At 39.6% G+C, this 548,723-nt stretch overlaps 13 protein-coding genes and 3 long non-coding RNA genes across 54 annotated transcripts; 8 read left to right on the top strand and 8 right to left on the bottom strand.

Annotated features, from left to right (window-relative positions):
- Positions 1-7,679: 7,679 nt before the first annotated feature.
- Positions 7,680-68,866, bottom strand: MYBPC3 (myosin binding protein C3). 2 transcript variants are annotated; one of them, XM_038137072.1, is made up of 35 exons: positions 68,709-68,866; positions 59,571-59,837; positions 58,353-58,448; positions 57,980-58,066; positions 57,694-57,842; positions 56,647-56,764; positions 55,259-55,307; positions 54,033-54,077; positions 51,706-51,762; positions 51,078-51,080; positions 46,975-46,998; positions 46,066-46,232; positions 45,171-45,303; positions 44,935-44,937; positions 44,395-44,519; positions 43,694-43,799; positions 39,554-39,720; positions 39,015-39,180; positions 38,008-38,114; positions 37,657-37,686; positions 37,355-37,491; positions 35,767-35,844; positions 34,544-34,703; positions 32,442-32,546; positions 29,119-29,307; positions 26,967-27,101; positions 25,590-25,757; positions 24,223-24,311; positions 19,381-19,576; positions 14,811-14,950; positions 13,889-14,048; positions 13,173-13,309; positions 10,494-10,680; positions 9,527-9,569; positions 7,680-9,064 (listed from the first exon to the last, which is right to left on the bottom strand). In XM_038137072.1, exons 1-34 carry the CDS (start codon positions 68,731-68,733, stop codon positions 9,559-9,561), a joined length of 3,816 nt encoding a protein of 1,271 aa, XP_037993000.1. In that variant the 5' UTR covers positions 68,734-68,866; the 3' UTR covers positions 7,680-9,064; positions 9,527-9,558. The 2 variants fall into 2 exon arrangements, with proteins under 2 accessions (XP_037993000.1, XP_037993001.1); XM_038137073.1 differs by lacking the exon at positions 54,033-54,077.
- Positions 68,867-72,464: 3,598 nt separating this feature from the next.
- On the top strand, positions 72,465-77,802 carry LOC119701074. The gene is made up of 2 exons (XR_005256992.1): positions 72,465-72,728; positions 76,010-77,802. It is a non-coding gene; the product is annotated as an uncharacterized LOC119701074 (long non-coding RNA).
- Positions 77,505-97,806, bottom strand: SPI1 (Spi-1 proto-oncogene). The gene is made up of 5 exons (XM_038137091.1): positions 97,429-97,806; positions 90,949-91,042; positions 83,048-83,235; positions 79,066-79,213; positions 77,505-78,400 (listed from the first exon to the last, which is right to left on the bottom strand). The coding sequence occupies exons 1-5, from the start codon at positions 97,471-97,473 to the stop codon at positions 78,084-78,086; spliced, it is 792 nt and encodes a 263-aa protein (XP_037993019.1). The 5' UTR covers positions 97,474-97,806; the 3' UTR covers positions 77,505-78,083.
- A 32,603-nt stretch (positions 97,807-130,409) lies between these two features.
- On the top strand, positions 130,410-150,895 carry SLC39A13 (solute carrier family 39 member 13). Of its 2 annotated transcripts, XM_038138913.1 has the most exons (11): positions 130,435-130,526; positions 135,036-135,134; positions 136,321-136,620; positions 137,066-137,179; positions 138,795-138,913; positions 140,170-140,313; positions 145,424-145,513; positions 146,052-146,102; positions 146,338-146,470; positions 146,605-146,704; positions 148,201-150,895. In XM_038138913.1, exons 3-11 carry the CDS (start codon positions 136,353-136,355, stop codon positions 148,274-148,276), a joined length of 1,095 nt encoding a protein of 364 aa, XP_037994841.1. In that variant the 5' UTR covers positions 130,435-130,526; positions 135,036-135,134; positions 136,321-136,352; the 3' UTR covers positions 148,277-150,895. The 2 variants fall into 2 exon arrangements, with proteins under 2 accessions (XP_037994843.1, XP_037994841.1); XM_038138915.1 differs by lacking the exon at positions 135,036-135,134 and having other exon boundaries at positions 130,410-130,526.
- A 2,215-nt stretch (positions 150,896-153,110) lies between these two features.
- Positions 153,111-164,769, top strand: LOC119701718 (transmembrane protein 178B-like). Its single transcript, XM_038138794.1, has 4 exons — positions 153,111-153,634; positions 160,485-160,598; positions 161,833-161,970; positions 163,126-164,769. Exons 1-4 carry the CDS (start codon positions 153,253-153,255, stop codon positions 163,368-163,370), a joined length of 879 nt encoding a protein of 292 aa, XP_037994722.1. The 5' UTR covers positions 153,111-153,252; the 3' UTR covers positions 163,371-164,769.
- Positions 164,626-172,112, bottom strand: PSMC3 (proteasome 26S subunit, ATPase 3). Its single transcript, XM_038138792.1, has 12 exons — positions 171,896-172,112; positions 171,717-171,797; positions 168,908-169,033; positions 168,052-168,156; positions 167,894-167,956; positions 167,301-167,438; positions 167,030-167,173; positions 166,665-166,813; positions 166,092-166,188; positions 165,798-165,943; positions 165,549-165,630; positions 164,626-165,427 (listed from the first exon to the last, which is right to left on the bottom strand). Exons 1-12 carry the CDS (start codon positions 171,920-171,922, stop codon positions 165,317-165,319), a joined length of 1,269 nt encoding a protein of 422 aa, XP_037994720.1. The 5' UTR covers positions 171,923-172,112; the 3' UTR covers positions 164,626-165,316.
- A 129-nt stretch (positions 172,113-172,241) lies between these two features.
- Positions 172,242-182,197, bottom strand: RAPSN (receptor associated protein of the synapse). Its single transcript, XM_038138793.1, has 8 exons — positions 181,661-182,197; positions 178,711-179,049; positions 177,325-177,483; positions 176,895-176,993; positions 176,674-176,796; positions 174,048-174,101; positions 173,264-173,463; positions 172,242-172,482 (listed from the first exon to the last, which is right to left on the bottom strand). The coding sequence occupies exons 1-8, from the start codon at positions 181,874-181,876 to the stop codon at positions 172,410-172,412; spliced, it is 1,263 nt and encodes a 420-aa protein (XP_037994721.1). The 5' UTR covers positions 181,877-182,197; the 3' UTR covers positions 172,242-172,409.
- Positions 182,198-186,214: 4,017 nt separating this feature from the next.
- CELF1 (CUGBP Elav-like family member 1) lies at positions 186,215-244,765 on the bottom strand. 22 transcript variants are annotated; one of them, XM_038136894.1, is made up of 15 exons: positions 244,515-244,765; positions 232,979-233,063; positions 228,132-228,158; positions 214,146-214,333; positions 213,302-213,384; positions 212,878-212,926; positions 209,631-209,765; positions 209,355-209,434; positions 208,802-208,963; positions 207,380-207,461; positions 204,212-204,340; positions 197,745-197,858; positions 197,376-197,561; positions 196,353-196,504; positions 196,026-196,319 (listed from the first exon to the last, which is right to left on the bottom strand). In XM_038136894.1, the coding sequence occupies exons 4-15, from the start codon at positions 214,321-214,323 to the stop codon at positions 196,152-196,154; spliced, it is 1,518 nt and encodes a 505-aa protein (XP_037992822.1). In that variant the 5' UTR covers positions 214,324-214,333; positions 228,132-228,158; positions 232,979-233,063; positions 244,515-244,765; the 3' UTR covers positions 196,026-196,151. The 22 variants fall into 22 exon arrangements, with proteins under 22 accessions (XP_037992814.1, XP_037992815.1, XP_037992810.1 ...); XM_038136890.1 differs by having other exon boundaries at positions 196,027-196,319; positions 228,118-228,158; XM_038136892.1 differs by having other exon boundaries at positions 196,027-196,319; positions 228,118-228,158; positions 244,641-244,696.
- A 60-nt stretch (positions 244,766-244,825) lies between these two features.
- Positions 244,826-247,186, top strand: PTPMT1 (protein tyrosine phosphatase mitochondrial 1). Of its 2 annotated transcripts, XM_038136899.1 has the most exons (4): positions 244,826-245,131; positions 245,202-245,282; positions 245,800-245,991; positions 246,871-247,186. In XM_038136899.1, the coding sequence occupies exons 1-4, from the start codon at positions 244,961-244,963 to the stop codon at positions 247,000-247,002; spliced, it is 576 nt and encodes a 191-aa protein (XP_037992827.1). In that variant the 5' UTR covers positions 244,826-244,960; the 3' UTR covers positions 247,003-247,186. The 2 variants fall into 2 exon arrangements, with proteins under 2 accessions (XP_037992827.1, XP_037992828.1); XM_038136900.1 differs by lacking the exon at positions 245,202-245,282.
- Positions 247,187-247,297: 111 nt separating this feature from the next.
- On the bottom strand, positions 247,298-255,205 carry KBTBD4 (kelch repeat and BTB domain containing 4). 3 transcript variants are annotated; one of them, XM_038136871.1, is made up of 4 exons: positions 255,049-255,205; positions 252,028-252,648; positions 249,466-249,572; positions 247,298-248,931 (listed from the first exon to the last, which is right to left on the bottom strand). In XM_038136871.1, exons 1-4 carry the CDS (start codon positions 255,065-255,067, stop codon positions 248,071-248,073), a joined length of 1,608 nt encoding a protein of 535 aa, XP_037992799.1. In that variant the 5' UTR covers positions 255,068-255,205; the 3' UTR covers positions 247,298-248,070. The 3 variants fall into 3 exon arrangements, with proteins under 3 accessions (XP_037992799.1, XP_037992801.1, XP_037992800.1); XM_038136873.1 differs by having other exon boundaries at positions 255,110-255,202; XM_038136872.1 differs by lacking the exon at positions 255,049-255,205 and adding an exon at positions 254,873-255,022.
- Positions 255,193-259,548, top strand: NDUFS3 (NADH:ubiquinone oxidoreductase core subunit S3). Its single transcript, XM_038136898.1, has 7 exons — positions 255,193-255,312; positions 255,425-255,487; positions 256,266-256,363; positions 256,618-256,767; positions 257,565-257,690; positions 257,976-258,095; positions 259,301-259,548. Exons 1-7 carry the CDS (start codon positions 255,267-255,269, stop codon positions 259,466-259,468), a joined length of 771 nt encoding a protein of 256 aa, XP_037992826.1. The 5' UTR covers positions 255,193-255,266; the 3' UTR covers positions 259,469-259,548.
- Positions 259,549-264,168: 4,620 nt separating this feature from the next.
- On the top strand, positions 264,169-269,906 carry FAM180B (family with sequence similarity 180 member B). The gene is made up of 3 exons (XM_038139033.1): positions 264,169-264,582; positions 266,458-266,522; positions 267,085-269,906. The coding sequence occupies exons 1-3, from the start codon at positions 264,516-264,518 to the stop codon at positions 267,526-267,528; spliced, it is 576 nt and encodes a 191-aa protein (XP_037994961.1). The 5' UTR covers positions 264,169-264,515; the 3' UTR covers positions 267,529-269,906.
- A 248-nt stretch (positions 269,907-270,154) lies between these two features.
- On the bottom strand, positions 270,155-333,862 carry C1QTNF4 (C1q and TNF related 4). Of its 4 annotated transcripts, XM_038139029.1 has the most exons (3): positions 333,827-333,862; positions 324,691-324,775; positions 270,155-271,684 (listed from the first exon to the last, which is right to left on the bottom strand). In XM_038139029.1, the coding sequence occupies exons 1-3, from the start codon at positions 333,857-333,859 to the stop codon at positions 270,576-270,578; spliced, it is 1,227 nt and encodes a 408-aa protein (XP_037994957.1). In that variant the 5' UTR covers positions 333,860-333,862; the 3' UTR covers positions 270,155-270,575. The 4 variants fall into 4 exon arrangements, with proteins under 4 accessions (XP_037994957.1, XP_037994958.1, XP_037994960.1 ...); XM_038139030.1 differs by lacking the exons at positions 324,691-324,775; positions 333,827-333,862 and adding an exon at positions 289,691-289,876; XM_038139032.1 differs by lacking the exons at positions 324,691-324,775; positions 333,827-333,862 and adding an exon at positions 289,175-289,622.
- Positions 333,863-373,564: 39,702 nt separating this feature from the next.
- Positions 373,565-470,117, top strand: FUT8 (fucosyltransferase 8). 9 transcript variants are annotated; one of them, XM_038137218.1, is made up of 14 exons: positions 373,565-373,687; positions 395,124-395,202; positions 415,648-415,742; positions 416,331-416,380; positions 423,418-423,549; positions 424,885-425,305; positions 433,611-433,726; positions 433,858-434,026; positions 439,974-440,088; positions 445,443-445,680; positions 459,953-460,199; positions 461,347-461,523; positions 465,393-465,543; positions 469,157-470,117. In XM_038137218.1, the coding sequence occupies exons 6-14, from the start codon at positions 425,103-425,105 to the stop codon at positions 469,472-469,474; spliced, it is 1,734 nt and encodes a 577-aa protein (XP_037993146.1). In that variant the 5' UTR covers positions 373,565-373,687; positions 395,124-395,202; positions 415,648-415,742; positions 416,331-416,380; positions 423,418-423,549; positions 424,885-425,102; the 3' UTR covers positions 469,475-470,117. The 9 variants fall into 9 exon arrangements, with proteins under 9 accessions (XP_037993146.1, XP_037993145.1, XP_037993151.1 ...); XM_038137217.1 differs by lacking the exon at positions 416,331-416,380 and having other exon boundaries at positions 395,124-395,198; XM_038137223.1 differs by lacking the exon at positions 416,331-416,380 and having other exon boundaries at positions 433,861-434,026.
- On the bottom strand, positions 395,219-412,769 carry LOC119701121. 2 transcript variants are annotated; one of them, XR_005257003.1, is made up of 3 exons: positions 412,727-412,769; positions 401,605-401,756; positions 395,219-397,023 (listed from the first exon to the last, which is right to left on the bottom strand). It is a non-coding gene; the product is annotated as an uncharacterized LOC119701121 (long non-coding RNA). The 2 variants fall into 2 exon arrangements; XR_005257005.1 differs by having other exon boundaries at positions 395,219-396,613.
- Positions 470,118-495,066: 24,949 nt separating the features above from the next.
- On the top strand, positions 495,067-548,394 carry LOC119701933. The gene is made up of 3 exons (XR_005257214.1): positions 495,067-495,125; positions 505,511-505,619; positions 547,871-548,394. It is a non-coding gene; the product is annotated as an uncharacterized LOC119701933 (long non-coding RNA).
- The last annotated feature ends 329 nt before the right edge of the window (positions 548,395-548,723 follow it).

Raw genomic sequence — 548,723 nt, 5'->3', positions numbered from 1 at the left:
TAACATAATCAACTTAAAATTATAGGGGGAAGATTATTAAATGCACAACATCATTTACTATATACAGCTCCTTTTTAAATTACATAAGCTGCTGTCTGCTTTAGGCTGATGAGAAACGTCAGTGCAGAATAAGACTTTTAAAGGACCTGATAATAAAAATGGCCCTCTGTCCCTTTTGACAGAATTTGTTTTGATGAACAAGTGTGGCTAAATATAGAGCTTGCTGTTCCATGGCTGGAATGAATCAGTAACAAGCTCAGCAACTGCTCTGACACTGGGCTTCTGCTCTTGATGTGACACTTGGCTTCAAAACTGAGGACATTTTTGAAATACATGAAATGTTTTGCATACTTGATGTTTTGGGTGTAGCACATTCATCTGAGCCAAAGATGTGCTGTGCAGAGTTTTTACCACCAAATGCCCAGTGCTGCTCTCTGGATACCAAATGCAAATGCAAATGCAAGCTGGATTTTAAATTGCTACAAAAGCATAAATCTTGTGTAATACAGTCTTCCATCCTTTCCACTCCATCACTCTGAAGCACTAAGAGATAGGTAAACTTTGTTTTGGAGGAAAAAAGTTGTTACAATGATTTGCGAGTGGTTTTAGTTATGTCCCACTCATTTTGATATTTAAGTAACAATTCTTTGGCAATAGGTAAGAACTTAGAGGCCTCTAAACCTTTCAGAACCAAATGGAAGGCTAACAGGCTAATTAGGCTAACAGACTAACTATAAATAGTTCTAGAAATTTCCTAACATACAAAGATTAATTCCTACGTTTGTACCACTAGGAGGAGCCTGTGTCTTAGTTTTTAAGAATTTCAAAATTGCAATCTTTTTATTTTAATGCTTATTTCCAAGGCTCCTACACAAATGTGACAAAGAACATATACATACCTTAAAACTTCCTTATGGCTGAACAGGTTTCTTTTTCTGCTACAATTTCTTGTTTGTGGAAGTTGGTTTTCAAAGTGACAGTTATTAAATGTTCTCTGCAAATGCTGGAATTTGTGAGTAGTCTTCTTGGTAGTTTTCAAAGTGGAACCTAAGTTACTAATTTATCTGTATTCCGGTTATCATTATCAGATCTTCATTGTGATATCCCAAAAATGTTCTTGTTTTATTTGTGAATGCAGTGTCCACTTCTAATACGAGTGGGTCCATATTTTAAAGGTTAAAAGTTTTAAGCATCAGTGAGCGTCATGATGCTGGTACTTATTAAGTGATATTTGTTAAGGGTGTATCTGGAAAAAATGTTTTGAAGGTCTGTTGTGGGAAAGAGCTCATTACTTTAAGAAACCTGTTGTAAAAATTTCCTACACCCTGATTCCTAATTTCGGACAATTCCTACCATCCTACTTTAACACTTTCAGGATAGCAGAGTAAGATGAAATGTTCATCAGGGTATTATGAAGGGAAATTGCTAGTAACTATGTCATTAAGAATTGCAATTCCAACTCAAGTTCTAGCTTAATAATCAAAGTGGATGGGAAAATTGGCTGTGATTATAAGCCTTAGGAACCTTTACATTGCAAAAATATTGAAAATATTACCAGAATGATGCTGCTTATGCCAGAAGAAGCCTTTTGGCTCACAGAGTGTGTTTCTAATATGGATGCAGTTGCTTGCAATGGTAACAAATGAGCTGCTTGCCCCAGTGTCAGGCATCCTGTTATCACTGAATTCAGAACTAGGCAGGAAATAGAAGCTAAGCTTCTCACAAAGAGAAATATTTACATCCCAGTTCCCCTCAATTGCCAAAGGGATGAAAGTCAGTTGATGTTGCCTCTGAGGCAAGATCTTCCTTCTGTGAAAAAAATGGTTTCTGCTTAACTTTGACTCCAGTGGTATTTACAAACTCGAAGTCTCTACAAGCCAGGTGGTATTGAAACAAAACATCTCAGAGCTCCAGAAGAAGTGGAAATTGGGACCAGGAAGCAGCAGCTTTGTGCAAAAGACCTTGTCATACAAAAGGCAGTGCCAAACGGTGTCTTGCTGTTCCAGAAGTCACAACTCAGCCAGAGGCATCTGCTTGTCACAAGGGCAGGACACTCCCAGGCAGCAGAGTGGTGACTTTGCCTATGCTGGTGGTAAAGGCTTCACACAGAGCCCTACCCTGTGACACCCTTGGAAGGTGTTAAGTGTGAACAACAGCTCTGAGATTCTACAGCCATTCCCAGTGTGGCCATTTCACTAAAATAGTGGAAATGTGATAAAGCTTTAAATAGTAGGTATGTGATCCCTCTTTCCAGCACTGTGTCTGAAGGTTTAAAAGCTGGATGTTAGTGACAAGGGAGGTTTGAGTATATGACAGGCTTAGAGAGGCCCTCTTTCAGGCAGGTAGTGTACTCAGATATGGTAAAAATGATCTAATTTATACCAAGGTTAGTAAAGTTGTAAGTTAGCTTTCTGTTTACAGCTGTACAACGTTTTGAAACTTCTGCAGCATAGTAGTTCTAGCACTGATTGGTTTTGTTTTAAAGCATCAGTCCAACAAAGAAGCATATATATGTCAGCCAAGGGCAAACAGTACTGCTTCTATTTGCACGAGTTACTATAGTGATTTAGGAACCTACATAGAAATAGAAATCCCCATCTCCCAGAATAGCTCTATATAAAAAGGAACAAATGGTGTCAGGAAAAACACCAGTAAAACTCTAAATAGTTGTTTCCTTCAAGTATGTGAAAACTCTGGTTCTGTATTCTCATTCTTTGCTCTCATTTTTGCCTTTTCAGTTTCTCATATTAAGTCCAGTGAGTACAAGTCTATCCATAGTGCTCTGGGTATCAAAGAACTCTCCTTCTTCTTTTTACTCGTCGCCCTGCTTGGATTCCTCACTGTTTCCTCACACATCCTTGGCCTACACTGTCTTTAGCCAGTCTGGCTCAACTCTGCACTTCAATTTCCCATCAGATCATCTCCATCTGTTTCCCTTTGTAGCTTTTCCATGCATTCTTCTTGCCTCTGTGGCCATCATCACCTCCCAGCCTCTTTGCCCAGGCACTTCAGACTTAGGCTCTTCCCAGTCACCTGCTCGACCAGTCCTGGCACCTTTCCAGCATCCTGTCACAGTCTCTCATCTCCCTCTCCTGTCCTTACCAAGTGCTCTGTCATCTTCTTTCATTCTCAGCCTTATTCCATGCTTACTTCTCTTGCATTTAAATCAAGTTATTTTTGGTGGAGTGCTGAAGACTGCTATAGAGGGAAAGGAAAAGGTTTCCAGTCTTAGTGCTGCTGTTCTGTGATAGCTTCCAGCAGCAGCTCTTCCCTACACTGCTTGTTAGACATGGCTCAACCATTTAATCTGATGTTAAAAATAAATAAATTTGTGCAAACCAGATTTGTAGCTCAAAAATTTTCATAAATTGTTAATGTTTTTCAGTACTGTAGGAAACAAAAACCATAAAAGCAAATACTATGCTTTGTAAATACACAGTCCAGTTATCCCCCCTTATACCAGTGAGGAAGAACAAGTCCCATTTTCAGGTAGAAATTTTTGAGGACTTCCCTGTGATCAAAATCTACTCGGGGTTTTCTTTTCAGGCATCACATGCAATGAGCTCACCTACAAAGAAGAAGGGAAGCTTGGATTTTTTGGCCATTTTTTTCCTGGGTACATGAAACTGTAAGTAAATAGCAAAAGTGTATTTGAGAGTTATATTGATACTTAGTCTTTTTGTGATCATAATTTCCTGGATTTCTGGGGCAATTTGTTAGTATTATGGCGGGTACCGAGGAAATGCAACCTTATTGAAGGTTAAAGTGTATCCGTCCAATTCGGGTTCATGTATTTGGGTCCCACGAGTTATACTTCCAACCAAAAAGTGGAAACTATGTGTATTGTTTGTGTTTGCTAAATACATTGTATAGAACACAAAATGGCGTTCAAACTATTATCCATGGATAAGAAGAAGAAGGGGACACAATTAACACTTATTTATGTTTTACATTTGCTTATCCACTGATGTTTTATACATTTTAAATTAGTCACTTTTTTAGATTATTTGTCTTTGGTACAGCTGTGCTAATACACAATTATTGACTGAAATGTGTTCATAACTATGACACTCATCTGTGCTCTCTGGGCTGGTTATTGTCAATGTTTCTGTCTGGCACAGAAAGCAGATGCTTGACTATTTTTTCCATATCTGGACCTAGTAAGTGAGGCTGTTCTTATCTGTTTCTTTTAAACTTTCACCAGTTCATGCTGTTTGGGATGTGTTGCTTATGCAGACTGCTCTGGGGACCCTGCCCAATGACAAGTAAAGGATATCGCTATGGCAGCTTTTATTTCCCTAAAATAGAGTTCTCTTCTTGGTAAGCACTTGAAAGGTATCAGTGGGGCTATTTTTATTCTCAGCAGACTGTTCTTATAAAATTCATTTGTAAAGAGACAGGAACAACTTGTAGTTCTAAACCTGCTCCGAGATGACATGTTAGTGACAAACTTCTCTCCTAAATACATACAAGGATTTTGTTTCAATGGAATTCTGTGATCAAAGCAACATAAACTACTTTTCTGACTTCCAGAAAAGTCTTTTCTCTTGCTACTGTCCTTCGAATGGCCATTGTATGATTCAATTAAGGAAAAAGTTCTACTAAATAATATTTTCTTGTGTTTTGATTCGTTCTACTCAATTGTAGATCTCTCTTGAAATAGCTAGAACAATCATCTTTCTCGTAAAGAATGAAACCTGCAGGTGAGATGTACTGAGGCTATCTTTAAATGTCTAGCATGTCCTGCATTGAAAAATTTGTTAAAATAATATATAGGAATGTCTTGATCTTTCACTGTAATTTTCAACAAGTAGAACTGAATTTTTATATATAATTTATATAAATCATATAATTTTAAAATTATTTTAATATTATCTTTTCTATTTTCTATAATATATAATTTATATAATATATATAATTTTTATATATAATATATATAGTAAGCCTGGAAAAATCTGAAAGAGTTGGTAAAAATGACTGTTCCATCTTGCAGAGAGGAAGTGGAAGATAATCACAAGACAGGTGGGGCACTTTTCGTAAACATTTTGTTGGGACAATTTGAACTCAAACAATTTAATTTGCATTTTACCCCACATATCATGTAAGTATTGTAGCTTAGGCAGCAAAGCTGCTTAAGAATAATAAAATAATAGAATAGTTTGAGTTGAAAGGGACCTTTGAAGACCTAGACCTAGATCACCTAGGTCATGGAAACATTGATGACAACATACACTGATGGAAACATAGCTTCTTATTACACAGGTTACCCTTCCTTGGACACACAAGTATTCACCTACATTGTGGATGGTATAAAAGATATATTAGGAGATGGCACCCTTTCTGCAAGAATAGCTTTAGTACTAGAGCATATACTTGGATTTACAGAGACTTGGGAATTAAATACTCCTGAGATTTTTATTAACTGGTCAGAAAATGGAGGCTCAGGAAAGAAACAGCAGTCACTTTTTTTCTGCAGGTGTCACCACGGATAAGCCTGCTAGTTTTAAAGTAATAGTTGTGGATCTATGATAGCAGAATACAGAAGAGGCTGCAACCTGAGAAGCTCTGCCAAACAGTCACTGTCATGACTGCTGTGTGGACATAACTGTAATTTCCTTCTTTAGCTTCAACTGATCCACTTGTTATTTGTTAATAGGAAAAAAGAATTATCTCCATGGGGGACCATCCGTTAACTCCCACACAGCCTTTGACAGCTTCTGTATAAACCCACTGAACAGGAAAAGGAGGAAAGCCAGCAGCTTTACCTTAATCTGCTATGCTCACACCACAATTTGAAGAGATTTTCTTCAGGCCTTGCAGCCCTGAGCAATAATCTGACAGAGCAAAAGCTGACAAGTGGGTGGGGGAGCTCCTGGCACTGAAGGGGAGAGCTGGTGCTGCAGCATGAGAGAGCTCTTTGGCCCTTTTCTTTGTTATTTTAGAAGTAATGGTCAACCATTAACTCATTTTGCTATTATTATTTGCTCACAGAATAATGGTCAGGATTTGAGGACTAAGGCAATCTCAAGGAAACAAGGCACTCAGATAAGGTTTGTTTGCATTTGACAGTTTAATTCCAGCTGGTGGCTTTTATGAAGAGTATCGCATGAAGCTTCCCATTGCCAGGAGTAAGTAAATATTGTTTACTTGGAGTATTTACACAGCAGTGCTGAAAACACGAGTGAAACAAAAGAATTGATGCTGTGGTGTGAAATGTGTGCTGTCCTAGGCTAAAGTGTCGGCAGAGGGTTTGTTTGGCAGGTAACGCCACCCTGAGAGAACTGGGCTGGTAGGAGTACTGGAAGTGCTTTTTCTTGTCATAATATTTTAGAGTTGATGTTTCTTACCTGAAGGGAAGCACTGGGCTTTAGGAATGCTCTGCAACACCTCTGTGCTTCAAATGAGTCTTATATATGTTAATTCAAAGCATCCGAGTATCTCCATCAGGTGTATAGTTCCTAGTCTGAAGGAAAGGTATGTACACTGAACAGGCAGCCAGCAGCCTCAGTTGATAGGATTTAAATGGAAATTGTGGAAGCATCAAACCTTACAGTCAGATTGACATCCAACTGGATAGACATAATCGGCCTGAAGAGGTTATGTTTGTCTAAGTTACATATATTTTGCACATGGAAGGGTCTTTTTACTGGAGCAATAACAGGTTTTTTTGTCTTGATGGAGAAAACTACTGGAAGAACTTCAGTAGGACAGCTGTTTTTGAAAGTAAAAGGCGCTTAATTTGCTAAAAGATGATGCTGCTAGGTAGGAAATTTTAGATTTTATGACCTATGTTAAGTATTTCTTTTACTATTGAACAAAGCTTGCACACTTCTAACAGTACTTAACAACTACAAGGTAAGAATATTTGCCATGACTTTTAGAGATAAGGCTGATTTTACATCAGAGGAGATCTCAACCAGGAAATGATAGTGTAGACTGTCTTTCATCAAGTAGTCTTTCAGGTGTGATGGGGGAAAAATTGGGAGATACTTTGTTGTTCTTAACCAGGTAGGTTTGAGAGAAGCTTCTCAGTGTATATGGTTTTAATCAGATTGGGATGAAGATTATTTACTTAATCGTTTATTTATTATGAGCATGGAATAAATGGACAATTAGTGACTCTACTTTTAGGATCAGTGTCAGCCACTGAACAGGTAAATGACAATAGTATATGCTGGCACAACATCAATAAACACCTACCATTTTCTGAAGACCTTTCTCAAAATAATTATAGGAAATTGAGACTTTGCAGGTGCACCTTTGCCCTTTTCCTCTTTTCGGTGTGGGGAGTGGTTAGTGTTTGGAACTCAGAATTCTTATTTTTATGAAGACTTTTTAAAAACCTAGCTGGAGTTAGTGCTTCTCTTTTGTAATACTTTGGATTTGTATTTGACTCATTGTCATTGGAAGTTTTGGAAATCAAAACTAATTTGTGTTTTTCAAGTGCAGCATTCTTAGAAGACTCTATGGAATTAGGCTCTAACTCTTGCAATTCAGTCACTGCTTTGCAAAATGCATTGTCCCACAGATGCTGGGATGATCCTTGTGGTCCACGGCCTTCTGGTCACAGGTTCTTTAGAATATGGATCATCTCTGTCTTTTATTTGTGGTATGTGCCTTTTTAAAAAAAATAATAGTGTTGCTCAGAAAATGTAAGCACAAAACAATGTCAGCCTGGCTGCATATTTTCCTTTTAAAATTTTATTTATTTGTTGAATAACAAAAATGTGCAACAGACACGTGTTAACCTGGAATTTGCTTTGGTTTTAGAGGGTATCCTTTTTTGTTCTGATATCATAATGAAATAATTAAAATACATATCTCATGACCATCAGTGCTTTTATTATGAAGATGCATTTGCTTGGTTAATACAACTAACATGCTGTGTCAGATATGCTTTGCCATCCCAAATGGCATGTTGGAGGCAGGGGAGGAGTAACTGTTGGAGGCAGTTACTTCAGTTCCTTTGTGTCCATTCTTCCAAAAGGCAATGTTGCCTGGATTAATATAATCTTCCTGCCATTTCCTGTGATCATTAAAATGTACTTCCCAGCCAGAAACTATCAACTACTGCAGGAAAAAACCTACCCCAAATACTCTTCACACTTGTAGGTGAGAAGCTAGAAATGCTATTGTGTCATTTGCTTAGACAAAATCATCTGCAAAAATGCTTACATATCACTCATAGCCTTTCACAAACCTTCAGGAAGAGTTAATGACAATGAGTTTATTACATTCATTCCAAGCTTCTGCTTTAAAGTTTTTTATTTACATGCAAATAGTCTCCCTTGCTAGAATTTCCACTGTTTCATCTGACATGCAAAATTATCCTTGTAGATTTGTGTGATGTCTCTGATTGGTAGAAAAAAAACATCTATTAACTGGAATTCTATGCTGGTGTCTTTTTAAAAGCTAGAAAACAAGTAATTATCAAAGGAATTATTTTATAAAAAGCAGAACAGTAGCTGTAGCCAGTGGTTCCCAAATGCTGTGGTTTGGACACAGTTCTGCTCAAGAGCACAGCAGTGGATATTTCAAGCAGTCACTGACAGTAAAAAACAGCAGGAATGGAAGTTACATTCTGTCGTACAGAAACAAGTATAATGATTGTATACTGTAAATAATATCTTACTGCTTCATTATTCTGAGCTACTTGTTTCTTATGAAGAATGTCAGAACTCTGCAAAGAGAAAATGGAGTGAACTGTAGAATTGGGGGATTTATGCTTGTTTCAGACATTGGGAAAGCACTAGGGTTTTTTCAGTTTTACATGATTTTACTATTTTTTAAAAAACATATTTTATGTATGTAATGGGGGAAAAGTTTTATCTTTATTTCTTTTAATTTCTTCATGTGGAGACAAGGGCAATCTAACTATGACAGATATATGAAAAGAGGAAATACTGTCTGAAAGCACACAGAGTAAGCAGGACAATACAGAACACTGCTGCCTTCTTGTACAAGTGTTTTAAGTGATTGCTAAGATGAGCAGGACTCCTAAATGAGCTGAATTTGTGTTTCATTAATCTCTTCACTTTTCTTCTTTTCAAGTTCCACTCTAATGCTGAGACAGAAAACGGAGAGAAGGATTTATTGTCAAATACATTACCTGACTGCTATTATACTACTTTGTTTTTTTAAGTGTAAAATGTGCATTACACATCTAGATGCATTTAAATGTTAACTATACTTTCTTTTTTGAAGTGAGGTTATTGATATTAGTTAGCCCTACTTCAATAAATAACAGTCTCTTAGAGGAAGTGCTTGTAGTGAATTAGGAAAAAATGGCAACCAAGTATTCTGTTATTCTTACAGATTTTTACAGTGGTACAGTGTATTAAAGGGGGAGACCCATGAAATACTGACTACTGAAAAACAAACAGAAATCAAAACAAACACACATATCCCCACCAACATTATAAACATTCTAAAAAGTCTCTACCATGAATATTTAATGATTGTTTATTCACAGATCTGACCAAACAGCCATTGCTCCTTTTTCCAGCTGAATTATTTTTATTCTTACCTTGACTTGCAGATCAGCTGAGATTCAGAGTTTTACTGAGGAGCTGGAGAATGAAAAAAAGTTCAAGATACTATCAGACATTAAAGAATGGTAGTTTTAAATTGAGACTTGGTACTGAAAGTGAAATATGGACGCTCTCTAGTAGTTGCTTTTATCTGATGATTCTAAGAAGATTTAATGTTCCTAAAGTAAGCTTCAGATGATGATAAAATTAATCTGTGAGCCCTGAGGGTATTGGCACCCAGCACTGCAAGGTGTACTGTATGCACATTCCTGATTTAGCACCGAGTCAAATATTCAGCTTGGTGCTGTGTAGAAATACCTTCAGGCTTGCTGTGCTGAAAATGGATTTCCATCAATTATGGTTATGTAGGTCACTTCTGCAGCTTTTGCTGGGTTTGAGCACTTAAAGTAATGCTACATATATTTGTATGGATAAATAGATACTTTACTGGCAGCTTTACAAAAAGTATTTAATATTTGATATTTTTTATTCTGCTATAAACATGTGACTTTTGTTCCTGGTCCTTTTGACAAACAAAATAATTTGTTACTGTTCCAAAAATGATTATGATGTAGCATGCACCACCTTTTACATATGTCTAATGGTCAATGACTTGATTTAAAACCTTCAGTTACAGAATAAGCACAAAGTCTAATGAAGTTCTCCTCAACGCAGTGGTTGGAGGTAGACCTCCCTTCCACTGCTAAGTATCTGCTCTAGAAACAGACAGCCAGAAGTGCAATTACTGTACACCATCAGACCTGTATTACCTAGCAAGCAACCTAATTCTATCATAACGCTTCAGAATGAAAAAACAATCTTGCTGATGCACGAAATGAACAAACTTTTTATATACCATCCAAAAATCAGATAAAGGGGAACTATGATTTCATTTCCTTTTAACTACCCATTACTCTCTCTTCATTGCAGTGTTAGGGTTACCCATAGGATTGGTCTGATTACCTCTGACATCCAGCCTGCACTCTATTTCAGCTTCACCACACTCATTCACAGCTTTGCAGGTGTAAATGCCTCCGTCAAAGGGAGTGGGTTTTCGGATCTCCAGGGTCAGCACCCCCTGCTTACTGAACATGCGGTACTTGGCATCCCCAGAGAGATCCATTTTGTTTTTGAACCAGAATATCTTTGGCTGAAGAACAAAAAAAGAAGATTTTTAAAGTAGAAGGTAGAGAATAGAAGACTTACACCTGATCTTGCAGCCTCAATGTAGCCATCAAAGGCTAAATAGTATTATGAGGTGTATTATGAGGAGTATTTACAAAGCACTGTTAATAATTTTTCAAAGAACATCTCATTCAGTACAAATTCAGGAAACCAATAATTCAAAAGTTCAGTGTTTTTGTTAACTAAAAAATAGCATATAGAAAATGTAGGGTTTTGTCCTCTTTTATTGCAATTAAAAAAAAACCCAACCTCTATTAACTGTCTACAAATTTATTCATTTAGGAGTTATTTAGTTGTGCTTATTAAAATGTATTTGAATGCTATAAGTATCTTACAGAAGGGGAATTAAATGTCACAGATTATTAGAACAGTCATAAAAGTCCACAGATGCTGGGTGGCCAAATTAGGATGCCAAGGTTTGGTCCAGCAAAGGATTTTCCAAACTCTCTAGCATATCTTTAGAAACTTCAGGAATTTAAAAATGAATTTCCTGTTGCTTCTGCTCTGGAATGAAGTAGTTGCTTCTATACCAGTTCAAGCTTTTATGTTTTGTTTCCAGTACCTGAAAATGTGCCTTTAATTTTCATAAATGAAGTTTTGAAAATGAAAAATCTGATATGAAACAAACTGCTTTTGTTTATTTCAAGCTCATTAGTACATACAGTGAAGAAACAGTCTTTAAAGAATAGAAAACAAAGATTTACATTTATCTGGTTTTCTTCCAGACATTAATGGCTTCTGTTTCTTCATCCATAAACCCCAAAACTACTGCACTGTTTTTACAGAATGCATTCAAATCTACAGAATCACTTTTGTCTTTGACCTATGGTATATCAATCCTGTGCATCCCACCTGCCACTTGCTAAATTTTCTTGACAGATCTCTGCTGGAATTTTTCCTGCCTTAACATTTTTTCCTTGTTTCTCTGTAGCCTCTTTATCTTTCTGGGTATATTTCTCATTATACTTCATTACTGGCAGGGCATGAGTACTGTCTCTGCTTGCACTGGTAACTTTTCCGTGCCATATGGATCATCTTGAGGTGTGCTTAAAAATCTACAATTATTAAGAACTGGGAACTTTTCATCCACATAAGGTAATGAGAGCTTTTGCAGAGCAGTGCTGCAGGTACTGAAACATTTTATCGAGGTTAATTTGGGCAATGGAAGTACAAAAACATATCTGGAAAAGCTGCTTTAAGAGCATTAGGTGTACTGAAGGTTGAGGACCACTTGGATCCTTCAGGCTAATGTGAAGGAGGAGCTAGCATGCCTGAATTGCAAAGCCTTCCACTACTGCACAAGAACAGCTGTAAAATTGAGGTTTTTTAAGAATCTTCTTAAAACCATGGAAACAGAATGAAGTGGATGCAGATGCACAAAAATGTCAGTTAACCAAGAGGGAATATTGTCAATAACACTGTCATTTCTATGCTGAGACAGCTACTGGAAGATGGATTTTGCCTACAGTTGCTGGTGTTTATTCTGTAATGTTCTTGGTTTTTTGCAGCTGTTTACATGGATATGCTTCCTTTTTACTTTTGAGTTTTGTGTGGAGCTCCTTCTTCATCCAATGAATGCAGCAAATGTTTTTTTTTTTAATTTGGACTGAGTGATTGTTACATGTTTTGCTGTGTAGCAATCAGATCCTTTCACAGGTATGAGGTAGTGAAAGAAGCTGAAAATAAGCAGCTGGACGGGAAGGGATTGTGCTAATTTAAATTTAGGACAAGATTATGTCATAATATGGTAAATTCCTTCACTGCGGACAAAAATCTTATTTCCCTTTTCTGAGAAGTCTAAATTTAGCTCCTAGCTGATACAGTTTTTACTGCTTGTTCCTGATTAACAAAATAGTACATCTTTATGTACCCTTGGATGGGACTTTCATAAATATATTTAGAATGAGAAAATATTCCTGTAAGATTAAAAACCCAAACCAAAAAACCCCCACAAAAAAAACTTCACACGAGACCAGGCCTTATTCTAGTCAGTTTTGCAAAACAGCTCAGACTGTAAAAAATTCTGTGGATGCATTGGTGTAACAGAAAAACTGCTGTTCCTCTGTGTCATTTGGTCAGTGGAACAGCAGATGACATTTAGCTGCTGTTTTCTTCAAAGTCTGAAGAGAGCAGAGTATAGATTGCGAGCAGACCATTTTGTCATTGTTTACCTTCTCCAGTGAGTAGCTTTTGTGCAGAGGTTGTACATTTCCAGTGGTGTGGTGCCACCCCGAGCAGTGAGTGCCCTTCCCTCTGTCCCCTTCACTGTGTTGCCCCCGGCTGTGCACAGACCCACCCGAATGCTCTCCCCCCTCTCTGCAGCCTCAGGAGTGGGCGAGGTGGGCATGGCCGGGTGGCCTCTGCTCTCCTCTGTACAGCCGTGCCACACTCGGCCACCCTGAACTGGCGGGAATTCTTGCCTTGGTGCAGCGATCTCAGTGGCAGTGGTGACCGTACCTTGGGGATTCCTCTGACAGCACAGCTGAGTGTGGTGTTGTATCCCGCAATCACAGAGCGGTTCACCAAAGGGTGGGTGAATTTAGGAGCTTCGGAGAAGTCGTGTTCTTTGTAACACGGGGGTTTGTAAGTGGTGCCTGCAGTTCAAGGAGACAAAATAGTGACAACGGTGTTGGCAGTTCTGCTCACTTGAGTATAATCTGTCATTTATTTTGTCTGTATCGTTTTAAGAAGCTTCAAAGCTTTTGGCATTTGTGATATAAGAAGTCTTTAAATACATTTCATTCTAAACCACATCTCATGTTTAATGTGTTAGTAAAGGTAAAAGGTCCTGGCAATCATGGGTTTTCAGCTTCTGTTAAAAATATGACAGCCATATGTGTGCAGAGAAAGCCTTCACCACACACGTCTTCAACTTTTAACCCCAAAATATAAATATAGTCCCCCTGTTGTATTGTTTACTTCAGACAATATAGTTTAGGAAGATTGTGTGATTAAATATCACATAATTTTTATTTTTTAACTAACTTTTGTATTAGTACAGGAGATCTTCCTAGATAAAGGCTCTTGGTGCTAAAATTCTTTACAAGTGCTAGTTGCTAAATAATGAAAATATCTTTAGGGGTGCAGCTAGTAAAACTGTATTTTCCATTTGCCAGTGTTTTACTTCTGGTACATAGTGGCTTTTGTGATCTTTGGTTTGAAGAATATGTTACCTGTTTTTTGGATATGGGCAGGATTTTTGGTGGTTGCAGCTGTTTCACTCAATCCACATAAATTTTCACTGAAGATTCGGAAAAAATACTCATTTCCCATAATGAGGTCTGACACGATACAGTTTGTGCGACGATAGTGATCAAACACCGTGTACCATTCCTGTAACAAGACTGTACTGTTTAGAAAGATGTTACGAGAGGTCAGACTGGTGCTACTTTTGGTATGGAGAGAATTTTTTTGCTACAAGGAAAAGACAGGCAGACAGGTATTTAGCACTAACCTGTGAAATTAACTTTATGTTGCTCCCTGTGAAGATCAGCTGATCTATTTTCTTACTTTTATATTCTGGCAGAGTGATAGGCATATTAATGTTTCCATTTTGAGAAAAAAATTCCCTCAACACTCTACCATATTTTAGCCATGCTCATATCTGGGGAATCTGGTACAAGATGTGTACTCAGAATGTGACTGCTTAATGGGGTCTTCCCCGAGAAAGATATTTTCCAGATTGACAGGCATACATACCTCTCCCAGTACATACCCTGGTATGCCTAGCATCTCACTTCAAGTCTAACTCTTCCTCCCTCCCCTTCAATTTTTTTGTTGCATTTATGAAAAATATAATTGCAAATAAGAAGTGTAGTTCCACCTTCTAAGGAGAGCTGTCTATGCAGTCACCACCTGAGACTGCACAGGCTTGGTCTCTCTTCCATTTTCTACTGAGTATTTAAATTAATCTTTCACCTTTTGGGGGTTTTTTAGATTCTATTTTTCAATGTTTAATTGCCTCAGAGGTACCACAGGACACCTTGGACACACAAATGAGTGTCATGAACTCAGTCATTTCCTCAAGTCTCTGTGCTCCCAGAGCAGGTGCTGGTTTAACTCCCTTCAGAGCCACAGACCCAGCCAAGTTCTTACCATTGTTTTTTTGTCAGCTTTCTGAACTGTGTAGCCCAAGATCTGAGCATTGCCATCATCTTGGGGAGGTGTCCACTCCAGGGCTGCATTGAATCCCCAAACATCTACAAGCTTTACATTCTGAGGAGGACCAGGCTTGTCTGCAGAGGAGACAAGAAAACACCTTAGCTTTTAGTGCAAGATTCAAGAGCTTTGTCATTTCCCCATGCAGGGAAAAAAAATAGAACCTGATAGCAATCTGTAACATTGCATAGCAACACACTTTATTTGTGTGAAGTTAAACCTGTAAAAAAGAAAATTGGGAAATTTTTAAATACCCTTTGAATATTCTTTTGAGTGGCCTCAATCCTATGGAGAAATAGCAAACACACTAGAATTAGTAATATCTTTAAAATGGAATAAGAAGTTGGTGTTGTTTGGGTGGATGTGATTAACTCTTTAACTGCAGGTTTTTTACTTACTTTGTTACCTCAGTGCAATTTTTTGGCCATTTATCTACATTGCTGTAACAACCAGGGCAATGGGGTGTGTGCCTTCCAGCTGAGGAAAGCCAGCCATTTGGGAATACACCTTTTCCCTCTTGGCTCAGTGCATGTTAGCTTGCCCATTAGGTGACTTCCCTGTTACAACTAGAAAAAGAACAAACTCTCAAAGAGATAGAGAGATCTGTGTCCTTTTTAAGATACATGGAAATATAGATAAAAATGACATAGTATGAAATGATAATAATTATATTATTTTCTTTTTGAGGATCATTTGTATTTATACCATGTTGTTCAGTCATATGCTGTAAGATTTAATTTATTAAATAATATTTCTGTCTTTTTTTAACTTGAGGACACCAGTTCACCTTTTTGATGTTAGATTGTTGCACCCAGTTATGGGGTCTGCTGGGGACAGCTAGATAGTTCATCTTGTTATTGAGTGAAAAATAGTTTAAGATCATTCTAGACAGCTGAAGGGAAACTGTCTCCCCATTGTGTAGCTAAGCTGGAAAAAATAGGAAAATTGTAAGAATCTGATGGATGTAGGTTTGAGATTAGCAAAGCACAGAGGAATGTAATTATAGGTGGCTTGTAATTTAATTCCTTAAAGAAGGATATGCAAACCAGTAATAAATCAGCCTTTGTTATTAGGGGAACTGTGACTTTCTACATCAAAGCATAATGTGCTAATTCTCTTTTCACTGACAAACTTTGGAATTGAAAACTGCTGTATAATTAGGTTTGACCCCTACTGTCCTCCTTCAAAGTGGTGCCTACTAGAACACTGCATGGTGTCTGATAAGGGATATGGAGCGCATGGCTCTCATTCCATTTATCATCCTCTTTCTGCCTATCTTAACTAGCATTTCAGAGAAAAAGCTGCCATCTTCTGTGTTTCTCAGCAGCCACCAACCAGGTAAAACCTTCTTACATTTTCTTCTGTTTCTGAAATAGGGAATGGCAATATGTTGTCAAATGAACAGCATTGCTTATGGGGATGCATTTGTTGTTTACTTGAATCACAACTTAGAAGAAAAAAAACCCCTGAGTTGTTTTGTTAGATATGTATTTCATTATACAGAAATCAATTAATCTGTTCTGATTTAAGAGAAGGATTTTTCATACTACATACCTGTCTGCACATGTGTGAAGAACAACCTTAAAAAAGGCAGAGATGGATAAATTTGCTACATGGGTTTTTATGTTCTTGATCTTTGTGATTCAGTGGGATAATGCAATCTGCAAGAAGATCTATCCAAAATTTCTTTGTAGAATATTTGGTAGAATATTTCTTTCTCAGTAATAACCACTACATTTCTAGCTTGTGGATAGAGGATGGGAAAAGTTAAACTTACTGATGGTTCTGACTCAAATTATTTTCCTCTGTAGGGCACTGTGTCAGAATGGGGATTTATATTCTGAGGATGTATTCTGTCTTACCCTCAGCACAAGCTCAGCTGAGGAGTTTTGCAAACGAGTGAAATTTATACAATGGGAAGAAGAGATAGTGTGAATTATCTTTCAAAGATAAATTATAATTTATATTTTCAAATAATACATAATGAGAAGAAGAATTAATTCCAGTTAAAAAAATATAGAACTGAGGTTTGCTTCGGTCAATAGAAGTCATGATGAAAGACATAATTTATTGATTCATGTGGAGGGTGAAAGAAGTTGAGGGAACTGTACTCTCCAGAGATTGGAGGTATTTTCATTATCTTTGAACTTTCTAGAAGTCTTTAATAAATACTCTATTCCCATAGAAAAAGTGCACTTTTTTTTTGATCTACAGAGTAAATGGCAACAACTGTTTTGGTAATGAGGGAAGGTGACGGCAGTAACAGAGTTGTTTCCTCTTGTTTGGAGCTGACCTGACTCATCACTGCAGCAGAGCTTTTGGCTACCTGCACTCTTGCCTTACCCCCACAAAAAGATAGGTGCTGTAGCCACAAGCTTTACTTCTTCTCAAGGAGACTTTTGCCAAGGGAAGTTAGCTGATGAAAAGGCACTTCAAAAGATCACTGATTGACTCCTTGTGTCTCTGAAAGCCAGGCTGGCTTTTCAGCCAGCTGTTCTACAGCACCTAAAGCACCACTAGGAGTGTAGAAAGAGTGCCTGAATCATCCATATTTCTGTCGTGCCAAGAGAATATAAAATCTGGGGAACAAAAAGAGCAGTTAACAGGATTGAGAAGAGGTAGTTATGATGACAGAATCACAGAATCAAGAATCAGAGTAGATGCCCTGATTGCAGAAGTATGTGCATATGTTACAAGCCCTTTCTCTTCTTGGTCATGAATTAATGAAATATATGTATTCCCATTCATTTGACCAAACTGCCCAAGAAGTGCAAAATTAATGCCTGTCCTCCAACTCTTACCTGTGTGATAAGATTAGTTCTTTTTTTCAATCTTTCGTTTTCTGTATGGTATAACTCTCTGGCAATGGTAGATGGATATGTTTTTTGTGACTTTCTACACGAAAAACAGGCAGAAGATACTTGTTGCTGTGGCCTAAGAGCAATGGCCAGAATCAAGAGTAACTAACCAGTTTTAGAAAGATAATTTAGAGTGTAGGGTGCACTACTCCCCTTTACCTGAGTCATAGGGTCAGAGAATGGCTTGGGTTGGAAAGGACCTCAAAGATCTTTCAGTTCCAACCCCTGGCATGGGCAGGGACACCTTCCAGCCGACCAAATTGCTCAGAGCCCCATCCAGCCTGGCCCTGAACACCACCAGCCATGGGGCATCCACAGCTTCTCTGGGTACTCTTGGGATTATTTTGGTTTAGCTGCCATTTACTTATTTTGCTTTTGCAGAACTGCAGTCATCCTCTTGAGCAGAAGCATCTGCTGGTATTAAGACATATTTGCTCCAATTTTTTATGCCGTTCTTGTTTGCTGCTGGCACAATTGCATACCCAGTTTGCCAACATAATTAATAAAATTTTAAGCAGAGCAAAGTCAGCATTTTTAATTCCAAAACATTAGGAGTTAAGCCAAAACACATAATCTAAAAATGTATTGATACACTGGAAGAAATTTGGGATAACAGTGTGAAAGCATGGGGAAAGAGAAATAAAAACAATTATCAAGAATGTTAGAAAAAGTGCTAATGAGGTGAACCAGAAAAGCTCTGGCTAAACATTAATAAAATCTCAGAATATCTCTCACATAATCCCAACAGAAGTTATGGAAACTTTGGCAATGACATTAGAAAAGAGACTGGAAATTCTACAATAGAGAATAAGCCCCAGACTAACTGGACACTCTTAACAAAGCATTAAATGTGATTTTTTCACATTCACAGGACTGTGCCTTCTAATTTTTGGAACTGTAAAGGTATATTATGGCAATGATTTTTTCTTCCTATCCTTAGCTAATGAAAAAAACCCAATATATAAGTACGTCCATTCCAAGATTCATATTTCCTTCCTTGAGTACAATATGGCTATGCCTAAGAACACCAGAACTTTGAAATTCTCTCTCTCTCAAAGTGATAGAATGGAGATTGAAAGGATAATCAAAGATATGGAATGGCATCTGTTTGAAAATAGTCAAAATGAAGAGAGTAAAACTTGAGAAAATTAACTGAGGTGAGTGGGACTGAAGGTTATAAAATCATGAGTAACATGGAAAAGCTGAATGATTATTCATGTTTTTTTCTGATACAAAACTGTATGGATGTCAAATGAAATTTTCAGGATGCAGACTGAAATCAAAAGAAACAGGTATATGTACTTAAAATGAAATTCCTTATAAAAGGATGTTTGGATTCTCAAACTAGACCTGGATTAAAATACTGACTGGATGAAATTAGTCAAGAAAAAGATCACTAAAGATCCTTAAAGAGCTATGGAACACAAAGAATATTCCTCACCATCTGAAGGTCTCTAGGACACAGATAATTTCAAGGTGGGAAAATGTAGTAGGAAAATAAGGTCACACGCTTGCCCTGCTCTTTGTCCTACCATCTGCAACCAACCTTTGAAAGAGAAGGGATTCTGAGGCAACCTTTGGGTTGCCTCAGTCTGGCCATTATTTTGTTTTGTATGATCTGCTTAATTCTGATGTTGTCAGGGTCTTACCTATGATTTGTATCGTTATTGCAACTTTATCAGACATGTTTTCTATCTGAAGAGTGACTTCATATGCTCCTGAGTGATGAAGCTCTGCTTTTCTGATGAAAAGGATGGTGTCTGTGCTGCTGTTCCGAATTCCCACATCTTTGGAGTCTAGAGTTTGACCATCTTTCAGCCAAGTGATTTTGGGTCTTGGTTTACCCTTAATAGAGGAAAAAAAAAAGAATGTTTTAGTATTTTCATTTTTCTCTTAGCCATAACTCTAGAAAGCTTAATGTAATACACAGAGTTGAGATCATAAACTCCATAAATACTTTACAATTTCTGTTTTCTTCCAGACAAATATTTGCGACCACCTGTGTGGTTTAGTGGCACCATGCTCTGAGGATGACTTTTAGTTAAAGACTGAAATGATACTGAGAACAAATCCAGAAATACTATATGTACGCTGGGCTGGTACTCTTTCCAAGGCGTCAGTGAAGCCAACGGGTGATCTGACTTGTTCTGATTGTTATTAGCAGAACCTTTACACACCTGAGGACTTTATTAGCTTTGCTCCCCTTCTCCTCCTTTCCTTAAAACATTTGATGCTCTATCCCCAGGCATTTTTAAGATTTTTTTGAAGACTTATTGTCATCTTGCAGTCTTGGGATGTGAAATTTACTGTATAATTCTTTCTGCACTGCAAAATTGTTTTGGTGACTGTCAACCTAAGCAGTCAGTGTTGCTACACTCATGGAAGATGGCTGGTGGAATCAGTGAGCTATCAGTGGTCTGCACCACTCTCATCCAGCCATTTACAGGAAAAATGGTACTATTTAGTTCTTCAAAAGTTATTGGGGTGCTACTTCCACAGTACAACTCCAAACAAGGAATCCCAAGAGAACAGAACATGAGCATAACATATTTATTAAGTGTATTAACAGTTAATCCAACAGAAAATAACTCATTGGGGGTTTTAAAGTTTCTGCCAGATTACCAAGGTGAAACAGAGCAGCACAGGCCTGGAGTAGTTCAGATGGGTGGGGAGGGAAAGTGGGACCCTGCAAGCCAGCAGTCAGCTCTGCTCAGGCTGCCCTGACCTGGAGCCCAAGGCACTGAAATGGGGACACTGCCTCAGCAGAGAAAGCAGCTCTGCAAGGTTCCTCAATCCATTGGAAAGACTCTTTCTCGGTCTGAAAGGCTGTATCTCATCCCTTAGCTTACAGAGGGAGATTAAGATACTCAGACTCTTGGTTTTGGTGCCTAAAGGTAGACAGAATAATAATGAATCTTTGTGCATTGCTACACCTTTATTTCAGGTTTGTCTGGTATTTGCTCAGAAGATCCGTGTGCCATCATTTTTTTTCCAGTGGTATTAGGAAAAAATACTTCACCTTTTATAAGAGTCAGGCCAAGACCTGTCCAAAATTATACTTAAAGGATGTCTAAAACACCTAGAAATTGCTATTTGTTCATTGATGCTCTTTTCTCTAACTCATCAGATGTATTGTAGTTTATTTTACAGCAGGGCTGATAAACACCTTGAATGGTCAATATCTGTGTCCTATTATTGGTGAACAGGCCAAGAACTGACTCTATTTTACTTCCCACATATGCCTGTATTTTAAAGTGATATGAAGATCCTCCTTGAAAAATTCAGGTAGGGAATGCTTTCAAAATAAAAATAATCTGCCTATATAGTATAGTTCTATGGGCATTTATTTAAATTTCTATTTTGTCAAGACAAATACTTGGCAGGTTTTCAGACTGATTATGAGATTGTTGCTGCTGGTGTTCTAGTGTGGTTGCTCAGAAATGTTCACTCACAGCTCCTCCTTTTTTGAGGTACTGTGAGAGCCAATGAAAGATTGCAAGTGTTCAAAGTGTTGGTTTTCATATACTCTTATATTTATAGACTGTGAAAAGCATAATCAGATAGAAAGCATGTTCCTAATACATATGTCAGAGGATTGGATTTCTGCAATGTGTAATAGATAATCTGAGAGAGAACAGTGAGTGACAGTGTAGCTAAATAGCACCAGAGAAACATAGGGAGTTCACAGCCAGGGAAGAATGAATTTAAATGCTCTTAGATATTTATATTCACACATTTATGATGGACAAAAAGACTGCTCAGTACTACTGTGAATTTTATCCACTAATAGCACGTAATACCCCTCCAATCACATGCCATGTAGATAATTTTGATGCAAGAATGTGGTGATTCTCTTCCTTTCACCAGAATGTCCCACCTGCTTAAAGCACTCAACCAAAAAAAAGGTTAATAACAATGTTTTACTTTCTTTTTGGGACATTTTGATCTAAAGATTTAAACAGATCTGCCAGTAGCATTAAACCCAGGATGCCTTGACAGTGTATTTTACAGAATTTTACTGTAGTGACCACAGAGGTCACTGGAAAGGTTGCAGAGAGACTCTAAATAGTAGAAGACACTGACTTCCACTTTCACTAGATATTAGATTCTGTATTTACTAAGAGTCTTCTGCAATAGAAATGGCCGGTGACTTAAAATTTTTCAAAATGTGAAGGGAAAAGTTCTTTTTGATTTGCTTTTTCTGAAAGGTCATCAGTATTACATATTCTAAACAGCTCTAGCCACAATTCTTAATACTGTGAGAGCTGCAATTCAACACTATGACAAATTCAATTCACTCAAAAAAACCTTCTTGAATTAAAGTCTTCTGGCTTTGTTCTCAGAGTAAAATCTGGTGTTGCTGGATAGATTTTAGCATTTTTTGTTAGCCTTATCCTTTAGGAGACAAGACCTTATGGCACTACATGATTTGTCAGTCAGCTACTCAAAGCACTTTTCAATCAGTTGGTTCAATTTGGCCAAATTTTGCCAGAGCACCCGAAATCTCTAAGATTAGCTTAGTACAGTTCTGTGAAAAATTGTTGACAGGGTGAAATGCCAAAACCTCAGTTAGTGTCCCCACTAAGAAAAGTCAGGGAAAACTCAGACTTTTAACTATTTTGTTTGGCAACAGCTGAATGATGAGGCAGGGTTAAGTGAAGCTCTGGATTAGTTGCCACATGCACTTAGCCTGGCCAGGGAACTGAGGACGTGTCAGTGAGGGGAGGAGGGCACAGGAGTGGCAAATCTCTGGGAATATTGCAGTGAGGCTGCTCTCAGCAGAGGAGGTGCTGCATGTGCTGGGACAGTGGTGATATGGGGCTGTCATGGTTTAGCACCTCCCTTCCTGGCAGAGTCTTGGGAGGAGCAGAAAAGGCCTTGACTATTTTTATGCTCTCAGCAACAGCTAAAATACCCCAAAATTATCAATACTCTTTCAGGCACTAATTCAAAACCTGACCCCATAGTAACTTCCATGAAGAAAATTAACTGCCCAGTCAAAACCAGCACAAGGGGACACAAGACACAAATCTCTAAAATACTAAACTTTATTCCCCTGCTTATGGAGCAGCTTGTCAAATTTGTGCAATTTTTCTTCGACTTGGACATCAAAGCAGGAAATATATCTGTTTATTTTAGGAGTTTTAGAAAATAATTACATAACTCAGAAATAGCAGATGTACAAATCTTGAATTTTATGTGTGGTTAGACATCAGTAAAAAAGTAATTTTAACAATTTTGGAGATAAGAAATGTGAAAGAAAAAAATGCCTTATGATTATGCTGAAATAATTCAAGCACATAATTCAAGAAAGTTATCCATTCATGGGGTGCAATTGTGTACTAATGAAATAGATCTCTGTGAAAAAGCAACTTTTCACGTGACCCAGTAACCATAGTGCAAAAAGACATGTACCTTTAAGTTTACATTAATTTTGCTCTAATTATTTATTTCCTCCTGGTGCTGCTCAAACAAAAGAATACAGGTGATGTGTGCATATTTGCCTCCCTTGTGGAAAAAATGTTTTGAATATCTCCCGCATCTTTTATATGAGAATTTCAAAGCTCTTCACTAATAACAGGATTACATTTCTATCAATGTCAGTCCTGGACTGTAGAGAAATTTCAATGTCTTGAAGTTTTAACTGAGGACTTGATTAAGTGATATATCTGTTATTACTGAGGACATCTGTGTCAGAGCCAGAGTCTGTAATTTACAATTTCTTTTGCCATTTCTCCCTTAGGAAACCATTTCCTTACACACACTAATTCTTGCACTCTATGGATATTATAGTCTTGCATCTGAAAAAAGGCATGTGGGGTCTTAGAAACAGTCAGATAGTTGTTTGCACAGCTCTAGAAAATGCCAAGATGAGGTAACTTGGTCAGGTCAGTCTTTGTGCATATTTTAGCAATTTTGTACATGCCTTAGTGAAGTGTAGCTAGGTACATGCACCCTCAGCATGCTCTGGTTTTTATACCTTCATGCACAGTAATGCCCAAGCAGGTCTTTGTACACACGCTCAGGTTCTGCATCCCAGGGCCAACTGGGGTCTTCTGTTTTTGTGCAAATGCTGATTTTTGCAGTCAGCCTTTCAGAAATTAACATACACACTTTTGCCAAAGAAGTTGCCCAGTGACATGATATGCCTTGGTTCCAGAAGAGTAATTAGTTGGATTCTTACATTTTTGTACTTTCTCTCTAAGGTGCCTCCTGTGCTCAGTAAACAGGAATGGGCTTGCACTTACTTAGACCACTTTTTTCTTCTTCCCCAGAAGGTGGGATTAAGGAAGAAACTCTGACTGTAAAAAAAATTACTGAAAAAAGGAGTGATTCCCTCCCCTTCTCAATTTTTTGAGAGGGTTTCATGAATCATTAGCCATACTTATGTAATTCTGCTTAAGCAGTGAAGTAATAGGAACTTGCTTTAGGGAAATGACTTTAGGTAAGTAATCAAAAATAACCATGACAAAATAGAAGCTGATACATACCTGAAAAGGGATCACAATATTGATTGTTTCACCAACTTTCTTCACCAGAGTCTGTCTGAGGTGACGTGGCAGCCAGAATTTGGGGCGCTCTGCAGTTAAACATTAGCACAGTAAATACAAAACTTTTGATGATATGCAACATTATTTATAGCAAAAATAAGGCAATGGATAACTTTAAGCATAAGAAAAATGTGGAAACACTGTTTATACTTTTAGGGACTAGCCCAGTATCTCAGTAGTTTCAAATGTATTTGTCTACTGGATAAAAAATTAATATTAACTCTCAGTTATATATTTACATCTGAGCATGTTTTCAGTGACAGCAGCATTATGAAAAATTGTCACATCTGAAATGCCAAATTTGGGTGGCTTCTGTTGGATGTGAGTCTTCTATGTGGACTTTGTTTCTTTGGAGAAATTCTTCAGTTCAGTAGAAAGGATGGGACAAGGGATGTATTGGAGTAAAAGAGTGATGATAGATTATGATTAACTATTGCAATATTGATACTGAAGCACCTTGTAAATTGCCACTGGAAGGTATTTATGGACATACTCAGAAAGCACAGCAACTGATGGATTCTTTTATCTTGCTACAGTCATTCAGTTACAGTTCTTTCTTTGCAATGGATGTAGTGGAATCTCTTTGTAGCATCTTAGTTTGACTAACAAATAAGGACCTTACTGCATGTTTTTTTCATTGATCTCTTCTTTCCTCTACTTCACTGGAAAGCTTTCTAGGCTTTCCTTTTATCTTAAGTCTTTCCCCTATTATTTACAGAAGGAATTTCTTAACATACAGTTGGAGTATCTGTCTCCATGACCATTTGGTATTGAGATGCATTAAACTTTGTTTTATTTACATTGGCTCAATTTACTGCCAGTGAGACTCTGGCAGACACTTCATGTGAGCCAAGGTTGAGGAATCCACTATTAGCAGCTCTTGATGTCTTTTGGACTCCAGTCAAATGAATTTTAATCTGCTGCTGTTGGGTGATACACAGGGTGGTAATTAATAATCTGCGACAATGAGGTAAATAGATCTCTTGCCATAGCCAACACAGTCATTTTGCAGTAATACAGCAGCTTTTCAAGCAGAGAGGTAAATATTAAATAAATGTTTCTTAAATGCTGACAGTGCCATTGCAAGAGGTAAAATGTCCGTATTTTGAAAGTAAGAAGTAGAATTTTATTTTAAGAGCTATGCTTTACAGATATAAGACCTGTGTGCTGTAGAGGTGTTCTCAGAGTCAGAAGACACTGGGTACCTAATCAAAGTGGAAGAGCAGTTTGTGTGTCATTCTCAGATAAAGGCAGAATTTTGGCCAGAGGAAATGAAGGAATAAGATTTATTCAGTATAGATACTCACGCAGGATCTCTTGAACAGTAACTGGATCTTTTATTGTTGCTGCTGCACTCTCACCAGCCAGATTTACGGCCTTGATACGGAAATAAAGTTTGTCCCCCGTGACCAGATCTTTAATCAGTGCAGATGTGCGCTCAGTCAGGCCAGGAAGAGCAGGGATCCATTCTGTAGCTACAATTACAGTATTTGCATATTGCAATAATACATTATTTTTCCAAACTGAGGCCTTGTTTGCAATTGAAAGTAAATTTCTATTAGGGTAAAATGAACTCAAGTTACAATACTAAAAAGGAATAAGATAAGTTGGAAGAAGAACCCTGGATCAAGGAGATGTGTTTACATGTGGAGTTAAGAAATCTTTACACTTTGTTGCTCAAAATAGCCAAGGATAAGGGAATCATCTTTGGGTAGTTCCTTTGGCACTTTGTTTTATAGAGCTTAGAGCTGTGGGACTTCTTGACTTTTATTTCACTACATGGGAATGGGGAGAATTTTGGAAGTAGCTTTAGCAAGAAAGTGAAGCCTTAATTGAATTTTTTTTTCTTGGAGTAAATATACCTTCTGTGACTGTCCCAACAGATCAGTGAGAGCCACATATGCTGAAAACAATAATAGAACACATAACTGCTGGAATTTATTGTTTAATTCTCAGTTGACACAGTAGAACAGAATTCTTAGCGCTTCCTTATTATAAAGCACAGAAATATGACTGATGAAACCATTCTGCTCTGATAATGACATAGAGATTCTGGTAATTCTATAGTGATGTCTCATTAAAGACTGTAAATTATTTCTGCACAAATTATGCCCTGCAACCCCCCTAGTTTAGATTATTTGGCAATTGAGCCTACTGTCAGAGAAAATGTCAATACTGAGGTGACTATAAATTTGTTTTCAGACTTTTATGACATAAATATTATGTTATAGCATCACAGAACATCGAATTTTGTAGATATGGTGCTGTTACACTCTTTATTACCAGAAATAGTATTAAATGAGGTAAGGTAATGGTTACTTTGAAGTCTGACTGGTGTTGTCACAATCATGTTATTTTATGTCTTTTAAGGAATATGCAATTCATGAATGATACAGAAGTATAGGGGTGACTATAGAACAGTAATGAGATTTTTGTATTACTAATGTTTATTAAAGCTTATGGTGATTGTGAAGATGACATTATGGATGTGACTTCCATGGTTTTACAGTCACATCGTAGTGAGTAAGGTGATGGTTGACAAGGATGGTAGATATAGATTAGAGTTAAAATTTGGTCATGCTGGGCATGGTCATGTTGTTGGTAGTGTATTGAGGTGAAGTTATTGCAATTGTAGCCTTTTTTAAATGCTCTGTTGCTGCTGCCTAGTGCTCATGCTTACTTACATCCATCTTTGCAGTATTCCACTATGTAGCCATCTAATCCCCCGGCTCCAATCCGCTCAGGGGGCCTCCACTTCAAGGAAACAGTGCTGTCAGAAACATCCTCCACTGTGAAGTGGGTTGGTTCACTTGGAGGAGCTGTATGGAAATACAGACAAGTAGATTCTGAGAAATAGCAATACAACTATGAGAATTCAAAGGCTATGCAAGGAGTGATTAACCACTGATTTATGTGCCCCCTATATTAATAAAATAAATCTACCTGAAGCTCAGTTGTAAGTGTAACACCTATTGCATTATTTAATAAAAACATTGCATAAGATTCCTATAATAGGAAGGGGAACAAGAAGTTAAGATAGTAGTTCCTATTCACAGATGCTCCCTTATGAGAAAAGCCACTGAAAAAATGAAGACCTGTAGAAGAGAGTCAAATTGTCATCATAATTCTGCACAGAAGTTTAAAAATGAAAATATGTACCTTTTATATTCTGTACTTACACCCTGATTGTAGCTGGACAAAATTCACATGGTCAGAAGAGCAAACTGACAGTGGCTAAATTTCACTTCACTCACACAGTGAAGAAAATGACTAAAAGTTATGACTACGTGTTTACAGAAACACTACTTCTGATTTGTGCATTTGTAACCGAGACACCCTTGACAAAAATATTTTTGGGATAAAAAATTTTGGTTTAGATACAGCTTTTTCATATCTCTTCAGAACAGATTTGTCATGGCTTTTTATAAACCCACAGTTCAGAAAGACCACTAGCTAAATTCAGTCTTCTGCAGCATGACTATTTTCTACTAATTTAAAAATAATCAAGAAAAGCCCTTACTAGTGGATTCAAAATACACATAAATATTACTGTGAAATAATTGATACCAAAAAGCAAACAGAAAACATCTTTTTCAAAATAACATTTAGGGTGCAGTACCATGAAATTTAGTATGCATACCATAAGAGCAATCGTGTTAATGATTCTGTTTGGCATAATCTATGTGTATGTGTATTATAAACTGAACATCTACTGAACATACATCTTAGATTTTACAATGTAAGTTAAGTACAGTTTTACATATTGTGGAACTAATTTAAACCAGTCTTAGTTCCCAAAGTTATTGTAAAAAAAAAAAAAAAAGCCCAACAAAAAACCACCAAAAAATATCACCTAATTTAATTTCTGTAACTGTCAAAAATTTTCGTATTCACATGGTAGCAAGGACAGCACACAGAAGGAAATTGGGAGCATACACAACCACACAGTACACGATCAAAACCCCAAACCTCTTCTCTGAAGAAGTAAGTGTGAACTTTATCCTTAATCAAGTAAAACTTTGCCTATCCCATGAAAACTTTGGACCTTTTTTTTCAGTAGCTCCACTTGGTGATTCTTGTTCGACCTCTTTTGTTGCAGACCAGCCATTGTGAGTTTGATATCCAGAATTAAGAGACCCTTCTTGCAGTTCAGCCTTCCCTTCCGACTCGTTTGCTGCATCATCTGCTTTTACATGATCTCCGTCAGCAGGCTGTCCCCCTTCGCTGTTATTTGTAGATTTAGAAACTCTAGTCATTTTAACCTCCAGCTATTTGTATCTTTGTGGGTCTTCTCCCTAAAGGTCTTAGCAGGCAGGCTTCCTGAGGACTCCTTTAGTTTGCTCCTTGCTCAGGGACTGCAGGAGACACTGTGCTGCTGTATTGGGAAGCATTATTTATAGAAAATCATTCCTCAAATATTTTCTTAATCATCTATCCTTTTAGCTGTGGAGAGGGCTGGGATTAAGGGAGCACTGGACGGGATACTGTGATATTTGCACCCATAAGGGAATGGGAGAAGCTGAGAGGGACAGTGAAATCTCTGTCAATTAGTTCTCCTCCTTTCCAGATCCAGCTTGACTCTCACACTTCTAATTATAACAACTAAAATTTCATCAGCAATTTCATGAAACTGGAACCTCTGTGCTCTTCAGGAAGAGGAATGAGAGATAGAGGAACATTACAAAGGAGAAGGCTGATTAAATATAGACTATAGAGATGGTTCATAGCCTCTTTTCTGACACATTCTTTTTAGCTGTAAGAGCGGTTGAAGAGGAGAGATCAGAATTGTCCTGTCTTGGTTTTATCCTAGAAATAACATGGAGTATCAAAACTCACCAATTGGCATGAAGGGTTGTGAGGCAGGGCTTGGCCGGGACATGCCAATAGAATTCACAGCATAAATCCGCATCTCATAAACCACTCCTTCAATCATCCGCTTGGCTTCATAGGTTAGCTCTTTTAAAAGGTCAAAGTTCAGTCTCATCCATCGATAGCTCTTCTTCTTCTTTCTCTCTAAAATATAGCCTGGAAAGGACAGCTGTTATGATGTAAAAGAACTGGAAATTGTTGTCTCACATGCAGGAAAAATAAAATCCTTTTAAGTGAAGGAGAAATTTCCTTGAAATGTCTAAGATGTGGCACAGAGTTAAAAAAATTATTTATTTTACTCTGCTTCAATTCACTAACCTTGACTAACAGCCTAAATCCCCCACAAAGAATTAATTGGATGAACTGTTTGAAAATTCCTTTTATTTTAAATTAATGTTTTATCAAAGAACTGATGCTAGATCTCTGTGTTCTTTGCAAAGTGGTGGAAATTCAGAATGCTTCCCAGACAATGCAGATCTCAGCCTGCTTCAGCCCTACAGTGAGGGAGATATGGCCACTCACCGTTTTTCTTGCTCTGATTTCCTTGGGAAGGAATGACAGCCTGTATGATAGCAGAGAACAAAGAGAGCTGGGTGCACTGCAGACCAAATCTGCAGTACAGCTTCAGGTGTCATCTGTATGCCTGAATCCATGTCTTAGCATTTCTCCAGAACATCCACAGCCTTTCCAACACTACCATGCTGTTTTCCAGAATGACTAGGTGAGGCTGGATTATCAGTCTAAAAGATAAACTTCTCATTTCCCAAAACTGGGAATGGAATCTGTGATTCCTCATGCTTAATATGGAGGATGGTTGTATATCATATTGGAAACACAGATGTCAGATATTTTCCAGTTGACCTGCTACAAAGGACTACTGAACTGTTTCTTTCCACTTAGCTATATTAAATTTCTGCTGCTTCTCTGTGTTGCAGATAGAGTGACTGGATGTGATCCACACATCTTCTTTCAAACCAACTTTGCTATGAAAACTATTCATCTTTAACTACTGAAAGAATATGAGAGAATAGTCATGTACACATGCCATGTATCTGAGTGTATTGTGTGGATGTGCTCCTTCCCATGGACTGCAGAGGTCTGTACAGATGTCTTTAACGGGGGCATCTACAATAGTGTAAGTCCATAGCAAGGACTTATAACTGAGCCATGCAGGAAAGTGATTCAGTCCCTGCTGCTCACCAAGGTCATGGCTATCAAACTTGCAGAGGTCCCTTTGGTATACCTGGGAAGTATGATTCACACTTTAGGTGTCTCCAGGGGTAGGGAGAATGACAGGCACATTTGATTTGCTGGCATGCTGTAGGCACAGACACCGTGCAGCCTTTCCTGTCAATGCTGAAATGCAAGAAGAGCATGGGAGTCTACAGAATGTTCTGGGAAAAGAACAGTGGAAGTATCTTTAAGCTGACAGGTTGTGTCATCACTTTAAATGGATGAAGATGTACTCCTGGCATAATTGTTTTCCATAGCTTTCAGATTTAAATGCTGTAAGCGACAGACTTATGGTTCTTTTGGTATGTTCCTGGTTTTTCTCTCTTCAGCAGGGTCTATGAGACTGAGAGAAGTTTCATCAACTCAGTTTCTGGGGTTTTTTGCTTTTATAGATAACCAGTGTTAAACACATAAGTGTCAAAATGAAGAGATTTGCAATTAAAAAAACAAAACAAACAACAGGCAGAAAGGAGGTAAAATGACGATACTGGTCGTATTGGTGACATTTGGTAAAGCAGATTATTTCCCCAAATCTACCAAATGTGCGAGAGTTAAAGATACTGTTTTAGTAATACAAAAAGCAAACAAAACCCCAGGAAAGGTGAAGATGGGGTGTGAATTTCTTTTTTTATATCTATTGGATACAACTAATAAAGACTGTATCTGACTGCCTACAAAGCCATCTGTAACAATATGAAGACAGATGAGAATGAATATGCCTTTTTCCCCCTGCCTTCTTAACTTGCTTTTAAAGCTCTGTCTGAAGGGGTAGTGCTGCATCTCAGTTTTCCTCTCCCTCTGCTGCAGGTGTTTTATTGGAGCTCTAGCACTAGTGCAGCCCTGTGCCACCTGAAGGAACCTCCTTCAGGTGCCAAGGGTTGTTACTGAAACATCAACAGAATCCTTCCTTTCACAGCGAAAACAAAGCAAAGAACTTTTCAAAATATGTGCCCTGAAAACCCTACAAAACAAAATAATAGGCTTTGAATAGTCAGAGAGGTAGGGGTTGCCTGTGGTAATGACACAACTACTGGTAAATGTCTTTGCACATATTTTGACTTCTTGCTTTCTTCCTGTCAGAATAGATGAAACCACAAAGCACTGGCCCAGCAGTTCCTTGTTTGGTCCTGCACAGGTAAATTATTTGATTTAAATGAGACAGATCTGGTGGAAATGAATGAAGTCCAAACATCCAAATGCAAATATAAACTCCTCTCTTCCAGATACTATTCAGGGGATTAAAAAAAATTTAGACATTTCTAGCTCTGGCATCCCCATGGGTGTCTGTATAGCTTTCAAATTTTTTTTTCCAAAGAAACTCAAGCTCCAGAGATCTTTATTAAACAAATTGCTAGATATGGACTCCAGAGGAATTTTTTCCCCTAAAATTGGTCAAGACCCTGCATTATTTTCTTTTCCTTCTGAGGATCACAGAGATTTCTATCTAAAACTCACCATGCTCTGTGCAGAACTTAAAATGGCATCAGTGATAATCTTGATTGTGCCTGCTCATTTCCTGCATCACATGATAACTTTGCACTCTAGTTTTCAGTACCGGCTTTAAGGTACTAAAATGATTGAAACTGTTTTATAACCCATTGTTTTATATGAAGTAGAATTATGAAGTAGTTTTCCACTAGAAAACATAGTGCATGAGTGCCTGAGATTGCAGATGCCTGGAGTTGCTGACTGAGGTGGCCACAGATCTGTTTTGATATTCCTAGGTAAGCACAAAGGCCTGTATACTGACTTAAAATTTCAGTCTTGAATGAGGATAGTTAGCTTTAGCTATTTTTCATCTCATTTTTTCGTGCTTTGCTAACTCGTTTGCTGCAATACTTCTGTGACTGAAATCGCACAGGCAGGGGGCACTCTCTGCTCAGAATTGGAGGGCCAGGCCTTGGGCTGGTTTGAGGGTTCAGTGCATCAGAGCAGCTCCTGTCTGAGGGTCAGCCTTCCTAAAGTCTAAACAGAGAATCCTTCTGCGCCATTTCAAAGAAGCAGCAAAAAAAAAAATGTGCCGAGCTGCAGGGGACTGCATGTGTTTGGACTCTTACCAAGTACCGGTTGCCCACCATCGTATTTCGGGGGTTGCCACTGCACAGTGCAGTAATCTTCTCCGATGTTGCTGATTGTGGGAGCTTCTGGAGGGTCGGGAACATCTGAAGAAAGTGTGAGAATGAACAAGAGTTTTTATTGTTTCAATTTCTTTATGCAAGTAAATGAAATATTTTTAACCCTTTTTTTTTCCTGTGGGGTATTGATGTAGTGGTGTCCCCGAGGAACCAGTGTTGGGCCCAGTCCTGTTTAATATCTTTACTGATGATCTGGATGAGGGTATTGGATCTGTCGTTAGCAAATTCGTGGATGACACCAAGTTGGGTCAGTGTCGATTTGCTGGAGGGCAGGAGGGCTCTGCAGAGGGACCAGGACAGGCTGGATCATGGGCCAAGGCCAATGGCTTAAGGTTCAACAACCTCAAGTGCTGGGTGATGCATTTGGGCACAATAACCTCCAGCACTACAGGCTGCAGGAAGAGTGGCTGGAAAGTGGCCCAGTGGAAAAGGACCTGAGGGTGTTGGTGAACAGCTGCTGAACATGAGCCAGCTGTGCCCAGGTGGCCAAGAAGGCCGATGGCATCCTGGCCTGGATCAGCAACAGTGTGGCCAGCAGGAGCAGGACAGTGATTGTCCCCCTGTACTTGGCACTGGTGAGGCCACACCTCAAGAGCTGTGTCCGGTTTTGGGCCCCTCACAACAAGAAGGACACTGAGGGGCTGAGCACATCCACAGAAGGGCAATGGAGCTGGTGAAGGGTCTGGAGCACAAGTCCTATGAGGAGCAGCTGAGGGAGCTGGAGGTGTTTAGCCCGGAGAAAAGGAGGCTCAGGGGTGACCTTATTGCTCTCTACATCTCCCTGAAAGGAGGGTCGAGCCAGGTGGGTTTTGACCTCTCTCCCAGGCAACCAGAGACTTGGGATGAGAGGACACAAGCTTAAGCTGCACCAGGGGAGGTTTAGGTTAGACATTAGGAAGAATTTCTTCACAGAAAGGGTGATTAGATTTGGAATGGGCCACCCAGGGAGTCACCCCTGGAGGTGTTTATGTAAAGACTAGATGTGGCAGTCAGTGCCTGATCCAGCTGACATGGTGGGGTTGGACTTGATGAGATCAGAAATCTTCTCCAGCCACATTTATTATCTGATTCTGTGATACAGCTTTGTCAGATAGCAACAATAGGTACAACCAGAATGTATTAACTTAGTCTAAAGGGAATCCTGCTATTTGATTCTTCTTTGTTAGGTTGATTTCCTTTAAATATCATTGATTATTCAGCTCCCTTTTTCTTCCCAGACAAAATAAAATTTTTACAAAAATGTAAGGTAATTCTGTTCTGTAAGATGAGACTTGCTTCAGGGTTTCCTATTTTCTCTAGAATAAGTTTTATAAAATATGACTGCATGTCCCACATATTATGTCACTTCAGAGACATTCTTAGTAAATATTCTGATTTAATATTCATAAAAGATGGAAGAAAATGTAGTGTTTACCAAGCAATTCTAAATTTTAATACTGTAGGTGAAAGTAATTTTCTTTTATCATTTCTGATTTGCTAATAACTTGTTCTTTTGTTATGTGTGCCAGGGTATTAGCAATTAAATATTATGAAAAATTTATAAAACTTACTGACTCAAAATCATATCCCTCCCAGGTCTTTTGTGACTCATTGAAGAGTCTGTCAATCTGTTCATCTTCTTTCAGATACATTATGTTTCTTTATTCCATTAACCATTTACTGCTTATAGAATGAAGTAATCTCTGCTTAAAAACATAACCCACGACAAAATGACTAAAAGCTTTTCTTATTTCTGACAAGCATGAAGCATGTACTTCAGAATGGATTGTCATCCATAAAATGATAGAATCACCTGAAACAGGAAATACATGGATTACTACTGGGAGTTCTTCTCTTTTCACCTCTGAAAAAATACTTCTGCTGAATTTATGATTGATAATGTTCCTCTCTTTATGATCCTTTTTCATTTTTCTAAGCCTAAAGTTAGAACTTGTATCAGAGAGACTTTAAGACTTTTTGAGAAGGGTGAGCTTCAGCAGACTCAACATTCTTTCATGCTTTAGCTGTTTCTTTCTTTCACTTACCAATAACTTTGACTGTGATATCAGCCTTATCTTCTCCAACTGGATTCTTAAGTATGACTCTGTAAACTCCCTCATCCTCTTTTTCTGCCCCTTCAATGATGAAGACACAATGGTCTTCATGCATCTCCACTCGGACTCTGCCTTCAGATTCAAACAGGAGCTGTGGCCAGTGAAAGGAACAGATAACATCATTGCAAGTTGTGCCAGGGGCAGCCTGATGAGTCTGTAAGCTGATGAAAAACTACAAATCATTGAATATTAAAATAATTATTGAAAAGCTGTAGAATGATTCAAGTTCTTTTTGTATGTAGAATACAGAAAATGTAGACTGGCTGGCTCATGCAAATAACATTTGGGAAAATTTGTTCTGGAGGTCTGCAGGTTGTTTGGATTCATCACCAGTTACACAAACCCAGTTATGTTTCAAAGAAGTTACTGACTACTTCCAGAAATTCTTACTTGGGACAGCTGCTAGCATCACTGTGAAGAGTTTAATAGATAACAGTTGGTTACTGTATAAATTAAAATAAGATTTTTGTAACTGTTAATGGCATCAGTGTGATTTCTGCCACTCAATGGCCACACTTTAGTTGTACATATATAATACACTCCTTTTTTCCCTTATGTGCCTATGTATCTTTAGATTTAGAACAGGAACCACTAGAAAGAATACATGTCCAAATAGTGATTAGTGCAGCAGGATCCTAACCCTGAGAATGGTTCGTTGCTGTATAATAAATGTAAAATATTTTTTACTCTATCAAGAGAGAAGTCATTTATGTGAAAAATGAAAGTTGCTGCAATGTGAGTCCGGTTTCACTTCTTTATAGTCCATCCACTCTCTTGACCCATTGTCATCTTTCCATGTAAGATTTTGTTCTAGTCATTATTGAAGCTTACAGGTTACTGAGGGAAAAAATCGCCACAAATAAATGTAAAAGAGTTTTAAAATGACTGCTTTGATTCCCTCTTTGATTCCCCAGTTACCATGTGATGATGATTAGAAAGACTTTCTCAATCAGCTTCTTACTCTAAAATTGTTCACCAGATCACCCAGCAGGTGTCTGATAATTAATTACCACTGTGAGGCAGGACAGTGGGCCTGATGTGCTGTTTGACTTTTAATATCTGCTGACTTAAATGTTATTTCCTTCTGAGTATGACCTTTTATCTGGAAAACACTAAGAACATTTGTGTGGTTGCATAAATAATAAGGAACTTACCTTATTATCAGTATTTAAATCACTGCTGTTTTCTGAGGGAGTCATGGAATCATCAGTGTTTCGAAGCAGGTCGTTTCTCTAGATAAGCAAAGAAACCACAGAAAGTCAGCTAAGGCTGAGCAGAGCAGTAAAGCTGTTTCTGCAAGACAGAGAAGATTCTGTTAGGGGGGTTGAATATAAAGATGGGAGAAAAGCAAAGTTAGGCTGCAAGCAGACCTGAGAAGGAAATCTACCAAAACCAAAGTAAAAAGTAGAAATGGAAAAAAAAAGTATCAGAATGCAGTGAATTAAGGGAAAGATAAATCAGCAAACTCAGGTTTGCAGCTTAGCAAAGGCAGAAGAATGACATTCCTGCAGTGTTATTGTGAATGGTTGTGAACCTGTCTGTGTTCTCTGGTACTAGTTACTCTATATGTATAAGTACAAAAATAAGGATTACTTCTCTCTGTAACAATGGGATAGTAAATTGATGTAAATATTTTAACATTCAGAAATAGGTCTGTAACACTCATTGAACAACATCTTTTGAGGCTGTGCTACTCTTTGTTTGGAATTTCATTAGTAAGTATATTTTACACAACCTTCAGTCGGGACTGGCTGCTTTTCCTCATATGTTGAGACCTCACACCTCAGAAGAAATGCTGGACAGAGGTTGTCTGATACCCAATTGTCATTTTATCAGAGAAACTTCTCTATAGAAGAGTCAATTTCTTGGCTTTTAAAAAATTTGTTTCCATACTAATTCTGCATTGAAGGAAACAAGTTCTGAGTGCTATTAGATATGCTAACCTGAGCAAGAATGCAGCATAATAATGAAGAAATAGGAGATTGGGGGAATTAACATAATTGACAGTATTATTTTTTCTGTGTCTACACATATGGATGTGTAATGCTGCTGTAGAATATTATGCAAAATATTTCTGTTTTGTGCTAGTTATAGCTCAAAAGCCCACAGATGGTGAGGGGTGGGGATATTTTGAGATACCCAGAAAGGAAGCTCACTTAACATTTTAAGTCTAGCTTCTAAATTCTTTCTCTGATGTTTTGTAACTGCTTTGATAAGGTAAATAGCAAAGTTCCTCTATTTTTATTATATGAAATTCAGTTTTATGCCACTAGTCTGCTAAGATGACATTTACTTCACAAATGGTAGAATCCTTGATAAAGACTAAAAAAAGAAGCTGCCACCTCCAGAAAATGTTCATTCTATCAGGTGAAGGTGATGGGGATAACTCATAGTTTATTTATTTTTCTCTGAGGTGGGAAGAGAATAAATATGTATGATATCCTTCTATCTGCATCTACATATGTCTACTCATATATAGTCAGCCTCTTCTTTTGGACTAAAAAAACAGGGAACAGTTCTTAAAAAGGAACAACAGTTCAGGATGAATCACAAAGCCAGCTGTGTCCCAAGCAGCTGCAGTCCAGGTATTTAATTTTTTTTTTTTCTTGAGGTTTAAAAACATAAAATTGAAAGGGAGATGGAAATACTTGTCAATAACTGTAAACCAAAGTAATATTTGAGAGGGAAAAATAAATGTGCAGTTGTGACTTGCCTCAGACACTGCGTCAGGTTGCACATTACCTTGTTTACTTTCTGCCAGATGACAGTGGGTGTTGGATCTCCTGATACAGGAACATCCAATCTCAGTTTGTTCCCAGCCACCACGACAATAGTGTCAGGGGATTGACCCAGACAGTCGAGGTGGATTTTAGGGGGTTCTATAGTAAAGATAGAAAAGATAAGTTTTAAATATAGTTTGAGTAATCTGAATGGAAAATGAAAAAAAAAATAAAAATTCATGCATTAATAATGAAAACATATTCCACTTACTTTGCTATTGAAAGCATTCTTACTTGCATGTAAATAATAACTGCTGTTCTTACCTTCTCTTGGTACAAAATCTATCTTGACCTCTGTGGGGGGGAAGGAAAGAGGAGACAGAGAAGAAGAAATAGATCAGAAAACAGAATTTACATAGCATTTGCACAAACAAAGTAATTTAAAAACTGATTGAAACGTCATAAGGCATATTAATCAGCAGATTTATACAATTAATTAAAAAACAGGCTCTGTAAACCCATGTGATAATGGTAATGCAAAATAACAGGGAAAAGCAATATGTCTACGTTGAGGTATCAGAAAGGAAATCAGCATTCTCTTTCCTGGTATAACCATGATTAATATCACCATTTTATCCCTGTGGAATTCCCATTACATGTTCTAAAATAACTTACCCAAAAACTGAAGCTTGGCAGAAAGGTTATAAGCAAATCCTTGAGGAATGAAGGAATAATCAGCCTCGTCCTCTGGTGTTACATCCTCAATAGTTAGCTTATGGATTCTGGAAAAATGAACAAATATATTGCACTCCCTTCCCTTGCCTCCCCAGGAGAAACGGGCTATCTCGAGAGACAAGGTGCAGGCCATAGGATACTAACAGAAATTATTATTTCTTCTTCCCATGCCATGACAATTGGCAAAAACCACCAGGGCTGTAGACTGCCCTGCTTTCAGTATTGAAGCCAATCCATATCAGTACATTGTCCATGAATGGATTTTTTTTTGTCAAGGTAGATTGTTTGAAGAGAGGAAGCAGTTTCCTTGTTCTAGTCCAGTCCTTTGCCATTACAAGGGCAGTTGTACCAGTGCTGACTGGTTTCATTTGATCCAACTGTGAAACAGTAACTGTGACTAAACAAATTAAAAAGTGAGTCTCCATCCCTGTATTATTTTAAGTTCGAAACAGAATACAGAAAAGAGTACCAGGAAAGACTTCTCCTGATATTTAGTGCTGAATCTTCTTAGTTTCCATTTCCATTAGTAGCTAGACTGCTAGGAAACTTGAGCACAGAATGACACGACTGTATATGTTAATGTAAATGCTAATTTTTCTGTAGGGTTTACTCACATGTACTATCTTAACACTACTGTTAGTTTTAAAGTTCTCAGCAATGTGTTTTGAATACCAAAACACCACATTATCCTGATGAAAACTAGGATTTACTTTTGCTGATGTACTGCTGAAGTCATATATATGAAATGCACCAACTCAGAAAGACTGCACACATACTAAAACAAGTCTGTCACTAGATGTTGATTGCATATGAAAAGCTTTTAAACTTTTTACCTGTTTGCTGGAGCCAAGACAAAATCTCCCTTTGTATTCTTAACACCTGAGATAATTCTTATGGATTGCGCTGCAAATCCCAAGCCTGTGCCTGCTTTCTGAAACAAGACTGACCTGCCGATATGGGAGATCTTTATCCTTTCGTCTGGGATCACCTCCTTTCCGTTTTTCAGCCAGATTCCTTTCACGTTTTCATCTGAAACTTCACACTTGAAGACTGCCTGGTCACGTGCCTTCACTGTCAGGTCTGCAATGCTCTGATAAACTTCCAGCTTTTTCTCTGATATCGTGAGAATAATCGATACACACATCAAAAATCAGAATGGCTCTGTAAGTAGATGATGTGGATTTACTGAGTAGAAAAGGCAAAGGCTGAGCAAGCTGGAAGGAGGAAATATGAAGGGAAATAGACAGCCTGCAGGGCTTTAACAGGACTGATAGCTAAGCACCTGTTGTTATCAGAGTATCTGTTATATCTGGCACACAGGTCTGAGTTCTCCTCAAACCCTTTATTATCAAACCCTATGTCCCTTATTGCATCTCCTTTTTCCTGTCAGGGGGATTATGCCACCACTCTGCACTATCTGGAGAAGGTTACCTTCAGCCTGTTCTCATTTTTCAGCTTCTGTTTCTGGGATATTACCGATGCCTACCTTGCACAATCAGTTCAGCGACTGATACCCCGCCATTGGTCTTCACAGTGTAGTGTCCACTATCCTCCTTGGTTGTCTCATTAATAATGAGATATTGTTTTTTTCCATCTTTCTTGAATCGGTATTTAAATGTTTCTTCTCGTGTCAGTTCAATTCCATCCTTTTCCCTGAAATGCCAAATAGTGTTGAGTCATTTTTGTTATGGTTGAAAGAGGAGAGTAAGGGTCAGCTCACTGTTACTAGGGATTGGAAGACACAAGGTGAATCCAATCTTCGTAGCATTTCAGGCTGGCAATAAAGGGATTGTTGCACAAATGTCAGTGCAACCAGAATGCCTCTATCTTGACCATTAATTTTATCTAGGTATTTGACTTCTGGTTCAAGAGAATACACCACAAGTAATTACTTGATTTTTTTTTCTATTTATTTTATTATTTATTTTCTATTTTTTTTGTCTATTTATATGCTATAGACAAACATGAAAATGTGTTAAATGCTGTAGGAGATAAAGAGTTGAAAACACACTTCACCAGCAGGGAATTTACTGTCTTAATAATGGCCATAAATTAAATGGAACTTGATGGGATATTACTTAAAAGTCTTAATTTTCCTGATGTGAAATATAATTGTTATAAATCCGTGATTTGTGGGCATCAGCAAAAGGAGAAAATTTTAGGATGGATTCAAATGAATGTGTATTTTGGATTTTGTAGCTCTTTCCATTCAAGGATGCCACAGTATACTTAAGGCTTTACTAAATTAAGCTTCACCATCTAGCCCAGGAGGAAATTAAATTATTGTGATTTCCAGTCATCATGAAGGGAAATGCACAGGGAGAACTCACGCTGTTTAATCAAGGTCATACAAAAATACATAAGGCGTTTCAAGGGTTTCCTGTTCCTAATCCTAAATAACAAACAGCAAATACTTGTAATTTCTTCAATTTACTAATTTTGTAAAATTAGTATTATATTTAGCATTATATTTTTCATTATTACTTGAATATATTTCTGTTTTGTCACTTGAATACTGCTGCAGTTTGTAAATGAAAAAGGTTTTCTCTTTGATAGTCACACGGAAAAACAAATAAAAAATATGCATGATTTTAATAGAGTAAAAATATTTTCTGCTTTTTTGTCATTTCCCTTATTTGTGACTTCTTCGTGACCAGTGACTCAGTGACTATTCAGCTTAACAAATGAGCTTACAGAATAGCAAATTGTAATGCTACTTGAGACACATTAAAATACCATAGCTCTAATTTCTAAGTAGATTTATGCCAGAAAACCTTTTACCTCTATCAGAGTCTGCTAAAGTAAATCACAAGATTAAAACTTTAAGCAGAGACAAAGATCCTACAACGTGTGACTCAGATGTTCCTGATGCAACTGCATTTCAGAATACCTGCAGGTAACTCCCTCATGACTGTTTGTTACAGCAGAGCTCCCTGGAACTTAGAGCTGGTTTAGAGAAGGCCTGGCCTCCCTTCCAGGTCACAGAACAGTGCCAGGGAGGAAGCAGAGGATGCCTTTAACAACCACTTGAAGCACAGCACTTGCTATTATTGTCAGGATAATGTTTCCTTTTCTTTCCTCTTCATTACTCTTCAGACAAGAGTCTGAGATAACATGTCAGATGATCTCTTAAGGCTGTTGTGATTCATGCAAATTAGTTCTGGAACAAGTGCGGCAATGCTTTACAGAAACCTTTGCTGAATTGCTGAGAATAGACTTTAATCCCAAAGTTCAGCATGCTGCTGTCACTAAAGGCAAAGCCAAGTGCTTAGACTTTTGAAACTGAACTTTTAATTTTTTTTCCCATGGTCTATTTGGATACAGGGCTCATGAAAAATATTTGAATGTTCTATTTGCCCATTGGTGAGAAAGAGTTCTCTTGAAATCTTGACTAAATAATGAAAATAGTCTTTTTGTAACGATTAGTGTCTTAAATCCCTAGGAGGGGAATACGGGAATACTGTCTTTAACTTGTGTTTGTTTTACTGACTGGCACATTGCTGATCTGAGTTTGCAGAGGGGTATAGTGACAAATAGAGACTGTAAACCTCAAAACAGAACTCCAGTTAGCATTTAGCTTAAAATAATACTCTGGTACTGTGAAAAGCAGAAAACCTATATAAGGTAGTATTACAGGCCTTCCTTTGGCAATTGGAACTATAAATAGAATATCTGTTGATATTAAAGGGTAAGTGAAGCATTATATAGAGTCATAGAAATGTTGGTTTACAGAACACCATAGGTCATTGGCTCAGCCTCACATTTGAAGCCAAACTAGTGCAGTAATAGGTAGGTCAGCTGTGGTTTAGTCTTTCCAAGTCCCAAACATCTGCAAGATCAAATATCTCTTCTCAACTTCATCACTCAAATCCTCTTTGTCTGGAAATGCATTCCTATTTCCTGTTTGGATTCTGAGTATTAATTGGTTAATGTCTTCTGAGATATCACTGATGTAGGTGATAATTGGGACACACAGATTTATTGCTATAAATATACATTACCATGGTTTCTTTTGATTTGGAGCTGATAAGATGGTACATCCAGCATTCAGAGATCGAAAATTAGAACAAAACTATGTATTTTATTATAACTTTTTCTTCAAGTATTATCTTATTTCCAAGACCGTCTGAAGTTTAGAACAAAACCTGTTCCATAGTACTGCAAGAGTTGTAATAATGTGAAAGCTTCCAAGAGAACATTCTTTTCTGACTGCTCTGAAGAGACCCACATGATGAATTCTCCAAGCCCTAGTCTGATGCTGTGCCTCACCCTTATTTCTGTCTTGTGCAAGTCACATAATTGCCTTTGTTCATGTGCTTGTGTTTTTACATCCTGAGTTTGAAGATTTAAGAACTATAACAGGTGCTCTGAGTTAGTGCCTGTTACTCAGCTTAAACTGTTGATAATTTCCCTAATGAGCCATAAAACTGGAACTCTTTCTCCACACTGTGTTTCAAGTTTTCCCTGGACACTTCTCTCTGCGGTCCAAAATGTTCCCTTTTGTTGCCAAAGAGTTTTTGTTGACAGAGTCTCACATAACAAAACCAGTAAAATACAGTGTGAAAGTCTAACTGCTCAGTTTTCCATTGCAATGATTTGATGAGTTTCTCTGACCACTTGCTGCATTTCAGACTGAGACAGCTGCCGGTTTGCCCTTGTCACATTAAATGCCCATCCCACAGATAACAGCTCTGCGAGATGTATGGGAGTTGTTCAAAGGCACAGGATCAAAGTGTGGCAGCTGCACTGTGTTCTGAGATGGACAGATCTGGTTGTCCCCATCTCTTGTGACCAGGCATCTGCAGTCAGTTCCTGAACAATAGAATGCATGTCCCTGTGCTTGCGGCTTTAATAGTGTAATGCACACGCTGTACTAGCTCTTGGACTCCATTTAAATTCTCAGTTCCTTCCTTTGGGACAGCAGATCATTAGTTGGCACTTTCCAGGAATGTAATGGGCATTGTGGGAATGCTTGATAACCATGTGCCTGAAGCTGTTAACAAGCACAAGGGAATTTCAGCTGGTAGAGAAATGAAGTGAGAATAGCGCGCTTGAGACCTGGCATATGAGCCCTGCTTGTCATGCCTGCCCAAGCAGCATGCGCCTTCCAGATTCTGCTCAGCTGGAATGCCCAAGAAAACAGGATCCATGGTCTAAATATTTGTCATCTTAATCTGTCTTGCTGCATAAGCATAATGACCAGCTTTGCAAGATCACCACAGCAGATAGGTTCCCTCTGTGTCTCAAGAGACACTACTTTTTTACCTAACAAAAAATACTTTAGAAATCCAAATGCCTCACTACAGTTGAGAAGATTCAAAAAGTACAGCAAAGTCACCACAGTATGGATCTGATTAGTCTGGGCAATACTTAGGCATTACTGAAGAGTAAACACTCAGCAAGAAATTCTAGAGACACTATAAAATATGTATACTTAATCTGGGGTTTTGTGTCATATTTTTGCTTCTCAGTTCCTCTTCCATATTTGACATATAGGAGAAAACATGAAAACAATTATGTAGGATGTGTTCTCCCTTTTTATTTCACACGTCCTGGTATGTTCCATGGGGGAAGATGGTTTCATGTTGGTTTGGTTTGCTTTGTTTTTTTTCTTCTATTCCCTTACCATTTCACAGTAGCTCCTTCCTCAGACACTTCACACTCGAACTCCACTCTCTCTCCAACCATCACCATCTGGTCCTCCAGTGGGTGAGTGATCAGGATTGGAGGTTCTGAAAATAAAGAGAATTTTATTAAAACAGTATTCTGAAACAGTGAAGACCAGAGGTAGATTTCACCACTCTCTACTCCACAGGAAGAGTCCCTGGACAAATAAATGGGGATGATCTCTGTCTTAGAACTAAAAATTTACTATGCCAGATCACCTTATCAGAGTTTTCAAATGAAATTTTTCATGAATTGGAATAAAACTATAGGATTAAACAGTTTTCATCTATATTCTAAATTTTCAAACAGGAGGCATTACTTTTCTGTACTATTTGATCTGCTTGTAGAGCTTGGGGCATGTGTTTCTCTTGCGCGGAATCAGATTTTTAAAGTAAGTTTCTAGCCTCATTGTTGAGGTGTAAATAACTTTCCAAATGAGAATTAATGATAACTATCACTGTTCTGCTTTCCTGGTTGCTGTTAGGCAAAATTTTCCTTAATTTAACTGTATGAAAAAGAACTACTTTAATAGATTTCAGAATTTGTTAATATGTTTAAGAGTTTCCTTTCCTGCAAGATAAATCTGAGAGTAGAGAAGATGACAGTAATTCAACGCTGAATGTTAGGGGATATCTCTTTCCTTTTGCTACCATTGCTCACCTTTTACAAATAATTCTGTGAAGCTCTTCTCATCCCCTACCACACATTCATATGCTGCATCATCGGCCAGAGAGCAGTGGTTTATGGTCAGTATTCTCTTATTCCCAACAGCCTCAAAAATATATCTGAAAAGAGAATCTAAATGTAATTATCAGGGAAAAGCCCTTCTAGACCCAGTCCCTGTCTTCTCCTGCCTGGAAGAAAAAAAAGATTCCTCCTCTTTTTCTGATACCAGTGGCGAGATTTGTAAGGACTCAAGCCCAATAGGCCTGTCCTGGTGCAGTGAACAGCAGCAGTGTTTGAAAAACTAGCATAGGAGATTGTGGGGAATCTTTCTTCAAGTGTGAGATGTGATCCTGTGAATGGTGTTGGATGCTGTCTTAAGATCTAGCATGGCTACCACTAAAAATGGCTTCAGCACAAAATCACTGGAAATTTGTTTTACATACAAGTTACACTGAGGTATATCCCAGCCCAGGAGAAAGTGCATTTGAACCCTGGATATACCCATCAAGAGCAGAATATAATCTCAGGACTTACTTGCTAAATTGGTAGATGAAGGTATCCAGCCCCACATGAAGATATATAGAGCAGAGGGAAGAAAAAAGAAAAAGTTATGACAACAGCACACTGATCCTGAGCCATATCACTACATAAATTCTTTCTCAGCTCTTATTTCTCCCTGTTTATTCCTTTCTTTCTAAGAAAAGCTAGATTTTTCACTTTGTCCAAATTGCAGCTCATTCCTTTTTGGATGTCTCATATTTCTAGTTTACCTGCCGCTCACTTGGATCTCCTGTCCATTCTTCAGCCATTTCACATCAGCATCTGGATTGGCAACTTCAACCATTAATTTAATCTTTTGCCCCTTGTCTACTTGGTAAGCTGGATCCAGTTTCTTGAGGAATGCTATGATAAAGAATGATTAAAAAAAAAACCTGATCACTTTTATACTTATTTTTTTTTCATTCTGGGTCATGAAACAAATCTTTATTCCCTTTCATGTTGTTTACCATCATCTTAAACATTCCCCAATTTCTGCATCCCTGTTTGAATTTTTACCCTTTCTGTCTGTTCTTCATCCTGTACTGTTTTTCCTTAACGCAGGATGACAAGCATGTGTTACAAACCAAAATAAGCAAAGTAGAATATTCTAAATTAAATGTGAATATGTACTTCAACACATCCTTAATAGAGTTACATCTGCTCATGTAGGAAAATTATACTTGGTCTTCTCAGTACTGATGAATGCAGGCTGTTTGCCTTCTCTGTTTCAGACTTTTAAAGAAGCCAGTTACAATTAGGCAATTAATACATCACAGGACTAGGAAAGGCTCAAAAATTCCAAGGTATCATACCAATAAAAATGAAATTGTTTAAATATATCATTGTTGCCTGACATACTAACTAGGGTGAGGGGCAAGTAGGGGATGTTGTTTTATGTTCAGGGAAATATAAGGGGCCAAGCTTGTGGAACTGGTGAAGTGAGTGTGTTCATTATGTCCAGAGTTTCAGAGTATTGGGCATAGCTGCAATCTTTGGTAATCAGTATTTGGTAGGTAAAGGCTGGGTAATAACTGGAACAGGAAATTACTATTTGTTATGATCTTGTATCTCACTGCTATAAAGAAGATATGAACACTATATTTGGAAGAAAAGCATCTCACCAACCTGTGCTTTTTTTCTCTTCCTTCTTTATGCGTTTGAGACGTTTCAGCATCCCACGCAAATCTGTGATACCATACTGGAAAGCAATTTTCTCATATTCTGTAGGAGGAGCTTTCCTCAGGATATCCCAGACATCAACATCAGACTGTGATTCAGATTTTCCTTCACCTCTGCAGAGAGGGATTAGAGTCTCTGAGTGCTACTATTAAAGAGTATTTAAAGCTATAGGGTTGGCAGCTACATATTGTCTTGATAAAGCCATTTCTTAAAAAAATAATTACCGGTCTAACTTTTTACTATATTGTTATGTAAAATAATCAAACAAAACTGGTGTCTTGTTTTAATTTTATTTATATATATAGTGATTCAAATTGAATTCTGTCCTGAACGGTGTGTTTCTAACAACCAAAACGAATACATTTTAACTTCCTTTAATGATGGGTAATGGAAACATAAGGAAAGTTATTTTCTTGCCATGATCGATGAACAAAACATGGAACATGGCAAAGCAGGGAACTGAATTGATATGCTGGCAATATCTTAGAAAAAAGACACTTGGTTTATGTACATAAGAGGCACATCCTTTTCTACTCAGGACAATTTTTAATTTAACTAAAAAGAATCACAGGTTATTAAGATGATTGTCATCTGTTGTGAATAAAATTGTTGTCTGTAGTCTATAAAACATAAAGAGACCGGTGGGTAGTGGCAAACAAGACAGTATTTACAATGAACTGCTTATTTTATATTTTAGCCTAAGAACTAGTGATTATGAAAGAATGAATGTTTGGTTTAGTAAAACTAGGGGAAAATTTGGCTGTCTAGCTTTGGGAGAGGTGTTCTTTTTTTTATCTGCCATCATATTTTCATTTGAAAGATCATAAATAGAAAAAGAGATTGGCATGACCTTACCGGTTTGAAGGACGCAGGAAGCTGCTGCACTCCAGAACGACGCCAAGAGCCATGTGGGAAAACACACAGCATCCCAGTGGGCAAGAAAAAGGGCATCGTGTTAGTACAAGAGCCATGAATCTCATCCTCACCCTTAGCAGAACATGCCTGTGCTTCAGTAGCAGGGAGATGAAGGAATTCATGCAAATGCTCTGAAATGGGCTTGAGGGAAATGCTGACCCATACTGAAATCAAACTCACTCCCACACTTTGTACATACAGTTCCACTGTGGGATTTACATGCTAAATGCAAGCACTTCTGTTTATTCCTACTTATGGCTGATCACCTTCCAGGGAAACAAATAACTCTACTTGCCCCTGCCATCATGGTGCTTTTGCCTTCACAGTTTGCATTTTGGTGAATAGAGAAATGATGGAAGAAGTAACATTTTTAAAAAATGTTAAAATTATAAAATTCCTTGGAGAAAGAACTTCCTGTGGCTATTGTTTCTGGTTATCACCAGCACCAAGCAGATTCTGGTGCAGCAGAACACACCCTTACAACAAAGTCATGTTCAGTGCTAAACCCCAACAAGAAGACAAGTTATGCAACAGGTGATGAAGAGGAAAGTGGAATGTTATTGGATGTATTTCCATTTTGTGCAGGAAAATAACAGTCCAATTAGACTGTGAGAAATATTGCTACTTAACAGTACTACTGTAGTCAGTCCAGACAGCAGATATAACCAAACGTTTCTGGTACTCCTTTCATTGCCAAAAAAGTGCCTGCTTGTGACAGGAGCTCTGTGCTTATTAAAGTGCTGCTGTCCAAACTTGGAATTTCCAGCACATTGCAGCTCTTGAACAGAAAGGAAGCAAGAGAAGGGGATTTCAGCTCAGTGAGACTGAGCTGAAATATGGTAGGCAATATCTCATATCTTCAAAGTAGTTTAGCATTTGCTAAGCCCGAAGCCCTCACCAGCACTCACTGAATTGATAGGAGGAGCTGAAGTTTGGAGTGCCTGTGATAAGAGCAGCACACTGGATATTTGCTTTGCCATAACACTGCATCAACATCACCAACAAATTTTACCAAATTTTACTCTTCTATATACCTATCGTTTAGTTTGAAGTTGTTACAAATAGTTTTTAGTTTTGCTTAGCAGGAGACAGGAAAACTGAACTGATTTGCCACATAGATCAAGATTTTTTTCACATAAGCAGTTCTTCGGCTTGTTGCCCTGATTATGTCAAGGAGTGGCTTTCAAATATTTCTAAATACATGTAAATTAAAATAGATATGTAAGTACTAAGTACTAAATGCTATATAAAACTAAGGGCATATAATATTTCTAATATGTATTTAATTTTTGTACCAGTACAGTTAAACTTCTGTGGAGAAACTGTATCTTAAAAATATAAAATCATAGGAAATAAGAAATACTTAAGACATCAAATATTTTCATCTTCCTGAAGACATTATATGAACATTGGTAGTTTCTCTATCTGCCTACTTATAGGCTTGTCTGTATATACATACTCTATATCTGAAAATTTGCAGGTAGGACTATTCACTGAGATTTCAAAAATGTTTTGTGTGAGTTATTTTTAAGTACATAATGAGAAAAAATTTCCAATTTCAAAGGAGTTCCAAAGGAGTCTAATATCTCTCACTCTTGAGAAGATTTCCCTAGTTTTTGCTTTAGCTTTTCCATTACTCAGTGTCATCCCATTGCTTTATCTTGCAATACTCTTCTGGTGTATGCAATAGAAGAAGTTTGAACGTAAGAAATAATATAGCCTCTTCCTAGGAAATACTTTTTTAATTAAAAGAAAAGGCTTTTGTGTTTCATGCAAAATGGGACTAAAACTTAGAGGTTGTAATTCCTGTTTAAATGAGTTCTGAAAATGAAAAGAAAAAATGTGTTTGCCTTTGGGCAAAGTTTTCCCCATCTCAGTACTCCTTTTCACTATTTTGCATTTGTAAAAATATTCTCTTTGATCCCAGAAAGACACAGAGTTTGCCCAGAGAAGCTGTACTCCTCCACTACCAACAGGAACTGAACAGTGTATGAAAAGTAAGAGAGCACTTGGACTCATGAGGTTTCTCCCACTCCTCTGCTCTTCTCCCTGGTGCTGGGGATCCTTATTCACAGAGATCACCTCATTGGTTAGCTATGCACTTGGGGGCATCAAGATGCAGCTCAGTGAACCTGCTGTAAATGGAATATGCAGCTGATATGTTTTAAACATATGTGGAGGGGTTAAAAATAGTTTCGTACATCCCAGAAATGGTTCCTTCCTATCCAGTTACTGTCAACTGATTGGACCTGTCAGCTGTCACCTCCTTCAAGGTCTCTGCTCACTATCCCATTTAATAGTCCTGTGACAGCTGTTCCCTTCCTCTTCCCAATGACCTCTCCTTGGCCCATGACATCTGTATGTCAACACCAGTTAATTAAATTACAGTGATAGGAGATACAGTGTGAAATGAAGCTCTTTATTATAGTGAAGCTATTTATTATAGAATGATCATTACCTGTGGATTGAGGGACACTTGTAAAATGGTGTAAGAAAGCAGAAATGGTAAAAGAATAATTCTTGATTCTGTTTGAATCTGCATAGCTCTTGAGAGCTCCCCAGCATGAGATCCCCTTTCGTGTTCTATTTCAATGAAGAATTATTTCATTCCATTATGAGATTTTATGCCTATCTGTTCTCATTAATATAAATGGTCTTCAGCCTGAGGTGTGCAAAGACTGAAGAGTCCACAAATTACTTCTGAAGTGGCTGTGAAAAACAACTAGAAGCAGTGAATTTATGCTCTTAAATTCACTAGGCAGGGATTTGTAAGCCAAGAAATGGCATAAACACTGCTAAAATGCCGAGAAATTTATAAGCTTCTTTTAATAAATTACATTTCTAGCCTAACAAATAATGAATAGTTAAATAAAAAAATTTAACATTTCTGTAAATACTGAAGATTGTTACTGCTGTTTTGAGTTTGATTATTGCTCAAAACTAATTATGAGAGCAAAAGGGAAGGGCACAAGGAGAGGGGCTCTTACTACTCAGCACCTCATTCCAGCTGGAGATCCTGTTAGAAATTATGCAAATATTTTCATGCTGGTTTTCATTTAATTAAAATTTTATAAAGAAGATAAGCAATTGCTTTATGCCTTACATCTTCTATGGAAACCAGGGTCTGTTTACAACAATTTGGGTTCATGCTGGAACAAGAAACTTAGATATCAATGTCAGCTATAGAAAGTTTGATGGGTGTCTTTTCTGTCTCATCTGTCTGTCCCCCTGAAGTGTTCTGCTTTTGGTGTTACTGCAAAGCCAGGATTCACCTAGAGAGAGATGCCCTGCGTGGAGTGTAACACAGGGGGTTGTGCAGCACGTGGCCTTGTTTGCCCCACTGAAGTTTGGGTGAGTTAACCTGAGCCTATTGTGGCTTTATTGCCTTCTGTAGGAAGTTATTTCATATGTCAGCATGATCCTGTACTCTTTGTGAGGATAAAACAGGTTTTATAAATAGTGATACCACTGCCTGAGCGGAGACTGAACACAGATTCACAACACTCATCCAAATAGTTGATAGTGGAAACTTAAACTGAGAAAGCTTAGACTTGCAAAACACGAATCTAAGTGACAAGTTTTTATAGGAGTTTCAGGTGCTGGAAAGACAGAGTGAGTGGTCAGTGAACAGAAAGAAGCAAGCAAAACTTCATCACATATTTGATAGGCAACAATATTATGCAAATAATTTTTCTGATTCTAAATACTGTGACAGCAGGAATACAAAGCAGCAGGTTATTGAGAAAATCTGGAAATTCAAGGAAATTTTAGAACTGGTTGCATGAAAGAAAGTGATGGTAAAAGCCAAAGGACATTCAGAGAAATACATTGATTGCATGAAATTTTCTTAATTTTAATCTTAAAACTGTTTAGAAGATTTCCTGTCTCAGAAATTAGCAGTCAATAATTTTCTTTCACACTGTGTAATTTTTGTTGTGTTCTACACGTAAAGAAGACAAAGATGCATGCATTATTTCAAACCAAATGGCTCTTATATTCAGTCTGACCCATGCATTTGTGATACAATTAAATAGAAAGCTTACTCTCTGTTGGCAACAGTGGAATCCAAAACATTCAGATTAAGAGTTTGGTAAAAAGAGAAGAGCACAAGTAAATGGGTTATGAAAACAGATACATCAAGGAAAGATGAGAATTAGAGAAGAAATTACAGAAAAAAAAGTGAAAGTAACAGAAAGAAATACAAATTACAGCTGGAAGAGTAAAACATATTTGTCTTATTTATGCAACATAGAATATCTATATAATAGATAATATATAGTTAAACAGGGTAATTGTAACATTTAAGTATCTAATAAAAAATCTTGGTTCTTAATAAGGCAGCATTATAAATAGGTATTTTTATCCGCCCCTTGCCCCCATGAAAAGGCTGCTGGAAACATGTAATTACCTGAGCACAGGCCTTTTCTATTTTGGGAAAGATTTTTTTTTCTATTTTTTTTTTATCCTGTATAAACCTAGGAGAAATGTGGCAAATGCTGTGTATTTCAGGAAGTAGCCATAATTGCCTGTCATGCTTTTTCCATTTAGAGCTGCTTTAGGAAAATGACAAGGATTCTGAGTTTGTGAAACTTTCACTTATTCCAGTTCTGGTATTTCAGAGTTGTTCAACAGAAGCCTTATTTCTCTAAGTCTATGGATTTTTTTACTCACCTTTTTTTCAGTAGGGAGCTGAAATTAAACTCTGCCCCATCATCATGTCCTTCGGTACTGTACAGTAACAGAAAGCCATAATTAGTTTCAGAAGGAAATGCCAATAGCTTGTGAGACTATAACATTATATAGATGACATATTTTTGTGGGGGAGTAGTAGATGGGTTTATAATTAATTAGAATGTGCATTGACATGGAAAGTGACTTAAGTGGGCTCTGTATTCATATTAATTTGCATTTAGGTTTAAAAATAAATGTAATGACATTGTATTTTTTCTGTGTCGATTGTGCATGAAGTTGTGCAGGGTGTTAATTTGGTCATATTGATTTGGAATGTATTCATTATCACAGAGGTGTTGCAGAAGCTTCCCTCTTTCCTCTGGCTTTCAGGAGTGTGGATATTGTTTACAGTTGGGGCAGTATTTAATCAAATTTTGTGTGGAATGCCTCACAATCTAAAATAACTGGTTTTACCCTTAGTATTATCCCAGCTGTAATTGTTTCTTGAGGCTCTTTTTATTACCAGAATTCATTACACTGAAAAAAAAGTGTCACATCATTGGTGCCTGGGAGAGTTGCAAGAGGAATTCTGTGATCTGCCTTTCAGTTCAATATGCCTTTGCTCAACAAGAATCTGGATAAGCAATGTGGTGAGTTGGTCTGTGAAAACAAGAAGCACCAGGCAGGAGTTTTTTGATGTGGAGTTCTGCCCACCGCCCATGGTGAACTCAGATGGAATGCACAATATTATTTTTGAATTATTTCTGAATCAAGTGGGTTTTAGCTGTGCTTCTGAACATTTGTAATACTGACCCACTCTGGAAACAGCACAAGGTCACTACAACAGCTTTTTTAGATTGAATTCCTAACAAAAGGTCATCTTTGCATTCAGAGAGGATTTAGAAACTCAAATGTATTTTCTTCATCTCAGCCAGTCTACTATCATCAATGACCAGCTGCTCTTTAACATCTCTGTTGTCTTGAGTGAAAGAATCTGATGATTCCATCTCAGAGCATTCGTATTCTTCCAGAAGCAACACCTTGCATTTAATTACTGTTTCATAAGCAGAATTTTTTCTTTCCACTTGTACTGGTGGTAGTTGTAGACCACAAGGCTGCCTCTGTCCACACACAGTCCTAGTAGCTTCAGAAAAAAACAGTCCATCTATAGAATGTAAATCAAAGTGTTGGGAAAACTCAGTATTGCAGGAACAAGAATTTTTAGAAACAAGAAAACAGCCTCAACAGAAAAATGATGGGTATTTTAACAGTACTGTTAAAAAAATGAAACAGAAACAAATGCCAAGCTTCTTGGGCTGCTGGACAACATAAGGTTAAATAACAATTTAGAGTGTGTGTAATTTGAACTATGCTGTGAGAAGAGATCTTTTCTTTAAGAAAATACTGGTTTTACATCTTGGATTACTTTCAGGATAGTACAGTACTGGAAAGGATAATTTCCTGGGTGTAAGTCTCAAACAGAGAAGTGTGGTTTTGGCCCTACTTTCACAAGAATTTGGGTGTTTCAGGCATAAAATGTACATAAAAATAACTATTGTAATCCCAAATTTGGAAAGGATTTCCTGTGATCAAATATTCAGTAAAACAGGTCTACAGCTAGGAAAATAACTATTCACTTTATTGTTTCACAAGTGGTAGTTAAAGTTTCAGGAAAGGCCAGCAATCAAGGTTTAGCTTTTTTTGAAGAATTATGAACCTGATAATTGCTTTAACATGCATATAGTTAAGTCTAATTTCAGAACTCCTGGTTTTGCTGTAGTAGAAAACATTAGGAGCAAAAGGCATAGAGTGAAAAATTTAATGATAATATGATGAGGAGTGTGCCAGGAAACAACAGATTTTCAGTTGTGTTGATACATTTCTGTGAGCAACAGCAATTTTAGTCCAAATGTGCTCAGTAGAGAGGAAAACATGTAAAACAGAGAGGGCAGACATGCATATAACTTAAAGTTACTTTTTTTCTTCTGACAAGGGTGAGAAGATGTCACTTGCCAAACACATGCGTTTTCTCTAGATGAATCTGCCTCTCACTGAACTACCAAGCTACTCTTTTCTTTATTTATCTGTTTTTATCTATCCTTTTATATTCTTATGTTTTATCTTTTTAATTTTTCTTTTTTTTGTCTTACAATACTTCTTATTCATATGTATTAATCTCATATAAATACTACACATTATAAACAGTGATTTATTTGAAATTTAGGCTGCATCTTAATTCTTTGGGCTTGTTTCTTTTCTTTTCCTAAGCAGAGAGAGACAGTTCATTGTAAGACTTAAGTTTGTCTGCTGACACAGTCTGTGACTACCTGAGAAAGGCTGAAGTCATCCGTCTCCCCCCTCCTGCTAGGCTCCTGAGTGAGGGTATCAAAGACAAAGCTTCAGATTTAAACAGCTCAGTTCAAAATCTGGCTTCATTGTTACAGGAGAAACTGACAATCTGAACAGCCTGAAGCTGCTCCCGCTGCACTGCCTTCGAACTGATTAGGAATTCTTTTAATTGTGCTAACAAGAAGAGAAACTCTCCCTTTACTGCAGTGCACTTATGCACTGAGTGGCCACTATTTTACAGTGAGGCTGGTGAGCTACCTACAGATGGACTTAACTGTAGACAAATTCTGCTAGCCTTGTTTAATTCTTTGTGATAAATGTAAGGAAAATTCTCATCTAAAAATAGGACTTATAGAGAAATACTCAAAGAGTTGCCACAGATGATTTGTGCCCTATAGAGAAATAGGTGTCAAAATATTCTTGGGCTAGTAACTTTTCAAAAATACATATAAAAACTAAAATAGAAATATATTTATTATTGCATGAAGGAAAAAGAAAGCATGTATTAATGTCTAACACTAGAAAAAATCCAACCAATTTTGTGAATCTTACTAATAGAAAGGAACGTTATTTCATTAAGAGAGACATCGGACAGTATTAAAGATGGGGGGAGATTGGCCTTTTCAACACCAGACTTCAATATTTAAGACTACTTATACCTGAGTTTTCACCACTCACAATGTCATTGTCTTCATTCAACTAATATAGAACTAGAACATGAAAACAGATACAATCAAAATGCTTGCAGGAATGTTATCAGTCATATGCTGCTTACTGAGCTCACACTGAACTCCATTCTCCTCGTTTAGCAAATGCAAATATTTCTACTGGGATATAGGTAAGCCAAAGAAAATCAAGACCAACATCACACAGTATCTTTTCCATCTCTATTGGTCTATATCTGGAGTGCTCTTTACAGTCCTGGAAAAAAGGTGCTGAAGTTCTTGTTACAATTATACACATTATTGATTGCCTAATTGAAGGCAAGCATGATTATTACACTAGTACAAAGTCCAAACTCTCTTAGGTGATTTCCAGGAGTTGTATAGTATTTTAATAGTAGAAATATTTTCTTAGTAGACATCTGTATCTTTGTGTTTGTTTTTCCAACAGTTTTGCTTTTAGCTAGTTTTATCTGGGAGAGTAATGAATTCCACAAGGATGTGTAGCCTGAGCTAGACAGGTTTCTGCTGTGCATACTCACGTGCGGCGGAAGGCAGCTCGAATGTCCAAGTCTCCACTTACAGGTGCTTCTGATGTGACGAAAAGTAATGAAGAAAAATGGGAAAGCAAGTCAACAAAATGCAAAAATACACTGCTATTTTAAAAGTTTTCCTTTGCCAACATTTTTAGAAATAAATTCTTATATTGTAAATTGTGATTAATTGCATATTGAAAGGTTAGCACATCATCTTTAAGCATGCAACCTTCACTAATTAGCTTTCAACATCCAGTGGTTTTTTTTTAATGACTTGTTTCTGTCTCATGTTTCATAATAACCTGGGGTCTGATGGACTATCTTATCTCTTGCTTGTCAATTCTCCTGCTGTAAAATTTTAATTTCAACAGTGTATTCACAGAGTATTTAAACCTTAATGAGAATATGACTGGACATCAACTGAATACTATTATTAACAATAAATTATAATCTGTCCTCTGACAGCAGAGATAATTCCTGGAACTATGTAAAGAGGTAAAGAAACTTAATTGAAGATGTTGTACAAAGAGAATTTTATTACATTATTGGTATAAATTGATGTGCTGCTACTGCTGGGAGAAAACCTGTTCTCAGTTGCTTCTTCTAAGTCTTATGAGTCCTAACTAGTGAAACTACAAAAATTAACACTGCTAATCAAATAACTTGATAAACTTTTGTCTTTACATTAGGTTCACTGGCAGCTGGACAGAAGTTAATGTTGCAGCCCCTTCAACAGAATTGCTGAAACCAGAAATGGTGCCAAACGTTCAGCTCTTTCAGGCAATCCATGCTCATACTCTTTTACTCAAACTTTTCCTCACTCAAGGGAAATTGATGTTGAAATGTACTTCCATTTCAATTTTTGTAAACTTTCAGTATAGCACTTGTGAGGGTTGAACCATGCATTAAGTAAAATGAGTCATCTGCTCTTAAAGCAATTTTATCTCACAAGGTGCTTCTGTACGAGTTGAATTTATTTATATAGGAAGGAAAAAGGAATTGATAATAGTGTCACCTGTCTAAATCTATCTTTTTCAAATATCTATTTTTAGTACTGAACTTTTGCCGAAATAAACATGAACTTCTCTTCTATTCTAGTGGAATTAAACTTCATGAAAGAGTGAATTTGAAACCGGAATAAAGCCAGAGAAAAAGTGGGCAGTTTTGCATCTTTGTGTGTGCTTTCTTTAAGAGCATCACAGTTCTGACCAGAGTGAAACCAAGTGGTATTTCTAATGATCCCAATCCCATATTCCTCTCTAGATCTTCAGGTCTATACTTCAGATTTGTGCTTGTCTGCTAACCATTATGTACCAGAAAAAATGTTGGTGGACAGGAAAAAAATACAGGGGCAGGAAGATAAAAAAAAAATCGATGGAAGGAATTCACCTTACCATTGACTGTCAGGCTGAAATTAGAGCTATCAAACTTGTCCTTGGTAGACACCTCACATCTATACCCTCCTGCAAAAGTCATGTTTGCTTCTATGACTTCCATTTCAAAGGTGTACACCTAGAAGAGACACCAATGATACAATAATTAATTTAGAAAATGAAATGGTGAAACCTGAGAGAGGGAATACATGGAGGAAAATAAACAAAGGATGAACTATGTCTTTGTGTCCTTTTAGAAACTAAGAACCTTGTGAGTGTCCAACTCATTACTGTGACAAAAAATTACCTATAATCCCCAATTTGGTAGAAATAGCTGAAGAGCTCTGTCAGTACAGGTATTCCTGAGGATACAAAGATAGCAAACTATGCTGGGTCATAGACTAATTGCATGTGCATTGGAAACAGGAATAAAGCTTTCACTAAGCAGTTTTAGGCTCTTCCCAGAACGTATGCAGAACATGCCAAAATTCAGCGAAAGGAGTGGCTCATGTGAGCGAGTCTGTCCAGTTCCTTCCAGGAGAGGGTGGTAGTGGTTCATGTACCACAGAGCAAGAAAAGTCGTGGTAGAGACTAGTGTTCCTGCTCAGGTACCTTTGGACAAATTTCTGATAAAAAATGGGTCTTACTCAGCTATTTAAAGCAGTCTAGACAATCCAAGAGAGCAATGAATTCCATCACTAATAGCAGAATGATTGACCTATTAAGACCAAGATAGGCTATGCTTAAATAGCTGTCTGATTGTTTTCTCTTAAATATACCGAGTTTCTTAAGAGGAAGATGAAAGGAATCCTGCAGTAGAAAGTGCAAAACTACTCTCCCAGTCCTCCAGATGTTTTCTCATTTCACCATAGATAAAGTACGCAAGTCTGTATGTTGAGCTTGTCTCTTGTTTGTGTGGTCGAAACACAGACTTCTGTGGATAAGAATAGCCTTGTGAAGGTAGTCTTTGGGTATCTTAATGTCAAACCAGTCCTGTTTTAGTTTCTATTTTCCTCAGATTAAAGATTAGTACCTGGAAGACTGAGAACCATATTCTGCCCATTGTACCTTGGTATTTCGATCATAACTGTCGTGAAGCTGGAGATGTTTCCCCACTTTGCTTCCCAGGTCCATCCACTTTCCTTTGAACCATTTCACTGATGGCTTCTTCAGCAGGCTCTCACCTGCAACTTTGGCAGTGAATGTGATGTTTCCACCTTGTAGGAGAAGTCGATTAAAGTAAGATTATGAATTGTGTTATCTGTTGTATCACTGCTGTCGCCCTGTACTTGGAGAGCTAATAGTCAAGCAACAGGTACAGTTTACAAACTTCACTTGACTAACAGGCACTCACCAACAGTAACTTCTCCATCCTGTGGTCGTGCCACAAAGAGCCCAATGGGGTCCAGAGGTTCTTCTGGGTGTGTGTCAGCAGATGAAACTGAAATAAACATCATAATTACTATTTAGATTTTTTTGTGTCAAAAAAAATTATATATGTATGTATGTATGTAGGTAGGTATGTATATATATATAGTTCACTAATATATAGTGAGCTAGTTAATTAATTAAAAAATTTCTCAGTAGATTTCTTCTGCATCTGAGATTCCTTATTCTTTATGATCTGCTTTCATCTGCTGTTTCTATCTCACGCTAAGGAGTCCCTGTGGATGTTCTTCCCTTCTGCTAATAACCCAGACTTGATGTCAATGTTAATTCTCTATTACCTTCTGTGTTTTGGCTGCTTTCTGCTGGTGGAGCAGGTGACTCTGAGGCAGCTGGGGCTGGAACAGCTTCTGCAGGAGTGACTGTCTCATTCTTTTCTGGAAATGAATGTAAGCCAAGATTAGAGAAAGTCTATTTCCTCTTTCTTTTAGAAGAAATTTTGCAAATGAACAGCCTTTAATATATTTTAGGAAATGCAGAGAAATTAGCTGTTGTTTCCTAGAGCTTAGAGGATGTGCTGGAAGCAGAAGGGCTCACTGAAGGTGGATGATGAGGCTTTTTTTTTAGATGAGCTCAGAAAGAAGAGATGCCTGGTTTTTAAAATTCTATAGTCTTGATGTATAGAAACTTGTCAGCTGATGAATAATGCTATTGTTTGTTGCAAATGTCAGTAGTCTAAACAGAAAAGGTAATGAAAAATGATGTAATTACTATATTTGTAAACAGTTTGCTTATTCGTGAGATTTTGTTTAACGATGCTGTTGCAATGTAATGTTACAAAGGCTACTGTTGTCTGCAGCTTGGAAAAAGCTCTAGACACTGCTAGTAAACAATATGGATAAAGTATTTTAAAAATCCATCTGTAATGTCTTCCCCTGGCTTATAGAAGTTTGTATCCTCTCAATTAAACCATGACCTCAGAGACAAATTTAGGCAAATACATTTGGCACAATGGAGAAGACAGAATTGTCTGAAAATGGAGTAGGAGTGAGCAACTGGAGCAGATGGAGGGAGGTAGAATTTCTTGAAATAGATCAGTTGCAGCAAGATATTTTTTCTCTGTAGGTAGTGGAGTTGCTTCCAAATAATAATGGGCAGTCCAGTTACTCTGTAACATTACATACTTTTCTCCACTATGCTCCATAACATTCTTTGCAAGATTTCTGCCTATAGCAGCCTCTACATGGAAATAACCTGAAAGACAATGAGGAAAATATAATGAGTACAATATGGACCAATGAATCCTCACGCACAATTTCCCCTATGATCTGCTCTCTGTGGACTTCTGACACCTGGAAAGAGGTGTCTTAGTCACTGGAAATGTATTCATCAGCTTAATATGAATTAGCAGCTTCAAATAATTGGGCAAAACAGATGTATTGCTGGTAGATAAATTCTACAGTGTTAAAATATGATAATTTCCATGGGCTTTAACTGTGAGGGTTGCATGTGGGACTGGAAATACTGATTAAACCAGAATTGCATAGGAAATGATGTACCTGGTTCCTTGACCTTGAGTTCAAATTTGACCTTGGAACTTCCAGCTATTACAGCATATGTCACATCATCTTCTTTTCCTACATTATTGATTGTCAGTGAATGCTTGTTGCCTTCTGTCTTGATGACATATTTTTCACTTTCAGTAATTTCTGTGCCAGCTCGCTGCCATTTCACCTTGATACCAGATTTTTCTGTCTCTGCTTCAAACACAGCTGTGTTTCCGGCTGTCACCTCTGTTGTCTTCGGCTTCTTGGTAAATGCAGAAACTAAAAAAAAGAGAGAGGGCTCACTAAAATCTGTTTTGCAGTTGTGGCATATCTGGTGTAGTCAGCTGTTGTGGCTGCAGCAGCTGTCTCCTTTCTCTCCCATCTGCCCATGCAAGTTATAAATTACAACACTTTGCACAGGGAAGTTGTGGAATTGTCTTTATCAAGTTCTGTGTCTCACTGGGATGTCATACCTCCTCCGCATTGTCATGAAATAAAGTGGAATGGATAGCAAAATCACTCACTTTCTGTCTTCCTCTTTCTTTTCCCCCACATTGAGCTCTGATTTTTCATAAGCGAATGTTTTGGTCTATGACAAGATGGCATGGAATATATTCTTACTTATCTAGCTGTCTACATTAATTTGCCATGCACTTTCATCCAGAATTATTAATTTTATCCTAACAGCTGCTTAATGCGGTTGTTACAGAGGATCAGGATCTGTTCTTCAACAACACTGCAGTTTGTGCAGGAACCTGTGCCCTAATACACCACAAGGAATTAATGGTTCATCTTTAGTCCTTCTGTTTTGACTGATCAAGGCTTTAGTGGAAAGGAATTCACATTCCTATGATGACCCTGGTAATTTCATTCCAGCTAAAATGATATAAAATGTTGTTTGTATTCAGAAGTTTACTTCAGCATTAAAAGTTAAGTACTTGCCTACGTGACACTCTACAACAATAAGTTTTCTAATTACTTACAAGGTGTAGATTAAAATATTTCCTCAATGTGTCAAGAAACACTTAGGAAGCTTATAAGGAGAATTAATGACATTATTAATATATAGGGTGAACAAGTGTAAGCCAAATGACGTTTTACTTCATATGCAATCAAAGTAGAACAGCAGAGAGGAAACTGCAAACAAGTAATGATCATGGTTTTGATCCATGAGTATCCTAATCTCTCTCAAGACTAGGTTTTAGTAAAGTAATGTGTTTTGCTAATTTCTTTAACCTGGTTTATGTATTTATTTATACTTCTTCATCTTTATTTTGAATCAAGTTTTTCATTTCATGCTTGTTTTTTGTCTTAATGAAATCTGTTATCATTTGCTAATTGCCATGAGCTATGTTCATATGTAAAAATACCAGCAATTAACATTCTGATTCATACACTGAATTTTTTGTGCATCATTCTGTCATCTTTCTATTGACTCACCCCTGTATGACTACATTTTTATAAAATACTACTAATTTCACTGCATCTAATTTTATCAGTCACCTCTGTGGCAAATTGGGTATGGCTCTACTCATCTGGCAGCCACAAGAACTCTTCCAAACAACACAACAACAGTTATAATTAGCTTTGAACTTTTAGTTCTGCTTTATAAAAATGAAAGGAACATGACATGAAAATATTTTAAAAGAAAAAGCTTATATTCATGTTCAAACAGGCGCTTTAGTTCATGTAAATGGTATATTATTAATAATACCATCTATTCTTTTCATAAATTCCTTATTCCTGTAGCATGTTTTCAGACTCCAAAATTTAGTTGACCTTAGTGGAGTTACATCTGCAAAGATTTCAGCTGATGGCCTTTGGTCTTTAGCCATAACACAATTCATGCTTCTTGCATTGTTTTGCAGAGGATTCAAACCTTCTTAAGCATCAATTAAAATATGAACTGCAAACACTTTCAGAATTTAGTAAAGACTGAATTTTGCTTTTCTTCGTTATATTAAAACCAAAATCCCATATCTTTAATTTCTTTTTCTCCCCCCCATTCCCTATTTTATATTTCTGATGAAAACATGATTTTAGTTTTCAATGAGCCTAGAAAAGCCTTGACTGACCTCCTATTTTATTCTTCCTCATGGTCTCCTTCCCTGTTAAAAGTGTGGGAAATTTCCCCTGGGAGTGGAATGTTCCTGCATGCTTATAATTGAGGTTTTTTCTAATCTGGTGCAATAGTTCTTTAAAAATACAGTGCTTTGTAGAATATAGGACTATGTACTGTAGTGTCCTACAGCAGGCTGCCTGTTACCAGCTGCACGCCTTTAGATCCTGTCCTGCACTCCTGTAAATAACACAGCCGGGTGTGCATTGGTGCCGTGTTTCCTGAACTGTTGCAGGAGGGTTACTGTACACAGCAGGCTGGACACGCAGGATTCAAAAGACCTGTAAAGGTGGCCAGGCTGCTGCACAGTGGGGAGATAGGTCAGTTCAGCGACCCACTCCACTACTGGCTGGCTGGCTCCTTTCCCTACGATTCTACAGACAAAGCAGCAAAGAGGCATGTTTTCAGTCTTTGAGCGCTATTATCATCACTCTTCTATTTAAGCACAAAAGAATCTATAAATATAATAGTTACCTAACAGCAAAGTGATTTGTAAAGGTTCCAGCCTACAGTGTCAGGGTTTCATGACATGCATACTTGGAAGTAATTCTGTGATCTGCTGCACACCCTGTAAAGTGATTAGGTTTCTTACATTTGCTTTGTAGATTATTCAACAAGAACAAAATTGTTGGGGAGAACACAGTGAGAAATCTCTACCACTACATAACATTTCTGGCTTTAGGAAATCTAAACACATGTGCAGAAGTTTATAAGTTTATGAGTAAGACTCCTTGTATTCCCTCCCCTCCCCCCCCTTTCCTGTCAAAAGACTCACTTTAGCTCCAATTTAAAATGATTATTAATATTTCTGGTAAGTACAGAATTGGAAAAGCCCAAAATGTCCTATGAGAAGGAAGGCCTGCAAGAACATTGTTGTTTACCCACTTTTTCACTGGTAAAGGAGACTATTTGAGTCTTTTTCCTGTACTTGAAATTCAGTCAGGGGCAGTATTCAGAGTGGCTTCTCTCTATCCAGCTGTATTCTCTTTCATCTTTCACTGCTCTTTTTGCAAAGGAAAACTGAAGATGTAGGGCTGGAGATTTTACAGGAAATTACTTTGCTGCAGAAGAGAGATTACTGAACAAGCATGTGAAGACAATACCATATTTTTTCCTTTTGGGGAAGAAAAGGGGCTGCTTAACAGGATAAAGAGTTCAGTTGTTTCCCACCCCTTCACTGTGGCTGCTACTTTGAGTAAGGTGTAAATCCAAGTTGACCAGAGGCTTTTTCTCAAGAAGTTAAACCTATCTAATTCAGGTATTTCCTCATTAGGCGTACTCCTAAACACCACAGTCCAAAACTTCTGCTCTGTCCTGAGAACCACACTTCTGCCTGCTTTTCTCAGAAACACATTCCCCATCTGACAATCTCTCTCACTACAGTGTTTGGCTTCTATCCAGATATACCCGTCTGAGTTCTATATGTCCATCCCAGACTCTAAACACTTGAAATATGTCCACGACCATGAGGCTGTGGAAAACCCAACGACTGTGACACCTCTTGTGTGATGTTGTAGAATGTGTCTGTCAGCCACTGACAGATCTTAGACACTGTCCTGTGTTTATCCAGACTCCAGGTGCCCATGAGTTAGGAGCCATAGGACTGGGGCACCTGGTGTCCTTTGTCTCCCACCGTGTTAACTCTGAATCCTGGTATGTTCTAACCCAGCCACACAGGGGGAGAGAAAAATGACATTAATACTAGCACACCATGGCCCTTCTGGAGAGAGAGCAGAGAGCCATGTGAGTTACCAGGGCTGATGAAGACAGAAGGTGTTGAAGGTGCTCTGTGTGTTTACTGGTGATGGAGTTGGTGTTGCTGTGGGGATTTAACGAAGGGAGAGAAGAGGGACATGAAACTAATAAAAGAAAATGAGCCTAGGGCCACTTTACACTAACCCATTTTTCAACGCTTCACCTCTCATAACCCAGGCCTTCCTAATCACTTCTAGCTTCCATAATGCAAACACACTCACATAACTTCTGAGTAACATAAACCAGCAGATTTTACCCCAGGCAGAAGAGGAAACAGCTGTATGTGGTTTGCAGTTATCTTGCAGAAACTTTTTGGTGGTTAAGGCTGCAGCTACCAGAACTTGTGTCCTCTAAAACTCTCAAAATACCTGGAGATGTAACACCAGTCATAACACTGTATGTGTCACACAAGTTACAGCTTAACTGGTCAGTAATAAAAACCTCTGTTTGGAGATCTGTGATCAAATTGCATTTTGAAAATTTACTAGTAGGTCTTTCAATCAGGAGAATGGAAAAAAATAAAATACATTTGCTTTGGGCGAAATTAAACTAGAATGAAATAATTTCAGTTCCAAAACCAATTTTCTATAATAGTCACCTAAATAAAATAACAAAACTAGTATTCTGCCTTCATTCTGCTGCCATTTATTAAATCTTCATACTAGCACCTTCATGCTTTCTCCTTTACTTTCTGACCTGCTTTGAAGCAATGTCCTTCTAACATCCATATCAAACAAGTTTACTATTATCATTCAAGTATTTTTCATACTCTCCAATGCAAACCCCAAGAAATGGCTAAGCTACTACCAGGGTTTCTATTTATTGTACTAATAATTGTTTCCTTTGCTGTCTTGTTGAATTATTGATCTATTTACTGGATTTTTATTTTATGAGTGTTTTCAGGCAGAGACTGTTTTTCTGTGTCTTTGTACAGCATTAAATTGTTAGTAGGTAGCTGCTAAGTTCTGTTGTATCTCTAATAAGAATAAAAATTAGTATTAGAAGCTAGAAGAACAATTCTTATTTCATTATTGTCAGAAAAAAATGGAGGTAAGGTGTACATTAAAATAATGTTCAAATTACCAAAATAATTTCATTTGCTAGCAACATTCCCTAAATAATCTGGTTTAGAGTCACAAGCATCAACTGAAAACCTATTCCTGAAATACTGGGATTTCAAAGTATGTGTGAACTATGTGAAATGCAAGTGAGCAAGAAATGTGTTTTCTACAAGAGTGATTTTAACTACGTAGGGTGGTAGAGGAGAATGTGTGTTAGATGATATTTTCAGATTATATTTCTGCCTTTCTGAAATAAAACCTGTCAAAGGTATAAATTCTTGAGGAGAATCGAATGTATCTGGTTGAATGCAGATGCTAGAAACTACAGCAGAAATTTGTGATGAGGGAAATTATTAGACAAAATAATCACTGGTTTCTCCCACAAAGCTGAGTTATCTTATTGCACATTCTCTGTATTTGGTGTTAAAATATGTATTGGTCAATATATTTAAATAATATTACAAAAGCAGAACTAGCTTTTTGAATTCTTTAATTTGTTAAGACTTCATGTTGAAAATTGATCTTTGCTTGCACTTGGCTTGTAGTTTTGCTTCTATATCATTTGCTCTTCCATTGAGTTAAAGGCCCAACTGAGGATAAGCCGACTTCAGTAATGGAGCTTGTAAATTCCTTTCTGAGGAACTATATAAAGATGCTGCACATTCCTCAGCCAGGACCTAAGTGGCTTCTTGCAATTACAAGCTTAATCATTCCATGATCCAAAAGCTTTTGAAAGACTCAATCTTATCATTCCTTGCCTACTTCAGCAGCTGAGATTGCAAATTCCTGCAGCATGAGCAACAGGCGAGGAATAGTTTCACTAATCAGTCACCTCTGTCTCGATGCACCCATCACACTTTCTGTAAAAGGGGGATTGTAATGTTCGGCTTGGTTTGAATCTCACACAAGAGGAAACTATGTCTGTATGACCTTAGGGTTTTTTCTGCATGGAAGTTTGTTGCAGCACTTTGTTCTGCAAGGTGCTTGCAAATGTGAAAGAATGATCACACATTCAAACTAAAATTTTGCAGTTTACTCTTCATTATGCAACTATTATTATTATTATTATTATTATTATTATTATTATTATTATTATTATTATTATTATAGAAGCCTCTATGTACTTACAAGTTATTTGTAAATTCTTGAAGAAATTTCCTAATCAGAACTGCAAAATCTAGACTCCCCAGTCTATAAAATATGTGAGTAAAAGCTGACTGATTTTCAGAGAAGGTGAGTAATATAGACTTCTCCTTTTCCAGCTATAATAAAGCACACACTTCCCATTAAGTCCCATTTATCTACTAAATTTGGTGTTTAAAAAGTCTACTATTTCCTCCTAATGTCATAAAATAGTGTTAGGGAAATGGTTGGGGTTTTTTTAACATTTCTAAATTTTCAGAACAGAAAAGTGATCAAAATTTTCCAAATAGTGAGCTTTTGAACAAAGATAAACTATGAAATGTTTAAATCAAAGGGAGAAGAACATAAAGTTTCTGCAACAGAATCCTGCAAAAAGTGGTGCTTTTCAAAGTTGGATTGTTTGTTCTGACACTAAACTCTTACAGGTCTTATAAATTCTGTGTCTCTTGTGGATGGTGTAGATTTTCTAGAATGCTAAGACAGTTCTTTTGACATTCTTCAAATAAGTAGGGAAGTGCTTTATCCTGAAGTATTTTAGTTGGGCAGTTTAAAGTGAAAGAATGTTGGAAAATCTACTTCACCACACCATTTTAAGTTTAATGGATTATTCAATGATTTTTGGTTTTTTGGTGGGATTTTTGGGGTCTTTTGGTGAGTGGGTTTTTTTCTGTTTATTTGATTTTTGGGGTGTTTTTTGGTTGCTGTTGTTTGTTTCTTTTCACATGTTAAAAGCCCTGTTAAAACAGCAGATATAAGCAGAATATCTCTGATCATTCATATCTCTGATCTTCATTCACATGAAGAATTTTCTTTTGCCTATACACCAGATGCACAAATTTCAGTAATGCAGACTAGGGAGTTTTTTGGGCTCTTCAGTAATCTAACTATATGGTGTGTGAAAGGCAGGAATTGTGTTTTTTCCAAGTATGAATTGCCCAATGGTTATTTGGCCCTCCTGAGATGGTGCTCAGCATTATCCCATCTTGAAATGGCTTGAACTGTATAAACAACATGAAATAGAAAACCAAAGGGATTAGTGTCTCCTGGGAGACTGAGAAGATCCTCTCTAAAAGTTGTGGAGCATGTGACTGGTTCTGTCTCGGTCAGTGTATGTAACAAGAGCTTTTCCTCCCCCTGCTGTGATAATCCCAGTGTTTGGTCTGGTTTGTTCATAAGAACTGTGTAGGACTAGTGATGTTAGACACCTGTTAGATTTCTCTGGAGAAATAAGTTGGAATAGAATTTCTCTTCACCATTAGCCAGCAAAAGTGGGCATCTTCACCAACAGGGACATTGCCTCTCCCCCACGGAGAATGAAAATGTTAATTTAAAAGCAGTTAAAGAATTAGAAATGAGAAGTCATAATACCAAGATGTCACTGTCAAATTTTGCCTACTCTGGTGTATTTATTTTTGTCTGTGTTCACAACAATTAGACATTTCAATAAAACTTAAAAATCATGTGACCTTAAAAACAGAATATGATTTTCTCATTTTTGGGCTCATTACTGGAACTTTGCAGCTTATATTTTCAAGCTTTTGTCTACAATACAGGATCTAATATATATTTCTTTTTTATATACAAATCTACTTTCATTAAAAATGGCAGCCTAATGAATATGAAATGATGTTATATTTGTAATACAATAGAAGGATTGCTGACACCACTGTTGCTTTAGGGTTATCACACAGAGGGAACACAAAGAATCGTGTTGGAGTTAACCATGCTTTGGTGCTTGGCAGGTTGTAATGGAGGAGTCTCTGGGTGTGTAATGGGTCTACCTCTGGCAGTGGCTGATTTCAAGTATTTTGGTCAAATGAAGGCTCTGAACAAGTTCTTCTTTTGTTATTGTGACCATAACAGATTGTCTCAGTGGCCAAACTAAGAGGAGACCAATGGCTGCTGAGGCCTTTGCAAAGCACAAAGGCCATTCTAATGAGTGTCCGCAGCTGGCACTGGCTGACTCTGGAAACTGCACATTACTAAAAACGTGTGCACTTTGTACTGTACATTCAGGTAGTGGTGATTCTGGATATGCACTGGCATCAATGAAGTGACAGCTCTAAAGTGGACAATCCTAGATTTAGTAAAAGTTTCTCCAGGCCTGACTATTGAATATGTTCACACTTGACAAACAAGCATGAATTCAGCTTTTGTCAGCATTTTTTGCCAAACTTCTGGATGCAAAGTGCTCCTGAGGCATCTTCCTCTGCAGGTGTTCTGAAGTTAACTGCCTCTTCTTTTTCTTCCCAGGCTCTCTTCCTCCTCAAAACACCAGATCCATTGCACCTTGCACCCCATTCTAGGCCTCCTCTATGTGGGCAGCATCTGAGCGATTCCTCATTTGAAGATTTTTAATTAAAACATTCATAAATCTGAAATACTTTCCTGGCATTTTTCTCTGTGGCTCTGTGACCTCGGCTTCCTGAAAAGGGCTAGTTATCTTCTGGCTCAAGGGGAAAGGATGAAGGAGGGCAAGGGAAAAGAAATTGCATGTATTCTTCCCAGTACAATGTTGCCTTTTTTCCCTAAACTTCTATTGTCAGTGAGTGAAAGAACTAGAAAGAATAAAATCTGACCAGGTACCGTTTGCTTTCATTTTCACAGAGATTTCATTCACAATAAATACCATCAAATTTTGCCAATAATACTTCTACAAATTGTCAGGGGAAAAAAAACTCAAACCCAAAATAAAAGCAGGAGAGATTTATACTAACTAACTGTCCAAGAGAGAGACTACAAGCCTTTATTTATTTTTTTTCAGAGTTCAAAAGGTGACTAGAAAAGGAAATGAGAAATTAAAAGTATCTGAGAATTAAATGCGTTTCACCTCTATTTTTTCCTTATCCAAAGCCTCTTGAGAAAATTCTGTGGCTGAGGGTTATCAAAGCAGTCAGTGATTTCTCTTCAAGATTACTCAATATCTCTTACATTATAACTTAATAAAATAATTTTTTTCCCTTGTCTATTTATTTTTTCCTTTGAGGCATCTCATTTCTCTAGAATACATTATCTACTCTCATTTTTCCTGTCAAGCTGTTCTTAGTTTTGTCTGTCAGTTATGATCCTTACCTGTTTTCTTTACAGGCTCTGGCATCTTCGCTTTGTTTCTGGTGGCTCTCCCAGCTGTATCTAGAAAGCAGGGTACGAGTCACACAGGAATGGGACTGCAGGGCTTTTGAGACCCCCTAAAGAGGCACTGGGTGGGAGCCCCCACCCTGCTCCTCCCCCTTGATCCCCCCCTGTTTTCGGCCACGGCACCTTATCAGCAGCAGGGCACACTTGACAGGCTACATCAGCCGGGATAAATATAGCCAAGTTCCAGGAGCCAGGGAGCTCAGGCCACCCAAGAGTGGCTACCACTGATCTGCTGGTATAAACCAGAGCACAATATGATGCTGCACATGCGTGCAGGGCATTTTCTGGCTCCAGGCATGTATTGCATGAAGAATTCCAACACTGCCATGTTTACAGCACATGCAGCAAACTAGATCTGATAGTTACATCTCCTGTGTGCTGGTTCCTGCTCACTCTAAGTGTGCACTTGCTTACATTCTTACTACTTATTTCAGTTTTTGTGTTTGTCATAATTGGGTCAGAGCTGAACAGCCCCTCACAAACTGGTTTTCTTGTTTCCTTTTTTAGCTCTTCAACCAAAGGCTGTATTTGTAGAACTAACTGAACTTTAAGGAAAGAACTTTCTTTTGCAGAGCTGCTTACACAATACTGACATTTGCAGTCACAAGTAGAAAGCATGACACTACTTAAATAGTTTTAGTCCTCCCTTCCCATCCACCCACTTGATCCACAGCATACGTTTCTTGATAACTAGCAAGTTTTTTTTCTTCTTCTTTTAAATATCATTTTAAAAATAGTTCCAAGGCTCTGTTTTATACCACTAGAAGTTTCAATTTTGCTTAATCATATAGAAAAGATCTGGGGTAAAATCTCACTAGAAAATTATTCTTGTATGGCCATTTCATGCTCCAATCATTGCTTCTTATTTATTCATATATTTAGCAAAATTCATATATGGCAAATATATATATATATATATATATATATATATATATATATATATATATATATATATATACACATATATATATATGAATGAATATTTAGCATATTCATATGCATATTATTTAGCATGTTCATATATGGCAAAATAGTAACTGTGGACAATCATTCTTTTATTATCATGATGATTTATCAATTTTGAGTTTTAAGCTTTACCAGAAAAACTCTGGAGGCTAAATATTGAGCATATTTTTGCCACTACTAACATTGACAAAATAAAAAATATTTTTTAAAGGGTGTGGTTTTAATTTTTCCCCCAGATTTACTATCCTGTAAAAACCTCATTTTTAAATGATTTCATCTTTTGGCATGGAGTTCAGAATAGAACAGTGTGCAAGCAGCTCATCAGTCACTCTACTCTGTGTCTGTCTTTCACATCTGACTCTCTCAGTGGGCTGATAGCACAAATGTGAACAGGCAAGAAACACTGCTGATACCTCTCCTGATCTGGGGCCAAACACTTCCTCCCCTTCCCTTGAAGCAATTTTTAATGGATGAGTGAGGAAGATGGGCAGGATGTCACCTGTGTTTATTTTCCATTGCCTCAGTTTCTAGTGGAGCACAAGTTACCATGATATGTATTTGGCTGCTATCTTGTGCCTGAGGTATTTCCCTGGGAGTCAGGAATTCTTGGCTATTTGCTTAGACTTGAAACCTTTCAAAGGGCTTGGGTCTCACTTCTTCCCTGCAATGAAACACAGCTATGAGGATTTAATCTGATGCAGGGAAATGATCCTAACCCAATAATGACTCTTTGCAGATTTTGTGATTTTTAATGTTATTTAAAGTAATATTTGAAATATATTGCTATGTTCAAGACAGGGTAAAATGAATGTTTTTTCTGCTATTACACATTGGGTTACCAGGTGGCAGCATTGTTGTAATAGTAAACTTTTTTCTAGCATTTTCTATATTATATTACATTACATTACATTACATTATATTGACTACTTTTAATAACAAAAATGCTATGCAAATGAAATGTATAATTTCAATGGCTACCCTGACCCAAATCAGATGTGTAGTTGATTGTGATAACTACTTTCTAGTGCACTGCAACACTAGATAATTTTTAGCGTGTGAAGTTTCATCCTGTATTCAAATGAAACTAATGTAAAGAACAGTGAAGCAACATGTAATAAATGTCCCAGGGCCTGTGCTTTAAAAGTGAGTGAGAAGGAAAATTCTTCTTTGTCAGAAGAATTACTCTGAAATTTTTGCTCTGTGCTTCAGACAGTGTCTTTCACCACATAATTCAAAATCAAGTTCAAAAATGACAGAAATTGGTGGCCTGCAGTGACATGCTGTGCGATTTTGGATAGCTGCACCATGGCTTATGCAGAGAAAACCAAGGATTTATTATTTATAGCCAAAGTTAACATCACATCCTTCTAAAAAACCTACCCAACTTCTTATTAAAAGGCTATGTATTTAGGTGCTTGTGACTCCGCCCAAATGTAGCTATCCAGGCAGAAATATATATTACTTTTCTATTTTGGGCTTCTTTTCCTGGTAGTTTCTGTCATGCCATTTAATTTCTTGTCTCTATTTCTCTTTATTTGTTTCTTTCCTCTTTGTTTTCTGTCATGAAATTACTGCCTCCTCAGTGGCTCTGCAGTTTCTGAGGACAGGGCAGTAAAATTGCCTCAGTGGCTGCGGATTTACTGGTGTGAATGGTGGGACAGCTGAGGTGGCTCAGTGCAGAGCACAGGCCCAGCAAGACTCATCCACTGAAGTGATCATAGAATCATGGAATATCCTGAGCTGGAAGGGATCCATAAGGGTCATCAAATCCAGCTCCTGACTTTGCACAGGACAGCCCCAGTACTCACACCAGGTCCCTGAGGGCATTGTCCAAACGCTCCTTGAACTTTGGCAGGCTACTGCTGTGACTTTCCTAGGAGTTCTGCTCTAGTGCCCACCCAGCCTCTGGGTGAAGAGTCTGTTCCCAACATCCAACCTAATCCTCACTGTTTCCTTTGAGTTTTTGAATCACAGAGTGCTGGTATGTACAGTGCAAAGCCACTTGACCTTACTGACAGAACTTGAGTTTACAGGGATTTAGGAGATTTAGGTGATGCTGGTCCTGCTCATTTGAGCTTTCCTCTGCACAACCATTTTGTATCCCTACCCTTTGCACTCCATATTTGAGTTCTTTCTGTATATTTGACAGCAGCTTGCTTTCATTTCAGAGATGTTCTTTTAACTGGCTTCATGCAAAACAACCTGAGTTGCTGCATATTCTAGACCATAGGGAAAAAATGCAGTCTGCATATGCTCAGTGAGAACTTTCGACATTTCATCCTCTGAAGAAGTTTTGTTTGTGTCAATGAGGTCCAGTGCAGGGGTCAGCATGCATTTATGCATTTATGTCAGGGCTAATGTGGGACTTGGAATTAACTCACAGAACTGAACTAAAAGCAAACATCCTTTGTGTCCTGTGCTCCAAACATTATCTCCCTCAGGCACATCAAAATAAAGGGGAGAACCAGCAGGGTTGGGGGGCAAATAGTTGGAACTTCAGAGAGGGAAGGAATCACACCAATTTGAGTGGGAGGAGGAAATAAAAATGTATGATTGAAGGGCATGGATGAGGGGAGAAAATTGTTTTTTCTAGGTAATATGGGAGGGATTTTAAATAGATTCTCAAAGGACAAGAATATTAGATGGGGAGCTGGGCTAGAAATGGGGCGAAGGGAAGAGAACTGGTGATAAGACTGAAACTGTAAGAGGATGTGGGATGGAAAAACTATAAATGGCTGCACAAATAATTTGGAACTGAGAACCATTCACATAAAGAGAAGCTGACTGGAGGTATATGTGAGAAAAGTTGGCCTGAGAGGAAGCAATGAACTAGATGGGCAAAAGTTGAAAAAGGACATTGAGAATAAAGGAGTTGGAATCTACTAAATATGGAGGCATCTACTGGCTGAATCTAGGAATGGAGAAAAGCTGAACAAAGAGCTGGGAATTGATAGCTCAGGCTGGCAGAGAAAGGAAAGCACAGTGTGGGTGAGTGGGAAAAAAGGGAAGAGGGAATATCTAGAGAAGAAATCTAAAATTATGTTTCTGAAAGCAGACACCCAAAACTCAGAAACTTAGGTAAATCTAGAAGAACCCAAACTGATTTGTATACGCAAATGCCCAGCTCAGCACCCAAACATTCTTCACTTTGCATAAGGCAGAGGAATCAAAGCATTCTGCACAAAGGCACCAGTGGTCACAGGGCTTCTTATACCTAAAGTGCTGCTGCTCTGCTGCTGAGGTGTTAAAACAGAAGCTCAGAGGGAGCCCTTAAGGCACAGAAATTCATTCCTTCCTACCACAAAGCCGCTTCCCCAATCCTTTGCATAACCTTGGTCTCCCCAATACCTCCTCCCACCCTTTTTTCTCCTCCTCCACCTCTTGCTAACCCTTATCTGCTCCACCACATCCTCATTCCCCTCCTGTCCATAGACTGCTCTGCTCATTCTCACGTACTGCTTTGACTCCCCAATAGCAAAAAGTAACACTGTGGGGAACCAAAGGCATGAAGGAGGATGTGGCTGGATGCGTGGAGAGAATGGAAAGAAACACAGAATGGAAAGAAAGTCACCCTGAAAAACCTGATCTAATAGGCCTGCTTTGAGTAGGGGGTTGGATGGGGTGACCTCCAAACATCCCTTCCAACCCAGGTTCCTCTGTGATCCTGTGTGCTAATGTGAGGTGTTCAGCTAAGGCGGACATGGGTGAGTTATGAGTGAGGAAATGAGAAAGAATATCTCAGCTACTACTGTTTTCATGCTCTCTGGGAGACATTCACATTCCCCAGCTCTTGGAATAGGATTGATTATTTCGTTTATATACAGACCTCTCTAATAGCACAGGCTCAGCTGGGCCAACTGAACTGGAATGTGCAATTTTTTTTCAGAGAAGAAAAGTGAAACTTGGGGAAGTTTTAGCTACTGTCACAGTTGCTTTAAAGAGCAAGCTCTTCATCTACTTGACTGTAATACATAAGCGGGTTCATTACAGTAGCATTTTTATTACAAACTCTACATGTTTAGTGTTTTAAGCATATGGGTATGCAAAACTACGTAAATCTGATTTGAGTGTATCTTAGAGGAAGAAAAGGTGGCGAGATAGCAAGGTAACACACAAAATAAATTGGAAATAAATGCAAAATCTTGGAATTGGTACCACAGTCTGTGTCATATCATAGTCTTTCCAATCCGTAATCCATACATTTTAAATACACAGGTGTGGGATTTCCACTGAGAACATACTGTTCAGGGAATTCTCAAAGGAAAAATGCTCATTGTGCTGTCATCAGTAATAAAGTCTTTGCTATGAATTTACAATGTGCAATTACGGTACAAGGAAAATTTTGAACAACAGTACAAATACACTGAATGGAACTGCCACGTGATAGATGTACTAGTTATGAAGATGGCAGAATAGTTTGAATTAAGCTCAATGATAATGAAGGGAATTTTGTTGTGCGGAGATCTAAATGAGGGAGGAAAAAAATAGAAAGAAATGGAAGAAAGTCAAAGAGGTTAAGTGATACAAATAAACTGAGGCAAAAGGCTTACTGAGTAAAAGAAACCTGGCAATGTACAGAGCCTAAACCCTGCTGTAATCACAAGTGAAGACAAACACGGATTGTAAGATTCTGTCAGTGTATGAATCTTGAAATGAGGGTATAGAGATAAAATGTCATGAAGGAGGAGACCAAAAACCTCCAGCAGATATACTGGGATGTGTGTGTCTGCATTTTTCAGGAAGTTTGGAGGACTCAATAAATGTGGGCTTTCAGGTAAAAAATAAATAACAACACCTTTAGCTGCAGTTCTGTCTGGTGCAGGTGAGTAGTAGCTTGCATCTAGAAATGTCTAAAACTCTCTTTGACTGAGTAGAATTTAAAAATACACGTTACCACTGTAAATTATTATAAGCAGATTATCTGTATAGCCAGTGCAATTTTTCTAACTTTGATGCTTCTGATGTACAGCTAGAGGGAGTATTGTGGGTACAGTTCAGTATTTTGAATTTAGCTCACTGATAGTTTCATGAATAGTCTTTCTGCAGGACTTGATTAGGAACCACTCAGCAGATAATAAAGATGATTTTTAAAGCAGGCTGCAAAGGGCCAAATATAAGCTGAATATCCAGTTGTAGTATGAACATTTGCTTTGAAAGAGGATTGATGATCTCTAACAGCAGTGGGCTGCAAAATGTTCCAATGAACTTGTCCTAATCATGGGTCATCTCTCCAAACAACAACCCCCCCCTGACCTTTTTTGATCACATCTGCCTGTTTAGTACTTGGCCACCTTCAGAGAAAGCAGCTCCTCTGTAATTTTGCAGAACCTGTGATTTAGTCATATTCATTTTGGTATTTTTGTCTAAAACAGCCAAAAAGCTTCTGCTTGCATGCACAGCTGAATGGCAATAATTCAGCTTGCCTAGACTGCCTAGCATCCCGAGCAGTTGGATTGTGTGGCAGACAAACAGTACTCTGGCAGAGAAGCAGCATCATTTGGTCTCCTTCACAGCTGCAACACATGATTATTCACTCTTTTTGCCACAGATGAAAAACCTAACCAGAAACAGATGGGGAGCGAATATTTTTAGAAACAGTATTTCAAAGCATTAACAAGAGGAAGAGAAAAAGTTTTCAGCTTTGGAGATAAAATTTTAAGCCTTCTTGTTAAAGTATATTCAATATTACTTTAATTTCTTTTTTTTTTTTTACCAATAATACTATCCCCCCAAGATAATTTTCTCAGAATCTTTGATTTCCATGTTTCTTGTGGTCAAAACCAGTGTAAAATGCAAATTCTTTAATTCAAGTATAACTAGTTGCTCTAAATTAGCATTTTATAGTAATGCACACACTCAAATAGCTCATTTAAAGGTTCTTGTTTTTTGTTTGAATGCTTATTTTAATTTTGTATTATTTCTCCAGCATCTAATAGGATTTTATGCAAGACTTGCTAGGGAAATGGAAAAATAGGTCTCATAGATCTTAGAAAGCTTTTTGGTAAGCTTGAAATGGCTTTTTTCATATCCTAAGCATCTCCACAATTAACTCACCAGTTGGCTCTTTTCAGTTATCACAGTTTTCCTGCAAAAGGAAATGATCCTTCTCCTTCAAATTACAGTGTCAGAGAAGGATCAGTTCTGCTTTTGAAGCTGTGTTTGTGATAAAGATATTTTTATGAAGAGAGGAATTATTACTCTAGTTTTCTTGAATATCAACTCTGCAAGTGTGATGAGTGCAAATGTCTTTAATCTCTTTTTCATTCCAGGCCAGCAGTGCCAAACATCATCAGTACCAAGCAGAGAAGTCCTGAGTTTCTAGCTCAGCAAGAAGGAAGCTTAATTGTGTCAGTGTTGGGTGCTCTGGTCTTCTGAGAGCTGCCTTCAACAGCTTCCATCCTGAAACTTCAATATGGATGCAGATGGAGTTATCCAAGTCTGATTTAGTGAGTACTACAGTATTTCCTACTGGAAGTAAATCCTTCCAGTACAATTTTAGAAACAAAATGTCTTCTTAATTTGACTCATCCTAACCCCAAGTGAATGAAAAATGATCCTCAAATTAACATGATCCTCAAAGCATAGTAACTAAAAGTTGGATTACAAGATTTTTAGAAGCATGAAAGATAATTCTCTGCTAATTTTTGGCACTGACTGATGTATTTATCAAGTTCATGAACCGGGAATAAGAATTGGGAAGTAGTACTTCGGGATGTTTTTTAACCAGGAGCTTTTTTCTTGTTTGGCTCCAAAGAGACACTGTAGGCCATGATGCCACCAGATTTTCACTTCCACAGTGAGATTGTTAGTGCAGATAACACTGACTGTGTTTAGATATAATTTTGAGAACTCCGGTCTGTAAGAAGCTCATCACTTTCAACAATTTCTGATTTCAGTGAGGAGCAAGCTCTGAAAAATTTCAGGTTATTTAGTGATATTTGGCATGTTGTACTGCATTTCAATATTGCTAAAAAAAAACCCCTTCTCTTCATTCTTGACTGCTTCATTTCACCTCATCTATTTTGGGAAAGTCCTGATTTTTGAGTGATTGAAACAGTTGAGATATGTTAAATAGTGTTAAAACTTAAAATGCTAATTTTCTTACTGTTGCTTGAATTTAGATTTAATTTCTGTGCTTAGATGTACTGGGTAAATTTACCATGATGTTTCAGGTATTGAATTATCATTTATTTTGTATTTTGAGTGTTATCTTTACAGTGCAGTTGTTATTAGTTACTATAAATTGTTTTACAGTAGGGCTTAAAATCCACAGTTAAAATCTTGAAACTCTTTTGTACTGGAATTTTGCAAAAACATGATTAAACACAACTTATTTCCAAGAAAGATTAATGAGTGAGAATCAAGGCATCACTGTGGGGGAAAGGAAGACAAAAGAACGGGAGCAGGAAAATAAGTAAAACTGCACAAGAACATGGTTAATTGATACATTCTAAATGGGATGGGGATATAAATGCAATTCTTGGTATACAGGACCAGAAAATGTTCAACTGGCAGGGTTTTTGCACAGGAAAAAATAGTGAGAAATATATACATATATGTATTTTAAAATTTCCTTCAGTACTGCAGTCTCTTTCACAGTAATGTATTTCACCTCTTAACATTTGTTACTGAGTTTGACACCATTGAGGATGTTTCCTGTTAAATTAAAAAGTAGCTACAGATGGATAAGGCCGTACAACCCAGTGCATCTTTTGTTCAGACACCACACAGGAGCTGTATCTGCAGAACTGAATGCGTGACATGTGCTTGTGAAGTAATCATTTATTATGCAAACATCAAAACTTCATTATATCTAAATTTATTAAATATGTACATGTTATTACTATTTAAAAGAATGAGTATCATTCCAAGATCTGCAAACTTCTCTCTAGCTCTGAGAGCTGCGGCAGAGCCTGTATTAATGCTAGTTTAAAAGCTGGAAGCTAACGCGGTGTCACTGTGAGTGACACAGCACCACCTGTGGAGGCAAAACTTCATTGGCTGTATTCTTTAGTTACAATACAATCAAAAAAAAAAAAAAGAAAAAAAAAAGAAAAAAAAAGAAAAAAAAAAGAAAAAAATCTTTCCTGACAACAATATATTTGTACACTGTTTAAATTTCCCAACTCTGTCCAACTTGGAGGATGGAAGCAAAAAATTCTGTCATGATTGGGATTCTCAGATGTTGAAGAAGGGAATTCGTACCAGAAACATCTGATGATAAAGGCTGTTTAAAGGCAGAGAAGGGGGCACAGGAAGCAAAGAGAAAAAGATGCGTCCATCTCCTCTGCTGGGATCCAGCCAGGAGCTCTCAATATCTGTCTTGCTTAGGGTCCCATGGCCTCAGTGAGGATAATGCTTCCTATCAGTGGCCCCCCTTCCCATCACCTCTCCACTAAACTGGTAGGTCAGCTTCTTCTTAACTTTCTTGACCTCCCCTGTCTTGCCATAGTTTCTCAAAGCCCGTGCCATCTTCTGGTAGGTCATTTTCTTGCGGTTGCCTTTTTGGATGCCCCAGCGATGCGCCAATGCTTCTTTGTGTTTGGAGGAGAACTGGAAAGTACCTTTCTCCTTGTCCACCCACCAAATGCTGTCCTTCATGTCCCCACTGCGAAGAAGGTCCAGAAGGAACTGATACAGACGTATCTTTTTCTTGCTGCCTGTGTGAGAGTCAAAGAAGAAAGCCAGTGGAGCATTAGTATTTGTGTGTAGTTCCTGGCAAAACAGCAGAAAGTATCTAAGCTAGCTTGGGAGACAGAACTTCTTCAGTTTGCAGCATTTATAACAGTAGACAATATAACAGTATGAGGACAAAATGTGGGTCGATATACCAAGAAGAAAAAGCAAGAATAAGTAATTCCAATGGCTGACCTTCTGAAATTATTTTGCTAATTTGAAGCTCATTGAAAAACATTGCTAATTCAAAACAAAAACCTAATTTTTGGCAGGTTACACAGAATGTGACTCTCAGATATTGAGCAAAGAGAGCTAAATATTTTTTAAATTGCTTCTTCCTTGACCTTCTTGTCTTGGTTTTCCTGGTTGTTAATAGAAACTGGAGTACAAATGGCAAAAGCCATTTCCATTCAGGAAGCCTGAATAGGCAAAGCTGAAGGAGGCAGAGGAGTACATTAAGAAATGAGGTTTGAGATAGTTACGGTTGTGAGGTTCAGAGGAAGGGAGAATGCAATGAATCAGGGAAAGAAAAGATTTGGCAGTGGCATAAAATACTAGCACAGCAGTTCTACAGTTTTATTCATTCCCCTCATGCAATATAACACCTGCTCAGTTCATAGCTTGACAAAATCCTTTTGTTTCCACTGACCTGTTTCTCCATGCATAATTCCAGGCCCGGGGTCCACGCCATCATTCTCCCCATCTGAAACTTCCAAGGGGGGGCTCTGCCTCTCTATGTCCTCCTCGTCAGAGCTGGGCTGAGGTGGAGAGAAGTACATCCGGGGCAAATAGGACACCTTTTGGAGAGCAGAGTAGTTGAGGGAGAAAGCAGTGACAGAGTAGAGCATCAAGATTAAAAAAGGAAACGAAATGAAGAGATGCACAGAGAAAAGGGGGGAGAAAGAGTTATGGGAAAAAGTTTAGTGTAATACTGAGTGACTTAGTTGTTGACTTTCTAATAAATGCCATCCTATTAAGAAACACTTTCAGATAACAGTCAACGCTTACACATGTACAATGATGCACCTTTACCAGAGGGAAGAATGAATAACATTGTGAATGCCAGAACTTTCTCATATCTTATATCCAATGCAAGTAACACTGCCCCTCTTCCCCATCTGTCCCCAAAGCTTGCTTTCTTCCTAATGAGTTTCTGATCCCGGTTGTCTATCCCCAGAGTGAAACTTCTTTTCAGAACAACTTTTTTCCTAACACAGACCATCTGGAGCTGAATTTGAAAGAGATGAACAGTTCTGCCCTATCATGGCTGGTTTTGGCTCTGTTGTCCTCTTCCTTTCTCAGGCACAGTACCTCCTGATGGCACTGAAACCCTATGGGACTGCATCCAAATTTGGAGATGGGATTGTACCGGTCTGTCAGCTTTCTGTCATAAACTTCCCCCATGAGGAGAGGAGTAGCCTTAACACTAAGATAAGGATATATCATATCAGCCCATATTCTCTTTTTCCAAATGGCTATCTGAAAATTCCCCATTAGGGGGGAATTTCTCATCTGCAAAGCTAGCAAGCCAGTTTTTGTGATAAATCCTCTTGCCCTTATATAGAGGTGTTGCCAGAAGCAGTGTGGAATATACCTAATCTCTGTAAATTTTCAGTTGTGGTCTGGTTTGCTAGGAAACATGACCAGTTGGCACAAATTATTGCATCTTCTTATTTAATAATGTGAAACAGGTCCGTCTGAGGGGCAGAAAATAAGAGCTCAGTCCCCACATTAAAAAAACCCAACCAACATTCCCCAAACCCGGCAGCAGATCTTATGCAGCTTTCATGAAATGGGACAGATGATAATCCTTGAAAGTGAGCTCCTTTTGTACTGCTCTTCTCCTTCACCAGGAAAGGGTGTTTTGAGCCTGATGCCCTCCCAGGGGACCTCAGACGCTGAAGCGGGCAGTGGGTGTTCATGAGTCACTCACCCTGCGCCGGGTTTGGCCCAGTGGGGCTTTTTGGGTGAGTTTTGCACCACCTTGAAATGTCCCAATAAGGCGTGTGCCAAGGGCTGGTTTGGGGCACAGCAGCTGGCAGTTAATGAGTTGGCAGATTGGCTGCAGCCGATCTGGCAGGAAGGGCAGGATTGGGCAAGAGTGCGTGTAAGCTTCCTGTCAGATCCCCAGGAGTGAAACTTCAGCCCTCGCCACAGTCACCTTCAGCTTCTTACAGTTAAGAAAGCTGCAGCCTCGGGGGTAGGAAGGAAGGGACAGACTGTGCCACGGGGGAAGGGGAATGAGAAGGCGGGACAGTGTCCTGCAGGGGAGGGGAAGGGACATTGGGAGATTTCCCCTGCGGAGAAAAGGGCTGTGGAAACTTGGAGTGCTTTGGGAGGTTTGATGGGAGTAAGGAACTGCTTCTCTGGGGCTGGAGTGGGATAGTGGGACAGTGGGACAGTGGGACAGTGGGAGAGTAGGACCGTGGGAAGGGACATGGTATCTTTCCAGCAAAGGTAGCTGCAGAGGCCAGCCTGGGGAGTTGAGCGAGCTTTCCCCATGCTGTCCCCACTGTCCCTGACTGCTGTATCTTTCCTTACACTTACTCTGAACCTGAAACTCAGGAAGGGCAATCAATACAGTGTCACACAGTTTTGGGACAGAGTCACAGAGGAGTGGCCTGCATGCTATAAAGAGCCAGGTTACTAATACAGTTCTGGAGAGAGAAAACTTAAGGAACTATGAGCTACTGTCCATATTCTGATGTTTTCTCAGGGTCTGTGGCACCCATGTGTGATTTTCCTCCTTCTAAAAGTTCTTCTCATGGTTTTCTAACTTTCTTTCATTCTTCCTTCAGAATGAATTTTTTTTTCTCATTTTAGTATTTCTGAGGCCCTTGTTGGGCCCTTTTCAAACATATCTTGTTCATGAACAGGTTGAACTTCAAATACAATTCCACAAAGTAATGTGATATCCACAGAAAATTAAAGAAATATCTTTGCACCTTCCTCCTTTACTGCAAACAGTAACTCTAAAGCTGCAGGACAAGCATGCTAGTTAAAAACTAGCAAATTTAGAGGAGGATTAAAACTTGCTTCCTGCTTGTTTCTTTGCCTGGGACTGTGACTGAGACACACCAGAAGCTGAACTTCAGAGCACACCAACTACTATTTGCATGAGCTATTCTAGGAATAAAAGTAAAGTAAAGTAAAAAGCCAAAGATCCCCTGCTGGTAAGGAAAAGAAGGGTAGTGGTGAATTCTACATACTGACATCTGCAGCTTGGTAGGGTGTGGGGCAGGGAGATCACAGTGCTCTTTATCAAAAGTTGTAACAAAATTAGTTCCCTGCCTTTCATCCTGAATTGAAAGACCATAGCTGAGTAGAATGAACGTGGATAAGCAGAAGTGCCCTCTCTTGCTTTTTGGTTGTGCTTCCAAAGACATCCCTAAAGGGGCTCATTTTTATCCTTTGCCCTTGTTCAGAGGTCATGGTTGATCATTAGGTATTAGCAGTTGCAATGAGCAACTGAAACAACTTGAAGCTTCCCACAGACTGCTGTTCCATGATGCATTTTTTTATATCTGTAACTTTCTGTTCCTAATTCTTTGTTTGTATCTACATCTTATATTCTATTCCTGATTTTTTGATGGCTTGCAGTTTCCTGTTGTCAGTGTTAACTTACTCATTCTATTTTTTCTCTTCTTTCTTTTTGATGAATACAGTATTAACATACAATTTCAGTTTGCTTTGAGCAGAGAAACCCAAAATGCTAAGCCCATGCATGTGGTTTTTCTCACAAAGTTTCAGCAAGGGTAGTGTTAGATGCAGCATTGTTATCAGCAAAAACTCTTTTCTCCAGCTTCAGTTCGACTCTGTCTTGTATTTAGGACATTTCATGTACATTGGGAAACTCTTTAGCACAAGATCTTCCAGCTTTCTTACTGTTCCCAGTAATGACTTTGGACATATTCTTGTAGGATCAAGAGTGATTTCCGCATCTGCTGTGCTTAATATCTTTGCAGTATGATGGAACACCTTATAATTTCAGCTTCAGTGAGAATTCAGTGGTGCTTTGGTGACTACTGCATAGTGGAGTATCTTTTTGTTCACAGGGAAATGCCTGGCTTCATGTAAAATCTGAGCAAAGACAAGACAGTGTGCTTTGGCTTGTGACTTATTTACTTACAGATAGAAGCACAAGCAGGGTCTCCTCAGCCTGTGGTAGAATTGTCAGTGACTTGTCTTTGTTAGTATTTCTCATACAAGTCATATAAAATTGTCAGGGTTCCTTGGAAATATTTAAAACTTTACTACTACTTCAAAGCTCAGAATTACTTCATGACAGTCATGGGTACCCTTGCTATGATGATACAAAGTTTCTCAGCTTCAGTTCATCTGCAGAATTGCAAACCAGTTGATTTTCATTCCAAATGAAACAAAAATTGAAATTCCAAAAACCTCCACAAAATACAGTTCTCATTTTAGACAGTGTGGGGAGCATGATTTCTCATTATCCAGGTAAAAAGAATGTTTAAAATACATTAGTCCTGAGAATGAAGAGCTTTACATCCCCTAAGAACCTGAGTAGCTGATTCCAGAAATCTCTTTCACTTCACAGTATGCATTGCCAATGTATTATTTTCTTAACCATTAATTACATCTGAAGTCCTGAGCAGGGTTGACCATACCTGGTGGTTGAGCCCGATGTGTGTGGTTGGGATTGCAGAATCCAAGACGTGCATTTGCTCGATCTCCATGTGCCTGTAGAGCTGCTGCAGCTGGGGAGGCTGCACACTCTGCAGCTCTGTGAAATGGTTGTCTCCAAAGGTCTCAAATTCACTGTGCATGTGGTGAGGGTGATATTCCCAATAATGATCTAAAGAAAGTAAAAAATAGATTGTCCATCAGTGCAAGATGAAAAAACATGGCATTTACCTGGCTTTCATTGATTCTTACTCTGGTCACAGCCCTTTCTGCCCCCTCCAAATAACTCCTCTTGACCTGTTTGTCTCTACTGACAGTCTCTATAGATCCCTGTAAAGTTTCTTCTAATCTCATAAATTTCTGTGACTGGGAAGTATAACTTAGGACACTTTAAGTAGGAAAATACTCTCAGATAGTGAGATGGATTTAAATCATAATTTGACACAAGATGCAGAAGATGTTAATGCTGGCACCTTTCTCAAGAAGAGACCATAACAAGTTTCAAAACACTGTCATTCTTGAGACAACAAATTCTACTGATTTACACACTGTCATATTCTTATTACACTCTTCCTCATGGCATGGAAATGAGGAGGTGGGAAAAAATGTAAAGATTATTCTGCAGCTATCTTTAGTCTTTATATTACTATGCTAGCAAAATTTCAGGAATGCTGCAGAAAAGTAACTTCCTGCTGTTTTGCTATATCACACATTTTTAAGAACCAATACTAGAGAATAAAAGGATAAACACTTGGAAATCTGGTGCACACTGTATACAGGAAGGCTGAATTCTAATGCAGACCCATTCTCTACCTTTTTTATCTCTTTAGTACATTTGACATTTCTGTGATATTTTGGATTTTTTTCAAAAATATAAAGATGTACTTAAATAACCACTATAATCTTTCCTGATTCATTTATCTTTGAAATTAAATTCCATATCATTCACAGTTTTATATTTCTGGCTTTTTTTAGTTCAACAGAAGCCTTCAACTTTTTTAGAATGTCATATTTGCTGCTCAAAATTTAAAATTTTCAACAAAATTTGAGAAGTATTGCTAATTCTATTTCTCAGATACAATAGCTGCATGCAGAATTTTGCCTATATTTATGTGCAACCTGTTTTTAAAATCAGTGTCAACACTACATCCTCTGCTCTGACTGAGCTTGGAACTAATCTTCCAGGGTTCATCTTTCTGTGTATCACTTTATGCAAGGCTGAAATTTCTTTATGCTATTCTGTGTAACAATTCAAATTTATATCTTGCGTTCTCTTCCCTTATTAAATTATTAAAAATAATTCCTGTCCTCCCCTTTACATGTTTTTAGGTTGCTGTCATGAACTCCTACAATCTACTTCTAGTTATCCCTTAAGCTAGCTTCAGCTCTGAGTCTTTCAGTGTAAATCAACATACCCACCCTCCTATTCACATTTTTGCACTTCTCCAAGCTCCCTCCCAGCTGTTGACATCCTTCCAATAACACAATGGACAGTTCTGAACATGTTCCTCTAAATGTAGTTAAATTTATAGGGGAACAATTGTCTCGTTCTGCAATATATGCTATTGTGCATGACATCTGGATATTAATGTGCTATGAATATTTTTCTTAAATATCAAGCTAGTTCTTTTTCTCATCTCCTGTCTCCTCATCCTCCCCCATTTGCGTTTCAAACAGTTAAGTATAATCACATTGAGGATTTGAAATCCAGGGGAGTGCCTTTGAATGTGGCTTCCTTTGGAGTGAACTCAGTGATGTGTTTATACCAAGCACACTTGTACCTGAGAAGCTGTAAGTTCTTTAGCTGCCTTTGTGCTCAGGCCTGTAGAAATCTATTTGGAGCCTCTATGAGATCATTTATGACACCAGCCCTTACTTTTTTGTCCTTTCTGCTTTTCTGATTCATGAATAAACCTCTTCACTGCATGTGAAAGGGGTGGAAATGTGCTTATAAAAGCATCCAGGGAGTTGCTGCATTACTTTGCTTCACTCTGTTCTATGGCACTTTCTGTGGACTATGTATGGATTTTATAGCCTTAATTACAATGCACAGTAGCACTTCTTCATGTTGCAATTCAAGACAAAAATTTCAGTTTCTAGTGTGAAAAAGTGGGGTTTATGGATGCAAAGGACTCAGATGTTTTTATATCCACATCTACTTCAACCCAGGAAACAGCAGTGAGTTGAAATCCATAATTTACCTAAGGCTGTGTCCTGATAGGAAGCTTTGAGCACTTTCAGTGTGAAACCTTTCCATTTAGTTGGAAGACTGAGCCACAGTAACTCATGTTTTCTCTGGGTTAAATTACTGCAGATTTCTCTAAGTAGAGCCAACCATTAAGGTCCCATACTCTGTGGGCAGCCCTGCATATTAAATTGTTGAGAATACATCCCAGGAATAATCTAAACTCTTGTTCCTTAGAGTGATGTGGCTCTGCTTGCTGTGTGGAAAGTGCTCTGTCAGAGGACAGTGTATATTCCCAAAGATCCCTTGTCACTGGTAATCCACAACAGCAAATGAGATCAATGCATAATTGGGGGGAATGACAAAGCCCAGGAAAAAGTCTCTGAGGCTGTCAATGGCAGGTCTTCAGCTGGGGAATGTCTTACTAGCAGCAAATATGGTGGTCAAGAGAGAACAAAGAACATTTCCAACCTGCATAGCCATGAGTATCTGAGCACCCTCTAGGTGGTCTACTTCTGATTATTTTAAAATATTTTTTATCAGTAATGTTTTTATACTTCGAGATACTTCTTAGTTCTTTGGAGCCTTTGAAGGTTACTGTTGCCCCAGAACTGTTTTAACTTTTCCTTTGGCAGATTAATTAGCCCATGGAACACTATTTATGCATATTCATGTTAATAACGAATTTGTAATTATCCTATTAATTACTAAATTCCTTTTTTAAGGAATTAGATGCTGCTGTAAAAATAAACTAATAAAATAATGCTATTAACACAGCATATAGGATTGAAAGTAATGACATAATAGTATTACACGACCAAAAAAATCTATGTCAGAAATTACTTCAACGCAAACTTATGTCCAAATGTTCAAGTTGTGATAGGGAGCAAAGTCCTTATTCTTTCCAAATATCTATAATTTCCCAGTAATCCTTAGGAAAAACAATATTGGTTTAGTAACATTAGAAGAGAAATTACAAATCTTCTCCACAAGTCCTTCTGCAGTTAACCAGCCAAGTTATCACATATGAAAATAAAGAGAAAAATTTAAATATCTGCAGATATTTGAGTTACCAGAAACTCTTTACTTTTATGCTCTTTGTTAGTGTTATGTCAGTTACACACACCAGTTTTGTTCTTTTCTCTAAAACATGAAGGTGGAAGGAAGAAAAAAGATAGGAGATAAAAATTCTAGAAATGGAAAGTGCCTGTTCTTTGGGTATAGGAAAATGTCATTAAAAGCCAAGCTATACCTACACAATGGAGTCATTATGAGAAATTTCATGTGAAGTGAAAGAGGATGTGAAAAAAATTCTCTCTTACAGAGGCATAGAGATTATGTTTGTTTTGGTCTTGTATGTAGTGAAAGGTTAGAGGAAGGACAGTAATGAATTCTGAACTCCCTCCCATGACAGGGAGGATGTTAGCCTGTTGGGAAGCAAGAGCTGACCTAAAGGCATCGTGTCAATATTCACCATGGAGCTAGATCCTCACTCTCCAAGTGGAAAACCCGACTGAACATTTTCATGCCCCTTCCCATCGCTGTAAATTGCTTTGCTGCTGTTTTAATAGATGAATAACGGTAGAACCAGCGGTCAGAATATGAAACAGGCTCCAGGAAGGTATTTGTAATAGACGTGGAGCAACGGGCTGAATCTGCATCATGCAGTGCCAAGGGGTGCAGCAGCTGCCGGGGCAGCAGTGGGGGCGCAGCCGGGAGCTCTGTCGCTCTGTCGGCGCCGCGCTCTGCCCGGCGGGCACCGCTGCTCCAGGCTGGCACAGCCCCTCAGGGGCCGCTGCTCCAGGCTGGCACAGCCCCTCGGGCACCGCTGCTCCGGGCTGGCACAGCCCCTCGGGCACCGCTGCTCCAGGCTGGCACAGCCCCTCGGGGGCCGCTGCTCCAGGCTGGCACAGCCCCTCGGGCACCGCTGCTGCCAGGCTGGCACAGCCCCTCGGGCACCGCTGCTCCGGGCTGGCACAGCCCCTCGGGCACCGCTGCTCCGGGCTGGCACAGCCCCTCGGGCACCGCTGCTGCCAGGCTGGCACAGCCCCTCGGGCACCGCTGCTGCCAGGCTGGCACAGCCCCTCGGGCACCGCTGCTCCAGGCTGGCACAGCCCCTCGGGCACCGCTGCTCCGGGCTGGCACAGCCCCTCGGGCACCGCTGCTGCCAGGCTGGCACAGCCCCTCGGGCACCGCTGCTGCCAGGCTGGCACAGCCCCTCGGGCACCGCTGCTCCGGGCTGGCACAGCCCCTCGGGCACCGCTGCTCCGGGCTGGCCTCACTCTCCAGCACACGGTGAGCTAGGACAGGGTTTCCTTCACAGCCCCGCACTGCATAGCTTATAAGTTCCCAGTGTGTTTTGCACATCTGAAAAAGCAAGTCAAGGAAAAGAGCCATAGAGGAAATGAGAAAAATATTGGAGGAAACTGGAAACTCAATGTCTCGATCAGACACTACAGAATCACCCTTGAGAAGAGTGCTGTGGTCCTGGGCAGAGCATCGGTCTCACCTAAAACAATGTTAGAATCTCATTAGCTCTCACTTTACAAACTTTGTGACTTTAATTATGCCAAACATTCAAAAACCTATGGGTCAGGCCCCATCAAATCTTGAGAATAGCTTTGAAGGGAGAAGATTTTTTAATGAACTTTGGAATTCTTTTCCCTACATCATTTAAGACTAAGGTTCACACGTTTGGACTTTCCTTCACTTCTATGTGGGCTAACAAAATCAAAGCTGATAGTCCGAAATAGTCACGTTACTGCAGGATGTGGGACAAAAATAAAATCCCAGGTCATGAAATCTAGTAAGTTCCATGAGGCTAGCAACAAAGTGAACAAGGGCCAGCACTCAGCTTCATACAAAAAGTGATTTTTATTAAATCTATAATGTTTGCTGACAACATAGAGACAAAGCTGCAGTGGAATTTTGTAATTACAAAGATTGCATTAGTGTTACAAAATACGCTGTTGCACTTACAGACTTACAAGCTCAGGGTAGGGTGATGGACTAATACATGATCACTCAAAGCAGCTTCTGTCCAGCATGACTGTGTCTCTGTGTTTATTACAGTATTTAAAACAGAGTTACACTGCAGAAAATAATCACACACAATGCTTGTGGTGATGAACATATCATGTTGTGGTTTTGCTTGTTAATTTCAGTGTTCACGCAATGGAAATAATTTCCTAAATATTACTCACTAGTGGAACAAATCTACAAATTTTTTTGTGGACTTCACTACCTATTTGTGAAAATAAGTAAGTAAGGGATAATAAATAAGGTGTAAGGGTTTCCTTTAGTACCATATTTGAGGGAAAGGGACAGTAATGCATGTAGAGAATTAGAGAGAATTCTCTAGAGATTAAGACATTGCCATCTCCCTTTCACAAAATTAATTTTCTAGCAGTGAGAGAGAGGTAGTCTGACACCTCAGGATATTTTCTTATTTCTGTAACAGTCCCTTGTCAGTAAAATCAAGAGTATTATACTGTCTAGTGGCATCTATTTGCATTAACTGGTAGTATTGAGGTGCATAGTGGTACTAAATAGAACTGCAAAATTATTTTTATGTATTGTCAGTGATCTCACTGTACCCCAAGCTGAACTTCTCTCTCACAATTCTGTTCTTATTTCTTCTTTTTATCCTCCTATCATTTCACTGCTATTACTGCAGCACCTTTTTGCTCCTTTCCCCCTCAGTTTTCCATCATTGTGCCTTTATCCACTTTGTTCTGAACACTTGGTACATATTTCTAAATGTACTTTGTGGCATACTTTTCCTGCTCCTCTGCATGTCTATCCTAAAGACTTTATACTTCTGTCATGTAAACAAAATGAAAGCCAAAGTTGGGTTTTTCAATGTTTATCAGAAAGAAGGAAACCACAATAATTTGTGGGTTTTAGTCTCCATCTGTATTTTTTGGTTGTTCATTGCTGTTTTGGACTGTGAGCAATTCAAGACAGCACAGGGCACAGGTATTTATACACAACCAACGATATTACAGGTGCTTTCATAAATTAAAATTTGATTGAAATGTGCAGGCTGGGTTTAGGTTGCCTCTTCCATAAGCACTTACTGTAGGAGTTAGAATGTTTTTGGGGTATTTAGGACAAGTGCAGCACAACTTTAGGAACAGACAAATTTCTGTTTAAAGTGTGTGTTTAGGTACTGCTTAGGCTATAACCCATATAGGTCACTATCCAGGTTTTGTTGTGTTCCTCATGATGAGTAAAATCACGCTAGTGATCTGAGAAATGTAGCTTAGAAGCAGCCTTTCAGTAGAAACATGGGCAGTAAACCAGATGGGGTGATAAAATGATGAAAGAGAAAGGGAAGTTTTTTGCTTGAGGTAGCCTAGACTTAATGACAGAAAAGTTATTTCCCAGTGCTTTTTCCTACATGGCATCTTTTATATTTATTGTTTAATTGTCACAATTGCCTTTTGAGACAATCAATGTTATCCTGTTTTATTAGTGTGCAAACAGGTACGGGGTATAATGTAAAAACCCTGAATTCCCATGTGGAATTTGCTGGGTTTGATTAATGAGACTCGACAGATGCCATGAGATAACTTATAAAAACTGAATTAATTCTTTGTCTTCAGGTGGTAAGAATATCATAGGTGTTTCCTGAATGAAGTGTAGAGAACAAATTTAGGTAGGAATCTCTTTCAGCTAAATGTTCAGAGCGATCTTACTCAGTAACTCACTGCTCTTTTGTTGCCACAAAAAGTGCTGTGCTATGATTAGTTCATGTCTTAAATTATAACAGCAATGGGTCTAGTTGCTATATCAGTGGGATTCTTTCAGGGAAACTCCAGGACCTGCAGGGACTGCCACCACTAATGGAGTAGAACGGTGCTTTTCCTTCCTGAGTCAATATTGACTCTGGTATTTCCAGGGTGCTGTTGCTGGACCATTGTATTGCACGGGAGACAGAATTCACACAGCAAGACTCTCACCTCTGCATTGATTTAGAGTCCAGTGCCCAGGCAACACTAAAATATAGACACCAAGGCTTTGAAATCCCATACATAAATTGAAGTAATAAATAATCATACAGCATTTTTACATTGAGTTATGTTTATGTACAAACAGCTACAAGGAAGTTTTACATAGATTTAGAGACAGGAAGTACTTGGGTGTACTGGAGAAAGAGTGAAAGTTAAAGTTAGGTGTGGCAGCATGCAATAGAGATCAAAAGAGAAAGAGAAAAATATATGGAGTTGCAAAAGGCTAAATACCAAAGAAACCTAAGCACAAATAGATTATCCAAGACCTAAGTGAAATGGGAGTTGGACATGGGAACACAAGAAGAGGAATAGAGTGCTGCGAATCCATGTTCTTAAAAAGTTGAGAAGCAAGGTGAATGCTTTTGATCTGCAGAGGAAAATAAAAACACAGTAAAGATAATGAATGATAGAGATCTTGAGATCCCACTTTCCTGGGAACTCCTTGCATCATAGAGTGCTTTTTAAAATGTTCTTTCAGAGAAAACATGTTGCAGTTGCTGGGCTGGAACAAATAATATAATAATATTATATTATTAATAAAATAATTTTTGTTCCTGATTCAAAAATGTGTTCCTATACATTATAGATTACAGCAACAAATTTGTTATTTTCTTGTATGTCCTAAATCCATTTCCTGTGGCAACCCATGAGACTTTATGCTCCAAGGAGATATTTTTTGACTTACCACCATGACTCTCTCCATCACTGTTGAGATACTGGTAATAGTCATGGGGCTGTCGGTAGAGGTCTGACTCATAGGATACCATATCTTCAGAGGGCTGTAAAAAGAAGAGGAATTTTTAGAACATCAAGTTTACACAAATCCTTTCCAAATTATTCATATAGTTAGTGAAGGGCTTATGCCAACCCATTTTATACTGCTTAGGGAAAGAAAGGGGAGACTTCAAGTTATTACTGAATCAGCAGAAATAAAATGTGTGATGCCAAACACTGGTTTTAGGGAAAAAAAAAAAGTACAGAAATCCCTTGTATCCCATACTCCAGCCTTCTGAGGATATTGCTTTAGAGCTGTTATAGATATTAGGCACAAGTAAAGGTGAAATATTTTCTTTGGTAGTAACAGACATTTTCTTTTATTGATAATGATGATGATGATTATTATTCCTGCACACAAAAAAGAAAGCAGAAACTTGTCTTGCCTAAACATATTGTTTCTATATTGTCTGACTAAATGGTGGCAGTCTGTCAGAGGGTAGTGACACTGACAGAGGGCATAAACACATTTTCTGTCTCAGTTACTGCCCAAGGTGACCTCTAAATGTTTGCTGCCTTAAATCAACTGCACAGGGCTTTTAGATACCCACAGTGAAGACTTAAAAAGTCCAAATGTGGGGCAAATAGTGAGTTATGACCTGTTGGATGCTTAGCTGTAGAATCGAAGTCTCCTCTATCTTCTCAAAACACGTGACATAGGGTAACCGGCCCACTTCTCTTCCTCCTCAGGCCTAGTATTCCAATTTGAACACTGAGTAAGATCTTATGTTGTCACAATAAAGGTTTATTATTAGTTGTGCACAATTTTGTTGCTTCATTTCATGTTTCTTCTTGTTTATTTCCAGAATGAGAGTTAGAGAAAGACAGTCTCTGTCATGGGGTTTTGTTAAACCTTAGTCCAGTTAAGTTTGCTACAGTACTTCCTTCCAATCCAAACAAATTTTTGCACTGTCAACAGCAAAGAACTCAACCACCTTCTTACCTTTTTTTGGAAAGGAAATTACTTCTACTATTTCTAGATGTTAATAGAAACATTTTAATTCTATTAATGACTCCATCATAACTAACTTTGAAGGACAACTATTTAGAATAACATGATAACTATATAATAGGCATATTTCTTATGTTTATATTTCATTTGCCTATCTGTATCTCCCAAATCCTTTCCCTCCATGATCCTGTCACATTTTTGGAACATCTGCATTTTTAAAGTTTATGCTGTGGTAACAGCATGACAGAAATACAGGACAGCTTCTCTTTTTCTTACTCCTCTAGACTGCTTGAGAAATGGAACCTAAGTTAGCAGCTGCCACTAAGATCCAGATGGAGGTAGTAGATAAGCAGCTAGCAAAAGGAAAGGACTTTTTTTTTTCTGGTTTCTTTAATTCTTCTGGTTAACTCCTTCAGTTCATTCTGTTGGAATTTGGGGATTTAAAGATTGTCCCTTCCTGAAGATTAGGATGTTAGAAGACATACCAAAAGACCCAACAAAACACTTTCAGAAATTACTTTGGAACTCGGTAAATCTTTAGCAGCAGCCATGTGCTCTATTAGTGTATCATTAGAAGGCACTGGTAAGATTGTCTAAAGCTTTGTGACTTTCAGCACACACACCTAAGTGGGAGTCAGATCCATGGAATATTGAAAGCTTCAGGAGAAAATCCACCACCTGGCTACAAGCTCCAAATAGAATCGGTGGTGGTGGATAATTGCTTTGGGGAAATCTTGAGATGATGATAACCCACAGTGAAGGCTTTCTAAGGGAAAGCCTAAAAAAAAGGGACAAGCCATCCTTTAACTGCATCCACACAGGAATACCAGTGACGGGACTGGTCTCCAGAGCTGTACTGTAGGTACTGTCTCCCTTTCCAAATCTATGTGATTACAGTACAACTGCCCTTTATTCACACAGAGATACAATGGGAATATAACTTGTTTTCCAGATTTCAGGGGGGTGGTCAAAAAGTCAGTACAGCATGCAATTCCTCAATGTTCCTGCTTTTTCTCTAAGTATTTTCTTGGTGTTCTCTCTGGTTATATGTATTTACTCATCTTCATTCCTTCCACCTTTGGTGCACTCTGATCTCTGACAAGAAAAAGTAATGAGACTGTATTTTGCTTTCTTTTGGATAAAGTTCTGCATGGAATTTCTCCTTTTCACTATCTTTGCAAATTAGTTCATCCCACTCCCTCATTTCCTTTCCCTAAATATATGCTTCCTCTTAAATACATAAACTTATGCCTTCATATTCAGAATTTTAAATTATTATATTATAAATTAGAAATGAAATTTATAATTAATAATATAAATTACTATAATTCAAAGGAAAGCATGGATGTTCTGTGAAAGGCGAAATGTCTACATCTAAATGGAAAATGCATATCATACTAGTTGGGAAAAACAGAGGTTAAAAGGTCATATAAATGCACATTGTTTGAAAGAAAAATCTCTGGTTTTTACTCAACTAAAATACTAGAAACTGATAGAAATTATTAAGAAGTTAATACCTAAATGCATTGAAGTTTTAAATGCTGATAACCATTTAGCCAAAAGTAAAAAAAAAAATTCAAAAAAAATCAGTATCCTGTCAATCTAGGCTTAATTTGCTAAAATTTCCACTGATACAACAAGGCATTTATCACTCATATCTTTACAGAAGTACAGCTTGGCAGGAAGGCCAAGCATCAGTCCAAAAGTAGATAAGAAATACATATTTTAGGCAAGGAAAAGAACATTTGGCTTTTCCTAATTGTGCTTTCCTTTGTTGTCTTTTCTCAGTTTCCAAACTCCCCCACTTTAGACCAATATACATTCACAGGCAATAGTGTCTCACAGTCTGACAGCTGAGAATGAAGTATTTTACCATTCAAAAGCTACTTTTACAGTTCAAATGTGTATTCAATGATCAGAGCTAAAGGGAGGTGTGTTAAATAGACTCTTAAAACAATGATTCCCTTAATATTTGCAGATATGACTGACTACAGAGTGAGTTGCAGATACCCAACATCTAAAAACGATTTTACATAGGGCATTGGGGTACTATAAACTTTGGTTTGAAAGTCTGGGGCTTAAAATTTATTTATCATGGATTCTTGGAATTTTTGTCCTTGGATTTGTTTCCTGTCCAGTGATCCTTTTGATAAAATACGTGTGTCTATATCCTTGTTAACTCATGCAGCTGGACCAATCCATCCCCACAAAGGACTTGTAATGCCACTGCTTTCTATCTTGGTGTCTGATCTTCAAGGGCACAGTAACTAACATGGCAAGATGTATGTTAAACATTTAAAAGTCTACTTATCATAAACTTAATCAGATGGTGGATAAAGGACATAGAACAGCATGTATTCTTTCTGATTATCCTATGGGAAAGTGGAATATTTCCCTTTGTTTATTAGAGAGGCTATTTTCAATAACATGTTTTTAATTGCTTTCTGGGTTTTTGGGGGGTGGATTATTGTTTCGGGTTTTTTTAAGAAAAGTTTCTTTAGAAATGTTTTCTCTAATTAGAGAGAAGAGGTTTCACCATGTACCACGGTTGCCTCTTGTGTCAACCCACTTGCCCTGTCCTTCTCTGGAACCTCCCCACCCACACCCATTTCATCATCTCACTGACAGCTCTTCCATGACACTGAACTGTTCTGTTACTCCTGACAAAAAGCAAAGAATAGCTTATGTTTAATATTTAACTGGTGTCAATGGCCATTTGTTCTATCGGTTGTTTCCATGTAAAAGAATGACTGAAAGCTTTGTTAGGATCCCATAGTTGTGGTCTAAAGTTGGTGTCTCCTTTCATGCATGCCATGAGGTGCAGTGCACTATCTAAGACAGTATTCTACCCTCAAGTAAGAGGTCAACAAACAATACTTTCTGTCACAGACTTTGCTAAATGAAGAGTGGCCTCAGTCTTCCATCTTTGCCCTGAAACTCAAGGGAAAAGCCACAAAACCAGTCAGAGAAAGCTCAGTTGGCATTGGTTAAAAGAGAGACACATTGGACTCAACTGAATAGCAGTCTGAAAATCTTGTTATTCCCCAAGACTTTGTCAGATGATTCCAGGGAATTGTAAAATCACTAAATGCTGATCTGTTTGTTATCTTGATATAACTATTCACTGGCATGTGATTCAAAAATACTTCAGACAATTTCCAGTGATGTGCTGCTGAGACAAGCTTTAAGGCCAAGATTAACTTTATTTCCTTGGAAAAAAATTACAGTATAACTATTTTAGAAAAGATGAGTAAAAATATTACTCATTGGGCCAGCCTCACTGGACCGTGTTGACAGTGCAGTTATGTGGAACAGAGTGCTTCTGTGGGGCATTTTTGCTCTCATGAAAAATTACTTCATTCAAAGCTGTGATTTCTACAGGTGGCTACTTGAGGATTCATATAAAACTGGAACCCTCTTCAGGCTAAGGTGTTTGATTTAATAATGTTTTTGACACATAACACAACTGAGTTCTATCAAGCACTGGAAGACACAGACCCAGTCTACAGAATTTTTCCCCACAAAATTTCTAATCTTCAGAGGAAGATGCAGTACTCCCAAACAATTTAAACAGTGTTTTCCAACTGAGGGATAAGAATTGCCTAGCCCAGGCAAGAGAAAGCAGTTACTGATCCACCCTCAACTGAACGGGGAAGGGTGGAGGAGGGAAGTGTTGCTGCAACCCCTGCCTAGAAACAAGCTCGTGTGTCTCCCCACTGAAAAAGTCCCAGGAGACAGACTTGTAAGACTCTAGCTGGCAGTGCTCAAAGTGCACTTAAAGAAATTTTGAAAGTACAAACCACAAAATTATTACATTTTTGACAGTTTAATCATAAAAAAAAAAAATCAAATTGCTCCATCAAGAGCTTCTGTAGATGCAATTGGGTTTTCACTGCCAGTTGTATCACTCATCTGAACACAGTTCAGACAGATTATTAACTGCAACACAAATTAGAATATGGGTCAAACTGTGTTAGATTTTCACTCAGGTTATTAAACATATGACCTGGAATTCAACACTGGGGAAAAAAAGGCAGAAAACGTGGCTATGAGTTAATGAATGGACAGTAAATTAACAATTGGGGTTTTTTTTTTGAATGGAGATGCAGTTTTATGGGATAGCTAGGGACAAGCTTTGTGTTTCTTTTTAATGTATTTTTTATTAAGCCCAACAAGTGACATACTGAGAAATCTCTAGATACGTTTTTTTAAGCTTGTTTCTATTCAGATTTCTATTCTGTTGCACTTACAGGAAAAATTCTGTGTATTTTAGAAAAAGAAGAATTATTTTTAGAGTCCCCTCACCCTTTGGGTAGATAGGTGATTTCAGAGGGACTGATGATAAACTGAGAAAATAAAGCATCTCCCTCAAAAATAAGACAAATACTTTCAGTCATCATGAATTCTGAACATGACAGGAATTCAAAGGGCAATCTTTCTGGATGGAAGATGAGAAATGTCTTTAGTCTTTATTAAATGGGACAAGACAAAACCAAAACTTGATACGAGTTTTTGTTAAAAACCCCTTGGATCTGCATTGTCTCTTTCTGTTCTCTGACACATGTATAGCAATTACTGTAAGCCATCTACCACATAAAAAGCCAATCCAACCACCTTCTCTGACACCTCTTCAGCTTCTACAAATTTAATGAAATCTAATTAAGGCCTCTTGTACCCATTCTGCTTAGAGATTTCCCATTAAGCTTGGTTTCTGAACAACAGGTTAGTGACATAATTTTTTCATAAATAAGAATTTTTTAGCTCACCGTACGATAAATTACAGCAGTGCAACAGTGCTTCAGAGTTAAGGAAAGGATAGACCTGCCCCACAGGCACACAGATAAATTTATATCTTAGAGAAAACATTGAAAGACTCAAATAAGGACCGTAGGTTTTTTCCCCATTTGCCAGTTGCTTTTACACAGTCAGTGAATTTAAGAGAATTCAATAAAAGATTAAGTTAAAAACTGAAATGCCATCATTGAAAGGAACACACAGAGTCCTAAAATCTGCACTATGTAAATCAACATTCAACAACTCTTCTCTCACATATTAGTAGGCAGTTGAATACATAAACTATGTCAGAGACTTCAGATGATTAAGAATTACAATCTGAAGAGAGACGGCTTTTGTATCACATAGGTGGCACTGAAGAAGAGAGATTTACTGACTTGCTATAAACACCCTGTACAAAAAAACCATACAGTTAATCTGTGAAAACAAATGGAGATCAAAATCAGATACAAGTTTGGGGAGGAAATGTTAATTTCCCTTTCATTGCAGTGTTGTCACTAGTTTTATATATTGACCTAAGCCAAACTTCCTGGCATTACAAATACAGACCAAAACAGAGATATTCTCAAATAACAAAACCTGGTTTACTTTGCCTTTTGCTACTGAACCTAATGATCCATATTACAAATAAATCCATATACTCACAGGGGGAATAAGGGGAAATCCTTCCATCTTGCAAGCTTGCAACATTCAGCCAACTTCTGAGTGAATTTTTCTTAATTCAGTTTTCAAACATCCAGAATAACTGACTTGCAAAAAATCATATTTAAAAAATGGGAGGAAAAAAGGAAAAATAACGAGAAAAGAAAAGAAAATAAAAGAAAAGAAAAAAAAAAAAAAGAGTGAGATCCTTGGACTCCGTGAAGTCCCTTAGCAGTGGTGGATCTCAGGTCAGGAGGACCCTAACAAGTTTTCATAGTTTGCCCTAATAGGTTCTGAGGTGAACTTCTTCCCGAGTTGTATGCGAAGTTCCTGATTTTATCAAATGTCTGTAGAAGGCAGATAGGCCTTGGGTCTATCAGTGCGCTGTGACATCACACTTGAGCCAGTTTGCATAAATCTCATTTCAGGGAGCTGTGGCGCTGCAGCAGGAAGTCTGCCCCAGCCATGGACAGGTGCTCTGCTGTGTAAGCAGCAGCCCAGAGCCTGCGATCGACAAGCGAGGGTGTGGGTGCAGCACTCGGGGGGAGGCTGTGTGCTTCCCACTGCACACGAACCAGAACCGTGGTGCTGCTCCCAGGTTTAATGAGAGATCATAGCCACAGTCCTGACAACTTCTGTGAGGCCAGATCAGTGGCTTAGACTTGCATTAATAATAGTCCTGTGTTGAAATTACGTGGCAATACTTAGCAGGTAGGGAAAAAAGAGTATGCAGTTTCAAATACACAGCTTTAGGTTTTTCAAAACACTGAAGGTATGCCCACGAGACTTTTATCATCAGCTTTGCATGAGAGTAAACTCAGTGAAAGATACTTTGTCCTCTAATTTGTTTCTTGTGAACTCTTTTGTTTTATAATTCCTACAAGGAGAAAGTGAGTGAGGAAAAGGAGAAAGTATCACATGTCCCTCACGATGACTTCCCTCAGGTCCTGAGTGCCTTTAACAGTGAATAGAGAACAAGATTTATAGACTCCTGCTCAAAGTGTCAGGTGCAGAAATACCTTGTAGAGATTTTGTGTTAGCTCTGCTCACTTGATTTTTGTCCCCTCTCTTTATCCCACTGTTCTGCTGGCATTTGGCTGTGCTGAACAAATGCCTTTCACATGCAGGTTGTGGCAGTGGCAGAGGCGAGTGGGGCATGGGGCAGGATGTAAGGCATGGGGCCTGGCTGCAAGGGGAGAGAGCTCTCATTCTGCAAGATGCCTTCTTGCTTTGCACTTAGTTACTAATGTCTTGGAAAAGTGAAGTTTCTTTGTCTGGTTTGTTCCCCTTCAGTCTATGCCCATGTGCCACAGGTTCTGCTTTTGAAAGCAGCCTGCTTACCACTCACCTGGATCTGTGTGCAAGGGGGAATTTCAGCCACTCCAGACTTCCTCCCTTGTACACTGGTAAAACCAGAGGCCACTCACAAGTTCCTCTCATTCCCCACCCTCAGGAACTCCACAAGCAAACCATATTAGCAATGGGATAATATCAAGAACATGATGGGATATTAACTCTTGAAGCCTCAGACTGGATTTCGTCAGCATTAGTTGATGCATAAGCATTTAATTCTTCCTTAATTCATACCATGAACTCTTGACTTCAGCCTGGGAATAAGCAAGCTGCTTAACAGTCCACTTCTCTTTCTGAGATGGTTCTCAAGTCTCCCCCTGGATACCAGCCTGGAAGTGATCAAACCACCTGGGGGAAAAGGAGAGAAGCAAAGTAACACCCTGATGATAAAATTCAGTGCAAACAGAGGAGAAGGGAGTGAACACACAAATCTTACCGTGGATAATTGAATAATAGGTGATAAAAGCAATTGTGGAAATTGTGTGTCTATTAACAAGGCTATTCAGAGCAAGGAAGATATGCTATCTGATTCACTGCACACTGAAAGATAGCTTAAGCAGCTTCTGCAAATATTAAACATGTGTTTTATTCAGAGAGGCTTCTACTAAAGTGGAATGAAACTATATTCCATGGGCTGGAGGACATTTCTGTACTGACTTTTAGCACAGGAAATTGCCTAATAAGGACAGATATTTTGCACCAGCCTTACTGCACTTGGGGAATGCTGGATTGCCAGCATTATCAACCAGGTCCAAACATACAGTAATTGTAAGTGCACCAAGGCAATCTATATAAAGAATTAAATTGATTCTCTGTATGCTGAATCAAAACTAAATTATACACCATAAGGTTTCAGGACGAGCAGGAAGTCCAGCAATTGAATAATCTTCCCAAGAAAGAGGGTGTCTCCATAAATGGAAATGCTCAAAGTGAGATAAAACACTTGTTTATCACATTTGTATAGGAACATCACTAGTAACAACCTTGCTAAAGTTCAACACAGACTGGTTTCTCACAATTGCATATAACTGGTATTTTATCTCTGTTTGTAAGTACAGAATCTTCTCACCTCTAAAGCAAGACCTACTAGAGGTGATACTTTTGCCCCAGATCCTTGCAGTTGCCTTATTAGATGACTTATATGCAGAAAATAGATGAAGTTACAAAACAGTTGTGTAGTAGCAAACTAATTTCCAGAGGTATGTGATGTGAACTGCTACTCACAGAATGCATTTTGACCTTTAAAAATGCTTTTGAATTAGGGTGGGGATCCTTCTCCATAATGGAATTTTGAGAAGAAGAGAAAAAACTGATGAGTGGAAGGATGAGGTTTTTGAAAGATTATTTCTGATAACATCAAACATTCATATGAATCTTTTCCCTCTAAGCATCACCTCACTGTGTGCAGTTTTTTGAAGCATTTCTTGCTCTACCTCTAGCCATTTGTTCTTTAAGCTACTTCTAACCACAAACTACCAAAGCAAAAGGCTTTCATCTAGCAGCCACATCACAGAGAGGTCTCGTCACCTCAAACCTTTTTTGGTGCTTGGAAGGTAATTTTCCCCCCTACTGAAACCACAGACAACATCACTCATTCTGCAGTCCTTTAATCAGAAAAGGTTTACACAGATTCTGCTCCTGAGTTTTCTTGCAATGGAAAGACAATACCTCTAAGCCAGGAATTCCCCTGTGTGTTCCATATTCTTCACAGTGCTATGTTTTAGCATGGAGTTTGTTTTTATCTAGACCTAATATGGCTTGTATTCTATCCTTTAACATTTACTATCCCTTGAGATGACATGGGTCTCTGACTGTGGAACCTGTGGGGTCTGGAGGACAGTCCTCCCTTGATAACTGCTTGTTGCATGCACTCCCACTGAGTAGAAGATGTGTGTTGAAATATCTTCGTTGCATATGTTGATGCGAGAGAGCAGGAGGCAGAAAATGGCTGCTGCAAATTCTGGCTAAAAAGAATTTGTTGCCTCTTTTTCTCACGTGGACCTGCACCTTAGGAACTTTAACAGTCTGACTGTAGACTCTCCTGAAATCTGTGCTCCCATTTCTACTGTGGTAGCGTCACTCACTGATGTTCCCTTGTGATACCCACAGGTTTACTGGCATGACTATATTTGAATAAAGGCATTTCCTCTCCATGTGGGTATCCCTCCCCAGAGCTGATGCAGTTTGTACTTGCCAAAAACTGCTTTTGACAGTTCAGCTTTCATGAGTTCCTGAGTTTTATCAACCAGCATCTGTACAAAGACTTTTGCCAGTGGGAAATGTCATAAAAATGTAATTAAAAACATCAGTTTTAACTAGCTTCAATATATTGGCAAAAATTTTCAAGCATGGACTAGATTCCATCCATATCAGAATGGAGAAAACCACTTCCATTTGGAGGAAGAGAAAACTTCATGGATATTTTAAGAGCTATTACGATATGCAAGCACTTACAGAAATTAAAAGCATTTATTTTTTCATTTGATTAGTAACTTTCAAACTCTCCATAAAACAGAATTCAGCAAAGAAGAAAATCTCTCTTTGGAAATTTATATGGCTTTAAGATCTGTTTACATGTCAGCTGCATTTTATTACTTACTGTATTTGGGAAAACTTGTTTGGGTTTTAAGGCATTTTCAAATAACTATAATATTTTATATGGTTTTTAATGATCTTCTGCATTCTGTGGGCAACAGATTTTCAATTTACATATTTCTACTTGCCTATTGTCATCCAATTTCTCAAAACCTTAGTATCATTTCAAGTGATTGACATGGAAGACTGTTCTAACACCATCTACTTTTGAAGTCTACATCCAGTGTACATACTATCTACGGTCAGTAGCACCAGTAAGGTGGATGTAGTATTGTCTATCATCCCTTCATAAAAAGCCTACAGTCCAATAGAGGTTACCTTCCCTCTCACATCTGCACCGCCTCCCCCCCACTGCCCCCCCAAAAAATCAGATATTTTCATGGTAAAAATTAAGTTATAAGGTTAAGGTGAATCTGTGATTCTGCTTGAGAAGAATATATTTGTAGAGAAAAATACTTGTTGCTGCTGGAAACTCAATACACCCCATATTTCTTTTGAGAAGGGTCACTTCAGACTGATTCTAGTCAGATGTCAGATGGAATTCCCATCTGCAGCTGGAGACCTGAGCTACATCTTCAGTTTAATCTGAAAAGAATCCAGTTTATGCATCCTAAAACTGCTATGTGGTGCAAAGTGTAGTAAGTGGGAAAGATCAGGATATTGATTTTAGAAGTGGTTTTATGATCTGAACTATTTTGTTGGTCTACATTCACCATTGGAGAGGGTTCTTACCCTGAGTCTGTAGTGACCTCTGCCAAGTTTTCTCAGAGATATCTTTGCTGTGTAGAGCTTGATTTGGATATTTAGGCAGCAGTTCTTTCCTGAGAGCTCAGCCATACCTACTCTTGCTCTCCTAATATAAATAACACTTTCCAGACTTGCATCTTATTAGGATTATACCTCTTAGCAATCTCTCAGAATTCTAAAGAGAACAACACTATTCACAAATAAATGTGCTTTGGTAGCTGGTGGGTTTGTATCTGTGCTTCTGGCTCTCTGCCACCACTTTGGCAAGGACTTTGGGCCTGGAATGTTGCACAGACAGAAGACCTTAAATACTGGGAGCCAGTGCTGTGTTCCATCGTCCCCATGGACATTTGGCTGCAGAAGAGCTGAAGCATGTACGCAAGCCCTAGGTCACAGCTTTTTGTGTGTGACTAGGCAGGTGTTTATGACACACTCAGGAGGATATTATCTGTAGAAACTTTTTACCAATTAGAAAAATAGTGTTTTAATTAATTACAAATCATTCTTTTGTAACCTCAGACCATCTTTACTAAATAAGTCACATGTAGTTAGATTATTCAGTCTTCATTTTTACTTTTTTGCCTGTGATTTTTTTCAGGTGACTTGAAATCTGCAGGGTTTGGTAAAAAGCTGAAATCCTTACCTAATCTGGTAGAAAAAAATGACAGCCTAGAGATAAGTAGCTGCATCTTGAGCTCTACCTTTCTTTGGGAGCAAAGTTTGCTTACTGCTTTGACAAATGCTACATCAGCCAGATAAAGACTACAGGCCCATTGAAGGTGTTGATAGATTTTTGTTTGATTGCAGTTGTTTTGCTCTATATATTTTAGTACTATGTTTTTTGCAAAGTTGTTCTGCTAACAATATGTGGGTTGATACTTTATTTCCTCCCTCCTCTTGTTCGCATGACTGTGGCTATTGGTCCCCTAATGTTGCAATCTTTTCATTTTAATGCAGGCAATTTGCTGTATCTACAGTACAGTAGGTACTGTACTGAACTCTATTTTTGGTCATGCCACCAGTATTACATCAAACATTGAACAATTACATGACCTATTGCACATTAAAGAAAGAAATATTAGGGAGGAATAGTTGTGTGAAGGGTCTTAAAAGGACAGCAAAATTTGGTTTTGATGTGATAGTTTAAAGGAAAATAGTGGAGAAATACAACAGAAGGTTTTTGAACAGTGATTTGATCTCCCCCTTAGAATGGAGAAAGGAGAGAAAGTAAAAGAGAGTATGAAGCCAGGAACACCAGACAGAAGGACACTTGTTTTTCAGGTCATTGGTGGGCAAGAGTTTAAGCAATGAAAGGAAAGTGAAAAAATTTTCCTCTTACAGGTGTTCTGCAAGAGGAAGCTGCACATCCTTGATAAAGCCTGGTTGGTGTAGATTGGCATAATGTCAGATACAACTCTCAAGGACAGCAAGCCTTACAATAGCTTTGCTAATAGAAAGAGGGAGAAGGAAAACGGAGAGGTTTTGTTTTGACCATATCGTATTAGTGCTAGTGTTTTAAAGGATGTTACAGAAGAGTAAACTAAGGGGTATGTATCTTGGAAAATGAGAAAAATGAAATTATCTTCCTGTTTCAGGAGAAGGAACAGTCACAAATCTGAACAAATTAGCCATGTGGAGAGCCTAAGGTGTTATGACAAGGATTTCAGTGCCTTGGCAGTGGGGTGCAGGGGAGCAGAATGCTTCGAATGCAAAGCGCTTGTACATGGCTGAGGAGGAAAAAGGGAAAGAGGAACTTGGGGTATCTTCATTTGTAGGACTGGATCAATTCACAATAATTACCAGAAGGAGTTAAACATTTTCTGGGGTTAAAGTGAATCAGAATCTGCAAACCATGTGCTGGAAATTCCCTAAATGATTTCAGTGGTCATTAAGAAAAGGGAAATGGTTCTTTTCTGAGTAGGAGATGATAGGAGACAGAGGAGTAGACACCAAAACAGAGCAATGGCTGAGTATTTATAACTCAGATTACAGGACTCCTGCCAGCTGAGAAGGGGAAAGATGGCTTTTTTGTTTCTCAATGGCTTTTTCTGTTGAGTAGGGGTCTTGCTGGTAACCACTGTGACCCTCTGTGACTGGTATCACGAGAGGCTGAGATACTTACAGTTCTACCAGAAATACTGCATGCAGTTATGTACAGCATGGGCAAATACAGGTAAAGCTGCTGATAAAATATGCTCTGCTGATGAATGAAGCCTCAACTCTTCTGCAGTGACCTAATTCCCACTCTCACGCCCCTGGACTTACTCAAGTTTCTTGTGTCTTCAGTCACAGACCTCACTCATATACAAAGCCTATAAAATTTAATTAAAGTACTGGACTGTGTATTTTAAACAGTGACAAAATTCAACATAGTTTACAGTTTGGTTACAGCATGCTGTTACCAAAGCTGTTGTTTTCCTTTAATTCAGTAATACAGAATAAACTTAGTTTAACCAGTAAAAGTATTGTGTTTAGACCTATATTTTCCAGTCAGTATTTAGGGATTTTTCAGCTCGTGGTCTGTGGGCCTTTGCAAGTCAATGTAGCATTTCTGAGGAATCTGAGAGAAATATAAAAAATAACACTCTTTTCAGTGGGCTTAAGCTGGCCATGTAAAATGCATGCATGGTTGCACCTACACAGATGAATTTTAGAGATCTACAAGTAAAAATATTTTTTAACTCTGAGATCTAGAGGTACCTCTTTATTTTATTTTCTTTATACATCTTTTCTTCTGAGTACCATTTCTGTAGGATCTCTGCTGTGGTGAGAAAAACTAGAACATGTCTGTCCCGACAGCTTCTCCAGTAAACCAACGGCAAAGTTTGTCACTGGAGTAGCAGGCAGAGTACAAGGACTTCAGGGCTGCTGGTGCTGTTTAACTCACTACCCCAATCCATGGTGTTTCCTCAGTCCTGCTCTTGCTCCTTCCCCTTGCTTCTGTCTGCTTCGCTACGAATCTCTCCTTGATGCCATGACTACAGAAAGATTTTTCACTGTTTGATTCCTGATAATTCCTGTAATCATAATCTTTCTGAACAGCGTTCTACTCACCTATCCACCCTGTCTCTGGTGGAGACTGAGTGTCTGCTGTCTGAGGAATTTTAAAGATTCCTCAAAAAGGAAAATCTTGATATTGCTTTTTGTTCCACAGCTATTGTTCTGGTCATGACATCGCTTTGCATGCTCAGTGCAGATTCCTGTCAGCCTAGAATCACCCAGGGCTACTGCCACAGTTCAACCTTCCAGAGGCTGTCACTTTGTGCAGAAGTTTTTTACACTACGTATTTAGGAGATTGCATTTCCACTTTTAGCTTATGCTACATAACTGTGTATATTTAGTGGAAAATTCTGCTTTGAACTGAATTTTTTTCAATATACAGAGCATTTTGAGTATTTTGGAATCAAAACTATGGTGGTGGGTACAGAATTTAGAGCAAATCCAGTCTGCAATGAAACACAAACCCACAGCAGTAGCTGCGGGACTGAGCTCACCATGTAGTTTCCAAACAAGCTGACAGCAGTAGGAATCGTGGTTTATAAAAAGCTGCCAGCAGTGCTGAGCTGGTGAAGAGAAAGAGGAAGCTGCAACGGGAAAGAGAAAAACATCACAACCAAAGGCAACTTCACTTCTCTGCCTTTACTGTTTTTAAATAGATTTGGCTCTAAGTTGCTGTTGAGAGTGCTGTGAAATCTTACAAACTGATCCTCACAATATTTATCCCTTTCCAAATACCACCTGCAAATCACGCCCAGATTCAAGGGGTCTCCTCTGTGGTTTTTGTGCATATGTGTGAGAATCTAAGTTTGTGAGTAGGAATACACACCATGTTACTGAGGCTATTGCTCAACAGCATGCCAGTAAATAGAAGTTTACTAGAACAGCTTTTGCCATTTCACTCCCCCTTTGCACGATATGCTGAGCTGTTCTCCTGAGATTATTTCCTGATGTTTACATCCACTTCATTCAAGTGGATTAACTTGATTATTCTTGTCCTATGAAGCGTTAAAAACTGCTTCTCATCCTCAAACCACCAGTACCAGAAAATCATCCAAGGCACTGTTGACCAAATTGTCTTGCATTGGGTGTGAGGACTGTGGGAAGGTGGTCTTGAAGAGCTCATGTGGGGAGTGGGACACAGGCTTACTACTTCCACTTTGGCTGCTACAAGTGTTAATCTAGGTGATGGAAGATATGCTGCATCAAAGTGGGAGAGTAAATATATGAGAAAAATATGAGAAATAATGTGAGAAAGGCTGATGCTTAAAATTAGTTGCATTAGTGACTCCTTTATTTTGTGTCATTCTGGGTTTATATCTTTGATTCTGTGTATTTTAGTTGAGATGGGAATGACTTTTTGTAAAGCTAGTCAAGAAAACATTGCAGAGGGAAAGATCTTAGGGGCTTTGCAGGTGAACTGCATCTTGTGTTACACCGTATAGTTCTTGAAAGAAGGACCTGGCAGGGTCTCCCTGCATGTTTACTGCTCTGAATCTGAACACAAAGAATCAAAGCAAAAGCCATATAAAGATGTCAGAGTCTGTTTTTAGTGTCTGTGCTAGTCCTAGGGAGAGGGCTGCCATTGGCATGCCCTGGAAGAACTGAGCACGATCTGTGAGGATAAACTGAGCACAATCAAGCTGCAATCAGTCTGTCAGCGGGGGGCAAAAGGCAGCAACAGAACACATGACTCCTATGATTTCCCAGCAGCTAAAATGCTGAGCAGAGTTGCAAAGGGTTAAGTGCATAAAAATTATAATAATTTTTTCTTTTCTTTCATCTTTGCCTTTTTGGCTCCAAATGGATGAGTACATTTTCTTGCAGGGCCTGAGGTATCAGGATATACCAAGGTGTTTTTAGCTCTGGTTCCAGAGCCCTTTATATTTAGCAAACAGCTGCGAGTGGGTACTGGGATCTGCAGTGCTTTTTTTCTTATTCTTGCTGAAATATTAACATCAAATCTTCAAGAGAGTCAACACTAAAATGACTTCTTTTCACCCGCTATGTCTCGGTGATGTAAGAATGGCCTAGTGAAAAGTTATCTTCCTCAGAATCTTCTTCAGAGAACAGTCCCCATTTTTTCCATTCCCATTTTGTAGGAGGTCAGAAGAGACCAGGCCTTTCTTCATGGCCAATTTGTGTAGGCTTGGAGAGAGACACTGTGTAGCTCCCATTGCATCCAACAAATACACTGCACTCTTCTACAATGTGCACAGGCCTGGGATCGCTCCCAGCTGCCTTTCTCCTATCATGGAAAGAAAGTTTCTTGACTATTTTTCTGTTTATTCTTGTGATCCTATCTGTTCTTAGAAAGATAAAACTGAATGCAATTGTTGTATTTACTCATAAAACTGTCGTAGTTGAGACGGAGACAATACAAAGAAACACACTCCATTTTCAGAAGACTTCAAACCTGTTTTTATTATAGCATGCATGCTTTTTATACATTCTTACAAAACTCATAAGTTTACACTTTAGTCACTGGTCGCAAAAGACAAACAAAGTGCTTATTGGAATAGGCAGTTGCAGGTTTCTCTTATTTATCCTTCCTTCTTTCTTGGTTTCTATGTCAACAACCTTGCTAGAAAATTCTTTCAGGGGTAAACATGGATCCTCTTACCAAACTTCTCTCTGGCTCAGAGAAGTCACTGTAAAACCTCTTCCTATATAAAACCTTTCCTACATAAAACCATGACTCCTGAGACAAGGATATTTTACAGATCTTTCAAAGTCAGTCATCATCAAAGTCCTAGACAGGCTTCCAAAGAACTAAGGGCAAATTTTTCACCTTGACCACCAAGTAGTATATCAGGCTTGGTGTTGGGAATGGCACTGAGGAAAAGTGCTTGGCTGCAGTATGGAAAAAAACCCAAATCAGGAAGTCATTACTATGCTGTTCCAACAAAATTAAATGTAAAACATTTTTCAGTGTTTTTTTTTTTCAATAAAACCTTAATCCATCCTAAATTAATTTTCAAAATCTTTATTCTTTAGTCCTTAAACAATCAAGACTTAACTTTTGAAACTAAATACCTTACCCTGTAGTTCCAAGTTTAAAAGGCATTGCATTTTTATTAAACCTGATTTGTGTTTATTTTCCCATAGAGAACCACCTCCAATTTGGAAATCTGATGAGTTGAATTTGTCAAATCTGTGATAGTCTGTTTATTTACCACTTTTTCATCAAAAATTGTTTTTGTTGCTGTCACTCCAGAGAAGGCAAGTTGTTCAAACATAATTTCTCTTGACAGATCCTCCTTATAGTGTCATCTTGTGACAATAGGGCCTCATAAAAGAGTAACTAAAATAAAGGATAATTTAAATGTCAGGGAGTTTACAGGGTTTTTTCCTTAAATTTAATTCTTATGTGTTAGGATGCTAAACACTCACCTTAGGTAATAAGGGCCTTCTGTTGTCAGAATAAGACCACATAGTTTAGAGAGCCCACAGTCAGACCCCAGAGTGCAGCAGCATCTTCAAGATCCTCCAGACAAACAGGTACGCCTGGGCACTAGGGCACTAAAAAGAAACTTCAGCTCAGCCACGGGCCTGGCCATGCCACTGTGTGTCACAGGCCTCCCCCAGGCATCAGTTCAAAGATTTCTGCACAGTGATATTTTATTCAGGGATGACATGCTTTGTGACAGCCTCAATCCTTGAACATTTTCTCACAAATCCTGTCAGCCAGCAGGACCTTCCTCTTCTTTTAGCATTTTAGCACACTCCACTGAGGCTAAAACTGTTTTCTCAGCCTGTCTTAGATGTATTACATTTACATTACATTACTTTGAGCTTTGACTGACAGATTAAATGCTAGATTTTGCAGGAGATATCTTCTAGAATCTGTAGTGGAGTGCTCATCACCCTAGCAGTCAGAAATTGCTAATTTGTCATTAGGGAATCCACTTGGCAACAGTATGAGCAAAACATCTGAAATAGTTTTAAAGTGATTAAATGCTCCTGTCTTTCTGGTTTTGTGTGCATGGCTCCCCAAGCCTCTTTCTTCCTTCACATTTGTTATGTGCCTTTTACCAATGAGATGTTGGAACATATGGCTATAAAGACAAGGTACTAGTTTTCTTTATTTTTCTTCCAGCTGTATAAGGATAAAGGACACACAGTTCAGTTCCAATTGTTCAGTATACCAATTACAGGACAAAAAAAAAATTAAGGCCTCTCACACATGCAAGTTTACTACAAATGTATTCTATGCTCACCAGCCTTGCACAGGTGAGGAATATTGTTTCTTACAACAGAACTTCTCTGGATAGTGATAAATCATTAGATTAATTATCTCTAGATTTTCTGCATATGTTTCAGGGGATCATGTTTATTTTATTTGACTGAACTGGAAATGCAAAGTTTTTTTTAGTAATTTTTTTCATAGGTCCAGTTTCATCAAGTTACATTAAAATATTCAGAAAACTATCAGAAAACATACCTTGTAACAGTTTTTTTGCTAAACTTTGCTACTCCTTTCATATTTTGAATTGGCTTTGGTTGTATCTGTCTCCAACACTTGCCTAGGTTCACATATAGAACGGAGTCAAAGAATTTTGACCCAGGCCAACAAGATTTTTCATTTTTTTAATAGTTTCTTATAATAATGATGAGAGAATATGACATGTTTTCCCAATTTGATGGAATATGACATGTTTTCCCAATTTGATGAGGAAAGGAACCCAAAAAGCAGGAGTGAAAACAAGATGAAGAACTTTTCTTTTTGAAGTAGTAGTATTTTTATGGATCTCTTACATGGGAACAGAAGATCTGTTCTTCCATATTCCATACTATTTTATCCCTATTAAAAATCTTGTAGATTTGATATACACACATAGCCTTGGTCCTGAGCAGACAAGAGAGGTTACTTGGAAAATGACTATTGGGCCCTGCATTCCTAATTACTTATTTTTGAATTGTCATCCAGCCCAGCCCTGCAACTTCTTACAAATATGTTCTTTTATGCAGTGACACAAATATTTTAAATTCTGGAAAATGCTGTCACCACAATTTTCTCCTCTTTAACAGACTTAAGGCTTATCTAACTGATAGCTGTAAGTTCAAAGCTTGCATTTGTGCTCGTGCTTGCTGAACCCCTAAAGTGTTCTGTGAAAGGACAGGACTGCAGAGTAGCAGAGCCTGTACTCTGCTGATGATTACCTGTTGGGGAAAGAGTTAGGTTCTGGAGTGTGCAGCACTGCGTTATTGCCCTGGCATTCCCACCTTCCAAACTTTGCTACTGCTGTTTCAGTTGGTGTTGATCAGTCTGTGTTTATCAAGCCTCAAAAGAAGAGTGGCATTGTTTCTAGTTAACCTGCTCAGGGGTTTCTGTGGAGCACAAACCATGGACATGTGCACTGCCTGTTACCATAATGCAATTTAGAGGCTCTTTCTGTAAAAGCCTGCTGTTATTTCATGTGTGTTCTTGCTGCTGATAATCAGTGGATAAACAACTTTCATAATATGACTGCAATGCCCCCACCCCCACCCAGCAGCCTGACAGTTGACTTGCTGGTTAGCCACGGACTCACAGCAGCCCTGGGCAGCCAATTTGGAGATTGCAGCCTGCCTTGCTGGCCAGCACGGGCCCTGCCACCCACAGCATGTGCTTTCAAAGGGCTGGGCAGGTTCAGCACACAGGTCTGTGAAGATATCAGAGAGGTTTTGGAGCTGCTGTAGTACATCAGTAATTGCAAAGTGATGGGATTTGATCCTCTGTATTAGTGCAGCTCCAGAAAACAGTGCGGGACATTTTTGGAAAGTTAGTGTCACTCATCATGTCATCCAAACTGAGGGACACTGATATATCCACAGATGACATAACTCTAGAGTTTCTCTTTTTTTACCACCATCCACATTTGGTATTTTTACACCATCCATGTCTTTTAGCATTACATTTCCTCTCATGTTCCAAGACCTGTCTGCACCTCTCTACACTGCTTCTCCAGTTTGCAAACCCCTCAGCTGAGGTTATAAATAATTACAATCACCATGCTAGCCCCATATTGCTGCAGACTGAGCTGCATGCCAGACTGTCAGAGCTCTGTGCGATTGATGACTGCACTCATTCTGCTTTTAGAGCCAGGAAGGAAAAATAAATAAATTATCTTGTAGTGCACCATAGGCCGATTCTCAGAAATATTTTGCTCAGTCATATGGCACGGAAACTGGGAAGTGCTCTCTCTTATTCTAGAGTTTTATATACAAAACCCTGTGTAGATACCACTAAGCAGTCTTGTTGAGATTTTCAGAAAAAAAATGCAATTAAAAGAAGGGGTGCTTGAAGGTAGAGCCACTGACACAGATCAGGAAGGTATCTAATGGGGTGTCCTCATTGCTTACATACTCCAGCAGCCCCAAGGTCTTCAGCCTATGAACCGGCAACTCAGAAATCCTACACTTGAGCTCAGAGAGAGATTCAGATGAAATCAGTGAGTGAAAAGAGGAGAAAGTGAAAGAAATGCAGTGTGAGGAGAGGAACTCAAGATCTTTCATATTCACTTCTCCGTGAAAACTCAGGGCAGGCCCATGACAAGAATTCAGAAAGCAAAGGGATACTCACCCATATGAAATATTTATGTAAAACACCATCTTAAGATTGCAAGGGGCCAGGCAAGAATAGGAGAGTATGAGGGTCCAGGAAGTGGAAAATGATATGCAAATATTTTCAAGCACTTTAGACAAAGTAGCATGAGGTTTAAATAGATGGTCAAAAGCAGAGGTGTTGGCATACAGGTAATGGAATATAAAAGCATTCTTGAGTATGTTAAATGCATCTTGACCAAAGTAAACATTTGAGAGTCAGTTGGGTTGAATATACTTTGAGGCATGAGCCTTACAGTGAAATCAAGGAAAAAGAACAGAGCCACTTGTTTTAAATAGTAGTCCCTGTTCCTTTCTGGGCTGGCTTCAAATATCAAGAGTGACCACACATATCTCACCATGAGGGTTCCCCCCAGTGCCTCCTTCAGCCTTAAGAGAGATATTTTATGCTCTTGTTTTCTCACAGTCTTCTTTCCATTATAGATAGGTCTTGTTTCCAAAATATAGACCTGGGCTGCTTTTGGACATGGAACTGATGACAAGAGCAATGTATTAAGCCTTTAATCATTGAACAGTCTGGAGAATGCTGGGGAGCTAGGGTATGAACTGAAACAGATTAAGAAAAAATCAGTTTGCCAGAAAGATCTAGTGCTATGATGGATAACAAAGCATAGAGGGAAGCCTAATATTTAAATATGTGAGCTTAGTGCATGATAAAATGCATGCTGCCTTGACTATACAAGATTTCTCAAGCATATTTATTAGCATATATTAGCTAACAGGTGTTAGCCTCAAAATTTCTAGACAATCTAGGGGGTGATATGAGTCTGAAGCTCTAAGTACAGTATTAATTTGACTTTGGTCTTGGCCTTTTTGGTTTTTTGGTTTTTTTTGGGGGGGGGTGGTGGTGTTTGCTCTTGCAAGCAGGTTCTTCAAATATTCATTTTGAGAATGTGTCCCACTCAGGGAAGTATCTTCTCCAATGCTGATTATATTATAGGTATTTGTAAACAGTTTTGGGGGATCTCATGTTGATACTAAGGTTTTGATGATATTAACCAGGTAAAATTGCACCAGGATACATTAATTCTTCATCTTTTATCTTACAGATTAAGATTTTTCTTTTGTCAATTTATTTTCCCTTCCTTTCCTGTCTTTTACAAAAGATTTCTCCTCCTTTACTAATAAATTTAATTAATGTACCCTTGAACCCTTCAATGGTTTGAATATTCATTTTGTTTGAATGTTTATCAAAACCTGCATAAAAGTACTTCTGTGTTTGAGTAATCTTTCTGTCCATCTATGGCTACTGACTTGTGGTTTTATTAAAGGTCTCATGATACTTCATGTTTTTCATATTAAAAAAGAAAATATTTCTTGCTTTTATTGCAGAGAATAGGATGTAGCTTAGAATATGGGAATTCAGGGAACAGAGAAAATATATTCCAAAAGTTACATGATTTTTAAACTAATCTCATTATCTATTGTGGTTTGGCTCTTCATTTTTGACTCTTTGGTGTTCTGGGCATTTCCCACCCTCTTCTCAATGAAAGAGCAGGTAGCCCAAAGCCACAGAGTTAGAGCTCCAACTCTGGAAAGATTCGGGATTTTTCTATAAGAACGGGATGATGATTCATTCTGTGCTCTCACAAGACAATCATGCATCTGCCCCTGTTTCAAAATCAGCAGCCCCGCCAGCTCGTCTCCATCGGCCTTGAGAAAACAGGAAGCAGAACACCACAGGAAGCGGTGCACTCTTACACCCACCCCAAAAACTTAGCTGCTGCCCTATTGCAAAATGCTAACAGAACCCTGCAGGGTACACTGAGAAAGAGATGAGAAATCTGCTGACCTTCGGGTGCCTGTGCAACTCGAGGCTCCAGTTTCTCAGGCCCACAGCCTAACTGAGCCACCAATGTGTCCTGTGTCTCTCAGTTCAGATCACCTATTGTAGGATGTTCTGATGCAGAATGCAAAGGCTTTTTCTTAATTATTTTGTTTCATCCCCCAGATTTGTACAAAAATGCAGTAAGAAGCTTCTTGTCTGGAGGGCTGACAGACTGAAAGATAGAAATAGAGAAGGAGGAGAGGACTGCGTGTTGTTGGTTGTGATTAACTGTGTACTCATTTCCTTGGCAACATGGAAGAAATGGGTGTTTTTGGAGGAGAGATGTATGAGTATATCTTGTGATTTGGATGTTTTTCGTACTAAAAAAGTAAGATTATTTCTCACCAACATGGTTACAGAGAACAGAGTATACCATAAGTTTTCAGAGAATAGAGGTGCTTTCTGCTTATGAAAGGAGGTGCAGGACAGACTGCTCTCAAGTAGGAACCAATTCCTTGGATGTGCTGTGGGGTATAGAGTAGAACTAGGAAAGGCTGAAAGAGAAGAATAGGATATTCTACAACAAACAAAAGAGACAAAAGATATACAACATGCAAAAATGTTTTAAATTTGAGAGCCTTTTTTGTTATTTTTGAGTACTAAAATAATATTGGAAAATTATTCTACAAAGCCAAAGGGGAAAAATGCAAGTTTATATGCTAGATGATGGACAAATAAAATTTTAGTAGAGGATCAGACATTAAAAAAGCAGGATTTCTTAATTAGAGAAGTTGCTTCAAAAGAAGCCAAATAATAGGAAGGCAGGAAAGGGTCAGGAGTGGAATTTGATGCTAGCTATTTAGACTAGATCCAGGCATTTTATTTCTGTTAGATGTTTCAGTTGTCCAATAAATGCAGATTTGAGAATCTGGTCATGGAATCCAAACAATTTCTAAATTCTTGTTAAATTCTGTGAATTTTTTTGGTCAATATGCTTTTCTTTCCTGTTTTGTTTTTGGTTTTGTTTTTGTCATTGTTGTGCATGTGTGTTTTGTTTGTTTTTGTTTGAGTTTTTTTAAATTCAGCCAGTAAAAGCCAATTGTTCCTTTAACTTCAACCACATTGAGAAAAACAGTCAGATTCATGAATCTAGTCTTCATCATTACTGGGTGTCCTAGTTTAGGGCAAATTTGGGAGAAAATCTGCAAAAGGAGGCCCCTCCAGAAAGCAAACCCACACAGCCCCTCCCTCCAACCGGTTCGGGAAGGATTCCTCGGAGAGAAGTGGAAAGAACCTGTTTATTTAACAGGCACAGCACCCCCAGCACACAGAATGAACAATACCAGATGATAACACTCCTTCACCACTCTGAAAAGGATGACAAATTCAGAAAGTCTCTCTTGGGGGGTGGTTGCTCTGTTGTCAGTCCCTCCGGCGCTGGAGATGGCTGCTACAAGCCACGAGGTGCAAGCTCTCGGTGTTTCCAGGTCCCAGTCCAGAGCAGGTTCAAGTAGTTCCAAAAAGGGGAGGAAAAAAAAAAGGAAAAAAGAAAAAAAGAAAAGGAAAAAAGAAAAAAAACAGTCCAGGGGAAAGAAAAAATTGGACTGCTTAGCTAAACTAGCTAATGAGCAGAAGCAACAGCAAAAGCAAGAGCGAAGCAGGAGCAAGCAGAAGCCAGAGCAAGAGCGAAGCAGGAGCAAGCAGAAGCCAGAGCAAGAGCAAAGCAAAAAGCCCAGCAAAAAGCAAAAGCCGCACTATGTACTCCCTGTCTCTGTGTCCCGCCAGCCGTGGGGGAGCGGGCTGATAACAAAACCCAAAACAAAACATTCACTCTTCAGAGCCAGTCTTTAAGGCACAGAACATAATATCCAGCATAAACAGAACACACAAATGGGGATACAAGCATCATAACATCACCCTAGGACACTGGGAGTTGAAGAACATTAAGAGTTGTATTGCAAGAGTGCTGAAAGTCCTATACAGACACTACACTAAATGTGGATTCGAAGAGAATGACTTCAGAACATTTAACAAATATCCCCAGGAAGGTGGCTTGGTTTTAATAAAGCAGCAAAAGTTCTATGTAGAATCTTCAATTGATCTTGCCTAGGTGTGGATTTTAGACAAGTGTCTTATTCAGAATGAATGAATGCTCTCTCTCTTTGTCACTAGCTCCTAAGTCTCTTCTTTCTCTGTCACAGTTCAATTTAACTTAATCTAGAACAAATGGAAATGTAGCTCCATGGAAATTAAGTTGAATATTTTACCTCCTGCTTTACTATGGAGAGACTTCATCCAGATTTCTACTCTCCAGATTGCTTTGGAATGGCATTTGTAACACTTCCAGCACAGGTTAATTTTGAAAACACCCAATCTGAGACAAAAGCTTCATTATACTTCCTTCTGAAGCAACTCATTTTCTACAGATTGCTTCTGTTTTGCACAGTCATTCAGCAGGCAACGTCAGTTTGTCTTGTAACTCCCCTCATTGCATTAATTCTCTTAACAACATACACTTGGGAATTTTTCTAAAGATCACAACCATGGGTTTTTTCTTGCCATGAAATAAATTTTCATTTCAAATGTGCTCAGAGATTAGTAACATGACTAGTTCCAAAATTAGCCTATCCATATTCTTCTCATTTTGATCTAAATCTCTCTCTTCCTGCTGGTTATTCTGTCTGTTGGCTGTTTTCACACTTCTAAAGATGTTATTAAAATCTTGAAGTTTATTAGAGAGATTTCTGCCATGCTGGTCATGTATTTTCTCCTAAAAATTATGGTACTTACCATTTCTTTAGGTATCAGACTAAGCAAAATGTAAGATTGATCCTGTTTGTTTCTACTAGAATGTCCTGATTCACACACTTGTGGATTTTGCATGGAGAGCTTTGCAATTTTTTTGGGGAGGGGGATGGCAAATAAGCATACACTTAAACTTCAAGATATGTCTTATCAGTGTGCATTCATACTAAAAAGAAAGGAAAAAAAACCCCACTAGCTCACTAAAATTTGAGGTCAGCATTGAATTCTATACCTTTGGGAATATTATGCATGTCCTTAAGGTTGGACTTCTGGAATTCCTAGCTATATAAAGATGAAAATTAGCCTGTTCTGAGCAAGGAAGAGATTCTTATAGTGTCTTTTACTGTAAAAATACATACAGGATTTCCACATGGAAACCAAACATTTAGAAAAAAACTATTCCACCAGTTCTTCCTCATTTATTTTATTCAACTTTCACTACAACTCACAATTGGCTTTCAGCTTCTTTCTGAAATTCTGATGATTTGTCTAAGACTGTTTAAACATTTTTTGAGATTTACTTTTTCCTTATGAGCTGTCCAAACTGAGTGTTATTAACTTCTGCAGATAGAAATTTAGGTCTGGGTGGAAAAAAATCACACATTATTGTTAATTTTCATTGCACTAAAACATAAAGCTAATGAAGATGATATGGGAAACTAGGGGGGTTCAGTCCTAAACTCTGTGTGCTTATTAGACTAGATCATGCTCTCTGAAATTTGTGCCTTATTAGTGGTCTAATATGCAGTATGAAAATAATCTGATGTGTGAGGCAAAAAATAGAAGGAAAGCGGGCATTTTATGCAAATAAACTCAGAAAGTGTTCAGGACTAGTGAGTTTTAAGTGCTTTGCAAACTGTCAGACTCCTGTTGTCAGACTTTTTCCATGTCTCTCATTGGAGAAAGCATTGACTTTATAGGATTTGACATTGCCCTTTGCAAGTCAAAAGCTAGGAAAAGCACTCTCTGAACAAAGATTTTTTTTTATATATTGTGTTAAACTGCATCATGTGGGTGCAGACTGGAAAATAAAAAGCAGTCTTTAAAATATGGACATGATAAGTGATTTGGAGAACAAAATCTGTCCTACAGGAGGCTACATTAGTTACATTTGATGAGATTTCAATCAATTACTTCTTACTGTTTTTTCAGAGAGAACTTTTTCAAAGTTGCAAGATGCTGCTATCCCTCCTGCCTACGGCTCTGCCTGGGCAGTCTCCAAGCTGGTTCCTCTGGTTTTCCTTTCAGCTGTTGCTACCAAGAGTATGGAGGCCTTAAGTAAAGCCCATAAATGCTTTGATTTATGGACCTTCAGTGAGAGGAAGAGGAAGCACCGTTTCTCCAGTAGCTCTGTGCTAACACACATTTCTAACTTCAAACCCATCTGGGTTTTTATTTAAAAATCACCCTGCACACTTCATCCTGTCCCTTCACTTGTTCTCTTAAATTCACTGGCAAGGTTTTTACTCTGCTTTTCTGGTATCTTTACTGTATTTTCACAAGTCAGCAGCTTCTCTTAACTCCTCATTACCCAATTTTGCTAAGCTGGAACTCTTCAGATCTCCTTTTGTGAAATATGTTTCAGATTTATTTGGTCATTCCACTGTTTGTTTGTTTGTATTCATTGACAAAACTGAAAGACCAAAAAAATAACCGGAGCCATGGAGAAAGAGAAAAAGCAAAAGGAAGGCTGAAAACTCAAAACACAGTTTCATCACTTTCAGCATAGCATATATTTTAGTCCATCAATTTATCAATTCAACCTCAAATCAAAGCATATTTTTATTACAATAATTGAGGCATAATTTTGTTTAATTTCACTACTTACAGTTTCTACAGTGTGAAAGGCAGACAGTTTGTTCTCCTCTTACACACTTCAGACTTGATTTTCGCAGTTCTTGAGTCCTAATAATTTCACCTGTGCTTGTTGGAACACTTAGACTACTAGACATTTTACCAATAAATAATATAATCTTCAGAGCTGAATATGATCTACAAAGAATTTTGTAGTATCAGGTGTACTTTATTAGCTTTAACAAAGTCAGTATCTAAATATGTAAACTTTTTGTTTTGAATTACAGGGTTTCTACATGCCAATTCCATGCTGGGTCCACCAAATTTTCTGAGCTGGAGTAACTTCCTTATGTCAGGATTATGTGACACAGCTAGAGTGATGTTCAAGACAGAGCTGACCTCAGAGAAAAAGAAGATTTCTTTTTCCCTTCTTTGTGAAAATTTCCAGCAGTTCTGGACTTATTTAACATTCTGCTTGCCTCAGGTTTCAGTTATGCAGACGCCCACAGCACTTTTTCCCTTTGAGCAGTCAGCTTGAGTCTGAATCAGATGACAGAATGGTTGGACAAGGTTGTCTAAGGACAAGGTCTGTTCTGCTCTGGACATTGCAAAAGAAGAGACCACAGCTGCCATAGACCTGCCTGGTAAACCCACCCTAGCTTATTTTATAGTGCTCAGGACTGTAAGATTTTTCTTTACTGCATAGAACTCCAGAAAATCAGGTAGAAGATTTTTCTTAAGATAGGCTAAGAAACACTTGGAGGAGGTCAAATCAGATATTCTATGTTTTTTTTCCATGCTTCCTGACTTAATTTTAATTATTGTTTTCCACTGAAGAGTTAAAGATTGATTTTGGTTCATCGCCTTCCAGTACCATTACTTTTGTTCTCTAGTCTTCAAAACTATGGCTCAGTCTCTATTGTTATGTGCAATGAAGCTTCATTTAGGATTTGTATTTCCTCTGAACAAAAATAATTAAAGTTTGCACAAAGAGAAAAAATAATTAAAAAGAAAAAGTTTTAAAGAGCAAGCAAAGCATTTTTATTTGGCATTTTTTCCAGTTGGTGATAAGCTTGACTGTCTCTCTCCCCCACCCATGCAAACACTGAGCTTGTTTCTGTAGATCACAAATGGCATGATTTTGCATTTCTGCTTGCTGCTTTGGGTGAAGTAGAGCAGTGGGGCTTTGCAGAGAGGGACAGCTGGGTGAAATGTTTCTTGCTTTCTTGATTCTTTCTTTCTCTTTCAAAGTGAGTTGTACTAATCCTTGTGGGAAGGAAGAAGATGGTGGTTTTGCACAAACATTCTCAGCTACTTTCTTTACTTTGGCAATCTTGGAATTTCCCTGAAGGCTTTTGTTTCTTGCAAGTTCCCTGACACATTTTTTTCCCTTCAGTTTATTTTCGAAGTCTCTGAGCCCCAACCAAACTTGGTCGCTGTCTTCCAGTAGTATAGTGGAAAACTAACCTTTGACCCATCCAGACCCTTTGGAACACCAGGACTATAATAAACTACAAAAAGATGTAGAAGTATGGCTGCTGCTTGCCTCTGGTAGATGGATTTTATCAAAAAAGGTAGTGCTGATTTGTATCACTCAGCCACACTAAGGTTATACAAAGAGCAGCAAAGCCCCAGGAGCATAACAGTCGGTCTGCTCTCAACCTCAGACCTTTATCTCTCACAGCCAGCTTCCTTCCCACACCACAAGCACCACGTGTTATTTTACACTGAGGCAACCCTCTGCAACCAGGGTCTATGTGCCCAAAGAATGGAACAGGAAAAGAAGGATGACATGACCATAAGATGGGTGGGCAGCACAAGGACTAACAATCATGGAGCAATACTCTCACAAACCAGTGCCAATCTACTCCCTGCCACAGTGTGTGAGCTTTGGAGTGCTCAGGAGGGGCTTTTCATCAGTCATTTTTTGTTTTGTCCCAAGGTGTTGTCTTTACCTCTGGGTGATGAGAAGTGAATTTGACTAACAACTACTGAATGAGGTGAGAGAAAGCTGAAGGAATCAGAGGGTGATAGCACCTGCTCCAGTCTGCCGGAAGGCACCCATGACTAAAACCAGTGTCCCCCCAGTCCCAGGGGACAATCTGTATTGCACCCGGATATATATGTGCTGCTGGCAGCAGCCCCTCTAAAGTTCCATTACTACTCAGTCGCATCACCCCACGTATGAATTGAAATTTGTTGAACCCCACAAATAAGCAAGGAAACTATTTTACCCTTTTATGCATCCTCTGTAACTCATCTCTATAGGGGGAAGAGACGTGTATATTAGAGTTCAGCGGACCTTCTAAAGCCTTTGGCAAGGGATAAATCCCTGACTGTATAAGCCTGGAGAACAAAGAGAAAACAAAGGAAAACCTAAAGCCCATGGGTAAAATTTTGTTTGAGTAAGAATGTGCTGGTACTTACTATTTAATTGCCAACAAACAGGACAAATACTTGGCCATTGAGGGTTTCATGATCAATATGTTGCAGGAATCAGAACAGTATTTCTTACTCTTCACTTCCCTGATATACAGCATAAAATGATAAACTGTCTATAAAGACGAGATGGGGTAGGCAAAAAAAAAAACCTAAACCACCAGAGACAGCTGCACAGCAGCTGTGACACACACAGGAAATTTGGATGGAAAGAACCATTAGTGCATTGAGACCATCTCCTTGTCTGTTAGCAGGGCCAGCCCCCTTTTAGCAGACTTTGAAAAAGCAGCTCCTCCATGACACATGTGCGTGGCTTTAAGATTTTGCACTTCTTAAATAGACTCTCAGGCAAAAGGCCTTTACAGATATCAGTCTCTGCCTCACCTTTTCTAATTTGAACTTGCATCCATCCTGCAATAGAAACAGGCCTATCCTTTGTATTTGAATGACCTGTCAAGGTACCATTTTGCTCAGTGTTATCCAGGTAATGACTGTTCCTATGTTGTTCTACAGCAGTTTCAATCGCATAACAAAACCCATCCTAGGATAGGCATATGATGTCTAGGAACAGCTGTTCTGCAGCCCTTTCATTGAGTGATAGATGCGTGTCTTAATTGTTAGAGGAAATGAATAGCAAGACGGTACACGTCTCTTGGCCAAAATGCACATCTCCCATCAAGCCTCAAATTCTACAGTTTTGCTTTGCAGACCATGTGCTTATTCTCTCAGTCCCTTAGGAAGGGAGAGTATTAAACAGTTGATAAACACAAGCTCAAATTTTAGAGACTTTGTGACAAGTCTGTACTTGGGCCACCCTGATTTCCTGCTCATAATATGATCCATTTCAAATTAATTGAGGGAAAAATCCAAAGTAAATGTTGCATGCATAACTGGATAAATTTCATGGCAACTCAGAGGGGAAGAATATTCAATCCAAATTTAGAACCTTTTATTTTACCCTATTATAAACTACCAAAGATACACAGTGGATGTTTTTTGAAGAGCGGCAGCTGGAAAACAATTAATTACACTAGCAAAATCAGAGGTCTGAAGACTCATGAAGCTCTTAAGCCCAGTCTGTCATCTTCTCCATATTGTTAGACATAGAAACCATGTGTTTTCTGTCAAAGTCCCACAGCAAACTATGTGGAAAACAAAGAGCTGTAAATAACTCCTCCTCAATATGAAAGGTGACTAATCTGCTGCTTCAAATAATATCATTCTTCAAACCCCTAAAAATTTTATTTGTCTTTACCAGTCTTTGTATTAAAGCTAGATGATGTGGCCATCACTGTGCTCTTTCCCTGACCACCTCTTCTCCTACTTCAGTGCTCTCTTTCCGTCCTCAAATACTTGCAGAAATGTCACTTTAGCTAACAGTAACTTCCGAATTACATTCCTGTAAAGACAGATTTCATGAAAGAAAATGGAATAGCAAATGCTGACACAGGACAACATGCTCCAGTGTTTAGGGTCTGGCTTGTATTCTAGGATATTGAGTTAATTTTCTGACTCCTTGACTCATTAGCTGGCCAGCTGTACCCTCTATACCTTTATTTTCCCTCTTGGTCATGACAGGTACATGTTTAGTGCCTTATTTCAAGTAAAACACTGTGTCTAAAGAAGAATTAAGTGTTTCGAGATCTGTTGATTAAAAAAATGCAGCAATACCAGCACTAAGTGGTCTTACCACAATGAGAAGTCTGTTGAAACTGTGCTACAGACCTTAAAATCCGTGCAAGTCCAGGAAAAAAGTCCAATGAAGAACTTCATCCCTCTGTCCTTGCTGCCACTCACCCTTTATGAGGTATGGAGCATAAATCACTCAATTGGCTTGAATCTGCTCCACATTTAATGGAAATGCAGTGGCAAAAGCAGTGTCAATTTTACATAGCATAGGCTAACGATTGCAAAGGGATTGCAGTTCAACAGCCAGTGATATTTCAGCACAGTTCTATAAACATTTGTATAACAGTGGTACAACAGGATGTTTTCTCAATAGAATTGGGATGGATATGTTTGAAACTATGAAATACATAAAGCACATGATAAGGAAGTTTATGGAGAGTTTTATAATCTGTTTTTAACTAGACACTTAGTAATGACTATGCAAGTATTTTTAATTTTGTCCTGTTTTAGTGTGCTTTGAGCAAAACAACGGCAGCTGAATTGAGCAAGGAAGATGATTTCATTTGTTGTTAAAAATTTTTTTTTCACATGACCTAAGTCACACAGTTAATGTAATTCAGTAGCATATTTTTAAAAGTTTATCTTCTTTTCTCTCCAGTAATTTCTTTTATAAGTTCTGTCATTCACATTTTGCATTTGATTTTCAACCAAGTTACAATATTTTTTCTTGCACAGGTATAATTTCAGCCAAATGTTGTTCTCACCTACTTCTACAATAACAGGAACAATAACAATTTTGTAATGCGTTAAAAGTCAATGATTTGTGTTGGCTACATTATGTCATAATTAAAAGCTAGTTTGTTATTTTGAATTCATTATGCATTTTGATAATCTTATGGTGAGTCATAGTGGGGAAGACTCAGTAAATGAAGAACTGAAATTTCTATTGCTTTTCCATATTTTCTTTCTGAGTACAACTTTGTCTGTCTGTTAGTTGGTTGGAAAATAAGAATTTGGAAGAGAACAGCAGAGGAATAGGATTCTGGTGAAAGAAATTACAACTTTCTTTTCATTTGTGAATTAAATTCATTAATTTGTGAATTTTTCTAGATTTTTCTAACTGATGCTGTAGTTTTAAATTTAATTTCTGCAAGACATCAATAGGTATTTTATCCTGATAAATTTTTTGTACCATAAAAGTCTGGAAGTTTCCCCTGAATACTTTGGCAACTCTGTGTGGAGCCTGCGTAATACTTTAAAGTAGGAAAGCTAAATCTCACAGGGCTATGAAAATATGGCTTTGAAAAGTATTCATCTGCACTAAAACTTTTAAATGCTTATGACTTTATACATAGAAAATTTCAATCATCATGAAATTTTTGGACAGTTTGCTAATGAACTCCTCCTTTTCTTATGTTTTGCCAGGCCTCTCAGGCTTCCCCTTTGACATAACTTACTTACTCTCGTTCCCTGCCTATTTTTAATGTCTTGGTAATTTCTTGTCTCTGGTCATCAGTGTTTCCTCCTGCCTCCTTCTTGTCTTTTTTTTTTTATGTCCTTCTTGTGTCTTTCTATGATGTCTAAAGCTACCAACACATCCTGTTCCATGCACCTCTTTCCAGACAGAGCACCGTTTTCTCTCCTCCACACCATGGTCTCGGGAACTCCGTTAGAGGGCTAAAAAGGCAAACCATAGTTCAGCTCCATCTACAGGCTTGTGAATAAATCTTGTTGCAACTAAGTACCCTAACAAAATATTTTTGCAGTCCAACTAAGCCCTCTGTGTGGGAGGTCAGCTTTTCAAACGTACAGTGGTTCATTTGAAGAACTCCCTTGGGGCTCTGACCTTGTAAGCAAATCTCTTAGAAACTCGTACCAAATGGGTTTTTATGGTGAGCTGTCCAGACAGTGTCTGCTCAGCAAGGCGATCTTTTCACAGGCCAGACTCAAATCTTGGTTGTGTCTGTACATGGATTTTATCCCACTCAAAGGAGAACTCAGAGTGCTTAATCTCAAGTGCCAGTGCAGGAGGAGCTAGGACAAAAATCAGTGACTCCATTTTGACACAGGCAGGAAACAATGAGAGGGAGGGGGCCTTGTTTCCACAACATAAATAACATTTTTTGTGACTCCCCTATCATGATTCAGCAGCTCTGATGTCAATTTACAGTAACAAAGGAGACGGGAGATGGTCTATGCGGGAAGGAGTGTCGACAAAAGCATCTTGTACAACTTCCTCTGGGCTCCTCAGCTGTGTTATCAGAGGTGGGCAGCTGTGTAGGACAAGCCCAGCATTAGGGGAGCAAAGCCCCAGACTGCTGAGAAGAAGCCTGTGGTAGGAGCAAGAAATGAGGGTGGCAAATAAACTTTCAAACTCAGGATCTGTGATCTTTGTGGGGCCACTGGCTCTGCCAACCAGCAGATGTATTTCCACGGTGTAAGTAAATGTCTGACCTGGGAAAAAACACACAGTGTCCAGAGCATAGCCCATTTCTGATACAGCAAAATTTGTGATGCTCAGAAACATGGGATGAGCCTAAAAATGTCATGGCTAGTTAAAACATTTTTAGATCCTTGCAATATTAATTTGAGGTTCTTATTTTTGTGTTCAGTTTTTTTCAATTTTGTCAGTTTCATGTTTCAAAATTTTTCAAGCTGCCTAAGTAAAAACTTCTGAAACAAAGAGAGACTGAGATTCCATGGGACCTCTTAATATGCCAAAAGTTTTGGCTTCTGAGAACACAAAACAAAGATGAAATACAAAACACCTAGTATGAGGTTGTGGGTTGAAAAGGGATTTGGCAGTACTGTGTCTCACAACTTTCCTCAGCTGTCTTTATCACAATTGTATCTGATGCCACCTCTATCCAACTAAGACCAGTTTTACAGACCTTATCTTTGAGATGCTATGCCTTCATGCCAATTTTCTCCTCCTAAGGCTTGCTTTGTGTTGGACTCTCACAATCTTTCTTGCCCCAAGCTGCCTGTTTCTTTCTTCTACCAGACCTCTTGATTCTCTGCTAAATTGACTCATTCTTGCACATTTCCATCCTTGATGCTAGCACCAGGAAACCATTGCTGTGTACTGGATTGCTCATCTTCATGTTGCATATGAATTGTTCTGTTTAACCAAAACATCAAGTTTCCTCAGATTACTGGTAACATGTTCTTGTGAATGTTAGTAGTGATTCAGTGACAATTCCCTTTGCTATTCTTCTTCTGAATCCTCCTCCATAATGTCTGCCACTAAGTTTCAGTCTTGCCTGTGACACTCCCACTATTACTTCAGTACTGGGCTTCTTTGTCAACAAGAAAATAAAAAAAAAAAAAAAGGGCTTCCCCCACCTACTTTGAGTACCTCGGATGAACTTAGCTATCAATTGCACTTTTTTTAGTGCCAGCTTTATACAACTTCTGTCACCTTAGACAAACAGAAATGGAAAAACCCTGATCTCACAGTTTTCTTCCGTCTTTGAGAACTTATTTCATAATGCAGGATGTCAGACTGAAACATAGCAGGAGATGTCCTCCTTGGTCTTCTTACAGAGCTATTTGTACCAACCTGCCAACCTGAGTAGTTCTGTCTCCAAATGGAGACAGCATAGATTCATGAAGAGTCTGGAAGGCGACTGTAAACCCCTGACCTCTACACTGTTGTGACTTCCTCATTAGAAGATAACTGGACTAGGCTGCAACAGCTGCACTTAAAATTTGCGTGGAAATGTAATTCTGTTTCTTCTGGCTTGAGGTAGGCATTGCCCGGAACCACAGTAGTAGCTTTGGAGATCCTTCATTACAACCAACTCCTTCATTACAGAGGCCTGATATTTAAACCTTCTCTTCACACCACGCCTTACAACCACTACTCTTACAGCTGTGCCAAGGGATGGCTCCTCCACTTACAGTCAGTAGCTCTGTACAGTGTGAAGCCCACAGTAATCAAGGTGAGTGACAGCACAGGCCTCACTACTCGCAGTAGCTAAGAGTGTGAATCTTGGCACCAGCATTCAGAATATGGCCCTCACTAGGGAGGGGTGTAGATCACACGCTGTGCAGAGCCTGGAAGTGTGAATGTTGGGTATGAAGTATGTGCATGCCTGCAGCACTGATACTGAAGCATGCATACACAACTGCAGCCTGTGCTCTGCCAGCTGAAGGGCAGGAACCAGAGCGGCGTCTCTACCCTGGAGACATGAAGTTGTGCTAGGTTATAGAAATCATGTTTTTCATTACTGAGCACCGAAAAACTTAAGGAAACCTTCCAGACCAGGCCCATCTTTTTTTCTTCTTCCTCCAGAATTACAATGAATTCTGGCCAGATTAAACAGCACTGACCAGACAGTTCAATTATTCCTTACAAACACCAGTGCAGTGCTAGTCAGACTGAGCTCCCAGCTGAAGTTGGGTGTCTGTGCATGGAATCAGGCATAAAAGGAGTCACTGGAGCGAGTGGACAAACTTGAGGTGCACACAGAGTTAATATGCTGACAGAAATACTGAGCTTTACATCTGAAAACCCAAATACAAAAATAATATGATGAGTAAGACTAAAATTCCCTGTTCTGAGCTTCCATGGGGCCAGCTCCCCTCCCCACCCCCCTTCAGGGCTCAGCAGTCACTTCTCCTTTTCTGGCGTGCCTTGCAGAAATGTCTCCTGGGATGAGTCAGAGCAGGACTTCCAGGCAACAGTGTTACTGCCTTTGGCCCCACCAAACAGTGGGCAAAAATGCCTCTGCTGGGGCCTCACAGCTCCTTTCACATACTTTGAGGGCTCCCTCTGATTCACTTACCCCTTGATACTGGTTTTTTCCTGAATCAGAGGATCATAGAAAACATTAGGTTGACAAGGACCTCTAGGAGGTCGTTTTGGCCGGTCTCCTGCTCGAAGCTTCACAAGTAGATCAAGTTGCTCAAGGTCAGGGCCAGCTGAACTGCTGAAAATCTCCAAGAAATATCACAGAAACCTTGGACATCCCTTCCAGTGTCTGACCACCTTTACTGGGAAATTTAAAAATCTTTCTGCCCTGTCCACATTCATGGTCTGGACCTGTTTCTCAGCTTGCCCCTGCCCTCTGTCAGTGCTTCACATCGAGTCCTCCACATGCAGGTCTTCCAGAGATGTTTTTATGCAGTCTCTCCAGAGATTTTGCTGGGGCTCTGGTACCTTTTCTCTGCAGCAAGTGCAGTTTCAGGGCAGTGCTCATGCTCCCCCTTTTACAAACGTGAGCTTCTTACTGTACCACAAGAAACAGTGTGTTTTAGAAGGTCCTGGGGACAGAGTACAGAGAGCACTAGTAGGTGCGAGGAAGCATGAATTTACTAAGCCACTCTGACCCCTTTATTAGCAAATGTTGTGGTGGAAATTCAGCTGTCAAAACGTCTTTCTGGGGAAGACCCAGATTCCCCTGCGGTGGCCAGGGAGCCAGGCTCCTCCGCAGGGCCCCCGACCCTTCAGCCAGAGCAGAAGTTTGCCAGCCATCCTGAGACACTCGAGGCTGTGCCTGGCTAAAGGAAAGCCTCCCATGGCGCCGGCGTGACCGGGGGAAGGTGACACCATCCCTGAGCTCGGGTTGTCCGTGTCCTGCCAGCACAACGCGGCGCGTTCGCGGGGACGGGCCACCAGCGGGACCGCCTCGCTGCCCGCGCCCGGCCGGGCACTGCCGGGGCCGCTCCCGCGCCCAGCTGCCAGCCGCGGCCCGGTCAGGTGCCACGGGCTCGGCGCGGCCTTCAGGTGCCTCGCACAGCTGCGGCTGCTCGTGTCCCACAGACGGGCTCTCCCCCAGCGGGCCACACCCGCTTCCCTGCGGGCGGCTTCCCCGCTCCCACCGAGGACGCTCCGGGCCCGGCCCGCGGCTCCCGGCGGCGCCGTTGGGCGGGCGGGCAGCGCCGCCGCGCGGGGCCCCCGCGCCACTGCAGCCCCGGGGCTCGGCGTGCTCCTGCCTGGGGCTGCAGCCAGCGCCGCCGGGAACCGGCCGGCACAGCGCGGAAAACCGATTCCCCGCGCTCCCTTTTATATTCATCAATCTTATTTTTTTTTCAACCAAAATACTGTAAAGGGATTTTTCATATGGGTGACGCAGCCATTAATAAACTCCTTTATAAATTAATGTAGGATTTTAAATAATAATAATAATAATAATAATAATAATAATAATAATAATAATAATAATAATAATAATAATATCAATGTGTATGTGACATTTGTAATTAATTGACTAATACTTCTGAGTGACTTAATTTTTCGGTAACCAATGTACGTCCAGGGCTCCACTGCTATCTCTTGCCTTTTGTGGATGCGCAGCACACCAGCCTTTCCGGGCTGTGCATGAGGTGTACCCCATGTCTCTGCCTTCATGGTGCCACTGAACTGTAATGGGTTTACTTTCTTTGTTTTTAACTCTCTTCTGGAAAGCTCTCTCAGTTCTATCATTGTCCCGCTCCGGCGGGAATGATACAAGAATACTACAGAGGTTGTAAGTAAGGGTAAGCATTGGAGACTTTCAGGTAAGGCTATTAGGGAGGCAAGAGCATCAGTTACAAGTCAAAGAGAACTGAATATCTAGCGACTATTTTGCTAGTCTACCTTTTAAAGTGATCTGGTTTTCTTTACCCTCAGCTGGGGAAATAATTTAATAGAGAATACAGAAACTTAAAAGTCATTTTCAGATAAATTATATTGAAGTGATTCTGTGGCTTGTGGGAGTCAGGAGAAGGTCCCAGATCCCTGATTTTTTTGTATGGATCTCTAGACTATCACTGAAAATTTCACTGCACAGCCACCAATGGTGTAAAAGCTCCATTTGATGCACAGCAGCTAGCACCTGATGACATGAGGTACAGAGTGAACATTTAATCCAGAATACTTCCTGTGCTGACTTACAGCAGGATGTCATAAAAACAGAGAGCCTTGGAATGAATTCCTGGATCACTGGAGTCAAAAGCAAACTCCCACTCATTTCACTGAGACCATGGTACCCCTACTGCTTGCAATAGTTGAAATTCGCTGCATGGTTTGGTTTACCTGAGGGATTGCTTGTTGTAACTGCAATAATAACAGCTATGATCCATCAGCACAGGGAACTGTGTCACTGGAGCAAGGCTCAGGAAGGCTGAGGACAGCAGTAGGAGGCAGCTGTGGAACACAAAAACTATAACTTGTACAATTTGAGAGCAAAATGCAAAATACCTTATCTTAAAAGTTTGCTTTCAGAATTCGGCTTCCTATATAAACGCTCTGCTTGTAAGTAAGAAAGACACAACTTCTCTTTAACTGCATTTGCAGCGCAGCAGCCTGTAGGACTGTGCTGCTGTTACACGAATGCAGAAAGAGCCGCTAAACCATTGCAGGCGACTGCGGCTGACTTAATTCCTAACTCCTGCTCCAGGGCATGACATTGGTATGATGTAATGAGACCGGGTGAAACCGTAGCGAGAAGCACCAACATCAGCACTGCCTTCTTGGGAAATAGGATTCATTCTGAAATCAAGTTCTGAAATCAAGAATCAAGTTCTGTGTCTCAGGGAAAATAGTAAGGGATGGAACTTAAAGGTACATCAGCACATTTTGGAAAGTGTCTGTACTGGAAACAATACAGGTCCAACCGAGCTTGGCTTGTATAAAGGTAAATCTTTATTCTCTTCTGACCTAGTTTCCTAAGCACACACAGTTTCTGCAAATCTCTGCAAGAACCGTGGGTAACCTTCACCACTAACAGGACACCAGCGCTTAAGGAGCTCTGGTGGTTCACAAGTTATCGAGAGGGTTGCAATGAACCTCTGAGGAGGAAGAAAATTTGTTTAAAAGTCATTGTATCTTTCAGAAGCATTTCGAGGCTCAGTCCTCAGCCACACTTTCTTCTGCTCTAACAACTTCCAGAAATTCCGCTCAAACCCCGGTTTCACACTGTGCTTGTCTCTAGACATCTGTAGCCCAAAGAATTTATAATCCATTTAGGGAGATTAAAAAATAAAGAAAAAAAAAATCTCAGCAAGCATGTTCCAGGTAGCCCGGGTCTCGCACAGCACGCGTGTCCCCGCAGCCCGCGTCGGGGACGTGCACAAACCCCGCACCGCGACCGAGCCGCGAGGGGCCGTTTCCAGCACTTTGTCTGCCGTGTGGCCGTGCCCGTGGGCAGCGCCGCTCCCGCTCCCGCCCCGCCGGCCCGGCCGGACACAGCGACGGCGGCCGGAAGCGCAGCGCGGCGGCGGCGGGTGCCCGGCGGGGCGGCGGCGCTGGAGCCGAGGAGGCCGGGACCGACGTGGCCGGCCGGGGGAGGCGGAGCCGAGGGGCCGCCGGGCGGGGCAGGCCCGCGCCGAGCCGCGGCTGGATGGCAGCGGCGGCCCGGGGCACGGCGGCGGTGGCGCACGGTAACTGCGGCCGGCGGCCCGGGGGCGCAGGCGGGGGCGGGGGTGGCCGGGCCGCGGCCGGGCGCCGCCGCGGTGCGAGGGGGGACGGCGGGGCCGGGTGCGGCAGCGCAGCTCAGCCGCTGGCGGCGGGACGGGGCGAGCGGGGGCGGGCAGCGCCACACGCAGCGCAGCCGAGTCCGGCTCTGGAGGGGTCCGGCCCGGCCGACCGAGGGACAACTTTGGGAAAGACGTGGCGGGGAGCGCCTGGCGGGGCCGCTGCTGCCGGCAGAGGTGCCCCGGCCCGGCGGGACCGTGGGCTGCGCGCCGCCCGCTCCGGGGCCGCGTCCCCCCTCGCAGCTCGCCTTTGCCGCAGCTCGCCGGGGGAGAGGCGCCGGGCGGCTACCGCTGCGGACGTGCCCGGGGCTGCGAGCGCAGTCCCCGCGGGACGCGGCCGAGAAAGTTTTGGAAGTCCCTCCTCCGGTAGACGATGCCGCGGGAAGGTCTCGGCGCAGGGGCTGCCCCGCGGGACGCGCGGAGCGGGGTCCGGGTCTGCGCGGCCACACTGGCACGGGGACCCCGGGCGGCAGCCAGTGCGCTGCTCCAGAGAGGTGCGTGAGCAGCGCTCATTAGTAATTCGCCCCGCGGCAAACGTGTCTCGCTTTGCATCGCTCAGCATTCCTCTAATGGAAAGCCCGCGCTGTCCGTCCCGTCCGCCGCGGTGTGACACACAGTGACACGAGCGGGCCCGCCGCGTTGATCGCCTGCGGTGAGAGCGGGGCCGGAGCTCGGCGAGGGCTGGGCGAGGGCAGCGGGAGCGGGGCCGGAGCCCGGCCCCCCTGTGCTTCGGGCTGCCACGGAGAGTGGGCTGGGAGGAGAGACGTCCCAGCTAGCCCGGGGCGAATGAAGGCCATTGCCTGGTCCTCGAACTTCCCTCTCATCCTAGGGATGAAAGGATGCAGAATGGGGATGGAGTCGCAGTCTCCCAAACTCCGTTAGTGTTCAGTCGGTTTCAAATGCCTTCCTTGCCAGCTCGTAGGTTTGCCCCGGGTCTGTAATCTGTTCTGAGCTGCCACCCATTGTTTGTAATCCTGTGCATCTCCAGCTTTTAGCTGCGCACGCTGTCGTTTGCAGAAATGTGAGTCTGGGCAGAGCGGTTTTCTATGAGAGGGATGGGGCAAAAGAGAAGGGTCCCACCAGAGCAGTGCATCCCTTAGAGATGGGCAGTGATTCAGAGAGAAGGCAGTGCTCAGGGAGTACTGGAGACCTTTTGTGCTTCTGCCGAGGTCAGGGTTTCCAGGAGGAATTCAAAACTCTCCACAGAGCTAATGGAGGGAGGTGGCTCATGCAGAGTTTTTTTGGCTGAAAATTATGATTCCTCCCTGGAAAAAAAACTTTTTTCCATTCCATGCAGTTCTCTTGCAACTGTAAGACCAGGCAACTGGCTTCCAGGGAAAACACTAGTAAAAAAAAAAAGCCTTTTAAATTTTTTTTTCCTTTCAACAACATCTGAAATGTTATTATGTGGCAATGAGCAACTGCGCTGAGAGAAGAAATTGTATGGTCTGAGAAGGCAGAATGTTGAGGAAGAGAGTAATAGATAGAAGCATGGTCATCATGTCAATGTTTCATTTTCTCTTTTCCAGTAGGTTTTTGCTGTGGCATTTCAATTTTGTCTACGTTTTCTCAGTCCCTGCCTGCTAGAGGTGCTCAGGGAGCAGTGTGAGGTAGGGGAGGCCCTGGGTACCTCATGGATCTCCTGGCTTGGTGTGCAGCTTCCTCTGCCCCTGCTCAGGAGCATGTAAATGGCAAATTCTCATTTATTTGTTATTTCTGGGTTGGGAAAACCTAATGGTTATTCCAGTCCTGAGGTTGTTGCAGGAGGAGCTGAGCATATCCGAGTCCTGAATACTCAGACACGTGGTGCTCTGGAGGGTGCTGCCAGTGGTCATAGTCACCAGGTTGTGAATCAAGCAGAGCTGGGAGCTGTGATCCCAGACAGAGAATTGTCAAAACTGATAAGTAAATGACCCGTGGCTATTTTTCTGTCAGAGTTGCATGCTCTTAAGTATGTGATAAACCCTACTTGAGAAAACACATCTCTAAACCTGCTTATGCCTCTGCCTTGTGACCACAGATGTTTCTGCAAGCCTGCAGTGCTTTCTCTAGAAATTTCTCAAGACATTCTCTGACTGGGTTCCTAAAACAGATGCTGTTGTCTAAAATTAAGGGTAGATACAGACTTCCTCCACCCTTTGCAAGTGTTTTGACAGGGTATTATTTTCCTCTTGAGCAGTTTTTTTTCCTATGACTACATCTTCACTGCTTATTTTCTTCCACTTAAATCTTTGTCATAGGGGTAACCAGTTTGAATGTTTCAATTTAGAGACTTTGCTAATGTTCTAATGAGATGGAGAAGCAATGGGGCTGTAGAAATAAAAAGTGCTGTTTTGGTTTTTTGTTTGTTTGTTTGTTTTTTTTTTTTTTTTTTTTTAGCAAGTGGTTATGATGTGTTAGAAATAAGGAAATGCTGGGAATATGCTCTAAGCAATTAGTTGGACACAAAGAGCAGTTCAGGTTAGTCCTGGACAATACACTGAGTTTCTGATAAATGTTTTATAAACATGAGGAATTTATTGCACGAGATACGGAGTTGTTCCTGATGTAATGATGGTTTGGCTGCACAGGAGTAAAGAAATGTGCTGCTTTTTCCTCATGTGAGTAACAGCAGAATAAAGACCTGTGGGCCACAGAATGTTGTCCAACACTAATGTGAGTTAGGGAATCAGTTTTCTGCTCTTTATACCCGTTTGTTTTCCACCACCATCCTCTTTTTGAGGAACGTGATCCCATCTGTGGCTGGAAGAGACACATGTAGCTAAGTATGCAAACCTTTTTCAGAGTCCTGGACATGACCTTTGTCCTGTGTGCCACTGCCTCTCAGTCTCTGAGACCCTTTCAGGTGTCCCTTGGGGCTTTTGTGGGTTGTGAGTGTGGAGAATGAAATGCAAGAAATCGACCTGTTGAATCAATTGCTGTGTTTACTTTTCCAGATTGATTCTCAAAAGCTGTGACAATGTTACAGAAGAGATTTGTGCTGCTTCCCATCGTTGCTGAGCTCTGTGTGTGTGTTGCTTCTTCATAGGCATGTATAGTAGTATAAATTCTGAGTTATTTTTGGTGTTCTCAGTCATTTTATAGGCCTAATCCAATCATAAAGGATGAGCCATCCATCAGGCCCACTGCAGGGTTGGAAGTGGTATAGGCCTGAAGGACTTCAAAGAAGGGATCTAATCTTTGCAATGAAATTGTACCTGCATCAGCTGTTTCTTTTTCTCAAAATTAAAATAAAAAAGTCAAACAAAAAACCCCAACAGTAAATAGTGCTGGAGATTCTGCATCCTAGATAATCAGTTTCAGTATATCCCCAGTTTGGCACTGTATATATTTGTTTCTTCATCTTCAGGCTAAATCTTTTTTACCATTTGAACTGATGTGGAAGAATAGTTGAGTACTTTCCCCCTTTCTTGTGACTCTTACTGTATGCAGGCTGTTCTGTTCCTTTGGTGTTATCTTTTTAAGACTAAACACGCCCAGGTCCTTTGGTTGTTTTTCCAGGTCATGCTCTCTACGCTCTAGTTTTTGTTTCTTTCCCCTGCAGTGTCTCAGATTTTTGCATGTGTTTTATTAGGAGGAATATGTGGGGCTGGATGTGGTCTGTTGGCTAAAGACTCACCTGTGTGAGCCCCACAGTGTGACTACTACTGTGTCCCAGGATGACTTTTGCCTTTTTTGCAGAAACATAATCCTGCTGGCTTGGAATTAATTTCTCAGTCAGTATGTGCTTTTTCTTTGTGGCATGTTGGAATTACTGTTGTCATTTCCATTTGATTCCACACCTGCCTCCCCTGCCCTTAGTGTACAGTTTTGTGCTGATCTTTATTGAGATTGGTTTGATAGTAGGTTATAGGTAGGTGTGGGGCTCCTGCAGCCAGATCAAAACACTGCAATAAGATGCCCCAAAATCCTGAGCTGGTTTGAACTTGCTGTGTTGAGGGATTTTAGAGAAAACTGATAGCATTAGTGGTCCTTGCTCAACTAGCCAAGCCAGTGTCTTCACTGATTCCTTTTGCATCCCTGTTCCTGATGGTCACTGTGCTGGAGATTGGTGTTCTCCTTCAGAGAAGCCATGGGACCCTATCCCTTAATTTCTTTTTGATTGCTTTTGATTGCAGCTTGGCCTTCCTCCTGCAGTGTTTTTGTTCAGGGACTGAAATTGGCAAAGGGCCATGAGTTTGAAAAAGCATTTTTTCCTGCTTGTTTGTTCTGATGCTGCTCACTGGTGGAATCTGGTGTGAGCATGGAGAGGCGATGCTTTGTGAAGGAGGGGGGGACAAGGAACAACACTGCCCTTTTTATCCACAGCCTTAGATTGGCACCAGCATCCTGAATTTTGTCTTGAGAATGGCAGGTCCCTTTCTATCTGGCTGTTACTTAATGCTTTGGTATCTTTATCAATTTCTTATCTTATAGGTAACTACCAACTGATCATTTAATTTGATCAAGAGTCCTTCAGAGGATTGAAGTTACTGGTGTGTAACTTCTCCCACCTTTTTTTTTGCTTTTATAAAGGTAGGTGAGGCATGATGCTTCTCCAGCCTTCTTGTGGCCTTCCCATACTCCTGTAAATTTTCAAAGATGGTCACTGATGCTTCAGAGATTAGACTGGTTTCTTACATGCTTTCGGGTGAATGCTGTTATTGCCTCTCAAAAGCTGTTTTGTGAACATTTGTTAGGTCTATCTTTTTCTAACCCACCCTTTCCTCCCATTTCCAAATTATTTTTGCTTGTCACATTTCACTTTTTCTTCTGGAAATTGAAGGAACATTTGTACTTCAGCCTTTACATCATTTGCTTTCTTTCCCTCTTTGTCAATGACTGTAATTATTTTTCTCGTCTAACATGCCCTCTTCTCCAGTTTTCTTGTGACTGCAGAGCTCTTACTAACAGCTGTGCTGATTTTGACTAAGAGACCATCTAATCCAGTATCCTTCTACAAAAGGATAAAACCAGGACAAGTAAATACGGTGTTTTTCAAGTACACTTCCATTCTCCCTCTCCTCTCATATCAGGGAATTTCCTGAGTCTAATGTGAGCTGTTTAACCCTTAACAATCAATAGATTTGTCTTTCTAGTACTTGTCCTGTCTTTACATGAGTGCATGTAAAATTTTTCATCATTTTTGGAGAAGCGCTATCACACAAGTTACCTGCTGATGAAGGGTCATGTTTGTTTGTTTTGAAGCTGACTGTCACTGGCTCCATGAGGATGTCAGCACTTGTGTCTGATGAGATGGTGAATAATCTACCCTGTTCCCCACATCTTCACCACTCATGAGTTTACAGACCTCTGTTATGTTGCCTGTCTCGCATCCTCATTTGTTACAGGGGTGCTATTCCATGCCAAAGAGAAAACTTACCTGGTAGCATCTCTGGTCAATACCTCCTGCTGAAGCCTTGGGACACTGAAGGGCAAGAACAAGGATACTTAGAGTCCTTGTCCAGCCCATCTGAAGGGAAACAGTGAAAGCCTGATGCTTTCCCAAGATGTCTCAGTTTCATGCACCCATTGATAAAAAGCCTCTCTGCCCTTTAGTGCTGTGTTGAAATCAAGAAGAGTTTTAGGTGTTCCTCATGGGTATTCATAACTGTGCTAAGACACTGAAGGGAGGGCTTGGTGTGGCCAGGGTTTTTCCTCTGGGATGGTGGAACAGAGGGTTGAACATGTTTTTAAGACTTCTTTCCCCTTATCTTTTCAGAGATTGGCCAGCCCGGCTGAGACCACTTAGCAATGACAAAACAAAAACTCCTGCTTAATGGGACGCTCTCCTTGTTGCTGATCGCAGCCTGTGAAGCTCAGCAGCTCCCGAGGAGCCATGTTGCTGCCAGTTCTGGTTCTCTGTGTGACAAGGAGGCCGAGTCTTGGGAACACCTGTTCAGCAGCGAGCGGCTGGATGCTTGGATCTGTTCCCTCATCGGTTCCTTCATGGTGGGGCTGAGTGGGGTCTTCCCCTTGCTGGTGATCCCCCTTGAGACGGGAGCTGCGCTGCGCTCCGAAGGTGAATCTGCCAGCTGCATTGGCCTTTCTGAAGCCAGCTGTCCTGGGATGTGACAGCAGCACAGTGGTGAATAGGACCTTGTCACAGAAATGTTCTCTAAAATAGAAAGTCTGTTTTCGGTCCTTTAATGAATTTAATGAACCTGTGATTTTGAAAGGGAGTCCTTTGACAAATATAAGCCCTGGATGGAGCTTGTACAAAGAGTACTGTTTTTCATCCTGCTTGGTTCAGGACCCACACACTACTGTCCCAGCCAAGTGCTGTCAGGGCTTTTTCTTGCACTCCATTTGGTTTGTGCTCTCTCCTTCAAAAGGAGATGCTTCCAGTTTGGGTTTCTTCATGCAAAATCTCAGTTGGAGATGTTTTGGTTCCTGATTGAGTAGTGATCAGCTTTTTTCTTGTTGTTTCTTCTTTTTTTTTTTTTTTTTTTTTTTTTTTTTTTTAGCTGGGTCACAGCGTTTGAAGCAGTTGTTGAGTTTTGCAATTGGTGGACTACTGGGAAATGTGTTTCTCCACCTGCTTCCTGAAGCCTGGGCCTACACATGCAGTGCAACAACAGGTATGAGAGCCTTATGTGCCTGGAAGCAGCTGGTGCTGTGCCTGTTTTGAGTCTGTTCTGCCTTGAAAACCCAAGACCAGCCAGTCTGGGTCAGCCCAAAAACTGGTCTAGGCTGATATCCTTTTTCAAGTATTATATAGAGGCAAATGCCTAGGGAAGGATCTGAGAATAAAAAACCACACATGTAATACTTCGTCTTTGTACTCAGCAATCCTCCAAAGACTTTAAAATTAGAGGCTTCCTCAATTTACCATGGTTTCTTTATGTTTAGTAACTTGGAATGGTTTTCTTATTTATTGACTTTTCCTATCATGCCTTGGACTCCTGTTGATTTTCCTTTGTCCCTTCTGTAAGGAAAGGGAATGCTTCTTTGAGCTGATGGGAGGTTATGGTTGTGTATGTGGTCTGGTACATGAACATGTTCACAGTCTTAGTTGGGAATCAGGTGCACCTTTTTTACAAATCTGTCCCTATAACAGTGTTACTCCTCAAACCTCTTTCTTGGCACTAACTGGGGTCCCTCTGTTGGATGCTTTGATTTATGGGAGTTCATGTGTTGCAGTCTTTGCTCCGTGAGAAATCATGGAACATTGTCTATGGAGCCACAATTAAGATTGGAGGGTGGGGCAGGGGAAGAAAAAGGAAATGGAGGTGACAGAGACTTGTGTTTGCCAGCAAACCAAACACTGAGACCTTTTGGTATCAATGTAGCTCCTTCACCCCTCAAATAGCTGGAGTTGCTGAAACATATAATGTTTGTATCTATCTGCCTCAGCAAACTGGTATCATAGAAGGCAAGTGCTGCTGCATCCCACCTGTTGAGAAACCAAGACATCATTTTCCTGCTGAAAATATGAGAGAGGGAAGATGATGCCCTGGGTTTCCCGGACTTTCTTGCACCTATGTCCTGGGATTTCAAATCTGCCAGGCCTTTAGTCCTCTTTTTCATCACAGCTCTAGCACTGTGAAGTCAGCAGAACCTGCTGTACCCTTTCTACAGTGGTTCCCAAATTACTCTGTCTTTCTGCTCAAGCTTGTTTGCTTCTGCCAGACTGTCCTGAAGTGTAAAGGTTTCCTTGACCCATGTAAGTCCTGGTACAGAGTCGTTCTGTTCTTCCATTGCAATGCAGTTTCCATTTCTGGCAGTGAGGCTGGATGGATTATTATCTCACAAGCTTGGCTGTAATTGAAAGGAAAGTTTGTAGCTTTGGGCTTAATAACTTGCTGAGGTGTGGCAGAAAGGAGAAGGGGAGTTTGTAACTCCACTAGTGGCAGATTTCATGTCAGGGCTTGCCGCTTAGTAGGTACAGTTGCTGGATTTTTGTTGATGTAATATTCACTTGCCTCTGAAGCTCAGGGAAATTCCCAGTGTTGTCAGGAAATATTCTGCGTTGATATGGAAAAAGGGATGGTAGCTCTCACTCTGAGTGTCTCGAGATGGTGATATCTGTTAAATCAAGAATGGGCAAGTTAAATTAATCTGTTTTGAGACGTGTGTACTCCTCCTACCTTGCAGGGAGTTTTTCCACTGTCATTTATTTTTTTTTTTGTCTTGGAACTGTGTGAAAAACTATGTATTTAATAGAGACTTGAAGATTTCTCTTTTATCCTTCAGGAGAAGGGCAGAGCTTTCAGCAGCAGAAGCTTCTGGGTCTCTGGGTGATCATTGGTTTCCTGACCTTCCTGGTGCTAGAGAAGATCTTCCTAGAGAAAGAGGAGGAGTATCCTGGTGTGGTAAGTTGGCAGCCTGAGGCGGGGGAGTACTCTTACATTTGAAGCTCTGTACTAAACACCTCCTCTGCCCTATCTGACCGTGTCAGGAAATTATCCTGTAGCTGTGAGTACCTTGTCATTGCCCTTTGGGAGTTTTTTGCTACTTCTTTGCCACTGATCTGTAGGAGTAGACTTCATCTTCAGGCTTTTGTTTTGTGGTTTTAACTGAGATTTCTCACTTCTGGTTTGGTTTTGTTCTTTATGTGGTAAGTGTAAAAGAGAGCTCCTGTTCTGTGGGGGCTGGGAGCTGGAGCACTCTGCGAATCAGACTTTTGCTCAAGTCAGCTTTGAGGGGTGACAGCTTGCTGATGCATGTTCCACGGCCCCATCGTGACTCATTCTCTTTCTGGGTCCTCAGTCAGGACAAAGGCCAGCCTTCTTGAAGATGTTTCTTCTTGGTTATGTCCTGGACCAGATGTTTGTTTGGGTGACTTTGTGTGGTAGAAGGAATTTATGACTGGCTAGGTAATCCTAAGTTCAAAGGAGTCACCTAGCTGCAAAGGGGAGATGTAGATGAGGTAGCAGAAGATAATTCCAAGACAGAGGAGAGCACCTCGTCTTCAGAGATCTGCACAACTCCTAGTTACAGCTCCTTTAGACTGTTCAGTCCTTGCTGTGCCATGTCAGGCAGGCAAGGCACTGCAGGTCAGGCACATAAGAGCAATTAGGTGTTAACTTTGACTCAATGTGAGACTTTAATGCCTGAAAGGATCTTCAACTTCTCATTCAGAGAGAGGCTGAAATCCTAGATAAATATCTTGTTGTTTGGAAGGTGATGATCCCAGCTATAGAAGAATTCTGTAGACTGAGTTGTTCTGATGCGCTGGGGAGAGCAAGACTCTTTTCCCATCTCCTGCCCAGGTGGAGTTGTATTTCTCTGGGCAGCAGCTGCTAACAGGAGGTGCAGGTTCACTCCCTTATCTTTCTAGTGGAGCTTGACTCATGCCAAGGGGCTGTGACTCCAATTCCTCCCCTTTCTATTTCTCTTGAGGGTTGGGAGGTCTTAGCTCTTGTTGTCTTTCAGGGCAGATGTCACAATGAATGCTCTCTGAACCTGTCTCATTTCTGGCATTTGTTATTAAACTGGGGGGTCAAAGCTGCTGAGTCACATTGTTAAGGACAAAAGGATTAAGGGTGAAGGTTGGATTTCTGATCCTGATTCATGCTCATTCATTACTGAAAAAAAATCAGTGACACGTTTGTTTCCCCTAATTTAGGACTGTGATTCCAAAACACCATCTGGAAAGATTCACAATGGAAGTGGCTGTCCCTTGCCGAAGGGGTCCTCTCAGTCCCAAAGAGCACGAGCTCAGTGTAATGGCTCCTCTCTCCAGTCTGGTCCAAAAACCAACAGAATCAAGGTAAGAGGCCCACAAACTCACCTTCACTTTTGAGTCAGGAATTGACTGTGGAAGGACTGTGCTTGAGTGGGGAACTCAGCATTTGAGTTGTGCTTAATTTTGCCCTGTCAAAGTGTGTCCTGGTCACAGCAGGGAAGAAATAGCAGACTTGGAGAAAATCTACACTGCATCTTATGTGGAAGAGGAAAAGTCAATATTATAAAGGCACAAGTGTGATGATGTGCATTTTGGCTGAATTCTGGTACCAAAATACAGAATTTCATATTTTGTTACTCTATATTTTATAGTCAATATGTCTTTATTTGCCTAATTTTTTGCACCATGATTTCTCTGTTCTCTACTGCCTGCATTCTACTGATTCTGAGCTGCACTTTTCCTTTTAAGGCACCTTTTGGAAGTGTGTTGAAGCTACCCAGTGTAGAATTTAAAAGTTCAGTTTCTCAGAATATCAGTTTACCTGCTACCAAAAAGGACTTCTTGTCCACTTCTGTCTCCAAACCTGTATTTCCCATTGCTTCCTTTGCACTGGATCTCATCTGACCTCACAGTGAGCCTATTCAGGGAGCTAAACAGCCAAAGAATTTGCTTGTCTACACCCACACACCCACCTCCCACCCCCTGGTCTATTTCTTCCCTAACTTAACTTCTTGAATCAGCTTGGCATGCAGACAGGCAGCCTGTAGTGCTGGGATAAGGGAGATCAGCAGGCTCATAGGACTGGAGGTGGAGGAAGAGCCCTGCACCATGGGGAAGTGGATAATCTTTACATTGGCTTTGCTTCCTGTTCCATGTTACTATCTTTGTACTGTGGAAAACCCTTTTCTGGGTGAACATTACAAGAGAGAGAGAGTAAACTGCTTTGGTGAAGGAGGACCTGCAATTTGAGTTTGAAAGCCCATAAAAATGTGCAAGATTGTATGAGAGTAACTGTGGGCAGAAAGTGTGCTTGCATGAACTAGTCCAAAGCTGGCTATGTGGTCAGGCAGAGGCTCTTCAGTCTTTCTATTTTAAATCTGTTTTGCTGTAACTTTATAGCTCTTCCTACAGAACATGAAAGTTATGCTGAGGTCACTGAGTATTTTTGACATCTGTCACATTCATGTAATTTGTACGTAACACTGCACAAACTGCAAGGTGCCACGTGGATGTTTCTAGAGGTGGTAGTAGTGAAGACACCAATATTACTGGGTTATGAAACATTGTGCCCTAATTTTGGAAGGGTTTATATAAGGAACTATAGACTACTGATTTCAAGTCACACACAGATAGGTGATACAATTGCACAGGGCATGGTCCTAATATAAAAAATAACAATGTAATTAATGCTAATTGATATGATTTTATGTAAGATAAGTTCTTGTCAACGAGACATTTTTCCTGCCTCTAATTCAGGCATAAAATTTTTTAATAAAGGTCATGACAAATGTATATAAAACACAACTTTCTCCCCCATTCTAATCAACTTTGCTAATACTAGCTGTATTAAAAATCTGTTATTCTGTGTTATCAAAAGAGATTAGTTTAATGCAGCCCCCCTCAAATCTGTTTGGGCTATTATTTTTCTAAGTTATTATTTATAAAATCAGTATATCTTCACATTAGCAGGTACTGTGTTACATAAATGGCACATTGTGACTGCGTGAAGTCAGCGATAGCAGCTAAACTGAGTAACTTCATCAGAAAAAAGTGCTGAATTTTTAACAGGTTTTGATACGTGCAATTATAAGGAATAGATTAAGAAGGACCTCAGATCATATTTACAAGATAGGGATAGTTTCTAGTTAGTCAATGCCTTGGAAAAACACATGAGGATTACAGTAGGAAATTGTCTGAACACATTCTTCCCTCATGGTGCTACAGCTGAGAGGAAGGGTGAGTAGGAAATAATATGTAAGAGGAGAGGTGAGAGTTCCTCTTTCTGTGTAGCAGTAGTGAAACAGCTGTCTGGCTTTTTCCAGTAGTGCTATTCCAAATATCCAACATACTACTAATAATTTGTAAAGGAGCCCAGAAAGAGATGAAATAATATTTTAAGTTTGCAGTACATGATAAGTGGCTTTCTTTAGTTTAGCTCTGTAGTCATGGCAGATCAGGGATGACTTAGAGTATACAAATAACCCTAGAGGAATGACTAAATTTGAATAGTTACAGGTATAGCAAACACTAGTAGTCTAGAACTTAAAGACAACTCTCTAGCTGGGGGTAACTTGCCAATGGACCAACTTGCCTTAGAGATAGCAGATTTTTTGTCACTTGTGAGCTGCAAGCTGTGGTTTAAGCTGCTCTCTACAGAATACATGATAGCTTAAGAAACAATGAAATTTGTGCATAAATTAAATTCTTTCATTTGTGTTATGTGGAAGGTTTAGGCAACCTTCTAGCTTTAAAACCCTAACACATCTGTTCAATTTTACAGATGGTTGTTGATATGCCTGTATTAGAAACTTAAGACTTAATGGGTGTAGTTTTAACTTTTTACCTTCTGATCTTTTAATCTGAATAGTTTAATAGTCTTCCTGGTAGGGTAGAAATTATCAAACCTACCAAGATACTCCTGCGTTGTTAGCCTGTTTCCTTAGGCAACAACATAAGCAGTCATTCCATCTGTCTGTCCATCTGTTCTGCCCTTCATTTTCAATAACTTTTGAACCCATAATTAATTTTCCTCGAGTTCAAGAGAGGATAGGAGTCATGAGGGTGATCAGATTTCTGCAAGTTCCATAAAAATCAGCGTGACAGTGGAGGGGGAAGGCAGAGGGATGCCCTGTTGAAAGCCGCAGCTGGAACTGGGGTGCCACGTGCTGCCTGACCGATGCGCCTGGCTGCAGCTGGGCAGGGCACGTGCAGGGAAGTGGTGGTGCTGGGAGTGAACACAGCAGGTACTTGTGAAGGAAGGAGTGAAATCCATAGCATGACAGATTTTTTTTGGTTCTTCTATTCACTCAGAAATCCCTGTTTCTTCAGCAAACAAAAAGGGAAAGATACTATTTAAATGAACAAAGTCACCCTTCAGGACTTGATTATTAGTAAGTTGTAGTGAGTTGACTGTTGTCCACATATATGTATTAGAACTTCTGCTTTTTAGCTGCTGCTAGAATTTGTCCTAATTTGAAAATGGTAGATGGAAGGTTTCCTTTGCATGCAGACATAGATCAGTTCTGTCCCTCATTGCAGCCTTTATTCCCTCAACAGGTGAAAACATTGTGTACACTACTTTTGCCTTGCTTATTCTTTCTTTCTCCCTGTGGCACATGGGGTCCTGGTTGATTTGTGGAAGTATGTTTTATTACACAGTGACATTAATTCTAAAGCATGAACATAAACACTTCATCTGGCTGTGCTCTTTATGAGCAACGAGAACATCCTATTAGGGATTCACAGAATGTAAATGTCAGAGGCTCATAACTGTCAAATCAACCCAATTTATTTCTGAGCACTCCAAAGCTTTGCTTCTTTCAGTGACAGCTTTTGCCCAAGCCACTGACAACAAAAAGTCATAATGTTTTAATCATGAAGCCTATTTTTTCCTCTATACAGTGATATGGAAAGCATTTTTGTGTAAAACTTCTGTGAATAATTATTATTATTATCCTGTGGGGAAAGCGCCATCACATAAAAAAACATGAAACGGAGAATTTTAGTCATATTTGGCTGTCTAGGAATGAGAGTATGAAGAATGAGAAGTAAAACTGCTGCATTTTTGTGTCTGCCTGCATGCATTTATTTGGGTTTCCTTTCTAGTAAAAACATGCAGGGATCTTTTTTGCATTCATTGTGGAGATGTTACTTAGCTTATTACTTAAAAGTGGGGTAGGCATTGCTTAATTCTTAGTTTTTGTATTTGATCATCAGTGCACTTGAAAATTTAGAAGCTACAAAGGTGCCCCAAGATAGTGCAGTAAAAATGCCCTGCAGAAAGGTGGTGCTTTGGAGAGAGAGATTTGACAGAAGGTTCCTGAATTGTGGCATACGAATGACAGCAAGATGCCTCAAGCAGAGCTGATAGAAACAGGGAAGAGCACAAGACCAAAAAGAGCTAATGAAGTCCATCAGCACTTGTGGTTGTCTAGCTGAACTTTGGCATCTGATGCTGCGGTGAAGTAAGAGTTTCACAGTTTCCAGACAGTCTCCACTCACTGGATACTGCCCTGTATCTGGAGTTCTTGCAGTCCAGAGATGGCCTGTTATATGGGCTAACTCCTGGTTTGATAATAATTTAAACTGAAGTGCCATACAGTAAACTGCAGTATCTCAGGACCAACATGCAGTAGTTTTTGTTAAATGATGATGGAAAAACCCCCAAAAACCTGTGAGCTGAAGAGCTGGGGTGGTACCCTTGTAAATTACTTTAGGTCGAATACTCCGATTTTGTCAGGAGATGACCCTAGTTAGAATGATAGGGAATTTTAAGTTGGAGATGGACTTGTGAGGAAGACAGCAGCTTTATACTTATAATTTTAAAAAATGTGTTTATATGCAAATGCTGATACATGCTATCCAGCCTTCTAGTAGGTGGTTTTTTAGTGACTGTCATCACTATCTTCTCTTTTGATTCTTTGTTAAGGGAAAGCAAACCCACAAGCATGAACTTTTTTGGTACAATGTTTGAAGATTTATTTAGTTATAGAAAGCAATTCCAGCAGCATTTGTTCTGTTGCATTGTTCTTGCCAGCTTTTGAAGAGGAGATATTTAACAGTTGGATATTAAAGTACATGACTTGAAAACAAGATCAAGTCATATTTGAAGCCAGTCACCTGTGTAAATTAGTCAATGTTGCCTAAAATTGGTTTGACTTAGAATTAAATATATTCTTGCATTTTGGCTTTCTTCTTTTTCCTTTTTTTTTCCATTTCTAGAGCTCTTCATCATTTGCATACAGTAATTATTCTAATCTCAGACAATACTTGCCTACCCTAAAACTTAGTTTATTCTAAAACCAAAAATTACATTTAATTTGTACTCTAGCACTGACATAGTTCAAGATTTTCAGCAGAAGCATTGTGCTCTGTCCTTTCTCATCTGATTGTGACTGCATCACCCATGTCTAAGCTGGTTTTTTTATCTTCTTACATCTCTCCCTTTATCAGGGGCTCTTCCTTCTCTTTGCAGATTAGTGGATACCTCAATCTGCTGGCCAACACCATTGATAACTTCACACACGGCCTGGCAGTAGCAGCCAGCTTCCTGGTTAGCAGAAAGGTAAGGTTTCTGTCCCCAGCTGTGTACTGAAATGGAGAGGCCTTGTCTCAAGTATGATACAACATAAAAACCAGCCAAAAATATAAGGAGTTCCTTCCTATTTGCTGGAATTTTCTGAGAAAAAGCAGGCTACAGTAAAACCCAACCCTATCCTGATCCTCTGATGCAGAGCTTCTTTGAATTTGGGACACATTAGTCATTTGTACTGGCATTAGGGGATGGATTAGCTCATCTACCCTCATCTACTCAAAAGGCAGTCCAGAAATAACATGATGAGGATGGTCACCTTAGAAACTGGGACATAGACAAGGCAGAGATGTTTATTGCATTTTTGCTTTTGTGTTCAACACTGATGATGGACTATGGGGTCCCCATACTGAGCTGGACCACCATGACTGTGAGAATGACAAACTCCCAGTCAACCCTGCACTGATGTGGTATCTGCTGCTCCAGCTGGATCCCTGTAAGTGTATAGGACCTGATGAGATTCATCCAGTAATACTGGGATTGTTTCCTAATCGCTTTCTCTCTGCTGCAGGTCGGGTTCCTAACCACCATGGCCATTCTCCTGCATGAAATCCCACACGAGGTGAGAGGGCTTTGTGTCCTGCCATTGTGAGGGGGATTACAATGTGCTTCATCTGCTAAGAGGAGGTCTGGGTCTGGTTAACATCCTCTTGTCTTCTTGAAGGCTGCTCCCTCTGGGGAGACTGACAGTATTGAAAACCAGGAACAGTCTTGAAGCACTGGCCTTGTTGTGAATGACCTTTGTAACTGAGAACTTAGTATTCAATTCATTAACTGTCAGCTCTTGGTTTTCTTAGGTTGGAGACTTTGCAATCCTACTTCGGGCTGGCTTTGACCGCTGGAGTGCAGCCAAGATGCAGCTTTCCACAGCTCTGGGGGGGATCCTAGGAGCCTGCTTTGCAATATGTGCTCAATCACCAAAAGGAGCAGGTAAGGTTCCCTGGGACCTCTGTAGAAATGGAGGAGGAGGCAGTGCTTTTCATCCTTCTGTATCTTCTTCCCCTTCTGTGTTGTGTCCCATGGCTCTGTCTCAATAATAACTGAAGCTTTCTGCATTTATGCAGGAGAAACAGTAGCCTGGATCCTCCCTTTCACTTCTGGAGGATTTCTGTACATTGCCTTGGTAAATGTTGTGCCTGATCTCCTGGAGGAAAAGAATCCTTGGTAAGTGGTCCCTCCTGTTCCTCTGCAGCAATTCATGCTGCCAGGGGGCAGGGATATAACACATATTAACCCTTCCCCGTGCTTCTTCTGGAAGTGTGTGAATGCCAGCTTTCCAAATCCTATGGACAAGGCTGTAATCGAAATAGACTGCTTGCTATCCATTGCACCACTTTGTGGCACCACAAAGATCCTCTGTAAATGAGAGCTTTCACCTGAGTGAGTCCCAGAGATTGTGCTGGCACAATAGGCAGCAGGGCCAGCTAGAGCAAGTTCCTGGGAAACATGTCCAGTAAGGACACCACTGCCCAGTTTGTGTTTTCAGCTTCCAGTACATACTGGTGTAGGGAGTGTCTGAACCAGGGCCCCACAGAGGTGTGTATGTCTGATAACCACATGTGAATCTATCCTTCTATGCTTCTCTCATCCCTCTCTGACCCTATCCATTAATTCACACCTCTGCAACCTCCTTTTGGCAGCAGTTTGCAGAGTTTGACTCAACTGTGTTAGGTGATGCTTCTTATTATTTGGTTTTTACTCTCTTGCATATTGATTTTTTTATTAGGTATCACTGTGTTGCTGTGTGAGTAGAAAAATAATAGGTTTTTTTCTCTTTATCACTCAGCCTTTCATAGTCTGTCATTGTATTCCACCTCAGACATCTCTCATCTGTGCTGGTATATATATTCCAATGTATTTGGGTTTCCCTCGTGTATTATTTTAGTTTCTTGCAGTCTAATTAAGGCTGTAGCAGGTCCAAATCCCAAATCCAGCTGTTCCACAGTAAAGGCCCTCTCAGATCTGCTGCCAGAGCTGCTCCTGAATGTTCCCTCCTATTTTATTTGTAGTAAGACAAGTAACTTAGTAGTTTAAATAAGATGCCTTGGTTCACCTTGTTAATTTTGACTAAAACAGTGCTTGAAAAAACAGCTCCACAGTTCTTTCTGAGGAGGTAGGAACTTTGTCGAGAAATGTTAATTTGGGTTGGTAACCTCTTCTGTTGGCAGAGGTTGTTGGCAGAATATGCAGAAGTGGGAGGTACACAGTCACTTCAATCCAACATAAACCTGAGATAGTGCTAAAAGAATGGCCAAATTTGTTGGTAGTTTTTTTTTTCTCTAACTGTATTTGTTAGCTGGATGAGGTCCCTAAAGTGTCTGTGCACATGCTGCATAAGTGCTGGTTTCCTCGTGAGTGAAAGGACATGAGTATGTATCTGAATATCTGAATGGCTGCATGACTGAATCAGCTTGAATTGATTTGGAAGCCTGGAGTTGGGCCTTGCAGCTGAGTGGAGCAAATCCATGCCAGTTTGTAGACAACTCCTTTGCTTGGGGTGCTGGGAAGGTCTTCTCATCTGTGTTAGTGACTTCATCCAGCTGCTGTGTTCTCCACGTGGTAAATTTGGAAAGGCAAAGAACAAATCATTGGAGAGCTCTGTGCAGCTGCCTATGGGGATTGGTTTATGGCTCCTCCTAATTTTGCTGTTTCTTTCCCAGGAATTCCCTGCAGCAAATTCTGCTCCTGTGTACGGGCATTACAGTCATGGTGCTACTTGCGCTCACAACTGAGTGACCTCTGCGCAGACCTCATGATGCCTCCCAGAGCCACCACAGTGACTCTGAGCTTTACAAAGCAATAAGGAACACTAATGTTACTTCCCACGTGTGTGCGCGCAGATCTGGCTGCTAGTACGAGAAGCGGGTGACAGAGAGGTCTGGCTGTGCAAGACTTCATTCCCTGGCTCTCCTATCTCTGTTCTGCTAAAATCCACACATGAGGGCTTCTGTTCTTTTTTTTTTGGGTTGGTTTTTATGGAGCAAAAGATACACTGGGCAGAAACGAACTGAACAACTACTCCACTGTGAGTGAATGATGTTTCATTCAGTTCATTCTGATGGAACTGCACCTCCCGAGATCTTGTGTGAAAACAGCAGCGGTGATTCCTGTAGCTGATGAAGATAAAGGATTTTTCCTACCACTTTAAGGGCTGGAGGCAGAAACAGGCACGACAAAGCTTTAGTCAGAACCCCCTACCCATGAGAAGTTGATGGTGCTATGAGATAGAGGGGAAGAGACCCTTTCCAACTTGATCTCCAGCTGTTCATTGACACCACTTGTTCCTAAAGGTAGTATTGGCCTCAGCAGTCCAGCTCTTTTGGTCTATTTTGTTTACATTGAAATTGAGCCAAAAGCTTGAGGCACTTTAGGGTAGGTCACTACAATTAAATGACTCAGCTTGGAGATTACTTGCCTCAGCCCTAACCACTCCAGTAGCCAGCACAGCCCAACTGTTTATCTGATAAATGATCAGTAAATGTTTCTTCAGTTGCCAACTACCAGCTCGCTCATGAATGGAGGGAAAGCCATGTAGCTGTTCTGACTGGGCTCCCTCTCCTCATAACCATCAGTTGAACACGCTTCTGAGCCTGCTCATGAGATGTGATTCATGCACCATCTGCCCCACACCGTGTTTCAGAGCTTTCTTGAGGTGCAGCATGTTAGACCTGGCCGGCATGCTACAGCACCCCTAGACTGTCATGGCAGAGGTGCTTGAACACTACAGCCTGGTCAGCAACTGGTAACTCCTGGTTAGCTTTTCCTCTGTTCAGTGTAGACTATTTAGGAGCATGCTGTACATGGCAGCCTATTTCTGGGGCTCTTACCTCACAGTGGAGTTCATCTGTTGAGGACGACTGAATAAGAAATAATACTGACAGCATTTAGATGGGAAGGTTGAAACTGCTGGTGAAAATATTTTTAAGTAAGGTGAGAAAGGGATATGAAAGGGTGACAATAAATATGCTTTAAGAGGAGTTTTCTGTTATGTGATGCCTGGGATAAAATCTTTGGCAATTTGAGACCAATAAAAATAAATAAAATTTCTAGTGATTTCCTCCATCCCAGCTCATAGGGCTGACCAAGCCATAATTCCACAGGGATGTTTTATTGCCACAGAGATGTGCACAATTACTAGATCATCCCTTCTGTAGAACTTAACTTTGCTTTGTTTAAATTTGTTTAAAAACAGGTCTAATTGAACTAACAGAGTCATTGAACACAAAACAGGTGCCACAGTGTGATTTACACCAACTTGGCTCAGTCTTATAACAGCTTTTGTGAAGCAGTACAGCTCTCCAGTGTGCCCAGGGCCTTACCAAGAGGACTCATGCCTTGAGAGGGCGATTTAGGTCAGAGCAGCAAGGCAGGTATACTGCCCACAGCAGAGGCACTACTCCCCTAAGAGATTCCTGAACTGTTAACACAGTTCTTTTTTATGACAGCTCCTGTCCTACTTTTCAGTAAGTGCTGGAAAGCTCATGCTTGCATTTCTGTCTGCCCAGGAACTGCTGTCTGAAATTTTTTCAGCTTTCCTTTCCCTGGATTTACATTAGTAACTAGTTTCACTGCAACAAGGAGGGAGGCTTAGTGCAATTGTTTATTCCTCTTTACAAAGTTGCCTTTCCGTGCCTGCTACTCTCTCCATCATTCAGTTGTCATGAAGTCTGAAGGTAGCATCCATTTCCTGATTTCCTGGAAGGATGATTAATCCAGTTAGCCTTCAGGGACTGGGGGAGTATGCCAACCCTCTGGTTCTACCTTTGGGGGTTCCTTCTGCCCAGGGACTGCAGCTAAGCAGACCCTGTAACAGCGCTCTGGAGGAAGCAAGCTTGCACAGAAAGTTGTGCCTGCTGTTTCTCAAGATGTCTTTCCCAAAATAAGGCTGGCATTTAATTTGAGGCATTGCCAGGTGAGTGCCCATGAGTTGGCGTTGTTGCATCAGCACTGAGCCTTGCCAAGACTGAAAACCACAGTCAGGATTTTATACTCAGCGTTCAGGAATGTGAAGTGGATGATACTGAACAAAGAATTTCTGAGCTGTTTTTCTTGGCTGCTATCACAGGCATGGATAGTCTGTGGTTCTTGGGAAGATACCCTGGTAGGAGGTAGCATGGGGTTGTGGGAGGGGGGGGTTCAATAGATTTCTACTGCATCAGCCCTGGGGCTGAGGATTGAGAACCTTGGGAGGAAATGGAGCATCACTCCACCACATTTGTCACTTTTGGAAATGCAGAGAGAATTGTATTTTCTAGCTCTATTTTTTCAGCTGCTCTTATGCATTTTCCCCCTTCATCTGTATTGGTCTGTTCTGCATGGAGACAATAGAGATGAAATAAATGGTTTTCCATGTCAGTTTGTGTTGTTGGATTATTTTGTTCGGTTGGTTTAGGCTTTTTTTGAAGTTCCTACTTTCCTTTGATTTAAAAATTCAATTTAAATTTCGTTTGAACTACACAGACATATCTCTGGGTTAGTCTAGAGCAGTTTGGACTCTGGGTTGATGTCAGACTTTCCCCAGACTTACACAGCTGAAAGAAGAAGTTCTATTCCAGTTTCTTCTCTCTGCTGCCATGGAACTGTTGTCCAGGAGCAGTGTGGTAGAATCATAATTCTTGAGTGCTGCTCTGGGTTCCCTGAAAAGCATCGCCAAATAAGTTTCTCCTCTTTCAGGGGAAAGCTTGCATGGTAACTTTACTGTTCAGAGAGTTTTGTAATCATACTTGACTGTAATCAGTTATTTTTTAAAATCAAAAAACCTCAAGGCCTGTCTGGTTTCAGTTAACACTAAGCTGGATACCTGCCATGTAGGACAAAGGTGCCATCATGAAAGGTTGTGTGTTCCAATTGCCCTGAAAGGACTAAGAGGAAATTCTCTACCCTTCAAAAACACGAGTTCAGAAAATGTCTTATCCCACCCTTCATTTGGAAGATTTTCAGCTATAAATGGTGCATTTATATGTCTTCTTACCCAAAGTCTTCTGTAAAAAGAAGGAAAACCATGATCCAAGAGCTGGAAGATGATGAAAGTAGGTAGTGATCAAGGGCATGATGTCCCAGTCTGTGGATTTTGCCAGTAATCTCTGGCAAAATGGAATCTCTGTCCCTGGATTTACCACACTGCACTCTTGGGCTGTGCTGGTACTCCTGCCCTTAGGACTGTGCTATGAGCCTTTCTCCCTCATCCCTTTTTCCTTCTCAAAAGTAATCAAAATTATCATGAATTAATCAGCTACCTGTTTCACAGGCTCTGGGAAGAATGGCTCTGACACAATCCCACTGGCACAGAAAGGAGAACAATTAGAGTTTCTAAGATGATGGTGTTGCTGAAGCCCCTGTCTTTTGAAACTGTAGCCTCAGAAGCTCACATGGAGAGTAAGGTGATATAATAGGATTGCAGACTTAGGAAATGTGACTATTTGGATCTTTCTGGAAAGAGCTATTACAATTGAAGGATTTTTCCATGTTAGCTAGAGCAATGATTGTATTTGAAAATTATTTTTCATTCTTGCTGTGGAAGACTTAATTTAGCTGGTATGTGTAAGAAAATTCTTTTGACAGCAGCCCTTTCAATTTGTTTGCCTTGAAGGCACCAGTGTGCAGCTGCATGGATGGTAATCCCATCTGTCCAGTGCAAACTGCGGAAGAGGATCATGCAGAAATGTGGTTAGAACAAGCTTTAGCTGTGGCTGCTGCATGTTTCCACCAGGCAGAGTGCTCAGGGGAGATAAGCAGTGCTCTGTTCTGGGCAGTGTTGCTGGGAGAAGTGCTGGGGAGGGTATTTAGGTTGTGCTCAGTGTGGCCGAGAGGCCAAGAAGTGACAAGGGGAAGGTGGTGGCGGGAGGAAAGGATCAGAATCTTCTGCAGTCGAGCATTTGCTCCTGGGAACCAATTAAAACTACTTCTAACAAAAAAAAAAACCCCAAAGCTAAGGATTTCAAAATTGAGCATTAAATTAGTAGTTTAGGCATAGCAAATCACTAGATCATTTTATCTGGAGGCCAGAACTGATGATGCCCTAACAACTGGCTTTGGGGACTGACTGATAGTGCTGCAGCTGGAGGAACAAGCCCTATACAACAAGCAGGATCACAAGGGATTTTGTGCCTCTATAAATGCTGCATTTACCTAATGGCTTGGATTTAATCTGCTTCTCATTGCATAAAAGAGATGGACATTTTTCAGGCCTTATTTTCCATTAACTGATAATGAAGGGTGGAGGAGAAGTCATAATCCAAAAGCCAACAAATGATGTTGCAGGCGGTGTTTGCATTTTATGTACATTTGAAAAACTGCTGGCTCCAGCGGCCTGAGCAGGGCTGGTCTCTGCCCTTCTGCCCTGTACAAGCCAGCGGGACGCGCGACTGCCAGGCCAGAGGAGGCCGGGGCAAGGCTCGGAGGGTCCGTTCACCCCTTCCTCCGGTCATCCACTCCCGGGCAGCTGCCCGCGGCCACCCCCGCACCGCCCTGGACACGGGCTCCGCCAAGGGAGGGGCCCTCGGTCCGCGGAGCAGGAGCCGGGCGCCGCGCCGGGGGCGGCTCCGGGGCCCCGTGGGGCCGTTCCCGGGGGATGCCGCGGCACGGGACCGAGCCCGGCGCGGCGCCGCGGCGCGGGGGGCGCGGACCCGTCCCTTCCGGGGGCGGTGCCGCGGGCGGCGGCCCCAGCCGGGCTGCAGGGAAGCGCCCGCCCCTGCCGCCCCCGGCGCGGTAAGATGGCGGCCGCGGCTCAGGCGCTGAGCGGCACCGGGCTGCTCCTGGCCGCCGCCGCCCTCGCCCTCCTGGCCGTGGCCATCGGCACCGACTCCTGGTACGAGACAGACGCGCGGCGGCACCGCGAGCGCTGCCGCGGCTTCGGCCACAAGCGCAGCGACCCGCCCGGCTCCATGTCGGCGCCCAGCTCGCACCTGCCGCTCCGCGCCCGACCCCCGCGGGCGCTCCTGCCCGGGCGCCCCCCGGCCCCCGCCCCGGCCGCCGCCGCTTCCGCCGCGCTGGACTCGCACTGCGGCCGCCGCTTCAACTCCACCGTCTCGGGGCTCTGGAGGCGCTGCCACCGCGCGGGCTACGAGCCGGACAGCGAGGAGCTCATCCGGAAAGGTGCGGGGGCGGGGGGCGGCGGCCCCGCCGCTGTCCGTGGTGCTGAGCGCGGTGCGGGCGCTGCCGGGGCTGCGGGCGGGGCGGCGGCTGCCGCTGCCGGGGTGAGCCCGGGCCGGCGGGCGGGCGAGGATGGAGCCCGGCGGACCCGTGGCTCCCGGTGTCCCTGGCGTGCGGGAAGCGGCGAGCGCGGCCCTGACCCCATCGCGGGGTCCTGTGCGCCTCCCTCTCTGCTAGAAATGCTGCAGTGCTGGGTGGGACCACGTCCTCAGAGAGCCCCTTCGGGGGCCCGGTGCAGGGCCTGACTCTCGGTGGGCTTCCCCCTAACCCCGACACTTTCTTCTAATTGAGTGCTGAGAAACATGCAGTGTTGTTGATAGCACTGTGATTTTTGCAGCAAGGTGAAAGGGACCTGTTGTTCCCATTCTACCATGAGGGAGTTCTCATTGCTGCAGTAGATTGCCAGGCTTTCATGGTGGCAGATGTCACTCAGAGCCCCCAGGGTGAAAGGAGAGAAAGCCATGGATCTTCTTCTATTGTGGCACATGGTACAAAGCCAAGCAGGCCTTGAAGTATAAATAAAAGTCCTGCATTTGATGGTACAAATAACGTAGTGGGCTGACCCATGAAGTCAATGGGTTATGTATGGTTAATGATAAATAACAGGAGTTAGTGTTCCAGCAGGTACATATTAGCACAGAGAGAGTAGGAGTTGGGAAAAGTGCTTCCATTGAGGCACAAAATGGAAATGCTATCTTAAGAAAGCGAGAGCAGTTCTTCAGCTTGGCTTCCAACTGTGACGCCAGTCCTGCACAGCAGAGGCTGGATAGACTGGCACTGTGAATCTCAGCTCGTCTTTGTCCCTTCTTTCCAATGCACAGCAGTGACTCTTACTTCTCGAAACTCTAGTGCTGTGTGCTTAGCTTCTCTCTCTATTTATTCTCCTAGGATCCATTTTATGTCATTCCACTTTTATTTCCATGCTGAACTCCTTTCACTAAAAGGGAACTCATTAATTTCTTTCTATTAATTGTGGCTGTCATGTAAATTTATTTTTTTTTTGCTTTGCATCAAGCAAAAGGCTTTCAGCTCCCGCTAAGATTAGCTAAGATGGGGGAACAGGTGGGAAGAATACTAGTTTGGTCCTCAATACTTCTCTTTCTGAGGTGTTTTCCCAACACCACAAGAAGTCACATAGAGAGGCTAGAGTCTGTATTCTAGATGCAGGCCATTACAGGGTGGTGAATGGCCTTTCTCAGTGTTTGATGGGTAAAACTGGAAGGACTCTAAATCCAAAATGTTTTCTGTCTACTTTATTTCCTTTTTTACCCCCAGCTGTTCTAATAAAAGACCTTGCTTTTCCCTACAAAAAAGCATTGCCCCCCTTGTAGTCTTTGTCTATTAGGTCTTTACAGTTGCTACTGTAAAGATTTATGTGTCATCTTATAAAGGTAAATTATTAACAATAATAGTCCTTGTAGAATCAGATCTTTAAATAGATATGACTCTCTTATCCCTTCTCCTGACCTGCTTTACTAGCAGCCTTTCCTCGTTCCCACTGTGTCTGTCTTTTCTCTGACAACTGTGATTAAGCAGCCTTTTCCGACTGGTGGTCAGGTGTGGCTGCATCTGAGCTGTTCTCTGAAGCATGATACCAGATCTGGCACTTCTGAAAAGGAAAAGCAGGTATTTTTTCCCCTGGTGTGACCTGAAGATTGCTCCTGTGCACTGCTGAAAGTCCTATTCCTCCTCAATTTGCATTAAGTTTTCAGCTACCTCTTTGGTGATGTGTGATGCCTTTCTTTATTCCTAGTATTCCTTAATCTAGATATTTTTTATGGTATTTTAGTGAAAGAGGAGTAAATTTTATTTTTTCTCACAGTTCTGTGCTAATTTTGGTTTGGGTTTATAGTCTCCATTTTTTTCTAGTCTTTCTGGAAAAAGATTTCTTTCCTTTCTGCATTTCTCCTGAATTCTGAATAAATGACATAAGTCTATAAATACACTTACCCATATAGATAATTCCATGGATTTCTAGTCCTGTATTTATCTACTGCTGTTAATACAAAGCAGTTTTATGGAAACTTGCATACTTGAGCATTGTAGCTAATGATGCATATACAAGCATCCATTTATATATCTGGGATATTAAAAAAAGCAAAATATATTCACTTCATATATTTAAAAGGAAAAAACTAGTTAGAAAATGTAGTGCAAAACTGAGAGGTGGGAAATGTTTAAATGTAAGATGGGAATGATATGTGAGATTTTTCTTAAAATGCAAAATGACTATTTTGGAACTGTGAAAAAATACACAGTTTCATTTCAAAAATACAATTAAAAGGCAAAAGAAGGAATGATGTAAAAACCACATGGGGAAATGGAAATTAGGAAGAAGTAAGAGATAGAAGGCAAAGAACTGAACCATTTGCTGGGGAAACTGAGAGGATCTCTGTGCACATATGGGAGGTTCTCTGAGTGTAAGAAGAGGAACACTGCATATCATCTTGTAGAGCCTGTGCTATGTGGATTCCACATTCAATAACTGATGCTACAACAAAAACCATCTGCATGGACTGTTCTTAAGTAGTAAGGTCCTGCAGGGATTCATTGTATCTTGTTTAGGGGTCTTCTCTACCTATTAGGAGAGTAAAAAAGTGTCGCTTACAAAATCGTGACAGTAGAAGATGATGAATTGGGAAAGAGCCATTCTAACAGGCTGCTTTGAATGACTTGGTGGGCTCATTGAACAACGTGTGCTTTACCATCCCTAAACTGAAGGAATTAAAAAATAAAACGTTCATCACTGTTGATAAACCAGGGATTTTATTGCTTTTCTGGCTTGCTCTGAAAAGTCTCTGGGGTGGGGCTGATACATCTCATATATACTGAAAAGACTTCTTGGTACCACAATGTAGAGAAAGTGAGGAGAACCACTGGATGCTTAAGCAGAGGAACTCACCAGTTTGGGGCCTAGTGAGGCCCTTGAGAGAAAACTGCTCAGTCCTGGTGTCTGTACTTGCCATTCTTTCTAAGCAGGAAGAGTTACAGGGTTGGCTGTGAGGTCTGTAGAGGATCCATTATAGTGGCATGTTTAGTAAATTTGATCTGTTTGATCATGGTCCTTGGTAAGTATGTTCTGTAAGAGTTCTTGTGGTATTTTAAAGGGAGGTTGATTCATTTGATCTGGTGGCCCTTTGGTGACAACGTGGACAGAGTGAATGCGTGGCTGTGGTGCTCCTTACAATCCTGGGCAGAAATGACAGGAAAGTGCCAGGAAGCTTCAATGGCCAGTTGGTCCTGGAGCATGAAGGAGGGGAGGGTCAGGCCTCACATGGTGTTTAGTTGTTAACTGCCTGCGGCTGCTCATGGGTAGGAGGGCGTCTCTCCAGCCTGTGTGAGAGTCTAACTGCTCTGATATTGGGCCGTGTAGTAGAATTGAAAATGAACCCTTCCATTTCTTCATAAACCTCTGGCACGCTGTGTAAAGAAAACCCGCATATCTCAAAGCTGGAGACAAAAACTAAACTGAAAATCAGGGCGTGCTAAACCCAGGATTACAGACTGAATGTATCACAGCAGGGTTGGTGTTTCCCTGTTTCTGGCAGTTTAGGAACAAGGGGCCTGTGCTCTTCCTGGGTATCTGGCTAGTCTAGCAAGCATCCTCTGACCTTTCTCGTCCTTCATCTCCAGTCAGGAGAAAGGCCTCATCCAGAGACACTCATATGTACTCTTCCAAGGGCAGCATGAGTTCCAAGGAGAACCTTTCTGCAGTTGCAATCCTGAGGGGTTAAAAAAAAAACAAAACATGGTGACGACAAGGTGTTAGAAACAATGTTGGCTGTGACAAGGCACAGGAGTGTAGCTGGGCCATGAAAGGGTCAGTGTGACACTGCTGGATGCCACTTATGTTTATTTTTTAATCAAGAAAATTGTACATGCAGTGTGACTCTCACAGTGTTCTGTTAAAGCCTTAGAAATGCTGGCATCAGGCTGTCCATATAACCTTTTTCTTGGATGTGTGCTTTATGGTTAACTAATGACCTGGAGGAGAGGGAAGCACCTGCCTCCTTCTGTCCTGTATTCCCAATGTACTCGTGTGCCAAAACAGACAACACACACTTGTTGTTCACCACATGACTCTGTTCTATTCAAGCCCTTGCCTGAAGGCAAAAGTTTTAATTTTGGCAGGCTTTCTTATGGTACTTGTCTGAGTGTGTTGTAAACAAAAAGGAAACCACTTTGCTAGCAGGTTTCTGAAATGGAGGGCAGGATGCTGTCCCTATTTTATAGACTGTGATTTCAGGTATGTAAGGCTCAGGTCCAAGGACTTACTGGAGTACCTTTGAAACACTTACTTAACAATAACTTTGGGACTGCAAACCTGATTTTGATTTGTACTTTTTTTCTTGAGTACTTAGAGAACAAGGTGTTACATGACTTTAAATGCAGTCCTGTGGAGTGCCTGGCCATATTTGAGTGCATGGCATCTCTGCAAGTGAGACCTAGAGGTTCACACAAAAAATAGGAAACACAGATTAGTGCTGGCAAATGCAAAATTGAGGTTCTGAAGATTGCCTGTTACAATTTGAGGTTCTGAAGATTGCCTGTTCTGTTAATTGCGTGTTAAAATTTCCTGGGAGAAAGTGGCTTAGGTATTCAGCTGAGATCACACTCACTGCTTCTCCAAGTCCCTGACTCTCTTGCCTGCCTATTTCAACTTTTCTAGGAGATCTGCAGAGAGAGGCCTCCCTTGTTTTGCCCATAGTGGCTCACATGAGAGTGGGTCCAGCCTGTGCTTGAGGGAAAATGGAATCTTGTTGGAAAAATTACTTGTGCTGGTGTAATCAAAGGCTGTTACCAAGCCTATGGATTTGAGGTCAGCACTGAGCAAAAGCCCTGAAATCTGTGCACTCCTGAGCTTTTTTTTTTTTTTTTTTTTTTTTTTTTTTTTTTTTTTTTTTTTTTTTTTTTTTGCAAAAGTGCTGTTTTAATAATAACTGTATGTGCTAACTATATAAAATTAGCACTTTGAATTCTGGGGAAGAAAGGATTAGGAGTACAGTTTTTAAACCAGAGGCAAAATGAATTGATATCCAAAAATTTCTAAATAACCAGTTTTGTATGGGAAAGTGGACAGGTTTTAGTTTTAGTTTGCATGTTAAACTCTTGGAATAATAAAGAGCAAATATTTTTCTTAATGACATCTTAGCTGAGAAGTCCATAGCTTTGATCATAAGGGATGTACGTCTCTAGTCTTCGCTTTTTCTTTAATGAGCTATAAAAATAGTAATCCTTGCTCTTATTTAAAATGCTGCTTCATATGTACTACTTTAATGATCAGGAAATGTAAGTGCATAAATAATACTTTTAATGAATGCAGTGCATTATAATCTGAAATCTGATGTCATTAGTTTGTTCTATTTACATATTTCTCAACAACACATGCAAATCCTGTCCATATTGAAATTGAGTTCACTCAGCAGTTACAGATGAAATTTGATTAGATACTGTGATGCGTTGTGGCCTAAGTTCTTAACTCAGATGTCTGCAGCCTTTGCAAATGAACTGGCACCCTCTGACTCTGGGTTGTCTTGCTGATCATTGGCTCAGGTGGCTCTGCAGCCTTGTCCTGGGGTAAGTGCAAGGAGGGAGCGCTGCTCAGCAGGAGAGGGACCCTGGCTGCAGGTGAAAGGCAGCACCTCTGTGTATTGTGTGCAGCTGAAGTGCTCTGTGGTGCTGGGGAAGCAGCAGGGAGCCTCAGCAAGGGAAGGGGTGGTGGGAAGCACAGCTGAGAATTGGAGCCTGCTTGAAATGGGAGGAAATGGAGATCACCTTTCCCTCCCTGGCCTGATGGCTGGAATTGCCTGGGCCTCTCATATGCAGCTTCTGATCTTGTGAAATGGGGGCTTCCTCTTTGCAGGTCCTTGCAGAAACCAGGTCAGTACAGTCCCAGTGAACATCGTTAGAGAACAAAATCAAGCTTCTCATTGCTGTGGGAGCCACAGAAAGCTCAGTTTTTCTCCTGGGTTTTCTAGTGTCTTGCAAAGCTGATGACTGAATCTGCAGCTCCCTGCTAGTGATTGTTCACCAGCTTAATTAGCTCACTGGCCAGTTCATTGTTTTTGAATGGTTCTTCTGCTCCAACATTCAAATAGTGGTAATGGCCCTCTAGCCACTGTTTAAGAGGAACTTTTTCTACTATTTAGCTCTTTTATCTTTCTGGTTGCTCTCTTCTACTCAACCATCCATGTTTATTCTCCCCCAATTTCTAAATTAAAAATCCCTTTCAAGAAGAGCATGCTTGTAAGTTCACATTTACACCTGGGGTACACTTTTCTTTAAGCTATAATGGAAACATAGTATTCCACCTGGATAGTACTGTTCATTGAAAGTAAAGCAAAGAGCCAATGACTATTGGAGTGAATTCAAAAGATTCTCCTATGCAGTTCAGTTTCCAGCATTCATTCAAAATTTTCAAAGTGTCTTCTTAGAGATGAAGCGGTCCTGTTGGTGCTTGGCCATGTTCTTGTCTCCTTAGACATCCCAAAAAAGATCATAGCAGTTCCTCTAGAAAGCTTTTAGACATGTTTTTCCTGACTGTCATTACTGTTTAACTTCAGCTGTTGCTTCTTGGAGAGAGCACCTGGCTCCCGCTTTGCAGGTGTTTCTTTGTAGGTTCTGTCCCCTCCTAATCCCAAAGCCTTTGAAGTAAACAGCTCTTTTTTGGCTACATTTGCCCTGTTACTGAAGGAAGGCTTCCCCTGTGCGAGCTCTGCTGGGCTAGCCAACCCAGCAGCACATGCAAGGCCAGGGGGGTTTCATGCTGTTTCACACTGATGTCTCTTCACAGGAGTCATTCAGCGCTGCACTGCTGTGAAGTACCACTACACCTCCAGCTCTCTGCCTCGCAACTTGCCCATCAACATCACCAACACCATCCGGCAGGATGAGTGGCACGCGCTCCGTAAGTAGCCCAGAGAAGGGCTCAGGAATGTTTGGATTAATGCCTTAATGCAGTGCCAGCTGAGGGCTCGGGATCACCTCATCGAAGCACGGCACTGGGCTCTAAGCATAGATACAGATTGATTAGTGAGGGAGTGCAAGCAGCCAACTGTATGATTGGAAGGGGACGTGGGATTCAGAGGGGCTTAAAGCTGGGAATTCAGGAATACAGATGCACATAGTGAATTGCAAGGTGTCATCGTATTCTGGATCTGGGCACAGAGAGTTCCTAGCTGGCTTACAGCAAAGGTGCTGCATCACTGTACAGATCCTGTTGCAATTTTCTGTGTGCACACCAGTGACCTGATGCAACCCCCTGGTGACCAATTCCTTTAGGGAACATCTCAGTTTGTCTTTGCACCTGGCCCACAGGCTGCCTCATGCCCAAGTCCTTCCCACACAGATAACTGGCCAGTAGCCTATGACTGAGAATGATTTAATCAGGTTTTCTTTGCTCCCACTTCTCTCTGGTTCTTTGTTCTATTGCTCACATAATTCAACATAGCTCCTGTCATGTGAGAGTCAGTGCCAAGGAAATCCTAGTTCAGCTGGAGACTGAACTAGGAGGAGACAAGAACAGCAATTTTACTATGGATAGCAAAGTTCATGTTGTTCTGTTCATGACACTGGTACCCAAGCTTTTTTTTTAGAGCTTGTTACTGGAGTTGTTCCCATAATACTGTATTGATCTGCTGTCTGTTTCTGTCCTCCCACTATTCCCCTTTTCAGTTCACACTATGTGTCTCCCATGTGCTAATCCTTTAGTTCTCTCCAGAGTCCCCTCTTGCTTCTTCTGTTTCTATTTTCAGCAGAAAATTTTCTCCCCCAACAAACTCTATCCCAAAGAAAGACGCCACAGTGGAAAAAAAAAAAAAAAGAAAAAAAGCCCTTGCAGTACTAACATGAGTTTGCGATGCACCCCTTCTGTCCCATGCTGGGGAGTATTTGGCTGGTACTTTGGATCAGGACAGAAATGCTCTCCAGTTTCACAGTGTGCAGCACAATGGAGCCATTTTAGATGGATTCCCTTAGTTTCAGTGTAATGGGCAAACTATCTGCCTCAAAGAAGCTACAGGAGGAGAAATCCATGGTTGAAGTATAAACTTCAGAAACAATAAATCCACATCTGGCCTCTGCACTGGCTGTTTTCTCTAGGTACTGCCATCTTCATGTCTTTTGTCTTCCTTTTCCTTCAGATCTGCGGAGGATGACAGCTGGCTTCATTGGCATGGCAGTCTCCATCATCCTGTTTGGGTGGATCATTGGTGTGCTGGGCTGCTGCAAACAGCAGGAGCTCATGCAGTACGTGGCTGGGCTGCTCTTCCTAATGGGAGGTGAGAGCCTTTCGCTTCTGCTCCTCAAGTCACCATATTCAGTATTGCTGCCTTGTAAAAATAAAAGTAACGTCAGCCCACCACAACTACATGAAGCAGTTACTTAGTGCAGCAAACTGTCAGCACAGTGCAGTTACCACTTCCAGCACTGGGCAGGACCTCCTTGTGCTTGTGCGGGTACTGCATGTTTCTTAGTAGACCCTAATGTCTGCTTGAGCTTTCTGCTCTAGAGCTGGTGTGTAGCCGTGGGGACCATGTGCACAATGAGCACAATGAGCACAGTCCTCTGGCTTGCTCCAAGTGTGCAGCCTGTGGCTCCTGTCAGATTTCCCCAAGAATCATAACAAACAAACATAAGTTCATGTGGAGCACCTTTCTGGTACTCAAAGATGCTTAGATCTTCATGTAATGATGAAGTCCAAACCAGCCAAGCCTGGGAGGATATTGGCCCAGTGATAAGGATGTGAGCTCAGTGCTTGCCAGGGGTGTTACATCTGTTTGTCCTGGGTGGGAGCAGACTTTCTGTATAACCAAAGGTTTTTCTGAACTTTGGTTTTTCAGCTTCAAAATGGGCAGTATAGACCTGGAGTCTAGTGAAGTAGTGTATAGTAAACATACTGGAGTACCTTGTGTCTTCTTGGGCTTTTTTCTCCTCTATCCAGGTGTTCAGTGAATGTGTAGCAGACGACAAAAATGTGGGCACACTTTGTGGGCCTAGGGTACAGCTGGCAGAAGTGTGGGTGCTCCTAGTGGAAACCAAAAAGTGCTGCACTTTGCAGCCCTGGGATTCAGTGAGCTAATTACCTTTCATAGGAGAAACTGGCCAAGTGTTGTGTGGAACCCGATGACATTAGACACTGGAAATAGTCTCAGGAGAATCAAATCATGATGAACTATGACTGAGTGCAAAATTGTAATGAAAGGTGCTAAGGTAGTACTGGTTATTTGTGAAGCAAGGTATCCTGTAGTCCTACGTATTTTCCCTTCTTTTTTTTTTCCCTCTGCCTTATAAGGAGAGTGGCCGGTAGGACTGCAGAAAAAACCCCAAGGGTAATTCTTGATTTTGAAAATGCATGACTTTGAAAATACTGAGGGAAAAACCAGAGCATAATTAACCTGAGGGCAGTGTAGAACCCTCTTGCTTTTCTCCTGCAGGTACTTGCTGTATCATCTCACTCTGCACATGCGTAGCTGGGATCAATTTTGAGCTATCCCGCTATCCTCGCTACGTCTATGGGCTGCCAGAGGACATCAGTCATGGCTATGGCTGGTCCATGTTCTGTGCCTGGGGGGGCTTGGGCCTCACCCTGCTGGCTGGGTTCCTCTGCACTTTGGCCCCATCACTCAACACCTCCCGGGCATCCGTACAAAAACCCAGACAAGAAAATGGGGCCGTGTGACCCCAGAGAGAGCGAGGAGAGACTCTGGAAAGCGCAGCCTGGGCAGAGCTGTGGGTTAACACCAGGAAGAGGTGGCATGTCAGCGTGTGGAGAGCAGTGCCAGAGCTGTCGAAGTGCCAGCCCATGGGACCCTGCTACAGCCTCCAGTCGCAGACACAGACATTGCAAGTAACTCCAGGTCTGAATTATTGGCAACTTGATCATTGATGGTTTAAGGGGGACAGTTCTTTCAATTTGTTTTTCTTCTGTTTACAAGGGATTAAGTCCAAGATTGTGTCTTTTTTTGTGCTGTTTTTTGAACTGTACCTCCATGGTCCTGTTATTGTCCAGTTGTAAGGGATGTTTACGCACCAACTCTATTGCTGCAGGTCTGTGTAATTCAGACCCAATTTAGGGCAAGGAGCTAAGTGAAGTTGGCTTGAACACTTTTGCAACAGGCATGTCTAGTGTTGGCTCAGGCCATCCTTTCCCAAAAGAACCTTGATCTAAGCTGAGGTTTAGGCCAAAGAATTAGCCCATTCTTAGTATTAATTTATTTAAATCAGAAACCTGTGCTATTCCATGCTGTGGATTCAGCTATTTAATCACTACTCAAACTGTTTCCAAAAGGAGCTAGCTGTAACTGAGCAGCAAGACTCCAAGAAAACTCTGCCGGACTCTGGCAAAGCAGAGGAAAGTTTTTCTCAGCTTCTTACACAGTGAAGGTTACTCAGCAGGCTAACTAACATACCCTTGTTTTAATGGGGAGATGTATGCAACATGCAGCTTTTAACTATTCCACCAGAGGTACATTTTTCAAAGCGTGTCATAGTTTGAGCTGCAAGGATCAACTTTCACTTCTGAACTAATTTCTGGGTGCAACTCCTGTTCTGCAAAAGAAGGTGAGTAATTCTCCCTGAGCTCAAATTAAGAGTATTGCTAAAATAGCAGATGTACAGCCCCCTCTAATATTAGTGTCCAAAGGAACCACAGTGTATTTTCCTCAGGAACGCGTGGCTTCTGCCCCTTCCAATGTCAAATGCCCTGAGCGCAGCGTGTAAAGAACACGCATATTCTGCTGGAACAAGATCCCTCTCCAAAATAAGCACTAAGGACCTTGGTACCAGCACAAGTACTAGGGCTAACTCAGGAACATCAGCCAAAGTACTTTGGAGTGCATTTTTCTTTCATCCATCTATTCTTTTTTTCCTTCTCACATCCCTGCCCCTCTCCCAAGCGTCCAAAAACTGCACAGGTAAAGATGAGATGGCCAGCATTTGGAGATGTTTACATTGTATTTAAAATACAATACAGTGGCATGTAAGATAATTAATGCTAAAGTCAGTGTATTTATGAAAAGTGTAATTTTTAAATGGAAGTTGTAATTCTCAACTGGCATTAAAAGTACTGAAAGACTTGCTTGGTGGCTGAAACCTCAAATTCTTTATGACTAATGACCTGACTGATTCCCCAGAGAGCTCACATACACATACCAGCAACAGTGTTAAAGCTTTAAGTTCAAGTGACCAAGTTAAACATCATTCATGTGTGAGTTATGTTCACCCTTGCAAAGTGAGTGTTCAGAAGTTTCAAATTCTAACCTGCAGACTGTTCACTGGCTGCGCAGGCAAGAACCGGGGATGCTGTCTGAGCTGCAGGTCATCAGTGTCACAGTACACTTACTGCAGTCTAGCCTCTTGGTCCTCATGAGGAAGTATCAGAGCAGGGTTTAATCCAGTGCTAGATGGAGGAGGGTCCAAAGGCAGCATGGTGGGCACAGTGCACAAGAGGCTTTTAACCTCTCTTTACACAGATGTAGAACCACCGAACAAGGGCAACAGCCCCAATACATCATGGATTTGTTTTTGAAGGGAAAAAATGCTTTATTTTTTCCAGACAGAAAGTAAGTGATACAGTCCAGTCTATTCCTGTCCTCTGCCAAGGCCACAACCGTGATTGGGCAGGGATCAGGCATAGTACTGCAGATTGGCTTTTTTCTTTGCTTGAACCTCCAGGATTCCTTCCATGTAGTCCTCGTGGGTGAGCTCTGTAGCTCCACGGCGGAGGGCAATCATCCCCTGCCCAATGAAACAGTATTTAGAGAGGGAATGTGAGCACCACACCAGTTCCAAATAACTCCTCCATTCCAGCTTTCACATTTCCCTTCCATCAGTGCTATTCCTATGGAGAAACACTTACCGCTTCGACACACACAGCCTTGCACTGGGCTCCATTGAAATCATCTGTGCAGCGAGCCAGTTCCTCATAGTTCACGTCAGGGCTAATAAGAGTAAATGGGAAAAAAAGTCTGAGAACATGTACCAAACAAAAAAAGCAACGTCGGGAGTTTCCTCAGCCCCACACTGAGCTCCCAGCAAGTGACTACCAACCACTTCTCAGCCCTGAGGTACCATCGTGACTGATGAAAAGAACTCCAGAAGGCCATACCTGACATTCATTTTACGTGAATGAATCTGCATAATTCTGGCTCTGGCCTCTTCATTAGGCATTGGGAACTCAATCTTCCGATCTAATCGTCCAGAGCGGAGCAAAGCTGGGTCCAAGATATCAACCCGGTTGGTTGCAGCAATCACCTAAGCAGAAGTAGGATCATCAGTGTGAGGCACCTGGAAAACAGGCCTCTTCTCCCCAAAGATTCACCAAGCTTCTTCCCTGGACATTGTTTTCCATCCCCTGCTAGAGCACCCTGGACCTCAGCAGCACACCCTGCCAGCTCCCAACCTTGACTTGTGTGTTGGGCTGGAAACCATCAAGTTGATTAAGCAGCTCCAGCATGGTCCTCTGCACCTCCCGGTCACCAGCCTTCTCACTGTCAAACCTGAGGGGAAACAAAAGTAAAACTATCAGTACGACTACCCTCTGTCCCATATTTTTAATCACATCAAAACACGGAATGACTGCAGTTCATGCTCCTTGGCCGATGTGTTCCAAATTTTTCCTTCAAACTACATTTCTAATATGATGAGGACTGCAACTAGAATAACTGTCAGCTTTAGTCCTTACAGCTGAATGGGGCTTATGTTGTCCAGGCCCACGTAGTAAATGAGGGTGAACATCTCCAGGTGCCTGCTGCAGTGATTAGAAAACAGTTTTATACAGCAGGAGGCTATCAGACAGATCCCAAGTCTGACAAACTTTGCTCCTGAGCCCAAGGATAGTGGCAACTGCTATTCATCTGTGGCTGTGTTCACACTCTGTAAGTAAGCCATGCTTTAAAAGGCTCTGCTTACATAGACAGGCAAAGGAGGCTGCTGGGCAGCTCCCAAGAACTTTACAACATGGACTACAGCTCACCTTTTAGTGCCAATGGCATCCAGTTCATCAATAAAGATGATGGAAGGAGCTTTTTCCTTCGCGAGAGCAAAAGCATCGCGCACCAGCTTCGCTCCATCGCCAATGAACATCTGCACAAGTTGTGGACCCGCCAGCTTCAGGAACGTGGCCTGGGAGGTGAAAGAGAATCAATCCTAGGCTTCATTTCACAGTAGGGTCACTTTTGAGTACTATATGAAGCCCTTAATTAAAACTAGCAAGCAAATAGGAAAATCCCAGACTTTGTAACACCAATTTGTGTGTATGACCCTCTTCCCCTGGAGGTGTTCTTACTCTTTGTCAGGTACTATTCTACAGCTGCACACACTTTCAAGAGTTCTTTTTACCTTGGTCTGGGCAGCACATGCTCGAGCTAGAAGTGTCTTCCCTGTTCCTGGAGGCCCATACATAAGGACTCCTTTGGGTGGCTGTATACCCAAATTTTCAAATTTCTCCTTATGATTCATCGGCAGGACAATTGCCTCCACGAGCTACAACAAAAGAAAAATATTAATACATAAAACCCATTCTTGTCCACAGATCCAGGCTGTCTGCTTTTGAGTTGAAGTTCAAAGATGCTGTCCACAGTCACAGCAGAAACTATACATGAAGTATCACCTCTTGGATTTGTTTATCCAGCCCCCCAATGTCACTGTACTGCTCGGTGGGCCTCTCATCCACCTCCATGGCCTTCACCCGTGAATCATACTCCGTAGGCAGAGTCTCCAGGATCAAGTAAGAGTCTTTGTTCACCCCCTGTAAAGACAAGTCCTTTGCTTTTAACAGATTCCCTCAGATAACATTTAATAAACATGCAATCAAAGCTGATTTACTAGACCTCAAGGATGCAGGAATAACCAGCTTTGACACTGGCATTCATCAAATCACCCCAGCTTGGCAGAGTGCACAATGCCACAGCCACATTTTAAATGAGTGGTTCAGTTTATTTACAATAAAAAGACAGAGTTTAAAAAACTTACTAAGTGGTCTCTAAACTTTTAGCACCTAATTGTATGTATAAAAGACACACACCCTGAACTGATTTTCTTTACTACACAGTAGTAACTGAACCCATAATACCTATCAATGAAAATTTTAGTAGAGAAATGGTCTTGGGGAAATATGGACAGATTTGTCTTCTTTCTTAAAGGCAAGACATATTCAATTTTCTGGCCACCATCATATCCAACTATCAAAATAGAATTACTCACCACCAGATCTCCAGGCTTCAACTTCTCCGCATCAACCAACCCAATAACAGGCAGGAAATATGTCTGTAAAAAAAGAAATCAAAGTGAGCAAAACCAGATGTACCAGGAGAAGACCCTTTCCATCACTCCTCACACCTGGTTGGGTACATGGGTCTCACCTGACGTGTAGAGGTCTTGATCACAGCACACTTGCCTTTTCTCTGGGAATCCAGGTCAATGTTTGCTCCATCCTCCTCCTGGTCATTTGGGTCAACATCCAGCAGCTGAAAACCAGGGTGAAAGAGTTCATAACAATGTAACCAGGCTAGCTGGATGATTCCAGGATTAATGCTTCTAACATACATGCATTAGAAGAAATAAAACTTTCCATCATCCATCAGCAGGAGAATCCTGAAAGCATTAAAGCCCTCCTGTAAAAATTCATTTCTTCTTTTCCATATGAAGCAGCACGCAGTAGTGCATAGAAAGACGTTACAAAATTCAGTACAAAATTCAGAACAAAGTAGTAGCTAATGGCACTGATTCTTTCTCCCACACAGCAGCTCACATTAAGGCTTAAGCTCATTAAGTTTTTAAACAGTAGTACAAAGCAATCCCATTTTTAATAGCAAACTATCAGCATTCTTTTTCCTATCATCAGAATTACTGAATTACAAAAAGAATGTGATGGAGTAACAGAGCCACAGCCTTTCATTTGCTGTTTCCTGAGTTTCAGAGAGCATGTGTCCAATTTCAGATGCTCAAGTTTACACTCAGAAGGGCTGTGCCACCCTCTGAGGGCTGTTTAGTACAGACAAACAGTACCCAAAGCCTAAGGAATGACCCAGAGAACAAGTGGGCAAGAGATGTGCACTTCCAAGTCACAAATAAAAACAACAGAAAAACCTTAAAGTCCTGGCTCTGGCAGCATTGGTAGTCTGAGAATACTCCAGGTCTTGAGTCCCTGCCTTCCTCCCTGCTACTGCAAATTGCACATACTTCTCATGTCACCACCTAAAAGCCCACCACCCTCACCTCAATAACATTGGAGACAAGGTACGGCAGGGTTTTGTTCACTTTGATCTTTTCACTGTTTTCTTTGATCTTGTCTTTCATGGCCTGGAGCTCGTGGGTCACTCTCAGTACCTCACTCTTCATGATCTGCAATTGGCACACAAAAGAAAGAAAAGGGAATAGTGTCAGAAAACTGAGGCAAGATAAAATTAATAGATTGTTCCAAAAGCAAACAGTTACAGAAATAGAAGTCTGAGGAATAAAGGGAAATGTAATATATAAAAAAGCAAAGCCAGCAAATTAGCCAAAATTTGTTAGGAAGCAAGGCTACACAGTCCATTTGGTCTCTAACTAATCAATAACCCCAAATAATTTCTTCCCAGTGTCACTTGGTAGCTTCAGCCTCATCAGTGGAACAGCTTACAGGGCTGCAATGTAACCTACATAACAATATGGCCCAGATATGGCAACTGTGGTTTGGTTTGGACGTGATCTTTTGATATATACAGATACACAAGTAACTACAGACACACACCTATTTCAGTTATGTTTTGCAAGGTGGCTGGAACTAGATGATCTCTAAGGTCCTTTGCAACACAAAGCATTCTATGATTCAGCCTGGAGAAGAGAGGCCTCCAGTAAGACCTCATGGTGGTCTTTCTGTATTTAAAGCTGTCTTGTAAGAAAGAGGGGGACAGACTTTTTAGTAAGACCTGATACAACAGGACAAGGGGTATGGGTTTGAAACTTCAAGAGGGTAAATTTACACTAGATATAAGAAATTTTACAGTAAGGACAGCAAAACACTGCAACAGGTTGCCCAGAAACATGGTGGATGCCCCATCCCTGGAAACATTCAAGACCAGGTTGGACAGGGCTCTGAGCAATCTGGTCTAGTTAAAGACATCTCTGCTTATGGCAGGAGTTGGCCTTTAAAGGTCCCTTCCAACCCAAACTATTCTATGATTCTGTGATCATACTAACTGTAAGGAAAAAAAAAACCTCTAAGAAAAAAAGTTCTGTACTCCCCATCCAACAGTGAGCACATTTACACCCAACACAGATGTCTGCAGTGCTGTCTGGCTGACACTGACAGGCCTTTTCCTCCCTTTCCTGGTTAATCACACAGTGTGCAAATACACACTTTGTGATCCCCACTGAAGTGACTGGAGCACCAAGAGATCTCAGGAGACCTGGTCACACCTGAATTGGTGTGTGGGATTCTGTTCAATGGGGAAATCCACTCTTCACCAAGAAACTATCTTTTAAAAAGTCTTTATGCCTAAGCATAACACTGTGCTGTAACACGTTCACAGGACAGAACTGTTACAGGAGCCAATACAGAATCTGTTAAATAAAAATGCAAAAAACTTAATAAATTTGATTTAATAAAACAGCCTAGAAAACGTTCAAGGAAAACTGCCTGAAGGAAGGGTTCTTACAAACATTTTGCAATTATAATGCTCTTACTATAAAATGAAGAAGGCTACTTCTACTCCTCGCTGTATTCTGCAGTTTAAAAATAAGACACATATTTACCTTTACTGTCTTTAAAGAATAATAAAGTACATTAGTAAGTCAGAATTACTTGTGGAGCCTGAAGCAGTAGAGGATGAAGTTAACCTGTAGAATTTATGAAATATTTTATCTCAATATTGCTAACACTGGGCAGCAAACATTCTAAATTTATAAGTGCTCTTTTATGCAAAACACGTCTATCTTGAGACAGGTCTACCTGCTTAACATCTTCATGAATGAACAAGCAAGAGGATGGAATGTTTTCTCATCGTGTTTGCAGATGACACCAATTTCAGGGGCATAGTCTCAGCGTTCAAAGGCAGAGCTGCCAGACAGAAACCTTACAAAAAATGAGGACACATGTAAAGCCCCACAGCAGGGAGGGAAAAGCACCTTGCAGGAGCCACAGCCATGTCCCCTGACAGCAAGGGTGCCAAACGGCATGCTGGGCTGTACTATCAGGACTGCAGGCAGTAGATGGAGAGAAGTGTTCAGTCCCCTTTATTCAATACTTTTAGATCCTACCTAGAGCACTCAATCCAGTTTTGGTGTTCCCCCTGTGCAGCAAAGACATTGATAAACTGGACTGAGTTCAGCACACGGCCACCAAGATGGGCTGGGGGCTGGAGCGTGGGCCCTCCTGAGGGATGTGGGTTTGTTCAGCTAGAGAACAGAACAGCTGGGGAAAAAGATATCAAAGAGACTGAACCATATCAAAGAGACTGAACCAGATACTCCACAGGAGAATGCAACGGGCAGATGAAAATAACCAAGACTGAAACAGGTGCAGCTCAGACTGTAACAAAGCAAATCCTTATCCTCACGGGGTCTGTCAAGCAGCAGCACTGAACACCCCGTGAAGCGGTGCATGTGTCTTTAAGGGCTTTCAAGATCCACCCGGATAAAGCCCTGAATAGCCTGGGTTATGGCTGACCCTGCTTTGAGAAGGAGTTTGGCCTGGAGGTCTGCTCAAGTCCCTTCCAACCTATATTACCCAAAGATCCTACCTGACTCAGGCCACAGAACAGACTTACCCCTCCCCTCTGCCTATGAGGCAGGGAGGGCCTGTGGAACTTTAGCCAAAGCATCCATGGCTGCGTACAACAGCCGCCCCCTCTGCTTCCTCGGGTCGATGCTCTGCCAGGGATTCTCCCGTACCTTCGCGAGTCAGTATTCCTGAATCTGCCGTTCTCGATTAAATTAATCGGGTTTAATTTTTTGCTGTCCCCGTGGCTGTGCTAACCCACCCACCCCGAACAACAGCAGCACAGAGCTCCGGGAGGGCGGCCCGGCCCGGCTCCGCGGCCGCTACCTTGATCTCGCTGTCGAGGAGGCGAGTGCGCTGCACGATCTCCTCCGTGGACATCTTCAGCACCTCCTCGCCGACGCCGTCCTGCGGGGGCACAACGGCAGCGTTACCTTCAGCCCGGCCCGCGGCTCGCCCCGGCCCCGCTGCCCCCGGCCCGGCCCGGCCCGGCCCCGGCCCCTCACCTCCGACTCATCCCACACCGACGCCATCTTTCCGCCGGCCCGCGCACGGCGCGCGGGTTGGGCGCGGCAGATTCCGCGCTGCGGTTCCCGGCGCGCAGGGCGGGGGCAGCGCCCCGGGCGGGACCGTGCGGCCCGCGGGTTCCGCGCACCCTCCCCTTCCCCGGCGCCGCCGCCGCCGCCCCGATCGCGGCCCCCGCCGCCCGCCGCCGTGCCGAATCTGCCGGCGGGGCGGGGAGCGGCCGGCGGGTCACGTGCCGCCCCCAAACCTGCTGAGTGATGGCGGCGGCGCCATGGCGGGGCGGGGCGGGGCGCGGAGCCCGGCGCTGGAGGCAGACGGGGCGGTCTCCCAGAGAAAGCCTTTATTACAGCCAGTGCCCGTACACAGCAGCGGGGGGAGGGGAGCGGGGCCGAGCCGCGAGCCGGCCCCGCGCAGGGGAGGCCGAGGACGGCCCCGCCAGGCCCAGCCCGAGGGGCCCGGGAGCGGCTCCGCCAGTCCCCGGCCGGCCCGGGGCGGTCAGACGTAGCCGGGCTTCACCGACAAGCGGCGGCAGTTGGGGCAGCCGCGGGTCCCGTTGGTCTGGAGGCACCTGCAACGGGAGGAGGTCGGGTCGGGGGAGTCTCCGCGGCCGGAGGCTCCCCCAGGGCGGCTCCACGGTTATTGTTCTCCTCAAAGCTGTTCCCCGTGGGCCCTCCCGCCGCGGGCAGAGACTGCATCTCTTTCCCATCCCTTCCAGGGAGGCATTTCGGCAAATTTCTGTACAAAAGTTTGTTCCTGTACTGCTGGAGAAAGGTCCAGAGAGCTCATCGGGCATCTCTCACTGCCCCGTAGTTTGATCCTAATTCTGGTGTCAGTGTGAAACTTTGTTATTAAATTCTTAATTTCCTATTAGTTTTCAGTGTTTTTTAACACTCGTGTTTTTTTCTACAATAAAATGATGGTACAGCTAACTTCCTTCATGACAGTAGCATGATAACAGTCTGAACAACTTCACCTCTGTGTGCCACTAGCCAAGGGAGAAAGTGAGGGGACTTGGGAAAAACCCAAACTGCCCCTGGGAGCAAAGAACTGATTCCCCAGGAGGAGTCAAATAAGAATTTGTGAACTGGGCTGACCACCTACAAAGTGAGGACATCAGTGAATAATTATTTAGAGGACAAGTGGGAGTGTGATGGATATCATGGTTAAATCTCACCCTCCAAGGCTGTGAGACTCTTGTCACTGCAATGGGATCCTGCAAGGCAGGATCAAGACAAAGGTAAGCAGGTGATCGAGACACAGACCTGGGGAACAGCATGCATAGGACTGCTGTGGGCATAAGCAGCTCTTTCCTATGACTAAGTATAAGTTTAGTACTTCCAGCTAATTACTTCAAGTGGAAGAAGTGGGAGCAAGGTAGTGCCTGGAGCTGATTGTTCTTCTCCCCAATGGACTCTCCACACATGCCACAGTACAGCTCCATCTCCTCCACACATTCATGGAACTTCACTACATGGTCGCGCAATTCTTGCTGCTGCTCCTTCGTGCGATAGATCCTTTCACACAGGCAGTGGAGCTTCAGCAGGCCGAGCTGCACGTGAAGGACAGAAACATAAGACAAGTGAACAACAGGGTGAACAGAGACCAGAAACAGGAGTGGGAATGCCATAGCCCCATCAGCCAGCTGGAGAAACATCAGCAGGCCTCAACAATTCCTGTCATTGACCCTTCTTCTTTGTGTCACAAAAGGCAACACCAGGTTTGAGACACTCAGCAGCTCTTCCACTCATGGTTTCCCTGAGCTGCTTGTGACATACATCACTTTCCTTTGCCTCCAGCCAGCACACAGTTCAGCAGCTGCTCAGGAAAATAATATTTTTCAGGAAAAGACCTCTAATCCTCTAGTTCTCTGTCTGTTTCACACCCCCTTTTCACTGCTTCCCATTCTCCTTTGCCTATCCCATATCCTTGCTCACTTTTCAGACTTGCACACTGATGGATTATCTGTGCAACTGCCCACAACTAAACACTTAATGACAAAGCAAATCCCAAACACTCACTGCTTAATAGGAATGCTAATGAGCAACAACAAGCCTGAATACTTCAGTGTTTGACATCTTATATTGCCTGACACAAGACTATGAAGAATGCTGAAAAGAAGCTGTAGGATCCTACCTTGTTCCCTAGTCCCTCTGCCAGCTCCTGTGCCTTTTCAATGCTTTCCAGAGCCTGTGAATTGAGAGCACTGGTTGTTAGTTCTCAGCCAAATATATGAAAAACAGGCTTTTATGAATGTCCTATGGGAATTGTTTTAAAAAATAGGTAAAGGAGTACAGAGTAAAATTTGGATTAACAAGCATCCCTGCAACACTGGAGAATCAAAAAAGCTTTTTTTGGGAGGGCAGATTTCCCTCCCCTCCCAAAAGTTAATCCATGAGAAAAGGTTGGTTTCTAGAAGACCACAAGTAATGCAAGAGCTACATTTCTGTTGCAGACATTCAGTGTCAGTGTTGGCAGAGGCTGGTCCCCAAGCAGACAATATAGGCTTATTTAAACTCAGTCCCACATGCTCATTTGGGGCTGGGATGGAGCACTAGCAAAGCAAGCCTTGTCCCCATCCTACCTTGCAGGCTCAATAATTGTTGGGCAACTTCAATTTCACTTGTACCAGAGGTGAGGAAAGGGGTCACCAGCACCAATACACCACACTCATCCATTTTTTTCCCTGCTGTTCGTATATCCACCTTGCCTTACTTACACATGGTGTGATGTAGGAGTGTTCTGCTATCCATTTTTAAAATCTGATGGAAATATTTAGCATAGCAGCTGTCATACCAAATGACTCCCTACTTTCACCTAGATGTCACAGTGTTCCTTGCTGTCCTGATAATTAGTCTCTTTTCCAGAGCTATTGAGATCTGCTTCCTATTTGTCCAAGGGGAAGAAGAGGTCTCCCTTGTGATGAAGTAGTTTTCAGGAGGAACATTATAAAATTTCTACCCTATAATTTGGTGTTACTGCTATTGTAGGAGGAGAGGACCAGATGAGATGCAAAAATGTGCTGTGAATGCAGAGGAGATGCCATTAGACTTGTGGTGGCAGCAACAGCCTAGGATAAGGAAATGTAGGAGAGGGAAGCAGGAACTAAAGGCCAGCAGGGAGAACATAGCTGAGAACTGTGCTTAGAAAGAATGAATGTGTACTGGAAGCTCCTGAAATTAATGACTGTGACCAAGAATCAAAGTGAAATGTGTGGGGTGCAGGAAAAGATGTTGAAAAGTCATGGGGACACTTTGTCTTGGACCAGAATAGGAAACTGCACAAGAATGAGGGCAAGCAAGCTGTGAGCAGCCTGGGAGGATCTGGAATTGCATTGATTACATTACACACAAGTGAAATGGACTAACTGGCCAAAGAGACTGGTAAGATGGAGGAAGCTTGAGCAAAAACAGGGGATCTGCAAGTGGAAAGTTAGCAAATTGCTTTATTAAGTAACTGATAGAGGGATGAGTAGCATGAGAAATGGAAACTGGGCCTGCGAAGTTGAAGAATGGCCTTGGATGAATATTCAGGGATGTTACATCTAAGGAGGTCACATTTGGTCAACTGACCCAGCAGGGCAGACTTCCCTCTAATGCCTGGAACAGAATACAAGATTCCCTCACTTTCTTCTTCTGTGGGATTTGGTGAGATTAGAATTCTGTGCAAAGCCCTCCTCAAGTTCTCACAAGAGAGACCAGCTTGATATCAGACAGTGGCTCGAGATAGAATCAGTGAATGGAAGAGTTTGATGAGTGCTCTGAATATTCTCTCCTGCAGAGGCCTACCTGCTGTGTCCTGTCCCGTTCTTTTGATACTGGGCTAACTTTTCAAGTCCACTGTTTCTCCTCCTATTGTTAACAAACACTGTGTTTACTTACTGAGATGGCAGAGTGTGTCTCACCCAACTGATTCCCTGATGGAGGCACTCAGATGCTGACAGCACCCTGAAATTGTCAATTCTGGCACATACTGGACATACTGTTGTCTGGGATGCTTCATTTGAGCTAGAATTCTTGGTGTCTCAATATGAGTCTTAAGAGCTAATTTTCATCATATTTAGACCCAACCAGCTCTCAATGTGGCACTGTGCACAGTTGTTCAGAGCTAGTTCAGGGCTAACCTTGGAGCATTTCATTCTGTGGCTGAGTAATGTTCCTGCCAGTGCTGCAGTAATGTTCCTGCCGTGCGACGTGCTGCAGTCTGGACTTTAACACACATACACACTGTCTGTGCATTTTCAAAATAACTAATCACCCCCTCGCTCTATATTCACTGGTTGTCTATCCCCAAATAAATCCTTGCTCTCTTTCTTCTGTTTCACATCAGAGTTTACAGACTGTAAGTTTCTGCAGGAATTTTATGCCACATTTGCCTGCAAAGCACATGGTGGAGCTGTAGAGCTGTTTAAACATCAACGAGCTTAGTCATAGAACTAAAAAGTAGGCAGGGGAATCTATTTCAGAGCATAAGGCTTCCTTCCTCCAGTGCTGGTTTCTCAGCGTAGAAAAAAGTCATCAGGATTGACTAACGAGGCAATTCTGTAACTTAGCAGTCTGACTCAGAATGCATGTTCCTACCATTAGTAACAAATTCCTGGCCGAGAGAGATCATTCAGAGAAATAGAACTCTACAAGCAACAGACCTGTTAGAACTAAGGGGGTACAGGTCTCTTCTGAACTGTACCCTCACCACAGTGTAGTACAAGACTGTGCTCTAGGCTTGTCCTACAAACCTCTGTAGAAACAAGTTTGTAACTGACCTTGTCCAGCTCCTTTTGGATCATCCAGCACTTAGTCACTCCTAGCAGCACCTGGATCAGGCCCAGGCGGTTTCCAATCTCTGTCATGATGCTCATGGAAGAATCATACCGAGGGAAGGCTGTCTGCAGAAGCAGGGAGGAAAGCACATGTTTTGCTATGAACTGCTTTTCATGTCCTCTTGCTATTCCCCCTTATCCTTCCTGGCAGGAAGGAGCTGTACCTGCACGTCCCTGCGACTGCGGTGGATATCTGCGAAGCAGAGCAGACACAGTGCTTGCAGCGGCCGGTCACCATGCTGCAGGGCAATCTTCATGGACTCCTGCAAGAAATTGCCTTTGGTCAGCAGAGCAGCTTGTTCCTGGTTCAAAACAGCAAGGCTGGGACTTTGGACTCCAGCCACTGAAAGCTCAGCTCCAAACAAGTGGCACCATCTTTAAAGGCAAGGAAAATATTTTTCACATGTTCCTAACCAAGGGCCATTCATAGACCCAAATTTTGAAGCCCTCTGGGCTACAGAAACCACAGCTCTAAGACCGGAAGGCAGCAGGGACATCTGCAGTCAAGTGTGAATGGCAGGGTATCTCCCTCGCTCCAGGGGCGAGGCAGGATGCCCTGGCAGAGCCCTCCACAGCTCTGCCCGTGCCCCGTACCTCACAGCAATCCATGGCATCTGCCAGGCGCCCCAGCTGCCGATAGGCCACGGCCATGTGGTACTGGCTCATGGCACGGTACTTCAGGCTCCAGCCCTTCCCGTAGTCATTCACCAGTTCAGCAGCTTTACATGGGAAAAACAAGGCTTTCTCGTAGTCCTGTAAGGCACACAAGCACAGACAGCAGTCACAGGAAAAATAAAGCAAAAAGGAGAGAAGGAACAAGACCAGCTATTTTTTATTTACTAACACTGCAACAGTTGCCAGATTTCTATACATCTTCAACTCATGCTACTCCTTTTCCACGTCCAGTATTTTGGTGGATATCAAATTGTGAAAGATGGAATTGCCATGTACTGAATTCTTATTATTCTCTGGGTTCAGGACACTGGGGCAATGACCCAGCAAATGAATTTTATGTAGTATGCCACTAACTTTATTCTGCAGGAACCATTTACCCTCCTCTATAAGCAAAGGCTGAAAACTTTCTCTGTTCTTACATCATGTCTACTTGTAACATCTGCATGGAGCCTTCATTTTCTCTAAACGGTGAGTTTGGATCTCCAAGAAGCTCATTATCTGTCATTGCAGGAAAGAGGAACTAAGACTCCTGGCCTCACCAAATTCACAATGAGTAATAATACATTATAAACATCTTTTTTTTTTTTGCATTAAAAGCATGTTAGAAAAAAAATCTTATTTTACAATAATTATGTAAAACTTATCTTAATATCTAAAACCATTCTCAAGTTACTTATATGAGACTGCAGAAGTGAAAAAGTCCTCTTTTTTTTTATTCTCCACAATGCAGAAAGGAAACCACAGCTTCTCAAATTTCCTTTCTCCCTTCTTATTTCACACCTGAAAAGTATTCAGCACAGTGTTATTTTCTTTATTTTTGGTCACCACACTTCATGTGATGATCTTCTGTGAGTGAAGAAATCAAGACTTTGTGAGTAAAACCTATTTTTTGCTGTTTGTACCAGAAGTTAGAGCTGGCAAATCACCCCTGTGCTCAGTCCCTGCCTGGTTTTACCTGCTGCTTGCTGGCAGCTATTTGCCTACAATAGTGGTAGAAATAGAGAATCCATGAGTTTTGGCTGCCAGCCTGTGTCTCTGATGTGATCTTCTTTGAAGCTAAGTTTGATCTTTCCAACACACATATTCACAGCTGCTTCTGCTGTGCTGTGTAAACATGACACTAATCCTCCCATCCTCACTGTGGAGGAGAGTGCTCCGTGTGGATTTTACAAAGGGATTTTAGCTTACAATGCTCTCTCAGTACTTCACTTCCAATAGGAAAGGCAAAGGCTGAAATTCACGTGATTTCCAATGCTTCCCTGAATCTGTGGGGCAATCACCCTCCTGTCCCTTAGGTTACTGTACCTTTATCTGGCTGTAGAAGTTCCCGAGGCTGCAGCAGACTCGACACTCCAGCATCTTGTCATCGTTGTTGTGTGCGTAGCGTAAAGCTTTCTCAAAGCACTCCAAAGCCTTCTGGAAAATGCTGAGGCCCAAGAAGGCATTGCCCATGCTGAGGCTCACCTGGCCATTCAGCTGCATGCTCACAGTGGTACCCTGCATGTTCAGGCACGTCTTACAGTAAGAGATTGTTTTCTGGAATTCACAGAGCTTCTCATTGCTGCGAGCCAGGTTTAGGTAGCTCTCTGTAAGGAAATCTGGGTCTTCCAGCTCCCGTGCTGTGTCAATCTGGACCACTGCAAACTTTAAGTAGACAAGATAGTGTTTACAAAAGTGTGTAGTTTTTTTAAATACAGCTCGAGCACCCACAGAGTAGCACCCTGTACTGGAGAAAGAGGCTCATCTCTGAGCAGGGCAGACAAGGCCATGAGCACATGGAGAAGCATTGTATGCACTGAGTAGTTATCTGGTGGTTTAAAAGGCCTATAAAGACTCAGAAGAAACCTCTCCCTCTCTTCACACAGTCTCTGGGCAGGGAAGATGAACTAGCCTGGCTGTAAGGGGAAAACAGCAGTTACATGGCCCTAAAGGGAAGCTGGTGAAGCAGGAAATATCTGACACAATGGAGTTCTGTTTTCTTCCACTCACTGTAATGTATTCCACTTTCTCTAGAATTCCTAAGCTATTAAAATACTCTGTTAATGGAAAAAAGTAAGCTACTTCTTTAAGGAATTTTCTACTAATAAATTGCAGTCTTGATCTTCACAGTCTTGGTTCTAGAACCTCCAGGATTTGTTGCATACTGTTCTCTTAAATGAAGTCTCTTTCAGGCTGCAAACTCTTCTAAGCAGTAACTCTTATGTTCTGTGATGAAGCAAGCACAAGCATTCAAGCTAGCTTGAATTAGTATCGGTAGCAAAGGTTAAAAAAAAGTTAGCAATTTTCATTAGACATTATCAGTTAGGATTATGGATGGCAAATTCCAAAAGAATCAATTACTTCCTTTTTATATCGTGGCTACACATAATAATTTAGGCTACTAGAACATTTTACATTCTTTGGAAATAAAACAAACAAACAAACAAAAAAACACACACAAAACCCCCCCCAAAACCAACAAAACAAAACAAAACCCACAAAAAATACCCACCCCAAACAAAACCCCCAAACATCACCCACTATAAATTGTATATGTTGGGTTTGTAATTATCTTCTCAGTTTCCATTACAGTTTAGGAAAGCTCCTATGTGGACTCAGTGATGCACACTAGCTCATTCTTCCCCACATTCCCTTAACTTTGCACAAGTTTTTCAGTATTTCAGTATTGCCACAGCCTCTTCTCTTGGTGCAAAGTAATTTTTTCTCTCCAGAAGAGGTTGAGCATCACAACCCTTCTTAAATCACTTTTTATTTCATGCCTTTAATTCTGACCCTTTTTCTCCTGACATTTCCTCTCTCAATGGCTTATTGCTAAGGTTCTCCTTTCTCTATCCTTTGACCAGTTGCTCTTTAAAATCTTCAGTTTGACTGAAGCAATTTTTCCTTCCTAATACTGTGAAGAACTAAAATTCACCTACTCTGATCCCCCTTTCTGTTCTCTTCTCAGGTAAGGAATTATGTTTGGGTATACTAAGCTCACTCCTTTGCCTTTTTTTTTCCCCATTAAGTCTTCAGTATTTCCTTCAGGTAGCTACATCTTACCCTTTTTTAATTCTTTCTTCCCCAGTCATCTGTTGTTTTTGCAAGCACCTAATTTCCTACCACTTAACAAAATTGTTTTTCTTCAAATATTTTCCAAGTGTATTAATACCTCTCCTTTCTTCTTCATCCTAAGTATTTGGTTTCAGTATAGGGCTTTGACATGTGCATGCCTTTACCAGTAAGGTGTGCCCCTCTCCCCACTCCAATTCCAAACAGAGCTACCAAAAACTTTTCACTGAGATGTAGACACCCCTTTCACATTTTGTTCTAAATGCTGAATGATAGCCAGTCTAGTAAGAGGCAACCCAAAACATCAGGATGAGGATATCAAAGCCCTTTAGTAATACCCTATTTCAGGCTGGGATAGCTTCTTAAGACTATTACAACACTCTCTTGCCTTGTCTTACAGATTCTTGAGTTGCCCTCCCAAATGCTGCCTGCTACTCTCTGTACACATGCTCTTACTTCTCAGATCCACACACCAGCTTCTTTTTGTTCATTCAATTAAACTGTTTATCCTCGTGTGCTTGACATGTAACTTCAGTTGCTTTTTATCACTATTTCATCAAGCCCCATGTCCTTCCTTCTTTCTTCTATACTGTCGTGACAACTGGAAGCTGCTCTCTGACCTCAATTGTGAGACATCTGGGCTGTCTCAATTACCTCAGCAAAACAGCATCTTCTTTTCCCTCTTAATCAGCCCCCTGGCAAATAAATACTTGCAATTAGAAAACCCCAATATAACATCTGTATTAGATATCAGCCAGAAGCTGAACAAGATAACAGACATGTCTCCACAAGAGGGATACCTATGCTACAGAATCCACTTGGACTTCTCCTTTTATGCTGACATACACACTGTAAACAGCTTGTAGTGGACAATGGCCCTGTTCTCGTACCTGTTCCTTAAGCCTGATAACATGGTGTGCCTGTATGTGGGAAATAATCAAGACAGCTTCCCATGAATAACTGGAGAACTTAAATAACCCAGGAATCCTGAGGAGCCAGACCCAGTGAAAAATCATATTCTGTGTGTCTTGTGGGCTGGAGCTCTTGGTGAGCACAGCAGTGATCACAGCAGCCCAGAACATGCACTCCATAGCTGGTATTTTCTGTTACACACAAAATACCCCCCACTTCAGGTTCTGATCTCCAGCCACGCTCCATCGCGGGTGCGACACAATGGCATGCATTCATCTCCAGTTCACCTTACCTTCAGCATGTCTTTGTATCTGCCCATCTCTGCATGAGCAGTGATGAGGCAACCCAAGACCCGAAACCTGCCAGCAGGATCCGCAGACTTCTCCAAAACCCTCATCCAGACTCGCAGGGCCTTTTCAGTCTGATTAGACTGGTAAAGATGGAGTCCTTTCTCTATCTGTTGCTTTGTCTGGTCCTGACCCATCTCCCATGGATTAAAAAACCTCATACACTAACCTCTAAGGATAGCAAAAAGGACGTGCTTACAAGAGAGCACAACGTAAAATGCCCCACTGGAAGAGGGCGGGTTGTGTGCTCAGAGGGCCCAGAGCCGTGAGAGCCCAGCCATGTCAGGGGGCTGGAGCTGTGGTAGGCAATGGCAAGAAGTGGTTGCTCAGCACTGCCAGCAGAATCCCAAATCCACTAGGCAAACATCTTGCTTGCTAGGGCTCCATCAGTGCATTCGTCTGTCCAGTCCCATAAACAAAGAGCAAAAGCACGACAGGGAGAGAAAGAGAAAAATCTCAAGCCACAGGAGTGAAACTCAATCTGAACAGCCAGTGCTGGTCTCCTCCCCATTGGCTGCAGCTGCTCCTGCCAGTCCAGCTCACGTGGCTCCCAGGAATTCTAGTCAGCTCCCAAGGTCATGGTGCCAACTGCCCACCCCTGCCCGCCAGTATGCAGCTTATAAATACCCCAGGGAGAGACAATTGGCTGCAGTCACAGCCTCAGGATGCCTCGGCCGTCTGTTTCCTCTCTGGCCATCCCCTTAGACAAGCACTGCTGGTGGTGGGCTAGCTTGGGAGGAAGCAGACTCAGGTAGAATAGTAGCTTTAGGAAAAACATATGCCTTAAAAGTCAGGTGTGAACAGGGCAACTCCAGTGTGTACACGTGTGCAGTGTTTTACTTGTAACAATGTACTCGTATTTTGCTAGGCACGAAATCAACCTCCCTTTTGAGGACCTCAGTTGGCATCATGGACTGTTTTTATGGACATAGGTCAGCTCTGTCACAGATTTGCTGCAAATACCCCTCTGACGTCCTAATTTTAGGGACAAGGAGCTAGCCATCCTGGAAACCGTTGTTCTTGACTGAATGTTGCTCCCAGTCATCAGATGGAAGTGGCAGTCCTCCAAAAGTTTCCAACAGAAGTCAACAGCACTGCTTAAGTTCTGCATCCAGAACTTGATGATCTTTTATGATGAGTAACAATAAAGACACAGAACAACAGATATCTTCATTTTTTGGTTGCAGGAGAGGTGTTAGGCCCAGTAAAAGATAGCTTTATGTCTCCCACACTGTTGAAAAAATCAGACCGGTTCCTCTAGGAGTCACATTTAATACTCTCACCAATGTGCTGCAGCCTTGGTGGTCCAGAGATTTATTCAGGCCTTCTTAAGAAGATACACCAAACCTGGGAGGAGGGGGGCAGGTGGAGAATGCCACAGGGATATTGAATGTTTTTCAGATGCAGAAGTTCTAGGAACCAGTTTTGTGATCCTTTTACTGAGCAAAGAGAAGAAATTTGAAGTTTTAACAGACCCGCCTGCAAAACCAGTCATGTCTCCAGCTGCCTCCCTGATTCTTGGTGAATTTGGTAGCAGTTCTTCCCCAAGCAAAGGTAAATACCTACAGAATCACCTCAGAGAGTACCAATAGGACTATCTGGGTCTGTCAACAAAAACCCAAGGGAGCCTTCCTGAGGGAATATCCTTAAGGAAAGCAGGACACAAAATAAAGAATGATAGTCTACCCAGAGGCTTTACATCATAGCAGTTATGATCTTAAGGGATTACATCTGTCCTTTATCCAAAATTCCCTCAGAAAAGTATTTCAAAAAGAAAAATGTTTTAAATTGTAGAAGGGTTTTGCTACAATAAGACTGATTCTCTTTTGGGAGCTCCTATACGCTATGCTGTTTGCATTATTTAACTTACCTTTGTTTTTCAGAGATGTAATGTGCTAGATGATATTTCAGCATAGACTATATGTAGTCGTATTAAAAAATCTCTCCTTGCAGTAATTCTTTTATGTCTCTCTAGAGGTAGGTGGTGGGATGGAAACAAGATGCAGATCAATGCCCATGGAAAGTATTGACAATGGTGAGGCCATTCAGATTTCTAGACTTGGAGAAGTTACGAGGCCATAAAAGCAGCCACTTGGAGCCTGCTCTGTAACAGAATCAAGGCAGGACTCAGGAATGGGGAGAACAAAAATTATATCATTCTTGGAGATCAGACTATTTTGCAAAATCAGCCTTCCACAAGCGAGCTGCCTGTAACTCAAACTCATCCTGAGATTCTTTTGGACCACGTCAGCAAAGCACTGCTCCCTTCCCCACACAGCATAGCCAAAATGAAGAGGGTGCCTTGCAGCCTGACAAAACCCATCTAACAGGAGATGATCTGCCCGGTTTTTTTTAACCTCACTTTAGCTCCTTGCTTTTGAGCACTATGAAACAGTGCTTAGATTTTTAGGAATCAATTTGCAACTCACCTGTTGAGATAAAAACACCCTAGTAAAAAAAGGGCTAAATCCATCAAGTTCAAACAGGTCATTTTCAAAAAGCCAGGAACATGCTCTGATATGGAACATACCACTCTGAGCCCAGCTGCAGCTGCCTAAATAAGGAGGGATAAAAGATCAACATTGCCTGCCTGTGCTACTTCAAAAAAAGCAATGGCATCTGTCTGTGGCTCAAGATAGCTGTAATTCATTCAAGATTCAGGTACAGCTTCTACAGTTAATGATCCAGTTTCTCCTCAGGAAGTGCAAATAAATGAGCCTGAATGGTGCTTGGCAACATCAGTTTAGGGAATCTTACCTGTCATATATGCAGTGTGGCTCATCATGCACACACTTCTTCAGATGACCACACTGACCTGCTTCTCCTCCTCCCCCCTGCTCTCCATAATGCCCCTGGGGACACCTGGCTGCATGAAGAGAGCAGAATGTGGCAGGTAAAGTCAGGAAGACTGGAGTCAAAACAAATAGTGAAAGGTGGAGGTGGATGTGAGAGGAAGAAGGTTTCTCCTAGAACATTCAGCATCAGGATTTCATCTGCAACTTCGTGTATTTTCTACAAATGCTGATAAATATAACAACTCGTGAAAATGCTGATTATTTTCACAGATTAATATTCTGGCTCTTAGGTGCAGTTTGATTGATGGTGGCCTTTTAAATTGAAGAGAAAGCCTTAAAAAAAACCCAACAAACCTCTGACCCAAGAAAGACCTGGTATCAGTTCTGTAAGATGTAGCTGGCAAAGCTTTGATTGTGTAAGACAAGGTGAGTGAACTTTCTGCACAAGCTGGAATCTTCCATTCAGCCTAAACAAACCCTTTTTCTGATTCAATTGTTTCTCTCCATCCTTGGCCTCAAGTTGTATCTAAACTGAAATCCCTCCAGCCTCTCTCCTCAACAGCTGCAAATTAACTGCAGGGATCCCAGCACAGTCTGTAACAGGTGGCTCTGTGCCTCGTGCTGCAATTGGTGCGCTCAGGGCAAGGAATGCAGCACTGAATCCTGATGCTTTGCAAGTGCTCTCAGATTTACAATCATGTAGGAAGTGATGGGGTGAAACACAGTATCCCAGATAACACAGGAAAAGGACACGGAAGAGAAGCATAGCTGTCCTAAAAACGCTTGCAAGTCTCCAAGATGCAGGACAGCAGAAGGAAGGAATAACATCAGGGAATTTTAGGAGCTTTCAGAAATGCAGCAAAATCATGGCCATTGTGGTACTTTCCTTCTGAGAGAGGCAATATTCGTGTCAAACTTGTGGCAGGTTTCTAAATGCTTTGGCTATGCCAAATATTTTTTATTAATTTGAAATGAGATACCATAAAAGATATCTTAGTTCTAAGAGCAAAGCAGGTAGCCTTTGCTTATCCCTAGCAAGTAATCCAAATCCATTTGCAGTTTCCCTGTGTAGTGTTTCCAGGATGAGGAGCACTGAGGGCTGCAGGTACTTTGATGCTGCAGAAGCAGGACAGAGTCAGCCAGCTTGGCTGTGTTCCTGGAAGGGGAAGGAGGCGGTGGCATGTGTGCAGCTTGTGAGAGTGGCATTAGCTGGTGCCTCTCTAACCCCATACAGCACCACGCACTGGTGCTGCTCCTGCAGAGCTGAGGGCTGCTGCTCTGCCCAAAGCATTGACCCCTCAAACACCCTGAAGCACGAGTGCATGGACAGGCAAGTGGCTGCACAGCACCAGTTGTGTGAGGCTGGATATGCCTACTCCTCACTCCCAAGTGTTGCGCATATTTGCATTATCTAAGATCCTCAGCTTTTCCGTATCTAAGGGGGACTTGACTGTCAAATGATCCAAAATGGACGTATATCAACCAGAAAACCTTTTCCGTTTCTACTCAAGTAGCTCATTTACACAGAAATAAAAGTCCAGGGTGATACTGTACACCCAGAACAAGTGGTACTCAGCCATGAATATTTTTGTGTCTCACAGCTAAGAAACTGTAAAATAGTTCTCTCATCTTTCTCTTCATCTTCTCATACTTGGACCCCAAAAAGAACCTCAAGCTTAAGACACAAATACAACACACAAGGACTCTTCTCAAACAGTTTAATAGCAAATAAACAAAGGAAGGTACCACACTTGGCATATACAAAATGACTTGTTGTCGGTGTGTCTGTGCAATTAAAACAGCTTTAAGTTGCCCTTTGGGACAAAAAGAAAAAAAACACACACACAAAAGGAAGAAAATTCCTTTTACACATACTCGCTTGTTCCAAACTGGTAACAAATCTTTTCATTTTTAAATCCACTACACAAACTCTGTGATCAGATCAGAAAAGCAACACGCGCTCCTCTGCTTTTTAAACCATTAAAGTAAAATCTGTAATTCTCTACAGAGTACAACACAATTTCACACAAAAAGACATTTTGTTTTGCAAATCAAAACAAGAAAAAAAAAGGAACAGCTCAAACAAGGTAAAGAAAAGCATTTCTACGACTGAACCACGACTTCGAGTTGATTAAATCCCGTTAACTGCAGAACAGACTCTACATTTGGTCATAGTGGCAATTTGTTTTCTCATCACATTGTGAATCACTTTACATTGTTTTCTAGTAGAAAAGGCAAAAAACTGTACAAAACCCCTAGTGTTAAATACAATGTTTGTACCAATAAAAAAGCCCACAGGTTTGTCTCCAAAATGTAAATTTTCTTTTTAAATTATTCACAAAAAGCAGCCAAAAATCAGAAAGGCAGCTGCTGCTCCACTGTCTCAAATCCATTAAAACCACCACAGAACAATTAAAACAACCAAAGGAAGAAAAGGAAAGAAAGGAAAGAAACACCCAACATTTGGCATTTTGGTTTTCTTCAGATATTTTTCCACAGGTTTCCCCGAGGTTCCTTACGGAACCAAACGCACAAGTACAGAAACGTACTGGCAGCTCCTCCACACACTGCAGGGCATCAGTGCCCCCTGGCACACAGCCCTGTGCATTCAGACTGTGGGACTAACAGCAGCCAGCCCCCAACCCTACTTCCCAAATAAATGAGTCTCTACCCTTTTTCATTCAGCCTCACGATTCACTCCCAGGTACATGTATCATATTCAAATTGTTCTCTTTTGTAAGCAGATTAAGGACTGTCTACACAACTCTGGTCAACACCTAGTGAGAATACAGTATCCTCAACCAACTCAGGAGCAGGGTAGAAAACAATCTTTGCATCTTTACATTATCCCAAACACTGGACAAAATGAAGATTTCTATCCAATCAAACTCTACTTGTTTTCTAAGCAAAACCCCTTCTCCTGGAATCCCATATCACATTATTTCAACTGTTAAGATACCTACACTAGCTTGCTGCTGCTTCTGACTGAAACTTCATCACAGCACACACTCTTCAGGTGCCTTCATCTAGAAGCTACTTCCCAGTTTCTACCTGTGCAGATGGTACGTAGGGCAGGGGAAGCCTGCTACCCAGAGAGCAGTAACCTGTTCTAGTTCATCCTGCAAACTATCAGAACTGCTCAGCTCATTACCCAATTAAAAACGAAACAAAAACTAAAAAAATCTCCGCAGAGATTCCCCAGCTAAGGCCCTTGAAAAGAGAGCTGGGGATGGTACCCTGTTCAGGTAACAGCTTCAGAGGCTGTTGTATTGTGCTTGTCATTTGGGAAAAGAGCCAGCAGTTGTAGGACCAGTGTTACAAACCTTTCTCTGGGAAATTTAAACCACTTTATTTCATGAGCTAACCTAGATCCTTCCAGAATCCTGCCACCAAACTCTGACTGATGGTATTAGACTGGGGCTGGACTTCACAGAAATGTGCCCTGAGTTGTGCAAAATGCTCAGTGTTTGAAATGAGCCCTAGCTTCAGATAGCTTTGGAAACAGAAATATTGTGAGTTCCCCCACCTTCCTGCTCCCAGCTATCCCCTTCCACCAAAACTTCCACTAGGGGAACAGCGTAACCAAGCATCCTCAGAGCTTCTGACTGCACTGGAGATGGAGCAAGGTCCAGGTGCTCTGTCAGGCAGACAGTCTAAGTGCACAGGTAGATGCCCTCAGGTGGCTTCTGATCAGATATTTGTCATACCAAAACCACCAATTTAAAGGATACCTTTGAAACCCATTAAATTGCTCAGTTTTTGCACAAACTATAGAAAACAGAGAGGTGAAGGTGATATATACGAGGGTGTGAAGAAAACAGCAGGAAACATGCACAACATTTCTGGGCACTATCTTAGTTTGAAAGATTAAAACAAAAACATCACATTTTGCTGAGGAGATTGTAGTTACAAAAAAACCAAGCATGCCAGAGCTTAACAAAATACAACATCAATTTTGATCAAATTTTCACTGCAGACTGATAATCACACAGGGAAGCAGGGGAAAAAATAAAAATAATAATTAAAAAAAAATCAGTAAATGTCAGGGCAAAAATGTAGCTACAATCAGAGGAAAACGTAGTTCAAGTGTTTTCTGTTGATGCCACTTCAAGTCACAAGTTTGAACTCATAAAAACACATGCTGTCTCCTCAAGCACAGAAACCAGATCAGCAAAATGTGACTAGGAAGTCTCCTGAAAGATTGAGTCACACCATATAATTGACTTTTTCTTCAAACTGTGTTTTTAAAACTAAGCACACAGAAAAAACTAAGCCTAGAAAGTGATTGGCTGTATGTTCACAGAAATACAAATACTCCACAAGGTATGCTAGCAAGGCTGCTCTGAAGACAAATTACAAAGAATCAGATTCACAAAATCAAGTGGTTATCTTACGAAGGTCTAGAAAAATAGAAATTCTTTTATATTCAAATGCAAGTTTAAATATTCCCCTTCAGCAGTCTTTCTAGCAAAACCAATTTGGCAGCACAAAAAAAAAAAAAAAAAAGAAAAAAAAGAAAAAAAAAAGAAAAAAAAAGAAAAGAAACAAACATAATAAAAATACACATCAGCATCAAAGGTCAACACAAGGTCAAAGGTGAGAGTTCAAGCATCAGAGAAGCTGAAGAGACAAGGATTTGGACGATGTACTTGAACGCCACATCGACATGCTTTAGGCACAACGATGAACAAACGGCAGGAATCTAGAAAAAAAAACAAACCAGAAAGAGGGAGACCCACTGAGTTACACAGAGCAGTACATCCAAACACGGAGAGAGAGAACAAGAATGGGCACTGTACAATGAGATCTCCTGGGGAAGGGAGTTGACAGGGAAGGGCAGCACATGCCAACGATGGACAAGTAAAAGTCAAAGTACATGAAGGACACCAAGTAAACATCAAACTGCCAGAAACCAAATGGAAGCAGAGGCCTGGATTTCCCTCTCAGCGCCCCATCTGTGGAGCATTCCACAGCCTAATGACACACTAGTTAGAATGCAGTCACCTTGCCCCGTGCCCATTGTGTCTACTACCTCTGTTTAGAACAGAGTAAACTCCCTCCCCAGGAGACCGATTCAAAAAAATATAACTCCAGGGCAAACACTTGCCCACAGAGACTGAGACCATGAGAGACAAGACAGAGGACAAGGGATTCACAGGTGGTTTGACGTTTGAGACTTTTCTTGCACTCTAACATGGACGTTCTTAGGCAGTAGTAGCCCAGCAAATCCATGTTCTTTCCTTTAGCTACAGTTTCTTCTCATTCCCTAGGAGCCCATGTAACTGGGGGTGGGTGATTTGGAAAAGGGAAAAAAAAAAGATTATACAAGACAAAAAGCTCACACATCAGAGAAGAATTCCTTAAGACTTGACTGCAAGTTAAGACTTGTCCTAGCTGAGCACTTATCATACCATTAGACCTGCACAGGGATTTTCCATTCCCAACCTTTTATGTAACAGCCCTCAGCTCCCTGGCTTCATGAGGAGGAGGTTCTGGGCTCTGAGAAGCTCTACAGTCACTGTTGCCAGTTTGATGAGCAGAAAAAAAATGTATTTCCTGAAATTTTCTTGGGGAGTTTGTAAAAAAATAATTCTTATATTAGGTGACATAAATACCTCTGTTCCCTCCCTTCAGCTTGTGAGCTGCAAGAGACAAGGAACATTTTGGGATAAGAGTGGGAGGCAGAAGAGAGAGGATATGGTGTGTTTTCTAATTCTGCCTCCCCACACCCCCAACTCCCCTTTAGCTCCTGTTTGTGGCCTTAATCTTCATCACATCTCAAAGCTTCTGGTTACAGACTAGAACAAGGTGAGATTTGCATATTATCTAACATAATTTGAGAATAGCAAGTGTTGCATTCTTATTCCAAAGCAACAAAAAACACATTGTCTACTAAATCAGCAACACTCCTCTTATTAGAACTGCTGAGATTAATTTGCTTTTTATGCTTTCCAATAAAGGGAAAGGACTTGAGTACAGAGTTTAAACCAACTCCAGCAAACAGAGTACAATGCAACTCTTGCACTTGTTTCTATATTTCAAGAAATACTCTAGATAATTTGCAGAGAGGTGCAAGATTTCACTCTTAAACCAGAAAAGCAAATTCATAATGAACTGAGGCATGAGAAACAACAAGAAGCATGAAATCAAGTGACATCTTAGCATGCACCACTGATACCCTCTGTGTGATTTCTCTGGGGATTTTCTTGATATGGAGTTTTCAAATATTTTCCTCAGCTATGTTGAGGGCAAAGACTGAGTTTTATCAAAGCCCTGTGGAAAGACTGGCCTATAAAAACAGAACCATGAGATGCTGGACAAGGTCTTAATGACTAGAAGAAAGTGATTCCAGTTTGTCCTTGTTTTATTCTCACAATAATGCTAATTCTGCCTTCTGCGTTTTATATTTTGTGGCAGGTATGCTGGGGATATCAATCATCTTTAGGTTTAAATGTCTGCAACAAGAAGCTTTCAAAGAATTTTACCTGTTCATAGTTGCACCCTTCATTTGCAATTTCCTTTATCCAAGTTGGTTTTAGGTATTTCCAAATAAAATAGGAACAAATTCATTCTGCTTTGTTATTCTTCCCTAATCCACAGCCATTACCAGTTCAGTTATATTCAGCTTGCATGACAGAATTATCGTAATATGTGACTTTCAGTATTCAGGTGAAAAGCTTTTTCCTGATAGATGCATTTGGCAGTGAGATTCTTCTGAGCTGGAATTTTTTAATAATGCCAGCTTTGTATTATAAAAAAGCTAAACTAAAAAGAGCTATCCTATTTTGGACTGTTGATTATCTAGGGGACTGAAGAAATTATGATTTCATTTACTATAGTACTGACACTAAGCAGTATCAGACTAAGTTCATAATTATTTCACCTTGTTACAGCAGTAAAATCAAATGTCTCCTGAGAAAAAGAATAAATCTATAAGGTAGACCATTTTCACCATGTAAACTAAAAATATTTTAAGTATTTTCTGGTGGCACACGTAATAAGGAATTCTATTTTATCAGAAGTTCTTTTAGCTTTTCTTGTAGAAAATCAGGTTCTTTGGTTTTAAGCATAAAGCACTCTTTGTCCATGTGGCTGCTTCAGCCAACCTTCTGCAGTTTATTTGAACTCCCCCAACTCTTATCTTACTATCCAGGAAATAAGAGCATTTGACACTGATTTGATTTGCATTTGGAATGAGAGCATGATATGAACTAAAAATTTAAAAGCCCCAAGTCCCCAGAATCCCAGACTTTCCTGCTAATAAGTGAGGAAGAAAAGTGGCTTAAGACTGAAAGGCAAGAGCAGCCTAAATCCCCACAATCAGCAGCAGCCACCAAACAGACACAGAAATCTTGACTTTATCTGATCAGTTTTGTTATCAGAAAAAAAAATCTGCCCAAGTCACAAACTTGATACATTTATTAACTTTGGCAACATACACATCGATACACCAAGAAAGGGAAATCTGAAACAAATACACAAAAAGGGCAACATCTTCAGCTGGTGAAAACTGATGCAGCTCTACTGCGTTCAGAGAGCTGAACTGCATTGATTCAAACCATCTGAGGATCACATCTTTTAAAATTTAACCTGCATAGATTTGTTTTCTTTTTCTTTTTGGCAATACTTGTAGTTACGCCAGTAAGGCACAAGAGCTAGCCCAAGTTAGGTGTCTTAAGGTGATTATGTCTGGGAGGAGTCACTGATCAAACTAAGCCACAGTGTAAACTGGTGAATCTCCTAAAATTAATAGGAGTTGCACCTATTTGCAACAATGCCAAGCTTGATCTGTAAGTTACAGTATTAAGGAGACAGTATGGGATGAAGAAAGTAAAATATCTAATTTTGGGCAACTGAAATGACTAGTAAAGAGGCCAGAGCATCAGGTTAAAAGAAAAACAGGACAAAGGTCTTGGATAGTACAGTGGGGTGGGATGCAAAGAAGGTAAGAGTGACTGTAGAGACCCCAGAGCACAGTGCTCTCCTCCACTGGTTCACAGCATTCATCTTCCTCGTTTAGCAGTTGTTGGGCTGCAAACAGGCCACTGAAAATCAGTAGTTTCAATCATGCACATCATTATGTGTGTAAAACAATCACATTCAGGATTCTACAAAACCCTGGCCTTTTTTTCCAGTGAAATAATTTAGGTAATAAATATTCTCCACCCTGGAGCGGTATAAAACTTCTATAAAAATAGAAACAACATTCTTGGTTACAGCAGGTTGCACTTGGAGCAGTTGCTCCCAACTATGTTTTTTATGGTTTTTTTTTCCTTTTTTTTTTTTTTTGAAAAGTATATAATTTATATATATATATATATATATAAAAATCCCATTATCACCCTGGAGGCCTTCACACTCCAACACTCTTTTCTCAGAAAACCAGGACACATCTTTCCTATGGTGCAGAATTCAAGTGTACATGGTTCACTTCAGTGTATGTTTACGTTTCTAGAGAGATTCAAATAATTAACATAGAAGGGTACCACATGCCAGCATAACTGGGAAATTTGGCAATCTGGCCTTTGAAACTTTGCCACCACAAAATTATTTAAATAATACTGACAGATTTATCTGTCTGCCATCAATATGGACAGACTGACATTAACTGTTTGATTTTCAATCTAAGAACTGGAAAGGGCTCCCCTCGGATGTTCCGTATCAGGCCTTGTAATTCTGAGGTTTGAGATCCCAGGGGGCCCAGTCCCTGGAAATGCCCAAGATTCCCAACAGATCACAGCACACAAGTGGGGATTCGGACCGAGATCTCAGGTTTGATGGGTTCAGTGCTCCTCCTGCTGGAGCAGAACACGAAGTCCTGACCCCACATCTGACCCACACACATCATTTAGCAGCTGGCTCCCAGACTGCAGTGTTAGCTGGAGCCCTGGGAAACAGCCTTACAACTCAGGAATACAAAGAAAACAAGGAAAAAGAGCAATTATGAGGTAAATCGAACTTCTGTTGAAGACACAGAAATTGTAAACTTCCTCTTGTGACAGAGGTGGATTTTGGTGGTTAAAATTGATAAAATGGAACTCTACACAGATTTCTTGAAATAGCTCAGGCCAGAGTGTCAAAAGTCCTTTGAGCCCCCTAAACCCAGTGGATATCAAAGGCCCTTAGCAATGCACTAGCAATTTCACTGGTGTGCAGAAAAATTGTGTGTTCAGTTAAGGGGTGCGTTCCATTTTCCTTCAATATAAAAGGTAACAGCTTGTACCAAAAGGCAGAAAAAGACTGAATGGCTCAATACTCTGGCTCCACAGCTCCTGGTTTAGCCTGTTTTGCACTGGTACACACCATCTTAAAGGAAAACTGCAGCAGAGAGATACACCTAATTACTAGACCAAGTCACTGCATGAATTTTGTTCATTAAAAAAAAAAACCAACAAAAAACCCCAACAAAACAGGAAGTTATCATTTCAATAAACAATCAGCACTTACATTATGCTTATGAAAAGGAATTCATAGCAATCTCTGCAAAAAAATGACATTATTCCACAGAAATGGGCAATGTGATCAACTGTTAAGAAGAAAAATCGTCAAAAATTCCTGCAGGTTACCAGGGATCTAAAGTTTATTGTTTTTAGACCCAGATGTATTCATCCAGACTAAGATGCCTCTACCTTTCCACAAAACCTAGATGAAGTACACAGGTTACGTTTTCTTATACATAGAGAAATTCACTGCATCTCATTAATATTCCACTGTAGACAGAGAGCGAAATTTTCTGGGCAGAGACATTATCTAATAGTTTTATAAAGTGCTGTGTACATTCACACTGTTATATACAGCAAAGAAGAAAAAAAAATCACTGCAGTTTTCCTTTGGCTTGTTAATGTGTTCACCCTTTTAGCCTGTCTCCTGCTTTAGAGATGATTTAATAAATCCCTACTGTGGCATACAGTTAAGGAAATTTCAAAGAGCAGATGGGGCATGACAAAGGCTACATGGAGTCGGATCTTTCTCACCCAGGACTCTGTTCTCCTTGCCCATCTTTGTTTTCATCAGCTGTTCTGTGTTATTTCTGCTTTCCCTTCTCCTCTCTACCCCAAGGCAGTGTGGTGTCAGTTTCTGCTGCTCCCTTTAACCTTCTCTCCCCACCCCCAAGGAGCTGGCATTGGTCCTTCTCAACACACACTGGTTACAAACACAGCAAACTTCAAATAAGGGAGGAAAAAAAAAACAAAAACAAAACTAAACAAAAAAATCTCAGAGATATGGCACCTAAACTCCAAAGTAAAACACTGGAAACAAAAGCACAAACTTGTCCTCCATCTGAAGCGGGATTCTCAGCAGAGGCTGCGGCAGAGTCTTCAAGGGAAGGTGTGCCAGATAGAAGGCATGGATCAGCTTCCAGGACTGTAAAAACACAGCCTTAGGGCTTCGAATCACTAAGTGCGCTCCTCTCCAACTTACCAGAAGATCCTTCTCACTCCAGTCCCGGAGGGGAGGGGTGCTCAGTATGGCTTGCTGTCGTTCTTGGAGCGCTTGAGCTGTACTTTCAGCCGCTTCATGCCGATCTGGAAGCCGTTCATTGACTGAATGGCAGCCTGCGCAGAGACGGGATTGTCGTAACTTACAAAACCTGAGGAGAGGAAAACACACAATTACCCCATGCCAGAGCTGCCCGTAGTGGCTACTCACAACTGGAAATGCAGGCACTCACAAGGTCAGAGAGGCTTGCATGAAGTGCCACTTTCAGAAGCTCACAACTGTTTCAGACTCCTCATAATAGCTTCTAAAGGCTCTCAAACAAAGCATTGCTTTCTGACATACGGAACTTTGGCCAGAAGATATACACAGCTCAGGAAATTAACATTTTTTAGTCAATCAACAAAGTGAGTACTGCTGTTTATAAGAACTCATACCTGGGAGAAAACCAAACCTGGAAAATGTTCATCCAGATGCAAAAGCTCATTTAAGATACAAGACGGAAATCACCCTCATGACATTATGGGAGCAGATTTGTTTGGAGTGAAATAGCTACCAAGGAAGGGTAGCACTGGTACCACTATTGTGTTTAGGTTGCTCTCAGATGGGAGGTTGCATATCATTCCTGGAAAAGATTATCCTGAAAATAAACTTCTCCAGGGTTTTGACGGAGACTATTTTACATAACTCCACTCAATGTCTGGAGTGAGAATAGCTCCCACTCCAGTCAATGGCTATGTGTCCATATATAAGTGTTATAGCTGAATGATCAGCACATTTCTGTGCTCACAGAAAGCATCAGATTGTCCACATCTTTTGGCTCAAATAGGAAAAAAAAATCAGGATTTTACGCAGACACAAAGCTATCAAAACCATAGAGAAAGGTGCACCTCTCCTATTCCATCACAAGAAATCTCCATCTATCAAAACAGTCATGAGAGCTTACTGCACAACAAAAATGCAATATGGTACCCACAAGCTTATATCTATATAACATATATATGTTATATCTATAAAGCTATTAATAGAAATTAATAATAATAATAATAATAATAATAATAATAATAATAATAATAATAATAATAATAATAATAATGCACTGAGTTGGAATGGATCCGCAAAGATCACCGAAGTCCCTGCACAGGACACCCTGAGAATCACACTGTTCATCTGAGAGCACTTTCCAAACACTTCTTGAACTCTGTCAGGCTGGTGCTGTGACCACTTCCCTGGGGAGCCTGTTCCAGTGCCCATGCACCCTCTGGGTGAAAAACCTTTTTCTAATATCCAGCCTAAACCTCCCCTGCCTCAGCTTCAGGCCTTTATCTCGGGTCCTGTCATTGGTCACCAGAGAGAACAGATCAATGTCTGCCTCATTGCTTCTGCTCAGAGGAAGCTGAAGAACCAACATACCAAAACACTTGCTTAGATTGGTCTGCTTGTCAATGAAAACCTTGGCAGAGACGACATTTCCAAATGGCATGAACATCTGCAGCAGATCCTGATCCCCAAACTCCTGGGGAAGATGGTAGATAAACAGATTGGCTCCCTCTGGACCTTCAAACAAGTAGAAAAATAAATTCAGAAAGAGCATGGATACCACATACCCACTGCACAAAAAAAAAAGGTGGAAGAGCCAGTCAAGACAAATTTTCTAGATAAAACAATGAAACTGCTGTTTACAGTACTGCAGAGCACTTGATTCCAGAATAAATGAGCATGACCCTTTGCTGGGATTGATCACTCAAATAGTTCTAGCTCTTTCTGACCACTTTTGTTTGTACTTTACACATTGTGCCAAAACTGGTTCACAGATATTTGCTGTAATGACAGCTGAACAGTAAGTTTGAATGCTAGATGTTAACTGATCAAAAAATGGCTATGCAAAAATTGTGGTCCCAAAGCAACCATGTAAACTTCCAAACAAAATACAAATAATCACATTGCTTGTAATCTGACAGATTTTCTTCTAAACACGCTACATTTTGCTGGAAACTTACTCCTACATTCTACATTACTTTCCACTGCATATTAAATTTAACCTGAAACTAAAGAGTGAAGAGATTGGCAGAAGTAGCTGTTGGAAGAGGTGAAGGACCCAGAAAACAGCATTAAGAAAACCACATCTGATTCTCTGACAGTGGGATCTGTCAGGCTGTAGACTCATATTCTCCTCCCCTCTGAGAACATGCAGGAGTATAATTAAGGAAGCACTTAAGACTAGAAAAACCCCATGAGAAACATCTTGTATAAAAACCACTTTGGGCAGCCCTTAGTAGAAAGATCCCACAGACCTTTTTTATCTTCAGTAACTCCTGGATTCTAAAATATGACACCAAATAAAAAATCTGCAGGTAAAGTAGGTGCAAGGGCTAAGCTTGCCCTTTTGAAAACCTGTCTCAAGTAGTTTCTACAACTTTCTGCCTACCTTCTTTTTGACTTCCTGCTGCACCAATACTCTGCTGTGTTAAGAGACTCTGGTTATAGAGTGTGGGCAGTGCAGCAGCAGCATATTGCTGGATTCCAGAATAAGCCTGTGTGAGGGCTTCCATTGTGCTACCTGTCCCATTTGAGAGACCACCACTGCCAAGTCCTCCATTTAAGGCTGCCATTCCTGTATAAGAAAGAGGAAATAAAAGATGACTGAGTGCTTCCACTGAGCCAGATCAAGAACCTTTCAAATGCTCAGCACAATTACAAAAAGCAGGGAGCAAAAAAAAAATCACCTCAGAGACCTATCACAGGCTGAGGGATGAGAATGAGCTATTCCCCCAAGCCAGCGCTGCACATAACTTACCTGCTAAAGAGCTAACGTTGAGGCCTGCTGTAGCACCTGCCAGTGTCTGCAGAGCTCCAAGAGAAGCCATTGGATTAACAGAGGAGCTGCTACTGGAACTAGGTGAGGAACCTGCTATTAAAATAAAACAGTTAAACTTCAACTAATATTTTTTAGTCCTGATAATCCAACTTCTTCATTAAGTTATTCCAGTAGAAAAAACCAGTAAGGAACAGATCCAGGCAACACAGGATACTTTATGTAAAAAAAAACCAAAACAAACCAAACCCACACAACTTGATTGATCATACTGCTTATATATTCTTATATAAGAACATATATGTTATGTTCTAAGGCCTTCCTACATTTTTAAAGATTTCTACTTTATCATAACATCTACTCTTTGTAGCAATAATAATGTCAGGAAGTGTAAGACATGTAAGATTGAGACATTATATAAATGTTGGCTAAACTCCGTATCTCAGCATAAGGTAAGCAGCAGTGATGCCCGTTTCCTGCTGCCTAAAGTAAAAGTCACTTGCTATGTATTAACATATATCCTTGAAACATCACTCAAGGTGAAAAAGACCTGCAACATGGGTACTAGGGACATTAAAGAAAGCTGAACATACGGTTTTCCCATACTGCCAGAACAGGAACAACACATGCCCAGATTATTTTGACACATTAAATAATTTTCTATTAAAAATCCTGCTGCCACAGCTGGGGCTAGGACTCACAGAAGTCTTGAAATGTACATCCAAAAATAAATAGTCTGTCCTCTGTTCCAGCAACATCTTCAACTACATTGATTCAGTTAGAGAAGCCTACCAATATAGTATCTAGGACAGTAACAGCTTACATGGCTCTCTAAATTCTATCAAGTAGAATCAGTTCTACATTTCTACACCAGGTAGAGTTAGTTCTACAGAAGTCAACATCAAAATCATGAGGAAAAAAAAGCTGGTATGTCAAAAGAAAAAGAAGTTCACATTGAGGTCAGCTACAAAGACTTATGGGCATGATAAAATAAGAAATGCATAGTATTTTTATGATTATATAGCAGTGGTTTTTCTAACAGGTTTGTACACCACTGCAGAAGAAAAGCTATGTGTATTGCTATTAACCAAGATGTTTACATTTCCTGCACAAGATGCACTAGAAAATATTTATGGCTGCTAAAAATTAAAAGATACTGAAGACTGATGCTGTAGAGGCATCTTGTAATCTGTTTGCAAGAGGAATTTATCACTTTGACCAAGAAGGTAAGAGAAGAACTGAACGAGTAATTTTCAGTTTTCCTCATGTTTTTGTGATTCTCAATTATGCTGCATACATCCATTAGAACTTCTAAAAGAATTGCTAGCATCTTTCAAGCAGTTTCATACACACTTCATATTTACCAGTCCATGGCTGTGGCAGAAAGTCTCTCCTGGGGTGGAATACTGGAACTATTTAAATGGAATACAGTCTAACAACCCCCTAACTAAAGTAGCTGTACCTAACCAAAGCTGCATGAGAACCAGAGAGCTGCACTTCATACCACTTTTTGTAATAACAGATGGAATGACAAACCTCCTCTAGTTAAGACATGTTAAGACAAACTGCCCTAATAAATCAAAAACTGAAAGACAATGTCCCAAACTATTTTAAGATGCTTACTCTGATGAAAGGAGACATTCATGTCTTACTATCAGCATACTAAATGCTGGAAAAACACAGGGAACAAGTTACAGTACCCTCAAGCTGGTAGAAAAATTAGCACAGCCGGCTGAATAAAAGCCAGAGTTCAGAAATCATATAGTTACCTTGATTTTAGAATATCACTTGTTTCTGCAACATTTCATTGCTGATCTTTATAATTCAAAAAGACACTATATTTGACAGATGAGAACATCATTTTAAAACCCCTTCCAAACCTATCCCAAATAAAATAGCAGCAGCTAAGGAAAAAAAAGGCTAGAGAACAAAGTGAGAGGGAAAATGTTACCTTCCCTACTTTAAAAGGCTGTGATTTTAAATAAATTAAGTTAAACCACTATAAAAAGCTGATCACAGTTATTTTAGTTTAGCTGCCTTTATCAGAAATTTCTTTAGGCAAAACAAGAAATGCTTTAGTACGGAAAGTGCCAAGAAAACTAAAGACTTGTCTGTATTTTCTTTATCCTATGTACAAAGGAATTGAAGACAGCATCCCATTTCTGGTGATGACAAAAGGCAGATAAGTAACAGCAGAGCAGAAATACAGGGCAATTACAAAGGAATGTTTCCTGTGTATAGCCTATATACCAACAGAGCCATCTGTGAATCTAGGATTTTTTCAGCCAAAGGCAATGTCTTTGTAATAAAGTTACAATTTTCATTCATTTATTTCAGTGCAATGTGAAAACCAAATTGTTGGGCTCTACTGCGTTCTAAGGCACAACTTCTGCAATTTAATCACGTACTATGGGAAGAAAAATCTGGTTTTTATTTTTAAATGATCAGGTGACAACTTGACCTGATATCCTGCAATTCTGTTCTTGAAATATCTAATGTGTGTTTTTCCCACATTCATTTTCATCACAACACTAATGTATTTGTAGGCTATAATCATATCCTCACATGGCAGTCTTCTATTTTTCAGACTATTCCTAATAGCAAAGGAGTTCCACTGTTCTAGTCATCATTTCTGTTCTTCTGTTTTTCTTGTGTTATATTTTGGATCAGAAAAGAGAACAAAGCAATGGGGATGGGAAATCAATATTGTTTTATACATGTTCTTTATTCCTAATTCTTAATGTTGTTTCTGTGCTGTTTTTGGTGGGTTGATGGGGTTTTTTCTTGCTGCTAAGGTTATGTTTTCTTAGATCTATATACTGAGTTATATCTAGTCAAAAAGGTGAACTCTAACAGAAGTAGCTGAAAATGCTTAAGAAGGTTTTAAGGAAATTTGAATATGTAATCAAGAACAACTTTGTAGAAAGATACTGAAAGACATATTATTAGAAAGAAAATAAAACTCAGACAAGGACATGAAGCAACAGCTTGTGGAGGTAGGTAAACTGAGAGAACACTAAGTCTGTCCTAATTCAGTCACGTAGCATCCAATCAATGACCTGAAGAAAAGTTAAATTATGATGAATCTGACTGAACTGTACCTGAATTAGTTCCAGTAAAACCAGAAATATTCTGCTATCTCTGAAAACAATTTTGCCAGAGACACATCAAGGCCAGAAAAATCATCTAAGCTTTGAGGTTGCCTTTAGAAGGAAGAGAAATAGAAACATACCTCAGTGCTTGCAACCATTCTATTTTCCTCTGAAGCAGATAATTCTTATTGGTGCTCAAGTCAAAAAGATGGCAGACAAGACACTCCTAACCTGAGGTACTTCTACAGTACTTCCCTGGATGTTCCTTTCACAAGCTAGCAGTTTGAGTTTAGTTACAGCCACGGTCTCTGCAACAATGACCACGTAACAGCAGCAGACTGTTCAGTTCCAAGAGCTGATCTTCAGCAAGGTTGAAGGTTTTACTTCACCCCATCAAAATACACAACTTGGATAGTGCTTGGAACTATCTAAAGAGAATTGTCTGAAATGGATAGGAAGGCAACCAACAACAATTTGTAACACTCTGAGTTCCATCATTCCAACATGTAACTCATCCATAAGTCCATGGACTGCACTGTGTAGACTTCCAAGCTCCCCAGATATAAATGGTATCAGTGCAGATGAAAGAAAATCAAGAAAGCAACTATGTAGAAGGACTGTCTGGACTTTTTTCACCAATTATGCAATTTGAGCAGAGATGTCCAAATAAGCATCAGGTGAACATTTGGATGACAGATGGAGAGAAGTCAAGGAGTTAGTCATCTCATCTGCAGTTAGGTTTAAGAGGTTATCACAGAAGATGTTGCCATATGTCCCTCAGACAAGGCATGCACTTACTAACACATGGTACTGAACTGCTATATACTGAATTTCTTCAAGGTCTGGGTGTGGTTCAGGAGGGATAGATGTTTTCTAGTGTGGAGCCCAACAGGCTTCTACGTGAACATATACAAAGTGGATACCCATATGAATATTAATCAAAATAGAGTCTCAAGTTTACTTGATGACTCAAAAAGCTGTATAATTACAGGAAGTATCATGGGATGAATGTGTCTGTACACATTGAGGCTTCCCCTCATCCCAGTTTGAGTGTAGTTCTAAAAGGTGAAGCATATTTACACTTCTAACAAAAGGCACTAGAACTGTTTCAGAATTTGATGTCAGTGACTACTTATAGACAACATGCCCTCCAAAACTTTTTATTTCTTTTGAACAAAGCTAATTTTTACTCTTTAAAATGATATTTGAAATTACATATAAAGAGCAATACAATAGTGCCTGCTTCATGTTACAGACCTGTGAAGAGTTAACTGATAAATCTGTATAGGATATTAATAGAAATGATCCACCATGATAACTGAATTGTTGACACACAGCCATTTAATGATATTACTGATGATCAGACGACTATTTGAATTCAGCACAGAAAGTACTGGAAAATAGGCTGCTCCCCATCCCTGAGCCCCTTCACGAGCATGATAAAAAATGGAACAGTCCTGAAATATGTCTCTCATTAAGGAAAAAGGAACCTGCATAGTTCTGTGGAACAGCTAAAATTCACAGAGAGGAAGCCAATTCCAAAGAATCACTGAATAGTAGCATAACCTCATTTGAAAGTGACCTCTGTAGATTATCCTGTCTAACAGTCTGCTCAGAGCTGATCTAACCTCTGAATTTGAAAATGTCCTTTCCAACTGAATTCTCAGTCTCTGAAATGATGGAGATTTCACAGCCCCTCTGGCACCATGCTCCTGAGCTTGATCACTCTTGCCAATCATTTTATTTTTCTATCTAAGAATTTTCTCGGCTGCAACTTATGTCCATTGCTCTTGTCCTTTCACTGCACACTTCTGAGAAGAGGCTGTCTCTGCTTTTTCTAGCACATCTGACATTTGAACTTCACAACCTGCCAGCCTTTTCCATCTCAACAAAATAGAGAACAAACTTGCAGCAGTCATCAAATCTTAGTTCTAAATGCCAATCTCAACAAATTGTAACCTGACAAAGCATGAGGAAATATAGGAGAAACTGTCAGATATATTCACCTTCATGCTTCCTTTATGATGAAGAAGCATTAGTGGGTTATGAATGCAGTGCTTCTGTAGTCTGAACTCTTCACAGTTTTTGTTTTCTTTTGTTTTTAATTATAGAATAGGATAAATTTATCTTGACTCACAGCTATGTAAGAATTTCAATCTTTTAACGATTGCAGACCATGAAGTTTTAGGTAAAAAATGTCCTGCAACAGAACACTCTTTGGACAAATTCTTTCTTGGGAATTTCTTTAAGTGGAAAACTGTGCAAAGCAGCCATGGTTTAACTCCCAATCATGTGACAGAAGGTTTTCTAAACAGCTTTTCCTTGTAATCTCTTTATAATCTCTTAGCCTGGCTCCTTGGTTCTCCTACGCAAGTCAAAATCTACCTGTGGAAATGTAAAACCCCCTCCACTCCAACTCTGTTTGGCCTCTCATAATCACAGGTGAGGATGTCAACTATGTAGGACAGAAGCCAGAGATGCTGGAAAACTGACACCCTGAAAATACAGGGTCTCCCTTCTCATGCCAGGACTTAGAACTCAAAATAGGATAGAAATAACTGAGCAGAATACTGATCCTCATTTGTGATAAAAACTTAGTATGTCTGCCATAAGCACAATTGAATCTATTTTTAGTTTTTTTGCTTGTTGCATTTAATGATCGCCTTTAACAATAAGGCAGCAAAAGAATACTACTTGGACATTTTAGTATCTCTGGTTAATGTACATAACCCAAAGTTAAAAAAAAAAAACCCAACTCAAAACAAACAAAACACAAAAAAGCCAAGCAAGAGGAAGATACTGATTGTTATACGCAACTCATACACTAAATTTTAGACAACTGCTTTCCAGTAGAAGTGCTAGGGGTGTCCGTTTTTTCTACTTTTATGAGGAAGTTATAATATCCTTGTCTTCATTAATGGAATATAAACTATACTGTTCTAGTGCACAGAATGCTTTACCTCATGCTAAAGGCATTTTCTCTTTCCATATTGAGAGGAACAGGGTGTATTTACCAGTGCCTGCCTAAAATCACAGATAAACCAAATATGGGATGAGATTGTAATAATATGACTGGAAGGAGGTCACCTACCTTTCTGCCTCATGATGACCTCAAAAATTCTTTTTACTGTAAATTAATCTGACCATTTGGAGGAAGAGACACAGCAGGTAAAAAAGCTTTTGCTAGTGGCAAAGATATCTATCCTAAACAGAGGCCAGTGAATCCACTAGTAAACTCTTTCTCTATTAAAGATCAACATGAAAGTGCCAAAAAGGGATAGACAAAACAGGTGCCATCTCTCCTGAAAGGACTTCCAGGGCAATGCAGGTGAGGCTAGAGCAGGGGCAGTCTCTTACCTGAGCTGGTGAGCACACTCAGGGGGCTGCTGGAAGAGGTGAGCGCAGCCGTGCCGCTCGGTGTGTTCTGAGCCGCGCTGGCCGCAGCTGCCAGGGCAGCCAGGTTCTGTAACTGCATCGCGTTCAGTCCTGCAACACAGGGAGGAATGCAGAGTTTCTCCTGTCACAGCCACCGCCACTCACCCACGTGTAACACTAACAGCCAGCTCATCACGAGGGACGAACAGGAAGGAGCTTAAAACAGCTTAATACTAGTTACCAATCTTTTCTACATCGCAGTTCCTTGCTAGAACTGAAAATCTTTTTCTTTTCCCAGATAGATGTGATTCTGGAAAAGGCCAGGTAGTCATTACGCCAGATGCAGACTCCCAAGGACAGAAATTTTCAAGCAGTGTTCTCTCCAGTCAACAAAATGTAGGAGTTAAACCAAGGTCTGAAAGCTCATGTGCAAGCTACAGAACTTGCCTAGACATCAGGCCAATAACCTCTCCTACTCTAATGTCCCTCCACACTCTTTGTATGTGGACAGCAGTAACTGCGCAATTCTTTCATGAAGGCCTCACACCACAGAGGCCACAAAGTCATGGCTTCAACCCACCATCAGCTGAGCATCAGCATGTTTTGTTTGGTCCCCCGGGCAGCCAAGAAGCAAGAGTCAATGTGAGACAATTGTTAAGTGGCAACTTGTGACCCCACAGGATCAACCAATGTATGTGTAGGCTGGTAAAACCCAGCCCTGGAAAGGAAAACAGGAAACCTCAGGCATGCTGTGTGTAGGGAGCAAGGAGTACTGCAGGGGGAGGAAGGGACCCCTGTGTTTATGAATTTTACTGGCCAATTTATTAATCTGACACACCTTCATTATGAGCCACCATTTTTGAATGAAACCCTTTCATCAGTATTGACTGTATTTTGCTCTCATTTTCTGCCAGAGGATCCATTAAAATGGATCTCCTCCTGAATTTTAACCATCCTTTGGTAGACTAGCTCCATTCTTCCAATTCTGCCTCCCTTCACTTTTCCCTTATCCTCCTTTTGATGTATCTACCTTTGATTATTTAAACAATTCCTCCTCTCTTCATCTGACTTCAGACAATCCTTAATATTTATTCCCAACATAATTAGAAACAAAACTAAATTAATCACTCTTCATTTAAAAACATCAGAACATCCTAAGCAGAGGTAGTATCTCATCTTTTGGGTACTCAGTAAAACCTTGGGAGCAAAGCACACATCTCAAATAATTAAAACCTCAGTTTTGTAATTTAAGCAATAAAAACACAACATAAAAATGTGACAATGCATTATAAACAAATTATTTTCTTAAGTACTTCTAATACCTTTATTTTGTTTGGTATTTAAACTTTTTTTCAGTTGTTTTCTGTTTGTATGGCAGGATCTGTTTCCTTTGGCAAATTTAATTCCCAAAAGAAGTGGATTCTGCCTTTATTTAGATTCTCAAGATTCCATTGTAACATAAAAGCACGAAGTTAAAATCAAGAGGTTTTCTATTTTGCTTTTATTGTGCTACACAGGGTTTAAAGTGCAAGTGTTGGAGCTAATGACAAACAGAGCAGCTTGTTTCTTACTGAAGCAGTTTGTCATGTGCACACTGCACCTGTCCTCTTGTCATCACACTGTTTTCCCATCTGCTTTCAAACAGCATCAAGATTAAATTTTGTCTGTAAAGTCTGATAAAGTGTGGGATCTAATAACCTACTTAATTTTTCTTTCTATGAATTTCAAGAAAGGAGATCAGTTGAGATATTATCAAGACCTTAAAACTACAACTTTTTTGGTGGGGAATCACAGATTTGGAATAACCGTGCAACACAGCATTGATGTCTGGATTTTCAGTTTTTTAGGTGTGGTGGTTTTTTTGTTTGTTTGGGGTTTTTGTTTGTTTGTTTGGTTTTTTTTTTTTTTTTTATTTTTTAAATTTTGTTTTGTTTTTTAATAGTGAAGAAAGAAATACCCTAATACCCTGGAAACTTCTCAATCTCAGATAGTTATCCCCTTCCCTCTGCCCCAGTCCCCACTGCTGTACTTTCTTTTTTATTACATCTTGTTTTTAAGCAGACACAAGAGGAGGGAAAGGCAGGATCATGTGCACAACAAAATCATTTATAGATCACCCCCACACAGGATATTAGTGAAACAGTTTTTAAAAAAAGGTTGCTATTTGCACAAGTCTTAGATCTGTGAGCTCTGAAGAGGTCTAACATGAAAGAAGTCAATGTAGCAAGCATTTAGAATCAACTTCCAGTATAAATCAAAATTCTTACAAATGAAAATATAACACTTTGCAAATGCTCGTAATTGTTACTGATGGGTGCACCAGCCAACACAATTCAGATCTACAAAGACACTTTGGGATGAACTTCTGCACAGAAAGGGCACGTGATACTAGCAACTACCATTAAACTCCAAGAGGCAATTTGAAAAGTTGAAAGACTTCAGTATTAAAATCAAAAATATAGATTTTTCTGCCAGCAGAAGAATTTAGAGAATGTGGTGAATGGAGTTGCTAACATGTGTTTTATTATTCCCAACTGTGTGAAGATAAAAGGGACAACCAATTTACAGCTCCAGGATTGCTATACTCAGTGAATATTCTGACTAGCAGTCCACAGCAAGGAATTTGGCTCTGATCTATGAAGCTGATTTTCCCTAACAGTAATGGCATAATGAACTGTAATTCAAATGAATGAATAAAAGAATCTGAATGAAGCACTAGCTTACATTCCCAACAATAATGTACTTCCAACTTAAATGCTTTGTTCTTAAATGTATTGAAAATGGGAAAACTAAGAATCCAGAGTCACTGAAAACGTGTGCATCAATGAAAAACACAGTTCCTCACATATGCATCTGTCTGGATGAAAACAAATATAGAGAGCGTTCTTTTTGCTACCCATAAGGGAAGATAATTTTAAATGCCAGAGGTTGGGGATACCACCACTTACCTTGGGGACAATAGTTTAAGTAAGATTAAGAAGGAACATCCACACTTGTAGCAGAGAATTCCTGTCATTTCAAAGGAGTAGGCAAACACAGGTCTACTTATTTCAAATGAGATTAAAACGCATACAGCCTTTTGGCTACTTTCTTTACCCTTGTTCTCTTTTGTTTGGCACCGAATTTGTCTTCTGGTGGAAGAAAACTCACCTCCCATTGGGTGGAGGCTGCTCAGTGTGTTCAGGTTCCCAGATGAAGCAGCTGCTGTCTGCTGAAGGAGCTGCAAATAAAGCTAGACATTACACCAAAAAACAAAACAAGAGTGAGAGTGAGGGCTGGCTCTGCTTCTGGGAGAAACTGCATCACACCACAGCCAGAGCGCCGTCACAAATGAATTCCTGCAGCCCATGCACCACATCACAGCAAAGCGTAGAGAGAATTCCCTGAACAACATAGCCAGAGCACCAGCACAGTGAAGCTCCACGTAGCCCATGCAGCACTTTGCAGCCAAAGCAACAGCACAATGCTTTCCTCACTCAACATCAGCAATGCTGAGGGAAAATTATAGCCAACACACCAAGACAAAACCAGAAGAATCAGTAGTGAGAGAGAATTCTTATTCCAAGCACCTAAAGCAGGATTACCAACCCTAAGGATATGCTACCTCAGAACAGATTGTACAGCTGACACTGCCAGCATGGGACAAATGGCAATGCCATACCAAAACCAAAGAGCCACCAGGAGAGGGAACCTCCTCTACTCTCCTTATGCACAGCAGACATAAAAGACATTTCAAGCTTCAGCTCAGAAGGTTTTTAGAGATTTCCAAATCCTTTTTCTATTAACTAGCTGTTATTAAAAAAATTCCAACCTACCAAAACTAAAAAAGTAGAAAGAGAATTGTCCCATTTCAACTATACACCATACCAAAAATGAGACGAAATTTTCCTTTTCTGTTCCTCAGACTTAATATTATACGAATACAGTTGTCAGAGCTACTCTGGCAACTCTCATGAGTCACAGCACACCAGTTTTTGAAAAGTTCATCCTTTAGGAACCCAGCAAAATCAACTGAAATGAAACTGCAGTCTACCCTCTGCTACATCATGTTTGCTAAAAGGAATAGCTTCTCTCTATTTTCTGTAGGGTTTGCTTTTATTCAGTTGGTTGTTATTTGGGTTTATTTACTTTGCTTCCAATCTGATCAGCTTTTCTATTTAGACAGTACCAAGTACTGTTCCAGGTTTCACTGGAAGAGGACGACAGAAATAAAGGAAAATTATAAAGGAATACAAGAACTATATCACCAGATTGACATGAAAAGGGCATTTATATGGTAAACATTGAGGCAGTACGATATAAAGTAAAAGCACGTTCTACAGAATGCTGGAGAAAAACCCAAGGTTTCAGTAATTAGGGCTACTGTGACTGGGGTTGAAATTCTCCCATAAAAGTACTCCAACTAGATGAGAGCACCTAACACGATTTCAGCCTTCTCATCCATAAAATGAAGATTAAGAGCCCAGCTCCTATCTTCCAGAAGCCTTCTAAAAATGAATATATTAAACACTGCAAGACAGTCAGCCACTCCAATCCCAGAAGAGATGAAAAGAACCCAAATCAGAAACTCACTGCTAAGTACTGGGGTCCAAGTGTGTTGAGACCAGCCAGGTTTCCCCATATTGAGGCAGCACTGATCTGTTGCATTTGTTGCTGAAGTTGCTGAGCAATTCGTTTCTGCTCTTTGTCCTTCTGCGTGTCTGCAAATTTTACAACAATGGGAGAAGAGCAACCCTGCAAACAGCAATTCAAACAATTACATACTTGCTATCCCCAGCAGTCACAAAAATACTGAATAAAGACCCAGTCATTGGAATCATTCCCCTCCTCCTCTATGCATACATACAGACATATATATATATATATATTCAAACAGAACATTCCATCAAAGGCTCAAAATTTTGTTTGCTTTTAATTCTATTTTGTACTTTGGTATTTTCTTTGCAGATGAAGTTTTTATCTCCAACTCTAAAAATAGAACAAAACAAACACAAGGGTCCAGGAGCAGTTTTTGTGAAGAAACACACAACTGCACTTGTCCTTCTCTCTGCTCTCTAGTCCCTGAAACTCCATAGTGACCACTTGACAATTACATCTGCTCCTGACACCCACTAACTTGTTTTACCTCCATGGTTTGTGCTTGGTGCATTGCTTTGATTGCTGTTTGTGCCATGGCTCTTGTTGTAAAAGTCACAAATGCACAACCTGGGGAAAGAACAAAAAGGAATCAAGTTGTTCACTACCTCCACAATTATTGAGATGAGCACAGGAAAGAAAATGCTTACTGGGTAGGGAGGGGGTGTAGGTGAGAATCAAAGAAACAGTTCAAATGCCAGGTTGAGTTGCAAAAGGCAGCATCCAGCATCCTCAAACTGCCAAAAAAGCTTCTTGGTTTGCTTACCTCGGCTCAGGCCATCCGGGCCCCGTAATATCCTGCATTCTTCAATCTGCCCAAAGGGGGAGAACATCACTCGAATGTCATTTTCATTGCACTTCTTGGATATCATTCCAATAAACAACTTCCTATCTTCTACTGCTAAGGAATCAAAAGATGAAGAGTATTACCAGCAAATATGTGCTTACTAGATCCTAGATCTTCTCTGTTAACCACAGTTATTTCCTTTATATTTAGGATATGGGCTTATCAAAACCAGATTCCCAGTAATGGACTGCATCTTCAGTTTAAGAGGATGCATATGAGGTACTTCAATGAACCTGACAGATGTCTGTTTTATGATTTTATGTTTATGATTTGCTGACTATTTTAAGCCTGTTAAGTCTGTGAACAACAGGAATGTAAAGAAAAAGAAAAAAAAGTATGTCAGATTCAGCACTTCCCTGTATCTCTTCAGTTCTAGGTGAGGCAAGGCTTGAATGTGGTTTATTGTACTACTTTCATTGTCTTTCCTCTGCTTATTCTATCTTTAGACAACCAACATATACCTAACTGCATAGAAACAAGCAAGTGAACTGTAGAAAGCTTCTTTTTAGCCTCATGCCAATCACCTGAACGTAGACATGCCCATTTCCTCATGCTCCTCTCTCAACAGTGGAAGCAACAGCAGTTGCTAAAAGGAACACTCTTACCTCTGTTAGTGATACGCCCATTCTGATCTGCACCAAAAGCACAAAAATAACACCTCAAATCAAACCACGGACTGTGTGGTACTGTTTCTTGGCTCTAGATACTGATGCTATTAGATACATTAGAGCTGAAGAATACCTTTCAGTGTGCAGACTCCTTTAGAATAAACGCTTCAGGCATTTCCCTTAACTTTTCAGTTAGTTACTACTAATGTCAGCTAAAGGTCACTTGAGTGAGTGGGGTAAATCTAAATTCAGAACAGATTTTTATACTCTAGATTTACTTATTTAAGGATGCTGATCACCTCTGAAACACTTTTTTTTAAAGGATGAAGTGAATTATACACAGTATCACTTGACTGTTGTAAAACAGTTATACAACATTCATCACAATATAAAATTATGAAGACTAGCACATTTTGAAGCGTCAAAAAAGTCTCCTATTCAATGCTATAGTGAAGGGAAATCAACTTATTTGTTGAGTCTTCTATGATGCTGGAAAGGAAGACACCAAACTATTCCAGCAGACATGACTTTACCTGGCCATTAAATGTTAATGCTGTACCCAATTCATTTTCTGGTCTAAGAGCAGAAAGCTGCTTTCAATTCCTTTTAGCAGACCATTTTAGTTCAAGAGATCCAGAATCCCTTGTCTTGGTGGCAAATTCAAATACTCTCATAACTAATGCTTTCTTATTTATTGTTGTCACCTTCACTTTTTATTAACACTCAGAGTTAAATAACAGCTTCAGAAATAACATCCTAAAATTCCACTGAATACTTTTTAAACTTTCCATTATTTTCCCAGGATACTTGTATGTGTGTTTCTATGTAATGCAAGGTCAGTTTTAGTTTAGAGAACCTATTCTGTTCTCCTCCCAAAAATACTTCAAAAGAATGACTCCTTTCTAGACATATTTACACAGGAACGTGTCCTGTATACCCACAGAGGAATCTGCAGATGGAATTACTCCCACTATATGTCACCCATACATTCCATCTTCTATTTTTCTATTGTGTTAGGGGTAGGCTTTCTCAAACCAGGACTATCTTCTCCATGATGCAACACAAACTACTGCAAATGAAGAAAATAAAATTCAGCTGAGCCTAGAAAGGCTGAAACTACAGTATACTAAATGCTTTCTTTGCAGCAATACAGATACACACATATTTGAACATCCACATATGTAGGTACATAAAGGAAAGGCATTTCTCATAAGGAAATGCATGGATAAATGATCATTTACCCAGTGGTAGATGATAAATTCTTAATCCATCTGAAATGGCCAATGTGCAGAAATATTCAGTTTTTCTTCGCTACTGAACTGCTGGTAATTCTCAACCTCTCTTGTATGCTACAAGAAGTATTTTTGACTCCCACCCTAGCTGCAACAGACTTTGCTTCACATTGGACAAACACTTGAAAAAGCGTTTCTAGATTTCATAAAATCACAGACTACATTGGTGTAGAAAGGACCTTAAAGATCACCTTTGTTCCTTTGATTAGACCAGGCTGCTTAAAGCCCCATCCAGACAGGTTTAGAACATTTCCAAGGACGGGCACCCACAGTTCCTCTGGGTAATGTGTTCCAGTGTTTCACCATCCTCACAGTAAAGAATTTCTTAATAAAATCTAATCTAAATCTCTGTTTAATATTGTGATCCCTTGTGCTATCCCTATACCCCTAGATAAACAGTCCCTCCACGTCCTCCTTGCAGGCCCCCTTAAGGTACTGGAAGGCTGCTAGAAGGTCTCCCTGGAACCTTCTCTTCTCCATGCAGAACAACCCCAACTCTCTCAGCCTGTCCTCATAGAGGAGGAGTCTGTCCCTATGATTATCTTGATGGCCCTTCCCAGGTCCATGTCCTATGCTGGAGGCCTCAGAGCTGGATGCAGTACAATAGGTGGGGTTTTACAACAGCAGAGGGAGAATCACCCCCTCAACCTGCTATTCCCTCCTTTAGATACAGCCCAGGATATGACTGGTTTTCTGTGCTGCAAGTGCTCACTGCATGTTTATATTCATTTTTTCAGCCACCAAGTCCTTCTCAGGGCTGCTCTCAATCCACTCATCACTCAGCCTGTATCCATGTTTGCAGCACCTTGGCCTAGCTGAACTTCATGAGTTCAACACAGGCCCACCTCTCCAGCCCGTCAAGGCTCCTCTGGATGGCTTCTTTTCCCTCTAGGGTATCAAGCACAGCACTCAGCTTGACATCACCCGTAAGCTTGCTGAGGATGCACTCAATCCCACTGTCCACGTCCCCAACAAAGATTTAAACCACCTTAGTACAAAGAAGAACTCGCTGGATGTTTCCCTAACTGACAACATGGTTCTACCACAAGCAGCAGTGGGAGAGATACTCTGAGTCATGGAATTTGAGAGACATCAGTCACACTACCTATTATTGAAAACACACCTTTCTGATTTCACTTTTTTTCTTTTAAAAAACCAGGCCTCCAATTCAAGACTTCATCAAAAGCTGTTAAGCAAAAGAGAAATCCTCAAACTTCCTGACTAGCACAAATAATGACACCAAACTGGGACTTTAGTAAAGCTTACCATTACTCTTTTCACTGTCAGCTGGTTTCATCTGGATAGGATGGTGCATCTAAAATGTAAAAAGATTATTTAATCCCAGATACATCCCATAAGAATTGTGAAAGAAATTATAGCCTAAATTGCCTCTAGAGACGTACATATGTAACACTTCAAAAATTCCAAGAAAAGGCTTTCCTAATTACATGCCATCATTCCTCCTCAGGGTATTATAAAAGCCATGCCCACCCACTTCACTGATGTATCATTCTTTTAAATACTCCAAAATTCCCATAAGATCTGTTATTATATAGATCTCATAACACTGATCTTTTGAATAGCTTTTGACAACATTATTTTAGGGCAACATAATGTTTTTGTGCTTCAGTGGTGCTGGAGCTCAGAGAAACAAGACAGAGTTGTGAAGAAAGCAGGGATCTGCTCTTACCCCTGGGAGGATCTTCATGTTGTGAAGAGCATTCTGTGCTTCTAGTGCAGCTTTACGGGTATAAAATGTAACAAAACAGCACCCTGCAATTGAAACAAAATGTTAGCCAGGAAAGAATGTGCAATCTTGGAGTGCTGTACAGAAATTGCAAGCCCCACTTCCATCCTTCCAATGCAAAATGTATGAAAGTAGAAGAGGTTAGGCACTGAAACAGGTAAATGCTACTGTTTGTGACAGTTTAAGAAAGATTTCCAAGTGGATAAAATAGAATATGTTCAGAACTGACCCAACATCCCTATGACACCATTAAAACAAACACTTAGATGCATCTGCTGGCTACTTCATTTTCAAACTCCATTATTTCTTTGTACCTACCTTCACAGGAAATGTTGGATATAACCGAACTGCAAATCCAGGCACAAAATTTAGTAAGAATTTATTGTTTTTAACATGAACAACTAAAACCCCAATTTCATATTTATCTGAGACTGTGTCCCATCCAGCCATATTTTGATCATATCACAGCATCACAGCGATACTCTGGAGCAACACAGTATTATTGGATGTTCTGCTTTGCAATTATAATTCATACTCCTCAAGCATCTCCATCACTGCTGAGCTCTAAAAAAAATTGTGATTTTTCTGAGCTCAGTTAATGACTGGATCACAGTTCAAGTATAATTAGACAAACATACTTAAAGACTCTATAAAGTCTGGGCTTGCATGCACACCTGGTCACACAGAACTCCTACAGGGCTGTTTGAATAAGCACACAGCTAAGACTGCAACTTTGTGAAAGTGGCTGAAGCCCCAAGTCTCACAAGAGAAGTACAGAAGTTCTCACCTTTGCTTTGAGGAGGGTTTTGGCTCCTGTCCCGCAAGACATTGATTTCATAGACAGCACCATACTGTTCAAAAAGTTCTCTTAGATCCTTCTCACACCAGCTCCGTGGGACTTGACCCACAAACATTTTGATAGCATCTAGATCAGGTTGGTCTGGGTGATCCAGTGTGCCATTCATTTTCTTTGCACTAAGAAAAACAAAAAGAAATTTCTGGTTTATATCTTCCTACAAATTCTAAACAAAAGCATGCCTATGGCAAAATTAAAGAAAAATTAATTTTCTACACGTATATAAATGTGTAAGATGAAAATATACATATAAAAAAGAACTCTTGCACATTCCCAGTATCCATACCAGAGTACATTCACATTTACTGGCAAGCTATGTAGTTGGAAATGAAACACGCTTTACACAGCTGTTTAAAACTCTGTCCCCATCATGTAGTCAACATCTGGGATTCAGGATATAAATCTGCTGAGATAACTAAAAAATAACACTAGTTCAGCCACGTAAAATTTTACAGAAAAAGAAACCAGAACTGAAAGGAACCTAAGCTCAGTCTACCTACAATCTCCCAAAGTTATCAGTAACCACCAAAAATGAGAGAACGTTATTACTACATTTTTAAATGAGACTAATTGTAACTGTTTCCCAAGGTGAAGATCCATCTTAAAACAGAGAAACAGAATAAACTGATCCAATGGTAAGTTTTTATAAAGGTTTACAAGGCAATACTTTGTGAAACTAGGGAGCTTTCAATAATAACTGGCAAAAAATCAGACTAAATTGTACATGAAAAGGCTGGGATTGGACAATCCAGTCAGTCACAGACTGAATCAGGTTCAATAATGTCAGGATTCTAACAGAGAAAAAAAAGTCACTTCTTAGACTACAACAACACCAAAGTTTTGAGTATGGGAATCCTCAGTAGGTTCCAAGGCATTCTGTCTAGCCATACAAGTAGTTTATACCCTATTAATAAAAGTTGTGTTATGCTCTACCCAGCCAGTTGACAAGTCCTACACTGCTCCCTGTATTGAATCCTCATTATTTGTTAGGTGCAGTGTGATGTCTGTTATCAGTACTCCCAGCCTGGTACACCAGAGCACCTCTCCCTGCAGCAGTCTGACTGTAACAACACCCTACTGCAGCTATAGTGATTAGTTGGTTAAAATTGCTGACCAATCCCTGCATAATCTAGAAAGGACATGGGGAGTGGAACAGCAACTATTCAGTGATTCCCCCCACCCCCAAACTCTTTGCTGAAGGTGGTCTTCTTCCAGAGCAGTCAGTTCTCTTCATCTCTACTTTGTTCCTTTGAAGACAGTTTGAATGGCTTATTAACTGCACATGATAGTAAACAGTATTCCTCACTGTCCATCTGAAATCTTACTTCCCCCCAAAAAGAATTTTTAAAAAATCCAAGCCCAGTACTGTTTAGTACTTTTCCCCATCAATACACTGCTGTTCAGAGCCTAAGGAAAAAGTGATGTTAGGGACAGCTCATAATTTAGTAGCTGTATGAACAGACCTCAAAAACAACAAAGCTGCTTACTAGAAGGGAAGGGAATCATCATAAATCCTTTCACTCCTCTCCACCTTTCCACTCAGAAAGGGTCAGCACCTCTCCAAATAGCCAAGGGAAACAACACCCTTTACAAACATGAAGTGCCTCTTCATTTCAGTTAACAACAACTGGAAATTGTTTACCCTCTCCCATAATAATTTTCAGCCCTGCCTTCCATGGGTCACTTCAACAGCACAATATGGCTCCTGTTAACTGGGCAACTCTTAATATGACATCAACAGTATTCAAGAAATATTTTACTCCTACTCAAAAGGTTTAGTCTGGAGTCATTAATAGGGAAGAACAGAAACAGTTCTTCCCACAAGTGATTTCAACAATCCATTTTATAATATCAGCACCTGTAGCATACTATAAACAATATCATCAAACAGCTTTATTCCTCCTTAGTCATCGCCGCCAATTATCAGACCATTTTCCCCCCATCTCGAAACCAACATCAATCTTCCATGACCACTAGGATTTCTTCAAGAAAACAAACTGCAGGCCGTCCTATCTCTCCTTCCTGTCCCTCTCTGTCCCAACAGACAGCAGGGGCTTGAGACAGCAATTCCAGCTATCATTTTAGTTATAACTTAGACATCAAGAGAAAATACTTACACAGGGCTTGCATTCAAGGAACAATGGTCCACCATCATCTCTGGGAGGAAATCCAACTTGAACGCGGCCATCACCTCAGTCTCTGACAAACTCCTAACACTAAATCAATGTACTGCCTAACCCCCCACAGCACCACTTCCAAAAGTCCTGCAGGTCTTAACACTCAGCCACACAAAAAACACTCAAACCACAGAAACAGAAGCTCAGGGAGACCAGCAATAGACACCACAGAAACAGGCTGGACTGGGAAAGGGACATGGAATCCCAGATTAAAAAGGGGATGTGACCATGTGAAGGGAGGCTCAGCTTAATACACAATGAAAATGCTGATGCACTAGGCTTGTTTTGTGCAATTTTCCCTGGCGAAGCAGTACTGAGTGCACTGTCAGATAAACAGAGTGTCAGATCCATGAAGATAGCAATGGGTAACAGAGCAGAAAGAATACAAACTCCAGTCTTTCCACCCCCAACTAACTCCTTGTCTCCCAAAATGGCAGACCAAGGCCTTGAAGTTCAGACAAGCACTTTCCAAAACAGCAATACTAAGGTGTGAAGTCAAGAGATTCCTTCACCATAAACATTTTTAATAGCTGATTTTACTCTCTTCACCTTGTGCTCTACTATTGACACTCAACTTCTATGGCACAAAATGCCAACTACAATTTTTCTCCAAACCTGTCAAAAAAATCAAAGCTCAGACTATTCAAAAATTCCTTAACAACCACAGAACATCAAAACCGAATCCTTTTATAGAAGTAAAACATACATCATTCTGGAAACAATACTTTGTCTAAAAATCCAGATATACATAGTCTATAAATGACCAAGAAAGGGAAAAAAACTCTGTGATTTATTTAAAACCGTTGCATAATCTTTCAGAACACTGATCAGAACACCTCAGCTGCTCCATCATTAAAACAGACATAGCATGTTGATCAAGGAATTGTGAGATGCTTTTATCTATGCAATGCAGGCTTCTTGTTAAATCTCCAATACCCAAACTAATGGGGAGATAATGTGGATAAAACTGTATACACTGTGAAATGCAGAAATATTTGACTGAGTGGAGTGAGTGCTGCAGAGGCAGCTGGGCGTGCTGGAGCACTCCAGAGGAATGGTTAATTGGAGTCCAACATGAGACCAGAAACCCTTATATATGGTTATTATAACCACAAAATAACCTCTCAGAGCATCAAGGACTGCATGCTGGAGCAGCTGTGATGACATCTTTCTCCTCTGTCAATGGCTGCAATATGTACTTGCAGTTATTCTGACTGGCCAGTATACACAGCTTTATTTAAGCTTGCATAGTTACAGTATGTCAATTGGTTTTTTCATAAATAATGTTTCCAACCTCTGAAAAAAAAATTAAGAGGAGAACATTTCTTATTTTTTTGCCAGCAGTGAGGTTAATTAAAAGCAGCTAGGCCTAGTAATACAAAGAGATATGCATACACTGCAAAATTAGAGAGGACATGCATTTCTCCCACATCAGATATTCAACAGTAACTACTTCATGCACGCTCTTACTATGTGATAAATGCAAGAAAGTTTTCCCTTTAAAGAAAAAGGTGTAAGCTATCTGCTAAGTACCACTGTTAAGAACATGCAAATAGGCATTAGGGAGCGCAGGTCAATTTTTCAGCTTTCAGTAAATGAAATTGTTCTATCTACCTTTAGACACATATTACAGGCTTCCCACTTGAAAGATGCCATGTTGAGTAAAGCTTATCATATTCAAATGTTAAATTGATCCTAGAGTCCATTTCGTGCATTTGTCTAAAATGAGACTGCAGAGAAAAACTTTTCAGATTTACATGATTAGAACAACAGATTACAAGGTGTGATTCCTAGATGAGATGAATCTACAGACCAACACTGTAAATTTTGGCCCTATCCAGGAAGACCAGAACTCATTCCTTCTGCCCTTTCACACATCTTTACCTTTTTTCCAGCAGCCAGTAAAATGCCCCAGCTGCCATGCTCACTGTAGGTTTGATGAAAGACAATGCTGGCAACACATTTTCTAGAAAATGGGTTTTAAAAATGTTACTGAGATTGATTAGTTTACTGAAGAAAATCACTACACCATTACAATTTGGTCCTATGCCCACCCTTTCCCCCATCTCTCTGCTCCCCAAAATCAAAGTCCTATCTTGTTCCATTAAGGCAAAAGTGCAATGCTATAGGCACAATTTGTTGGAAAGGAAGAATCAATACTAGAATGGTGAATAAATACCTGAAGATATGTTAGCCAAGACTCAGTGCCTCTGGATGCCATACTTCTGGAGTGATGATGGCAACTTCAGTGACAAAACAGTGTACAAACGGGTTTGGTTTAGTGTTACTTAGCTGAAGGCTTCAAGCTAGCAAAATTAAAAGACTTACAGACTTCACTCATGAAAATATCAGAAGGAGCGGAAAAAGATGGTATTTCACTACTGCACAGAAATAAGAATTAAATGAGGAAAAAGTGTTTCTTTAAAATTAGAAAAAAACCCAAAGTCATCCCAACCTTTTCTTACTGAGAAAGAAAAATAAGGGAGCTAAACACACTTATTTTTTGTTCAGATGTCAAATTCCTGCTGGCTTCCAGATCCATTCTTTGACTGTTTCTATTCAAAGGATAACAGAAACAATGTCTGAAATTCCAAGCTCCATGGACTGTAGCTACACATTTAAATGTGGTGCTTATCTGACAATATGAACATTAAAAAACTTCTACGTGCTACACATTAGATCTCAACTTTTACACTTCTGATGCCCTAGATGATGCTGCAGCACGTGTCATTATATGTGCTCCTCAGAGACTGCAGAGTACAAACGGTGCAAGTTTTTTGCTTTTTAAGTTTACAGAATTACATTACATCGTAGGGCAAAAAAATCCCAGAAATTCACCACAAAACTGAAAATCCTCTATCATATTTTCTTTCCTAAGAAAGCCTAGTTTTAATGAGCAATTAACTCTGAAAGCTGAAGATAATATCACCTTTTATTTTATATGCTCTGTACTCAGACAGCATACACAAATCTGAAGCTGAGGGACTACTGGCATAGTGAGAGCAAGCTATGGGAAAGGATGTAGGCTATAGGGAAATCAGACACTGTGAAGCTCTGAAGGAGACAGGTCCTAGAATAAACTTCCCCTTGTATTATCTGTGCATATCCAGATTCTTACAGTGCTGCTGAATTGCAGTTTTGTTTTTAAACTGATAGCCCTTAGGTTAACTGCATCAAAATACAGTAGTTGCTTGTCAATATTTTGTTTCATTGTTGATCGTGTAAGCATGTGGTCAGAATGTTTTCTGCTTGTGTTGAAATCCAAACTGTCTCCCCATGCCTCACTGGGTACAAAAAGCCCCTTACCTAGTTGCCAAAACTGCAGTTTCTTCCTCTGCCAATCTCTTTGACTGTTACGCACTGTGGGTACACAAATCTGACACATTGAGAATATTGAATTTACCATCAAAATACATGAAGTTTTTGGGCTGCCTACAATTCAGATTAAATTAACTGAAAAACGTTTTATTTATGTGAACTTTGGTAGAAGTTCCCAGAAGGTGGAGAAAAGGGATAGGAGGGGAGGACAACTGCCTTTACCTTGGAATTACCCAAGTTTTGCAGTGCTCCCTCTTATGCAGGTATCTGAGAGCAGATAAATGAGATGTAGATGCAGATGAATTTTTACAAATCAGGAAAATAAATTTAATTCTAAAAATAGATCCTACCATAAGTTCCTCCCCCCCGCCAAAATATTTCTGGGGAAAAATTTTTAAGTACAATCGATACATTCCTGATCGACTTCTCTGGCTTGTGAATGAAGCCTTGTAGCTTCTACTTCAATTAATTCTGTGAAAGCTCAGAAGGAATGAATTATGAACTTTCATCTGACTGAAGAATCCTCAAGACTCCCAACTCCCTGCCAGCAGATGAAACAGCAAGTCACCCAGCCTTCTGGCTTACATGATGAGGCTTTCTCTGCCTAAGTACAAAGAGAAAAATGAAACAGCAGCTAAACATACCTTTTTTGATAGTAAAGACAAATTGTAGCAGTAAATTATATAAAATTTACTTTGAAAAGTTAGGAAATTATTTTTCTTGAAAAAGGAGATGAAACTTTGCACTGAAGTGAGGAAATTTGTTATTCTAATTAATTCTAAATAGTGAAGCTTATAAAAAGGCAGACAAGAAACACATACAAGTACATTTTTTGTCTCAAATTGTTTATGGGCCTCCTCAAATACATATGATTATCTGTTCTTCCTGCTTATGGGCCTCCTCAAATACATATGATTATCTGCTCTTCCTGCTATACAACATACACTTCACACAGCATCTCTGTGAATGGCAATGATAGGCCTAGAACATACCAAAGAGCAGGAATTTGCCTATGTATTTGTGTTAGGACAAAACAAACCACACTATGTAAAAAAGGAAGAATTGTCCTGTTAAAGCTATTTAAGAACTGAACTGCGCACATACGATGTAAATGCTCATTAAAAAAATCTGCACTATATTAAATTGCTTTAGCAAGTAACACTAAATCCTCCCCAAGAGCTCCCCCAACACCACAAACTACACAACCCAAAAACCCAAACCCCACACCTCTGGACTTCAGGAAATGTGACAGCACAGACAGCAAACAATATATACACTTTCACTTCTTTTTATAATGCCTTGCAATTGTTTTCACTATGCCACCATACGACTGATGAACAAATTCAATCTGTGATATACTCAATATCTGGCTCACTCCCGAGGACAACTTACACCAAATGGCAGACAGCAGCTCTGCAATATGAGAGCTTATCTACCAGGAAACAGGTTACAACATCTGTTCAAATCTGAGAAGTCAAAAAAAACCCCACCCCAAACTGCAACTAAGTCCTGCTCTGCCAGTAACTGCTACTGACAGCACGTCTAATGAGAACTTAGAAGAAGCTGAATTACCAGTCTTAGGACCCTCATATAACACATGTATGAAGTCCACAAAGTTTAAGCCAGTGGCCCACAAACTTTTCCTCTCATTTTCTGATACATTGCCTCTTCACCTGCTTGCCTGTGAGTGGACACAGGATTGTGCTGTGAATATCCTGACGGGGCTGAGGCTATTGGAATTCTGCGATGTGAGCAGCCCACAGCTCTGCAGACAATGATCTGCTTCTCTAGGGCAGAACAGCTGCATGATGCTACCCTGAGTTTTACTTTCTTAGTGCACATCTGTCAGCTAACACAGCAGCATGAGGCTGCTAACCCAGCGCTTGATCCGCTGCAGCTGCGTCTGCTGCTTCAGTGATGATGCTACAAAGGCTTGCACAGGCATTACCAAAGAGAGAAAAAGGGACTGGCCTGGCCATGAGACTACCTCCTGACAAGCAACTAAAACATCCATCTCTGGCCATAAAATTTCTCATTACCCTATTGTCAATATGGAATATGAAAGCTGATAGCTTTCACAGCATTACCTTGAGGTGTATCCAACTATTCTTTCCAGAACTTGTATCTATTTAATTTTTCTTTTTTACATAAAAAAACCTCCAAAAATTTAAAATACCTCAGTCTGCTATATGGCTATGTACAGAGTGATAAAAAACTTCAGCGAGTATATGTGGATTTTTCCAAAGGCATACAGTATGCACTCATCCTGTTTTCAAGGAGAGTACTTGTGCAGCACTAGGACAGTAGACAACTACATTAGCACAGTGAAATAAGGATAAAATATGCCTATATGTAAGTAAAATCTTCAAATTAAGACAGTTTCCTAGAAACTTCATATTTTCTTTGGTGTTTAATTATCACCATATACCCATTCCCCAATGATATATTACGTACTTACATTCATCTTCATAGAAATATAAGAAGAGGTATCTGGATTGTTTTCTTTACCTTATATCATGATACATTTTCTTTTGCTAGCTTTAATTTTATAATTAAAGTTCTCAATTGTTACCTTCAGAACAGTGATCTGAAATTTGTGTTACATTTCTGTCTTTCCCTGATACATTTTGTTTATTTTGCAGATTTCCAAGTCTTTTTCAGACTGAGGGAATGCAGAGGGAGTTGTGAATACACATCCTATTTGCAAATTTAAAACTAAAGCACAGTACACAGGAAAACTTACTGTGATGCAAAGAAGACAACTAAAGTCTGGCTGAGAAGACACTGTATTAAAGGTACCAGACACAAAGTATATAACCAAACAAACTGCTAAAAGACCAAATAATGAACCTGAAGCAATTAATGCAGGACAACCCCTTAGAGCACCAATACCTATAGAAGAGATAACAACAAGCCTTAATGCAGGTTCCCAAGAAAAATAAATTTTGTGAAATCACAGACAAGGAGTAAACATCACATGCTTAGCCCTCTTTGCAAGACATTTTACAATTAATAATTGATAGTAGGAAAAAGCATTGATGTATCCCAGGGCAATTGCTTTTAAAGCAGACATGCACAGGTTTCTTCCCCTCGTTCTAGTATACTAAAGACAACAATAATAGAAAGAATTAAAAAAAAATTAAAGCGCTTTATCCTTACCTCTAGTTTCTGGTTTGTTTTGTTTTGGGCTTTTTTGCAAATAGATGTGAAATGTCTATTTCAGGTACTGCTTAAGCCTTACAGTAAGGTATGTAAAGAAAATATCACTTTAAATTTATATATTTTTAAACATATGCAAACATTCCAGTAGTTTGATTTTGAGAAGCATTTTGAATTTTTATAATCATATTGCTAGAACATAAAAATGCTTGCACTTTGCAAGAGACAAAAATCTATGGAAACGTTCAGTACCTAAGAGAGATCGGAAAGACCTGTAGACACTTTGGCACTGCAGACAGAAAAAACTTCTTGAGGAAGTAGGAAAAGTGGCTTGGTCACAACAATAGTAAGAGGAAATGAAGGCAGCTGTATGACACAGGAGACAAAGCAGGAAATGAGTATAAGAGAGGACACACATTTCTACCCTGTGGAAGGACAGGGGACAGGATGCATTTTAGGTGGCAAGGTTTGAGTTTTCCCCTTGCACCCTTTCTTTTTGTTTACTGACTGAATTCAGACCTGAGACACAGAAATATCACAGAAGGAGGGCATATCGCACTTGTGCTTCAATGCTCAAATCTTTACTGCAAGAGAATAAGAATATAATGCTTGCAAGCAATCTTGTGCTGAAGGCAAGGTACAGATTCCACTTAAGAGTGTCTTTGCCCTCTTTCTCTCTCCTAAATGTTGCCTCTGAGTTTGGTTTGGTTTTGGTTTTTTTTTTTAAGATAGATATAGCTGAAGGTAAACGTCTGGCTATCTTTTTGTGCAAGAAACAATCCTGCAAGCAATTCTATGGAGCAGAACACTTTGTTTCAACTTCTTTTTACCTTGTCAATACAAAGACAGTACCTACAAATCTGGTTTCAGATATTCCAGTATTTTCCCGTCCTTTCCTGTATGACATGAATCTGAAGCTCTGTACTTAGTCAAAAAAGATACACTGGAAAAAACCGTTTTGCAATCTCTACAATAGTCACCAGATTTTTAAGTACTCATCTACACATTCTAGGACAATCTTTTGACACTGAAACAGAGCCAGAAGTTATTCCTCTAGTAAGGACCTGGAAATCTAGTCATTCTTCGAAAGCTGTCATCAGTCTGCTTGTCCTCAAGCCAAACATGCCATAAAGCCTTACAGCAGGCAAAGCAACTACATTTACACAGAGAAGGCTGTGTGGTTGCATATTAGACCCAGGGAGAACAACAGAACCAGCTATACAATTCCAAGACAATACCATGTACAAAGATTGTTACATTTTTATATTATTTATATTAACCTGCAGGAGGAGAAGCTCTGAATCAAAAAACGCTTTTAAGTTTATGGCAAACAACACATCTTGTGCACATGTAAACTAAAATCTTACAGTAAGAACTGGCAAGAGTCACTTTTTTTACTTAAGAAATGTAATATGTTATCTTAGCTCAAAGGAACAAATTACAAATCATTATTCTCCTTACTGAAATGTCTTAGAATAGCACTTAGGCACATTTACATTTTTTTCTTATAGTCTTTTTTTTTCTTCTTCTGAGTTTCAAGAGACCTTTTGGACTAAAACCAACAAGTCTCAAGTTTCACTGTCCTTTGCGGCCATCAGAACAGTTGGACAAGCCATTTTGACGAGTCCTTTAATCTCAAATTGTTTTTACAAATAGTACCAGAAACCAACAAGAATCAGTTAATATCATACTACAAAAATAGTAGTATTTTTGAAGTAGTATCTCTCTCATTTCATTCCTTTATCCAAAGGAAGGCTTTTTGTTGCATGTTACCCAAACGAAGTTGAAATGTAGCCTAGACAGGGGCTCTCAGTTGACTGGGAGGGTCCCAGTTGACTGGAAGTTAGCCAATGTTACACTCTATTTACATGAAGGGTTGAAAGGAGGATCTGGGGAACCACAGGCCAGTGAGCCTGACCTCTGGGATGGGGAAGGTCATGGAGCAGATCATCCTGAGTGCCATTACACAACACGCACAGAACAAGCAGGGGATCAGGCCCAGCCAGCAGAGGTTTCTGAAAGGCAGGTCCTGCTTGACCAACCTGATCTCCTATGTCAAGGTAAGCTGCTGAGTGGATGAGGGAAAGGCTTTTGATGCTGTCTACCTGAACTTCAGTAAAGTCTTTGACTCTGTTTCGCACAGCATCCTCCTGGACAAGGTGACTTTCCATAATGTGAATGGGTGTACTCTTTGCTGGGTAAAAGCTGGCTGGATGGCAGGGCTCTGAGAGTGGTGGTGACTGCAGTTACATCCAGCTGATGGTTGGTCACCAGTGGTGATCTCCTGGGCTCAGCATTGGGGTCAGTCCTGTTTAATCTCTTTATCAATGATCTGAGTGAAAGGATCAAGTGCATCCTCAGCAAGTGTGCAGGCAACACCAAGCTGTGTGGGAGTGTTGATCACCAGAGGATAGGGAAGCTCTGCAGAGAGATCAGGGTAGGCTGGATCCACGGACTGAGGCCAGCTGTGTGCAGCTCAACAAGGTGAAGTGTCAGGTCCTGCCCTTGGGTCACAACAACCCCATGCAGCGCTACAGGCTGGGGGAAGCGGGGCTGGAAAGCTGCCCAGCAGAGTAGGACCTAGGAAGGTTGGTCAACAGCTGCTGAAGATGAGCCAGCAGTGCCCAGGTGGCCAAGAAGACCGATGGCATCCTGGCCTGTATCAGCAACAGTGTGGCCAGCAGGAGCAGGACAGTGATTGTCCCCCTGTACTTGGCACTGGTGAGGCCACACCTCAAGAGCTGTGCCCAGTTTTAGGCCCCGCACTACAAGAAGGACACTGAAGGGCTGGCGTACATCCAGAGAACGGCAATGGAGCTGGTGAAGGGTCTGGAGCACAAGGGGGGAACTTGAATGAGCTTGGGTTGATCAGCCTGGAGAAAAGGAGGATGAAGGGAGACTTCTCTTTGCAATTACCTAAAAGGACATTGTACTGAGGTGGGAGTCAGTCTTTTCTCCCAAGTAACAAGACCAGACAAAATGGCCTCAAGTCACACCAGAAGAAGTTTAGATGGGATATTAGGAAGAATTTCTTCACTGAAAGAGTTGTCAAGCATTGGAACAGGCCGCCCAGAGAAGTCCTAAAATCTCCATCCCTGGAGGTACTTGAAAAATGTGTAGATGTGGTGCTTAGGGACGGGTTTAGTGACAGACTTGGCAGTGTTAGGTTAATGGTTGAACTCTGTCATGGCATCATATCAAGAGCCTAGTCTCTGTCTAGACTCTAGTCACGGAATCTTTAAGGTTGGAGAAGACTCTAAAGATCACAATCTACCATCTTTTAATGCCCATTTTTATCTCCATGCCAAAGATTTCCATTTTGGAAGGGGCTCATACCTCATACGCATAAATTTTATATTAACACAGACATGTTTCAGCATGGTAAATGTGTATATGACAAGAGTCAATACAGAGGTAGGACTGACTCCTTATCTCAAAGCAAAGCTGACTCCTCCTCATTTTTATTCTCTGTACCAGACCAGAAGCAGAATGCCATCATTTTTATTCTGATGTATGTCTCTGTATATTCTGATATATATCTCTGTAGTGTTAACCATGATGAGGCATTTCATACTGAGACGTACACAAACAATTTTATATACCGTTATTAGATATTCAAGAAAAGACTCCATCCTCTTCCATTTGGTCACCTTTCCTATTCACATTTAGGCAGATTAAGTCAATTTTACTTTGCACTTAAGATGAGAAACCATGGATCTTGCACCAAATCAAAGTGACTAATTTTTATCAACCAGAATCTTGGTGATTATCTTGCTATTTAAATATCTGATTGTTTTGTTATTTAAGTAATCTAAATATATTGATTCTGGACCTGGGTTTTGCAATTCCAGAATCTCATGAGTTTGAAAAATTAGGCCAAATCAATTTAGTCTGTCTCAAAAGATGCAAATTCTTCAGAAAAAAGCCAAACATAATGATCAGTACTCTGTCTTTCCAGTCTTCTGTATGGTCCTAATGGACAGCAAAGGAGCAGGAAGAGGAAGGTACAGAGCACCAGTCACTAGAAAAGAAGTTGAGTGTTTTGCAACCCACAAAATGCCTGGAAACAAATGTCCTCAAACTGGTACTTCCAAACACAGAGGTCAATCACCAATTCTCTACAAAATCACTTGAAAATGAAGGTGTTCCTGGATTTCTTAAACCAACTTTAGATCTTTCTACCCTGATGAATAACATATGGAGAGACAGGATATCCTGCACTTTAAAGACAAATTTGTTTTTCTTTCTGATATAGACATAACCAAATCCTTCCCAATGTATTTATGAAAACTGTAGCAAATGTCTGTCCATAGCAGAAAACAACTCTTTCCTCAAGACAATATAAAAACTCAATTCTCCCTGGTTGTCTACAGACCAAAACACACCTTAAATATTTCTGCCATAGCAGAGGTAATTCACAGGAAGAAAAATCACCGAACTTTGGTTGTGGTGATACAGTGTTACTTAACACAGCAGTTACAGGTCAGTTGTCTCAGAAGTGAACTGAAACTCTTGAGGTGCAGTACAAACAGTCTGATATGTTCTTTTGTACTCCTCTGACCACACAGTAAATCACTCCAACTTCCTAAACCAGAGAAACAACTAGATCACAGAAGAGCTTTTTACTGGGTTGTCAAGCTGACTCCATCTATAATGCAAGCTACCATGAGAACCAAACATAACCAAAGAACACAGCACTAAACCCTCAGCTGGAAACTGAGAAGGGGCAATTGTCTCAGCTGTCACATGAAACTACACCCTTACTGGACTTCTAGCACAAAGAAAATTGCACCACAAGATCCTCACATTTGACTCCATGCATTTTCATACTGGACTATGTTCCCATTCTACTGCACATAATCAAATCTGTCTCAGTCCAGAAGCTGTTCCACTAATACTTACCTTAAGGGTTTCATGTACTATATGTGAATATTGCAGATTTGTTCTGGTCAAGAAATTACTACGAAGACATGCATTTCTACTTTGCAGTTATGTTTCTAAAATTATTAAATTACAGATGGAGTTAAAGACCTCTATTGACTCAGTACTCACAGCCCTGACCTGTTAATACTCCCAACCCCCTTTGGCAGTACAAAGGCAGGAAACTGCAGAGTTTAAGGTTCAGGGAGCACTGCTCACTGCAGTGGAAAATGACTGCTTTCATCACTGAATGTAAAAACATCTCTCTAAACCTTTATAAGGAAGCTCTACTGTGCAACAGAGGGATACAAACTTTAGCTGGTTCATACCTGCAGCTGCACACCTCTGTCCAGCCGTTCCAGTCTTCACTCTAAAAGATAAGGAAAAACACACATTGAGGACTCCAGAGTTACCGTCAGATAATAACAAGCATCACGTGAACTCTACCTGGTAAAGCACTGAGGATGGGGAAAGTGAGCATACTTTTAATAACAGAAGTCACCATGAGGTGCTAACAACCTTCAACAGCATCAAAACTGAAGCTGCATATTTCAAATATACAGGGTAAATGAAAGGGTGCACAAAAATGGACTGCAAACACAACATGGCTGAAAACAGAAGTCTTAGAGCTTCCTAGCAATGTTCTATGCCATCTCTCTGGCCTTTTGGCTGTCACAACAGTAGCAGCTACCAACAGCAGTAGCCACAATCCTAGACTCCTATATGACATTATTTTGACAGCTGCAGCACTAACAGATGACCATGAACCTGCAGAGGGGAACTCTAATGCATGACTGCATAAATGGAAATGTCTCAAAAAGCTCTGAATTAGGAAACACAGAATTGAACAACACAAGGGAAAAATGTTATTTCTACATCTTAAGCAAATCATCAGCCAGGAACCATACAGATTTTCTGGACTGGCACCTCATATCTAGGGGATGCTACTTCATGATTATAAGTTCTCTACTTGCAAACTCAGTAACAGACTCTCAACACAAGCTAGTCAGTATTTAAAAACAAACTTGGTATTTTTTATTTGTGAGGTTTCTTGATTCCCCCCCCCCCCCCAAATAATTTCTTCTCCGCCTCCTCCTGGGTTATTTTGCAGAACTACACTCATGCCAGTCTAGCAGTATTTTACAGAAAATTCAAATCTATTTACTTATCTATAGTTACCAAACTAAAAACTGCATCCACCAGCAAGCAGAATTATACAAGGCTATCCGAGCTCCCACATTTTGACTGCTTTGCAGACCCCTACTTAACCTTTGTTCTACATTTTTTTTAAGTGAGTGAAAATAAGCGAGCCACATCCCATTCTAACTTGCCATGTAATATACTTGGTTATTTATCACATGTACTCATGCCCTCTTTTTCAAAGGGAGAGCTCTTGAGAAATTTCAATTCTTCTAAATTCTATTTGTTCAATTTACTTAATAAAGTACTAAAACCTCTAAAGGAATAAAGAATCCTAAACACAAGAACAAAATTAATTTTCTTACAATATTTGTTGAAAACGTATGAATCCTGACAAACATAAAGCAGTTATCTGAAATGTGTATTTTCAAAATTATGAATTTTTCTTTCCTAGAATATTATTCAAAACTGACTATTGTTCAGAGAACACTTCACATATTTATTTTTGTTCTGTTTCACAACAACATTCTGGATAATGAAGCTCCAATTCATGACTGAGGCAAACATTACCTTAAGACAGTTCTTCCACCTCAGCCAGATCCCTTTGCTTTTTTTAAGTTTAATTACAAAATATCTGTTTATGGCCAAAGAAAGGGTCTTAGATTCCTGCTAACAGACCTTCTTCATGCCTAACTTCTAATGTCTTCAAAACAACATGTAACATAAATTTTTTGCTTATATGTTATATTCCTTAGATAATCGGCTTTCAGATAAAATAAAATATACAGTCACTTGATCTTGTGAATGCTTAAGAATATCTATATAAACAACTTTTTGATGTTAAAAAGAAAATCTTCACTTTGCACATGTAACTGTAACACTCTAGTAAGTTAATTTAAAAACTTCAAAGAAACCAAAAGTGCAACTAACATACCCAGAGGGACCCATAACTCTTGGATACCTTTGGGAAAAAATACACTTCACTGAATCAAAGGCAAAATCCAAGACAATAAAAACTTCAAAAACCAAGCAGCAAATCTGACAACCACCTGTAGAAAGCCTGGGAGAGTGCTATTAAATCACAAATTATTTTAGTATGGTTTATTTAATTGCATGCAGAACATAAATACACTGAATAATTTATCCAAGTTTATACATCAGACAAACCTGGCCCAAAGGCCAAAGAATCTGACAACTGTGTTTGTTCTCAGGAAAAATTGGGCCCTGGATCCCTCAGACTAAGGCATATACATACATATATACTGGCCAGCTGGGTGCTGCTAGCCATGTGTGCAGCATGGTCACTTCTGTAAGAAACTGATGGGGCAGTAAGCTCTTGTGCAAAGTAGGTTCTCACCAGCCAGCATTTGATGCTGATGGCAAAGTGTTTTCCTAGCTGCACGCTCATGCTTAGTGTGGGTCAGCAAAACAATTAATGGGGAAAATTCAGATCTCTCACCACAGCTTTTATAAAAATTTTCCTGAAGTTGTCCCCTGACTAAGGTGCTGCAGCTGAGTACAGCTGTCACTCTCAACTACTGCACAAAGCTGGGAGGAACTACTGACACTACCTGGATACTCCATGTAGAAAAACAAAGGTTTCATGCTTAGATTTAAAAGCCCGGCCAGATCTAAAGGTGACAAAATATGCTCTTGCTGATGAAGAGTTGCAACTTTTAATATGTAATATAATATAAATAGAACTGCAGCTGGTAATGAAAACAAGTGGCTCTATCCACTAAGTACTAGACAATGGATATGAGCCCAATAAATCTAGTAATATTGTTCTTCTACTAAGTGGTAAAACTTCTGTCTCACCAGCACCCGGGACCATCTAAGAGAATACCAGATCATTTAATGGATTCTGATCAATGAAATTACTGTCATAGTCAGCACTTTGTCTAGACCAGTTAGTTCTGATTTCTCATTATGCTTTCCAGGAACTAATGTTTATGGGATTGTCAAGGTTACCATTGGCAATTAAAGAGGCCAACAGATCAAAAAGACCACAGAGGTCAGCCTCAGATACATCCTGGCGTCAACAGTCTCAAATAAATCAGGGCTCAGTCTGGACTCACTGCAGATTTACATACTTTTAGGAACCCATGTGACCAATAATGAAAATTTGAAAATATAGAAAGAACTATTTCTTTGGAAGAAGTACAGGAGGGAGATAAGGATGCATCAAAGAGCGACGGAGCAAGCGCACTACACGGATTAGGAACCCAGAGTCCTATAGAAACCAGAGGAAGTTTCAATCACTGCACAGCCCAGGCCACAACCCACAGAAATGTCACTTTGTAGCAACCCTTACTAGTGAGGCAACACACAACAGAGATAGCAAGGGGAAACTCCTATGGTACAAAAACCTTACCACAGAAGGAACTTTTTTATCTGAGAAGCGCCCTTCTACTGCAATCTTTACACCACCCAAACCTCTCAGCACCAGAAGCTACTTGTTCAATGTGAGGCCACAACTCAGTCACTGTGCCTGCTCAATTTATTTTGGCAGACAGAGCTGCCAAACACTGTTTTTCTCAGTGCTGCCAGCACAAATACTAAAGGGTATACAGGGTAGCAGACAAACTATACAGTTAGCAAGTTGAATTACTCATGACAGTATGTTCTACCACAAGAATGCAAGTTTTTTCAACTTCAGATGTAAGACGAAGAACAGAACGAAGAATAGAAGAGGTGCACATTTTGGGACCACTGCAGACAAAGATGAAAAGACAGGAAAACATTTAAAATGCTATGTTTCAAGTTATTCTAACCAGGACATCATAAGACACTTAAGATTTGGGAGGTGGATTATATTTGCAATGTCTGTTCCATGTCTAGTCAGCATTTCCAGACAAACACCTCCAAGATTGATGATTAAGTCTTAAAATCCAAAATTAAAGCATCAAAGACACACTTTAACAATACAAACCAATCCTATGATCTATTGTTGAAAACATGGAACTGTGGCTTATAAGACATAACTTGCATTATTAACTATGTGGCTGAAGAGCAACTTTTTGGTCCTAAGAGTTGCCATTTGTATAATGTGGACAAATATGTACAAAGAAATAATAATCTTATTTATTTGTGAAAAGGTATTTTGAAAACTAGTGACAGAATATTTTTAATCAGTCAGGGGTATCATCATATTGTTACAGGTGCACTTCAGCTCAAAACATCCTAAATGACTTCACAAAAATAATCTCCAAAAAACCAGTAACTGTCAGTTAATAAAATCCAAAGAATCTCACCAACAAAAGACTTTAGTTTGCTATCTCTCTCCGGGTTATGGTATTAAGGGAAACTCAAAATATTCCAGGAACTGCAAATAGAGAAGGTACAAACTAAAGCAGCATTTCATTAGCTTTTTGAATGAAGGTCAGAAAGCATGCATTCATGTTTTGCTTTATGGAGACTCTACATGCCACAGGAAGACCTATCAGAAGAGTTTGGTCTTCTTTTGGGTAAAAGATTGAGTTTTAGGGAACACAAACAATATTTTCAGCTTAACCACTAAGCCTACTCCTAGATGCAACTGAACTTGAGCTGAACTTTAACAACCTCATCCATCTCAGCCACAAGATTCAAACACTAACACTTTCAACTTACCTATCTTAAAAGGCAAGATAAAAAAAATCCCAATGGGGAAACCACCCCTGTGCAGTTTAGACAGACACAGCTTGCATAGCCCTGTGTTAAAGATACTTACACACCTTTTTTTTCTGATTGTACAAAAGGGAATAGATTCAAAAGCAAACAGAGAATAAAGATGTATTGCACGTCTCCCACAAAGATCCTCAAATGCAATCACTATTCCGTATTACCACACCTAAAATGCCAAAGGAGGACACAGTGTACATGGCTGTTTCCAGCATCTACTGCTAGCTTCAGGAGGAAAATAATTTTGAGGTGTCCCAATTTTGAAAGATCAGAATTGAACTGTATACCAAATTCTGAGTAGGTCTGAAATTCTGTATTTGCAAAATGTTGAAGAATAAACATTTATATTTTATTTCAAAAAAGCACAACTAAGAAAGACTGATTTACCTGAAGTTTGTATGTGTCTTGCTTGGCTTATATTAGACAAATACTTGCCATGAACTCTACCGAGCAGAATCTGCCATTGCCACGCCTGCAAACCAAAGAGTAAAAATATGCTCAATTATTTTTATCTTTATTTTGTAACAGACACATGGCAAATCCTTTGCAGAAGTACATGGATACAAATTACACTCATTTACATCTGCAGAGAATTGGAGTTACTGCTCTATTATAACCAATGAATACTGATTCAAATCACTTTTAGCAGCAAATAATTTTTGTTAAAACTTGAAGAGATTTAATATTGGGTGTATAGAGCTGAAGCTTTAAAAATATTTCATACTATTTCTCCATCAGAGGCAAAGGCTGGCATTGCTGTGGGAACATCAACTTAGGAATGTCCACTTTTGCTCTAAACCACAAATTTAATAAAATGTAACCATTTCACTGCAAAGCAGTTCTTACTAAGCTTCTAGTCCAGAAATCTGAAGGTTTCTCGTTTGTCATCATTTGAAACATCATTTGTATATACTTTGATTTCTTTTTTTGCAACATTTACTCCCCTCTTCAGTATCTTTATATAGTATCTGAAATATACAACTGTAAATAATACAGAAAAGCTTATTTTACAAAAAGTGCATTCATTTACAATCTGCTGAAAATACGTGAATACATGCCATGAAGCACCATTTTTGTGTGACTACCAATCACAAATGCAATGCCACACCTCAGATGAACATTCCTCTGTCTGAAGAAGTTTTCATTCCTCGTTACAAACATGTGAATACAACTACTAGAATGCCCTTCCTGCTGGTATCAGCAGCTTTTTACTCCACAAACTACCCTCCTGGTCCATTTGTGACCCTGACAAACCCTCTCCAAGCTGCTCATCTCCAGTGGTTGATGCTCACTGATTCTTGCATCAGCACAGAAAACTCTGCTTGCTCCTCTCTCTTCCCAAGGCCTCAGAAACTCTCCCTGCTGTACAAGGCTGGATCCATAACTTGATCTTGGATTTTAGCTGGATGGGTGGAGAAGGATCAAGAGTGTCAATGTACTTTGCCAAGAGCTAGAGGTTCAGTCCTTGCTTGAAGTCTTATTCACATATTTTCAGATATTCTTCACTTACACACTCATCCATCAATTTGCTTCCATCACTTTTACTGGAAGACAAAGTATGACACCTACTAGCAGTTTTCCAGTGCTAGCAGGAAGAGACTCCATAAACTTTATGGCAAAAACAAGGGCTATAATACAGCTTTGGCTGCATAAGCACGCAGAATGGACATTAAATAAATATCTTTCTGAATTCTCTATACCTTTGCCTAGATTCTGGAGGCACCTTATACTTCCAAAACCTTACATGTGACTGTCTATGTGGCACGTAATTTTCTCTCTGTCCTCACATCAGAAAAGCTCACCAATTTTTTCCCAAATGAATAGCAGGCTTTCTGTAGAGCAGCATCAAACACAGTGTGTACCAAATTCTGGATTCATTAAGAAGTATGTTAAGACAACATTTAGGACTTTCCGGTCTAGCACCAAATAATATATGCCCCAGCAGGCAACACAGTCCAAAAACTCTCACTTAATATTTTCATGTTATACAACTGAGAAGACTAGATAAGAGCTCTCCATAAACATTCAATAGAAATGAGGAAGAAATGTAAAGAAATAGATTGAGATACTCCTGCTGCAGAGCCAGTTTAAGCTGGCACTATTGCCAAAAGAATAGTGCACAACTCTTTCCTCACCAGCTGTCCATCCCCATCTCTGTGTAACAAGCCTGAGAGAGGAAATGGTCAAGGTGTGTTCTTGTCCACTACGAACAACAGGAAAATAGTAGTTTTAACCCAGACATGCTCCTAGATTCAATTCACCTCACAACCACACATATGTTCTTGGTAGCACAAAGGAAAGGAAAAACACATGAAAAATGGCACAAGCCTCTTTCAGAGCAATACTGGCAAATGCTCATTTAAATTACTCATGGAACTAGATCATCAGATTTAGGTACTGAATTTCACACAATTAAATCTCCACTGATTGATCCTTTTCAAAGGCCTCAAGTGATAAACAAGGCTTCCACTGCCTCTGTTAAGAAAGCACTGTTTGTAAGAACTATATACATGTCCTTCCATATAATCATCTTCACTGTTCCAATTCTTTGTCAGTGGACTGCCTCAGATATTAGAGACACGTCACTCCACATTCTTGATTAAACAACATGATTTAACTTCTTAAAATCACAAGTAAGAATTTTCCAGCTTTCATTCACTCTTCCTGGAGTTGTAAGTACTTCACCATAGCAGTTTTAAGTTTCATCAATTTGAAATGCACACTGGACCTTATTTAAAATTCCTGTAATCTTCCCATATGTCCACCCTTAACCTAACTTTATTACTCAACTGCGTAATTATAGCATTTCTCAAAAAGGGCTTATTTTTGTAAAAAAAAAGAAAAAGAAAAAAAGCAAGCGGTATGGCAAGACGAAAATTTAAAAAATTATGCTTTCTGGTGGAATTTTAGTATCTTCAAAAGACATCAGACAAAAGTTAATTTTTCATTTGTCTTGTACCCTGATTAAACCTTTTCTGCAGACAGGGTAACAGTCAAGATACAATGGATTATTGGGTATTCTCCCTTAAAAACAAAAGTATATACAGCAAACAAGATTTCCTGTCTTGACACCTTGGCTTAGCTCTGAACAATGCTACTTTCTCATATATTGCTTTTAGGAAGATTAAAACAAAATGGTATGATTGAAATTCCCCAGTGCCATTCTATTACTCAAATGCCTTTGGTGCACATATATTTATTATTTATTCAGAGCTCTATCCATTATCATGGCATCTTTCACAGAACAGACACAGAGTAGTTTCAAACATACAGTAGTGTACTTCCAAGAGGCCTTCGAAACTGCCTAATTATATTCCTGCTCCAAGATTACTTGGAGGAAATGGTGAGTATCCTACAAGAAAGCACCTGAAAGCTGAGGAATCATAAAACTCTAATCACTGGCCTCCAACAGTACCAAGAATTTGTTTTAACTGGTAACTCATATAAATGGAAGGTTGTCAGCTAAGGAGTCAGCAAGTGGAAAAGTGGGAAGACAGGTGGGCAGAGGACCTAATTCTAGCAGAGGGTGCCAGAATTAGGCAAAATACCAAGATACTTCAGGTAACAAGCTTAACATCCCACAGGATGCATATTTACAACAAATTCTGTAGGACTGCCACATGAAGAGGGAAATAAGTACTGCAATGTGTCTCCGTTAAACAAAGAATGATCAGAAAACAGCCATACAACAAAGTTGCTAGAGTTCAATCAGTTCAAGAAGATGACCCTCTCTCACACATCAATGACAGGTCCCTGCCTGCAGACATCAGTACAATCCTGACACTGCCAGGCAGCTCAGATCCACCAATTTGCCTCCAAAATGTCCTTCTTCCAAATCCAAGAGACACGCAGCTCTCTCAGGAGGAAATACACTGAAGACACTGCAGTGGTAGGAAAGAAAAATAATTAAAACTGAGTTTATGGAACATGGTCCTCAACAAAAAAGGCAGACTCTTTCTAAAATCAATTCCACAACTGAAACAATCTTTTCCTCGCTCAAATTCCAGAAACAAAAGGCTGACGCCTATTCGCAAAGATATTCAAAAGACAGCAGAATTTTTAAGGGGACAGTATTTCTTAAAATTTAGAAAAAGTACCCTATAAACAATTGCGCTTTCTCCCTCTCAAAAAATTACTGCCACAGTTAATGGTGTACTGCTGCCACTATTTGATGTATTGCTGCCACTATTTTGAGCACCTTTCTGCTACTCGAAGATTGTATCAACAGTTTACTACAGTGTAACTATTTAAAAAAGCAATTGTGAATAGCCATCCCAATGTGTGCAGCGCCTTAATACAAAGTTTACGCAAGCACACAGTCAGGGAAGTCTCAGCTGCAAATTTCCAGCCCTTCCTAACAAGGTATTTCCTACAGGCCCCATCTCTGAACACCAACTCCTGATTCCAAACTAGGCAGGCCAGGGTCTAGCTCCTCATTAATCCCCATTGCCCATAACAAGCAAACACAGCACTCAGATCTTCCAGGACAGGATCTAGCTTTCATTAATCTTCAAGGCAGACAGTGACAACAGACCATTTATGGAAGGATACAGGCCTTGGCTAATCGCTCCCCAAAGCAGGAAGGGAGATTAAAATCCTCACCCCAGAAGACAGCAGCTCTTTTGGAGGTTAAATCTGGGTCTTTCTGATGCCACTGGCACCCACTACAAATTGCCCCTGCAAGACAACTCCTCCATTTCCAGTCTCTAGACTCCCAAATTTGGATGAACTGCAGTTTACAAAGAAGACAACAACCACAAACAGATTGCCTTCCACTTGGAACACCAGTCATGCCCAGAGACAGACAGACAGATGGACGTAACAGAGACTGTAAGCCCCGGCTCTCAATTCTGCTCAGCAAATGCCCACCAGGCCAGCCACACTGCCTGGTGAGCCAGTGTGCTCTGCTGGACAAATATAGAAAGCACAAAGTGGAACAACCCTTTCAGCAGAAGAGATTCTGCTCAGCTCCCGAGAGGGAGGAGCAGGAGCTGAACCAGCCGAACTGCTTTACCCATACATGGTGTCTGAAAGAGACCATTGCTAAGACAAGCTCCTTTACACACACACACCCTCACTCACTGTCACACTGTGCAAGGAGAGAAAAGAATTACAGCTACAAACTTAAAGGAGTTCCTGTTTTGAAATGAGTTCCAACTCCACTTTGCTTGTGCTCACCTTAATAATGCACAAACGTCTAAAGCTATTCACCAACAAAATCTGGGCAGCAACTCAAAAACAATACAAAAATCTTCCTTCCAGGGAATCCCCATATCCACCAGCATTTCAATAACTACTGAACTAGTGAAGCCTTCCTTGTTGCTTTTGGACGCACACAACCACATATTAAGTTCTTGGTTTGACCTTCTCCCCTCTCCAGCCCAAAGTGAATTACAGAAATCTTTTTAAACCCTTCTCCCTTTTCAAGTATTGTCCTAAACCAGGAAGCATGACCTTTCTCATTGCTTGATACTAATTACTATGGTGACTTGCTATATCTCGTCTGCTATCCCTGTAGTCCTTTTTGCCAGTGTTTAAACACTAACTATACCCTTTCCTCTGCATTCTTCTTAAAAACAGAATAAATGCATTTCTGTGCAGCATCCTTTTCTCTTTTCACCCACCCCACCCCTTTCACATTCTGGCACAAGAGCAGAGTAAGTGTAATTGAAGACCCAAATCCATAGGTCTTCACAGAAAAAAACCTACGAAAACTATAGAAGTGGCACAGTCTATTTTTATTTTTAGTACACAAGTAAGACAGTTTCATTTATTTAAAAGCAGCCTCATTTATATAAAAAAGCATCATTATTCATAAGCAATTTATTACCACATGCTGCTGCCTATTGCTTCTCCCTGGTGTATACTGCATGTATGTGCTGATACCAAACTACCTTACAGGAGCTACCAGAAAAGTTATTCTATATGAGTAAGTGGAAGCTGCAACTTCCAGCTGTATCAGGAATGCAGCAGCCAATTCAGAACGCAGAGAAACACACTAGTCAAGGAGTTTTGTTAATGTTACGTGCAAGTAAACACAAAAGTGCTGGCATTAAAACCAGCAATCCCGGTATTTTTTCAAATTTCTCATTACTGACATAAAGATTTAGGCTCCCTGCAAATTCAGGAAGATAAAAGCATATGCAGAATTAGCTCTACACCTAAGCACAGCCTAAATTATTTTCCTTAAAAATAAGGATCAAGAATATGTGTCTTAGTCTTGCTCCCCAAGAAATGTCTATTAAGTTTAAGTCTTGAATTAGATGAAAAAGTAATTTTAAACCCAAGGAAATTTCAAAGCAAATTCTCCACCAGACAATTAGTGTCATATCAGCTTCCACACTGTGAAATACAGACAGTACCACCTACAGCCAGTCTTGATAGTGATCAAATTCTGGCACTGAATGAGTAATTCAGAGCGTAACATGGGTGGCTTTAGTCCATAAGTATCAGAAAATACTTACATAACTTTTCCTAAGTCTCCAATGCATATAATCATGGATTTCTGAACACTCAAAACTGCTTTAGAGAAGTAAATACATAATCCTTTCTCTTCCCCCAAAAGATTTTGCATATTGATATTTTCAAGAGTATCAATTCTCATGTCACTTAGGACTGTGCAAGGAATTTTTACTGTTTCAACTCATCCTCGATTGTGCTCCACATTGTAGTAATCGAGCAATCACGTGCAAGAAAAAACAACCAACAAAAACCCAAGAAGAAATAAAACTCATCATTAAGTTGACCTGCCATCCAAATATTTTTTAATTCACAATTTTAAATGGAGGACAGAAAATTTCTGAAGACAAATAACAGGTAATAAGGTATTACAGGTAAGTAGGCAAAAAATATTTTCAGATGGTGCTTTGGAATACAAAACTATAAATTAGAGAATTACTTTTACACTGTATTGTGCCTACACAAAATGCAAAAGCTAGACGTGGTGTTCAAAATACATTCTCTCTTCCTGAAAGATCAATATTTCATTTCCTTCTGAAGAAACATTTATCAAAAATCTACCTTGCAAGATTTTGCAGAGATAAAAAGATGCCTGGTGTCCATCCTGCAAATCTCTACATCCATTAAGAAAGATGCTACCGTTTTTGTATGTAGACCTGGACATTGTCTGCTAAGTGCTTGATTTGAATTACAAACTCCTCTGCTTTGGAAAAAGCAGACATGAATATTCCCTTTCCAACAGAGTCTAAAAAATTTGTGGATTGCATGCCTACATTGGAATATCTTTTGAACTGCATAGTTTGGGACAAAAATAGCAGAGAATATGCATGGGTTCAGTGAAAGCCTGAATTTTAAGTGATGTTTGAAGGAAAACAGTTTCACTTTGACTTGTGAAATACTGAAATCTAGTGGATAATAACTACATTATTTTCGTGAAAGGTGCAGTACAAAACAGCCAGCAGAGTGACCTGAAAGCTACACAAGAGAACAGTTTTGACAGTGGTGAAAAATAAAGAAGCCATGGTCCTGAAAAACTCAAATTATTTTAAAGTAAAAACAATGTACAACAGTCACCTGGGTTCTTATATGAATTAGGAGAGCATCCAGTTCTGACAGAACACAGAGCATGTAAGCATTTAAAAAAATGCTCTGCATAGGAAAGCCTGCCAGATACCACACCAGCATGACACCAGATATTCAACAAACACCCATCCTCTCATCCACACGCTCATTCAAGATCTCCTTGAGTATGCTGCTGAAAAGGACAAAGAACCCAAACTGCCTGCTCATTTGCATGGATTTCAGCAATACTCAAACTAGCTATTCCATGCTATATTACAAGCAATTCAGTCAAACCAATGTAAAAATCCTAGAGCGATATGGTTTTAAGCCCAGTTTACATAATCTTAAATCGACCTGGGACTTTACCACTGCAACCCAAGCCATTAAATCAGCTATAAATCTGCTCTAAATTGGTAAATACTCATTATCAAAACCTGCAGTTTGCCAGTTTGCCACTAATATACTCTGCCTCTAACAGAGCAACCAGAAAGCCAGAACACCTTTTCTAGAAACAAAACAAGAAGACAGCCCATGCTATACTAAGTATACTGAAGATACAAAGGTAACACACATACATGGGACAGACAAGACAGCTTGTTGACAAGGATTCCTCTTCTGGCATAAGGCTTTCACTTACATATACCTGTGACACAAACCACATCATCTAAACTGAAATTCTTCACTAAGAGTTGGAAACTACTGAAGATTTCTGTTCAGCCATCTAGTTGCTCATTGTTCATCCTGAACTCAGCTAGCAATGATGCATTTTCTTTAGCACAGAGCTAAGACAGCTGGAGGTTTGAAGGTACTCAAGATGTCAAAGATGACTTCCTTTCCTTGGGATGATGACTGTGCTGCACTCTACTGCTGTCACACAAAGAAGCCTGCTCCGTCCATCACTGTTCAGACTCGTGAGCTATTCCTCCCTACAGCAAAGCACTTGCAGACTAAGTGGCACTGCAGCTTGGACCCAATGTACATTTCAGTTCTACTTGCTTGAGTCTCACATCAGGTACAAACAAGATGATGCTCAGTTGCTGTTTGGGAAATCTCCTCTTAAAATGTGAATGCTAAAGCTTTCTCTTTTCAATCTTACGCCCCAAACACAAAGTGTCTTGGCACCTTTAAAAAACAGGTTGTTGAGAACAATAGCAGAAAATTTGGTATCTTGCACTCTTGCACTTATCTGTACAACAAGTATCTCTGACGACTGGAAGAAGGGCAGTAAAACTAGCAGTTACTTTTTCCAATCAAAATTATCTCACTTCCCTCAAGAAATCTTGTAACAGGATCACCACTCAAGATCCTGCTCTGTGATACTTTGGGAAATACCCATTAGAGGCCCTAGATAACTCTCCTCAATTTACAATCCCCATTCCAATAAATACTAAAATAGATTAGTCTTCTTTTCTTCTATACTACTTTTTTCTCCTGCCAAATAGCTGATCAATAGATAAAAATCATACCTTCTTCCCTGAAGGTATTGAATAACTCTGCATTTAGTCTTGATGGACAAGCAATACTAAACATGCCCAGATTTAAATAAAACATTTCAGACATTCATGGCAAGAATGAAAAATAAGAAAGCAGAAATACAGATCTGAGTGCATTTGACTACTGTAGCTGTCACAGTAACCAAACCACATTATATCCTGGAAAACTGGACATATTAGCTTAAGAACAGTCTCCAGTTCAACAGCCAGAACAGTGAGTTCTTGGATCTCAGTGCTAAAGACTAATAACCAGGAAATCTCAAAAACTATGACAATTTGTCTCACTTCCCACCTCTTCTAAAACAGGCACTAAAGGAAAAATCAGAGTGGGCACTCTGAAGAGATTTGTGGCAGATGACTCAGTAACTGATAATCAATAGCCACATTCCAGAAAAATATGCCAGAAATAGTTAAGGAGCAACCTGCTCACAACAAAGTTTCCCAATAAGTTCAATTAGATACTGGATTTCAAGCAGAATCTTACTTAACTGAAAATGAATCTAACTATTTAAGAATGACATAAGCTTCTACCTTTTATGAAATTCAACCAATATAGGATGCTGTGATTTTAGAAGAAAATTTACACAACATGATATTTCCCTTATTTCAAAGCATCATATTTTGTTTCAACCAATGATTCTTCAACTGATGTACAGGCTACTTACATTAATAATGGATTTATGAGACAGACAACTATTGTCTATCGATGATCCTGCCACATTTCCTGCTTTCCCCTTTAGAGAAGTGATGCCAGGGAGCTTGTTTTCAGAACCCCTGCTTGTAGCAGAAGAACTGAAAGAACCTTCCCCCTGCCATGCAAAGATAATCCTACAAGTGCATCAAGTTTTGGAGCCTAGCAGAAATATGGATACAGTAAGAAGTACACAATAGTACTGCCATGGATTTCTTTACCCTGTCTCCCATAATGGAAGATGGGTACATTCTTCTCACTTTGTAGGCAATTCACTTTCAAAACAAAACTACCTAACACATAAATCTTCATGTTTTAGTCTTCATGACTTCAGAATGGTCACTTTGCAATCGTCTGCTTTTCTACAGATGCTGTATTCCTGCTTTCTTTTGCATTTAAACAGAATGTCCTAGGCTTGCATCAATTATTTTGCTACCTATTAAAAAAAAACAACAAACAGATCCAAAAAGGGGAAACATGTAAGAGAGCAGTTAAGATGGGACATTGATTTTCTCCAATGTAACATTAGAAACTTAGACAGGGAAAGCAAAACCAGAATCAAGACAGCCATGAAAGAATGATCATTCAGAAATGGTGAATGCACTCCTCAGAACAGCATACGCCTTCCCAAAATAAGTATCAGCAACAATTGTGAATGTGAGTGGAGGCTGAAAAAGAACAGTAACCACCTAAAGAAAAAATAATTCTTTATATCACCATATTTAAAAATCCCCATTTAGGAATTTTAGTAGTATATACGTTTGCATTCATGTCTCTGAGCAGGTGCAAGATTTGTGCTCCTGTCCTGGGGGCTCTTCAACAGCAGGAATGCAACTGAACATATCAAGCTGCTATATACAAGCTGTACCCACTCTAACATTTCCTGGCTCGACCTAAAGACATATGGATTAATTTCAAACATCCACCACAGCAGCAGTATTTCCAACAATGCTGTTTCTTCAAGACTTAGGTCCAGACACAATTCTAGAAAGATACAGTATCTCATATTGTGCAGAGATCCCAAGAACATAGCCGAGGGGAATGGAAAAAAGAATAAAAATGTGATTGGTTTATTATAGCTGTGCAATGCCAAGTCAGTGCAGTAAAACTTATCTGATGAACTAACCTAGAGAAAAACAATAGAGGAGACCACGAAAGACACTAGGAGAGAGTTCAGGAATTTTTGTGATCACTGGTACAAAGAGTAAGACTGAAAGGACAGATATACATAAAAAAACCCCCACAAATTCAAGATTCAAACACAAGCTCTTGTAAGCCAGAAGCCATGTGTGCTTCATGATACAAATCCCCACCAAATACTTTTCTAAATCCAGCGAACTGGTGAAACACACCCGACGATCACACTGAAGCAGGACATACAAGAAAGCTGCAATGCTTGAAAAATGTTCCCCGACAACTTCTGGCAGAAGAGAATGCCTGTGCCTTAAAGGTGAAAATGTCTGGGCCACAATTCCTCAGGAATTTTAAGGAGTGTATTCTACAGTTACCTCTGAACTTCCTTCTCGTAACAGTCCTAATAAAAAAACATGCTGTTATCAACCTTTACTGCTTCTTCACGTATTTATCACCCATTTTACGCTCCCTTTCTCCTGGTTTTCATACTCCTCTTCCTGCTTCATTCCAGCAGTGTCTGTCATGCGTTCTCATACCTGAGGACTGCAAATCCTCACACTGTGCTGAACTCCAATTTCCCTGATCGTGTTTCTCGTATGCCTGACTCGCCTCCACCCGCGGCGCACCAGCACACATTTCACTGCTCCAGCGGACAGACCCGCACCATATCGACGACAACAGTAACTGCACCCCAGGCTCCTCTAGGTGCCCGGGGCGCCCAGCCCGGCAGGCTGACGGCGGCCGAGCCCGGGGCAGCCGCTCCCCCGCCCCGGGGTCCGCCCGGCCTCGCCGCAGCCCCCCCGCCCCCAATGGCGCCGCCGCCGCGGGCCGAGCTCGCACCCGCAGCGCCACCGCCACCGCCCGCGGCGCTGTCAGCGCTCGGATCAGATACGACACCCGGCAGCCTCCGGCTCCGGGCCCTCGGAGGGGCTCCCGGCGGGGCGGCACCGCCCCGGGATGGCGCGCGCGGGGCGGCGGCGGCGGCTCCCCCGCGGGCGGGAGCGGGGCGGCCCCTCGGCCCGGCAGGAGCGGCCTGGCGGCGGGAGCGCCGGGGAACGGGGGAGAAGGGGCAAGGAGCCGTTACCTGCGCGAGACGGATCGCGCTTCCCGCCGGCTCGGCCCGGCTCGGCCCCGCGCCGCGCCGTTCCTGCGGTGCAGTCCCTGCCGTGCCGTGCGCGGCCCGAGCTCCTCCCGGCGGCGCCGCCCTCACCTGCCCCGGGATCCGCCCGCGCACCGCTCCGCTCCCTGCGCCGCCTCGGGCCGGCTCTGCAAGATGGCGGCGCTTCCGGGAGAGACCACGGCGGGCGCGGCGTGGGGGGGCCGGGGCGGTGCGCCCGCCCTCCCCGCGCCGCCGGCCCCGCCGCGCCCCGCCCGGCCCCGCCCCGCCCCGGCCCCGCCGGGCGCCTCCCGCCCGCGGCCCGACCCCGCCGCGGCTGTCCCTGCTGGTGACGCTCGGTGCGCGCGTCCGCGGCGCTCCCCCGCCCGTCGGCCCGGCCCGGCCCGGCCCGGCGCGGCGCGGCCCCGGCGCGCATGGGGGTGCTGGAGGCGCTGAGCGCCGGCGCGGCGCGGCTTCTCTTCTACCCGTCGCTGCTGTACACGGTGGCGCGGGCGCGGCTGCCCGGGTCCCGCCGGCCCTGGTTCCACCGCATCGACGAGGTCGTGCTGCTCGGGGCGCTGCCGCTGCGGGGGCGCATCCGCAGGGTAAGGCGGGCGCAGCGGGGCGGGCCGGGCCGGGAGGAACGGAGGTCCCTTATGGTGCCTGTGCCCGCAGCTGGTGGCGGAGGAGAACGTGCGCGGCGTGGTCACCCTCACCGAGGACTACGAGACCCGCTTCCTCTGTTTTTCTCCCCAGGTGAGCCCCGGGATCGCTGGTGTATCCCCCGCCCAGGTCTCTCGTCGCTGTCTGTCCCGGTACGGGTGAGGCTTTAGCCGCCTCCTGCCGTCATCCCGGCAGCCACCGCCAAGACCTGTGGCATCAAAGCCAGGACTACTCGTACCTAAGCCGACTTTAAAAACGATGCGGCAAACCAGTAAAACGTGAGCATGCGAGTGAACTGCAGCTGCAGTGGCATGGAAAGACAGGGAGCATGGAACCCACGTACATCACTATACAGGAATGCCTTTGCGTTGGGAAGAAATCCTAACCTCCCTCTTTTCCTATAGCTGAAACACAATTTTTCAGTCCTCTTTAACTACTACCTTCTGATGACCAGGACTGAAGTTTTCATACATCTGATTTGAAGGATTGATGTTCAAAGTCTCTTTACAGCCTCTCTGAATTTCCCAAATGTCTCAACAGGTTCCGAGTTTCTTTCAGTAAAAAAACCCACCCAAAAGTTCACTGACCGAATCTGCTATGTCTGTTACAGGAATGGGAGGCAATGGGAGTGGAGCAACTGCGTCTTAGCACTGTGGATCTAACTGGAGTCCCCACCTTGGAAAACCTGCACAAGGGCGTGGAGTTCATCCTGAGGCACCGGGCCCATGGTAACAGTGTCTATGTGCACTGCAAGGCAGGACGCTCCCGCAGTGCCACCATGGTGGCAGCATACTTAATTCAGGTCAGGAGTCTCTGATAAATGGGGTGATTTTTCATTAAAAAATGGAAATAAAATGCAGACAGCCTTTATAGTTTACTCTTGCTCAGGACACCCAAGCATGTACAAGTTAATATTCCATGATTTACAGAGCTGGGATGCCCATTTTAAGAGAGGCCTCAAACTTGCCTTATTTTGAATGCAAATGCAAATTTTGAATTAGTCTGCTTTTCTTAATTCTTTCTGTGGAGATTGAGGTGGGAATAACAAGTCACTCATGAGCACAGGTTCACTTAGCAGATAAACACAAGTTTTTGTTGTTCATATTTTCTCCTTGCTTCACTGGAGTAGTGGTGAGCCTTCCCTATGCTTTTCCATAAATACAATTCAGGATCAAGAGAACTGACTTGTTTTCTGAGTTCCTCTACCAACCCAACTGGGGAAGCCAGCACTAAGAACAAAATCCCACCTGCGGATCCTTCCCTTGCTGTTACTAAGCGCTCCCTGGAAAATTTGCCATTACTGTTGAAAAGAAAACTTTCTCACTAAGTGCTGAAATGCGATGGAAGTACCAGTAGAATTAAAAAAAAAAAAAAAAATTAAGCTGCATTTTTGCTCTGGTCTAGTGGGGCTAGGACAGGAAACTGTTCACAACATGAAGGAAGAGCAAGCAAGATGGAAGGTGGAGGGCCCAGGCAGCAACCATTCTTCTATAAATGAGGGACACATTTCATGAATGTGTGACTTGCAGGCCTCTCTGAGAAGAACATCAAGTAAACCTAAGGGGCAAAACAGCAACAAGCTTTCTAACACCTCTAATACTGCCCACAGCCTCCAGGAGGGTTCCATTAACTGGTGCAAAGATGGAATGGATTTTCACTTGCTGGGTTTCTGCCTTTTCAGCTGCATCACTGGAGCCCTCAGGAAGCAATAGAGGCCATTGCCAAGATTCGTCCCCACATCCTCATTCGACACAAGCAAGTCCAGGTCCTGGAGAAATTTCACAGGAACATGATCACTGGGAGAACTGCATAACTTAGTAAAAACTAATCAAAATCAGAATCAAAATCCTCATTCCAGCTGATATAAAAAAAGTTTTTATGGTCTAACAAAAGCTTAAGGGTTTTCATTCTTGACAATCAATAAAGAACATTTTACAGTAAAGGGGAAACAGGGCTGTTTCATTAAAGCTTTCTTTCCTTCTGGCTAATGTCCTAGATCTCTTGGAGTCCCATAATTCTTTTCCACACATCAGTGCTGACCAGAACTGCAATCCACAGGAAGTTCAAAAATATTTGTATATGAAGCAAAGAGAAAAAAAACAAAATACTTTGTCTCAGTAGAGACTTTATTCAGATTCTTACCCAAAGGGTTACAGTGCCAACAGAGAGGGGTAGGAGGAAGTGATCTTAATTCTGTCTTTTCACCAACACTATGTTATAATTACAGGTGGGGATTTCCTGTACAGTAAAAGAAGCCAGTGCTCTAAAAACGATCTCCCTCTTTATACTAGGTGATGACAGAGCAATAAGCAAGTACTCAGTTGGTTACCACTCCTCTAGGAGAAGTGCTGAATGTAACCTAAGGGTCCTGGGGTCAGTTCTGGAATCTGTCTGCCAGGCCCTCCTTCTGCAATAGGACACAGGAATGTTTAAATGGGGGCATCCCTGGGGGACACAGTGCACGTCTAACTCTGTGACTGACACAGCAGCAACACGCAGTCTCCTAGGCAGTTAAAACTAGCAGTCTGGCCAAGGAGAATGTTCTCCATATGCCACAGGTTTTTTTAGTGGTGGATTGGTTCCAGGCTAAAATAGCCATTTGCTGCTGTTTGGGCCTCAAATGCAAGCAGCTTATCATCAAGGAATCAAAGTAATAATATTTAGTCCATCTGAAATCTAAAATACAACAGTTCAATATGGTTTCAATAGTGCTATGTAAAAGAACAGGCCCACAGTCAGAAAGCCTGTACTTCCTCTGCACAGGTAGAGAGGATGGGGTCTTTACTGGATGTTGTGAGCTTGTAGTAATTGGGACTGCTGCTGAGGGTCGTAGGTGTAGCACAGCAAGACACTGTTGCTGTCTTTCTATCACTGGGCCTGTTTAGGCCAGTACAAACTGCAGGTTAGTGAGCAACACTTTGATGCCACTTGTGACTGTTACAACAGAGGTGGCCGGGTTAAGTTTAAAAGTATTTGCATCGCCCTTTTTATAGCGGTCGCGAAAGACATAGATGCTGCCATTGCAGCTGGCAATTTTCCAGAGGGATGGTACTGAGCTCCAGGCATCTGGGAGGCACAGCCGGGTGAAGCTATCCAACAGGGGATTGTAGCAGAGCAGCGAATCTCCCTCGGCCACAATGAACACCACATCCTTGTGCACAGCAGCGTGCATGCACCCCGCGAAAGGCAGTACGTATGGCTTCACGTGGCATTTCTCTGTGTTGGTATCATAGCACTGAATGAGCCGAGAGGGCTTGGTGAAGAAGTCTAAGTCGTTTTCCTCCCCACCCAGCAGGTAAATGACACCATTAAGGTTCACCCCTGCAGCTCCAGAGACTGCCACTTCCAACTGGCTGGTCTCTGTCCAGACGTTGTCTCGTACTCTGTAATATATGACAGCATTAGAGAGAGTGTCCTGTAGAGTTTTTCCCCCCAGTGAATATATTGCATCCTTGCTCGGCACAGAGACGAGGGTGTGCTGGAGCCGGTCACGGGGCAGAGGAGCACACCATTCCCAATCTATTGTCGCGTTGTTGCATTTCCACATGCGCCGTGGAATGGAGCCACCGACGACGTACAGGTCACTACCGTGCTTGCAGGCCGCGGTGATCTGGTGACACAGGCTGTTCTGGCCACTCACACTGATGGAGTCATCGTCAGCACAGTGCAGAGAGACAGCAAGGGAATGTGTACGTGATGACTCCTTGCCAATCAGGTAGATGTGAACATTTTCTCCAATCACCTGAGCGAAAGTAGAAGTGTGTCAGCAGAATTAGATCTGTTCACACAAACATCAGTGATGCTCAAGACTGAATTTTTCAGTTTAGGACCCACCTGTGGGCCTAAGGAGGTGTGTAACCTCCTTCCCAAGTCCTGCCACCCTAGAACATTCAGGATTCAGAGTCTCAAGGCCTTTTCAAGATACCATTCATACCTGACACAGTGAAATAGCCACAGATGTCACTAGAACACAAGTGTTCACAGTTTAGGTAAGGGCCAGTTACATCACTGACAGGAGTCCAGTTGTTACAAGGGGAATGCCAAATATAGATTTCTGAACAGTTTATTTGGTAAATGAGGTGAAATAAGTTATTTGTAGCACTGCTCCAATCACCAGTGAAAGCAGCCTCAGGTTAAATGAAAAAAAAGCTGTCAGTGGGGTTGCTATTTATGACACTGAAAGTATCCTCTCACAAGCACCATGAATTTCAATGAATTTTGTGTTTGCCCTGAGAAGTGTGCCACATTAGCCCCAGGACGTAAGGTCTTTTTATACCTTCAGACTCGATCGAAGAGTCTCCGAAAAGCCTGCTCGCTCTTCCTTGTTGAAGTTTATCCAGGTTTCTATGGCAACTGTTGGATTCTGAGAACATGGAACGCCATCTGCAGTTCGGGGACAGAAAAGCATTTATGATATCTAGACAAAAGTATGTACTCAGGAACACCCTTTTCCTGCAGCTGCCTCCCCCACTTCCACCACAAAACCTACTTTCTTGAGACGGAAAATAGACAGAGGTGTTTATAGATTTTGTCAGGCATGATCAGCACTGCCAGCCAGCCAAATACATTAAATTAATTTGGGTAACTATAAGAAGACAGCTGCAGATCTTAAGCACTTTGGATGAGTTTCAGCAATCTATTCAGGAATCTATGTCCAAGAGAAATAGGACAGGAAAGAGAACTTACACGCTGTGTGACGATGACAAATACGTTCTTATTTAATCATTTAGGCAAAAATATTCTGTTACTGAGAATCTCAGCACCTGCCTTTCTTTCTGGCTGGTCCTAGAAACCTGTCTAGCAAAAGTCATCTACAAAATACATCTGAGCACTGTCAGGCAGCTGACCCTCATGACTGAACATCTGGTGTTGCTGCTATCCTCTTAACATTTGGAAATCCCCAATGAGCTACTAGAGCTTTTCTTAGCTGTGTGACAGTAGGAAACACTCCAGAGACTGCATCAGATTTAAATCTTCTTCAAGACATAACTGGAAGTTTTGGTTAAACCACAAAGTCTTGCATCATCATCATCATCAGTACATTACCTAAAAGATTTTAGGTATTTCCTTCCAGTTTGAAAGCCAGCAATTATCCCTGTTTTCATTGAGAAGCTTCCCTATGAAGACTCTGATTTTGTAGTCTGTTCTCATGACAAACTGAATTCAATGATGCTGAAGGCACCAGACAAATTCCAATTCTCTTCTCTATAGTGGAAGGGAGCAGAAAATGTGTGGCACAAAAGCAGGTATTTCAACTCTGTTTAAAAGGATTTGCATAAGCTAACCATCACACGTAGTGCCTAAATAGAAAAAAAAATTTTTTGAAATTGGTCCTTGAGTGCAACAGAAGGTAAACTTAATAAATTACTATTTCATTAAATTAATTTTAATCCTTGCCACTAAAAGTTTCCTCTATTTAATTCCTCATTAACCAAACGAAGATGCAGGAAAGGCAAAATAAAAGGATTTTTCCTACCAGCAGTTGTGGCAAAAATACTGAGTAATGTGATTCTACATATGAAAATAGATAATGCATGGAAAAAAGTTACACTGAGCTATTGTTTTAATTTAGAAACCACAAGTGCTAAATTTCATAGTCCTAAAACTGTTTTTTATGTGGAATCCCTAGGAAATTAAATGTGATTGACCTGTACAGTTTTATTTCACGATTTTAGAGGTTTTTTAAAATGAACTTGTGACTTACTTTAAAAAGTTTAGCTAGATAGTAATCAAAATTACTCTAAGTTTATCATAGTTTTTGAGCTATCAGTACATTTACTCAATAGGCTTTTGTCTGTAAATTTCTTTAGATACAATAGAGAATTTAATGCAGTATCTGTAAAGACTCTCATATGCACAGTATCAATTCTAAAGGCTAGTTTAAGTCTTATGGATAGATTTGCCAGTGTTCCAAAGAAGCCAATCATGATAGGTTTATTTTTGCAACTGCATATAAAACACATGACACACAAAGTCTAGTTAGTTACTCAGTTACAAAGAGTAATTAAAAGCAAGAAAGAGGCACATTTGGATGTATGAGCTGCTTCTACATTCTTGCTTCCTCCAGCAATGATATGTAACTGCAGAAAAATGGACTTGTGACTGCAGCTTCCTGGAGAGGTAACAACTACTGGCTGTACCTACTAGGGCAGATCTTTAAGGATTGGTGGAAACTGGACTAAGTTGTTTATATGTTGACATGTCCCTCATCCCTCACAACTCTGAGTCATGGCATCCATTACTGGGGAAGGCTATTACCTTTACAAGAAGGGCAATTACTGTACTACTCAAGATGTTACAATGCCTCAATTTCAGTCAGTTGAGTGCATAAGTAATCCTAACAATTATATACAGTTGTGAATAACACTAAAATAGTCTAAAGTATGTGCTCATTCTTACAGATGTTGAGTTACCGCATTACTACATTAAATGGTTATGAGCTAAAGGGATAAAAATAATTTCATCAGATGTGTATTTCTGGTAAGGCTTCTTTGTTTTACTTTTAATGCAAACAAAATTACAACAAATTGTTGGAAGTTGTGTTTAAAAAATGTGTAAAACTTCTAACCAGTTGACTCAGGAACTGCTGTGAATTTCTGGCATCCTGTATGTCCCTTTTCTATAGCTCAGATGTTTCATGTCCAGTAACAATTAATAGTTTGGCGCTTTTTCTGATAAAGGTACCCAGAATGTTTTGCTCTGCCTTGCTTAGCTAAGTCTCCGAATAAACAGTGATTATGAAAGTTTGTAGCTTTCCTTCTATTTCATTCAGTACCTGACCAGACTCTGAAAGTCTCTTTCTACATCCACACCCTAGGTAGTTTCAAGAACTCCTTACCTGTAAGGATGTCTGTCAGCAGGCGGAGAGGCAGGTGTAGGAACTCCTCTGTCTCCTGCAGCTGAGACAAATGTGACTTTGCACAGTGTTTGGCAGCTGTGTAGAGCTCCATGTCACTGTGCTGGTCTGCCAACCACATGACCTGCAGACAGTTTCTAACCTGCACCGTACGGGCCAGAAAACGGGAGCACTCTTCAAAAAGGGCAGTCAGCTGGTACATGTCTGCCACTTCATAGGTTTCCTGCAACTCCTCTGCCCTCAGCTTTACAGTTCCATGGTAAATATAGTCCACAAGAAGCTGAAAGACACTCTCACTAACATCCTGCAGCTCTATCACCCGGTTGTGGGCCTCCTTTAGGTTGGAAGTGAACATAGAACGAAAAAAGCAGCTCTGAGCTGAGAGGACCAAACGGTGCAGTTGGAATTCTTTGCCTTCCACTGATATTGTAACATCAGCAAAGAGCTCATCCTCCAAGCATAATTTCATAATACCCTGGGCTACGCGGCCCGAGTGGGAGCGGTCAGTGAAGGTGTAGTTCACAAAATAGTTTTCTTCTGCAGAGGAGCCTCCAGTCTCTTCTGACGAGTCCATGGTGCTGCACAAATCAGACCTCCAGCAATCTGTAAAATCACAATAATTATATGGCTTTCTCTCACCACTAACAAGATTATGCAGTACTTCAGGGTACAGGGAAAAATCAAACATATTGGTAAGAGTCCAGCATATTTTAGACTTAACATAAATAGCACAGCCAGAAACTTGTGCTTGAGCTTCAGAATCTCAAACAGCAAATGAGAAGTTGGCATAATTAAAATTATAATATATACCAAACTTCCAGTACAGTGAACATCACATCCCAGAAGGACTGGGAGACGTGCATATCTTTTCACCACTCATTTCACTGACACAAAGAAATGCAGCGAGTTATTCAAGTGGAAAGTCCAGCAACTGCCCTAGGAAACTTGCAAAGCCAAAAAAAGCAGCAGCAGCATAGCTGGACTAGATGTGAAAAGGATTACAGCATCATACTAAAAAAGAGCACAGGCAGCAGTTCATGTCATCAGGAGGTGTTAATTACTGTCAAAACCCAATGATGAATCTGTATCAAGATGAACTTGTTTTCACCAAAAAGATGTACAAAGATGTCAGCCTGACATAACCGCCAGTCCTTCAAACTAAGCAAATGAGATAACTGATGATTATACTGTTTGTTAATGTGCCAATCAAGTTCAGCATGCAAAACAACATTTTAGATGTTACTAGAGACTGCTTCCCACGTGGAAAGGGGATCAAAATGTAAAAGAAAACACCTCTTAGCAGGTACCATGGATCTTTGCAGTGCTCCAGGTAGTTTGTGTGTCAGAAAAGCTTCTGAAACACAGAAGGACTACTACAGCAAAGAGCTCTTTTTTACCATGGCTCTTGGCAGCATTAGGAACAGCTGAATAGTTATCTACCTGCATTCACTTTAGACTTATTTTACAACTGAACTACCAGCCATGATGTCTAGTATCAGAAATCTCTTCAATTAATAATGAACATTATTTCAAGAGCAATGTTTCACAAAGATGTGGGGTTTTTTATACAGCAGATTCATAGTTATTCTTCCATGGTCTGTCTTGTCAAACATGCATTTTCTTACAATTACACTGCTTGATCAGGAGGGCTCCTAAGTTCTTTGCTCAAATTCTGTTCATGGGAAGTAGTTTCTACATCCCTAATTGGCTGGACAAGTCCATCTCATCTCTGGTGATAGCCTGCCTTAATTATACTCTAATCTTGATTTTACAGTAGTCCTGGTCTGTCTAAAAAGTACCTATACAATAGTCTACAAGAGACAGAGGAACTGCAGTCAGCATAGAACACATCAGTACTATTTTTCCAGCCTTATGAAGTATGAGCCTATCCTGCAAATTGGCTTCCACTTTGGTTAAAGCTCTTTATCCATACAGTCAAGGTGCTTAGGAACTTCAGCCCAGAATGCAGAAGAGACCACAGAGAGAACCAGGATATGGACAGATTAAGTACTCTGCCCCCTTGGCATGGCAGAACCAGCTGCCCACACTGCCCTGCACAACTCCCAGAGGACTGATGCCAAGTCATGAAAGAAATGCCAAGAAGCAGTTAAAGACCACACAAATCTTATGTCTTCCTTGCAGACACCCAGACAAAGCTCCCCTTTGCACCCATGGTGTCTTGACTATAAAGAAAGAGAATGCAGGACAGTTAACTATCCCATAAAGCCAAATCATATGCTTCATGCATTCCATAGGCCTAGCTATCAGTGACAGTGGTTTAACCTACACCTAATACACCTCCTTCACAGAATCACTTAAGTTGGGAAAATCCTCTGAGACCATCGATGCCAATCTATGGCCGAACGCCACCACGTCACCTAGACCATGGCACTGGGTGCTACATCCAGTCTGAAACACCTCCAGGGACAGCAACACCACCACCTCCCTGGGCAGTCCATTCCAGTCTCTAATCGTGCTTCCTGTGAAGAAATTCTTCCAGCCTAAACCTCGCCTGCAGCTTAGGCCTGTGTTCTCTCGCCCTGTCGCTGGTTGCCTGGGAGAAGAGGCCAACCCGCAGATGACTACACCCTCCTTTCAGGCAGTTGGAGAGGGTGATAAGCTCATCGTTGAACCTCCTTTTCTCCAGGCTAAAGTAACACAGCTACCTCAGCCGCTTCTCATAAGACCTGTGCTCCAGCTTCCTTCCTTCCTTGCTCTTGACAGAGCCGCGGATGCCACGGCGGCGCCCGGGATCGGGGAACCCCTAAGCACAACTGACAGCGACCCCGCGGTCCGGGGCGGGGAGAAGACAGGAAGGGAGGCTGACCCTCGGAGAAACGCAGACCCCACCAGGGCCGCGCTGACGCTGTGCAAGGCTCAGCGCTGGCTCAGCCGGGGGCCGCCGGGGTCCGCCGCCCTCCGCGCCCGCACGTCCCGGCGCTCGCTGCTCCGTGCCCGGCCGGCGGCCGCGCCGCTCCCCCGGCCGCGCCGCGCGGCACCCACCTGCGGCGCCTCCCTTCATGCCGCCGCCCGGGCTGCCCCAGCGGCTGCTCCCGGCCCTCACCCTGCGCCAGGCGCCGCCGGGCACTCGCCGATTCCGCCCACCGACCCGGAGCCGTCCCCGGGAAGCTCTTCGCGCGCTTCCGCCCCCGGGGGAAGCGCGGCGGTTGCGGCGCTTTCCGCTTCCGCCCCGTGCCCTTGCCCGTCCGTGTCCCGGCGGGATGTGGGCGGCGGCGGCGCGGGGCCTGGCGCGGGCCGCGCTGCGAGGTGAGGCTCGGGCGCTGTGCCGGGGCTGTACCGGGGCTGTACCGGGGGCGCGGGCCGGGCCGGGCCGGGCGGTTGGCGGTGCTCGATGAGACGTGTCCGTTTCTCTCCGCAGCTGGCGCGGCACCGGCGGCGGCACGGGCCCGGCTGGCGGGGAGCTCCGCCGCGGACACTCGCCGTAAGTGCGGGGCCGGTTTGGGGGCGCGGGGCGGAGGGGGCCCGAGGGGTGCGGTTGTGCCGCTGCCGGCCGGCGGGAGGGCACCGAGCCGGCCCACGGACGTTCCTGGGCGGTGGAACCGCTTTAGTGAGCCTGTCGGGAAGGGGTTGGTCCGGTCACTCGAAAACCTCAATTGCGCAGAAAAGCGGCTGTGTTGGTAACCGTGCTTGCTGAGGGTACCCGTGCTTGCTTTGGGTTCCTGTCTGCATCGTCTCTCAGATGCAGGGCCAAGCCTGCTTTTTCTGTGCAAAGCTGCGCCTGGGCAACAGCTTCATAGCCCCTCATCTCCCTGACCCTTAAGGGCTTTTGTCGTAACAGTGAAAAAACCCACCCCAACAACGGGAGTTTCAAGAGTGTTTTGATTACGAGGGGATTGCTTAGATGTTGACACATCCAGCAAATCCATAAAACAAGGCCCTTTCTAGACCCATGTTGAATGACATGAGCGGTTCCTAAGTTAAGATTATTCTGTCATCCCTGCTGCCCTCTTTTTCATCTGGCTATTTACTTCTTCATCATCGTGTTCATGCTGCTCTTTAGAGTTGACAAAATTTTAGCACTGACACAAATTTCCTTCATTATCAAAGTGTCTAGTTCCACCTTCTGTGTAACACAAGTATGTTGCTATAGCGTAGTTTCTGACAAACAGCTAGACTGGTTAAAGGGAGTTACTACTCTTTTTTTCTGTAGCTTTTTGTATTCCCTGTCATAATCTTGGAAACTTTATTTTTCTCCTTAGCTACTGTCAGACCAAAAAATGAAGTACAGCAGAAGCAGCTATGTGCTTTTGGGGAGTATGTGGCTGAAATTCTGCCCAAGTATATCCAGCAAGTACAGGTAGGTGCTTTTCAAGAAATTGTTCTTGTGGCGGGATAGGATCCAGTGAACACACCACTTTTTTGTTACCTGTTCAGAGAAGTTGTTTTGGGGAAGAAAAATTGTCAGAATTCCATGAGAAGTACTGCTATTTTTAAGCCCCTTGATCTGATGCCTTTTTGTGTCTGCTGTGTCTCTTTGAGTGTTCTGCTGAAATCAGCATTACGTTCGGTCCTGTTGGTGTTTGTACTCACGCACTGTTCTGTTTTCATCAGGTGACCTGCTTCAATGAGCTGGAACTTCTGATCCATCCAGATGGGATCATTCCTGTCCTGACCTTCCTTCGTGATCACACCAATGCCCAGTTCAAATCCTTGGCAGACCTGACTGCCGTTGATGTCCCATCTCGGCAGTACCGCTTTGAGGTAGGAACTGCTCACAGGTGCAGTACTTGGAGGGCTTCACAAGTGCTGATGGCTGTGGGTGCTCTTGCAGCTCTGACCACTTTCTTTGGTTTCTGGCAGTGAGAAAAAAGTTTCAACAGTTGTAGACAGAACTCTTTATGTCAAAGGCCTCCAGTTGCTGAAGAAGTGGAATATTTTTTTAATTCAATATTTTGCTTTCAAAAATCAAAGTAGTAGATTCATAGAAATAATAGAAATATAGACCCTAATTTATTCATCTTTTCCAGTCACCAAGGCAGTATCAAACAAGGTTTTTAAATTCCTTATAAATTTTTGGGATCTTCTTTTCAGTCTGCTTGTAGTATGTCATAAACAGCTTTTGTACTAGACTTCATCACCATAGACGTTGGAAATGTTCCCTGGTATCCAACTCACTTGCTGAAAAAAGTGTGTTTTTTCTTAGCTTTCTCCCACTGATAGTAATTGCAAGAGTTATTGATGGCCATTTTCTTTGAGACAGACCATTCATTGTCAAGTGTTTCCATCCCTCCAGTGGTCTCTCTTTTTAAGATTTATTATCTGTCTTTACTTTGTCATCAGTCATGATGTCTAAGTCTCTCATAGCTTTTGTCACACTTCAAGGACCAAAGTGATAAGCTGTTGGAACCTCAATTGTAGCAGTGTCTTTTAGTGGCCGACTCTGAAGTGCTGAATGCGATCCTGCTCATAAAGAATATTTGAAATAGTCGTTGTGTGGCTTTGGTTAGGCAGAGGTGTACTGCAAGGAGATCATGAATGCTGCCTGTTCTCTGTTTCAGATTGTGTACAACCTCTTGTCGCTGCGGTTCAACAGCCGGATCCGTGTGAAGACATACACCGATGAGCTGACACCTGTCGACTCAGCCGTGCCTGTGCACAAGGCAGCAAACTGGTATGAAAGAGAGGTGAGCGCTGGCGTGCTTGGGAACAGTCTTTGTGGAGAGAGGCTGTGTTTTCCCAATTTAAATGATTCCCCAATGCCCTCAGGAAGAAAGATAAGTGTTTCCCTGGCTGCCTTTTCAGAGTTGGAGATAAAATGGTGTTTGATTGGCTTTTGAATTAATTCCTTCATCAGTTTTGCTGGCACTCTACAAAGCCAGGCATGTAACTGAAATTTTATGGACATAACACATGCAGGTTTTTGGGTTTTTTTAAATACAATTCAACTAACTTGACTTCCTTTCATTTAGGTTTGGGACATGTATGGTGTTTTCTTTGCCAACCATCCTGATCTAAGGAGAATCCTCACCGATTATGGGTTTGAGGGCCATCCATTCCGGAAGGACTTCCCACTCTCTGGTTATGTGGAGGTAGGAGATACAGTCATGTCTAAAGTTACCAGGTCTCTCCAATGCTCTTTTCTGAGTTCCAGTACAAAGATGTGACTGCTTTACAATCACTTGCCTGTATTCCAGCGGAGTTGTATAAATCTGCATAGAAATTTGAATTATCACACAAAATATCATCCATAATAAGGCAGCCTAAGGCTGCAGAAATAGAGCAAATGTGATGTGCTGTATACCAAAGATACTTGCCAGGCAGAGGAAGTGCTTCTGCACGTTTTCCAGAAGGCTCAAGTTTCCACTGCAAAACTGAGATGTCTAGAAGGATAAAGGACGGAACCCTTCTTGACTCAGTTGGAACTTCACTTTGTTGTGTGTTTGTAGGCCCAGATTATAAAACTCTGATTAAAAGTGACTCTTGCTGTTTACCATTTACTTCTGTATGCCAACCACAGGTGAAATTATAGTGTTTGGTATCTGCCTAGTTTCAAATAACTGGCCTGTAGAAGCAGGTGTATTTGGTGCAGTGTTAAGACTGAGTTGAGTCTCAGAAGGAAACAGTGAAGTTTGCAAAAAAGAGGCTGTTTAAAGAAATGTAGAAATAACAAAATCCTGCAAGCAAGGATAAGGCAGCATCTCCTCAGCTGGAGTTCAGAGATCTGGACTGGCACAGTGAGGATAAAGCAAGCCAATCAGAAGTATCTGGTACTCACCTGCATTCCATCCTGGTTGTCTTCTTTTTCTCCCCTTGTTCTGAGTGTTACGCAAAAAATTAGAACAACTAAAATCACACAAATGCCATATTATAAAGATTCTTGATTGTGCTTCTCAGCCATGCAGGCCCAGGATGGCCATCTTAATTCATTGACTCAGGAGAAATTCCTTTGTCAAATGACAGATGTCCTATTGCACATGAACTTCATGTGGACTGTTAGGGTGGGTGCTCCTAATTCTGGATGCTTAGTCATGACACCTGAGGGGCATGGCAGCAAAGCAAAGAGGAGGGTTTTCTTGGATGCTCCAGAGATCTCAGTAGCATCTAGAGAGCTCTTGTTAAGTAATGAGGAGAGCTGAAGCTGTGGCAGAGGCCTGTGGGCCTGTGGTTTTCCCATGGGTAAGTAGAGTTGTCTGCAAAGAGGGTGGTCTGGGTCGTTACTGGCTCAAGGTGCACAGCAGACATGCTGCAGGAGCAGGGTGCAAATGACTGGCCTGTGTCCTTTGTGCTGTTCCAGGTGAGGTATGATGATGAAGTCAAACGGGTGGTGGCAGAGCCTGTGGAGCTAGCTCAGGAATTTCGCAAGTTCGATCTGAATAGCCCATGGGAGGCGTTTCCTGCCTATCGTCCAGCTCCAGAACCCCTGAAAATAGAAGCAGGAGCCAAGAAAGAAGATGCCAAATAGCAGCAGAAGGAAGCAGATGTGCAGCACCATCCTTTATGTTCCAATATAGTATTTATAATAATAAAAATTGATATGAGATACTTGTCTGTTGTGATCTCGTGAATAATGTTTTCAAACTAGATGAAAAGCACAAGGCCCTGGAATGCTGATTTACAATCCTTACGCTTCAACTGGTAGATGTTTAGTTGGTGTTTTGAATTGTAAAACAGGATTTGTCTTTTTGGTTTGCAAATTGAACAGAGTGCAGGCATTGCCTGTGGCCTAGTGTTTCCTGAACACTACTTCTGCCAGCAGTCCCTGCAGGTAAGCAGGTAAAAATCAGAACCTGAGCACTCCCTAGAGACTGCACTGAAGCAGCTGTGGAGTTTGGGTGATAGCAGTTTCACAGCTCCAGGATGAGTGTTGGGAAGATGGTGATAATATGGCAAAAAGGCAAAGCCTGTAAATGGTTCTAATACAGTTCCTGTCAGGACAACACAAATGTATGTGGGTCCAGACCAAAACAATTATGGAAATCTCTATTGTTTCCATGGGAATTAGGTCAGTGCCTTTTCTCCCAACAGAAGGAGCTGCAGGTAACTTCTGATGTGATACTCCCTCAGTCTGGCTTTTTCTTCACAATCAAGCAGTCTTTATTTTCTCCAGCATCTTCAGAGTGTGTTTTCTTTTTCCTGCAGCCAAAAATATACCTCTCCCTTGTTTCATAGACAAGAGTCTGTGTCTTTTTGTCAGTATTCCAGTTATTTTGAGCTCTATGATACAATAGCATTACCACCTTCTTTGCTCTTGTGGAAAATCTTTTTTTCCAAAAAAAGCTGGAAGAATGCTGTAGTTCCAGTCCACCCACCACCTGTTTGAATGGCATTACATTACAGCAGTCATCAATTAATAATGTCCCTTGTCCTTGGTCCAGAAAACGCATAATGCTGTTCTGCACCAGAAAGCTGACAGACTTCATTAAGACCTGAAAACTGTTGTATAAGAGACTTTATAAAATAATTCACAAACGGTTTGTAGAGATTCCCTGAATTGATACTTAAGCTTTTAAATTGTAAAAGTACTAATTAAAACAGGAATTTGGGGGAGGTTAGGGTATGGGATGGAGGAAGGAATACAACAAGAGTAAATTCCATTAAGAAAAACAACCCTGCTTGCTGTGACTAGAATGAGATCCCTTTTCAAGAATAAAGACTGAACTGTATTCTAAGAATTGGGTTTCATATTTGTTTCTGCCCCAGCCTTGTAAGCATGGGCTGGTTAATTTCTTTTTTTAATTTTTAAGATTTTGTTTTAGCTGCTGTGGCCAGCAGTGTTTGGGATGTGACTCAACAGTGTTCTCTGGTTAAAATAAATAGCATTTGCCACTCACCTTAAAAGTTACAGCTCTACATAGGATGGAGAAGTGAACACAGATCAGCAGAAGCTTGGGGTTTTATACAATTCTTACCTCTCTTTTGGATCTGTCTTCAATCGAGCAGATTAAATAGGAAATGAACTTTAAGTTCTTCCTAAAAGATGTTCCACAGTTGGTTGTTTTCTTTGCAGTGGCTCTCATAGCATGCTGATGCCTTTTGTGGAAGACAAAAGTTCCTGGTGCCACTTTTATCACCATGAAAATTCTTTATAAATCACATTTCCTCTCTGTGTTCTTTATCTCAGGTTGCTTGAAACATCACACCAAGACTTATGGTCTATATATTATAAAAATATGTATTTCCCGGTATGATAAGTCAGACTGATGAAAATTTGCCTTTTAAAATTAATGTTTGTGCAGAGGGAGAATTTGATCGACATCAAGAAATGTCAGACATGATGCCTGTCAAGTTAGACAACATGCAAGGTTTGCCCAAGAATGTGTGTGCTGGAAAAATCACCAGCCCTGTGGGATCAGGCATTGGCTCTAGCACTTCTTCAATATGCGGAATAGTTGCAAGTGGACCTGGATCTCTTCTCATTAGTGAAGCCTGGGAGATCAGGAAGGCTGCAATTCACCCACCTAGGCTCATTATTCCAGGGCACAAGAGGTTGCACAGCCTCACAGAATACATGTGCACTCTGCTTCCTCCACTGCTCCTGAGCTCCAAAGGCCATTTTGCTCATGGAGCGTGCTCACTCTGGGATCCTTGTGGCTGGTGGACACTTGCTTCATGCTGGTCAAGGCTGTGGTCAACCTGGCCAAGCACAAAGCTGTCTTCCAAATCCTCTGTCCCTGCCTGTTGTGTACTGCCAGCTTCTGTGGGGTTTGTTTGCCTGGGCTGGATTCCCCAATTCCAGGAAGATGTAAGTCAGATGTAGCTGGCTTATAGGCACACTATACAGAAGAGAGATTTTCTGGTACTGAAGGGACAAATAGACTTAAGGCAATGACTCACAATCACCATGTTGAGCTTCTCCAGCTGAGTAGGTTTTGCTGGTATTTTCCAGAACTCTGGCATTTCTCCCTACAGCCAAGCAAGCAAACTGTCCTCCCTGAGGATGTGGCTACTGACAGTGTCAGGGTGTCCACCTACCTCATGTGCAATAGATGCAGTGGGATGGGGCCCTCTCTGTCAGTTCTACACAGCTCATTACTCCTTCAACCAGTAGATGCTGCTCACAAACTGAAACCAAAGGACAAGGAAAGCATCCTTGTAAGGACTGGCAGCATGATACCTGGAAAATACCAGTATTACAGAGGTTCTGTCTGGTTGCAGTCAGTGCTTCACTCCTGCTTCCCTCAAGGTTTTCTTACTTTTTCCACTCCAGTAACTCAAACATCACTTTTTTTGGGAGCCACATATGTCCTTCTTCCTTCCCCTCTTTCTTCAATCTTCTTCCTTCCCTGAGCATCTGCCAGACAGCGCCAGGCTGGGGAGCAATCTCCCCAAGTTCTGGGCAATATGATGGATGCAAGCGGTTTCTTCAATTCTATAAGCAGAATTTCCCTTTTGTGAACATTCTATGTCCCTGAAATCATACTTCGAAGAAACTTCCCTCCTAAAGAGGCTCTTCTGGTGCCACAACTTGTGCCCCAATCAACATCCAACCAGTTCCTGCAGTTTTTGACCCCTCCTCTCTTGTTCTCATTTCCCATGTTCCTGCTTCAGGAGGTCATGGTGAAAAAGAAGAAACCAGTCAAGTTCTCCCTGCGTAAACCTGGCTTGTGACATTTTGAAACTGCTCCAACAACAGACGGTATGGCCAGGGGAGTGCAGAGTGGCAGGGCTGTGCTCAGCTGTGAGTACCTGGCAAGGACAAAATCCTTCAGGAGGAGCAGATGCACTGCCTAACATTGCAGTTGTACATGCAGGGACTTTGTGCAGCTGTCAGAAACTCAGCCTTGTTTCTGTGCAAGTATTGCTGCTGTACAGACAGCTAAGGAATATGTTTATCACTCTGAAATTGCCTTTCTTTGCGGGATAGTGAGGTAATTCTACAAAATTCCCCTAGCTCAAGACGGCATCCACACTGATGCTTGTCCCTCATCTTCCACTGTGTCAGTCACCTGAGCACAGTCCACAAGCCTCCTCTCTTCTTCCTCCCACCAACGTGGCTGTCCTCCTCCAGGCACTTCAGCTGCAATCTGTTCCTAGGAAATTCTCCTGTTGACAAAATCATGTACAGCTCCCACAGATGTTGGCCAAAATCTTGTTGGGCAATCCTTTTCATGTCATGTGCTGCAAGGAGCACATGGCATGAAAAGGGAGGCTGTTTCATGGCCCGCGAAACACAGGGGTTTTTCCATAGTGGCTTCTAGACAAAGTCATGTGTACCCTGTGGCCTAAAAGGGAGTCTGGCACAAAGCAGAAAGCACATCAGTCTCACTGCACAGATGGGTCATAAGTGTCTGCCTCTTGGGTAGCTTGTGATTCAGTTTAATAAAAGAAGAAAGGAATGCAAGTGAAGAGTAAGCAGTGGAAAATAATGAAAAACTAAAGAACCACAGCATGACCTGAAGATACCTAAGCCTATGACAGAAAACACAGGTCTTGCTTTGACAAACTGAGGGGAAGAGTCGCTCTGGATATTGTGGGCACCTCTGCGGCTCTTCCATTATGTGCAGGAGGTAGTACCAACCAGGACATCATCCCAGCCCTTAGTACATTATCTAGTGACAGTATGTCCCGACTGATGTCATGTAACTTGCTGAGCAAGAAATGCCCTTCAGCTTTACCTTCTCTCTTTTCTAAGCAGACTTCTTTCTCCCTTTAACCTGAGAGAAATGGTGTTAGTCCTCCTGTATACATATTACTGCATATTTGTATAACCCTGGCATTATATTTTGTGCCATACGGGACTTGGCACTAATAAATATGTAAAGATGTGTAGAGAACAGATACCTGCTGTGAAGCGAATCAAATGAAGTTTTGTCTGTAATTTAGAACATCTAAGGCAGACTGTGCTCACAGTAACCTAGAAGTCCACTCACAGGAGAGGACGATGGGGTGCTAAAGCCTGAGCCACTTTGATACTTGGTGTTTGTTAGGTCACTGTACTGAGTTCTCCCTCTGGGGGGTTTGATACAGAACAGAACCAGTGACATTTCTTCTGCCTGTTTGTATGTTTTGGCCGCTACTGCTCTTTCATGAATCTGCAGTCTGCTAGCTTTATCTGTTTGTGACATTCCAGGATTGTTTTCAGATTTTTGAACCCAGGAAAAAGGAAAACTGAAATGTGACCGAGGCATTGTGTAGAGATGGAAGGGACTAGGGGGTACTCACTTCTTAAGAGGCAAGCATATGTAGTGGAATTTCTTGCAACTGACAGCTTCCTATAATCATTGCAGTGGAAAGTCAATCTTTGAAAAGGAAGCTTAAACAATTCTGCCAAAAACATCACAACAAAGTTTTCCAAGTTTCCAAAATATGACGGAAAATATCCTTCGGGGTCAACAAGTTGAACTGCAAGCCCTTCCCAGGGCTGTGACCAGAAACACAGAAAGATGGGTGCATTCCAGGAGAGGCTGCTGTGATCCGAAGCAGCACGGGAAGACGCCCCAGGCGAACTGCTGTGGCTTGGGGCGCGGCACTGTCGCGGAGCGGGTGGCAGCTGCTCCGGCAGTGCTGCCATGGCCCAGGCACAGCTCAGCTCCTGGCTGCTCCTGTGTGTGTTTGCTGCATCCCAGAGGCTGACAGGTAGGGAGCACATCTGTTAGCGACACGGCTCCTTGGCTTGGCAAACCTTTGTGCAATGCCGTTTGTGTGATGCTTTGCCGCTCCTTCAAATGTGCCCGAGGCCTCAGGCAGAGGCACTGGCATGGGATAGAGCTGGAGTCCAGCTGGGGGGATTTGCTGGTGGGGGCACTGGTACCTCCTTGCAGGCTGAAGATCTGCTGCTGTGTTTGGTGGCAAGGGGAGGATTTTCTTGGATCTCCACTGAAAAAAATAATCTCCTGCAATACTGTTTGTGGGTTTTTTATTTGCTTTTTGGGAAACAAAACCCCACCCAATCCTGTTGAGTGATAAAATAAGTAAGGATTTTCCCTTTCCCAAAGGACACTTATTATTTCAATACATTGTTTGTTATGCTCTGTTAAATTTTTCTCTACTCGAAAGTATTTATGAGGCAGTTACTTCTAAAGGCAGTTTGGCACCTATTCAACAAAAGCATTGACTTTGCAGCCAGTCAGACATCTCTCAAGAGAGGGATCTGTGAGCCGAGAGCATCGGTTACTAGAGACAGTACCACCAAAGAAATTTTCAGATGATATAATGCTTTCACCTGAGCTAAAAAGCCTTGCTGGTACATCTGTGGAGGAGTAGGAAAAAAAAGCTACATCCCTGCTCACATTCCAAAGCCACAGCTGGCTTGGATCACAGAGCCTGCAGCTGTGCAGAGAAACAAACCTCTGCAGCCTGCTGGCTGGCAATGCACTTCTCCAGGCAGCTTGTGCATCTCCCTGAAAAGGTCTAATCAAAAGTGGAGATTTGGAAGTGTCTTTTGGTAGCAGTCATCACACATGTATAGTACTAAATAATTTTTCTACTTTTTATATGCACCTGCTGACTTTAACTCTGGAGTGCTCCTCCAGAGTAATGCTCCTCCAGAGTAAATGTAAATCCTCGCTCTTTTTTTTTAATATATATCAAAAGGTCTTCATCCATTTGAAAATAAAAAAACCCATAAATATATCAGAGAGCTTACTATTTTATATGAGCTTTTTCCATTTTATGTTTCTTAACCTGGAGGATGAGTAAGAAGTAGAAGAGAGTCTTGGCTACCTCATGACACTGATAACACAGAGGAGGGAGGGGATGCAGCCTCTCTCTCACATTCCTGGACCAAGACTGTTTGTGTCTCCTTTTTCATACACACACACACACACAAAAAAAAAAAAAAAAAGGAAATAAATTAAATGCAGACAGTTAAAGCACTGTAAGCATTAGGACATGAAAATCGAACAATTCTTAGGATTGATGTGACTTTCATATTCAAAAACTGCCGTTCCTCTGGCCTCATGTCCATTTTTCCCAGATTACATGATGTCATGTGTCCCAGCAAGTAATTAGCTGGACATCAAATGAGCCGTGATGGATCTGACAAGGTTTTTTTATCCTCACACTCTTCCAGCAGCAAAAGCTTAAGGGAGAAGTAGAAAACCAGGATAAGCATTAGTTTATTTTTCTAGCAGCAGCTTGAGGAGCCTGCCAGCACCCTCCTTTCATTGGGCAGCATTATTTTCTCCAGCAAAAACTACTAACCAACCAGACCCATTGGCTCAAACCCCATCCATTCTCAGTGTGAGAGGCTTCCTTGCTGCCTGTCAAAGCACTGCTTTTGCTGCTATACGCTCTAGCTCTGCTGGCAGCACTAAGGGCCGTGATATCCAAAACCTCGCCTCAACCACTGCTGCTTCTCTTAAAAAGCTTGTTTTGCTTATCAAAATCCCGTGGTCAGCATCTGTCATATTTGGCAAGCTCAGGAATGCTGCAGACGTTATTGACAATCAAATAGCAAAAGCAGTAAACAGGAAGCTCTTGTGCTACCAAGCTCTGTCTGATGTCTTCCAGATGAACATCACAGCGGCACCAGCAGAGCCCGTCGTGGCCCAGAGGACGCTGGCATCATGTTAGAGGTCTCCTGAGCACTGGGGGCCCTGGGCCGAGGCACTGTTAGCGCCCATGCTCCCGCCTGCCTGCACGTAAAAATTCACCCGTTCTGTTCGAGCTCATCCCTGACGGATTTCAGGAGCCCGGGGAGAACGCCTCGGCGATGCCTAATGGCATTTGTGCTCCCTGGCACTGCGGGGTGCAGCCCGAGGCGGCTGTGCCCCACGCCGCGGCACCTCACGGGGTGTCCGCGGTGGCACAAGGGACCATCCCCGCTGGCTTTGGGGACGGCCCCGCGAGCGGCCAAGCCCCGGCCCGAGGCGGCCGCACCGGGGAGCTGCTGCAGGCGGGACTGAGGGGGACAGCGGGGCGGGAGGGAAGAGCTGCACTGATCCCACGGGGAAACGAGGTGTGGGGCTGGTCACAAACGGGGCGAGGGGCTGGCAGAGAGCGACATGGAGTGGGACCAGGCCGGCCGTGAGGGAGCGGCCGCCTCTGGGCCCGCCCGAGGTTTGTTTGGCAGCGGTGCGTCTGGAAGCGATGGAGCCGTGCTGGCATTGCCGTGACAGCGCCGCTCCTCTCTTCCAGATGCTCTGGGGAAGGCTGGATATTCAGGCCAACGGGACAATCCGGCTGCGGGATGAAGAGCTGGCCTCCCTACGCCCGGCACGGCGCTTCCTGCAGATTTTAGAGGAGGAAGTTCCCAAAACACCGGCAGAGATTGAGCAGCATCTGAGATACTATTCACTGACTGACACTCCCTTGCCTCCGACAGAGTTTGATCGTCTCCTTTTCACCAGTGTTTACAGTGCCTATCAGGTGCGCTCCATGCAGGGTCTGGATAAAACCCCCTGGATTGGCTTTTTCTCTCAGCTGGTTGATGAAATCTTTCGTGACCTGTGCAAAGGGCTCTGCCCTGCAAATACCACTCTCCTCCAGGCTTCCTGGCCTTGGAAGGAGAAGCCTTCACATTTAGCATCCCTGAAACATTTCTATCGCTCTAACCTGGCCAGGACCAAGAGAGACACCTAATGAGGGAACCCACCGCAGGAAAGGGCACACCTGGCTTCAGCTGCCTCCTTGGTCATTTTCAATGCTTTCCACAGTGTGCAGGACTTTGAATAAATATGCCACACCTTTTTGTCCTGCTTTCTGCACAGTGCTGGCCACCCTCTCAGGATTTATGCACAAGCTTTTATTTTTAAATGAAAAAAGGACAAAACTGTAAAGTGCATTTCTCCCCTTTCTGATTTTTTTGCTAAGTGGGCCGTGCTGAAGGGGCAGTACTATTTAGATGTCTTGATCACTGATGCTCAGGAGAGATAGCTTGGAAGTGTTTTTCCAGGATATTATGCTGGTGTCACAGCTGACTTTATTTCAGATAATTTAGTTCACTCTCCTTATATGCTCCCTATGGTTTCAGACCAATATAAATTTTTTCTCCTCTCCAGTAGCAGCTAAGCAGGTTTTGTTGTGTTTCGTGATATAGGTCACATATTTAATTTAATTTTTCTCCTCATGTGGCATCATATTTTATGTGTCAACAGCAATTTCCCATCTCATGTATTCATTTTTCTTTAAAAAGCAACCTGAAAATGTATGTATTCCATGAAGCTTTCTAGTATTGCATATCATATTTACACATACACACAGCTTTGTTTCAGTTATCGTTTTGGAATATACTTCCTGAAATCTCATTTAAATTCTGAAGAATCCTGACCTAGTTGTTTCTTCAGCAGATTTTGCCTTTCTTCTAGAAAGTTTTTTTTTTTGTACAGCCATACCATTTTACAAGTCAAACATAATAAATGCATAGTCTCTATCCTCAAAATCAGAAATATAATTATTTTATAGAAAGAGATCATTAAAATTTGTCTGTCTTAAATACTGCGGTGTGGAATTAAATAAATGTAATTATCTCCTCAGGAGAGGTTTGATTTTGGTTCTATCGGATTCCCTGCTACCACTATAGGTACATCAATTTTGAACATTCGTTGCACGTGCTAAAGACGATGGGATCCATAATTCCCTTTCTATCAATACAATTTTTACATGTTCAATAAAAGAGGCATGTGTGACCTTCAAAGTGGGAACTGCAGCTTCTGACCTAGTTAATCTTATTCCAAGCCATTGTAGCCCAACAGATGGAGAGGAGAAATAGTAAGGCAGGAACAAGAAGCCTGGAAGCAAGATGCTGCCGACAATGGTTTTAGAGGTCAGCTTAGGGTTATGACAGGAGATAGATTTAAAGCAGATTGTTTGTTGCTGGATTTTTGTTTTGTGTGTTTGTTTCATTTTGGTTTATGCCTTGGGGTTCTTTCTGTTTGTTTCTTTGTTTTTCACCTCGAAGGATATAGGAATTAAAATTAGAATTTTATTTGAAGTAAAACTTCTTGTGTCAACTAATGTTCTATTATTCTTATGCTATTTTTTTACATACTTCCAATCTTTACCCTTCATCCTTTTGCCAAATATGCCCCCAGTCTTTAATGTCTCGGACATGCATGGAGTGACAGAGGCAGTGAGTGGCTGCATTCAAGTCCCGTTTGAGCAGAGTATCATTGAAAAGCTGAGCTGAGATGGCACTAGTGCATGAAAATACTGTCTTGCTGGAGAATGGACAGCCTGAGCTGTACGAATATATGGAAAAAGGCCGAGTGGGTTTGCTTGTGACTCAGATGCCAACACACTGCTTTGAACTCAGGATTTGTTAGGAGCAGTTTTAGAGCATTGCTGCCTGTTGAACGGATTATAGAGTACACTGAAGTGATGTCATGAAGCTTTGCACATGCTTGGGATTATGCACTTTTGCAGTTTATATATTTTTGGGATACAAACCAGGGTTTAGTTTACCTGTTTAACTGAAACAGCACCAGTGGTGCTATGATGAAGCCTCCTGTGCTCCCACAACCTCAGCAGATCCTGCCGGGCGCCCGCCCCTCTGTCGGACTGTAGGAACACAGCAGCGTCTTCTACAGCCACAGCAGCTCTCCACAGGAAAAACTCTCGGTGGAACTCAGCACGTACGAAACCACTGGAACATGGATGCTGAAATCATCACCGACGGTTCTCTGACCCCGCCTGCAGGAGACTATCAGTGCAGCACGTGGGGGGCTAGCAGCACCCTTGTGTTCAAAGGGCTCATTTCTGGGGAAGGTAACGCCCCTGCGGTCAGCAGTGCCACTGCTGGCGTGGGATACTCACACTTGGTGTTATGAACCCGCTCCTGATCCAAATCTTTACACATTTAAAAACATATTTCTTATTCTTCTTACTTACCTTGCTTCTGGGCTTTCAGAATATGGTCCATTCACAGATTTGAGCCCTTATCTTTCACTACAAGAAGCCCACAATTTGTTTTGTTTGTTTCTAAATGTATTCTTTACATTAAACTGAGATTCTCAACCACAGCTTCTTGACTTCATCTACATCGATAAAGAAAAGCACAAACCACTGTGAAACTTGCAATAAAATCATAAGAGGTACCAACTCTTCAAACACACAAATGATTAAAGAGTGTACACAGACAGACTGGCTCAGTAACACATCCTCAGCTCACACAATTACCATGTGTCTCTCTCATCTGAGCTCAGTACTGGCTGGTACCTCAGCCAGTGACAAGCACACAAATCTCACAAAGTAGCAAAAATTCCAAACTGAGACCATTGTCATCTTTTGTATTTTTATTACATTCATTTTCATTACATTTATTCCCTCCCTGGATAAACAAGGAAAGCCACCACACCCTTTGCTCTCTGGATGCTGGAGATCTGTAGTAACATGACTGCCGTAGTTCTCTGATCCTCAGCATCTCACTACAGTGCCCCCCCCACCCCAAAACTACCTCATGCTTTATGTTAAATCAAACACCAACACGGGACACACAGCTACAACCTGGAAGGCCTCTCTACGGATGAACGGCACACACAGCAGTGGCCCTGCAGACAGGGCACAAGCGTGCAGCGTAAGGAAAGCACTGGACACATGACAGCATGCTCAAAGTAGAGGATGATATTCAGAGAAGCTATACCCAAGTTCATGGCACCTTGACTCTTCTTATGCTCCTTTCACATCTGCATTTAATTGTTTGACCCTTGAGGTGAGCTGGCACCTGGAAGCCACTTTGGCTGAGCCTCAGAATAGATGAGGAAGCCTGTGAAGGTGATGTACTTGCCGTGGTTGCTGTAGGCACCATAGCCATCATGCTGATGGCTGTAGAGCCAAACCGTGTCCCCGTATTGCAGAGGCAGCATGATGCTCTGGCTCTGCATCTCCCGCCGCTTGGAGTGGTTGTCATCATAGATCATGGCCTGCACCTCATTGTGGTTCTTCATCAGTTTCACTGACATAGTCTTAAAGGGCATTTTGCCAATGGTGAAGGAGAAATAGTATGCGCCAGGTATACGGCACGTGAAGATGCCAGTGGAGGAATTGAAATCTTTTCCAATATTCACAAACTCTGTATCAAATGTGATTGGCTCGTGCTGGGTTTGCTTCTCATCTGTCCCCAGGAGACTTTGTGAGCGGGCAACAGAAAACGCAGAGCGAGGGTCTTGTACCCTCTTTGGCTGGTCAGACAACACGTGTCGCTGTGAAGCTTCATTCTGCTCTCTGGGAAGTTGCTGAATTGTGTGTGGGTGTGGCCCGAGCTCTTGAGAGTCAAGAGCATTCTGGAAGAAGGCAGATGTGTCTGGATAGATCAGGTAGCCATTGAAAGTTGTATAGGGCCCCACATTGCTGTAAAGAGCGTACTTGGGATCTCCATGCAAACGCAGCCACACTGTGTCCCCATAGTCAAGCTGCAGCATGGCACTCTGGCTGGCCACCTTCCGTTCCTTGCGGTGATGTTCGTCATACACAATTACCTGCACCTCATTCTTGTTTCTCATCAGCATGACAGACAAGTTTTTCTTTGGGTATTTCCCAACGGTGAAGGAGAAGTAGTAGGCTCCTGGGATCCGGCAGCGGAACAATCCAGTCTTGGGGTCAAAATCATTGCCAATATTCACATACACTTTGTCAAAGGTAATCACCATCTCAGAGCTCCCTTCCATGCTGCTGGTTCTGGCCACAGAGAAAGCAGAGCGAAATTCCGTACTGGTGTCTGCTGGGAAGCCATCTGTAGGAAGAAAAATCATGCAGCAAAGAAGGCCAAAGATGATCTGAACGTTCAGTGTCATCATTGTCTCTGGAAGAAAAAAGAAGCACATTTTAGCAGGAATAGCATTAATTTACAGCTCACACACAAGTTGAAATCCAGACCTGAATATTGCAAAGTAAACATGAAGATCTATGTCCAAATATTGAGAAATTTCCAGTGTATTCTCTGAGCAGTGTATGGGACCACACTATAGTTCAGATCCCAGCACCACTTTTATAATTTCCTGCTGAGAGCTGGACCTTTTTTAACCTGTACTTGTGGAAAGAAAAAGCATCTTCTCCTTTGAAAGCCTGACTATCCTACAGCTTGTCTGCAAAACACCATGTTGCTCACACTGCAGAGGGATCTCAGAGCCTGCTGGGGATTTGCCAGAGCTCCCTTTTGTTGTGCCTTTTTTTATTCATAAGACCAAGGATGAAACAAAGCCCTACACAAACCCTGTATTATACAACTGAGACACAGCTGAAGGGCAGGGAGAAGAGGACATATGCTCTAGAGATTCCCATGCAGATGCCACTGCCTCGCAGTGCAGTAGTTGTTTCACAGGATGTGGAAGCTGGAAGCCAAGTAAGCTGTTAGATCCCATTATTCCAACATGAATCTGTGAAAAGCATAAAGAAATCTGAAGAAGAAGGAATGTTTAGGGAAGGAAGACAATGGAGAAAATTGCTGAAATAATAAAAAAAAAGAAGGAAAACAAAATGGTAAGTAAAAGGACAGTCCCCTAAAATCAACAATTTCTGAGCAAGAATTGAAATACCAAAAATGGGGAAACAACTCCCTAAATGGATAATGGACTAGACATAAAAACTTCTTTGACCCCTAAAAAAGTTAGGAGCTAATAGGATTTTCTGTGAATTTTTTTTTTTTGGACTGAGGCCAAAAATTATCTATTAGTGCTTTCAGGCTGGAAACAAAACTGCCAGTCATTCCAGTGAGAAGCTTCTCTCTCTGTCACCTTCCTGTGCTTATTAAAATATCATTCAGGCTAGAAGGCAACTGCCTGGTTTGCAATCTGCTCCATCTGTCACCCCAAAACTGGTGCCTTGCCAGCCTGCAAACAATGAATTCACAGACCAGCAGAACAGAAGCAAAACATGCAACTCATTGGGGAGGGGGGGAGGGTTGAACACAAATCCTGCATTAAAAAGGATAAAGGGGTAAATATTTGAATCATCTGAGATGGCCTAGTAATAGAAGTAAAGCAGACAGAATGCACATAGACTGTGAGGTGACAATGGGATCCTGCTTTGGCAAGATGTGATACCTAGAATCACTCACCAGCAGGAATTCAGCTTGAACCCTGCTCTTTCTCACTTGAGAGTAAAACTGAAATCTGAGGTGCAGTTTTAATACATAAGAACCCAAGAATAAATCAGATTCTTAATTACACAGAAATGGCACACTAGCAAAGACTAAAAGAAATATCCATCCATGTCCCAATTTTACCTTAGATCACTTCTCTCACAGGCATCTGTAGCAGGGCTCTCAGCCTAAGCAGGCTTGTAAGTTTGTCAGTGAAGGGCTGAGCAAGGAGAGTTTGCTGTTCAGTGGAGCAAGGACGGGCTGCTGATGAGTGAAAACACTGAGCAAGGATAACAGTGATAACACTGAGCAAGGATAACTCTGCTGTTCTTAGTGCTGAAGAATGCTGAGACCAGCTTGACCAAATTCTCACCCCCACCACAAGGACACGCAAGACTGAGGCTCCCTGACCGAGGCTGGGAGCAGCAAGGATGTGCAGGTCCTGATTTGGAAGTTGAAGAGAAGAAACTAAAAAGCTGTCAACACATTTTTCAGCAGAAAAAATATTTTGCTGAGTAAGCCTGAGTACACATAATCTAAAAAATGCCTGTTTTGAACACATATTAAAGTCAATCACTTTATACTATAAAAGGCCAGTGTCACTTCTGCACAGCAAAGATTTCTAGCATACCTCCCTAAGGTGTGTGAAGATCTTTCCCTTCAGCGGGGACACTCCTCAAGGTTATTCCTTGAGGCTGAATGACAGAGATTGTCCCAGTTTTTGGTGTGGGTAAGTAACATCAATCTCTGCTTAACAATTATTCTGCTACCTTGAATATAATTGCTTTAACATAATTGCTTCAAAAACAGTGCACTAAATCGGTAGTAAAATCAATCCATACTGTGTAGTAAATGATTCTGATTAAGTTTTTTCCTTCCAATCATTATTGTAATAAATTAAAATAATTAATTTTATTTATATAAATATATCTGGCTTGCTGTCCTTAATTCTGCAGGACGAAGTTGTATAAAAGCTCAATTAAACCTGTGTAACTCTTTAGATATAAACCACTGACTAAGTCTGGGGCTAAGATTGTGTGTCCAGCTGTACCTTGGCTCCTCTCTCAGAAAGAATTTAGAAAGTAAGGGAGTCCTATCTGTAACTTGTGGCTTCTGTTCGTGAAGGGAGGGCTTCTCTAATAAACTTTGTCTGAAGCTCCCATTCTGCTTGGGACATCTTAGAATTTTCCTCCATGCCCCTGAATTCAGGATGTTTTTCCTGACCTAGCCTGCTCCTCCTGGCCCCTATGGGCTGCACTGAAGGTTGCTGAGAGAGCTGAGTGATGTCATATTGAGGCCACTCTCTATCATCTTTGAGAGGTGATGGAGATCAGAGGAAGTCCCTGGTGGCTGGACATAGGCAAATGTGGCACCCATCTTCAGAAAGGACAAGTGACACTACCTGCAAAACTACAGGGTGGTTGACCAGTTAGCCCCTCACTTTGGTCCCTGTGAAAATCATGGAATGTTCTTCTAAGAACACGTTTCTAGCCAAAGGACATGCAATTTAGCATGTGTTATTTAATTGAGCATAGACTAATCAAACTGATTGCCATCTTGTGGGAAGAGATCAGTGAATGTCACCTGCATTTTAGCAAGGCTTTTGTTTCAGTCTTCCAGAGCATTCCTCCATCCAAATTGTGATGTCAGTTAAATGGATGACTAGAAAAGTGAAAAACTGACTGGATTATCAGGATTGAGAACTAGTGTTCAATGTTTAATTTCAGATGTCCTCTTCAACATTATTTATAAATGTCCTGAGAAGCAGAAAGAATGCCCACTGATCAAGACTGCAGATGACACCAAAAAAGATGGTTGACCAATATACTTGGAGGCACAGCTGGGGGACAGACAGACTGGTGGGATGGACTGAAAAGAAATTCTATGACAATAAATGCAAAATACTGTACCTGGATAGACTAACCTGTGTGATGGTACAGACTGGTGACTGACTGGTTGGAAGTCTGTCTGAAAAAGATCTGAAAAGGATCTAGGGCTTCAGGAGAACAATAATTTGTACTGAGATAGTGCTGTGCCCTGCAGGTACTGAAGGCTTACAGCACTCTGGGATGCAGAACAGAACACAGCCAGGAACCACTGTGATTATCACTCTTTAGTTGGCACTTGAGTGACTCCAGAAGAGTGCAGCCAAGATGGCTGAGGTCTGAAGCACCTCACCAACAAGGAGAGGCTGATTAAACTGGGCTTGTTTAGCATGGAAAACAGAAAATTTTGGGGGGCATTGCTGCCTTCCAGTGCCTTTAGTGATCCAGACAGTGCGAGGTACTGCACTGATAAGCATGGTGGAAGAATAACAGACAATGGTTATAAAATCCAAAGGGGAAGACTCAGACCAGATATAAACAAAATAATTCCATGATGAGGCAACTAAGAATGTAACAGTTTGCCCAAAGAGATTGCGAGATCTCCATCCTAGGAAGTTTACAAACAAGACTGGATTAAGCTGTGAGCAACCTGGTCTGCACTCAGTGTTGGCCCTGCTTTCAGCAGGAACTTGGACTAGAGACTTCCTAAGTCATGATTCCTGATCCTGTAACTGAATCTCATAGCTACTACTTCCTGCATTTAAAATTCACTCCCTAATAACCCTAGCCATGGCACTTACATGGAATTAAGCAGCTGACAGCATGTCTAACAGACAGATTATTTTCCATCCAGCAAATTGAAGCATATTCAATGAAACAATTAATCCATACCTAGTGTCACACATCTGCTTCCATGCTGTCTTTATTTTTCCCTAATTTGTAGTTTGTGTGTTCCTCAGGGCAATGACTGTCTCTCTTCCCATGTCTGTCCAGCATTTAGCTACTGCTGCCATTTAAACAATACCAGTAGACTCTGATATCCCATCAAGAACTAAATCCTGAACTGTCACATTCGTGAGCCCAGCTGCTGGCTCAGCAGTATTATTTTTGCAGTGCTACATCTAGCATGGCAGGCTCACTCCAGCTTCCAGCTTAGAAAACCAAGCCCTAAAGGCAAACTTATAAGGGCTATTAGATGTTCCAGATTCATACTCATTCATTGTTTTTCCAGTGATCACCATGGTGTGGCTGCATGGAGAACCAGGATGACTGTGACATGGCTGCATGCTCTTGAGACAACAAATGATAGGAAAGGATTTGGCATTTGCATTTTTAGCAACAAGCCTGCTTCTCTGAAATGCTGTCTGTGCTCCAGACCTTGTTCAGCATACCCAGGAGTCAGGGGGGATACTGAAAGCACATCACTGCTGGCCAAAAAGCACAGAAAGACAAAACAGAACAAGTTTAATAAAGTGTGTAGTGAATCTGACCTGATGAGCCTTCAAATGACCACTATCCTTGTTTCTGTTTGAAAGCTAATTTCTCTGTAATAAGGTCACTTATTGAACATTGGATCACTCAGTACAGTTGCAAAGACCCTCTGCTGCTGCTGTCCCTTATTTATCAGCTCTTTCCAAAAGCAAGTCATTTAAATAAAGCAGTTAATTATGCTGCGCTTCCATTAGCAAGTTGTTTCCTTGACAGCTCCCACTCACCACTTTCAGAACTATTTAGGTTCTTTTAAAAATAATGTGCAAAGTATCTAATAACTGCCTCTCAAACTAAACCAGTCTAAGAATAATTTGCCAATCATTAGGAAGACACATCTAGCTAAAGGGGTTCTATAAACAGAGGCAACTCGTGACAGCTTTTGGACTTGAGTATTGTCATAGTAATTCTGAAAGATAAAGCTGCCAAAATGCCCTGTTCCTCTCCCAAAAATTGTTTATGGTGCCCAAGTATCTTTTACTGGTATAGTTTTCTTCTGGCAGGGAAGAGATAGTACCAGGGATGTGAAACTGTCCATGGACATGGTGGCATCAGCCCTGAGTTCAGGCTATGTTCGAAGTTTTAGAACTGAAGAGTGAGGTGAAAGACCCAGGCTAGAGATGGAAAATGGGTCTTTAGCATGTGGCAGCTGTGTTATTCTCATAACATTTACACACAAATCAGGGCCCTTTGTCCCCTGTCCTGCCATTCCTTATTGTCCCAACACCACAGAAGCATGGAATGAAGCTAAGCAGACCCAAGGGATAAACTAGATAGGCTACTGCTTTTACTTTAGGCAGCACCAGCAGGGAGAGCAGCCCACAGAGAAGAAGTCAAGAAACTAATTTTGGAATAGGAGGCACAAAACACATGATGCAGCTAAACAATCCTCAAAGACACTGGCATTAAATTAGTGACCTGAAAAGAAGGAGCTGAAGTGGTACTGACTCACATAGTAGAACAAGAGCTTCCAAACTTTCTTGAAAAGAAAGTCAGAATTCACCACTTGCATGACCCAGGAAATTTTAATAGATTTGAGTTTGCTGGAGGTGATTTTTCTGTCCTGGAACAGAATCAATCCACCAGTGAAAAGACAATTAGTTTTACTTTCCTATTGAGACACATGGATTTACAAAAGGACATTCAACAATAGAAAGGTCACCCCATTTCTACACTTGCAGGACAGACCTACTTGTGAAACCCACAAGGGTTTTCTTTTTATTCCAAAATATTAATTATCCAGATTCCCTAGTCATACCTTATGCAAGAGTCCTTTAATTTCAGTGGGAGTTTTGCCAGGAATATCGCTGAAGAATGAGATATGAAACAAAATTGAAGCAGTACAATTGGATCAGCTGTTACTAAAAGGTTTTTTAAATCGTATAAGCTGCAAGAGCAAAGCCCTGTTCTCCCTAGCTCTCACCCTAATATTTAAGGACAGCTGCAAATGTTTCAATTATTTGAATCAGTGAAAGCCTGTGTAATGAACATCTTTCTTGGACTATAGCTAGTGAGATTTCTTTTCCCAAGATACCACATACTGTCTGTTCCGCTCATCCAACACAGATTAAGAGCATCAGATAATGATGCAAATGCATCAGTTCTTCCAACATCAAAGAGAAATTAATTGTAGCACATCCTCAAAAGCAAAATCTGTGTAAGAGTACACGAGTAACAAAATCAATGATTCACTTATGGCTCTGGCCTTTCTCAGCTTTTGTTGAATGTGGTTTTTTGTTTTGTTTTGTTTTTTTTTTTTTTAACTCTGGCACAATCCTGGGAGGTAAAACTGTCTGAAGCATTCAGGATGCCTTTTTGAAACTATATGTCACACCTTGAATGACAGACATGTATGGCATTAATATAGAAAGTGCTTAATTTTGAATGTTTCCCTGAGTCAAGGGAGAGTCCTTTAACATAATAAACCAGCTTCTGTGTACTTAAAAATCTGTGGAGAGGCAAAAATTATTTTCAAGTGCTGCACCAGGAGGCAGATTACACTGGCATAAAGGATTAACAAAGAGTCTGGCCTGGAATACCAGGAGGTATTTTGATAGGCAAAAGAAAGTATCTGACACTTTGGCAGTGAATACCATTAAGATCTCAGTTAAGAGAGTGAGAGAGAAAGGCCCCAAAGGCAGACTGCACATTGCAATCAAGTTCTAGAGAGAGAGGACTCAGAGAACTCAGAGGATGGAGCAGAGGACAACTTCCCTGTTCCAGGCAGCTGGGCTAGAAGCCATGTAGCAGGAGGACTTTCCCACAAAAGTCCTGGGTGTTTTTGCATGTGAAGGTAAAACCATAAGAAGCAAAAGGACACTGCCAGAAACTGTACCAGCAACAGACCTACTGGGATGACAGACAGTTTATGAGAAAGAATGCTGAGTACAAGCAATTCAGGCTATTCCAATGTGAAATTAGTCTCTAAAAATGAACATGAATTATTTACAGGGTTTTTATTTTAAACTTCTCACCTGGTTTATGATACTTAAAATGAATATGATGTGGATATTAAAGATGTTTGCATGAGTCCAGAGGAGGGCTACAAAGATAACCAGAGAGCTGGAGCACCTCTTCTATGAAGATTGGCTTGAGAGAGTTGGATTTGTTCAGTTTAGAGAAGAGAAGGCCTCAGGGTGACCTTACTGCAGCCTTTCAGTACCTAAAGGGCTACAAGAAAGCAGAAGACAGACTTGTCACATGGGCATGTAGTGATAGGACAAGGGGGAATGGCTTTAAATTGAAAGAAGGTAGGTTTAGACTAGATATTTAGAAAAATACCTTTCCTGTGAGGGTTGTTAAGCACTGGAACAGGTTGCCCAGAGAGTTGTGGATGTCTCATCCCTGGAAGTGTTCAAGGCCAGGCTGGATGGGGCTTGGAGCTACTTGGTCTAGTGGAATGTGTCCCTGCCCCTGATGGGGTGGGGGGTGTGTTTGGAAATGATCTCTAAGGTCCCTTCCCACCCAAACCATTACATGACTCTATGAAATAAAATGGTTTTATTTCATCATCTGACAGAACTGGAATGAACAAGCAAGACCCATTTAGTACCACAGCAGTGCTAAAGGAGAAGGTGAAGAGGGAGGCAATGACTATACAAATGAGAGACTCTTAAGAGGCAATGAGGAAAAAAATTTAGAAGTGTTTACCAAATACTTTTCTAGGCTGGAGACAAAAACTGGGAATCTAAGTAAAATGTAGATGGATTCAGCATCCCAGCCTACTGCTGTAATTTTTCTCTTTTAGTAAGAGTTTGTATAGGAAAAATAATGTTTGTACATTATTATGTACAAATAATTTTCCCCAATAACATAAGAAGCATGGGGACTTTAAAGGGTTCATACAGAAAGAAAAACTGTTTGGACATCCCCACTGATCACAAGCTTGTTAAGGGTTTCCTGAAGTGGCAGGATAGTTCAAATCCTTAGGGATATTAAAAAAAATAAATCTCTGCTTTAAACTCAATTGGGTAAACTGAGCTCTGAGTGACAAAGTGGAAACACTAGGTAGGAAGAATGACACTGGAATCAGTGCTCTGGAATCAACTTGAATTCTAACCCCTTTATTCTTTCTGTTTTATTGTTACACATCATAGCTTTTTCTAGCAGTTTTTCTACTCTACTTCCTTCCAGTGAAGAAGGGTTTAGCACCCAGGAAAATCTTCACTCCCTCTGCTAACAAATGAAAGTCCAGCAACAGTTCAGAGAACATCAGTGAACATCAGGGTGTTTAGTAGAGGTAAATACACCTACAGTATAGGCAGATATTTGACTTTTTTTGAACCACACTTTCCTCTACAGACCTAAGCAACAGTTGGCTTCAGCGCAGCTGAATTAATATTTTCATCCTCCAGTCATGCTCACCAGAAAAGGAGGTTCCGGGCTAATCTCAGAGTTAATACTGTATTTATCAATTTTCTTTAAATCCTTAGTTGCAATAAATACCTAGAGACAATAAAGTAAATGACATCAAGAGGAGAGTAAATATTCCAGTTAAACACAGGCTGTACAGGCTTTCATTCCTGTTCCCTGCTGCCTTCCACTTTCATTCACATTCGCAGTCATCCAGCAGCACACTATGGCACCATCAGTTGGGCAAAATCTTGAAGTGATTCCTTCATGTTCTTCTCCCATTTCCTCACTAAGAATGAAAACAATTGTTAATAGTAGGTTTATTTGCCCAGGAGCTAACAGGAACCTGTGGGACCTGAGCCCCACAAAGATGCAGCAAATGGGGAAGCAATTTGACAATACAGGAATTGCAACTTTTGTGTTACACCTTCCTGTTGAAGACTGTTGTCCTGGAAATTGCAATGATATTACAAGAGATACTGGAACATGTGGTGTGCTCTCAAGGCTTGTTCATTGTCCTCTCTATAATGACTTTATGTCCTCAATTTTCCTTCTGTGAGTTTGTGCTCCTGCACTTTGTATCAGCCAATATATGATTTTAATTTAATTGCAATGTAAGATCCTAATCAAACAAAAACAAGATTTAGATTTTTCTTTTCTGTTTTCTTTTATAGCTGCATAGCCACACCTTCTCTCTCTTTCTCACTTGAGTGGGCAAATAATCATCTTTTTTTCCCTGGAACTCTGCACCTGCAGAAATTGTTTTCAAACACTTCCCCCACTCACTGGAATGCTGTCCTCCAGTCATTTCTCTAAGACCTGCCACATCACCCACCTGAGTAAAAGCTAGAGGGAATATGCTGGTTCTTGCTGGTTAATCATCAAACCTCAAGTTAGGATAAACGTGTGGAGTCCAGCAGTGGTCCCCTATGGGAATTAATGGATAGCTGAGTGCCAGCTGGGATTACATGCCATAACAACAAAAACCATTTTCATTTTTGTTTCATCGTTATGTCTGAACTCACTGTCTGCTATGAGCTGATTTAGCAGTCCAAAAATTTTCACAAAGTGGGTAAATCTGGTCTCCATCCTGACAACCTGCAGTTAACAGAAAACTGTCAGAAAGAATGAGATTAGTTTTATGTTGCTTGATAAATCAACTTCTAATGCTACGTTTTAAACTGACTACTGTTTTCTGACAGTAGGCTTTGCAAATCTATCTGAAAAAACTCTCAATGTACTGGGGCATTTTCCTACAGGAATGCTGCTTTCTTTGCGAGTTTTTTAGCATGTCTTGACAGGTAAGTCAGGAAAACATGCTGTCTTTTAACATCAGCCATCACACTCAGCCAAAAACCTACATTCATTTCTTTTCATGCCCTGCTGTTTCATTACTGTAGAGAAACTCAGAGAACACTGAATTGCACTGCAGTGCTGCTCTACACTGTCAACATGTGGCAACATCTCAATTTGGAAATTCACTGAGCTCTAGTTTAGTGAAGAGGGTGATAAAAGGCATTAAGATCCATTTATCTTTCATCTCTGCTCTGGCACTTTCATTTCTGCCCCTCGTCCTGCTAGGTCAGGACAGGGGTCTGAATGAAAACTCTTGTGTGGGGAAAAAAGGGTGTCAGTCAAAGTCCACACATGCTAATATTTTTTCTGGTCCCGTTCTCCAGCTGTCCAACTGGATCATAGAATCATAGAATGATTTGGATTGCAAGAGAACTTAAAAGATCACCTAGTTCCAACCCTGTTCCATAAGCAGGGACACCTTCCACTAGACCACGTTGCTCAGAGTCCCATTCAACCTGGCCTTGAGCACTTCCAAGGACTGACATTCACAACCTCTCTGGGCAAACTGTTTCACTGCTTCATCACTCTCACAAGAAAGAATTTCTTCCTATTATCCATTATAATCCTGTTGCTTTGTACCCAGTAAACTGGTAGACAGATCAAGAACCAATCATTGAAAGAATAATCACTGCCTGGGACTACCCCTATTTTTGTCACCAGACAATTGAGACCCCTTGAGATAGCGATTTCCCCTGGTATGGAGCAGAAGTTCTTGATGAAAACTGAAATTCTTCAATACATATAGTGACCTATAGTGACAATAAAAAGCAGCAAAGTAAATCAGCAGGGTTAGTAATTGCCATGCTTATTAATACTGACACTTCACAACCAGCAATGTGTAGTTCCCCATTTTCAGTCTTACCTGCCAAATCCCTTGTGACCAGACATCTCTGAGGAAGATCTACAGACTGCTGGAACCTGAGCTCTTTCAATTTTTTTAGCCATTTTACTAGCAATTATTTCTCAGAAGGCTATAGCTGTTGCAAATGAGACAACCCAAGGCTGTGAATTGATATTTGATATCTTCAGGAAAACCACAGTTTCTGATTCCACTTTTAAAACATTTAGTATATTTTGGTCCATTGATTTAATCAGCTTGTCATCTTTTTCAACAGGGAACTGTGAAGTTCCTCCCCAACACCCTGCATAAGTCAAGTTTTCACTTCACAAGTTTTTGAACCTGGATTTTTCTGTGACAATCTGACACAGAGGTGCTGCTGCCTACATGACAGAATCTACGGCCCTGGATGGAGGGACAGAGAGAAGCATTCCTGAACTATGCCCTCAATACACACATAGCTTTACAAGGTTTTTTCAGTATCTGCTTTCTAGCTTTATACTGCTTCCAGTATTTAAAAAACATCAGTCCCCTCATCATGGCAGCAGAAATGCTTGTGTGACTATTTCAGTAAAACTCTGTCTGCACTGGGGAGCTGCTGGTAAAAGGCTTTGGCATTGCCATCAAAAAGCACTGCTGGACACTGCTGTTCACTCATCAGCTCCTCATTCACAGGGAGGAAGCTCTCAGTGCCTGTCAAGTGCTCACAGATTCCAGGCTCATCTCTGTGACCAGCCAGGTTCCTCCCAGGCAAAATTGCCTTTGACAGCTTGAAGCTGATGCCTCTGATTTTGCTCATAGGAAAAGAATTTTGTTAAAATACTGAAATAACAACTGCAGCAATGCATTGGCAGGTTTTACCTGACTTTTAGACTCTAGTTGGACATAATATAAAGAACATGAAGGATATAGCTGCTCTGAACCTGGCTATGCAGATGCTTCATTTAAAGCAGGCTTGGATATCATTACTTTGCATTAAATACGCAGCTCATACTGAGAGAAGGGCCTTTTGCAACAGCCTACACAATTTCCTTACAGCCACACTGAGAAATTCCAGCCATGCACCCTAAACCCAAACATTCATATTCAGTTCATATTTCAAGACAGTGCTTCCTCTATTCAAATTCTTTCAGTCCCCTACCTTCCTTGTAGCTACTTCTGTCTAACACCTCTCCTTTTTCTCCTTTTCAAGATAATTATCAACATTTTCCACCAGGAGAAACATTTACCATCTGCAGAACCCCCTCCAGCATGTTCAGTATTTTTCTGCACAGCCTGCCTCAGATTTCCTCACAAGTTTCCTGGAGAATAACCCCTTCACCTTGTTGTCTCCTCCTAATAGTAAAAATAGGAATTTTTTTTTATTTTTACATTAGCTATATTTGCTTTTTCTCCTTCCAGAACCACCTTGTTCCAAAGCTAGATTTCCTTTAGCACTGGATCACAGTAAGCCTTCTTTTGGATATCCTTTCTGTCTCTCAAATAAAGACTGTATTATACACTCATCTGAGAAGTAAAGACAGTAAAAGTAAGGACAGGAAGAGAAATGAAGAAATAAACTCAAGCAAAGCAATATAAGCTGATGTCAAGTACTGCTCAGTCCTTGGGTGGAAGGGATGTGAATTCAGTTTGAAATATCTGGGGCATCAAGTGACTGGCTTTCTAAGCATATAATTATTTTTCCCAAGGTGTTCCAGTAGTAATGGAAGATGGGGGGAGGGGGAAAAATCCATCACAGCTTATATAGTGTCACGGTTTGTGCTCATGTGTCCCAGAGTAAATAAAAAATCAGGATTTCCATCAATTTATGGATAATTCCAGTGTAAGAGTGTTTAAATTACAAGACATTATTATGCTAATATGTTCACTGAGCAACAGCTCCATGAAAACAGGCTACTGAAAAGTGCAGCCTAACTCTTCATTTTCTCTTCGTCTTGTTCATTCAACACAGATTCTTTCCAGCAGTTGCTCTGCAGCCTTTCAGTCCCAGAGAGTACCTGTTTTCACAGAAAAAATCCCCTACTGCCTGCTTGCTATAAAAACACTTCCACTGCTCCCAGTACATCTTTAACTTCTCTAAGAGCTTTTCTTTTTGTCTGAGTGAAAAGGTCTAAAGCCTGAGGAGAGAGAAAAATCCCTCTCCCTTTAGAGGATTAAAATATTATTTGGTTTGACTCAGAATGTGTTCTATTCAGGATCTTATGTGCAGCCCACCACTTCAGCATCCCAAAGTGTTGATCATTGCTCTCTTTTTTCTTTCTACCTGTCTCCTCACAGAGATCCAGGATTTTTCACCATGCACAGGGGACTGTCTGTTCCATTTATATTAAACAATATATGTTAAACCATGAGTACTACAAGACCTAGATTTTCTCTCCCTGGACGAATGCTTAAAAATATAAATCATAGGACTATGATTTATTTTATTCCTATTCTGAATTCCATGATTTTATTTCATTTTACCTCTAAAAGCCATTTATGGACTACAGCCCTTCATTCAAAGAATAAAATACTGTAAGAGTTTGTATTTTCAGTTCAGATAATTTTACTACCTGCTAATCTTGATTAATTTTTCTTCTTCCATAGCATTGTTTTCAGCATTCATAAACTCAATCAAGCATCTGCTCCTGGGAAATCAGAATGTTCAATTCCTTCCCCTTTCTTCTAAAAAGAGAGACCTCTTCTAACTCTCTTCTAGAAAGCTCTTACTCTTCTTTCAGGCTCTTTCCAGAAAGAGCTGATCTGTGGTCTTGGTGCTGTGCTACGCCTGGATATCAGACCAACATCAGAACAGGGCCAGCAGGCTTCTTTTATTTCATTCACATGAAATGATCTAGAAATGCTAGAAGAATGGTCTAGAGGAGAACTTAAGACACTGAACAGTACAAGGTGCTTTCCCATTATAGGATCACTAGCCTTATTTCATTCTTCACAGATGATTGTCTAACCTGTTCTTAAAATGTCTCCAGAACCTCCCTATATCAAATATACAACTGTTTTTATTATCCTTGGTCCTAGAAAATTATTCTTGTAGTTTAAAAGAATCTTACTTTCTGCTGCTTCTTGCGTTCTGCTCAATCCACCATGAACTTGAAGAAAAGATCATTCCGCCCTCTAATTTTTATCTGAAGACTGTTATATTCCCCTGTCAAATTTCTGGTCTAAAAATTACAGTTATTTGAAATCATCTTGCAGGTCACATTTTTCTGACCTGTGATGAGTCCTACTGCCCTCCTCTGGACTCCCTCTGATTGAATTGCACCTGTCTCAAAGTGCAACAACCAAAACTTTGCACAGCCCCCAAGCTGAGGCTTTGGCCTCAGAGCAAAAGGATTGCTTCATGTCTTCCATACTTCCATGTCTTTTACATATCCTAGCAAGATGTTTGCCTTTATTTGTAACAGCATGACATTGACTCATATACAGCTTGTGATCTATCGTAACATATTCTTTTCTATGGAGTTGCAACCTAGTAATTTACTTCTGCCTTGTGCTTATTTAGTTGGTAATTTCTGCCTTATTGTAGTACCTTGTATTTATCACTACTGAATTTAATTCAGGTCTTTTCCTAGAAGGTCTTCCAACTTATTGGAAAAAAATTTGAATTCTAGTATTTTCCTCCTGCATATTTCAAGTGTCACAGTTTTATGTCCATGGAAAATGTGATACCCACTCCTTATATTACCATCCAGGTCCTCTAAGCAAACACTGAATAAAAGCAGATCCAGATCATCCCAATGCAGCTACTGTGTCAGTGTTAAGCAGCTTGTAGCCTCTCTGAAGGACTGGCACATACTAAAAGCATACATATTATGAGCTCTGAATCTTCTGATATTTAAAGAAGATCTGCCTGTTCAGACAATCATGTTTACCCAGTCTATAGCCTCCTTTACCTGCTATGTTCCATGCCTCACCAAAACAAATATTTGCATTAATGTGCTAACCATAGTCAAGAATCTCAACTTTTACATTAAAAATACCCAAAGCCCAAATGAAATCTCTCACTCTTGTTCTACAAACAGCCTTTAATATGTAAACTGAACAGAAGCCAATTCTGTTAGAATCTGCTAGGATACTGACAAAATAATGGGGAAAGATGTGTCCATTTCTCTTCATAGATTTAGGGGTATGACAGAAATGCACTAGTTTATTACATTCACTGTAGTTACAACAGCAGCATAGACTTCAAGGGCAGCACCAAGGCAGCTGGTTGATTTCCATGGAGTGAACATTTCCTTTGCATCTGCTCTTGACCAATGGCTGCGGGATCTTTTCCTCGGAGCTTAAACGCCAGCCATGACAGTCACAAGCAGGCACATCGCAGACAGTGAGCCTTTGTGTACAATGGAATAAAGATGATCTGGTATTCCTCCTGACAATAGAGGCTTAACTCTCTCGTCTAGCCCTGACTCTTATTCCAGTAGTCATTACTACAGTGCCTCCAAATTCCTTAACCCACTATGGACAGTTTTCCTGGCACTGTGGCTGAGGCCCTGGCACAGCAGAAAACATGCATGGTGCAAATTAACCAGCTGGAGGGTAAAGAGGGAGAAATAGGGCTTTATAAATTTTCCCTGTTTCCCAGTGGGGTCCTAGTAATCAATTATTAGCCTCTGGAGTAGTAACTTACTGCTTGCTCTGTGATCATCTGATTCTGGCAGTGTTACCTCTGCTGGAAACCTCAGACCTTTGATTAGATGCAGCAGGAATTCCTCCTTTGTTCTCTAACCTGTCTGGAGGAAACATGCAACTAGAGAGAAGCTTTACAGGGACAAGAACCCAGGGGTAGACTTGGTATTCACAGACCACCAGCAGCACAGCACTCGTGTAGTACTGACTTATCTCATTTGAACACCACACAAATTTCCTTATCTAGGAGAGGGTCAAAGCAAAAGGTACAGAAAAGCTGAAAGGAAAAATGAAGTCCTGACTTTACTTCTGCTTGGACTGAATGGCCAATGGAATCTATACTAAATTTCTGAGTGCCAAACAAGAAGTAAGAGGCTTTTAATTTCTACTGGGTGAAAATCAGAGCCAGTATTTCTAGTATTTTAAGATGAACTATCAAATTGCCAAGCCTTAATGTGTCTTCCAAGACAGTACAAAGAACCTCTCCCCGACAGATTAGTCAATAAACTGTAATTCAGTGAAACCTTATTTTCCTTAACTAGGTACCTTGGAGTAAAATGCATGCTTCATACTTTGGTGATTTAAAAAGGTAGCTGCAGGGAAGAGTTCAGGAGTAAAACCCACCAAATCCTAACATCTGACCTCAGATGCTGATAACAAAGCCCTAGACTTCAGCATCTGTAAGACTATAGCAATTTTAAACCCTATTTTTTTCTCTATTCTTTTGCCTAAAAGTCAATGCAGACATGAATATCTCTTGGAGGGAGACATTTCTCAGCTGAAAATATTATATTCTCAAAGGTACTCACCTCCTTAGAAATCTACTGTCACTACCAATATAAATTCATTTCAATGCTTTCTGCCTATAACTAACCATAAGAATGGGTGAAATTCTGGCACAATGACAGTGATCACTCAGATGCTCACTGCCTGTCCATTTTCTGCTGGCACTGGCCTCTTTTTCTTTTGGTCTTTGTATTACAGGGTGCTCTGCACAGAAGGTTCAAACTATCTTGTCTCTTTACACCTTTGACATATAATTTTTCTCTGTGTGCCTGTGTTCATCTAGGTTACTTTACACAAAAGGTTATAGGTTATTTTATACAAGAGTAAGTCTTCCAAGAGCTGGTGATGAACATGCAGCCTTGCTGCTCTTCTGAAATACACCTTCTTTAAAATGGAGACTATAAAAGCTATTATGCACTACATGACTACAGGTCACAGGATAGTTATCCCGTTTTTTCACAAGTATAGCTGCTGCCATTGTGGGCCCACCCAGCCTTCTGTATTTGGAAAATATGAATAGTTCACAGTTTATGAATGGAGAGCACAGCACAATGGATAGACGATTACACAAGTAAAATATAAATAACAACAACAACATCACAACTAAAACATAAATAACAACAACCAGGGTTCGGAGTTTTGGCGCCAAATCTCAGGTTCCAATGCATTTTATTTCTGCATCTGTTTCTTCACCTACAAAACAGCGAATGTCTATAACACCAACAAATTGTCAGATTTAAATCAACTCTATATCGAAGCCATAGGCTCTCCATTAATGGCAACCAAATGCCCTCTGAAGGCATTGCTTCTTTCAGACGAAATATACAAAACTCATGTGTAGATCCTAGTCCATGAGCCACTCAGCACTTTGAATGATAGATTTTTAGAGGGAAACAGAAGGAATGCACGGGGTAATGCTGCTCTATTGGGGATCCTCATTCTTTCTTGACATACCGCCTAGTGCTACAAATTAACCCTTAAAAATGGCTAGACAAGGAAACAGCTGCCATACGCCAAGATAGGATTGCAGCCTCACTGGTGTGTTTCAAACTCCTTTTACACATCATGTCCCTGGAGAAGAGAAACTGCAGAAGGTTGCAATAGCATCAGAATGAATAATTGAAACTCGGCTCATTCGGAATGTGCATAAACGGAAGGGTCACAATGCTGCCTTCTAGTCAGCCAGCAGCGCAGAAGCTCACCAGTGTCTAATAGAAACATCATCTGGAAATACTGACCTACTTCTCTGGGAGATTTTACAGAGTGGGTTGAGGAGACGACAGTGGGATGGCCAAGTACACAGAGGATTAAATTGTATTATCTAACAGAAAATCGTACATTACAGACTCAGTTGTATATGCTACTCTTGGAAAAACCCTCGGGACTTTGTTCCACCAAGAAACCAGAGATCCATGCAAGATTAATGCTATTTCTCACCTGAGAAACTGTCCCTGTGGGAATTTGCCGGGATGCTCTTCCCGATGGCGAGTCCCTAGGAGGTTTTCCTACCTCGTCTCCATGACAAGTGGGGTCAAAATTTTATACCCTTTCCCACATAAACTCCACAGCCATTTAATATTGGGGATGACGGGTGTGAGGGAGGGTCTCTCGGGCATTTCCCGCTATTGTCCAGCCGCTCGGTGGGAACGGAGGGAGTGCAGCCCGCCCGGGCGGCCGCCCGCCCGCGCCCTGCCCGCCGCCCCGAGGGCCAGGGGCTGGGACACCGCAGGGTGCCCCGAGCGCAGCCCCCCTTCTCCAGGACGGCGGCGGCCGCCGCCAGAGCCCCGACGGTCCCTCCGCTGCGCACCGGCGGCACCCCTCAGGAGCCGCCGGGGCCAGGCCCGCCCTCGGCCCCGCTCCCATCGCCCCCGTCCAAGCGGGGGATCCCATCTCAATGCCCGGCCCTGCAGGTGCAGCCCGGCCCCAGCGGCGGCGGCTCCCCCGGCACGGTACCTGCTGCGCCCCGCGGCGGCGGCTCCGCGGCGGCGGGGTCTGAGCGCGGTGCGGGGCGCGGTGCGGAGCGGGGCCGCGGCGCTGCCTGCGCACTGACAGCTCGGGAGCCGCGGCGGCGGCGGGGGCCGGGGCTGGGAGGGGGGCTCGAGCACCCGGGGCTCCGGCGCCGAATCAGTGACGGGAGGAGGGCCCGGGGGCGGGCGGGAGCGGGGAAGGGGAGGGGGCGGCAGGGCGAGGGGCTCGGAGCCCCTGTCACCGCCGCAGCCCGGGCGGCCTCCGGGAGGCGCCGGCGCCCGCGGGCGCTGCGGGCCGGGAGGCGTGTGAGCGCCACACGGACAGGGGTGACCGAGCGATGCGGCGCCGTGACACAGCCGGGCCGGGCTCCCCGCTGCCTTCCCGGGAGGAGAGGGCGCTGGGGGACGGGCGCCGCGGGATGATGCCCGTCATTCAGCACAGCGGCGGCTGAGCGAGGCGGGCGAGCTCCCCGCGCCGCTCCCCGCCCGGGGCACAGGGCAGCGGTGCGGCACCGGCCGGACCGCCGTGGCGCCGCGGCGCAGCGCCCTCCAGTCCCGGGCTGAGCCACCCGGGACGGGGCTCCCACCCCGGCCGTGCTCGGTCAGGCCGATGAGGGAGAGGAAGTAGCCTTAGCTAGACCAAAGGATGTGACTGGGGGAAGCGACAGGCTTTTGGCTACCCAAGATCATGTTCATGTCTGACCTTCCGCTCTGGAGATCTCTGTGAGTCCCAAAGCATGTCTGTAGACTGACTGTGTTATTTGGTTTATCAAAAGCTTGTATCTCTGTCTAGAAAGCTTGGCTTGCCTTAGATCATCACCTAACAACAAAAAGGCTACTACTTGTTCCTTTGAAGGCTGGCATTGATTTTTGCTGGCAGCAAAACAGTAGGCTTCTCACATTCCTGATCTGAGTTGAAGAGCAAATTTGGGATTTTGTAAAGCATGTTTATTATTAACCCTGTAAAATCCAATGTTGACTTCTAAAAAGAAGATTTAAAGATGTGGATGTTTAAAAAATGTTCTGGCTCTCCAACACTAAAGGTTTTTTACCCTTCAACACCCACTTGCTATGGGAGGAATTTAAATGCCAGTGTACAGTATACACTCAGAGTACAGATGGAGCACTTAGTAATGTTTCCCCTTGTGGATTGTCCAGCCATTGTTGCCCTTCGCTGGCATGCTCTGCTATCCAATCTCCATCTCCACTGACCCTCTTGTGGCAGACACGAGGACTTTCTCCTGTTGCAGCAACAGACACGTTTGAATCAGTTTTCACGTAAGACATGTACCAGTCACAAGGCTGATTCTTACAATAGACAGAGAATGGGGAAAAAAAAAAAAAAAAAAAGAAAACAAAAAGCTTTCTTCTGAGAGGAAGAAGACTGACAGATGGAATGACCAGAAAGTAATTCACTCTTTGGGGCAAGGATGCAATTTATGGCATAACAAGAACTTCCTACCGCTTGTCTAACGTGGTGTGCATATCATATTAAATACCTGCCACCCTGCAAATCCTCCCTAGCTCTGCACCCACCAGGCGCTGCATTGTCCCCATATTATATCTTTTTCTTTCCCTCCTATGGAGCACAACAAAGGCGTTGATGACAGGCAGAATGAGACATGAGAGAGTTAGAGACTAACCCTCATGTGGGTCTGGTAACAGCTGTCAGCTGAGCAAAGTATATCCTGGATGGGCTCACATCCAGCTGGTACTGCTGGCTAAACATATTTTGTGCTCTCTTAACAGCTTCTTTACACATTTCAAAGGACAGATTACTCAACACTCAATTCACTGCTTCTGGAGGAATGAATGGACCACTGACTCCCAGGATATGAGAATGCTCATCTTGGACATAAACTAGACAAATGTATTCCTTTTAATCATCTAGCAATGATAGCAATGATGAGTAATTATCAACAGTGTGATAAACGATCCTTCTAAGTATCTATGTTGCCACTGGGGTCAAAGTGATTGAGTACTAAGATACTGCAGTATTGTAAAATAGATGTATATTTTGCATTATCCGGTATAGTCTAGATGAGCTGTGCTCTGTTCTGCCTCTGCTAGACAGTTTTTCATCCTGTGCCCCAGCTGAGGAGAGGCAGTGGGCTGAGAAGACAGCTGTGCTTCCATCCAGTAGCAGCTAGTAGATTTAATACATCTCCTTGGAAAAGTGCTAAAACAGAGAAGAGATGCCTTATCTGTGGGTTCACAGGAAAGAAGCAGGAAAAGGTGGAGGTTTTGTGCGGGGAAAAGAATACATTTCCCAAAAACAGAGAGCAGAAAAAGACCTTCTAGTCCCACCTCATACTGTTGCCTTCACTGCAGCTGATAGTCCTCCCCACAAGGACAGCCCCATGGGTGCATTGAAATGCTTTTTCTGTGTTAGTATTCTGAAAATTCTCATGGCATAACTCATTAATAAATGGCAGCCTTGGAAATATAAGAATCAGTGTTATAAAGTTCAAGACTGTGGAAGAGGATGCTTATATTTATTTTAAATGAAACTGATTTCAGTCACTTGCACTCATTCACTCCTATTTCATGAAGGATCCGTGGGTTTCGGGCTGCAAAATCCCCCCGGCTAGTTTGGGATTTAGGCCAGCACGGATACTACATAGACGAAGCATAGGATGAGAAGCGCTCTTTCTCCACATGGTTCTGATGTCCTGTTTTATTAGCTGGAAAGGGACATCTGCATCGGAGACCATCCGGGTGAAAAAAGAGAGCAAATTCCAATCCCCATTGGACATTTATACCCGCGGAATGGCAGGCGGGGATGGAAGGCCGCAGCCAATGGGATACCAGTGAGGAGGGGCGAAGGGAGGGACTACAAGGGACAGACCACCTTACCAAGGGAACAGACCACCTGAGGGAAAGGGGAACCGTTCATGTAACACAACATCCAGTGCAGCATCTAAATAACTATTTAGTGCATCACAACAATTTCACACATTCACTCACAGTCACAAGCACCAAGATATGTGTGTGTGTGGTCTGCTCATGGCTCTGTGTGTATGGGTGTGTGTGACACAGAGGACAGGGGACAGAAGCTCCTGAGTCCTTGGGATGCCTTTTAGGTTTGTCTTGATCAGTCCTAACAAAACATAATTTTGACATGCTATTTTATGGCCCCTTGGAGTCAAGATGTCATGGCATGACTATTACCTCAGTTTTGTATTTTTCATTCTCCCTAATTCTTAGACAAGGCTGCTGCCCATCATCTTTGTTTTCTCATTCTGGGTATCTTTATTGCTGCCTTCCCATTGAGAGAAAAGGGATGGACCATCTTTGATGTGACTGTATCAGAGCACAGACCTTCTGGTCTTGATGTATGCATATTCCTTATTACCTGCTTTATGGTTGTTGCTTGTACCCTTGTTAAAAAATATGTGCCATATTTTTAAGCCTTGATCTTTATTGTATCACCATAAAGATAAAAAATGTCAAAGTAAGTAGTGATGCAAACAAGCCTAAGGATTAAAAAGAATACCTCAAGAATATATAAAGACTCACTAATATGTAAACCAACTTATAGTGGGACAGTGTAAGGCTAAAAGAAATAAACTTCTGTGGTCCGTGTGTCAAAAATCCTGCATTAGGCTGCTGCTGTTTACTTATTTATTACAAACCTGGAAATGGAATGATCAGGTCTTAGCAGGTGTCATCACTTGACTTACAGCAGAGTCTGTCAACAGCAAAGGACATAATTAATGACTATCATGGGTGAATAACTAAAATTAATTTTTGAGACCCCACCTGCAAATACTGTTCTTGGAAATGAAGGGATTTGGTGAGATTTATGTTGGTTTGTTTCTTTTCATGGTCTGGGTTTCTTTGATTCTGAATAGCCTTCTTAAGAGAGATGTGTGTACTATTTCCCTTAGAAGAATTTAAAGCTTGAGCCTTGAGGGCCATTGACCATATCAGGTGTCTGGAGTGTGTTGTAATGGCAGAAAACCAAGTGTAGAGAAATTCTGTGTTGAAATTTGGAGTACTCCATCTAGAAAGGTAGATCAGAGGGCAGCTATGATCACATCTCTAGAGGAGCAGTTCTGTGCCATGTGTGTGATTGAGGAGGGAACAACAGTTGTGGTCAGTGCTGGGTGTGCTGTGTTTTCCTTTTCTTGCCAGCTGAAAGAGATGCTGGGTGCGTGTGGTGCATGCCAGCAGAAATGCAGCATAAGTTATGTTCATGTGATTGAAGTGCAATTCTGTGTACAGTGAGAGCCGATTAATACTTCTTGAAAGACTACTTTGGGAGTCACTGGCAGGGGCCACAGAGAAAATAGCACCAGGAAAATGCAGAAAACCTTTGTGATTGACTGGAAAAAAAGTCTGGTAGACACTCAACTTACTGAATAGGAAAAGGACAGATGAACCCAACTGCACAGTGATAACAGGGCAGAATGCTGCAATTTTGATGCACATGACAGACACAAATGTCATGATCTTTCCACCAGAGAAGCAGCCAGGCACACAAAAAATTCACAATAAAAGAATGTAGAAAAATATATTTTGAATTCACTGTATGGAACACAATAAGGTGTCAAAAATTTAGATTAATACTTCACTTGTTTGTCTCCTAAAACCTGAGAAGAAAAATAATAAAATACAATTATTGATGATAAAGAGAATTTTGATACAACTCACAACATAGGAATTCCAGAATGTTGATGGTTCATGTAACCTCTGTGGGAAGGAAGGTGTGGTATAATTTCATGAAACTTAAAGTCCTGACAAGCATTTCACAATGACCAAACATAAAAAGAATGTCAAAATTCTCCTGGAAGAAAGAATTTTCCTTTACATTTGAGGAAGCTGACATATGTCAGAGAGATGTACAACTCTGAATTCCACTGGGACACCTGCAGACACATATGCAGGTCTTGTACAAACTCAACAAAAGATCGCCTGACACCACAATCAAATCTATCTCACCCGGTTGGGAGAACCAAGCAAGCAAGGAAACAGACAAAAAGAAACCCAAACAAAAATCACTTTAAAACAGTTTGCCTAACAAGAAGTTAGTTCCTATCCAAATACCAAAGAAGAAAACCATCTTTACAGGTATAGGCTTTCCCCTTTCCTCATGCAGTCTTTGTCCTTTTACCTTACAAATATTCTGGAAAATTTATTCCTTTCACATATCACTAGGATACAAGTTAAATATCATAACCAAGATCTTAATGTCCATATTTAATAATACTGACCCAGTATCAGCTTTTAAATATGAAGATCAGTTAGCATATGCAAGCAGGAAACCTTAACAATACCATTGTAATTGGATCCATTCAGAATCCCAAATAAAACCCCAAAATTTGTAGATGGTAGCTATATAAGCAGAGAAGCAATTATTTCCTTAATGCATAAATACTTTACCTAAAATAGTATCCACTGACAGCTAAGTTCAAAGATTTTTTAGTGATAATAAAATTTGCCTATTAAAACTCACTGATTTTTTTAAATAAAACTATCTTTCATATCCAAATGAAGACAATATAATTCTCTATTTTAGGCTAATAATAAAACCATTTTGAAATCTTTTCCACAGTGTGTACCTCTGTCTATCTCTGGTTTTCCTGCATGTGCCTTGAATTAATTTCTGAATTATGTGGGCATTTACCCACAACAGCTAAAATTACTTTTCATCTCTGAGTTGTGTTCCTAAAAATCTGAATATTAAACCCTCATCCTCACTCTAAGAGACTAATAAGAACATGTGTCAAAGAAGCTGAGAAAAATCTTTACAGGGTTGATCAGTCTTTTCAGTAACTAAGTTCTTCAATGTTTCAATTTGAAAATGTGCATTTTCTCAGAAATCCAACATATTTCTCATTTCTATGTGTGTCTGAGTTTTCACATTTTAAAAATTCTGTAAATTGACACATTTTTATTACTATCAGCTCTCCTTCAGGCATCCTTGGGATTTAAGAACTCTCCTTATTAGTTGAAGTTATAGAACAAACACGCTGCCAAGCTATTTTTACCAATAATAACATGCTTGGAAATTCTGAACCTCTGTGAATATAACTGAACGAATGTAAACAGCAGTGGTCTGAGCAGTAACCTCTAACCTTCTGCATCTTTTTCTTGCCCCTCAGTTGTGTTATTAAATGTTTCTGAATGAGTACATAGATTGCCATGTGGTAAATCCACATTAGGAAATGGATATATCTGAGAAATATTCAAAGAAGAAAAGAAAATGCAATTCATCACCTGGATAAGGTTCCTGGTCCTGTTCATTGTGCATTTCCACAAATGATTGCCCTGGCATCTGCCAGAAATTGGACATGGGCAAGGACAGCCTAAGGCAATAGAAGAAATGTTTGTCAACCAGCATCCTCAAGCACATACACAGCCTGCTGCAAACACTGTGTTGGGTTTCTTCACAGGGCTTATATAAACCTGGCTGTGCTTAGGTAGTTCCTTCAACTGTCTTAAATGTCAGTAAAATCCCCCTTTCTCGAAATCTGTGCACAGCCAAAAATAATATATAAACACCCCAGCTCTTTGAGATAGCCTTTTTCACTTCCATGGTTCTCAGCTTAGCACTTAACTGTGTCTGTTGAACTAAGCTACCAGTCTGCATGTGTGAGAAGTCACATTATTTTGAGTGAATTGTGACATAACAGAAGTGTCTGCAATAAATCACCCATCTACACTACCCTGCCCACTCAACAGAACGCAGCCATAAAGCCTCATTTCTTGAGTGATGATTTCTTCACTATTTTTTATTTCAAACAGTGTTGGAAAATAGCAGCCTCCTATTTTCATTCCCTGTTAAAGCCAACTTTGACTGAAGCCCAAATCTTCATAACAAAGTCCAAGCCATTTACTTTATTTATGTTTCTGAAAAGAATCAGTGATCAGAGAGCAGCAGTGTCCTCAACTCATTTAAAAAAAAAAAATGAACAGCATATATTTTGAAGACAACTTCTACATTTGGAAACCACCTCCTCTGTCACTCTTGAGACAGGTGCTATGGAAGATGACTCCAAGGTGGTTTTATCACTCAAAAAGTAATTTTCCTTCAAAAAATTTCCTACCCAACTGCCATCTGTGTTAAATTATATATATATAACTCAACAGACAGAAGAAGGTGCTTTTGTCTTTTCATCTGTGCCAGGTCCTTTGTCTGCAAACACCAAGCTTTGCTGTTTATTTTGAATAAAAATCTTTTCCTGATATTAATGTGTCTAATTGAAATTATAGTTTGAACCTAATGCATATTCAATTCATTATAATATATGAGTAACTTTCTTTTCTTGTTACTCCTTGGAGCAGAAATATTGATGTACAAAACTTTTTTCCATTTTCTTCTAAATACCATACATAATTGGACAGAAACTCTCATCATGCCCTACTTTCTCTGCAACTCTGCCCCCATTCCCTGCTTCTCTATAAGAAAAGTAAATTTGATCAGATTTCTGCTATTTGGTAGTTTCTAACACAAAAATACTCTTTCCTTGCATTAAGCTGTTTAGAAAATGTACAGTTCTCGAGATCCCAAATGTTCACATTGTAATGTGTAACTTCTTACCCAGTATGCTCCAATCCCCCTGAAGTCTCACAAGTGAATCATGCAGTGTTGGATTACTACCTGTACAATTTGCTAAAGTAATTAAGGCATGCAGAGACTGCATACAAAAGGAAGTGATAGAAATTAAAGCTTTTGTACTTTTATTGTGCACTGCTCAAAGTGACAAGGAACCTGGTATTCCTTCAGAATGCTAAGTACTTAATATTGAATGCAAGCCTTGTAAACCTTTCTCAGTAAAAATTCAGTTTCTCCTAAAGAAAAAACTAATACCTTGAAAGAAAATCCTTCCACATTATGGCCATTCTAGATAACACCTCTTGGATATCTGCACTCCTGCTAATTGTTTGGAAATTAATTTCATTTACCACTATCTGCCTTTTTTGGATGTATCTTTGTTATACCTAGAGGTTTCTCCAGACCCAGGAATTCAGCCGAAAAATTCATGTTTGTATACCCTAAAGCTAAATAATTTAAAGGCAAAATTGTTCTACTAAACTAAAAAACACCCAGCTTAATGCATACAATGCAGTGTATATGCAAAGCTATGCCTACTACTCTGACCACAGCTCTATGGAGGCTGACTACAACTCTTCTTCCTGATTATCAACACACTCCAAACCTAGCTTCCCCTGTAATACTTCAGATTATTGTTCCAAATTACTTTAATATGATGGCCCATAAAGCTCATCCTTTTAACCCAAATGTATCCAGTGAATTAAAAACAGTCCCCACAGTAGCAATCAAATGTCTCCTGTGCCTACTCATCACAGGAAGCAAAGTCATCCTTGATGAATTCAATCAAGCTAAGCTGCAGCAACCAGCAGCTTCTTTCCCATCATCCAGCTGTACTTCTATGTTTAAATCTCTGTCAGTTATACAAAAGATCTGCCCTTCTCCAGGGTGTAGGTGTATCAAAATTCAAATTAAAAGAAAACACATCCAGTTCTTTAATATTTGTCTCCCCAGTTCTGTCTGAAGGCAAGCTCCCTCTGTGTTTTCTCATTGCCCTTTCTTTCAGATTTCAAGAAAATGGTTTTTACGTCTCTTGCTTCAGAGAGGCAGTCACTGAACAGCAGAACCCAAATACTTCTGTTAAGCCCTCCAGCTCTCTACCTAACAGGACATTGTGGTAGGACCTTACTTAGATTGTTAGAGATAAGTGTTCAGCACTTATTCTGTACTTCAGTGATTTGCCTCTGGCATTAATATAGTGTCTTTGCTACACTTGCATGAGGCTCAGGATTTGCACATCACAAAACCAGATTTCAGGCTGGTTTCTGCCCAAGCAAGTGGTTCTTCTTCAAGGGAAAGGAAGTGTTATTGGCTGAAAAGCTATTCTTTCTCTTTTCCCCTCTCACTTCGTCCTCCTCCCCTTGTACATGGTGCTGAAAGTGTGTTTATTGGTGACTGATACCAGGGAAACAGAAAAAGCCCGTGTGACTCCTGTGTGGTCTTCTATTTGCCTGCCACTGATTTAATGCTTTCCTTTGCTTTAATGACTGTACAAGAATCAACCGCACAATTATGCCCCTATGATTTACAGGACTAAATAGGCTTCTGATGAAGGGTTTTGTGCTGGTTGACTTGTAGCAACTTTTCCCCCAGTTGTTACCCTAAGACACACAAGCCCTAAGGCCTACACCTTGAAAGTCCTGTCTGCTTCATGCCCCAGATGATTGTTGGGCAGCCTATTCTTAGATCTCCTCTATGCTGCCAAACTCTTGCAATACAGTTATCAACAATGGATTTTGCCTGACCTTGAGCCTGCTGCAGAGTGACATGAGAAGCTTCAGTTTTCTCATATAACTCAGCCTCCTGGGGGGAAAAAAGTATAAGAAAAGCCAAATGGTCTAATTAGTCTCAGACTCACAGTCTGGAAAGGACAGACATCAGCCCTCTGCACTGCAGGAAGCAAGATGGTTCTTTTTCCTTCTCCTCAGGGGCCCATACTTTTCCCAAAGGAGCAGAGTTTAAAAATGGAGACAGAAAAAGAAATAAAGGCCAAAGAAAGACAGCTCAATTTCCTCTTTTCTAGTTTTTATTTTCTCCTCAGAAGTTGAGATGTGGTCCTCTTGGCCCATCTCCGAGTAGTGCAGCAATTCAGCAGGCATGCAACAGGATACCATGGCTGGAAGGACCACAAGTGCTGGTCTGCTAGTCACTGGTGCCTGGCTTCTGGAGCGGGCTGGCTGTGATCCCACCACTTGAGAGAATGAGGACAAGACTGAGCAAACAAAGAAAATTCCATTTTTTCCCCCTGCAGCCACCTTGGAAAATCTGTTCTTTATACCCTACGTTCCTTTTAACAGCAAAACATAAACAGTATCTACAAATTCTATGCAGGTACTGTCACTGAAAAATCTTGGGCTCTGATATATATGATTAGTAGCATTTTCATGCCTCTGTGGAGGCTTCTAGTGAAATTAGGAGCAAGTCTCACTGAGTAAGAAAATCAGAATACATCACAAGGTAGAAGTGATTATAAAGCTTCCTTTTATAGTCCATAATTAAACTGTAGTTTTAGATTAGAAAGCTGAGCACCTGAAAGAATCATGGAAACTCAGTTCTGCCTTTCTCATTCATATACATGAATGGTGTATTTCCCCTTCCAGTTTTTGTCTCTTTAGTGCAAGGATTTGACTTCACTTATTTCCTACAGTCTGAAACCAGGAATAAATGCTCAACACAGCAGAAAACCTTGTGCTGTAAGTCACAAAAAATGAGTAAAGAGATTGTAAATATAGCCAAAGGACTTCTGAAAATGGTCAAACATATATCAAACATACTGGAATGTCAGAGGGTTATGAAAGATTGGTAGGTTGCTACCTGAAAAGGTCAACCTTTAGTAACAAAAAGTTTTGAAAAAACCAACTCATCTTGACACACCGGCTCACACATTTTAGGAAAGAGAAGAATTAAAGAGGACAATTGAAAATTTTTAAGAATGCCTGGCATGCGACAGAACTACATCTTGTAGCTGGTCATCCTTCCTCTGACTAAAATTGCACAGAGAACAGTTTGTTATACATCAGCATCATCTGCTGGATAGTGCAAGGAATACAGTTTGGAAACTGCAATACTAAGTATGATACATACCATTATTGTATTTGGCAAGCCATGCAGAACAGGAAGAACAGTTCAGACTCCTTTTTTTTTAGAACATTTCACATTTTCTTTTTATTTCTGGAATGTTTTCCTCTGGTAAAACCTGGGGATTTCTGCTTAAAAAGTTCTAGCTTCATGTAGCAGAAAGTGCTGTGTGATAACTGTAGGAACCGGATATTAGTATACAATATTGGCATTTCATTATAAATGTAACATTTTAAAAAAGAGGCTTAATTATTTTAGCGGTAGAAAAATTTGAACATCTTTACAATCCCAAAAAAGAACTTACAGTCCACAGGCTGCACTCCAAGTCACCTTAAAGAGGTAATACGAATTAGGGTGGTGCCAGAAAAACATATAGCACTGTGGGAAATCAAAGTCTTGAATGTCTTGGCTGTAAGAGATGGCAGACATTAATTTGGCAGAATGGGATACACCTCATATGCATGGAAAAGGCTGTACAAAAATTACATCAGCAGTACTCTACAGTGATTGTTCTAAATCTCTCCAAAACTGAACAGACGTTGAGAGTCATGAGCAGCTATGATGACACAGATGAGTTACTGTTTAATTTACTCCTGGCTCCATTGTTTTGCAAGGGTGGTGCTGTGCTCTCAGCAGAAGGCCCGGTGCCTGCAGCAGGGCAGCTGTGCTGCAGGCTGGACAAGAGCCCCCACCCTGAGTGCCACCTGCCCCTCTGGAGCACAGCAGACACTGCATGGGCTGAGCCTGCTGCACCATGAGGGTCTGCTGATACTGCAGAGGAGCCCCAGGAGTGCTGATTCTTTGCATTAACCAACTGTCTAAATTAGGAAATTCCAAAGGATAGAGCATTTTCCGAGAGCTGCTTAGGAGTGTGAAACTTTTCTTCTGACTTCTCCTCATGCCCATATTGTGAGGGCTCATGGATGTTCAGAGAAAGAAATACATCATTTCAGGAACACAGGGTTGTTGCCACGGAACAGATGAGGATATTTTTAGTCTACTATCCTCTGTGACAGAAGACAATCAGAATTGCTGTATTTTATACTGGGATTGCATCTAGTATGTCCTACATGGTGTAAAAAAACCCTACAAAGCAAGTATTTCTTTGAAATACTCTGCTTTCTAAACAGAGAAAAAAAGGAAACCCATAAATACTGGAAAGGCAAATGACGTCTTACAAAGTCAAAAAGTTGCATTACATAACACTGCACCACAGCCCCAGCTACTGATCAGCTGTGTCTTGAAAAAAAGCACTGTGGTCCTTTTAAATGCTTGTGAATGTACATAAACATACACACATTTTTCTCAATCTTGCAGTAGGAAGTTTGAATTTACAAATATATTACACTGTAATAAATGATTTTTGGTATGATTTTAACTTTTATTTTGAGTAATGTTTTCTTATTGTTGATGTGTTTATTTGTATTTATGTATGCTGTTATTAGCAGCTAAAACTATAATATATAGGAGCTGAGAATGGTGGGTATCCAGGTTCTGGCCCTTTAAGTCCAACACAGATCCTTGTAGGCCTCCCCAGTCTGGACTGGCCAAAAGAATTGCTCTTTTTCAGCATTTTTGCTGCTTCTTCCATTTATACCTTCCTTGCAAAATTCATAGAAGCTTCACAGAGCAATTTATATACAGCAGTAGAGCAGGGACACAGTCCCAGTCTTGAAACACTTAGAGGCTGCGATGTTCCCTTCAGGGTAAGGGAGCACCCGAGATTGGCAGCTGCTCATGGTCAAAAGGAACAACAAAAGTTAGAGGGTCTAACCTAACCCTAATGCTGAAGCTAACCCTAATCTTAGTCCCTGACCTACTACATAAGCACATGGCAGTGGGTTTTGGGTAAAGGGCGAGGTGAAAGGGAAGACGGAAGGAAGGAAGGAAGGAAGGAAGGAAGGAAGGAAGGAAGGAAGGAAGGAAGGAAGGAAGGAAGGAAGGAAGGAAGGAAGGAAGGAAGGAAGGAAGGAAGGAAAGAGAAAAAGAAAGAAAGAAAGAAAGAAAAGAAAGAAAGAAAAGAAAGAAAAGAAAGAAAGAAAGAAAGAAAGAAAGAAAGAAAGATCACCAGTTCTGGTTCCAGTATCAGTCCAGTTGATGGGATGTCCAGCACGCTGGGGTGTACACCCAGGCTTGGTGAGGTTACCATTTTATGGATAGGTTTTTTCCACCCTGAAGACAGGTTTCTTGCTTTCTTTTCAAAATAGTTATCATGCACAGTCCGTTCTTTTCAGACGTTTCTGGAAATGGGTCACAGGGCTTCAGAAATCTTTGGTGGTCTTGACCCCCCCCTACAGTCCATTCCAGCTTCTCAGCCTCATTCCTATGCTTGTGCTGTATTGTGCTGTGCTTATCTTCAGTAACAAGAACAAGGAATTTTGTCACAGAAATTGCTATCCTACTTCTGCATGGCCACCTTCTCCAACCACAGCATGTTATTACCAACAATCCCCAGTTATTGCAAACAATCCTTGTCTGTTATTGCCACTGATTCTTGGTTGGCTCCACAGCCATCCAGCTGCCACTGTTTGAGACATACATATTGTCTTCTGGGATTCTACAGAGCCCTTTTGACAATGCAGATTGACAATCCAAAAGTGAATTCTACTAAAAATTGGTCAGAGGTGAAGAGCAAGAAAGGTCAAGTAACAGTAGCATGAGCACATTCTGGTAATTGCCTGGGATTCTGTGCAGATTTCTATTTGCCTAAATGTACTTGGATTCTGACATGTAGGGTATGTCCTGATTTCAGCTGGGGTAGAGATAATTTTCTTCCTTTTAGCTGGTGCAGTGCTGTGTTTTGGATTTCATACAACAACAATGTTGGTGTTTTAGTTGTTGTTGAATAGTGCTTACCCGAAGGCAAGGACTTTTCAGTTTCCCAGGCTCTGTTGGTAAGGAGCTGCACAAGAAGCTGGGAGAGAGCACCTGACCTGCACTATGGAAAATTCCACACTGTGGAACCTCATAGTCAGTATATAAACTGAGGGGAGTTGTCTCAGGTCCTGCAGATTGATGCTCAGGGATGGGATGGGCATCAGTCAGCAGGTAATGTGCAATTGGATGGTGAGGACATGGGAGATTTTTGAGACCCTGGGATGAAAATACATGACAATGAAAAGAGGTGTTATTCTAGAAAAGAATAGCTTTGGATAATAGTTGGAAAAAAAGGAAAGGAGAAAAATTATTCATGTGATTCAGACTGTGAACTAGAAGGAAGAATCATTAGAGAAGTAAATTAAGGTGAACAAGGGATGGCAGGATTTCAAGAAACAGGGAACAGAAGTCTTAAAGGTTCAAGATAAGATGAATGGGGTGGAGTTGAGACCCCAAGATTTCCTTCGGACAGTTGATCATTTGAGGCTAGAACACAAGAGCTTCACTTAAGCATCAACTGACACCTTTCTATCTTTTCTGAGGGCATGACCTAACCATTCAGTCCTTCCTTTTCTTCTGAGAGGAAATCAGCCTGAGAGAACAAAAAGAAAAATAGCTAAAAATATACAGTGAATCATGGAAAATTATATCTACTAAATTTCACAGTGTACTGCTATTGCCATAGTAACCCTGGTTGGTAGATTACTGCAAGCTGTTTCTTTGCTAAATTTTCCTGGAAGCTTTGCCAATTCTCAGTTTGGTTTCAACATGAAGTTTAATAAAAAGTAACTCTGAGACCTCACATTGTCTCCTCCTATCTCTCTTTTGCCATCTTCTCCTTTTATTCCTTTTTGTAAGAGACAAGTCCTTTAGGAAGAGTTTTCAAAGGCACCTTTTACCAAAGTTGTAAATGGACTTATAGTAGGATTTGTGCAGTATGTTATGTTTCTGGTTCTTGATTTCCAATTTAGTGAAATGCAATTCTTTGTTGGAAAATGAAGTATTACTTATTGCTGCTTTCTTTGGTTGCTTTTCTCATTCCACCTAACAGAAAAGTCCAGCTGATCAGTGATACAGTGCCATATTTCACAAAACAAGAAAGTAAAAAACAGCATGAGAGGGAAAACATGAAAGGGGACTTTAGATCTTTGTCCTACTTTCTGAAACTAACAGCTTCCAACTGTGATAACAATCCCCAACCAGAGAGAAGGGTAGGAACTATAAAGAAAGAAGGCAACTCAACCAATGGATTTATTTGGTGAGAGCTTCTTTCTCAGGTATTCCAGAGGTGCATTTCATGTGTGCTTTGAGAAACAGAGCTTTGCATTTGGCCTCCAGGTATATAGCTAGTCCCATTCTTCTCTCTTCTGTAATTTCAGAAAATTAGGATAGGTAATGTACAATGCCACAATAGAAGATGAGCTGACAAAAATTGTTGGGAAAACACTGTGATTTAAATTCATCATTGCTATTGATGACTACTTGGTAATGCACAGTGAAACACACACAATGTCATTCCTGCAGAGCAGTGCTGTTGGCCTTTTCCATACAGAAGTGGAAACATGTCCAAAAGAATGATATCCTTCTGGCAGATGTATAGGATCATGAGCACGTGGGGTCCTATAACTGCCATTCTTTGGCCAATGTGTCATGAAACCATGATGGGCAGAAGAGATCACATTTTAGATTTTGGAAGCACACAGATGATCACTTTCTCCATCTGCTATATCTCAATAAAATGTAAAAAAATCCTTCTTTAAGAGGAAAAATAGTATAATTGTGGACATTTAGAAGGATGAATTATGTACTGGAAGAATAGAACCAGTTAGGGGAAAAGTCTTGTGACAATTGAAATACCAACTCTTTGGAGACAAGGGCAAAAAACCTTTGGTGTGTAAACAGGAAGTTCCTGTTTGGCTTGATTCTTGAGCATTTCAAGCCAAAGGCTGAGTAGTCAAAGAAACAACTTTATGAATCATCAGATGCAGAAAGAAACTTTCATGTTTGCCATCACAGCAAACACAGAAATGTGAGAAGGATGCACAAGGGATATGCAACCTCTTTTGCTTTGAGAGAAAAAAAAATACTAAGTTAAAAATAAAACTTAAGGCAATACTTCTGGTACAAAAAGCTTTTAGAGTCAAAGCCCTTAACCTCTTAAAATATGACTGAGTCATCTACATAAACTTATTTTGGGCAATACAAATTTAATTCTTGCTGCTACATTAGTCCTTAGAAGACCCTGTGTTTAAGTTATAAACGACTGTGTTTCATCTACAAAACAGTGTCAGTAATTTCCTTTCGTTGCTGCTCCCTCCTTCTGGATGGTTAAGAGGAACTCAGTAAGTTCTCTAAAAATGGAGATGTATTTTCTTTTTAATAAAACACACAGACCTATACCAGAAATTAATATGACAGAAGACTGGCAGAATCTAAGAGTGTAAAATAAAACAGGAAGGGAGAGCAGCTGTACAAAATAAATGTGTAGTGTCCCTTGAAATATTCTCTATACAGCGCTTTTTTGGTGAGAGAATTGTTATCACCATGCAGGTGTACAATTGTAGACTGAGAGAAACAGTAGAGAGTAGGAGTGTGATTGGACACTGACAGAGTTCTAGGACATTAATCAAATACTGAAAATAATTTTAAAAAGAAGAAGTCGAAAGTTGTAACAAAAAAGCATATTCAAGTGAGCTCTTTTGAAGGGAAACCATGGTACACAGACCCAAGTAGTTCAGCTCTGATTCACTAAATTAATAGTCAGTACTGGGTAGGGAAAAATATTTCACATCTTTTATTTTTACAAATCTCTGGCTTAACATACATAAGTCAGTTTGGGACGAGCTATCTCAAATTTATCAAAGAAAGTTCAATTACCCTTGAGCAGTTGATATACAATGGTTTATTGTTCCAGTGCCCACACACTGGTTCTCTCCTAGGAATAAAGCCTAAGAAACATCTTAACATAAAATCTGAAATGAACCATCTTCATATAGGGAAATTGGAGAAAGCTGTCAGATGCTAATATTTCAAGCCCTATTAGAAGTGAAAGACCAAGATTCTCTCACACTTTGATAGTCTGTGCCTTCTTCCTACACTGTGCAGACACATAAAATTGCTGCAATCACTCACACATATTGATAAATAATTCTCATCAAACTATGTGGCCAGATGACACACAGTGTGCTGTAAAAGAAAAGAAAGGTTTTCAAGAGAATTATCAGGGCGATACATTGACACTCCTCTTTTGTCTTTTAGAATTGTGGTGATCCTGAAGGGGAAATTCTATTTATGCAAAAGATAGTATAATAACATTTCTCAAATTACACATTGTGAGTGTTATGAAGGACAGAAATGAGGGCTTACCTTATTGGAATTATCCCCAACAAGTCTAAAAGAGTGTGTGTGGTGACTTTTCCTACAAGTTACGGGAAAGGGACAAAATAGGGGACCATTAGTGTTTTTCCATTTGTCACAACAATGCCAAATTTCAAAGTGCAGTAATTAAAATAGAAGACCCCAACTTAGTGACTGCTTTGGGTTTTTCAGTCTGCTTTTCTTATGCAACAAAGATCATGTGGTCTTGAGGAGAGACACATTTAAGAGAAACATGTTACCTGGCCAGGGAGAGAGCCTGGAGGTCCCGAGCAGAGAGTCAGCACAAGCGTAATTGCAAACCAGTAACCCAGCAAACCTCGCTGCCCTTTGTTCAGCCAAGCAAGTAAAACTGGGGCAGCAATTGATCTGGAGCTACTGACACAGTGGAAGAAAGGAGGAAAATCTAGGGACACAGTTCTGTAAGTCACTAAGGCTCATTATTTCTGCTACTGATTAAACAACCAATTTGCTAAAAAGGGATTTTCTTGGCTCTTCACTCACATTTTAGAGTTCTTTGATGCAGAGGAGAGAGTAGAATTGCAAAGCATGTCCTGTACATAATTGATGGGCCTTACTGACATCCAAAACCATGTAGAAATCCCAAAGCATCCAGATTACCTCTTGAACTGCAGGACAAATACCATGAACTACCTCTGACTTGCAACTTGTTTTTTTTTTCTTTTCAGTCTTCCAGTTCCTTGGGTTGCAAATATATGAGACTTGACCTGTTTCAAAATGCTTCCATCATTAGAGGACAACACTACTTTCATGCAGACAGATCTGTACAGACTTACACACTCTATTGCAGCATTACCAAATATTTACTCTTTTAATTGTGATTAACACACATTGTTCATGTTTGAATTTCATCCACCAAAACAAAGCAGCAGCTGACTTCTGAGTTATATTACAATTTTTATCATGCTGGGGGGTTTAAATTGATTTTTCTAGTAGTGACCACTTCCCAATTAAATAAAGTTAGTCAATAGGTCTTAAGATAAGTTTCAACAATGTTTCTTGAATTGCTATTAGTTTAAGCAGTTACAGAATTTACAGGATTTATAGTCTGATTAAATGCTTGAAATGCTGACATTTTGAGAACAATGTGGAAAAGGGATCCTATAGTTACTAAAATTTCATCTAAGAAACTTTAACCTGGAAAGGTTCTTGCAAGTTTAGATGTTAGAAATTATTCAGAATTCCACTTCTCACTTAGTAACTCATTTCATTAGCAAAAGACTGCTGTTAGCCCACTATTTAAAATTTATTCTGAAATGCCATTTCATGGTGAAGAGAATTCAAAATATAGAGGAAACTGGGACATAAGAAATTCTAGTCTTTTTGTCTTTCTTACTCTTGAGAGAACTGTAGTTTGTTCTTAGGATTTCCTGACAAGGCCAGGAGCAAAGACTTGATGGACCTTAAGTCCTTGTGTGTCCTATGCACATAGGAATCTCATTTTGCTATAGCCAGGGCAAAAAATGGAGCCTTCAACACAGTCTAGCCTCAACCCAGAGAGAACCACATCTGTAGCTGTTGCCACTTTTTCACTGAATTGGTTCTTCAGGAATGTAGTCAGTCAAAATATATTAAAATTTCACCTACAGACTTAGGGCAAGTTTTTAGAGGAGATGCAGCAGAACAACTGATGCCAATAGGTATCACCGAATATTTCCATCATATTTAGTGCAATATAATTTAACAAAAGGCTAAGGGAGAATTTTCTGATCTCTGAGTTGAAGAAATCAAGCTGTAAGTTGAAGGAAGAAAGAATCATTGAACGGTTTGGATCGGAAGGCACCTCAAGCTTTATTTCTTTCTTTGAACTTTGAACTGGAGATGCCCATTCCCCTCGTTCCCTGTTGGGAAGGGGCAGCGGGGATTTGGCGCAGCAGTTTCAGAGGACTCGGCACCTTATGCATGACCCAGAGGTTGGCCAGAGCTGCTTGGTCCCCAGGGGACAGGGGACAAGGCTCTGAGGCACAGGTAGCCCAAGACCACCAGGGTAGAGCTAGGCAGAACAGCCAGGGACAGGGGCAGGCCCCGCTGGGAGCCCAGGACACCGGGAGAACTCTCTGACAGGCCTGGCCCAAAGCAGGGCTGGAAACACGCCCGAGCCGGGCCTGGCACCGGCACCGCAGGCACAGCTGTGACAAACTGGGAATGGACACGGCTGTGACACACTGGGAATAAGCACGGCCACGACACACTGGGAATAGGCACGGCCACGACACACTGGGAATAGGCACGGCCACGACAGGGCGGAGTTAAACTGCAGAGCCCGGGCCAGGGCGGAGTTGAATTGCAGAGCGCGGCCCCGGCAGGGCTGCAGGCCCCGGGTGGAGCCGCTCAGCGCCATCAGGGCTGCTGGTGCTGCTCCCAGCAGTGCCCCAGCCCTGACAGACAGAGACGCCTGCGTCACGCTGTGCACTTCCCTGGACACAAGTGTCCTGCCATCTGCACCTTGCATACCAGCAAGAGGGATTCTGGTGTCTTTGTGCCCGCTTGGGTGGTTGTCAGCCTACCAAGCCTTGGAAAGCATCCTCTGACTTTCACAATAACATTCAATTAAAGCTGGTTGAAGATGGGCAGGAGTCACATAAGGACAGTCATAGAAAGGCTGCCCACAAGGATATGAAAATCTCTTCAGGGGTAGCACATTTAGGCTGGATCCCATTAACTGCATTACAAAAAGTGTTGAAAGGAATCCTATTGCCAAAGGCAAACTCCCTTTTTTTTTTTTTTAAATAGTGGGAATCTAAATAGTACACAGATGTTGCCTTCTTTACTAAAAATAAAATTCACTGGGGCAATGGTTTCTAAACTAAACAGTGCTAAGTGATCTTACAGGTGCTTCCCTGATGCATTTCTAAGACTGATAGCATGCAACTGGAGCTTGCTTTGAGCAATATTTCTGAAATTAAACTTCATCAGCTTGCTGAACAGAAGAAGCAGACTCCACCTGTGTGCTCTCTGCCTTCAGTGCTGAAGAGACATGGCTGTAAGCAGCCTCACTACGCCAAAAGTTCTCTATGTTCTGCCTTCAGGACAGCTTTGTCCGGACTTCACCACTAATCACAGTGGGGTGCAGATCAGGTGCAATCAGTCTGCAAAGCTTTGATCCATCAGCATAATCCAAGGTGGCTGCTGTTCTCCCCAGGACTTTTGCAGCCTTACAGGCTGTGGCCAATTTTTTACCCTTTGTCAGCCTTTACACGGTTTCACTCAGCTGCACCTTGCATCAGAGTACCACAGTGACTCTGATGCACTGAATGAAGGATATGCTGGAAAACGTTTTTCTGAATACAAAGAGGTGAGGAAAACATGTCATGCAGGATATTTAAGCTTTGAAAGTCTAGTAATTTGGAACTATATTTACTACATGGAACTGTCAGCAAATACACTTTGCAAGGTTTTCATATTTCTATGCTGCATTCCCTATGCCATGCAGTAGATGGCAGGAGCCAATAAAAGTTTCAGTTCAATTTTTGTAGAAGTAACTAAGTTGATCAGACTTATCTTTGTTAGATTCTCATGTTTAATTTAAAAGAATTTTAGAGCAGCCTTTTTACATTTATGGACATTATTAATACACATAATATTTCTCCTATTATAAGGTTTATTTCTTTATAATATAACTTGTATTATTAAATGATTAGTCTTTGAAAATTGTGTTGATATTTCAGGGAGTTTTTTTATGAGCTCTGAGACTTACTAGACAACTTTCATAAGTTTCCTAACTTAAATTACACTTTAGGTTCTGTTTTTGTGACATGTGAAATATTTACTTCCATGTTATTTCCTTTTGAATACATCAGTCATACTACAAACAACAGAAGAGGAACATGCTCTAGGCATTAAAATACAAAAAAACCAATGAAATAAAGCCCATATCAGAATTACTCAAAACAAGCATAGGTTCAAATATTCAGTTGCAAGGATGACCCCTCCTCCTTAAATTACTCCTCCCAAGTTTAATAAAACCCAAAATATTTTGCTTTGACTATCAATCAAGATTCCCTATGAAATATTTAATAACTTTTTTTTAAGTGCTGAGCTAAACTGTAACTATGAGGGACATAACATTCTGTTGTCAGTATCAGTTACTCACTACATCATGCAATCCAAAGGGACTTAGCAGAGAAACATAAGCAAGCATTATGAGAATTTTTTCTTTGAATTCAGCATGGTCCAGCCCATCTCTGCTTCCTGAGAGGAGACAAATATCTGTTTGATAGTGTGTGCTCTTTGTCCACCCAGCTGAACCTCTCAGCTTGTGCTTGCAGAAGTCAGGGGTTTAAGACTGAATTACCATGGGAGAAGAAAGACAGGCTGCAGCCGTGCCTCCTCTCCTCCAGGAGTGTGTCTCAGCACTTGCAACCCCTGTGTGTAATTGCCTGTCCTGTGTTGCTGAAGGAAATGAAGCATATGGCTTTGAGATATCAGAGAACAGACAGTTAATTGTGCAAATGTGGAACCAAGCAAGTATTGTTACTTTAACTGAATCTGGGAGTCCTGTAGTGCTACTATTTCCAGCTATCACTGTCTGGATTATCAATTATCTCAGGTATGACTCATAAACATCTGGTTATAAGGAAGAGCTACCACCACAACTTTTTTTTCTGTGATGAAAAAAACATTCCCATCAAACTGGATCACTTGGGGATAGACTGTTACTGTAAATTTGTCAATGCAACTTTAACTGATTAATCTGGTTTAATATGAATGAGGCACTCGACACAATTTCAACCTCTATTAAACATACTTGCAACCCTTGTAGATGAGGAAACCCTCTCTATCAGCCCTCCTGTGTAGGCACACAGCTTGTGGTAATGGGGAGTGGGGCTGCTGCCGAGCCTTGTCCCTAATGGGCTACAGCTGTGAAAAGCAAATGGGCTACAGCTGTGAAAAGCAGGTGAACAGCATTGAAAGAGATGAGACATGGGGTGCCCAGGTGCACTGAGCACTCACCAAAGGGCACACAGGTGCAATGCATGAACCATGAGGGGTATAAAAGGCTGGGTTAAAGAAGAAGAAGGGCTGATGCTTGCAGCCTTCTGAAGTGGTGTGATCTTGCTCTGTCTGGGCAGACACTGGAAGCCTTCTGATGTGGGGTGAGGATACTCTGTTTGGGTGAATGCTTAAAGCCTTCTGAAATTGTGGTACTTTGTGCATTGTGGCCATCTGGACTGTGTCATGTACTGTACCATACTGTGACACTCCTGAGCTTCACTTGTCAGAGTCCTGGGCACAGTCTTTCCCTGCTGTGAGGACTTTGGCTGCCTGTGCCATTGTCAGCACTGATTCCTGTACTTGTAACCAGAAGTGAGGCTGCTGTGCAAGGAGTTCTGTGATATTGGGCTGCCAGGAGCCTCCCTGATGGCGTCCTCTTACGCTCAAGCCTTTCTGTTGTCCTGCCTGAGCTATGTTGCTGTTTTGTAGTTTGGCCATGTTCCTTCCTGAGCCAGATCCCCTGATCTCAGTGTCAGGGTTGTCTTTGATCTGTTATATCCCTGAAGACTTGTCTGGCAAGCACTGGTTTGTCCTCTGACCCTACGTAGTGTCACCAGACTTGCTCAGGTAGGGTGGGACTTCATCCTTGTTGGTGAGGTCATTGCCCTGCTGCCCTGCTGTCACCCTTGGCTCCCAGCTCATCTTGCCTTGCAGAGCAGCTCTTCTCTGCTTCCTCACACCAGGTCACTGGAGCCACTTCTTAAGTAAGGATCTTTTCTAGTGAGCCAGTGAATTGCAAATATGATCCCAAACACTTGAAGGAAGTGTAGTTAATTATATCTAATAGCTGGCATATTTTCAACAGTGCACCGGAGCAAACTGGTATTAGTAAAGCTAACTTGTGAAGCTAACAGTGCTCATAGTAGGCTGAGTCTGCTAAATCCCCGTGATAAACTGAAAAACCCTGGACTGCATTGTTTTCCAACCAGAATCTCAGTACTGTTTTGGTTATTTTGTTTTTCAGCTACTGAAGGCAGAAGTAGAATTCATTAACACTCTCTCTGGCATACAAAGGTACTTATTCTCATTCATATCCTATAAAGAAGCAATGTATTTCATCAAGGCACAGGGCAACAAAATATAACTGTTTGAAGCCATGATTGCTTTTCTTCTAACCTTACTGGGTGTGGGAAAAGGCCTTTTATTTAAATTCCTTATGATAAATTTATTACTTCTGCAATGTATGTATTATTCGCAGAATTAGCTTTAGCAAGAGAATTTAGGCAAGTTTGGAAGACAAGAGAGTGATTTGAGGAAGAGTTCATAGCAACATGATACAGTGGAGTAGAACTGAAGGCAGACCTCAAAAGGCTATGACATAGTGATGGTATTTCTTCTGGGACATGTAATCAGTGAAAGTCATGTTTACTGTTCTGTCAAATTTCTTTTAATTTTTGAATGACTTGTCAGCTCAGGAAGCTACTGGCCACTGCCTGGTACAAGGAGTTGTACAGGCAGGCACTGGTTAGAAGTAACTCCCAGCTCTTCAGGTTTTCAAAGCTCTTAGCTTCCCAAAGCCCTATGGAAGTTATACAAACTGTTTTTAATGAGTCCTGAAGACAGCCTAGTGGCTACACTGACTGAAATACCAGATTTTTGACAGAACTTACTTCCTTAGTACAGCTGTGATCTCTCTCTCCATCTAAACCTTCTTCACCCATACTCAGGCATTCTCTCTTTCTCCCCACCTTAATCTACCTTCATAGCTCCATCACTTTCAGTTGCAAAACAATAGTTACTAAGTTAGCCTGATAGCTACAGTTTTCTATTGAACAGCCTATTATAACAGTTTTATGTCAGACTGACAGCATTTCTAGCCTTACATCATGAACTATACTGGAAAATCCTAAAAAACATAGGAAGATATTATTTTGGGGGTTTATGAGTCATTAAGTATGGCTCAGGTCCTGTGAGCATTGAGAAAACAAAAAGAAAGCAGGGCCATGTGCAATGTGTTGGTATCACTGATTATACACAGAACTTTGTAGAAGCAAAACTAAAACACACTAGATTATTTTCAGACAAAAGTATTTTATTTAAAATAATTTCCTAAATCTCTTTCTACAAAACTGAAAGTCTAGAGGATAAATTTTACCTTTATGCTTCCATCAGGTGACTGCTATTCACACAGAAAGAGAATGAATAGAAGACTGACTATCTCCACTTCAGACATTTTTGATTTCTAAACTATCATTAAAATGCCACAATCCCACTGCAGTCCTGTTCACTTCAGGATTTTCTCTCTTATCACAGCAGTCAGTCGGTTTGGGCTCTTTGCTTTTCTTGCCATTGTGCACATTTTAATACCACCATCAGAAAAGGATAATGATGGCACATCACAGAAAGTTTTTGTGTTTTCAGCTCCATATGCTGGGGTGTAAGTGAACCTGTTGATAATTTAAATTGTCCCTGTAACTTTTTGAGGTTTCAAAATGTTTCCTGCTCTTCCTCCAATAGTTACAGGCTATGGCAAATCAGTTCACTTTCTCTGAGTGGGCCAGAAAAAACATATTGACAGACAAATGCAAGAGAGAAAGGACTGATAAATTTGTTACATGTTCACACCTCAGTACTCAGAAAAGTCACTGCCCGGATTCTAAATTGAAATTCATCATCAAAGTTAGTATTAATAAATCATATACCAGCCTCTGACAGAGGCCAGAAGCTTAACAGATCTTGGAGAACAAATTTCTTTCATGCTCCTACAGGTGGTCTCTGCAGATCAGTGCAAAAGCTGAGTTAGACTCATGTGGGGACTTCCCGTCCCAAGGGCTAAAGAGAATAACCTGGGGGAGACCTGGGCAGGTATATTCAGTGAAACTACCTGCACCAATCTGAGATTCAAGTCGGAGCATCCAGAATAATTTTAGGGAACTGGGAAATACTTGCTTAAAATTTCCTTATGCCATTATTTTGCCTTGGAACTCTGAAGACAGTGGACACCTTCTCAACAGCAAGGTGGCAGGGATCATTCAGAAGACTTCAGTACTTATTTCAAGATTTGTAGGTGCTGTTTTCACATGACAAGACAGGAATCTCCTGGATGCTTCTCTGCCCTTTGAAGGAAATGGGAAGTCCATGCTCTATCATGCTGTAGATGTCCTGTTTACAAGCAGGGAAGTGCTGGTGGCAGATGCAGCGGTTGGAGGCTGTCTGGGGTACAGTGACTGTGGAATAATGAGTTTTCGATATTTGTTGAAACAAGTAGGGGCATCAACAAAACTTCTACACTGGACTTCTGGAGAACTCATCACCAGTTCTGCTATGATAAAGAAATTAATCACCAGTTCTGTTATGATAATGATGTAGAGGTTTACTTTCATTTATGTTTTCTTTCCAATTTCAAGCTCTAACTGATCTCTCACAAAACCTTTAGATACCTAGTTAAAAGCAAACCACCTCTGATGCTTTCTGATGCAAAGCTCTACAGTGTCAATTGGATAATTCTTGGAATTCTGGTTGATGGAAGGACTATTCTGTTCCTTTACGGCCGTCACTGTCCATAGCCTAGACTGCGACTCCTCCATGATGAATGCCTGTCATATGAAGGTGAAGTGACCTCTAGCAAGTTGACATTTGTTTCTTGTAAGCTGATTACTGAAACCTGATTACTCAAAAAGCCCTTTTATTCTTTCCATCCTCATCAAACACTCTTCTCACATCAAATGAGTTTATTTACTTCCACCAAGGACTAAACCCCCAGCTTTACAAGTTCAACAAACTCTTTTACAGGCATTGTTTATCCAAGGGGGTTGATATAAATGCATGCACTACAATGGACACCAACCCCTTTCCTTTTCTTCCACCAAGTAGCAACTTAAAAATAGTACAAATTAACCTCTTCTTATACATTGTTTTCTTCTCACTTCCTGCTCACACAGCATTATGGGGCCACTTAATATTTTCTGCATATATTTATGTATAAATTTACTTCCTTAGTTAAGCTATTATTTTTATTTTTAATAAGCTATTTTATTTTAAGAGGATGCCACCACTATAAAAGATAATAATAACATGTTAAAGTTGCCATCTACTACTGAAAGATGAAAATTGTTTATTGCTCATCATTAGCAGTGTTTGGCTTATCACTCATTCTGGGGCATGCATACTGAAAACAGACCAGTAAGTTTCGCTTCTGCTTATGATTTTTTTTGCATTAGAACAAGACCACTTTGAATAGGCTGCAAACACAGCAGAAAATTATATTCACATTAGATTCTCCATGGAATTACAGAGTAAGAGTTAGTTCCCAAAGACTGTTCTGTATACTTTGGATTTTACAGAACCAAAGACTTGGCGTTCTCCCAGAAAATTGAGGTTTAAATTATCATCCAAATAGTGCAGCCAGCTGCCTGTAGCTATTTTTTAATTTTACACAAGGAAAGAAAACAAAGGTAAAGTGAAAGATATTATAAAAGTCTCTGTGATTTCTTGTCTGTGTCTGAACACTCAATCATGAGATTGAGTGTCTACATAAGAAGTTCCTGTTTCTTTATATGCTACTGTGTACAAGCTTGTACCTCATTCAGAATATAATCTTTGCCTTAATCCATGTTGGTATTAATTATACTTTTAATCTGTCTTGCAGATGTTAAACCTTGGGTGGCATCTTGGCTGTATAGTAGGTGGGGGAGGTTTTTTCTACAAGTAGGGGTTTATCCAGACAAGTAAACTGAGTGGCAATAACACCTGTGTGTTTTGGGCTGTTATAAATGGCTCATGAAATGTTGTAATACATTCTGATCTTAAGAAAAGGATGGGACAAAGACTGTTGTTACAAATATAGATTTGATCTGAGGCTGACTGTACCAGGGGCTGCCTGGAGCAGCATCTCTTCTCTTAGGTCTGCTGGCTGATCTTTGCTTGCTGTGAAGGAAAAATAACAGAGCGCTGCAAATAAGAGAAATCTTTTCCTCTGATTTGTTAATTTTGTACATCTGCTCACTTTCTACCCTGCCTGTCCTGCAGCTGGCCTTGATGTTTTTGTTACTGAGTTGCTTCCCACCACAAGGAGAGCACCACAGAAACTGTTTTGAATCATCACTTCCATTCAAGAATAGTCACTCCAGTGCCCATGGATTCCAGGGAACCAAAGTGGCTTAAGCATCTGTATAGTTGGTCAGCAACTAAATCCCTAGGTGCTCAAAAACTTCTGCTTGTGAAAATAAAAATCCCCTCACAATAGAAATATTAAAACAGGCTTGTCTGTACAGGGCTTTCTGTGATCTTAGCAAAAGCAGCAATCTCACATGGCATTTAAACCAGTGGTGGAAGTGCTGAACAACTCTTCCTTCACATTTTTTTTTTCCTGCTAAGAATACGTGTTTGCTCTCCCATAGGCTACTGGAAGGGTGAGATGACTTACCTGGCCCATCTTATGAACTATATTTTCAAAAGCACATTCAATAAATTAATTCTTCATTTCCTTGTATAGAATGGAGTCATCGCGTACTGTATTAGGAGCTTTGTTGATAGTGAGAATCAAAATGTGAGATTTGCTTAACACAGGCAAGCAGCAAATGCAAAGGATCTGCTCCTGACATGTTAATTTTCAGCTTAGGCAGAAATAAAGAACTGAGTGTCCTCAAAAACAGACACTTGCATATTCCCCGAGATCTCCTTTGCTGTGGTAGAAAATACTTCAAATTTAAAAATGAACTAGTTAGAACTGGTTCCACTAAGGGTGTTTGAAGTGTACCTGCAAGAGTTCCAGATTTGCTCACATTGTAGAAACTTTTCTGTTTACTACCAGCTAAAGTTGTACATCTGATCCTGAAGCTACAGGGGCAAGAATTTTCTGTAGAATATAAATAAGGGAGGAAATATGGATTTCTTGTGCAGGGTGATAAACAGATCAATACTACATGAAAGAGATATTGATGGGTATGAAACTTATGTAGTGAAGCATGCTCCTTTTATAATTTCAAAATTAACAGAATTTTACACTGGAACTTACATAGGGTTTTTTTTTTTTTTTTTTTTTAGCATAAGCCAGAATTGTACAAGGATGGTTTGAAGAAATCAGAGATTCAGACTGCAATGTCAGCACTTTAGGAAAGAATTTATTAGATGGGCATTTTACTAATAGAAGAGTGAGTGATTAAACCAGCAGCACAGAGAAAGAAGTGTCTGCTGATATATAAACTAGCCATGTAGGAAAAGAAAAATATAACCAAATGAGAAGCAGAATTTCGTTCCACTTGGAAGGAACATTTAGATAAGATACAGGGCAATTCAATATGATACACATAATTGCTTCTGAAGAGAATAAACAAAGAACTGATCTATAGTAATGAATACCTGCACAAATCAAAGCACTTTTTTTTTTGGGGGGGGGGGGAGTGGGAGGAGGAGCTTTATTTTGAGTATGACAAAGAAAAGTATCCACAGTTAATTAAATTATATTCAAAAATCATGAAGCTGTCAAAGCTACTGTATGCTGCCTTCTAAGATAAAATCAAAGTTTGCAATGCAGGAAAACTGGGAAGTTCTGACGACTGACAATGTGTACCAACTCTCAGGCAGACTTTTAGACATGCAGTAAAATCTGCCAGTTCCAGCACAGGCTTTCATTGTTGAGGTAACCTAATAATAATGAGAAAGCTGAGAGAAATGCCACTGAAAGAAAACTAGACATGACAATATAAAGTTGAGATTTACTACTGTGTAGATCTGCGAGATGAAGGAAGATTTTACTTTGCAAAAGGCCTCCAAATACTAAAGGTGAACGTAAAAATTAAACAAAGAAGACACGGAAAATCTTATCTGGTGGATACACCAAACCTTTAGTAAAACACAGAATGAGTTTTTTCAAGAGGTACAGAATAAGTAGAGTAAGTCTAATTTCTCATGGATCTGTATGATTTGTACCCCTAAGTGCTATCTATCTCTTCTCCCAGCAGTAGGTCTAGATCTCCCCAAGGTCTGTGTCTGTTCAGAGACTGGCTGACTTTGAGCCATTTGCTGACAAACAGCAAATGTACAGTGGTTCAGTTCTCCTGCCTCTCCCCTGGGTTTTGCTTGCCTAGCACAAAACACATAGAAAGGTAATTATCCTTAATACCTCCACCATATTTTAAAATTTAGGTGGTACCAAACCTTAGTCCCACCTTTTGTAATAATAGGTAGGAGATGGGTTAAAAGGCAAAGAATCAGCTTAGGGAAGGAGATGAAAAAAATCTTGGATCATCATAAATATTGTAATGTCAGCTATTGTTCCTGTTAATTGAGAATGTCAAGGATTATTAGGTACCCAGGGAATAAGAATTGATTCCTCAGATTCCTGACTGTACGAAAAACCCAACAACCCACTTTGCAAATTTCAGAGATTCTTGGAACACTGCTGTAGGAACAGCAGTGAAAATGCTTACTATATAACTGCGTAATGATATGAAAAGCTGGAAGTGCCAATGGTTTGTGTTTGTCTTTTTGCATGCTTGCCAAAGATCATTTTTCACTTCAAGGACATTACTGAAAAATGTTGACTATGAATCTTAAGTCCCTACAGGTATTGCTCAGAGGAGCAGGCAGAGTAGGAAAGAAGTTAAACAGAATCAGTTAATATCTTGGCTGTTACTCCTACAGAAATTTAAGGAATTTTGTAGTGGGATGCATGCATCATCTTATCTCCCTTTCATAACATTGCCTGACTGACCAAGAACTTGTTCCAGTAAATAGATTTTATATTGCTTAACTTTCAGTTATGTTGTGGGCTGTTTCAACTTAAATGAATTTTCAGGATGTCAAATATCATGTTAATAAATTACAGTTCTTCTGCCCACAGATCAGTACTTGTGAATCTTTTACAGCTGATTCAGTTTCTTGCTTTATTTAACTGAGAAGTCTTTTCTATTGCCCCTGAGTTCCCCTATTGCGAGAAAAAAAATAAATCAGGATTTACCAGGTGTGTCACCAGTGAACATAAAGAAGTTCACAACATTGTACAGTGGAGAAACATTGGTATTAAAATCTTCAGCCAGTAGTGGCTTGCATTAATGAAGGACTCTGATACCTGAGTTGATAAAGGACTGGCCCCAGGCAGATTTTGTAGTGCTGATGTATGTTCCTTTGGATGTCTTGCCATATATCACAGAGCTAAGCTTTGTATTTCAGGAGCTGGATTTTGATGTTGCAATCGCACAGGTGTTAGTAAATAATTGCCTGTCTTCTCCAGAGAGACATAGAGATGACAGGCACCATGGGATGAGGAAAAGCCTACTCTGTGTTACATGTAGTGAATGCAAACTGCTTTGAAAACTGCTTGAGTGATGCAGGAACTCTTCATTCCCATCTTTTACTAAGAATGGTTAATCTATAAATGAAATATCATGAGATGTGAAAATCTAGAATCATAGAATTACTGAGCTTGGAAAAGACCTCCAAGAACATCAAGTCCAATCGTTGAATAAACACCACCATACCCACTGATCCATATCTCAAGGTGCCACATTCACTCATTTTATGAACACTTCTAGGGATGGTGACTCCACTACTTCCCTGGGGAGCCTGTTCCAATGCTTAACAGCTCTTTCAGTGAAGAATCTTTTCCCTAATACCCAACCTGAACCTCCCTTGGTACAACTTGAGGCCATTTTCCTCTTGTCCTGTTGCTGGTTGCCTGAGACAAGACACTAATCCCAACCTGGCTAAAACCTCCTTTCAGTTTGGAGAGAGCAGTGAGGTCCCTCCAGAGCCTCCTTTTCTGCAGACTAAAGAAGCTGAGCTCCCTCAGCCAGTCCTTGGAAGGCTTGTGTTCCAGACCCTTCACCACCTCCGTTGCCCTTCTCTGGACCTGCTCCAGCACCTCCAATGTCTTTATTTTAGTGAGGCCCCCAAAACTGAACATAGTATTTGACATGTGGTCTCATCAGTGCCAAGTACAGGGGGACAATCACTGCCTTGACCCTGCTGGCCACTGTTCCTCATAGTTTTCTTGGCCACTTGTTCACTGCTGGATCATATTCAGCTGCTGTTGACCAGAACTCCTAGGTCCTTTTCTGCTGGGCAGCTTTTCAGCCACTGTTCCCCCAGCCTGTAGCCCTGCACAGGGTTGTTGTGACCCAAGAGCAGGACATTTAATTTGTTGAACCTCCTGCAATTGGCCTCGGCCCATGATCCAGCTTCTCCAGATCACTCTTCAGAGTGATCCTCCAGCAGATTAACACTCCCAGGTAATTTGTAGTCAGCGAATAACAATAAAATCACCAATTTGAGCAGGGTGCCTATGAACCCTATAAAACAAAGTTAAAAAGTCATTTGGAGCTTCCTGAGTCTACAGAGGATACCCATCTGATGTGACACAGCTAGGCCTGTCTGTGAGAGAGAATCCCCTTGCAAATGAAGGCCATTGTGTTGCCCAGAGCCTGAAAATGGGATTCCCCATGCTTGGAAAGTACATAGTTAAAAAAACCTCCAACAATAAATGTCAAATACTGATAAAGAGTTGCTACTGTGTATATTTTCACTGGAACAGTGCAATCCAGAGCATGGTGGTGAGAGATGAAGGTGGCAGGGTGCTACTCACAGATGAGCACTGCAGCTAACATAGTATAAGCCCTTGCCATGTATTCATATGAGACCAAGGCAAGCCAATCTGTTTATGGCACTTCCTTATAGAGGACCTTTTATATTCCTGCCATCTCTCCAAATTTGTTGAGCTTATGCTGTGCTGATCCCACATTCTCTTGTCTCTCCTGGCACAGCGATTCACAATGTGCTGACAACTCAAATAATTTTTGCCTCTCCACTCCCCGTTGTCTGCTTAATATCCATGGTGCACCTGGTGTACCCTGTTCCACTTAGTTGCCACCACTGTGATGGGGCTTCACCCTCCTCAGGCTCATCTGTAGGGCTTGCTGGGGTAGGAGTGAGGGAGGAGAGTGAAGATGCTCCCTCTTGGTGGTGTGGCATTGTGAGGGAAGGAAGAGGCATGGATGAAGAGGCAATGAGACAGAGAGAAAAGCCAACTCCTTTTGACCAGAGGAGAAGAGGGAAGCACTCCTCCAAGCAACACGGCAGTTTCTGCTCCCTTTCTCTCACCACTTTGTCAGGAAATACTCCTCTGCCATATGAGGAGCAGGGAGGCTGGGCCGGGCTGGAGCAAGGTGAGATCAGATCACTGCAGAAATGGTAAGAGCTCTGTCTTTTTCATGGAGACATCTGGTGAAGCTGGTGTGCACACTGCATGCACACTGTGCCCCTTCTCTCAGGAGGTTCAGGTGGCAGGAGGGGAGAAGTCACCTCCTGGACACTCCATGCAGCTCCCTACCTCATGTAGCCTCCTGATCTCTTCCCTTCCCAGCAATCTGAAACCTTTCCTCTGCAAAGATCACAGAGAAAGAAAGAGATTGACATAATGAAAGCAGAAAAAATTTCATTGCTGTTTCTCCCCTCTGTTCCTGGAGCAGCTGTCTCTGAGGAAAGCCTGAAACCAGACGTGCCTGGCCACACTACTGCCTTTGATGAGTGGCTTGCAGGTTACTTCTGGGAAACAGGATTTTCACTTCAGAAATTTTGAGGACATTACTTTTCATTGCCTGCCCTGAGACAATGTGACCAAAATAGTGTCCTTGCTCCTGCAGCTCTTGTAGCAGGCGAGCTCTGTCTGGCTGAAAAAAGTCCCCCTCTCCCGGCTGCTGCTGAGTGCACTGGGTCAGCATTAAATGAACTCTGTTAAATCAGCACGGCAGGCACTCGTCCCCAGCTATGAAGAAAATAGAAGTGTGCTATAATAAGTTGTGCAAAGAAAGAAGCTCTCTGAATGGCCAAGAATGGGCAGAGATTTTGGACTTGATTGGGTTGTTGCAAATCTGTGAATTAAATGAGGCCCTGTGAGAGAGTAGTTCCAAATAATGTGAGTTTAGGACAGGTAGTTACTTCTTCCTAAATGAGTTTCTGTAAAAAAATAATTGTCATCTGTTTTCTGTTGCTTTCCTACTGAGAGGGAAATGTGGCAGTGTTATGGTACAAAGCAAAAAAAAAATGTTTCCTGACCGAGTTGGAGGTTTGATTGCCAGCTCTGTGCAGCTGATTGGTGCAGACAAGCAAAAACATGCTTAGCACTGTGGTGGCAAAACCCAGGCAACTGATGATTTACAACACAGATCCAGCCTGTCAGCACAATTTACTTGGCTTGCAACTTCATCCCTAATATTTTTTCCCTGAGGACTCCTTTCCCCACCTTATGGAGATGTGCACCCACTTTCGATGGGCACTAACACATAAGGACATGGATGTGAATGCTGGTCATGTGAATGGGTTATGTCTGGGTTGTGTTCAGTGTGCTGTAGACATCCATGCTGTAGGAAGATTGGCTTTTAGCCAAAGATGGAGGAGCTTTATATTGATACCCATTGGCAGAGGCTAGTAATTTCATTATCTGTTCCAGCAAACAGACATGAATTACTTAAGGCATCTTTGTCTGTGTGTGTAGTATAAGTCTACATTTGTTTTTGGGTTTCAGCTTTCCTTTCAGTCAAGCTGCAGGCACATATTTAGTTATTTGTGGGGGAGAAGGGGAAATCAAAGATGATTGGACAAGCTGGTAGCTAAAACTGTCTGTTCTGTGCTATTGGCTGTAAAAACTAGTGTGTCTCCACTATTGCACTGCTTGGGCACAAAATGTCCCTCCAAAGATGACAAACAAGTAGATTATGACCTCATTTGGGCCTACGCTGATGAACATTCATGTCTTACACATATGACAATTTAGTCCAATTTTTAGAATTATCTCAAAAAATGCAAAGTCTGTGAGGCACTGTGGAGAGCAAATTGCTTTCTTGCCTCTGAAACTACTTATGTCAAATGACAGGTGAGGCTCTCTGAGGGGGGCAAATTTAGCCTCCTGTACTTCCTGCTGTGACTAGAAGTCTGCAATCTCAGTTATTTTATTCCTGTATTGTTGATTGCAACGAGCTTGCTCTGTGTGGGCGCAGGAAGACTTTACCTTCTGGTTTAGGCTGGGATAGATTTAATTTTCTTCCCAGTAGCTGGTATGGGGCTGTGTTTGGATTTGTGCTGCACACAGTGTTGATAACAGGAATGGCTTCCTTACTGCTGAGCAATGCTCCCACAGAGCCAAGGCCCTTTCTGCTCCTCACCCCACCTCAGCGTGAGGAGGGCAGGGGTGCGCAAGTTAGATGGGAAGGGACACAGCTGGGCCCAACTGACCCAAGGGATATCCCACACTGTATGGCAGCATGATCAGCACATAAAAGTGGGTGAAGAGGAAGAAAGACAGGGACATTTGGAGTCATGGCATTTTGTCTCCTGAGTAACTGTTATGTGTGATGGAGCCCTGCTTTGCTGGAGATGGCCAAACCCCTGACTGGGGATGGGAAGCAATGAATTAATTCCTCGTTTGACTTTGCTTGTGTGCATGGCTCTTGCTTTGCCTATTGAACTGTCTTTATCTCAACCTACCAGTTTTCTCACTTCTACTCTGATTCTCTCTCCCATCCCACTGAGGTGGGTGTGTGTGAACAAGTGGCTGTGTGGGGAATGGCTCCTGGCAGAGGTTAAACCACACACTTCCGTAGATGTAAATAAGCTTTGTTTTGGGGCTGCTGTCCCCCCCATTAAGCTCCCTGCAGATTTGTAGGAACAGGAATTACTGTAATACTATATTCTCTCACCTTGGACACATTCTGCCTGCCAAACTAGGTCAAGGGTTTTGGAGAAGACTTATCAAGCCAGACTTACACTGATTGTGGAGACTTTTTACGCAGAAAGCATTTTTGTGGTTTCCTTTTCCACCCGTTGTTGTGGTCCCACCCAAGATAAACTGCAGCTGTCAGCAGATCCCAAAGATGTAACACTTTCCATCCATTCTGAGTTTCAGGATAGAAAAGTTTAGAGAAGCATGATACTTAATATGATGTCTGAGAGACACAAATTAATTTACGGCCCTTGTTCTCAATTAGGATAAAAGTCTATCTGTGAGATTTTGAACCTACTCCATGTCTCGAAGACTGCATGTCTCAAAGGCAGCATGTACAGCGAAAAGATTGCCCATGGCACCCTTCTGATGCAGGGATTTAATGCACTGAAGATACATGGCATAATTTTGCAATATATTTACTTACCATTAGGTGAGTCAAGCAACAGGAGTGCAATCATTTCTTTCCCTGACATTTTCTTATGTGCATGTGTCAGCAGCATATCTTTTACCTATTTTGATAAAAATGGTGTCATTATTTGCAGAACTTTATGAAATATGTTTCTGAAGGGTGGAAAACTAGCTGTCATACATCCTGTCCATACAACCTGACTGTTGCATGATTAAAACCAAAGTATCCAGACATGTCTGCAGGAAAAAAATAATTTGAGCAAACCAGAGATCACGTGGACTGACACGTATTCTTGGGAAATCTCTGCTGATGGAAATTTCCATAGTTTGGGCATTTAAGCTTCCCATCACATACTGGATCAGTCCCTTGCCATGACTTGTACAAGCTAAAGGTCTTAGGCGCTTCTTAGAAGAAGCAGTTTATATTAGAAGGTAGAGCAGTCTAGAATTGCTAGCCAAGTAATCGTAAAAAAAACCTCAATGTATTTTATAGAAAATCCACATTAAATTCATATTTCCCATCCTTGCTTTCAAGGCTGTAAACAGCTCTGCCCACACAACTTTCTGCCCACAAATTCACATGCAGTTTTTGGCAATATTGTCTCTCAACTGCTCCTTTTGTGTCTCTCCCACACAGAACTTTTTGCTGGGATTCCTCTCCACCTCCATGCTTCCAATATCTGTGATAAATATCTGTGTATATATTACACATGATTGTATTTTATATATTTATGTATTATCATATGGATCTATAAAATATGATCTCCCTTTCAATTGTTCCTTAAATTGACTTCTTGCCCCAAAGATGAAGGCTCCACTACTCCCTTCGCTTCCTTTGTAATATATGAATTTATCCCTGAATGATAATTTCATGTGTGTTTTGTAACTCTGGAGAAAGGATTGCATTCATTTTTTTCTAAACCATCATGTATGCTTAAAGTGACATGAACATAATAAGGTATAATAACAGATGCAAGCGAGCTGCCCACAGTCCCTGAACTTGGAAGAACAACTAGCAGTAGCCTGGAGCTAAAAACCAAACTGCTTAGGCTACCTATCAGAGAAAGTCCTTTACAGACGTATGTATGTATATAGCATTTTGGTCATATAAAGAATATGATGGCAAATGCCCCAGGAGGAATTTACAGAATAAGAAACTTGAGTTCAAGAATTTGTGGAGTGCTTTGCCAGGAACATGCTGATGATGCCAATCCTGATGGGATGTGCTGGCAGGGAGACTGCCAAGGTGTTATCTGTATATTTCCCCACATACACATCTTGTATAAAACTGAAAGGGCTGCTGCCTGCTCATAAGGGGTTTTTTTTCCTGTTGTATGGAAGCAAAGTGATCTGCAGTTTCCCCCTGCAAGACTATTTGGTTGTACAATTCCACCTGAATGCGTTCACCTGACAATAAAATAATGAATCAGCTGACTGAGAGATTACTAGTAGAAGTACCTCCTCTCACTAATCTTTTCCTCTTCTAGTTTGGTAGCACTTAAAATATAATTATCCTTACTCTTTGAACTCTACAGTAATTTGTCTTTATGACTCAAAAAAGTCATTGCTTTTTAATTTAATTTGTGTGAGCCTCTCAAAGGTAGTGAACAAATGACAGTAAAGCCAGAAGTTTGAGAAGGAGACAGAGAAACCAGTGAAATAGCTGAAATGTTCTGATCTTGCCACATGAAGTTCACTGGAGGCTAGGATGACAGTTTCCCTTTTATAGCATTGAGAAATGCTAGAAATGCTTTGTGTTAGAGAGGATATTGTGGGTTTGGCTTTTGCAGAACTGTAATTGGTTTTATTTTTCTTGTGAAATTAAAAACATGTGAAAATTCTTTTGGGTTCTTTTGCTGGGTTCTTTTGCATCAGTGCCCTCAAAAATTTTTGTAGACTATTTTAAAATTACAGTTTGGTTTTGGTCCCTTTAATTTACAATTTCTTTTCATGCCATCATGCTTTGCTATGGTATCATGAGGCGATCTGTTCATATACAGTCATTGTTTTGATGTCAATTTTCAATGAAAAATAATTTTGGAGTTGCAAAGCTAAGCAGAATTAAAAAGTGTAAGATTAAATCAACAAATAATTTTTCCAGAATGAGTCTCCTAGTGCTGTCCCTATTTATTCTTAAGATCTCTTCCTTTTAAATTATGTGTGAAATATGCTCTGACTCTGTGGGGAAAAATGTGTATCCCTGTAGAGCTGCAGTGAGTCACTGTCAAGAAAAATGCACGGGTCTCCTAAAAACATGACATCTCTTTTTTTTATAGGGTAGAGAAATCAGAAGGATCTGACAATGTTAATGTGAGAATACATAATGGAAGGTGTGTCATTCTCTTTGGGAAATTAGAGGAAATTCTGGTGCAGGTGACATGATCCTCCGGAGTGTTTGCAGAGGATGTTAAGCAGCAGTGCATGCTGCATTTCTGGCACAGGGATGGTTCCTGGAGCAATGCAGGGTGCTGCAGCCTGGCCCAGTCCACACGGAGGTGCACATTGCAGTAGCTCTGTTGTCTCAAGGACAAAGGCTTGGTTGTGTATTGGTTGGTTCTCTGCCTCCTGCAATCAAGTGGGATGTTTCATGTTCCTCTGTGGCTTAAGAAGAGTTTCACTTAAGGAGCTGTCATGCGTACCAGAGGCAGTGAGACAGGAAATGTAAAAGATAGGTGTCTAACAGCAGTCAAGCTGCTAAACTGGCATGTTGGGAAAGTTGGTTCCCTTACATGTGCCAAAAAGATTAGTAGATAATCCTTCAAGTTACTGAACATTATTATTAAATTATATGAAAGGGCTTAAATTTCCTGCAGAGCCAGGCAAAAGAAAAAAGGAAACCCGCAATCCACCTCATCAGAACCATAAGGGCTATCATTTTCTGCAAGGGTAGTCAGAAGAGATTGAAACTTGACTTCTTCCTGGAGGTTTCTGCTGTCTCTTATTGTATAAATTTATCACCAACTGGCAGGTGGAAACAGTCTGGCAGATCTGAGTTTCAGTCCTCTCCCCAAGAGTTTGTAAAGCTGATACTATAGAAGCTGGTGCTAATGTACTTCTTTCACTGTGGTGCTAAACAGAAAGCAGTCTGCCAAAGGATGCATGCCTTGTCAAACTCCTCTGAAAATAACAAAGGCAAAATATACAGGTTCCCCTAAGAGCATTCCTTTTCTTTGTGTCTTGTAATCAAGGACTGAAGAAAAATGAGGGGACTACCACAACAATCATTAAGTAAAACTGAATAATTAGAGATCTTCTGGCCCATGAAATGCTGAAACATTTAATGCCTTTAAACTGGAAACCCCAGAGTTTATCTAAACTGATGGAGTAATTAAGAGCATGTTGAGGGTGTTTACACACCAGAGTGGTATGTATCTACAGCTCAAAACACTGGAACTATTTCCAGAGTAGGAGAGACATACAGGAGACTCAATTAAGAAGAATAATACTTTGGCTGGCTGTCTTTCCTGATGAGCTGTGCTATGTTGTAAGGAGCCTTCGAAGGGAGGCATGGCTTCTTACATCTAGGACTTAAAAAGCTTTAGTGGCCTGGAGGGATCAATTGGAAATGTACAATAGAGAACAATCTCACAGTAGCAGGAGGGTGGAATGCATCAGCTAATGACTGTTTTCTCCCTTTCTGAAATTGCAAACTGCCCACAAATTTTGGATGGGAGTGTTAAATGATCCCTAATAGAGTGCTTGCCTCTGTAGCTAGTCAGTTTGCTCACTTAATCATGATAAAGGCATACAAAAATTACATGTCTGACATTTGTCAGCTAGCGCAAAGCGACATAGGTTTTTGCCACAGAACTACCACTGCTACGAGAAATGTGGTGACAGGGAGAGGAGTAACACTTGGGGTACTTATCCCCAAATATTTAAGTGGATTTTAAAAGAAAGGGAATATATCTAACATACCTCATTTCTTCTTGTTTCCATATCAAAACATTTTTTTTTCTGTAATTGCAAAGAAACACTTGAAATTCTACATAATGCTTAAACAACTAATTGACCTGACACTGTGGACTTCCCGTGTGCTTTGCCGAGCTATGCCTTTGAATAATTTACCAAAAGAATGGTAATAAACCATAAAATATTAAACAGGCTTTCTACAGAACATGAGTTGGAGGGTTTTATTTGAGTTGTGAGTCTGTTAATTTCTCAGACAATCACTGTAACTCTGTCAACATGACCAAACATGGTTTTTGGGAGTCCACCATCTTTCATCTCACGGAGGCTTTTTGCTGATGTAGCACATTACAATATTTGAGCATTAATGTTACTCCTGCTCCACTGGGATAGAGCCTGCTGTGTCTGAAAATAGAGTGTTGAGTCTAATAGCATAAGTCTAATAATATAAACCCAGTCATACCTGATCAGACCAATGGACAATATAGATCAATATCTTGTCTTCAACAATGGTCACAAACAAGTGTTACTTAGGCCAAAACTCAAGGCCAATGAGCTTGGAGGCAATAGGCAACTGAATAAAACAAATAGATTACAGCAGTAATTAAAAAAAAATCTTTAAATCTTTCCTCTATTTAGAAAACTGTATTTGGTACAATAGCTGAGCATCTTTTTGTGTTTTTCTATAATGGAAAACATTGTTTTAACTGTGGTCACAAATGAATGGATCATTGAAAACCTGCACAAATGGGACTTTGTTGGAAGGTTTGTCTTTAATTCTTCAATGCAGAATTAAAGATCTCCCCATTTTTAGTAATAGTAGCCACTTTCTGTGGTTTGCTGAATAGAGGCTGAGTGCTAAGAGAATTTTTGGAGATATTGGTGGATACCGACTTTTGGAAAAAGGTGTCTTGCAATCTCAGTCTCCAAAAGTAATAAAGACAGTTCTTCATGAATTTACTTTTTGTGTGAATTCCCAAAAACAGCTAATGAGAGAGGAATCATAGAATCATAGAATATCCTCAGCTGGAAGGGACTCACAAGTATTATCAAGTCTAACACCTGGCTCTGCACTGGACAGCCCCAAGAAGCACACCATGTGCCTGAGAGTGGCCCACCTCTCAGTGAGAAACTTTTTCCTGATATGCAGCCCAAACTTCTACTGACTCAGCCTCATGCTGTTTCCTCTAGTTTTGTCCCTGGTCAGGAGATGAAGTGATTGGTGTTTAACCCTCCTCTTCCCCTCACAGGGAAGTTGCAGACTGCAATGATGTTTCCCCTCAGTCTTCTCCAGGCTGAACAGACCAAGTGACCTCAGTCAGTCCTCATTCAGCTTCCCCTCCTGACCCTTCACCGTCCTCATGGCCCTCTCTTGGATGCTCTCTAATAGCTTGTATGTGTTTGGTTAAAAGATAAAGCTATCAAAAGAAGTCTGCCCCTTATTCCTTATATTGGGAAATTTTGAGAAGGGCACCTGCTTTCTCAGCAACATAACCAATCTTATGGATGGAAGGCATATAACCTCAAAAATTACTATTATGTTTAAGAGGCTGAATCAACAATCAGTAGTATGCCTCTCCAAACTGAGTTATACTGGAGAAGGTTGAAAGTAATACTACTCTAATTTATTTGGTTTATAATATCTGTCCTTGGCGTATATTCAAGTTCACATTTGATTTCTTGGCTAGTCAGATACGTTGCCTGTATTCTGTTCTTTGCCCATTCTTTCTCAGACCCTGCAGGAACAGAGCTGTGCTACTGACTGAACAAACCAGTAAACATTTTTTCTCTTCCCATACATGTAGCATGGTAGCTTCTCTACCAGAGTGTGCATGGGGACATCAGGAAAAGTGGTGAGAATCTGAAGCCCAGTATTCTGTGGATGCCCCTGCATTCTAGGCTGTCTAATATTAATTGAAACTATTACGACCTCACAGCTTTCAGTTGCCCTGAAGAGATGGCTGGAAGTTAGATAAGACAGTAATGAAACCATGGAGAAAAAGTGGTCAGATGGAAATGCTCCTCCCCAATAGCAATCACTCCTGTTGAATGCAAGCCTTAGGGTCCACTTCACCTGTACTGCACAATCAGTAGCTGTGGAGGTGAAAAACGTTAATTATCATCTGTGGCTGGCAAGAAGATTGTGCTGGGTCCTATTAATGTTAAACTGGCCAGTGTGAGAGATGTAGGTCCAAGATACTGACTGGAATTATTGTACATGTTAATATATAGGAGTAATTTGTCATGGAATGAAATGGAAAGTCTGAAAAGGGCACACATTTTTGAATATGCAAAAATTTGCAAGATGAGGAGACTGATTAACTGAACTGTATTTCCATTAAAATTGTGATAGAAAATTATTGTGATGAAAGAACCCTCTTAGAGGGAAATTAGTGCTGAGGCTTCTGAAGGATCTGTTCTGAGACCAATCCAATTTATGGTTTTTCTTAAAATATTGACACAAAATCAAAATTATGCTGATGAAATTATGTCTGGCCCAAAGTAGGAAGATACCATCAGATGACAAACTGGGATGTGGTACAGAAAGAACCAAATGACCTTAAGAATCTGAGTCTGAGGGATGGGTTGATTTTTAATATTTCAAAGTATTAGAATCATGCATAGAATTAATAATCAGAAATTTTGGGATGTACTCTGAGTTCATGAGTTGAAAATTACAAAGGGGAGAAAGATGCAGGATATCTCTGAGATGTCAGTGCAATACAATCGTAAAAAGGTAAGTGCAATCTTAGAACTTTTATCAAGCAAGTGAAAGAAGAAATAAAGTACAAACAGCAAGATACAAGACGTTGCTCTTAGGCATCTGAATAAGCATATTTGAGAAATGAGAACTAAAGCAGAACAGATGATGATGGGAATGGAGTGCTTTTAATACAAAGGGAATTAACTTAATTTGGCTGGTTTAGCCTTGGTAATCCAAGGATAAGAGGGCAGAAGTTCTGGAAATTCACACTGGAGTCTGGGGAAGGCAGGTGGGAGAGAAGAGGTCTTCCAACTGAAGGGCAATGTTGGCTTTAGAGTAGAGCCAAGAAATACTGAACTTTCTTCTAATTTTCAGACTTCTGGCAGTCAGAGCAGTGACATTCTGGGAAGCCTTTTAAATAAAATTGTGGGAAAAGAAACAAAAGTGGTTTTACAATAGACAGTTTAAAAGAAGGCTATATTATAGGTTTCCTGCAATAACAGGAATCATTAACAGCCTTTTTCTCTCTCACTTGACATTAAAAACTCAAATAAATGTTTCCAGCAGCAGCTGAACAAATAAAACCTCATTTCCCAGAGGATTTTGTCTCAGAGTAGGGCTCTCTTGTAGATCCTTTGATGCTGGAAGAGAGGCTACTCGCTTCCCATACCCCAGCAAGGGCATTCCTGCCTTTTCCTACCTGTCTGCCCAGTTCCACAACATTGGTGAGGAACCTACCCCCTCTGATGGATTTGGTTCAAACTGGCTAACAGGTTTGTGGAAGAGATGTGTAACAGTATAAAGGTATTAACTCTTTTCCTTCAAAAAGCTGACCAAAACCCCAAAGCTGTTGAGGGAATACATTTCTTATGTTAGAGGTGATTCAGCTACAAGGCTTAAACAACATCACACCCAACTTGCTTTCCAGTAGAATAAACACCTCACTGCTCTGACAGACTCTCTGGTAATGGGGAATTGTGTAAGCAGCCTACTGCTCCCCGCTGAAGTCCTTGTTCTGTCAACCTGGTTGCTCTTCAGATATACAAGAAGAAGCAAATTATTCCATAACAAAGCTGAATAGGTTACTTTCTTGACAGAGGAGGAGTGGTACTGTTTGTTCACTGGCTCATATTTTATCTTCAAGCCTAAGAAAGACAGACTCCAGGAAACACAAGAAGAAGAAGAAGAAGAAGAAGAAGAAGAAGAAGAAATTAATAAGTTTCTGTAATTGACTTGATTTATTGCTTACAGGCAAAGGCTTGTGAATGAAGCTCACCAAAATGTAGTTGTATTTTCAGTCTGAATGAAAAATAACTCCTTTTAAAAAATGATTTTGTTATTTTCCTTATCTTTGTCCCCTCTAATTTACATAGGACTGGTTGCAATTTACGTTTGCGTAGTCCTAGCCTAAACCTCACATTATCTTTTTTATGCTGTTAAACAGAGTCTTTGTTATTTTTCAAATCTCCTGGATTATACACCAAGGGAAACAGATGGATAAAACATTACTTCAAAAGTACTGACATCCAGCAAAGGCACTGAAATGTTGAATCCTAAAGACATTCACGTTTGTGGTTTTTCAGTTTGCTGCCCAACCTGTCTTCCTGCCTTGTTATTTGTCCCTGTGGTGAGCACTTTCAACCATAAACTCATAAATGCATGACTGTCATATATGAGAGAGAGTATGGAAGGCAGGAGTGGTTAAAGGAAGTGTTTGAAGGGACCTAAGTTTATTCTTTTGTTGGTGTAACTGTGGAGTGTAGGAACTGTAGATGAATGTCAAATTATAACAGAAAGAATGTAGGTGGAAAACCAAATGGGCTTGGTAGAAATGGCTGAGAATACAGGCTGCATGTTCGTGGCTTGTGGATTACCAAGCATCCTGAAGACTTGTTCAGTCAGGTGTTTGTAATCTGGGAATGCTACCAACCTCTTGTGTCTTGGGCAGGTGATGACACCAGGCATAGTGCATAGAAATGCTGCCTGCACCATAATCAGGGAAACTTTTAATGCTGGTTGTAAGCAAAGGCAAAATAAACATTTCTGCTCACACAGCAAAGGTGCTATGTGGATGGAGATTTTTTAGACTGAAATTTATGTTTTAGTTGTTTTAGTCTGCCTTAGACTGCAGTTTCTAAGCCTCTATCCATAAGACCTCTTCCTGTTCCCAGTATAATTGTGGTAAAAACTCCACTGATTTCATTGCTGTAGGAGCAAGGAATAATGTTTTCTGAGAAGAAAAAACAGTAATTGTGAATTTGCACTCAAACCAATACAAGCAGATATTATGTTTCATTCTGCATGTTCTGTTTACACAGTAGTCCAGAAATTTTTGAGATGCGAATAAGCAACAACAAGCCTTGTAATTATTTTTTTTCTGTCATTAATTTGGCATCTTGTTGGAGCACAGTAATCTAGTTGTGGAAGACCTGGGAGATACTGCAGAATTATTTACAGCCACAACAGACTACACTGGTTCCAGTTGGTGCCAGACATTGCCTGAATGCCCTTTGCCTCCTCAAGCCCCTTAATTCCTTACCTTTAGTAACAGCTCCAGATCCTGTATCTGCATTCTGTCCTTGAATATCAGCTCCCCAAGAAATGTGTTTTAATCAAAGGCTCTTCTCAAAAAGAAAAAAAAAAAAACCCAGTAATTTTTTCTTTCAAAGATAATTGGCTACATGTAGGCCATGAAATGTCACATTACCATACAAAAACCCTTTAAGAAAACTCTGAGCCCTGTTGAAAGCACATTCTGTTAAGGAATTCAACTGTCTTATGTGTTTAATACCATTTAAACCTTGTTCCATGAATCTGAAAATATTTTAGCAATGCCCAACTTGCAAGCCCTGTTTTGAGATGGAAACTGAACACCCTTGGTCAAAGTGCTGTGACAGTGCTGGATAGACAGATTTGGGGTACTGCCTGCAAATTCTGTGGTTTTATTGGAAAGACATCCCTTCCTACTGATTTCTCAGCATTCCTCTGTCTTTCTCAAAGGACTCTTCATGGAAATAAGCTAATCTTTTCAAATTCATTCATTCCTGCCACTGGGTGCTACCCGCTGCCAGAACCTTCCTGGTCACATAATTATCCCTGCAACTGCCAGCAGTGTGCTGCAGAGGATTATGCAGCAGGAGCAGATGAACTGCTAAATAAATCCTGTTTTCTTATAGATAGTATCAGAAAGGAAGGACAAACAGTAAAACAGGGGAATATCACAGAAAGAGACTTAGTTGCTCTTGAGCTCAGATATCTTTTGATGGTTTTGTGTTGGTGGCTGCAATGCTGTATATGCAACTCAGAATTGGAATGAACTCCCCGGAGCTGTAAATGAACATTCATTAGGGCTCCTTTGCAATAAAATGGGATCTCCTCATCCATTTTAAAACTGGATGAGTCAAAGAAAATAATCCCGTCTTTGGCAGAGAGATAGGCAGGTTGTTAATTATTAAGGCTTGTATTTTTTATGATTCCTTGACATTGTCCTTCAAACCCCTGAAGGTTTAATGGGTCTGTAGTCTTATTGCTTGGGAGTGTTAGAGAACACTTTTTCTGTGTATGCAGGAGGGAATACCCAGATGTGAATGCTTCATCAGCAAGTCATGAATACTGCACTCTTGCTTTTGATGCTGCCTCTAGGTTTTCAATCTGAGGTCAATATTTTTCAAGTTAGAAACTAATGTTGAGCACCTTACATCCAAATTTTGAGGATTCTGCTTCATGGAAATGTGGCTATTTTTATGTAGAAGCCTTTCAAATAGATTTAGTGTCTGACACTATGTACCTAGGTGTTGGCACAAGGAATTTTTTTCCCACAGTCCCCTCAGATTAATGATGGCATTACTTGAATATTTGCCGTCGTACATATTTAGGGTTGGAGAAATTACCTGCTACCCTGGCTTGGAGAACTGAAGGGCATTGGGAGCTTCCAGGCATTAAGGGTTTCTTCTCTTGATGATGACTCTCCTTGAACAAATAAACTCTCCAATAATAATACTATCCCGTGTGTTGTGTGAGATCCCCTTCAATAAGCTTGTAAGGGTATGTACATACCCCTCACCAGACTGTGATGCAGTTATTGATAACAAGAACTGTACTCGCCCTAGAACTGGAAGAGCTACAGGTTTGTTCTCCACCAAATAAAACATGCTAAGATTTTTTTTAAAAGCAACATAAAAGGCTCCACAGTTCCAGAGAAACCTCTTTGGAAAGAAAAGAATTTTTTAGTCATACTTTTGCCAGATCTCTACCTGGCAAAACAAGTGGTGTGGATTGCCCCAGGAGGAGCAGTGGAAAGAAGATGGAAATTTGTCCAATCACAAGTGCATCTGTGAATGAGGGGGGAGGAGGTGACGTCTCTTTGTCCATTGGGTGTACCTCAGCCAGGATATGTCTACACTGCCCTCAAACTAGTGGCATGTTCAGAAATTCATCTTAGGTTTGAACTGCCTCATTCTGCCATTGGTTTAGTGCAGCACAGAGCACAGCATAAGCTCATTTCCTTCAGCTCCTTAGCTGGATTTTGCTCCCATTCTGACCTTCACTCTGTGAGATCAATATTGCACACTGTAACCAGTGTAGCTAATTTTAAACATGGACACATCTCTGTGCTGTACAGTAGTCAGTGGGATGGCTGCATACCCAGCATGGCAAGAATACCTTCCCGTTGTCACTCGTCATGCTCAAATCTCTCCACAAGAGCGGGATCTTCTGCAAACAGGAGGCAAACCTGAGCTCTGTTGTGGTTCATTAGGAACAACAAGCCCTGCTGTGCCCACATCCCATCTGATGTGCTGCTCTTGGATTCCTGTTGTTTCCTGTTTTATTTCCCCGCCACTGCTGCCTGCCTCTTTGCTGTACCTAGTGTGGTGAGCAGCTGAAGCCTCTGGGGCACAGGCTCAGTGCTGTGAGGTGTCCAGCATGGTTTGGGGCATGATCAGATACTGTGCTTGAGCTAAGCCCTTCTTATGGTAAGAAGCTCTGCTGATTCCTGCTTGTTTGCTGCCAGGAATGTGAAGGTTGATCTAGGTAAGAAATCTTTCCACTGGGAAATACTATATTTCAAAAGTGAATTACACCTGAAAATAAAGGGTCAGATTTTCAGTCCCCAACAAGATCCCTTTGTGGATGAGGAGTGCCATGGATATATGCCCTCCACACCAGCCTCACAGCCAGTTCTTGTGCTGTCATTGCTTGAATGATCACAATGGACTTATTTTCTGATTGCTGCCTTTCGCTTGAGGGATATGTTGAAGATAGCAGTGGGGGGAGCTAGGACCCAATGCAGTCCATCAGTCCCAGGCTAGAAGAATGGTTTGAAAGGAATCTGCGGACAGAATGCCCTGAAGCTTTTTGAACAGGAGCTGACCCCTTCTCACTCCAGAGTTAAAAGCTAGAAAAGGCATTATCTCCCTTTGATTCCCCTGCCAAAGTAAAAGTGCATGCATCAGACAGAGTCTTTAATTTCAGATCCAGGTCCTATTTTGTGCAGAGCAGTACCTGCAGAGTCAATATTTTGACTAAAATGGCAAAGGCTCTCATTGCCTGTACTTGGCTATAAATGTATCCTCAGCTAGAGCTGTGTTACTTCCTAAATTACATTTTCCCATGATGAAATTTAAAGGACCCAGTGGGTTGGCACAATTGTTTAAAAATTATTCTGATGGGGGATGGCTTGTAGTTTTATATGTTTTAAAATATCAGGTTGAATGAAAACTGGCATCTGCTACAATGAAACAAACCCATAATCCTCTTTTCTAGATCTCTTTCTTCCTAATAGAAGTCAGTGTATTCTTTGGCATACAGCATTTCTGCAGTGAGGTAGTTCCTAGTTGTTTTCCTTTCTTTGAACCGAGACTGAGAGCTGAGATAAAGTATCTGACTAAGTTATACTGGAAGACAAGGAAAATCCCTGTAAGTTGGTGATAAAAGATGAAGATTGACTAGGACTTTTTCCATAAAGGACTGGATTTGCCTTCAAAATGTTGTGCTAGTGTCTCCTACAAACAAGATTCAGCAATGAATGGGAATATCAGCCTGAAGATATCAGTTCTTTCAGAAACAGCATATCTGTTACAGTGTTATCAGGAAGCTGCAAAAAGCTTGGATTTTTGTTACAGTAAATGCTGGAGCTGGTTTTGCCAACAGCTTAAATAATGGAAATCTTTGTCTCAGTTTATAGGTGATCATTCAGATATATCTGAAGATGAATGCAGATATCATCTCCCTTTGCATGATGGTACCAGCCATTTAAAGACTCAAAAAGATGATGGTGTGGGAAGTTATTATTGAAGAACTTTCCTCTTCTCTGCCTTTTTCCAGAATGGTAGACAGCAGGTGCACTAATACTTTACTTTGCAAGAATTAATGCTTTTAAATAATAAAGCAGATGGCAACATTGACTGTGTTTATGAAGGGCAGTTTGCAAAGACTGCAGTTCCCAGTCTGTGATATCACACACATGTTTGAGTGGAGGATCTTTGGAGTATAGTGGAGGAGGAGCAGCCACACGTATCAGGCATTAAGCACGGAAGCATTTTTTCCATAACCCCAGTGACAAGCTGGTTTCCAAACTAGGAAGGGAGATCTAAATATTCTGTGTGAAAATAGCTTGATGCATTGGTAAAGCAGAATTCCCTTTCTCTCCTGTCCTGTCCTGTCCTGTTCCCCAGCTGTTATGACAACTTAGCAGTAAAGGCCCATATCTAAATAGGGTAGAAAAAAAAATTTACTAGAAACAAAAAAATAAATCTAGGGCTCACATACAAAATCTAAAGGAAACACCTGATGGAGAAAAAGGTCTCAGCTGAACAGATTTGCTAAGAATTTCTTTTTGTAGACAGCTTTCATTTAGGGGGAAAATCAAAGGCTTGAACATTTTTTCAAGCCATAAAATGGATTTAGAGAGCTATTTTCAGTCCCTGGATTTGTCTATCAAACTCGATGGTACCTGCACTACAGAAAAGAGCAAGAAGAGAGGTCACTGTGCCTCACAGAAGGTGTAAACTGAAGGAGAGCTCAGCCTCCAGGGAGAGTGTGGGCATGAAGCATATGCCAGTCTAGGCAGTCCTGGCTCGACATTGTGCTGAGACAGAGCGAAATACTCTGCTTCAGCACAATGTATTGGAAACTAAGATTTGTCTCTTGGAACACTAAAACATTTAATGTTTTCATATTTAAGGGAAAAAAAAAGCAGAAATATCATTAGTTTGAAAGTTTGAAAGTCCCACTTACCCAAGAAAAACCCCAAACCCCAGTATGTTCGTAGAAAATGACCCAAAGAGAAAAGAATGCTTTGTCCAGCCTTATTCCAGTAGGAGACTGTTATGTTACCTTGTGGGTAAGAGATGAACTGAAGGTCTTTCAACTTCAGAAAGTGTTTCTACAACTTGGACAAAAGCACCTTGGGAAAATACCTAGAACTAATAGCCAGATCTTAGAAAAGAATCTGGCAACTTTGCACCCTCTCTCTCCCACCCCAAAAAAGGAAAAAAAGGTAAAGAGGTACAAGGAAAAAGAAAGCTAGTAATCAGGTTTTGTCTGCATGGGATAAAATCTTGTAGATGCTGATGGAGCACCAGCATCACAACCAAAACCCAGTGGGGCTGTTTTTCTGAGAACAAAGCTGCTTTCAGAGGGCTATTGTTTCCATTAGAGAATATTGTGCTCTGGCAATGAAATCTTCATGTGTTTTATGCATTCTGCTGTTTGTCAGTGAAAGTGCTTTATCACATGTTTGTCACCCGGCAGGATTCAGGCCCAGATCTCTTCTAAGTGACTAATGCTATCACCTTTCAGCCTGCCACTGACAAGCTCACAATCCCCTATTACTGTCAGCATTGTGGGCACGCTGAAGTATTAAAAGCTCTTTCTTGTTCCATCAAAGGAAGAATTAACCTTTTGATCTACTTTGCAGCATTCTGAACCTTGGGTTGTTTGTTTCATGTTAATGAAATTCAATCTTTGTGCAACAGCAGAGGCTTCTTAAGTCTTACAATTCTTCAACAGAGGCTGGGAATGGAAACCTGATCTCACAAGTATGGTCTGAAGTCTTGCTGTCAAGGTCATTCAGCCTTTTCTGAACAGAAAGGAACTGCAGGAAAAAAAAATATAAAATGTTTCTACTTTATTTTTGACCATTTATTGGACAAAAGATATTTTTCACCTTCATCTTTAATATTAGGTCTAATAAAAGCCCTATAAACAGCCTCCTGTCAACAATTGCCTCAAAGCAGTGCTGTGAAAATGTCTTCTATTCTTAACTCTGCATCAGAGAATAGCTGTGAAGTCAGTGCTGAATTAATTATATTAGAGATTATTCTAGATATTTCTAAGACTTTGGTTCATCTCTGTATATCTAGAACATGTGTAGAACAGCATTACTGGTAGCTTTTTTAAAGGATACTGATGTCTTAGTGCAAGAGCTGAGGATGACACAGTGGAAGAGTGGTAATGACCCTAGATTCTGTCTTTGATCATTAAAATAGAGCTGGGCAGGAAAGATGCTGGCACTGTCTGGCTGGCAGGGCAGATTTGTTCTTCAAAGTTTGCAGTGTTATGCCACGTCATACAACATATGAGGAGAAGAGGCTGCCTTGCTGTTTGCAGCAATATTCCACAGCCATTTTTCTTGTTTGGATCCCTTGCATGGAAGACATGCAATTTCCATGACTCTGGAGCATGTTTTTCATTGCTTGAAGTGAATCAGTTCTGTGCTCAGGTGAGGAATGCACTACAACTGCAGAACAGTGGTGCCATAAACCTTTCTAATTCCTTTTTTGTTTTTGAAAGGCTGTAGGAGAGGCAACTTGCAGCTCATGCACTTCTAACTCCTTGCGCTTGTGATAAAATTATTGAAATGAATCTTTCACAAGATATGGTTCAGATAATACCACAAGAATTTCTCAGCAGCCTTTTTGGATCTTCCTTTGACTGCCAGACCAGTGCAGACAGCTGGCTTAGTGTGCATGTGTGTGAGAGGGGCAGATCTTTTTCATGTGACTGTGGCTATCACCTGGTTCTATGCAGGCTGTGAGATCCCCTTCCATCCTGATGTATTGGCACTTGCAGTGTAAGCTCTAAGCACAAATGCAGAGGCACAGCCAACAACAAAACCCTTTGAATAGATAGATACAAGACAAAAATAGGATTGGTTCTGTGTCTACATGAACAAGCAGCAAGATCCACTGTCTGCCTTACAATTAAAATGTAATGAATTGTATGAAGTATGACTGTCAAACTATCCCTTGTGTAACAACAGGAATTGAGGCCACAAAGAGAGAAAAAGCCTGGCTTGAGATGATACAGCAGTTCTTCAGCAGAGGCTGGGAATGGAAACTTGATCTCACAGATATAATTTGGAGTCTTAATGTCAAGGTTATTTAGCCTTGTCTGTACAGAATGAAACTGCAAAGCAGAGAACACTATCTATTTACCATTTAATTTTGAACTGTTTATTGGACAGAACTACAAATTTCTGTCTTACCATTATTACTGCTTCTTCATACTTGCTTTGAAACAAAAAATACTTCAAGACCTGGAAACTCTCTGAAATTGGTAAATGTTTTGTTATCTAGACCCACACTGTATCACTATTCGTTTTTTCTTCTTGATTTCTTTAGGAGTGAAAAGAGACATCTAAAAGCTGGATGCTTAATTTGTAGACTGTAAAAACAGGAGATGTTTGGAAAGGTACATCAACATTGATTGGAATTGTGTCATTCCCAGTGCAGTACATTCTTGTGTAGAAGACTAAACTCTAAATTCCCTGTTTCACTGATGACAAGATTTTGCAGTAATCCTAATAGCATGGCATTTAGCCTGCAAGAACTAGAGCTGCAGTGCACGGGTGCCTCCCTTACCTGTTTCAATTCCTCTTCAGCCCTCTGCAAAGCAAATTTACAGGTAGAAAGTCTGGGTGTGGTACAAATACTTTCTGCTCATGTCTGCTCTTATTCCAATGACAGAAGTTGGAGTCCTCTTTTTCCTGACATATGTCTAGCTTTCTGACCAGGCTGTATTTACTTCCTTATTTTCATCTATCATCTCTATTTCTTAAATAATTTAAGAGCTTTCACTGACTTGATCTGTACTTTAATGCTTTGAATACATATATGCAGCTGCAATTTTCGCCCTCAAGCATCAGAATAAATAAGGATGTTGTGCCTCTGAACTGTTCCACCTTGTGGTAACAGTCCTAAAGTAATCTGAGTAGCCAAGATGTTGAAAGAAAGAAGTTGGTTTTGATTTGTCCCACTAAACTCATTTTCCTTTGCATCTCTTTGCAGATTAGTTATTTGTCCTCTGTAAATTAAAGCACTTTTTTGAGTAGGAAAAAGTAACAGAGAAACCAAGAAAAGAGTGTTTTTGTAAAAAAACTTAAAACAATGTCTTTAGAATCAAGAGTATTTATTTTTATCCATTTGCAATGAAAACATTTCCATTGCAGTTAGTGTGGAAGGCATTAGGACAGCTTTCTATGTGACTAAGAATACATAACTGTGTATTGAATGTAGCTGTCCTCTGTTTTTAAGTTTTAATAATAGTTAACCTTTTCCAGTAGCTTTTACTATGGAGCTGGATATTTGCTAGGATGGAGGAGGTGAAAATGCTTTGGAAGGAAGGCAGTATAGGACATTAGCGAAGGAGAAATACCCAATTCAATGATTTTTTCCTTGGGATATTCTTTGCTTCTTTTCTTTTTACAAGATTGCACTATCTGTATTGAAGCTTCTCCATAAGCTCAGTTCTTCTGCTGTGTCATCTTCTCTCTGAAAGGTACACCACCCCTTTTGTCCAATTTTGAGAATTTTTGTAGCCCTACTCTCACAGGATATGTCAAGTCTTCCATTATTAGATATTGCACTGACCATTTTTTTTCCCAGTGATATATAATGGGAGCTGTTCCTTGGGTCCATGGTTTTTAGATTGCTTTTTTTTTTTTGCCTACAAAGAGCAGCAGCAAGAGTAGCTTCCTCATGCCCATCTTAAATCTTCTGAATGGACCGAATCCCAGTGCACATGTCTATAAGTCCTGTTCAAGTTCTGTCTCTAACAATTTTTTATTGCTTTCAAGATGGATTTTCAAAATATTTTTACCATCTAGTATTCCCATATTGTAAGTATGATGGAAAACCAGACTGTTTTGCATTTCATACAGACATCTGGGGCAATATTACGTATTTTGTGAGATAACAATAGGGAAATACACATTCTGTAAACTAGATTGTACTGAATCCTGCCTGACAGTTAGTTTTGGAGCAAGTATTTATCATGTGCATGATCTCATCTCAGTCTTCTGCTGTTATTTCATATTTACAGTCCAAACTAAATAACTTAATAGTTTTTATGCAGTTTGTCTTTTAAAACCAGCTATGAATCATATATTCTAGACATAATCTTGATCATGGAAACTTCAGCCTTTGCATTATACTTTCTAATGAAGCTAGCCTAGTTTGTCTCTTGTCCGGAAATATTATAAATAACATAAGCAAGCAGTGTACATTTATATTGAATGGCCCTTTCTCTTTCCCTAGCTTTCCCCCTTCCTTCTGGTAAGAAATCATCTATTTGCTACACTGTATTTTAATGAAGATATGAAAGAATTTTTATTTTCCTTCTGATTAAGAGAAATTTCTAAGTTCTTTTTTTTTCTTTTCATTTTTTTCTTCTTTTTTTTTTTTTTTTTTTTTACTTTATAGCTTGTTTATTATGCGACCAATTAGTAACTATAATTTTAATTACCAGGTGATATTTCATGGGTGCCAGAGTTTTGGGAGGAAAATCTTGTAACTGCTATAATGAGAGTTAGTTTGCCATTTTACGGTCGTGTCATAATTGCCTTCTAATGCCCCATCCTCCAAAGGTTCTCATACACATATTTAAAAATGTTCTCAGTCATTGTGCTTTATTTTGGGCATTGGAATCTCTTCTGAAATTTTTCTTTGTGCTTTTGGCTTTGTTTGCTTGTTTTGGTGAAAGAGGGGCAAGAAGTTCCTGAATTTTACCAGATAATTTTACCTGCTTGAACTACCACACAGGGCTCTAATTAATGTCTTAATTTATACACCATGATTTTTTGTTTAGTTTTTCAACTTTTTTTCCCTCCAGGATAAGGCAGATGATTTTTGTAGATAATTTTGATCCATTTGAAAATGAATCAAAAAATAATTTCTCCCAAATATGATGCCCTTACCATTGATAACTAAAATGTTAAAGTTTTCTTCTTCATATTCTGGGTGTGCTATTCCATATGGAGAAATCCTATTTTATATTTTTATATTTATATATACCAAAGAGCTCCTTTTTTATAAAGGCTTTTGGGTGCTGTTTCACCCTTGTAAATATTTCTGTGCACAATCCTCAATAGCAGCATTTTAAACTCTTTCATTTACATTCAAGAAGGAGGCCTATAAGACTCTGGATTAAGAAAAAATTTCCATATTTGGTTTAAGTTTTAAAATTGCCTCTTTGTGACAAGTTGATGATCAGCAAGCCTTCTGTCACCAGAGTGAAGTGTTCTTATAATCAGGGAGATAACTGTATCTCAAACATTATGCAGCATTTATGAGCACATCCATTTGTTCATGTCGCCTTCATTTTTAAGAATTTCATTGTCTTGCTGAGTTCACCAGGCTCTTTCCTTATATTAGAATCAGACATTTTTAAACCTGTTTCATACTAGCTCTTGTGGCAAAACAAATTGTCTTGATTTTCTTGTTCACTAGAGCTTATTTTCTAAAATGCTCTGAAGTTGTAAACAGCCTTGCTCTTTAAATATACCATTTTTGTCTTTAAAGTGTAGTGTGGCTGGCTGGACACATTCATTTGAAATCACTTAAATTCCTAACCTCTGTGACTTCCCCACTAACAGAGTCTGTCTTTGCCAAATAGATGAGCTGTCTGGGATTTTCATGATATCAGTGGTTTAGATGCCATTTGCATGTTTTTAATCTCTTGGAGAAAGTCTGCATCATTCTGCAGTCATCTTGCATTTTCAGGCAACTCACAGTGAGGTACTTGGAGGTTCTTAGAGAACACCTCACCCCCAGCTAGAGAAAAAAATGGGACAAGACCAACCAAAGCCTTGAAAAATGCTAGTATATGTGAGGTTTAACTGAAGCCTACTGTTTGTCTGTGAAATTACTGAGCTTTCTTGCATTCAGATAGATAATTTTTGAGAATCTTTGTTTGGTGTAGTGGTGAAGCTTTATTTAAGTAGGATTTGTGAATGCTGACAGGGAAGAAAGGTGTTTACGAACAGGAAGCACTTGAGTTCATTGGTATCTAGTATTTTGGAGCAAATATCTGATTAAACACAATTGAGAAGGACGATAAAAATCATCCAGAAGGCTGAAATTAAAATATTTAGCATTAATCAGTAATCACTGTCATGATAATTAAGTGATTCCGTCTTTAAGGGACAGTTAAATGGACATGTGGCAAAAGCTACCCATGCGTTTCTTTGTATTGTCTTCTCTCTGCCTCTGTTGGATAGCTCATATGAATGGAGAATTTGCTTTTCTTAACTAAATATGATTGCAAATGAAAAGTGCAAGCTGCTTTGTTATGCAGCTGTGGGCTTGTCAGTCAGTTACTGTCAGATTTCTTTGGGAAGTTCAAACATGAAGCACATTAAGCTTCAAGTAAAGACCAAATTGGGGTAATCAGTTTGGGTAAATCAGAAGAGCTTATTTGACTTCAGCTAAAAATCTTGCTGTCTAGGTCTGATTCTCAGTGATACCCTTGTATTTACATATTTAAAAACTGGGAGTTGCAGAAACCTAACTTGTGATAGCAGCATTTTTTCCCTGTTAAATGCAAAGCAGCAGAGAATTAGGTCCCAGCTTCCAGTCAAATTTGGAAAAAGAGAACAGCAGTGGGAGATAGCTTTTAAATATATTACAAAGTAAAAAAAAAAAAAAAACACCAAACCAAAAAACCAACTATAATACACTCTTCATTTATTTTTCATCACCTTTCTTGTATGTGTGAATAGTCACACTGAAGCACAACTATATTTAATCCTTGTTTAAGTCAGCTCCTGTCAACATAAGCTGTAATTGAAGTCAGTACAACCTCATCCAGGAGCGGAAGCGATTGCAGCATGAATTCCATCATCTCCCTGCCTCTCAGGGCACGAAAACAAGGGCTGCAGTGCCTGGGACCTGACCAGGGCCAGGGCTAGAGACACCAAGGAGGGCATTCTTCAGAAGACTTTTGGTTCCTCAGACAATGTTGTCTCCCAGCAGGAAGTCAGGTAACAAAGCCAGCTCTCACTCCTGTGAGGGCAAATCCCCGTGGATGACCAATGCACTGCTGGCAGCACGAGGTATGACTCACACTTTGGATTTGGTTAACTGGAATACCAACAGGGTGACTGTGGAGTTGTGCTACTGTTGTTCCTACCACAGCAAAGACTCAAAGGGTCAGGAATTGTCTAGCTCTCAGTAATGTTTTCAATTTTTTACACTGGTAAGTGCAATAGAAATGTTATGAACTGAAAGTCAGTAATTCTTGACCTAAGTAGGTAAGTGGTAAATTATGTAGGTATGGATGCGGTGTAATAGATCCTCAATTCAATGCACAATTATTATGAGATATACAAAGAATAATTCACTGTCTTTGATTTGCACATTTATTTTTCATGTTCTCTCATGAAAATACGATTACCCAATGAATGAGAAATTAACTGAAAGAAAATTTCATAGATCTGAGCAAGATGTTTGAATTCTGCTGCATTTACACAGAGCCTCTCACATGCTGACTGATGTCATTAAGTGACATCATAGTGGAACATGACACAATGCTCTTTTAAATTTCATCAAGTCCAAAACCAGTGGTACACTAGGTGAGAATAAAACCTCAGGGCATCCAGTCATTTTTTTTCCACAGATTTCTTATGGAAAAGATCCTTTCAGCTCTTTTTGTGATTCTCTTCCTAGTTTCCTTTTCTCAAAGTGGGGATAATATGCCTCATGAATTGGTGAAAAGGCTATTTAATGTATTAACATGGTCCTGAGGATTCAGATTGGTGAATGCTATTGTGCTAATATTACTTTGCATCATCTTCCTCTTTTATCTTTCAGATTGGTGAGTTTGTCTCTTGCACAACTCTCCCAAAATGGTTAAGGGTCTGAGTGCCTCTGTGCCCTTGTGAAACCCTGCATTGTTTCTCTAAAGGTCTTTACATTAAATAGAAGCTGCAGTGATCTTTGTGAAGGCAAGAAAACCTGCCCAAAAATGATAAAAGAGCAGCTACACACAAAGCCTTTGGTAACTCTGTTATTGAGTGAATGAGTTCCTTGACCTCTTGGGATTACTTCAGTGTATTTTTGCTTTAGAGTGAGTTTTGGTTTAAACCATAAACTAGTTTTGTCAGCGCAGTTACTCAAAATGTAGAAAAAAAGTCAGAGACATAATGCAGTCAAAGAAACAGGGCTACTGAAAACCTTCACAGCAGTACACTTCTCTGTATGGGGAAGGATGCCAGTTTTCTTCAGCGGCTACTAAGGCTGATGACACTGGTTGCCTTCCCTGAAAACAGCCCAAGGCATAAAGCCACTGGGCTCCCCTATTCCTTGTTCATATGGATGTGCAGATAGACCTGGAGTGCACAGAACTGGGTATCTGTGGTCTTTCCTGTGAGACTGCTTCAAACCATGGACTCTGATCCATGGCTTCAGGCTTTTCAGGCTATGACAAGCAATGGCACAGCTTTCTGCTTCCATGCCTATGAATCTAGGACCACTGAGACCACTTGAAGGCCTCCAGGAGTACAGACATTGATTGCTGTATAGCCTAAAATGTTTATAAGCAACACTTTGTGGATCAACAAATGACAATGTTTCAATTTGAATGTTGTTTTGTAATGAAAATGCTGCCCTCCTGAAGGGATGGTCAGCTAGACAGCCCATGTGAGTGGCCTGAAGCTGGAGGCAGTTCCTCAGAGCTCAGATATACTGGAGCTTGTTTGCTTTCCTGGCATCTCACATTGACCAGGTGTTAAGGAGCAGAAGATAGACACAAGCAGGCAAGAGTAGGTCTTCTGAATTCCATCTTGTCTGCCATGTGCCCTGATATCCAGACTCCTGTTTACTGTCCGGTCAGCTTGTGTGCACTTTTTAGAGAAGATATGAAGACAGCTTCTCTAGTCCAACTGCAAGGGATGCTAAATTCAGAACTCTCTTCCAAAGAGAATGCTTATATTTTAGACTTCTGTAATTTCAGGGTAATGTTTACCACCTAAGGTTAATTACTTCATGCCTCAGTTTACCTCCAGTACAAGCCATCCCCCTCTTGTTTTGGTGCTAATGGATACTTCAAATGGTACAGAGCAGAGCTGCTCTAGAAGCAAGGGCTGGGAGCTTCACCATCTCCAGAGTAGTGTCTGTAGGTAGTAGAGGCTCCCCAGAACCTGGATTTGAACTTGGCACGAGACAAGGGCTGTTACTGATCATTTGCCTTTAGGAGGCAAAAATGCTGTAGAGGTGGTAGCAGCATGCCTGAGCTAAGATTGGAACAGCTGATTTCACTGCAACTGTAAAGCTGAATGAGGATTTCTCCTCTTCCATGTGGAATGGGACACTTCATGGAATGGGACACCTCATATAAGGATCTGTAAAGTAAAATTCCAGAAGTATAGCACTGGCCAAAAAGTGTAATCAAAACAGCTTGGCTGTAAAATGTCTCAAAAGAATTTTTTTTTTTGGTGAACTTCCAAATTTCAGTAAACATTCCCCAGGAAAATGTAATAAAATGAAAACAAGTTTTGGAAAAATTAATTTCAGAATTTGGGTATTTCAATTTAGCATAGGATGTTTTACTTTAATGTATCTGTTCCCTAAGTTTTAGCTACTAGTGAACGTTTTATGTTACTTCTGCCATATTCGATGGTAAAAGAGCTGTGTTTATCTCAAAAATAATGAATCGAGTTTACTATTTTGTAATGGTTGAGATATTTTATCTGTTTGCTAAATCAGAGTATCTTCTGTTTGTATCATAATGAAACTATTGATATAAATAGACAGCACTTTGATCTAGAAAAAGTACTTGTTTCAACTTACTGTTGAGTAACAACTTACTGTTCTTTCAGATTTTTAACAATGAGTGAGTATCTGTGTTTCTTCAGGAAACTCTTCCTAACTTCCTTTAGAATTACACTGTAAAATAAATATATTTTTCTAGCACAGCATAATGCTAATGAGACAAAGGTTAGGGAGAAGGGTTAGGGAGAATTTTACGCTGGTACAAATGCATTTGTAGCTCCTTTCAGCACGCCTGCAGGAGGCAGACAGGGAGATGGAACTCCAATGTCTTTTCCTGGTCAGATGCATGTGACCAAAGCCCAGGCGTCTCGATCTTTGACATCCTGCCTGCTGTTGTGGCAGAAGGGATGTGCTGCATGTGTGACTGAACTGTACTGCCCAGCTTCCCTGGGCCCCTAGGCAGGGGTGGGGAGGGATGGGGATTGTTTCTGCTTATGAATGAGCACAACCTGGCTGACCATGGTGTTGGGTACAAAAGGCTTTCTTCTACGACTGCTTACCTTGTTCCACAGGACTCTGAATGCAGCCCTCTGCAACGTGGGAAAGGGAGCAAGGGGATTGAACAGGGTAGGAAGGAGAAAGGAAGGATGGATTTCTGAATTGCTTCACACAGAGGAAAAGGCCAATGTTACTCTTATTTTGGTGAAGGAGAAGGTCATTTCTGAAGCATGAAGTGCAAACTGAGACTCTTGTGTCATTCTGGGAAAGGGAATAAATTGCTTGGAAGAAACTTAGCTTTAAAGAGGTTCTTGATTTTTGACGATAATGGCTATCAGAGAATGATTACAGGATTTTGTGTGGAGAGGACTATGAGACCCAACTAAGCAGAAAAATCACAGAAAGTGCTGATAGAAAAGATATGTGCAAGATTAAAAATAAACACTTATTTTTTTCTGGATGATTTTTGCCAACTGCTGGAAGTAGCTCTCTATTCCTGCTGGAAAATATCTCACTGTGTTCTCAACTATTTCATTCCATTCCAGCAGGTTTGATTACTTAAGGGCATACATTTGTCTTGGTATATGATTATGCAATGCATTTTCTAGCGGCTAGAAACTAGAAGTAGTATCAAGGTCACACTTGGTAACCAAGGAAATAAGATGCCAAGGTTTATAGATATATCTTTCACCTGCAGAGTTATCTCATGTGGATCAACATAAAATAACAACAATGGCAAAGTCTGGAAGAAGTTTGTACTATTGCTGTTGCAGGTTTGTGGCTGCATGGAAGATTACAGCCTCAGAAACCACCATCACCAGCATCTTCTCCACCATTACACAATACATCTTTACTTTTGCTCAGACCAGCCTGAGCAAGGTGCTTTGGGAAGAACTGTGTGTGCTATTTGTAGGTAAAGGACTTGCACAGTCTGCTCTATTTATAGATAATACAGTTAATCTCATCTTCAAAACAAGGAGAAAAGTGATATAGACAGTGGCAGCTGTGACACTAATATATTATATTTAGCCATCACATCCTCTTCTAACCTGCTGTTTATTGAATGTCATGACTGCACACAATTAGTCACTGTTTTGTTGTTGCTGGTTGTCTCCTGCTGGTCTCCTCCATTCAGCTTTGCAGACTTGTTAATAGTTAACTTGTGATTTTCTTCAGGGAGCTTAACCCACTTTATTCAAATGTTCAAACCGTATTTACCTGGGAGTTTTATATTGTTCCAGCTTCATTTCCCACACAGCTGTACGTGCTTCTTGCAGACAAAAGATCTGTACAGTCCTATTTATTTATTGATTACAAGATTCACACTGCTTGGGAACAGGAAGAAAACAGCAGCCAGTGGCAGGTGGAACACTTTTTTCCAATTATAGTTGAGAAGTCTTTATCATTAGTCCAGTTATACCCATCAGAGCATTCTGGACTGACCTGCCAGTATATCTTCCTTGGAAATTACCCCATCCAAGGCTGTGTACTGAACAAGATGGTCAAGACTGCATCCAGCATTGTGTGTTTCCTTTAGCTAACCACTGGTTAATACTGATTTGTTTTTTGGTTTTTTTTTTTGCTATGTTAAACACTTCTCTCCTATATATAAGAAATCCAGAGCTACAGATTAAAACTGACCATGAGACCCATGAGAGAAAACAAATGTGGTTATATCAGCAAATGATCTCTTCCAGATGGCCATGATTCTACAGTTCCTTGCTCAGAAAGGGCTTGGTCATTATTTTTGTCATAGACCAGAAACTTGCTATAAAATCCTTGTCCCAGAGCTTATCTATGTATAACACTAAACACATAAATAATATAGGGAAAATGTTTATATCTAGAAGGATGAGTCTATCTTATAAATACTTGAAATGTGAGACAGTAATGGTAAGAGTAAAGATAACCTTACAGTTACATAGTACTGTATGTACTGTGTAACTGTGAAGTTGAGGGTTAAAATTTTTTTCTATATTTTCCATTTTATACTTACATCCTAAAACCAGATAAAGAAGGTTATTTTTTCTTGTAATAGAAATATTTCTTTCTAAACTACAACATGTGACATGATAAGGTGACATCTTAGACTTCGTCTATGTCCGAATGATACCAAAAGAACAGTTAAGACAGCAGCAAGGAGAGATCATGTTAAAGGCAGCTAACTTCTTCCTGATAAGTAACAAGGAGAGTAGCTCCTGCCAGCTTGTCACTGCAAAAAACAAACCCCATGATCTTAACCAGTATCCAAGGCCTGTGTTTCAGCAGTGGCTGACAGAGAAGCAAATCTGCTTTTTATCGTCCTCGTGCAGGCTGCTGTAACGTCACTGTGGCTAACCTCTGACTGTGTGAAGGACGGGACATTGCAGCAACCTCAGAGAACATGATAGAGAAAGTCAAGAAATGGGATGCCATAAATAGCGAAAGGGAGGAAAAATTAGCTAAAGAAACCTTTTGGAAGAAAAGTAACTCTTTTTAGTTTTGTGTGTTCTTTTGTGTATTTAGAAAGCTTGGGTTTTAGTGAAGCTGTATCCAAACAACAACAAAAGAATTCTCCTTCATGCTGTCCCCAAGAAAAGATCCACAGGCATCTTCTGGCCTATGTATACACTAAAATTATTGGCATCGCATCTCAGAGTATAGAAGCCTGTTTCCAATTTATAGATGGTGAAATACAAGTGCAGTAAATCATAGGTTGAAATTTTTGAAAATTCTCTTGAGTTGATGAACATATATTCCCTCAGAAAACATCAGTGATGAACGCTTACAGTTTATTGACTCAGTTTGTATTTGTCTGTTCTGCACCTTTGCTGATCTGGAACAGTGTCAGCTGAGGGTCTCTTCCCCTTTGCATGAACTGCATTTGAGAAGACTCAAGTTATGCCAGAAATATTTTATGTCCATTATTAAATCAGTGATGTGTGTTGAAGAATGATGCACAAATTTCCAAGTGCAAAAACTTTTTAATGATTCACCACGACTCAGAAACCTATGATCCTACAAATAGTAAATATATATGGCAAACAAAGTTGGCCAAATCTTAGAAATACAGATATATTTTATTTAGTCTGCAAAAGACACCATTTTCTGATGTTTCCTGTAAAATGGAATTTCTGTTGAAAAGATAGTCTGCAAATACCAACACATGGGATTTCTGAAATGAAGTATGACCCCTGGCAGCTGCTGGCTGAAATTGGTGTGGTGCTCACTGGGCTCAGTGCTGCCCACCTCCTGAATAGCAGCTGCGACTTTCATGATTGTGTTCATTTTGCTCAGTGTCTGCTCCCTTCTCAGGGATTGCTGGGATGTGTCTGCCCTCTGGAAGCAGTTTCAGAGTTTCTAGGCCCCCAAGCCAGTTGGCTGCCTTGCTTGTAGGGGCTGGATGCCTGGCAGTCTTTTGGAATCCCATTCCGTGATTCATCAAAGATGCAGATCACATCCCAGTGCTGATACCAGCCTGCTCTGATGAAGCCATGTCTTGTTGGAGAGTTCACAACCATCTTTGACTGGTAGAAATTATTAATTGATACTCCCAGAGACACTGATACACAGGCACATCATTAGCATTAGTTCCCTTGCTGCATAATTACCAGGCATAATTCAATATTTCTCCCATGAACAAAGCATTTACCAGTTATGCTCCACCTGCCCCTTTGGCACTGTCCACAGCACAGAGTAGCTGAGCAGGCTTGCCAGCCCTTTCCAGCTTCATCCTCATGCCCTGGCACCCAGTTGCAAGGCAGAAGTGATCTAATGCCCATTACCCAATTGTCTTCACACAGCTCATCCTTATGTCAGCCTATCCTTTCCCCATCTCTGTCCTTGGCTGCCTGGGCCCACTGCCTTCTGTCACTTCAGTAAGGTGGCACTACTGTATTTTCCACTGCTGCATATGCTCACTTTTGTTCTCATTATCTCCTCCTTCAGTTTACTGTGCTCTCTTCTGCCTTCAAACCTCTTTTTCCATATTGCCTATCACTGGGGAGCCAGAGCTTCCTCTTCCCTTCCTACTTCAGAAGCAGTCAGACACAGCCTTTTCACATCCCATGCCTTCGTCTCTTGCTTTTCAATAAATCAGTCTCTTCTGCCTTCTTCTCAGGTCTCTATTAAACACTGTCTTAATATGTTTTACCTCCTCTTACACTATTTTTCCTGGAGCCATGACAAAGTCAGTTTTCTCTTTGTCCTGCCTCATTCATCTCCTTTCCACTCCATATCCCCAGCTCTTCTTCCACTGGGATTTGTTCCACCCAATTTGTCTTATTTCTTAAGGCTTATTTGATTCAGCTGTGTGTGTGTTTATGTGAGCATCTAAATCTAATGACCCATTCTTTAACCCATTGGTAAGCTGAAACCTCAGCAACAACAGTGAAGATCTTAAAAATACCAACTTCCTGCAGTTTTCATGAAGATTGATGACTGGGTGAGGAAAAAAGATTTGCACTTGCCTTTTCTGCTGGAAAGGCTGCAGCATGTGCTCCTTCTTCCAGTGAATGTACAATTATTAATTATTATTAATTGTCAGCACCAGGAAAAACTTCACTCAGAGTTTGCATTTTCCTTGACAAAGGAAAGTGTAGTCATAAGAAACAAATTTTTAAGAAATCAGACTTCAGGAATTCTGTTGCTCATGGAACTGCTCCTTTTTCACTCTTTAACTCAGTGTTTCATTATTTAACTTTGAAGTTTTACTTTTTTATTTTGTGTCTACTTTTACCTACTTTTATCTTGGTTTTATCAAATTGTCTCATACAAATTTTTAGTCACTCAGGTTTCTGGCTTGACCTCCGTTTGTGAATCCGTTCTTTCTGCATCTTGACTTCTTCTTCAAGGTATCCCTTTTCATGTCTCCTTTCACCTTTATGCATTGTCTTCTCCCTTGATGCTTTTATTTCTCTTATTTTCTGTCTGAGGACTCTTCTCACGCATGTCAGTTCCTTAGTTTTGTAGCTGCTGGTGACTGCCACCATCCCTGAGCACCTTCTTTACAGTCTTTGCCTCTGTAAGGAGAAAATTGCCTTTTAAATGCAGAACTAAAAAAAAAAAAAAAAGAAAAAAAAGCATTGATTTGAGAAGGAAAGAAGGAAAGAATATAGAACCTTTCTGAAACCTTGTAAATTAATTCATAGCCACAGAGAAAACTGATCTGCCCTCTCATCAGACTTGATAAGTTCACAGTTCTGTCACGTACATAAGTAATCTTTCTCTTATTATGCAGATCTGTTTCTGAGACATGTAAAGTTATTCTGCTGTTTAGTTCATGCAATGACAAGGCTGTATGGCTTTCAAGTCCTACAAATCTTATTTTGCTTATTTTGTTCTCAATATCCTCTCAATTGTATTTAAAAAATAGTGGGAAATGAAATTGGGACCTTCTGAATAGAAGAATATCAATACTTGGCATGGAAATCTATTAAAAAACAATGAGACATAAAAAATAGAGCAGGATAAATTGTTCCTTCATCCTAGAATACCATCTAAAATGTTTCATAAATACCAACAATGAGTTAAATTCAGCATTTCAGAGGTAAGATCCTAAATCATATACTTGCAGAGAGAATTTCTTACAACCTGAAATCAAAATATAACTGATGCAAGAAATCAAGGATAGAAGTATTTTATAATTGAATGACAGATAATGAGAAGCAGCAGAGAATAGATGCTCTCTAGTGGGCCTGGTTATGAGGGATGCTCCTCATTCTCAGCCCAGAAGCACATAGAGCAATCTCTCCAGCAGAGTTTTCAATCACTGTATTTCATAAATCCCAGAGACCACACACAACTGCCTGCATAGGAGTGAAATTAAGATCCTGTACTAAGTGAGAATTTGATTTTGCCCTGAGCAATTTCTGCAGAAAATTTTCTTAGTACTTCAGCCTGCAAAGTATTACAGGTACAGCGTTACGACAGATAGCTTCATTTCCACAACCAGTAAGAGCTCCTGAGTGACAGTAGGTTTAGCTGCCAGTTTCACACCTAAATTGAGCAAAAGGAAATCAAGTAAATAGGAGCAAGGAAATTGCAGCTTGCTTGTGTACAATCAGATCCGACCAGACCATAGCTCTTACACTAACATGAGATAAATGGGTACATCATACTTGACAGGCAATAACCTCAGTTCTGACCAATAGGTGGAGAGTTTTGAAATATCTTTTTTTACCTGGGTTTTAGTCTTTAAGTCAGGCTAAAAAAAGAAAGCTTCTCAAAATATTATTTAATATATGTGTCAAAACCTACTGTGTGGAGAGCAGTTTATGCTTTAGATGTGCAATAGCTGGCTGCCTTGTAATGCACTACCATTCATGTAATTGCCATCAACTTTTAGTGTTTTGGTTGAATAGTTATTTGCTGTTAAGTCACAACCTGCTTCTTATGCACTGCTTGTAAGGAACTATGAAATTATCTGTCTATGATAAAATAGCTAATGGAAGTGGGTAGCAGTTGAGGCTAATAGTAATGGTTATGTAATTGCAGTGAATTGGAGAGATTCTTCAGGTCACTATTTTTCTAGAGTCTGTGCAGACAAGTAGTTAAAAAGTGCCTACTTTAGTTACAGGAAACATTGACTGTATGAAACACGCAGGAGAAAGGGGGAGCAATTATGGGTACATATAAACATAGTTAAACAAAAATAAAAGTAGGCCTACATATTTTGTCAATGAGAATCTCCTTCATATGAACATTTCAAGTGGAATCCAGCAGTTGTTGCAGGCACACTGAATCAGCTGCTGGAAAAAAAGGACTGATTTTATATCTCAGATATCACAATGTTCATTCTTTGCTTCAGACTGTTTTAGTGAAAACAGTAAAGAAGCATACTTGCCTTATTGCCTTATATTCTTAAGTCTTCTCAAAATCTCCCTTGTCCCTGGATTAAATGCCAAACCATTCCTCACTTGATTTATTTTGCTTTTCTTCAGTTTTCTGTTTGTTGATGATTTCAGTTTTCTGGCATTTCCTTTTAAATTTGTGGGATTTTATTCAATAAACTTTATCCAGGAAATTGAGTGAAATGCAACCACTTTAGTGGAATATTTTCCCCAGATCTTCCTTAGCAAAAAATAAAAGCAGTGTAAACCTTTGCCATTATCTCATTTAAATCTGTTTCTGCTTTCAGATTATAGCCTCACTAAATTAGCATTAGAGAAACAGATCTTTATGTTAAATTCATTGCAGGGTTGTGCCAGCAGGACTAGTTGCATTTTAGTGGTCCCTCATTGCCTGTTTGCACAAAATTATAGCAAAGCCTTGAATAGTAAATTAAAATGGAACACAACCTTTTTATGTTGTACTTCAAGTAGTTGAAAGCTTAAGCTTCTGTAGAGCCCCATTACTATTGCATAAAGCATGTTTCCCATATTTAAAATTCTGATTAATTAAAAACACTTGCAATAATTAACATGCATGCTAGAGGAAGCCAGAAATTATCTACACAAAATTGTTTGTGGTTTATTTCGGTGTACATACAAGAAACTTGATATACAAACTCTTTCCCTGGACTTCTGACTCCATGAAGTAACACTGTCTGGGTGTCTGGTTTTATGTTATTCCTTTCAGTAGGTTTTTCTTTTACAGGCAGCTCAGTCTCTTCGAGCAGAGTTCTGCCTCGTGTGTATTTCACGTCCCCAGTTTCTGTCCCAGCAGTTTGTGAACAGTTCTCCTCTTGCTTACTACCTCTACCTTTTTTTGGCCAATGAGCCCTTCTTTGTCTTCTTCATTTGCATTACTGTGTTAATATAATATAAGCCACTGTAGGAAATGTAATAATTAATAACTGATAGATATTGCAACAAACTGCAGTGCAACCAGGGTTGCTGAAAGTTGTTGCCAAATGAGGTGAACTCAATGGCACTTAACAGTATATAAGCCTGTATTTTGCCTTGCCTCCCTGCCATATATTTCTTTCAAAACAAGGGTTCTCTAGGCCATAAGCCTACAAAGATCCATAATAAGATGAAGTGTCTACACATAATTTAGGACTAAAAATTGCTAAAAAGATATAGTAAACACCCCAGTTTTATAGCACTGCATCCCAGTAAGCTCTTCTTTTTTTTTACAGTCTGAGCAAGAACAAGAGTGAGCCAAGCCCATCCAAACAGTAAAGATACAGTGCCGGTTTTCATGGAGGCTTTTAACAAAATCTACTCTGAAAAACAGACTTTACCTGATAGCTAAACTGCAAATGCATACTGAATGAAATGTGACATTACTGACATGGCTTTAATTCTTTCATAAATACAAGTAAGATCCATACTAGCTTGTACCAGAAGATGGGTAAAATATTTAATCCAGTTTGTTTTGTTCTTGTTTGTGTCTGGGTTGTTTGGGAACACATGACCACTATATGTAGACCAGACAGACCACTGAACCTGCTTCAGTATCGTCACAATGTCTTTTTGATTAATCTCCATTCAGAGATTTTGAGTTGATTTTGATGATACTTGTAAAATATACTGTAGAGTCTGTGGGCGATCTGTTTATTCAGAGTGCATATGTGTCCAGGCACACCCACTGAATGGAAATTATTCATCTCATAAAGCTGGCAGAAGACAGATACTGAGTCTGCAGCTCCCCTGAAAACTCTCCCAGAGCTGCAAAGGTGAGTTCACCTTCCAAGATTGACTTTGTGGATCTGGCTTTTCTACCTATTCCTAGGGCTGTGAATTCAGTGTGGTGCTGTTGGTAGATGTTCTTCTTCTCCCCTGGTTTACTAACCAAGGAACCACTGTGCTTCTTCATGGATGTGCACTTGTGTATGAACAGTCTGCGGAAGACAAGCTCAAAGACTTTCAAAGACCTGAGCTTTCTTCCAGTCAAACCCAGCACAGCCCCCACAACTTTATAATAATAGCTGCAAGTGCATTTCAAAGAAAAATGTTTCCTCTGTATATGCAAAATTTCCTTATTAAAATAACCTCTGTGCAGTGCCTCATATGGGCAACTGCAATGTTTTCTGTGCGTGAAGGTGGAATGACTTCAGGTGACTAAAGATTATTTTTAGACAATAGAGAGAAGGTTTTTAACAGTTAGAGACCATGATACTTCTCACAGTGTCTGTCACTTACTTATAACTTTGTGTAAGTCTAAGTTGTCAGGTATAAGATACTGTGACAATAATTTTTTCCTGCATGTGGAAATAGACTATAATAGTTATTGCAAGCTGGCTGAGATGCTGGGGATTTATCTCCTGCTTTATTGTGCACCGATTACTTCTTGTGGACAAGCCCATTAGTTTCTGTTAATGTGTTAATGGTTTCCCCAGACCACTCTGCAGCAGGACTTGTGATGATGGAGTCACCTCACTTTACAAGTAAAGCAATTTGAACAAAAACCAAATTTGAATCAAAGCTTTCCTAATTGTCTAGGAAGCTGTTTCCTAATTATTTATCCCTCTTTGCTCTTTCTCCTGTTAGGACAGGAAGATGATTTTATACCACACCACCATGTAAGTTTTTTGTCATTTTTGAGTAACTGCATAACTCAGTCAAGAAAAACATAACCAATATAAATTCAAGGTGGTGACACATTTGAATACCAACAGTTATATATTTATAATATAATATATATAATATAATACCTTATATTCTGTATATCATATAAGGTATTATTAACTCTTTGGAGTTATACAGAAATCAATTAGCCAGAGCGTGAGGATGTCAGACTACTAGGCTATGTATTTGCTGGTATTTCAAATTTGCATTTGTTGGTAATTTATTTGATTAAAAATTAGCATATCCAGATTTTGCCATGCTGTGATTATGAGGGCTGATTTAGCAACAAATTGTAAAACAGGCTTATTTGGTAGTGTCGTGTTCTAGAATAGGAAGAGATGGTTAAGCTTACTATTACATGGGGTCAAGGCGGTAAGGCTTCATTTACTCTGAAATGCATCACTGATGTTTACACCCAAGAACCTGAATCATCTAAGAACCTGTACTGGGTGTACTGGGTCAGACAAGAGGCCCAACTAGCCCAGTGCCCCATGTCCAGCACTGGCCATACAGAGAGGCCCAGGAAAGAAGCACAAGGCAGGCAGGAATGACCTTTCTCCTAACACATTCCTGCACTCCAGCTGTTTCCAGCCATCTTTCCTTGGGCTGAATGTTGTTTGGCAATGTTAAGTAACCTGTACAAGAGCTCTCTTTGTGCCCCTGTGAGCTTTACTATCTGCAATTGTGACAAGATTTTGCACAGGCCCACGACCTGTCACATGAAAAATTACCTTTCTTGTTTGCTTTGAACCTGGCTGGTGCTAGCCTCTTCTCTAGGTGATCAGTAAGGTTCCCTCCAATCCAGTCCAATCCAATCAAATCAAATCCAATCCAATCCAGTCCATTCTTTTCCAGACCTGGGAGCTCTAACTAATTTAAATCATGCTCTAAATGGAAATATTTCCTTTTGCCTTTCAGCATTACTGCTAGATTAGACCTTTCTGCCCTTTCATAACAGAAATTGTTTGGTAGCTTTTAGAACAGCTGACTCCACAGCTTCTATTGCATGGAAATATTTAACTTCTGTATATTTCTGTGTACATGTATGTCTGATCCTGGAATGGTGCAAATCTGTAAATTTGCTGTTTTCAAAGCAGCTCTGTTTAGATCAAATGAAGCTGTCACTGGGGATTTGCCTTTCTATTTATTGACGATGATATAAATTTAATAGGTGTTTGAAGATTTTTACAACTTTTGTAGCCTACCTTAAAGATAATCAATGACCTGAATCTTCAATATAATCTCTGTACAGAATTAAGTGATAAAGGGAAGTGTGTAAAACAAAGGAGAGCTGTGTTTTCTCCTTTTTGGACTTAGGCCTACTTGCCAATTGATTTTGGTCTGATATTACTGATCTGGTGAGAATTTGGATTATGGAAACAGGAGTGCCTTATGTAATTTATTCCATGGGTAGTATGAGAACACAGCATATTTCAATGGTGAACACTTCAGTGCAAATCTGACAACAGTGATTGGCATGGATGAATAGCCTCTATAAATGAGAAGTCCTTTACATTGTGTACATTTGGAAGAAAGATTCAGTAGCCTTCAAATTAAATGTGAACTGTAATGAAACAAAGGAAGATCATAAAATAAGCAAAGTGAAGCTGACAAATGCTTTATTCAAGGAGTCTGTGGAAGAAATAGGAAAAGGTGTAGGCACAGTCTGCCTTTTTAATTACCATGTTAAAAATCAACATGCAAATTGTTTATACAGAAGTCAAAACCAAGCCAAGCAAACTACCTCAGAGCTGGGCAGCATTCCACCCGCAGAAGATTTGTTACATCATGCCTTAAAACTGCCAGAAAGAGCTTCGGGGAATATTAGCACTGCAATGTTGCAACAGTCCAAGCACCACCCAAGGAACTGGCACACGGAGTGCACAGCTGGGCTATGCTTTGTAGGTCTGATCACAGTTCTATTGCACGAATTCAGTGCATAAATATTAACTCTGAGCCACACATATGCCCCTTTTCAATAGTTTGAACAGTCATCTGAGACAATAATGCAATAAAGATCTTGTTTGCAATTTCTGAACAAGATAAAATTTAACAGGAAGCAAGTCAGATAGCTGACTTCTGCATTCAAACCTGTCATATGACAAGCTGTATTTCACATTTAAGATATAAAATAACTCTGTCATTCCTTGTTGCCTTTTGAGCCAAATTTTGTGCCTTTATGAGAATGGATTTTAGCTTCTTTTTTGGCTTAGTAAACTTTGGGTAGAAGGCCTGAAGAATTTGCTGCCATATCATAGTTTCCACTCCTTCAGAGATACAGATGTCCAGTTTTAACCAGCTGATCTTGCTAAGGCAATGAAATTAAAGGTTGACCAGAGATATAGACTCTCACATTTAACTAATTAAATGTCTTTTATAACTGAATAGAGGATGCAGACATTTGCTGTGGCAGACAGGTTATTAAGTTATTTGGTTATTTGGCTAGCTGCAGATCTTTCTTTGCCACTGCTGTATTAGTCTCAGCTTACAGGAAACCTTCAGCAGTGTCTTCAGAAGACACAGGGAATGCTGAGAGGCGAGGGCAAGTCAGAGCAGAGGCAGGGCCCTGAATGCTGAATGACGTTTCAGCAACCAAATCCTCCAAAACTGTCAGGATAAATAGGACTCTCTAATGCTGTCTTTTTAGTGTCAATGAGTAAGGCATTACTTTATTCCTAGCCTGGAGGCATGTATGTGGCCAACAAAATTCCAGCCTCTACATAAATGCAGATACAAAACTCATTCACTTATTTATACAGTTTTAGCAAACAAATAAATTAATGTTCTAACTTACATAATTGTCTTTCATTAATCAGTATCATGGTTTCTATTGGTTATTGTTTTCTCACTTCTCATGCTAATTAGTTTATTTTTTCAGTCTTTTTAGTATTTTTTTTTCCAGGTAGAGACTTTTCAACACACATATGTCTTTATTAGCTTCTTCTCTATCTTCTGGTTTCTGCAAAATGTCCTTGTAGTCCATAAATTCTGTGCTTCTTGTATCCAATTTCTCTAGCAGGCCTTGTTCATTGAAGCATATCAAGGTTAGCTTAGCAAAACTTAAAGTTTCATTAATTTTCCCAAGCTCTATTCCCACACTAGCTGCTTATGACAACTTTGCTAAATTCTGGCTAAGAGTAATTTAAGAATAACACACTATTTGTAATATATATATATATATATATATATATATATATATTTATTTATTTATTTATAGGTTACAATTAAATAATTAATTTAGAAGTTAATTAAAACTTTTAACTAAAATTATTAAGAGGTCCTATTGTTTCCAACACTTCCAGAATAATTTCACTACTTCTGTGCTATTTCATAGTGCCAACTTGGGTCATCAGTGCCTGTGCTACTGTCTCTTAGTTACTTACACAATCAGCTGATTTATCAAACAATAAGAGTTTTTACCAGTCTCCCTAAATTATGCATGGCACAGGGTGTAAACCTTTTCCGAACTATTTGCCACTCATACCCCTCACTGTGGATTCTGGGGCATATCTTCCTCTTGATGTCAAGGAAAAGGACCAATTCCTTCTGAAATTACTGCCAAAACCATACCATTAGCTGGAATTAAGCTGGTTAGCCTCCTGCAATGAACAGCCTTCTGTGCTACATGATCGTCTAATTTGTGAAGCCTTATTTAAAAATGCACACAGTGTGCCAGGTGGAAAAAAAGCTGCACGGAGCATGACACTATTCACACTTACATGAACACAGGGATTATACTTATATTGTTCTGTGTCCACGTGTCTGACAGTTTCCTTTAGAAAATTGGTAGCCATGGAGCCTAGGTGTGCACGCAGCAGCATTTTGGGAAGTGTGGCCTTATATTCTCTTTCGGCTTCTAAACTGACTCTGTGGTACCTGAGGTCCATTACGCAAAGCCATCTATGTAACAGGGAATATTTTCAACTCCTCACCCTGCAGGATCTCAGAGTATTTTCCAAAACAGTATAAATGTGTCATTTACTGAGCACTGTATGGGGCTTATTACGGCTCAGTAAATATTTCACCTGTTCAATAAAACCTACATTCAGAGCCTACATAGGGTGCGTGACTGTAAGAGTTCAAGAGTTGAAGAGAGATGGCAATACCTGAGAATATAAAATCTACTGAAACAAAATTTGAACCAACAGGACTGTTAACAGCCAAAAATCCCCCAGGAACAGGGTGTGTGATGAAATCTTATGATAAAAAAGCAGCTTGCCTGCATTCACTGAAGGTTTGAACTTTAAAACAAAACACTCCAATGCAATTAACCTCCCCAAGATACCAATGAAAGAACATCTTTGTCATGCCAACAGAGAAATAAAGCTTTCTAATAAATTCTGATGAAAATCCAGTGTCCAATACTATTTAAAAAGAAACTGTAGCATCGATATTTGATACATCCCATTGCTGTCCTGAGAGAGCCACCTTTTAGCTGGTGATTTCAGATCTCTTCGGCACATGTTGGCTTGCTGCCTTCGAGAGAGTTGTTACCTCACCATTATTCAGATGACAGCAGGAAAAGTAATGATGAATAGAGTTATAAAGTGATCAAAGTTCACACAAAAAATCAACAGCAGGGCCGATAGGAGAAACATCTTCATTCCAGTTCATCTACTGTAACCATGTTTGTCTACATTTGCAAGGTATATCTTACAGCAGGTTTATCCTGCCAGGTTATTGTATACAAAATGTGTCAGGTTTTGTGCGGCTGCCCTGCTGGAGGTATGGGTTAACAGTTATAGAGGCTATATGGGTTATAGTGGTATATGGGTGATAGTGTAGCACAGCTACACTAAATGCTACATGCACTCCAGCGCACCTGTCCATCAGAGTGATGGAGTAGAGTTTTACCATTTACTTGGCACCAAGTTTCAAAAGTAGACAAAAACCAAATTTAAAATCTGGGCAGAATAAGTTGGAGAAGAGTGGATTGGAAAAAAATAAGATTTAGACAGGAAATCCAGATCAGTTTTATAGAGCTGGTGAAGCTCATAGGTACTTCAGCCCAAGGAAGCAGTTGGTCTTGGGGAAAAGCAGATTGCATGAATTGCATTATTATCCAGCAGAACTAGCAAATGCCGCTTTACATGTTTATCATCCGGCCACTTCACATATTTCTCTTTCTTCCAAAAGAGACTACCCACACTCAGAGTAACAGAATAGCATTAAAGTTTCTCTTCACTAGGGACCAATAATAATTTCTGCCAATAGCAGCTACTTTGGTCATGCCAGATATTTTGAAACATTTCAAACTATTACAGAGAGATTTAAAATGTTCTTTTACTTGTGCATATTCTGATTCAGAATATTTAGAAACTTGTTGACAAGAACAGCTCTACTATTTTAAGATGTGAAATGGTCAAAGGTTTTGTACATATTTTTACAGCTGCATGGATGATGAGAGTGAGGTATGGCTGACTGCTACACAGAACTCAGAGAAGTCATTGGCAGACGAAACATGACCTGCATCATTTGTTTAGGTGGGAACAGAAGGTGTTCTGCTTACCCTGGATATGTAAAATATAATGTCAGTCAGAGTGGCAAACACATTTCTTTCCATGAGCTGCCGCTGGCCACCCTCTGGGACTCTGGGACTCTGCCTTTAGAAAGTACTCCTAAGTTGCTTATGCATCCAAATCCTTTTTGGGTTTTGACTGACTGACATATTTGCAGTGATTGGGAATACATGTACAGGTACTTCATAACAATACAAATTATTATGTAATTCTCTAATTCCATTATTTTAGCTATGTAAAGTTTTGTGTTACTCAAGTGTGAAAGAGAAAATAATAAAAAATAATCTTACAATAATTACTACAGGTATGAAGGTTTTCTGGATTGTGACTATCCCTTCTGGCATTGCTACAGAGGAACCCTGAAATGACTGAACCCTGCTATATAAATCTTTCTGCTCCAAGATCTGTGCTGCTGTTAATGTGTTTTTGACTCCTCAGTGTTTAAGCTGTATTTACATATGTCAGTTTTTACCAGTTCTCTCTCATGGCACTCCTATTTCTCTTATCAAATATGAACTTGACTGTAGGATCAAGAAGAAATAGAAACATCAAAAGGAAATAATAATTTGTATTAAAACATGTTTGTAAAAGATTATGTAAACTTTTCACCCTTGATGTCTCCAATGACAGAGGAGCTAAACTTTCTTCAACTCTTCCCTGGAGACAACCCTTTGAGTTCAGATAAATAGCAAGCTTTATTCGAACACAATATAAATGTAGACCATGTTGGCTTTGTAAGATTGCTTTGCTGCACTAGCCGTCATAGAGGGTGGAGTAAAATGCTACAACTTATCAGTTGTTCTGTGGCCACCCTGCAAAGACAAATTCAGTTGGGTGGAATTAGGAAGGAATTTTGGTTTACCTCTACTCAGATAAGACTAGATAGAGTATATATGTGTTCCTAGCTCAGTCTATCTACCATCTGCAGCATACAGGGGAAGGGAAGAGCACAAAAAGAGGCTCATCCATTTTGAGTCCTTATGAGGCAGGAATCCGTACTTACGTACTGCAGACTTTTGGGCATAATTCCCAAATTAGTTTGGGCATAATTCCCAAACCACTTCTCTCTCGATTCCCTGTGCAAATTAAAGTTTTGTACTACCAGTTTATATGAAATAAATTTTAATCTCACACATGCACCATATTCATGTCCAAATTTTACCTCAGAATTGGAAAAAGCTTGCAAACAGTAGATTGCTTATGATTAGTGCCAATAAACACTACTACAGTAGCCAAACACATATTTGCTTAGAGAGCAAAAGTGGGTCTTTTAATCCTCTTTCAGCACTGGCCAGATCAGTAACTGCCTTTGGTAGTACCCAGGTCCTAACCTGGGCCTTGCTCTGCTGCTTTCTGTGTTGCTAAAAGGCGTTGCAACGGCTCAGCTTAATCTGGCACAACTGAGGAGAGAGGGCTGCCTTAGGCAATGCTTACATATTTAATCTAAGAACTATCAGACTTTACAAAAAGTATACCTGTATATTACTGGAATTGAACCCCCCTGGCTGGTTGTTAGAGATGCTCTGAAGTAATCACTTGAATGTTAATTCAAGAAAGGTGAAAGGTTAGCAAGGAAAACATTTTCAATTCTTCATATCATGCAATATAATGTTTTTCAAAATTACTAGAGAAGCCTTAATTATTTGGCTTTTCTAACTATATTGAATCATTTTCCTTCTTAAAGGTTAGAAGTAAATTGATTATCAAAGAATCCAGAGAAAATTATGAAATGAGATAGCTAGCTCTAAAGCCTGGTAACAGTGCAGTGCCTCTGAGCATTACTGACAAAAGCTTTGTTTCTCTCCACTAGCTGACAGCTTTGTGATTACAGTGGGACACTAAGGGAGCTGCCACCAAGTGGGAATGCTGGATGTTAGAAGCAGAACCTTAAACAACCTTGGCATTTGGTGGAGAAGCAACACAGATGGGCATACCAGAGTAGCTTGCTCACAACAGCCCTTCATTCCCTACAGCCTTTCATTCCCAGCAAAGAGCCTGGTATGTTTTTAACCATCTGGAGGTTGGGGTTTTTTTGTTTGTTTGTTTTTGGGGTTTTTTGTTTGTTTTCTTTTTCCCCAGGGTTAATGCAGTTTAATAGGTTAGAAATAAAGTCTTGAGTACATCTATCACTGTAGCAAGACCCACTTCCAGAGTTGCAAGTAGATGTTTTGCTTTAACTGTAGAAGAGCTGGTGGAAGTGAAGGCTTTTTTTTTTTTTAATGAGATACAAAGCCATACTTAATTGTTAGCCATAATCTTTCCTTTGTGTTAATGCTGCAACAAACAGGAATGCAACTCTAGTGAAGGGCTGCATATGACTTTTAAATTTCCAGGTGGGGTACAGTATCTGGTTTATCTGGCGCTTGCTAGGAGGTAGATCCTTTTTCTTAATCTACTTTCTAATGGAAGGAAAAACTGGTAGTTCAAGTTACATGTGGGACATGTGACATGAGAATGGGCTGATAAGTAAATTGCGCCCAGAAATTGATTTGCTTGCTTATTAGCTGTTTTTCCATTTGCACCAAATACTGATAGATGCAATAACAATGAAATGCCCTTGGGAAATTTAAGAACTATTTCAATTGCAGCTACTGATGTAATAATAAATTCACATAAATTAGTCAAAAGGAAAACAAAATAATTGAGTCTAATGAAAGCTTAATTGAATCAAATGTGTTGGTCTTGCCTGGTTTTAGTTTACAGAAATATTTCTGTCCAGAATGCAGCAGTGTTCCACGTGACATGCCAGGCCAGTGCATCACTGTCCTTCTCCAGCAGATCTTTTATTGGCTGCTCATTCTTTGAAAGTGTGTGCATAAACCTCTTGCAAAGGCCGTGCTGAGAAAGAGGACAGCTGGGGTTATTATTTGAAAAGCCGATAGTACTCTCTCTATAAGCCACAGATAAAATGTTACACATTTCTATTTCAGGCTGTAAACCAGACCGGGCTGTTCTTGAGTGTAAGTTTACCTTCACAGGAAATCCATTGTTTGGAAAGCTAATGGAATCACCACACCCTGTGAGCACACAGATGAGGCTCTCAGATAAGTTCTTGTTCTCCATGAATACCTAGAAATTATCTGATAATGCTATTGTCAAATTGCAATATTGAAAATCTTACAAGAAATGATACATTTATTTACACAAATCTGTTGGGGTTGGGAACTTGATCTGAGAAAGGAAGCAAATTAGCAAGTGAGAATTTTAATGTCCAGTCCAATGCAAAAATAAATCATCAATCTGGAATAAATCACAGCAAGTTAGCAAGAACCTAAATTCGAGGGCTAAGATCTTTAGGCAAGGGAGCTTGACCTGTTGTATTAAAACATTGGCAACCCAGTAGCTTTATTTATTCCCCTCTGGATGTATACAAACAAAAACCTACTCTGAAGAAACATTCTTGCATAGTCAAGCATTCAAAAAAAAAGTAGCACTTCCCCCTTCCCTCTTGTGGCAGAAATAGGAGCTGAGTAAAGATAGGAAATTTTCATGTGAAAATGTGTTGGTGATGAGCAAGTGCATTTTCTCCCTAGATGGAAAGAAGTCCAGAAGAGAGAATTAATACAGCTGTAAAGTACTATGAAAATAGTGTAGACACTAGCACTCTTTTGAATTTCTTGCATTCATTTCTTATAAAATAAATCTGAGCAAGGAAACCTTGAACTATTGAGGCAATTAGCATCTTAGCAACACCACAATGACATATTTAGAAGTTTGTAATTACTACTCAGCTCTAGAAATGCTGCTTCTTCTAGTATTTTACAATAGAAAAAGTGATGAGTTTGTCTGTAAGGATACCCTAGCTCCTCCAGGTGTAAGAAATGCATGGAAATGATGTGAAACATGAGAGAGAGAGAGGACTTCCTTCTTTTTGTCTCTATATACAGTGAGACCAGAAACTCAGTTTCAGATTAGGTCCCATTAAAAGAGCAGGCCATATCCATTAGCATATTTGGAAAATTTGGTAAGAAAATCTAGTTGCAAAACTCGATTGGTTTATATGGCAGTTCTGAGGGTGTGAAACATCTGATTTTTAAAGTCATATCCTCCCCCTTGCCCCTTATAGGAATAGTCTGGCTGAATACACATAGATTCTTAAAGGAAAAACTAAGGACACATTTTTTTACCTGCATGATCCTGACAATTTTGAAACTGTCTCTCCCAAACATAAGGCACTTGAGAAAAAAGAGACAGAGCTTTAAAAATGCTGGTCCAAGCAGCTGAGAGTTTATGAAAACAAGTATTTCTGCTGTCAACAATTGAAATGAGATCTTAAAGTGGGAAGTGCTGGGCCAGCTTCAGGTGTTAGTGTCTACATTGCAGCTCATCCAGCTTGTAATGCAAGTTACATTGTTGGATTTTAATCCTGAAGTGGCTTTTACTGTGCATAGTTTTGGATAATCCAAATCACAAATTTTGGATAATCTGTATTTTACTTACTCATCTGCAGGGACAAATGATTGTGTTTACACAGCTGTACTACTTGAGGCTCAGTTTAAAGAATGTACACATGGAGAAGATCCTTTGCCTTTGAATTTACCTTGCTGTCTTTCCAATATAACGCAAGAATGGTCTCTGTTCTGCTGAGATGTACAGACTGCTGCTATTGGTGAAGCTGTCCCTGCTTCATTTTCCCAGAAGAGAGACCACTGTGCAGCTGTATTTTCCATACAACCATAGGCATCTCTGATATTTAATGAATATCCACAATATGACTTTTTGATTACACAACCTACCCAGCACATTTTAATTGTGTTTGCCCTTTGTTCCTTTTGACCTTTAAGACTTTGCTTGCAATAAAACCAGTAAACAGACAGAAGCAAACTGCTATGCCACATCAAATCAGACTACAATTCAAGGAGAAGAATTGTAAATGTGGAAGCGTCAAGAAAGAATGAGTTTGTCCTGATTCATATAAACACTTTATTCAAATGCTTTGGGTGCAGATAAACAGTCCTTGTGCAATGTTTGTTATGGTTTCACCTCCTTCAAGCTGGAAACTGAAAGTGTTTTGGTTAATGGGACAAAAAACTTTTTTGAGTTGCTCTGCAGCTGCAAGTACTTCTGTATGTTATGATGAAGCACTATCTCACATATTTTAACAGCAATGCATCTCAGTAATTCAGATTTTTTGTTTTGTTTTGTTTGTTTTGTTGGCTTTTTTTTTTTTCCACAGAGGAGGAACCATTGCTTTGCAATGCACTTACAGTGACTGGCTGTACCTGCTGGCATTTCCTGGAAAAGCAGAAATACATTTTCATTATATCCTTCAATGGACACAGACATAAGTCTCAGTAAAAATGTTTTAAAACTTTTCTTACAACACTACTAACTTGTGAGGGGTGTTTCAAGTATATGAAATTCTTTTCTATGTGAAGCTTAGACCTAACAAGTACAAAACCTGATTTCAAGACAGTGGAAAAAGCAGGAAAAATTCTGAGGGCTACAACAGAAACATCTGATAGATCCTTTAAAATGTTCTTTAGAATTTAAGAAATTTGGTTTTATATTAAGTGATTGGTAATAGTCTTAGATATTTTTTAAAGTTTTATGTAATATTGGCAGTTTCTGTAATCTGACTCCTATTGTGTCTTGCACTACCTTTAACCCTTGTGACACGTTTTCTGTAATTCTTATGTTACAGCTGCATTTCTGCAGTTTCCTGACTGGTGCAGTGCCTGGGTACTCAAAGCATGGAGGAAATACATGGAGGAAAAATTAACTAGAAAATTAATTTAGATTTTTGGGTTTTTTCCCCAACTTATCCTCCTCAGTATATAAAGTCTTTATTCAAGAGGGACAAAAGCATAACATCCTTCCACTCCAGTTGCATTTTTTTTCAAACATAATTCTACATTTCTTTCTTGAATATACTGGTTCTTCAGCTGTTCCTACCCATGTCTTCTTCCTACTTCATATGACAAAACAAAGCTTGGATAAATGGTGCTAGAAACTGTATTATTCTTTATAGCAAGCAAAGAGAAAAATACCTGTAACACTCCACTGTTCTGAGCTTAGTTTTAGTGATCCTTGAGTATTACCATTTTACAGTGGTCTGCAACAGGTAATATAGAATAGTTGGTATGAAATAAAGCCAATTTGCATATGGGAGGATTCAGATAAGTGTGTGGTTTAACTTTGGTGTCACCTGGAGAATTGATGTCTTCATAAGTGAAGTATTTCCAAGGTACAGTTATATTGCAATAAATAAAAAGTGTCTATAAAACCTAAGGTAACCAAAACCCCTAACTGATGCTTAATTAAAAAAAAACCAAACAAATTATTTTGAGAAGTACTTTTTAACATCCCTTCCAGCTCTGGTGATTCTTCCTTTTACGTTTACTTTTACTACTGCAATAGCTAAAAACTGAATTTGCTTCTAATCATTTAATATAAAGGGATAAGGATTTAAGGTATTTTTGGGGGAGTTGTTGTTATCCATTAAGAGTGCTTTATGGCTCTGGGGTTCAGAGATAGTGAAGGGTAAAAGACAACTTGTTAACACTGCACGGAGAAATAAAAAGTTCATGAAAGTAGAATTTTGCTTCTAGGGAGGTTTAAATGTGGACTTCAGTATGTGTTCATGTATTTGGGGGAAAAAGTCAAAATACTTTTACATTCCATTTCTACTCACATTGCTAATCAGAGGAACTTCTGAGACAGGTGGCAGGATGTCTCATCAAAGTGAAACTAGAGTTGCCCTGCTGAGATTCCACCTGCTATGTAAAAGTCCTACTACCTTCTTGCCAAGTGGAAAGAATTAGCTGACTCCAGCAGATTTTGGGTCTTTATCAGGTAAAAGTGATTCTAGGCTGCGAGATTGAGCACTAGAAACTGTACACTCCACAACTAGAACTAGAATCCTCCACCTTAAAAATGTTTAAGAAAATGAATTTCCTAACCATGGTAGTGAAAAAATGTCCCGTATTCTAGGGTGAATTTCCCTTCCCAAGCATTTCAGAGCGCTAATAACTAAGGCTCTGCCCCTTGGTCATGGAATGAAGAAGTAGTTGGAGTCACAAGAAGCATTCTACACCTAAAAATGAGCTTTTTGTGGTGAAAATAAAATTAGCTGCTGGCCTTTCAGTATAATTTGGGAAATGTACTTCAGATTGTATGTACCTGCTGCATTCAGCATTTGTAAAAAGTTAGCGCTCTGTAACAGCACTCCCCTCACTAGCTTTTCATCTCTCTCCCTCGTAATCTAATTTTCTTTCTCCCATTATGTCATGGCTTAGCACAGTTCAGGTCACAAATTCCTCTGAATAAAAATGAGGCTGATAGCAGTAGGTGCTATAACATGGTTAGATTTGCAATATAAATAAAAACAACTCCTAACTGTACAAGTTATGTGCAGATTGATCACATTTTACCCACTGGTATCTCCAGTGGATACTGGGCATAGTACTTTGTAATTTTCTTCAATTTAAGATCATATGTCTGTAGCACAGAATATCATGGGCTTGAAAGCAAGTAAACCAGCAGTAGTTTCCTCATTGCATTAAACAATCACTTGAAATGAACTTAATTTCACACCACAGTAAGTACAACTGAAATCGCCATGAGTATCAATGAAGGAGCCCATCTATTTTGGCCTGATTTTTGTCCAGTTTGCAAACATTGTATCCAAGAACTGTTTGCATTGAAAGTACCCTAATATTTTGTGGGTTAGTAATCAGATTTATGTCTGGAAAAAAGTATTTTCCTACCAGACAGAAAAGATGCACCACAAGATCTCCACTCTTCAGAAGTCTCCTGAACAATTTTACTGTCTTTTAGAATCCTTCTTTAGGTGACATCCTCCAAGCAAAGGCAACATACAGTTAAATGTATCATTTGGAAAGCCATGCCTTGGTTTCTGGATCATCAGCTTTGAGTCACAGAATGATTTGTGCTGGAAAGAGGCCTTTAAAGGTCATCTAGTCCAAATCCCCGGCAATAAGCAGGGACATCTTCAGCCAGATCAGGTTGCTCAAAGACCTGTTCAACCTGACACGTTGAATATTTCCAGGTAAGTGGGTTCCTTCCCTCCCGTGCACTGTGCACACTTTTGGCCCTTTTGCATATACCTAGACTTTTAAAATGTTTTTGATTTATGGAACTGGATTTTGGAATATAAATCCTTGACTAAATTTGTAGGCAATATAATTGTTAGTAGGTATAACAACTGTTGCAGTCACAGGAGCTAGCAACTGCATTGAGCGCTTGACAACCATCAGCAATCTGCTTATCATCTCAATTTCTCAACCAATCTCTATTATTGTCAGTTAGCAATCAAAGCCTTAGGGAAAAAAGATATATTAATTATTTCTGCAATTCCAGATCGCTCTGGAAGGTTGCTATGGGCACAGAATATTGTAACTCTTCTTGGCATCCCCCAGACAATGCTGTTGGTGGTTGTGCCCCAAGCTCCCTGTTAGCACGCAGCTGATCCAGAATGTATGAAGTCAAGAAAGAAAAAACAACAGAAACTGGCATAATGTCTCACACCTTACAAGCACATTTGTGAATGTTTACTAGTTCTTGGGGAAAGAAACCCCCAACAAATGAAAACCAACAAGAGGGCCAGTGAAATAAACCAGGGAAGACAAGCGTGAAGGAATACAGGACAGAACACCAATATGCAGGACGGCTCTTCTGAGCTCTGGGAGGGGGTGGAAAAAGGATGTGATGGTTACAAAGTATCCATCCTTACCGGCTCTGGCTTTTACCGAAATCACAGTATCTTCGAACATACTCCTACTACAATTTCTACTTCACATGCTACCTTCCCATCTCCGCCATTTCGTCTCCCAAGCAGACTGAAACACTACCGGTGCACATTGCAAACTTTTAAAATGTCCATAGCTTCCCCAGATGAATCTTTAGGAAACTATAGCTACGTTAAATGCCTGAAATTCCGCATCCATCCGAGTTTAGACGTTTACATGTACTTTTGGGAAGGGTTTTGTTAAGCCACAAAGGCGGAACAGTCAAGGGTGCTTGGACGAGAGCGGGCCTCTCCCCAGTCTTGCTGTCACCCAGCAGACACAGGGTATTCCTTTTTCTCTCATAACAGAGAATTTCGTGAGATTTTTGTCTTTTCTAGGGATCTTTGCATCATTACCACCAAAGCCTGTTCCCGGGCAGGATGCGCTGGCGCTGCGGGCGGGACCAGCCTGTTGCGAGCAGCAGCGCTGCCGGGGGCTGCGGGCGGCCCTGCCCGCGGCTCGGCATCGCAGTCGGGGACAAAGCCGCCCGGGGCAGGGACGCCTTCCCGGAGGAGTCAAGCGGCAGCTCAGGGGCGCCGGGAGGCGGGAGCGCCGCGGCGGCGCTCAGCGGGCGCTGCCGCTCCGCGCTCACGCCCATCGCCGGGGTAAACGCGGCGCGCTCTCGCCGCCGCCCCGCGGTCCCCCGCCCGGCGGGGACAGCCCCGCGCGGCGACGCGGGGACGCTGCCGAGCCCGTCCCGCCCGTGCCGGCCGCTCCGGGGGCGGGGGCGCGGGAGGAGGCGGCGGGGCGGGGGGAGCGGCGGCGGCGGCGGCGCTGGGAGGTCCGGGGCGCGCATGCGCGCTCCGGCGCTCCGTGACGGGGGCGCTCCCGCGGCACCGGGGCCCGGCTCGCGCTCCCATAGGCTGCTTCCCCCGGCAGGCGCGCGCCCGCAGCTCGGCTCTTCCTACCGCGCTCGCGGGGGCGCGCGCTGCCCGGGCCGTGCGCCGCTGTCACAGCTGCCCGCGCGCCGCTCCCCGCCCTCGGCGCGCGCCCTGCCCGCGCCCCGCGCCCCGTCCCCGCCAGCTCCGCTCCGCCGCCGGCGGGTTCCTGCTTCCGTCTCCTCCCGCCGCTCCCCGCCCGCCAGCCCCGCCGCTCCCCCGCCCGGCACCCGCGGCAGCGGCAGCGCGGGCTCCGCCGGCGGCGCCGGTACTCCGGTAAGGGGATGCGGGGGCTCAGCGGCAGCCGCGGCGGCGGGGAAGCGGGTACCGAGGCGAGACCGGGCTGCTCCGGCGAGCGCTCCCCATCCCTCCCCCGGGCCTGGCGCCGCCGCTTTTGCGACTCGGGCGCTGCTCAGCAACCGCTGCCGCCGCCGCCGGGGTGGTGATGGCGGGGAGGGGGCCGGTCCCTGCCGTGTGCCGGGGTCTCCGTGGGCTCCCTCACCTGAGGGTCGCTGGCGGGGCCTGAGGCCGCCGGAGAGCGCCGCGGAGAAAGGGGAGGCCGGGGCTCGGCGAGCGGCCGGGGCATCACCGTCGGCGGCGGGGCCGGGCCGGGCCCGGGAGGGAGATGCGTGCGAGCCCCGGGCGGCGGCGTTGCCCCGGGCGCGGCGCGGGCAGCGGGGTTCCCGCAGCGCGGAGCGCGGCTGCCGCCGTCCCGTGCGCCGCGGCCGCAGGGCGCAGGGGGCGGCCTCCAACTTTCCTTGTCCCGGGAACTGCGGCCGCCCGAGGGGACGCCCGCTTTTGGCAGGGAGGAATACGCGGGGAGCGTGGGCTGTGGGGACGGACCTCGCGCTCTAGGGCCGGCTGGTAGCTCGAGGAAGTGCTTGCCTGACACGGGTACAGAGCCATCGGTTGTTGCCTGGGGTTTTTCCCCCGGCGACCTTTCCTGTATTTCGGCACAATTTGCTTTGGTCGTGGATGCTGTTACTGGTAAGGCTCTGGCGATTTAGCCCTAGGCGAGTTAGTGCTTGATGTATGCTCAGGTCTTTCACACGTGTGTGCAAGTAGTGCGCTCACAGTGTTCTTGATGCACTGCAAAGACCAGGCTGTGAGCCTCTGCTTTCAGAAGCTCCTGGTTGAGGGTACAAGAGGCAGAAACTATAATGCTGTGGTGCAGATTGTACCAAGAAGCCTAAGGGCAAAGGCATGAGCTGTAAAATTGCTTGTTGAAAGCCTGTAACTTCCTCGGGGCAGTACCTGCTGTCCTTGCGCCCTCAACGCGCACACGGTACGCTGTGATGCACACGCTGTGTGTACATGGATGTGGCAAACATCCCCATGCTCACAACATTCGTGTACTATATCTGCGATCTTCTATTAGCACTTGGTACCTCTTGTTCTGTGTGTGTGTGTTTGTATACTGAAACATACACATCAGCTGAAAATTGTATGTTTCAGTACACATGTGTACACACACATACTCTTTCTGTCTCGAAGTACAGGATCTTAATGTCCAGGCCTGAAAGTTACTGGAGTAAATACTTCAGAATGGGTGAGCATGAAAGGGTTTCTTGATTTTATAGTATAAATATTATTTATTTTTCCAAGTAATTTTCCACTGCAAGTCATCAAAAACTTCAGAAAAGTCTGAACAGAAAAATCTTATTTGCAAAAGTAAATAAGTGGCCAAGTTGCCTGTGCTGCTGGTGCTTGGGGTGCTTTTACAGATGACTTTTACAATTCCTTTCGTTATTAAAGAAAACTAGTTATGAGGAGTTGGTGACTCTGCTTTGATGTATTTCCAGTAGTGTCTGTTTCTCTGGTTATTGCAGGTATGCTTACTGCCAGATTTTTAGTGGTGCTTGTTAACGAGTTTTATGTGTATATCTACCTTAAGGAGGCACACTAGCATATTGCAAAGTTTGCATATTTTCCCAACTACATGTAATAGGACAGCATTTTTCAAAGTTGGAAGTGCAATTAATTACTCACATTTTCTGAGCAAAAAGTTCAACAATGAGGGAAAAGCAGAACTTGGAGTGTTGAATCAGGCCAATTCACTCTTTCAGTGATGTAGCTGCCAGGACAGCTGGGAGAATACAGAAGGTCATTTGGAAGTTGTAGCTTTCTTTCCCTTTTAGTCCATTGTTTTCATTTGTTCAAAATTTTGTCGGTTTCATTAGCTGAACAACTGAAAATACAGTAGTTCTAGGTAATATGAGAAAAAAAACCCGTTAGCTATACATGCTGGAGTAGAAATAGAGCTACTTCACCTTAAGTGAATGGGTAAAGGTTGTATAAACCATATAGGGGCTTCCCTTCGGTTTGACATCTGTGGTTTGTGATCGCTTTATTGAGACTTCAAATAGAGACTTGATTGTATATTTGAATGCTTATATATTACAATTATTGCACACCATTCATAGTGTAAAAATTTTTACTTTGGTCCTTTTCTGTCTTCGTGTGGCTGTATGGAATAGGTGCTTTATCTGTCAGATCTTTTCTAAACCAAATCATTTTCCCTGGCTTGGAATGTATGCAGTTAAAAATAACGATAATTTTATTTATAGTTTATCAGATCAGTCTGTCCATTGACATTTCAATGGATAAAGAAGAAGAAGGTTTAGATTTGAGTACTTATATCTTGTTGCAGTCAGGATTAAAGTAAAAAGTCATGACTATAATCTTAGGCTGGTCTGGAGGGGGAGCTAGTGTCAAAGCAAAAGTGACTTAATTAAATCTTGTTGTCTGGTCATAGAATATGCTCCTAATACAATAAGGAAAACAAATATAGATGATGCATGCTATGTATGATTGCATTAATATGCATCTCTTGTATGATGAAAATAATCTGAAAGTGAAGTGATATGTGATTTTTTTTTTTTTTTTTTGGGAAATAGAGTGTGTGTTTTGCTGTTGTGCAACAAAAACTGTATCCAAAGAACTTTGAAGTTGCAGGATCAAGCTCTTACACATCATGAAATGGCAGAATCAGAGATTCTTTTAAGACATGTAATGTGGCCTATAAATGTAGGGTTAAATTTTACATTTTTTCCCTACAATGTTGCTTTCAGTTTATAGCATAGAATGGCATAGATGGTGTTCAGTGTGCCATACTGAATCCTTTTTCTTGGTATCAAATAATGTGTGGCCTCAATATTTGTTTATGTGCTGTTCATACGGTACTTTCTTAATTTCCTCTTTTGCTGTTTCATTACCTTCAGTCTCTAGTGCCTGCATGTTTCACTAGTAATATTTTCACATAAGTCTCCTGAGATATATTATGTATTCCTTTGTGTTGAATATCCAATTTAGGACCTTTATGATATGATTTTTCAAAATAATCTATCAGTGTTTTAAAGCTTTATGTGTTCTATGATGTTTTTCCATAAAGGTCTAATTTACTAACAATAATCTGGCTTTTTTTGGTTGTTTTTAATAAACCCCTCAACAGGAATCCATGAATGCATATCTAGAAAAGACCTCATTGCTTGATTTGTAGTATGGTGTCTGTTGATTTAGACTGCAGGTATAAATACTTGGATCTGTTGCAGTGTTAACCCCAAGGTACTAAGTCCATAATTTTGATGAAGAGTGGATTGCTCATTAAAAGTTCGTAGGGGTTTTTTGATATATTTTTTCTTTTAAAGATAATTTGTGTGCAAGAAACAAGAAGAAAATAAAAATTTCCAGGACAGTATTAATTCCCTCACTTTTCCTACAATACCTGTCATTTACAACACACTTGCCAACATTTGCAGTGCATATGGCAAGGTCCTAATATAATATAATATAATATAATATAATACAATATTGTTTGTTGTTTTTGTTTTTGTTTTTCCTAACAGGTATTTCAGTAACACAGCAAAGGTACCTTGAGCACAAGGGCACAGAGAACAAGATCAAATAACCTTTAATTTTTGTGATGTGACTGTATATATTTTTTGAACCGATGGTTAGGTTTTTGATAGTCAACTGTTTAAAACTCCATGAAATTCTTTCCACATAACCAAAATGTTCAACATTCTAGATTGAGAAAAAAAGTCAGCAAGCCTGATGAACAGGAGGATACCCTCTGTCCTGTGGGATTGCACATATGACTAACGCATATAGCATATAAGTTTTTACAAATGCTGAAATTTGTATATTTTGCCAAATGACTTGTGCCACCTGAGCTAGCTGGGAATGTGATACTAGTAATTTGTTATTCAGCTGTACTCCAAATGATGTTGTCTGTGTATGGTTTTCTGAGATTTTGAAGTGTTTGAAAGTAGAGGTGAAACTCTGGAATCTTGGGCTCTATTCCAGGCTCTTGGAGTGAATATATTCTGTGGGATGCTGATTTTTCTGCTTGTTCCTTATGTGATCTCCCTGTCCCAATCTTCTTTGCCCTATCCTGAAATTTTTACCACAATTCTATTTTCCCCAAGTAAACAGTTTGTGTCTTGCTAAAGGGCTTCTTATCTGGCATCCAGTACTATCCAGTGTGCATAGAGGTTCTAAATAATAAGCTGTTTATCCCAGTCTCTTTCACTGTTTGAATCCTTTCACAGTCCTGTCTGCTGGTCTCAGGTTTCTGTCCACTACCCTCAGTTTCACATCCAGTTCTCTGTCATAAAAAGGATTTCTTTTCTCTGTGTTGTGCATTTCCACTGGCTCCTGTGGCTCTGTCTTGTGTAGTTTTCCCCCTTCAGTTTTGTGTTTAATTCTTCCTGGCTTCTCTCATCTGAATTTGATTTTTCCTTTCCTGCCTGTCTTCCCAGCCGTCTCAGACTTTGTCTGTATCCCAAACTCAAGTTTGTGTTCATTGTGTCAACTGTATCAGCTTTTTCCCACGTTGCAGTTCTTTCTTTAGTCAAATTTTATTGGTTCCTCTCTTTTCCATCCTTTTGTTTACATGGATAGCTTATGTTTTCATACTTGTTGGATCCAGCAGGGGTATCACTGAGAATAAATTTAGATGCCAGTGATCCATCCTGATAGTCAGGAAAGCAAGCAGGCCTGTCAAGAGTTGAGTTTGTGGGGAACTCATGTCTGAGCTGCAGTGCAAAAATGGGATATATAAACAGGGGCACTGGGACAGGCTACAAAGGAAAAAAATAGAAAAATTGTCCTGGTATGTAGGGATGACATCAAGAGAGCCAATGCTCACCTAGAGATGATGCTTAGGAGGGAGATCAAGGGCAGCAAGAAGAGTTTCTTCTAGTACTTGAGTAGTGAAAAGCAGCACAATTAAAATATGAGTTTCTTTTGGAATGTGATGTGTTATAGTGACAGTGGATCCGGATAAGGCTGGGGTACCCTGTACCCTGATCATTCTGTTCCTTAGTGAGGCATCACCAGCAAGGTCTCCAAGGCCTCTGTGCTTAGTAACAAGGGTTTGAGGAGAGCAGCTGCCAGCAGTGGCTGAGGATTCAGCTGGGGATTATTGAGATGACTCGAATCCTGCCAGTGCATGGGGCCAAAAGAACTGTGCCTGTGAATGTTGATAGAGCTGGCCAGTGTTACAGTGAGGTCCTTCCCTAGCATCTTTGAAGCATCTTGGATACCAGGAGACCCTCTCGATGGCTGAACAAATGCATGTGTTGCACCCTCCAAAAAATGCTAAAATACAGCCCAAAGAGCTACAAACTGGGTAGCTTGCTTTTTGTCCCTGGGAAAATAGGGGCATGGCTTTTCTTGGAATGCATTTCTGGTCACAAGAAGGAAGTGAATGGGAGCAATCAGCATGGATTTATCAAAGGTAAATCATGCATGACAGGGCAGATTGCCTTCTATGGTAAGCTGGCAGAATATTTGGAAGAGATAAGAACAGTGGATTTAATTTTCCTGGACTTTAGCAAGATTTTCAATTCAATCTCCAATGATATTTTTGTATCCAGATTTGGACATTATAGATTGCTGGAGAACTAGAAGATATAAAAAAGACTGGTTGGATAGAGGGATGGATGGATGGATTCAGAAAGAAGTGCTTAGTGTGTCATATAGGGAGGTTGGTAACAAGAGGGGTACTGCAGGCATTTGTGCTGAATAGTGACAAAGTGTGCTCTTGTGCTTGCAGATGACACCAAACTGGGGGGAGATAGTTGTGCTTGATGGGGCTGCCATTCAGGGGGACTTTGTCGCTGTGAACACAGGGCCTATCTGGAGCTTTATTCAAGAGCAGCTGCGAAGTCCTACACTGGTGAAACAAGAGCACCTTGCAGTGGTACAGGCTGGGGACTGACAGGCTGGAAAGCAGCTCTGCTGGAGAAACCTGGGGTCTTGGCAGACAGCACTCTGACCACGGATCAGCAGCTGCATGCCCCTGCAGAATCAAAGAATGGTTCCCAGCTACCAATGTAAAGCACAGCACTAAGGGCTGCTATGGAAAAGGAAAAAAAATGAACTCTATCTCAGTCACACCCTAAACAAAGGGATGTAAAAGATCATCCAGTTCCAATCCCCCCCCGCCATGGGCAGGGACACCTTTCACTAGACCAGGTTGCTCAGAGCCCTATCCAGCCTGGCCTTGAACACTTCCAGGGATTGGTCATCCACAGCAACCTCACTGGGTAACCTGTCCAGAGTGCCACCATTTTCACAGTAAAAAATTTCTTCCTAGTATCTTATCTAAACTGTCCCTCTCTCAGCTGAAGGCCATTTCCCCTTGCCTTATCACTGCATGTCCGTGTCAGAAGTCCCTCTCCAGCTGTCATGTAGATCCTCTTTAGGTACTGGAAAGAGCTCTAAGGTTTCACAGGAGCCTTCTCTCATTTTCTTCTCCCTTTCCCTTTCCCTCTCCACAACCCTGACTCTCTCAGCCTAGAGAAAGGAAGGGCAGCAACATCCTGGACTCCAGGAGTAGGAATGTAGCCAGCAGATGGAGGGAAGTGGTTGTTGCTCTCTACTTGGTGCTCATTAGACTGCATCTAGAGTGCTGTGCCCGGTTCTGGGATTCTCAATGCAGGAAAGACATTGATAAATAGAAGTGAAGTTGGTGGAGGATTACCAGGATGATTAGGGAGCTGGAACACTCGTCCTGTGAGGAGAGGCTGAGAGAGATAGGTTTGTTCAGCTGGAGAAACAGATGATCTCAGTGGGATCAAACAACAACATACTGGGTTTTTTTGAGGACATCACTGAGAAAATGGGGTCAGGCTCTTTTACTGAGATGTGAGGGGAGAGGACATGAGGCAGTGTTCATCAATTGAAACACAGAAGGTTCAGGCTTGATATAAAGAAAAACTCTTTCCATGGGGAGTATTGAAGCTGTGTAGGAGGTTGCCCTGAGAAGCTGTGTAGCTTCTGTCTTAGAGGTTTTCAGGACCCAAGTAGGAAAGCTGAGCAACCCAGTCTTATATCTGACTTTGAGCAGGAGATTGGAGTGAGGGACATGTGAAAGTCCCTTCCAAGCTGTGTTATCCTGTGAGTCTACAGTTGTGGATCTTTAGTTCCCAGAAGCCTTACAGGAATGGAATAAGTACAGACAGAATATGTAGGTGGCTCAGCTGCAACATATCAAAACAAAATCAGTAACAGTAACATTACAGTGAGCTTGACAAAAGCATCACTTATATGTCAGGGTAAGCATTTTGCTGTCTCTTAGAAAAGATGCATGTAGAGCTTAAAGCATATGAGTGATTAAACTTTTTGAAGAAAACCTTTTGTAATGAGGCAAAAGTGTATTTTGATGTAGCTTTCCTTGGAAGGAGGAAAAATGTTTTGCATACCATGTAAACTTCAAAGCGGCTTTGACATGGACACCTGGCACAGAATGGGTCATCTTGAAAAGCCTTTGGCAACTTAAACTAAAAAATTATTCTTCTACAAGGGAGTATCTGTCAGCCTTAAAAATTGGTGATCTCTCTTGGTCGTTTGTCATGATATGTATGTATATTCATATTATGTAGCTCATAATGCATCATTTCAAGGTGATGATTTTCTGACAACCTGTTAAATCAGTTGCAATCAATTATGATTTCCACCTCCCCCCCCCTCCCCCCCAAATATTATATACTAGATCCCTCAGATGATTATTTTTTCTTCCTGCTCTTTTCTCCCTCCCCTGCCACATTTTCAGGGTGGGGAATAAATAAAGGAAGAGATGTAGTCCTAAGATGCAAGGAGCCCAGTAACTGTTTTGGAAGACTTTTGGCCAAAAGTCTTCAAATCAGAAGACTTGCCTGTTGCAGAGGACTACTGTGAAATAACAGGCTGGGTGTATATGTATAGTTAAAATTTAATTTTGTTTTTTGTTATTTAAGTATGAGACGTTATGTGAGGAATGATCTTTTTCTGAGGATTTTGCCTCTTCATTTGTATTTGCTAACCTGTCCTCTTTAGATATCCTCCCTAAAACAAATGGTGATCTCTGTAGCAAAGCATAGTTTCCGTGAATCAATAATAGTATTTAGTTCCTTCAAATATTAGGTATTTATAAGCATAATATGCATAATTTATTTTCAGAATATATAACATGGTAAAAATAAATACTTCATCTGTTGGTCATTCTAGAGCTTGATGAAGTTTGTGCTGCTACAGTTGCTTTATGGTAGCAATACTCTGACTGTAAATGCTTTTTTAGGAGTGTGCTTTCATTATATGTTTGCTTCATAATCTTATAGTATGATGGATAATTTTCTGTAATGTGAGAGAATTTCTTTTGTGAGGCGGTTAATAGCAATAAATATCACCAAGACATTATTAATTCTGCATGCTACAGACTCTTTAGAAGCTTGTGGAACATTGCTGTGAATATCTTATGGACATCAATTTTGACTTTCTGTGAATTAAACTCTTTCTTCAAAGCATTGCTCTTACAAAAGGTTTTATAAAAGAGCAGTAGGAATTCTCTTCCAATAACCTCCCAATGTTCATCTTTAGTTTGTTATATTACTTTTGTTGTACTTCACCAGAGTTTGTTTGCACAGTGACACAGTAACTTTTCAAAGTAAATCTGATTTGTATGGGTACTGATATATTTGTTAAGGTTTTTTAAATTTATTTTTGAAGGTTTTTTTTTGAATGGATGTAAAAAATATTAAAGTAAGTATTTATCCAATATGCTGTTTATTGAAGAGTTCCTAAAACATATAGTAAAAATATTTGTTTAAATTATTAATGTATTCAATTACGAAAATTTATTCTTAAAACCCTTTGCCTCTAAGGAAAAGTCCTGTTGACCAAGTTCAGAATGTGAGCTTTCAGATTGCCTGGAACCTTTGCCTTTAGCTCTGTGCCTCTCTTTATGATGATAAAATGTGTAGTATACATGATATGCTATACTTAGCTGATATTTTTTTCACCTTTTGGGTGCTTGCTAAATAACTTCCTTTGTTTGACAATCAGTGCTCACACAGCAACAGCAAAAACTGTTCCCTCTCAAGGATACAGTCATGCAATGTGACCGTAATGTGTTGATGGATACTCTCTCCCCCCACCCCCTTTTTGATTTTCTCCCACCCCTAGTTGTATAAAACCATTCATGGCAGGGCACTTATATCTTTGGTTTCTCTCAGCTGCCTAGACAAGCATTTGTTTCTTATTTAGGGCAAGATTTGAATATGCAGGAGAAAAACTTAAACCAAACATAAATGTTTTCCTTACTTTTGAGGGTTTCACTGAGATACCTCTGTGGTATTGTACCATGTCTCAGTATGCTTAGATAGTCTCTGCCCTTCCCTTTTCTGTAGTCTGGGGTTTAGGATGACTCGTTCACAGTTTACAGTCTTCTCGATGCATGTCTTCACATTTCTGTTCAATAACTAAATCTGTTTCACAGTTATCTTGGGATTTGTTTTTTAACAGTACAGCATCTGACTTTTTGATCTGTCTATTGCTTGGGGTGTTTTTAAGTTATAGCAGCTAGGACAGCATGAATTACACCTTTTTCCTCACGTGGCCCACTGGAGGCATTCAGTGGCATTGAAAGATGTTCTCCTTGAGTTATTCTTCATTGCAGATGCCTACTCAGCAGTCTGGATTTTGGATTGAGCTACTAGATGTTCTCTTTGCAATGGTTTTTGCCTTTTAATGTCAATGAGGTGGTGCTGGACTAGGTATCAATACTCTGAAGTTTGCTCTGTCAGGCTGTAAAGATGGATGGCAATTTTGGTAATATGTCAGCTTACATTACACCCTATGACAATATTTTCAAATTCTGCAGATATATGCTTTGTGTACTTCCTAGGGAGTGGGGGATGTCCCCTAGCAGGTTGTTGATGTTTTTTTCTGATGTAACTTTTTTTTCAGTGGCAGCAGGATCCTTGTAATGCATGTGAGAAAATCCTTTTATCCTTCTTCACTTAATTACAACAGATAGTGCTCTTACAGATGAGGAATTCAGTATAAGTAGAGCACAGAACTGTTTGTCTCTCAAGGAGCCAGGCATACATATGAGATACAGAGAGACCAGCATAATTTAAAGTGCTTGTTTGATTTTCCCGTACAACATACTGCAGCATCATGCATAGGTAATGTTAATAATTCTGCAGATTCTGTGTCTACAGAAGAGCTGAGAGAACATGGTCTGTACTCAGTTGCTTGCTCTTGCCCTTCTGTATGTGTGCACAAAGTCACTCACAGTTTATCCTTAGGCACACTGAACACGTCTAGATGCTGGCTTCAAGCTGTTGGAACAAGAATAGGAAATATCCCAAGGACTGAAATCTGACATAGGGTCATAAAACCATGTGTTGAGATGTAGCAGGGTATGCTGGCATCTCTTCACCAGAGATGCTTTGATGCTGGACTTTCTGAAGAATGAGTTTGAAATACTGTTTTTCAGAGCATTGATTTTTGCTTGCTTCCAAATCCACTGTGTGCTGAAGTCCTGCAGCAGATAAGATCCTGCTGTCCTGGTTTTGAAGAGACAGTCGCAGTTTTGTGACCAACTGTATTTTCAGTTAAGGCTTCCAAGATTGTGCCTTTTGTGGCACATGTTCTTATGTAGACTGGGAGTACATTTACTAGTCCAATTATATTGGTCTCAGGTTTGCTGTTTGAGTGCTGTGGCTATTTGAGGTGGGCTTGCTCATTGTTCACAAGAATGGAAGGGGAACTGACACAACTGTATGCCTGCGGAGTGGATTGGTTAACTGCATGCATGTCTCCAGTGTTGGTTTGTTCAGTTACAGGTTTCACCTGTGGTTAAAATACGCTTTTATCCAAGTTTTTATGTCAAGTGGACATCCGTTGTCATTAGAAAAAGACGAAATCTAAATCCTTTTTAGCTGCAGTTTTTGTTGATGTGACATGTATTTCCCCTCCACTCCATCTGATCTTTGATTGGTCCTTTCATATTTGTTAACTTCGGGGATGCCTTTTGTAGTACTTTGGCCTGTCTAAATCCAGGTTTTCTCCTGCTTACCTAACATCCTGCTTTCTCCGGTGGAGAGCCCTTTTCTTAGAGGAAAGATCTGGAAGATGAGCATAAAACTGACTGTGGTACAATATAGTACAGATTTTCAGGTGTTTTGTAGTCATACCATGCTGATTAAGGCATTGGTATGATATCCTGAATGTCATGGAGTCGTAGAATGGTTTGTGTGGGAACACACCTTAAAGATCATTCAGTTCCAACCCCCCTGCCATGGGCAGGGATACCTTTCACTAGACTCCCTTCAGGTATTGGAAGGCAGCAATTAGGTTACCCTGAAGCCTTCTCTTTTTCAGGCTGAACAAACCCAATTCTGTCAGTGTTTCCTCATAGGAGAGGTGTTTTGCTATAGATTGTTTAGAAAATGAAGTGATTAATCTTGGCCTTTTGATTTTATAGATTTATATGACTAATTTTTATGCTTTCAAAAATCTGAGCTAGTAAATGGAGGTCACAGTTTAGTGTTCCATCAGAAATGTTAACCAGGGTATCAGTTACATGGTTATATTTGGAAATAAGTGGGAAAAATAATAAGCAGAATTGTATCTTATTTATTTCACAGTGCTATTTTGAAGGTGCATGCAGATTCTGAACAGCTTTCATGCTGAGTCAGGCCTTTTGACTTTCTTCATGTTCATATAGCTAGTATAAATACAGAAGCACTTTTTCACAGTTCTTAAATTTTCATTTAAATATATTTCCTTGTGACGCTGATGTGAAATGCTGCAATATGGTCATACTGTGTTAGACAGCAAAGGTGCAACCTGGGTGTTCCTGAAAATTGTTTCTTGCTGAGAAGTTTGTAAATAGTGGGTAAAATTCACTGGCAACTGTAGGTCAAATATATTTAGCCATTTTTTTGTTTCTTAAAGGGGTTTACTGTGATCTGACTTCTAGGACAGTAAAAACCTGCTTCTGTACCTAATGTTCTCTGTGCCATTCTGTTATGCAAGACCTCCTTGAAGTCATAAGCAAATAGGAAATCTTTAGATTGCTAACCTTTTGTTAGTGGCGTTTCTCTTGAAGTCTTCTACAGTTGTGTAGAATTTAACTTTTTACTGTCCCTGACAGAAGCAACCACAATGAAATTGATTATTTATCTGGTTTAAGTATACCTTATCAAAAAAGGTTGTAGTTTTAACTGATCTTTTTGAAATCATTAGTACTGTGAAATGGAAGCATTTGGAATGCTCCTTTGGACAATTATTTTCTTGGTTTTTGCTTTAAAATATTTTATTAATATGGTGTTTATTAACTGCCATCACCCGGTGTTGAATTGTATCTAGAGCTCAGGGATCTATTATGGCTTTTTTTTCTTTTATTCTTATGTTAGGTCAAATGTGATTGTAGGAAAAAAAATGCTGTGAACTGTGGATTCCCATCTGAGAATTCTTCAGCTGTGTTTGGGTATGCTGTGTGAAGACTTACTGTTATTTTGAAGGTAGATAGTCCCAGATGTGCAGTTAGTATGTGCTAACATAAAAAAATACAGTGTGACAGTATATATAATAAACAATGGCAAACCAAAATGGAATATTGTCATTTGAACTGATTTCTAATGACACTTGTACTATTACAGGTGTCTGTCTCCTCTTAATTGCACTAATTACGTATGAGTTATTGGCGACAGCACATATAGTGTGTAGAGAGAAGATATTTAGAAGGCAGACTCAGTACTTGAGGGTGCATTTTGAGCTTCAACAATTTTGTCTCTCGTCTGTCTTTTATCTTGTACTTTCTCAGCTTTAGACTATTTCCTGATGGAAATGTATGAAGTATAGTGACAAGTTTGGCCTTCTTTATCCAGTAGGCTCTCTAATGAGTTCACTGATGGACAGCACTGATGCCAAACTGTATCTCTGTAAAACTAAATGTACAGTGAAAGCTGCTACAAATTTTGCTTGTATATCAGGCTTAAGATTACATTTTTTTTTAATGTTGTCTCAGTATCTTTTCTTTCATGTTTCCCAGAGTTCATCCATATACTACCATTTCTTTTCCTACTGTCCTGTTACTGGGATCAGGATTTAGCAGAAACCCCATTTTCATAATTCTGTGTCTCTTGGTGTTTGAGCACTGCCTTGTTTACTTGGCTTGGTGTCTGCCAGCATCTGTTGACTGATGGGGAAGGGTGATCTATGGTTAAATGAAGCACTGTTACAAAGGAAAACAGAAGTGATGCTCGGTACAATTTATGAAGTTCTTTGCTGTTTGAAAACTGGGTTATATGTATAGTGTAGATTAAACTTATCCATATTATATGCGTATAGACAGATGTATGTACAAAACTATATCATTATACCAGATTATACTGGTTGCAGAGGCTGGCTTGTACCACAGTCTTGGTAGTGTAGGGAAACCTGACTTGCTACCAATGTATACTTGCTTTGGGTATGAATGAAGCACTTTTTTGTGGAGCCTTTACCCATAGTAAATTCATTGCAGTGTCTGTCTGCTCTCCTTCATACGTTATAAACTGAAAAAGAAAAAAAAGATGAAATTCAGCTGGATTAAAAATCCACATGTAACTTTTTTCTTCATAAATTAAGCATGAGAAGAGTAAGAAAGTTATACAAGATTGGCTAATGGATAGTAAAAGTGGGAGATAGGAAAATAATAACCACTTCAGGAGGAACATTGAAGTGTACATTTGAAGGAATAGTCTCTTAATATCACGCTGCTTTAGTCTGTTTGTGGTGAAGCCTGCTCAAGGAAAAGATGTCAAAAATTTTTCAAATACCAGCAACTTAAAAGACCTGAAATCTCTCTGAAATGAAATGTACTCTAGTATTAGTACATGTTTTTTTCCCTAAAATTTAGGTTCTGTAAAACTGGGTGTGTAGTATCAAGGAATGTATTCAAAGGCATTTTCTGCTGCACTGAATTATATATATTACATGGGCTTTCTGTATAATATTAATACTGATGGAATTATGTTTAATACAGATTTTCAGCTTCCTTCATTATCAGGCACCTAACAGACATTGCAGAAAGTTCTTTCAGATTTTGTTATTGAAAATCCCTGACCACTTCTTTGATCTTAATTCCAAGGATCTTAAATTTGATAGCATTCTTGACTTTGTTTGAAGATTTGTTTGAAGATCTACCTTTGATTAACCTGTCTGATAAACATGAACATTTACCATGTCTGATAAATATGGAGCTGCACTGCTCTCAAGGGAAGCAGTGTTGTGTGTTCCTTTTTTTCCTCAGCTTCCTGGTTGCTGAATGCTGCTTGCATCTGTTCTTAGCTTTCCTAGGGAGGAGCAGTGGCAGCAGTACAGAATTGATACTATCTTTGAAATCTGCACAGCTGCTGGTATGGGTCTGAGTCACAGCAGTGAGGTTGACCACAATCTTGTTAATGCACTGCTACTTGACCAGTCAGTTAATAAAAGCAGAATCACTCAAGCTGATCGATGATAGACTTTGAAATAAAGTGCTATGATTTTTATTTGGTTCTTGTTTGAAAAGCTTTAAGGGAAAGATGAAATTATGTACAAATTCCTACTATAATTTCCATAGCAAAATCAAACCATGTGCTCACTGTGGGTAGGTTTGAAGAACTTACGTTTTTCAGAAGGTAGAAAAAAAAATGAAGAAGGAAAAGGGTGAGGCATCCAAGGCACAATAGAAAATGTGGTTTCTTTTAATGTACTAAATGAATTGTTTCAATTCATACGTAGAGGATTTTTAATGAATCTGTTGGTATTTCTCTTGTGTGTTCACATCTCTTTCTATATAAATTTTCTCTGACTGTAGAAGACTTGAGTAATGGTATTTGTAGGGGTAGCTGGTATTTGCAGTGTAAAATGTATATTTTTTAAGTTTTAAAAAACTTCACCTGCTTTATGTCAGAACTTTGATAGTGTGAATTATATTCCACAGTTTAAAATGATTCTGCAAAATTATTAGCAAGATTTTCTAGCTTTTTTTTATAGAAATATGAACTAGAAACAGATAATACTTTTTTTTATTGGCTTACAGCCATGTTCCTTTGTGTTGTGTTTTCAATATCACAGTTGTTTTTCAGTGAAATGTATGGTACTGTCTTTCTTCTGTGAAGCTTGCTGATTTTTTTTTCCTGTGACTGTCAAACTGTTATTGTCTTTTAGTAGGATGGACTTTCTCTTTTGAACTAATTACTGCAACTAGTAACAAATAAACATGAGGCTGTACTGAATGAACAATTTCCTCTCTCAAATTCAAAGCCTTTTTAAAAAAAATTGTTTCTTGACCTGATTTTAAATGAATGGGTTTTGCCAGCATTTCAGCTTGTAGATTGTTATTTCTTCTATATGTTGACTGTATTCTCATTTAACAACATTCTTAATTGGGTTTTCCTGACAGCTTTTTTTCCAGTCTTTTCATTCATTAGCCAGTGTCTACAGATTGTTCTTTCTGTGTGATTTTCTTTCCTTTAAATTTTCTCATTCTTTTGGTTGAATTTCTAAAGATAGTTACTACTTTCTCCTCTTTTTTTTTAAATGTACTTTTCCAGACTTTATCTGCACTTAATTTTAGTTTCCTTAAGCTGGTTTGATTTCAAATCCCTTTTGACTGCATCATCACTAATAAAGTGGACCATTGTCTGTTACTGAGGACAGCTGGCACAGATTGAGATTTGTCCTTTCTGTTAATCTTTCAGCCTTAAAACAGGTAGCTGTGTCACAGTGCTGTTGGAAGTTTTCCCAGCCATGTGATAACCCTCAGCTTGTTCCCAGAGGTTAGGAGAGTGCAGTTGGCCTTTTGATAAAGTATTTCAGGACTTGTTCTGACATGATGATTTGTATTTCAGTGTCTGGGAAAGTTTTAGTCATTAATATATTGATGTAAACTTTCAGGTTAACTTTTGTAAATGCAATAGTTAAGCCAGTTACTAACTAGAGGTTAACTCAGTTTTATCTGTGATCTGCTTCCTAAAAGGCCTACTCTGTGAATCATTAATATTAAATCTGATGCTTTGAATGATTCTGCTAGCTGTCTAGAAAAAAAAAAAGAAAACAAACTACACCCAACAACCAAAAAAACCCGAAATAAACAATCTCAACAGTCCATCCAACTCCCTCATTCACTCAAATTTTCTGGTTTGCTAATTTACAGGAGGTGTACATTTTTCTGCTCATTGTAACTTCCCCATTCTAATGATATGTGCAGTGTTTGGCTTCTTTTGCATTCTGTATTTCAGAACAGACATACTAATCTGAAGATATTCAAGAGAAGACTTCCTGCTCCACCCTATATATCTGTTCTCCCTGAGCCACATATGCCTTCTAACAGGGTGGAGTATCTCATGAGATGTGTTGTGTCAGTTGAGTTATATTTTTGTTTACTTTCTGGGATTTCCAGCTACCCTTTCTTTTTATTCCCATAGTTCTTGTGTTAGCTTGCTGAGAAGCAGAAGTTTACAAAACAGCTCTGGAGATATTCTGCTGTTTGCCACCTTCTCCTTGCTGTGATCCTTTAGCTACCCACGCTTGCCACTCATTCCTTTGGAACTGTGATCTAGGTTGCCATTTACAAGTCTTGTTATTATATTAAAGAGGACAGTCTTTGCCTTTAATTTGCTCACTGGTGATTTGAATGACAGCAGAGTTTTAGCCTGCCAGGCTGGGAAGCACAGATGGCACTTCACATGGCTGAGAAAAAGTGGAACTCTGGGGAAAAGAAGCATATGTTTTCCTGGATTTTAGAGAACTAAAAGGGGTCCAGTGCTTGAAGTGTTCTTCCAAATTTTCCTCAAATTTGCACCACATGTGCAGTAGTGTAATGCATTAACAATGTTACTCTAGCATACAGGAAACTCTGTAAAGTGAAAAATGTGGGCCTGCAGACTCTGAAAAACAGTGATGTGTCTTCCAGGAATAATGGGATGTGTCATCTAGGGCCATATAAATAAAAGGAAGAAATGAGTCAAGTGGTTGGGCCATTGTGCCTTGAAGGAGAGGAGCAAGAAAGAACTCGAGAACTGTGTAATAATAGGTTTATTACCTTTTGAGTTACCTGCTTCCTGGCAAGTGGATAGGTTAAAATGTGTTTATATTTGAGATATTATTTTGTAACTTAGTTCTTCATTTGGTCCTTTAATATGTCCATGATAGAAGTCAGCAGATTGTGTACTGTTCTGTGTACTGCATCAGTTTTGTAGAGTGTTCTGAGTTTGTGCCCTGAGAAACCATTATGTGTCAAAATTGCAATATCACAAAGAAGCTTTGTACCTTAAAGCAACTATTTTATATTTTCTTCTCTAAAGGATAAGCACTTAATGATACTAAATTTTGTTCCTAATTGTTATTTGTGCTTTTAAAAATGGTGTACTCTTAAAACAAGGTCAAGGCGGCAAAGTTCTGTGTTACAAAGAAAATTAAGTGTGGGGAGATCTTTGTCTTTTATACTTTTTTTGATGAATATTGAGAAATAATATTCCCGGATCTGGTTTGATTGAAAGTGGAATTTCATTGACCAACTATTATGTCCTTCTCAAACCAGTGGTAATCAAAGCTTTTTTGAAGGGGAACCTTCTATACCAAACTGAACTGCAGAAAGAATCCTGTGCACTTCTCTGCAAAGCAGATGATTCCTGAGAGCTGCTTCTCTGTGCAGTAGAAGATTGATGATTTGACTTTGTACCTTGCATATGCCAGCTTTTTTAGCTCTTAGCAGTAAGGAATCTGAAGAAAAAAACTGCAACAAAACCAAACCCCAAAGCATTATATAATGTATATAGAAAACCCTATATGATTTTTAAATATATACATTAAAAAGAATAGCTCTCCTTCTGTCTCCATTGGATGTTTTTCTTTCCATATTTGTTTAAGGAAATTTGCTTAGTACCAGCAATTAGCAGTGCTACCAGGCAGATGGATTGATAGGTATAGGAGAAATGAAATTCAGTTTTTCAGTTCTATATCTACTTCTCCATTAGAAACATACATTATCTCTTAAAACTGGAAAAATCATGTTCTGAGCCTCACTTGGGCTCACAGAAGGAATAATTTTCCATTTCTTTTTCTTTACCAATTTACTGATTTTGTTTGTTGGAAGTGGTTTTGTTGTGTTTAAATGTTTTAAGTTGTTTGAAATAGATTCTTTTCAGGCAATGTTCTCCCTACTATAGGTTCTGTCACTTCTCTTGAAACTTGAAACTGCAGAGCTGGCAGTGGGAAATGTGGGTGACTTTACTAAAAAGCTGGTCTGTATGCTTCAGGAATTGCTTGTACTAGAGAAGGTAGCATTATCATGCTTGGGAGTAGATTTATGTGTTTGGAGTAATAGAGAATGTTTAATAAATAAAAAATAGGTTGGAAATTCATGTACTTGAACACTGGTGAGAACTTTGGATAGACCCGGACTGGTCACCAGGGGCAGACTGCTGTTTTATGACCCAGCTCCTGATCTGCTTCCTTCTCAGATGATGTGGCTTGGTGAGAGTAACATGGTTCTAAACCACACCAGCTGCTTTCTAACTTTGAAAAACAGATTGTTAGGACCAGCCAATAAAGTATTCATTGATTTACATTTAGATTGACATTATCTCTGATTACAGTCACACTCAGAAAAGAGCAAGTCATTTGGATTAGAAAGAGCTGGTAGTGTGATTAAGCTGAACTTGCCTTCTTAAAGGAGAAAGAAAGCATTTGGCAAGTAGGACCTGGGAAGAAACAACAATAGTCTTTATTGGGTGTGAGGGCATGTCTGGAAATAAATCTATCTGAGGCATAAATTTATGAGCAAATCTTGTTTGAAAATCAGAGGATGAGGTCTACTCCCAGAAATGGGGAGAAAGAATCTCATTGGCTCAAGATGATCTTTTATATATTTATCTAAGAATACTGTGTAAGATGATGAGGTTGATCCTGGACTCAGAGGATAGAGCAGATAAGGAAATATATTATTGTTATTTGTCATAAAGTTTTCAGTTTTCTGTTCAAATTCTGTTCCTCAGATCTACCACTGGTATCCTGTCCATATCTGAAGGGAATGTTTATTGTTTTTATTTTTTCTCTTTTTAGTGCATAGTTTATCTTCTTCTGAAGCAGAGACAATTTGCATTCTCTAAAGGAGGGATTTTGAGTGATGTGTCTGATTCGTCCTGTGGTATTGGGAAAGTAGTCCTGGCCTGGCATATGGGTCTAGTGTCTGTGTTCAGAATTAAATCAGTTTGCCCCAGTAAAATGGAGAAAGGATGGAAGAAGTGTTTCCTTTTTTCTTCCTCCTTGCTGCAACCCTCTGTATTCCTAAGGTGATACAGATATTTTCATCTAACACTTCTGTGGTTACAGTCACTAAAGCGTGGCATCCTTGAACTCTATTACCTTGCTCTTGTGCTTTCAAATTTTATGTCTTTTTGAAATGCAACTTAAATTACATGAAATGTGTTAATGAAATGTTTTGGACTTGGTTTTGGTTGTAATGCAGAACACTGCAGATGTTATTGAATCCTTTATAATGATATATATATATATATATATATATTTAAAAATAGATGAATTAAAAAAAAGAGAAAAAAGATCATGACTAGTCTTCGTACACTCAGCAATTCAAAGTCAGAACTGGGCATATAACTAAAATTTTCTATCCATAAGTTTGCTTCATGACCTTTATCACTAAAAAAATCTGTGTAAGAGAGCAAATTTATCTGGAAGAAACTACTGTCTAATTAGTGATATTTGTAAATACGCTTGAGGTGGTTGAAACAGAAATGCAGAAACAGAAAAGATTTTTTAAAATACTTTCAGTTTTTACATTATGAATAGAATTCAAATCTCAGGGATTTATCAGCATTACTGGGCTGTAAAATTGTAAACTTTTTGATAGTTTCGAATGTTTCAGAGTAGACTGGCTGTTTTAAGATAATCACAATTTATGTAAAATGACTATATTCTTTTTATGGAACTGTGGGAAAAAGCCCAAAGAGCTTTATTTCCATCTTACTGGTAATGTAGAGCATGGTGATTTGCCCAGCCTGGTAGGACTGGAAGGCCTTTTGGTACTGCTTGCAATTCTGTTGCTTACAAATAAATCAACTTGTAAATTTAGTAATATTTCTTTTCATTATATGAAACGTAAATGTTTCCACTTCATGTTTGCCATGAGCCAATCTGTCTAAATCTATTTTTCCATATGTATGTCTCACATAATGTGCTACCTTCTACTTGTTAATGAGGTTGGAAATATGAACTTGTAAGAAAATACATCATAATGCTTCATACAAAAGTAAGAGTAAGCATCATTTTAGACCATGCTCCAATGTGTTCCCTGTAGGGCTACCTCTTGCAGCATGTGGATGCTGAATTTTGTTCTACTTAGCTTCTCGAGTCACCTTCAGCTGAAAGTTTCACTTCTCAAGTTTTGTGAAGCAGACAGTGTAGCTGATTTGATGAGAGCTACAATAAAAGAATGAGTTTATTTTTTCTGATTTTGCTTTTTATACATAGAGCAAGTGGGTTGTATTTTTTGGTTTGAGTTTCTGAGGTACTTTATCACAGCGAAAGCTATAACCTTTTCATTGAGTGCCTTAGCCAAAGTATACCTGGACTATCAATCTCAAATAGAAGTGAAAATAGGCTATCTCACTGTTTCCCTCAGGCTTTCCATTTTTGGAAGTTCATGGGCTCTGACTTTGTAGGTGCTGATTACTTTAAATAATTTATTACATTAATAGGAAAACACAGAATTCAGTTTTTTTTATCACTGTTGCTGCTTTTGAGAGCTGTAGAGTTGCTAACTCACCTTTAACAGTACAGCTGCTGAAGCTTCTCTTTGAAACAGAAAATCACTTAGTTTTCATTCAAAAATAAGACTAATTTGGTAGAATTCTTATTGCAGTAAAAGTCAGTTATCTGAAGCATTTATAATTTTTTTTCCTTTTTTCCTGTTCCTAGTACTGTTGTTGCTTTAATTGGTTTCCTGTTTTTATTTTTTTCTTTCTTTCATTCCTTTCCTTGAAGTCAGGTTTACAAATAAGCTTTTTCAACAAAGAGTTCCTTGCTATTTCAGAGTCTGATAGTGCAGCTTTTGATTGCTTTTCTGTTAAATGGCCAGGAATCAACGTTTAGTTCAGTAGTGTGCTGCCATTCTGAATTAGTGAGACAACTGTGAGGAAGTTATGTACTAACTCCATGCCTTGATAATCCCAAAGTAAGATTTTGTTTAAAATAGTTTTTTCTTCACTGAAAGAGTAGTCAAGCACTGTAACAGGCTGCCCAGGGAAGTTGCTGAGCCTTCATTCCTGGGTGAGTTTAAAAGATATGTAGGTGTGGCTCTTACGGATGTGGTTTAGTGGTAGATTTGGCAGTGGTAGGTTTATGCTTCTGTGATAAAAACTAATGAGCTTTTCCTCTTCTACTTTCACAGACTTGCCTATGCCTCAAAATGAAAGTGAGGAAGAAGAATCCCTGAAAATATTAATTTGAACAATAATTATTGCTTGTGAGTAAGTACTTCTTATTCTTTGTGATGTTGCCTTCACAATTGAAAGCTGCTCTTCTGTTGATAAGTCTTTGTCAGCTGAGAAGAGGAAACTTTGCAAAAGAGAGGTCAGGTCCTTCACTTTTCAGTGATCACTAACAAAATGGGTCAATCAGATACCTGTTTCACCTTTTGTTTCTCCGTACACCTATTTATCTCCCTTCTCCTCTTTGCCTCTCATCTCTAAAAAGAGAAATTCTTTGGTAGGTTCATTATGTACCCTCTGTCTTATGTACAAAATCCCGTATTTCTCTGGCAGTATTTCTGGGCTCTTTCCATCTGTTTTGCAGATATTACATGTATTTCTCAGAGGTAAACTGGTCTTCCTCAGAGGCTGGGCACTGGCCCTACTCCATGAAGTTTGTCAAGAGTTATAAGCAACTAAGCTATTGTGGGTGGAAAGTATTGTGTGCTCTGGGATGTCCCAGATCCAGTGGTTCAGATTCTTATGGTTTTGAAGGTCTGGGCAAGTACGTACTGTAATAGTTATGTTTGAGGACACGCTATTTTTATTGAAATATAAGTTAGCAGAAAGGTAACTCTCTTCATTTTGAGAAGAATGCTTAAAGAATGAAGTGACCTTCACTGAAACATGAATCCAGGTGTGAACTTGGAAACCAAGAATATTATGACATCGTTCTTTCTTTGATGTAACTGTAGAAAAGACTATGATCAGTTATGATCAGTATTATTAACTATGATAAGAAAGTTGTGAAAATTTCTTAAACTTCCACAATTGAACAAATCAGACTAAGAGTTCAAGCAAATTTGTTGCAGATTTGAGGCTTTTACAGTTCACCCAACTTCACTAGTGCTTGTCAAGCTGGCGACATCTAAAGAGAGTTTAATGGACGGTTTATTTTTAAAAAAAAAGAAAAAAGTGAGATTTCAAATAATGTTCTAGGGATCTTCTGACCAGGCCAGAACAAAGAATATGCTGATAGCTCTCCAAGTGTCCAGGTGGTGTCCAGGGTTAGCTGTTGTGACTGCCTTCTGTTGGTGAGATGACTTGTTTCCATTTCCTGAACCCAGCTTTCTTCTCTGTCTGACTCCTCCTGAAACGAGTTACCTGATTTACCTCACAAATTCAGAGGAAAGGTTTTGTTTCTTGGCTTTTGGGATGGATCAGCTCAGATGACTGTTCAAAGAAGTGTCCAAATGGTGCAGAAGAAGCGGAGAGACTCAGCAGGCAGAAGCAAAGTGCGGCTGTGTGGGAGCATAACCTGTCACTTCAGGCCGCTGCCAGTCAGTGGATTTGCCCAGCAGTTTGTGGTAATGCTCTCTTGAAGTTGCTAAGCTGGGAATACATGATTTGACTTTGGAGAAAAATAGGCTTCTGTGGATTGCAGTTTGTCAGAATGGTTTATTGATGTGGCCTAGAAACAATGATTCAGATGGAAAAAAATCTTAGCAGGTAACTAGGAAATCTGTAACAGTCTTTCCCCCACCCCACCCTCCAAGTCTCCAGCCCCATGTGTAGTAGCTATGTGCTCCAGGCTCTGAAAATGAATGGAAGGTAGGAGAACTTTCATGACTTCTCAAAACCTCACTTGGAGTCAGAATTGGCAGGTCCCTTATACTTGATGTTACGTAATAGAACAATTTGTATCTTGATTTGAAGTTTTGTAAATGAAAATCTGTTTCCTCGTGAGAGCCTGCCTGCAGGCATGTGTGCATATGTAATCACTTACTTTTGTACTTCCTCTTGTTCTGTGTTCACACTAACTTGCTTTGTCCGGAAGCTGTGGTGATGGTTTGACTGTCTTTAGCAGAGATGTGTTCCTTCCTTTAGCAAGAAAGAGACACAGTGGTTGAGAACTGCATGAAACCTCTTCTTGCCTTTTCTGTTTAGTTTGTGTGGGAGGGTAATTAAAGGGATTTGAGCAGGTCTATAAACTGCAGTGCCTGGAGCTATAGTTAAGCCAGTGGTTTGGTATATGCATTGCTCAACTACTGAGGGAGGTTGAGCAGTGGAGGAAAGCTGATTTGGGCTCAGTGTCGAGGTAAGATCCTAGGTAGTGCTGGTGGGTTGAGACAAGTAACTGAGCACTACAGTGAGGTGTTATCTTCTCTGTAATACTTGCAGAGAATACATGCAGTCCATGGATTGTGTTGGATTCCTGCTTCTGGTCAGATTTTGTAATAAGCTGCATGTGGAATTATTTTCTGCTATCATAGTATGGCTTGGGAAAACTGTATTATCATCCATATACTTATTTGATATTTTTTCCTGATTCTTTTCAGACATAAAAATGTTTCCATGGTAGCCTTTCCTTTTTTTTTTCCACCAAATCATATTTCACACTTAGTCTAATCCATTCCATCTATGAACTGCTGTTCTGTAGTTTGTTGAGAAATAAAGATAAAATCAACATTTTTTTATTGCATTCTAAAACACTTTCTTATCCTTTCTCAGATATTCTGTAAGTTAGATTAATCTGCAATAGGCTTTTCAAGATACACTAATCTCTGGAAAAGGCCTGTATATCTTGAGTTTTATTTATCTTAAGGGCACCTAAAATCTCAGATACATATTCTCTATTTCTAAATCTATCTAAATAGATCAGTGTATGATTCCTGCTGGAAAATACCTTTTCAGGAGGATATGTTGCTGATTTAGCCCTGCCATTTTATTAGAACTGTCCCTCTGTGGTTCTGGAGTGTCTCTGATCTTACTTGTTACTTTTCCTCTTGCCTGAGGATCAGCAAAGTCTGTTTCTTGTTCTAACATTTGGCTTCAGTGTGCTCTTCTATCCTGGTAGGCATTTAGTTTGGATTCTTCTTTGAAAGATTGCTTCCTGCTCCTATGTCTCTCTGAACTACATTCTTTATTAAAAGTGTGTTCTAGATAAGTCATTTCTGATGCAGAGGCACAAACTACAGTCTTTTATGTTTTTCTTTTCAAGAAAAGAGGATGCTAATGGATCCGTTGACACACGTGTTTACTGCAGTGAAAAATGATACCAGGCTGAGACACTGCAGAGAGGTTGGAAAATTGGAGGAGAATTTAATATGAAGCAAGAAATTAGAATGAGCAGGGAAAAATGGGATTCAAGCCATTAAGGGCAAACTTAAAATCCTGATTTTAAATTAGAGAAAAAGAAAAAAGGGGAGTCCAGGATAAGGAATGGCTGAGAGTTTTGAAGAAAGAAATCGAGGGTTAAGTGCTACCTTAAATCAAGAGTATCATGCACAGAAAGTAGTTCTGAGAGTGTAACATCACAGCAGGATGAATAAATGAAAGCGCTGTCATTCAGCACTGTAAAACTGATGTCGATCTCTCTGCACAGCCTAGGGTAGAAATGGAGTCAGCTAGGTCATGGGTCTAGTTTGGAACCATGCACTTAATGCATGCCAAGAAATCAAAATATCTTGCTGAATTGGAGAGTCCAGGAGAAAATACTATTGAAAATATAACATTTGATCCAAGACCTGTGAGGAGAGGTTGAAATAATAAAAGGCTGATTAAGGAGCAAAATTTTTCCCCCCTTAATTGTCTGTCTGTTTTGTGAATGAAGCGTAGTGAGAACAGCTTTTTGCAAATGATGCTGAGAAGGAGCATAGGATCTCTTTCTGCATATTGCAGTGTTTCTTATTTAATTTTTTTTCAGCTTAAATACTTCTTTCAATGGACCAAGTAACATTTTATCTCGAATGCATCTAAGTTTAAACTTAAATAATCCAAATCTAAAAGATCGACTGAAATCTTGAAAAAAAACTAGCCATGATAACCTGGTGGATATTATTTGGCTCAAAATTAGTACTATTTTTACAGTGCCTGAAAAGCCAAATTGCAAATACCACTGGTAGTCTGTACCTTTTAAAATGTCTAGGATTAGTCTGTTACATGAAACTAAACTTTTGTAATGACAAATTGTTTAAGGGGACAAGATCAGAGGAAATAGCCAGGCAAGAAGTTTCCTGCTTCACATATTCTTTCAGTTAAATAGGTGAGGATGTACATCACAGGGTTTTTAAAATTTTGTTTATTGTATGAAATACAGAGAGATAGTGTATATGGGATAAATGTATCTGTGAGTTACTAATTTTTATTTAATATTATAATATTTAGATGAAATGGTAGAGGGTGTGATAGACTTGCACACTTTTTGCTGTTGAGTGAAATAAATTGTAGTTGTCACAGAGAGAAGAACAAGATGTGGATAAGCGTCAAGGCGACATCTACAGTATAGAAATATTCTGCAGTTGTTTTGGCTTTGCTCTTTTTTAATCATGTAATTATACTACACTGATCATTCAGTACTTTATAGTTTGGATTATACTAAATAGTGGCTAATAAACACATCTGAAATTGGCAGATCCTTTAGCATAAGAAAATCTTCATTTAATTGTTTTTGCACTTCAGTCTTGGTGGTTTTTTTTTTTACTTCTTTTGTTCTTAAACAAATGTTGAAATAAGCCAAGTCTAAGGGGAATGAGAAAAATTAGATGTTTGCCAGTATGTGGAAAAAAATCTAATCAAGACAGAGGTTAATTGTAGGGTGATTAACTTGAAACTGATCCTAATGATACTGTCTTGATCAGACTGATTTTGCCTAAGCATATTTGTCGTAACTCATGTTAACTGTATTAAAATGGGTTAATGAATCCAAAAAACTGTCAGTAAGGAGGGAACTTTCAAACTCTAAGGAAACCTCCCTCATTGCTACAAGGCAGGAGGTTCTTGGTCATTTGCTTTAGCTCTTGGGAAGAGCACATTGCTTCTAATAAATGTCTAAATTTGATAGAAAGAGATCACTAACTGTTAAATTGCTTGGCAAGTTGAACTGGAAAGTATTTGGATAGAGCCAAATGTGTGATCTCAGGTCTAGAGACCAATATTGTAGATTGCACTTATGGATTAGAGAGAATGGTTTTGAATAACACAAGCAGTAGAAGGGATGTAGGGGAGGTGATATTAACTGCTGTATACAATATTAATGGGCTGTGGTGGGTGTATAATGGCTAGTTTGGGGTTCCTAAGATTAGTCAGAAATAGTCTTAAGAGGTTTAGAAGAGAGCTGTAAAAATGCAGGTTCTGGGAAAGTATATCTCATTTTAGAGATTTAAGAAGCTTGTTCTGGTAAAGTGTTACTTGAGCAGTTTTGAAGATTTGAACTTTAATCCTAAATGAAAAGGCATTGGTGATAGCTGAAAAGAGACGTTTGGTAACTAAGAAGTTGAGCAATTTATCTGGGAATCATTTGTTCTCGTTTTCTCTTTTAATGTGTTTGAACCTCATGGATGGTTTTAGTAAAAACATGTGCCTTTTCTTGGAGAATGTGTGGTCTTGGAGAATGTGTGGTCCTGATGCAAGAATTAGGAGAAAGTGTGTGATCATTATTGGATCCCAAAGCAAAGATGATAGTCATGATGTATTAGAGTGCAGCAAAACAGTATAGCAGAATATACACATTAGATGGAAAGAAAGCCAGGATTGCCATTGGGCTTGCAGATGGAGCTGAGACCTCATGTTGTGGCTCGGGAAAAGAGGATATTACAGACTACTATGGAGCAATCACAGTCCAATTCCTGGTGCTGTATTCCCCTCTGGGGGCAGGCTATTAATATACCCTTACCCAAGTCAGCATGTTGCTGGTAACATTTTTGTCACAAATACTATGTAAAATACAATGTATCACAGTAACAGGAATATAAATCTGTGAAATCCATCCTTGTCTCAAGGCATTACCAGCTCCTTTTCTGCCAGCCTAATTCATTTTCAGGCATCATATTGCGTCTTCTATGCAACAGTTGTATTACTCCTTTCTAAATGGTGTGTAGATTTTTCACCTGTTGAGCTAATGGTAGAATCCTTCTGAGTGAATGTTGGCTTTGCAACTCTTCCACTGAACATGTTCCTTTCCAAGAAATATGCTAATGTTTTCACAAAGTCCTTTTTTTAAAAGACTGATTTTTGCACCTTCCTTTCCAACCACATTAATATTAGTGGTATTCTTTTTTTTTTTTTTTTTAACTATGGAAAAGTACTTCTTTCCCCTCTAAACTTAAGATAGGAACACAGAACTACTGTATATCACTCTTGTCTTGATTCATCACAGTGTAGAAATTCCCTTGTGTTAAAAGGGAATTTTTCCTGCATGTTACAGTGGCAGTACTGGGCAAAGGTCATGTTTTTAGTGTCTCTAAATGTATGAGAATAGCTGTTTACTTTATATTTCCTTTAAAGCAGATAGTAGTCTGGAATTGCAAGCTTCTGGAGGGCAGTCTTTCCATTTTGCACCATTGTCAAGTGACTTGGATTGTGTCATCAGCATTATGTGCTGTTGTGTTTGGCATGAACATAGTCTGAAGGGTGCGAGGAGATTGCTGATTGTCCTGTAACTGTAAGAGTGAGTGAACTTACAACTCGGTGCTTTTCTCACAGACCCGAAAGCACCACTCAGCACTGTGCAGGTGGTCAGTGAACACTTGCAGCAGTTGATGGTTTTTGTGCACCATCTGTGTCATGCATCCTTTCTTCTTGATTATCTTCATTTCAATGTGTTTTGGTAGTTGCTGAAGTAAAAAAAATACGGAAAATTATGTATGCTATTGTTGCATGCTCATAACACTGCTCTGAGAAGAATTCGTGTATCTTCTGGAGAGTGGCTGAATGAAAACTGGTGTGATGAGCCACATGTATTTCATAAAGGGGACACTAAAAAGCCACTAATGAAGTTGTGGGAAGTGGACTCTTGAGTTCTCATAATTTCCTGAATGCTATGATTAGCATCCCACAGAGCATTGTAAAACAGTTCATTAATCATAGTTAGTGACAAAGAAGGCTCTGGAATGTCAGCTGTATTGTGCACCTTTCTGTGGTTACAAGATCTTGTGAAAAGGGGCCAGAAAATTTACAAAAACAAATTTATGTGTGCTGATGGGCCGCTCTTAGCAGCAGTATTACAATTAATGCTTTCTGGAATAAAGAATAAATGGAATAAAACTTCTTCTAGTGTAGGAATACTATTAGAATAGGTTCTTAAGTTATTTTACTAAAAATATTTTATGATCTTTGTATTTTACTACATGTTTTCTTATTATTTTATAACGTTTTATCCTAGTGTTCCAGATAGTCCAGTTAACTAATTTACATGTACCTGAAATCTCTAGTTTTCAATTAATAATTGTTGCTGTTAACTAATACTTATTTCTTAAAATGTGTTCTGATGTAAAATGATCTGTATGATCAATCTGAGTTACTGAATTCCATTGGATGGGAAAAATTAATGCAGATATTTTTGGATGTTATTATGCAAAAACTGAAAATTGAACATTCATTCTACGTCAGTGCTACATTGTTTATTTGAAATGTTATATTTCTGAAAACTGTTCTAAAGCATATACTTGAAGTCAAAAGTCATTAAATCAGAAGTATTCCACTGTTCCCTAGATTTTTCAGCTAGCAGCTTGTATTTAGTTTTGGCTCTTTAGTCCAATAGCAGTATTCCAGAGAGTGTTGTTAGGATATGACCAGTGAAAAATAATATCTGAATTTTGGAGAATTTTACAGCAGCATATATTAGAGTGGGCTAATGTTTTGGTGTTTCACTAGAGCAGGGAGCATAGCTTGAGGCAAGGTCAAGAAAACGAATAACTTGAACTCTGTTCAAAAAATTAGTGGAATGTAGTTCATGCATTCTAAAGGCTTCAGAGAGTATTTTAACATAAGTTGTTCACCTTTTTTTCTTCCACATGCTTTTTTGGAGCATTGATCTTTCTGTCTTGAACTCTGCAAATCCCTAAATTTGGCAGAACTTGAGGGTTTTTCCATTTATCTTTTATTGCTTATTGCTTGCTTTTCATTTATTCCTTTTCATCAGCTTTTTCATAATTGAGTAACTGTAACTGTTGTAAACATGTCATCTAGAGATGGAGTGGATGGCAGAGAGAATGGGGTCTTTTCCTTGTGCGTGCCAAATAGAATGAGTAGGTTTTGTGTGCTTTCCTAAAAGTATATGGATTTTCTCCAGATCTCTGTGCACTGAGACTCAAATTTCTTCTTTAAAGAAGCATCAGAGAAATTAACTGATAGCTTGATACAGAAAGTAATTAGAACTTTGATGCAATTCAGTATTCCTGTGCATGTATGTGCTCTTTCCATGTAGTTGCTCACTAAGTCATGGCCAACTACTTCTGTTGCTGTCTTGTATTCCAACAGTATTTTAAACTCTGCCATTTCTTTAGACATGTTAGGAGCATGTATCCATATGCACACAGAAAATAATTTTTAAAAAAATTATCTATGCCCTTTTTAGCAGTTATAGTATGAAGAATTTTTTTGGGGGTTTTCTGTTTTGTTCACATCTAGAGTACTTTTTTTAAAATGTGATTTATTCTGGTACTCTGGTTAAGGATGTTACTTTTTTTGGTCTAATTCCTGGCCTGTTATGATGAGTAATCAAGTGTTTCTTTCATCTAGTAAGATGTTGCTGTGTTTATGAATTGATTATCTTTCTTCAGCTGCTAAATTTCTCAGTTCTGTTTCTCAGAGTGTTCAGTGTTCTTCAAGGCAAGAAGAATTTTACCTTTTTTTTTTCTCTGTTCCACTGGCCCAATCCATGCAGTCAAATTGTGGAGAGGATTCTAGACTTTTTTGCCATGTGAGCATGTTTTTATCTTTCTCTGCCTGTCATTTAATTAGACAAGATTAAGGAATGAAGTATAAAAATGCATTTTTCCTAAGCAAACAGGGAAGACAAATTATTTCATAACAAGCTAATAACCAGATATTTAATAAAATGTTGTGGGTTTTTTAATATCAAATACATTATTTTTGGAATGATTTGGATGAACAGGTTAAAAAGTGTTTGTGGGAACATAATGTTTTTCTTTATTTATTGTCAAAATTGATTCCCATTCCCCCATTTTCTTGCTGGTAAGTCTTCTCAAACATTTTGAAATAATTAATCTCATTTCTAGGAAGCTCAGAACTGTAAGTTAAGAGTGTTTTGGTGGTGTGTGATTGTAATGATATATCCATTTTCATGCCTTTTTATTGGTATCCTAATGTTCAGTGTGTTTGATCTAGAATCTTTTTGGTCAAGCAGAGAAAATCTGAGAGGATGGGGCAGGAGAGAAGAGTCAGCTTCTTAAGTCAGCACTTAAAACATTAAAATGTCCCGAACAAGCAAACAATCAAACTTATCAAAAAAAAAAGGAGGAAAAAAAGAAAAATTATTAAAACAAACAAACAAAAAAACCTTAACCAAACTGTTCCAAAAGTCTGTATTGCATGTGAGAAACCTTTAACAGCACTGCAAAATGATGGCCCACATTGCTCCCTTTAAATGTGACTACTTCATAGGTTATACCTTCATCTTAGTTGACTATACTTCTGTACTAGGATCAGATCCTTTCAATTGTATATGTACAACTGACTTGCTTGTGTAACTTGCTTATGTTGGTCTCAATACCAGGAAACCAGAAGGTGCTGTTCTTAATGGAACCTTATTTTACAGCAATTCTGAAGATGGTCTTTGATTTAAAAGATCTCTAAGTTTAACTCCAGTTAAACACAACCACGAAAAGAGTTATTGGATGTGTGTTCAAGTATGGTGTGTTGAAGAAGAGCCAATGCAGAGGTGACCTGATCAATAAACTGTAATTAAATTGCCCATTTTTGGCAAGGCTCTTCAACAATTGCTTTTAGAAAAATGAAATTTTGGGGAGAAGGAGAAACAGTTTTTTTTGAGAATTTGTAACCCCATAACAGAATAGAAAAAATCAGAATATGTGGTTATTTTTCGTAATGGTAACAGTGTAATGCAAGGTTTCATTTTATCCTGCTCAAGGGCCTGTGCTAGGTCATGTGTACTTCATCATAAGAATAAATTTTCTGGAAAATAGAGTTTCTTGAGCTTTTCTGGATAGAACCTGTGTAGGAAACTTCATTCAGAATTATATTTATGACCAAATAATCTTGGCATAATGTTTTAATTTTAATTATTTTTTGTGTGCGTGCTTCTCTAATATAGATAGGGAGTGAAGAAGTTGGAAGTGAGAACATATTGAGATTTTGAAAGAGCTCTTCCTGTGGTCAGGTAATGAATAAAAAATTCTCAATGGTACTAAATGAATGTGTGCACATAGCATTCCATGGAGATATGACTATATGATATGTGTTACTTGGTACAGTATGTCTCGTAATGGATCCATTTAAAGCAAATCAGGGTTGTGTGTTTTTTTTTTTTTAATACCAGTGTTGAATTTTTGATCACCTTTGGAAGTCTTAGAGTTTCATCTACCATCATTGCTAGTAAAAAACAAGGTATACTACTAGTATATTTAAAATACATATTCCATTGCATGCTGTTTTAAAAAAGCTTAACTTCTTTTGTATGGCTGAAATTAATAAACATCTTAAAGCTCAACTCTAGATCCAAATTATTTATTTATCTCTGGAACCAACTGTGTAAATCACAGTGAGATAAACACAGTGTATGAAATTTCTCTTCCATCAGTTGTTGCATAGGGAGTTTTTCCTAGGGAAGTCTTATGAAATCAATTAATAAATATTTGGACTATTTATAAGTGATGTTGTATCGAAGTAGGAAGTACTGGTTCTTTTTATATGTCATTGGGGAACCTTTTTGTAATGTTACATATTTCTGTGAAATAATGAGTAAATGTTTACAACCATAAATTGTATGCTTACCACTCTGTTGTTTTTCAAAAGAAAACAAAAATATTTTGCTACATATCTGATATTTGAAAATTAGCTAATTTAGCTAATAAACACATCCTGGGCTAGTGCAGTAAGAGGATGTGAAATTTTTTAATAAATGTCTGGTTACTCTTGACTGTCTTTTCCTCAATATTGCTGTCTTTAATATTGATTTAGTAATATGTTTAGTAAGTAGATAGCAAAATTCATCTCACTGTCATATTCTGGTAGCTGTTTTTAGAAGTTTCATTTATTTAAGAAAGCTTACATCAGTTTTAACCTCCTGATTTAAGGAAACTGATGTCCATCACCACAATGCTTCGGAAAAGTGATGGTTATGTTGTGAAGTAGATATCTTGCAACCAGGCCTGTAAATATTTTAAACTGCTGAAGAATTCTACTGACCATAGCAAAAGACTTGTCATTCATTTGTGTTGAACAAACACTTTGGTAGTGAGAGGCAAGATAGCAATGCCAGTAGTAATTAGTGGTGCTGCTGTGGGTGAAAATAAAAAGCACAGCATTCTTGTTTAACCTTGGTGTTATAATTTATTGAAGGAATTTATCACTTTGTTTTGTTCTGAAGTTAAAAAGGAGAAATGTTATCGCAATATTTTTGCACCTTTTCTGAAAAAAATTCAATGTGAACGTGCCTTCAGCCATACAAGCTGTTTAGCTTCATCAAGGAAAAGGCTAAGATTTTACTCCAAATAAGTGTAGTGGCAGCTACTCACAGTCTTGAAGTCGTTTATGGGGCATTAATCAACACCTGAAAAGGTGGCTGAACAGATCATAAAATTTATTTTCAGAGGAACCATATTAGTAATACATTTCAAGTTGGTGTCTTTATGAAAAATCTGAAAACAGCAAATGTATGTGGTCCAAGATTATTTAGGTTAATATCAAATTTGAATTAACTGTGAGCAGAGGAGACAGAATTAGAATTGCATCTGAGATACTGTAATGATATTGATTCTCATGTCTTTGCAAACAAGTTAATGTTTGCAAGTTATAGAGGTTGAGAAAAAGAAAATTGTAAAATACAGGTTGTATTGCAGATTTTAAATCTGTAAAACACAGATTACATTTTACAGATTTAAAATTTACAATTGTTTACAGATTGTAAAGTGCAGTCAGAATTTTGGTGGCTGTTTGATTCAGTCTCTGTGAAAGCATATGTGTATGCAGCAGGCAAAAGCTGCTGGAGGGCTGGTATATCTGAAAAGTTCTATCGAGCACAAGGAATCTGTTCTGAAGTAAGAATTCCAGCGCTAGTTATGTTGGTAGTATTGTGCAGTGATGGATGGAGTGCAGGGAGAAAATCAGTTACCACTTTATCAGTGTTATTTGTCCAATTTTCAGTTCATGTTTCCCTATATACTACACTTATGGGGTATCTGAACAGCAAACATAAATAATTTTTAGAATTTAAAACATATAATTCCCTGAACTTTGAAAACAAGTTTTACCATTATCTAAATGTACTTTTTCCCCCTCTGACTTGAAATGTAATGTTTTATGATTACGTATATTTTAAATGAAGTCTCTGGGTTTTGATGTTTTGGCAATCTATTTTTTTTCCTCTGTATAATGTGGTTAGAAAGTGGGTGAGGCACTATTGTGCTGAGAATGCAGTGTTGGTATTCCATGGGCTTTTCCCCCTCTAATAAGTATATTTAGTAAATAGTTAATTTATTTGACATCAGTTACAGAAATGCATATAAGTGAAAAAAGGGAAAATGAATAGCTTTCCTCTGAACTGATGATTGGATCTGAAAACATTAGCAATAATTCAGACCAATTTTCAGGAAATGAAAGCGTTTGAAATCACATAGGTAGTATGGGTTTGTGTTTTTATTCTGAGAATTCTCCTGTATTGATTACAGCTGACACTTTGGATGTGTATGGATGCTTCTGTGAATGCTGGTTGCAGGATCAGGATCTAAGTTAGGGGTGCAGTGCAGGAACAGTAAGTCCTTTGAATACAGAAGGACTTAATTATACCAGCAGAAGCACATGACACCCTGTGAGCACTTTTGTTTATTACACAGTTCTGAGGAGTGCAGTCTGCCTGTGTTTTAAGTAGTCCATATACTGATTAAGTGGTGAGGTTCCTAAATTAAAGCATGAACACAAAGTGTTCATATGCACAGATTTCATTAGGATATAAAAATCACATACAATTATAAAATTTCTTCAATCTTCTTTTCCTAATAGACTGCTTTTTGGAGGCTTTAACTGTGTTTGTCCTAATAATACTCTGTTTGTAGAAGAACATAGTAATCACTGCATTTACAAAACTTATTATTGGGATTTTTAAATTTGTTATGAGGGATGGAAAGCTCTCTGATTAGAACAAAGTTACAGATGATGTAATGAGTTTGTTTTGTCTAAGCTCCAATACTGATCGTTTTATAAATACAGGTAAAATATTATGTTTCATGCTTTAGTTTACCATCCAAGCATCTTTCATAACATTTTTTTGGTAGAAATGCTTGGGTTGTCTCATCTTTCTCCATTTTCACATGACTGGTCACACATTGTGACTTCTTTCTTTATATGTCTTACTCCTGCTTTTCATAAAAAGAAGAGTGTGAGAGAAAGCAATCTTAAAAATAAAAATTATTTTCTCTGTTATATATTTAATCTGTATTAACATTGACATTGGTAAGGCTTAGTTTTGAAAAAGTTTTCCCTAAATACTTCAGCAGTATGAGTTTGTTGTGTATCTGCGGAATTCAGCTCTTGCTACCTACTTCCACATGCACTGTACCATTCCAGCAAACTCCCAAATAATTACTTTTGAAATTTTTGCAGTAAAAATATTCTCCCTAACTCTGATGCTTCAGAAGTTCATTATATTAGATATCTTGAAGACTCTTAAGAACAATATCAGAATGGGCTGAGTTCTGTGGCACTGTATATTTACTGTATTTTGTTGCAATTTTCTTCACTTTTTTCCTTCACTGACTGAATAGATTTTCAGCAATGACCATGCCTACATAAGATCCAGTCAGAAAAAGTCAGATTTAAAATTAATGTGATCTGAGCTTTTGTCTGCAAAGGCTCCCTGTCCTACTCAAATGTCAGTAGCAGTTATCTGTAGAAGTGGAAGCAAGCAGCCATGACCCTTCTAGCTCACTTTCTGAGCTTCCAGGGCTTGGGTTGTTCTAAGACAGATGCAGTATAGTATCCATGAATGGATTTTTGTAGAAAGAATATCTAAGTCTGCTTTCTTTAACATATAATATCCCTTAAACTCAAAACATTTTAATTACAGTGAATTTCACAATCTAGTAGTGCCTTCTGAAAATCCTAGTGTTTTACATCAACCAGGTCTCCCAAATTCCATGCTAATTTAGTTTATAAAACTTAGTCACCTTTTGAGCCATGACATTCCAAACAATGTTCTTTATTTCCCAGTATCTGGTGTTAATTCATGTGCCTATTGTTTCTGATGAGTATGGTATCTTCCTAGCTGCAAGAATTCTTCTGTCATCTTCTTTGTGAATAAAGATTTCAATGTAGGCATCAGTTTAAGTTCCTTCTAGTAACTGCAAATACATTTATTTCATTTAACTTTCCTGCTGTGGTCCTGTATTTAATGTGCTGTAATAATAATCTCAAACATAATTTGCACTTATGGCATCTGTGTCAAGTGTTTCAGTTCCACTGTGCTAAAAATATATTATATAGCTTTTATGTATGTAAAAATTGGCTTCTCAAAACTTCTGTAGGCTGTCAGTTTAGTATCTTCTAATTAAGCTTCATCACCACCTCTCTGCTTGGTTTATGTGTGTCACAGGGAGCAAAAACTTGGTCATTGATATTTTACAAAGCAGCTTAAATTGTGCTCCAAAGACCTCTTTCCTGCTGCTTCTGATGACTGTGGACTTAAAGTCACCAGCTCCTTCCCAGCATTTTCTAAAAGACCATCTAGTTTTCTTATAGAATTCTGTCTTTATTCTCAGCAGTCATTTCACCACAGAGCATTCAGTAGCATTAAACAGCTTGTTATCTTATACAGGTGATATTTTATACCTTATTGTATAACCTGCCTTCTATCCTTTAGAATCCCTGGTAGTCTCCACATAAGAAGGATTTTGGCATAATCTATTTATGGGACCATTTATTTTGTTAAAGTTTTCTTGAGGCCTCCTTGTCTTGGGAGCCCAGAGTGCTCAAAGTATTAAAAAAATTGTTTGTTGTGCTTATGTGTAGATGCGGCACTTTGGGACATGGTTTGGTGGTGGCCTTGGCAATGCTGGGTTAATGGTTGGACTGCATGATCTTAGAGGTCTTTTCCAACCCAAAAACTTTTATGATTGTATGAGTCTACTTGTCTGTCTAGAATATTTTTATTTTAGCAAAACCAACTTCAAAAATCAGTGTTTCACCTAAGTTCCTCATTTACCTACCTCTATGTAGATAATCATGTATAATTCAGCATGATGGGGTAGCCCCTGCCTTCTAATCTTCTGCTGCCATTTGTTATAATCTTCATTTGCAATTTTCAAGTGGGGGAGCAGACTGATTTTCTTGTTTCCTTGTTGCTTTTTGATTTTGTGAGTCTCTTAAGGGCTAGAGACGTAGATCCTTTATCCCCCCCCCCCCCCCCCCCTGTGGAACTGAATGCTATCCAGACTCCCCTTTAAATTACTAGGAAATTCCATCCTGAGACTCAGTTTGCTAAAGCAGGGTTGCTTGCTTTAAAAAGAATACAAAGATTTATAAACCAAAAGCGTACTATCTGGGCCTTAGCCAGACTCGAATGAAAAAGAGTTTGTGGTGTGTATGTGACTCTGGCAGGAGGTAGCTCAGAACCATGGAGAGCTCTTTTAAATTCCAGTATGGGGAATAATGGGCATCCTTGATTTTTTCTTGTTATTGTTGCTAAAATTAGCGTGAGCTATTCAGAAATGAAGGAAGCTGAAGGGCTAGAAAAAGCCTACACTGAAAGTAGGAACAAGACCGTAATACCTGTTGTAAAAGAGTAGGTGGAAAAAGCCTAACTTGCAAGTTAAAGAATTGTGAGATACTGCTGTAAAGCAGCTAAACATAGGAGCTGCTGGCTGTGATAGTCAGATCCTTGTTATAATGTGTTCACCGCAAAGGAAAATACTGCTTTTCTCACAAATAATGAGTTTATACACAATTATTCTATGAAGGAAATGCCTTTGTGTGGCTGTGTAGGTTTACTTAGGAAACATTAAGAGTAACACGATTTTAGGTTTTTCCTACAAGTGCTGGACTTCTAGATTGATTCAAATGGTCATTTAATATCCTGCATTTTGTTACTTTTTATCAGTCTGAAATACTTGAATGGAATTTCACTAGAATTACCTTGGAGAAGATATGCAAATTTAACTTTTAAGTCATTTGTTACTGTAAAGTATTAATATTGCTTTAATAATTACAGACTGTATATGAAAAATGAATTTAAAATCTTAGTTTTAGAATGTTTACCTTATCAAATAAAGTATTCTTTGGTAAAAAACATCAAACTTGCTTTAATTGCTGTAGAAAAAGTTATATATATCTGGGCACAGAGACACAAAAATCCCATCTTACAAATAAAAGAAAATAGCTCACTCATTAAAGCTGATAGTTGCTAACACGCGCCATGGTTTGACAGCAACTTTATGCATTAGGGATAGTTGTTGTAAATAAAAATGGGAATTCTGATTAACAGTGTAAACTTAAAGTATTAAGTTTAAAAGGACATAATGGGAGCTAAGCAAGAAGCTAATACTTTCAAAAGTGTTTTAAACTCAGCATGTTGTAAACTCACCTGTCATTTTCCCTTAATAATGTGTCATGCCCATTTTGAGAGGAAAAGGCATTGACAGCATTATGTGAGGTTTTGACTTGCAACTTCATAGCTCCGTTTTATTCTTAGCCTTACTATTGTACAAAGTGCTTTGAGTTTTTCAGTTCCTTCACTTTTAAATGAATGAATAGATCTTAGATCAGTGGTACACTTGAGCCATGGTGATGGTGAGGATCACATGCAGAAAGCAATCGACTTTTGGTGGCATGGAGCTCTACAAAAGCTGTAAACCAGTGTAAATTAGACAGCATGAACCTATATGCTAATGCAAGTAAATTGCTTCCCATACTTGAATTAGCTCATTAGGTGACTTTTTTGGTGCTTTTTAGTGTGTAAAGTTCTGTATCCCAAGTAAAAGAAAACTGGAGTGCCAAGGGAAATTTTTGCAGGCTAAGATTCACATATTTTGGCACAGTGGAATTAAAGTTAAGGCAGATACTTCTTTATCATATGGCAATATTGCTATTTGCAATCCCCAGTAAAATTTGTCTTGCTCTAATAAAAGTACTGCATAAAACATGGTTCAATTTGAACTAGAAAATGGTGATAGAAAAGCAAGTATGATTATTTAGTTAATGATCCTATTTGACTTTCTTTCCCTGATGTGGCCCACTCAAAACTGTATTTCGGCATTTCTGTCAAATCACCCAGCTCCAAGCCTGCCATGTATAAGAAGAAAGTCTTTTAGTTCAGTTCTGTGACTGTTAGGTTTTTTTTTTTTCCCCCCAGCATCTGAATACCGTATAGCCTTGACTATGCTTTGATTTTGCAAAACCTCCTGGTTGCAAATATCACTTGAGTTTTCTTATGGCTGCCAAGTGTCATGCATTTTTGCATAACTATTACAAACTCAGCAGCTCTCTCATCTGCCTGTTTTTCATCTTGATTTATAAACATCCAGCTGAGTTGTGAACAGACTGATGTTAAGTTTCCTGGTTATTAGATTTTTGCATGTTGCTTTGATGCCAGCCAGAAAAGGAAAGATATTACCTCTGATCTTGCTTCTGATGTCTGCAGCCATTAAGGAATGACACAGGGAAGCAAGTGGAAAAGACAGGAAAGTTTAGTGGAGCAATTCAACAGAAACAAGAATGGAAAAGTCAAATATTACCTTAAGGTTGTTTTTTTTCTCCCTCTCTGTTCCTTTCCCAAGGCATCCAGATTATTCTACTAATAGGGAGCTGCACTTTCCCCAAGAAGAGGCAGCTGTACTTTGGTCCCAGATGGGCAGTGAAACAGGAGGCAAACGTTCTATTAAGTTCTGTTAAGAAAGGGATGCACCATTTCTGTTTGTTAACTCTCAAATGGCTAATGCAGGGCAGAAAACCCTATTCTGTTCAGCTTCTGGATTCAGCTACTGTATATTTTTGAAAGCATTTTTGGTGCTTTAATTAAAAGGGAGTAAGCAATTTGGAATTCTTTACTTAATGAAATAATCTGTTTCAAATAATCTGTTTATCTGTTTTGCACTTATTTGTTTAGGAAGTACTTTCTCCTACCTCATGAGCCAAATTTATCCTGGTAGAACTCCTAATTCTCAGAGTTTGTTATGTGTTTATTTGCATGTGTAAAAAACAATTCAATGTCACAAATTCTTTCTTTTTATAACATGGAAGTTATGTCCTTCTAACTTCCATAGTCTGTTCATTCTCTTCGTGGTTTTGTTTGGAATGAGGCTTCTGCAAGGATTATCAGTAGATTATTAACTTATTACTGTGGAGGAAGATCATGCTTGATGTTAGAGGTTTGAATTTTTATTATTCATCAGCTGGGGTTTTATTAGAATAGGGTTCTATGGAGTCAATACAGTAAGTAAACAATAGAAAAGAAGCCTTTGCTATCATGTGATTGTCCTATTCATTTTCTGAGGTAATTTTTATCTTACAAAGACATTTCATTAGTTCAGATTAAACAAAGGTAACTTCTCACTTCACTGTATTTCTGGTTAATGTATTATCCTAGTAGTTAAGAAGGACTGTAAAGGTGAAGACTGTTTTATCCATTGCTTATTAAAATGAATCCATATATGCAATTTCCTTGGAGGAGAGCATTGTTTCTGTAATTGATTCTTTTATCATTCTAAAAGAAGAATCACCAATAAGTTTTTGTCTGTTTGACAGAAAATCTTGTATGTATTTGTCAAGTACACTGCTCTTCTTCTTTCAAGGTACAATTCCCTCTTTTGTTCAAAGTAACATTGATTTAGAAAAAAAAAAGAGAAATGACTGTATCTTTTTTGAAGCTTTCAAATGTAATATGCTACAAGAACTATGAGCACTTATATTTATTACTGTATCTGAGGGAGTGCTTATTATTTTTGAACTGTATTTGTTACTGTTGATGTACTGTTGATTCTTTTATCTAGTTTAGAAAAGTAATTACTTCTGATTAGATTCTTAACTCCTGATAAACTCTTTCAAGGTAAGTGTTCTCTGTATAGCTTCTGCTTAAAAGCTCCCAAGTGCTGTGGGTATGGACTCCTCTGAGCCACTGCTGTTGTGATAACTGAACCTTTAGGTTTTCATGTAGCATAATTTGGAGGAATATTTGGTCTCTGATACTAAAAGTACCTAAATTGATGTTTTGATAGTTTGTTTTTTATCTCTGACCAGAAGCTATGTAGTTGAAGTAGGATTAGTACTTGACTCCATTGTGTTTTTTGTTATTGTATGTGTGTGCTTTGGGGTTTTTTTCTTCCAAGTAGAAATACATTTAGTAACTACAGGGACATAGGACCCTGAATTTGCCATAATTTTTATGTGGTTCACCTTAGGCATTCTCTATGTAATTAGCTCTTCAAAGGAAACCAAATGTTTTCAATTGAAAAAGTGCTCAGTTTTATTAGAGTAACAGGATAATTAACATTTTAAGTTTTGCAAACTCAGTGAATAGAGAAGAAAGAGGAAAAGGAAAAAGAATTTTTACAAGGTTTTTTCTGCCCACATTATCATTGTGAGTATGCTGTTGCTTCTGCTTGCTCACAGTTAATTCAGTGCCTTTGAGCCTTGAACTGCATGAAGAAAGCTTATGTTTCTTTGGAAGATAGCAGTAATTTCCTTGAAATTTTGGAAGTTGTATTCTTTTGCTGTGGAATACTTTTAAAGAGCTGTTCAACTTATTTGTATTTTGTTTTCTCCAAGTTTCCAGATCTGTGCTTTTTCCAGTGATTATTCTAGTGACTTTTAAAATTTTGATTGAAAGAAAATTCTTTCCAAGGTTTCCTTAACATATTCACAATTTTTATAAATGGTAAAAGTCCATTAATGATAAAAATTTGAGAGAATATATGAATACTCTTCTATTAATTTTATTAAAATTAAGGTTAAATATTCTATCTTGGATTTTTTTAAAAATTTTTTTCCATTTCAAAGTTTTGCCTGACATTTTGAACAGGAAGTAATGCTTAGAGATGGGTAAACAATTATTTGACAAAACTGCTAAATGGCTGAACTGCTTTAATTGATAATGCAGATTTATATCTTTCATTCAACATGTATAACATCTTTCAGCTGCAAATTTGATGATATCTGTAAATATTAATGAATCAACTTCAAACATAATTTTGAAGTTGGCAAATATTGACAAGGAAAACTGGGGCCTGGTGAGACTGACTTGTAAAATGTACTCATAAAATCAATACAGAGCCTAAAATATTCTTTGATTTAATTCTATGGTTGCTAGATCACATTGCATCTTAATCTAGATATAATGAAAGATGGTAGTTAAAAATATTCTGATTGAGTGATTGATCTTAGTGGATAATCTGTGATTAGCTAAATAACAAATAGAAAATGTGGTATTTTAAAAGAAAACATTAGATTCTTTCTCACTGTTATGATGAAGAGTAAATCAAAAGGACGTTGTTCTTACAGAATGTGAAATTAAAGGGATTTCTTTTTTCTTTCAAACAGTTACTAATCTCACTGACTGCTGGAATAGTGGAATTACATGTTAACCTCCAACCTCCATGATGCAGTTGTGTTTCCTTCCTTCTGTCACAGACAGGGTGAGCCATTCTTCATACGTGTTACGAAGTTAGGATTTTGTAAAATGTACTGCTGTTTATGTGGCTGATAAAATGCATAGTATGTTTGCATGTTATGCCTTTTAGAATTATATTTTTTACACACCAAAAGCTGTAAAAGTTATTTTGTTTCATGGAATCATAGCTGGCTTTAGGAAGTTTCTTTGGGGATCTTCTAGCCCAAGACCAGTGATCAAGGTAGAGTTGATTGAAGTTCATTGCTTGGGTCTTTTCCCAGTCTCCCAGGATGGAGACTTCACTGACACTTTTTGCTGCACTTTCACCAGTGTGACCATGTGATGCACTAAATACAAGGAATTTAATCCAATGTGACATGTTGTATAAAATAAGCTATCATGAGAACTTTTAATAATGAACTGTTTTTTTGGTCATGAAAAATTAATAACGAGCAATTGTCCTGCAGATGTATTTTTCTAGATATTCTGAATCAATTTTTTTCTACTTTCTCAAAAATTTTGCATCAAACATTTGTATTTATTATAATAAATACAAATGTTTGATGCAAATATAAAATACTTTTAAATATAAATACTTTTTTTTTTTTTTTAGGTATCATTTCCATTAACATCTGATTGATTTATTAATGTGAAACTTTCTAAGTATGTGGGTTTTGGTTTGGTGGGCTTTTTTTTGTTTGTTTTGTCTTCATTTTGTTTTGGTTTTAGTTCTGTTTTTTTCTTAATGGTGGATATTTAGACTTGCAAAGGATAAAAATCCAGAAATTACCTGAGTAATTTGTACCATTTTGAACAGCAAGGAGTCAATGTAAAGGAATATAATAAAATAGAAAGTAATATTAGAAATTATTTTGGGTTGAAAGAACTAAGACCTTGTTCAGTGCTTCAAAGATCATTATTCTTGATAACAGCTGAGGTATTTGTGGTAGTTAGGGATCACTGATGGAGGAGGAGGAGGCTTATAGGAAATAATTGCATACATTCCTTAATTACTTTCCTACATGATTCTGATTGAACTTGTGCGGGAAATTTCACTTACTATTCTCTCAGCTTCAGTTTTTTTGCTACACACCACCTTAAGAACTTGAAAAAAGCAGTACCCACCTTGGTTTGGTGATCTCTGTTGTGTCTTTTTAGGGAAATTATTCATGCTGCTTTGGTTGCAAATGCAGCAACTCTTGAGCTGTTGATGATCTCTTGCTTTGTATTCTACATGTGCTCATCCTGTTGATTTATTTTGGTTGCATCAGTAAATATTGGCTTCCTAAAAGAAAAAGAAATTTGGCACAAGATTACTGATTGGTCATTCTGAATATTTGTCTATTTATTCCTCTGCCTTCCATTCTGAAGGTGTTTTCATTTCAAATTTTTGCAAAGTTGTTTTCAGGTATAAAATGCCCTTTAAATTGAAAACAGTTTCTGTGCTGCTCAGCTGAGCATTTTACATCAAATACACACTATAAGCTCCAAAATAATACCAGAATCTTCTCCTGCATTCTCGTTCTTTGAATGTTTTATCTGTTTTGTAATATATATTGCGCTAAAGCTTCTCCATGGCTCTTTGGGTGACTCTTCTCAAGTTGATAATCTTGGTTTTAGACTCGAGGTTTTAATTCCTCAAGTCCTATTAATTTACCTTCTTCATAATCTCTGTAAGTCTGAAAAATAATCAAGCTTCTATATTCCATGACAGAACCTCTTCAGTGAAATTTCAGGAAGGATAAATCACATTGTGTCTTTCTCCAAAGCTCGTTCTGATTGGTAAAGATTTTGTTTTCTAACCAAATGAGTGGGCCTGCAGCTTTGACAGTTAAGGAGGTCCCTCAGTACCATCTCCTCCTTCTCAAATGTTTAATTTGAGAATAATCTGCAGATTGTATCAGATGCATAGACTGTATTTATTCATGTACAAGTATAAGGGACTATATGAAGAGAATATCATGCAAATTGCTCAGAGCAATCTGTACAGATATAAAATTAGACTTTTACAGAGGGAAACACTAGGAAAGAGGTAGTTATGGATGTACAAGTAAATAGTGAGTGAGTCTAATGAGTGTGTCTACTTATGGCCTCTGATATATGTGAATAGAAGTTATGAAAAAAGAAGTAAATTTCTACAATAATTGAGTATATATGTGGGATTTTATGCCCTTGTTCCAGAAAAAAGAGGAAGTGGATAGTTTTTATGGGGAGAAAAAAATATAACTAAACCAGTGAGCTTGACTAGGAAACTAAGTGAACTTCATTCTGGATACTTTTAGAACACAAACATTAATACATGCTCTGTCAATGGGTTTCTGTTCTCTGGTTGAAGGAAATAATAGATATAATTTGTATGTTAATAAAGGTAATTAAAAAGTTATAGATGAGTGAAATGCTTTCCAAATTGTTTCCAGTCACGATTCTAAAAATGTTTGCAACTAAATGGGAAAAGGTCTCTTGGGATTGATATATATGAATGCTAGAATTAGAATTAATTACCAGTCCTGGCTTGATCATAGTAGTATGCAAAGCATGGAGAAAAATGTCAAAGAATGATGGTTAACAAAGTAGAGGTAAATATAAATGGGAAATTAGATAAATGCAGCATAGATTTGTTATCAAAGATTTTTTGATCTGTATTATTTTGGATTTACTTACTTACTTTTTCAATGGGGTCAATTTCCCAATGAAACACAGTTGGGGAGATAATGTGTATCTATCCCTTTCAGCATTTCTTGGCACACAGAAAGGTCTATATTGAGTGAGAGAAATTGTGGATGAAAAATAGAATCATTTGTTGGAAAAGGAAGTAGCGGAAGGGATGAAGTGACAGGGACTTGTGCTGCAAGGAAGAGTATCAGCCTGGAGGAGAGACCCTGTTGGTGCAATTGATTACATGTGTTATTCATCTTGGATGTTTTCAGTAGTGACAATGTCACAAAAATATAATAGTCTATAATGAAATATAGGTCACAAAATAGAAGAGAGTTCTGATGGGGTCAGAAAAATATGTGGTATACTGCAGTGGTAGAATGGGATAAAGTGTAATAACATAAAAAGGATGAAAAATAAGAATTTCTGTATATAAGATAGGAGCTTATAAATTTGAAGAGAGAGAGATGCAAAAAGGTTTGAATATATTATGTCCTTGTAAAATGGTTGCTGACTGCCAGAGCAAAGTGGTCATGAAAAGAGAGATCCTATTTTGGGATACATCACACTAGGCAGGTCCAAGAGAGAAAAGCAAGTGTTGGTTCATACAAGACACCAGCAATGCCATGTGTTACGTGCAGAATTTTGATTCAATTACTATGTAAGTCTTCATAAAGAATGCATTGCATACACCGTGAATAATATTTGTAAGGTTTGCTTATTTTTATCAAACACTACAGAAGGATTTTCTTGTTACTTTTGTCCTTTGATCCTTAGTTTTATTTTAATATCCTAAAAGGATTATTTCCTTAGGCTCTAATCCTTTGTCAGAGGCTGTGCCATCACATTATTCTTAAATAGGAACTGGAATCAGAAAGTTGGTTTTAATTTTCATTTTTATGAGAGTACAACAGGCTAACATTACTTAGAGTAGAATACTTTCCTAAGAGGGTAATTTTTGTTAGTGAAATCTTAAAAAATATGAAATCCTAAAAATGCTAGTTTAAGTTTACTTTTAAGGGAAACTAACAATGTTCTGAGAGTTCAGTGTAAGTTGTATGTCTGGTGTAGCATGGTTTTTGAGGGTTTCACAGTTAATGGTAAGTCATTGTGATAGCTCTTAAAATGGAATGAATTTCATGTTTTGTACATTGTACAATTTTAGGTGATGTACATGCCTTAAATATAATCCTGTATATGTTAGCTATAGTGATGTGTGTGTTTTACTTCTTGAGTAATTTTCTCCTTTTCAGCTTACATAAGGTACACTTTTTTCCTAGTCCAGTAGGTGGTTGAGCCAAAAGTAGACTTGCTTAGTTTGCTTTGAATTGAATCTAAAATAACTTGAAACTGTACATTGCCAAGAAAAATCATAATGCTAATCTGGGGCTGTAATTCTGTAGGAAGAAAAAATACACAAGGAGAAAATACACACTGCGTCACTGAATTTACTATTGAAAGCATGTTTGAAATAGCGCATTAAAAAGAACTTATTTAGGCCATAGAAGATGTCCTTTCATTTGAAACTACATAGTATTCAGCTATTAAATTTTTTAATTCTCAAGTATCTTTTAAAGCTTTAAAATAACTTGAAGGCTTTGTGGGAGCAAGATGAAGAAAGGTAGTATTTTCGGTGGTTGTTGTTTTTTGGTTTTTTTCCTATAGCAAAATAACTTAGACATGGATGCACATTATTTCTCATTAAGATATTGGTGCTATGCTTCAGTCACTTTCTTTAGTTATCATTTTAATCAAGTCTCTTTAGTGTTTCATTTAGTTGTTTTCACTTAGTCATTCAGTGCATTCCATTGCAGCAATGTTGTTTTTTGACCAAATTTTTCCTGTTAATTTGGCAACAAAAGTTTTTCACATTCTTGCAATCAGCTGTGCCTTACCTGTGTAGTATGCACAATTTGATTTCCCAGTTAAGGCTTGAAGCAGACCCTTATTTTAGGTAAATATTCTGTCTCCTCTTCATGGAGTCTAAATAAGTTTGTGACACTAACCACATTTTCTGTGCTATGCACTTAGAATAAATAAATTTTAACTTGAGTTCCTTTCTCACAGTGTTATTTTTCATTCAGCTGTTGCATTGAACATTATGTATTCCCAATGATTTATGGTAGCCACTACTTACTAGACCTATTTTTTTTCATTAGATAATGCTGCAAATTTCATAGTGACTTTTAATAATAAACCTACAAGATTAAATTAAACCTGAAAAATAGCTTACTGTATGTGATGCTTTCAACTCAGCATTTGATTTTAATGCTATTTCATTCTTATTCTACAAAACTTTTTCCTGATATTGGTTTGATGTCTTTAGTAGCTGAAGAAACAAATCAATTTGTAAGGAGTGATAGAGAACTTCTGCATTTAAAACCAAAAAGCATTCATTTTAATCAACATCAATGTTTATTTCTCATTATGTTGAGAAAATTTTATAGTTATCTGTAGTCTCTTCATCTTCTCTCTCAGGGAACCAGGAGACCTTTTAAATTTGTATATGGAAGATTTTGCACTGTTAATGTCATACCAAACTGCTTTATTTCATGGCAGCTAAAAGTTGTGTCTTTACAAGCATACATTGAGGAATGACTGAAGGTTACCAATTTCCCTGTGGCATCTGTAGTCCCACACTGATACTGGCATTAAAAGCTGGCTTTGATTTACTGTACCGATGGAAGCTGCTGCTTGTGCTGAGCTTTGCCTTTCCATCCGTGCCTAGCACCTGTGACTGGGATTTCTGTGGTTGCTAGCTGGGCTCTTATAAATGGGAGATGATTTACCTGAGGGATCAGGTTGAAAAACTCTCTTAACTGTGTGTAGTGATGAAATTTGTTCAGAAAATTAGCTCTAAATATTGCTCTAGAGCTGCTGGGAAGAATAGAGGAACACATTATTTTTCATTCCATACATCCAGCTTTTGGAAAGAGATAAGAGATTTTTTTTTTTTACATTATTTTAGAGAGTAACATTGTAAGAATGTAGTCGACCATTCTCAGGTTCCCCTGGAAAGGAAACAAGAATTAATCTAAAATTGAAGGAAAAAAATTAGCTAATTACCAATATATTATGTGATGTATTTATGCCCTGGAAAATGCAAGTTTATGAGTAAATCTAATCAAATGTAAGACAAGAAATCATGGTAAATCTAAGGGGACAGCTAACTACTAAATTAAAATTCATGACTTTCTCTGGTAAAATAAAACGAACATAACATTCCTAGATAAAGGACTTTCACTATATAATTATAACATAAATTTATAATATCACTAATAACTGCTATTTAGGTATTTTTCTGTCTCCTGTTTAATAAAATATATTTATTGGTACTGCTCTGCCCCACCTTTTAGGTTTGGTGGACTCTTATTTAGTAGTTCAGTGTCAGATGGTGTTAATAACCATGTTATGATCCATGACAGGTTTGAATTGCTGCATTTGTGGGCTGCTGCTGTGGGGTTTTTTTCTAACTCAAGGCTCATACTTTCAGTCTTGGCAGTCTTGAGCTTCGTTTACAGTATGAAACCTCATAAACAGCTGTAGAAAATTAAACAAGTATAAATATTGACATTACATCTTGACTTTCTGTCAGACAGATAGCTGTGGCATGCGTTTGCATGTGGAGATCTTTCAGAAACCTGAGACAAACTATAAAAATTGAACAGTTTTAAAAATGTGATGATTTTTCCTTTGGTTTGATTTATATAAAGATCTTGTGTGACCTTTGAAATAATGAATTGCAGAATGATAGAATGGTTTGGTTGGAAGGAACCTTAAAGATCATTTAAGTCCAACTGCCCTGCCATGAGCAGGGATGCCACTAGATCAGGTTGCTCAAAGTCCCATCCAGCCTGGCTTTGAACTCTTCCAGGGAGGGCACATCCAGGGGTACTTGGTATCTCATCCCTGGAATGTCAAATACTTTGACGAAATGTCAAATACGTTGACATTTTGCATTTCCAGAACAGCATGAAATAAACGAATTCATGGGAAAGCCGCATTACAGCACCAAGCTGATAGTTAAGTGCTGTTGGAACTCATGTATAATTAGATACACCACATTTGAGATACTGGCTTTTAAGTGTTTTTTTCAGAATGTTCTTCCTATTCATTCAGCTAGTTTGGCATCTGTACTTTATATTTAATTCTACTGTTACCTAACTTATGAAAAGAACAATGACATCTTCAGAGATTGATAGAAATCTGATAAAACCTGTGAAGATTTTGTTGCATTTAGCCCAATGCTGAACTGATATTTCATATAATTACCAATCACAGCTAAAGCCCATATGTAATGGGCCTCAAAGGTCATTTATACACAACTCTGCTCACTGATGAACTGATAATTTTTTCTCCATTTTTCCCCCCATTTTTGATTTTTTCCTCATTAAATATCTTGATGACCTCCAGATCATTGCTATCAGACTTTTTCACTTCATGTTTCACCTTGTTTCCCAAACGCTTATGAATGAGTCAAGCTGTATGGAGTCTGCTGTGAGTGCAGAGAGGTCCCTGCTCATTCTTTCCACTTAAACTGATTGTCTGGTCTTACTGTACATTTCTTCTCTTCTAATGGGGTGGGCACTCACATGACGATCTTTCTTCTTCCATGCAGCTTAGGTTTTTGGAACAATTTGGGAATCTTGTTGAATGCCATTTGAAAACACAATTGACCAAATCAATTGCCTGACAATTAGAACTGGTTCTGTCTTGCCTGTGTGTTTGTTTACATCTTCAAAGGAGCTTTAATAAATTTATGGGACACAATTTGTCTTTCTAAGAGTAATGTTAGTGCTTTTATACTTTGATTACTTTCATCCTTATGTCTGCAGATTTATTTCATCTTCTTATTTCTGCCAGTTTGGCTGACACAATATATTTTCTTCCTGGTCTGTAATTGCAGCATTGTTCCATGCTGTAGACCTTAGAAATAATTTAGTTTACTTTTTAAATTTTCCATTCCCTTGCTACAAAGTCATTATGAGTAAGAGGTTGCACACCTCTGTTAATAATTAAACTATTGCATTCTTTAACTTCTTTAGAACTGTTGGAAGAATACCATCTGTTCCTGATGACTTGTTATATCAATTTTGTGGATTTTTGATTGTCTGGTCTACTAACACTGTTGTTTGAGACAGACCAACGCTGCCTCTGATGAAGAAGATACTCAATTTGTGAGTTTTCTTAAGCTTATATTTTATGAAAAACAGGTTGGAAAAAAAGTCAATATTTTTCTTGCAAAGTACTCTATAAACAATTGTGTCCCATCTTACTAGTCATAAGTGGATTTTTTTTTGCTTCTTTTAAACATATACAAACTACCCCTCTTCTCAAGATAACGTGAGAAATTTTTCAGCATTTTCAGTGCTGTTGAAAACACTAAGCATTTTTAAGGTTAGAGTTATTGTATCTGGAAGTGTGTGCTCCAGGCATATTTCCATAAGTGGATGAGTTTGGAAGTTATTGCAATTTGGGAAGATTTTGCTCTAGACTTTAAAGAGTGGGAACAGAATAAAATAACTAAATGAAATTAAAAAGAAGTTAAGGTGAAAGAAGGATCAAACAGAAAAGAATAATTTGGGAGAAGGTTAATGTGGATGGTATCTCAGAGGAAATACCCTGGATTTAGAGATTTGATAATTCAAAAAATGGGTTACTTTCAAAATTGAGTCAGAATGGTATATATGTGCCCTTTAAAAAAGGTAGAAGTGTTACATTGCTGAGAAGGAGGAATAGAGGGGAGAAGTACTTAAAGAAGACTCTGGATGTGCTGTCAGTTAAAATTTGATCTAGATAGATGAGGAAATTTGTTCCCTAGTAGAATATTTTGCCAAGTAGAAAATGAGTTGAAGTGATTTTGCATTTTTTAAGGTGGCATGGTGGGGTTTTTTTTGTGAGAGAAGGTATTACCTTTGGAGAATTTTTTCTTTTTTTTTATAGTTTTAATAATAAAAACTTGTCAAAATAGGTTTGATAGTTTTGAAGCCGCAGAGAAGTGTTTCTAAAGTCATGCCAGATTTTTAAATACATGCAAATAACAGAATATACTGTTAAAATGGCTATAACTCATTTGTTAGAGTGGCAGTCATGATAAAAATAGAGAAAAAAGGTGATGAAAGTGAAAGAAATGAAGATGTATTTGTAATAAAATAAAAGCTATTTGTTGATAGTAAAGCAAAATGTTAAGTTTACCAGAGTGGCTTTTAAGGTATTTTAATGTCTGAAATGACACATGAAATGGTAAATATTTCTCTTATAAAAAGCAGCATTTCTTCTGGCTGTTTCAAAGCCAGGATTAATTGCATAGTCTTTGTCATTCATTCGTGAATTCAGCATAATGTTCTGTGGAAAGTTAAAAGCTTTTTTTTTTGTCTCTGTGACAGAAAGTACTAACATTGTCTATTGTCATTCTTGAATGTTAATGACAATACATTTAGCTCAGTTGCAGTCCACTATATTTTTACATATCAGAATTATAATTTCAGATTTATTTTTATTTTTTCCTGCAGAATATAAATGAAGAATGATGCAGTATTAATGCTTTCTATGTACAGCCTTATGAGAATCTTCTTTAAGGAGTTGCAGTAAGACAAACGCTGAAAATAGTTTTTCTCTGGTACAATGTGTTGAATCAGACGAGCTGGAATTGTCCACCTTTGTACTACCTAAGAAAATGTTTGCTATTTTGTGAGTGGAAGCAGCTCTGGAGTGAATTGAACTTCTGAAAATGCGGCCATGGACTGGTTCCTGGCGTTGGATTATGCTCATCCTCTTTGCTTGGGGAACTTTGCTGTTCTATATTGGTGGGCACCTGGTACGAGATAGCGAGCACCCAGATCACTCCAGTCGGGAGTTGTCCAAGATCCTTGCTAAGCTGGAACGGTTAAAGCAGCAAAATGAAGACTTAAGGCGCATGGCAGAATCTCTCAGGTAGGATCTCAAAGTAATTACAACTGCTCAGAAAATGTTTGAAATATGAAATAGAATTTAAATTGTAAGGATTATTTGTGGGAGTTTTTTGCAAAATTGTATTTCACATTTAAAAGTATATATGAGTGCTTTAATCTGTGCTATAAGTAGATGAAAATATATTGCAAAACCTTTAAATAAATAATGTACATTTAGTTCTGGTCTAATGTAATCATTACTTAAGAGTCATTTAATGGTGTGGAAGTGTTACTGTCACAATAACAGAGTTCTGTAGGTGATTCACCCCTCAATGCCAACTTCAAACAAGTGCAATTATTATGACATTCATACAAATTAGAACATCTAGTTCTTTATACTCCTGCATGCAGTAATTGGAAGAGCTCATTTTAAAATTGCTGGAAACATTTGTACAGCTTGTTGAAGATAAATGCTGACTTGCTGAAGATGATCTGCAATAGATTGCTGCATTATACAAATTCTTTTATCTAAGTTTTCTCCCTTGCCTTGCTGCTAAACTTGTAGAAACACTTGTAAAACAGTAGGATCATCTCCTTTTTTACAATTACACAGTCATTGAAATATAACCCGTTCAAATTACACAGTGGCTAGAAGAGTAAATGATTTTACTGGTGGCAGGGTACTGTTTGCCACTCAAGAAGGAGGCAGTAGAGGCAGGAGATGCTAAGCAGAGGCTAAACTATATTTTAGGCAGTCATGATTTTTCCAAGTACCTTTCAGTATTTCACTAACCTTATTTATATTCAGATAAATAATACATTTTTGGTGGGCAAGTTTTAAGTAATAGCTTATACTGTTGATAATTTCCCATGCTTTATGAAAATAAAAACCTCAGTTTATATCTACTCTAAACATGCTACAGTATTTCCACATTCCTTCTCTATGATTCCATTAAAGGTGTCAGGATGCTGGAATTAGATGCAAAACTGTGTTGACTGGACTCCGTTCAGCTTTTTTGGAAGTATGTTGTTTAACAATATTTCTGAGACATTTCCTCAGTGTGTTTGTATATCATAACCAAAGGAGAATTTGAAATTCTGGTGTGAGAAAGCCTAAATGACTTTAAGTACCAGTGGAACAGCCACTCATGTCACGTTCAGTAGTCAGTGCTCTTTAGGAGTGAGCCAGCTTGGGACTGAAAGACCTTCAGGCATAGTTTTTTTCTGGAAGTAATCTGAGATTGGTGAAATACTGGACTTTGAGGAAAATGATGCATAACAATATAGGATCTTTTCATTATTTTTACTGTGCCAAACCCTTGGTGCTGTTTACATAGCAACATCATAAATAGGTTTTAGAAATATCCTGGTCAACCTGTATTATTAAAGTATTATATTATAATGTGTTACAGAATTTTAGTATGTCATTTCTTTGCCAGAGAGAATAAGCTGTGTTGAAAATAGCTGTTAGCTTTAAAACTGTCCCGTTTATAGTTTTGTAGCAGTGTGTCTGTTTAAAATGAGGCATTAACCAGCAGTCCATGGATTGAATATCTGTGTCCTGGAAGAGATCACTGCTGCTGTGAACATATATTATAGAAACAAAACACCTCTTAACTTCAGGAATCCAATTAGACAGAAAAGATTACTTTTGCTCCAGTTTACATCTTAAAATAAAGACGTAATTTATTTTGGGCTTCACTGATCAAAGACAGAAAGACTGGAACTATTATTTGAATATGATTTAATTGCTAGAATATTTTGCTTTGTACTGAAAACTCTAATTACTGATAGTGTCAGTTAAATCTGAGTGGTAAGACAACACTCTCTACATCAATAGAGCTCATAACAGGGATGAGGTAAAAACTTGGTTTTGCTGCCCTTTTCCACTAAGATTTTGTATCTAGAGAACAAAACAGCACATTAAAATTTTTGTGGTTAAAACAGAGAATATATTATGGTATGCAACAGGGCTAGATAATTCCTGAAATTAGGAATATTCTAAATAAGAACTTAAAGTTACTTGTGGAGGGGTTTATACAAGAAGGGAGTGCCTACCTGTAAAATTGGAACAATAGGCAAACATTTGATTAACTATACTAGTTAACTATACTAGTGAAAGTATTTTGGCATGATTAGATAAAACTTTTGCCTGGTGAAAAGCTCCTGGTTAACTGAATTTATCTTAGTGGGCAAAGAAGTTTTGTGGATGTTAGAAAATTATCATAATGAATAGTTGTGCTATTATTGATAGCTAGTTAGGGCAGGAGGCAGGTGTGGTTACAGGAATTAGTAGTTTAGTAAAAGTGTAAGTTGTTCTTTAATTTCCATTTTGAAGTTAGAGAAAATTGATATTTTGTCTTTAATTGTTAATTAAAATGGTAAAATGTATTTCAGTACATTTCAATTGCCTGGACTTTCCCATTATAATGGGTTCCTGAGACAACTCAGACTTCCTTATCACAGTGTCGGTCCTCTGGGATGGTTGAAAACAGGAGCTGGACTGTGCTTTTTGCATCTCTTTATGAATGCCAACATGCAATGACAAGAAGTGATCTTTGCACCCTGAGATCTGAGTCCTCCTTTGCTGCCAATTTTTGTAGCAGCCTATCATCCCCAAAGACAACAACAGAAAAGAAAACCAAAAATCTACCTTATGAAACATACCTTATGTGCATGCACAGCCAACCATTCAAAACTTAACAAAGATCATATCTGTGAAAAGGCTTTCTAAAATCTTGCTTAACCCTTTTGTCCTCTGTGATGCTTAAATAATATCTAATTTTGTAATTTTTCTCCTGCTTGCTTCTTTTCACACAAGATGTGTAAGGAACAGAATTAGGGTTTTAGGGCAGAGGTAGGTACTTGTTTGGGTTATTCTGGTTCCGACTCCACTGCAACTGTTTGCATGTTTGATTTCAAAAAATATGTTCTTATGAATTTATGATTTAAAAAGTATTTCTAATTTATTACTCATGTTGGTTAAGAGTAGTTCATATTTTTGCAAGGATTTTTGGTGAGCATATATTTTGATTCTTATTTTCTAAGATGTACCTTTTCAAGAATGCAAGTTGGGACAGTCACATCTTTTTGTAAATGGCCTGAAACAAAAAAAATATTCCTTTAGGAACTGAGTATACTTTTGTGGTGCACTTCTGATAACTTGAAATTGCATCAGGAACCACATAGTTTTTATGATGGTGTATTTAAAAAGCCTTAGGTGAGAAGTTAGTGTACTTTTGTCAATATGATGCTTTGTAAAAACCTTGCTTGTGGGCTAGAAAGAGGCACAGATGTATGTTAATGATGCAGAATATAAATGGAATTAAAGGTATTTTGTAGTTTCTGAGTTTTAGAAATTATGTGCATGAATATTGTAGTATAGTGAGTTTGAAGAGTTACCATAGTCTGTGTATAATTATAAACAATATTGTGTGAGCAGATCTGGTTGATTTTAGAAGCATTCTAGATTTCATTGGTGTAAAAAAGTAATAAATCTGAGGGTTTTTTTATTGGTTGTTTTTTCACTCTTCTATATCCAGTAGACATGGAAGAGCCCTTTCAAAGACACTTATTACAAATGTAGTAGGTGTGACTGCAAAACTGTAAATCTTTACTACAATTTTTGTTAAGGGAAACTTGAGAGGGAGTAATAATCCAATCAAAGTATTACATAATGTTGTTTCCTAAAACCAGTAGTTTTACCTAAAAGTTTTGCTTGCTATTAGGATTATGATATGACTTCTAAACACTGTCCCTGTTGCATATGGATGATACAAAGCTTTTAGGAATAGGAGAGCTTAAAATTACAACTTTTATAATGTCCCATTTTCTTGAATGGAAACTGTGAAGCTGCATATGCCTTCATCCTTGTCCTAGGCTTGCTTTATTTTTGCAATGCATGAATGCTACATGGTATTCATGTGCTTCTTTATGTATTACTGAGTGGTAGTCAAATTTTTATATTTTAGGGTATTTTGATGGAAGATAAACCTGGCAGTTTAGGAACGAGTAATTTCGGAGTTCTCCTCAGGGAAATAGAAAATCTTGTTAAATGGATTCATACTGTGTTCATGTTATGAATACATCACATTTGGACTATATTTGCTTCCTAGACTCTTTTAAATATTGCATTTTGTAGAACCTGCAATTCTTTTAATAAATATGATAACCTGTTTCTTACTCTGAATTAGGAGCGTGTGTTATAAAGCAGAACAGAGGAGAAAAAGGGCAAAATGTCATCAAACACATAAAACCAAACACGTACACATTGTTCTTATAGTTCTGAGTGTAGCTTCAGAAAGAAGAGATCAGATTTAATTTTGAAAAAGCACTAGAGTTGCTTTAATGTAGCCGGTGCTGAGGCTGGTGGAGAATCCAAACTCAAGATCAATTAATCATAAGTAACTCTATTAAAGTACTTCTGTCAGTTACTCTGGGCAGATTTTGGATCTTCTAAACCTGTAGAAAACATTAAAGGGGCTTGGACAGAAGAATGGTTTTGGGTTGATAAAAATTTAAATACTAAAGTACGGTTTCCTACCACGTGTGTTTAAAATATCTCAAGTTTGAAGCTTAGGGTATTGCACAGGCCAGTGTGGGAAGATTGAAGATAATTGAACTAAATGTTGGCCACCTCTGCTCTTTTTACTGTTTTTTTTGTGTAATTCTGAGTTAAGGGAAGCAAGACGTGCAATGGGTATAAATCAGTGATGATCAGGGCTATGCTGATCTAAATTGATAAGGGATGCTTGCCTTTTATTTGCAGATAACATTGACTTTTTATTTTCAGTTCATTTACTGAGGAGGTTTTATCTAAGGAGGATGAAGTGACAGCCTGTATTCTTTTTGTTTGTGTGTGCTAATGGTCATTAATAATTGAACATGATTTTCTTCTTGGGGAAGAGAAAAAAGTGAGAGGGGAAAAGGCAATCATAATGTGGCTTTAGGTAGTTATAACCTTCTAGCTCCTTACAAAGAACTTGGATATAAATGAAAGAATGAGAAAGTATTTGAGTATGAACTTGTGAAATCTTACATTTTTCCTTTTGCTGATAAATTAGAGTAACCTTTTAGGTATCTTGGAAATAGGAAAGGGTTAGAATGGTTTTTATAATTTATGGGGTTTAAAAAACTATTTTTACAATTATTTTACACAGTATGGCAGTTCTTCTAGCTAAATTGAATGTCACTATGATTAATTTTTAAGGGGTTCTTTTTGCCTTCAGAGATCCAGACTAGAGATCCATTGCTTTGTCATTGCCCCTTTGTCATTGCACCTGAAGGTGATGAGAAAGTGGCCTCAGTCATATAGATTATGTGCACACAATTATTTTTTTTAATTCTAGATTACTAACAAGGGACAAAGCAGAAACAGCTTATCTCTACAGCATAATCTTTTTGATGTTTAAAGTTATCCAGTAATATCTTCATTTGACGAGTTGATTATGGGAAAGATAATTTATATTTGCTCTCAGATGGTAGGAAGCAGCATGCAAACATCACACCTTGTAACTATTGAGAATTGAAATAAGCTTTGTTTATTAGCTTGATTGACCATTTAAGTGGAATATAATGGTGTTTATTTTGTGTTCATAACTTAATTACAGTTTTACCATAGTAATAAGTGAAGGATACTCTGTACTAGATGCTTACTAGATGCTTACTTATTAGATGTACAGTGATTTTTTATTACTGTTCAGAATCATCTTAGTTTAGATAAACTTACTTTAAACTCACTTCTCATATTTTAAAGAGTAAATTAGTTGTCAGGACTTCGGTAAGAATTTTTTTTCCCATAAGAATTCCTGTTTTTCAGTAGGCATTCTTATTCATGAGTATGCATAATTACTAGGATATTCTGCACTAGAAGTTACCTGCATACAGGATGCCATGAGACTAGACAAGGATTTTAATTCAAACACTTTTCCCTCAAATGTTATATCCAGCTCAGCTGAAGTACTTGTAGAGGGTAATAACTGCCAAGCTGTGCTGGTTGCAGAGAAGAATCTTTTCCTTAATTTTGAGACTGGATGAAAGTGAGCAAGACAGCAATTCCAAGTCTGATGAGGTAACAGATGTAGAGACACAACCGAAAAAAGAATAAGGTATCATCCTAAAAAGATGTGATTTTTGGAAGTCTAAGCAACTAGCTTAGAGAATATCCCCCCCCATCCCAGCTCTTTTATCTAACAGTCTAAATATAATAAAAATTTTTATTGCATTGTGCCAAAGCAAGATGAATGTTAAATGGCAAAATGCTGCTTTTCTTTTTAAGATCTTAATTATATCAAATGATCAACATAACTGTGCTTCTTTCATATCATCCACAACCATCCTTCTGTAGGATTCTCTAATTGCTACTTTGCAGACTTTCCTTATGCTACGAGGATGTGTGCACTGTCTCAAGACTTCTTATGGTAACAATTTTCTATCCTTTCACCCTATTGTTCTTCACAGACTCTACCTTTAGGGTATGTGACTTGTACAGGATAAACTGTTCCATTTTTTTTCTGGTAATTTTGTGGTTAGTTGTTCTTTCACAACTCAAATTGTGGTACCAAGCTCGCAGATCACAAACACATTTCCATCTGGTGGTTTTCAATTAGTGTAAGAATGTAAATATTTTTCAATATACTTTTTAAAGGCTTGTTTGTATTGTCTTGTACATGGCAATCCAATACTCTCAGTAGGATATAACACCATACATTTCTTGTAGAAACAAATTTACAAGTTGATTGTTGAAACAGATTATATTTAGGGAATGTGCATGTTTAAGATATTTTACACAGTTCTGACATGCTTATGCCATCAGTGCGTGAAAAAGCAGATGTACGAGCAGTTAATGATAATTCCTTTCTGTTTACCATGGTAGTTTTATAACACAAATATTTTTTTGAGTAATTTAGTTATCCCTAGTAGGATAGGGATACGATAGCTTTAGGAGGAAGCTTTAAGTCTGCAGAATTTTTTACTAAATTTCTGTCAGGCTATGTAGCTGCTTCTTCCTCCACCTCTCCTACCCCCTTCTGAAAAAAGGTGCTTAAATGCTGTGCTTCATGTGATGCACCTTTCTGATGCTCACATTAGGTTGTTCACTTGTTCTCTTCAGCTGTTCCAAGGAAAATGAACTTTTCATCAGTCCCCGAAATTTTATTGGAATTTAGTTATCCAGACCTGAGAGACATTAAAGAAATAACATCTCAGTAGGGTATTTAGAATGCTTTGATTTCTTTTTTACAGGGACGGTGGCTCCCTCAAACCACTGTTTTCTCTATGCCAGAGGCATCTTTTGTCTGTCAAGGACTCTTCCTGTGTATGGTGCTGTGAAACTCTGTGTTTGTGGGTGGAGTGAATATCTGTTTCTTTTTATACTCATATAACTTTACGAAGGAAGCATCATCTTCATGTGCTGCAAGAATTCTGTATTCTTTGCAGTTCTAAAGACTTCCCATTGCACGTCTACTTGCTCTTTTTCTTTCTGGAGTCAGCTCTTACAAAAGCTTATAAAACGTGGAATAATTTTTAGCCAGAAGGATAATTTCTCTTGAAATGAAGAGGGTTTTTATTTTCCCTGCATTGAATTTGTAAGGCAAGAAAAAGTTAGCATCTAATTTTTAAACATTAATAACTATGCTTTATTAATATGTGGATTCAAGTTGAGATGATTTACAAACCTCAGTAATGCCCTCAGGGCTGATCTATGGCTCATAGATTTCAGGATACGTGTTTCCATACTTCTCCTGTGCTCACATATCAGAAATTTAACAGATGGATGTTACAATTGCTGGTGTTTGTTTAGGTGATCTACACTTTAGAATACTAGAGTTGTCATAAAAAATCATGATAGTGGTACATTTAAGAGGGTTGAATCTTTTTCTGAGTCCAGAAAATGCATGGAAATCATCCTGTGTGGATATGTAGGACGACTCAACTGGAGATCGAGTGCTGGAGCCCTGGTTCTCCTAGAAGATATGGCTAGGGTTCAGGAGCAGAATGGCTTTTTTTGTGTGTCAGTCAGGTTAACAGTTAAACTGCCACAGATATTATTTTCACAAACAGAGCCTTGGATTGTTCTTGTTGGTGAGTAGAAGTCTTGTAAACAACACAGTTTAGAATCAGGACCTTGCAGCTGTAATGGGCACTGTTTTTCTGCTATGGGATTGTGCTTTTAAAATCTTCTTTATGTTAATATGTTTAATTTCTTCTGGTTTTAAGGAAATCTGATAAAGGTTTAGCAGTAAAACAGTATGAAATAAAAATGAGTGGAGAGCTGAAATGTTAATGCATTAATTTATCAAATAATTATATTTATAAATCATGCAATTTCTTTATTTTCTGTATCCTAGGATACCAGATGGTCCCATTGATCAGGGACCAGCTGCAGGAAAGGTACATGCTTTAGAGGAGCAACTTCTAAAGGCCAAAGAACAGATAGAAAACTATAAGAAACGGACAGGAGATGGTTGGTAGATAATTCTTCTTTTAATTCTAATACAAGTTTTGATGTTTTGGTATTTCATATCACAAATGTATTGGCTTCTTAACAAGTAATTCAGCTACAAGCACTGATGCTTTTTTTTTTTTTTTTTACAGTAGAAGGCCTTGGAAAAGACCATGAAATACTGAGAAGGAGGATTGAAAATGGGGCTAAGGAACTTTGGTTTTTTCTCCAGAGTGAACTGAAGAAGTTAAAAAATCTAGAAGGAAGTGAACTGCAAACACGCATTGATGAATTTCTGTCTGATTTGGGTCATCAGGAAAGGTACTTCCATTAGTTGGTTCTGACCTTTAATTTAACTATCATTATATTATTCAAAGATGTGTGGCAATTATACTTTTCATTGTTGTCAGTCATCAGGCCTCCTTATTGTTGGAGTACCTTTTGTATTATATTAAAATATTGCGCATGAGTTTTGTTTGTGCTAAACCAAATTAATCCAGGAACTGTTAAAAATTTGCTGCCTTTAAGCATATTATAACTCTGTTCCCAACCAGATTGCAGTGACAATTTGTGTCTCCTCAGTAAACAGTTATACAAAAATAGCTGAATTAACTAAATACACTACCTTAGATCAATGCCCTGAAAAAAAGCTGTGATCTCTATATGTGAACATCAGTAATAAAGCAAGAGCCTTTGAAAATAATAATATAGTAAAGGGAAAAAATCATAAGACTTTTCAATTCCTTAGAAATAATGCAAACACTATTTAAAACATAAAGACAATATGAATTTGCTTATTAATATGGGCAAATAGTATTGTCCATTAAATTTTGTAATTTAATATTCCACAATTCCAAAATCCATTTTGTCACAGCTTGATTGAGTTGAAAGTGAGAAGGGACTATTCAATTATTGAGAGTTATTATTTATATAGAAGACATGATTAAATTTCTTTCAATTAGTTCTCTGCCAAGTGCAGTTTTATATATTTGACTGAAATAAAAGTAGTGCCTGGCTGAAGCAGAATTTTCCAAGACTTGAGATCTTCACTTGAACAGTGAATTTGCAGAGAAGTGTCACTTCCCTGGGCAGTTTGTTTCAGTAGTTATCTCCACTCAGAAATATTTTTTTTCCACAGAAGTTATTTCCATTTGGGCTTCTTGAACTTTAGGTCATGGATTCTTATGTACCTTTTAAACTATCTCTGCTAAAAACTGGAGCAATAGTCTAATACCAGAATTTCTGACATTTGTCATGGTAACAGAATCACTTATGTGTATGTTATTGCTCTGTTTATAAAGCCAGGATGAGGCAGTCACCACAGTGAAACCTTGAATAATATTGCATGTGTTTCATTCCAGAAGGTTCTTATGTTGCTGCCTCCTTTTCCTTAGTCCTTTCCATTGTTCACCAATGATTATTAATTCATTAAGTCTTAATTTTCTAGTTTCTGCATTTCTGACACCCTTATGTTCACATGTCACTGTACTTCAGGATGAGGTGAAACCCATGTGAGAGGTGCATAAAGTCTTTTGCACGGAGTTATAAAACTGCCCTGTAAGCCTCTGGAAGTTAATCTCACTGGGCTACTGAAAGAAGTTTGTACATGATGCAAGCAATCACAACTGCTCTTTTTTTTTTCCTCTGAGAATTTTTCTGTTGAGTGCAAGTATTCTTTCAGTTGTCAAGGTGGTTATTAAATATAGAATAGTCTGAAGTCTATTTAGTCTTTGTAATAGATCTGTGTAGACCTTCCTGTCTGGTGATGTCCTCAAAGAAGACTAAAGTAATTTAAGCTAAAATCAAACGGCTGTAAACTAGCTTTTATTAACCTGAATCTAGACAATCTGTTTACAGTGTAGAATTGTGTTAGAAAAAAAAAACAGATTAAAAACTGTTTCTACAATATTCAGCCTGTGTTCCTGGTGCATTTGCAATGTTGCCTTCAAGCAGTAGAATTATCTTGTGTTGCAGAATGCACAACTTGGTTGCCTCTAGTCCTGAGGAAGTTTTTTCCTGCACCTTTGAGGTCAAGCTGTCTCCTTCTTTCCCTTTAATCTTTCAGTCTTGTTGTGTGAATTGCAGGAAAATTCCCATTTTGTGTGCACATCCTTTGGCATGTGGTGCACTGCTGTCTCTGGGGTCTTCTTTGCCCTTACAATGCACAGTACCTCCCCAGGGAAGGAGCAATCTCATCTTCCCTCCACACTGTCCATCTGCTCGCTTTTCTGAAAGGAACAGAGCATAAGTTTGGAATGAGCAAATCATATGTTTGTCATTCACTTTGAGAAGCACAGGTTTTTGCTTTTTTTTTTTTTTTTTTTTTTTGGGGGGGGGTGGTTTGCTTGTTTGGGTTTTTTGTTTTGTTTTTTTTACATTGCCTGTTTTGTTTGTTGGTATGATTTGGTCTTTTAAGTATATATGCACTTCTTGAAGTTTTTTACAGGAATTAAGCCTGTTGCCAAATGCTCTTTTGTTTACAGTGCTGTCTTAAAAAGTTATATTTTAGATAAATGGAACACTGCAAGTGCAGCTGGTATTACTTACTGTTATAGATATACATACACATAAATATACATAAAGATATCTCAGAAATTTTAATATATATTATAATCTACTGTTTGGATTAGAAAGATTAGTGTTAATTATAAGAACTTAGAGGAATTTTTCATGCTGTCCTTATGTGGGAAAACAAAGAGGTGGGTATCAAATGATGAGATAGCTATGTAAGGAAAGAGGCTCATACTTACTTTGTTTGTAAGGAAAGCCTTCTGTGTCATAGATTAAGACTTGCTTTCTAAGAGATTATAAACTTTAGTTTCTGTGGTTTTGGACAAGTAGTATTAGAGTTCTTTGTTAATTTTGGTGATGTTAAACAAATTGTTCAGTACTCATATGATAGTGATTCTTGTTGGATGCCTTAATTAATCACTGTTGGCTATGCCCTAGGAGCTGTGTGGATTTTCTCCAGGGCAGTGCTGGTCTCGCCTAAGATTTTGTCAAGTATTTCAGTACTGATTCTGTTTGAGAAACAGTGTTGCCCAACACAATATTTTCCTTGAGAATTACATAATTGTATTCTCATAGTTGCTATAGGGAAGAGGGCTGTTGAGAGTAAATTCATCTAAACATTGGAAAGACCATTTGATATTGAGTTATTAAAACAGCAAATTTATCTCCTAGTTGTCATGGTTGTTTCCTGTGTTGACAAAAGTTGTTTGCAAGGTGGCTGTTACTGAGTTAGTTTCATTCCTTTTCCCGGGGAACAGTTGTCATCAGGGATTTTGTGGTAACTGGCCAAGATTTGATGCACAATGTTTGGACAAATTTTCACATTATTTCCTTTGAATTACATATTTTCCTTTGAGTATTTAATTGTTGATGTAAAATTTTAGGAGGTTTAAATTTTTTCATATGACTGGAATAAATGTCTAGACTGATTGTTAAAAACACCCACCCTTCCCCCTTTATATTGGCAATCAAATATAGATGAAATACAGCCAGATTTTTTCCTCCATTCTGCTTTCCAGGAAAAAATATACTTTTAAGTGCAGCTCCAAGATTTATTTTATGATATGAAGCAACAACAACAACAAGTTGATGTTGTTGGTTAGTAGCCCAGTAAAAGACCAAATTTGATGCAGTAAATATCTGCAGTGTTACCGTGTGAAGTTTCCTGCCATTTCACAGCTGCAGTAGCCTCTAATAACCCTGTGCAGGCTCATCCTTTGTCTGCATTGAGCTATCTTGGGCTCATGGATCACCTCTCCCTGTGCTTTTAACTCTCAGCACGGAGCATGACCCAGGTCTGTGGTATTTGTGTCTCTTCTAAATCTGTATTAATAAGTTATCTATCTCAGTGATCTGTCACACTCAAAAAACCCTAGCAGATGTAGCTAGAAAATGCACATTTCTGAGCAGTAACAATCAAAGAAAAAGGACTCTGTGACTGTGTCTTAAAATAGCATTACCTTCTAATCATTTCTGTGCGATAACACCTGTGAATTTTTCACTTCCTGGTTTACTTCAGGGTTTTATAATTTTTTTTTAAAGAAGATTATGGATACTGTCTGAAAACTCTTTCATGAATTCGTAACATTTCCTGCAAATCATTTGATACTTTTTATGGTTTCTACTGAGCAAAGCTGCCTTTACTTAATGTGGTGAGTCATTGAGGCTGTGTAAGGACACTCTCACCCATTTCTCTTACCTCAAAAATTATCAAAGTAATTACAACTCATCCATAAGGCTGATTATTAAAACTAAGCTGCTGCCTTTTCTTTATCATGGTCACCATAGCCAGTAATATAAAAATAAAATTTGGGCAACACTTTTTTTTCCGTAGAAATAGGAAAAATTACTTAAGAACTGACAGATTTTTTAAATTGTTTTTTAACTGATAAACTTTGTATTTTCAGTTATTCTTAATATTTAGTGGAAGTATATTTCTATAAAATATAGGGAGAGTACACTGATTACTTGCATCACAGGTACTGAAAAGATTTGTTTAAGGCTAATGAAAAAGCATTTGAAAATGATTTAAAATGTGGCTATGTGGTTGCACAGCTGCTTTTAATGAAAGAGGATTTAAAAAAAAATTAATGTTTAAACCTTAACTTTGTAGTTTTTCTTTAAACACCCAACATGGTTACATCCTGATTGGGAGGAAAACCATATTTAAACTCCCAAGAAAATTAATTTGTTTCCTTTTCTAGGATGCCTACTAGCCTATATATTTCCTATAAATAGGGAAACTGTCTTAAGAGGAGCAAACCCTTTATCTGTTCAGTTATCTGTATATAATGCATTGTATTAGAACTAGTCCATCATTAGTTCTGTTCTAATTCTCTTTAAACTGTGTGTGCATGTTACTGTATTATGTGTCTTTAATAGTTACTGATTTAAAACTAGTTACCCGGTGATGCTTTAAATTAATTTTTATGCAAAGCCACAATAGGGTGTTTCAAGCTCAATTACCTTGTAAAAGAAAATCAAGTTTATATAGTTTCGGATTAGAATGTAGATAAGGTTCTTCCAGTAGATTGACAGAAGGTGAGGATTTCTGCTGCTGAATAATTTGAGTAAAATATTTAATACAATAATAGTAGATGCTGTAGACAGTGTCTCTGTTATCCTGTGTAGAAGCATGGGGATAAAGACCAGAATGAGTGTATGAGAATAAAATTACAGATTCATAAATCTAGTTATTAAATTAGCAAGAAAAGTTTGTCTGATAACTGTGCTGATAAATCAAATTAAGGCAGCTCTACCTTTATCTCAATCTTTACTGCTTCAATATTGTGTCATTGAAGTAGTTTCCTAGTAGGAAACTACTGTATGCAGCCTGCTCCTCTCAATTATGGACAAGGGGTAGCCTTGGCTAATTGGATTTGTGCTAACAAGTGCTGCCAACACCTTGACAAGACTGCTTCATATGTTGTTGGGAAATGTATTTTTCTTACCCTCACACTGTTTTTTGGTCACCTTCCAAATTTCTCTGCCTTTGTTCTGTTGCTTCTCTTTCTAGTGCTCAAACTTTTGGTTTATCAAGAATTTCAGGCAATAAAAGCAGCATCTGAAGTTCAGATGAAAGTATTAAGAAAAGTGGTTCAAACTTATAACTTCAGCACTGTTATGGAGAAATGCTTAGCAATATTAAATATTCTCAATCTGTGAAACCAACTCTGAAGTTACTGCTTCTGAGTTGCGCCATCTTTTATAATAACCATTAACATTTCTAGAAACACTTTGAATAGTTTCTCTCTAGTTTTCTATTTCTTCCCAAAAGCCACAGAGATTAAAAAACAAAAAATCTTTTCCAGGGTGGTATTGTTTGGACAAAATCAGTAATTTTGACTTATCTGCAAATTTTAACAAATGTCATATAACATTTTTGTTTTTGTGATGATGAGTTCTTTATTCTCTTTTTTGGTCTATTAAATGTTATAACCCTAAGAAGATAATCTCTAATGTATTAGATAATCTCAATTTAGTATTTGATAGTTTCTCAAAATTCAAGTTTTGTAGTATGGACTTGCATGGCCATGAGTCTGTTTAGAGTTTTAAATTTTTACTTGCTAATGGGTGTGGAACATTTGTTAGATGAAGGATGCAGTCAGTCTGTCTTGGCTGCTGTTTGAATTGTGCAGTAGTAGGTGGCATGAAGAAACTGGTTTTGAAGCTGCAATTGAAATATCTCTTTAATTTGTCTTTTAATTTAATGCTCCAAATTAGTAACGTTAAGATTGTTTTCCATTGTTGTTTCAAGGTCAATAATGACCGACTTGTACTACCTCAGTCAAACAGATGGAGCTGGAGATTGGAGAGAAAAAGAGGCCAAAGATCTAACAGATTTGGTACAGAGAAGAATAACTTATTTGCAGGTAAGAGGATAGAGCTTTTGAGTCAAGGTAAACATTTTTTTTTCTTCTTATAGATATAATGCTTAGCTAAAACCTTGCAATAGAATAATTACATTGCAGTTTAAAAATGAATGTTGGTATATGAAAAAATTATGTAGAAAATAGATTATTACATTTATTTCAAACATTATTTTATATGTATATGGAAGGTAATATTCCAAGGCAATCATTGGGGTTTGTATTTTTGATGTTGGTTATTTTGGTTTATTTGTTCCTTTGTTGAGATTTTTTTGTATCCGTGGTTTTTACTGGGCTGTACTAATCTGTTTGAATTCTTCACTTTATTGTGAAATATAATTGTCTGGTTGATTTTTTTTAAAAATTTTATTTTTTAAAGTATCAAAATGCATTTATATGTTTACATAGTTTTAAAAACATAATTTAAAAGTCCTTGTATCAAACTTCTGAACCAGCAGCCCATTTTTCAAAACATAAGGAAGCAAAATTGAAGTGCTTGTATAGTGTATTGTCTAGTCCTAGATTGTTTCAACAGATGTTTGAGACTTCTCTAGATGCTCATATTTTTGAATTGATAAGAACTTTTTAATATATGTGCTTGTGTGTGTATAAAATCTAAATAAAACTTGATCTGAAGGTGTTGGGACTTTTTTCATGACTGAATGCATGCAGCAATTTATGTAGTGATCTAAAAGATATTTAATGTACTCTATTTTATTCATACTTTGTTTATTTTTTATGGCATGTGTGCAGCTGTTTTGTATGGTCACTCCTAATGTCTGATCTTTTCTCTTGTGTAAATAGCTGAATTGGTTTCTCAGATTTTCATTATTTCACAGTTCAGCTGTTGGAACCTTCTCTTCTGCGACCAAGCTATGTATTTGTTGCTTGTTAAATTAAAAAAGACACCCTTCTGAGGAAAAAACATCTCTCTAAATTGTGCAGGAGTCATCAATTTATTGTACTTCTTCAACTCTTTTCTGAGAACTGTTCCTTATTTTTTTATTTTGATACCACTGTTTGGCAGTAGTGTACTGTAACTGCTTTTCATGCTGATAAATGTAGCCTTTCTCTACTTTTTCCCTGTCTTTCACTATCCATTTGTTGTCCTGTTTAGTAATACAACTGTACAAGTCATCAAAAAGAGCACAAAGTTATTTGCTTTAACAAATATGCACCAATGTAAAGCAGTCAAATAGTTCAAAATTACACACATTCATGTATTTCTATTAATAATAAAACTGCACTAAAATACAATTTTAAAAATCAATCACCCTTGTCCCTCAAGTCGATGCCAAAAAGAATTATATGGGACATATTTGTAATTGTTTTTTAGTTAAGTATGAAAGTACTGCATAGCTTTTTTCTGGTACATGTTGAACATTGACAGCTGCATTATTTTGGGACATCTCCCTGGGAAGTCATTTAGCTGAATGATTGTGAATAGTGATGACTGCTACTTCATTTGGATGACATTACCATAAGTTTGATTTAATGAGGCTACATGCAACTAGTTTCCTATAGTTGGAGCAACATTTAAAAAACTAGTACTTTATATTTAAGGAAAAGGCCTTATTTTCAGAGATGTTTTTTTATCAAACAGGTGAAGAAAATGTGCAAGAGAAGTCAGATAAGAGCACCTGTAGTGCTGTAATCAAGTGAATAAATGATTATGAAGGCAGCAGTTTTCTGTCCCTTCTCTTTTGTGCCTATTTTTGTTCTGTTTATTTTAGGAAGTTTGTGATTCAGCATGCAGTCTCGCAATAGCAGAATATTTTTGCCTCTGATTTAAAAAGAAACCAAAACTTTTTGTTCAGCTTTGAAGGTTAAAAGTACAATCAGGTGAGAAAGGTTACCAGGTACTCAACAACACATCAATTATATTAGTCATAGTTTGCCATATTCAAGTCATATGTTGCCATACTATTTAGCTGGGGCTTTGTATGTATTCAAAGAAAAGAAAGTTGGTCACAAAACTTTTTTCTGAGCTTTCTGGACTTTGCAATATTTTTGGTGGTTAATGTGTCACTTAGATTTTTCTGTCTTGAAGTGTACTAAATCCTCTCTTTCACATTAAAATTACTGATTCATATTTTTAATAAAAGTCCTCATGCTAAAATGACAACAATAATAAAAAAGGCTTTGGGCACCCCATGCAACTGTAGTCAATCAAACCATAAGTATATTATATAGTTTTAGTATAATAACCATCTAAGGAAGTGTGGTTACTGCTGATATCTGTGTGAGGTTTTCTCTAGGATTGAGGAATACAGTGTGTTAAAGTTCATCTGCCTGCTGGGATGTTTCTTTCACTCAAGCTGAAACTTGTGTGTCACAGGAGGGTAGGTGCAAACTAGAGGAATTTATATTAGAGGAAGGTTTGAGATCTCTAGCTCTCAAATCAAATACCTACTATTTCTGACTAGGGAGAGAAGAATGTTTTCTTCCAGCAGCTAGAAGAAACTTCTGGTGGTTTGGTTTTTTTTTGTTTCTTTGTGTGGATTTTTTCTGACCCCAAAGTCTTGAGGGGAGCTGGTATGAAAAGGAAGGATTACAAATAACATCACAAAAGAAGGGGTATAGAACGCAGTATGAATTACATTTGTGATAACTAGGATAAGAAACACCAATTTTTTACATATTCCTCTTAACAAGTGGGATTTCCCAAAGATTTTGGGTGGGACTCTCTTCTCAAGCAGACTGTGTAGCATCAAAGAATAAAATATCTATTGAAAATATAAAAGAAGAACTACTATGTTAATGAGCATCATACTGTGTTTATGAGGTTACTCAGTGAATGGTAGCAGAGTGCTTTCCTACTCCACTCTATTCTGTTGTGACTCCTCAGATTAAGTACGGTTTTCTGAACTAAGTTCATTAATAGCACAGCAGTTTCTCATACAATGAAATGTATGTTAAGGAGCAGGGTTTACTTTTGCCAGTTGTCACATGTTTTGATGGCTGACTACACACTTGGAAGCACTGGAAGATGGTGAGGCATTGAGGCAGCACTTGGGAAATCATTCCCACCTGAGCCTGTGAATAGGCCAACCAAGAGCCCTGGAAGAGGAATACAGTGGAAGCCCTGAATTTTGTGAGAGCACCAGTATATGCCCATGTTCTTTGTGGTGAAAGACCATTAAATTCATCTTGCCACTTGCAAAAATCTACTTTTATTTTAGATGGTATTCTCTTCCATAGAAATAGGTAATTCTAACCATTTTGCTATTCTGAAAATTTATTATTTTTTCAGTTTCATTGTTTATGGAGGTTACTTTGAGGAAGATAAAAGGTGTAAACTCTGAAATAGCTTGATGATCTGATCTTCTATATATTGAAGTATGTTTTGTGTAATTGGTCAGCTGTAGGTTTTTTTGTTTGGGGTTTTATGTGGGTTTATTTAATTTTTGTTTGGATTTTTTTGGTATTTCTTTTTACTGCAGTTTTATGGCTTTTACATTACAGGGCTTGACATTCATGGAGGTCCCTTTCATCCCTCTCTTGATTATATAGATCATTAAATTGGAGATGGAAGTGTGATCAGCAGTGTCATTAGGGTTGAGAACAGAATGTACTACCCACTCAAATCAGGAATTTATAATCCTTTTCTGTGACTTTGTGCCAGGAGGAAAACTCTTTTGTCAGTCTTCATTGGTTTTGAAATTATTATCCTTTATCAGCTCAATACTGGTTGCTTTGGTTGACAGTTTTGGCTATGAACACCCAAGTTATTCTGATGCTTGAAATGTAACTTTTCTTTCTTATCAATGGGTAATATTTTCACCTTTTCCTGGAAACACCAGTTGAAACTGCAATATTTCCAAGTATCTCTCCTCTCTTTTTCTTTTAAAATTCTCAATAGACAATTGAACGTCAAATAATGCTTTGTCTTTTTGCTCCTTGAGTATAGCAATTCGAAAAAACCCCACAGTCATAAAGAAATTAGTTAAATAGCTTCCTTTTTAAGCACAAACTAATACTAATATATATAATTTCAAAAGATACCTGTTGGGTTTAGTCTCAATTTATCCATTAAATTTGTTATGACAGAAGTACTGGTCTGAGGAATAAAAATTTGGAACAAAAATTTTATTTCATTTATTGTTTTCATACCTAGTTAGGTTTTGAATCAGGTGTATTTAAAATGAAAAAAATAAAATGCTTATGGTATAGCATATGTTCTAGAGTTTTGGATTTGTTTTGGATGTTTTCTTATTCCGTACCTCCACCCCTCCCCCATCTGAATTGTCATCCCCTCCTTTACATAACTGAATGAACAAATTAATTTTATTTTAAAGTATTTTAGGACTCAGAATATTCAGATTACCTTTAAGATCAATTGAAGGAGGGATCTCAGTTCTCCAGACAGGGATCATTGTTTTTTGAAGATTTGATTTGATTGTTGCAAATTTACAGAAAATTTTATTTAAAGTTTAGAGGTGAAAGAAACAGAATTTATATTGATGCTCAAATATCAATATTCTTGCACCTTATCTGAAAAGTTAATCTTGGAGATTCTATGGAAGACTTTTCTGGAATTTAGCACTATGTCTAGAGCCATGCAAGTATGAATACGTACAAAAAAAGTACTATCTTTTATGTAAAAAAAAACTTCTGTTGATTATGATGTTGTGTTGTCCATATACCTAAAAATTCCACATGCCTAAAAGTATTTATTACTTTGTACTTTTAAACATAGCATTCAAACAATGTAGGCATTTGCCTGCTATCTTGTGGTTTCTTGGTTTGTGGAAATGAAATATGTTATTTCATGGAAAGTCTATAGGTCTATGGAGATTAAAATTCTGTCCTTTATCAGTCTGCTTGGGAATGTGTTTTACTTTCTGTATTTGCTATGTGGTCAGCTAGCCTGGGAAGCAATCCTTTAATTAGCATTTGTTTTATTCTGTATCATTTGTTTTATTCTGTACGTCGTAGACAGGTGGAAATTTTCTTTTATTGGGTGACATGCATGCTTATTGAAAGAAAGCTAACAAACTTGAAGAAATGCCAAAGGAAAAAGCACTCTAACACTGAGAATCATGTTGATGAAATGTGAACTCAGAGTCCAAATGTTGGCTTTTTCTGACAGATTTACAAATGAGAAAGTAATTTAAAATCTTGAATGTATTCTATTTTATATTAGGATAGTGAAGTATTGTTCAATAACTGTTCATGTTCGCAGTGAAGAATTCACATAAAATTTTCATGGAGCTGAAGCTTACTCATCCATTTTAGTCGGAGATCTGTTATAGCAGGGTGGCTTCTGTGATTTATGATGTTTGCCAGATTTTCAGAAAAACGCAAGCCTTTGGTGTAGCTTCTCTTCAGCTCCACTTTTTCACTCGTCCTTACAGAACCCGAAGGATTGCAGCAAAGCTAAGAAACTTGTGTGTAACATCAACAAAGGCTGTGGCTATGGCTGCCAGCTTCACCACGTGGTGTATTGCTTCATGATCGCCTACGGCACCCAGCGCACGCTCATCCTGGAGTCGCAGAACTGGCGCTACGCCACGGGCGGCTGGGAGACCGTGTTCCGGCCCGTCAGCGAGACCTGCACCGACAGGGCGGGCTCCACCACCGGCCACTGGTCAGGTAAGGCTGAGCCACCCGCATCACTCCTCCTGCTTTGTGCAGCTGTGGTCCCGTAGAATTAATTTGTTGTCTCTTTCGTGTTGTGTGGAGCACGATAACTGTGACTGTAGCTGTGTATGTAAGCACCTTTTACATCTTATTTGCCCACTGTATTAAAAAAAAATTCCTTCATAAGATAGCTCTGCATTGGCATAGTTTTTATAATTCAAAAGTTTAATATTTGAGGCTTAAATTACAGTTTTTCAGCAGAGTGCTACTGTGTTCTCTGCTAGATATTAATCTAATTTTCATGGGAGGAGAGTATTAAATAGAGACTGTTGTTAATAAACTTTTTAAGAAATAAGGGATGTTTCCAATATTAAGCAATAGAAATATAAAAGAAATGGTATCCAATAGTCACACCCCAACAAAATAAAAAAATAGTTGAAGTAACTCCTAATGCAAGCTGAACAGATCCAAAATTCATGCTATAAAAACAATGGCAGTGTTAAATATGAATTTTTATATGTATATCAGCAAGTTGTTCCATTCTTATATCATGCTGGACAATTTGCCTAGAGTAGGTAGATGGACGCTGATGTTTGGATGAAGCTTTGTAGGTACGTTTGTTTGTAAATGAGTAAACGATGTTAGTTTTAAATGTCATCTTTCTCCATGTGATTGATAGTCAAAACATGTCAACGTCTTCAGTCTTTTCACTAGGACACTGCATACCCAGTGCATATGGAATCTTAAAGTAAATATTAAAGTTTTACAGGTCTGAAATTAACTTAATCAGATTTACAAAATCCAGTTTACAGGTTGCATGTAAACTGGTGTGTTATACATTGAAACAGCATTTGCACATTGAAATAACATCTGTTCTTCAGAGCTTCAAGATGCTACAAAATTAGCTTTGAGAAATCTAGTTAGTTTTGTGAATGAGATTTTTTTTTTTGCAAAAAACGTTTCTTGGAAATGGTTGGATGTTTTATAGAAAAAACTGTAAATGGACAACAGATATTGAGAACTCCAGATGAAGTTTTATTTGTGTTTGGATAAGTAAGTGAGACTACAATCTGGACATGGCTCTCAGTGGACTCCTCTATGTGACTCCAGAATTTAGATGCAGGCAGTTTTGTGAGCAACTTCTGAGCACAGGAAGCTGGAAAACAGTTCACTCATGCACATATGGCTTCAAAAGGTCATATATTTTCATGAAAATCTATTTAAATGGATGATGATTTCCTGCAGTAGGAAGGAAAGTATAGGCTCTTGCTGATGAAAATACAAATAATGCTTCCTACAGTTTGGATTCTTTTCTTTTCTTTTTTTCTTTTTTTTTTTTTTTTTACTTTTCAAGTAATTTCTAGATCAGGATGAATAGGTTGAAGACTGAGCACATGAAATACCCTGATGCACTCGATTATTTTTTAAATAATGAATGCCACTAATTTGAGTTTTGGTATTCTAGCGCTAGAGGGCTATGGAAGGCAATCTTTCTGTAGTTGGTGTGTTGGCCAGCCACATGTGCTATAAACTGTGTTGAATTCTGATCTTGTGCAATGGCTTGGTCGGTGAGGATGAATGATTCTGACAAGGGATCTCTTTACTAGCCTCAGCCTGGCTTCAGTAGGAGTCATCACTGGATACTTAATTACTTCTAAATTTTAAAGGCATTGTATCTTGCTAAAGATTTCTGTGTGCTTTTTATGTCTCCCCAAATCTATATAGATTTTATTTACTTGTATATCTCTTTATTTATTCCCTATTTTTTTCAGGGACAAATAAATCTGAAATTCTTAACTCTAGTTAGGAGCACTTGGTTTGCAAAATCACAGGTTTCATTTTTTTTTTTCTCTACAAATTCTGAAATCACCATGGGATTTTCTGTATTTTCAAAATAAATGTATTAAAATGTATTGACATTTATCAATTTTTATTTTTCATAAACAAAACACTTCTCCTATGTAGTGTAGGAATTTAAAAAAAATTTAAATTATGTTTCAAAAATATTCATACAAATGAATAATTTTAGCAATTGTTCAATGTAAATTATGGAAATAGGCCAACAAGTCAGAAAAATATATCCTCTAAGAGAGATGCTTTCATGTAATTTGCAGACCTGAATAGATAATAATATAGTAACATGTGCTTCATGACAAAATTGTTTAAATTTGTTAATCTATTAATCGCTAAAAATTGACATTTTTTAGTTTTATTTTCAACACAAAATTTTGCAGTTTCTGAACTTTATCTTCAGTGAAACAGTTTAGATTGTAATACCTTGTCCAGTAATTAGGAGGCTTTTATAAGCTGAAAATACATATAGTTCTGGAATTTTCTTTGTCCAGTCCTCTCCTAACTAGGTATAAAAGCTAAGCTTGTTTTTGGAATTGTTTTGGAATTGGGAAGTAGAGTGACTTTTATTGAGCAAACTGATATTTGCCTGATAGCAGATTAGTAAGACCTGTTCTCATCGGTGAAGAATTAAGGGTCAGCTCAGCCCACGTCACGTCTTGCAGGAGTTGCTCTTTGTGCTTGACGTGGTAGTTCTGGAATCAAGTTCATCTTTTCTGGCTTAAACATATTACATGATTGAGAATTCTATTGTAGATTTCTGTAAATGCAACAGTTATTTTACACTGTGGCATAAGTATTCATTGTCCTTTGTTTCACTCATACCATCGTTCTAGAGAAAAACAATCTTGAGAGATGGTTGTATATATGCTCTTCTTAGTTTTAAAATTATATCTTGCCTGTAATTGCATCTTGCTTGTAGTTTGTTTTTCCTTTGATATCTATGGTCAAACTGTTAATGAATAATTTAGGTAGGAATTTTTATAAGAAGCATGAATGATTTACTAGTAATAAGAGCCAAAACATAGAGAACTTGTGAAGACGTATTTATAATGACATTTTTGATTAATTTTCTTTAAATATATTAGTTAGCCAGGTCATAATGTTATTATCATTGCTGCATGCTAAAACGGAGCCTCTTCTTACCATTTTTTACTTTCTGATTTATGGTGTTATGGTGGCATTCCCCAATAATAAATTGAAAGAGGTCTACAAAATAACTAGACAAAAAATCATAAATGAAAAAGAAAACAGATTAATAGGAAGGACAGATTAATGTACTGTTAGAAGTCATATCTGCATGTCAAGCTGGAGAACGAAGGGATGTGGAGGTAAAGAAGCCATCTACTTGCTTTAAAAAACAGTATGTGCTCCTTCCCATAAGGCCTAAATAGCAGAAAGATGAAAGATGACTTGAAAAAGGAAACCTGAAATGAAGTTTCCTGCAGTTATCCTTGAATATTGATTTTGCTGCCTCTAACTATGGTTTGATGAATTAATGCTTTTGAGGAAGGGATACCCAGAGGGGAGAAAATGGCAGAGCTCTTCATTTGTTGGTAGTGCCAGCTTTTAAGTATTAATTGAACTACAATCTTAAAATATAAATTAACTAATATGTTTATATGTATAATTCAAGAATGAGGATACTGTGGGTACACAAAATGAATGTTTAATTTATTAAAGCCTATCTGGCAACAGTAATCAAAAGGACTAAATAAAAATTGCAAAATCAAACCATAAAAAGTTGTACAGAATTAATTGCAATAAATTATGAAGTTTCACTCCATTAACTAGATATTCCTTGACAGTAGTTTTTTATGGAAATCAGCTGAATATTTAGTATTGGCCTAAAAAACCACTTAAACTTGCATACAATTGTATGAATTATGTTTTACTCCCCCATCTCACTATTATTTATAAAAATTTGCAAAAAAAATGGATTCATTTCTAATTCTTAACATTGTGTTTATACAGTGACTTTCATTAGTTACATTTTTAATTCAAACAAGATCCTTTTCTGTGAAGCAAGCTGGAGAATGGTGATTTGAGAGAACAGAGTGGAACAGCAACCTCTCTGAATTTTCCCTTTTTTCAGTTGAGTTAATCTTGAAATCAAACTACTGGTACTGTGTAGATTTTTTTGTCTTCAAGGTGCCTTGTAAGACACTCTGTGTAAAGACATTTGTCTGTGTAAACACAGAAATATATTTAGGAAGTGGTAACTTTTAAAAGGACCTTGGAATTCTAATGAAGTAGGTCTGAGTTTTCAATGCAGTATCCTAAAAGAGCTAAGTGTGATCCTTGCTCATGTCTAAGTGGAGGGTAATAGAATAATAGCAAGAAGTTATTTTTGCTGTGCAGAGCAAAGACAGGCTGCAGGACACTATCTACTTCTGTTATCTGGCCTTCAAAATGAATATTGATAAATATGAAAGGATTCTGAAAATGACCTACACTGATTCAAGGACATAAAAACCTGCTTTACAGTCGGAGATTAAAAACCATAAGTCAGTTAGAGAATAAAGCAAGTTTAAAAGCTGGTCCTGCCACATTTTATAGGTATTTCTACACGCAAAATATTTCTACTTTAAGACAAAGATGTGGCTGGATTATTTTGATTAGAGATGAGGTCTGCTTTTTAACAACAACTTGCTGCTGCTGTTGACCCCTATTGTAGCAACTGCTCCAGAAGCAGAAAAGCAAAAAAAAAAAAAAAGTGTGATCTGACATTGGAATTACAGGATATGCAGTCTTTTCTCGTAACTAGCTTTATTTCTTTTGAAGATTTGCAACCAGAAGAATGTTTGCCTTTGGTTTTTTGGAGTGGGTATGGGGTTTTTTAAATTTGTTTGTTTTGTAGTGATACTTCTAATATTGTCTTACAACTTGTGTCATGAAATCTGCCATACTAAACTAAATTAATCTGTATTTTAAGGAGGTTGTAATAAAATACATCTCTGTGTTCTTTCACGCTATAATCAATCAAGCCAAGTTGATCCTAATTAAGCCATTTATGTGGCCTAAATGTACCACCTGTTCTCATCTAATTATATGAGGATTTACATCAAATCTATTCTTGGTAAAAGAATGGTGTTCTTGGAAGTTGTTTTTCATGTCAGTGCCATCTTTCAACAGGATGGGAGATAAATGGGAAATACTTTCATTTAAATGCAGCTATTGTCCAGTACATTTTCTAATAGCAGAAGTATGAATGTCTGTATTTCTTTAAAAGTTGATGTATATAATCATGCTATCAAAAAATGCTCAAGAAGCAAAAACATTGGGCTTGTATACAGTGAGTTCTCTTTATGTCATTGCTAATTTAGGTTAAGATTTATGTCTGTATAAAATGCAATTGAGTGTTTGATAATGCCCTTGCATGGGCAGGACTATAAGCACGTTAGCAAACATATTCCATGAGAATTCTTTAACTGTGTTGAAATGAAGGAAGGAAACCTAAATGTGCTCTGACTGAAGATAATTACTTTCCAAATATCAGGGGCTTCTTTCCCTACATTTCTTGATAAGGGGAAGCTGAAGACTTAAAAATCCAAAGAGTTCATGGAGGTGGGGAAAAGGATTCTTGGCTCTGTTCTGTTTGGTGGTAGGAATAATCAATTGCATATTTGATCGCAGATCCTATGCTGTTTGTATGAAATACTACACTTTGAAGCATGACTTTCTCTTTTTCCTAACAGATTGATGTTGCTCCTCCACAATGTAGTAGTAAAACCTAGTACCTGTAGAACAGTGTTTAATTGCAAACTTTCCTCATGACCGTTAAATCATGGATGAAGAATTACAGATTGGTAAACAAAATGTCCATAACAAACTGAAAAAAAGTTTTTGCTTAACTGTCAGCCTTCTAAGGATTGTTTAATAAGCAAAAAAGATACAAATTGGCTTATTTGATTTTTATTTTGAAAAGCTTTTTTCAAAAAATTATTACCTGAAAAGTTGTACTGCAGCATGCACAATAGGGAAAAATAATGTGTTTTCTACTCAAATAAAAAAAATCAGATTTTTTTTTTTTTATTATGAAGAGATTGCGTGAGGTGAACTGGGTATGTTAGGTCTCAAACAAACTTCAAAGTTTGAAATGTTAATCTGAGTTCTTTGTTTGGCTACATAAATTTCAATCCAAACTGAAGCATTGTTAGATTTTTGGGGAATTAGAACCTGCATTCAAGTTTTGAGTAACTTTCTTATGTATTACACTGGTCATTACAAGGTCCTAGTTAAGTAATATTACCTATTTTTAAGTAATCTTTAAACAAGGGTAACCTGAGCTGGCACGTTGGAGTTGAATTCAAGTCATCCAAACCCTTCTTACGTCTTGAAAATGACTACTGCCATTTCCAGGTGGGAGACGTTCCAGAGCACCGCCAGCCCTATGGGTTATGGCTCTGGTGCCTGGGAATATATCAATTGTTATGGTGGCCATTCTCTCTCTCATGCAGCTACTCTTAGTTCTTTACAGTAGCACAATGCTGCGCGTTTCGTTCGTTTCAGTGTAACTTCACCAAGTCCTAAAAGGTTTTTGTCTTTTTGCATTTGAGTAATGAATTAAAAGAGTACCTCAAAATGTCAGCTAATTCTCAAGGTATATCTCTTGTCTAGATTTAGAATGTCATATTGAAAAGCTGCTTATAGGCAAATGGCTCTGAATAAAGTTTTTCCACCATGTGAAATAACTGAAAGTTATACTAAGACTTTTATGGCAGAAATACTTTCTTGCATTTAATATTTTTGTTTCTCAATCTTTAGGCCTTCAGCCCACTGATTTATTTCTAGTGTTGTGAACAGATAAGAAATTTGAAAAGCTGCCTTTTATTGCACTGATCTCCTACCCATTTTTGAAGACTCACATTAATTTTAACATTTGATTTAATTTAGCATTTCAAATGAAACAATAAATATTTTAAATTAAAAGAAAAAAATGCTTACTTTAGTACCATATTTTTGGCACTGCATGCCCATGAACGCGATAGGGCTAAAGTTTTGTAGAGAAATCTTTGGAAGATGTTTTCCTTTAGCTGGTATTACATAAATCCTGTACACAAACCTGAATAAAACAGGTGTTGGTTTTTTTTTTTTTTGCAAGTACCCTTAACTAAACTAGTGGTTTTAAGTTTCTAATAATGTGCAAATTAATAATTGTTTATTACTGTAATAGTTATGGAGAAAGCATCTCTACTTCTGTGTTATTTTTCTTGGTTTTTTTCGTAATTTTTTTCTTAATTCTTCCCTTACATTTTCCCCTATGACTGAAGATCAGAAAAATTTCCTTTTGCATTATTGCAGGCTTCCACTCTTGATTTTGTCCTTTCATTTTGGTAGACCATATACAGTACAATGCATCCTTGTTTCTTTCAGATGCACTGTTAAGGTGACACTGCTATGAATGTCAAACACCATGGAAGGTTTATTCTCTCCTGTTTTATTTATGGGTAACTAAAATGTCCTTTTGTCTACAAATACCTTGAGAGCTGTGTTCCATCTGGACTTGCATATGGAGGTACTTTTACTAATTCATTGAAAGAGGAGTCCTCCAAGTGTTCAAATTAGAACAATACAAGATTGGGAGTTATAAACCACTATCTCAAAGAGACAGTAAATGTCTTGTCTAAACTGGGAGTGCTTCTCCATTAGATGCCTGAACAGGCAGCTGCAAATATTAAGCTCCATTGTCATGACCTGTTGGAAACTTCTAGGTAATGAGATATGAAATACTGTCTGCATGTTGTCTTGTTTTTTACATGCTTATACATGCCTGTTACAGGCTCGAGTGTATGTCCAGTCAGCACATGCATGCAAGAGATAAGTCTCTGAAGCTGTTGAAGGATATTATAAAAGCAAACTATTTTCTATTCCAGAAAAGATAACCTAATATTCAAAGCAAGTATTTGGATCTATTTTCAAATATGTAATAATTATCATTAGACTGAAATAGAGAATAAGCTTCAGTGCAATTGTTTGAAATCAAATCCAAAACTGGTTTTTCATCAATATAGCTGTAATGGTCTTTTTTTATGTGTTCCTGAGTTATTTCAACTATCCTTACATATGATCTTACTTTTAAAACATCAATTCTGTTTACTTGAATGACTAGACTTGGGTAATGTGGCAAAACCCCTTTGCATTTATAGAAGTGCATTTGCCTTTGCAAATACATTTAAGGATATTTTCTGGCAGCCAGGGAATTGGAGCTCCTCTTTAGCAGGTACCCCTTTCATATTGGCTGTTTAGATGAAATGGGGCATTGTTCAAAAGCAGTTTGAATATAAAAGGAAAAATAAATTGCTAGTAAGTTTCTTGATTTTTACCTAGTTTGATGGTCTTCTGACTGCTCTGTGAAGTCCATTTGTGCAATCTCTTCATCTGTTTCCAGATCTCTTTCCAGCTGACATGCTGGGTGTCTAAACAATTGAGGATGGGAAAAATCTTTACTTTTTAATGTTCTCTCAAAGTGATGTGACAGTTGCCACATAAAGCTTCTGGTAAGCGATGAGAAGTTTTCAGTAGAGTGAAACAGAAATATAGGTCTTTATAATGCAGCTCACCTGAGCTGCTAAAAAGAGAATGGAGGCTCTAAAGGCACCACTGCTTTTGTTTTTTTAAGAGACAGAGCTATTGCAAATGCAGAAATTGTTACACTCAGTTGAGGCCTCCATCAGGTCAAAAGGGAAAACATTCACTGGAATCTCATCCCTTGTTAGGACAGTAAGAGCACTGTTCATCTTTGTGCTATGGTTTTGATTATGGGTAGGATTATCAAAGAACCAGAATAACATGGGAAAATAAATATTATTGAAAGACTGTGACTTATGTTACTGAGACATGTTGGTAGTTCAGTAGCTCTGGGAGTTACAGTTTTTGCAGGAGCAGAAAAGGCTATCATTAAAGTTTTACTTTTCAGGAGGGAGATAAAACAGTATCTTTACAGATTTATTTCAGACAAGTTTCTTGTGAGAGCAAAAGTTTTGTCATCATGCTTTACCTTTCTACCTGCTCTTTTTCTTCTTAAACCTAACTTAGTTTAAGTCCTGAATGTTGGATGAAGTTTGGCCAAATTTGACTAAAATAAATAGGTCTTGTTGAGGTCTCTCAAAAGTCCTCAAAATAGGTAGAACTGTGTGTGCGTAAAGAGCAACTGAAGTCAACATTCAGGTCTATGAGGAAGTGAGAGGCAGTGACTGATCGCAGATGCCACTTTTCAACATGCAAACAGTACCCAGAAAGGTAAGAGACATGAGAGCAAGTGAAGGTTAGTTGCAAGAGTTGTGCAGGAGAGGAGAGGAAAGAATGCAGGAAAAAAGCCGTGGAAGTGCTGGATTGAGAAAAGTACTAGAAGGCATGTTGGCATGTTTGAAAACATTTTGGTTTATTCACTCCTGAAGGTATCAAGATTCAGCTCCTTGGGATGACAAATGGGACAACACTGTCCATATGGCATGTGAAACCTGGGGAAAAAAAGGACTATATTCAGTTTCTTTAAATGAGAATGGCACCAAATTTATTCAGCACCTGTCTGCCTTAAAAGGCTTGATTACATAAAGAATCATTAAAAACTTAGTAAGTGGAACACTAGTGAGAAATAGTTCAGAAAACCAAGTTCAAAAATTTTGTATTAAAATTGTATAAAGCAAAAGCTTAGAGAATAAAAACCATTTAGATATATGAGTTGTAATTTACATTGACTAGTTTAAAGAAAAATATGATTTTTACCTCATGGCAATTTCATTTTATAATTCAACTATGGCATAAAGTTCTTGTGAGGTAAGAACTTTATGCTCTTTATATTCATGAAGAGCATAACATGACATAACTTTGCATAGTTTTCATTTTTTAGTATTTCTGGAAAAAAAAGCACTGAAGTATCACGGATGAGCCCTGAACCTGCTGTCCTTTGCAATACGTAACAGAAACCCAGCAGGACATTGAGGAGCCTTGAGAGAGTTCAGCACAGCCCTCTCACCATACCCTGTGCTAGTCAAACAGCTTTCCCAGCACTCTGACATATCTCCTGAGGTTGAATTTAGAATTGTGCACTTGGGTAAAGTTCCAAATTGGCAGTCAATCTTTGTGCTGTAGAGCTTAGTTAAGTAGATCTGTGTAAGTCTATGCAAGTTGATATCAGCTTAATTAAGTATGTTATAGAAACAGAAAAGCAGGGAAGTTATTCAATTTTTCATCAGTTTATTCAGTTGTGTTTCTAGCATGACAAACTGAAATTAAATTGAAAATCTCGGTTACGAGACAGGAATGTCCTGAGCATGGCATTCTTTGGCATATTTTTAAGGACTTGTTGAACAAATGCAAATTAGCTGATGAATTTTGAAATATCAGGAGAGTGAATGATCAAACAGGTTTTCAGCTAACATTAAGTAATAGTAGTGATTGTGTAGTAAAATGTCATCCTCCTTTCAAGTAAGAAATTAATCAACACCCAATGAAAATGCCCATCCAAGTGCAGGTATGAGCCGATGTTCAGATGGCAGGATGTAAGCTTACATAAAATGACAAAATTCCAAAGGTCTTTTTGAGTCAAATCAGCATTTTTCAAGCTTCTGAAAGAAGTTGATAAGAAAGATACAGCAAAACTTTTTAAATGGGCTTTAAATTAGAGTAAGTTTGAACAGTAGACAGACAGTAAAGTTATGCCAAATCACAAAAATTATATACCTCCTAAGGAGTATAGTGATCAAGGCACATTGGGATACTGCTGTGAAGCAGAGTTTTGCTTTTTATAACACACAGAGCTTATTTCAGTACTTAAAAAGTATTTGGTGTGTCTGGTGGAAATTGAAACTGTGTTACTGATGTATTAGTGATATCCAGAAACTGGTAATAAATAAGAACTAGATGGTACAACTGGCATGGGTCATCTGAATTAAAATAATTTTCAGTCTAGGACCTTCCTCCTGAGTATGTTGTTATGGTAAGAGTGAGTGTTTTCAATATTTCAATATTTTATGACTATTGCAAAAACAATCTTTGGTTACTCAGTGAAGTAAAATCCAAAACAGGATTAAGTTGCAGAACTCTGGAAGACAATTATTTAGATTATTCCAAACTGAAAAGTAGCACCTGGAGTCATATGAAATTTAAGCTTTAAATAGAATTATAGTGATGAATTTTGACAACTGTCAAAGTAAAATAAATCACATCAAAAGTAACTTGAAGTATTGCTGACATTTAAGTTATGTATAACAACTCTAGAGGTATCTTCCAACCTAAATAATTCTACCATTCTGTATCAAACACCAAAATCGTACCACCACTGAGCAGAGAATTGGACCTGATTGACATGATGATGCTGTGATTTAAACGACCAACATGAGAAAAATATGCAAGCATTAATATGGATAATTACCTTTTATGGCTTATATGTTACTTAACAAAATACATCTGTGAAGTTGAAAAAATTAAAAAATTTTACAAATTAGAGAAAATGTGGCTAATAACTGAAGTGTGGATTAAAAATTCATTCTGTATTTTTAACTTGGTTGCATTATCTTCAGTTGAAAATTCATATGAACCAGTGATGTGACTTACTCTTTTCTAATATATCTGCTTGTCTATTGATCTGAGTTTTGGTTATCTCCTGTGTTGTTGATTTTGATTGCAGCTTATTTCTGAGTAGAATAAAACAATATCCTGCTGTCCAAAAAAGGATAACAGGTTTTTAAACTATGCCTCTTGAAAATAGGACAAGCTCATTGCCTATTAGGAATCTTTTCACAAGTACTGAAAAAAAAAGTGAACAGTAGGGTAAGAATGCTGTCTCTTGCCTGTATGGCTGTTGCAGGGCTGTTTACTCCTTCCAGGTTACTAAAGAGTTACTCTACACTGGGTTTGTCCAGTGCAAAAGCAAACAGTTGCTGTAAGTTTTCCTTTCACTGCATCTACTGTCTCATACTTTTAAAAGTGAATGAAGACTAATAGGGAGTTTTTCCTTCATTTATGATAGGGAGTTTTTCCTTCATTTCCTTCATGTCCTTCAGATATGATGATATAGGTAATACAATCTAGACAGTTGCCATAAGGTTTTCTGGAATTGTACTCATATTTAGACATATACATCAGCAGATAATAATTGTGTGTAAGCAATTAACATGCTACAACATCATTGAAATAGCCATGACCAAATTTATGATTTGATTAGTAATTTTTTTTAAAGACAACACTCGACCTAGTAGTTAATTTTAAGGAATCAAATTGTTTTTCCTTAACGAAATACATTTGCAACTTCATTGCTATTCAACCAACATACCACATAGAGTTGAAAGCTGAAATCTGATTCTTTTTCACAATCTTCTTTGATATTCTGTGATTTTGGTATACTTCAAGATAGTTTGCTATATACGCTGAGAGTTTTTCTAGTTATTTCTGGCCAATCTCATTTTCTTCAAAACCTTTAGATAGCCCGTGGGAATTTTTAGAAGCACACTCATCCTTTAAATAGGATGGAACAATATATTGAGTGTTTTTCAGGGTAGGAATGTCAAATAGTAGGTCAGATTGCTCAATCAGCTTTATCAATACCAAGACTTTACAAATGACTGTTTACAGACCAACAAATTTATTCAGTCACACAACAAAGTTTTAAAACTTGTCAGTGATCTGTACTTAATAAAAATCTACCTTTTATATGCAAATTTGCTTTACCCACTTTTTTCCCCTCAAAAGGTTTGCAGCAAATTTCCTTCTCTAACTTAAGATTAAAGTCTTTCTTCTCTTGGCTAAGACTGCTATTGATTTATTTGCCCCCCTGTTTCTTCTCCCATTCTCGGTTGAGGGGAAAAAAAGGTAATGGAACCCCAAGCACTCTTTCATACCATTCCCAAGCTAAACATTTGTTGTCTAAACTTTTGCCTGATATTTCACATCTGCACCAGATTTAGCACTTCCCTGGCTTCACGCTGCTTTTCTTTATTGCAGCTTTCTGAAGTCATACTAATAAAGTATTATCCATCATATTATAAGAATGTTTAAATGCTCAATATTTTTTGCTGAGTTTATGAACTTTTATTAAATATTTTTCTGTGAGTGTGATTTAATATATGACAAAAAAAATGAACTGGCTTCTTGAATTAAAAAGAATCATCCATACCTGTAGTATAGGAAATTCTTCTAAAGAATCCCTTAGAGTGATGGTATACAGTGCAGTGATGAAATACTGACATATAGATACATCTTAAAAGATAGATTTCCAAATCTGGTAAAAATGAATTGAAAATATACCTGAGCATAACAAACATTCCTTATTTAAATAACCATATCTCAGAGAGTTCCTGCAGAATTTTGACTAGTCTTGCAAAAATGTTCTAACCTTTGAGATCTTTAACTGTTCTTAAACTCTTAAACTTATTGTTCCTTCCTTGAATTGTTTTTTTTCAGCATTAAGATTTACTTGGTTATCAAAAGTTATATGAGTTTGATTTGCTTAAATTTAAAGCAGTTTTTTTTCCTGGCTGCTGAGCACTAAAGGGAGAACTAACCATCTTTGCCATTAAATACTGCAGACAAGGAAACATTGTCTTGGAGGAAATGGGCATACTAGAAATATTAGCTGAAATGTTAAATGCTTTAAAAAGTAATGTTTTTTTTATGTTGTCATCTATTATAATTTATTTCAGTATATGAATGTAGCTTTGAATTATCAGTTATGTAGACTGTTGTGTTTGTGTAATTTTTAAAAACTCCTAAATATGTTAAGTGGCTATTTAGCCTTGAATTAAAATCCCATATAAATCATCTCTATATTCTACTGTAGTTAATATTTAAAACATAACAAATTCTTACCTGTTTGTACATCACATACTTATACAGTGCTTGTGTTTTCCGTGGTCTATTTAATTTATTACTTCATAGTTTAAGTTCTTGAAGACAGGAATTGTCTTTCTCCTCTTCTAACAACAGAATAGCTAATTCAGTGGTTATAATGATGTCTGAAATTTACTGCAATAAAAGGAGGTCAAAATAGCAGCAGAGCTGTAGTTATTTTTTTAATGATTTCTTATGCCTCAAAATATTTGTTTCATTTTTAAACAAGTAACTGAATTTTAGACATTTTATATAACCAGATAAGCCTTCACACACAGTAATGGTACAGTTGTATATAAGAAGGTATCAATATATAAGCAGGAAAACATTTTATATTTTATTAACTACCAGCTGCTAAGAATTCAAGAGCCTTCAGTTGTGTTCTACTGGAGGTCATTGTTAGATACAGCTTGTATATAAATCTAGTTCAAAATCATGATTTTTGTACGATTTGTTAATGCTGTTTTTGAAAAAGTAGAGCAAGGTTTAGGTAGCTTTTTTGAAATTGAAGATGCAAGTGAATTGATATGTTTGGGATATTATTTGCCAAAGCTTATTAACAAAGTAAACTACTTGACTCATCTTAGTATGTATTTTAAAACAGGTGAGGCTAATGATAAGGATGTTCAGGTGGTGGAACTTCCCATTGTTGACAGCTTACACCCACGGCCACCCTATTTGCCCTTGGCTGTCCCTGAAGACTTGGCTGATAGACTTATTCGTGTACATGGGGATCCTGCAGTGTGGTGGGTCTCACAGTTTGTGAAATACTTGATTCGTCCACAGCCTTGGCTAGAAAAAGAAATAGAGGAAGCCACGAGGAAACTTGGTTTCAAACATCCAGTGATCGGGTGAGTATTTAGTTTTCTTTTTAACTCTCTGTGCTTTAATATGTGTATGTAGTGATTCCTGTTCAGGAAAAATTGTTTTATGATGATAATCAGAGTCTCTAAGTGTTTTGTGGGGAGAGAGGGTGATTTCTAGATGAAGCTCTTATTTTTTAACTGTGCATAATACATGTTGATTACAAGTACTTCTTCAGCACACTTGTCTACCTGCAGTTGGACAGATATGTAAAAGGCAGCTCAACAGAAGGTTTTTTAACATGTCCTTCCACATCTGGTAATACAGAATTTCATTAATGTAATTGCCTTACAGATTGTATTCCAGGCACTTTACTGTCTGTGTCTTCTTTCCAGTGCCTGTAGCTTTTACACTGAGGAAAAAAGACTAAGCCTATAATTTACGTGCCACAATTCACAACTAATTTTATCACTGGCTACATATGAACATGCTATGTGCCTTTCTCTTCCCTGCTGGTGTTTTTGCAGTTGTTGTTTCTCGGCTGTAATGATGAATTGGAAAGGTCTGTGTGGGGAGATACAGGGAGAAGGAAGAAAAGCAGTAAAAAGCAGCTTGTGGGAGAAAGATTTTTCCATCATGTACTCTGAAAAATGTTGCTGCTGCTGTGCGAGAGTCTTCTTTCTTTGCCAAAAATTTCCTTCAGCCCTTAAACTTTCTTTTTCTAGGAGCACACAAATATTAGTTGGCTTTTGACCTTGAGCCAGTAGGGTACCTCACCACTGCTGTGTCTGGAGACTTGTTACATTTCAAGGAGGTCAAAAGTTGCATTTGTAACTACCTTAATTCAAACTATGCATTATATGATGCAAATATTCCTGTTTTCCTTTTGACCTGTATTGATCAAGCATTATCTACCTACAGTAGATAACTTAACCTTGTGCACAAAAGGAATGGCACCTTCTATGCTATAATTCAATCTCTTTCATTCCTTTCTTTCAGTTACCCTTTGCCTTCCTTGTCAGATTATTATATTGCTTTTGAGAACAGACTGACTTCATCTTGTCAGTGTGTCATGATGGACATGGATGAATTTTAATCCCTTATTATTTTATGTATTCATTCAATCTAAAATTTCATTTGCTGAAGTGTATATAGTATTTATACATGTAATTCCTATTTTTTCCCTTTTTCCAGTGTTCATGTCCGAAGGACAGACAAAGTGGGGACCGAGGCAGCGTTTCACCCCATTGAGGAGTACATGGTGCACGTGGAAGAGCGCTTTGAGCTTCTTGCTCGCAGGATGCATGTTGATAAAAAAAGAGTGTATTTGGCTACAGATGACCCTTCCTTGTTGCAAGAGGCAAAATCCAAGTAAGATGAATTATGTTTATATTACAGTTCCTCCCTTCTGGTTAGCTTTACAATTTCTGACTATTGTGCAGCACAAATTTTAGTATAATTTTTTTTAATCCTTTATTCATTTAAGACTGCATTTAATTTTCCAGTGATTTTGATTTTTCTCTCAGATATGCTTTTTTGGGATTTTTTTCTCCCAAGTATGTTTTCAAAGCATTATGTTAAAAATCTAGAAGAGTTGAGCAAGATACCTGTCACTATGTAAAAACAAATCAATGCTGTAGAAGGGAGGTAAATAAAAATAATATACATATAAACAATATAAAATATAAATAATAAACACACAGAATTTATTATTGAACATACATATTAAAAAGAAACTACTTAGAAATATTGTAAAACCTGGTTAATATATTAAGAAGTATATAATACCTGTCCAAAAAATGTGAGCAGTTGCCAGAGGAAGTTTTGTAAGTGGGTTGAAAAGCTTACGATGCAGCTCTTCCCTCCTTCAGAAGGACTTCTATAGTGATAACATAGAAGACTTTCATCCTACATGTTGAATAATTTTTTCCCTAAATATAGGGATTTTCAACTTCTTACAGTATCTTTGCCCCTTTTTACTGTGTAAAAATCCTCTTCTGTCCTTTTCTAGCTCTCTAGAATGTGGATACACAGTAAACATTCATTTACTCCTAGATGGTCTGTATTTCCTTATAAGTTAATACTTCTAATTAATTGGTTAATACTTTCCAAAATCAAAGCAACTCAGTAGTGGCAAATTTTTGCACTGTTCTGTTCTTGATGACATTCTTGGAAAAATATGTAAGATAACATACTCCATAATAGATTTTCTTTGGCATATGCAAGGTAAGCAGAAAATGTTATTTTGTAGTAGAATAATTTTCTACAGCATTGAAAACCTGTCTATTTCAACTGTGCTGTTTCTGTTTTTCTTTCATATTTATAAAAGGCTGCTGTTTAAAAATGATGGTGTTTTGTGAAAACTAAATGAACATACTCAACTCCAGATGATGGCAACCTAATCCTTTTTTGTATGTGTAAAGGCAAGAATAATAGCAGAAACAATTATAGCATTTAAAGTGCAAATCTAAACAATGAAAAGACAGGTAATACAAAGTTGAGGTTATAATATTTAATTCATTATATTGTTCTAAATAACTTTAAGAACTGTTTGTAACATAACAGAATTCAATATTGATGTAACAATCTTAGTTATGCATTTTTCTTTATTCTTGTTTAACTTTCAAACTTTAGCATTCTTTGTGAATAATAATGAGGTGCTCTAGCTGTGTAAACATCTCAAATTTTTAATAGCAACAAAAACTAATTGTAACTTATTCAGTAAAACAATACTGAATTTTATTAAGAATTACAGCTCAAGTCCATTCCAAATCATGAATTTACTTCAATATGGTAAGATACAGCTCAGTCATACAGCATTAATTTTATGTTGTCTTTATAAAAGGCATAGAATCTGTAAGTATTGAAGAATTTTTTATGTGTTACTGCTGGGCTTTCAGGTCACAGCTTACATTAAAACATAGTTTCCTACGTTGCTTGCACCCTACTCTTGCTTGCAGCTTCAGATGCCTTGAGTAGAAGGCATTTGAAACTTCCCGTGATTTCACAGAAGGCAGGATGCAATTTGATGTTTGGGCATTTAATAGCATCTGAAGGCAGGTTAAGGTCATGTTTTGGCAGCAAAGAAGCTTTTCTTTCTCTTCTTGTGAAATCAACTATAAATTGGTTTACGCTTCTGACAAAAATGTTCTAGTCACATTGAACTACCAAGCTTTGATAGAAACTGCTGTCACATTGCAGTAGCTTATGTTGCATTCATTATTTGGTGCAATAATATTAGTAAGTCCTAGGTACTGTATCTCTCTACAAGAGAGTGACTGGCTGTCAAACAGCGTTGGCATTTAAGTAAAGAAAATTTAGCCAACATTTGCATGAATGGGCATGTTGTTTCTAGCAAGAGAAGTATTTAAACTAATCATAGTCATGAAAACAGAAATGTTTTGACTTAAGTTTCAGAAACTTCCCTTGCAGACAGATGTCTACCAACTGCAAGTACAGTGGTAAAGATAGTGCAGTCACTACCACCAGTTTGTAGAGAGTTTGTGTTCTATTTCCAAAAGAAGGAAAGAAGTGATATATTTTCAGAATTAGGATCATGTAGAACAATTTTAGTAGAGAGTAGCAGGGTTGAGAGTTCAACAACTGTGATGATCAGGGGATTAAAGCATTTGACAGCTTCTGGTAAGCAGAGGTTATGGTATTTATCTTGGATAAGTGATGTGTTAGGGATGGTGTAAATTGCTTTTTCTTTGGCTGATTTAATCGTTTTCACATGCAAATTTTTGAATGTCTAGTATGAATTTTTAGTCCATAATACTCTTACAGTATCTTCACTCCTTAAGGTATTCAAAATAATACAGATTATATATACATAAATTCTGAAAGAGACCATATTTAATATATTTCTGGTTTGTATATGAACCTATTTAGGGATTGTTCTTTTGTACATGAGCACAAAAATTCAACAAATCACATTCTTCCTTCCAGAATGTTTTCCTGTAAAGTCATCTGTATTTTCTTTTTTTTTCTCATTTTTTACTGTTTATTTACTTCCACAATAGCAGGCTAATGTCTTTTTTCCCTTTCTACTATCTGCAGTTTGGCTAACCCTCCCCACCCCCAAGTCATAGAATGCCTGATATATAGAATTCAGCAGTGCTTCAAAGTACTTGAACTTAATAAACAACTCATATATTTTCCAACTTTTTTTGAGCAAGACCTGAGAAAACACACTATTTCTTACTCAATCTGTTTACACATATATTCACAATCTTGTTTCAGAGGGAAGAAAAATTTCAGTGCCTGTTCTGGACAGCTCCACAGGCCTAGCAATTGAGAACAGGAGCCTGGGACTCAACTTGAATTGCACATGCAGTGATAAGCTGTAGTTACACAATGAGTTGATCAGCTTCTGAAACCAATGGAAACTTGAAACAGTCCCATAACTGTGCTTGATTTGTATCCTTCTCTGAGGCTGCTAGGTGCAGGGAGGAAAGATTTTTAACTCTCTGTCTCTCTTCCCCACCTTCTTTTGATTTCTCATTTTCCCATTCCCATAAGAGAGAAAAGAAAAAGGATTTAAATTTTTTTTAAGTTATTGTTACATGAGAAAATCTTTTATGTTACTATAATATAAACTAAGGTTTCGTATTTCAAAAAAAATACTTTGACTTACAGTAGTACTAATTTTTTTTTGTCAAGAAGAGTGTATTGCCATGGAATTTTACATCTATTTCCTTTTGACCAGTGAATTGCAAAATTTGTTCTCCGTATGGCCTTAAGAACTGTGAAAGACTTTTTTTATTCTTTTCATTAGTTTACATGCATTTATTAAATATGTCCCTTTCACAGGTGACAGGTTTTTTTGCACAGTGTCCCAATCAGTATCTAATAGTATGGTAGTAAGTGTAGCCTAGTAAAGTCAGAATCCCATGTCCTGTTTTGCAGTAGAGAAAGTTTAGTGGTCTGAGTATATTTCATCTAAAATCAGCATCCTTTGCAGAATGTGGTATATGTTTCCTGATGTGTCTTTCACTTCTACTTTGTTATGTATCTGACAGATGTACAGGATCTTTTTATTTAATTATTTTTTCTAGCTAAGGAGAGGTCATGCTTGGAGGCAGCAGTGACATTCTAGAGGGTTCAGTATAATTGTAATTATTTTCTGTAAAGCAGAGACTCACTTAAAATGAATTAACAACCTTCTCTTGCAGCAGAGGTAATGCTTCTTAAAAAAATAAAGAGAACAATGCTATTAACTGTGTCTTGTATTTTCACAGGTATCCAAATTATGAATTTATCAGTGATAACTCCATATCCTGGTCAGCAGGACTCCATAACCGATACACTGAAAACTCCCTAAGAGGTGTCATTCTGGATATTCACTTCTTGTCTCAGGCAGACTTCCTGGTCTGTACGTTTTCATCCCAGGTAATGTGCAATGCAGAGACAATGTTGATTATATGTACCAGATCTAAATCTTAGTTTTCTTCATGCTTCTGTTTATAAAAAAATGTTTTAAGATAAAAAGCACAGCAGAAAGTCACCAAGCTAATGTGGCTAATGTGCTGATCCACCTAATTCACATATGGCAAGTTATGATTTCTATAAGATTGAATGTTTTTACTTGCTGTTGTCATTATTCTCTTAGGTGACACAATCACACATGATTGTACTGTTAGATGGAAGTGGACACTAAACTCAAAAGTTAAAATTCACTTAAAAACGAAGCGTTTTCCACAGCCTCAAATGTAAATTTTCTGCTGCACTGTAATGACAAATAGAGAACAAGCCCAATATTAATATTAATATTAATAGATGGTCAATACAGTGATATATTGACCTTGACAGGCACAATTCTAAATAAAATTCCTGTAGCAAGAAGACAGCAAAACTACAAAAAGTCTAGAAAAGCCTCTTATCCCTCAATCATGCTTGTGCATACATTTTATTTACCATTCACCACAACCTGTAAGAGAGAATGACATTTTATAGCATATTTAGAAGGTTATTAATGCAGGCTGTTTCAGACCAAGGACCTGAGTAAAATCCAAAGTAAAAATCTTCACTAAGAAGAGCTGTGAGAAGCCATCCACTTTAATAATAATGTTTGATTTAGCTGAAGCACATCCACTGAATGCATATCACAGAGAAAGGAACAAAACCTACAGCTGTATGTCTTAAATGCCACACATGCATTGGTGTAGAAACAGTTCATAGTCTGAAGGAAGAATTATGGAATCTCGGATAAAGACTTAATGAAAATCTGTAACATTTTCTGCTATTGTTATATTCAGATAGCTGTGTTAAAAGTGATAAATGTTTGCTTTAAATAAAACTCTGGGTATAAACATAGTTTAAATATAGCTGTAAATGGCTTGGCAGAATATATTGTAATTGAATTTCGAGTATTAAAGAATATGTGTTTAAAATACATCAACACAGTTATGGTGATACAGGTTGATCAGGACCTCTGGAGGGCACCTGACAAAACCCCCTTTGAGGTACATGGTGCCTTTGAGCACAACTCTTATTCTCTTTCACCATGCATTTGACAGTAGACTTGTTAATTGGATAACATATTTGGTTTTCCAGAGTTGCAGAAAATTCTACTAAAGTATGGGAGATCCAATATTAGTCGAGAGCTGGACTATGAATTTGGTCCAGTAATTAATTTATTCTTGGCAATTTATTGTGCTGTATGTAATAATTCAAACTCCTCAAAAATAATTTAATGCCAGTTTTTTTGGGCATGCAATAATGTGGATCTCTACAGAATCTTCATATATTGGGCTATTCTAAGGTCTGTTGCAAGTTTTCCTACTACTCATAAAGTTTCCTTTTAAGGGGTTTTAAATTTGATTCTTTTATCTCTGACATTTGAATTGCTATCCCTGTCCTTTCATCAATTAAATAAACTATTTGACACTTACTTTGGCATTGAAGGTAAGCAAAATAAGGCAGTTAATGATCATCTTTTGTCCAGTAGGTGTGAAGAGAAAATAAGGTTAAAGATGTATTCTTATTTAGTTCCATTGTGGTTTTGGACTTTCTCATTGTCAATTGTATGATGACTTTTTTTTCCCATTTTTCCAAAAATATTCTGAATTTCATTACAGAGGTATTAAGAGAAAATGATACTATATATGAATAGAATCAGGAATTCCCCTGTATTAATTGGGAATTAATTAGCTAAAATTAATTAACTAAAAGAACATTGGTAGACGTTGAAGAATAGGTATTTCCTTAAAATACTGTTGTTAAGGAATTAGTCCTATCATGTAATGGAGAGTCAAGGGAAACAACCTACCCTGGCACTACATTTCAGCAATGTCACATTAATTGAATAAATTAATTTAATTTTATAGGAAAACCACATGGGAGTTCCACAAATCATAACACAGTAGGAAAATTAAGATTACACATTAGAACAAAGATTTTTTTTTCTCTCCATTCTTCATTTAGATGAAGTCATAGCTCCCTCTGACTGACATAACTTCATTTCCTTCCAGAATTTATTCGTCTTTGTATGGGACCCAGGTTTGGTGCTACACAGAAAACAATCACTCAGAGGAGTTGTTAAATGTTTTGTGTCAGATATGCAGGACACATTTGCTTAAAGCATTTCTAATGAAAAGATTTAAAATCTTTATAGTGTGTATTATGTATGCCTCTTCCACACATGCAGAGAACAAAACAAATACAGTCACAGAAGCTATAAAATAAATAGCCTTTTGCAAATATATGGGTAATCAAACTTGTTTCTATATTATGGTGTGTAACACGTACTTTGAAATAGTTAACTTCAGCCTGATCTTCTGAAAGGTACTTCTGAAAAGTTTTTTTAAAGTTCAGATGCAGAGGGATAAAAGGAAATCTATTACATTTTTAAAGCAAATGCCTCTCTCAAAGGAGGTAAGAAAGTACGAATATGTCTCGTATGACTGATCAAAGTTCTATTCACTGTATCTTCAAAGGGAGAAAATAAAAGTAAAATCAAGCTTTACTATATTAACATAGACTGAAAATTATGAAAAAGCTCAAATGCTTCTTCATATTGAAGAAATCTGCTATATTGTTAATCAGCCTTTATGAAACTTAGGCAAAATTAGAGAAAGATATGGTAATGGAGGTCAGAAACAAAAAAACCCACAGCAGCCAAGTCAGACACTTGACAAAGAAGAGCCATCTAGCCAGTTGTTGAAAAAACTTTTTTTTTAATATAGTGGTATGCATTTGTGTTTCTGGCAACTCTGAGAAAGGCAACATAATTCTGTTGTGGGAACATGTGTTCAGTCTGAAGAAAATTCCCTTCATAAAATGGGGTACAATGACACGTAAGAATGCATCTTTCTTCTCACCTACATAATTATTGTCTTGATTGAATTCAGTTTCATTTATTTGTCTTCTAAGTTGCCAGCAATTCTATCACTGTTCTAATATACACAGCATTTTAAAGCCTTGGACTTATGGAACTGTTTGGTTGTGAAAATTTGAACTTCCTTTAGAAAAGTAAATGCAAGGCCTCATTATTGTGGGTAAATTTGAAAATGTAAATTCTAAAGGTTCAAAGGGAAGTAAAATACAATTTTTAGTGGTAGTAGTAGAAAAAGAAAACTTACTTGATTTTTCATTTGATTGGGTATAGATCATTAATTTTAAAAAGCAGTGTTGCTAGTGTTCATATAGATGTTTTTATTTTAAACTGAAGAGTAGATGATACTAATTATCTGTCTGTCTGTCTATCTATCTATTTATTTGTTTACCAAATCTGATCACCAGAGGCCTAATTAAGATTCTGTAAAATTTCATGGGTTTTAGTAGCAAATATGCAGGGATTCTGTGGGTTTTTTTGTTTTGGTTTCGCTTGGTTTTTTGATTTTTTGGGGTGCTATTTTTGTTGATTGGTTGATTAGTTGTTTTTTTTAACCCAGACATTCTAGACCCTGATATTGTTGGGAAATATTACTATACATTGGTTGTTGATTTCTGTGGTATATTTCAGTCACACGCAATATTAATGACTTCTGTTTTTATTTCTAAGGTTTGTCGAGTTGCCTATGAAATTATGCAGACGTTGCATCCAGATGCTTCGGCATATTTCCATTCTTTGGATGATATCTACTACTTTGGGGGACAGAATGCTCACAACCAGATTGCTATTTATGCTCATCATCCACGAACTGCTGATGAAATTCCTATGGAACCTGGAGATATAATTGGAGTAGCTGGAAACCACTGGGATGGTTATTCAAAAGGCATCAATAGGAAATTAGGAAGAACAGGCCTGTACCCATCCTATAAAGTTAAGGAGAAAATTGAGACAGTCAAGTATCCTACATACCCAGAGGCTGACAAGTAGATTAAAAGGAAGACATTCAGCAGTTATTATAATAAACTCAATATTGATTGATTCAAACCAGTCAACAACACACTAACTATTGGTTTCTATGGGATTTGAATTTGCATTTTATCATGCGGTTAAAATCAAAGCCTTTGCAATGAAACTGGACAAGAAGCTGAGAACAAGTGGATGGGCTGTTGTCTGAACTCTTAAACATTTTTGTTATACACACTCTCACACATGCACACACAAACCCACGTACAGCAGGAAAACTGTTGTTTTATACTTGTCTCTTTTCAGGAGTTGTCCCGGTCATTAGTCTTACGTGAGCTTTGGGCTCTTTTCTCCGCCATTAATTGACAATAATGTTCAGACTTATAACACTGCCACATTGTGTAATTTGAGTGACATGAACATATTTTATATGTGCAAAATTTGAAACATGGTGCCTATATTTGAAAAGTTTGTGACCTTTTTAGAAGAGCCATGCCTGTTTCACAATGGGCAAGAGTCCACTTTCATCTGGTGTTACCGTGACCACTGAACTTGCTTCAAACAACAGATTCAGATTTCAGACTAGATTTCTTTACAAGTTTGGGGTTTTTTTAGCATTCCATTGATTACTTCTCATCATTAATAAAATAAAGGTTACATTCAACAATCAAGTAGTCACTGTCTCTTAGGAGCTTTTGTAAACAATGCCATGAACAGATTCTTTAGTACTGGTAATTTCTGGACATTGCCTTTGATTGAAAAAACCAACAACGCAAAATCCACAAAAGAAGGAAAAGGTATCTGGAGTTTCATTAAATTTCAAAACACTTGTGTAGCACAGCAGTTGCGTAGGGCACAGTGGACAGCCAGTAACAGCAGGATTATTTCAGTGGCTAAATTGCTTACATTTACCCTCTGACACTATTTTCTTACCTTTTCTGTTTCTCTTCTGAAAATAATTCAGGGTTTAGGGTATTATGGATGGCCGCTTAGCATTTTGGCATTGAATGTAATTACTTTTAAGTAAAATACTTCAGATTATCCCATTTATAGAACCTGTCAGTCTGGACTACTTAAAAAAAGCCTAACAGCTTGCCCAAAAATAGTAGCTTACAAGAAAATATACAAGGATGAACTTTTATGCATGTCATAAGATTATTAGTACTTCTTAGTGTTTTGAAATCTTTTGCCCTTCAGCTCTCATTAAGAAAAGAGATAATTTATAAAGTAATTTTACAAATAAATTCATAGATTTGATGGTTGTATATATAGATGCATATAATATGTAATATGACAAGAGATTGTTTCCAAATAAAAAGAATATTTAATAGCATTTTATAGCTTCTAGTGCAATCCAATTTGGATTACTGGAGAGCAGAAAATGTTTACTGTTCAGAGGCTGAGGAAATGTCACATGAGTAAAGGTTAAAACAGCGTGGCTAGTTGACCTTAGCAAAGCAAAAATACGCTTAATTATATTTATGAATAGACCAAGGACAGTGTTTACATAGCGAATGGGTGCACTTGACCATGAATAAATTTTAGGCTGAAAACTAAAAGGAAATCTCTGGCAATGTGCAGTTGAGCAGCAGGCTTCCAATTGAAATAGTGCTGAGATGGAACTGGATTGGTGTGTGAAGGAATTACAAAGTAGTACTTTCTGACATTACTTTCAGGACTGATCCTGTAGATCCCTTCCAGTAATATGTCCCTCAACTGAAAAATTATTTTGCATCTTGAAAAAGAACAACAAAATCAAAGTTGAAGAACTCTGTGGGAAAAAAAGATACATTTACCATAGTGTTAAGTAGAAATATCTGTGAAAATGAGCTTAGATACCAAATGAGATATAAAGACTGATTGAAAGATAATGGAAAGTTAGTAAGAGCAGCCAGGAGGTGCTAAAGATGAATTTTTGTGACAAAAGATGTCTTGAGTCAACTGGTGTTTCTGTGTTGTGGAGGTGTTAAGGAAGCAGCTTTATGCATGTTTCCTGTCTAAGTGATATTGGTAAATTTTCCACTAATTCAGGCAAATGCGGTATTTCAGAGGTACAAATGTAGGCTAAATAATTTTTTTAACTTTATTTTGAGTTGTACATATAAAGCTACTGCTACTTTCCTTTTCAACTTGAAAAAATAGAAACCCATGAACATTTCTTCCTCAGCAATTAGGTCAATGCTTTTTTTTTTTTTTTTTTTGGAAAAACTAGTTTAATTGTCTCTCCACAAATACTACGCTAGCTAATTGGTATAGATTTATAGATATTGAAAATGTTTTATTTTTTAAGCTATTTACTTACAGGTTCAGAGCCCATAATTTCTAGCTCATTTCTTAGAGTGTGATTCAGAAATAGTATTCATAAATAAATTAACACTGAGGTTTTCCTGTAGTTAAGTAACTCAGTTAAAAATACAATGAAAGAAGATAAATAACAGGATATCTAAGATGAGTCCTAAGGCAAAAGCAGGTGTGGTAATGAGAGAATTGATAACACTGATGTTGTAGAAGCTGTACCTATATAATGTGGCAATTCCTCAGCAGACTGTATCTGACAAAACATTGGCAAGGTACACATGCCTCCTTACATATTCTTAGTACCTAATGAATTATTAGGTCATCATCTTTGAGAAAATGATCATGAAATTATACAAAATTATAGCATTACTGTTAATAATTCAGAAATGTACTAATGTAGATGCTATGATCTCATTCCCCAGGGTCATATGATCCTCTAGTGCTCAAAGTGCAGTACTTTTCAGAGGAAGAAATCTAGCAATACCCTGCTTGCTGGATGCATGTTTCTAGAGATTTGTTTCCTTTAAGACTACCAATTAGTTATATTTTGGAATCCTGGGACATTGGTACATTAAAACTGATTTTGTTTTTTGTTAAACAAAATGAATATTTGAGACTTTACTCTCACTGTACAGTGGGGTCCAGGTAATATAGAAGGATCAATGGGTACATGGAAAAGAGACCCTCAGATTTTTATTGTAGCTCACAAAAAAGTTAAGTAATAGGAAATAAAAATTTTGTCTTGAATACCTGGGAGAAAGCTGAATCTTTTGAAGGCTATGAACTCATTAATTACTAGCCAGAATGCTTGTGAGGAAGCAAGCATACGTTGTGTTTATTCTGTTTACCTTGTAGCTCTGCAGGAATCTAGTCTTGTAATTTTTGCCACATACCAAAGCACCTTCTCTGATACCCATAAAACAACAAACCTTCATACCCCCTCAAACAATTGCTGTTTAATTAAATTTTTTCTCTTTAAGAAACTTTGGTGCGTGTGTGTGTATGCATGATGCATACATAAAACCCAATGTGAGCCATGCTCTTGTGTTCTTCGCTATTTTATGTTATCACTTTCACATTCTCGGTAAAAACTTACTTGCCAGGTACATGTGATCTTTGGAAACTTCATATTCTACATCCTGCTTGGAAGCTAAGAAATTTATTTTGAATGATTCAGTTAACTGGTCTTCTGTGACCTTGCTGTACCACCAACTTCAGTTCTTGATTTTCAGGCCAGCCCACAGTCAGATGCATGGGATTTACAGACTTTCTCTACCAACATCCTGCCCTGTGAACTGCTGAGTATTATAGATTTATTCAAAAAGGATGATGCTTTGTTTCAAAGTTTTTACATATTTTTAAATGTTTGCCTTCAGATAAGTCTTGTTTAACCCTTCTATCGCTGAATTTTAAGAAAACTTTAGGGAAACCAGATTTTTCTCCTTTACCAATTTTCTGAAAGGAGATCTGGTGATACCTTTTATTACAGAGAGATATTCCCAATGCAGATGTTTCCTTCATAATGGGTTTTATGTTTCTTTGTTTGCAATTATAAAATAAGGATCTTCTGAGCTAGGAACATAATAGAAAAAAGCGGATAATTTTCATGACAAATTCTTGATAGAGGGAGGGGGGTTTTTCTTCATGCCAATGGAGTAGCACCTACCATTTGGAACGTTTTCATAACAGTGAATTGAACTTGGTTTTTCCAGGTCATTAGTTTCTTCACAATGTAATCTTTGATGTGACTGAGGAACGCAGATAAAAATAATTTGCTTAGTTTGGGAAATGGGAAGGAGAGAGAGTCTAGTAAGAAATGATACTGTGCTTTTAATATGAGTTGCTACATCATCTCATAAAGCCACAAATAAACATTTCTGTGCTGGGTTAAGCATCTCTGCTAGTGAAATCATACATAGAATTTGCAACCCTCCTTTTGATTTTGCCTAATACCAGTCTGAGTCATGTATAAACATCATGGTCATACTCTGATTCTTGGTTGTTATTATACTACAGTTTCATTCCTGTTTTGGTGGCATGGGAGCAGGTTGTCAAGGGGCTCAAAAGGTTGTCTGGTTTTCGTATTGTATGGAATTAAACTTGCATTTAAAGCTCACTTAAATTCTACTTCCCTCAGGTGCCCCTAGAATTGTAATTGTAGTCTCTAGACTTTTGTCAAGGTTCTCCCTATCTACCTGCAAGCTTACCTGGAGCAAGACTGAAACAAAGAAAGTTATTTATAAATATGAAACGCATACAGGTTGTGTTTGACTTCATAGTATCCTGTTCATTTCTAAAAAGCATGAAACATGGCAGTGCATGATACAAATAAGAGGTTAGTATAAAATTCCCAAGTCTGCAAAAAAGAGTTGCTTGTCTGCTTGCTTGCATCACTGGTTGCATTCACTGTGTACAAGATTATTTAGGAATCCAAGTACATGAGGCAGAGGTCTTTCAGCCTTAGTCCTGAATCCCTTCCACTGATGTTTGCTAGTCTTTAGCCCTTTCAGTACTGTGCACAGACAATGCTGGTGAAATTTGCTATTCAGTGGAATCCCTTTATTTTTTTATGCTTGTTTCCTTTGACTCAACCTGTCAGCAGAATCCTATTGCCACTGCAATTCAAACAAGTTTGGATTAATGCAAAGGCATGCCAGTTGTTTGCACAAAAATGTCATTGCCATTGCTCAGAATTAACATCACACTCAGGCTGGCTCCTTGGGAGGTGCTGTTGAGGGAAGGAGCCATCTCCACTGCACTATACTGTACATGTTTTATAGCTGCTGGCAGTACATGTACTGGTTTTACTTTGTTTTGCATGATTTTTCCACTTTATCCAGACTCAAGGTTTTATTTAGTATATTTATGAAGCATTTTCTGGATGATGGTGAGATGAAGTCCCAAATAGGCTACATTTTCTTCCAGAAGAATAACAGACCTCGTCCCATTACCTCTTAACTGTCCTAAAGACATACTATAGTTGCACCATTTTAGTAGAAGCAGCTAGATTGATGTTTCCTGAGGAATGACTTTTTTTGCTCTTCCATTAGCCCTCCCACTTGTATCTGATCTCGATTGACCCTGGTTGTATGAACCTTCTTCACACCTTTCTGCTTCACATATTTTGATTTCTCTACCTGGTGGTCATTACTTGACCAGGATTCCAAGGGACAAATCTGTATTTAGTGTCTCATAATAACATGTGAAATTGTATTTCTGGCATATTTGCATTTTTGTTTTTATTTTTTAGAAATGCGTTTTTGTGTTGTCCCTCATTAGTATAGTCAAGGATTCAAAGACAAAACACTATAATCTGCTGTGCCTGATAAGTGTTTAGGAGGCTTATAAGGCATAGAAATGACTTTAATAATAAGGTTTATACCTCATACCATGACAGGTATCTTGGCCAGATGAAGGATGTATTTTCATAGCATTACCTATTCATTTTTGGCTGCAGCTTAATTTGCAAGAGACACAATGAGGATGCAGTCTTTTTACAGGACCATACATAATTTGCTACTCTTCAGCCTTGGAATCCTTTTTGTCAACTTAGTTTTAGTGTTCCTCTCTGGCAAGTTGGAGGGGTTTTTGTATGATGCAGCTGCACCATTCTCAGTTAATTAGTCCACTGCAAGCGGAGCCATGAGGATATTGCAGCTCAGCTGTGAGAAGCCACTGAATGTAGAGATTGCTGTCCAGTTTGGCTGTCTGCAGAAGATCCATCTCTTGAAGAAGCCAAGTATATTTGCTGACACCTTTCCAAGCAGTAGAAAACTGGAAGAATGGAAAGAGACCAAAAACTAGGATATCCTATTCACTTTGTGAATAAGAAGGAATTGGGCCTGTGTTATATTGGTGGGGGTAGTTTGCTTCAGTACTTCTGCTTATTGCTGGAGAATGACCTGTGATGATGAGTTTATAATTCTAAATCTCTGGTCAGTTTGTAACATCTATAAAATTTTGTTTTCACTTGAGAATAAAATTGATATACACAACAAGTTCAGACTTGTGGAATTAGACAGTTTTATTCTTGCCTCAGATGGTGTGTTAGCTTTTCTAAAAATGATGGTTGCTTATGGATGAGATTCACTTATTCAGCAAAGATAGAAAAAAAACTTGTTCGGCTGGTGTGACCATTTTTTAACATTTACATCAGTAGAGATTATACACGGGCTAGAGAATATGTGATAGATTTAGGATTGATAGATTTGTTCCCTTAACTACTCATTTTGTTTATAAACCATATAAATTTTTTTTTAATATTAAAAAGTTATAGTTGCAGTGTATCTCCCTGCTCAAAATGTATTTCTTTAGGGTTGGTTATGTGCTATGACTGCTTTTTATTGCACTGATTCATATTAGTTTGTTTGTATGTTTCTGAGTGTATTGCTTATTCCTTTTGTCCAATGTTTAGACTATAAGATTTATGATCCAGGAGTTGCCCTTTTTTGTGTTTCCACCTCTTCGTCCCAGTGGGATTCTTCATTCAGTAGGATCCCTAGACAGTACAGTAATATAAATTATAATTGTAGCCATAAAATGGCTTAAACATTTATATCTGTAATGCTAGATTCAATATGATTTTGTAGTGCTTGCTTTTATTTATGTAACATTGTTATTTTTTTCAGTTATATATATTGCTTTTTTGCCATTATGTGTGTGTGAAAAAAAATACTTAACCCTCAAGGAATCCAAATATCAGAAGTCAGATTCAGGAAGTTATTCTAGATATTTCCTACATGCTGATGACCTTTGCCATTGATAGTATATTTGTATCTTTGGTTCTAAAACAGCACAGTGATTTAAGAAATTATCCTATGTACTTTTTGTGCTCTCTCTCCTTCTCTTGGAAGTTAATAACTGACCATGTGCATGCTAAATCTACTTAACTGTCAATTGAAACAGGTTCATTTCCATGCTGGTTGGTCTGGTATGTATCAGTCAATGATAATTTTGGCAGTAAGCAGGAATGTATATCCTTCCTTTCTGTGCTTTTAAAATTGAGTAGAATAAGTGAAGGAGCCATTGGAATAACAGGTTTTTCTCACCTTTTGGTGAAATGTCTAGAGCTTGCTGATACCCTTTTTCATTCTTGCACACATAGACAGTTATGTATCTTATAGGAAGGGATAAAATCTGTTGAAGCATCTGAAGAAGCCTTGAGAAGACCAGGATGCAACAAAGGTTATGTTTGGCTTGATACAAAGGTGTGCCAGTCTTGTAATTAGCTGGAGATCTTGTTCCTCTCTTCCTGGGCTGCCCCTTCAGGTTTGATTTAACAGACATTATTTTGTTGTGACTTCATGCTGGATGGACACTGGTTCCGGAACCAGTCCTGTTCCTTTCTGATAAGATGCATCATGTTAATGCAGGTGCTCTGCTCTACTGCCTCTGTAGTAAAACTCTCTGGGTTTCCTCAGTGCAGTGTTGAAGCTACTGCCTCTTAACAGTTTCTCTTGAAGGGTTTCCTTTTGGTAAAGCCACACACAATGGTTCGAAAAAAAGAAAATAATATCATTCTTTACTGATAAGTGTCGGATATTTTATTTCTGAAGTAGCTGTGATTTGCCTTGCTGGCATACAAATCCACAAGGTAGATTTTAACTTTGCTCCTGAAGCAAGTAGCTTACTACTGATAGCTGTTGCCAACAATTTGGTGCTGAAAGTAAGCTTTAAGTCTCTGAAAATACTTCTGTCTCTTTTTACCATTTGAGAAAGAGTGGTGACCCCTCCTGACAGCAGATGTTCAGAGTCCACAAGAACTAGTTAGGGCTAATTCCATGTGATAACAATTTTTGTCTCAACATTGCTACTCTTTTGCCTAAGTCTCTTTTATCCAGCTTGAATTAATTTTGGAATTTAGAAACAAGGGAATAGCGTTGTCTGATTGAAAGGGAGTTGTAAATAAGTTTTCTTAGCATGCTGCTAGTATGAGGCACAGCAATGTCCATTACTCTCTTCATTTATGCAGTAACTTGTCCAGCAAATTTTCTATTGCTATTGCCAACTTCTTTTGTTTGCAACTGATTGCCTCCCTGTCTCTGCTTATACATAGAGTGGTCTTCTACTCTGTGCCTTTATATCTCAAAAAACCCTGCATATGTACAAAACCTGAAAACAGAAAACTAAATGCAGAGATATAAACTAATCTGATTTTTTCCATCCAATTTTATATTCTATATATCACATTTTAAAATTTTAGGTTCTCAGAAGGGAAAAAAAATCCTTTTTGTTTAGACTTCTTAATCCTGAAACAATAGACGAAAAGGTTTCTAGGAGGAGTAACGCTTTTCCAGAAACAGTAGATCATTTAGCCCTGGCACAAACAATGAAAATTAGAAAGCTTATTGAATTCCCAAGAGAATGAAAGAGTACTGAGAATGCCAGAGTGGAAATACACTGGATTATAATTTGGTTTTTCCCTGTTGGTTTCACAGCTCATCTAAGTTGATGCTTATCTGTGAGGAGTCAGCATTAATTTGCATCTGTGGAACTGGACAGACTCTAGTGTGCAGACTGCCTGTCAGAACAGCTCAATGAAATTTAGTCTCAAGACTTTTTTAATCTTACAACAAGATTACCTTGATGTTCTCTTAGAGTATTTAGTATTTTTGTACCTTGAGGTTTTCAGATCACCACTTGTGAGTGGTGTATAACATGAATGATAAAACTTTAAGTATATCCATCTGGAAAGTGTAGGAACAGCTGTTTGTGCATAAGGCGATACATTGATGTGTCATGTTAATTAATCATTTTCAAGGCATGGGAAGTACAGAGTGTATCAGTGTTTACTGCACAGCAGTATGGCTAGCAAATGATTTGTGAAATCACTGTCCATTCCAGCTGGGATGTTTTTAATAAAGGACAGTATCTATGACCAACAATTTTAGTTTGAAGTCTGCCACTTGCTTATCATGGCACTCAGTGACGGAGTAATCAAGAATTTGAACTACATTTTGCTATTGGAGACAGATTCAAAGAGTAGTTGAGCCTTACAAATCACTTAAGAACATGTTATTGGACAAAAATGCTCATATTGGTTTCAGTGAAAACTCTCTGACCTGGAATTTTGAGATTCTGTCTGGGGAGGATTCAGTTTTCCAAATGTGTATCAGAACAGTGCACTGTACCCATGTATTCTTACTATTACTACTTGTCTGAGGAATTTTATGTTGCTGATGTAATGCTTTCTTAGAATTCCTCACATAGGTCAAGCTTCTATTTGTGTATGACAATATAGTAATATATACACAAGCAGACTAGGATGTTCCAAATTCCATAAATCCTTTTTCCTTCTGTATACATTGTTATTATTGCTCTGGAATGGATGCCTGAGAGCATAATCATTATCATATCAATACTGAAGTCAAGTATCTCTAGTATGCTTGCAATTAGAGAAAATGTTTTTCCAGGAATCACAATTGAAAATTGTTTAGATGAGTGATTTTTATTTTCAGCAGTAGTACCATTTAGTGATGTATCTGTTTGCAAGGGAAGGCAACAAGCCTTTTATCAGAGGCTGTTGGAATACGTGTTTCCCTGAGGATGCATTTTCAATTCCAGGGAGGTGTGCTGATGGAAACATTCCTTAAAGTTCTTTTGCTACTGAGATGTGTCAGAAATTTAGCTGAAGCATTTTATTCTGGCAATTTCTTCATAGACAGGAAAAAACTTAGTCCATAGGATAGTCCAGATTATCTGAGAGCTTTATGGGGAAAATGGTGATTTTCTGACTGATGACTAAGTATTTGTTTCATGCTGTAACATTTTTCAACAGCATCTAGGAAGATTGCTCTTGTATGCATTTCTGATCTATACAGGCTACATTCAAGTAAAGGTTAATCTGAATACCAGGAAAAATATCTACCAAAAAATTAGATATGGAAATAAAGCTTGTTTAACTGCAGCTTCTGATGATAATGAGTGTAGTTTTCTTTGAAAGTTTTGGACTACTCCAAGGATTTACTTTGTGCCAGCAATTAGAGTCTCCTATCCCTTAAAAGGCAGTATCCTTTGTCTTATACTCCATTAAAATTTCTAAATTTTTTTCTTTGCAGTGTCCTTCATGCATGTGTTGCCTTTCTTTGTCTTTTTGTGATATGTATGTATTTTTTAAGACTGCAGTAGCTGGAAGAGACTTTTGAAAGTTTTGGTATCAGAAAGCCCTAGACACATGCAAATAGTCTGTGTTTCATCATTATACAATTTTCATTGTATCCTAACCAAAACTCCTAAAATACTGGTAAATATACACAGCTCAGGTGTCATAATGACTGTAATCTTGACTAGGTTTGGAATTAAGCTCTTCAGATTTTGTCTCTTTTGAGAGTCTTATAAGTCTTATAGTTTGCACCAGAAAATTTCAAACTAGGTATGAATGGAGTGCAGTGCTGTGAATGATCAGTCACATCCAGCACTGTTCCATGTATTCTCATGGTTAGAGAAGAAATCACAGAAATTTGTTTTCCAAATGGTTATATCAATAGCCTGTGCATAAATAATGCTAGAATTGTCTCTTGATGGAGACTGCACTTGACAATATAGTATCTGAAATGGTAGTTGAAATGTAGCAGTGTTTTAATGAGGGCCTTGAATTTTTGCATATATGGAGAAGCTTACCACAAAAATCTGGTAAGGTTCATCAGTCTCACTCCAGAAAGGGAATAAAGGAACAGGAGCTGAGCTGTCCCTGTAGGAATGGTTGTAACTATCTACTGCTTGCTATTTTCTTTACTGAAGTTATAACAATCTGTCTCATATTCAGGTTGATTCACTACTTTTCCATTATCAATTATTCAACTGCATCGTCATTTATGCACACTATGGTTTTCTCTTTATGTCTCTTATTTTCAGGAGCCATGCTGGCCTCCAGAAGTTGGCACTGATAAGGCTGTAATGGCTGGGAAATGTGCCTAATTTGGGCACATATATTCTGAAAAATGCTAATGGTCCTAAAAATTACTCATGAAAATGTCACCAGGTGGTGATCTCTATTTGCAGCTGCCCTGACATAATTTAGATTAGGCCAGTGGCAGGACTAACTCAGCTTTCAGCCTACCAGTATGTAATACAATATGTGAAATATATGAAAAATATGTGAAATATAAGAACCTCGTGTTTGAGTTCATACTGTGTCACCATTTATTAAGAGTAATAATTTAATAAGTTTTTTGTTAAACAAAATATTACTGTTTTCTAAGTGTGGTCATGTACATTTTATCTATTTTCAATCCAAGTAATTGACAATTTCTTGTAAAAAGAAGGTAGAATTTGTATACGAGGTATGAGAATGGGAAATATAGGTTGAATTGCATGTGCCAAGTAAAAGCACAAGGACTTAAACTACTCTATTATGCTTGGGTCCTGATTTTATAGGAAATGAAATGTGTCAAAGACAAAGAGGAGGAGGAATTCTTAGCCCTTGAGATTAATGGTACATTCTCTTTCAGATACGAAACCCCTCATAATTGGTCTTGAACCTTATTTTGAAATGTCGTCAAGTGGTTCAGCTCAGTTTGAAAGAGAACTTAAGTTTATGTTTCAGCTTTCAAAAGGTGTTAGAGGATTTTGGTATTATTACAATTTTCTATGTTAATTAAAGGCATAGATACTCATCCCCATTTCAGCACATGTAAAAACCCCTGTTGGAGAATGATTCCCTGCAGCATCACAGCTCAGAGAAGCAGGTGTTTGACTAATGTTCAGTGAGGATGAAAACATCTCATGACAGATGTTCAGAGAAAAAGAAAACATAATCGTTATTGCTGCTTAATTATAAATTAATTGAATTTTGCTGTAATAGTGCCTTAGTCCATAACTGCTGGAAGATGGTGAAGCTGTAGGAAAAGTCCTGTTCATCGTGTATGTCCATTTCTCAGTGGTCTGTTGCCAGTGCTCCAGTGGATTGTAGTCATACATGTAGTAGATATACTTCAGATAGTTTTAATACACCAGGGAGGGAAACAGCAGCTAACCCCCGTAAAGTGAAAGTCATCGTTGCCTGATTACACCTCTTGGTTCAATGTAACTCTAGATTAAACACACCAACACTGAAGTCCTAATTGTAGATGCACTTCAAGAAAATTACTGTTAAGATGGCCAGCAGGAACTTGCTAGTTGCTCTTTTGAGACTATGTCTTGAAGACAAAGTTTAATGTAAGGTGCTTTTTTTAAACTCCTTATGACTATCAAGCCCAATAAAAGCAGTTTGAACCATCCAAATACGGCTACCTAGTAGTGCTTAAATACTAATTAAAGATACTTATCATCTGGAATGGGGAACCTTATTGAAGTCAGTTCACAATTTCTGCTGACAAGCTGTTATATTCTGGAAATGATAGGTTAATTAACATATCATAGCCATGGGGGAGGTATGATTTGCTTTGTTTGTCCTTGAAAGAAAAATGACATCTTAGCAGATGAACTTAACAAGTAGTGTTGTGTCCTGTGAAGAGATCTGAAGTCAATGTGCTCTTTGAAAAATTGAGTTTCTCAAGTCTGTTTATTTGTGACAACTGTCTCTCTAGGAAATAAATTCTAAGGGAGGACTCAAGGATATTTAATGAATGTTATATTTTTAATTGAATAGAATCTTGCTCTATGTTTGTACTTCATTTTTCTGTTACTCTTCCAAGGATAAGGTGGTATAGATAAAAAGTTTTCTTTTTGTTTGCTACCTGTCATTTATGACCTCTTAGGCCTTGATGGTGGATACTTGTAAGACAAAATTTTCACCATTCTCCATTATCCCTGTTTCTAATTGTTTGGGTGCTCACCATTTGAGTAGTGTTATGATTATTCCAGGAGCATGAAAAGAATTTCTGCTGCAAACCAGAAAACTATATAGAAGGAATAATTTTGTGTGGGTTTTTTTCCTTAGGCAAAATCTGTTTTCCACTTTGCCACCGAAGGCTCCTGAGATCTGACACACTCTTTATTTTCCCCCAAGTTTTAATTACTTATTTAATTTTTATTTAAGTCATATAACTCTTCTGCAAAGCACTGCTATGTTACATTCCTGACAAAGACTAGATTCTTTTTTTAGTGATACTCCTTTCTATAGCATAAGTGGGGAGCCCACTGAGGTAACATAATTTGAGCATGACAATTCTCTCTGCACTGTTAAACACTGAGGGTTTAATTCCTGATCATAACCTCAGTCCAGAGGAAATGAAACTGCTAATCAATTTTCTTCCCTTAGTGTCATGCACTCGAATGGTATTGCAGTGAATATGTTCCGGAAGATTCACTGGGCCTGTGTTGCAGTTTCTGATCATTGTATTCACCATTCAGGTTGATCTGTCATAAAGCAGGATTAGCAAAGTCCCCAACCAAGGTTAATTCAGGCACCTAGAGTGAGTACTGGTATCTTCTGTCATCTTTGGTAGGTTCAACACAGCTGCACCTTCTTGTGTTTAAAATGGAAATGTGTTGAATGAGACCGGTATCTCTCACTGGTCTCAGACCAGTGGGAATGTTTGGGGCAAGGAAGACTTACTCTTGGTAAAGGAGAGTTGGTTTAGGGAAGATTTAAACAAACTGGGCATCCTCGAGTCCATGAGCAGACCTGATAGCAAGCACTGATGGAATTGGCTGATGTCATTGTGAGGTCACTCTTAATTGGTTTTGAACAGTTCAAGTTTTTAGCACTCTTAATTGGTTTTTATGTTTGGGGGAGAGTCCTAAGAGCTAGAAGAAGGCAAATGTCATTCTTATCCTTGAGGAAGAGAATCTGGGGAGCTACAAACTGGCCAGTCTTTCTTCAAGGGAAGGGAATCCATAGGGCTGATAATCAGGGAAACAATTTCTAAACATATGAAAGACGGAAGGTGATTTGGAGTTGGCATGCAATCATGAAAGGACTGTCTTGCTCAATCAACCTGACAGCCTGCAAGATTGACTGGCTCAGTAGATGAGAGGAGAGCTGTGAACGTTGTTTATCTTGATCCGAGCTTTTGACAGAGTCTGAATGCATCCTCAAGTCCAACTTATAAAGGAAGTTATGACTAGAGAAGTGGACAGTGGGGTAGAGTGAAAATTAGCTGAGCTGCTGGCTCAAAGGATTTTCATCAGCAGCAAAAGGTACTGCTGGAGTCCAGTCACTGATGGTGTACCCCAGAACTGCTAGAACCAATACTACTTAGCATCTTCATGGAAGACTTGGATTGATGGGGGCAGAGTGCATCTCAATTTTACCCCCTGATATGCCAGAGAATGGGCTGGTGGAGTTCAACAGAGGGAAGTAAAAAGTTCTGCACCTGGGGAGAATCAACCCCATGCACTAGAGCAGCACTGGAAACCAAGAGGATGAAAAAGAGCTTGGCAAAAAAAAGACCTGGGGGTTCTGCTGGATGATAGATAAGATGAATGAATCAGCAACAAATGTTAGCATTTGTCTTAGACTGCATTAGGAAATTATTCCCTGCAGGGAAAGTGATTATTCCCCTCTACTCAGCACAGGTTGAGGGCAAATCTGAAATGCTCTATTCAGTTCCGGGCTCAACAGTACAAGAAAAATGTGGACTTGGAATGAGTCCAGGGAAAGGCCATGAAGAAGATTAAGGGATTGAAAAATCGGCCATGCTGAATCAGCTGGGATTGTTCATCCTGGGGAAGACTTGGAGGGAAGGAAACTAATCAGATATTTTAAAGCAAAAAGAGCATCCTCCTTAACCAAGGACACACACTAAGGCCTGCCTCTGAAGGTATAAGCAAGATCTTAACAATCTGAAAGGTCTTTCAAAAATAGGCTGGAAAAGTTGCTTAATCATCATAGCACATTTGTTGAGAACAGTGTTAATGGTGGCTTCTCCTGGTCTGCAAGCACAGCAGCTCATTGTAAGCACTTGTGTTTCAGAGAAAAGGTCATTTAGGAGATCTACCTTGCTTTTAAAACTCTTTTTAATGGCAGCCAGCCTAGAAGAAATTGTTACTGATGAAGACTTGCATAACACAGTCCCCAGTATAGTCCTGAAAAGTAGTCCAATAGTAAAAATTATGGTCTGTATCCATGGTCTTGGAAAGGCATCAGCCAACCAAAGAAATTACATATAGCCAGACTGGTTTTACAATTTGTGTGGCTTGATCACACATTAACTGTAGATACTTCCACATTAGCTTGTTTCTGAGTTTAGCTGAATGATGCAGCTGATGAAAATGCTGGGGGGTGTGCAGTGTTTTTTGTTTTTACTGATACTCCTGACCACAGGGGTATTGCCCTAAATTTCCTTGTGTACTGAACATAGTGCATCTGAGAGAAGAGATTTAAACAGTTCTGACATTCCTCATTGCATTTTTTTTTTGCATCCCTGAGCCAGAAATGCTAAATTCTTGGATCATTATCTAAAGCTACTGTCTGCATAGACTCATGGAACTGCTTCTTTCCTTCCACTTCACAAATTTTTCGTTTTCAACAGTATTAACATACGCACTCCTCTCTCTATTTGAGTCAATGTTCCAGCACTAACTATCTTCTTCCTGTCTGCTCTCAGCTAAAACTTAAACTAATCATGTAAAAAGAAACACAGAGCTCTTCAGCATGCATTTCAGAGTTTAAGGAATTTTCTTGAAACTACCCCTTGAAATTTAGTTTTAAAACTTTCTGGTGTGCTTCTTTTTTCCTGTAAGAGGAGTTGGAATAATTGCTATTTTTAATGGATAACTAAACGAACAACATATTAATAAATAGTGATAATGGCATTTTGTGAGATTAGTGAAGGGAAAAGGGAAGGCTTTGTGTGACATCCATGTTTGTTCAAAGAGCTCGCTGAGTATAGGTTCTTAAAAGTTTATTTTGCCCTTGTAGGAACACCTAGAAGCTTGGCTTAGGGTTTTGGGAACTGTATGCACATGCAACTAAAATATTTCAATGCTTTAAAAGATTGTAGCTCATTCAAAGAAATCTCAAATAAACTTCATCAAAAAGTATAAAATAACAGTTTCAGAATATAGATTTTTCTTGCACAGTTATAAGGACCAAAAGCTTATTTATTACACTACATTGAAAAGCCTGAGTTCTTTTACCTCTACCATGAGCTTGTATGTATGCTAGAAGTTGAAAAGGTACATATTTTGATAAGACCTCTAAAGGACTTTCAATTTTTTTGGCTGCAAGGGAAGAACAGACCTCATTAGGCAGAAAGTAAAAATGAACAGTGAACTACCAATTTAGTTATGAAAGAAACAAAATAAGAAATGTGGAATAATTATTAGGAGCACTGATAATGAACCATCTCTTTAAATTGCCTAGCATTTTCCATTATGTCAGATTTTTGTAGTATGTGGGGTTTTTTTCCTCAAAACATAATACCTTATTGTTTTCACCAACCTTTAAAGTTTTCCAGGCTTAAAGACCTGCAGCAGGAGACAGGTTTTTTTGTAAATACTTCAAAATTCTCATTGAATTATAAAATGTTACAAATTACTACTTCTCTTACTCAATTTGCATTTCAGAAAGAGGTTTTTGTAGGTTACTGAATATAAAAGCTGCAAGTCCATGCTGCTGCTGTGATGTGATAATAAAATATTATTACAAACTTCTACAAGTAATTAGATTTTTAAAAACCTCAGGATCTTAAATTTGGTCAGTGTAAATAATAAGTGCAGCATTTTGAAATTTTTTAAAGAAGTAAACACAGCTATATATATGGTAATAATTTTATGCTTCTTATTTTAACGTGTATTCAATAAGATCCTTGCAGGAAAAAAGACATTTTTTTCCTGTTAACCCACAGCTACAAAAAATAGAAGACTGAGACCCTGACTGCTAAAGGTGGAGAATTCTCAGAAGGTAGGTGTTGTCACTGATTGAAGTCTGACACTCTAATCTTCAATTCTGTTCATATTAACATCTATGAAATTGAAAATGCAGGCAAAGCACTGGGCAAAACCAGTTAGGATTCCCATATTTACTTACTGGATGATATTTGGCACCCTAGTAATGAAAGATACTGGTGAAATGCCCAACGAAGCTTAAGCAGAGAAAACATACATATGGAGAGGCTTGGTGCAATACTCAGTGCTAATTGAGGCAAATTTACATTTACCTCTAATTTTGACACAGATGCCGTGAAGGCTGAATAATTGATGCATAAATTCTTTCTGTTATGCAGCTCAGAATGTGAATGATAAAAAATTTATAACAATGACCTGAAAGTATATTGCAACATTGTCTTATTCAGCCTTCAGTCTCTATTGTGAACTTTGGAGGAAATACGGCCCTAAAAATAGACAATGTTTGAGAGGAAAAATATGGGGGTATTTTAAGTTTGGTTAATAATGCATAATGCATTATGTAAATAACAGCAAGTTATGAAAAAATGCATACTGTGCTGACACTGATTGGGCAATCATTTGGAATGCACTTTGGTGAGAAGCAAAATCACGAGCTGCAGAAATGCCGATGATGCAGATTTTCCTCCATTTCTGGGGACTGTATGTTTTCTGCATTTATTCTGCAATGTATAGAAGGCATGACATGATTACATTTGCAAGTAGGTAGATGGAATAAACCCTCTTCCTGGTGCAGTTAGTAATTGAAAGCAAGAAAGTTGTCTGGTTAGTCAAGGAGGTGTGCAATTAGGCCTTGCACATGCTGCACACAGCTCACTTACCTGGGCTGGGTTTGTTCTGCTCTCTACACCTTGGTCAGGTGTAACTGAACCAGATCTGACCTAAGAATTTGCAGAGATCCTTAGGTGGCATTTTAGGCACTTAATTTATATCAGGTTTTGGTTTTCTTTTTATTCTCAGCAGTAGCAAGGACCAATAATTTCAGAGTTATATTTGTTCTTGTTTGTTAATGCACTGATGTTAATACAGAGCTGTTGATGATTAACTTGCCTGCCTCTGAGAATCATCAAGTCATTTGTTACAACTGATTCACAAGTTCTGCAGTAATCCTGTTACTTGGATGTTAGTGTGACATGGAGTAAAGCTGTGTGTATAGCTTTCAGATGAAGAAAGTAGGATATGTATGTCATTTTATAGGTCCATTTTCAGAGTCTCTGGGAAAATAATCTAAAAATTTGAGTCAGAGCTATGCATTACTAAGGCTGCACAGATCTGTGATTTGAAGTTCAAGAGGAATAAACACACGGACTGTAGTAGCTTTGTAGCTCAAAATTTATTTATGTTCCACAGGTTCTGCTTGTGCTTGATTCTAGCTAGCACTGTCACATAATTAAATTTTCTAAGCCTGCTCTTTTCAGAAAAGTAATCTTTTTGCAGTGTTCATGTCAAAAAACAAACCCAAACAAAACCAACCAACCAAAAAAACCAACAAAAAACCCCTCTGAAAATCAATCCTGCTAATTTTAAACAGGTTATATTTACTTTCTAAATGAAATCAAAGGTATGGATTATATTTCTATGTAAAAATGCTTGGCATGAGCTCTGGCCTCAGAGAATATAAAAATTGAATATGTGAGATTGTTTAAAAAGAAACAACTGTTAGGTAGCATCCCTGATGTCAGTTTTATAAACTGCTTCTGATACAGCAGTGATGTGTATATTTTAAATTAAACTCAGTTTAAGACATTTTCTTTTTTCATAGTCCAAATGCATTGAGTCAGTGCAATTTTAACAGCAGTGTGCTGCAATGCCCAGATTTACTTTCTCTGGAAGAAATAAATTTTAAATAGGAATTGAAGAAAGAACTTTTTTAACAGAATCCATTTAATAGTCTACTTGTTGGTCATCCATCCTCACTGGTTTAAAATATAATAATTCCTTTTTTATTAGCAAATACTATAACAATTTTTGCACAATACATACATAATCAACAAATATATATACACTGTGTTAACAGAATTCTGCTCTGTGTTTCTTGGTGTCTTCCACTTGAGGATATCAGAGACACCCATAAATGTCAGAGGAGAGCAGCCTAGTTAGATTCTGCAGAACTTGTAATTTATACATGAAGATCCCATATTCTGCACACAAGATTTCCTGTTATCTCTTATAGCAAACAAGATATTCCTGGGCATGGTCATATGCAGATATTGTATTTTCTGATGTATGAATGGGTGAAAACCTAGCTTCACTAATTCAAAATGAATATTCTGGGTGAAGCCAGGTTTTCATTTAAGTTCTTTTTCTGGATATCTTTTCAACTGTTTTTTTTGGGATACTAATAGGGATTTTTTTTTTTTTTTGTTGCATATTCCACTTAAAGTGTCAAAGATTTTGCAAAGATTGCAAGGTTGCTTCTGTTTTGAAATGAAGATAAACCTTTCCAGATAAATACCTCTAAGTAAAAAGAAATATATTTTGCTTCTTCCATGCTAGGAATCTTGTAATCAAAGATAATACATAGTATTAGGTAACTTATGCCTGAGTGAGAGCTAAAATTATGATTAAATACAGTTTTTCTTTCAGTTTTTCTGTATAGGACAGTCCCAGCATTTTTTCTCTGTTGTGTGGACAGACCCTTTTTCAACCCTAAGCTTAAGAATGGGAATTCTTCATGTATCAAAATGATATGATAAGAAAGGTTTGTAATCTTCTAATTTTAATTTTTCTTGGATGCCTTTTAATGTGCCATTTTTGAGATTGGGCATTATCACATTGATCTTCTGTCTTTTAAACTCTCTGATTATTGCATTCATAACATAATAAATAGCTGTCCTCTGAGCAAAGGTCACTTTCATCTATGTTCTTTAGACTGCAACAGCTTTCTTTTCAGATTTTGGATGATGTAAAGCATCTGTAGTAACTGCAAAACCAAGGTCAGTTTGTTTTGTCCGTGCTTGAATTGACCCTCTTCCATCTGAGATGATATAAAAGTAAAAATTTATTGAAGTGTAGAAGGGCCAGCAGTAGTGTAAATGCCATTACCTACATACCCCTGATGCATTTTCTCTGTTCTTGTTACAAAATTGTATTTTTCTGAAGTAGCCTAGAGATTTTTAGTGAGTAAATTGAAGAAAAGTCAGAAAGTAGCAGTGTTGATTCCAACAGCCTTGATTGCAGACAAAAGCTCTGTTAAATACCTACAATAGTGGGGTAGTGCTAGAATATTTCTGACCTTTTCAAGTTAATTGTTTTGAAAGTCACTGATATTCTGTTTTTATTATTAAAGCTTTTCCCTTGAAGTGTTCATAATTTAAATGTTTTCTGAGTCATGCAGTTAAAAATTGCGCAATGTACTAAAATAAAGAGAACCTTGATATGAAACAAAGGAAGAATTATGTAATGTCAGGTTACCTTTCTTTCTTCTGACTGATTGCTTTTTTTTCTATTACCTCTCTTCTTAAAAATGTAAGTAATATGTTGTTCTACCAGGGCTGTGTTCTTGTTAAGCAAACAACTGAAAATCTGAAAATGTAGGAAAAAACAGATCTAATGCAGATCCAGATACTGCCATTCTTAGTTTCAAGGGGCCATTGCTGTCTCATGTTAACTGTCTGCCCACTAGGAAACTCAGATCCTTTTCTGCAAAGCTGTTTTCCAGCTGCATAACCTGTACTGGTGCATGGGGTTGTTCCACCTCCCGTGCAGGACTGGACACTTTCCTCTGCTAGGCTCCATCCAAATCCTGTCAGCCAGATCCCTGGCCTGTTGAGATCCCTCTGAATAGCAGCGCAGTCCCCTGGCTTGTCAGCCACTTCTCCCAGTTTGTGTCATCAGCAAATTTGCTGAGAGTGCACTCTACCCCTCCATCATCCATCTACCCCTCCATCCGCATCATCCAGATCATTAATGAAAACATTGAACAGTTTTGGACCCCAAACTTGTTTGCTACATTTATTGCCACTTATAGACTTGTAAAAGACTTCACCAGGTTCAGCGTGCAGTGAACTTTGGCTTTTCTGACTGTCTCTGCATGCTTGGGCCAGTGTCTCTCTATTCCTGCCAGGTTTCTTGTGCCTGTTTTCACCTTCTGTATACTTCCTTTTAGTCCAGGGCTGTGATCTTGCTTCTTTCCAGTCCCTTCTCTCACGATCCTGAGCTCCACCATCCTGTGGTCTCCACAGGCAAGGCAGCCCTTACAATTCCTACACCCATGTGCCTCAACCTTCACCTCATTTATAAACAAGGTCCAGCAGAGCCCCTTGTTTGCAAACAATGCCTGCATCAACCCCACCAAGCTGTAATTTTGAGATCTCTGTGTAGTTCACAGGGGTGCATAATAAGTACATGTCCAATAGAGCATCAGTTGACCATCAGAGATCAAGCACATCTTCTGGCTACTCTTCCCAGAGTCATACTGAAAGGAGTTATTTTCTGGGGCTTTTAGTACTCCCTATGTGAGAGCAGGAGAACATTAATATTTATATATTACATATACACCTAAAGTTATATTTTATGTCAAATCAACTAATTACAGGATTTATACATGGAATTTTTTCAAGACATCTAAAAGCAGGGGAATGTATAAATTTTTCAGAACTCTTTCTCTATGGAGTTTTCAGGGCACCTTTTCAGGTTGTACATAAAAGAACTATTGGCCATGGTTCTCAAGAAAGTTCAGATAAGGTAAGTATTCTCTGTATCAAGGAGAAAAGATAACATGATGGAGCTGAAACAGATATGCTGGACATAACTGGAGATGTGGGTGGGGAGAAACCTGTAGGTGATAATGAATTTGAACACTGGAAAGCAAGACAATGCATGACAAACTTCAAGGAGATCCATCTGTGTCAAATTGTGTGTGCTTTGTGAAGCTACAAGAGTGAGCACTGTCTGAATAACTGTTGTTTCTGCAGGATTTTAAAAATTCTTCTCACTTCCAAACCAAATTTTTCCTGTGTGGTTGGTTGAATGTTACTTAGTTACAATGTCTCTTTGACAAACAAACCCTTCCAGGTGTTGGAAGTCTTCCAGTTTTGGTTGGTTTTTTGTTTGTTTGTTTGTTTTTTAAGGGCTGCTTGCTTAGATCTATCAACCAGTAGTGTCTGCTTTACAAGACTGGATAGGATTGAGAGATTAGTACCAGTTATGGGAAAATAGGAATTGGGAAGTGATTACCTAATGGAACTTCCTTTTACTGTATAGAGGAATGGAAGTCAGACAAACAAATGTTTACCAGATTAATTTTTCAAATTATATGTTAAATAATAATAATTCTTTGATTTTGTGTTCCCCACAGCCCACTGGTAAAAGTAGAATGATCTATAAATTTGTCTAGAAACTAATGCTTCCAAGTTTTCATCATGAAGGATATAGAGATGAAAGGCAGAAGGGGGTTCTATTGTGGTGGCTTCTACGATACCTCCATCCAGGGGTCTGAAGGGCCATCAGAATGGATAGGGTACGTAGTGTTTCATTTAACTGTTGTGAAGTTAAAATTACACAGTTCTGCACAATAAACTTTCTAACAGTCTTGGTCTACCCTGACATGCTTCTTTTGAGAGGGCACAAAACACGCTCACAGTTTTCATTTATGGAGAATAACAAAACATATTTGAGAGAGAGGCAGCAAAGACTCAGATGTATCTATATAGTTCCTACAATCTACAAAGCAAGCAGAAGAGAATTTCTGGTGCGCTTGATTTATTGATTTTAATATACAGTGAATTGACAGAATGTTTCTGTCCTACAGTGCACCTGTTAAAAAAATATAATTGCAGAGAAGTATATGAAATAGATCATGGAAATGTTTCCTTCTGGCTTTTCTTCTTGGCAGATGTGCTAAATGGTTATTCCTTTCATCATATGGTTCTCACACTGTAAAATATAACCTGCTTTTTCTCTACTGCATAAATCAGGCAAACTGCCCATGCACTAGCAGAAAAAAAAAATAGATGACCTTTCTGAAACATTGAAAATTTTCAGGGCTTTTCAACTGGCATTTCATTTGTGTGTGCTGCAGTCACTTGAATTGGCACACTTTCTGTGACTTCACATTTCTCCTTTCTCCACATCAAATATAATTCATTTTGAAAATGAGCAGTGACATTTTATACTGAGGCTTTATTAATCTTTGAAGTTATAAGATCCAGTTTTCCTTTGAGTGGAACATATATAAACAATATCATTAGAATTCTTCTAACAGGTCCCAATTAAGGATATGGAAGAAAAACCCAAAAAAGATTGTTTTGTTAGACTTGTGAAAGTCCAAATCTGGGCTAAAAATAGCAAACACACCCACACGGATGTACTGAGGGCATAGTCCTCTTTCTTTCTCCTCCATCTCTGATACTTTACGGGTTTGAGATGGTGATATAACTGCTTAATAAAGAAGTGTCATGGAAATAAAAAAAAAATTACCTTAACTATATTCTTTAGAATTTTGATTAAGGAAGTTATCTTTTTGTATCTAATTCAACTTCTGGTTCATTAATAGTTTGGAAATTGCAGATGAATGAACATAGGCATAATAACTTAGAAGGGTTGGTTCATTTAAATTAATAAGTGAGATCTTATGTGTTGTTTATGTTGTATGTGTCCTCTAAAGATCCAGCAGATCTAATAACTTGAGTCTGAATGATGATAAAATATTACTGTTTCATTATTGAAGCCAGATATTATTTCAAAAATATTCAAGGAAAAAAATAATTAGCCCACATCTTGGGACTGCCACATGAATGTCCTTTGGTGAAAAATTACTTATGTATTCGATATTTCTTGAATGGCTTTAATAAAGCATATGAAGCATATTAAAACAAAATTCTCTCAGAGCACTGACACGTGCCAGAGGGCAGATTAATGAGAACTGGATAGCCCAGCCACCTGCCTGATTTTTGTACTGACAATTCGCTGGTGTTTTAAGAAATTGTTAAATGAGTCTGTAATTTTTCATTGCCAGAAGTACAGTGTCTTAGACTTTCCTTGGGTTCGTGATCAATATAAAGGGTAACAAGAGAAAAGCAGTCTTGGCTGCAGGGGCATTTGTACCAGTTCTGGCTGTAAATCAATATAGCTGCCACATTTGTCACTTGACATGGCAATTAGGTGTTTCTCAAATAGGAGGCACTTGGTTTGTTGCAGAGTATTGTGGCTCCACATTCACAGACGCTTAGTCAGTCAGAAAGATTATATAGAAAATTCCAGTTACTTACAAAATTGACACATAGCATATCACAATCAAAACTGATGTATCTTTTACTAATTTTCTGAGCTCTTAGATAGTCAAAAAAGTTGTGCTGTTTTGCTACTGCAAACTTTTTTTTTTTAAAGAGTGGGAGAAGATCCTGATGCCCATAGTTGCTGAAAAAGCTTTGATTCACGTGAAAATACCCAGATTATTTGCAAAACACAGGTCCCAGGCAGAAATCAGACAGATAATAGAAGTTGCCATCCCTTTTAATTCAGTTCTACCCTATGAAATCTTGGTATGCCCCCCTTCAAAAGGGGGAAATTCTGTCTACAAAGATTTAAACTCATGCAACCTTTGATACAGAGAATATAATAGAATTCAATTTGAATATTTGGCCAACTAGAATTTGAAAGCAGTTAAACTCAAGTAGGCCCACAGGCTAGAATGAAGTGTGCCAAAGGTTTGGCCTTCTGATTTAAGAACTATTTAGGTGTATCCCAGCTACAGTTTTCCGAAAAAGAGCTGGCTTCCTTATCCAAACTTTCCAGGAAAGTTAGCATCATTCTCTCCTTGAACACAGGAAACTCATAACAGGTTTTTTGCCCAGGGCTATGAGTTTGACTCCTGAATCTGGGGGATTTTTTTTTCTTTTCAGGATTTTCTGTGATTTGGTGCAGCTGGGCTTTTTTTCCCTCATTTTGCTACTTCTACTGAATTAATCACTTGATGGGGAGCAGTTGGAGCTGAATAAGATACAGGGAATTCAAACTGAACTTGAGCACATTCATTCTCACTGCAGGGCAGTGTGAGAAGCTTCCCTGATGCAGACCAGATTTCTCACACCAGAACAACCAATCTGCCTTCCTCTTGCCAGCCTCCTCAGGGGCCCCTGAGAAGACAAGAGTCAACCTTGCTCTCTGCTCCTCCCAGCCCCATCACACAGGTGATGGGTGATGAGACAGCCATCCTACAAGCTGCAGTTCAGATGATGGGTGCAGATTTGGCTGTGTGAGAAGACTGGTTGTCAAGCCATGCCGTAGGAACCCTCTCAGTGCACCAGTAGATGTGTGCCTGTCACAGGATCAATCACCATAGTCTGCCTCACAGGATCATTGTGGAATGCACCGATATATTTAGTGTAATTGCGGCATAACTTCACCTAAGTAAAGGGGATGGGGAGATCTGGCCCCAGCTGCTTCCTTCAAAGCCTGTGGGACTTGCTTGTGCCAAAAATAATTCACCCCATTGTAGAATAGAAGATCTGCAGAAAATGTGTTGTTGTGTTTGCTGTGAGATTTGAAGGAAGTGGCTTAGAGGAAGGAAATTTATGTCTGTTCCTCTCAGCTCAGCCAGAGAGATTGCATGTAGTTCAGTTCTTCCCTACAGAGCTTGTCTCAGGTCAGTGCCTACACAAAATAAATTCCCAAATTTGACAGATGGGATGTGTTTGGTGTGCATGTTCTCAGTGGCGTGCTGTGTTCCTACATGAAGTAGCTGGGAAAGGAGAGGTGTTGGAAAGGACAGCAGGGGATGGGTGTTGTTTTGGGAGAAGATTCCAGGTCTGGCAGGAGGACAGTCAATGCAGCCTGGGAGACTGCAGCTCAGTGTGACAGAGACCACCCTGAGGAGCACAAGCAGGACTCAGAGATAACCAAATGAACTTCCTTGGGATGAGAGGAGACTGGCAAAGTTTGGTGCAATTCAGGGAGCCACACAGCTCTCCAAAGTGATTCTATAAGAAAGCATCTCTCTCCAAGGTCACAATGAGGAGAGATTTATTTGGAAAACTGTTTAATTTTCATTCTGTCAGATGTGGTCTCTTGGAATTTTTTTTGCAACTTAAAAGCTGGGTTATGTTTGTTTCATATAACCTATCCCTTCTTCAGTTTGAAAGCCTTTTGTCTTTTTACATTGTCTTCCTATAGAATGAGATCTAGGCAGATCCAGATCACACAATTGCTGCCTTTCTATAAATCAGTAATTTCTGGGCATTTAAAATTTTTATAGTTCCTGTCTGTAAAGGACACTATCAGCTGATTTTTGGTGTGGCTTTCTGTTGGTTTTGGTGTGATAACAGAACTGACAATAACTTCCTGCAGGTGAAACCTTTGCTTGCAGCTTTTGCTGTTTGAGTGCTCCCTTCTGCACCAACACTGTATCTGGTTCAATGATTTTGACAGAACTGTGTATATTTTTCTTTTCTGTCCTCTGTATTTTCCTTAGCTAATCTTCTGCATATGTGCTCAGGTCTGAAAAGCTTTTGATGACTCAGCTTGTTTGAAATGTGCAGTTCTTTGTGGTGCAAGTAGGAAGAGACCTAAGTACAACAGTTGACTGTGACAGATTGTAGGCAAGCAGGGCTCTTCCTGTGCTTCATAAGATCTATCTGCTAGAATTGTGAGAGGAAATGGCGTCTCAAGTCTTCTCACCATATATGGGTCTGGAGAAGTATTTATATTGTCATGTAGGGCTAAGATGGATTAATTCCCAGTTCATTTCAGTTCTTGCAGCTCAGCTCTGTTTTTATTCACACTTACTCATAGCTTTCACACACTTGCACAATCACATACAAATTTGACAATCTGCATGAAAAATTAATTGTAGATTTGAAGATCATGATGTTACTTAATGCTTTAGGGAACATGGTACAATGAACTTGTTATGCAGGAAGTGCATCTTATCAAGCAGGTGCCCTTGCCATGTTCAGCAAATGGTACTTCTACGTTGTCCCTGGCAGGTGGTCTCAGAGCTACAAGTGTTCAGTGCATCTGGCCCTAGTGCTTGGGGACTGCATCAGCATAAAGACTGCCTTTTCTAACTACTGCCAAATCAGAAAGTGCAGTGGGAGGATCTTTCTAGTCCTTCTTCCAAGTCATTTGCTAGTCCTGAGCCATAGCAGTGTGTAAATAGCTGGTGTGCATTTGTTGTTCTCTGCAAGGGTCCTTTCATAGGGCCTTTCAAAAAAGTCTCTGCCCCATCTTTATGTATTCTTCCTAGACTATTCTCATGTAAAGAAAACATGGCAGGAAGAAGGAATTAGAGCTATAAACCACTCAGATAAGGAGATGAAAAGATAGGAAGTAAATAATGAGACAGGTAGGATAATATGAAAAGAGAGTGCTTCACAGTCATTATCAGTCTTAATGTTGGAAGTCCTTAATCCAAAGGTATAAAAGGCACATCCAAACATTCGACCATAATCTCCAGTGTAAGAAGGCCCTAGAAGACATTATGAGGTCTTGAGAACCACTGTACTTGTCCATCATGGCCGGGATACTTAGTGCTTGTGAATATATGGATATGAAAGAGTGTTTGGTAAAGAATGAATGAATTAAAACCATGCGAGAAGGACAGTGACTGCGTGAAATTCTTTTGACTGAATTAAAATTTCCCTTTCTTTCCTTGATGGTCTCTCACCAAGTTTAGTCACAATACTTGTGTAACACTGGTGTCATCAGTTAAATTCAGAAATACATAACCAATTTTACATTGTGTTAGTGATATTATAACATTTAGAAGAGGTAAGAGAAGAGGCTCATTATATTTTGATATTGAGTATGTGTAATTCAGAACTCAAGAGTGAAGAAGCAGCAGGACAGCATTATTGTTCCTTTCCGTGACATGTGAGTAGGTAGGTAAGGAGGCCCTGTCACTACTAATTCAATATTAAAAATGTATATTCTGTTGAGAATTGTCTGCTTTTATTAACATCAAGTAGAATTGCCAAGTTCATTTTTCAGGGGAAGCAATGTTGCTACTGGCACTGAGTGTATTCCTCAACATTTCCAAAAGTGCATTGTTACATACATTGTTTGTGTAGCATTTATTCCCATTGTTTGCTATGTTTCTCTACATGGTCATAGTGATAGACTGTACTGTTGAATTCCCAGTTCTCAGTTTGCTTTTGGGTCAAATGCTGGTGTAAAGGGCATCATTCAGCCAGAGCCATAACACACTGCTTAGCATTTGTTGAGGCTCTAAGTTTTGGTTATTTGTGGGAGGAAAAGGACAAGTTCCTGCATGCACACACTGAAGCAACAAATGAGAAATGGGATCATGAACTGGGAAACATGAGGGTTTTATATCTAAACCACTGTCTGAATGCATTTCCCTTGGGGAAATGTGCTTTGGGGAAATGCTGATGCTGGTGCATTTCCCCTAAGCACAGTGGGAAGGACACTGCTGTGTTGCTCAGCACTGCCTTTGTGAATTGCCACGTGCTCTTTACAATGTCATGGACCCCTCTGTGCCAATGGGAATTTTGCCTGCTATGAGCCATTAATACTGAGGTCACCATCTGCTTCTTTCTGCTTCTGGGTGCAGACAAGGACTGTCTTTTTTTCCCCCCCACATGGTCTGCAGCCAATGTTTGGGTTTTAATATCTTTAGTAAAGGAAGAGAAAGAGGTGCATCAAATGAATAATTATCCTAGAGGCTTTTTGTGCATTAGTTACACAGGAAAAGCTGTCAGACTGCAGTCGTGAAACCAATAGTGGGAATTTATAGTATTTGAAAAGGTGGCAGCCCAGACTCTTCTGTATTATGACTCTGTGAATGTGATGATGTGGTTTTACAAATCAAAGTATTGCTTTCAAAATTTTAGTCCTGGCACTCATGTGGTATCTGCTACAACTCAAGACATACTGCTCCTTTCTGATATTAAAACATTTTTCTCTATATGGTCATTTGCACTCTTCTTGCACAATTTAAAACACAACCATTTTTATTTTCTAATGTTGCATCTTATTTGTGCAGGAGCACTAATAACAAAGATACAGAGCAGTAAAAAATCTGAGTCAAAATGTCAGTGACAGTCATCAGCTTGGAGAAACACACAATCTCCATTAAAGTATCATTAACCTTTGGTTGAATCCAGGACCAAAAGCTCTCAAAATGAATATTAACAGGGAGTTTGCAAAATGAAATGCTGGAAAGATGAGTAAAGAACCAACCCAGTGCATTGATCAAGCTAATTTTCAGGGCATTTAGTACAGCAGTGTTGTTAGGGAATAATGGGCACTTTTATCGGCAAACTGAGCACTTTTACTACAGCTAATGAGACACAGTAAACATGCAGGTTCCTCATACAATTTTTCTTTCCACTTTTCAGATTAAATTGGCAGCATAACATCTTTCTTCTATATTGTAATACAATATTTAATTTAAGTTTGAGCACTGCTTTGAGATACATTTTGCATGAAAGATCTTTCACAGAATGACATTGCTGTATTTTTACACTGTGAGAAGCAAGAAGCAAATAGAGACACAGGACATCTATCACAGAGGTTGTTTGAGGTGAGAGCTGAATAAGGTAGATAGCAGATCCAGTACCCAGTCACTTGAATGAAAAGAACATTGAATGCCTGGGACAAAAACTGCGGAAGTGTGTTTTTGTTTGAGTGCTCTGGGTTGCGCCCCCAGTGTTAACTTAATCTTTCTCACTGCAGTTCCTGCTTGTTTAAAGAACTGTCTTGCTGAAGTCTTAATGTGTCCCCTACTCCTTTTCAGATCAATGTTTATTGACTCATTACAAGAATTTTACAAGTAAAAGCAATGTTGGGGATTATTTGGTTTTTTTATCACATTCTAAAACTGCCTGAGTGGTCAAAAAAGAAATTTTGATACTTCAGTTGACATTTAGCTTTTGAATAGTGTCATGAAATAACCAAATATTTCCTCAAATTACTTGTCTGGGAATCCCATATAAATAAAGCCATACTTCAATATAGTATATTTGCTTATTTGTTTAGACAGATAAAACTAAGGAGTTTAAACAACATCCCAAGGGTCCCCCAAATCTGACTATTTTTATTGTCTCCAGATGTCACTTTCATAAATGTGATACCTGTTCATTGCAGGCTGAGGTCAAGAGAAGGGTTTTTCAGCGGTATCAGACAAGCTGCAGTATGCCTTTTGTGACAACAGAAATTCAGTGTAAGATGAATGCAGCACAGAATACTAAAGCTCAGTATGCCCCAGTTTCGTGGCTGACTGGAAAGCAGGGCTGTTCCAAACTGAAGGTAGAACAGCGGGGGTTCTCCTTGTATAAAAGTTGGGTTCTTGTTTGTCTGCCAAGTCCCAGCTATCCCCAGGAAGTGGAGCACTGTTAGAGACTGCTACAAGTCACCAATACTTGAAACATCTCGACGTTGTACTATATTCCTTTCAAATATAGGAACAAACATGCAGATTATGGAAAAATTAAGCCTCTGTTGCATATTCTTACTTGATGTGTTTGAGGAGTCAAGTGATAGCTTTTCACTAATTGCCATTTCCTATGCTAATTCTGATAGGAGTAGTAGTAATATTGGGACTGAAGTTCTTATATTTCAAAGAATCACAGAATGGTGATGTCAGAAGGGACCTCTGAAATCATCTGATCAACCCCCATCTTAAGCAGATTCGCCTACAGGCAGCTGCTCAGGAGCAATTCCAGGAGGCTTCTGAGTGTGTCTTGAGGATGGTGACTCCACAGCCTCTGAGTAACCTGTGCCAGTGCACAGTCAGTCTCACAGGAAAAAACCTTTTTCATATGTTCAGGCAGAATCTCCTGCGCCTGTTTGTGCTCATTGCTCCTATGCTGTCAAGGTGCTTGAAGATATCAAGTTGTTTTGTCCCAGTAGTTACCACTGGAGTACACCACTGGTTACTGGTTTCAAACTCACCTTGGTGCACTGATCACCACTCTCTGGGTCCTGCCACCCAACCTGCTTTCAACCCATGTCAGTTCTGCTTCACCTCAAATTGCTTCAGATTTTCTTCATAATGAGGATAGTTTGTTACTCAAATCTAAGTGGAGCTGAAACAATCATATATCAAGAGAAACAGTTTGGTCTTAATATATTTAATATTAGATTGCAGTGGCTTGGTAATGCAAACGAATGTTCAGATCTGTCACTATAATTTCGTCCAAAATCCTGGCAGAGTTTTCTTTTAGGTAACTGCTGGTAGGAGTTAAATTTCTGCTGCCTCATATTTGATTTACTTCCTTCACCTGACTGTTTCACTACAGCATAGTGTTAAATTTAATTACTTTTTCTGTTTGCTGCAGGAAGAGAGAAAGTACTTGTAGACCACCAAGCTGATATTTGCATAACCACCTCTAGAGATGAGAAAGCTTCAGCTACTCATTTTGTTCTTGGCTTCCTAGCAGTTCATGCTAGGTATGGACAGCTGGATACTTTGAGGTGTCCCCAAACCACTGAATTTTGACCATTTTGCAGTTATCAGAAAACAGTTCTCAGTGATAATTTGCATTCAAAATAGTGTCCTCTTGCTAATTCCATAAGTGTTGGACTAACACCTGTGTTTGTTGGTGGATTGTGTGTTCTTCATCTGAACTTTCAGGTTTTTGCATCAGCTATCTTGTAATGTGGAAGCGTGACTACAAACTTTGTCAAACAAAATCTGAAACCCCTAATGTTTCAAACCCCTGTACTTATGCTTTTCAAATTAACAGAGACTTCTGATGATAGAATTCTAGTCAGGTAATTTTCAGTCTGCTAAAATGAATTTTTTTAATTGACATAAGGCATCTCTAAAATAGGAATGTTATTTGGTCTTTGGAGGAGATTAAAGAATAGTTGTGTAGTTTTATTCTGCTCCTAAACCTTTCATTTTCAGTGTCCCTTTTATCTATGTCTTGATGTGACAGATATTGTCAAATACTGAGAGGACTTGACACCTTTTTTCCTGAGAAGTTGCTTTTATTTTATTTGTTTTCCTTACCTTCAGTATTTCTGACCAGAGCACAGAAGAGCTTGCTTGGCATAACAAGTCACAAAAATTCAAGATTCATCAAAATATCAAAGTTACTTGGTGCAGCATCAACCCTTTCAATCCTTTGAGTTTTGTCTACAATTTATAATATATCTCAATCACTAGACTGTGCAGGTGTGTTCTTGAACCTTTTAATGTTGGACAGTCAATGGAAATACCACAATTAACATGACATTACTTATTTTTAAACTAACCTTGTGTCAACAAAAAATCCCTTTGAGCTGCTCATTTAACTTGTTGGGTGTCATACCTCTTGTCCCAGGGGAACCCATCCCTGGCTGATTGTGCTGTGTTGTGACATTGACAGCTTTTTGCTGCAGGGAATCTTCACATATTTTTCCCAGGTAAAGAGACAGCAATATGATGTAATTTTAGCTGTTTTGGGGAATGGACACAGTAAGAAAGGCAGTCACAAAAAAAGTACAGCTGTGGGGCTCACAGGACTAACATGCAGCTGTGAGGCTTCTGTATTCTATTCCTGGCTCTGTCATTGTCTGGTGCTATTGTGAACTAGTAAATTAACCTTGTTCTGTGACTGCAGCACCATTTATTAAGTGGGAATGATAATGCTTAGCACCACAACGGGGCAGTGTAATTCTTTGCTAATTAATATTTATTGAGTGCCAGATTCTCCATAACTCTGCACCTTTGCAATCATTTACATCTGGGCAAAATGAAGACAAAGTGGCTGAAAAGTGCTGTTGTATTTTACACCTACTGCTTGCCAGTGTGAAGGGTAGTACCAAGATTGCAGCAGTGGAGGATCTGCCTCAAATAATTTTTGAGATACTTTTGCCTGTGGGCGCCTACTAATTCAAGAGTGGAAGCACCCCTAACACATTTATCCACAGTTCCCCTTCTTAGAACACGGCACAGAGTAAAGTTACTGTGATGTTACTTAAGGTACAAACTTGCAGGACACTACTCCACAGCTTGTTGCTTATGTGCATATTCTTAGATCCTAAGGTAATTTATATGCCAGTGAAGAAGGATTAAAGTATGTTATTTACTGTGACACTGTAAAAATTAATACCCCAGCTGAACCTTGCAATAACTCTTTCGTACCTCCAGGTATTTTGATAAGCTTGGTGATCACATATTTTTAATTTTGCTTTCATATTATAACAAGTGTTTTAAATATGATAAGGAATATAGGAATTCAATGAAACAAAAGAATTTAAAACTTTTGGATCGTGGTCCTTTGCCTGCTTTCTTTTGTTTGAAAGAAGACTTTGGATGTGAGCTTATTTTCCTTCTTTCCTTCAGTAATATTTGCCTTCTGGAGACCTTTCAGTTGTCTCCAACAGGTGAATAGAATCACTGCTCTGTCATGGTTTTTGGTTAGGCTGCCCAGAAGACTGCAAGACAAACTGCCACCTTAATTAATTGATGAAAATGAACAAAGAAAACAGGTAACAGAAAAACTATCAGCCTAGCACACAGGATGGGGGTGGGGGGTGGCGGGGGGTGTGATTTGGCAAGATCTTTGCAGAATTGTTTTGGCAGGTTGATACTGATCAATGCCTGTTTGCCTTGCCTGGCCTAGCTTTTCTCTCAGCTAAATATATTAAAAAAAAAAAATCGAAATCTGACTGCATAACTGCATATTCTAGGCTATGAGAAAATGAATAAGGAGTGCCAGTAGTTTTGGAATTAAGAAAAGGAAATGTTACTTACTAGATTTTGCATCTACTGTTCTCATAGGCTGAAGACAGAAGGTTATTGCAGCTTTATTCCTGCTTAGTTCAGGTTTCATTTGAAAAATTATGGAAATAAGACATTTTGTTCATTTTCTGTCCACTTGTCCTCAAAGCTTTGCTTTGCATACAGCAGTGGCCAGAATAATGTATTTGTTAATCACAAAATTGCTTTAGTGCACATTCTTACTGCCTCTTTGATTATGGGCCTGTCACCAAGAGCTGAGCTGCTCAGAATACTTTCTGATTAATCATGTTCTCATCAAACACTTCACTTGCAGAGTACCAGATAATGATCCTCCTCACAGAGAGTTAAAGGTTTTCCAATAAATAGAAACTCTGGCTGTTGAAAACTCCAGACAGTGTGCTATCCAATAATTAAAGTGATGGGAAACTATTCTGTCTGTGCTTGTCTCTAGAAGATTAGCACATTAAAATATTCACTCTTATGATTCCAAGCAAAAAACTAGGGTAAGAGAAACACCAGATGAGGTGATATGAAGTAAGCATGAGCATGATCAGCAAGTATGAATCTATATTAAATGAATGCCCTACCTTGCAGGCTCCATGACAATCCTCCATCTGCTGTTATTGCACAAACAGAAATGTGTTTTCTTGTGGCATCTGTTTGTGTTTGTGTTTGCTCATAGAGAGTATCATACAGCTGAAATAGTCCAACTCATCCTGTCATAAACTTTATCCTGTTCAGTCTGCCTGCTTTAGCCACTGTAATGTGTGCTCTAGCTCCTTGTCCAGTCTGTAGCTCAAGAAACAGGATTTTCCCTGGGGAGTCATCTACAGTCTGACACTGTGGGTAATGGGTATTTTATATTGCAGATTGAAATGGACCAGTCAGAGAATTTCTCTTGATATTCTTTAGTACAGAAAGTAAAACAGGTTCCAGAAGGCACAATTGAATGAGTTAGAGAGGCAGGAGGGGAACTCTGCTTTCATGCCTTGTCTGCTACATAAATATTTTGAATATTTAAATATTTTTATTGTATATCTTCCTTGATTTTTACACTCTGTTGGCTGCAAGATGAAGGGGCATGAAAAACCTGGGGCTGCCCATTTCTGTGATGTTATGATGGATACAGGACATATTTTTATGCATACTATATACTTATAATAAGTATATTATAAATGCATATTATATTTTGGAAAGACATCAAATCACTAATTAAAATAGTGACCACTTACAGATAAGTCAGTAAACACTCAATATAAATGATGTCAGTAGTTTGTTAAGGTTTTTTAGGTCTTGAGCAGAGTGAGATATACCTCATCAAAAGATAAGGTTTATCAGGTAGCTGAGTTACCAAGAAAGTGGTTTACCAAGCTACCACATCCTGCTAGATTTCAGTACTTTTTATGAGTTTGCTCTTAGCCCATGGCAATCATAAAGTAAATTTGATTTAGTTTAGTCACCACTGAAGGAATCTTAAACTGGATCAGATTCCCTCATATTGAGGGCAGAATAAAGGTAAATACACAGAGTGTGGTTCAGATGAGCCATGGTACCCTGTCAGACTCCAGTCAGGTGACTGTTTGCCTTATTCCTTTTTCTGCTTCAAGTTGCAGACCACACAGGGAACAGAGAAGTGGTCTAATACAATAGCTGATGTAAAGATCCTGAGTGTCATGAGACCTTCATTTAGTCTCCGCTTTTCCACTGACTAGAAACATGATGCTGAAAAAAATCATTACAGACCCCACACCTGAGCTCCTCCAAATTCTGGTACAGCATAATAATTCTCATCTGCTCTTGTAAGACATTTTTATATCCTCTGATTAAAGGTTGAATTTAAAGGTGTATCCTTCCATAAAGACGAATTAAGTCAGGTTTTTTTATGTATTAGATTTTTATGAATATGTCCCTTAACAGAGAAAAATTCTCTGTGTTATCAAATAACGGACTAAATGTGAAATGCTTTTTAATTGTGGCTTAAGGGCAGCTGACACCAGACACCCCTTTAATCAAATGAGTGAAAGCTATTAATGAGGGTGAAACTGAGCCCTATATGTCCAGGTAGTATGAGACTTACACACTGAGTTAATTCTGTTAAAATTTAATTTTTTGTAGCACAGTGATTTCCTGAAAGGATGGTGAATCATTCCCTGCATGTTTCCTTGGCCAGAGCTAAGAGTCACAGGGTTGGTAACCTGTTCTGCTCCAGGCATGGTGTTAGCTCTCCAGTCAGAGCTGATATTCCTTCACGTTAATCTGAGAAACAGCACAAATGCTTCTCTCTAATCCTTTCTAGGGGAGGAAGAAATCATGTCTGTGATTTGTTTCTGTTCTCACAGGACATGCACAGGGAAATCTGGCCTTTTTCTTTAAATGTACATCCTCCAGTATATTTTCCTGAGGGAAAGAAGGCTGCAGATCAGTCTGAGCAGAAAATGGTGTTCTGTGGTAAGTAGGTTTCCTATTCTTTGGGTGGTGATTGCACTGTCCTATGATGATTGCTAAAAACCTTGTGATTTCTGCGCTGGTGAAATGAAGTGAGCTCTTCTTGTGTGTGTGGACTGCTGGTGCTGGATTTTCTCTGGTACAGTTAGCACAGTCCCTGAGCACCTCACAGGTAGGGACAGAGACTTGGACTATGGCCCAGTGTAGAACTAGGAAAGAGAGTGGGTCAGATGGATGGGTGAGATAATGTTGTCATCTGAAATGGAAAGAAGGGGCAACAAAATGAGAACTCAGGGGCAAAGGTTTAATTTAGAAATGATCATTGAAATTAGCATTAATTGAAACCAGTCATATGTTTTCTCTTAAATGTTCTCAAATTTCAATCCAATTGTTGTAATTTGGAATTTAACATTTTAATTAGACTAACACATTTTAATCCATTTTGTGACAATTCACTAAAGTTTTTATATTTACCGTTGCAATTAAGTTTAATCTGAATGTCAGCAAAATCATCATTTAGCAAGTTTCTGCAGTCTCCCCATAACTGTAGAAATGAGGAAAATATTGTTTCTGCTGCTACATTTGAGGTAGGAATGGACTGAGCAAGTTTCCCAAACTTTAAGAAATAAAGAGAATTAAGAATTGGAGCTAGAACTAGATTAGTTCCTGCAAGCCTCATTAGTTCCTACCAGCCTCGTTCAGCTCGTTACTGAGTCTCTCAGTATTCTACAATGAGCTGCTTCAGGGAGTTAAACTCATTAGGAAAAAATCAAAGAGTTCAGATTTCCTCTTCAGAATATAACTATTTTACAAACAGAGGATTGAGTGATCAGTGCTTGCAAGTGGGAGAGAACATGAGTGAGGGTGGAGGAGACCCAGTCTCTTAGCTGTCACACTAAATTTGTGTTCCTCAGTCAAATCACAAAACCACCAGTAGCCAAACCAAGTTATTGAAGGCAAAGTAAGAAGTATTCCAAGCCGAATGCACACTAGTGCATGAAATAATTTTGAAGTGTTGTTCCTTTTGATGAGTTTTCTAGATAAGAATTACACTTATGCCAAAATATTGTCATCTAGTCTTTTTGTTTTAATTTACCTTTGAATCAAGTCATAATGTCATGAGGTTTTGTGTTCATGGTTCAGCTTTTCCACGTTTTTTTTTTTTTCCATACATTATAAGAAAAGGTATTTGAAACATTCTAGTGAAACAAAACATTTAGTAAAAAAGCTCCTTCAGGATAAAATGAGGTTTGAAGGGACACAGTGTTGCAGTGGCATGACAGTATATATGTTTGATAGAGAGAACGGGTCATTTCAAATGATTTAAACCAATGGAAGTGGTTGGTTGATTTATTTATAACATGTATTTAAAGGACAATTTATGTGAAATACATAATGTGAATAATTTGAACTACACATTCAGAAACTGTATCAATAGTACAACATACTATCAGGCACTTTCAAATGTTAATGAGCATCTGCAAGTGCCTCCATACTCTTCTTTAGCTACTCCTGAATGTTCTGAGGCCACCTGCACATCCCCTGAAGTGTCTGGGGGCACATGGGCTGCTTTTGCCCATGGGTATTTCAGGTCACTCAGGTTCTGAGATCTCAGCAAAGCCCCAGGGCGTGGGAGGAGGTTGCACCTCCACAGCTCTGTGGGTAACAGCCCAATGCCTCTCTTTGGGCTGAGTGGCTTCCCCTACACACCCACCCCTCCTGTTGTGTGGCTCTGCCTCTGTGTGCGTCCTGCCCCTTGCAGCAGCCCCCTGATGTCCATGCTGCTGAGAAAACACCTCTGAGTTCATGTACATAGAATGGGAATTTCATACTTACAATTTATACAAAAATCATTAGTGGAAAAATGACCAATCAGAAGGTACAGTCTGACAGAATCTTTCCACATCATAAAAAAGGGGCAAATCCAAAGTTCTAGAAATATTAATTTTTTATTTAAAAATTTTAATGCTCTCATATTTTAATTAATTTTATACTTATAAATTGATATTTTTTTATTGAAAGGAGTGTTATGTTTCCTGTGTGGTTATGAAAATGATATTCTCATTGATAATAACAGTTGAATAAACCATATTCTACCTGATGATTCATAACTGTTATTATAACTCATGAAAGGAAAACATAATGGTAATTGCTGTACCTTAATTTCAAACCAAAAAGTCTAGGGAGCTCTACAGATTAGTCCTTCATTCTAGCAGAAAGCTTTGAGATATTCTATTTGGGACTCAAAAGGTGGTTTAAATCTTGCAGTTTCCTTTAAAGAAAAATGTTAATAGTAGTAAATATTCTTTGCTACCACACTACGTGTTTCTCCAGGTGCATAAATGCAGCATAAAAATCAGTAAACATTGCATATAAAATGAACTATCTTGTCTGTATTCCTTTAGGCATCTGCTTCAAAATTTTCATCTGCACCTGACCATGAAGTTCTGGTTTTGCTGTGGTACCTGGTTTTCCTGGGTGGCAGATTGTTCACATTTCCTTTTGTAAAAATGCTTCAGAAGAGCAATAGTTCTGAAAGTGGTACTGGGTATTTCAAGCTTAATAGTCCATCTCAGGAGAGATGAAGAAATCATGCAATGCTGTATTGATAGCAAGATATTAACATGAAGCCAAGGCGGGAAAATAATTATCACCTTTAACTCTGTTGCATCTTGCATGTAGATTTGTTAATGCATCTGAGAGCATTTAAGTCAATGTGGCTTGTGTAGGAATCCCAGATGAAAAGAAACTTAAAGTCCTAAATACTTTTCATATTCACTTTATTCACTGTTGACTTTCTCCTCTTCATATATGTGTGTGTATATATATATATATATATATATATATAATTTTACTTTTGGTTCATTAGTCATTTAAATAAATGAGTGACTACATTTTTTCATTTAATTATTCATTCATGTAACGTATGGCATGTGAGGGAACACAGGGTCAGTAATTTCACTGCAAGAAGAGCAGGGGCAGTCTGAACTTCTGAACTGGGAAGGTGGCAGAAGGATTGTAGACCTTGCTGCTTTTGTAGCACTGGGAGGATGGAGGCAGATGGCTACACTGTGTTGAGTTTTTTTACTGGAGCATCCCAGTGTCTGTTTCTCTGTGAAGCAGAGAATTTCTCCTTCTTTCTGTGAAGCAGAGAATTTCTGCATTGAATGTTTTCCAGATTGCACAGAAGCAGAGATAACGAAATTTCAGTCAGGATGACCTGGTAGGAAAAGCACGGGGTGGGGAAATTAGGATGTGTGACTGCTGTTCCTTGCTCTGCTACAGACACCTTAAATAACCTTCAACAAACCCATGAGTATTCTTTAGCATTTCTCCTTGCATGATACCTAATCCTGAAAGAAAATATGAGCTTTATTATATTTGTCTTTGCCAACACTAAGTTCTTTTTGAAAATGAGTTATTATAACAATGCAAAGTATTAATTCTTTGACATTTTAAAAAACTAATGATAAAGGTAATATTTCTTTTTTGTGGTAGCATTATGCGTGCAAAATTAGATTGGTAGCAATGGCTGAATCAGTACCAAACTCATCAGATCTGAGTCAGCAACTTAAAATAAGATTTCATTTTCATTTCATTTCCTATTTCCAGTACTCTGGATTCACTTTTATGGGGAGAAATTGATTGAGTATTTATTGAACAATACTGCAAGGAAAAAACTTTTATTTTTTCAGCAATAAACCTTTTCTACTCTGGACATGTAACCAACTTTGCATTTTATTTTCAATAGAAGCATCAACTAAGCTTGAATAATCCATACTGCTGTATCCTGCATCTGATTAAAAATGATCAATTTACTGGACCATTTTTATATCTACTGTTTAATCAGTAATTGGTTTCAAGTAAAAAAAAATACTTCTGTCAAAAAAACACATTAGTCTTCTAGTGTCTGATGGGAGATGAATGCTGAGGAATACTGATGATGCATATGCACAGAAACCTAATTCTCTAATTCCTGTTCTTCTGCAGCCATCTCTTTTTCATAGAAAACAACCTTCAGAGTCATTCATAAGGAAACAAATGCATATGTTGTAAAGCTGTTAGGAGGCAAGAAAAGACAACCTGATATACTTAGCACCCCAACTGTAGTGTCTTCCCAGGTTTCTCTGGACAGACAGGCCTTTACTAAAAAAAAAAATAAAAATAATAAAAAGTTCCCCTTTTACTGTCTCATGTTTGCTATATTCATGGACTTCAAAGGAAATTGGCCTGGTCACAGCATCCACAGTGATGGATCTGAGCAGCTCTGGCTCTTAAAGCATTAGTGGTCTATGATGAGCAGCACAGGACAGCTGTGAAGGATGGATGGCTGATGATTTTGGTGAAGCTCTGTAAGCATTTTCTGCTTATCTCTTTTTAGTGGATCTGATTACCCATTTTTATCACTGATGTAGACATGTTGATGGTCTGCATTTTCTGTAAGAGTAAATGTGAATATCATAAATTATTCATTACACCTGTGTGTTTCAATCAGAAGTGGAGACAATAAATAGCAAGAAAAACAGTAATAAGGGCAATGAAAGCTGTGTTAGCGTCCATTCTTGTTAAGGTGCTGGAAGACATAAGAGATTGCTGCAAGCTGCCCACACACATATTCTGCTTATTTTTATTAGTTAAAAAACCCCTTCCCATTAAGCAGTGCATGTCATTGATCCCTTGTGGAGCAACATGAGGATTGAGCAGAGTTGATGCTTTGTGAATGGCACAGAGTTACACAAATGTTCTATGTCATGACCCATATTTTTTTTCGTTTCTAAATCTTGCTGAATAAACTCATTCCTGCAGCCAAAATATTATCTTTATTTAGTTTTGGGAGGAGTGATTTATATCAATTAGGGGCTTACTTAAATGCAAAATATGTTTTAAAAATATATACATGTAACATTGATTCATCAGGATTTTTTTATGCTTTAATGCCAGGCTAAAAACTCTTGGCTATGTTCAAGTAAGCATCTTAATTCAGGGATCATGTTCTATCTTTGATCCTATGACTGTCATTGCTAATGCTTATATTAACATACTCATATATCATGAGGTTACAGTCAGATCATAAAATAATCTCTGGCTTTCCTAGTTAACTTTCATAATACAAGGTTATTAATTCCAAAATTCAAACACTGCAGAATTGGAAAAAGGAGTGAGTTTTGACATCTAAAGCTTTAGTAGAACAATTATACACAAGACTTAATGAAGATATTAAGAGAAAAAGGACACTTCGTAGTCAAGGATAGATCCATCCTTTTTCTGATCTTGAAACACTGTGGTATCTTACTGCTTTATCAGATAAATTTAGTCTTAGTGCCAGGCTTTGCTTCCCCAGAGTCTTATCGGTAGAATGTGTATAAAAGGATTTGGGAACAGAAGTCAGTTAAGTTTACAGTCTGACAGGACAATTTGGACTGAAAAGAAGCACAGGCGATCTCCAGTTCCACCTCCTTCTCGAGTCAGGGTCAGCTGTGGGGTTGGTCTGGGACACTCATCTGAGCCTTGCAAACCTCAGAGGATGGAGGCAGCACCGCCTCTCTGGGCAGCCTCTTCTGCTGTTCAACTGCTCTCCTGGAGAAAGGTTTTTCCTTACATCTGTTCGGAACTTCTGTTGTTCCAGCTTATGCCCATGGTCATCCCAGCATGCAGCACTCTGAAGAGGCAGGCTCTTACCCATAACCTCCTCTAGACAGGCGGCTGCTATAGGTCGCCTGAAACACCTGCTTCTCCGGCTGAAACAAGCACAGCTTCCTCAGCCTCTCCTCCCAGGACAAGCAGCCCCCAACCATCCTGATGACCCTCGGCTGAACTCGCTCATCATCTTTCCTGGCACACTCAGGCACACTCAGACACACTCAGGCACACTCAGGCACACTCAGGAACACTCGCACACACTCAGGCACACCCGAGAACACTCAGGCACACTCAAGCACACCCGGGCACACTCAGGCACACCCGAGCACACTCAGGCACACTCAGGCACACTCAGGCACACTCAGGCACAACCGAGCACACTCAGGCACACTCAGGCACACTCGGGCACACTCGGGCACACTCAGGCACACTCAGGCACACCCGAGCACACTCAGGTGCACTCAGGCACACTCGGGCACACTCGGGCACACTCAGGCACACCCGGGTACACTCAGGCACACTCAGGCACACTCGCACACACTCAGCCACACTCGGGCACACTCAGCCACACTCGCACACACTCAGGCACACTCAGGCACGCTCAGGCACACTCAGGTACACTCAGTCACACTCAGGTACACTCAGGCACACTCAGCCACACTCGCACACACTCAGGCACACTCGGGCACACTCAGCCACACTCGCACACACTCAGGCACACTCAGGCACACTCGGGCACACTCAGGTACACTCGGGCACACTCAGGTACACTCAGGCACACCCGGGCACACTCAGGCACACTCAGGCACACTCAGACACACTCGGGCACACTCGGGCACACCCGGGCACACCCGGGCACACTCAGGTACACTCAGGCACACTCGCACACACTCAGGCACACTCAGGTACACTCAGGCACACTCGCACACACTCAGGCACACTCGCACACACTCAGGCACACTCGGGCACACCCGGGCACACCCGGGCACACTCAGGCACACTCGGGCACACTTGCACACACTCAGGCACACTCGGGCACACTCAGGCACACTCGGGCACACCCGGGCACACCCGGGCACACTCAGGCACACTCGGGCACACTCGGGCACACTTGCACACACTCAGGCACACTCGGGCACACTCAGGCACACTTGGGCACACCCGGGCACACCCGGGCACACTCAGGCACACTCAGGTACACTCAGGCACACTCTGAGCACACCCGGGCACACCCAGGCACACTCGGGCACACTCAGGCACACTCGCACACACTCAGGCACACTCAGGCACACTCGGGCACACCCGGGCACACTCAGGCACACTCAGGCACATTCGGGCACACTCAGGCACACTCAGGCACACTCGCGCACACTCAGGCACACTTGGGCACACCCGGGTACACTCGGGCACACTCGGGCACACCCGGGCACACTCAGGCACACTCGGGCACACTCGGGCACACTCAGGCACACTCAGGCACACTCAGACACGCTCGCACACACTCAGGCACACTCAGGCACACTCAGGCACACTCGCACACACTCAGGCACACTCGGGCACACCCGGGCACACTCAGGCACACCCGGGCACACTCAGGCACACTCAGGCACACTCGGGCACACTCGCACACACTCGGGCACACTCAGGCACACTCAGACACACTCAGGCACACCCGGGCACACTCAGGCACACTCAGGCACACTCGCACACACTCAGGCACACTCGGGCACAGGCACACTCAGGTACACTCAGGCACACTCAGGCACACTCAGGCACGCTCGCACACACTCAGGCACACTCGGGCACACCCGGGCACACTCAGGCACACTCGGGCACACTCAGGCACACTCAGGCACACTCGCGCACACTCAGGCACACTCAGGCACACTCAGGCACATTCAGGCATACTCAGGCACACTCAGACACACTCGCACACACTCAGGCACACTTGGGCACACCCGGGTACACTCAGGCACACTCGGGCACACTCAGGCACACTCGGGCACACTCGGGCACACTCGGGCACACCCGGGCACACTCAGGCACACTCGGGCACACTCAGGCACACTCGGGCACACTCGGGCACACTCAGGCACACTCAGACACGCTCGCACACACTCAGGCACACTCGGGCACACTCGCACACACTCAGGCACACTTGGGCACACCCGGGCACACCCGGGTACACTCGGGCACACTCAGGTACACTCAGGCACGCTCGCACACACTCAGGCACACTCGGGCACACTCAGGCACACTCAGGCACACTCGCGCACACTCAGGCACACTCAGGCACACTCAGGCACATTCAGGCACACTCAGGCACACTCAGACACATTCGGGCACACTCAGGCACACTCAGGCACACTCGCGCACACTCAGGCACACTTGGGCACACCCGGGTACACTCGGGCACACTCGGGCACACTCGGGCACACCCGGGCACACTCAGGCACACTCGGGCACACTCGGGCACACTCAGGCACACTCAGGCACACTCGGGCACACTCAGACACGCTCGCACACACTCAGGCACACTCAGGCACACTCAGGCACACTCGCACACACTCAGGCACACTCGGGCACACCCGGGCACACTCAGGCACACCCGGGCACACTCAGGCACACTCAGGCACACTCGGGCACACTCGCACACACTCGGGCACACTCAGGCACACTCAGGCACACTCAGACACACTCAGGCACACCCGGGCACACTCAGGCACACTCAGGCACACTCGCACACACTCAGGCACACTCGGGCACACCCGGGCACACTCAGGTACACTCAGGCACACTCAGGCACACTCAGGCACGCTCGCACACACTCAGGCACACTCAGGCACACTCGGGCACACTCAGGCACACTCAGGCACACTCGCGCACACTCAGGCACACTCAGGCACACTCAGGCACATTCAGGCACACTCAGGCACACTCAGACACACTCGCACACACTCAGGCACACTCAGGCACACTCGGGCACACCCGGGCACACTCGGGCACACTCAGGCACACTCAGACACGCTCGCACACACTCAGGCACACTCGGGCACACTCGCACACACTCGGGCACACTCAGGCACACTCAGGCACACTCGGGTACACTCGGGCACACTCAGGCACACTCAGACACACTCAGGCACACTCGCACACACTCAGGCACACTCGGGCACACCCGGGCACACTCAGGTACACTCAGGCACACTCAGGCACACTCAGACACGCTCGCACACACTCAGGCACACTCAGACACACTCAGGCACACTCAGGCACATTCAGGCACACTCAGGCACACTCAGGCACTCTCAGGCACACTCGCACACACTCAGGCACACTCAGGCACACTCAGGCACACTCAGACACACTCGCACACACTCAGACACACTCAGGCACACTCAGGCACATTCAGGCACACTCAGGCACACTCAGGCACACTCAGACACACTCAGGCACACCCGGGCACACTCAGGCACACTCAGGCACACTCGCACACACTCAGGCACACTCGGGCACACCCGGGCACACTCAGGTACACTCAGGCACACTCAGGCACACTCAGGCACGCTCGCACACACTCAGGCACACTCAGGCACACTCGGGCACACTCAGGCACACTCAGGCACACTCGCGCACACTCAGGCACACTCAGGCACACTCAGGCACATTCAGGCACACTCAGGCACACTCAGACACACTCGCACACACTCAGGCACACTTGGGCACACCCGGGTACACTCAGGCACACTCGGGCACACTCAGGCACACTCAGACACGCTCGCACACACTCAGGCACACTCGGGCACACTCGCACACACTCGGGCACACTCAGGCACACTCAGGCACACTCGGGTACACTCGGGCACACTCAGGCACACTCAGACACACTCAGGCACACTCGCAGGCACACTCAGGCACACTCAGGTACACTCAGGCACACACTCAGGCTCGCACACACTCAGGCACACTCAGACACACTCAGGCACACTCACACTCAGGCACACTCAGGCACACTCAGGCACTCTCAGGCACACTCGCACACACTCAGGCACACTCAGGCACACTCAGGCACACTCACTCGCACACACTCAGACACACTCAGGCACACTCAGGCACATTCAGGCACACTCAGGCACACTCAGGCACACTCAGGCACACTCAGGCACATTCAGGCACACTCAGGCACACTCAGACACACTCGCACACACTCAGGCACACTCGGGCACACCCGGGTACACTCAGGCACACTCGGGCACACTCAGTCACACTCAGGCACACTCAGGCACACTCGGGTACACTCAGGCACACTCAGGCACACTCAGGCACATTCAGGCACACTCAGGCACACTCAGACACGCTCGCATACACTCAGGCACACTCAGACACACTCAGGCACACTCGTACACACACAGCCCTGTAGCTGTGGTCCAGCATGTGCATAGCAGAGGCAGTTCATCACTTCCCTTGATCTGTGCTGCTGCTGCTGCTGCTGACACAGCCCAGGAAATTGCTGGCTTTCCTTGCTGGCAGCACACGCTGTCCAACAGAGCGTCCACCAAGGCTCCCAGGACCCTGGCAGCACAGCTGCTCTTCTGCTTGCCAGGAAGCACTCTTCAAAGTACAGATCATGATATGAAGACATGGAATATTTTATTCTGATTCCCAAGAAAGATATTTTGACATATTTTTGTTCTTTATGTTTTCTTTGAGCAATTAAAGCTCAATCACATTGATCCAATTTTGCAAAGAACTTGAGGTATGACAGAACTCTACATCATCCTGTCTGCATATCTTAAATGAGTTGTAACTACTAATCTATCCTTTTTCCCAGGAAGATCCTAGCAAAAGTTTTAAACAATATTATTCTATTTATTGAATTCAGCTTGATTGGAATGTGTTATGATTCTCATATTTTACTGATATTTTATAGGAGTGGAAAATGTAATATGTAAATTGACTGTGCAGGAAGAAAAATGGTCAGAAGAGGAAAAGTGAAGCAAAAATAGTATCCTCCAGACAACCAGCAGTTATTCTTTTGCAATTGACTTGTAAAACAGGAACAGGATTTGTGTGTTTCAATCATACCAGTAAACAAATAAATGAAGCCCTTATGCAGCATTTTATGCAGGATACTGTGGACTTTATAGCTTGTTTTTTTTTTTGCCATTTGTAATGAGAAAGGGCAACAGATTGGAAGAAGGCAGCATTAAACCATAAATTAATGAACTGTAATGTCTTTAAATCCCATTGTGAGCTAATGTTAGATTGTCATTGGTTAAATGCTTTCAAGGACTGATATTAATAACACTCTAAAGGGAGAGATGTCAGCTCCCTAATGGAATGGGGCCATTCAAGCAATATATTTGAAGACTGGTCAGCAAGCTAGCAAGAGCAAAGTGTATGCATGGAGACAAGGGAAAAGGAAGATCAGAGGATCATCACTTAATCCTTCCATCTTAGATTGTCAGAGATGAGAGAATAAATCAGTTTTTCACAAGAACACTTTGTCCTGCTGGGCTTGTGTGATGCTGCAGTTCCAGGAACAAAAGCGACAGGGGAAGATATTTATTACAATACTGCTCTGAAAATGAAATAAAAGCAAGTAAAAAATCCTGCTCCCTAATTACAAAACAGAAAGTTGTTAAAAATATCTCTGTGTCTTCCATTGTCACAGTAACATTCATCCCACAGGGGTTTAGAGATTTTCTTCACTTCCCATGCTTAAGTATGAGCATACATTTCTGCCATGTTCCACTGCAGCTGCTTAAAAAATGGACATTGGAAATGAATGAGAAGCAAGTCTTTAAATGAAAATTCAGAGGTATTGTAGTAGGACAGGATGGAATCTAGCCAGTTCCTGAAATAATAGCTGGATTGATTTTTTTTTTAGAAGATATAAGACTGTGCTTGAAGACACATACTACTAGGTCTGTCAGAGTATTTTTACTCTTTTTTTTTTTTGTGGAGGTGGAAGTCCATGTTCGTCAAAACCATATGCCCAACAGAGATTGGGTCTCCCATGCTATCTTTCTACTGTTACAACGTTCTCCAGGTCCAGAAACCATTCTCTCTGAGCTGTGTTAGCTGTGATAGATGAGACTGGTGTGGGGTCAGACAGCTTGGTACGAGCAGTGCACTGACCAGGCTACACAGTGGGAAAGCCAAGAGGGTGCTGGAGGCTTAAGGATTGCTGGAAAAGCATGAAGAGGTCTTCTATTAATTGCCTATAGATGGCACAAAGTGGGAGGAGAAAAATTCTGAGGAGGGAGATGAGTTGATATTTTTATTGAGAACTTTTGCCTAGATTAGTTATAATTCTGGACATTAAGATTGCTCATGTCTTTACAGGGATTGGTGGCATCTGTACCCAGGCAGAATCTTTCCCTTTGCTATTACAAAACGGGTGTTCCTCTGGGAGACAGAAATGGAGAAAATGCTTCTATTTTAAAATAAAAGCTGTGGAGATTACAGGGTGAGTGATCCAGGGATAACCAAAGGCATGCAAGGATGTAATTGCTGTCTGTTAAAAACACCATATTCAAAAAGAAAAAAAAAAAAAAAACCAAAAAACAAAACCAAACCAATGTTTTTCATAATGCAGGGGTTTCATCTCAACCTAGAAACATACAGCACTGCAAAGATCATTAAAAGGTTGCATCTTTTAATTTTTGGAAAACAAGATCAGGAGATCATGATGTGTTGGTGGGCAGGTAGAGAGATTTAGAGTCTGTATGACAAACTTGGGAGACACAGATACATCCTTTGGGACATTTTGTCTGTGTGCCAAGGAGCACTCCCTCCTGTAGCACACAGTGTGACTGATGGCTGTAGTTATGGCTTCAAGGTCACACCCTAATGTATGGGATTGATTGCAAAATTATTCTGCCACTATTGTACCAACTGTACATTGGTATGGTACAGATTTCTTCTAAGATATAAAAAGAGAATAATCTCATATATATCCACACTGATCTAATCTAAACCTAATAGTAAACCCACAATAGCCAAAAGGGTAATAACATAAATACCCTGAAGGGTCTTGTTCCCATTAAATTTTGGAGAGAGATGGATTTGCCTTTCAAAGGATTTTATTGGTTAAATGCAACCACACAAAATAGTCCAGTCCTCACAAATTTTTAGAAGATGGTATTGTGACCTATAAAAGGAATGTATTAATTTTTACCTTTATTAGTTTTTACATGAAAGACTGTCTTTTTCTTTTGGAAAGAAGCATTTTTATTCGTTGTCTGAAAGCAGAGGAACAGTAAAATTTATTTTTGATTTAACAAAAATAAAATGTATACTTTTGGCAAAATATTTCTTGGGAAATACACATTTGAATAAAAAGAGGGTGGGAGCTATTAAGAACACAGATGTATACACTGAGACTGGTGATAGGAGATCACATGGGAACCTAAGTGATTCTGACAGCTTTTCTGTTTTAACGGTATTCTTGTTTGAGAAGATCCCGGATAAGAACTTGCACTTCTTGCACCTGCCTTTTCTGTGTGAAACAAAGAGTTCAACAGTTCAGGTATTCCTGAATGCAGTTTGCTTAGATTTCCATCGTGGAGAGAGAGCTGTGCTTGATCACGGTGACAGCAGAGGCTCTCAACAATGCTGTGCCAGGCATCAGTGCAGAAGGTGGCACATGGCTGTCACAGACAGAAGGAAAGGAAGACAGCAGAGATTAAAACAGTTTTTAGGCATTTTTGAGGATGTTTTGCAAGGCACTGCAAAAAGTTTAAATATCAGTAGTGGTCCACATATTCATTTGAAAACCATCACTTCAGAGATGATCACAAGGGCTCATGAGTCAGGGATTGTCATCCACATCTTCTTCCAGTGTGTGCAATGAGGACTCCAGTCCCTTTTTAGAAGGACAGAGAGCAGAATTTGTGTGTATGTCTGACTGTCGGCACAACTTTGGGACTGACAGGAATGGTTTCTATTTTTCCTTCCCCATATGGACTATCAGAGGAGCAGTGAAGAAAAGCAGTTATTTCTGTTTCGCATGCTTTAGTTTTCTTTGTACAGAGAAAATATAAAATAGAAAGAAAACTGAAATAGGAAGAAAAAGAAAAGCTGAATAACAAGGAAGGTTGATCAGTTGATGACCATGAATATTGAAATATATGTTCATCCCTAAAAGACAAAATTTGTGGTGGCTACCCCACATTTTACCCTTAGCAAGTGTGAGAGATTGCTTTTCTTTAGCAAGATTCCTTTCATCCTGTCTGCAAGAACTCAACACCATGTCTGCCCATCCCTAAACTATAAATTCAACTCCCAAAATCAAATCTGTCCTCTTCTGCATCTCTTCAGTCCTGTTATTTTTTATCAGTGTTAGTTGTAATTTTTCTCTTCTCTGGCCTTTTTGTCAGAGTGATGTCTGTGTTTTCTATATCTGGCATAGACTTTGCATATGAAAGGCTCACAGGATGTGTTCCCACCACTCATCCAAGTGGAGAGGTCAGGCTTGAGACAGAGCTACCCTGATCTTCTGCACCTCTCTGCTTTCCTGCAGCCCTTGCTCCTAGGAGAACAATGTGACTCCAAAGAAGAGTTCTTTCCCCCCATTTGCAAAGGATACGTATCTTTCCAGAGGAAAACTGGAATTATTGGGAGGACTGGAGAGCTGCTCAGTCAGCTGCAACCATGGTGGCGTGACTCTGAACAGCACAGGCAATGCTGTAATGAGCAAGATGCTGCCAACTGTTACTTCATCTGCCTTGAGAGTTTGGGAGTAAAGAAACGAGGAAAAGGAAGGAAAGTGCAGCCAAAGGCACTTAAATATCATTAGAGTTATGTAAATCAGGCAAGTTAAAAAGACAGAACCTAAGTGTTATTTCCCTCCAGGGGAGTTCTGGGGATGACTGAAAGGGGGAGCAATGTCTTGAAGAAAGATGAATTGACAATTTTTCTACATGAGATTTTTTTTTTTAGTAGATGGAAAATAACCTTATATTGATGTCTTATTTTGCAAGAATGATAAATATAAATACAGAATTTAATCCTTTAAGAATAGTATTTCTCAAAAGGCTCATACCTGGCTTTAACATTTTAGCTGCATGAAACTTAAATAATAATTACATTTTTGGTTACTCTCCCAAACTGATTAAAATAGTTTAATTGTACATTACTTAAATTATTTTGGGTTGTACAAAAGAAATTCAAAGCTCAGGGTAGGTAGTAAAAACATGGCTATTAAAGACCATGACAGATATGTATTTCCATGGTCAGGAGCCTTTACAGCTGTGACTCTAACTATTGAAAAGGTATTCCCTACAAATACATGTGTTAGGGAGGATCATGTTCAGCCGGGGTGCAGGAGGCTGGAGCAAAGCATCCTGCTCTGCACAGCTCTGCTGTACCGGGCGTGTGTGACTGATGAGAGCCATCAGTTCTGCTCTGTGGTTGCCCTTCAAGGGAGTTTGGCTCAGGTCAAGATGGGGTGACTCTATTTAAAATTGTGCATCTCTAAATGTCCCAGATCTTTGCATAGAGGTTCAAAATTAGGAGGAATTGAGTTGTGATAGTCAGGAAAGTGTGGAAAAATTACTAAGGAATTCTCTTGTCTGTGTGACAAAGGGCACACAGTATCACTTGTGAAACCAAATCAGTATTTCTATGCTACAGATTTCAGCTTATGCCTCTTCCTGTTCACTGTATGGATAAACAAAATTCTTATCTGAGTTACAGAGCTAAGGATGGAGATATTTACATGTGGGGACATTAATTTCTGCACGTAGCCATCTTACTAGAGCAATGCCACCTGCAAAGAGAGAGGCTTGCTGTAATCAGAGCTCTCTGCAGTGGGAAGAGAAGGAGCAGATGAGGAGGCGGGGAGTTGCCATAAGAGCTGAGGAGCATCCAGCCAGGGGCAGTGCTGGATTTTATGGAAAATATGAGCATGCACAAAGGATTCAACAGCTAACAGAACACAGACAAAGCCTGGGCCCAGTACACAAAGTGTTTTAGCATGGAACTGCCAGTACATCTGCACTGCAAAATACTGGCCCACAGAAATAACTAAGAAAGCTGACTGTGGCTGCAGAGAATTCTGCCTGGGATTGCTTTGCTTCTCATTTTGCAGACTATCTTGTGCACCTAAACCACCTAACATAAATCTTCACCTTACATTCTCTAGGGTGTTGTGGTTATATCCTGATTCTCAAAGCAAAGAGGTCGAGACTGATGAAGGTTTGATGGCTGAAAAATCTGAACATTTGTTACATAGGGCTTTAGCATAATTTATGGGCACGACCCTGGCTCTTCAAATCAAAGTAAAATGAAGGATTCAGAAACTATTCATAATAAAGAGGACTGCCTGATAGTAAATGAGGTTGTCTTAACAATGCATCATGGCACTAAAAATACGCAACTGTTTCTGCCGTCATGAGGCGTAAGATTTCAAATCCTGTGAGAAGTGATATGCTACCATAGCTAGTCCAGGGCTTTTGAGGATTTTTGTCAGCCCAAAGGTACTCAGCTCTAGATGTGCAGTTAAGGGTTAAAGACTAGACAGAGATTTCTGGATTTGTCTGAATAGGAAGAGCAGCAAGGGAGACTGTAGTCATGGCAGCTCCTGAGAGAGAAGTCTTTTTGGAAACTGCTCTTTGGTTGTGTTTTAGCAGTTAGTTCACCTGGAGAGTGAATGGCATCTCCAGGGCAGCTCATGTGAAAGGGGAAGAACAAGAGCTTGGAGGCACGCAAGCCTACTTGCTGTTTTGGAAGGAAAATTTTCTCATTCAGTGCTGCCACAGGACCGCTCATAGTTGATTTCTCAGCTTTCTTTGCAGGAAGAGAATAATCAAATCCTGAAAGACTTAAATATGTGAAATCTCTTGAAATTACTAAATTTACTACATATGAAGAAAAAAATGCCTGAATGCTGAGAGTGTTAATGACCTTTGAAATGATTTTTTGCTTTGTGTCATATCATAGATATTGTGTACTATCCACAGTATCCTGGAAAATCTTCTGCTCTGGGGACAGCAGTAATGCGACATGGATTTTGTAAATTGTGCACCAGGATTAGCCTGTTGCTTTTCCCACTGACTCTGAGGGGACACTGCTTGAGAACACATAAAATTCCAGGTATTTCAAGACAAGTGGCTGTTTTCTTTTGTGAAGTTGCATGAGGCTCTCACATCTTCTTGACTCAGCAGCAGGACAAAATCTACATTAGAGAGAAACGTGCGACACTGCATAGAGGAGGCAGAAGATATTGTGTTTCAAGGGTGGAAAATCAGACCCCAAAGAAAAACCGCTGTGTTTCAGCCTTACCCTAAGAGTCTGCTCTGATGATATTGCAGCAAGACTCTACTTTTGAAAAGTGTCTAACAGATGTGAGCCATAGGAAACTGCACAGGTACCTGCTAATTGGGCCACTCCACTTGAGAGGCTTTTGAAATGAGTCATACGTGTAACCAAGTTGTAGGTTCATAACATTGTTTTATTCATAACTCTTAGCTGAGAGATACATCAGTGAGTTGTGCTTTTAGATGTACAGGAGGAAAGATAAGCAATAGGCTACCCCTTTTAGAAACCTGAGAGTTGTACTGAAAAGATGCAAAATTGTTCCCAGGTAAGCAGAACCTCACCTGCAGAGCTGCAGGCTGTAGAGATCAGCAGTGATGAGGAGACCTCAAACAGGCAAGAAACGGGTAACCTAGTCAGTCTGGACTCAGCACAAGTTAGGAAATAAGGGCAGCTGCTACTCACAGAATCAAAGTGTGATAAGAGGCAAGGACTTCCATCTGATGGTGAGTTCAGGACTCAGTTGGATCTCACAGAGCCTGACACACAGTGGGGGAGGAGTCATGTGGCTTGAACCAGCAGCAGGAGCCGTCCCAGAGGCTCAGTGATTTCTCTGTGTCTCTGTTGGGGACCCAGTGTGGCTCACCATGTGTGGGTCCTGCTGAGTTCCTGCAGGATTTGTAAATGGACATTTTCTGTCTGCAAAGGGGGTAGGACACTTTCAAAACCAAGGAGGGGTTTGTCCTCCTGCAGTAGAGTGCTATCTTACAAACTCCAGGTGAGGAACTTGGGAGATGCTCATGCCCTCTGCGGTTCAAAAAAGCCCCAGATCACAGGGTTGTCACCCATAGGGCAGCAAAATGCCAGGCTGAGGTGCACAGGTCTGATTTCCTATTCCCAGGTGCTACAGATGATCAGCCTCTGCACAGTTTGTGTAAAACAATTATCCTTCTCCATGTGATTTTGATGGCCTCTCTGCTGAAATGGAAAGGTTTACCCAGAGTGGGGATTATGAATGTATGCTCAGGAAAAGGAGCCAGTCAGTCACCATGCAGAGGTGCTGTACCCTCCTTTAAACCCACTGAAATTTGCTATATTCTCAGAAGACAAAACTGCCTACAAGTGTGGGGACTTTCCCTTTGAAAGCCATGAAAAATCGTGGAGAGTTGGTCCCTAAAAAAACATGCTTTATCTCCATTTCCACTTTTATTTAAGTGGCCAATACTTAATGAGGCTTCAGAAACTTTTTTAAAATTCTTGAGAACTTATTCTGCTATGCTCGGTCACCTTTTAAAGTTTTCTTGCTGAGAATAACCATCAGTTCCTTGCTTTTTCTTTGAATATTTTTTATCTGTCATCTTTACAGCACTCTGTAAGAGCACTGACCTCGTGGCACTGCTTTCCTGTTCAGCTCAAGTTTGAATGTGCAATTTGCATAAGGCAAGTAGAAGCTACCACATGCTCTGTTTAGAAATATTGGTTAGAAAGCAGAACAGTATAACATAGGAAGAGGCTGCAGATGAAAACATGTATGCCACAAAAATCATTAAAAGCAAAAGCAGTATATATATATAAATTGCAAGAAACTCTCCTCTAGGGACTCTGGAAACACAAGTGCACAATACTCTTAGATCAATAAAAGGAAAGCAAATACATATCACATCTCTTGTGGAGACAGGGAGAAGACAGATCCAAGGTGCACCACGCACCTGAAGTAGGGGGCGAGGAGGGTTTTAGTCAACCCCCAGGTGCAAAGAATAAAGCCCCTTCTCCCAGCAGGTGGCCAGTTACCCATAAACCAAATGAAAATGGGAACCTACCTTCTCTAGCCTCTGATGGGGACCTCACATAGTCTACACCTGCTCCTCATGAACTTCATGTGCATTTCTCTGCCTGCTTCAGTTCCAGACATGGGTGATCCTGAGCTCTGTTGGCAGGATGAAGTTAAACACCTGGTCTGATCGTGCAGCAGCTGTAGCATGAGGCAGTGCTGGACAGTGTTTGAAGTATTTGTTTACTGTTTATATGTTTTGCAGATAGGTGCTGTGTCTGTCAGCAGGTTCTTTTAATCAAAGTTTCTTTTCTCTTCATCCTGTGAGTGCCTTGAGGTGCTATGTCTCCTGGGACAGGCACTTGTATAGAGATGTTACTAAAGTAGGAGTGAATTCTGAATTCTTTCCTCTCCTTTAGATGACAAGAATTTTCTAATGTGGTGTGGCTGTTTTGCACAGGTGCTGTGATGCATAATCCTGTTTTAAGTGACTATCTTGTGCCTGCTTTGCATTACAGGAGGCACTAAGCCATTGAATTTCTCTTTGGGCAGACCTGATATGTCAGTCCTGGGGAACAGGCATTTCCAGTCATGTTGCATTCGTCTGACCTTGAATTCAAAGGCTTGTCTTTGAAGACAACTCTTTCTACCTTGGTCAAGGAGAAGTCTATATTTTGTATGAAAAAGATGCATAGAAGAAATCATAAGAGAACCAGAAATCCTGGCTCTGTTAAGCCTCAGCTGGAAATTAAATACTGCCTTCAACAAGGCCTGAGAGTGCACCTGATTCACTGCTTAATTACTCCAAAAGACAAAGCTTAGGGTTTCAAGTCTATTTTTTCCTTTCTTTTTGTCCTTTTTTGTCCTTTCCTTTTCTTTTCTTATTCCTCCTCCCACCTCCTTTTTCCATTTATTTCCTTAATAATGCAATTCTATCTGTACTTTTCTTCTGCTTAGTCCTATCCCTAATTTTAGGCATAGGCAAAATGGAGTGTGGCTGCTTAGTTGGCTCCATGCCAGTGTTAGACCTGGCAGCCACTTCCTGCTGCCAGGAGAGGTGTTGGGCTATGGAGGCTGATAGCAACGCTTGGCTGAGGAAAAAAAAGGTAAAGAAAAATCAGTGGAAGAAAAATTTCTCCTTTGAAATGTTTAACTCTGCTTTTCATCCCACCTGGTAGCAATAATAACCTGGCCATATTTTCTCCTCTAGTGGTGTTTATATTGCTAAGAATACTCAAATCAAGTCTGCTTATAAGCTTTTCTCCAGTGACAGTCAAGACTAGTTTTACTGGAATTAAAGAAAAGCCTGACTCTTCTGACTTGAATGCCTGCTGGATCTGGTTACAGCTTGTTAGACACCTGTGTCTTAATTTAGGCTCCCATCAAATAAAAGACAGCCATGGGAATCCTCTTTGTAGGATTCTTCAATGTCTAAAGATATTTTTGGTGATTTCATATCTGAGTGTATCAATGCATCTCAATTGTTTTACTTTTGGGTTTATTTCTTAGCTCAATAGGGGCAAATAGGGAGAAACTTTTAAGTAGTCTTTGGAGCTTTTGGATTTTTGTTTAAATATTTAGAAAGCTGAAATATAAATAAAATGGTGTTACTTGCTTTTTATTAAATTCTAAGTTGTTCATATAAACTGAAATTGCTCATGCCTAACCTGTAGGCTGGCTAATAGCTTCTGGGCCATATTCCAGGCTTGTCTATCTTGTGCAATGTTATTCCTTTGGTCTTGTTGCACACATTTTGCCTTTGGTCATACTCATCTTGGTGCAACAGTAAAAGGAATGAGTTTTTCTGAAGGGTGTTGGAAGAGATTGTAACGATGTTTGTTTAAAGATTTAGCAAGGGTCAATAGGAAGTGCATTTGACTCCTGCTAAATTTATGATGAGTCTGCAGTATCAGTTAGTTGCATTATCTGACAGCCATTGCTTGAACAGTGTTCTGTCTTCTGGGTGGTTTTATAAGATTCTTTCTTCAAAGTTTGTGTGCATTTGTGAACTGTAAAACTCTCTAGCAACATTTGTGCAAGTTTATTTTTTCCTCCCAGCAATTTTCAAAAGTTGTGCTTAAACAGTAGCAAAATGCTTTTTACTTGCAGACTGCTCACTGGGCAAAGTTAACTTCTAAAAGCAATTCTGTTAGAGGGAGGAATAGGTTTTATACAGAGGAACCCCAAGTATAGAAAAATTCAAAATTATTCAAAGGAAGCATAAAAAATTGCTGGCATAACCAGGATTTTCATTTGTTGACATATTTTTTTCAAAGTTATGAGGTATCTCTTGCCCACTGGCAGCTACCTCAGGTTGATGTGGCACTCTGAAAATCAGCCTAGACTGAGGTTCTCAGCTTGTAAGTGCATTTCAAAAGCTAGGCTTATACAAATATTTATGCTTGGTGTTAAATCAGCTGCAGCCATCCTGGACCAGTTCCCTAAGGATTGATTCATCTTATGTTTCTTTTGCAGTTTTCCCTTTATAACTGTGTAGCTACCGCTGCCCAAATGAGCTAGTTTAACTCTGCATTGGGTTGTGTTATAGGCAGCCTAAACCTTTCCCAGCAAAAGAATGCTTACTTGATATTTTGGGAACTTTTTTTCATTAGAGTAGCAAGTTGCCTGTGGGATTAGGAGCCTGCCTCTCTCTGAAATCCTGTTGCTGAGTGTTGGCCCCTGGGTTTCTCAGTCATTGTGATTTGTGTAGTTATGAAAAACTGCTTGCAAGTGTTTACATTAGAGATGTCATCTTCATCTCTATGTGTAAATACGTTGCTGTTCCTATTATTTCCCCAAACTGTTGATTGTTAATCTGTCATTTTCAATGATCACACCCTCGGAACTCCAGTATGCAGTAAATTACCTTCTCATCAAAATGGGCTCATTTACCAAATGTTGCAGGAAGCAACCTGGCAGAAATTTATACTCAGCTGATAAGAAATGTCAGAGCCAAATATTCGTATGTTGATTACCCGACAACAATGCTTACATCCACAGAATTCCCCCAATCAAAGACAAAAAGGATTGGTCTGGGCAGATCATGTCAGCCCATTTCTACAGTTTATTACAGGATTCCTCTGGCCTTCACTCATGATTTTCCAGGGCTTGTCCAGATTAATTTTAAAGGAATCAGTAAAGGAAGATTTCACCATGTCTTTCTACTCTTGCAATGCTTTCTTCTGATGTTCATATTGCATTCTATTTTTCCTTATTTCACTCACATTGATATAAAAGTATAAGTTTTGAATGAGTCTCATAACTAAATACTGTGTAAATTTAAAACTTAATTGATGCACTCTGTAGTTTCTGATCCTTTTTGGTTTTTTTTCTTTTTTTTTTTTTTTTTTTAATTCTATCATATGCTATCAAATATAAACTGCTGAATTGGAACCTGATGTAACTCCTAAAAGACTCTGGCTGTTGAGATATTGTTGTTTTTTAACAGGATCTAAATGCCTGACTCTTTCAGACAAAAGCAAAGTGACAAAGTATTTCAGTGTAACACTGTGTATTGAAAAGAGCTGTGCCAAAGTGTAGTATGATTATTATTGCTCTTGCTTTGGCCACACAGATATTTCTACCAAAGTGACATATAGACAATCTAGCAATGCTCAAGAGCTCAATCAGCACTTCACTACCTCCTTCATGGCTAAACAGGGCCACATCTCCTGATAATTGTGCAGTCTTAGCGTTTCTGTGTATTTGTCCAGTAAACAGAACCAGATTGCCACTTTATATTGCTATTTATCAAGTGTTAAACTGAAGGAACCTGTGCATCTTTCTTCTGTATGAGCTTTTCAGGGGCGTGTGTGTTACACATTGAAGTACAGCACTGTCAATTTGTGCAATGGAATTGTTGTCAGTTCAGATCATCTTTCCAAACAGTTCACTGTAAACTTAGTGGAACAAATGAGTGCATGCAGTCTGAGGGGATGGGAATTATGTATCATCAAAGCAATAAGTGAACTGCTGTGATGCTACTAGATTTTTTTAAAGGCATGAAGAGAAACTTTAGTTGTTGTATTGCATGTTATTATAAGAGCTGAAAGAAACCTGCAAAAAATTCTATTTAATGCTATTAAAAATGACATTTAGGTGACAAGAGTCTGGAAAATCTTTTCTTTTACCTTTCTCTTTACTCAGACCTAATTGCCTTCTCAAATAGGCTTCCTTGTGTAGCTCTTGCCCTCTACTGGAATAAAGGAAACACAAACCTGTGTGTCACCACAGCAGGAAAATGGTGTGCTTAGTTTTGCTCTTCCTTAATGGGTGAAATAAGTTTCAGTTAAAGTTTGTGTTTGTTTTGATGTAGAAATCACAAAATATGCACGACTGCCATGTGCATAATTTCTCTCTGCTGGCTGGAGGTCAGTTGTTTGCTCTTTGGTACAACCTTAACAGCTGTGCCCTATGTTGGAAAACTTGTTTCTGGATTGGTGGTTGGAGCCTGTGGGCTACTTGGAACAGCAAGTCCTGTATGAGCACCCTTCGGTAGTGATGGTCATTCCTGAGCTCTGTAGTTCACATTCATAGGAGCTTTTGAAACTGTGTGCTGGCTCCCTAACTAGCAGCATCTCCTCTCTGTTTTATTAGAACCAGAGAGAATCACTGTTCTGTGTGTGCTGACAAGGTCTGCAAACCATGAAATGGGAGATGGGCACAGTAGCTTCTCCAGCCTTTAGAAGATACTTAACCTTGCTCTTAATGAATTGCAAATAACAACTCAAATTATTGGTTAAAGAAATAATAGTGCTCCTGTCTGGTTTTGTTGTTATTACCTGTAACCTCTACCTCACCCGAAATCCTACAGTGATAGGGGCTTTAGCACTTACAGTTCAATCTTGCTTTGTCTGGAGAGAGAAGCCCAATAGAGAATTAAATGTATCATTCCTTTTTTAAAAACTTCTTTAGCGTGCCCATTTAAGACCAAACTATGGACATTTGTAATGCAGCCCATTTCTGGCAATGGCAGTGGTGTTGGGGTGCCTCTGTAATGCTGCCTCTGGAGCAACATGTCTTCAGCTGGTTACTGCTGTGGTAGTCTTTGCTTCTGTCACAGTATTGCTGACAACTGGCTTCACTGTATAACCTTCAGCCTATTTTCAGCTCTAGCCAGCTCTGCTAGGTAGCTAACTCCCTCGTTAGGAGATGTCCTCCTGTCCTACACAACTTCTCTCTCCTTGATCCTTCTCTTATTCTGTTCCTCTCTTCCCCACCCCTGCCCCATTTCCATTAGTCCCTTTTGTTTGCTGGGCTTTGCAAACATTATTCCATAAATGAATGCAGAGTTAGATACGTTCCTTATCAGAAAAATCTGCAGTCCCAGCTCTTCTTTTTGGTGTGTCAGAGGTTTAAACACTTGTTTTCATTTGCATCTGATTTCTGAGGCAAATTTTTCATCTTTCTGTCTTAAACAAACTGTGTTCTCAAACACAGAGAATTTCAGCCTTAGCCCTTTCAGAAACTACTCTCTCAAATCCTTCTGTGGAGAAAGAGAGGGAAAAGAAATCAATAATTTTACTGGGAAGGAGGACAGGAAATCACTGTGTAAAATCTTGCAAAATCCTATAAAGCACTCAGTATTGCCAAGACAATTCCCTGGGTATCATCTGTGCTCCTTGGTACAGAACAGGCCACTGGAGAGGCCAGGTTACCCTTCAAGCAAGTAATGCTGGGGCTGGGAAGCAGATGAATTTCTCTCCCTTTCACTAGAATTAGAAATTTTCCAGTCAGTCAGAGAAGGGCAGGAACAGTAAACGGGCTGCATGGTAACAGTAGCAGGAACATTCAGCTAGTTAATTAATGTTAAGTAGTTCAAACATGCAGCCTAATATTAATATTACTAATGCTAATATTAATTAATATTGTTAAGGTTGCATGGCCAAGCCTGTCTCCGGTATTTCCATGATGAAGCATGGCAGTGCAGCCTTAATTCATCTGTAAGCCTGTATCCTTCACAGTGTAATCCCTAATTGCATTCCTCGTCCGTGGTTCCCCAGTATGGTACTGCATCAGCCTCTGCACAGCAGCTGTCCACAACGGGGTGAGGTAGGAGCAGGAAAGGAGCACTGCAGGCAAGCAAAGACTGCAGAGAAAAGGCTGTGTCCCAGGACCAGTACTGCTCAATACCTTCAGCAATGACACACACAGGGGGATTGAGTGCACCCTCAGCAGATTGCAGATGACACAAAGCTGAGTGGTGGGGTTGACACACCTGAGGGATGGGATGCTATCCAGAGGGACCTGAACAAACTTGAGAAATCAAGAAGTGGGACCACAGGAACCTCATGAGGTTCAACAAGGCCAAGTGCATGATGCGGAACTGGGTCAGGGAAAGCCCTGGTATCAATACAAGCTGGGGGTTGAAGGGATGGAGAGCAGCCCTGCCAAGAGGACTTTGGTGGTATTTTGGTGGGTGAAAAGCTGGGCATGAACTGGCAATGTGCATTGACAGCCCAGAAAGCCAATTGTATCCTGGGCTGTACCTAAAGAAGCCAGCCAGAGGTCAGAAGGTCAAGGGAGCTGATTGTCCCCCTCTCCTCTGCCCTTGACACTCCATCTGGAGTACTGCAACCAGCTGTGGTCTCTCCAGCATAGGAAGGATGAGGACCTGTTGGAGTGAGTCTAGAGGAGAACCAGGAAGGTGATCTGAAGTTTGGAACACCTCTCCTGTGAAGACAGGCTGGGAGGTTTGGAGTTGTTCAGCCTGGAGAAGTGAAGACTGCAGGGAGACTTTTCATTGCCTGAAGAGATCCTACAAAAACAAATAGTGACAAAAGTTTAGCAGAGTCTGTTGCAATAGAGCAAGGGGTAAATGTTTTAAACTAAAAGAAAATAAGATATAAAAGACCTTCAAGTGTCCCTTCCAACCCAAATAATTCTATGATTCCAGGATTTAAAAATTGTCCTGGGCAACACCATTCAACTACTGTGTTATACAAGGCTTTTCCTCACTTCATCAGAGGTGACTAATATTTTTGTGTGTTTTTCACCTATAAGTTGACTTGCAAAAGCAGTGGCTATATAGAGATGTAGCTGGAATCTATAGACAGATAAAGGGCAAGAAAATGAAAGAATTGGCTTGCATCACATGGTGGACTCAACCATACATTTATGAGTCTTAGAGATATTTGTCTAACTTTTTCTTAAAACCTGGGGTGACAAATCCTTCAAGCAAGCAGCTTCAGCATGCTATTGCAGTGTTTATTTAAAAAAAATCCAAGTGTTTTATCTTGAATATTCATCTTGCAGTAATGCATAGGACAAGAAAAACAGGTTTAAGAGGATATTGAGATCACACTATTGTAGGGGCTTTGGTGGGGTTTGGTTCATCTTTTAGTAGCAGCTTTATACATATTTGGAGACTTTTGCCTTCCCTCAGCCTTTTAAGGCTGTATGGAGCTTATCTCTCTAATCTGCTGCCTCTAATCTGTAGGTGCTGTGTTTTAGCTTTTCACCATTTTCACTTCTCTCACCTACATGTCCTTTAACTGAATTTTCTTACTCTAGAAGTATCTTCCACCAAATGAAATATTCCTAATGAGGTCTTATCAATGCTAAGTGCAATAGAAAAATAACTTTGTGTCTTGCAGGCTCTTTACAGTGATACAGGAAAGCAGCAATTTGCATTCGTATCTCATCTTGGATTTTAATAGGAATGAAACAGCTGTTCTGCTGATGGTGTTTTCAGAAATGGATGGAACAGTGTGACTGAAAACTTCCAAAAAAATTCAGCTCAAGGGGAAAAAATGCTTCAAGCCAAGTAGTTGGATTCTGTTGATTGTAGGCAAAAGGAAGGCTCAGGTAATCTTGAAATAAGTTGACCTCAACTTTACCTGTAATAAATTTGCCTGTAATAGGTGTCTGTGCAGACCTTCAGGCAGATTTTCCTTACCACCCCAGGGAAACCTGAAATATCTCTATTGAATGAGTGGTCAGAAAGTAGGTACAATGGCATGAACTTCATCAGCCAGTGACTTTAATGAGAACAGATTTAGTATTCAAAGAAAAATAGTTTGCCTAGGCAATTGTCATCCTCATGTCTTGCACTATAGGGTGTAGATGTGTTTTGGTTCTATTCTTTTGAGAATTCCAATGTAAGCTGACTAAATGAAAATTCTCCTCACAGTGGATTGAATGCTGATGAAGATATAATTTAGCATGTTACAGCTGCTTGCAGCATAGTGAAGTTATGATGTGTGCCTCTTTCATGTATAAGTAGTACTCTTTATAAAAAATAAATCTTCAGTATTGGTTGGTTGGTATGAACACATCAAATATTATATCCATTATCTGCTTCCCATATTCTGAAAAGCATTTGACTCCTAGTCAATCCCTGGCTGAGGGGCTCAGTAATTCTAATGAATATTTGAAATAAAAAGCAATGACTACTGTCAGCTCTTTCCAACAGGTTTTTGGGTTTGTGTTGACAGGCTGTGCAGGGGCGTGCTGTGGTTCTTAGGCCCTCATCAAGAATTTGCAAGAATCCTTGTAATACTTTATTCTGTGGTTAAAATCTTTTGCTGTTTAATTCTTGGTGTCTGCTCCCAAGTGATTATTTACTCAAAGCTGGCGTAAGAAATGGACTTATGTAAAATGTTATCCACAAATTCTGGTGTCTAATTTGTATTAAACCCCATCAAGTAAAACAGTGCATTAGTTCAGGGTTTTGGATAGTTTGTTGTGATGGTCAGGCCCTGTCAAGCCTTGGCACTGTCAGGCTCATTAACGAGATTGCTCTAAGCTGCTAGAGAAACTGTTGCATTAATTGTCATCATCAATGTCAAGAGGAATAAGGTCTGAGCTTTGAAAATAGTGGCAAGGGAAAATGAAGGACATAGTCTTAAAGGTGTCTTGCTGCTTCATTCAGAGCAGCAATTACCTTTCTCAGACTCAGATGCAAGACAGACTGGATACAAATAATATAAAGATTAACATTTCCTCTGATAACTATGTTAGACTTCCCAGTGATGCTTCTGACATCCAGAAACATGAACATCATAGAACCAGATGCAATTCAAATGGGAGGCTGAATTAATCCCTACATATGCAAACACACCCAAGCACTTGTTTGGGAGATCAGATCTGTGTCCACTTCTAGGGAATTTTGCAAATCTTGGGTAGAACACTTCTTACAGAATGTAGCCTGAGTCTTTCTAGGTAAATGGAACATTTTCCTTCTTCATTTGATTATCTGTTATCCACGTTTAGTTGCTGTCATTGATGTGATTGAGCTGAAGCCATTTATCGTGGTTCTAAGTAATCCTTTATTAACCAATTAAGACAGTGAACTTCTAAAATAGCTTCAGTATAATCCCAACAGAGAGGGAAGCCATGCTAAAACTCTTATAAGTGAATTGCTGTAACCTATTATTCTTTCATATTCTCTCACATCCTTAAAGCAATGGGAGTTTGTCATATTTTAAGGGGACTGCAAGCATGCACTTTGTTGACAAAAGAGGATTTTATTTTGTGACAGACATTGACATTTCTCTCTTACCTCTTCCTGGGAAATTGCTCACTCAGATCGCACTCAGTTGCCTGCATGCCCTAGTCATGGCTCTGCCTGAAAACTCTTGAGGATAATAGCTTAACTGTGGATACCCTTGCAGTATTCATGGTCCAGCTGAGGAAATGCTGTAGTGAGGAGCATAAGCATCTCAACATTGTCTGTATTGATTTGACAAAAGCATCTAATGCCTTCACTTGATCTACTTTCTGAGATTTGGTGTGAACTAGATTGCTCTGATATTCTTTCAGCCCATCCTATTAGTGATGGGAGAGATCCTGTGCAATAGAAAATTTTTCTTCAGTGGATTTTAATCTTTCTTCTGTGAAACTTCTTATAAAAGATAGAGTTGAGCCGGGTTGTAGATCCGTTATCTACTCAACTTCTCATTTCAGTACTGTGAATCTTGACTTTAGCATGTGATATACTGAGGGTTTTTTAATTTATTCAAATCTGAGTTTTGTGAAACTAGTAAGCAGCAGATCTATATAATTTCACTGCTTTATAAGATCATCTAAACACTTTTACCTTGCAAAGAGGATCTAAAGCAAAATATGTCCTTGTCTTTTCTCAAAGGCCTCTCTTTGTTGCAGGTATAGACTGAAAAGTACATATATTCTTGATATTTTTCTCTCTCTTAATTAATGATTAAATACCTCAGTGTTCCTGGAAAACAAGCATTTCTTGAAAGACATTTGAAAATTTTCTTTTCTTTTGAATTCTCAGTACAGATCACCAATTTAAACCTTTGACTGTCTTCAATTTGCACAGGCTAGGCACAGCATGGAGATGCAAATTCCAGAATGCTCAAGTATTGGAAGATTTCTTCTAAGTTAGCCTGCTTGCGGTGACAAACCACCTAAGTGACATGCAAGGACATCCCTAAGTCCTCCCTAACTGCATGCCAGATCAATGATTGTGAGGAATAAGCTTTGTGACATCTGGAGGCACATCTTTCCATGTACTAGCATAGCTCTTAATGTGAAGTATGCAGCTAACTTAGAGGTCAAGCAAGAAAAGACGTTCAGAGGGATTCTTTTGCCACTCATAACTCATCTAAAAATCATTTATTCAGCCTCTAACCGTGTGTGTTATTTGCAGGATTGTGAAATTAAATAAGGCCTACTACCACTTAAGAAAGAGAAATTAATTAATTTCATTAATAAAATGAAAGAGAGAACTAGAAGGAATTAACCAGGTTTTGGGAGGGGATGGGAAATTTTCTTTGATATTTCTATATGACACAATGATGTGCTGCAGTCAGTGCCCTTCTGACTGAACTGAAATTAGCTGCTCCTGACAACACTTTAAATCAATGAATGTGCTCTATTAGCATGATGCATACCTGCACTCTTAAGCATAATCTGCATTGCCTTGTGATGGCAGCTCTGTGGTGTCTGTGAATTGATTGGATAACTTGAGCCCAACTAGGGCTGCAGTGGCACATACTTTACAAAAACCTCCTTAAAACTCCGACATCTCAAATCCAACATCCTATGCCAAAGGACTGAACTGCCTGTAGGAAGAACTTTTGTTCTCTTCTCCTCTGCTTTTGCCCTCTCCAACAGGAGCACCAATGGGCTTATGAGAAGCCCTGTGTGTGGGTGTTATGTAGTTGTGTAGCTCAGACTCTAAACAGAGGAGTGGAGTCTCTGAAGCCATTAATCTTTCCCTAGAGCTAAATTCATAATATATTTTATGTTTTGGAAATCATAGTGTAAACTAACAGGCTCAAGCAAAGCTGAAGAGAAAAAGACAAAAATAGAGAGGAGGTATTTGCAGGGCAAAGACTGAAAAACAGTCTAATCAGATTGAAGGAGACTTTGTATCCAGTGCTGCTTACAGTTAATGAGATATAGCTGTGTGCCTTGCTGTACTGGGACTTCATTGCACTGGGTATGGGTTGCTATTGTGTTTAAAAAATACGGCAGGTGTGAGGAAAGGCAACAAGGATCTAACCTTTGAGAATGTGCCATAGAGGCCGCCCCCGGGGATGACACCACACCTACTCGGCGCTTTCTCAACTTTGTAGATCAGCGCAGCTCTGTTACAGCAGTGAAGGAAAGCCCACAGATCCCTGTGCAGTGGTGCTCTCTGGTGCTGTACGAGCCCCTGCCTGGGTGCTGACACTGGCCATGAGGTCCTCTATTCAGACTAAGAGATTATTGAGTGGGGCGCAGTTTAGCTCAGGTTCTTGCAAATGCAACAAATCTTGAAGCTTCTTAGCTCTGGATAAATGAACTTATTATTATTGGTGGTGCTGTCTGAATTCAATTTCAAAGCTTAGTGGGTTTTAGATGTATGTACCAAGTGGATTTCAGACAAAAAGGCAAACATCAAAGTTGAGAAGCTGTAATGTATTAATGTATTAACGGTACACAGGGCAGTAACATGTTCTGCCAGGTGAGATCCTGTAGCTTCATCATTACTATAACAGGGCTATTTGTAAATTAAGTTGCACTCTTGGTGAGAGACTACTTTCAGAGATTTGTTTTTACTTTTTAACCCTTGGAGCAACTTGAAATGCAAATGTAAAATATCAAGGGTTTGCTATTCAGCTGACTGAGCTCGCTCAGCTCTAAAGTTTGGTCTCAGTAGTTAGACAGTACCTCCAAAAGGATGCCCTGTAACTGTGGCATTTCCCTTTTATCTTGTACTTGCTCAGGAGGGAAGTGGAATAGGAGATGCTGTGCAAGAGTTCTGGGCAGAGAAGAAACAGGACCCTAAGATGGCTAAGGTCATCTGTCACTGAGGTAGCGTGTTCAAACAAATGTAAATTAATGTTGAACTTATCCAAAATGGAATAGCTGATCTTATTTGAAAAAAAAGCAAAGTCTTTATGCTTTGTATCAGGTAGGCTCAATTTTTTTTTTGTTTAGGCTTTACTGGAGGAAAAATTGTAGATCTGTGTACCGTTCAAAATGTTCCTGCAGAAAGTTTCCCTGAAGAAATATTCTTTTACTGAAAAATTCTTCAGCCTGCTCTGTCACTCAAACCTAGCAATCTCAGGGACCTGTAAAAATTGTCAGTTTCTAAGATCATCAAAGTCTAAATATATAATTAGATAAGTGATAGGGGCTAAAAGGAACACAAAACAAAGAAATTAATCTGGTAGTTGTCTGTCACATCTATGTCAGATAAATAAAACACTTCTATTTGAAATTTTGTGTTGTTTTTACAAATTTCTACATTTGATGTCTGTGGTGGGTTGTCTTGGGAGAGAAAATATAACAAAAGGCTTGTGAATTGAGACAAGGGCAGGGAGAGATCACTCAGCAATGACCTTCACTGGCAAAACTGACTCAACTTGGGGAATTCAATTGAATTTATTACCAATAGGATAGAATAGGATAATGAGAAGCAAACCTAAATCTTAAACATGCCTTTCCCTTATACCTCCCTTCATCCCATTCTTAATCTCATTTCTGACTTGTTGCCTTTGCCCCACCAGTGGTAAAGGAGGAGGGGGATGGGGATTACGGTCAGTTCATCACATGTTGTCTCTGCCACTCCTTCCTCCCCAGGAGTCTCTCCCAAGGGATGCAGTTCTTCATTAACTGCTCCAGTGTAAGTCTTCCACGGGGTCACCAGTCCTGCCAGCCCCATCATGGGCTCCTTTCCCCAGGGGTTCAGAGGTCCTTCCAGGAGCCTGCTCCAGCTCAGGCTTCCCATGGGCTCCTTTGGGCATCCACCAGCTTCATTGTGGGGCTCCTCCATGGGCTGCAGGTGGATCTGTGCTCCACTGGGGACCCCTATGCATTGCAGGGGCATGGTTGCTGCACCATGGGCTTCAGGGGAATCTCTACTCCTTCCACCTTTTTCAAAAACCTTGGTGTCTGCAGGGCTGTTCATCTCACGCATTCTCACTTCTCTCTGGCTGCAATTTGGTTCTGCATAATAATGTTTTTTCTCTTAAATATTTTATCCCAGAGGTGCTGCTGCTCTCACTGATGGGCTCAGACCTGGAGAGAAGCAGGTCCCCCTTGAAGCCAGCTGGTATCGGCTCTGTTTGACATGGGGAAGCTTCTGGCAGCTTCTGGCAAAAGCCACCTCTGTAGTCCCCTGTTTCAAAACCTTGCCACGTAAGCCCAAATACAAAGCCAAAGCTTTTGGGCCTGAATCAAGTCCCAAACCCTTCAAAGCTTGCCTGTAAGCAAAGCAGAGATGGAAATACTGAAGAAAAAGGCAGCAAGCCTGAGTACCTCTGATTGAAGAGTCTAGGGTGACAAACATTTGAGAGAGGTCTGTGCCTAGGTCAGGTGTAGGTCAGGATGTCCCATCAGCCACACTCTCCTAGACTATTGTCCAGGTAGGACAGCCCAGTGAAGGTGGAAAGGCAGCACAGAGGAACAAGCTGAATTGCTCTTCTCATGCTGGGATGAACTGGCCTTACAGATACCTGTGAATGGTGACCTGTGAATGCCTAGAAGGCTGAAACTGCAACTATTTTGATTTGATGTAGCTGAGTGAAATAGATTGTGGAAGACAACTGCTTTGGAAATGTATCTGGCACAATAAATAACATTTACATGACTCTTCCAGGAAATACCACTGTGACATTTACTGTTTGTTGGGTTTTTTTAACCTGTATCCTGACTTAACCTTTTTTAAGACTGAGATATCAGCTGCTTCAGAGAGATAGCTGATACTTGCCTTTCCTCCTCTGAGCAGTGGTTTTATTTTTATCACGAGTGCTACAGAAGACATATGGCATTTCACAGGCACTTCCAGATAGTTACTCAAAGGGTTTTATAATTTGATCCCTGATCCTACACTGAGTTTTTCAAGAACCATCCATTGAGTCTTGCAGAGCCATGGCAAAGAGAGTAAAGTGCCCTGAGGTTTTAGGGTTTATGTACATGTAGTACAACAAGGGAAAACAAGAATAAGAAATACATTCCACACTTTAGCCCCCACCAAAGGACCTGAGCAGATAAGAAAAACAACAGTAAATGTGTATGAAATGCTTATTCTTACTTGGGCATCTTTTTACTCCTTTGTTTAAACAGAACATATATGTAACACAAATTAATTCATTTCTAGGCTAATATCTAGAAAGAGTGGGATGAAAAGCCTTGTGGAGATGAAGAGTAGAAAGCAGATTTCCAAGAATAAAATAGGGGAATGAGAATCCAAAGTTTTGGGTTTGGGATTTTGTCTCTGTATTACAAACAGTAGAAATTCACATAAATTTTAGTGTTTTTCACACAATTTTGGCAATGATCTTGACATTTTAATTGGGTCATGGAAGTATATAGTAATAGTGTATGTTTTTTGTTTTTTTTTTAAAAATGTAATGTAATCTATTTGACATAACAGTTGGCAATATGGCATCCTGAAGAAGAAAAATGTGGGCTACAAATAAGAACCCTAAATTAAATGTAGTGATCATTTAAGAGAGTCTTGGTCATGATTTTTTCCCATGTGACTTGCAATATTGGGAAGTTATTTAAGGAAGGAATTGCTTTATGTTGTAGTTGCAATGTACCCTTCACTTAAGGACCTTGAGATGAAATTAACCTAACAATAATAAATATATACAAGGAAAATATCATTGTAATAGAAGAAACCAGTTGAAAAAATATTAATGGATGTAAATATAAGTTTCCTGCCAAGTGTGCCTACAGAAAAGACAGTTACCTGCAGAATGCTGTTCCCTGCTTTCTTATCATCTTTGGAACTATTTTTTATTCCTCCCTCCACAACTCGTGGTCAGTTCTTTTCCTAGCTTTTCTGTTCTGTGTTTGCTAGATGCATGCCCTTACCTGTCAGTGACTTCTTAAAACAAAACTATCCTCCATGAGGTTCTGGTGCCATTGTCATTGAGAAAAACCTTCAGCACAAGAGAAGAGCCCATCAACCTCAGTGCCATTTCCAAGACTTATTGGTATAAACAGCCATCTGACATCCTTAAGATTTCTTAGACCTTTGTAGCCTTTTCAACTTCTCTGGTTTCACATTTCCCATTAATATCATCTACTTTGTGCTGCTGCTAGACTATCTGTGACCTTCTTATGCTATCTCGATCTCCTCTGAGCAGAAATTCTCTTTCTGCAAAAGGCTGATATTCAAATCACCACCAAGTGACAATGATGACAACTTGATGTTGTTGTAACAGCAAAGTGAACTCTTCCACACGTCTTTGTATGCTTGATAAGGGCATGAGCAGGATGCACTCTCAGCTATTGCTGTTAATGTGGTAAAGGCTTGTTAAAATGAAAAATAGGAATCCTTTTTTGATAGTGGTTTTTGTTTTCATGCTTGGAAGTGCACAGCATGTTGGCTTAACTTTCACCAATCTTCTTTCTTCCCTTCTGTCCATTTACGCAAACCTACTTCTGGCAAATAGTTTTTTTGGGATTTTAACAACTTCAGGATTTTCTCATCGTTCACCCTTTCCCCTTCCTTCCTGCACCTTTTCTTTCATTATTTCAGTAAATGAAAATATCGTGTGGAGGTACATTATGTTGTCAGATAACATTTAGTTATCCTCCTTTGTCAGTGGAGAACCAGAGGAGACTGATGAGCACAGACTGTGTGAGGATGGAATCATACCAAGAGAACATGTGCTTATATTTCTAAAACTTGTAGTTAGAGATTTGAGGTTTAGTAGCCCTTCTATCATGTGGTGCATCTGAATCTTTGAGGGAATTAGGGGAAAAATGCACAGGAAGAGTTCTTTATTTGTAATCTTTAAACTTACTGCAGGTCAGCAATGCAGAAAACCTGCTGGTTTTAGGGCTTGTACAGGGAAAAGATCACACCCTGTCTTGGTCTTTCTGGATAGAAATTGCTGGGATTAGATTTGTCATGAATGACATCCCTGACCTCTTTTAAAAGTTGGACTAAATATCAATGGGCATGTAAATAAATGGTATTCTTTTTATCTTTGTGTCTTTTTCTATTACAAGTTGCCTGTATGCTTTGCAAGTGTACCACCAATAACTGTTATATTTCTTTCCATGGATGAATAAAAGAAGGCAGATGCTAGAACTGCCTACCCAGATCTTTGGACAGTATTAATTTGGGAGGAATGGTCAGAGAGAAAGGTGTTTTGTAAACAGCTTAGTCTGTAATCTGGTCCCTACTTATTCCAAGGTGCATTGGTCACTGCTGAGCAAATGCAGAGAAAAGTTTTTCAGTTGTCCTGATTGTTAGATTGATTATCTCTCAACAGCTCCTGAGTCACGAGGGCAGTGGTTGTTGTGTTTGGAAAAAGCAGTGAGGGGAAGGCTGATGGCATGTAAGCAATGAAGCAGCATTTGCAGAAAAAGCAGTGGCAAGTGGCCTCATGGGTATCTTCCCTAAACATAAACAGACAGGCTTGTTTCTGTTGTGATTAAAACTGGCTATTTCCCCTGTATCCTTTCCCCTCTCCTGCTTCCCCCTGCAGTTTCCTTGAAAAAATATTCTGTTATCACAACTAGAAATTTCTGGAAAAGCATCAGATCTGATCAAACTTACTAGGAACATTTTCAAAACTAGGACGAATTGCAAAGGAGGGTTTGAGAGAATTGACTAGAATAATTGCTTGAGTTTTGCATGCTCAATGCATATGATAATATGTGTTGACTAATTTAGAGAAGTTTCCCTACCACCCACCAATTTTCCTCTCCTTTTTAAAGGCCTAGTATCATCCACTTTAAAAATTCTCAAAAAACGGCCTTGCAATGCCAAGAAAATTTTTCTCTCTGATCTGGTTGAAACTGGAAATCCTGCAAGAGTGTGATATGTGACGTGGACTACATAATGCTCTCATGGGATGTGATATTTTCAAGCTGCTTGTTCTGTGTGCAGCTAATCCATTTCCATCGGCATCATGGCTGCAGATTAAGCAGAGTCCATCTGCACACACGTGTTACCTTTTATAGGGCAGAAATAGTCCTGTGGGACTGACAACTTTCTCTTTTGCTGCTCTGGCCCACATAACTCTGAGTCACAAACCCATGTGAATGGATGTTACTCATTTGGAAGACTCAGCTTTTATGGAAGTTAATGGAAATATATTTTAAAAAAAACCCCTGCTTTTATTTCTTTTGTGGTGAAGCATCCTATATCATTAGCTTTCAACCTGTATTAGTCCAATAAAGGCAATTAGTTTTCCCCATGGCAGAAAGCCTGTTCTGTATTTGGCAACTGCCCTTGGAGCATATCCTTGGAGCAGATGGCTGCTTGCCTGCCAAATAAGATACAAATTAGATTTCCAGATGATTGAGTGACGGTGGCAGGAAAGCAGCCACTCTTCCTAACTCCTCCTCTCTTGCAAATCCGGTTAATCAGGGAGAACATGACCACTCTCTGCTGGGCATGCGTTCTGCAGGGAAAACCTCTCTGTGCATGGGCCCCACAGCAAGGAGGTGGGATTAGTTAAAAGGAAATGTTTTGCCCTCTTAAAATTTTATTTATAATTAATAGCAAATCTGTCTTCTACACAAGTGAATTGCCAAGCCTTATTTAGTCCATAAAGAAGGCAATAAATTAGTATCAATGGTCCCCATATGTGTCTCCATCCAAGTCCTGCACTGTCTTGTAACTAGGCTGAGCTTCCATGCAGCAGGAGGATAACTGTGGAGCTGTATTTTGTGGCAGATCTAATTATGATCAGCTTTTAGGTTCAAACCATCTCTGCATTAGCTGCATCTGTGTATCTATCAAACGGAAGTGCACTCTGCCTGGCCCAGGAGGACAGGCAGCAGCAGCCCAGTAACTTGTGTTTGCCTCACGTATTGTTTCTTTCTGTGTTTAAAGTGAGACACAATTTTATATTTAAATATGGTTGTTTCAATACAGTCAAAGGTAAGCAGGTGATTGCTGACAGGTAAAGGTGACAGCTGGACAAAGCACTTTAGTTCCGTTCCAAAACCCTTGGAAACAACCACAGACTCACCATGCACCTATGAAGTGGAGCCAAGTCACATTTGGAACCTCATGTTTTAGCTAGATAATGGGGAAAAAAAGGAGAGCAAAAACAAAATAGCTTTGGAAAAAGACTTGAGGGAATAAATAAAAATATTTTTCTCACAGTGGAAAAATAAATTCAGTAGGACCACTAGTATGCTCAGTGACAAAAATGCATTTCCAATAAAGTTAACAGTTATGCTGGTACAACTGTGAAGGGAATCTGGCTTAGCACTGAAGAAATCCCTTAGCACAGGGACCAGACCTGCAGCTGATGCAAGTACATGTGGTCTCTACTGAAGTCCAGGTTGTTATACTTATCTGCAAAAATGTAAAGAGTTGGCACAAGGACAACTACAGTCTAGGGATGACTTCTGCTCTTCCATAGTCCATTTGCTCTTCCATAAAATGCAGGTTTCTCTGTATCTTTGTCTTCTCTTCCTTTCATACAAATAGTGTGGAGAGAAAGATTTGTAAACATACAATAATTTGCCAAATTTTCAATATTGTTTTCTCTGACACGTAATTATTTCTACTTGGTGTATCAATGATTACATAGATGTAACACCAACTATATTAGTGCTTCTGCAAGGGAAAAAGTAAAATATTTGTTGTAGAGGTATTTTCAGATTGTTTGTCAGTTTTCTACTCTTCATTAAAAATGCATTCATTGCCTTCTGCAGCTGTCCTTCAACCTAAAGAGACTTTGAGAAACAGACATAAAGAAATACATAGAGTTATTTAATTTTTAAAGAAGAAATGCAGAGATCGTGAAGCCAGAGTTGGCTCAAGATTTTTCAGTGGGGTCAGCAACACTCAGATTTGCCATCCCCAGGGCAGCTGGGGAGTGGGGTGCTGAGGCTGGCTGGAGGAGAGGCAAGGAGGACTCAGAAGTGCTCAGGGTGGATGCAGGATTTGAGCACAGGGAAGGATGGCTGGAAGACCAGTGGAGTTTTTCTCAGGAGACAGAGTTATGAGATTACAGCATCTAGGAATTAGCAAAGCCCATGGCAGAGGGGTTGGAATGAGATGATCTTTAAGGTTCTTCTAACCCCAACTGTTCAGTGATTTTATTGGTAAGTCAAAGTTTTAATAGCAGCTAGTATGGAATTTGATGAGGAGGAGCAAGCAGGAAGGTCTGTGAGGTTTGCAGTGTGGGAGTTCTTCTTTTCTTCACACTTTTGCTTCCCTGCAAAGAGAGATTGTATGATGAAATTCCATAGAGGGTCTTGGAGAATCAGCCAGGTTTTTTTCTCCTGCTGGTGCTCAGGATGGGGCTACAAATGGGGCAGCAACAGTCCCTACCACTGCTGTGGGGCTGCCTAAATATCCCTCAGAAAAGCAGAGCTGTGTCAGCAAGAGACCTGTTGTGACAGTCACAGAATAATCCCACAGTGTCAAGGCAGGGTGACTTGCCACCCCAGGCCACATCACATTTCCTTTGTATAGGTTCTCTAGAGGAAAACTTCAAAGTTTGGCTGAGCTCTGAAAAGAATCTAGAAGGGTTTTAAAGTTTCCATGCCTCTTATTCCTCAAAAAATGTGCTCAGATTAGAAGTAAAAGAAGGTTCATTGTCCTGCTGTTTCTTTGAATGTTCAAGCTGAACATTTTCTCTGGCTTCCACTTGTTACAAAGGCATAGTGCCCTAGATTTAGACACTCTAAAGATATGTGTACTTTGGTTGAACAGCTATGTGGTTTTCGTCTAGTTTAATGTAATTTTTGTTTATGTTAAAAGCTCAAAGCAGATGAAGTTATTACCAGTTCAGGCGCATTTAGCTAGCTGAGTGAAATCCACAGGTTGTCCAGTGTTAATTTTCAATAGTTCGTCTGTGAAAAATATATTTTTTTCATATATCTCTGTGCACTAGAGATTTAGAAGAAACTTAAAAACTCTGAACTTCTGAAAAGACACTTTTTTTTTTTGCCAGTAAAAGCAGCAGCAGTGTTGCACCAGTGTCACTCCATTGCCTGAAAGCAAACAGCCATATTGATTTAAGGTGAAAAAGAACTCACTTTAATTTACCTCCCTTAGCTATATTGGCTTTGAATTGGTATCACAATAGAAGCCAGTGGTAGCCTTAAATGAATAAGCCTAAAAATCACTAAAATCAGTGCACTAAAATCAATAAGCCTAATAGTCACTACACAAAGAAAATTCATCTAAAAGCTAAGCCTGTGTCCTCAGAGAATCATGTTCAGCTTGGAAATATTAGTGGATATTTCTCCTATTTTGCAAGGTTGGTAAGAGGTTATTTGGTTTTGGTTTTAATTAAGACATTAAGAGGTCTTAAGTTTGTCCACAGTTGATGGACAAACTGAGGCATAAAAAACAGTAGAAGACACGTGTGTTGTAGTGCATTGTCTGTAGCACAGGTAATACTTGAATTAAATCTTCTGGAATTTTTCTTTTTACCTTCCTATATTATCTCTAGCATCTAAGGCCTGAAATAGGAAATGCCCTGGAATATGCATCAGTATGTGCATTTCTATGCACTACCAATAAAATCTGTCTTGAGAGCAGCATACAGGCAATATGTAGACAAGAAAATGAAATTTTCCAGCAGAGCTATTTTTCAGAAATCCCATGGAACCTTTAATCTCCCATGAACTTTATTTATTCATTCTTTCATTTCATTTTAACTCTCCCTCCCTTTTGAGGCAAGAATCTTATACATGGAAGTGACACACTTGGAAAGCCTGACATGGACCACCAGGGTGAATTGGTGCATTGTACAAAACTGTAGGAATATTCAGAGATGGTGGATGCTCTGTGGTAGGGCAGACACTGGCTGCCCCCTCTGTAGAGGAGTCTATCACATAAAACTACTGAGAGGTGGATGGCAAATGTTTTTTTAAATAATTTTTTCTTTCTCTTTGTTATGAGTCAAGTTAATATGATTTACTAAATGGTTCTAGGATGTACTGTGCCTCCTTGGGACTAAGGACATGATTACAGCTGGATGAGATGCTGGGGTTTATCCACAGCTCTTTGTGCTCATAAATCAGAGCTTCACTGCACACCTAACCCTTCAATTACCTTCTCTCCAACAGCAGATTTTTCTTGTCAGTGCTGAGCTTTCCTTCCAGGCTCCATCCCTCCTCTCTGCCCCATTTATTAACCCTCATTAGAATGAATCTGCCCTAGCAGACCTGTTCTGGTGACGGTATTCGTACTTCAAGCAGGTTCAGACCTATTTTAATTACTCTCCTTTTGGTTATTATTGCCTCTGTCCTCAGACTACCTTATCTTCTTTCCCCACTCTGAAAGGATTTGAAAAAGTTTTTCAATTTTGCAACATCAGATAGAATTCTGCTGATCAACTAATACAATTTCTAATATAATTTCAGCTCCTCAGTAAATTGCAGTTTCTCTCTTCAGCTATCAAGGAAAGCAAGAAAACTTCAAATTTTGTATTACAGCAAAATTGTCCCACAGTTCACAGTATCCATCACTTCTACCTATTTACAAAAGTTAGGCCTCTGTCATTTTGATAGGGAGCAATAAGAAAGTACAGAGAGTAAGCACATCTCGGTAGAAGTTTGTAATCAAAATTAAAGTCTAAATGATATAGAAATATTTTTCTTATGTTTTCACAGCCACTGTATTTCTAAAAAAACCCTAAACTAACAAACAAGCAAAAAACCCAACACACACCCCTTACTCCCTTTGTCCCTTCCACTGTGAAATTGTTTTGCAGTTGAATCAAAATCTAAAAATAGCTTTAGAAAAGGTGGATGTTTGGTGTTTTAGTCTAATTTCAGTTAACTTAGAATCAAATGAGACTGGATAGACAATTGGAGAGAATTGCAGACTGACAAAATATGGAGTAGATGCCATAAATAATCTTAACTGTTCTGCTGCCTATCTTCATGTGGTGTGAATTGTATATAAGTATTCCATTATAAACAGCTTGGCAGAGTTAATCATGTAATCAGAATTATGCCTAAGCTATGATGCTACTTGTTGCATTTTTATGGTTAAGAAGAGGGAAACTATGATTTTTTGTAACTAGATTGTGGTTAAAATGGGTAAATATTTGCAGGGATGGCCCTTACACGATTCATGGGGAAAATGCTGATGACATTTTCAGTTTCTTGCAGAACCAGAATTTACACAACTGTAATAATAAATGTGCTGCAAATTATTTTCTTCAGAGCTTTGTGTTTGCTTGATGACTCTCTGATGTGTGACCCACTATCAGGATTTCTTACAGGAGCCTAAATTAAAAATATCAGTTCAAGGAAAGAAAGAAACCTGTATAGCCTATTGAGCTGGGTATTTTATTGCTGAATCCATAATGTGCTGTAATTAAAAAGAAAATAGAGGATTTGGGAAAAATAGAGTAAGATTTATGCTTATGTTTCTGCTGCTTCCGTTGCTAATTGTCAACCAGTGAGACACTGTAGCTGGTAGCAGTCTAACCTGTTCTTAATAATGAGGGAGTAGGCTGAGACTTGCATCAGGGATGGAGAATCTTATTTTTATTATTACTATTTTTACATTTACATTTACTCTTTACTATTTTTATATTTTTTTTGATCTCCTTTCTTCAGTGTTTTGTGTTGCTGCTTGTCAGCTGTAGGATACCGAGCTAGGTAAACCAAAAGCTTGAATCATGTACAAAAAATAGCAGTAATCAATAAATGCTTTTTCTTGAACAGTACTGCTCCCTGCTTCTATATGAGAGCATCCATTTCATGCCCTTTGAAACTTCTAAACAGAGAAGGGACTTCATCTTGTTCTCAATTGTTTACTTTTTTTAAAAGCATTTTTCTTCAATTCAGCTATAAGTTTCTGGTTAAATGCTTCTTCTAATTGGTCCTGATACAAGGTCTATTTCCAGTTTGCACAGATTTTCTCTCTGATTAATAATTTTAATTCTGTTTCTAGCATGGTATAGATAGTAGATGCTAGCAGCTACTCCAGTGGCACTGTTCCTATATTGTTTAAAGACCAACCTTTTTTCTGGGTTATCCATTTCAGATTTTATTGCTGAAGTATTTGTGCTGTTTCCTTATTTCTTCAAAATACTTTTTGTAATCTTGGTCACTCCTGTTGTAATGCAGTTGCCTGTGGCTAGTTGTCTTAAAAGGTAAGTTTCTTCACCAAGAAATGCAAAGTTTGTTTTTTGCTCTTTCTTTGGATATTGAATACTTCATTTCTTCATAGATGCAGTATCTCCAGAGGGCTGACAGCTGACCACAATTTGAGAATGGAAGAGGAGTGACTTTGGTTTTACCCATATAAGTTGCAAGATTTGGACGTCAGCAAATGTCACAGTGAATGGTATTTTTTCTGGCATTTATTTATTTGGAACTTTTGCTATATTTTTATATTTCTTTGCTTATTTTTGTGAATAACCTCAATTGTTGTTGTTTCGTTTTTGTTTTGTGTGGTTCCTTCACACCAAAAAAGTGGAATTTTTCCTTCAGTTACTCTGCAACAGAAAATCATACAGTTCCTATTGAAACACTTCTGAAAGTCAGTATAATCCCAGTGGCATTCAGAACAACTGATGTGTGCTAAATGGGATTGCAAAGAGAGCCACTCTTCATAAAACCCTACATGCCAAAATCCATTTAATGCTTCCTTTTAAGAGCCCCAGCTGAGAAAGAGCAGAGTTTTGTTAAGCTTGACAAAGTAACATCTCGCTCCCCAAGCAAATGCAACTAAGGTGGATGGGTTCTAACAACATCGTAGGGAAGAGAATTTTGATATGCTTAACAGTTGCAAGTTTAAATGCTTGTTTTCTTCAGAGTATGCAGAAACCTACACTCTGCTCTGCTGTCTGCAGGTTTGATGTGTTACTGTCCACATTTTTTGACCTCTACAGGGAAATTAAGTTATATACACTTAAAATAGACCATGTTTGTATATGTCATTCTCGTCTGGTTGGCAGACAGGAGTTACGGTAGAAAAACACAAGGAACTGGAGAGCAAGGCTCTAGAAAACAACAAGAGAAGTATTGATTTGGAACAGCCTTTCCTGACTTTGCATCATTTCTACTTGAAACTCCAGGCT

This window comes from Motacilla alba, chromosome 5, assembly GCF_015832195.1.
Source record: "Motacilla alba alba isolate MOTALB_02 chromosome 5, Motacilla_alba_V1.0_pri, whole genome shotgun sequence".
Classification (NCBI taxonomy): Eukaryota; Metazoa; Chordata; class Aves; order Passeriformes; family Motacillidae; genus Motacilla; species Motacilla alba.
Note: the sequence above shows the minus strand (reverse complement) of the source record. Positions and strands in the feature narration are given on the sequence as shown.

Bases quoted from the DNA above. Each gene is read 5' to 3' on its own strand.
- MYBPC3 (XM_038137072.1), bottom strand. From the start codon at position 68,733: ATGCCAGAGCCTGTAAAGAAAACAG. The intron at 27,102-29,118 runs GTGAGTTTTGAT...ATTTCCATACAG, and splicing joins ACAACCCTTCATGCCAATTG to CTCCTCCAAGTGAACCAACC. The intron at 10,681-13,172 runs GTACGGTCACCA...TTTGTTCTTCAG, and splicing joins CTGTCAGAGGAATCCCCAAG to CCAAAGATATTCTGGTTCAA.
- SPI1 (XM_038137091.1), bottom strand. From the start codon at position 97,473: ATGTTGCAAGCTTGCAAGATGGAAGGATTTCCCCTTATTCCCCCT. The intron at 91,043-97,428 runs GTGAGTATATGG...TTCTTTTTACAG, and splicing joins GATTTCCCCTTATTCCCCCT to CCCTCTGAAGATATGGTATC. The intron at 78,401-79,065 runs GTCAGTGGAAAC...ACTCTCACACAG, and splicing joins AATTATGCATGGAGAAACAG to GCAGCAAGAAAAAGATACGT.
- SLC39A13 (XM_038138915.1), top strand. From the start codon at position 136,353: ATGACAAAACAAAAACTCCTGCTTAATGGGACGCTCTCCTTGTTGCTG. The intron at 146,103-146,337 runs GTGAGAGGGCTT...TGGTTTTCTTAG, and splicing joins TGCATGAAATCCCACACGAG to GTTGGAGACTTTGCAATCCT. The intron at 146,705-148,200 runs GTAAGTGGTCCC...TTTCTTTCCCAG, and splicing joins CTGGAGGAAAAGAATCCTTG to GAATTCCCTGCAGCAAATTC.
- LOC119701718 (XM_038138794.1), top strand. From the start codon at position 153,253: ATGGCGGCCGCGGCTCAGGCGCTGAGCGGCACCGGGCTGCTCCTGGCC. The intron at 160,599-161,832 runs GTAAGTAGCCCA...CTTTTCCTTCAG, and splicing joins GGATGAGTGGCACGCGCTCC to ATCTGCGGAGGATGACAGCT. The intron at 161,971-163,125 runs GTGAGAGCCTTT...TTTCTCCTGCAG, and splicing joins GCTGCTCTTCCTAATGGGAG to GTACTTGCTGTATCATCTCA.
- PSMC3 (XM_038138792.1), bottom strand. From the start codon at position 171,922: ATGGCGTCGGTGTGGGATGAGTCGGAG. The intron at 169,034-171,716 runs GTAGCGGCCGCG...TGCCAATTGCAG, and splicing joins TCCTCGACAGCGAGATCAAG to ATCATGAAGAGTGAGGTACT. The intron at 165,944-166,091 runs GTTGGGAGCTGG...ACTTCTGCTTAG, and splicing joins AGCCCAACACACAAGTCAAG to GTGATTGCTGCAACCAACCG.
- RAPSN (XM_038138793.1), bottom strand. From the start codon at position 181,876: ATGAGGTTTTTTAATCCATGGGAGATGGGTCAGGACCAGACAAAGCAA. The intron at 177,484-178,710 runs GTACAGTAACCT...TGTGCCTTACAG, and splicing joins ACTTCTACAGCCAGATAAAG to GACTACGAGAAAGCCTTGTT. The intron at 176,797-176,894 runs GTACAGCTCCTT...CTGCTTCTGCAG, and splicing joins GCAGTCGCAGGGACGTGCAG to ACAGCCTTCCCTCGGTATGA.
- CELF1 (XM_038136874.1), bottom strand. From the start codon at position 216,402: ATGGCCGCGTTCAAGTTGGATTTCCTCCCAGAGATGATGGTGGACCAT. The intron at 212,927-213,301 runs GTAAGAGCAGAT...TTTACATTTTAG, and splicing joins ACATGAAGATCCTCCCAGGG to ATGCACCATCCTATCCAGAT. The intron at 208,964-209,354 runs GTAAAACAAGTT...TGCTGTTTGCAG, and splicing joins ACCAAGCACAAACCATGGAG to GGTTGCTCTTCTCCCATTGT.
- PTPMT1 (XM_038136899.1), top strand. From the start codon at position 244,961: ATGGGGGTGCTGGAGGCGCTGAGCGCCGGCGCGGCGCGGCTTCTCTTC. The intron at 245,283-245,799 runs GTGAGCCCCGGG...TGTCTGTTACAG, and splicing joins TCCTCTGTTTTTCTCCCCAG to GAATGGGAGGCAATGGGAGT. The intron at 245,992-246,870 runs GTCAGGAGTCTC...CTGCCTTTTCAG, and splicing joins TGGCAGCATACTTAATTCAG to CTGCATCACTGGAGCCCTCA.
- KBTBD4 (XM_038136871.1), bottom strand. The intron at 249,573-252,027 runs GTAAGGAGTTCT...CCCGAACTGCAG, and splicing joins GCTGACAGACATCCTTACAG to ATGGCGTTCCATGTTCTCAG. The intron at 248,932-249,465 runs GTATAAAAAGAC...ACTTTCGCTCAG, and splicing joins CTCTTCGATCGAGTCTGAAG to GTGATTGGAGAAAATGTTCA.
- NDUFS3 (XM_038136898.1), top strand. From the start codon at position 255,267: ATGTGGGCGGCGGCGGCGCGGGGCCTGGCGCGGGCCGCGCTGCGAG. The intron at 255,488-256,265 runs GTAAGTGCGGGG...TTTTCTCCTTAG, and splicing joins CTCCGCCGCGGACACTCGCC to CTACTGTCAGACCAAAAAAT. The intron at 256,768-257,564 runs GTAGGAACTGCT...TCTCTGTTTCAG, and splicing joins CTCGGCAGTACCGCTTTGAG to ATTGTGTACAACCTCTTGTC.
- FAM180B (XM_038139033.1), top strand. From the start codon at position 264,516: ATGGCCCAGGCACAGCTCAGCTCCTGGCTGCTCCTGTGTGTGTTTGCT. The intron at 264,583-266,457 runs GTAGGGAGCACA...GATGTCTTCCAG, and splicing joins TGCATCCCAGAGGCTGACAG to ATGAACATCACAGCGGCACC. The intron at 266,523-267,084 runs GTCTCCTGAGCA...CCTCTCTTCCAG, and splicing joins ACGCTGGCATCATGTTAGAG to ATGCTCTGGGGAAGGCTGGA.
- C1QTNF4 (XM_038139029.1), bottom strand. From the start codon at position 333,859: ATGCAGATACAGGATCTGGAGCTGTTACTAAAG. The intron at 324,776-333,826 runs GTAAGGAATTAA...TTATCAAAATAG, and splicing joins ATCTGGAGCTGTTACTAAAG to GTAAAAGATATGCTGCTGAC. The intron at 271,685-324,690 runs GTAAGTAAATAT...TTTTTCTTCCAG, and splicing joins GTTGCTTGACTCACCTAATG to AGACAATGATGACACTGAAC.
- FUT8 (XM_038137222.1), top strand. From the start codon at position 425,103: ATGCGGCCATGGACTGGTTCCTGGCGTTGGATTATGCTCATCCTCTTT. The intron at 425,306-433,610 runs GTAGGATCTCAA...TCTGTATCCTAG, and splicing joins CGCATGGCAGAATCTCTCAG to GATACCAGATGGTCCCATTG. The intron at 460,200-461,346 runs GTGAGTATTTAG...CCCTTTTTCCAG, and splicing joins TTCAAACATCCAGTGATCGG to TGTTCATGTCCGAAGGACAG.